The sequence below is a fragment of the Taudactylus pleione genome, unplaced genomic scaffold (genome assembly GCF_031769625.1).
Source record: "Taudactylus pleione unplaced genomic scaffold, aTauple2 ptg000202l, whole genome shotgun sequence".
Taxonomy (NCBI): domain Eukaryota; kingdom Metazoa; phylum Chordata; class Amphibia; order Anura; family Myobatrachidae; genus Taudactylus; species Taudactylus pleione.
Window position 1 is genome coordinate 15,194,219 of NW_028284604.1, and position 576,716 is coordinate 15,770,934.

Genomic DNA, 576,716 nt, shown 5'->3' on the forward strand with positions numbered 1-576,716 from the left:
ATAGTCAGTGCAATACAGAGCTCACACTTACAATTCATGAAATGGTTGTATCTAAATTCTTGTCCCTGCAGAGTCAGTTCCTCATAGGATTTATGTTTTTCTGGTTAAGCTAAATGTCAGGTCTGTAGAGTAGATACAGTACTTCATATGCATATCTATTGGTATCTAGCCCTGAAGTGTTCCACAGAGGGGTTACAGTAAGTATAGTCTATTGTTGAAGTATTATGAGCATTTACAGACTATTAATATGTTTCATCAAATCACTTCAGTATAAGGGGGGGGGTCCTGAACAATAATGTACACCGCTTGAAGGGGTTATCTTTCTCAGTCTTTAGTGAGTTATAATTATTGCTTTATGCAAGCACAGCTGAGTCTCTCCATATATTTTTAGATGCTGTGCATAGGGACTGCAGTACTTTGGACAGCTCCCTTGGTACCTGTTATCTCAGATGAGGCTGGGTCTGCCCTCTCCCTGCCTCTGGAGTCAAGATGTTTTTGGGCTCTCCACCTTAGGGACTTCCTTCCCTACAGAGGAGCCAGCTCTCTTTCTCTTTTAAACTCTCAGGCCTGTGCAGCGTCTCTGCACAGCTGCTGGTACAAGTAAGAGGCAGCCGCACCAGTGAGTCTGGACTTCACAAAAGCTGTCTTCTCCCCATAGGAATCCTCTCAGCGCCAGCTTTCCCGCTATGACTGCTGACCAAGAAGAAGAACTGCCAATTTTCAGAGCAGGTCCCGTTTTTTATTACCAGCAGTCACAAGCCGGCCAGCTTCCCACTGGCCAAAGTTGTTACTCAGGGGTGCCATGTGTGTGTGATGGGCACTAATTACCAGGGCTTGATGGAAGGGTTGGGGCCTGGGTCCGCTGGTCTTCCACACCCCCCCTTACCTGTCAAAAGCAGCAGCATGTGTATCCCCAGCTCAAAGTTCTGGGCTGCTGTGGGACCAGGGAGGCTGCTACTGCTAATCAGTAGCAGCAGTCTCATCTGTGTGTGTGTGTTCCCCCCTGGATTTGCCCCTGGCTGAGGGGCACACTGCACCCCTCTGTGGGGGTGACTTGTGTATACTGTATGTATAAAAACAAATACATAGCAGCATCACAGCCAGAGTACACATTAGATATACTATATACAAGTGTATAACCTAGTGGGGTAACATTATTATTCTGCAGGTATCACATGTTGCCTAACCTGCACCCAGGGCAGTGCCCTTATCTCTCTACCTTTCAACCTAGCTTAGTGATATTATAATTTAAGGCTCATTCTGATAGTAACTTGGTCAATCCTTTGTTTAATATATTGTCCCAAGTGAATATTTATAAATCATACAATGGGCCTGAATCAGAGATGGACGCTAAGGCAATCACAGCTGCGATTTTGCACGCATAGCAGCTGTGAAAATATACTAATGGTTGTAAAGCTTGCCCGACCTTAAAGGATGCTCACAGCTGTCTTCTCATATGCGTACAATGTTGCTTACGTCCGTAAATATTAGTAACATCGACGTCCATCTAGCAGCCATTTTGCCCTTGTGGCTGGTCTGAGCTGCCGCAGCCTTGGGAACTCTCCTGACACACAGAGCTGCATAGATGATCACATGGGCTAATTTATGCACGCCCATGAAACGGCGTTCAAATGGACAGACGCTCCTGCATTTTTCAGACCACCACCCCCAAACGCTCACAGCCTGTTCTGCAACTTGCGATGGATTCCTCTGTGCATCTGTAATCACAATGCAATTGCTGCGCACGTGCAGTGCATCTTATACGCATGTGCGATGGCAAACAATCCCTCGATCTGCGTCTTTAATCGCCATTGCATCCAGTCAGGCCCTATATTTCCTTTAGACCAGTGTAATGTAAAGCCCCTTTTCAGTGTATGGCACACAACTAGGATCTAGATTTCCTTTACCTAATTTTACATTGCAAATAAAATGATATCTAGTAAATACAGAGATTTTTATGTTATTCAAGATTTCTATATATCCCTTTAACAAGAGGAAAAAGAGGCCATCTTAGTTTTACAAAATATAATTTCCTGATAATGTGCCAATTATGCATGAAGAAGAAATATGTAATTGAAGGAGAACATTTGCTGCTTCAGGGGAGCTTAATAACACATAATAGTGAATAAAAGTGGATCTTCAGTATATATACTGTACCATCTTTCATATGAACCAGTTGGAAATACAAAATGTAACTATTAGCAGACAAGGAGGACTTATTTCTAAAGAAATATCTGGCTAAATGCTGCAGAAAGGTCCCTGGTTTGTGAAGAATAGCAGAATATCTCAGGCAGCAAGTTTGGGGAGAAATAATGTAGAAAATTAATTTAAAAATGATTATGTTCATAATGCAGAAATTAAGTGAGTGTTTCCTATATGGCTGGTAAACATTATAATGATGACACTGGTAATATTTATATTATATTGTACACTACACCGAAACAAATTCATCTATCAGCCTGTAAAAGAGGTGAAAAGAGCAGTTCTGGTATGAGGCAGTACAGTAGATTGACTAAGCTCACTCCAAATAAAGTAGAACACTTAAAAATAAATATATGAATTAAATTCCATAATGTAGTAGATAATAAAATGCACAATTTATTTTTACTATATAGATAAACTTTCATTATGCAATTTTCTCAAATCCTGTTTACAGGTTTGCAATACTGTTTCGAAATTTAAAAAATGTTTTATACTCCACAAAGACATAAACAAGTTCCCAATAGTGAGAATTTAATTATGACCTGGAAACAAAGCACTAATTTATATGATGTGAAATTTCAATTATGTTAAATAGCTATTTCATTTGTTGTTGCCATGGAGCATTGTGTGGAAATTGTTATAATTTGGCTGGACACCCAGTGTGTTGGAGACTGTGTGGTTGGTTTTATTCCTTTGCTTTGGGTCTGATAAAACATCCAATTCAAAGTAGTGGAAACTTGTCCTTGGGTTCCTGACAAGGTGGTAAAATAGAAAATAATTATAAGATTAGTGATATTTCCTCCATCAAGTGCGTATTTACAGAATAATCTATTTACTACTTTAAACTTTTAAATACGTAATTGTATCTAGAGTTCATAAATACTGAGCTGGTGCAAAATTTATGCTGCCATCCCAGCTTAGAATGCTATGCCACTCTGGAACTGGACCGCAATGAAGTGCTGAGCCCCTGCCGCGAGGGATTAGTAGTATGCCTGGCTGTCCCCAATTCACCTGTGTCCCTGCTACTATCCCATGTAATCTGTGAGGGCGGCACTGGTGGTGTGACACAGGGGAATGAGGCTTCATGATGTCACAACATCAGATTGTCTCATCCCCAAGAATAGCAGAACAGCAAGAGGAGCGAATGCAGCCCTGGGTAGCCTGAGCCCAGACCCAGCATTCCAGAGAGAATAAGATGAAGACAGAAGGATAGGAAGAAGAGGAGGAGCAGGTACAGTAAGTAAAAAAAAAGAGAGGAGTGGGAGCACAAAGTGATTAGATATATATAGGGGAAGGAGTATTACTCGAATAACAAGGCAGAAAAGCGGCACTTATCCAGACTTCTAACTAAACAGGAGAAACAGTTGTCTATTCCAACGTTTTGGATTTTAATCCGTCTTCAGGGAACAAGAATTTGCAATAACAATGTGACAGACAATTTGACCTTAAATTTGACTAAGTATTAGGGACAGTGGTGTAAACTAGGGTATCTGGAACCCAGGGCAAGTTAAAAAAAAGTGAGCCACCGTCCCCAAGTAAGTGCCCACGCCGAAGACATGCCCCAAAAAAGTGGGTATGGTCACATGCCACAGGTACGTGGCCACTGGAAAATGGGGGCGTATCAACATGACACACCACCGTTTTTAGTCACTCTAGGAATATTCCTTTCCATTCCATATGCACCTTAATGTCCCAAGTAGTAGTGCCCCTCTTGCAATGCCCACTGTAGTAGTGCCCCTTATGCAGTGCCCCTTATGCAGTGCCCTCTGTAGTAGTGCCCCTTATACAGTGCCCCAGTAATGCACCCTTATACAATGCCCCTTATGCAGTGCCCCCAGTAGTGCCACTTATACAGTGCCCCTTATGTAATGCCCCTTATACAGTGCCCCTAGTAATGCCCCTTATACAGTGCCCCCCAGTAGTACCACTTATACAGTGCCCCCAGTAATGCCCCTTGTACAGTGCATCTAGTAGTGGTCCCCCTATGCAGTGCCCCCAGTAGTGGTCCCCCCTATGCAGTGCTCCCAGTAGTGCCCTTTATACAGTGCCCCCAGTAGATGTCCCCCCTATGCAGTGCCGCTTATACAGTGCCCCCAGTAGTGGTCCCCTATGCAGTGCTCCCAGTAGTGCCCCTTATACAATGCCCTCAGTAGTGGTTCCCCCATGCAGTGCCCCTTATACAGTGCCCTCGGTAGTGGTCCCCCCATGCAGTGCCCCTTATACAGTGCCCCCAGTAGTAGTCCCCCCTATGCAGTGCCCCCAGTAAGGACAAAGACAAATTCTTGCTCCTGCACCCACTGCCGTCTGCTCCCCCAGGCCCACTCTCCCATCACCCACTGCGGAAGCTGGAAGGTGGAGCTCACAAGTGAGCTCCAGCCCGGCTCCAGCAGTGGGCACAACAGCCAATGAGACTCTGTCTGACTCTCATTGGCTGCCAAAACAAACACACTGCCGCCGGTTAGTATGAGTGTACTGCCCGGCACCGGTGGTGGTGTTTGTTACTGTGGAGTGTGGACCACACTCCATGCGGTCCGCACTACACTGACCTGTGTCCTGGACTGCGGCTGGTGGAGCCCCCCGTGCCGCCAGTCCGATGGTGTCCAGGCCACGTGTCCTGCTCAACACCCTCTAGATATGCCACTGATTAGGGACCTCCAGTAAAACAGAGATGCCATGAAGTGGCCTGGAGGCTTAGCCATATTTTTACAAATACCTCTGAATTATCTACCACCATGTAGTTTTTCAAATCTTATTGCTGTTATCACTCTGAGTGTTGGGGAATACATTTTGCTGTATAGAATAACCCCTCCCTTTCATGCACCTGAATGATATTACTGAAGTGATTGAGCAGCTACCATGTACTTAAATTAGTATTGTCGGCCCACTAGCCATCTCCCCATATTCTTCCCTATTCCTCGCGTGTCCCCGTTTCTCCATATTGGCTTCATAAATACTGTAACCTTTTTATTTATTTCTTTTTTTGTTACACTTAAATTCCCCTCAGACATACCCATGTGCTACTTGTATGGCATCTGACCCCTCCTTATGCCCCTTTTGTGCAATCATACCCCTCCAGATGCTCCTTATGTGTTACCAAATGCCTCCACTTGATCCTTATGTTCGTTAAGGCTCTCAAGATGGCCCTTTTATGCCATCAGAATCCTCCACATGCCCATCATGTGCCATCATATCCTTCCACATGCCCCTTATGACTCTTATGTGCCATCATACTGTACCATTCCACATGCACCTTATGTGCCATAACACCCCCCCACACTTCCCTCAAGTCTTATCTGACCTGCCCACATTGTATTATGTGCTGTAAAGGCAAATGTAAAGCACTTTGAGTCCTTTAGGAGAAAAGAGCTATATAAATAACATTATTATTATTATTATTATTATTATTATTATTATTATTATTATTATTATTATTATCTCAATCAGATCAAGCATCTGTGGGATGTGCTGAAGGAACAAGTCCAAACCATGGAGACCCCACCTCACAAATTACAGGATTTAAAGGACCTGCTGCTAAAGTCTTGGTGCCAGATACCACAGGACACCTTCAAAGAATTTGTGGAGCCCATGCCTTGACATGTCAGAGCTGTTTTGGCAGCATGAGCAGGACCTACACAATATTTGGCAATATTTAATTTAACTGTTATGGCTTGTTGGTGTATATGGTACTATATTTTTGTTCGAGTCCAGGAAATAGGGGCACAAGAGGGGAGGATACACTAGGGGCATACTTGCCGATATTCAGCTCCCTCCTTCCGGGAGGGAGCTGAATGCAAGCATAGAGGGGGAGGCGTGGCCGGCTATGATGATGTTTTGGGGGCGGGGCCAGGGCGTGTCCGCACGAACGCGTCATCGTGGCCCCGCCTCCTCTTCACGATGCCAAAAATAAAGGCATTGTGAAGCGGGGGGCGGAGCCACGATGACGCGATTCAGCGCGAATCGCGTCATCGGGCATCCCCGCTGCGGGGGTTTCAAGTAGTTGTGCGGGGGGCAGGCGGCAGCCGGGAGGCTTGCCTGCCTCTCCGGGGGGTCGGGAGCAGCACCCGATATTCGGGAGGCTCCCGACCAAATCGGGAGGGTAGGCAAGCCTGACTAGGGGGCTGGGCTTTCATTCAACCAGGGCACTAAAATGTCTAGCTACAGATTTCCTGAGATTTATTGCCACATACTACATAAAAATATAGGTAGCACTGTCAGCTAAAAAGTGATAATACAACAATTTTATAATTTTGTATGTAATAAATATTTATTACATTTTTAGAATTGAAGCAATATGTTTTTGCATTATATATTACATTTATGTGCAATGTGTTTTAAAATCTACACTCGTCTCATTTTCTTAGGTCCAACTTGTTATGATTTATAAAATCCATTTTAAGGTTGAATTTATCTTTGGTCAGTCAAAAGTGATTAAATAAATTACCTGAAAAAATTCAGTAATTTACTGAGAAGCATTCTATTTTAGTTCATAAACTACAAATGTAATTACTTCTTAGATATTATAAAAATACAATTAAATAGTAATATTAATCTTGTCACTTATAGTTCATTTTAGCTTTCCAATCTGCTTCAATTCATAACCCAAAAATCTCATTCTACATTCTCGCTAGTCTAAATTATTTCTAGTTAACTCTTATATAAGCATTTGTAAGAAATTATAATAATCTGCTAAATTAGAAATATATTTTTATGCATTATTATTAAAAAGAAGCTATGAATCTAAATCTTAGTCAAATAATGTAGAAAATGATGTATACTGCTCATATACAGTACAGGCGATCTGTAATTAAAGTGACATGTATCTAACTGTTTTTTTTACAAGTTTGTCCGATGCTATCCTAAGTTCCAATTGGTGCTCATTGGACAATCATGTGGTCATGATGTGGTACAAATTATTGCAGGAACTGTTGTAGGACCTAGAGGACCTGCTGGTGTTTATAATAAAGGAAACACTACGTTATTGATACTTTGGGGGACTATATAGGAGTAAATGGTAGTAGTTAATTTTGGTTATAGTATCCAATAGCATATTAAATAAAAAATGTTCATAATTTTTAAACAGTTGTACAAGCCATAAGAAGCAATTAATTAATATAAAATAGAAAATAGGCTCTGAAGGAAAATGTATTAAATCTTTAAAGTATTATATGTTTGCATATTCACATGAATAAAGTAAATAAATAAATACATTTAGGTCACATAAGTCACATTCCCCTGAAGAAGCAATACAATTAATTACTGTAGGTCATCGAAGCAGCAGTCAGTGTTTAATCAATTAGAAAGTTAAAGTATCAAGATAAAGTTGCCAGCTCTGTGTTTTCTTAGTCCAATCAACTCTCCGACTTAGTGTAGTCTAATAAAATTGACTTGTTATTTATGTCTGCAGACTGCAGTTGACTGATGTATAGATATTGTGTAGACCTTAGATGTCACAGACTTTTTTTAAATACCACCATGAAACAGAGATCCAATTAGTCTTTCCTTTGATCTAACTTAATACAATAGAGTGCCACCTGACCATAACATATTGTATTCTCGCAGCAGGATGCACAAGCAGCATATTATCTTGATTAGTTTGTGGGAGAAAAAATAAGTGTCAGATTATACAGCACATGCTCAACAATACAAAGCATTGCAAGAAAAAATGTTGCTTCATTTAAATATACCTAGGTCATAATAATGATGTTGTTTATTTGGGATGCGTTCATAATCCCGACTGCTGGGATTCCAGCGTTCAGAACCGACGCCGGAATTCTGACGTTTATCAGAATGCCACCGTCGGCCTCCTGACTGTCGGAATCCCGAAGTTAAGTACTGGGGTTAGGTAGAGCGTTAGGGTTAGGGTTAGGCACTAGAGGTAGTGTTAGGTTTAGGCTGTGGGGATGGAGGGTTAGGTTTAGTCTGTGGGGAGGGTTAGGTTTAGGCACTAGGGGGGCAGGTTAGGTATAGGCTGTGGGGAGGGTTAGGGGTTAGGTTAGGCTTATTTACCTGAAGGCATTGGGATCGTAACCTGGACGGGACTCCGACATCGGGATTCTGACCGATGGGTTCTCCTGCGCCAGCATGCCGTACCCATCCCGTTTATTTTTATCACAATTACTGTATAAAAGAACCCAAGAAGCTAGCAAGGCTAAATGGTGGAAACACTTTTGGCCATCTCTGTATTGCCCTAACCTGTTGATGATATCCTGTGTGACCATTTCTAGGTCCAGGAACCCGGTTGCTACACTGAACAGCACAGAGATATCGTCGGACCCTGCAGCAGAAAGACAAAGAGAAAGGGGACATGAGTGAAGTGGTTTAGAAACTAGGGATTGGCTGGCAACAAGGTCTTCCTCTAAATCAAAATCAAAAAAGGCTCAGCAAAATATAGGCACAGGACTTGATTCAGAGACAGTGGCAAATTCTGCTGTGACTGCATCTTTTTATGCAGCGATTGTGTGAAAATATGCCTATGTCATAGCCACCGGAATTTGTATTAAGATACCCACAAACGGCATTGCAGATTCACAGCTTGCGCACAAGGACGCAACCATCAGACTCACAATAGTCGATCATCGGACTTCTGAGTATCCTAATGGTTGCGCAGAATTGCTGAAGGAAGTAAGATGCCAGTCCCTTAACAACTGCAGACGGGAATGAAGTCACAGGCTGTGATGCGCCCCTAAAACGGTCATGGCACACCTTAGTTTGAGTCAAATTACCACCCACAAACGATCCAAGACTGTAAAACTGTCAATCTCTTTGCAAATAAATACTCTGCAACCACTGAGGCAAGACCATGGCGGCACAGTGAGACTCTTGTGCATGCACAGTAGAAAAAACACATTGGCCGTTTATGAAAACATCTAAATTGCCTCCATCCCTGGAGGATCAGGCGCACAGTACACTATTGATCCTTATACAGTATGTCTTCACTTTGCTGAAGGAAATTAAAAAAAAGAGAAGATGTGACGATATTCAAAATTTAATCAAGATTAATTAAATGTTAAACAGATTGTTATGTAAACTACCAGCAAAATAAACAATCAAAATACAAATTCCCACTCAGCACTCGCTCCTTCATAGGCACATGCACTATTACTAATAGAAATAGATTGTTTTCACTGGGGTTGTTTGTTGAAAAAAAAATTTGACAAATGATTTATCTTTACGGATTATATCCTTTTGTTTGTCACATCTCAGAGAGCTCATTAGTGGCCCTGCACCCTTTGTGGAACCAGTATAGCGAAACCTCTTTATATTAACTTAATACCACTAATTCCAAAGCCCTTCCAATTAGCTTCCCTGATTCTAGCCTGTACAAAATACTTCTCCCCTTAATAGTGCAGGTGTCCACTGTCCCGAGGGCTGGGTTAAACCATGAGATCTCTTGGATGGGCTGCTTGCTGGCTTTCCAGATGATGCTTTGCCCAAATGAATATGTTTATTTTGGACTGTCCCCTATGTGATGCATAAGGAAATACAGATAAATAGGCATGATCAAATGGAGTTTATTTGTGGGAACATAATTCCCTAAGAATAACATTGAATTAGAAGATTATTAAAAATTGTAATTAGGGAGGGAGTCTTATCTCAATAAATACTAAGATGATTGTCTCATCACTGAAATAAGTTGTGTCACAAGGGGGGTGCCGCACCCGGGTGTCACCCGCCGAGGGGTGACACCAAAGTGCCGTCTCCTCTTCAGTGACAGCACTCTGCTCCTGACACAGTAGGGAGCCGGCACTGCAAATAGACTTGTCCTCGGGGGCAGTCCGCACCCCCAAAATGACTAAAATGAGGGTTTGGGCTGCATGGCCACAGCCCCTACCCATGAGGTCACGCCCCTTTTACCAGCTCACTGCTCACCTGCCCACGCCAGGTGCCATCCAGATGAGGGACGCCACTGCCTGGGTCCACCCAGTGTTCCATAAATCATTTTTACCTGGGATATACTATAAAGGCTCATTATTCCCAAGCCTTCCCTAATATGATAACCTCAACACGTGGCTAATTTAAAATGTGTGGGATAGGACTTTGCACTTGAACATAAGTATCTTTTGCTGACACATAATGTAAAGGGTTTAGCACAATTGATTCCTAACCTACATCTTAACTTCTGTAGTATTTGTTCTCTGCGGAGTCTCCTCTCCCCTTCCATCACTTACAATAACAGTTTGACTTAGCTGACAAATTATGCATTGGGTTTCTAGAATTAGAAGGTCAAAGAGATATTTACACCAGTCTTACTTCTCTCTAGACTTACAGGTAAGTATGGGTAGATAAGTTATTAGAATGAATTATATAAATGTTATTATTGATGTCTATTTGACTTACTCTTAAGTGACTTTTATATTATCAGCTAAACATCCTGTCAGCTGTTGGGTCCACATGAGATAGTTATATTGTTTAACCTAAATGGGAACACTAAATTCACTGATTGGCTAACAAATGCAGAACACTGAAGATAAAAATAAAGAAGGGAACTTTAGTTATGGGCTGATTCAGAGTTGTGTACAAACCCGATGGTTTGCGTACAACTCTAATGGTGAATGATTGGCGCATGCGCAGGATCTGTACTGCTCATGTGCCGATCAGTGCCTGCGAGCTCACAGTGCCCAGACCCCGCAGCTTGATTGACAGACTGCTGAAGTTTCAGGGGCGGAGTCAGTCCCAAAAAACGGGGACGTGTTGGCCCTGTTTTCTTAGCATGCTGAAGCCACTAGTTGAGTGAAACACCGGCTATAGACAGAAGCCGACAGGTGTCTATTTACTCAAGACGCCTCCTGCTGCATAAGCATTTATGCTACGTACAAAGACGCAGCGGTATCTAAAAGTGTACAACTATGAATACAGTCTTTTTAAAATCAAATCTCTATGTAACATGTACAAAGAGTGGCTACATGTTAAAAAAAATACTGTAAATGATTGATTGAAGAAAATCTGTAAAGTGTATTTGTTCCAAAATACTCAGTGCAAACTCTCAATATTAATTGCCATCAGTGTCACAATGAATCTTAATTATAGAGACTTAAGGTACCCACACACATAGCGACATTTTACATGATTTGGCCGATTTCGACGAATCGTGACGACGAATCGGGTAAAAAAAGTACAAATCATGAGTTTATACTCACGAGCACGATGCCGATGCGCGTCCCCGCTCGTCGTATATTGCATCTTCTGATCTGCCGTGCTGTAGGGCAGATTAGCCAACCATGAACACGATGGAAGCCGATCGTGAGGGTTTTTTTCCTCACAATGAATCGTACGATTCATCACACAATGCGGAATTTGACTGACAGAAGCCTGGACACGCCCCATCGCCATCTTGTGCAGCATCGTGTATGGAGCAAGACAGTCGCACTTTGGGAGTCTGCACACTGAAGTCTTGTTTTGTTGTATGTTTGGTGAGTATTTGTACAGTTTGCAACCACACTGACCACCAATATGTGCTCCCCACTGCCCACCAATGTGTGCCCCCAGGTAATAAATGTATGACCCAGCCACCGCCCGCCGTATTGAGGCGGGCGGTGGCTGGGTCATATATTAAGCTCCCCCACTGCCCAGCAATGTGTGTAATACATCAAAAAAATAAATAAATAAGCACGTATTTTACAAAAAATAGATAATGTCCATGGATTCTGAATGTGAATTTGTTACAGGATTGTTATGGCTTTCCCACCAATAGTCAAGAGCCTGTTTTTGCTTTTTTTTAAACTCACGATTTGTTATGGCCAATCTCACGATGCGTACGATCCGATAGATCGTGAGATCGTAAGACAGATTGGGTGTCTTTTTTCCAAAATCGTGATCACGACGGCAAGGGAGCTCCTGTGAAAGTTCATGAGGAAATTGGCCATAAAATCGTATCGTGAGGACATCGGTATGTGTGTGGGCACCTTTAGTCAACATGTTGCACTCTTGTGTACACAGAGAACAAGGAAACATGAAATTAACTTGGGAGAAGAATAACATTCTGATCTGTATGTGAGATGTTAAGTAATTAACATCATGGTTGAGTTGTAAATTTAAAATTAACTTTTCTACAAAACATCTTATTTGGCCTCCATGAATATTGGCAAATTTTCCACAATTGCATGGAGAGAGAGCATGTAAATGCCATTTTGCTTGGCACATCCTATAATAAGTATAACTCCCAGCATGCACTCCAGGGCCTGCCTAACCATCATTATTTTGGCAACAGAATATAGATGTTGCTGCCCCACACCTGTCATGTGGTGCTATCACTGCTATTAATGTCTCAGAGGCCAAGCTCAATATACACATCCAGGACTATTAACCTCTAGGACTAGCTGTTCCTGTATCCTGTATCCAGGACTGCCCCTCCCCCCGTTTGACCCTCGGGTACCACATGTGACACCATGGTTAGCACAAAGTATCCCAACCTCTCCTGTAGGACACAGAGCATATCCCTTCCCATGTCCTGTCACAATGGAAAGGAGCTGGCATCGGCTGAGATCATTCATATAATAAATATAGCTATATTGTGCGCACAAGGGTGGGATGTTCTAAAGGGAAAAATGCGGTAAAACCCCCGAAAAAATGCAGTTTTGGGAGGCTTTACCGCATTTTCTCTATGAACAAAGCAACGGAATGGTATGCATCCTGGTGCTTCCACCCACTGGGTAACGCCATCTTTAGGTGGCATTACCCAATAGAAGCCAATGAGCTTCTTTTTGGGATTCCGCCCCTGAGAGAGATCCAATCGGATCCCTCCCATTTCCCCCATGGCCTGTGCAGAAGGACACCTGAGGGAGTTCTGGGTGTTAAACCCGGAAGTCCCTCTATCCAGGGGCATCGCAAAGGACAGCTCTTATAGGGAGAGCTGTCCTTTGCAATATTCTAGGTACATACCGCGGTATGTACCCGATGAGAGGCGGGATGTACCGAATCGCGGATGTACATTGCGCCCTAATACTTTCTATACTAAATTGTCTTAACATATTGGTCAATGTCAGCTGTTATATTTTATAATGCACGCACATGTCTCATATGAATGCCTATAAATAAATATGTTTTTTGTAAATTTTTACTTTAAATTCTGCATTACTCTTGTCTGGGGCTGAGGTGTTGGTTTGACTTAAAATATCTGCCCACATTAATGCTGACATTCACAGACATATTAGGTTGGTCCTGCAGCATAGCCGATGCCGATATATCTGAACAGAGGGGTACAGAGGAATGGAATTGGGGGCATCTAGTGGCAAACGGCAGTATTATACACAGCAGTGACGGCACCAAAGTCCATCAAGCTTCCATCTTGCTGACAACTGCATAAAGCACACTCCTCTGTTCAGCACTCCATGCAGCTGTGCAGCTGAGTATCTGTCTGGCCAGCCCTGATGCTTTCCTGAAAAAGGTTTAATTCCAAGAACAAAATGGCAGGTCATGTGAATTCTATATGAAATGCTAAATCTCCCACCATTATACTGCATCTTGTTTCTAGCTGTAAACTTTGCATAGGGCATTTTCTATGTAAATAAGTTGAGGCTCATGGGGCCCAATGTTAATTATGTTGGCTACGCATGAAATTACGGTGGGCGGGAAGGCTTCTACATGCAGTCGCACAGATTTTTAGTATACAAAGGCAGATTCTTGCATTAGCATAAACCACAGGTTCTCAAACTTGGTCTTCAGGACTGCAAACAGTGCATGTTCTCCAGGTCTCCTCACAGAATCACAAGTGAGATTTTAGCTCCACTTGTGCATCTTTTAAAATGGGTCAGTGAGTAATGAGAATACCCAGTGGCGTCCCTCCCCGCTGTGACACCCGATCCGGGGAGGGATGCTATGCCGCCGAAAAGGGGGCGTGGTCTTGTGGATGGGGCGTGGCCTTGCGGCCCCAAACCCAACCCGTGCCGTGGGTATCTTCACTGGGGTGGTGGGGGGTGCCGGCTCCCTCACTGTGACAGGAGCTAGGTGCTGCACTTAATCCTGTCACTGAGGGGGAGCCAGCACCTTAGTATCACCCCTAGGCAGGTGACACTTGGGTGCAGCACACACTCTGTGTATTCAGTGGCGGCACCCTCCTTGTGACGCCACTGAATACACACTTATGCACCTGCTGGGTGACCTGGAAAACGTGAACTGTGTAGGGTCCTGAGGTCCGAGTTTGAGAACCACTGGCATAAACTAATCAGCAGGTTACCACAGCCATACAGAAGAGTAGGCACAGATGCGTCACACTTACAATCAGGCCCATAGTCTCTGTCTTAGTGATCTGGTATGGTAAATTCATTTATCAAGATATAGTAACACTGACGGCACAAAACACAGCATTAAACACTCATTATTTTGAAGTACTGTAAACACTAGTTTCAAGTGAAACCACAAATTTTTTTCTAAAAAAAAAAAATACTGAACTGTAAAACAAAATAGTTTTCTAAAATAAGTAAATTACCCATGACCATACAATTCTTGTGAGGGAGATGTGGGGAGGGGTGGTGACATTAGCTGGTAAGCTCAGATTTGAACTTGTAGATTGGGTGGCGCCTGAGTAGAGGTGGCCGTGATCCAGCTGCCTCACAGTCATATGTTGGGATGAAATAGGGGCTTAAGTTGCTTATTACATTTCAAGTTTTAAAAAAAATGTAAACATATTACAATAACCTATTTACCCTACACACTGTCTAAATTAAACTTTAAAGAACAACAATAAAATGATCATACATTTTGCTGCAGTTCTAATCTGATTTTCCTCCTTGGAATCACTGGCCAGCAACTTCCATGCATCTGTCAGGATAAATTATTTTACATTTGTACCCTATTAAACCAACTGGGATGAGCATTAAAGACTGGTTGTCATTCCTTTCTCTATCCTCCTCTAGTATTGATGCACTACAGTAGTTTTGGGGAAAACAAGAATACACAATAATTAAACATAGGATGTGATTCAGAGATGGACGGACGAAGTGACGATATTTACACAGGTGAGCGATGTTTTGCTACTGCTCTTATCCGAAAAGTCCAGAAAACCCGTACTGCTCACGTGTGAACCAATATGTGCAATACCGTTTGCGGTTGTGTACAGAAACGCTAACACTTGAGATGGGGTTCGCTATCCCTGGGCATTTCAGGGTGGTGAATGGGAGGTGACCTAAAGTGACCACAAAAAGGGGCCGTTTCATAGGCGTGCTAGGTGCGTGTCATGGGCGTATCTGGGAACGCTGCTGCATTCCCAATCGAGAGTAGCTAGCGAAGACCATAGGCTACCACAAATGGCTATGGAGTGGCTAATGTTGTCAGTGTTGGTGTGATTACAATCTCCATCACAAATGCACAGACCACGCAGCCTGAAAGTGGGCGTCTCCCCGCTCGTATACACCATCCCACCGCCCCACACAAAAGGAAGACTGATATTAGCACTTGCATGTTTCTGCAACCGCTATTGAGAGCGACTGCGACAGCTGCTGCATTGCTGCGACCGCTGCTGCATTACCAACCATCTTTGACTCAGGCCGGTATTGCTTCTTTAAGATAGGAGTTTAGAAAATGAAAGACACGATTTGAAACTCAAACGAAGGAAGACTGAAAGGTAACTAAGGAAGGACTTGTTTATAAAAAAGGGGATAGATCCATTGACTAGTCTCCCAGCAATTGTAGTGGGAACTGGGAAAAAGCATTTTGTGTTTGTAACACTTAAATAGAAAATATGCCCCAGAATTCTGTAGCAGCATAGCAGCAGTCATATAGTAATTACAATGTACCTGGTAAACAACCCACCTTATAGAAACAACCTTTCTTACACTTCCCTCTACCTTAGTGAGAACCAGGTGCGCACAGACAAGCGGGACCGTGTGTATCAAGTACACAGCTACTGTCACCCTAATGCCCAATAAAGCATGCATACCCACCTGGGCCCAAATATATACACGTAAAGTTCAGCATTCGTGCAAGTTGACATCCAAAGTTTGTGCATACATATGTGCAATGTTCACTCACACTGAAAGTATCTGTACCGTGGTCTACACGTACACTGTAATAGTACTCACTGAAAGAAAAATGCCCAGGAGACAGCAAGCATTGTACTTATCTGATAAATACCTTATTATTTGCACATCATATATTGTCAGTGAAATTGACAGTCACATATTTATAACTGCATATTCATCTCAGTGTGTTGTAATCATGGTAATTTAGTCAGACATACTATATAATACTGGATACTTATATTTACGTATATTAATCTAAAACACATCAGGTACTGTACTTTTTATGCCTCCCATCTTGTCTTTCTTACTTTTATATGAACAATGAAAAGTTATGAAGCCATTCACGTTCATTTGTGTCTGTCTGTTTTCATCATTTTTGCTCTATAGTAGTAGGACGTAACCTGCACAGCTAACAATATGCTCATCTTAAACTGGTATACTGTGTCGAAGGCGGATAATTGGCTGAGACAGAATCTGTTTAAAATTAAATCTGCACAACGCCATTTTGCGAATGGAAACAAGACGCCATTTTGCACTGGCCGCCTAGCGCCATTTTAGCGAATCTCACCCATTATAAGTACATATGGTGATGCTATTATTTAATATCGTGCGATTCCCACGCAATAGAAAGATGTTAAAAGTCCTCATTATATAAATACAGACAGTTACTAAAACATATAATATGATCAACCCTGTAAAACACGTATCATGGTGTTCTCCACAAAACACGTGGTCGCACAACGCTAACTAGCGTCTTTTCTCAATACCCCAATACTTACACTCTGCACACTTACATAAAAAGGTTCCCTAGCATTAAGGTTAATATTTAAGGTTTTATTCATTATCAGTAGTGTTGTGAAATACATGTTATTTGATATCTAAGGTTTAGTGCATGATAAGCAGACCGTGTTTGGTGTCATTCTAAACCACTGTGTCTTTGCAGATTTTCGGTTCCATCAGAGAAGAAATCGCAACATGTGTCTGCAAGTTATGGATCATAGAGAGTTAGGCATTTAAATGTATCCTGTAATGCAGCCAGTCTAGTTTGTTATGCAGTGGGAAAATGGACACAAAGAGCTGTTGGAGGCTGGAATGTGACCATACGAATTGACCTATGAACTGTACTGTAACAGAAGAACCAGGAAGAAGAACCAATGGAATCATGCCAAACTGTTCTATTGTATTGCCTATCTCTGTAAGAGTATATATGCAGGCTCTCTGAAACTAGATGCTAGTCTTCTTGCTTTGCTGTTGACGGAGGTTTCATCTTTGATGCCGGGAATATGGACCCAGAGCGCGTGCATATGTAACGACTGTACCTTGTGTCTGTATAATTTGTTGTAATTGTATTTAGATCACAGCGTGTAACTATCTGTTTTTATGGTGAATAATAACTTTTTGTGCTTTGGAACCACAATCAAAGTCTGAAAGCAATTATTTCTTGTGTGACTCATAACGCTAAACAGCGACAATTTTAGAGTGTATAGATAGGTAGGAATCCATAACTGATAACTATAAAATAATGTATATCACCCAAAGCAAGTGTCATGATTGTACTCAGCCAAGCCACCTCCGCAGAAATCTATATCTACCTTTATATTAAATGTACATAGAGAACAGTTATTTTCATTGTAAAATAGACAAAACAAGCACCAAATGAAATAAGAAACAAATATTGATCAATCTCAACTTAAGTTAAGGACCAATTACAACTAATAAGTGCCAGACCGATCAGGCTAAAAAAATATAGTGCATATATAAATGCTTGTAATTATTCTACCAAGTGACCTCAATCAATATTTGCCTTTGTTAATCAATTTGGGTCAATGAATTCAACCAAAGAGAAAATGTCTAGAAAATGTAATTGAGCTATATAAACAAAACATAAAATAAATGAAAAATAAACATATAGTTATGTCACAATTGACTTAAAGTACTTAATTTACATGTCAACAATGAAATGTTATAAATTTGTATTCTATCATAATGTATTATTATATATAAGTTATTTTGAATTATATTCATAAAACCAGATTAGATCTAGATGTAGATTTTAGTTGTAGCAGTTTTCTTTGTAATATCCAATGAATGACGATATGGCAAAATGCAAACACTCCTGGTAGCGCCACAATGTCTCCACATATTAAGATATAAGTATACAGCTTATATACAAATGATGTTACTTCAGATCATGAGGTTTGATGAAAAATAAGCAATTCATGTTTAAAATGTAACTAGCCTAAATTGTGATATTCATGGATAAACTGAAGCTCACCACGCATTGTAATTTAATCTGCTGGTATTAATGTGATTGATCAGGCTCCACTGGTTCCATCATTAGCCTCACCCACGGGCTTTGATTAACTCTTCCTAGGTGCCATAATAGATCTAAATATGGGCGTATAATCAGAGTCTCTACTACATTTAGCCTCAGATATTTTATCTAGTAAATACAAGTACTGGAAGAGACCTCAGGGCAGCGTGCCAATGAGACAAAATGAAGTTTCATATTGTAGTGTAGTTGTTATATACTTCAGAGTTCCAGAGTTACAAATAATAGATATAAGTGTTCCTATTCAACTGAATTTGTGTAATTTCATGCTATACATCTTTATATGTTATTACAGTAAACAGCCAGATGTGATATCAATACAATTATTTCTGCTCCATTGAGAGGAGGAGTTGACTAGACCAATCAGTATGAGTCCCTCTTAATTCCAGAATAGTCCAATGACAGAGAAGCTTACATGGTTCAAGGTTTTGTAAGCTACTATGTGGAATGGGATTGTGGGTAGTGAGGCTCCTAAAGGAAAAGGATGAGCAGCAGGATATAGAGGTGATCTGTTAAGTAAAACTGAAAGGAAAAAATAGGGAAGCAAAAGAAGAAACGCAGAGATTCTGCAATTGCCATAAAGGGCCGTATTCAATTTGAGGCGAAAAGCCGTTTTCGCGTGTTTTTGGCAGAAACTTTTCGCCGATGACGTCATATCGCCAAGCGGAAAAGTATCGCCGTATTCAATTTGAAAGACTTTCCGCCTAGGCGGAAAGTCAATGCAATGTAATAGGCGAAAAAGTTTTGCCTATGAATAGCAGGCGGAAAAAAATGCAGAATTGGGGTTTTGGGGTGCAATGTTGCGGGAACCCCTGTGCAGCCTTCAGACAGTCCCCCAAAGGTAAACTGTGTCAAATTTAAAAAAAAAAAAAAACACTTAAGAACACACCAAAAAATCACTTTGAATTTGGGGGCGAAAAAAAAAAATGTTGGGGACAAAGTTAAAAACTAGCAAACTTGACTCTGGGGGGTCCCCAAGTATGCACCAGGTGTTTCTTTTATTGCAGGGGCTTGCGGCAGATGGATTTTTCACTATTTTTTAAACTTAACTTTAGCAACTTTTAAATATGCTGGTCCCCATTTTCAAGTACCCCAAATTTGCCGGGATAAGTTATTTTCTGCAAAAAACTCCTGAATACTATTCTGCACCACTTATACAAAAACGCTATTTGACAGCTATTGAGCCCCTTTTAAAAACAACGAATACCTTCAGCCAGCCAAATCGGGGGGTATCATAGAGAACCCCCATGTCAGAGCATCTTTTGGGGGGTGTCAGGCTGATTTCCCCAAATCTGACAGTACTTTCCGCTTATATAAGTTTTGCCGGGTCCCGTTTTCGCGTATTTCAAATTGAATACGACGATACGCGGGCACGCGAGCGATACTTTTCCGCCTGCCAAACAGACGAAGTAGGCGAAAAGTTTGGGAGGCGGAAAAGTATTGCGGCTCCGCTCAAATTGAATACCGCTCAAAGTCTGATAAGTGAAAACGGAAAAGGGGGTAAGGGGGACATAATGAGTGAAATTGGTTTTCGTAAAAATGAACCTTTTCTGCCCAACCTACTCTCACTGTAGTTAGGCAGAACCTCCTAAAGATCTTATATTTTAAGTGACATGCTATATATCAAGACATAGAAAGGGGTGTAGAAGCTCTATATTAAAGTGGTGGATTTACATTGAATCTCTGGAACCCAATATCCACTGTACAGTATCAAGATGGTTTTATAAATACTTTAACCTACAGACTAGAATCTGTATAGGCAGTAAGACTAAGGGGCCTATGTACTGTATCAAGCTGTTTCATTATAAAATGATGTACAGTAGAAACTGAAAATGTTTATGAATGATTACTATGTACTAATGACCCAATGCAGTGTGGGTTTGAGTTACTCATGTGGTATGCCAGGTCAGCAGGCATTTGCTGTTCCGTGTTGTTATTTTATTGTTATTGATTGATATTGTGAGCTCTGCTTTATAATAGGGCACCTTCTCTCTATAATGTACACACTGATTGTACTAACTTTTGTCAGATTGTCATACTACATTGACATTTATTCTTGCGGTGTTCAAGCTATTATTTACGGTGCCTGATTCATTTTGTTTTTATTCTATTGAAAACTAATAAAACTAATTTAAAAAAATGAAATTGGGATATCAGAGCAAGTTACAGGACTGTAAGTAAATAAAGTGTGATAATAAATGAAGCATAACAGTACAGAACTAAAGGGTAGCTATATGAAATGGCAGAGAATAGAGCTACAGTATGTGACAGTGGGAGAGCTGGGTACAGTGGAACCACAGAGAGATTATGCTAAGAAGTGTCAGGGGGCAGCTTAATATTCCAGCTGATAATAACTGTGAAGCTGTTGGAAGCAATTAGACAGATAACCAAACTGTCTCTATCTTAAGTATCACGACTTGACAGTATTGTCCTATTAAATATAAATCTGCATATCAAGCATTTGACTGTTTCAGTCATTCATACTAATTAAAATCTACACATGACTTGTAGCACAGTTTATATATATTGCAGGACTGTGAGCAGAACAGACAGACTGAGCTTTACCTGCCATGCCAAACAACAGCATGTGAATACTTTATACAGCTCTTCTTCATAGGGAATAGGCAGCATGAGACAATAACAGCAGCACTATAGGACTCATCACACAGTGGTGAAGATTGTAGCACTAAACAGCGCAACACTGATCCTTTTTTAGGGATCTGTTTCATTCAGGGGCCTATGTATCAAGCTTTGTTTAAACTGCAGTTTCGCCATACTTTTTATGGTTTGTTGTTATGTACAAATAGCACAATGCAGGAGAGTTAGTGCGAATTAGCGCTAAAGATCTCAGGGCCTGATTCAGACCCGGTCGCAAGGCTTCGTTCGCATGCAGCTGTCCGCAGCCAAAGTATGCAAATCCCGCAATCGCTAGCAAGACATTAGCACGTCCACTATATTTTGCCATGCGATTGCGGTATGAAATTAGACGCCCACCAGCCTGACACAAGACGCCCACTTTCCCTTAGCAACATACGTCATCTCCAGGAAGTGTATTAAATAATCAGTCAAAACGGCTGACATCGGACCCATACGCACCACTTGTGACTGACCATACCCTACCACAAGCACTGTGAGTGCTGCTGTGTTTAATTCAGCCATGTGATGTGTATGCTGACGATGCGTCTTAATTATGTACACCCCTGAAATGATGTTCCAATGCACAGACACGCCTGCGTTCACACCATCACACCCCCGATACCATCGACCACCCCCTGTCACCACTCACAAACGGCACGTCCTGTCACTCATGCTTGCAGAGCGTCTGTGTATTGGGTGCGATCGCTTCCCAATCGCAGTGACTGGTCCGCGCACGTGCACCGCGTCTTGTACTCATGCGCAGATTGCAAACATCGGCAGGTTGCGTGTGACCAGGTCTGAATCATGCCCTCAGTCCCCATTATTATCAATGGGAACTATGATCTGACACCTACTGTATGTACCAAACTCCGAAAATAGTGTAAACTGCTTTAAGCCTCTGGCTGGCGGCGGAGACGGATACTTAATAATCCCGGCAGTTCCGCTATACATAGTAATACATAGGCCCCTTAAAGTTAAAAATGTATTATTCTGATATCCTTTACTAATACTGCATAACTTATTTATATATTGCAGAACATGAGTGATTTATAGCTTATTTTAGTTTTAGACTATTAAATATTGCCTAACTTATTTATACAGATTAATATATATCAATATATAAGGGTAAGGAGGGGACTGGGCAATATATTTGTTATTATGCCTCACAGTTTGTTTACACTTGGCTTCCTCCACCTTAACCATTGCAGTTACCTTGAGCATTGAGATCAAACTACAACTTTATTACGTGTGATGTAGTTAAAAGTATTTATTTACTATAGGGACAAAACAAATCAAATCTGATTGCAATAAATATTATCCTTGACGTCTGCGTATTTCCTCTGGGAGGAACTCTGTGGGTGTTCTCTGGGGCAGGTGATGTTTTTATGCAGCAAGGCAGATATTGAGCCAAATGACAGGATGAAGATCAGAGAGGAAGGAGAGGAAGGAAAAGCATTACCACTTCCATAAGACAAGAAAAGAGGACTCCACTCTCATACCTTGCTATACAGAATGCATTGTCCCTTAGTAATATTTCTATAGTACAGATTAATTATCCATTTCAACTCCTGGGTTGGTTCAACACACTTTTTTTTTTAAATATTTTTTTCTTCTAAAATACTGTGTTCATCAATTTGTTTTATACAGTATTTTACTCTTTTAAATTTCTTCTAACATCTGTGTACTGAATATTGTTGTTGTTATTTTTTAATTAAAAGTGCATACTGTATGTATCACTTAAATAACTCATTACAATATGATATAATGAAAATTTTTGAAAATACTATATGGTCTTTGACTAGAAGACTGTCTACCGCCTCATCATAAGCAGATGGGTATATCTTCTCTCCACCCTCCCACCCTTCTTCTTATGTCACATGAGTGGGTCTATCGATGCTGCCATAATGTATGGATATACGTTTATGGAGCTATTGACAGCAATGAGGTATAATAAAATGTAGAATGGTGACCAGACGGGACCTCCCACCCCCCCTCCCCTAACTTATATTTTACCTTTTATCTGTTTGCATCTCTTGGATTCTCTTAAGTATCGAATATTGATTATAATTACAGCGAGATACTTTGGTAAAATAACTTGATGTGTTTTACTCTTTGAATTTATTGTGTATTGCTGTATAGATTGATCTTGTTTCAATATGCATATCTATTGATATATGTAAACATTTAGCAAAAATGTAATAAAAATATTTTGAAAAAAAAAAAAGTGTATATGTAGACACAAATGTTTAATATTTTACTAAATAAAGTAGGGATGAGCGGGTTCGGATTTATGAAATCCGAACCCCCCCTATCCGAGCCGGGAACCGAGTCGGATCTGAAATCGAGGCAAAACGTCATCATCCCGCTGTTGGATCTCGCGGGTATTGCATTCTATAAAAGGTCCCCGCGTCAGCGAAATTTTTCACTCTGGCTGTGGACAGTGAAGAGGGAGGGTGGGAGTTAAGGCTGGCTGGGCTGTGTTATGTTGTGCTGTGCTGCTGTTGTCCATAGGGGCTGTGTCCACTCTAAAGTCCATAGGGGCTGGCTTGGCTGTGTTGTACTGTTGTTGTCCATAGGGGCTGGCTGGACTGTGTTGTGCTGCTGTTGTCCATAGGGGCTGGCTGGGCTGTGTTGTGCAGTCAGTTGTCCATAGGGACTGTGTCCACTCCAAAGTCCATAGGGGCTGACAGGGCTGTGTTGTGCAGTGTCCCATAAAGGCTGTATTCTTAAAGGGGTGCTCTAGTGTTGTCCAGGGGGTGATCTGTCCATCAGGGGTGCTCCCCCCAAGTGCAAAAATAATAAATATTTTTTTTTCTGTATGTGTACGCTGTAGCCGCACATGCATCATCAAAGTAGCAGCGCCAAGCGTGCGCCTGTGTCATAAATCAAGGGCCGGCTGGCTCATCTGTTGAAGGGTGCTGTAACCCCCAAAGTGCGCTCCATCCAAAAAAAAAAAAAAAATCTTTTTCTGTGTTTGTGACTTGTGTGCGCTGTAGCCGCAAGTGCATCAACAAAGTTGGGCCAAGCGTGCACCTGTGTCATAAATCAAGGCCCGGCTGGCTCATCTGTTGAAGGGTGCTGTAACCCCCAAATTGCCCTCCATCCAAAAAAAATGTAAAAATCTTTTTCTGTGTTTGTGTGCGCCTTAGCCGCACGTATATATAAATATTACATAAATGGAGGACAAAAATGTGTCCAATAAAAATAAAATAGGGAAAGATCAAGAACCACTTCCTCCTAGTGCTGAAGCTGCTGCCACTAGTCATGACATAGATGATAAAATGCCATCAATGTCATCTGCCAAGGCCGATGTCCAAAGTCATAGTAGAGGGCATATAAAATCCCAAATGACAAAGTTCAGGAAAATGACCTTAAAAAATACATTTAAATCGTCTGAGGAGAAACGTAACTTGCCAATATGCCATTTATGACACGGAGTGGCAAGGAACTGCTAAGGTCTTTCCCTATGTTGATGACTAGTGGTTCAGCTTCACATAACAATGGAAGCCCTCCTCCCAGTACAAAAATCAAATGAGTTAAGCTGGCAAAAGCACAGCAGAGAACTGTGTGTTCTAAGAAGATATCACAAATCCCCAAGGAGAGTGCAAGTGTGGCGGCGGTTGCGATGCCTGACCTTCCCAACACTGGACGGAAAGAGGTGGCTCTTTCCACCATTTGCACGCCCTCTGCAAGTGCTGGAAGGAGCACCCACAGTCCAGTTGCTGATATTCAAATTGAAGACGTCACTGTTGAAGTACAACATGATGAGGATATTGGTGTAGCTGGCGCTGAGGAGGAAGTTGACGAGGTGGATTCTGATGGTGATGTGGTTTGTTTTAATCAGGCACCGGGGGAGACAGTTGTCCGTGGGATGAAAAAGCCCATCACGGTCATGCCTGGGCAGAAAACCAAAATTGCACCTCTTTGGTCTGGAAATATTATATATATAAATCCGGACAACAACTGTCTTGCCATATGTACCATATGTAAAGGTGGAATAAGTAGGGGCAGGGATGTTAACCACCTAGGAACATCCTCCCTTATACGTCACCTGCAGCGCGTTCATAAGTTACTGTCAAGTTCAGAAACTTTGGCTAAGACGGTAAGCAGTCCAGGGACACCTAAATCTCTTTGTCCTGTTGTATCCAAGCACCTGCAAACTACACTGTCAACTCCCTCCTCGTCAATTTCCTCCTCAGTCAGGATCGGAAGTAGTCCTGCAGGCCATGTCACTGGCATGACTGACTCCTCTCCTATCCAGGATTCCTCCGGAGATTCCTGCAATGCTACGCCTACTGCTGCTGCTGCTGCTGCTGTTGCTGCTGGGAGTCGTTCATCATCCCAGAGAGGAAGTAGGAACACCACTACTTCTTTTACTAAGCAATTGACCCTCCAACAGTCCTTAGCGAGGAGGATGAAGTACGACAGCAGTCATCCTGAAGCAAAGTGGATAACTGAGGCCTTGACTGCTTAGTTGGTGTTAGACGTGCGTCCGGTATCCACCATTAGTGCAGTGGAATTTAGACAATTGATGGAGGTAGTGTGTTACCGGTACCAAATCCCGTCTAGATTCCACTTCATTAGGCAGGCGATACCGAGAATGTACAGAGATGTCAGAAGAAGTATCCTCAGTGTCCTAAAAAATGCGGTTCTACCCAATGTCCACTTAACCACGGACATGTGGACAAGTGGACCAGGGCAGACTAAGGACTATATGACTGTGACAGCCCACTGGGTAGATGTATCACCTTACGCAGCAAGAACAGCAGTGTCACCAGTAGCAGCATCTCAGAAACGCCAGTTCGTTCCAAGGCAGGCTACGGTGTGTATCACCGGTTTCGGTAAGAGGCACACCGCAGACAATCTCTTAGAGAAACTGAGGGAAATCATCGCTCAGTGGCTTACCCCACTTAGACTCTCCTGGGGATTTGTGATATCTGACAACCCCACCAATATTGTGCGGGCATTACATCTGGGCAAATTCTAGCACGTCCCATGTTTTGCTAACACAATAAATTTGGTGGTGCAGAATTTTCTGAAACACAACAAGGACGCGCAGGAGACGCTTTGGGTGGGCCGAAAAATTTCCGGCCACTTTCGTCATTCAGCGACTGCGTGCCGAAGACTGGAGCGTGAGCAAACAGTCTTGAACCTGCCCTTCCATCACCTGAAGCAAGAGGTTGTGACGCGGTGGTACTCAACCCTCTATATGCTTCAGAGGATGGAGGAGCAGCAAAAGGCCATTCAAGCCTACACATCCACCTATGACATATGTAAAGGAGGGGGTATGCACCTGACTCAAGAGCAGTGGAGAATGAGTTCTGTGTTGTGGAAGGTTCTCCAGCCCCTTGAACTTGCCACACGTGAAGTCAGTTCAGACACTGCCAGCTTGAGTCAGGTCATTCCCCTCATCAGGATTTTGCAGACGCAGCTGGAGAAAGTGAGGGAGGAGCTAAGATGGAGCAATTCCGCTCGGCATGTGGGACTTGTGGATGAAGCCCTTCATTCGCTTTGCCAGGATTCGAGGGTGGTCAATCTGTTGAAATCAGACCACTACATTTTGGCCACCATGCTCGATCCTAAGTTTAAAGCCTACGTGGTGTCTCTCTTTCCAGCTGACACAAGCCTGCAGAGGTGCAAATACCTGCTGGTGAAAACACTGTCAGCTGAAGTGAAACGTGAGACGTCAACAGCTCCTTCTTCATTTTCACCAGCAACTGGGGCTGCCAGGAAACAACTTAGGTATCCTAAGCAACTCACTGGTGTTGATGCAGGGCAGGCAGGACCAAGTTTGGACATCTGGTCCGGACTGAAGGACCTGCCAACAATTTCTGACATGTCTACTGTCACTGCATATGATAATGTCCCCATTGTCAGAATGGTGGAGGATTACATCAGTGACAGCATCCAAGTAGGCATGTCAGACAGTCCATACCTGTACTGGCAGGAAAAAGAGGCAATTTGGAGGCCCCTGTACAAACTGGCTCTATTTTACCTAAGTTGCCCCCCCTCCAGTGTGTACTCCGAAAGAGTGTTTAGTGCAGCCGGGAGCCTTGTCAGCGAAAAAGGTAGGAGGTTGCTTCCACAAAATGTGGAGAAGATGATGTTCATCAAAATTAATTATCAATTCTTCCAGGGAGACCAGCCTCCAGAACGTACAGAGGGAACTGTGGTGGTGGATTCCAGCGGGGTCAAATTAATACTCTGTGAAGATGAGGATGTACACAACAATGAGGAGGATGAGGACGACATCTTGCTTCCGTAGAGTTTGTGCAGGGACAAATTAATTACCAGCTTGTTTTGTGGTTGCCCAAACGAACCAATCATTTCAGCCACAGTCGTGTGGCAGACCCTGGCGCTGAAATAATTGGTTTGTTAAAGTGTGCATGTTCTGTTTATACAATATAAGGGTGGGTCAGAGGGCCCAAGGACAATTCCCTCTTGCACCTCTTTTTTTTCTTTGCATTATGTACTGTTTGGGGCCTAGTTTTTCAAACTGCCATCCTGTCTGCCACTGCAGTGTCACTACTAGATGGGCCACGTGTCTGTGCCACCCACTTGTGTCGCTTAGCATAGTCATCCAGCTACCTCGGTGCAACCTTTTGACCTAAAAACAATATTGTGAGGTGTGAGGTGTTCAGAATAGACTTAGTGGAAATTAATGTTATTGAGTTTAATAATAGCATAGGAATAGAAAAACCCACAAATTCTGTGATTTTAGCTGTTTATATGCTTTTTTTCCCAAAAAATACAGATCCAAAACACAAAACCTAGAACCCAAAACACGGAAGGGTGGTTTTGGCAAAACCAATCCAGATCCAAAATTCCTCTCCTCTCCTAACACTCTCTCCAACTACCGACCCATCTCCCTCCTCCCTTTTACCTTCAAACTCCTTGAGAGTATTGTTTACAACTGCCTTACCACCTTTCTTTCCTCCCACTCCATGCTTGACCCATTTAGGTCTGGCTTCTGTCTTCTCTACTCCACTGAAACTGCCCTCGCGAAAGTCAGCAATGACCTCCTTGCTGCCAAATCCAAGGGCCACTATTCTATGCTCATTCTCATCGACCTCTCTGCTAATTTGTATATTGTGGCCCACTCTCTCATCATGCAAATTCTTCATTTCCTTGGTCTAAGTTATACTGCACTCTCTTGGCTGTCTTCTTACCTCTCTGACCATTCATTCTCTGTCTCCTCTCATGACTCCTCTCCCCCCCCCACTTCCACTAATGGTAGGTGTCTCCCAAGGTTCTGTTCTTGGACCTCTCCTATTCTCTCTATATATGTCCTCTTTAGGTGAACTGATCATCTCTTCTGGCCTCCAATATCATTCTATGCTGATGATACTAAGATCTACCTTTGCTCCTCTGACTTCTCCCCCTCTGTTCTCACTCATATCTCCAACTGTCTCTCTGATATCTTTTCCTGGATGTCCCAGCACTTTCTTAAACTTAACATATCTAGCACTGAGCTTGTCATCTTCCCACCCTCCCGCATACAGTAACTTCACTTCCCACAATTTCATTATCTATTGATGGCACAACCATCTCAACTAGCCACCCAAGTGCACTGTCTTGGACTTATCCTTCAAATCACACATTCAGTACCTTTTGCAGATCTTCCATTTCCATTTCAAAAATATTTCCAGGATCAGACCGTTTCTCACCCGAGATGCTACTAAGACCCTCATCCACTCATCGGTCATCTCCAGATTGGACTACTGCAACCTCCTCCTACCTGGCCTCACTGACTCCCACCTCTCTCCACTCCAGTCTGTCCTCAATCCTGCTGCTCAGTTCATCTTCCACTCCAAACATTCTACATATACCTCTCTCTCCTTAAAGCCCTACACTGGCTCCCCCTCACCTTCAGAACCCAATTTAAGCTTCTCGCTTACAAACCCCTCACCCAATCTTTTCCAATTTTCATCTCTGACCTCCTTTCACACACCTGCCCACCCACTTTGCTCTACAAATTCATGCCACCCCTCCTGCCAAATGATTACTTACTCCTACTCCCATCTCCAAGATTTTGGCTGTGCTGCTCCCTATCTCTGGAATTATCCCCCCCCCCCTCTCTAATAGACTCTCCAACTCTCTACTAACCTTCAAACAGGCTCTCAAGACCCACATCTTCATCAAAGCCTTCAAGATTTCATTCTAACTCACTGCTCATTCCTCACTGTCTACCCCATCTGTGTTACCCCTGTCTGTCTGCCCCTAACCCTGTCTACCCCATCTGTGTTACCCTTGTCTGTCTGCCCCTAACCCTTTAGAATGTAAGCTCTCACGAGCAGGGCCCTCTTCTTTCATGTGCTTCTCCTGCCCTTACTTATACTAACATTTACTCCTAACTCCCAACAAAAGTGCCTAACACTTTGTTTCTGACACCCTGTTGCTTATTTAAGTGCAAAGTTTATAAACCATGTCCTTATTTTGTGTGCTCATTTGCTTATGTACCTTGTAAGACTCTGCGGAACCCTTGTGGTGCCATATAAATAAAGGATAATAATAATAATATAATAATAATAAGAAGAAGAAAGCATATTTGCTGTCCCACCAGGGGAAGCCAGGAGAAACTCCTGGGGGGGAACAGGGTCTGGATTATTTATTTCAAATAAATCCCAGCAGAGGACCAATGACAGGCATCAAAATCCTGATGCCTGTCATTATACCTACGCCGGGGGCCCGACACCCGGCATACCGAACGAAGGTAAGCCAGGCGCCGGGTGTGGACTGCCACGGAGGGGAGTGTTAGGTTAGGGGCTCCCGGGGGGGACTTTGGGTTAGTCACCCCCCCGGGAGGGTTAGGCTAGGGGAAGGGGGGGTTAGGGTTAGGCACCCCCGGGGAAGGTTAGGGTTAGGCACCCCCCCAGGAGACTTAGGTTTAGGCTGCGGGGATGGGGGGGTTAGGTTTAGGCACTTAGGGGAGGTTAGGTCTAGGCACTAGGGGGGAGGTTAGGGAGGTTAGGGTTAGGCTCCCCTAAGGGAGGGTTAGGGTTAGGGTGGGGAAAGGGTTAGCGATAGGGAAAAAACTTACCTTGCCGGGATCTTCATCTTCTAACTTCTGGCATCAAGTTTTAGGTCCACCGGGCTCAAGTCCGCCAGTATTTAATAACGATTCTGCCGGCAGGGCTGCATTAAGGGTCACCTTGGCCTGGAGCTGAAAATTATCAAGAACCTATTGCGAGAAGCAGAGGAGGTGTAGCCAGTGTTGCATGGGTGTGGTCAGCCCCATGTGGGTGTGTACACCCCCTACATTATCAGCCCCAACGTCTGACTAAATATGTAAAAGTATAAGAATTACAACTTTATGTGGGAAAATAGAAATAGAATTTTAATACTTATGATTTATGGGCGATCGTGTGATCATCTGGATGGCTGGTCATTAACATGCTGTCATGATGATGGGCCTTTTTTTATGTGGAGGCCTGGAGCTGGAGCTCCATCCGCCCCTTTGTTAATCTGGCCCTGGTTGCCGACGCTTAGAATACCAGCATCTGAATCCCAGCACCGGCATCCCGACCGCTGGCATCTCGAAGGGAAGTAGTGGGGTTAGGGTGAGGGTAAGGAGTTAGGGATAGGCACTAGGGGGAGGGTTAATACTAAGGGGGGAGGGTTAGATTTAGGGTGCAGGGATGGAGGGTTAGGTTAGGCAATGGGAAGAGAGGGTTAGGGGTAGGGAGAGGTGTCTGTATCCTAACCCTGTCGGGATGTCAGAGTTGGGATTTCGATCACCGGGATCCTGAGCGGCGGCATCCTGTACCCGACCCACTCAAAATGCTGTAGCAGCAGGAGATTGAATGGAGCTATTGCTGTTGGCTGATCATAATAGCACCACTCTTTACACAACATCACACTACAACACAAAGAATTGCAGCCTATTACTGGTCCTAATATTATTATTATTATATCATTTTGCCTTGCGATATGTGATGAGTGGAGACATGCACTAGTAGTTCTTACTGCTATTTAATAGGAGGACATCATTATCCTTTTTTGATAAAAATTTTTCTTTTCTTAAAAACTAAAGTGCAAATACAACTCTGTAGCATATTACGTGAGAATCTGCTTGTCCTTCAATGGCCACTTTTCTACTAACTATAAAAATTATCTCCATGAAATGTCAAGGACAAAGTAAAGCATGCTCTTTTGAAGCCATGAAGCTATATATCATAAATAATTATGCGACAGCAGCAACAATTGTCAGGTAGAGTTAGAATATTATTAATGCTAATGCAAAGCATTATTCAGTAGCTGGTCATGTTGTAAAATCATATCAGTCAAACACTAGTAGCAACAAGATATTTTTATAATACTGGTATGTACTGTAGGTGGGAATTAACTCCTGGCTGACAATTATTGATGGTAGACCAGACTAGCTACACACTGTCAGATTTTTTTGAACGGGATGAGGAACGGGGAGATTTCTGTGCTACACATTATGCAATTTTTTATTAGACTCTACCGATTTTAAACCACACCACACTGATTTTGCATATGTCTGCCCACAAGGAGGATGACATAGTGATAGGAGAACATTGAGAATGCACAAACATTGCTCAATGTCGGGAAACTGAGGCCAAGATTTTCGTTCTTGACCGACAGATTGAAAAATGGAAGGAATGGTTTGTGGATATTTTCTAACCGTTTTATCTGTGAGATGCTAAAACGATCATTCATACACACTATACAATAAATGAGGGTGATCACACGATTATTCGCGAACCCATCCAATAATTGTATCGTTTGTAGCTAGATCTAGCCTCCGTCATCTAAGGAAGAAAAAGAAAATACCATGCCCCACAAGCAAATCAACCACTGATTATTTGTGCCATCATTGTAAACATTTGTATTACTTAAAAGAGAGGTAGGTTTTGGCAGTGGGATGGTGATTCCATCTCACACCCACCCAAATAGATAAAATGGAATAAATGCTAAAATGCATTTTGGGGTCATTGCTGCAAGTGCTGTAAGCAGCTAAGTAACAGGAGGAGACCACTAGGAAGCTGAAAGCGCAATTGAGACTATTGATGCAGCAATAGGAAGATAAGGGGGTACAGCATACTCTGCAGAAAATGATACTGGCTATGCTTGTATCTAGTGGTACAGCTGGACTTTGGGAGTAAACTCACCCTGGCCTCCAACACAGTGCTACCTGAGTCAGCGCTATACTATTTTCTCAAGTTCTATGTATACACAGAACCACTACAGCCTAAGGACAGTTAGTTCAGGTAGTAGGTGCCAGAGTGTTAACATATCCCTTCAACCTGGTGCAAAATTTTCCTTTGATAAAATTCTCCATCATCAAATGAGGAAAGATGATGCTACTCTGTACAAGGTTCCCTTCCAGAATGCTAACTTGGGATACGTGACAGATGATCCACGGAAAGTCCATGAAGGAAGGTGCAACAAGCAGTGGTGGTGGTGGAAAGAGAGGTGCAGTGCTGTCATAGATCGTGGATGGAATGATGTTGACTGGAGGAAGAGAGGAGGACTGTAACTTTATGTTAGGATAGTTTCCCCTGGACTAATGCCTACATGACCTGGGGCTGAAAATGTTCAATGGCTTATACTGAGAAGGGGAAGAGCTGTGATCAGTGCTGGTGGGTGTGGTCAGAACAGTGTCAGATTTAGGTCCACATGGGCCTGGAGCTGAAATTGAGAAAGGGCCTATTGTGTGCCACCACAGGGGTGTGACCAGCACAGTGGGGGTGTGGATAGTTATGTGGGGGGGTATATACACTTGTCACATGGCATTGAGAGGGAGGAGGAGCAGATAAACCATCTTTGCAATGAAGGGAGGGCTTAAGAACTTTGTGAAGCCTCCCACTGCACTGCTGGAATTATACCCATGCCAGGGTGGGCAGGCGGAGACTCGGGAAGTTGCGCTTTCAGTGGGTGAGTATTGGGCAGTCGGCAGCAGCCAGCCTGTAATAAGAAATTATTTTTTCCTTGTCTCCACCAACCCTGCAGATCCTATGGGCCTTTTCCAATGGAGGGCCTGGAGATGCAGCTCCATCCACCCCAATATTAATCTGGCCCTGGGTCAGAACCACCTTGGTATGTACACCCCTGCACTATCAGCTATACTGTCTGCCTAAATACACAGGGGAAATTAGCTTGGTAGAGAGGTCAGTGGTGCAGTGAGTAGGTGCATTATAAAAGATAAATATGCAAATTTGCAGGTAAAATGAAAATAAATGGGGTTTTACTGTCACATATCAGAAACAAAATAATAAACAGCCTAGCCCCCAAGCAGGGCACTACCTTACTGCTTGAACACTGACTACAGTGGACAGCTAGTCTGCAAATGTAAAACAGTCTTAGTCTTTTAGACCTGTCTCTCACAGGTAATTATACTGGCTCCCTGGCCTTCAAACAAAGTCTCTCTTGTGGTCCTCCCTGCCTCCTGCAGGTATGGACACTGACTGACTGATTGAATCAGCTCAGCTGATTCAATGTCACATGTACAGTCTGAGAGATTTGTGGTCCTCCCTGCCTCCTGCAGGTGTGGACTCAGGCCCCCTGGCCACCAATGGCTTGGCTTCACTGGGCTCTCTAACTGCCACAGTCCCACTTAGACTGTCTTCACTGGCAGCCTGACTGGTATATCTTCTCATCAGCCATACCTGGGCTCTTTTCACAAGGCAGCCTCTAACTTAGTTTTTCTACCCTGTGTGGGCAGATCCCTCCAGCCACACACAGAATCCATGGCTTACTGTCGCTATCTTTGGGGATACTGCCAGAATGGATATAGAAAAAAAATTATGTGAAGGACTGAAACTGTAGCTCCATCTGCCCTGGTTTTGCCTGCAGGATTTTGCAGGGGACCAGCTTGAGGATGCTACCTTGGCAAATTATTTAGAGATTTGATAAACGTTAATGGGGTAGATAACCTTCTCCAGCTTGCTAAGTGCACAATTTATTTTATAGATAAAGTTTGCTTATGACTGATGTAAAGGGGAAAGGGTACTGAAGAACTTGCAATTACAAAGAGACTTGCTCTGCATACTACAAACAACACATTCTCACTTATGTGGGAGGGTACTTGGGGATGATAAGACACATGGAAAGTGCTTACGTAGATTCTACTTGCCTGGAGCCCATTTCGCAGTCTAGAGATATTGCCGGATTTATCCAATCTGTAGGAAACCTGTCCTAGTCCTACTTACAGGGCCCACATGATACCCACATCTAGGGCTTGATTCAGAGGTGGACACAGCTAGGTTGGCTCTTGCATCTGTTGCTGGTTGGAAATGTTAGCATCAACCCTGAATGTGCAAGGACTGAGCCACCCACTTTCAGCATCTCTGCGCACTGTAATACCTGTATTGGTGTTTCTTTACATGCCACCATCGGCGCACCATCAACACTTGCACCAGCTCTATGGTAGGGTACTACAGTAAATGGATGTTGTAGCTAGCAATACTAAGTTTTAATATGTAAACTACAGTATTGAATGGGACCAAGGTAGGAAGAGTGAAGGTGTGTAGGGGCACATCTCTCTTAGTCAATCATACATTATCACCTGCTGTGGCACATACTGTATTACAAAAATGGCTAACATTTGATGGCATTCATATCATATGGCGGATGCAGAAACAAAAATATATATAAACATGGAACAGTCTTCAGCAATGTATCCAAATAGCACTATATTAGGGAGATCACTAAAGTATTCTCAGACTTTGTGTGGCATAATCCCCTTGATTTAAATTCATGTAAACTTACACTGGTCAGTACATAGAATGATATATTCCTTAATGCATTTCATAAAGGCTATCTATCACCCTCTATACAATTTCTGGTGCTATTCACCACTAAACACACTAAATGTAATCAGATGCACGCTTCTATGGCTGTTTATGGGGTTGTCTATTAATCAGGAAATTTTGACTCCAACAGCTTTATTTACAAAGCAAGCAGCCACTTCCTGATGGGTGGGAGGGGAAAATGTAAAACGGCACTTGCAGTCAGTGTAATGCAGACACGGCTTTTGTAAGATGTCGCTTCATAATTAAAGCCCCAAGTCTCAGAGTAAGCCTAGGAATATCTGTAAATGATGTTCCCTTTGACCCAGAATGGTTAATATTGGATGTATTCTTGATAGGACAAATAATAACCATGAATGGGAGTGAGGCAGATACTACTGGCAAATACCCCTGCAGCCCCACAGATCAATTTTACAATTTTGGATCTATCTGACTATTCCACCACTGGCTGGAAAACCACAATGGACAAAAGAAAAATAAATCTTCTAAGTTTTTTTGACACAATACCGTACCTAGAGAAACTGAAACCACATTTACGACATACTGCCTGATATAAATCTTGAAATCTTGTGAAAGCCCCATCCCCAATCCTAATTTGAATCATGGGCCCCTAACACCCCTGATGTCAGGGACCTCCTCTTCTTAGTTGTGTTGTTCTTCAGTTTTGAGAACCCATTAAACCTTAGTATCTAGTGATAGTCTTGTTATGAATCTGATAAATCACTGTTTATCATCCTGTGCATTATCATGACTCCATCTGCTTGTTTCAGAAGTGGCATAAGGTAATCGCTAGCTGACCTTGAGTGACAAGAATTTTTACATATTTTGTCTCTGAATTGTAATATAATGAAATATACATATAAAGAAGGAAGCTCAAGGTCTTTCATCCTGTACAATCTGTATACACATATGTTAAAATGTTAACTAAAGTTATAGAAAACAAACACACTGTTTGTATGACTTACTTCCCCCAGGAATGTATTAGAGCTCAATAAATAAATAATATGTTTACAAAGATATTGTAAGCAGAAGTCAACAAAATACACCAAAGTGAGAGAAAGCAAATTGATTGTAAGGTCACATAACAATTAATTGAATTTGAATGTTAGGAAACTATTTCAAAAGACTATGGCCCTCATTCAGAGCCGTACGCTCTGAGCAGAGCGCACGCTCTGCATGAGGGCCGGGCTCCTTTTTCATGGAGCGTCCTCCTGGACGCTCGTATAGCTGTGGGTCACCACCCACAGGCTATACGAGCGTGCATTTTGATGGCCGCGATGGTCGTGACCATCGCGACCATCGAAATTGCGAGCCGGAGCCTGCGGTTGAGGTTTTCAACCGCAAGCTCCGGAGTGATTTTGGCTCTATCAGAGCCAAAATCACTCCCACTGACATCACTAGTGATGTCAGTGGGCCGGCTTCTGACGGGAGGCGTTCCCGTGGGAACGCCCCCGTCAGGGAGGCACGCCCCCGGCACGCCCACCAAAGGGGGCGTGCTGTCAATCAACATTGACAGCACGCCCCCTTTGATCGGACACAACGAGCGAAGGAAAGTCCTTCGCTCGTCGTGTCTGGCGCATGCGCACGACGGAGCTCCCTCCGTCGTGCGCATGCTCAGTGCAGACCATCGACCCACTTGCGAGCGTACAGCCGCTCGCGAGTGGGTCTGAATCAGGCCCTATGTCAGTGAATGTTAGACAGAAATCGTACATTGTAGAAAGATGATTTGCCTTCTCATATAGTGGTGAGTGCATGTGTGTGTACGTGTGCGTGTGCGTGCGTACGTGGGTGTGTGTACATGCGTGGGTGTGTGTGTGTGTACGTGCATGTGTGTACGTATGCGTGGGTGTGTCAAGCTTAAATGTATAATTACAGCAATTTTTTTCTTTTACATCGGATTAATTTTGGTGAAGGTATTAATTAAAAGTTTATTTCACATAGGAAGATATATATTGGTTTGATTAAGTTTTATATTAAATTGACTTGCCAATTACTTTCTTCACACATTATTAGATGTGTTTTAACTTGCTTATTTTGCTGAAGTGAGATTATAAGCATTTAGCTCTTTTGCTCATGAATGCAAATATTTTATAAGCCAAGTGTGTGGTAGCAAATCAATGCATGCAGACATGGTAAAGAGGTTAAATGTTGATCAGACCAAATCCACAATGGGGAAGCAATTTTACTGGAGTGATTTGAGAATCTCAGGAAATGCTGATCTCCTGGAATTTGCATGTAAAAAGTCTAAAGAATTACAGAGAATTGTGCCTAAAAGAAAAAATACATCCATTGAGATGAAGAAAATAGTTTGGAGAATGGCCAGACTAGCTCAAGCTGACAGGGAGGTGACAGTAACTCAAATAGCCATGCATTACAGCTGTTGTATGTAGAAGAGCATCTCTGAATACACAGTATATTGCATCTTGATCTTTCAGGATGCTGCTGCTAGTGGTGCAATTATGTGGGGAGTGTTTTATTGGTACACTTTAAACCCATTAATACCAACTGAGTTTTTTATTTAATACCACATCTTAACCAAATATTGTTGCTGACCATGTGCATGACCTCATCTACCATCTTCTAATGGCCATTTCCAGCAGGATAATGAGCCATGTCCCAAATCACATATTACCTCAATCTGGTTTAAGAAACATGACAATGATTTAAGTCTATTCCAATGGCCTCCAAAGTCTCCATTGTCAGTATAATACAGCATATTTGGGATGTGGTGGAATGGGATATTTGCAACATGAACATGCAGCTGACAAACCTGTAGGAACTGCATGATGCTGTCATGTCAATAAGGAATATTTTCAGCATCTTGCTGAATCCATGCATTGACAAATTCAGGATGTCCTGGGGCAGAGTGGGGTTGTACTCATAACTACAAGGGGTACTTAATAAAGTCGGCACTGGGTATATTTTTCCAGGTAAATTGTAATGTCCACCTCTGTCTGGACTCCATCTCTTTTAAACCACTTGCTCCATTTTTCATTGCAATTGAGTCAATTACTACTAACCATGTCAATATTTTAGTTTGTTTTTCATTTTAATGGTTTCCATTGTCTAACAGGGGTGTGGTATGAATAGTCGCCATTCAGAATGTCGACAGTTTCGGAATGTTGAATCAGAATGTCGACATGGACATTAGGTTAACAAGCAATATGGCAACATTTACAAATGTTGACATGGTTAATATGATAACGTGCTTACATTTAACATGTTGAAATATTTTAGGGGAAGGGGGCCTGGACTGCACACCCTAGCTCTTTCTAATGGGATGTGCTACCTAGCTGAGACTTAGTACTACAACATAGACCAGATGCACCATACAATCATTAATAATGAATACTACAATTGCCTAATTTATCCTAACCCATAACCCGAACCCTAACACTAAACCTACTGTAACCCTAGCCCTAAACCTAACCTCTAACCCGAACCCTAAACCTACTGTAAACCTAACCCTAAAAAACCCACAAAAATGTTCTGTCAACATTCTGGTTAAATGTGGACATTGGGCCTGATTCAGCAAGGATCGCTATTGCGATTACACACGCAGATGGCTGACTGCTGCTTACTGTGCATGCATATGCATCGCAATACTGCGCATGCGTAAAGGCTCCATTGCAATCGCATTGACCATGCAGACCCATCGCAGAGTGATTGACAGGAAGTGACTGTTTGGGGGTGTTGATGGGGGGGATGGTCGGGGAAACGCAGGCATGTCAGTGCATTTGAACGTGGTTACAGGGGTGTGCATAAATTAGCCACTGTGATGGCATACGAAGCTCGAGCTTTCTCTGCGTGCGATGAGGTTAGCAAATTCTGAGCAGAGATGAGCGGGTCCGGTTCCCTGAGAACCGGATCCACCTGAACTTCGGGATCCGGGGCAAGAACAGAGCCCGGTTCAGGTTTTCCCGCCAGACTCGGATCTCAAAACGAGGCAAAACTTCATCCTCCCAGTGTCAGATTCTCGCAGGGTTTTGGATCCTATAATGGTCCCCGCGCTCGCCACCATTTTCATTCTGACTGTTTAGAGTGAAGAGGAAGCTAGGGAGGGGCTGTGCTGTTGTTGTCCAAAGTGGCTGTGCTGCTGCTGTGCATAGGGGCTGGCTGCTGTTGTCATAAGGGCTGGCTGCTGTTGTCTGTAGGGGCTGGCTGCTGTTGTCTATAGGGGCTGGCTGGACTGTGCTGTCTATACTCTACAGGAGCTGTGCTGCAGACAGAAGAGGGGGGCTTCAGTGGCTCCTGTGTCACTGCAGTCCATAAAGGGATGCTGCTGTGTTGTCCAGGGGGTGCTCTGTCCATCAGGGGTGCTCTTCACTCCCAGTGTGAAAAAAAATGTTTTATTTTCTGTGTGTGTGCAGGTTAGCCACACTTATCCACAATGTAGTTGCGCCAAACGTGCTGCCTGCCATTAAGCAAGGGGCTGCTGCCTTGTTCAGGGGAGCTCTCCCCCCCCTGCAGTGCAAAAAAAAATATTAATAAGTGTTTTTTTTCTGTTTGTGCATTAGCCACACTTATCAGCAACATAGCTGCGCAGGGGTGCTGCCTGTGTTGGTTATCAAGGGGCTGCTGCCACGTTCAGGGGTGCTCCCCCCCCCAGTGTAAAAAAAATAAAAAAAATAATAAAAATGTTTTTTTTCTGTGTGTGTGCGCGCATTAGCTGCACTTATAAAAAACATAGTTACGCCATGCATGCTGCCTGCGTCATTTATCAAGGGGCTGCTGCCTCGTTCATTGAGCTCTTCCCCACTTTAAAAAATATATATTTTTTGTGTGGTTGTGTGCATAAATGCAACTTAGCTGCGCTATAATTGCTTGGTGACACTGCTGCAAGACTGCAGTGAGTTTGGAGGACAGTCACATGACAGGATAGCAGGAGCCACATACCAGTCTTGTAGCTACCGGCAGCAGTCATGATAACGATGCAAGGCCGTCAACGTCATCTATGAAAGCTGATGCCCCAGGGCTTAAGTCAGGCCATGTAAAATCAACTTTTACCCTGTTGAAGCAAAAAAAATCTAAGGCTAAGTTAGCTTTAGAGAAACAAAAAATTGGCTAAATGCCTTTATTTATGATTGGTGCTCTCTAGTTGTGATGATTTTAGCCCTTCAGTTTGTAGTAGACGTATAAAAAAATGTAAATTGTTAAGACGAGTAAGACACCAGAACCAACTGTGTGCTCCGAAAAAGCACAAATCCTCGAAGAGAGTGCAAGTGTGTCCGTGGTTGCCATGTGTGAGCCTGACCTTTCAAATGGTGTACTTAAAGAGGATCCTCCTTCCAACATTTTTGTGCCCTCTGTAAATGTGGGGAAGGGCAGTCAACATATTGCTGACGTAGAAATCGAGGATGATTCTGTGGAAATGCACCAGGAGGATGAGGATGATATTCCAGTAGTAATGGGTGCTGCCGCTAAGAAGGATGATGAGGATGTTGCTGATGAGGATGTTGATGCTGAGGAGGATGTTGTTTGTGCAAATCAGGTAAAAGCTGTTGCCCATGGTATGAAAAAGTGCATTGTCATGCCGGGGCAAAAGACAAAAAAATCCGCCTCTCGTGTGGAATTATTTCCACCCAAATCCGGACAACAACTGTCAAGCTATCTGTACCCTTTGCAAAGCAAGAGTGACTAGAGGTAAGGACCTTAGCCATCTAGGAACCTCCTCCCTCTTGCGTCACTTGCAGCGCATTCATCAAAAGTGTTTGCAAAATGTAGACAGTTTGGCTAACAAAAATGTAACAACAAGCAGTCCAGTGTCACCTAACTGCTCCCTTCTCTGTTACATTCAAGCGCCTGCGATCTCCACCACCAACACTTGCATTATCAACATCCTCAATCTTCATCGGAAGTAGTCCTGCATCCAATTTCCAAAGAATGACTGAATCATCTCCTATCCAAGGATCCTTGACTGCTACGCCTCTTGCTGCTGCTGTTGCTGTAAGTGGATCTTCATCCCAGAAGAGGACCAGGAGGAAGATGACTTGTAGTACTTTAACAAAACAATTGACTGTCAAACAATCCTTTGCAAAGGGGAGCAAGTATGACAGCAGTCACCCAGTTGCAAAGCGGATTACTGACGTCATAACAGCTATGCTGGTATTAGATGTGCGTCCAGTATCCGCCATTAATGCAGTGGGTTTTAGACAATTAATTGAGGTCCTGTGTCCACATTACCAGGTCCCTTCTAGATTCCACTTCACTAGAACAGCAACTTCCAGTCTGTACAAGGACATTAAAAACCTTATTAATGTCCTCCGAAATACAGTTGTACCCACTGTCCACTTGACCACTGATATGTGGACAAGCCGGACAGGGCAGACTAAGAATTACATGACTGTGAACGCCCAATGGATAGGTGTATTGCCTACAACGGTGCAAACAGCAACAGCAGCAGCATCTAAAAAATGTCAGCTCATTCAGAGGCAGGTTGCTCTGTGCATCACCGGTTTCACTAAGAGGCATACCACAGAAAACCTCTTAAGAAAACTCAATGATATCATTGCAAAATGGCTTACCCTGCTTAAACTCTCCACGGGATTTGTGATTTCTGACAGTACCAGCAATATTGTGCGAGCATTACATGTGGGCGAATTCCAGCATGTCCCATGTTTTGCTCACACAATTAATTTGGTGGTGCAACATTTTAAAAAAATAATAGGGGCGTACAGGATATGCTCTCGATGGCCCGAAAAATTTCGGGACATTTTTGTCATTCAGCGACTGCATGTCGAAGATTGCAGCACCAGCAAGTACTGTTGAATTTCCCAACCATCAGCTGAAGCAAGAAGTAGTAACTAGGTGGAATTCTACCTTTTATATGCTTCAGCGGATGCAGCAAAAGGCCATCCAGGGCTACACAACAGCCTATGACATAGGACGTGGAGCAGGAATGCACCTTACTCAAGCGCAGTGGAGAATAATATCCATGTTGTGCAAGGTTCTCAAACCCTTTGAACTTGCCACATGTGAAGTTAGTTTAGACACTGCCAGCTTGAGTCAGGTCATTCCCCTCATCAGACTTTTGCAAAAACAGCTGGAGAAACTGAAGGAGGAGCTGAAACGGAGCGATTCCGCTAAGTATGTCAGACTTGTGGATCAAGCCCTTGATTCACTTCACCAGGATCCAAGGGTCATCAATCTCTTGAAATCAGATCACTATATTTTGGTGACCATACTTGATCCTAGGTTTAAGTCATACATTGTGTCTTTTTTTATGACCGACATAAATCTGAGAAGATGCAAAGAGCAGTTGGTGAAAAAATTGGCAGCTCAAGCGACACGTGACATGGCATCATCTCTTCCTTCAGTTTCTGAGGTTGCCAGGAAAAAACTACATTTTAGTAAGAGACCCACTGCTGGTGGTGATGCAGATCATTCAGTAAAACTTGATGATGACATCTGTTCAGGTCTGAAAGAACTGCCAACAATTACTGACATGTCTACCGTGTTTTCCTCTGATACAGTCACCATTCAGAGGATGGTTGATGACTATTTTATGGATAACATCCAAATAAGCATGTCAGAATGTCCGTTTCACTACTGGCAGGAAAAAGAGGCAATTTGGAGGCGCTTACACAAACTGGCTTTGCTTTATTTAAGTTGCCCACCCTCTTTCTGTACTCCGAAAGTTTTCAGTGCAGTGCAGCCGGGAACCTTGTCAGCGATCGGTGTAGGAGGTTACTTCCCAGACCTTTACCAGCAATTCACTTAACAAAATACAGAGGCGTCTGTAATATTGGATTCCAGCGGGGACGAATTAATATTGTGTGAAGAAGAGGCTGTACACACTGATGGGGATGATGATGACGATGACAACGTCTGATCCATCTTATCTATATTGTAAAGCCAGTTTGTATATGGAGATCATTGCCGCCAATGCCCACTGTGCATTGGCAGCTTGGATCATTTCCGCCAATGTCCACTGCACATTGGCAGCTTGTTTTGTGGGGGCCCAAACAAACCAATAATTTCAGCCACGTGGCATTCCCTGTTGCTGAACTGATTGGTTTGTGAAATTGTGCATGTCCTATATATGTAAGGGAGGGTGGGAGGGCCCAAGGACAATTCCATCCTGCACCTATTTTCTTTGCATTATGTGCTGTTTGGGGCATTGCTGTCTGATATTTAAAATTTAATAATTTCTGAAACTGCCATCCTGTCGACTAGAGTAGTGCCACTCTGTGACATGTTGAAAGCTGAACTGCCACATGTTAGTGCCGTCTACTGCTGTCGCTTAGCTTAGTCAGCCAGTTAGTTGGTGTTATGTTCTGGGTTGTTTGTGGACCCAGGGTGGTAGCAGGAGCGATCACAGAAGCAAATTTGAAAATAAAACTAGGATTTTTAATAAGTGCTTGAGTAGACATATAATGTGGCAGTAAATAAAAGTCCAGGAATATATAAATGTGCACAAGAGTTCTGTGGTGGGAGTAAAAGGGTTAATGTCCAAGTAGAAACAATTAGAGCTGTCCAGGTGTGCAGGTAGTGAAACTGAAAATAATCAAACCAGATATGCAGGTAGTGAACTGAAAATAAACAAGCCAGGTATGCTGGTAGTGAACTGAAGCGCAGGATGTCAGCAGGCTCAGGCACTCAGGTATGGGCAAGGGTGATGGAGGAAGCGGGGTAGTCCAGTGGGAGCTAGGAGCTGACAGGCAGACTGGCAGACAGCGAATTCACAGGAACAGGATAAGCACAGAGAACTCCCTCTCAGCTAGGCTGAGATACACGTTGCACTGGCAAAGAAGGAAGGCACTGACCCTTTCTAAATACCCCATGCCGTGCTGTTACTGGCTGGAGGGAACATGTGACTCACCAGGATTGGCAAGCCGCATCACATGGCCAGAAGGCAAGATGGCGGCGCCCATGCCAAACGGAATGGAGACGCCGCCAGGCCTTACCAGCGCAGAGTGACAACAGGCCCGCACAACAACGCGTGCAGCCAAAGCCCCCCGCCAGACACCAGCTCCGCCACCAGACAGCCCGCACCACAATGACCTCACAGGTAACACTCGCCTAGCTCCATGCTGAAATACCCTGGCCGTGACAGTACCCCCCCTTTTGGGGTGGCCTCAGGACACTCACCAGGCTTCTCCGGATGGGCAGAATGGAATCTCCTGATGAGCGTGGACATCATGAGCATCGGTCCAGCAACGTTCCTCTGGACCGTAAACTTTCCAGTCCAGCAAATACTGTAGATGACCTCTGCGTAGACGAGAGTCCAAGATCTGGGCGACCTCAAACTCAACTACTCTCTCCGCCTGGACTGGAGGAGAAGCAGGTAGAGCACTATGGAATTTATTCAGGACCAGGGGCTTCAATAAGGAAATATGGAAGGAATTAGGGATTTTTAGGTATGATGGTAACTGTAGACGATAGGCCACTGGATTAATTACTTCTGTTATGGAGAAGGGACCAATGAAGCGTGGTGCAAATTTCATAGAAGGAACCCTCAGACGAAGATTCCGGGTGGATAACCAGACCTGGCTTCCAACTTGCATGCGTGGAACTATTCTACGCTTTCTATCGGCCTGGGTCTTATAGCGAGAGGATGCCTTCAACAAATCAGACCGTACTTGAGTCCAGATGGCAGCAAAATTCCGCACCGTGTCCTCCACGGCCGGAACATCGAAAACAGGCAGGCTTTGGAATTCGGGAACACGAGGATGAAGGCCATATACAACCTGAAATGGCGTTTGGTTAGTTGACGAGTGGTAGGAAGCATTATGTGCAAACTCAGCTCACGGCAGCAAGGCAGCCCAATTGTCCTGGGAAGATGACATAAAAATTCTTAAGAAAGTCTCTAGATCTTGATTAACTCTCTCGGTGGAGCCGTTGCTTTGCGGATGGTAGGCCGTGGAAAAGTTTAACTTCACTTGAAGAACAGAACGCAAAGCCCTCCAGAATTTTGCAGTAAACTGCACACCACGGTCAGAGACAATTTCAGCAGGAAGGCCATGTAGACGAAATATGTGTTGGACAAACAACTGTGCCAGGTCAGGGGCAGAAGGTAACTTCTTCAACGGTATATAGTGGACCATCTTAGAAAATCGGTCTATTACAACCCAGATAGTGTTGAAACCTTGAGAGACTGGCAGGTCTGTGACGAAATCCATGGAGAGATGCATCCATGGACATGATGGAGTAGGTAATGGAAGCAATTCCCCAGCTGGAGCTTGTCGTGATGATTTATGCTGGGCACAGGAGGAGCAGGAAGAGATGAACTCCATTATATCTGCCTTCATAGAAGGCCACCAATAGTGTCTTTTCAGGAACTCCAAGGTCTTCCGAGTGCCTGAGTGCCCTGCGAAGCGAGAGGAATGTGCCCAAGTGAGAAGCCGCTTCCTTAATTCCGGGACCACAAATGATTTTCCCGTAGGAGGCTGAAGTTGTAATGCGGCGAAAACTCTTGATTCCAAGACAGGGGTATTGCTTTGATTTTCAGATTGATCATCACAGAGGAGAGATCTCGATAGGGCATCAGCCTTCTGATTAAGTGCTCCAGACCGGAAGGTCAGGGTGAACTGAAACCTGGCAAAGAATATTGCCCAGCGGGCCAAACGAGGACTCATACATTGGAGGTTTTTGAGAAATAGGAGATCTCTATGGTCCGTAAATACAGTAAATGGAAACTTGGCGCCTTCTAGCAAATATCTCCATTCCTTCAACGCCAACTTTACAGCTAGTAGTTCTTGCTCACCTATGGCGTAGTTCATTTCGGCAGGTGAGAATTTTTTAGAAAAGAACCCACAGCTTCAGATGATGCGTCCACTTCCAACAAAAAAGGTCTGTCCAGATCTGGGTGTCGAAGAACTGGTGCTGAGATAAAGGCCCGTTTTAGAAGATGAAAGGCAGACTCTGCCTCAGGTGACCATTGGGCAGGATTAGCGCCTTTGCGGGTCAAGGCTATAATGGGAGCCAGCAGTGTAGAAAATCCCTTAATGAAGCGTCTATAATAATTGGCGAAGCCCAACAATCTCTGGATGGCCTTCAGTGTCTGAGGCCGGGTCCAATCCAGAATTGCTTGTACCTTCTTGGGGTCCTTTTCTAAACTGGAGCCAGATATTACATAGCCGAGAAAAGGTACACTGGGCACTCCAAAGACGCATTTCTCCAGTTTGCAATAAAGGTGGTTTTCTCTCAAACGGGTCAGAACTTCTTTAACATGTTCTTGATGTTTAGCCACAGAGAGTGAAAAAATCAGTATGTCATCCAGATAGACGACAAACGAAACATATAACAGACCCGGAAAATCTCATTAATGAAACTTTGAAAGACAGCAGGGGCATTACACAATCCAAAAGGCATTACTAAATACTCGAAATGTCCATGTCTGGTATTAAAAGCGGTCTTCCATTCATCGCCAGCTCGGATACGAATGAGATTGTAAGCCCCTCTCAGATCTAATTTAGAAAAAATGACAGAGCGCTTGACCCCATCAAACAACTCAGTAATCAGGGGAAGAGGGTATCGATTCTTTACGGTAATGTCATTAAGGCCTCGATAATTGATACATGGTCTTAGACCACCGTCCTTCTTGCCAACGAAGAAAAACCCAGCTCCGGCAGGTGAAGTAGAGGGACGAATGAACCCCTTTGCCAGGTTGTCCCGGATGTACTCAGTCATGGCTTGAGTCTCCGGCAAGGACAGCGGATAGGTACGGCCACGAGGTGGTATCTTATCAGGTATCATTTCAATTGGACAGTCCCATTCCCTATGAGGGGGTAAGATATTTGCTTGTTGTTCAGAGAAGACGTCGGCAAACATCTGATATTCCTTGGGAATGGCAGAAGAAACTAATGGAACTGTCTTTCTCACAGATCGAAATTTTGGAAGACGGGATTTCTGACAGTCCATACCACATGACAGAATCTGCATAGAACTCCAATCAATCCTGGGATTATGTTGACGTAACCAGGGTAGACCAAGAACAATTTCTTGAGAGGCCTCTGATATCACCAGGAATTTTAAGGACTCAGAATGAAGTGCCCCAATTCGGACCAATACTGGTTGAGTCTCTTTGGTGACTATCCCGTTAGTTAGAGGGCGTCTGTCTATAGAGGTCAGAGAGATGGCATGGTTGAGAGACAAACAAGGAATCTGAAATGTATCTATGAAACTAGACTTTATAAAATTTCCGGCTGCTCCCGAGTAGAGCAGTAGCAAAGACAGGTTTGGGTTTAAGATTCAAGGCTAGGGTAATCGTGAAATCTTTAATTTTTGGAGATGGGTTCATAACTCCTAACTTGATGTCTCCAGGGTCAGTTAGGATTTGGCATTTCCCGGTTTACGGGGGGAGGAGATCAGCAGGTGACCGGACTCTCCGCAGTACAGACAGAGGTTTTTTTGCATTCTTCTCTGACGTTCTTCTTTGGAGAGGTGTGTATGATTCACCTGCATAGGCTCCTCTTCAGTAGGAGAAGGAATGGAGGGGGTAAATGACCTTTGCCGGTCAGTTCTGTTTTTTTCAGCCTGACGTTCCCTGAAGCGTAGGTCAACTTTGATACACAACGAAATCATGTCATTCAGATTAGTAGGAAGCTCTCGAGTGACTAGATCATCCTTTAGTCGGTCTGACAACCCATGCCAGAAGGTCGAGGTGAGGGCTTCCTCATTCCATTTGAGCTCTGATGCTAAAATTTTAAATTGCACGGCATATTGACTGACAGGACGGACCCCTTGTCTCAGTGTCATGATGTTTGATGATGCTGATACAGTACGCCCAGGTTCATCGAAAATCCTCCGAAAGGATGACACAAAGCCTGCATAATTATCCAGCAGCAGATCTGAGCGCTCCCAGAGTGGGGAAGCCCATTCCAAGGCCTGGCCGGATAACAGAGAGACTATATAAGCCACTTTAGTTCTTGCAGTTAGAAAGTCGTCAGGCTGCAGGGTAAAATGTATGTCACACTGATTTAGGAATCCTCGGCAGAGTTTAGGATTGCCGTCAAATTTATTTGGTAAAGGAAGATGTAAGCGGGGAGATGATCTGCCTCCTGTATTCCCAGACGCTGATGCGGATGTAGATGCTGGTATTTCAGGAGTAGAAAAGGAAGTTTGCAAACTATCCTGTCGCTTGGACATCTCTTGCAGAAATTGAGCCATCTGATGCTGCATGTTTTCCAGATTTTCTAAACGACCAGAAATGCACTGGAACAAATCCACTCCTGACTCCTGATCCGTGGCCGGTTCCATGGGGCCAGTGCAAACTGTTATGCTCTGGGTTGTTTGTGGACCCGGGGTGGTAGCAGGAGCGATCACAGAAGCAGATTTGAAAATAAAACTAGGATTTTTAATAAGTGCTTGAGTAGACATATAATGTGGCAGTAAATAAAAGTCCAGGAATATATAAATGTGCACAAGAGTTCTGTGGTGGGAGTAAAAGGGTTAATGTCCAAGTAGAAACAATTAGAGCTGTCCAGGTGTGCAGGTAGTGAAACTGAAAATAATCAAACCAGATATGCAGGTAGTGAACTGAAAATAAACAAGCCAGGTATGCAGGTAGTGAACTGAAGCGCAGGATGTCAGCAGGCTCAGGCACTCAGGTATGGGCAAGGGTGATGGAGGAAGCGGGGTAGTCCAGTGGGAGCTAGGAGCTGACAGGCAGACAGCAAATTCACAGGAACAGGATAAGCACAGAGAACTCCCTCTCAGCTAGGCTGAGATACACGTTGCACTGGCAAAGAAGGAAGGCACTGACCCTTCCTAAATACCCCATGCCGTTCTGTTACTGGCCGGAGGGAACATGTGACTCACCAGGATTGGCCAACCGCATCACATGGCCAGAAGGCAAGATGGCAGCGCCCATGCCAAACGGAATGGAGACGCCGCCAGGCCTTACCAGCGCAGAGTGACAACAGGCCCACATAACAACGCGCACAGCCAAAGCCCCCTGCCAGACACCAGCTCCGCCACCAGACAGCCCACGCCACAATGACCTCACAGGTAACACTCGCCTAGCGCCATGCTGAAATACCCTGGCCGTGACAGTTGGATGCAACCTTTTGGCCTAAACTGGATGAAATCAATATTGTGAGCTGTGAGGTGGTCAAAATTTACTAGAAATGACTGGAAATAATGTTATTGTGGTTAATATTAGTGTAGGAACAACAAAAAAAGGCCCAAATTATGTGATTTTAGCTGTTTTTATATTTTCGAAAAAAATCCAGAACCAAAACACGCAAGGGTGGTTTTCCAAAACCAAATCCAAAACACGAGGTAGATACAGATCCAAAACAAAAAAACGGGGGTCCGCGCACATCTCTAATTCTGAGTAAGGTCAGACCCGTTGTAAATGTGCATGAGGCTCTGTTGGTACTCTATGTTACAGATGGTTTTGCAGACTTGCAAGGTATTATGGGTGAGAGTAAGGGCTGATATTGGGCTGCAATGGCATTGCGATTGCAAATATTAGCATATTTTCGCAGTGGATCTGTGCGGAATCACAGGTGGGATCACAATAGCGATCCATAATGAATCAGGCCCCTTATGAACATGTTGAGATATCAATATTCTGGTGTTGACATTCTGATCAGATTACGTATAACAGAGTCACAAGTTAAGCATATAGATTATTTTTTGCATAATTTTACTCTAAACATATAGAAGACTATAGAGAGTAAATAACTTTGGAGGTGTACTTATTGCAGCTGATAAGGGGCCTATTAAAGTGCACCTACTGCATTCACACATTGGAAGTCATTAATGAGGACCACTCATTGTGTATGGCAAAAGACCAATAAACACGGGTGGCCACCCAGCACACAGGGGGCGATTCAGACCCGGAAGTTAAGCTGCGCTCTCTCGCAGCCAAAAGGGGCCAGGTCTGCAAATTCCGCGATTGCACTGTCTGGTGTAAGGACGCCCTCTGTCTTAGAGAGTGACGGCAGAGCGAATGCACGCCGGTCTAAAGACGCCCACTTTTCTTTCTTAACACACGTCATCTCCAGGAAGTGTATGATTAATCAGAACCATCGAAGCAGCACGCAGCGCTTGAGGTAGACCCCACCCCACAGCAAGCACTGCGATCACTGCAGGCTGAAATACAACCAAGTGACGTGTACAATGACGCTTCCATACTAATTATACACACACATAAAACTCCGTTTTAAACGCACGCCTGCATTCGCAGCACCACTCTCCCATTCACAAGCACCTTCCCCTGTTACCACCCACAAACGGCAGATTCTGTCACTCCTGGACGCAGTGACTGGTTTGCGCATGCGTATTTTGCCGCATACGCATGCGCAGATGGGCGATAATCGCCCATAGCGTACGTCAGCGGCTTAGCGACTGGGTCTGAATCGTGCCCACTGTAAGGAGCCTGTCCTTCATTCGTTCGCGATACCTCTGCATGCAGTACTAGAATTGTGTGTTGTGCAAAGGTGCAAACATCTCCAGCGGTGCATGTGTCTGACACATTAAGCTCCAACTATCACAGACCTTATCACCTTTCTAATAAAATAAACATTTCAGTTTTCTTCTTTAACATGAGTGAGAACTTTATCTTGTAATGGTGGGACTCATCCAGGTAATAGTTAGGGATAGCAGTGTCCTAGAGATCTCTAGCCACATACATCAAAGTATGAGAAAAAGAAAAGCTCTATTCTTGTAAAAGATAGTTAACTATAGTTTACATGTTTTTTTTTTTACATTTTAATATGTGAGAAATATATATGTACAATGCATTCTATTCTTGTGTAAAGTTTTCAATATATTTTGTAGCTTGCTTTAATGTATAGCTATACCTAAACATTCTATCTCATAGCAATTATATTAATTACAAATATATAGCTTGCAAATGTTAGTGGCACAAATAATGCAAATGGGCTGCCAGGGGGTTGACAACCAGTGGTCCATGGGAAATGGAGCAGTGTGATCTCTGTGATCATAGAGACTGGGAAGGGAGGGTAAAAAATTCCTGCATATTGTTTTAGCTCACAAAGGGCGCTGCGGCGATGTGAAACACAATTTTTTTTCTTCTGCGCATGTGTTCAGATTCCGTGTACACAGATCGCAATGCCGGTTGAGGTGCACAGGAGACAAACGGGCTCATATTTAGAAAATATTGGGCGTTCCTGGGCAGCAACAGGGAGGTAGCTCTGCAGACACAAGCCCCCTTCTGTCCCTCCAGCCCAGCCCTGCTGTCCAACTCTTGTTTCCAGTCCAGCCCAGACCCACAGAAAGACAGACGACAGCTCCACACTTACCTGCTACTTCTTGTTTCCCCTCACATGCCACAGCTCCTCTCTCTATCACTGACTCAGTGCGCTGGGTCTCCAAAGAAAAAAAACTTTATTGCAGGTTTTGCAGCATAGTGCTGGCGGTAGGAGCCGGTGGCAGGATTGCGTGCAGAAGGTGGTTGGGTGGATAGTGGGCCGTCCTCTCTGTGCTGGCTTGGGACTCCAGTCCCTACCTGATGGTGGCCCTGTCTGCACCTACCATAGGGCTGGTGCAAGCTTCGATGGTGCGACCAATGGTGTGTCTAAAGCAGTATTTCAAAGTATATGGATACTGACAGTGGGCATCTCAGTCCTTGCAAAATTAGGTGCATGGCTGTACACCAGGCTGTGCAGCAGCATTTGCATAAAGATGCAGATATGCCACAGGCAAAAGACACATAAGCCGCCACTGTTTATAATTAACAAGGACACTTATGGTAAATAACTTTAACAAAAGGCCAAATAGTAATAGACAGGGCTGGAGGGAAGGGTGTGCGAGTGATGCCGTCGCCCACGGTTCAGGGCCCTAAGGGTGGCACCATTGCTGCTTCATGAACCCTGCAACTAAATATCTGGGTATTTGGAACAGCACCCTGAGGCCAGGAGCACTGCTACAGTGTTGCCCGGATCATCCAAAGGACACCCTGGGCCCGCACCATGTACAGTAGTGTGTAGAGCCGCCTGGAGCATCTGGGTATCTCTAAACTTTCTACTCCTCCCAGCCATTATTGTAATTATAAAGCGACTTTGAGTCCTGAGGGAGAAAAGCGCTATATAAATATTATTATTATTATAAAGGGTCATTGATGTAATCCTGTCTGTAATGTAGCATTGCTAAGCAAATGGTAGTATGAATGGGCATACAATCTATGAGCACTAACCATGAATTGAAGCTGAAAGAAAGCAGACAGACAGAAGACAAAAATTTATCATCCAAATGAAAAAGAATACGTGTTTTACCATCTGGCAGGTTGAAAGGAGAAGAGGAGTACACTGCATGCATTTCAATTGGCCAAAGACAAGGTTTCTCAGACAAATTCAGTAAAGCTCCAGCATTCTTGGGTGGGCCAGTAAATCAACAATGCATCAGTGCCAGGATCATACAATGGTTTTCCCATAAAGATGTATTACTTGAGAGTACTAGCTATGCATTAATGCTACATTAACTTTGTTTTAGTTATTTGTTACTATTCACTATGCCTTTTTGTAAGACTTGAGTGAAGAGTATAACATAACTACGTATTAAAATATAGGTTGATAATATTATCGGCTAGACAATTATGCAACACAAAAAAACGTTGAGCACTTATTTGGTCATGCTTTCAAACAGGTCACACACTCATAGCAAATATAAAATACATCAAGTACAGTATGCCCACTATACACAATGAAGTATAGGAACGACAAATAAGCTTTTTGCAACTGTATATGACTTGTGCACATTTTAAAAGACACATTTTAAGTATTAATGGGGAAATGTCATTGATGAGACCACACCAAGCTGGATTCTCCCTGACATGGTCGCATGTGATGCTATTGTGTCAGCTGTTGAAAGGCAATCTTTGTTAAAATATGGAGTGCGCTACTATGCTGTCTTCATGAAGGCTCCTCAGTTGAAACATTCTACCTAACCAAGATGGCCACTGTTTGGTCTTCTGCGCAAGTGCGGTGCCATACATCACCGGCTCGTGCTCTGTATGTTTTGCCCAAGCTCGGCTCCATCCAGATTACCAAGTGTGTAACTGTGAGTACAGGTGTACCAGCAACTACTACTGCACTTCATGTGATATGGACTCTTTCCACTTGGGTCCATCACACCAGTCCTTCTCCTCCTGGCATGGGTACAGATCGTGCGCCTGCGACTGCAGAAAGACAATCTTTTCTTACATGTGTGTGTGTGAACATCGGCACCTCTGATCCTCACTACTTACTGAATAGTTCCTCATTTGTGTGGGGTTTCTCCAATAATATACAGCACTTGACAAATAACATGTAATATATGTAGAACTATGGCTCGTTATACAATGAATTAAATTCAGAAAGCAATATTTTTCTACCATATCTACTGATAGTAGTGTGATTGAAGTACAATGTACTGTATGACAAAATATTCATTTTGTTAAAGCTATAGATCAGCTCTCTGCTAATAACCGAGGACATTCTCAAGGTTACAAAGTGTCTAGCTCTCCAAGCGCCGTCTACTTGGAGACTAGGGCAGCACAGATGGTGTAATGGTAGCATTACTGCCTCACAGCACTGAGGTTGTGGGTTCAATTCCCACCACGGCCCTAACTGTGTGGAGTTTGTATATTCTCCCTGTGCTTGCGTGGGTTTCCTCCGGGTACTCCGGTTTCCTCCCACACTCCAAAAATATACTGGTAGGTTAATTGGCTCCCAACAACAACAAAAATTAACCCTAGTGTGTATGTGTGTGTGCATGTGATAGGGAACATAGATTGTAAGCTCCACTGGGGCAGGGACTGATGTGAATGGCAAAAATATTCTCTGTAAAGCGCTGCGGAATATGTGTGCGCTATATAAATAACTGGTAATAATAATAATACTTGAACAGATAATCCCTAAGGAATAAATACAATAGCTCAAATAAGGCACAGAGACTCTGACATAATTGTACTTATTGGATGTACTTCATAAGCTTTCAATTACTTTAAATATTGTTGGCTGCGCGGTGTTCTTTAGAACAGAGAGCTTTTGTCTTAAACGATTAGAATTTGGGATGTGAGAAAACAAAGATGACAACTGCAATGGATCAGAATGAGATAGATATAACCTAATTGAAGTAAGAGATGAGAAGACAGTACATATGGAGGCCAAATTATATATATATATATATATATATATATATATATATATGTGTCATTTACACATGGAAAACCATCCTGCAGTGCAAAAGCAGCTTTGGGTCACCATGCACCTCAATTTGCAAAAGGTCCTTTTTTTTCACTTGAATATTTAAATTTGTTTTTAAAATAAGCTTTTTACAATAACATTTTTGCACTTTGACAATTTTTGATGACACTTTATAAATTCTCAGTTAAGTGGTTAAAGATGAGGCACTCTAAATTAGCAGTGACATCACTATAAATGGACCTATGAGAATATGTTCCTTGCCTCACTGGCTTCAGAAGAAGATAGAATTGTACTGCAAGTAAAAGTACACAGCTTGCACATCAGTTGTTACATCTGTATTCCTCTCTAGTTAGTGTTTAATACCACTCAGATTTTAATCTGTCCATTAGACATAAAAGAATAATATTTAATCAGAGTTCATCTATTAACTAAAGAAATTAATCCAAAACCTAATACAGTTATTATTAAAAGTTTGTGAACTTTGTAAATGACATGTGTCTGTTACATCATACTGTACATTATCTTGGATCTCTCTTCACAGGCGGACATGGAGAGTTTTTGCATACAGCGCATGCACAGAAGTGACTTTATGCATCTTTGCATACTGTATGTTCATCCTATTCTGAGCCAGATGCAACTTGGCCGGATCTGTCTTTCCATGAAAAAGGGCATTTCCAGGTGGGATTTGGGCAAAGGGATCACATTGGACACACACTGACTTTAGTATTATGGTAGTGTCATGGACATGAATCAAAAGCTCTGACAGTTTCTGACAGATCTCTATATATTGCTCCGCGGCAGCATATGCTCCTGGATTATGACAAGTCATCATCATTGTCATCATCAGCGACTGACTTCTGGCAGGTGTAAAAGATATATCTCCTCACAGGTGCCTCTGCAGGTCTGAGTCATATTTGCATGAACACACCCTCTCGATACTCCTCCTACTTCAGATAACCTCTTTCCCACCTCCCCACTCATCAGAAGGCCCAAGTGCCAAATACACCCAAGTCTGAATTAGCACGTGTCCATTCACTTAGCACGTGCAGTAGTTTGCACAATATATACTATGCAAACGGGTATAAGTTCAACTAAGCCTCAGGCTCCATTGTCTTTATGGAATTGTGTCCCATTACTGTAGGCAGAGAAAATCCCTCTACATACCAATCCTCAGTATGTACTAAAGGGGTTTTCTCTGCCTGCAGCCTGCCAGTGCTAAGTGCAGGCTACAACATCACACCGCACCTGGGGCACTTAGCGTTGCCGTAGACACCTATTCCAGCGCTGTGTCCCAGGTGTTACTAAGGTGAGAGGTCACTTACCGTCTGCTGACTTCTCCAGCGCTGATACCCCCTGTAGCTGCAGGTATCTGCTTCTCCTCACTTGAGAAGCTGGAAGTGCTTGTTGTCATTTTACAGTTTGTTGATAAAGATTTTACAAAAAATGAATGTCACTGCTATAGCTGCCAGCCAGGATGGGGAGTCACACAGGGCTGTCAGGGGAAAGGGGTCTCAGCTGTTACCGGCGAGGGGGTGACTTAGCGGTCACTCTCCTCGGGAAATCTATTTTTAGTAACAGCTTCTGTAACCAGCTCCTTCTTCACAGTGCAGGCGAGGCAGTAACTCCTAAATGTGCATGAGTCATTCTATTATGTGTTCATTAACAAATATTGCTGTGACTCCCATTCTATAAAACTTTATGTTATGGATAGACATGCTGGAATTAACCTACAACATTTTCACAATTCAGAATCCATGTTCTCTCAATGGTTTAATCTGTTTGAGTCCTGGTGCAGCAAACCAATCTATACCATGGTACTTATACAAGTTTTGCTGATGAATAGTTGAAGTACAGATGTGTCCTCACTCGTCTTTGCTGCAGTCGCGCCAAACAGCCCCTCTCGGCGCGTCTGGTCCCGTGAGACTCTGCTAGCGCTGGGCCTGGGCATCCTTTTTTGCCAAAAATCTATTTGGTAATGAGACTAGGAGGAACCAGGAGACTGTGCTGATTAATTTGATAAATTACAATTATATACAGTGTTTGTGTACGACTGAGTCTCTCAATCAGCATGCGAAGTGCTACAATGCAGCACAATTCCTCTTGCTATAGTACAGCAGCTGGCAATTACTTAGTTTGCCGTCGGTCGCAGCCTTTAGTGCAGTCACTAGTGTGTCTCACCTCTTAGCTTCCACTATTGGTCCTCCCATCCCAGCTTCCATGTGACTGGGTTCCTCCTTCACTGCGGACTGAATGGTGCACATTATAGTAGAATTGGGCGGTTCAGTTTTGGTTCTGGTCTTCCTGCCAAGTTTGGATCTCAGAATGATACAAAACGTCATGTTTCATAAACACTGTGCAGAGATATCTGTGAAAGATGTCGTTTTGCCTCGTTCTGAGATCCGAACTTGGCGGGAAAATCTGAACCAAAACCAAACCGCTCATCTCCACATTATAGTAATGTATTAGGGCCAGTTTAGAAAGTAATCAAAGGCTGGCATAGTCTCCAACCTAGTCAGCTTGTAACAAGGTACCATCTGCCTTGACCCTTCATTGCCCACCTCCTCATGACTCCTTTTTCCCGTCCATGTTTGTTTGCCTCTATCTTCCATCTCTCTGTATCCCATTTGTTTTTGTTCCATTTCTCAGATTTTGTATGTGTATTACTCTTTATGAGGTAATCCCTCAAAGCCCCTGTGTGGCCCCTGAGTTTAGTTATACTTGGTAAGTGGGTCCCCAGCTGAAATAATTCCCCACCCCTGACCTACACGCTAATTGTTGTGTTTAGAGCTGCAAGCTCCACTGGGGCTGCATGCAATCTCCATTATATATTAACGTTCCTCCTTCCAAATCAAAATTTTATCCACCATGTACTTCCAACCTCATTCTCATCTCTGCTCTCCTTCCTCCACTTTTTCTACGCACTCTGGAATGCTAGCACTGTTTATGGCAACTTTACATCCACCAACAACCATTGTTCTGTGACAGTACAACCTTGCATCCATGAACCGGAAATACAGGAGAACTCACAAAGTCTGAAAGTTGGTTTTAGCTGAGCCGCAGAGTTCCGTAATAATATATTCACAAATTATTGCATTTATTCATTACTTCTAACATAATTTCCCATTGGATAACTTTGTTTGATCTTGCTATACTACTGATTTGACTCTTAAAACTGGCATGCTACAGTATGTGCTTTACCTAGCCACGGGCAATTATGCACGCAGTCTTACTGCGAAGATATGCTAATGATTGCAATCGCAATGCCATATGCAGCCTAACATAAGGTTGCCCACATCTGTAATACTTAGCAAGTCTGCAAAACCATCAGTAACATCGAGTACCATCAGAGCCTCACGCACACTTGCACAAGGTCAGACCTTACTCAGAAATTGCTAAGCTCATCGCACGCAGTGAAAGCCCAAGCTGCGTATGGCATCGCATTGGCTAATTTATGCACTCCCCTGCAACGGCGTTCAAACGCACTGGCATACCTGCGTTTCATCAACCACCCCCCCATCACCACCCCTCAAATGGTACTTCCTGTCAATCACTCTGCGAGGGGTCTCTGTGTTCACAGCAATCGCAGTGGGGTGGTTGCGCACGTTCTCTGCGATGCATACGCAGAATGCACCAATCAGCTGTTTGCGTGCGTAATCGCAACAGCGATCCTTGCTGAATCAGGCCCTGTGCCAATATACTGAGAGGATAAGAATCAGTCTCAGTTATTGTACAGATATTGACACTTCATTTAAAAGTGTGCTCCATCTGTCAGATTCATTTATATTGCTATAGTATATGTTGTTGTTTTTATGTGCTTTTCTAATAAATTATCATGTTTTTAATATTTCAATTTTTTTTTTTAATTTAGTGCAAGTTTGCAATCTTTTGTTATTAACAACCCTTCCTGTCTAGTTCCCTCAGCCTGCATGTCATTACTGAATCTTAGCTTTACCTCTCTTCTTAGCCCACACTCTTTGACCTAGTGACTGACAAGTTGGTGAGTGGAGTAGGCTTCCCGGTCCCCTGGGAACAAATTCTGACTTATCCCCCTTGGAAACCTCACTCTTGTCCTACCTTGAATTCCATTCTGTCTCTTCTCCCTGCTTCACTTCCATGTTACTGTCATTTATAACCCTCAGACACAGACTCTTATTTCCTGACAGTCTATATTACTTTCTTTCCACTGATCTACAGTACCCATTCTCATTCTAACGGATTCCAACATCCCCATAGAAAACGCTACTGGTACACATACCTCTATACTCATCATGCATACTGTACATCTATTAGACATCCACCCCTTTAATAAGGACACTATATGTAGCCCATGTTATGTCATCACTTAGCCATGTTCAGCTTCTCAACTTGGACTTCCAGCTTTATGACCACAACCTTTTCTTCTCCCTCACCAGGCCTACTGCATCTGCGCCCAAATCTCTGTGTACATAGAAATGCCCTTGACCGGATCCTTTGCACTGCCTCACTTAAGGCAGTTCTATCTCCTAATAATACCCTGTCATGCCTTGGCATTCTTTACAACACTACAAACATTGCATTCAGGCACCATAAATCATTTCTATAATCCAAACTCCAAGCCAGATACTCCAAACAGTCCCAAAAAATGCCAAGGAAACATACTAAAAATCCCCAATATTTACATCTGTAATCCACATCAACCCTTTACCACCTTTAACTTGCTTCTTGCCCAGCCTCGCTCCCTCACGATTTTGCCACTTAATTTAATTGACACCATTTATCAAGAAACCTCCCTCGCTTCTACCCTGTTATTCATCCTAGGTTTATTTACTAAACAGTTGTTTTCCAAGATGTCTTCACTGTCCTTTTTCCTCCAAACTCCTCTCGAGCCCCCTCCCGCCCACGTTACTCGCCTGCACTATGCTGTCCTCTCTAATGGCACTTTCCACACCATTTGCAAAGATTCCCTAACCTCTCTTATCCTTAAGAAACCATTTCAATGACCTACCTCTCTCTCCAGCTACCAGCCAATTTCTGTCCTCTCCATTGCTTCCAAAGTACTTGAGCCAGTTTTGTGCAGTTGCCTGACCTACTTCTTCTTTACTCACTTCTCAAACCACTGCAATTTGTTTTTCAGCCATTACACTCCAATGAGATTGTCCTTACTAATGTGATCAGTGGTCTTCTTCCCGCTAAGTCAAAGGGTATCCTGTAACTCTTCCACCTCGAAATCTCTGCGTCTAATTTTTGTTTCCTTCAGTAAACCATCCTCTTAACCTGGACACATTACCATCTCTCTATAGTTTGGGGTCCTCCGTGGATCTGTACTTGGCACTCTGCTTTTCTCTCTTTATATCTCCTTTGCTCAAATATACCTTTACTCTATTCTTTTCATGGTCTATGTATCCAGCTGCTTTGCTGCTTTCTGCATCTGCAAATCCCAATTCTACAGTACCTAAAAATAGACATGTCTAAAATGGAGATCTTCATCTTCCCATCCTTAGAGTTTTAATGACCCTCTCTACTATAATTTCACAATATCATATTCTCCCCAGTTCTCCACGCCTTGGTGCATCCTCAACTCCGCCCTCAGCTTTACATACGGATACTTGTGCTGACATATCACCTCCACCATCAAAATGTCCTCTTAATGACTGCAGCCTTCTGCAATCTGGATTTCCCCTCACCCAACTACTACAGTCCCATTTCCCATCTAATGTTCCAGAATTGCTCTCACATTTCTCTAATGTCTCACAGCTGCAGCTCATTACATCTGAACAAAATAAGAAGTTGCATTTAATCGTGAATGACTCAAAATGTTATTAAATTTTAGTTTACACCCTATTCCTACATTGCACAAACAAGTAATAACATGGCATTTTCAGTTGACATTTCAGTGAAACGTTTTTCATATATCGATTTGCTTCTGTGATTCTTACTTGGTTCTCAGCCTGTCAATTGTATCTCATGTTTAGGTCAGTATCTACCGTCAGTTGGCATTTTACATATTGGATTGAAAAAAATAAATTGAAGGAATTCTTATCTCATTCTAAAGAACAAAAGATTACCACTTTTGTGTGCATATTTTGCTTTGTATGTACTATATAATTATGCTGTGTATCTAGATATACTTTTCTGTTAATTAAAACAGAAACGTGGTGTGACATATCTGGTTATCTTTGTTGGAAGCACATTGTTCTCATGAAATAATGTTTTACAATAGCGCACTGCATTAAGCCAAATGAGTACTTTTCATTTGACTTCATCCTCATAACCTTATTAGCCAGGGTACAAAGAGCTGACACTCTCTCAATTTTGTAAAATATTAGACCAAGGAAATCAACTAGAGCCATATTTTTGCATTTATGGCTGCTACATACATGTAATCCTTGGAAAACATTTGATGCAGCAAATCTTTTTCCCTATCTGTTTTCGAGGTCTCATAACTCATTTGGCCATTAAGATGAGCCTGGAAATGATCACAACATTTAGAGAAGGATGTCCTAACTTTTCCTTTTTGTGCCCCAACTGATACCCCTTTTAGAACAAAGCTAAAACCCAGGTTATTGCAGGGTTAACCCGGGTAGCTACTTGGTGTTAAAGGGAACAGGGCTGGATTCCCGGGTCGACCAGGCAATCCAACCCAGGTAACTTGCAGGGTTTAACACGGGAATGACCCGTGAAAGTCTGCAGTGTAAATGGCGCAATCCGGGTCACGAAGATCTGGAGCGCGCCGTATGCCAGCCTGATGGCCGGCTTCAGTGGGGCTTGGAGATGACGTCATCTCCAAGCGTCCACTTCCACGCTGGAAGAGCCGGTGTAAACGGCGCTGACTCAGGAATTTCCTGGGTCGGCCCCGGCAAAATAATTCCGGGTCTGATCCAATTTGGAACCGTGGACTTGATTCAAATCGCAGGATGATTGTTTAGAATGTAAGCTCTCACGAGCAGGGACCTCTTCCATCATGTGCTTCTCTTTACATTTTCTTCTACTCCTTACTCCCCATAACGGCACCTAACACGTGACTGCCAACTCCCTGCTGCTTATTGTGAGCGCTTTAATCGCTATTGCAGCAATTTATATAAATCGTGTCCTTGTCCTGCACTGTAATGTACTGTAAGTACTTGTTTCTTGTTCACTTATTAGTTCTATGTACTATGTAAGGCGCTGCAGAACACTTGTGGCGCCATATAAATAAAGGATAATAATAATAATATTGGAGAGCTGTGCATTTTAAGGGAAGTATTAACTTATCTCAAAGCTAAACAAAAAAGTTAACAAAATTGTTAAAATATTTAATGATTAAAAAGCACACTGAGGAAGGTTACAAAATAACTCATTCAAAAAAATCTCAGCATCATCTGTAAAGAGATAATAATTGTAACAGATAATGACACAGATTGGGTATTTACAATCACTAATGGCAGTTCTCTGAGTTGAAGCTAATTAAACCAACATCAAAGTCTTAGTCAGCAACAGAAGTTGAAATAAAAAAAACATATACTAAAACATAATGCAGTGGAGCAGAACTGCTCATGCAAAGCTGCAAGATATCTCAGTCTGAGCACCTGCCATAATAAAGGACAATTACACTGTAGGACCAGAGCACAATGGAGACACACATTGATATCAATTGTGCGTGCTTATCCACTTATTCAGGTTTTGTTTATTCCTTTTTTTTTCGAAGGAGCAAATATTAGTCTCAACCACATTTTGGTACTGAACAGTTAGTTATCTGTAAATATTTGCTGGGAAGAAAAGGGCTGAATTAAAGGACATGACATAATAATTAAAAGTAACTTATACATTTTGTACTTTTAACCATCAAATAATATGAGTGGCATACTACACCTATCTGGGAAGCAGACGGGATGCCGATGGACGGCTTCCCACCTGTCAAGAAGTTAAATGACAGGCGTCGGTGTCCCGACGCCTGTCATTTTACCTACACCGGGAGCCTGACACCCAGCTTACTGATCGAAGGTAAGCCAGGCGCGGGGGTATTGAGGGTTAGGGTTCTCGGGGGGGGGGACTTAGGGTTAGGCACCCCCACCAGGAGGTTAGGTTTAGGTGGCGGGGAAGGGGGGGGTTAGGTTTAGGCATTTAGAGGGGACATTAGGGTTAGGCACTTGGAGGGGAGGTTAGGGTTAGGCACCCCTAAGGGAGGGTTAGGAGGTAGAATTAGGTTAGTAAATACTTACCTTTGACGATCGGGATTTCCTCCTCTGCTGGGATGCCGCTGTCGGGATGAGAACCGCCGGCCACATGTAAATCGTATGTATTCCACATATCTATGTTACATATATAAACTGTTATGTTCTGGGTTGTTTGTAGACCCGGGGTGGTAGCAGGAGCGATCACAGAAGCAGATTTGAAAATAAAACTAGGATTTTTAATAAGTGCTTGAGTAGACATATAATGTGGCAGTAAATAAAAGTCCAGGAATATATAAATGTGCACAAGAGTTCTGTGGTGGGAGAAAAAAGGGTTAATGTCCAAGTAGAAACAATTAAAGCTGTCCAGGTGTGCAGGTAGTGAAACTGAAAATAATCAAGCCTGATATGCAGGTAGTGAACTGAAGCGGAGAATGTCAGCAGGCTCAGGCACTCAGGTATGGGCAAGGGTGATGGAAGAAGCGGGGTAGTCCAGTGGGAGCTAGGAGCTGACAGGCAGACAGCGAATTCACAGGAACAGGATAAGCACAGAGAACTCCCTCTCAGCTAGGCTGAGATACACGTTGCACTGGCAAAGAAGGAAGGCACTGACCCTTCCTAAATACCCCATGCCGTGCTGTTACTGGCCGTAGGGAACATGTGACTCACCAAGATTGGCCAGCCGCATCACATAGCCAGAAGGCAAAATGGCGACGCCCATGCCAAACGGAATGGCCAGGCCTTACCAGCGCAGAGTGACAACAGGCCCGCACAACAATGCGCGCAGCCAAAGCCCCCCACCAGACACCAGCTCCGCCACCAGACAGCCCGCGCCACAATGACCTCACAGGTAACACTCGCCTAGCGCCATGCTGAAATACCCTGGCCGTGACATAAACGACTTATTCTGTGTTACACTATTGTTCCATCTGGCAAGTATAGATAACCAAAGAATTCCGCAGTCTATAGTAGCTTGGGCTAATGTACATCTGGATCATGACAACACAGCACTAAAATCATTTCAGGCATGGGTCAGATAATTTCCCGTCTGGAGAATCAAAACATCTCTGAATCCCATCAGTGAAAACATATTCTCCTCTGATTGGATAAGAAATGTCACTAGTTGCCTGCTATTGGCCAAGCAGCAGGATAATTTCACCAAAATCCCCCTAAGAGGACAGATATCTGAATTCTGTTCCTTTAGCAAACTTCTTTTAACTACAGAAGATGATATCAGGTTATTTATCACACAGCTCTTTTTTGTTACTTTTAAATAAATTTATTTTTAAGGAATGTCTAGGGCACAAAGTAGCTTTAAGAAAACCACAACAACCATACAGATCTTTTTGCTATGTTTCCCCTGCTTGGAAAACAGAATAGAAAACAACATGCCCTTTATGTAGGTGGGAAGAATCATCGTGAGAGTTGTCTCATTAATGGATTTATACTTCAGGGTGGCTGTCTTCAATAAAGCTCTCATATCATACAAGGGATGTGATGCTCGTTATTAGAGAGCACAGGAAATTTCAAGGAAAAAATGTGAAACCATATTAACTGACATTTATCAAATGCATTACCTAGACTAATTCTCCTAGAATTAAAGGGAAACCAAACTTGAAGACCTCTCCTAAAACTCAGACACAAAGCACTTTCCTTCTAATAAATGAGGTTATTGAGTGTTTAAGGTAAATAAACATTATAACTGTTCATAATAAATAAACTATTTATACAGCACCAACATATTTGGTTGGAACTTTCAATGTTTAGGGGGAGAGTTAAGGGAATTCGAGTTAAGCAAAGAAAAGCCACTGGGAGAAATAACTGGCAGCAGAATTTTACATTTATTTAAAAGGAGATGGGTAAATGACCAGTAAGGAGAAGGTTACAATAGTTCCATAGGGAAAGAGTCAGTATGGGAATTCAAATTTTCTCTGCCTCTTTGTTTGCAAATAGAAGTAATCTTTTATTAAAATATATAAAGATGCACTAGACAGGGTCTCGCCAGAGATCAAAAAATATGGAGTGAAAGAGGGACAGAATTAAAGACCACGGGAGGTACTTATCAAATGCTGTTTTTTCCAGTAGGTTTGAAATCGCTGCACATCGTCCGTGGTTTTAGCCTCTAACCTGCCAGTTTTACAATCCAGGTTTTGGTGAGTTAAAACTCAGTGTGCACAGGGTTGGACTAGCCCACAGGTATACAGGGGAAATTCCCAGGGGGTCCCACTGTCTAAGGGCCCCACCCACTCCTCTAGGGGGCCAGATTCCAGACTCTGCATTCAAATTATATATTGCTATTCTACTAGAGGATCAGCAACTTGGTGGAGCAGGATGAACTTGAGTGATTGATTAGCTTCTATGGAAACTACACCAAGAATAGCCCTCCTGCAAATCAAAGTGGGCGGTCCTGACACACCCCAGTCTTTTATAAAGGGGCCCTGTTTTTTGAAGGCTGACTATGGGGGAGATTTATCAAAGGTTGGAGAGAGATAAAGTACCAAACAATCAGCTCCTGTCATTTTACAAACACAGCCTGTAAAAATATGAGATATGGTAAGAACTTACCTTTGTTATCTCTATTTCTACAAAGTCCATAGGGTTCCACAGGATACCTTGGGGTATAGGTGATGACGTCAGGCATCGGGCACCATAGAGTTAAGTTTTCAGCCTCCCAGGATGCACTAGGGTCCCCCTCCTATACCCCGCCCCCGAGTCAAGGCATCTCAGTTACGTACCAAGCCAGAGGCCGGAGGAGGAGAAGGAAGAGAGAGAAAAAAGATCTGGACACACACAAGAATCACATTCTCACCAGAGGGAGACGGAAAAACCGGTGACCAGAGCAAAGCCCATCTGCAGCACAGGTGCGACAGGGCGGGAGTCCTGTGGAACCCTATGGACTTCGTAGAAATAGAGATGACAAAGGTAAGTTCTTACCATATTTCATATTTTCTACATCAGGGTCCATAGGGTATCCACAGGATACCTTGGGGATGTCCCAAAGCAGTATCCTTTAAGGGTGGGGACGCTCCTGTGCTGAAAGGAGAATCCGCTGCATGAAGGAAGCATCCTGAGAGGCAAAGGTGTCAAACGCGTAATACCTCACAAAGGTATGGACCGAGGACCAAGTGGCAGCCTTGCAGATCTGGACTGCAGAGGCACCACGACGAGCAGCCCACGAAGGACCCACAGACCTAGTGGAATGAGCCCTCACAGAGGAAGGAACCGAAAGGCCTTCATGAAAATAAGCTTCTAAAATGGCCATACGAATCCAGCCTGCCAAAGTTTGCTTTGAAGCAGGCCAACCCTTTTTACGGAAGCCATAGAGGACAAACAAGGCGTCCGACCTCCTAAACGAAGAAGTGCGGTCAACATAAATTCTTAAGGCCCACACAACGTCCAAAGTGGCCTCACCCACCGAAAAGATCCGGTGAGTTAAAAGCCGGCACAACGATTTCCTCGTTGATGTGAAAACTGGAAACAACTTTAGGAAGGAAACCAGGACGAGTGCGCAGCACCGCCCTGTTCCTATGAAAAATCAGAAAAGGGGGTCTACAGGAGAGAGCCCCTAAGTCAGAAACACGTCTGGCCGAAGCAATGGCCAGAAGGAAAATTGTTTTAGCTGTCAGCCATTTGAGGTCCACTGATCCCAGTGGTTCAAACGGCGGTCCCTGGAGAGCCCTCAGGACCACAGCTAAATCCCAAGGCGCCACCGGTGGAACAAAAGGTGGCTGAATTCTGAGAACACCTTGCATAAAGGTGCGCACATCAGGGATTGCAGCAATCCTACGATGGAACCAGATGGACAGGGCAGACACCTGCACCTTCAGGGATGCAAGGCGAAGCCCATGGTCCAGTCCCGCCTGTAGGAAAGCGAACACTCTAGACAGACGGAACTCCCGAGGAGCATAACCTCTCGGCCGACACCACTGGAAGAACGTATGCCACATACGATGGTATATCCTTGCAGAAGATGGTTTCCGAGCTCTTAGCATAGTTTGCACTACAGAGCTGGAAAACCCCCTGGACCTTAACATGGCCGTCTCAACAGCCACGCCGTCAAAGACAGCCGAGTCAGGTCCGGGTGAAGACAAGGACCCTGTGACAGGAGGTCCGAACGTAACGGCAACCGCAGAGGAATGTCCACGGACAGTCCCTGGAGGTCTGAGAACCAGTGCCTCCGGGGCCACGCGGGAGCTATCAACAGGAGCGTCCCTCCTTCCGGATTACCCGAGGAAGAAGGGAAAACGGAGGAAACAGATAAGCAAACCGGAACGTCCACCGAACGGACAGAGCATCCAGCAGAGACGCCTTTTCGTCTCTTGTGCGAGACCCGTACAAGGACAACTTGTTGTTGTGCCGTGACACCATGAGGTCAATCTCTGGAAGACCCCACCTGTCCACCAGCAGTTGAAAGACGTCCTGATGCAGAGACCATTCCCCTGGATGAATGTCCTGGCGACTGAGAAAGTCGGCCTCCCAGTTGAGGACTCCCGGGATGAATACTGCTGATATGGCCAGGAGATTGCGCTCCGCCCAAACCAGGATTCGGGACACCTCTACGAGAGCCGCCCGACTTCGGGTTCCTCCTTGCCGATTTATGTAGGCCACGGTGGTAGTGTTGTCCGACTGGACCTGCACTGGGTGACCTTGGAGAACCCGATGTGCCTGCTGGAGAGCATTGAACACCGCGCGGAGCTCCAAGATGTTTATTGGAAGCTCTGTTTCCGCCCGAGTCCACCTGCCCTGGAACAAGTGTGGACCCGTGACTGCTCCCCAGCCCCGAAGACTTGCGTCCGTTGTCAACAGGACCCAATTTGCCACCCAGGACGGACGACCCTTGTTGAGATGGGTCGTCTGCAACCACCAGGCTAGGGACAGGTGAACCTCCGGCGTGAGTACCATCGTCTGGGACCGTAGACTCTGAGGCAGTCCATTCCATTTGGACAGGATCAAGTGCTGCAGAGGTCTGGAGTGAAACTGGGCATATTCCACCATGTCGAATACCGACACCATGGAGCCCAGTAGCCTCATCGCCGAGTGCAGAGACACCCGGCGATTCTGCAGACAACTGCGCACCCTCAACTGCAAGGCAGAGATCTTTTCCACCATCACAAAGATCCTTTGCTGTCCGGAGTAAAATAAGGCTCCGAGGTGCAGAATCCGCTGAGACGGGATCAGGGTGGACTTCTGCCAGTTTATCAACCAGCCGTACCATTGCAGTACCTCAATGGTCAGGTCCAAGTGGCGTAGAAGGAGCTCTGGAGATCCTGCCACCAACAGAAGGTCATCCAAGTACGGTAACATGCGGACTCCCTGCAGCCGCAGGGAAGCTGCCATGACCACCATCACCTTGGTGAAAACACGTGGTGCTGTTGCCAGCCCAAAAGGTAACGCCCAGAACTGAAAGTGGTCATTGCGGATTGCAAACCTGAGGAACTGTTGATGGTGTAAAAGAATAGGGACATGCAGGCAAGCGTCCTGTATGTCCAATGACACCATGTAATCCCCAGGTTCCAGCGCCAGAATGATGGTCCGTAGGGTCTCCATCCGAAACCTCGGCACCCGCAAAGACTTGTTGAGTGCTTTGAGGTTGAGGATCGGACGATACGACCCATTGGGTTTCTGCACCAAAAACAGATTGGAATAGAAACCCTGGCCCTTCTGGGAGAATGGAACAGGTACTATAACTCCAGCCTGGAGCATAGTGTGCAAAACCTTCCGCAGTTCCAAGGCTTTGTTCCGGTCTGATGGAAGACCCGTGGTGAAGAATCGAGACGGGGGCCTGTGCCGAAAGGAGAGGGCGTACCCGTGAGAAACCACCTCGAGAACCCAAGTGTCTGTCGTGGTAACCGACCAACACTGGGCGAACCGCAGCAGGCGGCCTCCCACTTTGGGATCCGACAAAGGGAGGCCCGGACCGTCAGGCCGCAGGCTTGTCATCTGGCTTAGGGGCCGGACGTCTGGTACTCCAGGCCTGCTTCCAGGGCTTGGCCGATTTTTTGGGGCCAGCCTGTCGGGGAAAGGATTGTGCTATAGGCCTACCCTGGGCACTATAAGGCCGAAAGGACGACGTACCTGAACTGGAAGGAACTGCAGCAGACGGGAGACATGCAGATTTGGCTGCCGCCAGTGTGGCTACAATTTTGTCCAGGTCCGGTCCAAATAGGACTTCTCCATTAAAAGGCAAAGCTTCCAAGCCATTTTTGGAATCAGTGTCCACCTTCCAAGATCGCAACCATAAGGTGCGATGAGCAGCTACAGCTGCCGAAGAAATCCGAGACGCCAGGGTACTGATATCCAAGGCCGCTTCATTGATATAAGTGGCCGAATCCTGGAGATTGCCTATCAACTCGGTCTGATCAGCCGAACAGTCGGAATCGAAAGACGCCTCCAAAGTATCAGCCCAGCGCTCCATAGCTCTGGCAACCCAACAAATGGCCATAGCCGGCCTAGCTGCCCCCCGGCAAGGGAATAAATGGACTTTAGGCAGATCTCCACCTTACGATCCGTAGCATCCTTCAGGGAAGACATGGAGGGCATGGGCAATGTGGCACTACGGACTAGGCGTGTCACATGAGAATCCACCTGTGGAGGGGATTCCCACTTAGAAAAATAATTATCCGCAAACGGATAAGGCACCGCCAAACGTCTCTGCGGCTGGTACTGTTTGCCAGGCTGTTTCCACGCTTCCTCTAAATGGTCCACTAACTGACCCGAAAGAGGAAACACTGTGGTGTCACCCTTAATATCCTTAAAAAAGGCATATTTAGATTTGGACACCAGAGGATCTTCGTCCTCAATCACTAATGCTGTGCGGACTGCCCGAATAAGTCCAGGAATATACACCTTGGACCTAGCGTCCGACTTTTTAGTACGTAGAGGTTCCTGGTCCGAAAGATCCAGAATCTCCTCATCATCAGACGTCACGTCGTCATCCTCATAAGGAGCAGACAGAGACGCCACCGGCCGCTTATGTGGCCGCAACACAGACTCCCCTTGTAACACGTCCGACAAGTGCTGTACAGAACTTGTCAGCGAATTAACTCACGCAGGCTCCTGAGAGACCTGGGGAGGGGAAATAGGGAGACTGTGGGGTACCATCAATTGCCTCGGGAAACCCTGCATGGGTGACGACACCACTGACTGCTGGGACAATCCCATCTGTGAGAACGCAGGATGCGGAGCTAACTGGCCCACCAGGGTTGTAAGCGCTTTGGCGAAACAAGCCCAGGGCGGCTCCTGTACCGGTGCAGTGACGGTAATTGGCCGCACCAATAAATAATATGAGATATGGTAAGAACTTACCCTTGTTATCTCTATTTCTACGAAGTCCATAGGGTTCCACAGGATACCTTGGGGTATAGGTGTGACGTCAGTCGCAGGGCACCAAAGAGTTAAGCTTTCAGCCTCCCAGGATGCACTAGGTCCCCCTCCTATACCCCGCCCCCAGGCCAAGGCACCTCAGTTAGTTACCAAGCCATAGGCCGGAGGAGGAGAAGGAAGAGAGAGAACAAAGATCTGGACACATACAAGAATCACATTCTCACCAGAGGGAGACGGAAAACCGGTGACCAGAGCAAAGCCCATCTGCAGCACAGGTGCGACAGGGCGGGAGTCCTGTGGAACCCTATGGACTTCGTAGAAATAGAGATAACAAGGGTAAGTTCTTACCATATCTCATATTTTCTACTTCAGGGTCCATAGGGTATCCACAGGATACCTTGGGGATGTCCCAAAGCAGTATCCTTTAAGGGTGGGGACGCTCCTGTGCAGAAAGGAGAATCCGCCGCCCGAAGGAAGCATCCTGAGAGGCGAAGGTGTCAAACCTGTAATACCTCACGAAGGTATGGACAGAAGACCACGTAGCAGCCTTGCAGATCTGAACTGCCGAGGCACCACGTCAAGCTGCCCACGAAGGACCCACAGACCTAGTGGAATGAGCCTTCAGAGAAGGAGGGACCGGTAGGCCTTCATGAAGATAAGCTTCAGAAATAGCCATACGGATCCAGGCTGCCAAAGTTTGCTTTGAAGCAGGCCAACCCTTTTTACAGAAGCCATAGAGGACAACAAAGCGTCCGACTTCCTAAACAAAGAAGTGCGGTCCACATAAGTCCTTAAGGCCCGCACAACATCCAAAGAGGCCTCACCCACGGAAAGACCCGGTGAGTTAAAGGCCGGAACAACTATTTCCTCGTTAACCTGAAACTGGGAAACAACTTTGGGGAGAAACTCGGGCCGAGTGCGGAGCACTGCCCTGTTCCCATGAAAAAACCAAGAAAGGGGGTCTACAAGAAAGAGCCCCTAACTCAGAAACACGTCTGGCTGAAGCAACGGCCAGAAGGAAAACAGTCTTAGCTGTTAGCCATTTAATATCCACTGAGCCCAGTGGTTCAAACGGCGGTCCTTGGAGAGTCCTCAGGACCACAGCCAAATCCCAAGGCGCCACAGGTGGAACAAAGGGCGGCTGAATACGGAGAACACCTTGCATAAAGGTGCGCACATCCGGGATTGTAGCAATCCTACGGTGAAACCAGACAGATAGGGCCGAAACCTGTACCTTCAAAGAAGCAAGGCGAAGCCCATGATCTAGTCCCGCTTGCAGGAAGGCGAGAATCCGAGACAGACGAAACTCCCGCGGTGCATAACCTCTCGGTCGACACCACTGGAAGAACGTATGCCACACGCGATGGTATATCCTCGCGGAAGACGGTTTCCGAGCTCGTAACATGGTACACACCACAGAGCTGGCAAACCCCCAGGACCTCAGCATGGCCGTCTCAACAGCCACGCCGCCAAAGACAGCCGAGTCAGGTCCGGGTGAAGACAAGGACCCTGAGACAGAAGGTCCGGTCGTAGCGGCAACCGCAGAGGACTGTCCACGGACAGACCCTGAAGGTCTGAGAACCAGTGCCGTCTGGGCCACGCGGGAGCTATCAACAGGAGCGTCCCTCCTTCCTGTTTGAATTTCCGGATTACCCGTGGAAGAAGGGAGACCGGAGGGAACAGGTATGCGAACCTGAACGTCCACCGGACGGACAGAGCATCCACCAGAGACGCCCCTTCGTCTCTTGTGCGAGACCCGTACACCGGCAACTTGTTGTTGTGCCGGGACGTCATGAGGTCGATTTCTGGAAGACCCCACCTGTCCACCAGTAGTTGAAAAACGTCCGGGTGCAGGGACCATTCCCCTGGATGAACGTCCTGGCGACTTAGAAAGTCCGCCTCCCAATTTAGCACTCCCGGGATGAAGACCGCTGATATGGCCGGAAGATTGCGCTCCGCCCAAACCAGGATCCGAGAGACCTCTACGAGAGCCGCCCGACTGCGAGTTCCTCCTTGCCTGTTTATGTAGGCCACGGTGGTAGCATTGTCCGACTGGACCTGCACCGGGTGACCCTGGAGAAACCGCTGTGCCTGCAGGAGAGCATTGAAGACCGCACGGAGTTCCAAGATATTTATTGGAAGCTCCGCTTCTGTCGGTGTCCACCTGCCCTGGAACAAGTGTGGACCCGAAACTGCTCCCCAGCCCCGAAGACTGGCGTCCGTTGTCAACAGGACCCAATTTGGAACCCAGAACGGACGTCCCTTGTTGAGGTGGGTCATCTTTAACCACCACGCAAGGGACAGGCGAACCTCCGGGGTGAGCACAATCGTCTGGAACTTCAGAGACTGAGGCAGCCCGTTCCACTTGGACAGGATCAGGTGCTGCAGAGGTCTAGAGTGAAACTGGGCGTATTCCACCATGTCGAACACCGACACCATGGAGCCCAGTAACCTCATCGCCGAGTGTAAGGACACCCGGCGGCTGTGCAGACAACTGCGCACCCTTGACTGTAAAGCAGAGATCTTGTCCTCCGTCACGAAGATCCTTTGCTGTCCCGAGTCCAATAAGGCTCCAAGATGCAGAATCCTCCGAGACGGGATTAGAGTGGACTTCTGCCAGTTAATTAGCCAGCCGTGCCGTTGCAGCAGTGCAATGGTCAGGTCCAAGTGGTGTAACAGGAGCTCTGGAGATCCTGCCACCAATAACAGGTCGTCCAAGTACGGCAACATGCGGACTCCTTGCAGCCGCAGAGAAGCCGCCATGACCGCCATAGCGTCCTGTATGTCCAATGACACCATGTAGTCCCCAGGTTCCAGCGCCAGAATGATGGACCGTAGGGTCTCCATCCGAAACTTCGGGACCCGCAAAGACTTGTTGAGTGCTTTGAGGTTGAGAATCGGACGATATGACCCATTGGGTTTCTGTACCAAAAATAGATTTGAATAGAAACCCTGGCCCCTCTGGGAGAATGGAACAGGCACTATAACTCCAGCCTGGAGCATAGTGTGCAATACCTTCCGCAGCTCCGTAGCCTTGTTCCGGTCTGATGGTAGACCCGTGGTGAAGAATCGAGCCGGGGGTCTGTGCCGGAAGGAGAGGGCGTACCCGTGAGAGACCACCTCCAGAACCCAAGTGTCTGTCGTAGTGAACGACCAACACCGGGAGAACTGCAGCAGGCGGCCTCCCACCCTGGGATCCCCCAAGGGGAGACCCGGACCGTCAGGCCGCAGGCTTGTCATCTGGCTTGGGGGCTGGACGTCTGGTACTCCATGCCTGTTTCCGGGGCTTGACCGATTTCTTAGGGCCAGCCTGTCGAGGAAACGACTGTGGTTTGGGCCTGCCCTGGGCCCTAGATGACCGAAAGGACGATGGTCCAGAACCAGAAGGAGCAGCGGCCGACGGGAGACAAGCAGATTTGGCTGCCGCCAGCGTGGCCACAATCTTATCCAGATCCGGACCGAAGAGAACTTCTCCGGTAAACGGCAACGCTTCCAGACCTTTCTTGGATCTGCGTCCGCCTTCCAGGATCGCAGCCACAAGGTGCGACGAGCAGCTACCGCTGCTGAAGAAATTCTAGACACCAGAGTACTAATGTCTAGAGCCGCCTCGTTGATGTAGGTGGCCGAATCACGGAGATTGCCAATCAACTCCGCTTGTTCGGCCGGACAGTCGGATTCAAAAGAAGCCTCTAATGAATCCGCCCAGCGCTCCATCGCTCTGGCAACCCAGCAAATGGCCATAGCCGGCCGTGCTGCCCCCCCTGCAAGGGAATAAGCGGACTTCAGGCAGATTTCTACCTTGCGGTCCGTAGCATCCTTAAGGGAGGACATGGATGGCATCGGCAATGTGGCACTACGGACAAGACGGGTCACGTGAGAATCCACCTGTGGAGGGGATTCACACTTAGCAAAATAATTATCCGCGAACGGATAAGCCACCGCCAGGCGTCTCTGCGGCTGGTATCTTTTGCCAGGTTGTTTCCACGCCTCCTCTAAATGGTCCACCAACTGACCCGAAAGAGGAAAGACTGTGGCATCGCCCTTCACATCTTTGAAAAAGGCATACTTAGATTTAGCCGCTGGGGGAACTTCATCCTCAATCACCAAGGCTGTGCGGACCGCCCGAATAAGTCCAGGAATATATACTTTGGACTTAGCATCAGCGTCCTTAGTATGGAAAGGTTCCTGATCGTAAGGATCCAGAATCTCCCCATCATCAGACGTCCCTTCGTCATCCTCATAAGGAGCGGACAGAGACGCCACCGGCCTTTTATGAGGCCGCATCACAGACTCCCCTTGCAATACATCCGACAAGTGCTGTAAAGAACTCGTCAGGGAGTTAACCCACGCTGGCTCCTGAGAACCCGGGAGCGGGGAAATAGGGAGACTGTGGGGTACCACCAATTGTCGTGGGAACCCCTGCATGGGTGACGACACCACAGACTGCTGGGACAAACCCATCGGAGTAAACGCGGGCTGCGGAGCTAACTGGCCCACTAAAGCTGTTAACGCCTGAGCGAAACAAGCCCAGGGCGGCTCCTGTACCGGTGCTGTAACCGTAATAGGCCGCGCCATGGACAACACTGCCGGCAAAGGCCCTCCGCGCTACCCTCCCCCTCCGCTAACGGTACTTTGCACGTGGTACACTGTAGCCGGAGGGGAAAATCACTTTCAGACATGATGGCACCACGTATGTGACCTCTCTCACCAATTAAGTATTAAATAGGCGAGAGACCACCCTGCAGCACCGCACCGCAAGGGCTTTAGCAGAAAGAACAGGGACAGTAATAAAGCTGACAGTTTAGTGAAGAATAGTTACAGGCAGCGCTAGCACAGTCACATACAATGCAGAGAAATAACAATTCCTGCACTAACAGCGCTGATCACTCAACTACACAGACACAGGGCCTGGTAGGACACAGCGCTGCATACACAGACCTGAGCCACAGCGGAGGAGAGGTATGCGGGGGGACCCAGACCACGATGCTTCCTTCCAGACTTCCAGCAGCGTTCACCATGCGTTGCAGAGAAGATGGCCGCCGAGGAGCAGAGAGAAGCTGGCCTGGGGGAGGAGCGCTGACACAGGACCAGTCAGCACAGTGCAGAGAGGGCTGTGTGCAGCGGGGGAGGCGCCGGCTGTGAGACAGGGAAGGCGCGCTCCCCTGGCATGCATTTAACCCTGGGACGCCGCAGCGCTACCGCTCTGCTGCGGTCCGCTGTCCCAGGGGGTAGTGGAAGCGCAGGTTGGTCGCCTGGCTCCACGCTGCAGCCAGTCCCCAGGGAGCCCCCTGCCTGGGGACTTAGGACCATGTGATCAGCGGGGACCCACCGCGGGACCCCGCTGCTTACCTCTGTCCCCCTTGAATCCGGCCATGGTCCGGAGCATCTGGGGTCACCGCTAGCTGTGACCCCAGACGCCCACCAGCATCCCCGGATCAGTACCGGCGTTCTGGTACCGGCGGGGTGTAGGGAAGACAGCATGGACGTCAGGACTGACTGTCCATGCTGTTCATCCAGATGTGCAGCCACAGCTGCATGAAGAAAAAGCTTCAGGGGCTCTTCTAGCCCCCACTCCAACAGGTGCACCCGACTCCGGCCGGGCACCAAACTAAACTGAGGTGCCTTGGCCTGGGGGCGGGGTATAGGAGGGGGACCTAGTGCATCCTGGGAGGCTGAAAGCTTAACTCTTTGGTGCCCTGCGACTGACGTCACACCTATACCCCAAGGTATCCTGTGGATACCCTATGGACCCTGAAGTAGAAAACACTGCCGACATAGCCCCTCCGCCCTACCCTCTCCCCTCCGCTATTGGTACCTTACACGTAGTACACAGAAGCTGGAGAGGAAAGTCACTCTCAGACATGATGGTAAGTATGTGACCCCTCTCACAGATACTTGTTAGTATAGTGGGAGACCACCCTGCAAGCGCAGCACCGCAAGGGCTTTAGCAGAAAGATCAGGGACAGTGAAATCGCTGACAGAAGAAATTGAAAGTACAGGCAGCAGCACTAGCAGCAGTCACATACAATGCAAAGAAAATCAATTCCTGCACTATCAGCGCTGATACTCAACTACTCAGACACAGAGCCTGGTAGGACACAGCGCTGCATACACAGACCTGACCAAGCGGAGGAGAGGTATGCCGGGGGACCCAGACCACGATGCCTCAGTTTCAAGCTTCCAGCAGCGTTCACCATGCGTTGAGAAAGATGGCCACCAAGGAGCATAGAGGAGGCTGGCCTGGGGGAGGAGCGCTGCCACAGGGCCAGTCAGCGTGTGCAGAGAGGGCTGTGTGCAGTGGGGGAGGCGCTGGCTGTGATACAGGGAAGGCGCGCTCCCCTGGCATGCATTTAACCCCTGGGGCACCGCAGCGCTACCTCTCTTCCGCGGTCCGCTGTCCCAGGGGGGTAGTGGAAGCGCAGGTTAGTACCTGGCTCCACGCTGCAGCCAGTCCCCAGGGAGCCCCCTGCCTGGGGACTCTGGACCATGTTCACCGCGGGACCCCGCTGCTTACCTTGTTGTCCCCCTTAGATCCGGCCATGGTCCCAAACATCTGGGGTCACCGCTAGCTGTGACCCCAGATGCTTACCAGCATCCCCGGATCGGTACCGGCGTTCTGGTACCGGAGGAGGTGTAGGGAAGACAGCATGGACATCAGTACTGACTGTCCATGCTGTACTTCCAGATGTGCAGCCACAGCTGCATTGTAGAAAACTTCAGGGGCTTTTCTTAGCCCCCCTCTAACAGGTGCATCCGACTCCGGCCGGGCACCAAACGAAACTGGGATGCCTTGGCTCGGGGGCGGGGTATAGGAGGGGGACCCTAGTGCATCCTGGGAGGCTGAAAACTTAACTCTATGGTGCCCGATGCCTGACGTCATCACCTATACCCAAAGGTATCCTGTGGATACCCTAAGGACCCTGATGTAGAAATTACAGATAGGAGTTGATTGGTTGGTAATTTATCTCTCTCCAAGCTTTGATAAATCCCCCCCTGTCTACTCAAATGGTTGGCCAAGTCCCTCTGTTGTGGATGGTCACACCCCTATGGAGGCTAGCCATACCAATTAAGCATGGGCCTTTACCACTACATTCCCCATTGGGCCCTTGATGCCACAGTCTGATACTGAATCTGTGTATTTTCATATCCTTAAATCGCATGTGATTTATGGGAAACCCCCAACATAGTAGTAATCAGAACATAAGGTCTCATCCCTGTACTATGAAGTATTGGTCCCATCCTGATACCAGTGGCTGGTTGGTACCAGGGTTAAAAAATTAAATGTGGTCCCCTAAAGCATTATTAAACAAAATTATAAAATTTGAATTTTAGAAAATGTATTTGAGCCCACTTATGGCTTATTAATAAGTCAAATGCGTTTTTTTTTAAATTAAATATCTATGCTTCCTTATTCATGATTAGTAATTGTACTGCCTCCTTCCTAATGCAAAATACTAGTGCCCCTTTAATTGTTAGTTATATTCACTGCACTGGTAAAATAATCATATTTAATGTACCCCCCCATATTTTTAGTGTTATGTTTTTACTTACCCTTTCCCTACTTCTTATCTAGATCCGACACAGTCCATTGGGTTAAAAATATTCTCTGTATTGTGTTGCGTAATACGTAGGGACTATAATAATGAGGTTTAAAAGATCAAAAAACCATACACATTAAATGGAGAGGAAACTGGATGAGGAAGAATATTCTCAGACAACAACACACTGTGCAGATACCAAAGGAGAATGTGAGAAAGCCCCATAATAGGGAGAGATTATCAATGTTATCATTACAATCACCTGGAACAATAGATGGGATAAATAAGTACTGTAACATGCAATATACACTATTCATTTACACAGTTGCTGGAGGTAAATAGGTATTTGACTTAATTGTCACAGTTATTACTGACGAATCAATGAATAAATTTAATTATGATTAATCCCAAAGGTGATTTTTTTTATTGTTTACAAGGTTTAGAGTTAAAGTCATAAATAACACAACTCTGTTTATAAAACATACAACTCAAAACCACCCAACATAAAATACTGTATTTCAGAATAAAAACTGTACTAAATACATCTGAATGGATTTTCCAAACTGCAATCACAAGATGAACAGAAACATATGGTAGGTTGATTGGGAGTGAAAGAGGGAAGGCAGTAAATATGGTATTGGAGGGGCATAAATGAGGTGGGATATTTTATACAGTACAAAACATTGTTTTACAGCATGGTGTCTACAATGTAACAATAAGATAAAGTAAGCTACAGTAGGACAGTAAGATAAAAAAGAGGATCATGTAAAATGTTTCCTAATATAACTAACTCTTCTATTACAGATGTGTCATACTCTGTCTATCCCATCTTGCTTTATAGAATTACGGGTTAGTGTGCTGTGCTGGGTGTACAGTACTGTTTTCCAATGGCATGCGGTACATCTGTAGAACTGCAATGAGCATACGTGCTTTCTGTATGGCAGCTATCTTGAGCTCCGCACAGTTTACATAGACCAAGCATGTAAACACACTACATCAGCTCAAGAAGGAGGAAAAGATTATATATTTTAGATTTAATAAAATGGTAAATGATGGATTGTTATGTCATGTATTCAATTATTTACTAACCTTAATTTATATACAATTGATATTGTTAAGTTTTATTTGTTGCTCCCCACTGAATACTGATGCTTATGTAAACAGGCTGTGACATACGGGCCGTGGGAATTGTTTATTAACACAGACAAAACAATACAAAATTAATAACACACAACTTGAGAATTTAGACCGCTTGCTCCTCTAGGGGTAGGGACTGATGTGATCTGCTAAGAGCTATATAACATGTTAGCACTATATATATATATATATATATACACACACTGTAGTGCTAACATGTTATATAGCTCTTAACAGATCACATCAGTCTCTGTTACATATGTCACGGCCTGTTTACATAAGCATCAGTATTCAGAAGGGATCATCAAACAAAACTTACACACCCACAGTTCATTGGCTAAATAACAATATCAATTGTATTTCAGACTTGGACTACAGCAGATCAATACAATAAAGTTGTGAAAATTGTTTTGGGGTATAATTTATTCAATTGTACTTGGTAACAGTATGGAGCTAGAATCTATGTCTTATGGTGCATACACACGGTCAGATTTCTTATCAGATATGAACGATAACGATTGTAAAAATCGTTCAATCGTTCATATCTTTGACATGTAGGGTATGCATCAACCAACGATGCGCGTTCCCGCATGTCAGATAACGATATCTGACATCGACTGTGTTTGCAGTCAGATTGGACGATTTCATTCATCTAAATGCTGTCAAAAATCGTTCATGAAATCATTGGTAAAATCGTTCATCGAGCAAGTCTGACCTTGTGTATGCACCATTATGCAACAAATGGGCCCTTGGAATTGTGGATAGTTGGAGGAGCACACATGTATCTCAACAACTAAAACTCATTACTATTATGGAATGAGTGGAACTGCATTGCCTAATAGTATTTTGTGTTTGTTTGTTTGTGTGTTTCATATTAACAAAAAAGCAATCCGTCGTCATGGACATGTTACCATAGATGTAATCTGAGGGCTCCATCTCAAAACATTCACTTTGATAAACATCATTCAAATTTGGCTGATTGAGGAGAATGCTGACCAGCTAAAAATATATTTATATGTAGCTAAAAAAAATATTCTAAATTTTAACATTGTTAACCAGAAGCTCCATCTTCTTCAGCTTCCGTTTATTCTTTGGCATAGGTTTGTTGTACTGGCCACTTTTAAGTAGCTGTTCCTTGCTGTGATGAATCTGAGCACCGTACTGGAGCTGGAATGAGCACAGGGCTTGCAGAGGGCGGAGGATTGTCTGCCAAATAAATGATAACAGTGAGAAGTAAATCGATACAGCATACAACATCAAGATGGATTGCAAAATTCCAATTTTCTCTAACTGTATGCACATTTGTCTATTACTGGCACCATGCCTTATTGTAATTTCTCACAACTAACTGACACTTGTATGCAGATCCTGCTGCTAGAACAGTTATTTACAATGTTTACAACTGTAATTAAGAGTAATAAAGTAGAAGTTTACCGAAATGTCCCATTATAGATATCCTCTAGTCAGGCTGAAACACTGGCAGATAGCCAAACAGTTATACTGGTCAGCCAGCCAAACAAGGAATAACCTGAGTGCAAAGATCAGTGTCCAGTGTCTAATTTTCACACATATGTAGGTGGTAAAATTGTACAAAATCCTGCTTGATAAGCATGGATCCAGCAAAAGCCGGATCCCTCTTGATATCACGGAGGTGTGTACATGTACAGCCGGAAGGACAGCACTCACAGTCCGATAGTGATAATCTTCTGGCTACTTTACCAACAGGACTGACAATGTCAGTGGTCTTCTCAAATGACCATGAGGCATGGCAGCCGTTTGGAGTCACACAGTGATAATGGATGAAAAACATGATATTGGCTGCATTATGGCAGCATATGTACCCATCTTTACTAATGAATGATAAAGACTGCTAGGTAAAGTTAGGAATCATCCCATGACACAGCAAATGGACATCAAAACAAATCACAAGGCCACAAGAAGGGTAGAAAGAAGCGAAGACTCTAGTGGACTTGGGCATGTCCCACAGTCCCCAGGTGGTGGCAGGAGTCACTGAACATTCTAGTCTTTGTTATCAATTGCATGCTACTAATACCAAATACAATTAGTGTATGACTATTTTTAGAAGGAAAGAGAAGTCTGAAATGTAATAAACTACCTGTCCATCCATGAACAAGGCTTCTGGTGATATTGGGATGGCAAATCATGCCATAAAGTTCATATATAATAGCCAGTGGATAGTCCTATCCTTGTGGTAGCGACAGTACACTCACCAAACAAACAGAGGTAAGTACCAGTCTTATCAAAATAACAACAGTGTTCAGAGAAGATCAGGACACTTACCTAAGGGGCAGATTTCCTATCATAACATTATTAGGGGTGTGCCAGGCTGTTTATTGAACCTGAGAGGCAGACCTTTTTAACACCCCAGAGTCTGGCTTTCTCTTTAAGGACTCGTATGGCGTTTCAGGCCAATAAGACTGCGGAAGCTTGTTTCCAATGCAGACAGCCTGATCTCTGTATCTACCATCCCAATATTTACTTTAGGCAACAGGAGGCTACACGCAATGAGAAAGTACTGCTAGTGCAAGTCTGTAGATCTCTGTCCACTTACATTGAGAGACGCTCCCATACTGCCAGCGTTTTTCCTTGTATTCCTGTGGAGGATCTATTGCTGTACGTGCTCGGGCTCCTTTTTTGTTTCCCATTTAAGGACTTACCACAAGATACTTGAATCTGTTGGGGCTTGCTGTGAAACTTCCTCTACACATTCTGTTTTGCTACTAATGGCGATTCACCAGTCTGTGAGCTGTTCATTTTCTGAAGCATTGGAGGGCGAGTCTTGGGTGCATAGCTGGTCATGATTGCTCCATGTCCCGGCTTGTGAATTCTGTGCCAGCGCCATTAACATCTGCCTAGTCTCCTGCCTGTTAGATATCATCACTGGCTAGTTTTACACGGGCTGACTCCCATTAATGTGAGACAAACTCAAAGAAAGCACTCTCCCACTTTTTATTTCCGGCTGCCTGTCTCTAAATCACCCCAGCTGTGCCTAACACTAAACTACTGCCTGGAGAACAAGGGGTCTTGAATATCCTCTATCACCTCTTTCACAAGCAGGCACTCAAAGACTACCTTTGCCTTTCAAACACTAGTTTCTGCGACAATAGCTTAATGCTGACAGCTCAAACCTAGGATTTATTGGGGTCCCCCTGACAGGATGTAGTCAGCATCTCGGCGGTCAGAGTTCCGGCGCCAGAATCCTGACAGCAGTCAGAATATTGGCTCCAGAGAATCCAGACTGTTGAAATTCCGTCGGTAAGTATTAGGCTTAGGCACCATAGGAAGGGTTAGGGTTTGGCTACGGGGGGAGGGGGGGTTAGGGTTAGGCTGCGGGAAAGGTGGGTTAGGGTACTTACCTGCATGTGTCGGGATTCGTACTGTCGGCATGCTGCTGTTGGTATTCTGACCGCCGGGATCCCTGGCCAGTCATTAGTCTGCATAATCGTGAAGGGGTTAAATAGAAGGAGCGCTCCTCGGACATCCCCAATGTGGACTCTGTCTGTCATGAGAGTGCTGGTCTAAACTACCTGTCAGAGCACCCCTGCCTAGGTTGCTGTGTTTCATAATGAGATCTGGTCCTTTTTGCAGCTTGTCACACCACAGGCTCCTTGCACAGTAGGGACTGGACACTGTAATTCTGCTTTAGCAGGCATTTACGCTTTCATACAGTATGCTTTCACAGCACTTTGGTTGAAAGCCTTGAGTTTTTATTTTGTTCTGCTAAGTATATAGATATTGACACTGTAACTACAACTGTTCTCTGCATCTGTGACATCTGTGAAATTGATTATAACTAAACTTGTTAACTGTGTTCTTTGCTCTACTTCAAGTTTACAATTCGAACTCCTATTATTGCCTCTCCTATGTTTGCTTGTTGTACTGAGTTTTATACTCCTTCATTACATCCAATATGTTTAACCTGCATATTCAGACATTTAGGGATCCCTGAGCTGTTGATATTGCAGCTGTGGCATTGTGTGGAGTGTGCCCTCCTAGCTTTATTATTAGAGTGTATTGTCCTAGTGCTCAGCTTATCTTACAGAAAACGGGTGGAGGAAAAAGGGAAATAATAAATTTTCTTCACTAGCTGTATTTTAGTCTACACATAGTTTCTTGCATATTGCATTATACTCGCACACAATTGCCTCTGTCTGGTTACTACTCAGCCTCTCCTCTCCTACCTGTGGCGGCGGTCACTTTTTCAGTATCTAAACCTACTGCAATTGCCGCCCAGGTGGTGATGGAGCTACTGAATCTGCTGATGCCACACATAGCAGGCAGTCAAACCAATCATCTAACTGCTCTTGGCCCAGCCCAAACACCGACATTTGACCTCTCCACTGATTCAGTTCCTCAGACCAGAGACTGGACAACTCAGGTGGTTTTGTTCAGTAGTGGTCTCTGCGCCAGTTTGTGTTGATGAGATTGATGTCTCTATTCCTGCCCTGTTACCTGGCCACTGTACTGTGCTCTCCAGATTTAGGGGAAGACCCCATTGTCGCCTTGGGTGGCCCCTTCTAGATTGTCCTGAGCCTACTCTAAGGCCTTGGCCGTACACTGTGGAAGGAGAGCCTTACAGCCAAAACTATGCCCACTGTGAAACCTTGAGGGGAGCGGAAGGCAGTTACAGACATTGCCTTACTGGCATTGGCCTTTTACCTTTCCCTATCACAGATAGGATACTGACAATAACTGCATTATTGCAGATCACACACTAGTTGTCGTCTGGGACCTCATAGGTATAGTTACTTAAATAGTCCCTTGTTTTTTGTTTTTTTACTCTTCCTTGCAACACATAATTTACCTGGTATAAAGTGAAAGTGTAGATTTTATACCCACCTCCTGAATCTCCGGGCTTTTCTCCATTATTGAAAGGGCAATAGCGGCACATTCCAGAGTTGAAAGGCACGTGTTAGTAGGTTGTGTTCGAATAACATATTGGCTTGATAGAGTTGTTTTCAATTGCACCTGGGAGAAAAAACAGCACGTTTATTACTGCAGCCTAATGCTGATTCATGCCTGGAATGGATTCAATTAACTACTGTATATGTTTTCCCTAAGAGTTCCGATGACCTAAGCAATTACACGTTTAAAATCTGGATTGGATTTCATGACTACAACTCTTCAGATAATGATTTATGGATATCAAGATATCAATCTGTTTTCATTTATTTGTTCGAGTAGAAATAGCCAGCTAGAGATAAAATAAGGCTAGTAGACAAAATATATATATATTAAATCTAGGACTATTTACTAACAATATTATGCACGTTAATCTAGTTAAAATAATAAAACATTTTATTCTAGAATTACTTCCCTAAGCAATGCAGGGTCAGCAGAAATCAACACAGTTATGTTTCTGTGCTTTTTTTTGTCTACCCTTTAATAAATGAAAAGCAGTGTAATGTAATATTTAAACCTAAATCCCTACAGAACGTGCTTCTACGTGTGTCCAGATATCACTTACAGTATGATGCCATTCACCTTAGAATACCTGTTCTGCTCTGCAAGCAGTCATAAATAAAAAAAAATATTTCAACTGCAACAATATGTATTAAGTGAGATGTAAAAAAAATGTTTCTTTAATAAAATACTTTGATCAGGAGCAGATAAGGAAAGGAACATCAGGTAATCTGCATCCTTTCTACATGTACTGTTTTTTAAAGAGGTGACAATGATTGTCAATTGTGGAATATATGAGATAGATTAAAACAAAGACTTTGGCCCTCATTCAGAGCCGTACGCTCTGAGCAGAGCACACGCTCTGAATGAGGGCCGCCCTCCATAATTATGGAGCGTCCTCCTGGATGCTCGTATAGCTGTGGGTCACCACCCACAGCCTATACGAGCGTGCAGTTTGATGGTCGCGATGGTCGTGACCATCGCCACTGCGACCCGGAGCCTGCGGTTGAGGTTTTCAACCGCAAGGCCCGGAGTGATTTTGGCTTTATCAGAGCCAAAATCACTCCCACTGACATCACTAGTGATGTCAGTGGGCCGGCTTCTGACGGTAGGCGTTCCCTTGGGAACGCCCCCGTCAGGGAGGCACGCCCCCGGCACGCCCACTAAAGGGGGCGTGCTGTCAATCAACATCGACAGCAAGCCCCCTTTGATCAGACACAACGAGCGAAGGAAAGTCCTTCGCTCGTCGCGTCTGGCGCATGCGCACAGCCGCTCGCGAGTGGGTCTGAATCAGGCCCTTTATCTGTCTTGGGAGTGTGTTCATCATCCCTTAATTTCTACAAAAGTAGGTGAAAATTAACAGTCATCTACTTTGCAGAAATGAAGTAACAGGGCCTTTAATCATTAAGGGTAATGCAGGAGAAATCACGGATATCTCCTGCTTACCTTTCAGACCAAATATGTCCCGATGTAAATTTATCAAGCTTCGAAAATACAAAATTTTGGAACTTGACAGCAAAAACGAGCCATCTTCAGAAGGCGTTTGTTCCCGCACCCCCGTTCCTTCCTATGGGAAGGAGGTACGAGGTTGTAAAGAAGGATCCGTTCGGATCCCGCCAGCCTTGTTTAGCTCCTTCCGCTGGACGCAGGGTTCTTGTGCGCATGTATGAACCCCAGCTCACACATGCACACTAGCACTGCCCTGTCACTGAAGTAGGAATCGCTGAGACAGTTGATCTTTGGATCAGCTGTCTCCACACCAGTGCAATGTTTAATTGTTCTAGTGATTTTGTATCCCACACTGCTACTCGCAGCCAGTTGGATTTTATCAGTATAAGATGACTAAAACTTGCATTTGACATTGGAGCATAAAAAGATAATGATTTAATGATCAAGAACAGTTTGCTCAACTGGAAGCACTCAGAAAGAGCTAATACTACTAATCCTCAGACAGAGCGTCAGTGAGATGTCATACAGTATAACTGCTCATCAAGGTAGCTAATACCCCTTTTCCACCAAAATCCCAGGTCGAACCCAGTATTTTGAACACGGGTAGAATCCGGGTCGTACCCGGCTTTAGACCCAGTTTCCACTGCACTTCGACCCGGAATATTCCCGTGTTGGCCCATTCACACTGAACCTGGGTAAGCCCTGTAAAAGACTATGGATGTCATTAAAAATATCATTTTTTCAGGCTCACAAAGATGAGGTCACAAAAGGGAGGGGTGGGGACTGCTTAGTAGGAGCTCTTCAATTTCTGCCTCAGTCCAGCTGGAGGAAGACATGCTGCTTGCTGCAGGTCAGGTGGGACAGGCTACAGTATAGGCTGCAGGTCAGGCTGCTGCACAGTATGGGGTGCGGGTTAGCCTGTGGCTGCCTTTCTGCCTGGGCTGCACTGCAGGTAATGAACAGAGTGTGGGAATGCCAACTGCTGGTGGTACAGGCTGTGTGTGTGTGTTTACCAGCACTGTTCTGATCTGCATGCATCTCTCTCCTCTCTCTGCGGGGCACTGACAGAAGACATCATCTGCCAGTGCCCCAGAAGCTCCAATCGCAAAGTGGAAGCACTACCTGGGTCGCCTAACCTGGGTAGAGTCCATTTCCACTGCTGCATTACTCGGGTAGACCAAGCAATAATCTGGGTTATTTGGGCAGTGGAAAAGGGGTATAAGAGGAAGAGAGGGGGCTTGTACAAATCCCAGTGCTCATTCCTGTCCCTAGGGTGCAGCCATGCCCCCTTCAGCAGTGTGCAGCATCTACGTATAGAGAGGTTTAATTTACAGAGCTGCAATATTGTTTCAACAAAATATAAAGTATAAGTTCTACTGAAAAAAAAAAAAAAAAGACATCAAATTATGATCTACTGAAACTCAACTGATACATGATGGTGAAGATATCCAACTTATGGGGCCTATCCATTAGCAGTTCTTTCTGAAAGGCAAAATATTTATCTTGAAAGTTCCTGGGGCTGCTGTGACAGATATCTGTCATGTACATGACAGATTTTTGCAAATGATGAACGACAAATGATATTGCATGACATCATTCTGGGAGTGGATTTTTTTTTTATGTATCTATCCATTTTCATGAAAAAAAATCATTCGTCGTTTACCGCACCAGATATTTCCAATATCTGTCACTGATAAACGATAATTGACCAACATGTTGGAGAGACAAAAGACCCAATTTGTCAGCCGCAGGAGTGCGCATTTTTATCGTTCAGAGCCTATCCATTAGCAGATAAATTGAACAACTGAACGATAAATCGTTCATTGTTCAAATTTATCTGCTAATGGATAGGCCCCTTAACAACTTTAGTAGACTAGAAAAAGGTTTTGTTATAGGCTTATTTTTTCCCCTAGGAAGAAAAAAATGAAGTATTTAGAACTTTACCATCAAGTGCAGATGGCACAACAGGTAACACTGCTGTAACAGTTGATAGAACTCCTAATCCGGAGGCAGGGCGTCAGTGAATTTTCAGACAACTACTTGACAAAGGTGCCTGAGGGGGAGTAATACAGTCAGGGGGTCTGGGCATGCCACAGAGGTGCGGTCACACCCAACATGAGAGCGGTCACACCCCCTTCAGCAGTGCACAATTTACACAGAGGGCACAATGATCAAAGAGTATCATTGCGCTGTTTACATACTGTACTTCTGCCGTTTACATTGTATCTGTTTTTAATGTTAACATGCAACAAGTGAGTCATTTTTTGCCAATAAAACCAAATGGAGTCAGTGCAGTTGTGCATTCAGAGCATGTTCTAGGAGTCTCAGTAGGTGATGATCAGATAGAAACGTCTCCCTGTGCAGGCTGGTACCCATGGGCCTGATTCAGAGGTGTATACAAATCACGTCAAGACTGTGATTCCGTATGCAGCGGTTCTGGAAAAATATGCAGATGCTGAAGCCGCCGGGATTTGTACAGAGGTGCCCATTGGCAGTATCTCTGATCCGTGGCTTGTGTACAAAGATGCACCATGGTTGCTCAGAAAAACTGTCAGAAGTCAGCTGCTGGAGCCAGTGTAACTGCATACACAGATACAGTCACAGGCTGAGACACGCCCCTGAAACAGCGGCGACAAACCTGCGTTTGGCTCGTCACCCCTCACAATCGCTCACTGACCGTCAATTACTCTGCTTCCATATCCTCACTGTGACTACTGTTGGTAATCCATCGGGACGCATGCGCAATCCAAAATAATCACTCAACTTAGTAATAATGGGCATTGTGTCCACCTCTGAATCAGGCCTCATATTACTATAAACACGGCTCTAAATCTTACTGCAACAAATAAGCAAATGCAAAATAAAAGAAATCTGAGCACCCCGTACAGTTTGCTAGAAGCGAATGCAGACCTTCTGACCATCTGATTGTGCTTTAAATTCCTCATGGCTCATCCAATTATGTGTACTTTATTTTGTTTTTATACCATTTCCTGATATAGTTTCTTAATCCTTTCTTATTTCTGTGGGCAGCTTTGTGACTTCCCTGTGGAGATACTGAGTACTCGGATTCTGGTGACACAGTGGGACGCCTAAAGGCAATAGATTACACTTCTGCTTATATTCATTGTTTGAATATGTATAAAAAGGTTAGTTTGAAAGTTGCATTTCATATGCCAAGAGCTCAGAATATAAGATATATAAAATAGCATACAATGGAAGACTGAATGGCAATCCAGCAAAATGCGGTCTAAATTGAAGATATTAAAACATTGCACGTTATATATGGAAACTACTCAGTACATATAAAATAATAAAAATTTGATTTGGTAAATTAATTTGTTATGATGTCCAACATTTCCCTGTCTTGACCATCTGCAGGCTATAATGTATTACATTCCATTCAATAATGCATTTACAAATGGTGCATTGCCTTTGAAGTATGATATCTTGGCTGTGTGAGCATCCTTCTATAATTGGTGCTATTCACAACTATTCATTAAAGCATTAAAGTACAATAGTTGTTTTATTGATTTGCCAAGGAAAACTAATGTTTCAACTCATACCACTTGTTATATAGTAAATATCATTGGGTGTGTTGGAAAATATAATTGGCAAATGACCACTACTGGCCTGAATATGCAGTCATCTAACAACCAGACTAACAGGGACCAGTAAGGAAATAGGTTTTGGCCAAACTTAGCAGAAATGCAGCTCGCAGCATGGGCCTACCATCACAATGTGCCTGGTCACACAAACATAGCAGTGATAATTGAAAGTCTACAGATGGTGCAAAACATGCAGCCCATCAGCTGCTGTGGAACTACAAATCCCAGCATGCCCTGCCACAGTTTTAGCCATCCCTAATAGCTATACATTGGCTGGGCATGCTGGGATGTGTAGTTCCACAGCAGCTGGAGGGCCACATGTTGAATAATCCTGGTCTACAGGCTCTCTACCTGCATAATGTCTGCATATTTCTGTACATTAGAAATTAACCGGCAAGACCACTTTAGTACAAATGACCTTAGTCATAGGCTGCCTTGGGGGATCGTCAGTACAATTGTGAAACTTGAAGGCAGGTGACAGCAAAGATCAACGAATTCCTATTGGTTCACGCAAACACAAACAAAATTGTTTTTTGCTGAGACTACATGTAGGACTAGTGGGTGCAAAGAAGCTGCTGCCCAAATTCCTCCATGGCAGACACTGAATACTAACCCAGATTTGCCCTTAGGAGATAAAAGCAAAACAAAAATAAATAAACTGGAATCACATACATATTACATAATCAAAGAAAATCAGAGCTGGGATATTACATTTTCAGTCATCCACTAGCATTAATTGGAGAACAGCTCATTATAGATTAACCTTCAAAGGGAACATAAGGAAAACGAGTTACAGGAGGATAGCCATCCTTCTAAGACATATTTTGAGCATCGAAAAGTACTGTTTCTAATTATTTTCCTTATGCAAACAACAATGAAAATCACAAATCTGAAAATGACTTGGGGTCAATGTACTAAGCCTTGGAGAGAGATAAAGTTGAGAGAGACAAAGTACCAACCAAACAGCTCCATTACAGGCTGTGTTTGAACAATGACATAAGTTGATTGGTTGGTACTTTATCACCACTCACTTTATAGGCTTAATACAGGTTGAGTCTCCAATATCATAATATTCTGAAATACGGTAATATTCCGAAATACGGAACATTTTCAGCATGACTGAGATAGTGAAACCTTTGCTTTTTGATGGTTCAATGTACACAAACTTTGTTTAAGGCACAAAATTGTTAAAAATAATGTATAAAATGACTTATAGACTTTGTGTATAATGTGTATATGAAACATAAATTAATTTCATGTATGTACACAAACTTTGTTTGAACCACAAAATTATTGAAAATATTGTATAAAATTACTTTCAGGCTGTGTGTATAAGGTGTATTTGAATCATAAATGCATTCTGTGTTTAGATTTGGATCCCATTCCTAAGACATTTCAATATGGTATACAAATATTCCAAAATACCCCTAGTCCCAAACATTTTGGATATGGGAGACTCAACCTTTACATAGATCCCATAGAATCTATTTAATAATGAGAAAGCATATTTGAGATAGAATGCACAGAACAGTCTTGACAAGTGTACAAAGAATGCAAAAAACTAAACTCATTTTAGTGGGAATCTCAAGAAATGAGATATTATGCTGGAATTTTATAATGATTGCTTACTGAGAAAGATGAGATCACGTTCAAAATGGAAAACATCACCGACTTGAATAACCTTGATTACAAATTTAACTGAAGTCACATTGGACTAATTAGAAACTCTCTGAATGTTACACAAAGTACACTTTGTTTACATATAAAATTTAATGCATTTGATTAATTAAATATGTGTGATTTATTATTAAAAGGCATACCTCAGAAACAAAATGCATGTGACGTTAAATCTCACAGTGTAAAGCATACTACTAAAATTTACATTATGTATATAAATAAATCAGATCTTTCCTGCAGCCTGTCTGTAATGTACAGTGACAGCTTAAGAGCTTGCATATTTTATATTCCAAGTGGAACACTGCGGGGGAACAGTGTGAAGAACACTTTGATTTTAATATATACACACACACACATATATATATATATATATATATATATATATACATAGATATATACACAGGTTGAGTCTCTCATATCCAAAATGCTTGGGACCAGAAGTATTTTGGATATTGAATTTTCCCATATTTTGGAATATATGCATACCATAATGAGGTATCTTGGGATGGGACTCAAGTCTAAACACAGAATGTATTTACGTTTCATATACACATAGCCTGAAGGTAAGTTTAGACAATATTTTTTATAATTTTGTGCAGTAAACAAAGTTTGTGTATATATATATATATATATATATATATATATACATACGTACATACATACATATATATACACACACACACAGTAGCCACACTCAGCCTGACTTCTATTATGGTAAGCTTTCAACAAACCACGGCATTGTGCAGTTGCTGCAGATTTGTCATATGCACATGATTATCTCTATTAAATGGAAATCTGGCGGCAGTGAACGCCATTGGAATACACTGAGCTCAGTAGTTATTAAAAGATAGGTAGACTGTGCGCATGGTCAGAAGGCTGTAGCATTTAACAGTGTTGTGTTGGTATTATGGAGCCTAATATGTGGCAAAAAACAAACAAACAAAACATTTCCCACACCATTACGCCACCTGCCAGAACCGCTGACATAAGGCAGGATGGATCCATGTTATTTACTTCAATTTCTGACCCTACCAACTGCATGTCCCAGTAGTAATAGATATTTGTCAGAGCAGGCAACATCTGTCCACTCTTCAGTTGTTGCTTAGCCTGGGACTACTGTAGCCTCAGTAGTTATTTAAGTTATCATCACCTTTCTGTATGCTTGTATCTGTCCGGCTATTATCCTCTGATCACTCTCAGTAGCATTAGCCCAGAGAACTGCCACTCACTGAATGTTTTTAATCTTGTGCACCATTCTCTGTAAATTCTGGAGCCTGTTAGATATTGTATTAATGGGCAAGTGCACAGGTGTAACAGTGTATCTATCTATCTATCTATCTATCTATCTATCTATCTATCTATCATGGATGCAGTGCACAAAATCCCCTCTAGAGGGGCCAATACCACTTATCCTGCACCCATAGGCTACTATACTTACCTCTAAACCAAGTCTGCTGCTACCACCAATATCTTACTAACATTTTTCAGTAGATCTGCAAATGCCCAGGAGAGAATCACTGGTAATAAAGTGCGTGCTCCACGTTACCGGAGATCTGGGCATGTGCTGTAGGCTCTGGAACAGTGCCAGGGTCTACAGGTAATGAGCTAGCCAGACAGGAGGGGGCTCGCACGGAGGCTCCACATGGGCCCCCTCCTCTGTTTATATAAATATATCATAAATATATAACATAGTAAAGGTATAAAGTTTAGCATTTAAAATAAATAAAGTAGGCAGAGGGCTTTTCAACAGTAGTCATTAGGTGCAAACCAGCAGCGCACATCGTCACAGTCCACCAGGCCATGCGGACAACCGGTTTGCCAGAACAGGAAACAGTATCTACTTTTGGCACTGCCTACCATGGACATCAATATCTGCTTGACCAATCAGCAAAAGGTGCATTACCACCTCCTTAAGGTTAAGAGGTTGGTGGATCAGGTTGGAACATCAGAAACATGCAGAGATCAGTGCCTGCTATGGCTCTTAATAATGTGAGTCACTGTGCCTTAAACTATGGATGACACCAGGGAACTTCTGTGGATTAAACATGTGAGGCACCTAAAGGAATGCTCATAGTCAGGAAGCGCAGCCAAGAAAGAGTCCAAACAACATGCACTGGAAAGGGCAACATCACTGGTCTTCATGCACACGTGCCATATGTGGAGGTAAGCACAGGTGGCTACCACTACTGTACATACTTTTCCGCCATAGTTCCCCTAATGGGCATTAGGGGAAGGTAAAATGTTACATGTATAGTAACCACAGACACTGGGTGAGTAGATGCAGTGGTATCAACACCCACTTATGTCACATTATGTCATTTTAAAAACGCAACAGTTCATAAATAAAAATGTAAATTGAAGTAGAAGGATAACAATGGAAAAAAAACAAGCCAAACCGCCTTTAAGGTATAAGCGAAAATTATAGATGTTGGTAACATCATCCTAAAGCAGGGGCGGGGAACCTTTCTTCTGCAGAGGGCCATTTTGATATACAGTATATAACATTATTTGCGGGCCCGATGCAGGCAATACTCCCTCCATGTGACATCACACGGGGGCAGGGCCACAATTGCCAGTGATTACAGCAATGCCCGGAGCATCGTGAGGATGCTCCGGGGAGCTGTAAGGGCAGTGGTGTGACCGTCTAAAGTGTCCTACGGATGCTCCAGGCGGCACTGTGGCATAAATTCTGGCTGCAGAGGCTAGCAGAGAAAAGCTCAGAGGGCCAGACCAAATGAATCTGCGGGCCTTATACGGCCCCCGGGCCTGAGGTTCCCCATCCCTGTCCTAAAGCATCACATTACGCCTCAGCCACAGCACTGGACTGAATATATCATTCTGTGGCTCTCCTTACTTTAGTGGAAAACATCATGGCTGGTAAGGATAAATTTGCCACTGATTGCTAGTACTGGAGCAGTCAGCATCTTGACTGAGGTAACTGAAATTGAATTGCTGCTTCTCTATCCCAGTCTCATAGATATAGGTTCAATGCTCAGAGGTGTGCTGCTGTGATGTTTGTCAGCATCACTAATTTTCCTGCGCACCTCTATGGGCTGTGAGGGTAAATTAGTGATATTATTGGTTGTAAAGCGCCTTTGCACTACTAGGGTGACCTCTTAAATTTCAGCATTGATGCTGTGTTTCAGGGGCTAAATCACACATTTACGAATACATAAAAAGCCAAATGGAAAATTGTTAGTTAAGGAATGACACAAAATCGAATTTTAGTCAATCAAAATTGACCTTAAGTGAAACTAGCCCAAAATGGTAAAACATAGTTCTAAACACATTACAAATAAAAACTTTCAACTTTATGGCTAATCAATGCTTGGAAATTACTCGGCAGAATACTATTTAGTGACTGGACTGCTCACATATTTGGAATACCAGTGTTGAATATCAATATGACTGCCAAACATTCACATGTTTTAGCAAAGACACCATTTGGCGTCAGCTAGGCACATGCTAATGTATGGGGAGACAGTATGGTTTCTGAGACCTTCTGGTATCCATATGCTGCCATCAATTAGAGATGGTAAATAGTTCATCCACTTTGAAGCCCTAACCCATGGCATTTAAATCCGGGTAAACTCCTTCGTTACCTGTATATGTTCTTACTTATCAGTCAGGACAGGAACTTCATTAACCACACTGCACAGTATAAGATCAGAAATTGTAGAAAACAGCATATACGGTAACATCAAAATCCCAAAGCTTTAGCCTATCCAAAATACATTTAGTGATGCATTTCAGAGAAAAGGGAACCTGGGTTTCTTTGTACTTTCCAGCTTTCATTTGTTAATGAAACATGAAATGCTTCTGTCTGCCTTTGTATGTTTAATTATCTGCGTTTCCACAGAATCTTTCATTCCATTCATCTCCTCTGTTCTGTCAACAGCATATACTTTTATCTTTGTTTTTTGAGGCAAGATTACATGCCACTCTAAGTCTGAATGACCGGGTACATTTGCAAATTAGATCACAGTCCATGTTGAGGAAAGTTTGGTATAAGGGTTGTGTCTTTTAAGACATACAGCATCTCTAGGCTGATGTGTCATCATTTCAGAAATATATTTTACAATTTTCAGGTATGTTAATGGTGAATCGTGGATTTATTGTAAGGTGATACATTAGTAATGGTGCTACTATAAGCTACAAGATATAACATTTACACGACAACTAATGGCTTTCTTACGACCAGTGATTTTTATGGCCAATTTAGTCATCTTAAACCAAACCAACCAGAAGTGTCATCGGCAGGCAGGGCGAGAGGGGGGAGCGGGTACTGACTGGAGGCACGGGTCTGCCAAGGAGACGCAGGCATGCTCTCTTTACCACCATTCCACCTCTAAAGAGGGGCCTCGGTATTGGCATGGCATGCGGCTATGTCACCACATGCTTTGCCAAACTTCTCCAAGCACCATGGCACAAAACCTCTCATGGCAGCCCTGGTCAAATATAAAGGCTCAAAATAATATCTCAATCGGATACAAAATCCATACAGATTGGATGCGATTTTGTTAGGCTTGGATAGGATCTATTGTTGCTGTACTGGCTAATACAACCCTATGGGGCTGATTCTGAGTTGGGAAGAAAGCAAAAACAGCAGGGAACTTTGTATCTGTACAAACCATGTTGCAATGGAAGGGGCGCAAATACATTTGTCTGTTTTTGCATATGGGGTTAATACTGCCAACCTCTGCATGTACAATGCAGATGACAAAGAATGCATGTAATCACTCAAAAAGTATTTATAGTGTGCACCTGCATTCTTTGTCCCCTGTATTGTACACAAGTCTCAGCATGGTAGCACCTCTTATGTTAGATATAAGGTTGCTCAGAAGACCAATGGTGTGGCTGATGTCTGAACGATGGTGCGACATTTTGCGCACCACGGCAGATTAGATCCGCAGCCGGTGGGCGTCTCAGTAGACAACCCATCAGCTGCGGCATTAGTATAAATTCAGAGTAGCAGTTGCGAGAAAATTTGCAGCTGTTACTGCATATCCATCCACCTCTGAATCAGGTTTATAGATTTTGGGTCATATTGAAAACAAAAATATTTGCTATTCGTACCAAAAAGGAATTGCTTCCTGTGCGCCTTTCTCATTCACTTACTAAAGTAGTGACTTGGGGCCTGATTCAAAGATGGTTGCACCATCGATATTTGCGGTAGCCTAGAGTCTGCTCTAGCTACTCTCCTCTAATCCAACTAAACATGGCCGCTGAAGCTGTGGATTTGCATTTTGCTATGCAGCAGCGTTTGCCAGACACGCCCATGACACTCCCATAACACGCCCGTGAAATGGCACCTTTTTAAGATTACTTTAGGTCACCTCCCAGTCTCCACCCCGATAAGCCCAGGGATCGCAAACCGATTCTCAAGTGCTACTGATGCCTTACATAATTACGATCGCAGCGGACACTTGGTTTTTACGGATTCCTTTGACTTTTCGCATACGGGCAGTAGCAAAAAATTGCTGTACTGGGGGAACGTGGAAATTGCATTCATCTCTGAATCAGGCCCTTCGACCAATATAGCCTTCTCCAGCCTCTGCTAGAGAGTATCACAATAACGGTTCAGTCATATAATTTTTTTTCTTTCACCATGTACAGTCACTACTGTTCGCTCAACATGACTCAGTACCACGTTTGCATTTCTTATTCAAAACAGATTGACTGGCCAATCCAAATTAACACAAGCATAATGGTTGGGTATAAGAGGTCACCACTATTTAATTATATATCAATATAGTAACTCATGTTCCAGCTAATTATATTAATAGATATAGTATAAATAGTGAAATATGCTTCTTGAAATGAACATAGATTAACTCCCACTTCTTCTGAACTCAAAAATATTTCCACAAATCTGATCCTTGGTACGGCAATGGGGGCATATAACTAGACATCCACAAGTTTCATATTTGAATAAACATTATCATTCAAAATCACTTCCAGTTATGTGTTACCCAAAACAAAACACAGCACCGCAATGGAATGTTAGAGACGTACTCATAGCGAGAGAGACTGGAGATGGGGACGTTCTCAGACTTGAGTCCCAGAGCTAAAGCTATTTTTATTGGGCCAGTCTTCTAGGCTCTGTCACTAAGCTTTGCTCTATGGTACCCATCACTATAATAGTCTCCATGCAGCAAAAGACCAACTTGTAGTACTGATTTAACTTTTCTATACAGGCATTTAAAAATATAAAGATAAATGTGAATGATTTAATGGGTTCAATCCCACTTAATAAGAGTGTTGTTCACAATCTAAAGGAATACGAAGATCCCACTGTACATGAGTGCAGACTCTGCCATTTAGCAGATACAGTACACAGCATCTCATTACTCTCACAGCATCTCATTACTCTCAATCCTAATTATAACTGCACAGCTCTCTGAAAGTATATATGAATGTTTCAAATTCAGTGAGAACAATTTTGTTAAATATTCATCAAAGCAAGAGGGCGACTCTTCCAAATACTGTAAACAGTAGTACAAAGAGACAGGTGCAGTGTTGTTATTCTTAATATATGAGGAACATAAATTCTGTTAAGCAATGATTCAGGGATTGTCGCTTTATACACAGAAATGTGCGCAGTGAAACCATTTCTGCACCTGGTAGAAGAGAGAAACAGGCTAATTGTTCCCTTGCAGAATATTATGAGTCATAACAATTATGTTAATTATTGATTCTGTATGATGTGATGGGCTGCCTGCAATGCATCAGCTCTTGTAGCTGAATAAATCTCATTGGGAAATAACAGAACAGAATGTCACACAAATCTCACTTATTGTATAATATATCCATGTACTTTTTTGCAGTACCAAAAAATGTGACATATTCTAATTTTAAGGATGATTCATAGAAATATAAAGGAAAAAGGTTGCTGTGCTTGGCAGACAGAGTACTGCTGTAGGAGTGTGCTCTATATATTTCCAGGATAAACGCAACACTAACTAGTTACTTTTCCAAACATGTTTTCATACTGCAGAACACATGTTCAACACTGAATTTATAGGGAAGGATTTGCTGTACCCCCCATGTTATTCAGAACTTTTGAACAGTTACTAACATACAGTGCACTTCTTCAAGCTCAGCTTCCTGCAGACTTTCAATCGGATGTAGAGCTGATAGCAACAACAGGATGGTACCTCACTGGATGGGTAACGCTGTCCTCAAATCTGGCGCTGTCATCCTTTAATGGAAAACAACATGCTACACAAGTTTTCCAGGCAAATTATCTGGAGAACTGAAAACAGCTGCAGGATCAGAGCCATGGTATATATTTCCACTACTCTGCTAACCAGAAAAAGGCTCAATATAGAAAGAATAATGCCTTTTAGTGGGTACCAGCTTTAATTATCCAGAAACTAAGTACCAGGAATTTAGCTGTTTGCAGACAGTAATGGAGCATACACACGGTCAGATTTGTCAGATCTGTCAGATGAATGATTTGAACGATTTTTGACTGCATTAAGATGAATGAAATCGTCCAAGTCTGACTGCAAACACATCAGATGTCAGATATCGTTATCTGACCATCGGGAACGCGCATCGTTCAAATCGTTAATCTGACAGATATGTCCCACCAAATAACAGCCTGGCGCTAATAAACTACTATTGAATAATAGACCACAGCTGCAAACACCTATGGGTCTGTGCAAACCCAATAAAAGATCACCTGCTGATGATCCCAAACAAAGATAATACACTAATGGAGTTGCGCTAATTGGATTTGTAATTGCAAATAAATACTTAACGTTGCAGAAATGAATTCAAGACACCAAATAAATCTACCATGAATTTAATAAACACACAATAAGCATATCAATAATGGTATACAAATGACATATAACAATCACCTTAATATTGTAAAAGTCTGTACAGACTATCATATATTACCATGGAACCTCTTAATTCCTAGTAGAAACCTGCTTAACTGACAGGTTTACTAAAGAAAACATAAAAAAAAAAATGTTTATTTCATGTAAACTGTGACCAATCTTAATCTGAAAGTTCTCACCCGATCAAAGTCCACATATGAGAGTCTTAATAACCCCTTTGATTATACCTCCGGGTTTTGACAAGGGGTAGCGCTGGAATGTTTTCCAAAGGTGTAAACAATACAATGTTATTTAGGAAACACGGACTCCATGCTAATTCAAAGCGCACATATAATCCACCTGTATATCCTGAAGAGGTGTAGCAGTTATTGGTATCTCCTACCGCCTGGCCAATGCACAAGGTTATCCTCTGACGGGGAAATCCTGAGGTTGTAATATGGTCAACACATGACCGGCTGGTTATCTCTCGCCGTCTTGAATCCAGCCAGCGGACACAGTCACCGCAATGTGAAGCGCTTATGGCTCTCCGTGGAAATAAACGGGTATCCAAAGTCAGCAAAACGACTGTGTCACAAAAAAACAGCGCCTCTGAATCAGGCCCAGTATTCACAGCGCTACACTTTTTCCACATTTTGTTATGTTACAGCCTTATTCCAAAATGGAATAAATTAATTTTTCTCCTCAAAATTGTACACACAATACCCCATAACTACAACATGTAAAATTTTTTTTTTTAGATTTTTGCAAATTTCATTTAAAAAAAACAAAAAACAAAACAAAAACTATGAAATCACATGTACATAAGTATTCACAGCCTTTGCTCAATACTTTGCTGATGCACCTTTGGCAGCAATTACAGCCTCAAGTCTTTTTGAATATGATGCCACAAGCTTGGCACACCTATCTTTGGGCAGTTTCGCCCATTCCTCTTTGCAGCATCTCTCAAGCTCCATCAGGTTCAATGGGAAGCGTCGGTGCACAGTCATTTTCAGATCTCTCCAGAGATGTTCAAGTTTGGATATCTTGGCTGTGTGCTTAGGGTCGTTGTCCTGCTGAAAGATGCACCGTCGCCCCAGTCTGAGGTCAAGAGCGCTCTGGAGCAGGTTTTCATCCAGGATGTTTCTGTACATTGCTGCGTTCATCTTTCCCTCTATCCTGACTAGTCTCCCAGTTCCTGCATCTGAAAAACATCCCCACAGCATGATGCTGCCACCACCATGCTTCACTGTAGGGATGGTATTGCCCTGGTGATGAGCGATGCTTGGATTCCTCCAAACATAACGCCTGGCACTCACGCCAAAGAGTTCAAACTTTGTCTCATCAGACAAGAGGATTTTGTTTCTCATGGTCTGAGAGTCCTTCAGGTGCATTTTGTCAAACTCCAGGCGGGCTGCCATGTGTTTTTTACTAAGAAGTGGCTTCCGTCTGGCCACTCTACCATACAGGCCTGATTGGTGGATTGATGCAGAGATGGTTGTCCTTCTGGAAGGTTCTCCTCTCTCCACAGAGGAAGGCTGTAGCTCTGACAGAGTGACCATCGGTTTCTTGGTCACCTCCCTGACTAGCGCCCTTCTCCCCCGAATACTCAGTTTAGACGGCCGGCCAACTCTAGGAAGAGTCTTGGTGGTTCCGAACGTCTTCCATTTACGGATTGATGGAGGCCACTGTGCTCATTGGGACCTTCAAAGCAGCAGCTATTTTTCTGTACCTTTCCCCAGATGTGGGCCTCGGGACAATCCTGTCTCGGAGGTCTACAGACAATTCCTTGGACTTCATGCTTGGTTTGTGCTCTGACATGCACTGTCAAGTGTGGGACATTATATAGACAGGTGTATGTCTTTCAAAATCATGTCCAAACAACTGAATTTATCACAAGTAGACTCCAATTAAGCTGTAGGAACATCTCAAGGATGATCAGTGGAAACAGGATGCACCTGAGCTCAATTTTGAACTTCATGGCAAAGGCTGTGAATACTTATGTACATGCAAAAATAAAAACAAAAAACTTTTTACACGTTGTCATTATGGGGTATTGGACCTTATTCAGAGTCGGTCGCAAGCGCTGTTGCGCTCGTAACCGACTTGATGGTTAGAAACTCTGTCGCTCTGGAGCTCGTTACCAAAGGGACGGCTGTCGATGTTGATCGACAGCTAGCCCCGTTTGGTAGGCGGGCCGGGGGGGGTGGTTTCCAAAATGGAGGCGTTCCTTTACGAACACCTACCGTTTTGTGGGCGGCCACACTGACATCATCACCTTAGGGTCTGGCCGTAAGCCCCGATGGTGATCACCATCGCGACCATCAACCTGGTCAGTCGTTAAGCTGTTGGTGGTAACCCACAGCTTAACTAACGAACAGGAGGCCGCACTTCAAAAATGAAGCGGCCGCCCTTATTCAGAGAGCGATCGCTTCTTACGACCGCCTCTGAATGAGGGCCATTGTGTGTGGACTTTTGAGGACAAAAATTAATTTATTCCATTTTTGGAATAAGGCTGTAACATAACAAAATGTGTGAAGCGCTGTGAATACTTTCTGGATGCACTGTATCTAAATCTGGTGCTTAGAAGAAAGGGAAACCGTGGTTCTAGTGATGATTTGTATTTATCGCAGCTTAGAATATAGAATATCATTGGGGTGATACTCAGCTGCTCTGATGATCCTAGCCCAAGGCTAAGGGTTATTTACTACTTTGCTGGCCCAATGACTGGGTATATGCGGCGACCAACTTGCTCATCCCTACTTAGTGGAACTAGAAGCACAGAAACTTTAGTTTTTTAAAAACTAGAAAAATATAATACTGGGTGTAAATGAAAAAAAAAGGAATTCATGAAATGATTTACTAAATCCTGACAGACAGATCATTGCAGAGACAAATCAGCATTACCAAATATTCATTATAATGGTCCTTGGTACTAAAGGACATCTCTCTATGACCTGGATCAAATTATATGTACACTAATGCTGGCCACACACACAGCGATATTTTACCCGATCTGGCAAATTCCGACACATTGGAACGACAGATTGTGTAAAATATGGCCAAATCCTGAGTAAATCGTGAGTCCCCCACTCACGATCACGATGTGATCCGCGTCCCCGCTGGTCGCACATCGCATCGTCAGATCTCTCGTGCAGTAGGGCAGATCTGACAATCTAGGAGGCGATGCACTGTGAAAGTCTGACTGCAGGATAGATCGTTTGAAGATTGGACACCAAATCGTGTGCAGAGCTGCCGGGGAGAGTTTCAAGGGAAATCGTACACAAATCGCACACATCAGCTGATCGTGTGCAGATCGCCATGTGTGTGGCCAGCTTAAAGGTCAGGCTTAGTAAATATGTTTGCACCATCTCTTCTAACTAATCAATTTAGAGACATTTGGAAGAAAGTACTCGTTTTTAGCCGTAATATCGTTCAGCCCTTTATTCTTGATAAACTGATGTAATCAATGAGTCTTTGTTGCCACCAAGAAAAACCTGGTTAAGCTGGAAGAAGTGGATGGTACAATAAATTCCTACTTTAATGTGTCCTGAATTGATTACTAGTTAAATTCTCCATACAGGTTCCCTTTGAGGGACTTGGTAACAGGATTTAGGTCAAAAAGAGAATCATAAGGGCTGTGTGTGTGTGTGTGGTCATCTCATTTTTTTTTTTATTTTCTTAACACGGTAAACTCAGAACAAACATAATAAAGACCTGTAAAATCTATAGATGATATATGCCAGAGGTTCTCAAACTCCACCATTACAGTCCAGGTGTTAAGGATGTACATGTTTGAGCACAGGTGACTCAATTAGCACTTCAATTGCTATGATTTAACCATCTGGGCTCAAACATGGATATCCTCGAAATCTGGACTGTAATGGTTTGGTTTGAGAACCTCTGATCTATGCACTGTGCAGTTGTGCACAAAATGACCATTTACTGTCTGAGTGTTTCTTCCTCTGTTGAGAACATGGCATCCTATAGATTGTAAGCTTGCAAGCAGAGCCCTCTTACCTCTATGTCTGTCTGTTATTACCCTGTTTTGTTCTATAAATGTTTCCAATTGTAAAGCGCTATATAAGCAACTGTTAATAAATAAATAAATAAATAAAATAAAATTTACTAACTGCTAGTACTCCATAGGATATATTGAGTTTGAGCAGGAGGCTTGATTACAAAATGATTACAAAATGTTTCCACTCAGAATCAACAGTCCAAAGGTGATACTCCACATTATGCTGGGTACACACGGGACGATCTGTTCAGCGAACAATATCGCTGAACGATCGCATTTGAAATTACTGGTGTGCTGGATGAACGATATTGTTCATCCACACACCAATGATATCACCAACGATGAACGACCAACGATCGTTCTCCTATATAGAAAATTATGATATTGTCCAGATTGACCTGCATGCATGCCCGATGGACGATATAGTTATCGTCAAGCAGGAGCGCGCATCGTTGGCCGTTCAAAACGAAACGGCATATCGTTGAACAATATTGTTATCGTTCATATCGTAACGATATATCGTTCCGTGTGTATGCACCTCAACACTCCCCTGTAGTCTCACAGACTTGTCTGCAAATCTCACAGGGTCGCCTCAACAATAAAACAGCATTAAGGATCATCATAGAGTAAAGCAATGCCTAGGGAAAAAAGTGCACAAAAATTAAGACTATCTTCTGCAGATCTAAACTCAATACCCAGCTCTGCAGATCTACCAAATATGGGGAAATCTGTAACTACAGTATGTCTAAATATTGTTGCCCTCTTTGGAGAGTTGATGTATCAATTTACTAAAATGCTTTAAATGTCTGTAGCTTTGATTCAGTAGGAAGCAGCTTGTTCAGTAGGAAGACAACTTGGTTTTTTAAGCCCCTTTGGTGAGTTCTTGTAACTAATCCGAAAAGATCTGTACTGGAATAAAATAAAAGCTAGTTACAATGTAATGAATAATCTGCTTGTTCTGTCAATAAACACCACTAATGAGAATACTAGTGTCAACATTAGAATGTTGACCTCGTGTCTCTGGTGGCCCAGCGGTCTAGTTCCGGTGGTAGCAGCGTCTCCAGTGTAATTTTCCAGGTTCCTGCAGCCATGTGACCAGCTACTTCAGCGGAGGTCTAACAGAGTGGCGTGCTGGTGAGCATTTTACCCTTCCTCTAGCACCTAACCCTTCCCTCCTCTGCAGAAAACGCTGTTATCCATTACAACCATAAATGCAGTGCCGTATGATGGGACCGCATTGGACTCCATTGTACAGTCTAATGTCTGTAGGAAGAACTGACCTTCATAAAAGAAATAATTTCTACTAAGGACCAACGCTTGTAGAAAAAAAATTCCCTCCCCATGTGGTATACGAAGCGCTTAATAAGTGTAAACAATAGTTATAAAGCACCAAAGTGTATGGTGAAAATTAAAATGATGATAAATGCCACAACTTATCTGGTAATGATATATTTCTTAAATGGAGATCTAGCTGAGCAAATTTATACGGAACCACCTTAGCATTACAATGAGGACATGTTCCAAGGAGGAAACTTTTGTCACTAATTGCTCAGTATATGTCTATTGCCAGCTTCTCCTCATCCCTCGGACAATTGACTGTCTGTTGCCTTCTATTCTCTGTCTGATTAGTGGCACCTGTCAGTCTCCATGTAAAGTGTCTTTTAAATCCCTGAAGACATTTAGCATATTGCAGACAATGTTTCTTCAGCAATGCCAAATGAAAGCGATGACTGTAACACAGAGGTAATATGATGTAGAATGTAAAACTGGAAAAACTGCTCCTTGAATGTGCAGTGCTGAGATGCTGTCTGGCTGTCTGATGGATGTGTCAGCCCACTGCCGGTCTCACACCCCTGTTAAATTGTTGCTTCCATTTCCTCCTCTGCAATCTGTAAGGGGAAGGCTGGCTGTGGAGGATGGAGAGATCAGGTGCAGTGCATGCAGGGAGCACACCGGCAGCAGATCCAGGATGTAGTTAAGAGCTAATTTTATGCCGATGCTGGAATCCCAACAAGGGAGTTAAGATAGGCGTTGAAATACAGACGCCTATCTTAATCACGACGCCGGAATCCAGGAGGATGCGTGCCCGAACGAAGGTAAAGCTGGGGCACCTGTATTGTGTGAGCCACTGACGGGGGAGGGTTAGGTTTAGGTCAGTTAGCGGGGTTAGCGTTACGTTTTGAGGGGGGGAGGTTTTGGAATACATATATGTGCCAAGCACTCCCCTAGGGGGGAGGGTTACAGGTGCGCACAGAGGGGGGGGTCCTGAGTACCCAGAAACCCCCCCGCCCGCCGATCACTAAGTGTAGTGTGGACTGCAGTGAGTGCACTACACACTAACAAACACAGCGCCGCTGGCACCGGGTAGTACACTCGTACTACCAGGTGGTGGTGTGTTTATTTTAGCAGCCAATGAGAGTCAGACAGACTCTCATTGGCTGCTACCTCCACGGAGGGAGCCAGCTGGAGCTCACTCATGAGTTCCGCCTCCCAGCTCCCCCCGCCGGGGGATGACGGGAGAGATGTCAAGATGTCTCTCCCATACCGCAGAGCTGGCCGGGAGGAGTGGACAGCTGCAGGAGTGGGGATTCAGGTAAGTTGTGTTTTTTTAATTTTTGTGTGTGTATGTAATGGAAACAGACATTGATACTGCATAGGGGGGGCTACTGGGGCACTGTATAGGGGGGGTGGCTGCTACTGGGGGCACTGCAGAGGGGGGGTCGCTACTGGGGGCACTGAATAGGGGGACTACTACTTGGGGCACTATATAAGGTGCAAAACTGGGGGGATTACTACTGGGGGCACTATATAAGGGGCACTATTGGGGGCACTGCAAAATGGGGACTAATACTGGGGGCACAATTGGGAGCAATGCAAAGAGGATACTACTACTGGGGGCACTATATAAGGGGCACTGCAAAGGGGATCACTGCTGGGGCGCTATATAAGCGGTATTACTTGGAGCCACTGCATAAGCGGGACTGCTATTGGGGGTACTGCAAAGGGGGGACCACTACTGGGAGAAGGGGGGGTCTTTAATAAATCTTGCTGGCTGTATTTATTTGCCTCCTGCAATAATCTTTTTTAGTGGTAGAGGTGTGTCTGTCTGTCTGTGTCAGTCAGTGTGTGTGTACCCCATCATAGGCTGTAGTGGTCCTAAATCCTGTGTAAGCTGTTTCTATCTGTCTATCTATCTATTTATTTGTGGCTAGATGTTTTTTCATTCATTCGGTAACCAAGGATTTGGAAATCCCCCTTTCAAAATCCTGCGTTTGCCACTATTTTAGGGTCAGGCATCACTGGGGGGATTAGGGTTAGGCACTAAGGGGGGAAGGGTTAGTCACGAAGAGGGAGACTTAGGTTTATAAACTAATGGGGAGGGGTTAGGGTGCGAGGAAAGGAGGGTTAGGGGGAGATAGGGGAAGGGTAAGTATACTTACCCGACCCCTGTAGGGATACCAACCATCAGGATCCTGATGTCGGTATTGTGCCAGGAGGCATCCTGACAGCCGGCATTAAATACCCATTCCACAGATTCCTGTGATCCACTTTCCCACCCAGACACACAGCTCTCTTCTGCTCCCAGCCCGGTCCCAGTGACAGGTGTACAGCTCTCCGCTGGGACGTACACTCACACACACACATGAACGCCCTGAGCATCTGCCCTGGGAGAGTGGATCCCAGGGATCTGCTGCCAGAGTGCTCCATGAATGCACTGCACCTGATCCCTCCATCCGATCAGATCAGGTGTACATATATGACCACTTTTCTGCTATAGTCTATGGTTGTTTTTTGGGAAGGCATAACTCAGGGTAGGTGGCGAATTTAGACTTGGGGTTTGTTTTATTAGGTAGCAATTGTGCCAGGGTACGTGCTTTTGGGGTTCAGGTAAATTAGAAAGTTACAGTTTATAAACTATTACCTCAAGAATGCGCCATTATACAGATAGGACTTTTCAACTTGTTGCGCAGCCTCTCAGTAGGAGCCTCCAGCAGGTGTTCTCACTGTGGCTTCACTTTGGTGCACAAAGATGGCCATCGATTGCGGGCGATAGAGGCGCTGGAAAACACCAATGGTAGCAGCGCGGGGACAAGGAGGCGGTGGTGGGGACATCAGCGGTGGCACGGGTGTCGTCGGCGGGTCCCAGCAGAGGTGCGGGCATTGGCGGCGGGCCTGGATTCAAGAGGATCCAGTCCCCGCCAGCAATTCTGCAGAGTACGGCAGCGGCGCCCAGTTAAAAAATGGTGCCTCAGCGCCATTTTTGAAATTCAAAGATGGCCGCCACGAGCCAATTACAGCTCGTGGCGGCCATCTTTGAATTTCAAAAATGGTGCTGAGGCGCCATTTTTGAAATGGGCGCCACTGCCATACTTGGCAGAATGGCTGACGGGGACTGGGTCCTCTTGGATCCAGGCCCGCCGCCGACACCTGAACAGGTGCTAGTCCCGCTGCTGCCGGGTGCCGCCGCCGATGACGTCACGAGCCGTGATTGGCTTGCAATGGACATGTTTAATTTTCAAAGATGGCCAACACTGGTGACATCACTGGAGGCAGCGGCACCTGAAGAGGACCACAGAAGACCTGGGGAGGTGGCAGCCACCCCCGAGGTTAGGACGCCAGAAGCCCTGGTGGGTGGGAGCCTGCCAGGCGAAGACGCCGAAGCCCTGGCGGGTTGGTGCCTGCCAGGCGAAGATGCCGAAGCCCTGGCAGGCGCCAGAGACGCCATTAGTCCTACTGTGCGGCAGCCATTTAAAGAGCTGACACAGGCTGTCGCCCACTAGGCGAAGACGCCAAAGCCCTGGCGGGTTGGTGCCCGCCAAGTGAAGACGCCGAAGTCCTGGGCGACGAAGACGCCATAAGTCCTAGTGGGCGGCAGCCATGAAAAAGAGCTGGCACAGGCTGTTGCCCACTAGGTAAAGACGCCGAAGCCCTGGAGGGTTGGCGACCGGCAGGTGAAGACACCAGAAGCCCTACTGGGCGGCGGCCACATAAAAGAGCTAACACAGGCTGCCGCCCACTAGGCGAAGATGCCGAAGCCCTGGCGGGTTGCGTCCGCCTGGCAAAGATGCCGGAGGTCCTAGTGGGAGGCAGCCACGAAAAAGAGCTGACACAGGCTGCCGCCAACTAGATGAAGACAACGAAGCCCTGGCAGGTTGGTGCCCGCCAGGCGAAGACACCAAAAGTCCTAGTGGGAGGTAGCCACGAAAAATAAATAACATAGGCTGCCACCCACTAGGCGAAGACACCGAAGTGGCGGGTTGGCACCCGCCAGGTGTGGTTGCCGGAAGTGGGAGGCAGCCATGAAAAAGAGCTGACACAAGCTCCGTATCTTCCAATAGCTTTTGAGGTGTAGCGCCTAAAATACCATGCCCCCTCCCTCTGGAATTCTCTATGGGAGAATTCAGTTTTTTTAGGGGACCCCTACGTCATTTGTCCCCTGTATTTTGGTAACCAGGTCTGGCTCTGTTTAGCCTGGTGCTGGTTGTGCTTTACACAGGGAACCCCTGCGTCGTTTGTCCCCTGTGTTTAGCACAACCAGCACTGGGGCTCCAAAGCTTGATGCTGGTTGTGCTGTGGGGGCACAACATTTTTTTTTTATTACACATGCATTTTTTAAATGCATGGATGGATCTCACTGATAAGTCCATGCATCTGTGTCAGTGATTTGATTTTCTCAGGTGCATGCCCAGTACCATTGAGTCCCTCTGTGGCCCGCTGATGCTTCTGCGCATGGCCCTGTTGTTGCCACTGCTCCATAACCCTGCTGCTGCCACTGCCCCACACACTTGAAGCCTGCCCCCATAGCCATCTCTCCCTCTGCACCCATAAAACATCTCCTTTGTGCTGTCTGCTCCTCCACCTGTGTTAGTGTACCTATTTATTGAACACCTGCCCTGCAGATGGCCCAGTTTGCTCGTCAAAACCCTGATGGTTAATACATTTTAAAAAAGCTATGAAATTCCATAGACAAATAACCTTACGGTTTCACATGTCTCATTAAGGCTGCTTAGACATGATCTGAAATTTCACAAAACCTATAGAATTTCTGCCACTCAAACTTCAAAAAGCAATGAAATTACAATCGTTAAGACTGACGCCTTAATGGACGTGTTCCTTGCGTAATACAGATATGGTATGCCATGACACCATGTGGTTAACTGCACATTCAGAACTCTCACAGAGTGAGATTGCTGTCATTCACAAAATGGTGGAGCTGCTAATTCACAGAATTGTGTGCTCATTGGAATACACACATGCAGTCTATGCAACTGAGGTCTGAGCAGTTATGTGGCTCCCACATCCCACTCATACCCTTTTCAGACATACGACCTGGGAATTTCCTGCTCACACCCGGGAATTTCTCCTGTGCAAATTCCCAGGTATTTGCACGAGACCCTCTTTCACACTACAGAGTCTACCTGGGAAATTCCCAGGTAGACCCCTTTCAGACATAAGCAGGGTTTTTCATTGTTTTACACAGTTTTATTAAAGTGGATGGTAAGGTGCAGAGGCCCAGGTGGGGAAAGAGGCAGAGGCACAGGTGGGAAAAGAGGCAGAGGGACAGGTGGGGAAAGAGGCAGAGGGACAGGTGGGGAAAGTGGCAGAGGGACAGGCGGGGAAAGTGGCAGAGGGACAGGCGGGGAAAGTGGCAGAGGGACAGGTGGGGAAAGTGGCAGAGGGACAGGTGGGGAAAGTGACAGGGACAGGTGGGGAAAGTGACAGAGGGACAGGTGGGGAAAGAAGCAGAGGGACAGGTGGGGAAAGAAGCAGAGGGACAGGTGGGGAAAGTGACAGGGACAGGTTGGGAAAGTGACAGGGACAGGTGGGGAAAGTGGCAGAGGGACAGGTGGGGAAAGTGGCAGAGGGACAGGTGGGGAAAGTGGCAGAGGGACAGGTGGGGAAAGTGGCAGAGGGACAGGTGGGGAAAGTGGCAGAGGGACAGGTGGGGAAAGTGGCAGAGGGACAGGTGGGGAAAGAGGCAGAGGGACAGGTGGGGAAAGAGGCAGAGGGACAGGTGGGGAAAGAGACAGAGGGACAGGTGGGGAAAGTGGTAGAGGGACAGGTGGGGAAAGTGGCAGCGGGACAGGTGGGGAAAGTGGCAGCGGGACAGGTGGGGAAAGTGGCAGAGGGACAGGTGGGGAAAGTGACAGGGACAGGTGGGGAAAGTGGCAGAGGGACAGGTGGGGAAAGTGGCAGAGGGATAGGTGGGGAAAGTGACGTCACTTCCGGCCCCGTGTGGACAGTCATGGAGACGCGCTTCCATGCAGGTGAGTGAGGTCTTGTTTGATTAGTTTGGGTATAAATGGTGCTTAGTAGATCAGTCATTGTGTCCATGAGGAAGGCGTGTAAGTCACACCGAAACAGCTGTCGGTCTATAGGCTGTGCGCTTCCATGATAGACTGGCAGTTCACTTGACCACCCTGGCTGGCGTTAAGTACCATATTATTCCGTCATACCTCTAGATGATTTGTGGCTAACACACTATATGTATGCACTTTATTGATGCTGCTGATTTTGCTATAAAGACTTTTTTTGCATTTAACAGTGGATGTGCTGGTTCTCTGCTTGAAGTGTGTGTGTGTGTGTGTGTGTGTGTGTGTGTGTGTGTGTGTGTGTGTGTGTGTGTGTGTGTGTGTGTGTGTGTGTGTGTGTGTGTGTGTGTGTGTGTGTGTGTGTGTGTGTGTGTGTGTCAAGAAGCACATAGACCGGAGTAAGATCCAACAGAAGTTTATTTTCAGGCACATATATAGGTCAGTGCAGTGCATGGCTACCTCTGAAGGAGATTTCACAGCATTTTTACTGGAATGTGACAATTATGAAACTCTCAGTTTATTTGATGTGGATGCAGAAAGTATGCTTCATAAAGATCCAGCGTTGATTGATGATTCTATTGAACAACTGAAGAGAAATTTAGAGAGTTGTTCAAACTCAAAAAAAGAGAACTGGACTTTTGCTACATTGCAGAACACTCTCTGATTATTACCGGGCGAAGCAGATCCCACGTGGATTTCGTGTACATAACATCCCCACGATTGGGAGATATAACATGGCGTTTTGCAAGAGATGGATTTCCATCCTCAATAAATGTTCGATGGACTTGACTTCCGGTTCCGGCTGCATGGAGGTGAAGTGCTCTGTGCTGCTCCCTCCCACCGCCGCCTATATACAGCTGAAAAGACCGATTATTTGGTCTCCAATACAGGACACATTCTCCTCTATATATTACTGGGAAGTCCCTCCTCAGTATGGATCGCTTTGTAACCGGACATCCACAGAATAAAGCTCCGCAGCAACATCAGCAGAAACGCCGCGCGGAAAACAGCATGGCGCCTGATGCAGAGTCACAAGGAGTTTCACCGGCTAGTAAAAAAGCGGCAGCAGATCATGCCAACGCTGACTTACCTCAATCACGGCGCGATCCGGACGCTCCTGTCTCCTATGGTGAGGTGGTGGAGGCAATCCAATCTACTATGGCACCACTACTAAAACGTGCAGTGTCAGACATTACTACTCAACTACAACACCTGACACACACAGTCGCTGACACTGAAAACCGCATAGGATCAATCTGCCATGATCTAGCTGATGCCCAATACGTTATTCAGAAATTAAAGAAAGATAATTTCCAGCTTTGGAACAAGGTTGATGACCTTGAGAATAGGTCTCGCAGGAACAATACAAGGTTAGTGGGCTTGCCTGAAAACATCAAGGGTCCCTCCCTATATCAATTTTTGCGCACCACATTACCATCATTATTAGGAATAGAGGAGGAATGTCAGGACCTAATAATAGAACGTGCACATAGAGTCGGCCCAACCCCAAAACCTAATGATAGCCGTCCACGTGTGACGCTTTTTCGTTGTATGAATTACCAACATAAACTGGCATTCTGGACTGCATCCCGTAAAAGTAAATCCATCGTTTGGGAAGGAAAGAGACTTTACTTATTCCAAGATTTCTCTGTGGAGTTAACAAGAGCTAGAAAAGCCTTTTCTCCAATATGCTCCTCCCTTGTTAAGAAACAAAGAAAATTCGCATTAATATATCCTGCCAGGCTTCGCATATTCCGAGGAGATACACATGTGGATTTCACCAATCCGGAGGACGCGCAAGCTTACCTAAGAGAAGAAGAACAGTTTGGCACGGCAGACATCGCTGATCCCGCTCCTTCACCTTCCCATTGAGTTGAGTTTGGACTCACATTTAATAGGGCTAATCTATATCAAGATAACTGGAACGAGTGATGTGACGGCAACCTCTCAACTAGTGGAAGTTCCTGCCAGGATTCCGTGGGTTTTGTATACACCGTATTTACTTAAAGTGTTTTCAAGATTTAAATACTAAATGTTGTCCTAATGACACACTTGTTTAATCCTTTCATATTAATATAATATGTCTCTTGTTGGAGTTTAGATCCCTTATATGTAAATTCATGGCTTTTCATAGCTAGTATTGTATTACCTGTCCATTTAATATGCCGGAATGGGTTGGGAGCAATATCCGGATGAGATTTAATATGTGTACTTTAATAAGTATGATTATATTATTATACCAGAAGTTATATTTCTTTAAAAAGTTCTGGCTCTCGTCATTATCGAGAGATTTATATGTTTTAGGATGTCTACCCCATCCTCTATTCTTTTATTTGTTCAGTGTATGTCGTAACCTTCCTCCCCCATTATCCCTTTATCCTCACCCCATCAACTATCACATGTTGTTTGTAGAGGGCTATTTCATTGCGGATATTCTCCATAGTATCTATAATTAATGTCACAATTAACAGTCGGTACTTTGAATATAGGAGGTATAAATTCTCCTTGTAAAAGGAGAAAATTACTTCTATATTTATCTAAACATAACCTTGACATCGCTTTTGTTCAAGAAACACACCTGGTATCCTCGGAAACCAATAAACTTCAAATGTTAGGCTGGTCTATATTAGCAGCTGCTCCTTTCAATTCAAAGGCAAGAGGTGTAATTATTTTAGCTAAAAGGTCTCTTCAGATAACAGTATCTTTTACAGACGTAGATCCAGAAGGCATATATGTTATAGTTAAGATATCCTATCAAAATACTTCATATATCCTGTGTAATGTATACGCCCCAAACATCTACTCCAAGTTGTTTATGCAAACGCTCATATCCAAATTAATCTTGTTTATAGATCTCCCCTTAATTGTCTGTGGAGACTTTAATTTAGTATCGTCTCCCATCTTAGATAGGTCTCAGAACACTCCTCGAAACAACAGTTCGCCCAAACTTGGTATTCCCTGGTTCTCTTCTAGGTTCAATTTGATTGATATATGGAGAGCATTACATCCCATTGATAAAGAATTCACATGTCACTCATCAGTTTACAACTCCTTTTCTAGGATCGATTATATATTTATATCAAATTCACTTTTTCCTAGAATTTCTGACTCTGTAATAGAACCAATTGCATTGTCAGATCATGCTATGGTATGGTCCACTATTCATATAGATATTGAGAAGGGTTCCTATCCCACATGGAGATTTCCCTCGCACCTAGCCCATTCTACTAAGCTTAAAACACGGTTAGAATCAATATGGGATGAGTTTAAATATAATAACAATTCCCATGCCACCACTGACCCTCCAGTCTTCTGGCAAACTGCCAAAACGGTGATACGTGGAGCTATAATATCTTATGTAGCATCGATTCACAAGAAATATGCTTCCTCCTACATTATCAGACAGAATGCCTTATCGGAAGCGTTTCAAACTTTTAAATCTCACCCATCATCTGCAAATAAAAGTAATTTTCTGTTGGAAAAAACATTCTTTGATGAATTTTTACAGGGTATGGGAGATCGTTATCTCTTTTTTGTTAATCATAAATTCCATAAATTTGGGAACAAATCAGGTCGTCTCCTGACGAACCTTCTAAAAGAGACGCGAGCCCCAATGTTAGTTAAACCTCTCAAAAAAATAGATGGCACACTCACTACTTCAAATGCCCAAATGACTTCTATGATGCGTGACTACTATGAAAATTTATGCTCATGTAAGCCCATCTTTCCTAATGTAGAGAATATTTCCATGACACAGACTCATGAAAGCCAATTCTGGCAAAATATTTCATATCCGCAACTCTACCCTGAGGCCGCCAACTCATTGTTAACCCCAGTTTCTTTAGCTGAAGTTATCAAAACAATAAATAACCTAAAAATTGCCAAGGCCCCAGGCCCTGACGGATTAGGAGGAGAGTTTTATAAAATTCTCTCAGCCAAAATAAGTGACACTCTGGTCTCAGTGTATAACCATATCATTTTGTCTAAATCTCTTCCATTGTACTTCAACATGGCAACCATAAAAGTCTTACCCAAACCGGGTCGTGATTTGGCCTTACCATGGTCGTATAGACCCATTTCACTATTGAATTTAGATTATAAAATTTTAACAAAAATTCTTTCAGAAAGGCTTAAAATCCTGTTACCCTCCATAATTCATGTAGATCAATCAGGCTTTATAAGCGGTCGCCACTCAGTAACAAATGTTAGAAAGGTCTTGGGAGTAATGCAATACATTCAACAATCTAAAAATTCTGATACTAACCTCATTTTATCACTAGACGCCGAAAAGGCATTTGATTTAGTTCTATGGCCATATTTACATCATGCATTAAATAACTTTGGTTTCCCACAACTCTTTATAGACATACTCCAAACATTATATCATGGAGCGCAATCACATATAGTATGTAACGGATACAAATCCACCCCTTTTTCTATCCAGAAAGGCACCAGGCAAGGGTGTCCATTATCACCCCTCTTATTCGCCATAGCAATAGAACCCCTTGCAATCGCCATTCGATCTGACCCTTTAATAGTGGGAATAGAGTTGGGGAAGACCATGCAGAAAGTTGCTCTATTTGCGGACGACATGCTGCTGTTCGTGTCAAAACCATTAACAACTATACCTGCAATTATGCACCTACTGAACTCATTTGGTATTGTTTCTGGATACAAAATAAATATAGATAAATCAGAGATATTACCTCTTACAGGTTCCATTGAAACTTTAAAACAATTACCAATACTACATCAATTTAAATTCAGTACTTCAAAAATTAAATACTTGGGAATCCAGATCCCCTCGGGATTATCTCAACTATATAAATTAAATTATACAGCAGTAATTTCCAAGGTATCACTTTTACTAGACAGCTGGAAACTCCTCCCTTTATCTTTACTAGGCAGAGCTGCAATAATTAAAAATATAATTTTTCCTAAAATATTCTACCTAATGCAGATGCTCCCTATCGCCCTTTCCAAATCAGACATATCTCATATACAAAGAATGATTTCTAAATTCTTATGGCAGGGTAAACGACCCAGAATTGCGATATCTAAATTAAAGCTATCTAGACAATATGGTGGAATGGCAATTCCCGATTTTTCAGCATACTCATTATCAATTTTTTTCCGTTATATCAGTGATTGGCTACTAGAACGTAACACATTTATCGATTTATCACTAGATCTTGCTCTATTTAACCCATATTCCCCAGGTGCACTTCTTCATAATCGACCTGGTAATATTCCGGCTCCGATCCTAAACAATATCACATTTAGAGACACATACTACGCATGGATATCAATAAATAAGAAACTAGGCAGAAATCATTTAAATTCCCCTCTAATTCCACTTTGGGGAAATCCTGCCTTCCCCCCCCTCTATGTCTGACAACAAGTTTAAAAATTGGTCCAAAAAGGGACTCAGCAATATCGCCAAAGTTTTTGATCCGGGTGGAACAGTGATTCCCTTTTCCAGTTTAAAAACCACATACGATATTCCCAATCGGGATTTTTTTATGTATTTACAATTGAGACATTATGTTCAAACCCTCCCTCAGGCTCTTCCTTCTCAAGGATTAACTGACCATTTATTATCGATACTGAAACGTATATCTGGCTCTTCGTATAAGATAAAAATGCTATATTCTACTCTGACAAACCTCTATTCAGAACCCCTAGGAAACAAAACAAGCGTCCTTTGGTGTAGGGAAACCACATTTGCTCCTAAACAAAAATCCGGAGAATACCACTCTGCGCTCACCCAAGATATAGAATTTACTTATCTTCAATATGAAGTCCTGATCTTGGGACCTCAAATCCTTTTTATAATGGACACTTTATATGATAGGTGTGGGATGTATGTTCCAATGTTGATGAATATGTGGGAACATAAAACATAGAAAACAGTCTAGTGCAGACGTATAAGAATTCACTTGAGTACACAATAATTCACATATAGGGGTGTATATGATCTACCCCAAATTAATACATATATAGTCCATTCAGGTATATGCTCTCCATATGTCCATATTAAAATGGAAAAAAAGGCACATTTAAAAACCAAAGAGACAAAATTTCCAAAAAAATAAAAGTGTTTTAATTGGATATATCCAAATGAAGGAGTTCCAAATAACTTTAAAAATACAACAATGCTTCACAGCTGAAATATCCACAAAAGGTGAAGATGGCTTCCTACCAGAATACAGTGGTTTTTTGTGCGTATAAGAGTGATCTCACTGCCCGCAGTAATGCACCCAAATCTTCGATGGAAATGGCACCGTCCTCCTCTGGTCTGGTCAGGATAGCTGTTCAACACCAATACCGCCAACGCGTTTCGATCAGTACTCTGATCTTCCGTTCTAAACCAGTCTGAAGAAAAGAAAGCACTCTAGAGACCCTAAATAATTCAGGGTCATATCTTCTCAGTTCACACCACTGAAAAAACGAGTGCCAAATTCTATAATAAATACGGGTCGAGGCAGGTTTACGTGCCCTCAACATTGTCTGTATTACCGACTCAGAAAACCCCTTTTCCTTAGGACGGAGGTCTCAAGAGCCATGCCGTCAAAGACAGACGAGGCAGATCCGGATACAAGCAGGGACCCTGTATTAACAGATCTCACCTTAGCGGAAGAGGCCACGGAGTGTCTATGGAGAAACACTGTAGATCGGTGAACCAATGGCGTGGCCACACCGGAGCCATCAGTATTACTGTACTGCCTTCCTGCTTGACCTTCTTGATGACGCTGGGAAGAAGAGCAAATGGCGGAAACATATACGCTAGCCTGTACTGCCACCTTACTGCTAGTGCATCTACAAACTCGGTCATCAAATCCCTGGTCCTGGAACCTTGTCTGGGCACTCTGTGGTTTCCCCTTGAGGCCATGAGGTCTATTTCTGGAAGACCCCATCTGTCCACCAGGCTCTAAAATACCTGTGGATGCAGAGCCCACTCTCCGGCATTTATCTCCTGCCGCCTCAGGAAGTCCACTTCCCAATTTAGAACCCCTGGTATGAACAGGGCTTATATTGTCGGAAGGTGACGTTCCGCACCAAACCAGAATCTTTGATACTTCTGCCATGGCTGCCCGACTCAGTGTGCCTCCCTGATGATTGAGGTAGGCTACCGTGGTGTGATTGTCGGATTGTAGTTGCACAGGTCTGCCCTTTAGTATTCCTCGAGCCTGTACCAGAGCTCTGAATAGTGCCCTTAGTTCCAGGATATTTATAGACAGAAGTCTTTCTGCCTTCGTCCATTTCTCTTGAAATGTGTGCTGACCGTCACCACCCCCTATCCGTGAAGACTGGCATCTACCACCCAAAATGGGCGACCCTGGTTGAGACGGCTCGTCTGCAACCACCGTGACAGGGATAGCTGAACCTCTGGTGAGAGATGAGTCATCTGAGATTTTATTGAGCGGTACTCCCTGTTCCAGCGCAATAGAATCAACTGTTGCAATGGTCTGGAGTGAAACTGGGCATATTCCACCATGCTGAAGGTGGACACCATCGACCCCAGCACCCACATTGCCAACTGCACAGACATCCACCTGTTGTGAAGCAATCTGCATATCCGCAACTGCAGGGCCGCAATCTTGTCCTCCGGCAGATATATCCTTTGAGCCAAGGAGTCCAAGCATGCCCCCAAATGTACCATCTGCTGTACTTCAAGAAGCGACGACTTCCTCCAGTTTATGACACAGCCGTGACTGTGCAGACAGGAAACCGTCAGTCCCAGATGATGCCGTAACTTCTGTGGAGACTGCCCCAACAACAGGAGATCGTCCAGGTATGGCAGAATCCTGATGCCCTGCCGTCTGAGACATGCCATCATTACCTCCATGTAAACACCTGAGGAGCTGTCGACAAGCCAAAAGGCAGTGCATAAAACTGGAAGTGTTCGTGCCCTACTGCAAACCGCAGAAACTGCTGGTGGGACAGGGTGATCAGTATATGCATATACGCATCCTGGATATCCAAGGACACCATAAAATCCCCTGGTTCCATTGCCAATACAATCGACTGCAGTGTTTCCATACGAAACATGGGCACTCGGATAAATGTGTTGAGCCCTCTTAGGTTCAAAATAGGCCGGTAGGACTCATTTGGCTTCTGAATCAAAAATAGGTTGGAATAAAACCCTTTCTGTAATTGATTCTCTGGAACCGGGATAACTCCTGATATTAGCAGGGATTGTATAGCCTGTTGAAGAGCCGAGGCCTTTACAGAACCTACTACCGGGTTTATGCAAAAGAACCTCTGGGGAGGAGTTCTCCAGAAAGTCAGGGTGTACCCCCGGGAGACCACTTCCCGCACCCAGACGTCTGTTGCCGCGAGATGCCAGGCATCTGAAAACTGAAAAAATCGGCCTCCTACCCTGGGGTCCCCCAGGGGGAGGCCCGTCCCAACAGGCCACTGGTTTATCCTGGGACCTGGAAGCCGGACGCTTGTTCGGCCAGGGTTTCTTAGACACCGGTCTTCTGCCCGAACTGATTCTAGCTGAGGGCTGACCTCTAGCCTTTCCCTGTAGCCGAAAAGTCTGAAAGGATGACTGTCAAGGTCTGGTCACAGATGCTGAAGGTAGACCATTTTAGAGGCTGCCACCGTAGCCACAATCTTGTCTAATTCCGTGCCAAACAGAATACCTCCTGTAAACGGAAGGGATTCTAGGGCCTTCTTGGACCCTGCATCTGCTTTCCAATCCCTTAACCACAGGGCTCTTCATGCCACAATCGAGACCGCCGATGCTTTGGAAAATAGTATACCAGCATCCAATGCTGCGTCTCCCAGATAAGACGCTGCTTCCTTGACATAGGAAATAATCTGCATCTGTTCCTTGCCAGAGATTCTGCCAGTGTCTTCATCCATTCTTCAATGGCTTTGGAAACCCAAGCCGTAGCCATAGCTGGGTGAGTGGCTGCTCCCGGGAGTGAGAAGACTGCCTTAAGACAAGCTTCAAGTCTCCTATCTGTGGAATTTTTAAGAGAGGATGGAGACGGTATGGGCAATGTGGCACTCTTTACCAGATGTGCCACATGTGCATCTACAGATGGCGGAATTTCCCATTTGGCACACTCCTCTGACGGAAATAGGTATAAGGCTGCCACCTTTTTAGACAGATGGAATTTCCTATCCGGAGAATTCCATGCTTCCATAAGCTCCGACAGGTGCTCTGATTTGGGGAACTCAGCCTTGACCACTCTCTGGCGCTTAAATACCGGCGCCTTTCTTTGCGGTGGCTCCCCCTCATCTATGTTCAGTACAGCTTTGACTGCCCTAATTAAAAAAGGGACGTCTGCAGCTGAAAAATTATCCTCATCTTTTCCGGAGAGAGACTCCTAAAAGGAATCATGTACCTCCTGCTCCTCAGAGCATGTACCAGAGTCTGTGGCCTGGCCTGTGTGAGGGGCCGAACACCTTCTGGTCTTTGGCTGCATTGATCTAGCTGCTTGTAGCGGTTGCTGAAAATCTGCTGAAGATGATGCCATGCCACGACCTGAGTGCGCATACATGTCCATCCAAGATGGAAACATGGAGGGCATAAACATAGGCGGCTGCACCTACTGAGGGTAAACCAACACTGGAGCCGCTGGGGCTGCCAATCGTTCCGCCACTTGTGCCATAATCTGGGGTTCTGGTCCAGAGGCTGTTAAATTTGACTGATGTGATGACTCTTTGAAACAGTGACCACATAATCCATTGTGTATGAAATCTTGTGGGGATAACCTCGCTTTGCAGGGAATACAAGACACCAGCACAGGGGATTCAGCCACCTGTCTTTCAGATTATTTAGACATAACAATTTCTTATGCCAAGTTCTGAGTACGCATGTGACTGTTTCACCCCAACTACCCCACACACCTGTAGTAGAGGATTATAGGGAGAAACAGCAGTGATAGGTTACAAACTGACAGATATTCAGACATAAAAGGCAGTACCACACACAGCAGATTTCAAATTCACATGCAATGCATAAAATACCCTATATGAGCATATGCAATTTAAGCTCTTAGTCCACTACGAACAGGATCAGGCCCAGTAGGATAGAGAGCTCTGTAATAACCTGTCACAGTGGGAGAGGTATACAGTGAGACTGATCCAGCCTCCTGAGTGTATAGCCACTGAGAGCACCTGAGAGTGATCTCCGGCTGACTCATATAGAGGGAGGCTGGGAGGAGCAACCCAGACACGGGAACCTTAGACTGGGCCGGCGTGTGTGTTGGGGGAGGGGCCACCAGGGAAAAGCGAACCTCCCCTATGCTGCATGAATCCACCCGGAACACTGACATGGCCGCCGCCAACTAGTCCCCACCTGTCAGGATCCCTCACGGCAGCATTTCCCTGGCTAGTCTCCACCACCGGAGGACTGCCACGTGGTCCCGGCATCAGCGGCCACCGCCACCACCTTACCTGCATCCCCAGTACCCGTTTGCAGTCCAGGGCCCTGTGTCCCTACCGAAATCACTAGCCTCACACCAGTGTTGCGGCGCCGGTGGGGGTAGATGGACCCGCGACGCGGGCGTCCGCCAGCCGCTCAGCTGCTTCTGGTCCCCCCTTCAGTCAGCACGTGCCTCTTGCTCAGGCGGAGAGTGGAACTCTCCTGTACTCATCTCTGGAACTCCTCCTGCAGTCCCACTGTCCATGTAGTGCCCTCGCACCAAACAGAAGAACTGACTGCCTATAGCCGAGGGCGGGGTATATGTGGGGAGGGACCCAGGGCATCCTGAGAGCTGAGAGCTCATTTAGCCGTTTGGTGCCTGGATCACTCCAACCACATACCCCAACGTATTTGCTGTGGACCCCATGGAACCCGAAGAAGAAAACACCAACACAAACTTGCTCGTACATGAGCGTAGGAGAATATATAACCCACCCACATTCGGGCCAAAACGCAGTCGGTGCCTGAGCATCTCAGCAGTGTTTTAGAGGTGTGCATAATAATAATTAAAAGACAGCATCATAGTACACGTCACCTGGCTTGTTTTTACACTGAAGTGCTCTCAGTGCTTGCGGCAGGGTATGGTCAACCTCAAACGATGCGATCGCATCCGATGTACCGATGGTGGAATACACTTCCTGGACATGATGTCCACAAGTGGGCATCTTAAAACAGGCTGGTGGGTGTCTACATACACTATGTGATCACTCTCTAAGAAATACTGGGCGTGCTAATGCATAGCTGTGCGATAGCACTGCCTACGCAATTTGCATACACATCGTGCGAGCAATCGCATCTAGCGAGCGGCTCTGAATCAAGCCCTATGCTCAATATAAATGCCTGAGACAAAGCACCCCAGCAAGATTGTGATGTTTATTTTTCGAGTGCCATTCTGACTTTGGATATATATATATAAGTATGAAATGTGCGTACCAGATAAAAAAAACTTTTAAGCTCATCTGTAATTCTTTACTGGGATTTCCACGTGGTGGGATGGACCCGGGATTCCAAATGGCCGGAAACCTTAATAGGAGGGGCTCAACCAAAGCCAGATGAAATACATATATAGTGTAGTATTTTTCTTAAAAGAACATTTGCATAATGAGCGTATAATGCATGCCAGAAAAATACTTTGGTGTCTGCATACAATGTTGTGTATTCTGGTCACTCCGTCAAAGTCCCATAATAGCCCCAATGGTTTTGCATACAGGTAGAATCAGGTCAGCTTCAAATAAGCAAAAAAAAATTACCCTCTCTCAGAAATGCTAATCTTAAAAAAAAAAACGGGGTTTATTAACACATGGTACAAGGGAATGTGGAGTACAGAAACAGACTAACACAACATAAGTAATAAAGGTATTAAAGTGCTTATCTGAAATGGTTTCTTGTCGGACAGAGGACCTCATTCAGAGGCGGTCGGAGGATGCAAGCGGTCGCTCAGAAACTGGGCGGCCGCTTGCATCCTAACCGCCCGCCTCTGTTTCGGTCGTTAGGCTCTAACGACCGCTCGGGTGATGGTCGCGATGGTCTCTGGGCTTACGACGAGACCCTAGGGTAGGGTCTCACTTGTCGTAAGCCCGGAGAGCTTCTGGCTCTGTCAGAGCCGGAAGTTCTCCACTGACATCACTTGTGATGTCAGTGGGGCCTCCCCCAAACGGTAGGCGTTCCCATGGGAATGCCTCCGTTTGGGCTGCCACCCCCCTGGCCCGCCTTCCAAACGGGGCGAGCTGTCAATCAACATCGACAGCTCGCCCCCTTTGGAAAGAGACCCGCTACGACCAGCGCTGTCGGTCATAGCGTGTCTCACGCATGCGCACGAGGGAGCCGGCTCCCTCGTGCGCATGCGCACTGGCCAAACATCGAGGCGGCCGTGCGGTCGTAGACCGTACGGCTGCCTCTGAATAAGATCCAGAGTCCTGCAGCGGCGCCTGAGTGGCGGGAGGTGAGACTGCCTGGCTTGTGCCTGAACTGTGGCACACCCTGCGGCCTTCCAGAGTGGCTGACGGCGAGTGGATGCACCCTGGTCATGTGAGTGGGCTCAGTTCTCCTTCCTACACTGCAGGGCTGTGACTCTCATGGTGAGGCACTTGCAGATCCAGCCTATTCTGCATTTGTTCTCCTGGCAACAGCTTTTAATATGAAGGTGCCTGTCTGTGCCTCATCCATAAAATAGTATCACAAAGAAAGAGGTCTTACCTATATTTATTTACACTCTGCCATCTACAGTAATAAACTGCCAGCTCCTCCCATATACACCCTCATGAAGGGGAAGAATTCATCTGCTGCAGCTAAACTGGAAAAGTTTTTCAGAGTACCTCCTGCCCAGTCCACTTCTGCTGCAGAGCGAGGTGATATACCTCCTACATCCCCTGTGGAGTCAATAACCTCAGCTAAGTCCTCTGACACTGCGCTTCAACGTGTTGTTGAGGCAGTGACCGCTTGTGAGACTAGGTTGTCAGAAGAGATCGGGAAAGTACAGTCTGATCTCTCAATTATACACCATGACCTGCAGTGTGTGCGTGAGAGAGTTGGTGAGGTGGAGACGCGGACTTCTACTTTGGAGGATAGGATGACACCTTTAAGCGTCCGTGTTGACACTATGGATTCCCAGATTATCTCCATACAAAGGAAAATGTCTAAAATGGAGGGACGCCTAAGGCACAATAATGTCCGATTCGTGGGGTTGCCAGAGGAGGAGGGAACCAATCCTGAAAAATTCCTGGAAAAATGGCTGTGCGACACGTTCAATTCTACCTCTTTCTCATCATATTGCACAATTGTGAGAACTCATCGGGTGCCATCTAGGCCCCTACCACCTGGGGCGCCACCACGTACTTTCATAGCGAAGTTCTTACATTTCCGTGATCGGGACTCTGTCCTCAGACTGGCCCGCACTAGCGGTCCATGAAAATGGAACGGGACTCGCGTTTCCGTATTTCGCTATGGAAATACAAAAAGATAGGGCCCAATTTCTCCCGAATAAAAGACGTCTACGTGATCTTAATATTTCATATGCCATGTTATACTCATCCAAGCCTCGTGTTATTGCTGATGGGGAGACCAAATTCTTCACGACTCCGAGGGAGGCGGCACTGTGGCTGGACCGCCGCAGACCAGCCAGGGAAGCTCTGGTTAATGATTGATATCCGGTTTTCTTTTTAATCTTGAGTTATAACACTCATATGTAGTTACAAGTATACTGTATAATGTATTTTCGCTATAGTGTTTTCTTTTCTGCTTTACCGGCATTGTCCTTGGGTGGACGAATTAGTGTATACAAATAAGGGCTTGTTGCTGCTAATGTTACATATCTAAAGATATATTTATAATTATGTATAGTTTGTATGTGTTGTACTATTCCGTTCTATATGGGTAAGTCAGCATATGTTTTACCTGCTGGATAGACACCGGATAATTTCTACTGTATTTTCTAAAGATGTGTTTATGTTCCCAGGAGAAGACTCCGTGTTTGGAGGCCTTCATGTGTTTGTTCTTTAGTCATTATATATTTTGCTCCATCTCCTTTGTGTAAGTTAGGTAATATACTAGTTTAGTTTAATAGTGTGGGTTAGGGGGTTTAGGTACAAGGTATGCCTAGGTTGGGTGTGGTATACAGGGTGGGGGGAGATATAGGGGATGGGCCCATTCCAGTTGTATGGGATAGATAGTTTATTTATTTTTTTCTCTTTTCAAATATAGTGGTTTTCTTCTATTATGTGAGGTTTCATGTACGCGCTTTCCATATGCTCTCATGGTGGTTTAAATATTTTCACAGTTACTTCAAATGACAGCTTCACAACATGTTAATATTCTCACCAGGAACGTAAGGGGCTTAAGGTTAAGAGATCGCTAGTGTTCAGACAGGTAAAAAAATATGCTTCAGATATAATTTGTATAATGGAGACTCACTTGACTGGTGGGAAATTGCTGTAGCTGAGAAAGCCGTGGATAGGATGGACATATCACTCTTCACATACCTCAGCGTCAAGGGGTGTATCTATTTTAGTGCAAAAATCTGTCCAGTTCTCTTTGGAAGGGGTGCAGTGTGATGCCTGGGGTAGATATGTATTCTTAAAATGTAAAATTAATTCTATATCCTTATTATTATTGGCAGTCTATATTCCACCACCGTACTCCCACGATATTCTCAAGAAGGTCGCTGAATTTTTTCCCTATCCCCGGGTACACCCGCTCTATGCGTGGGGGATTATAATAACATATTAGACCCTTTATTAGATAGGCATGGAATGTCTGCTTTAGTGACGCAGGGAAAGAGAACTGGATTTTCGAGTATGGTTGGGGGAATGGGCCTAGTTGATGCCTGGAGGATAAGGTTTCCCTCTGTGAGACAATATTCCTGTTTCTCATACACACATTCATCATTTTCCAGGATTGATCTAGCATTACCTACACCAGATTTATTACCAAGAATACACAAGAAAACATATGAGACTTGGGGAATCTCTGACCACTCCCCCATAGTAATCAGTATAGACTTAGAGGGACAGAGGGGTCAACACTGTTGGAAATTCAACCAGTTCTGGTTATCACGCATGGGCTCAGGAGCAGAATTGGAGGCAGAGTGGAAAGAATTTTTTTAATTGAACAGTGGTACTGCATCTGTTGTAGTTATATGGGATGCCTTTAAGTCATTTCTAAGAGGTTCTTTAATTCGAAGGGTGGCTGGTTTGAAGTCTTCCTATAAAAAAGCTGAAATGGATCTGGAGGCTTCTTGTAAATCCTTGGAGTTAGCCTATATCGCTGACGGGTCAGAATTAAATAAAAAAGCTTGGCAGGATGGCCAAAAATTGTGGAAGGATTGTTTGATGGACAAAGCACAATATAAGATTCTGTTTAATTCACATTTGCAATATGCATAAAGTGATACACCAGGTTCATATTTAGCTAACTTAGCTGGAATTGAACAGAAGTCATCCAATACCGTGGTAAAATTAGTTGGGTCAGACAACATTGAATATGTGCTCTACCCCAGATATTGTGGGACAATTTGTTAAATATTACCAGGACCTATACAAATCTAGGTTGGTCTATACCCAACCGGAGGTGCGTGAATTTTTGTCTACTGTATCACTCCCGACACTCTCCACGGAGGCAAGGGACTCTCTTGATTCTCCATTGTCACTAGAGGAAATAGAACTGGCCCTAAACTTGTTTCCAAATGGTAAAGCCACAGGCTTAGATGGGATCCCCCTTGAGTTATACAAAAAACATATTTGTTCCACAATTATTAGAGCTCTTTAATCAAATCTACATAATACGCTACCAAATTCTATGTCTGAGGCACTGATAATTGTCTTACCTAAATCAGGTAAAGATACCACTAGGACTGTCTCATATAGACCTATATCACTTCTCCCTACAGATGTAAAAATCCTGGCAAAAATATTGGCCTTCAGGATTAACCGGGTCATAACCCAACTGATCCATCCTGATCAAACAGGCTTTATGCCCGGTAAGTCCACGGCAGTAAATCTACAGCGGTTATTCACACACAGATAAAACGTGGGGATTCACAAACCTCTATTATTGTGTCATTGGATGCCGCTAAGGCATTCGATTCGGTTGAGTGGATATTTCTTTGAGAGACCATGGAACATTTTGGTATTGGCCCGGGATATATTAAGTGGGTAAAGCTGCTATACACGGACCCTGTGGCGAGAGTGTCAGGGAATGGATTTATTTCCACATCATTTTCACTCTATAGGGGAACAAGGCAGGGTTGTCCCGTCACCCATTCTGTTCGCTATGGACATTGAGCCTTTAGCTTGCATGATTAGAGCTCATTCTGACATACACGGGTTTCAGCTAGGATCATGTGTAGATAAAATAGCGCTGTATGCGGATGATATACTACTATTTATCACGCAATATGTTACCTCTATGCCTAAGGCTCTTGAGGTTATTGATTTATTTGGGAAATACTCTGGTTTATTGATTAACTGGGATAAATCATGTATCCTACCCTTCAGGGGGACTTGTCCCACTGATCCTATTATTAATCTTCCTCTAAAATGGGTGAACTCATTTAAATATTTAGGAATATGGATCTCCAATATCCCTCAACAATATCTGCCACTGAACATGTTGCCGCAAATTGAATATCTTAAGTCTCGTGTCCCAATATGGAGTAAACTGCCACTAACGTTAACGGGAAGAGTAAATCTTGTTAAAATAGTTATCCAACCTATAATCAGTACACAATATATTTGGATGATAAGAAGTGAAACCACACACACACATTTATTGTTTTACGTACTATTATTTTTATTGTAATGTTTATATTGTTGTATAATGTAAATTTATTGCATATTTAAAAACTCAAAAAAATTATTGGATTAAAAAAAAATATATACAGTAGGGGAGTATGGCGGAGGAGAGAAAGTGGCACAATTTTGCCTCTCATCCAAAATGTTCAGTTCCACCACCTCTCTAGGACCACTTTAAGCCTCCTATGCCTCCAAAATGTCCAAGCACTACTTTATATTAAATAAGAAAGTTGTGATTAATTCTAAATTTGGTCAAGATGTGATACAGTAGTTCCTTGAGAAGACATTGTTACTTTTTCCCACATGTAAATTTATATTAGGAATTAGTAGCCCAGGAAATGTTGCACAAATCAACCGCACAAAAAAAAAAACATGTTGAGCCTTTGCTTTTTCTGTAGCTAATTGATAATTGGTTTAGATTTAATTATAAAATGGTGTAGTATAATGAGAGAAATACCACCAACATTATTGGACACACTAGATCACTTGACTTTGCATTATTTCCTAGCAACCGCACAACTCACACCTCATCTACTTTCCACGGTTCTTCAAAACCTCATCAGACAGCCACATCTCATCTACATCACTCCACAAGTGTAAACAATAACATATCTCACAGAGACACTGCTCACAGAAAAGCAGCACAACACTGTGCCACTGACAGAAATACACATTTCTGACAGATAAACATTATGAAAATATGTCAAAATTACTACATAACTCAAAGAACCTGACATCAATCCTCACCAAAGACGCAATGATGATCTACTCAAAGAACCCGACGGGTCTTACCAGAGCAGCCACTTCAGAATCCAGGACACCAGCCTTGACCCTGAAGCATTAAGCACTTCCTACCAGAACAATTCACTGTTCAACATGCTTTTCTTTCCAAGATGAACCACTCTTCAGTTAAATGTTTATTCATTTAAAAAAATTCAAAATAAACAGCCTATTCTGAAGTATTTTTATATCCTATTCTTTATCTGTTTCACCCTACATCATTCTCCGCATAGAACTATTTTGTCACAACAGGAGCCACTTTATAAGATAAATATACCACTCTTGGGTGTGCGGTCACGCTCTGATAAACGCAAATACGGTGGTTGCACAACAAGGCGTATGTATATCATGGCTCGACCGCACACCCAATAGTGCTATATCTATTAACATTTCAAAAATTTAGGTTAGATTCAGAGCTGGGAGCAAGTGTTGCATTCACAGTGGGGGAGATTTAAATGTGCACAGAGTTTTAGATTTGAGAGAGCTATGTCCAAACTCATATCTACATTAAACTATATTGTAAAAATAAAGCTGCCCAGCATTAGTGTACTACATACAAAAGCAGCCAGTATTTACTCAGCATGCAAAAAATATATATATTTGCACCCCTTGCATCGCTACATGGTTTGTCCAAGTGCAAAGTTAAATCAACCCCTATATCAAGCACTTGGTGGGTTAAATATGTGAGTAACCACCTATTCTGTAGCTAAGAGATTCTTAAACTAGATTCTTTCAGCATTATTTACTAATGGTTTATAGAAAAGTAGATGAATTTATGATCCACAGCCATTATATAAAATCTCTGTAGAAACAGCATATCCATATGAATTCTCTGCTTAACTACAGTTGACATTTACATTTTTCTGGACTTATGGTAGACTGAAACAGCTTTTACAAAATCATTGAAATGACTGGAGGCAGATGTGTGACAGTCTGCACACAGTTATTTTTTACAGTGTCTATAGCACTTTACCTATCAAACTGAAAAATAGAATAAGTGCATTGAGTTCTTAACACAGGAAAACTTCAGTTTTTTAGTAGAGAGCAGCAATTTTACTGGACTCGCTTATACAAAAACAGGTCTAGGTGACGTTATGCCAAACTGAAAAAGGGAAGCAAATGTCTCAAAAATATTAAATGGATAATATGTATATACCTTAGTTGTTAGCATGTTTTACTGTCCTAGAATTTTTAATAAACTTTCATCAAAAGTTGTAGGTGTCTATCATGTTCATCAATGATGGAATGACCCATAATCATCATGATTCTATTTAACAAATAAAAAAGTAAGTCAATACACACTTCAAAATAGAGCCTTTGGTTAAATATAACCAGATAAAAAGTTATAGTAACAGGTTACATTATACTGGGTACAGACTTGGCCGATGGATCGGCCGACAGACCGTTTTGGTGTGTCTGGCCACAGGAACAGCTTGTGACAAATGTTGGCTGTTCCTGTGGCCGGCATAATGGTCGGTTGGTCGTCTGTGCACACAGGCAAATTTGCACAATATATCTGACAGATATATCTGCCGACAAGATATATACAGTGTTCTCCCCAGAAATTTTTTCCAGCCGGGTGGCATCCAAAAGTAGCCGGGTGGGGGCCTTCGCAATTATGCGCGCGCCGGGAAAAGGGGTATCTCCCTTACCAATCCAGCCCGACAGGTCTCAGGCTGCTCCCCCACTGGCTCTCCGTCAAAGTGACCATTATACAGTGGCCCCTGTAGTTTTCCCCTTTATGCATTGCCCCCTGTAGTTTAACTTTGCCCTTATGCATTGCCCCCTGGCTGAAGTAGCGCCCCTATGTAGTGCCCCCAGACTGCCCCCTTATGCAGTGCCCCCAGGTTTAATAGTGTCCCTTATGCAGTGCCCCCAGGCTGGCACCTTATGCAGTGCCCCCAGGTTTAATAGTGTCCCTTATGCAGTGCACCCAGGCTGGCCCCTTATGCAGTGCCCCCAGGCTGGCCCCTTATGCAGTGCCCCCAGGCTGGCACCTTATGCAGTGCCCCCAGGCTGGCACCTTATGCAGTGCCCCCAGGTTTAATAGTGTCCCTTATGCAGTGCACCTAGGTTAGCCCCTTATGCAGTGCCCCCAGGCTGGCCCCTTATGCAGTGCCCCCAGGTTTAATAGTGTCCCTTATGCAGTGCCCCCAGACTGGTCCTGGCCCCAGCCCAGCACTTACCTTTACTTGCTGGCCGCACCCGCTGCCTCGCGCTGACTGGATCTAACTAGATCCAGCAGGCACGCGGGGCAGGCTCCTCACGTCGTGGGTGACGTAATGACGTCACCCGCGCAGTGCATCACTGGGAACGCAGGCCTCTGAAGCGATCGGAGGCTTCTTTAGCCTCCGGTCACTTCAGAGGCCAGCGTTCCACAGCGGGTGTCAGTGTCAGCGGGGAAAAGTGCCGGGCGATGAGCCCGCAGAAAACAGCCTGGGGAGAACACTATGAACGACATTCACAGATTTATCGGGTGTAAACACTGGTCGATGGCTGGGAAAGTACAAACAACATATCAGCCAGTGTGTAACCAGCATAAGTCATATTTACAAGTATTATTGAAACGTCAAATATTTTTGAAAATCTGTTTATATTACCATGTTACTGTTTCCAAATACAGACGCTTCATTAGAATTCCACACAATACAGCAAACAGATTATGCAGCAGATTGATACAGTACTTCTGAGAATAACAATATAACCCATCAATTTATAAACCGCTAGTGACCACCAGTCAACAGTATATTGTGTACGTGATACTGCCTTTGCCAAGAATGACAGCTGCTTAACAAACTTTGATAAGAAAAAGATGTTGCTTAGTGCCACTATTAATACAGATATTTGTCACAGAGCCAGCAATTCTAAAAATTAATAAAAATATATATATATATATCAACTTCACTAAATTGATTGCTGAAGATGTCATTTGTATGCAAGTGATACAGTACATACACATCTCCCATAATCTATGGTACTTGCATTACAGCATAATCAAACACTATGGGGTCTTTTCATTATGTTAATTATCGCAGTCCGCGCTGCACCCCGGCGCGGAGACAGCTGATCCGAAGATCAGCTGTCTCCCCCAAAACGGCTTCACTGCTCCAAAAGATGGCATTTTCAAGTCGACTCAGCAATGCTAGTGTGTCTGCGTGAACTAGAATTCACGCAGACGCACAAAGCCCCAGTGTCTGGTGGAAGGATCCGGACAGGGACGGAGGGATCCTCTTTGCAACCCAGAACTTTTTCTCATAGGGAAGAAGCAGGATGAGTGTCAAGTGCGGGAGCAAACGCCATCTGAAGATGGCGAATGCTCCCACAGTCAAGCTCCGAAAATATTGAGCTTGATGAATTTCTGTCCCCATACTAGTGTATGGGGGACAGTCAGCCACATCGCAAGTGAAAGGTAAGCAGGAGATATCACCTGCATTAGCTTTTTGATGATTGGCCCCAAAACTTAACTTCACCTGCTTTTGTAGAAATTAAGTGATAATGAATAGACCCATATACAACCATTGCAATTTCACCTGTGAATAGACAGTGAAAGACACAGAGACAACACTTCTAATACGCTTTAGAAGAAATTTCAACAGTACAGACAGCAGAGGATCCTCGGAAGGTGGTATTTAGAGGTATACTGCACTTCTAGTTGGTGACTGCATCTTGTATTTGTAGGAGTCCATTCAATTAGCTGTGAGAGGGGCGAGTTACATTGCAACGATGTAGAAACACCAGCTGAACTCATCTCTCACGTGGCCCGATCTCGCCCCAGACTCGGATTTTTTTCTATGTGGTCCTATGGTATTGCTAACAAAAATCTGCCAGTGCGGAACTACTGTAAATGCGGAATACAGCATGCCGCACTTACTCTCACGGGGCTAATTGAATCAACCCTGGTGTCTACTATTTCTGCATGGACAAAAAGAATAAAGTGCAATGCTCGGAGCATTTTATCTCAAATTTCAGTGCAACATTTTGCAATAAAATTTAATACAGAAACCTGTAAAAATAAATCGGAACGCCTTATTTCTACTTTGATGTCCCTTCCCTGTATGCGGCCTGGCTACAGACTCTTATTTTGAAACTTCCAATAATTACCACATAATCCTTGTTTTTATCTGTGTTTGGGAAAGGAAGAAATATGGATCTTCCTCTCTCACACAACACAAAATTTAGGGGCTCAGCAATGATCACATAGTCTCTGAGATCTTTTTATATATATATATATATATATATATATATATCACAGAAAACAAGCATTACCTGTTAATTTCATACCTGCCATTGCAAGTACAGATGCGTCTTTATGCAACTTTGCTGCAGTTGCGCTAAAAATCCCCTCTAGGCGCGCCAGGTCCCGTCAGACTCTGTTAGCGATTGGCATCTTTTGTATGTCTTTGTTTGACGAAAATGCATTTAAGTTGCAATACGATGTGACCACGATGCACCAGCAGACAGTGATGATTAATTTGATATGTGATACTTGTATATCCGAGTGTGACTGAGAGGGTGATTCAGTAGTGGACGGAACTGCAAAGCTACACGTAAGCAGCTTTGCAATTTTGTCCTTGAAATTATCTTAATGGAGCAGGAGGCGTCATGCATTAACATAAATGATCCGACCTGCGTTCATGGACGCAGCATCGGATCATCTGTATGATCCTTGTCCGGCTGAGTGAGCATGGGGTCACACAGACTACATTACATAACACAAAGAGAAAAAAAGTGTGTCACTATTGGGTGCACTACATACCTTTTAATTCAAACATCTAAAATTAAATCAATTCCATATACAGGTTGAGTCTCCCATATCCAAAATGCTTGGGACCAGGGGTATTTTGGATAACGGAATATTCCGTATTTTGGAATAATTGCATATCATAATGAAATATCTTGGGAATAGGACCCAAATATACACACAGAATGCATTTATGTGTTATATACACCTTATACACACAGCCTGCAGGTAATTTTATACAATATTTTCAATCATTTTGTGGCTCAAGCAAAGTTTGTGTACAGAAATGAAATGAATTTATGTTTCATATACACCTTATACACATAGCCTGAAGGTAATTTTATACAATATTTTTAATAATTTGTGCTTTAGACAAAGTTTGTGTACATTGAACCATCAAAAATCAAAGGTTTCATTATCTCAGTCATGACAAAAAAATTCTGTATTTCGGAATATTTGGATATGGGAGACTCAACCTGTACTGTACCAGCAAGTTTTTTTTTAAGAAATATAGAGTGATAAAATAAATATTCTTTTCTCACTTTTTCTATATTTAAAAAACAAAACAAAAAACTTGCTGGTACAGTATATGGATTTAATTGAATTTTAGATGTTTGAATTAAAAGATATGTTTTAATCTAGTGCACCCAATGGGATTGATACGAAATACCAGAATTCAGACGCTGGGATTCCGACAGGGTTAACATACCGACACTTGTTGGTCGGTATGCTAACCCTCCCTCTTTGGTGCCTAAGCTTAACCTCCCCCCCCCAGAGCCTAAACCTAGCCTCCCCCCTCCCCGCACCCTAAACCTAACCCTCCCCCCTTTAGTGCCTAACCCTAACCCCTAAAGCTAACCCTCCCGTCACCCCGCTACTTACCTTCAGAATCCCGGCAGTCAGGAAGCTGGCGTTGGGATTGTGACCGGCGTTGGTATTCTGGCGCCGGTAATGTAAACATCAGCATCTTGACCGTTGGGATGCCAAACGCATCCGCACCCAATAGTGATACACTTTTTTTCTCTATGTGCTATGTAATGTAACTTGTACCATGTTCCAGTGGTAGCACCTCCTTGGATATATTGGCACATTCTAAATAATTGGATAATAGGGGTATCTTCATAATGTTATAAGCTACATAGGAACCATAGGAACACCTGTGCGATAGGAACGGTTATCTGGTCTCGCAGACTGGCCATCGCAGATGAGGGAAAGAGGCCAGAAAATCTCCGTCTGAAGTCGGAGATCTTGGCCTCTTCCCATCCCCCCAATGGCGGTGACACACTTCCATTTTGTCAAACGGAGGCCGCCGCCCTCCCTCTGCCTCCAAACGGCAGCAGACTGTCAATCACTGACAGTCTGCTGCCGCTCTGCGTGCGAACACGCAGGACCCGCACCGCACATGCGGGTCTGGCACCTGCGCAGATCCCCGACAATCCGAATAAGGCCCTGAGTCTCTGAATTTGTATACGAAGTGCTACAATATTATGGCCGCAGCTTTTTCATTCCAAGTTCAGTTGTGGTTCGTATACAGACTCAGGTGCACACAGATATACAAGTGTCGCATATCAAGTTAATCAGCACAGTCTGCTGGTGCATCCTAATCACATCGCATTGCGACTTAAGACACATTTTCGGCAAAAAAAAAGACCCCCAACGCTACCAGAATAGCACGGGACCTGGCGGCTTATTCACACCAGGCAAGCCGCTCTGCGTAGTGTATTGAGGCTAGATGTATGAGGACACATTGGTAGCTCTTCTCTCTATAGGACAGCAGTTTCCTGTTAGCAACCATGGGAACTAATAAGAACATGAAAAGTAAAGCCCACCTTCCTATTTAATTCTATCATGTAGTGCTCTGCCTGCAAGCAGCCAGGTCTGGGGGAACAGACTTCCTGCTCCCCAGTGGTAATTTCAGCAACCACTATAGCTGGCCAAACACTAGACCAACTCTCATCCAACTAGTTGTAATAAAAATCTGCTAAGGTATCTGAGGAAATAATAATCAGCAATTTGCTACCAAATGCCGGAAAACAGATGAAAATGGTCTTTCAGACAAGTTGGTTAAATTTTTGATAAAATTTTTTATTTAAACAAGTTTTTGTCTGTTCTCCGGGGTTTGGGAGCAAATGATTGATTGTCATTTGCTTCCACACCTTACCAGATTTTCATTTCAACCAACCAACTAGTCTAGTGTATGGCCAGCTTACCTGTATCACCAGCCTCTTTCTACAGGCAGACACAGCACTCTTACTGACCCTTCTTTAAAGTCCATGGTGAAAGAGATTAAGGACTATTCAAAATCAGAGATGCGTAAGGCAATCCAAGATGTGTTAAGCAAGAGCAAGATTTAGGCCACCACAAAGACCTACTGTACTTGAATTAAATTTAGGGGCTACATAAAATTGACCTTATAATAAGCCATGAGTAGAAAAAAGAAGAGTACAGAACATAGGAATAAAACAGCTGATCTCTGTGAAATAATATCTGCAATCTGTAGATTTCTTGATGCCATCCCTATTGCAGAGCTGGCACTCCACATAATGCAAATTTCCAAAGAATTGCATCTAATAATCTGCAAAGGTAATGTTAGGCTATAACACTTAGATTTCACAGATAAACAGACCAGTCCTCATTTACATCCACTTTTTCTGAAGGCAGCATGCCTTCATATCAATACTATTGCTTTTCCCAGATCTATAAGCAACTGGGCTCACATTTTGCACCAGTCTCAGTGGACTTTAGAAATTGAACTTCTGTACTAATGGACTTCTCCAGTAAAGCTGCTGGTGCAGATGAATGATTAAATGGTCATTCTGACATCAACATAATATGGAACAAAAGCTCTCCTGGACTGGAACATCCTACCAGATCAAAATCCAAAAATATGACTCTCCGCAGCCTAAACAGACAGAGTCATCTAGGTTGGGGCTGATGGGTGACGAGCCTCACAATGGGGCTTTTACTCGCTGATGGTGGTAACCATCTGTGGTATCTGTTCAACTGTATATGGATAGTCTCTGCTACACATAGGCTCACGATAGTCTCTATTTTGGCCTGCATCCTAATTCCCACAGTTATTTTTCTATGCTTTATGTTCTGGGTACCTTCCACAAATTTACTTTACAGTTACTCCTAACTTCACAGATTTCCAAAAAGGGGATTAAAGACTTTTTATACACACAACATAGATGGTTTGCTCTTCCCTCATTGTAACTCACCACAGGTCCTTTTCAGAGTAATTTCCATTCTACTAATTTTTTTTTTCTTTAAACCTCCTTCCCTTATTTATCTTCACATAGTAGATCCACACCCTGCAGTACATGTCTGTTTACAGGCAGTATATTCCACTGTATTACTGTAGGTGGTCCAGACTGGGAGTCCCCCAGAACCACAACATCTACTTCAATTGATACTCTTCTTTACCTCAACCAGTCTAATATTTATATCAAACTTCAATTCCCCTAATATGAAATGGCCCTCAATTACTTCCACAAACAGAAAGCTAATATTGTTGCTAATCAAGAAAATAAATTCCATGAAAATGCACCACCTTACCTTAAGGATAAACCTTCCCCACAAAGACACTAAACAGATGCCCTAACAAAAAAAATGACAAAAAGTAGGAATCATTTTTAGTGCAAATGACCCAGATGGTGTTCCACTATCCCTATAATAGATTAGGTCAATCATCACATCACCTTCCAAGGCCAAAAGCTCCAAGTCCTGGTGGTTTTACCAAATGCATTTACATGTTCTTCAGCCAGGAATTGGTCTCTCTATTCATGCTCAGGGAAACTGTCCTTTTCCCCATTTGACAGCATACACTAGGGTTAAATGCTTCATGATTTAACAAAATTTTAGTTTGTGTAGAGGATAGTAGATAAAATTCTAATTCTGGCTTTATACTCATGCCTTTCAGCCAGAGGTTTAACAATAGATTAAATCCGACATCTGTCCCACTACAAATAGTACCAGATAGGGATGCTCATTTATCCAATTAAACTTTGTGCTAACCATGGAACCTGTTGCCGAAACCATTAAAATTCCCCAGTCTTGAAAAAGGCTATTTATGATGTTTGTTGTAAATGGCCTGCAGACTTCACTACAACCTCATACATTCAGTTTCATAGTCATCTAGCATTCTTCTACTTCAAATTAAACCCAGTAAAACCGAAGCCTTTCCCATCTACATTCAAGAAGATATAGCAAAATTCACATACCAGTATGCTTGATAATCTAAAGCAATTTTAGGGATTAAAATTCCAGATAATCCCTAAAATGCATAAGGACTAAACTTCACATTTATACTCGTAAACATCAAATAACTGCTGTGCTCTGAGAGAGCATATAAGATCTCCCTAGCTAACAGCATTTTGGCACCAAAATGCAATAATTACCACAACTAATGTATCTCTTTAAAAGTATTCCTATTCCCATCCTTAACCACTTGTAATCTATATCAGAATTCACAATTTCTGAGTATTAAGAGAGAAGCCTCCAAGAAGGAAGAAATAATTAATGTTGCTCCTCAAAAATAAGATGGCTTGTCCTGCTGAAGTTACATAACAATTTAGTCTGGACAATTTAAATATTTGGAGTTTTTCACGGATTTCCATTTTCAGTCCCCAAGGAGGACAGACACCTAACTGTCCATATTTTGAGATCCACAACAGCTGCCCTTACTCAAGGCAAGACTCCCTACTCTTCTGGCAAATTACATAAAAACTCCAGAATGCTTTTGTTGTCATTATGCTGTGCGGCGGGATTGCGGCGTTGGTACTTCGACAGCCGCCGGCATAATAACTGCATGCCGTACATAGATGTCAACAAAATCATATAATGCGAATAGACTATAACATATACTATAGATACATCAAAAATTTTCAATCAAAACACTGTACTGACTCTTCAGTTCATGTAGTACAGAAACAAGCAGGTGTGCCACAAGTTCTTGCAGGTGCTTCCCGGTGGTTCTACTTCTGGATGGTGTGGCAGGTGCCTTTGTATGTTGTCTGTGTAGGGAGGAAGCCGGAGCATCACTGGTCTTGCAGTCGTTCCCCGGCAGTCCACGTCGTTGTACTCCAGACTGGAAGTGCTTGAAATAAACTGCAGCACTTACATCACTCCTGTACCGCCACACTCACTTCCAACAGCTGGGAGGGCTGCAAGAATCCCTCTGTTATTCGAGGGATCTGGTGCTGGGTGCAGCTTCTGAGTTCTGTGGCGGGCAAGTGTTCAACATGTTTCGCCCAGACAATGGTGCCAGCCTTTGTCAGGAACGTGTTAAAAAAATATATTGAAAACAAAAATGAAATTGGCAGTGAAGGGGCGGTATGTCATATTGCTGTATACCGCCACACTTCAAACACTGGTTATTGCCCCCATGGTGTACTTCAAAGTGATTACCAGGTGTGTATTCCCTTTGTTCTATACATTAAGGGATGCATACATCACTTAATACAAATGAATATTCTTTTAAATTTTTTTAAGACCCTGGCTAGCGACATAACCAAACTAACCTTCAACCCATTGTTACATAGAATTCTAAAATAGGTCGAGACTCTATTATAATAGCCTTCAGCTCTTTGTATTTTAAAAATGTATGGAGGCTTTGGCAGATGCCTTAGTATATTAGGACTTTCACAAACTAGGTGACTTGATCAAAGTAACCTTGTTAACTACAAATTGGTCTATTGTCTTGACACAATGTAGATTAAATGTAAACTAAACACAGTACCTATTATGACTTGAGTTCCTAATCTCAATATCTGCTCGTTTATGCAAAGACAATCTGTTTCCCAAAATCACATCATTCAAACACAAAAAAACATCTAAATGCACACATATACAAACTGGTTTGCTTAATTATCTAAACTCTTAACTATAAAATATGTATACTATTTACTATGGTTAAAAATCAAATTTTATTAATGATATTTGAATTTAAACAATTATATATTAATTAAAAAATGTCCCTATAATCCTAATATTACCTACTAAATGATATTTAATTTTATTTTACTTGTACAATTACCTATATGGCAACACCCAGCAGCAGATATAAGAGGTCACAAGTTTTTTTTTGTATTCCTGTCTTTCTCCTTTTTATTTTTAAGAAACAGGTATGTATTTATATTATGGTGTGTCATTTTATTATATATCTTTATTATACATTAAGCAGTAATTTTTATCATATTAAATTCCATAACAATGTTTTGTGCTCTTAACAAATTAATAGCTCTCTGGCTGAATCAATATGCAATAAGTTGCACTTCACATAATCTATCAATGAAACTCCTATTTCCATATAGGGCTGTATTCAATTAGTTTCGCACCCGCAATATTTTTTCAAATGCCGCACTTTTTGCCTACTTCACGTGTTTTAGCCGCAGAAACTTATCGTGCTATTCGCCGTATTCAATTCCAAAGGACGAAATCGCGTCCCGGCGAAACACTAACAGGCAAAAAGTGTTGGCAGAATTGGGGAAATCAGCCTGACACCCCCCCAAAAGATGCACTAACATTGGGGATCAAAGTAGATGCCCCCGAATAGCCCTACTGAAGCTATTTGGGGTACTTAAGTGCTATCAATTGCTCCAAAATTGCGGATTTGCACAAGTGGTGAAGAATAGATTAAGCAGTTTTATTTTGGTGAAAATAAGTAGTCCTGTCAAATTTGGGGTACTTGAAAATGGGTGCAAGCATGGTTAAAAATCTCAAAAGTGAAGTTTTAAGTGCTGCAAAAAACGCACCTTCAGCAAACACATGCAATAAAAAAAAACACCTCCCCATACTTGTAGACTCCCCAAAATTCTATTTCGCTAGTTTTTGCATTTGTACCCCCACTTTGTACTTTTTTGCCCCCATTTTCAAAGTGTTTTTTTGGGGTGTACCAAATTTTTTTTTGACGTTTTTTGGACGCAGATATCCTTTGGGGGGCTTTCCAAAGGGTGCAGAGTGGTTTCCGCACCTTTGCACCCCAAAACCGCAATTCTGCACTTTATTCCGCCAGGTATTCATAGGCGAAACTTTTTCGCCTATTCCATTGCATTGACTTTCCGTGTATGCGGAAAGACTTTGCAATTGGTTACGGCGAAAAGTTTCCGCCTGGCGAAATTACGTCATCCACGATACTTTTCAGCGGATACGGACTTTTCGCATCTAATTGAATATGGCCCATAGACTGATTTTATGAGCAAGTCTCTCACTTTGTCTTGCTCTTAGTATGTAAGTTCTTATGTGCAGGGCCCTCCGCCCTCTTGTTCTTCCCTAGCACACTACATGTCACTAGTGCTCTGCTCCCTTTGTCTCCTCCTCCCCTTCAGTGACTCGGACTATATTTGCTTGCCTACACTGTATGTTTGGTACAGGAACACTGAGTTCTGAATCATTCCCACCTGTGACTCCCCTACCCTTGCCATTGTTATCTGTTTTACCTAGTCTATGGAGTTATAGTAATGTTCAGGGCCGCCAAGGCGGGGCCCGGTAATAGGGGGCGTGGCCTAATCTCGGGAGGCGAGGCCACGCCCACTTGCCGGGAAAAAAGAAATAAGATTTGCGGCGCAAAGCCAGGGGGGGCGCGATCAGTGTGATCGCTCCCCCGCACAGGCATAGGAGACTGCTCGTGGCTGCTGCTCAGCAGCCACGAGCAGTCTCCAACTGCAGCTCAGCACACGCTGTGTGCTGGGCTGCTGTGAGAGAGGGGGGTCTGGAGTCGGACCCGGGCCCCTGCCGGGCCACTCAGGAAGCCCAGGCCCGGGTAATCTGTACCCGCTCCCCCCCTCTCGGCGCCCCTGGTAATGTTCGATCCTTTTACTAAGTATTTATGCTATAGTATGCAATTGTGTATTGTACTTATGCTCTGATGCTCTGCTATTGTGATATGTTACTATGTTTATACTGTACAGCACTACGGACAATTTGTGGCCCCTTCTAAGTAAAAGTTAATAATAACAATGGTATTTGTCTCTTATTGTAAATCACTACAAAGTCTGCTGGCACCATATGAATAGATAGCAATAATAGTAATCTTCTCATGACCTGCTTCTTCCCTGTTTTTGTTATACAGCTATAGTATTGGCAACAGAAATTAATAAGATGAAAATAACTGAAATTGTTGCATCATTATATATTTTTTGCTTTTTTCAGCACTGGATTGTACACTTCACCCAGAAAAGATAAAACTGCTAAGAAACTATAACTGAAATTATGTCTAAGGCATAATAGAGCAAATTTGCAGTCCATTTTTACATTGTGCACCCAATGCCCTAATGTACAAATATGAAGCAGCCATGGAAAGGACATGGACAAAACCATCAGTCTAATTGCATAAATTGCATCCTTAAAGCTCTTTCAAAGACAGAATTGGGAACATCAGTATAGTGCAACCTTTAGGTTATTTTACTTCCTAAGCAAATATGTTTGTATGTTGTACTAGGCAAAGCCACTAATAATTCTGTGGATTATATATAAAACAAAATATAAGGCAAATATAATACGGCTGAAGACTCAAGATCATTTGGCAAAAACAATACAACTATGCAATAACTCACGACAACCAAAAAAACATTAAAAGAAAAGACCATAAACTTTTTTTTTTCTTTGCCTCTAGCTCCAACTAAACTAAAAGAACCTCAGGGGATGCCACAAGATCATCCTATGAGTTCGAGGCCCTCTGTAGATTGATGTTGTTGAAGCAACTGAAGGAACAAGCACAATTCACCCCCACGCCCCACCACCTGCAGCAATTTACATTCAGTTTCCAAGCAGGCACCCCCGAGAGTATCATTTGAGTGCAAGTAAGTGATCGGGGAGGGTTTTCCAAAATGAATAGTAGTGAGAAGTAGTGAGCTTTATTTAAAGTGCACATTTTCGTATGGACTTATTTTCTACGGTTTTAAATTGTGTCTGTTCCCTAAAGTTCTATGATACTCCCATATACACACAGCAAAAATGACTACAGAGATTTATGGTAATGCATTCTAGGGATGGTTAAATAAACATCATTTGTACATTAAAAAATGAAATATAGAAATGCATTTATTTCTTGCTTTCTGTATTTATATATATAGTACATAGATATATAAAGTAATATTTCCCTCGGCATGTGTCAGGAAACCATTTGGTTCTCTGAAGATAAAAGTTCTTTTACTGTTTGCAATTTCACACTGTCATCCTTGTAACTGCATTTGTTGATATTTTTACTTCAATCTAAAATGTTCTTTAGATGTTTTCAAATTGCTTAGTTGCTCAGATGAATCTTGCTCTCTTCTGCCAGAGGTGGTTAATTTCCCAGCTACCGTCGACACTGCCTCTTTTTGACCAAGGGAAAGATGTCCCATATTTCAAAGCCATAAAGCTACAATAATATAATAGCTTTTTCTTTACCCGGCAGAAAGGATTTTTCATGTTCTTTTATGCCCACGTCTGCTGTTGCTAAAACTTTTAACTTCTATAATTCAGCATTTTCTGTACCTCTGAACTTTAATTTGACTTCAAAGGTTTGGAATGTAACATTAAGTACTTCTTGCTTGACAGACCAATGTATATTGGGCTGCTAACATACTGACAAGTGAACAATGCTTTAATTCCACACAATTTATGTTATATAAGTTAAAGATTATAGTTTAGGGAGTTAAGTACAGATTTGTAATTTAATAAAAAAAAAAAAAAACACATTTCGTCTCTAGCAGAAATAGCTGAGTAGGTGGAATGAGAGAAATAAATAAAACTGAAAGTGTACAGAACCGTAATAAAATACCTATATCAATAACTTGGATTTTTTAATATTTAAAAATAGATATTTTTTATATGTTTTATATTATTGTAACATGCATTTCCTACTACTAGTTATGATGCAGCAAACATAACGGTATTAGCAAGTTGTCACACGTCGAGGTTGTAGACCTACTTATCTGGTCTGGCGATGCTGCATAGCAGTGCTCCGCTCCTTCTCTGGAACCCAGAAGCATTTCTAAACCCTTGCACATATTTAACTTTCCACAGTATACCTGATGACCGGCTGCATGTGCCCAGCCATTTTGGATTGGTCATGTGATCAATTCCAGGACAGTCAGACTCCAGCCTTCCTGCACATGATCCTAATATCCATTAAGCATCCTGGACGCCCTATATAAACCTGCCCCTGATAGCCAGACTTTGCCAAAATGACTCTTTTCCATGGGAATGGTCTCCCGGTTCCGGTTCTGTCAGCAGCCCTGTCAGTTCTCTGTCACTACAGATACCATCTGCTGTCTCCTGTACAGCTCATCTACCTGTTTGCCACAGACTTTGCCTGCCATTTTTCACCACAGTCAGCCTAGCTATATTCTTACTGCTGCCTGACTAATTATTCTCCAGTCTGTTATTACCACCAGTTCTACAATGCATCTTGCTCTGGATATCACCTGCTCCATTTTGCTCCCACCATGGTGGGCTAACGTCTTGTACAGTATTTGGTACTAGGTCTGGGTCTCCAGTGGTTTGCCACGGCTCCCTGTTCCTAGTCACAGGCTCCTAGTCTGGGTACCTGGGTTCGGTTCCGATGTCATGTGTGAGACTATGGACTCCAGGTCTAAGTGCTTTGCAGATGGAGCCAAGTCTGAGTTCTCTGTGCTTCATCTCAGTGGCTGAGTTCACAATAGCTGGTGCCAGGTCTGGGTGCATGTCTTCAAGTTCCAGGGCCTGAGTACATAATGACCGGTTCCAGTATTCTGAAGCTGGTAGCGGTTCTGAGTCTCTCGTGGTCCATTCCAGCTCATAGTTCCCTGTGTGGGGGGGTTTCAATTCTGAGTTGGAGTTACAGATTCCAATTATGTTCTTAGTTCAGTCTTCAGACTTGTGTTACGTCTTTGGCGACCAACAGGCCTAAGGTTCTATCATCTATTGTGCAGCTCCGCTGATGATTATTATTATTATCCTTTATTCATCTGGCACCACAAGTGTTCTGCAGCGCCTTAAAGAGCACATAAACTAATAAGTGAACAAGAAACGAGTAACTTACAGTACATTACGGTGCAGGACAAGGACATGGTTTGTATACATTGCTGCAATAGCGATTAAAACACTCACAATAAGCAGCAGGGAGATAGCAGTCAAGTGTTAGGTGCCCTTGTGGGGAGTAAGGAGTAGCCCTTGTGGGGAGTAAGGAGTAGAAGAAACTGTAAGGAGAAGCAGATGAGGGTAGAGGTCCCTGCTCGTGAGAGCTTACATTCTAAAGGATGAGAAGTGAAACCTAGTGGCCTTGATGATGTTCTTGCTCATGTACTAAGCAAGCTAGCCCACAGGGTCTTGATCCGGAAACCCAAAAACCTGATGATCATTTCACATTTACTTCAAATACAAAATTATAAAATATTGGGTTTATGTTTAATATATTGAACAAAAATAATCTAATAAATTGAAGGCAATATAAAACTAGGAAAATTGGAAAAATGTTCTAGCAGAGAAAATAGGGAGTTGGTATTACCTTAACAGTAAAGCATCCTGAGACCATTCATGTGTGGGGTTGCTTCTCAGCCAAGGGAGTGGGCTCACTCACAATTTTGCCTAAGAACACAACCATAAATAAAGAATGGTACCAAAACATGCTCCAAGAGCAACTTCTCCCAACTATCCAAGAACAGTTTGTTTATGAATGCCTTTTCCAGCATGATGGAGCACCTTGCCATAAGGCAAAAGTGATAACTAAGTGGCTCGGTGAACAAAACATTGAAATTTTGAGTCCATGGCCAGAAAACTCCCCAGACCTTAATGCCATTGAGAACTTGTGGTCCATCCTCAAGAGGCGGGTGGACAAACAAAAATCCACAAATTCTGACAAACTCCAAGCATTGATTAGATAAGAATGGACGGCCATCAGTCAGTATGTGACCCAGAAGTGGATTGACAAGTTGCCTAGGCGAATTGCAGAAGTCTGAAAAAGAAGGGACAACACTGCAAATATTGACTCTTTGCATAAACTTAATGTAATTGTCAATAAAAGCCTTTGACACTTATGAAATGCTTGTAATTTTACATCAGTATACCATAGTAACATCTGACAAAAAGGCCTAAAAACACTGAAGCAGCAAACTTTGTGAAAACCAATTCCTGCGTCATTCTCAAAACTTTTGGCCATGGCTGTACTAGTCTAAAAACATTACCATTATGTATATTAAATTTAGAAAGTGTTATGGCAAGATTTTCACAACTGTGATTACTAAGTAAACAACTGCAGCAAATTAAAGACTGAAGATAATTTAACTTTACTACAGGAATCGAATAACACAAATCACACAAATCTAAATTCTAATATGCAAAGTAGGTCACAGAATATGGAAACATGTAGCACATGCTAATATAAACAATATTCTCCTTTTTTTCCACCAATTTTTGCTTCAGCCATGATTAAGTTATTTTAATATCACATATGCAGCAAAAACACAATAAATTTATACAGATATACAAGTGTTGCATATCAAATTAATCAGCAGAGTCTGCTGGTGAGTCCTAACCATTGCGACTTTTGGCAAAAACAGACTCCCGAAGCTGGCAGAGTAGTTCAGGACCTGGCGGCTGCATGGCGTATTTAAGATAGATGTATGAGGACACATCTGTACTAGACCATTTATTTATTGATGAGCATTTTCTTGGTTATTACTCTAAGTGGTACTAACATACATCTTTTTTGGGTATTACAGCTACTACTAATTGGATTTTTTTATGTACTCACCGTAAAATCCTTTCCTTGTAATCCATCTGGGGGACACTGCAGAGCTGGTGCTCGGTTAGATGATATGGGCTCAGGAGCAGGGACTAAATTGTTAACTAGCTCCGGCCCCTCTAACCCCTACCACTTTCCCCATACCTCAGTTTATTGAGGAGTCAACGAACAAGAAACAGCAAGTACACTAGAAAGGGAGGGGTCGAGGTGTCACCCAGATGGATTATGAGGAAAGGAGTTTACGGTGAGTACATAAAAAAAACAATTTCCTCATATATCCGATATGGGGGACACTGCAGAGCTGATACTAGGACTTCTCAACGCAAGCCTAACAGGGTGCCTTGTCCAGCAAGGCCGCATGCAAAACAATGTGGCCAAAGCTACCATCTGTATAGCCGAAAATATGAAATCGGTTGTCAAGAACCCGGTCTGACTCTCAAGATACAGCAGTCTAGACCAGGTGTTCATGACGACGTCACACCTCAGTCACTTACCAAAATCACACTGCCACCTCGAAAGGGAATGACAGGCCCTTTGTGTTTCTCGAACAAATTCATAAGCAAACGCAGGGGGGGTTTCCGGTTGCCTAGAAACCCCCCTCTCCAGCCCTCACCATGGCCACAATAGAAAAAGTTATATAATAGAATGTTACTAATGCTGCATGGTCTTCTCAGTATCACAAATGAAATTATCAGCACCACCTGTGGATCGTTTAACATGTGCCAGCCTGTTATAAATACACCTGTGCACCAACTAGGAGATCTGGAAAACATGCACTGTTAGAAGTGCACTGCTATAGACCATCAATAGAGTCAATTATTAATACTGCATCATAATACACTATCCAGTGTGTAAGGAGACCAATATGTACATATATGTCCAGGGGAGTGCTAGATTCTTCTGCTGCTCCCCCAGACTTGCTCCTATGATCTGGAATGGTGAGCACACAACTTAAAATAAAAACACTCAGCTCAGGCAAGATGGCCCTATTGTCGCATTTAAAGGCTTATTGTGATTGCTGGCCCTGTATATGCCGGAATTATGACACACAATACACTTTATATGATGTATATTAAGGCTGGATAAGTGCGAATTATGCCCTTTTCATGGACTGGCCACACTCGCTCTAAAATCAGGTATTTGCAAACCCCCTATAGAAATCCTGCGTTTGCCCCTGCAATTTTTAAACTTTTCACCTTCAATTACACACAGGTATGTAGCTTGGGCCTCACAGGTTCAATAAGAATCATGGAGAATATGGTAGATTAAATGTGTTTAATCCAAAAAATGTTTTCAAGGCTTAGTTAAAAAAAAATGGATAATAACACCACTTTCACACAGAGAAAAGTAAATACTTGGCTTTTACCCGGCAATTGATGCACAGGTTTTGTTGCTGGTTCCAGCTTGTATCCACCTCACACAGAAAAGCAAATTGACGATAATTTGCAGATCAACGCAGGTATTTACTCTGTGTGAAAGGGTCAACCCAGGTCGCAATTCCCGGGACTTCGAACCTGGTAAAAAGCATATGCAAATGCATGCACACATCGCGGCATGTGATTTGCCACGCATACGTACGCCAAAGTATGCCAGGCCACGCCAGCATTCGCACCATGCAATCCTATGGATCGCATGAGCAAATACGATGCACAAGCCTATTCGCTGCATGTGTGCTGCGGCATCGCCCATATATATTGAGGCCTCACAGATCTGGCCGACCAAGACAAGTTCTATGGAATCATTTTTCAATTGCAAGCCAGAAGTTAACTGCTCCGTCTAAGATTCCAGAGACTTATTGACCCAATCAGTTGCTATACGTACGCCAAAGCATGCCAGGCCACGGCAGCATTCGCACCTTGCAATCCTATAGACCGCGGGAGCAAAGAAGATGCACACGTCCATTCACAGCATGTGTGCTGCAGCAAGTCTCGGTGCTGGCAAACATGAGCGCAGACACATCTGTACCCCACCATGTAAAAGGGGTGAAACTGAGGAGTCTTGGACCTTGGAGGTAAAACCAGAAGACAAGGGCTCTCATCTCCAGCGGCTAGAGATAATTTTGATAAGTCCAGGACCGAAAAGGGTGTTCCCTACAAACGAGATACCTTGGATTCCAGATCCGCCTCCCAAGAACGGAGCCAAAACAATCTTCTAGCCAAAACTGTAGAGTGGAAATCTGCAACAACAGGGAGGCAACATCTAAAGTTGCATCGCCCATATATATTGAGGCCTCACAGATCTGGTCGACCAAGATAAGAAGTTCTATGTAATTATTTTCCGATTGCAGCGAAGAAAATAACTGCTCCGTCCAAGATTCCAGAGACTTGTTGACCCAATCAATTGCCAAAGCTGGACGAAGTGAGGTTCCTGTAACTGACTGATCTTTAAAGGGCACAGACTGCATCATAGGGATAACCGTAGCCTTAATAAGCCTGGCAATAGGCGCAACCACTCAAGGTGAAACCTCCCAAAGGCTAGCGTCCTCATCCAAAAAGGGATAAGTAGACTAAAACTGTCTCGGAACTTCAAACTCTCTATCAAGCTTCAGCCAACTGTCTACGAAATAAGAAAATGGCAGAAAGGTTACAACCTGTTTTTTTATGCTTAAATAATAAAGATGAGGGGCCAGCCTTAGCAACCTTTGCGTCCTAAATATTTAAGGTTTGTCATACTGCAGCAATTAAATATCAAACCCCCAACTGGCTGGAGAATCTCCTTTCATCCGGTCTGATCCTCCCAATCAATTGACCTTCCTCATGAGAAAAAAATCTGAATTAGGTTCTCCTGGAAAGACAGCCTGATGGAATTAGGATACTTTCTGGGTAAGGATGTCCCAGCAGAAGCTGCTATCTTATACATGGAAGCTGACACCCTAGAGCAGTGATTATCAATCTTTTTCAACTCGAGGCACACTATCCAGCAAAGCGACGTGCGTGACCAATGAATAAACATACATATTGGCTCCCACTTAAAAAAATACACACACATTGACCTCCACAGGAATAAACACCCTACATTGGGCTCCACAGGAAAAACACTGCCCTAGAGATATTACAGGCCCATAACAGTTCCTGATCAGCCAGTTACTATGATGATAATTGCAAACACATACACCATTTTCATAAGCTAATTCTATACACTGTAAAATGTAAAGAAAATAGAAGTAGCATAGTCATAAATAAGAAGCCAAGAAAATTGAAAGCAGTGTCACTGTATTGTAGCTAGCACATGTCCCTAGTGGCACAGCACAGCAGACAGAAACATAAACTGGAATTTTCTTATTTAGATGCAGTTGTTTTCATCTTAATGAGCACTACACAGAAGAAAGAATATAAACCAGCAGCCTAGTTCTAAAGCCTAAATTCAGCAAGGAGTATATTATCTAAAAAGCTGAATATAGGATAAAGGCAGTGATCAGGTCACAGAACATCTTCAGAACCCATAATCTTCTGCGAGATTAGCTATAAGCAATACTATTTGCTAAAATGGCACACTGGAATTGCCTTCTTTGCAGAAACATAGCATTAGCATGAACACAGTTTACACTTCAGAGACAAAGATTTACAAGAGATCAAACAGTGGCTGTTATTCATATCACTGCACTTATCACAGCAAAAATGTGTTGGCAAAATACAAAATGTATCCATCCGTTATATTGTAAAACATTTTTGCTACTGTAATCACAACACACTCAACATTCCACGTAATTAGTGTATCGCTGGATAATCACAAGTACAATCATTAAAATAAATCAGTGACTAATTAATGTGTCTTGGAACGGCAAATGCAAATGAAATCAATATGAAAATATTTTAGTAAAACTTCCGTTCTAAGACAACTAATACAAATAGTTTTAATCATATTTAAGTATAGACAGTACATGAAACACAAATAACATAGATCATTAGATATACTAGAACACTAGTACTAGGTATATTTTTCTCACATTATTACAGTTGTGGAAACAATCACTGGCAGAGAATATCAGTTTATAATCAAAGCTGTATCCAATTAAGTGTAATGAAATTGTATACAGTGGTAAGTGATACTAGCGTTCCCGCTAGGCTGTTTTAGCGGAGTGCAGCGCTCTGTCCTTTTGGTGGCGCCCCGCTAAAACAACATGCCATCCCCACCCGCGGGTTGCAGTGTCCCGGTGGGAAAAATTGCGGTGCAGCGATCACCCCTGGTGAATAGACGCCGTGCGCATATTCACAGCAGATAGGGGAAAGCTTGGGGGCAGACCAGCATGTATGTAAGTGCTGGGCACACCCCCAATAGTGATGAGAAGGGCACACTCTTAAAAACACCCCCTTTTCTCATGGCCACATCCCATTTTCGGGCACACAGCTACTATGATCCGTGTCTGACCTAGAATGAACACTATTTACTAGCCATGGTTTGGTTCATGATGTATATGAGGTGCAAATCTGTATCAGACATACCAACAAAGACCGGTAATTTTAACTTGCATTTTGAATAAATTAATCTGGATTCAATTAATAATTTATGTCAAAGTCATAAACACATCAACTTATTAACCGAGCTAAAGTTACTTTAGCCAAATAGTAAATGGAAAAGACCAAACCACAAATACAAACACGCTGAAATCTTACTTGAGATGCAGAGATCCACTGACACAATGAAGTAACCCGATGGATGAAACAATGGGTCTGCAGTTTACAATCTACATATTATTTAAACAGCTATGCAAAACAAAAACATTCTGGGTTTCAAGGGAGTCAAAATGTGCTCCTCCTTTTTCTCCATTGAGCATGGCAATAGATAGATCCCCAGAAAGGGTATGCTCACAATGTCTCACTTTCGCATTGATAACAAACACTATCAAAGCCACAATTCTATGCTCTTTGGGCATTAAGTATATGGATTTTCACGTCTGACATAGAAATACATCTCTACCTTGATGTACCAGTGACTCAAAATACACACATAAGACCACAATCTTTGCCACTGCATATATGATTAGGGCCTAAAGTGCGTCAAACCTTAACTGAAGCCTTGAAAGAGCAGTAGTTTAAGTCAGAGATTTTAGTCATATTACAGCACTGCTGCTCAGCCACACTGGGTAACAATGTAAGCATTTTTATTTATATAGGTGTTTTTTTTTACAGTGACAACAAATACGTGAGTAAAACATAAAGGAAAGAAAAGAAAAAAGGAATTAGGCAGAGGGGGAAGCATAAAAAAAACATAAAAACGTGCACATCGCAAAAATAGAGCCACACCTCTAGCACATAACACAGAAAGATACACATGAAGCACTACATGGATTATTTCCTCATGGTAGGATAGGAAATATTACATTACCACAGAGGAACATTCTTTGCTGGGTTCCCCATTAAGAGAGTGAATACATTTTAGAGATTCTTTTTGTGGGTTTAACTCTTGACATACTGACATAATGTTAATTGGTAAAGAGGTGAGGAGCAGTCTATTCACTTTATCCAAAACTTATGAATAGATGGATTAACATGACTATCTTTAAAATGTAAAGGCCTTCCTGGCATAGTAAAAATGAATGAAGAAAAAGACCAGTGGTAGAAGAGGGTTCTAGAACTTCTCGTGGTGACTTTGGAATAGGGATGGTCCTTTTTTGACACAGGTTCTTAGTGTTCCCACTAGACCGTAGGCAGGGCAGGGCGCTGAGAGAGCGGACAGGGAGACTCTTCATGGACGGTTCCCGAATAGTGGGCATGGCCGACTGGCGAAGGGACGTGTCCTTGTGACATGCCCCAATTTGTCACACTTGGGGGCGTGCCTAGTACTTACGGAGGTGCTGGGCTTCCCCCAAGCTTTCCCCTCACAGTGAATAGATGCTGTGCGCATGTCTATTTACCCAGCTGTGATAGGTCACTGCAACTTTTCCCACCCGCGGGTTACTACGGTCCGCACAGGGGTGGAACTACCGGCGATGCAGCCGTTGCACTGCACCGGGGCCCGACGCAATATAGGGGTCCACATTGCCTGTATGGCAGGCTGCAGTGCAGCTGCTTGCCGGGCAGTCATCAAGGCTGTGACTGACCAGGCCAGCAGCTACACGCAGGGGACTGGAGCACAGTGCAGTCAGGCTCAGCACTGCAGTGCACTACTGGGTAATAAATCCCAGTAGTCTCTGCAGTGGGGTCAGAGGAGCATGTGCTGAGCTCTGATTGGAAGAGCCCATCACATACTCCTCTGACCCAGCAGCAGCGCAGCCTCATGGGTGTGACTCATTGTGAGGCTGTGACTGCTGCTCTGCCGGCTGCCTGAGGATGCTGTTGGTGAGTACGCTGTGAGGGCACTATAGGTGCCATAATGTGTGGGAACTACAGTGTAGTATAATGTGTGGGGACTACAGGTGGCATAATGTGTGGGGACTACAGGGTAGCATAATATGTGGGCAGTACAGGTGGCATAATGTGTGGGCACTACAGTATAGCATGTGTGGGCACTACAGGTGGCATAATGTGGGGTGTACTACAGTGTAGCATAATATGTGGGGCACTACAGTGTGACAATGTGGGGGGTACTACAGTGTGGTATAATGTGTCGGGCACCCACTGCAATGCCTTGTCACCCACTTCCTCTCCCCTCTCCCTATCACCGTCTGCCCCACTCCCTCTCACCCACTGCTTTTCCCTGTCACCTCTACCTATCACTATCTCCGTCACCCACTGCCTATCCTCTCTCCCTTTCAACTATCCCTGTCACCTCTCCCTGTCACCCAATGCTTCTCCATGTAACCCACGGCCTGTCACCTCTCCCCATCACCCACTGCCTCTTCCCTCTCCCTGTCACCCACTGCTTGTTATCTCTCCCTGTCACCTTCTTGCCTCTCTGTGTCTACCTCTTGCCTCTCCCTGTCACCCACTGCACTTTGAACTTGAAGTAGGGTGAGGAGGGGGGCCCAAAGCAAATTTTTGCACCTGGGCACACCTCACACAAGTTCCGCCACTGGGCCTGTGGGTAGGGACCCACCGGGCAGGCTGTTTTAGCGGGGCACCGCTAAAAGGGCAAGATGCATTTTGCCTCGTTAAAACAGCCTAGCGGGAACACTAGGTTCTACCAACACCCCACGGGTGGCAGGCAAAACAACGGCTTGCAGAAGGCATATGTAAGAAGAATACCATAAACAGTAACACAAGTGACATAATTAGCACCACCTGTAGAACTTTTCAAATGTGTCTGCCAATAATGAATACGCCTGTGCACCAACTAGAAGAACTTGAAAGCATGCACTGTTAGGGGTCCCTGAGGACTGGTGTGGTGAAACACTGCCATACGGTCTAAAGATGCGTACACACTAGACGATATTTTGCACAATTTGCCCGATTTCGACGGATCGGAACGACAAAACGTGTAAAATATGTCCAAATCGTGTCACAATGCTGATGCGTGTACCCGCGGGTCGTACATCGCATCTTCAGATCTTGCCTGCAGCAGGCAAGATCTGCCAATCTCGCGCACTGGAAATCGTTAAGGATGCATGACAGATCGTTGGTCAGATTGGACACTTTTTAGCACCAAATCGTGTCTTGTAGTGCAGGGGAGCTGATGCGGAGAGTCCAAGGGAAGTCGCTCACGATATCGCATGGGAGGGTACAATTCTTGGCAATGATCACAAATTGCTGAAAGGACGGTGAGTTAATTTTATTTTCATTATTCTTCAATGCAAGCAGAGATGATCAAAAGGCTACTCATATAAAAACACACACAAAACAACTTTTAAATATGTGTTTCCAAATACTGAAAACTGTGACTAGCAGGTAATGCCTTTGATGAATGGAATTTGCATTCTGTCTCCTGCTGCTGTTACTGTTTAGTACAGAAACTGGTTGCCAAAGGCACTGTTTATTGATAGTGTGACTTATTCTGTCATTTCACAAACCCACTGACCTTTCCAGCAGCTTGACACAGTTCTACAATTAACCTGTAACCAACCAAGAGCATGAAATAAAGTAAATTGCTTTGCCCTTGAGCTGCCCTGATACCTATGGTCGAAAAGTTGCACATCATAAACCCAGGCTTTGGCAATTTACCATAATGTTACTATATTTATCAAAATGATATGAATGTGTGCACAGTCAATAAACAAACACAATTTATATTTCAAGCAAGATGTAAAATAATGTGGAAGGAAGTATCAAATTACTGATATACTGTATTATTTTTAAAAACAAAGAAGGGGATGAATGCCAATTGTTGTTTTAAATCTCCTTTTTTTCTTGCTAATTTTACCACTTTGAAAGCAATCAGTTTTTGATGCCAATCAGAGATTCCCTATCATCTCCCTGAGGCAGATCTCATCTATCTAATGCATTAATTTATGCATTTAATGGGCAAATTCACTTTATAAGAGATGATAACAAGTAATTGTGGTGAACCCTATGCCTGGGATAACATGCAACATTATTTTTCCAGTGCCAAAGACAATTTTCTATCATCAAATGTCAGGCAGCATTTCATGGGTTTGTCCAGTGCAATCACTTCCTAGGTAGAGGTTCCAGGTAAATGACAGAATTTGTGAGCTTGTGTCTTCCGACCAGGAAGTGACTGCTCTAGACAGGTGCGCTGAGACAGGTGCGCTAAGAGCCGTGCCAAGCCAGGGAGTGTGGCCACGCACCCTTAAGATAAAAAACAAACTGATTTTTGCTGCTCTGCGCGCTGGGGAGGGGGGCCACTGTGAGACCCTCAGCCCGGCGCAAAACCAGGGGGGTGCGATCAGCTCCCCCCCAGCACACAGCAGCGTGTGCTGGGCTGCTGTGAGGTAACAGAGAGGAGGACCCAGGCCCCTCCAGCAATACCGGGTAAATAGTAACCGACTCCCCCCCCTCCCCTCTGCACCCCTTGACCTAGACAGGCCCAGGACATCCTCTCTGGCTTACATCAGGTACACACTAGACGATGTCTAGTGTGCCCAACCTCGTCAGTGACAGGACCCGACAGGGGAGCCGGCATCGGCTGGCTAACGATATCGCCTGTCAGACCTGTATACAGGTCTGACAGGAAATGTCGCTGACAATGTGTGGAAGCGCGCATCATCAGCGACATAGCGGGTACACACTACGCAATGTGCCCGATATGTTGCTCCGATCCGCCGGACGACATATAATCTAGTGTGCACCTGGCTTTAGGAGAAAGGAAGCTTGGCTCGAAGGTGTTGTAGATGGCAATAACATTAAACTCTGCAGCTGCAATTCAAATAATTTTTGTTATAAAGTCTGGTAACTAACCCGAGATGTGAAAAAGTCTTTAAAATATCTAAATAATTAGGTAATTTGTGTAGGTTAACCTTTTATTCAAAGGTAATTAGCAGATGCATTAAAATGAACAGTGTAAAAAAAAACAGTAGGGCAGATACATTTGTGATAGTGAAAAAATTAAGTAGCACTGGCTAAGATAATGGATACATAGATTCAGGGACAACTGAGTATATGAAACATGGAGGAATAAGGCAGTCCAGGAGTGTAACCAGAAATGTAGTCAATTAACCAGAACTTGATAGGGCAGTAGTGCACACAGACACACACCAGGGGACTAATAGGCGGAAGAATAGTTACACAAAGTTGTGATACAGGAGTTGAAGAACACAGGCATACAGGGACGCTAGAGTAACGTACAATAATATAACAGCTAGTGCAATGGAATGCAAGATCTACAAACCCCCATCCCAAATATGGGAGATGACCTACAATGAGGAAATAGGTGGTTCAGGCAAATTCATAATGTACATCTTTTCTTAATTAGGAGCTGAGAGTGAAAGCTGCCACTGGCTCACCAAATTATACCATGCTCTCTATACCCACAAACCCTAGGATCAAGTGAAGAGGGATATGTCTGTATAACATTGCCTCTATTTGTCAGTGTGTGCATCAGCCTAGTGAATGTTTGGGTATTATATTTGTTAGCAAGGTGGTGATACAGACAAGTGATAACCAAATAATAAATTAGAAGGGATTTATGTTTGGGATGGCCACTAATGATCAAAGGTTTCACCTTTGATGGCGGCAATCTAATGGTTCTCCGCCATTGAAGGCACAGAAGGCAGCAATGATTTTTTTTCGCGCCCAGTTATGCCAACCTACACATGGGCGACTTTGAACATGCCCGTGTGTGTGTGGGGGTGGAGGGGGGGGTGACTGGGGCGCGCCTCTGGTCTTCTATGGCCGTTACATAGATGATATTTTTATTATTTGAGATGGGGATCGGTCTTCTGCCACATATTTTGTCACTTCCTTTAATTCTAATGATTATAATTTACACTTTACTCACTGTTTCAATAAGACCTGTGTAAACTTTCTGGATGTGACGCTAAAAATTATTTATAATACTATAATCACCTCTAATTTCGTCAAGAATATCAATACTTACTCATATTTAAATGACAAAAGCGCCCACTATGGCCCTTGGAAACAAAATATTCCAAAGAGCCAACTTATGCGACTCAGACGCAATTGTACTAAAGTTGAGACCTTCATGGTACAAGCAGAAGACATGCTATATTCTTTTAGGAAGTGTGGATACCCAGATGACATCCTTACACAGGCCTAATCGCAAGTCATGGCCATGGATAGAGAAATACTACTCAAATCCAAAACAAAAACATCTAGGGACAGGGAAGCACTAGTCAAAGATAGAAAACATCTGGCATTTGTATGTAAATGTAACAATAAAGCAACAGAGATCAAGAGTATTATAAAACATAATTATCAAATTCTGAAACAAGATCGTGTTTTGGGAGAACTTATTCCATCAGTTCCACAGATCGTATATAGAAAGAATAGATCCTTAAAAACTATATTAGCACCCAGTCACCTCAAAACAATTAAAGAACCAGCTAAGGGAAATTAAGGTACTGATTGGTTAGTACAAAGTCCAAAAGGTTTTCATAAAAACAGTAAGATTAGATGTCACGTGTTCCCATATGGATAGGAAAATCACTACCGTGTGTGTACCCACACAAAAAGATCAATATATCCTGAAAAGCTTCATGAATTGTGAGACAAAATACATAATTTATTTACTTACATGTGGATGTGGCCTACACTATGTGGGTCGCACCACTAGACCATTACGTACACGCTTTATGGAGCATAGAAGGAATAGTTTAAAACAGTGCACTAACCACAGTATCCCTCGGCATTATACTAAGGCACATGCAGTTGATCCTAAATGTCTCTCGATTGTAGGTCTTGAATCGATTCCTTGTACAACGAGAGGGGGAGACAGATACAACAATCTCTGTCATCAGGAAGTGTATTGGATTTTACAATTCTATTCAATGCACCCTGTTGGTCTTAATGAGACCATTGAACTAAATGCTATAGCATGAGGATCCCAATAGGAATTGAGACACTTTACCCGCCCTCCCTTCACCCCTTCTTTGGAAAGGCTCCCATTAATACATTATCTGTGCGGCCATTTGAATAGTACAGAATACTTCTGGATATCTGACAATTGAATATAATGAAGTCATACAGTAACAACTTAAACAGGGGGAGGAAAATATGAGGGAGAATGGGGAAAAGAGGGGAACGAATAGGATAATGGGAAGGAGACCCATTTATGCAAATGGGGTCATTGTTTTTTATATAGGTCTAGTACAGACATAATAAATGTGTCATCATCATGTAGTAAGGGACATGGTTTGTCATACCTAGGTAATATGATATTCTGTATTATTAATTATACATATATGAACATCTTTAATTGCAATAAAAAAAAGTGTATATATATATATATATATATATATATATATATGTATGTCAGTCATGTTTTGGCTAACTATAGATTTTTATAACATCTTACAATAATATTGTTCAGTTAACATCTATTGTAATGGACCTCTATACAAATAGTCCTATCATTGAATTCTCGTATCCAAGAGACTAAACATTTTTATATATGGGAAAAATAATGTCCATGGTTGCCAAAGAATAACTAGTATCGACCATTGTGATCCAAAACACGAGTCAGTAATGACGTGATGTGTTTATACCGGAGTTGCCGGGGAACGGCATAACCAATAATCAAGGGGAACATCAATATGTCATGTGACCGTTAATATACACATGACCGGAAATTTATAACCACGGAGACACCTATTATCTTACCCCGGGCTTGGTCACTGGGATACGAGGTAAACAATGTTCAGGATAGGTTCTTTTTGAACATGTGACCGCAACATGATCGGCATGTTGCCGTGTTCTTGGGGAATTCAAATATCCTAAAGGTATGAAAGTTACATAGAATTATCTGCATGCTATAAACATATATCAGGTAAGATTGCCTCCATTAATTTCGATAGTCAGAATTAATGGACAACGGTTGTGTGTGCGATTGATTATACACAGGTATTTTAGATACCTATAACCCACAGGGTATAAAAAGAGCTTCTATGTTCATTTGTATTATGCTTCTGATGAAGCTGGATGACACTGATCCAGCGAAAAACGTTAAGACTTACAACAACACCTGTTATGTTGGCAAGTAACCCAGCATTGTTGGTATCTCCGCGGATTTTTGGACATACAAACAAGCTCCCTCTTGGACTTTGGACTTACAGCTACAATTGGACATTTATATAGTCCCGGAAAATTGCGCAGGACACGCTAAGAGGACTGATATCACTTCGATCCACTGCTTGGTAACTATTGCTGTGTTCATATATTCAGTCATATGAGAGCAAGTCCTAATATCATCAATACCATACAGGAGAGACAATTCCCACCTACAGGATGTTTTACAACAAAATTAATTTTTTTAACTAATATCAGCTCTTTTAATAACACATGGTTTAATAAACTATTGTTTTAATTTTGACACATCCATTTCATAGAATATATTTATTCATCGTATATTACTTGATAAGCGCTGGTTCTTTATATCTATCTGCAGCAATGTTTTTTTTTTCTCCAGCACAGGAAAAACTGAGCATAGCCCTGGCCCCTTCCTGATTTACCTGCTGCCCAGCTTGTCATACCATTGATGTTAAGCACCAATGGCAGAATCGATGGAGACCATCCATGGTTAAGCCTTTGATGTCCATCCCTAGTTTATGTGAAGGAGACCCAAGGGTTTATGGGGCAGATGTACTACGCTCTGGAAAGTGATAAATTGGAGAGATAAACTGGCAACCAATCAGCTCCTAACTGTAATTTTTCAAACACAGCCTGTAACATGAAAGTTATGAGCTGAGTGACTGGTACAGTAGCTTCTCTCTCCAATTTATTACTTTCCAGAGCTTAGTACATCTCCCCCATATTAATGTCCTGCTCTGGACTTGCCCCTCTGTATGCCTCACTCTATACCATCTGGTTGTGAATTGATAAGTCTCACCCATTTGCAATATAGAATCTTCTAATATTAAGAGAGCTCCAGCTTATTGTCAGTACTGTACATGAACATCACAGATTAAGTAACAGGTTGTAGTGCAGCAGTCTGGTAAAATAATGGAACTAAGCACAAATATCAAACTGGATATAAAACTAATGCGGCTCTTTCTAGCTGGTCATTTCTGTTCCTAAAGGTGATCATTCTGATGGATTACAAGTTTTCACCTTATATAACAACAATTCAGTAGATCTGCATTCAATTGTGATATATATGCCTAAAAAGAAAATACATAATATTGGTGTCATAGTCAATTCTATAATGTATAGTTTCTTTGCACATAATTACATATTGTCTAATCTAAGTTGCACCTGTTGTATTTAGACTAATAATATCCCTCATGTTGCTAAATTCCCAAAGTAAGGTGTGATGTGCGACAAGCAGGATCTCAACAAAAGCAAGAAAGCGAAACACATAGAGCCAGTAAGAGAGTCTAATGTGGGGTACATACTAGGCCCACGGATCGGCAGTCCGAACGACCGGGGGACCAATCCCATGATTGGTAAAGTTTATGTACAAACGATCTTCTGCATACACACTTACCAATCGTCCGCCCATTATGTCTGAACAGCAGACTTTATATGAATATGTCCGTCCAATTTTGACATCATATTCAGTGGATTCTGTACCCGATATATCGTCCACAGAGTCTGTGTTTACACACTGTCCGTCATGACGATATAATGTATCATTAGTCAACTGTACGAATGATATATCGCCCAGTGTGTACCCAGCATGAGGTTTGGTACACAGCTAGTGGAGACAAGTTCACAGTAGCAAAGTTAAATTGCGTCTTTTCTTTTTTTAATAGTACAGATTACTATTTGGAGCAGATGCTTTTTTTTATTCTACTTTCTCTATTTCATATTTTTGATGAATTTTACATAGCTCCATAGACAATTCAATTTTCAATTCTAAGCTTAATAGCTAGGACTTCATGAGCTAGAAGGGATTTCTGTAAGTATGAGGAGAATATCAAGGTTGTGTCTGTAAGAAATTTTGAAGATGTCTAAGGGATTATGAATAATCAGACACATTAAAGAATAGAGAATATGCCTATTATATTCAATATGGACAAGGCAAGTTCAACTTCTGAAATATATGAGACTTGCATAATCACCAAAAGGAAAGGAATTCTATCAGCTAAATCATATTGCAAAGATGGACAGCGGTGTGTCCAAATGTTAATGAGTAACATAGGAATCAATGTGTCAAAAGGCATAGATTAATGTGTATATCTAAAATATTCTGACTGGGCTTTGAGAATGGCTGGGAAATACACTAAAATACACTAATGTACAAAACCCTAACATATTCATATACAATTTGATTTTTTTATGATTTTATAGCTGGCTATTTGGCATTTCAGGTTAAAGTACAAATGAAAGTCAAAGTAGATACAAAAATGAAGATGCTATAATGAATGGATTTTATATATGGTGCAGGACCTAATTCCACAACAAGTAATATGATCTTAGAGCCATACTGTCTGAAAGAAATGTGCCAATTCATGACCCCTATCTATTTATGGTTTGCTTATTGATTATTTAAATCAATATATATAAAACAAGTAAAACAAATTGGCCTTAGGAACAAGAGAGCTGAGATACACAGCTAACAATACAGCAAAGTCCTATAATAGGAATTGGAAAATAAATAAGAAAACTCAACAAAAGCACCTTAGGGGAAAATATACAAAATTTACCAGCAACAAAACAAATATTCCGATTACATGGGATGGGAAACATGCTTTGACTATTCATCAGCAGCCTTACTTTGCAAATTATACAACCTCAAAGCAATGAAAATGCTTACAAAAAACTGTCTGGAATGTAAAAAGGTATAAATAATAGCATATTGTTCACACTGTGATTTTTAAAAGGCCTCTCCATTTTGAAAATTACATATATTAAAATGCATTCATCCCATCAAAAAGCTTTTTGTGCAATAACTTTGTATAAATCTATATTAAGGTTTAGAGGAGAAAGTAAATATTTGACACTTATTTGTGTATCTCTGCATAGGCCAATAAGAAAAGCAATTTCATTAATGATTCAGTGTCAGAAACTGAAGTATTGTACCTTTAGGAGCCTGCACAAAGCCATAATTCTGTGCCGAAGAGTTTGAATTGAATGTGAAAAGACCAAACACATTGTCGCAAGAAAGCAAGTACTTACTATATAAAACAAAACAAAATAACATCATAACATTGGTGCTAAATGGATATGACTATGATTCAGGCAATGCTAAACATAAAAGGAGTGGGAAAATTCCGATTAATATGGTCATGTGGCAACACTGATATATGCATTATGCATCTACCAATTACTTAAGTGCAAAAAAAAAAGGCTCACTAATCAGTGTGTACTGCTCCAAACCTTAGAGCCGGAGTTTGCCATTTGACACCTTCTCAGCAAGGAATAGGACTTCAACTATTACAATGGATGTTGCTTCTCACTAACAAAAGAGCCCCACATTATTGTACTGTATGTTACACTTGTCAGTTCATACCCATAACAAATGAGAATTACAATCCATATTGATATATATATATTATATATATATATATATATATACACATACTCACATATATATATATCTATAACACACAGCCATGTTAGTCCTGATGAAAAAGCCATAATAAAGGCTTTGAAACGTTGATGACTATACGCTGCCGTTTGTACCAGGAGTGCTGTTATCTTGTAACTTATATATATATATATATATATATATATATATATACACACACACAGTGCCTTGCAAAAGTATAAGCCCCCTTTGTATTTTTCATGTTTTGTTGCCTCACAACCTGGAATTACAAAGGATTGTTTGAAGGTGTGCATCATTTTATTCACAGAACATGCCTACAACTTTGAAGTTTTTTTTTTTTTTAGTTCGTGAATCAAACAACATTTAGGTTAACATAACAGAAAACTTCAGCGTGCATAACTATTCCCCCCCTAAAGTCAGTACTTTGTTGAGCCACCTTTTGCGGCAATTACAGCTGCAAGTGGCTTTGGATAAGTCTCTATGAACTTGCTACATCTTGCCCCTGGGATTTTTGCCCATTCCTCAAGGCAAAACTGCTCCAGCTCCTTCATGTTGGATGGTTTCCGCTTGTGAACAGCAATCTTCAAGTCTGACCACAGATTCTCAATTGGATTGAGATCTGGGCTTTGACTAGGCCATTACAACACATTTAAATGTTTCCCCTTAAACCCCTCGAGTGTTGCTTTAGCAGTATGCTTTGGGTCATTGACCTGCGGGAAAATGAACCTCCGTCCCAGTCTCAAATCACAGGCAGACTGTAACCGGTTTTGCTCAAGAATATCCCTGTATTTAGCACCATCCATCTTTCCCTCGACTCGAATCAGTTTCCCAGTCCCTGCTGCTAAAAAACATCCCCACAGAATGATGCTGCCACTACTATGTTTTACTGTGGGGATGGTGTTCTTGGGGTGATGGGATGTGTTGGGTTTGCGCCAGACATAGCGTTTTCCTTGGTGGCCGAAAAGTAAAATTTTAGTCTCATCTGACCAGAGCACCTTCCTCCATACATTTGGGGAGTCGCCCACATGCCTTTTGGCAAACTCAAATCGTGTCTTCTTATTTTTATCACTAAGTAATGTTTTTTTTCTGGCCACTCTTCCAAAAAGCCCAGCTCTATCGAGTGTACGGTTTATTGTGGTCACATGCACAAGTACACCAGTCTCTGCTGTGGAACTCTGCAGCTCCTTCAGGGTTACCTTTGGTCTCTGTGCTGCCTCTCTGATTAATGCCCTCCTTGCCCAGTCTGTGAGTTTTGGTGGGCGGCCCTCTCTTGGCAGGTTTCTTGTGGTACCATGTCCTTTCCATTTGATGATAATGGATTTGATGGTGCTCCGGGGGATCATCAAAGATTTGGATATTTTTTTATAACCCAACCCAGAATTGTGCTTCTCAACAACTTTGTCCCTGACTTGTTTGGAGAGCTCCTTGGTTTTCATGGTGTGATGCCTCTTGCTTAGTGGTGTTGCAGCCTCTGGGGCCTTTCAGAAAAGGTGTGTTTATACTGACAGATCAAGCGACACTTAGATTTCACAAAGGTGGACTTCATTTCACTACTATGTGAGTGCAGAGTTCAACACCCGCAGCTATAGCGAGTGGCCAGGAAGATGGTCGCGATGGTCAAGACCATAGGGCTTGCGACGAGACCCTTGTGGTAGGGTCTCGTTGCCGCAAGCCCTGGAGTGCTTTTGGCTCTAGCAGAGCCGAGAGCACTCCCACTGACATCACTTGTGATGTCAGTGGGGCCGGCCCCAGACGGTAGGCATTCCCATGGGAACGCCTCCATCTGGGCAGCCACGCCCCCGGCATGCCCACCAAAGGGGGCGTGCTGTCACTCACCATCGACAGCACGCCCCCTTTGGTATGAGACCCGGAGCGACATCGACCACGTCACTTGGTTATCTTTTAGCCTGAACTGTTCGCATGAATGCGGTAGGATAAACCTACCACAAGCACTTCGAGCAGTTCAGACGCCTTTCGATGTACTCGATTAATCTAATAAATAGCGGAGATGACGTATGATGTGAGCGGCCAGGGGGCATCTTTACAAAATAGCGAGCGCATATTTCGTTCGCTCGCTCAGACATAGAGGTGTCAACAGACTGCAAAGAGCGAGCGCTCAATTTAAATAGCCGGCCCCTTTTTCTGAACGAGCGAGCGCAAATAGCGTCCGGCTCTGAATCAGGCCCAGGGTCTGAAGCCCCCACTAGACTACAAGGAATGTGCCGCCCCCCCCCAAAGGACCACCAGTTCTCTGGGATAGGAACTGGAGCAGTCAGAGGCCCATGGAGGGCACCAAATCACCAGGGAAACCAGCTTCAGTACATACATTTTTTTTTATTTAAATATATTATTTACTTCAAATACATAATACAGTATACACTGTACAGTGCCCCTTTACTGTATCCCCGATGTTTTGCAGTGCCAAGTGCAGCAGTTGCTGTGGCACACTAACATAACAATATAAATTTTTAATAAAAAAAATTAAAATAGCACAACAGGGGTTAACCCATTTCCTGAACAACCAACTCCAGTTTCTGTGGAGACAGATGGAACCTGGCCATAGTGTGTGTATGCCATACAAGTTTTAGCCATTCTTCCTGTGTTGCTAACAAATCTGAAATTTTACAAATATAAATAAAGGTTTACATTCCTGATAAAGTTGAGCATTATCAATTGATTTTGCCTTGAGTTGAGTTTGTGTGTATTCAGTGTATGCATTCTAGACATACAGTCAAAGCTTAGTTAAAGCGGTATATTAACTAAGCGGCGGGTTAACCACAGTTTTAAAATCGGTGGGGACTGCCTTTGGTTTGGTGGGCCAAAATACAGGATTTACTAAGCATCAGATTTGATGCTGTTTTGTAAACTGCAGTGAATTTCCATCGGTTTTTAAAACCCAATCATGCCGCAAACCCACAAGCAAAATAGCAGTGAAATTATGATCTAAGAAGGCTTGGCTGCTGTAGTGGTCCCCCCCAAAAAATTGATAATTAGCACAATAAGTGTGAGGTTCCCTCCCTCCGATTTTACACTAATGAGCACAAGGCTTGCCTGCCAGAGTGTCACTCAGCACATGGCCTATGGAAGTAGAGCTGGTGAAAAAATAAAATGTAGCACACCTAGGGGCAACTAGCACTGTGCTGATATCACTAGGTCAATTCGACATACACCTTGGGTGATTGATGTGGGTTTAATAAATATATTTAAATGAAATAATTCAGGGTCCTCCTTACTGGTGCACTAAAGGTCCCAGCTAGTCAGGTCACTCATGCATTCAAGCGGCGACAGGGGACAGGTAAGTAATGCAGCTACTTCTGTAGCTGCGCTACTAATAGCGGGGACAGCTGATTTTCAGAGCATCTGTCCCCGCACCGGAGTAGTGATGAATTGCTCCGGTGTTAAGTGTACCCCACTGCGAAGTGGATACTTAATCATCGTATCCTTATGGCCCCCAATGATGAATAGGGCCCAAGGAATTTAAATAATCAGCTTGTTTGCACTGGCAGTAAGTATTATCTGACACCAAGTGAGTGACGCCTGGAGGGTGGTGGCTTAAGCCAACATTTTATATGGCAATTCGCAATGGAAGTTTGGATCCCCTGATGTCGGAAACAAGGTGGGGGAAGGGTAGTGTCATGGGAGAAGGACTCTTGCTGATTGTCCATGGCAACCAGCAATAAGCTTGAAGACAGCTTAGGTGCATTTCAAAAACTTAATTGTAAAGGACCAGCAGAGGGTTTGCTAAGAAGATAATAGATATTGGGGATAACAGTGGAATAACATTATAACTTAATGTCTACTGCTGCATTCCTCTACCTCCTATCTCTCCCCTCCCTTTCTTTTTGGCTTTTCTTTCCCCTGTCCCGTCCCCCCTCTCTTATTTCGCTCTCTTCCATCTCATTTGTGTCTGTCATTTGTGGCATTGAGAGTTAGCGGAAGGTCCACAACATCCTTTCTACCAATGGGAGCAGATAGTCAGGGAAAGGTGGAGGTACACAGCCTACAAAATGCAGTGGAAAGTTACTGCTGAGAAGGCAGCACAAGGCTTCACACAGAGGAGCCATCCAAAATAGTGGCCAGGGCACTCCCTCAGCCTGCAAGAGGAAGGTGGTGAGACTGTTCACCCACACAGTAATGGGTCTCCCACCTTCTGTCTTTCCCTCATCTCCATCTCACTCCCCCTGTTTCTCTATCATCTCTGTCTCCCTGCTGTTAGGTTGCGTTCAGGGGGTGTGTGGACTGTGAGCAGAAAGGTACAGACCCCCATTCTGTTGTCACTCCTCCAGTGCCTGTGGGAATGTGGGGCCTCTCTCGTTAGGAGTCCGTGAGAGCAGTGAGGGGACATTTCCTCTCTTCAGACCCAGTGTGCAGCTGCTGTACATACATCTAAGGAGATTATTTCTATAGATTACAGAGACTACTGTTCTCCTATCACTTGGTTTGACACTGTAATGAAAGATCTGAACATTATATGCATTTTGTATTTCATTCCCATTATATGCATCTCTAATAGTCACCTATTTTATAGTGTAAATCACACAAAAAAAAGTTTCCAAAAAAGCTGGTCTCACAATCCAATTTTCTAATATCTTTTATTTACACATTTTCAATGGACCCCATTGAACAATTGTAAATAAAAGATATTAGAATGCAAGTCAACAATATGCCAACAGGGTTTTTATCGGGAAAACTCCTCATTAAAGCAGTAGTATGCACCTGTGGCTCTGGTAGCCAATTATACTCCCAAGTATCATTTATCTTACTGTACCTGATACAGCTTAGATGGCTCTATGGGCATCCTTTTATGTAACACCATTCTCACAAAGTCATAGAAAGTGCTCACTGCTTCAAGAGCAAAGGTCATGGCTGCACGAGCAAAATATAGCATAATGGTTGCTACTATCACTTTATGATTATAAGGCAGTCTTAGCAGCATGACATGCAATTTTAATAGGAAATACTATTGTATACAAATGCAAAAAATAAAAGTAGTTATAATAGAAAATAACAAAAGCACAACAAATGCCTAAGCATTAAAAAAAATCATAAATAGAGACAAGACAAAACAAAGCAAATGCCATGGTTTTCTGCCACAAATGTATGTTATTTCTGCACATTTCAGGAAATCTATTCACGACACACTGGTGCTATAAGAATTTTAATTTAACAGAGATGATCTTGTTGATGAATCGATTGGGCTATTTTCAGACTACAAAATGACATAGTAGGAAGAACGTAAGAGGTAATCTTACATATATAATAATAACCAAAAATCAGTAAGTTCTAAGAGATGCTGGAAGCACCAACCTTGAAAGCATGTAAGCTTCACAAACTGACATCATTTATACATCTTAACCATCTGTAATGGGTGAGCAAAAGCCATGTTTTATTCATTGTCTTTGTGTGTGTGTCAGGCATATGTGGTGTCAGGAATGTGGAAAGTAGACACACCATAAATCCTTAAGACGTTGTCTTTAGCTATATACGTCTACGTTAGGTTATGTTCATAATGTCATTTGGTAATTATGTATAGGTTTTGTATATAAGTATAAGAAGGGTGGTTTGTTATACAAATATAAATGATGTATTTTAAGGGACAGTTATGGTGATAGAAATATATATATATATATATTTCTATGTATAAGCTAATATTTTAGATGATTTTGACAGAGAAAAGCTAAGAAAGGACAAAGGGGGCGATTCAGACCCGGACGCTAAGCAGCGCACTTTCGCTGCCATCAGGGGCAGGGTATGCAAATTCCGCGATCACACTGCAAGGCTTAAGGACACCCTCTATGTCTTAGAGAGCAACGGCAGAGCTAACACATGCCAGTCTAAAGACGCCCACTTTTCTTTCTTAACACAAGTCATCTCCAAGAAGTGTATCATTAATCAGAACCATCGAGAGCCATCGGAGCTGCTCGCAGCCCTTGAGGTCGACTCTACCCCACCGCAAGCACTGCGATCACTGCAGGCTGAAATACAACCAAGTAACATGTACAGTGACGCATCTTTACTAATTATGCACACCCATAAAACACCGTTTTGACGCCCATTCACAATGCACTATTGATGCATACACATGCGCAGACGGGAGACTATCGTTCATAGCGTGAGTTCACGGCTTAGCGTCCGGGTCTAAATCAGGCCCAAAGATCACTGATACCAGACATACTTAATCCAAAATCAACATTGTGTTACGTTCAGTTAATCTAAGATACACACAATAAAACAGTTGTTATTGAGATTTCCAAGTCATAATTGAGGCAACAGTGCCCCCTACTGTCTATTAGTATTTATGTATATTTCCAAAAATGACCTTTATACCCGTTATTATAATGCTTATTCAGGAGTTTTTCTATTAGAGAGCAGCCTTTATAAGCTTTAATTTGTCAGTATAGCCTTAGCCTTTACCTGGACCTGATCTGCAGTTGGTGACCAGAAAGTGATGCCTTTGAAATCCAGCTCCATTTTATGGGGATTGAGGCTCCTGGATAGAGAGTGTCTAACCATTTATATCCCGAAGCCACGTAATATATTATTTTTATTTATTGTCATTTTTTAATAAATAAAAAATGTCTAAGATATTGTTTTGTGTGGCTTGATTTACTCTTTGTATCCAAGAATCGTATTTTGTTCCACCGAGAACACCATCTTTTAATTGAGCAACCCACTTTGGAACTCCCTTTTTCGTATTATGTCACGCCCCACATGTAGTACAGGTATGTCCACATACAACTTACTTCCTTGCATGTTAAACAGCCCTTCCAGATGTGTCGAGCGTCTTTTCGTTCGACTTTTAAGCTTCAAATGTGTCCTATTCACAAAGCAATGCAAGTAAGACGCACAAGCAGCATATGCTGATTAAAATGGTATGCAGCACGTCTATATTCTGTGTGCGGCTGCGTGTGTATCTGCATATGAAATGCTATGTTACAGTGCCACAGCCGCTAAGGTGCAGGAAACCTTGTGGGCCTTGTTATTCTCGGGCAAGCACTGTAAAGTACAGTATATATTATTATTATTATTATTCTTTATATGGCGCCACAAGTGTTCCGCAGAGCCTTACATAGTACATAGAACTAATAAGTGAAGAAGAAACAAGTAACTTACAGTACATTACAGTGCAGGACAAGGACACGATTTATATACATTGCTGCAATAGCGATTAAAACACTCACAATTAGCAGCAGGGAGTTGGCAGTCACGTGTTAGGTGCCCTAATGGGGAGTAAAGAGTAGAAGAAAATGTAAAGAGAGGCACATGAGGGAAGAGGTCCCTGCTCGTGAGAGCTTACATTCTTACATTCAGTACTTCTGTGTATGTTGGTTTGGGAGTTTGATTTGTTAATTTGCCAAACCCCCTGAATGTTTACCTGGAGAAGAGGACCGATCAGCTCCATGGAGTAGGAAAGTACAGTATGCATTGTGAGTATGTGTGAGTGTGTCCTGGGCATAGTGACACTGTCTAGTGCTCACCGTAGTCTATTGAAAAAGGGGTCAATATGACTAAACTCGCACATGATACAACACGATCAGTAACACCATCAAAACAAAACAGGCAAACACGATTCATAGTAAATCCGTGATTTTGGTTGCAGAAAACTCATGTGAATCCCTGGGTTGCCCACCGTGTTTAAAAAGGGCCAGACACGATTCTTAGCAAATTTACCCCTTAGTCTGAGTCAAGAGAACAGAATATGCGCAGTCTGTTCTGCGCTAATGAGCCTGATTGTATAAATCATGACCTCAGACACTGTGGGCTGCAACAGCTGTCCCCATATTAACAGCACATTCTGGTTCCTGTTATCAGGCAAAGATACACCTTGCCTACTTTTCATCCTCGGGGCAAGTGCGGCGACGATGTGACTCAAGTCATCAATAAACCACTGCTGCTATGCAGTGCCACGATTCACATTATAAGCCTCAAAACTTGTTTTAGGGGGGCATGGCTTGGCTGGCACTGAGAGCAGACGTGCTCTTTCTAACCTCCTGCAGCCTTACCACTAAAGGGCACGTTTAGGGGACATCCCCATCCCCACTATACAGTGTCCCTACCTTACCTGCCAGCATTGGGGAGTCATCAAATCGACATAAAACTCACCTCCGGTGGATCCCTGCATGTGAGCCTTCTTCCCCACTGAAGCCGCGGCCTCGAGTTGGGGACTGCCTCCGCCTACAAATCAGATTCATCTGTGAGTGCTGACCCATCTGTGAGCCCCTGAGTGCTGCCTTGTACCCTGGGCCCCTCTACACGTAGGGGCAGAGACTACCGCTTTGGGCGCCGGCAGAACGCCCGTTGTGCAGACTGCACTCCGGCTCCAGCTCTCCTCTCCTACCTGGCGGCTGGACCCGGATCCACCTGCTCCTCTCCGTGCTATACAGCCGCGGACTCCGGCATCCTTCCCTCTGCCGGACCGCAACCTCAGTCAGCTGGACCTGAGAGTGGCTGCTGTGATCAGCGCGACCCTCTCCTCCTAAATATATAAACGGCAGCTCTACCTGCCTGTGGCATTGGAGATCACTGCTACCCACCTGCAGTTTACAGTGGGTGCTCTTCTCAGTGGCCACAGGAACACCTACAGTCCACTCTGCTTCTGCCTTGGAAGATTGATAACTGGGCAGCCCTGATTAACCCCTCTAATTCCAGCCACTTCTGGGACTTGTAGTGCCACAGCACTGGTTTTGACCTATATCTTTTCCTCAGTCCACACCTCGCTCCTCCTGCCATATTATACTGCAGTGGCACGCCACACCTACCTGGTGTTTTGAAGTTATTTATATTTGCAAGACCTGCTACCATATTCTGTCTCATCACCCAGCTGACTAACATGTAAGAACTGATTTTTCAACCCTCCCTCCAGCCCACCGTATACAACCGTGGAGGTTTATTTCATTTAATTTACATATATATATATATATATATATATATATATTTTTTTTTCTCTCTCTCTCTGATTCACTCTTTTTCATACATTAATATTTTATAATGCCGAGAGGGAAGAAAACCGCTGACGTTGACCTCACCCCTTATTTTACGAAACTGAAGCCCCCACCAATTTCCACAAAGGCTCCATCCGACCCGGCCCCCGATCATTCCAACTCGGAGTCGGAAGAAGATGATCTCGCTCCTATCACTCACACTTGCTTATCCTATTTTAGGAGCTTAAGGATGTCAAAAAATCTGTCCAAGTTCTCCACACTATGCAGGCAGATATCTCCGCCATTGGGAACAGAATAGACCATCTGGAATGCAGAGTGGAAGATGTAGTCACTTCACAACAATCCTATAATACTGGTCTCACTCAACTTCGCCATGAGGTTGCCCAAATCCAGGAGAGTTTGGAAGACCAAGACAACAGAGCCCGACGCAACAATATGCGTATCAGGGGCATACCTGAAGACGTCAAGCTCCCTCACTTGGAACTCTATCTTAAAGGCCTGTTCATGCAGCTTTCCCATATGACCCCCGAAGATCAACTACTCCTTGACCGGGCCCACCGCGCTCTGAAACCCTATCCCAGCCTTGGGACGTGATTCTTCGCATGCATTACTACACTGCCAAAGAGGCTATTATGAAAGAGGCCCGTAAGCTTTCTTCAATAACCTTTAGAGACTCTGCCCTCTAGATATTTCAAGATATCTCTCCGATGACCTTGACTAAACGTAGAGACCTTAAATCCTTCCCCGCCCTACTACGCCTCCACAACGTCAGATACCGTTGGGGCTACCCCTTCCGTCTTCTGCTCTGGCATCAGAACCAACTTCACGTGGTTCGATCTCTCTCTGAGGCCCAGTTTCTCCTCCCAACGCTAGGCATATCTGAAGATTTCCCTGCACCCTCGGTCCCACCTGGACGAAGGCCTCACCAGATGACGTCTCTATGCCCCCCCCCATTTGAATGGTCTACGGTTCCTAGATCTTCCAGAACATCTATCCCAGCCACCGAAACTTGAACTCTTCTAAAGGTTTACTGTTTTTTACTGTTTTTGAAGAGGGGCCCTCCAATTTATGGAGATCTGCCCCTCCCTATGTAGATTTTCTAATGCTGTGTTGTTATGCGCCCCTAGACCCAGCCTAATTTTCTTTCAGTTCCTCCTGCAATTATTTCTGAAGAAACTTTAATATATGTATATATACATTTAATGTTTCATAATGTTATTGGTACAGTGTTATGCACAGCTGTTTTATTTCATTTCATGTGCTTGTTACTTTTCTACATGTTATTTCATTTGTGTTTCTTATATTCTTTTGTTATTTTACTCCCCCATCACGCCCTTCCTACTTTTCACACTGAGGTTTAGTCATGCTCTATACCAGTACCTCTGACCTCTTACCATTATTTTCTATTAATTTATTAATTTTTTCTCTCTTCACGCTCCACATACATTCTGCCAAAATGTTCATTTTTATAAGGGCTGAGGGAGGGTCTCCCCCCCCTCTCTCTTATGTCACCTTTTCAGAATTGAGGCTTCATTTTGCCGCACCCCCTCAGGGTTTTATACCCGCCTGCTGACCTATGCGCCTTTTCAACACATAGCATCCCTTCCCCCTGTCAGCACCTATGGCCCTGGCCCTTGGTGCCAGTAGGCTGCACCTCCTCCCTTCCCTCATTCCGGTCTTCCTTCCCTTTCCAACAGGACATTCTTTACCTTTTCTCATTTCTGAAGATATCTTTATTCTACCTACCTATCCATTTGGAATTTTTTTTTCTTTTTTTCCTTAGCTACCATCTCGACCGTCGCGCATGGGTCTTAAACTACTCTCATTTAATGTGAAGGGCCTCTACAGCCCCCAAAAGCGTACCAAGCTTTTGCATGGTGTTCTTGCAGGAGACCCACTTTTTGCAAAACCTCCATCCAGAGTTGCGCTCTCAGGCATACCCTACTGCCTATCACGCCTGTGACGCTAAACAAAAGAAACGGGGAGTCGCCATCCTCATGGCCCGACACCTCACTTTTGATCTTATTGATTCCCACCGGGATAAAGAGGGTAGTTTTCTTATACTTATAGGCACTCTCAACAACATTTTGTGCACTATTGTTAACATATATGCTCCTAATCAAAACCAACATGCGTTTTTTTTTACTAAATTAGATACACTTCTGTCCCGTAAGAGGCAGGGCCCTCTTATTTTATCAGGGGACTTTAATGTGGTCCTTAATCCTACACTGGATAGATCTACCTCAGGGGGCATTGACTCCAGCAGAGCGGACCTTCGCAATTCCAAAGCTCTCCTTGATCTCATGAAGTTCCACCTTCTCTACGACTCCTGGCGGGTTCGGGAACCCTTAACTCAAGATTACACCTTCCTTTCCCAAGTACATAGCTCCTACTCCCGCATAGATATGATTCTGCTCAGCCATGACCTAGCCCTCCGTCTCATGAATGTCAAGGTCTATCCCTTGATCCGGTCTGACCATGCACCTATCTCAGCTGACCTCTCAGGTATCTCAGACCGCCCACGTCCACTGACATGGCGTATGAATGATACTCTCCTCCACAACCAAGATGTAGTCACACGACTTAATAAAAACCTTATGGACTACTTTCAGTTAAATGCCCTCCTAGAAACTTCCCCTTCGACAGTCAGGATGGCCCATAAGGCTGTGCTGAGGGGGCACCTGATTAGCATGGCCTCCAAAATCAAAAAAGATTTTCTGACCTGCACTAATACTCTCTCTATTAAACTCCAACAACTGGAGGCCCAGCACAAACAATCTCAAGACCCTTCTATCTTGATGGAGCTCCTCACTGTTCGGCGCTCCCTTGCCCTCCTATTGTCCAAACATACTGCTAAACGCCTCAAATGGCTCCGCCAAACATTTTACGAAAAAGGCGATAAGGCAGACAAGATCCTGGCCTCTAGGCTTCGTTCAATGCGTACCCACAAAAATATTCTTATGATCAAAAAATCTAAGAGCCTTCTCCATGACCCTGCCGCCATTAGATCTGAATTTCAAAACTACTATAGCAACTATATAACTTGCAGTCTGCCTCCCCCCACTCCTCTACCCCACCTACTGATGTAGCAATCCAAAACTTTCTTGCTGCTGCCCACCTCCCTCAATTATCCCAGGAAACCCTAGACGACTTGAGCAGAGAGATCTCAGAGGAAGAAATAGTAGCGTCTATTAAAGAGCAGAAATCAGGTAAATCTCTTGGACCTGACGGCTATACTGCTGCATAATATAAGAAGATTAAGGAGGGCAAGGACCCCAGTGTTTGTGCGAGCTATAGAACTATTTCCCCGCTTAACCTTGATATTAAAATTTACGCGAAAATTCTGGCTAACAGGCTCAATCTTGTCCTTCCCTCTTTGGTTCACTATGACCAAGTTAGTTTCATACCAGGCCGTCAGGCGCGGGATAATATCCGCAGGGCGGTGGATCTGATTTATATTATTAACTCCAGGAGATCCCCAGCTATTATTCTTTCTATGGATGCTGAAAAAGCATTTGATAGGATCTCCTGGGGTTTCATGTCTCATGCCCTACAATCCTTTGGGTTGTCTAGGAACTTCCTGACGGGCATCATGGCCCTCTATTCTGTGCCTTCAGCTAGAGTCTCCATTAATGGAGTCCCATCCGATTTATTTTCCATCTCCAACGGCACCAGACAGGGATGTCCTCTTTCCCCCTTAATCTTCGCCCTGATAATTGAGCCTCTAGCCTCCCTTATCCGCCTTAATCCTGACATCAGAGCTGTGCAGGTCGGGAACATCTCCTCTAAAATTGCCCTTTTTGCGGATGACATTCTGCTTACGCTTACTCAACCTCGGATCTCTTTGCTCAATCTTTACGAACTCCTGGATAATTATAGCACACTTTCCGGGTACAAAATTAATTACTCTAAATCGGAGGCCATGCTTCTTCATGTTCCCCATCGGGACGCTGAATCCCTTAAGCCCTTCTATCATTTTAAATGGCAACATAAAAAACTTAAATACCTTCGGATCTTCCTGACTTCCCATTATAACCTGCTGTATCAGGAAAACCTCCCACAACTTTTCGCTAAACTACACGCAGACCTGACCTCTTGGAAGAAACTTATCATTTCATGGCTGTGCAGAATCATCTCTGTTCAAATGAATATCCTTCCTAAATGGCTCTATCTATTCCAAACACTCACTTTCCCCACTCTCTCCTCTATAAAATCCAGAAGAGCATTACCCGCTTTATCTGGAATGGTAAAACCCCCAGGTTAGCTTCTGCTATTCTCAAAAAGCCTATATCCAAGGGTGGTAGGGGTCTTCCAGATTTTAAACTATATTACTTGGCTACCCAATTTTCTCAAATTGCTTCCTCCTATTCTCTCCCTGGAACAACATCCTGGCTTGACATTGAAGCCAACCTTATTAATTTCCCAGATCTGTCCTCTCTCTGGGGCTTACAAGAGAGATATTGCCCCCCTCCTCCAGTCCCCCACCTACTCTTCAATTCCTACTACATCTGTGGAATCTATACTCCGTTAAATTCTCAATCACCTCTCCTATGTCTCCCCTCAAACCCATATGGAACAATCCCTGTTTTCCACCAGGCCTACAAACGACCCGTATGACATGATTGACACATCTGTCCCTCAAATTTCCTGTGGATTTTAGCGCAGACGGGCATTGGCTTTCCTTCTCAGAACTGCAGTCGGAAGTTCCTACCCAACCCCTCCGCCCCTTTGAATATTGCCAAATACGGCACTTTCTACAATCTATGCCACATGATTCACTCCTACGCACCCTCACCCCCTTTGAACGCCTCTGCAGGTTCCACCCCATGTCCAAAGGAATGATTTCTCAAATTTACAGTATCCTTATTGATGTTGTTTTTTCAACTTGTAATCCACACGAATCCTCTTTGGAGACGGACCTTGGCCCGCCACCAGACGAGGAGGCTTGGGACGACATGAGACAGGCTATTGCCAGATCCTCCATTTCTACACAGTTTAAGGAAACATCATATAAATTATACTACCGCTGGTACTATACCCCAGTGCGACTCTCACAAATGTTTCCTTCTACCTCACCCATCTGCTGGAGAAATTGTGGCCTCCGGGGTACTCTTACCCATATCTGGTGGACTTGCCCGATCCTCAATAGCTTCTGGACCTCAGTACATACCCTTATAAATCAGCTCTTTGAAACTCCGACTCCACGGGACCCATGGATTTTTCTACTATGCTACCCTCCTCCCGACCTTTCCAAGCGCTCCCAGAAACTGTTGTCCCATATTCTAGTAGCTGCCAAACAACTAATAGCCCGCCAATGGAAAAACCCTCTCCCGCCATCTCCTTCTGTCTTGAAATCACAAATTTGGCATATTGCGGCAATGGAGAATATTACTTACTATCTCCATGATAGGGGCCATCTATTTGCCCAAGTGTGGGCTCCTTGGCTCTCCTGTGAGGGCACCTACCACTCTTGACCCTTGTATTTCCTCCACTGAACCCATGTGCGGCGGGAGGGCTTTACTCCCCACCCCACTCTTTCGTGTTTATTTGTTTATTTGCTGTATTACCTTGGATGGGTACTCCTCCTTGTTTTTGTTTTAATATTTTTCTATAACAGTCCTGTTTCCCTCCCTTACACCTCTACCCCCCGTCTTACCCCCCCATACCCTATTTTCTATTAATTTAGTTTACACATACAGATCTTTATTGTATTTTCTTTATATATTTGAAAATGTGTCTCATTGTTGAGGCACTCATGCCTGTTTATATGCTCAGTCTGTTTATTTTTTATGAGTGGTTTAATTAAAGAATTAAAAAAACAAACAAAAACAAACTTGTTTTAGGTACTTGACTACACCTCTCAGCATTTCACTGCAGTGCATATCTATTACCTAGCCTCAAAACTTGTTTTAGGTAATTGACTACACCTCTCAGCATTTAACGGGATCGGCAATCAAATCCTGAAGCCAGATCCCCGAAGACTGAAGATCTCGACAGGGGTGGTGAGTATACTATTCCTACCCTTCTCCCCCCCTTAATCCTAACCCTCCCTCTCCGATGCCTAACCCTAATCTCCCCCTGGTGGTGCATAACCCTAACTCCCCCTTCCCAGCACCCTAAACCTAACCCACCCTGGGGGATGCCTAACCCTAATTTCCCCCCCGGGGTGCCTAAACCTTTCCCCTCCATCCCCGGGGACAGTGCAGTACTTACCCGGCTTTAGACGTTTGGGATTATGCCGGGCAGCGAGATTCCGGGATCATTACATCGACGTCCGGGATCCTGTGCGCGGCCAAATTGACTACATCCCAATTTAGCTTATGAGTAATGCTAAATAGCATATTCTCACTTCCCACTATTTATTTATCAATTGATGGCACAACTCTCTCATCTAACCCCAAAGTGCGCTGTATTGGAGTTTTCCTGGACTCATCTCTCTCCTTCAAACCACATATCCAGAACCTCTCGCAGTCCTGTCGTTTCCATCTCAAATATATGTCCAAGATCAGACCCTATCTTACCCAGGATGCTACTAAAACCCTCATACACTCACTGCTCATCTCCAGATTGGATTACTGTAACCTCCTATCTGGCCTCCCCAAATCCCATCTCTCTTCCCTTTAGTCTGTCTGATGCTCGCCTCATCTTCTTCTCCAAATGCTCTACATCTGCCTCCCCTCTCGTACAAGCCCTCCACTGGCTCCACTTCCGTTTCAGAACCCAATTCAAAGTTCTCACACTGACTTACAAAGCCCACACCCATTCATCTCCCATTTATATCTTTTATCTCATCTCCCTTCACTCTCCTGTCCGCCCTCTTCATTCAACAAATGCACGCCGCCTTTCATGCCAACTGATGACTTCCTCCCACTCCCAAGATTTTGCCCATGCTGCTCCCCACCTCTGGAACGCTCTCCCTTTCCCCATCAGACTCATCACCTGTCGACAATCATTCAAACGGGCTTTCAAGACCCACTACTTCATTAATGCCTTTCAGCCCTCATCCTAACTGCTGCTACATGTTCCTTCCACCCCATCTACCCCATCTGTGCAACACCTGTTTGTCTGCCCCTCCCTTTTAGAATGTAAGCTCTTACGAGCAGGGCCCTCTGCCCTCTTGTGCTTCTCCTTACATTACTTTCATCTACTTCTTAATCCCCACTAGAGCACCTAACACTTGGTTGCTTATGATCTGCGGCTTATGTGAGTGTTATGGTCAAAATATATATTATCCATGTCCTTGTCCTGCATTGTATTGTATTGTACTGTAAGTCACTGGTCAAAGTTTTGTTTATGTACTTTGTAAGGTGCTGAGGAACACTTGTGGCACCATATAAATAAATGATGATAATATTCATAAGGCTATGTGGGTTTGGCCACGATAACACAATCTGTCGCAAAGAAAAGTATGCGCTATCAGGGAGGGCAGCCTACTAACACAGTCAGTGAGAACAAAATGCGATGGTCTTCCGGACATTCCAAGCGTAGGCAAGTACAGCATGTGCTAAGGCAAGGTAAAGACCTTTCCTATTTGCTACATGTGCGACAAATAGAGAAAAAAATGTATAACTCTTAAGTATTTCTTTCATCACAATCACAACAATTATTAATTGTTCACTACATATAGGATAACAAATGTGTGTTTTGTTACCTACAGTATAATGTACAATTTATAAGTAGGCTTCACTCTGAATGTATGATCCTAGAAATGCACATGTAAACATGGGCATATGTTATTTTTCACAGTTAATCTTATTTCTGTGCATCTTCATCATTAACATGAGTGAGAGACACCATATGCAACAGATGTAGTCACATGAATAAATCATGTGTAATCTGCTGTTGGAAAACTCTGCTATAGATTTTTAAAAAATAATAAAATATATATTTTATTTCTTGCCAACAGGTTTTCTTCTTAGTATATTTGGTCCCCTGTGAGTTTCAGACTCCCAAATCATTATTAGGCTAATATGTTCAAGCAGATCTGCACAGTTTATGATATTTATTTTCATAAGTTTAAAAACAGGGTAATATCAGAATCCACTCCAATTTTTGTAAATAGACCAGAACAAATAAATGATGCAAAACATATATTTATAGATCAGCATTCATCTGCAATTCCCATACAGTACCAGCAGTATAGAGCTTTATCAGACCCTAGTGTAAATGGCTGAAATGTACTACATTGGGTTCAATTGTCCACTCATACGGTATACCATGGTGCATATCTAGTCTAAAGGGGAGGGAAGGGCAGACAGACAGGGGTGACACAGAGGGGATAGACAGTGATCAAAGGGCCCGATTCAGAGCCGGACGCTATTTGCGCTCGCTCGTTCAGAAAAAGGGGCCGGATATTTAAATAGAGCGCTCGCTCTTTGCGGTCTGTTGATGCCTCTATGTCTGAACGAGCGATCGAAACATGCGCTCGCTATTTTTTATAAAACGCCCCCTGGCCGCTCGCATCCTACGTCATCTCCGCTATTTATTAGATTAATTGAGTACATCAAAAGGCGTATGAACTGCTGCAAGTGCTTGTGGTTGGATTTTCCTACCGCAATCATGCGAACAGTTCAGGCTAAGAAACAACCAAATGACGTGGTCGATGACGCTGCTTTGTTAATTATGCACACCCTTAAAACGCCCGCTTTGACTGTTTGGCACGCCTGCGTTCGGATCTCCACTCCCCGTTTTCAAGCACCTTCCCCTGTTAGCACCCACAAACGCCTCATTCTGTCCCTCAAATTAGCAGGCATTCGCTATTTTGCGAACACACAATTTCCAACCGCAATGAATGGTTCGCGCATGCGTATTACAAACCATACGCATGCGCAGTTGTGCGAACATCGCTCGGAGCGAACGAGCGGCCGCTTACGAGCTGCTCTGAATCAGGCCCAAAGAACATGAGCAGTGGGTTAGGATGAGAGATGGACGGCTTTTATAAAGCAGTGGGTCTTGAGAGCCCGTTTTAAGTTTTTTAGAGAGGCAGAGAGTGTTCCCGAGGTAAGGAGCAGAACGGTCAAAATCTTGAGGAGAATAAGCAGAGCGATTGTTTTTTTAAATCTATGTAGCTGAAAGCTGGCTCACACATGTGCTCAACTCCATCGAAAATGTCACTTTTTTTCTTTCTATAAATGTTGGCAAAATTAATTTTTTTAATAAGCTCAAGGAGTGGATATAAAAAATATCATCCATATCACCAAAGAAAGGGTCCAACTGATAAATAATCTCAGTGCCAAATGCATTCTATTTCTGCTATCAGTAGCCTACCTTCTCAGAGCTCCAAGCTACTGACACCTCATATAAACTATGTGTGTCCAGGAAGTTGCCACAGCTCTAATAGGGGCATATTGAATTAGCCTCGTGAATCTACAATGCAAGGTAATGCGGACGGCTTCGAGTTTTTTCCTATTCAATTAGCAGCGGTAAATTTCCCTAGGATTTTACGCTGCTTTTTTCTTGCAGCACCTGAGCAGGTGAAAACTTTGGAAAATAGCTATTTTAAGATAAAAGTGTCAGGACTTGCTTCAGGACCCCCTTCCCCCATTAATGATTTATTAGGAACTTATATTTTTTTAATTAGTACTTGTAATTTTTGGGGTGATATTCTGCAAAGTGCAGAATGATAGGTAAAAACATGTGGGGCAGGTATATGGGGTGTTTAAGATTGCAGGTGGGAGTAACAGGTGTCAGCACATTTTTAAAAGTTGCTTAAAATGACACATAAAAATAACTTACAGGCATTTCTATGCACCCATATTAATCTAGAGCATTTATTTGAATAAAAACCTTGTTTTATATCATTTTAAACTATTAAAATGCAAAAATCAGCTATTTGAAACATTTTAAGAGCCCCATATATTTTCCTATTGATCATTAATTAACATCTAGGTGTAAATTTACTAAAGGTTGATTTCAATCAATTTTAAATCGATTTCAAATCAATCAACATCAATGTGTTTCTGGGGCTAAATCACACATTTACTAACACTTAAAAAAACAAATCAAAAACTGTAAATGTGTGATTTATCCCTAAAAGACATCAATGTTGATCAATTTTAATTGATTAAAGCCCTGTTACGGCACTGATTCTATCTCTTAACCCACAGCCAACAGGGTACCTCTACTTAATAAAGCATTTCAGAAATTCCTTAACTGAATTCAGAAAAACAGATTAAAAAGAGTTCATAAAGAAGGTAGCTGATGGAGAAGCATGACTGCAATAAAGTTTGTAAAGATGTGTTCTCATATACTGAGTTTTTATGCCATACGGCGCAAGATTTCTGCCCAGCTCTGCCATCAGACACGACACATCGGCCCGACGATTTGCGGGTTCCAAGAGAGTCAAGTAAAATTATCACAAGTATCAAAGTATGGTTAGATTGAGTCTATCCTATTATAAAAGGTCGAGCCATTTGCAGAGTTATTTTCTGCCTGTGAGAATAATCAAGCAGGCAATAAGACTGCCTGTAAAGAAGTATACAATAGTAAGGCCGGTTTCTGTTACTATTATTAATACAAAATATTACTTCAATTGTCAATTTTAGTATAGGGTATTTAATAAAAATGGCAAAATAATTATGTCATAGTACCAGATTCACTGTGAACCCAATTATTTTATTATTTATAAACATGTCACAAACAAAATACCTTAGATATTGTATCCACAATCTCAGCTTACTACGTCTGGGTACAGGGGGGCCCCATTCTGTGCAGAAATAGCAGCAACTGAAGCACCATTGTCACAAGGAAGTCAGCCACTTAGGGGACCATGAATGGACATCTTTGATGTTCCACAATACGTAATCTCCAACCCATTTACATTTTCAGCACTTAGCACACAATACTATTTATTTTATGTTGTGAGTCCATTTTGAACCAGAGATCTCGATACTAATTTAATAAAAGTTAAGTTTTAAAAAAAATGTCACTAATCTTTCCATCTCCTGCATGGCATATAAATTGTACTTAGTGACAAAAAGATTCCCGCATCAATCTCATCATAGTGGAAAGGCCCCTCACCATAATCAGACTAAGTACAGTATTGTCACATTCTCAACACACGTGATGATGTTGGTTTTCTTGAAAAGGAAAGGAATAACTTAGTAAATTGGGAGAAAAATGTACATAGCATCCCTATATAGAAAGTTGCTCTTCAGAGTTTAGGGTGGGCTCAGGAAACATTATACGTTTCAGTTCACAATGTGTGGTCCTGAATGTATGCAGGGAAAAGCAGAAAGCAGCACCAAGGTTTTCACGTTTTAATCGGTCTCATAGGTGGTCTATACACTCTGTAACCCAGAAGTGATCTCATGCTTCACATAAATAAAAGAATCCAAAAAGCATGGCCCCAGGTTCGCTACCCAGTGTAGAAACCTGTGTCTTCAGAGAGCAACTCCTGTCCCTGCTTACCCTTCTCATGGTACGTCACTGGGATCCTCAGTGGAAACTAGGAATAGGAAAGCCCACAAGATTAACAAAATACTTCTATCCTACCTGCACAACACTACTCACTCAACTAAAAGGCACCAGAGGAAGGAGTTGTCACACTATATATCGTATAGGTTGAGTCTTTTTTGGAATATTTGCATATTGTAATGAAATATCTTGGGAATGGGACCCCAATATACACACAGAATACATTTATGTGTTATATACACCTTATACACACAGCCTACAGGTCATTTTATACAATATATTCAATAATTTTGTGGCTCAAAGTTTGTGTACATACATGAAATTAATTTATGTTTCATATACACATTATACCTGAAGTTAATTTTATACAATATTTTTAATAATTTGTGCCTTAGACAAAGTTTGTGTACATTGAGCCACCAAAAATCAAAGGTTTCATTATCTCAGTCATGCCAAAATTATTCCGAAGTTTGGAATATTCTATATTTCAGAATATTTGGATATGGGAGAATCAACCTGTACCTTCATTATTCTATCTCTACTCAGCTGACTCTGGAGTTATTAACCCATTCATCTAAAGCTGCCATGTAATTGATAAGGAAAAATAAAAATAAAAATCTACACACTTACTGTCTACCATGTCCCATGACACCTCTCCTGGTCAGAGAAGATCTTTCCTGCTCAGGGCAAGCTTTTTTTTTTTTTTTTAAACTGCATGTGACAACATTTAATTATTTAACATCTCTCATCTAATTGAATGAAAAACTAAGTATTCCCGTAATAACAGAAAAGAGTGCAGAGCTAGAGCAATGGCATTTACAAAGTTTCCTCTACGCATTTGTCCAATATTTTAAATTTTATTTAGCAGAAAACTATGAAATACATCCATTTGTTGAGCAGACTCCAACTCTCACCAGGGAGCAAAATCTAACCAGAAAGAGTGCATTTATATTAAATATAATTTCTCCATTATTATAGTAAAGAGACCGTTAATGGAAATGTACTAAAAAATACATGATTGAGAATTTAGCATCGTCTGGGACTAGAAACCATAGAGCAGTTTTATTTGAAATAAAATAAAGAAAAAAAAAAAAAGCTGCAAGCAAACACATCAATATTTACACCTTACAAGCTACTCAAACCATTGGAGTGAACAGTACCATAAACAGCTTGAGCCTCATATGAAAGACACCAAGCTGACAATCTGTTCTCCAAACAAGAAATCATTTCAGAAGTGAAATAAAAGTCTGAAACTGCAGACTCTAAAAAATCTTATTTTATATTTTCCGTTCTAGGGAAATCTAACACTGTGACTAAAGCAGAACTATCAAAAATAGTATACACTGACATGACATGTAGTCCGAACGTCATGGATGTTGTTTCTACGCTCAAACTGTCATGTTATTGTTAAGGTGCGTACACACGGTACGATATCTATGAACGATAAGGATATTGTTCAACGATATATCGTTCATTTTTAAGCAGTGAATGACCAACGATGCAGGTTCCTGCATGAACTATAACAATATCTATGATCATTCGTACATGCAGGCCAATCTGGACGATATCGTCAACTTTGCCTGTTCAGAGATGTGGCAGGATGACTTCACTGAAAGATATCTTTCAAGTAGTTGGTGGAACAGATCGTTCCGTGTGTGCCCAGCATTTGTGTTAAGGCACACATCCACTAGACGATTAAATTGAGCGATTGAACGATAACAATATCGTTATCGTTCAATACTCATTTGAAAATCGTTAAAGAAAATGTCTAAAACGACCAGCGATGCGCGCTCCGGCTGGTCATTTAGACATCTATCATCTGACAAATATGTTGTACAACCTGACGATAAAGTCAGGTTCAGCATGTTTGCAGATGATTGATTGTGCCTACACTGAATGACTGCTCATTCAGTGTAGGCACATCACAGACTGACAAACGACTGCACGATTACAATGTCGTAATCGTGCAGACGTTTGCCTGTCTTCTAGTGGATGTGTGCCTTTAGGGTAGTGCTAGGATTTAAATGCATGAATAAAGTTGCTGACTTGCAGACTATCGACATTCACAATGTCGACGCTATGTCCATACCCAGGGCCGCCATCAGGGGGGGACTGCCGGGAATCCAGTCCCGGGCCGGGAGAGAGATGGGGCCCGGGTAGCAGCGGTGCGCAATGCACTGGGTGGCTGACAGTCACAGGAGACAGAGCATAGGCTCCGCTTGAATTAAATATTGAGCTGTCCGTGAGCCAATCACAGCTCGCGGAACAGCAGCGGCCGCTCCTGATTGGCTGCCGTTCCGCGAGCTGAGCTGTGATTGGCTCACGGCTGGCTCCATATTCCAAATGCCGTGGCGCCGATGCTCTACCTGCTGCCCGGTGTATTCTGCACCATTGCCACCCAGGACCTCTCTCTTTCTAAACAAGGTATGCTACCCCTGCCTTACTCCCCCACCCCAGTCCAGCCAGCCAGCTTTCCCTGCTGCTCGCCTCCCTCCCACCCAGTTCAGCCAGCCCTCTAATCTGGTTAGCCTGCCATCCCTGCGCCCAACACCAGTCCAGCCAGCCAGCCACCCTGTCTTCCCTGCCCCAGTCCAGTCAGCCTTCCCTGCTCTCCACCCACAGTCCACCCAGCATTCCCTCTGCCCCTACCCAGTCCAGCCAGCGTTTCTTGAGACCCCCCCAGTCCAGCCAGCCTTCCCTGCTCCCCACCCCGTCTATCTAGCATTCCCTGTGCCCCCCCCCAATCCAGCCTGCTTTCCCTGTCCCCCCAAGTCCAGCCAGTATTCTTGTATAAGCAGCCTGCCTTCCCTGTTCTGCCCCAGTCCAGCCTGCCTTCCCTGTACTCCCCACACAGTATATACAGCGTTCCCTGTGCCCCCCTAGTCCAGCCAGTGAGCCTGCCCACCTCCCCAGTACAGCCAGCCTTCTAGTCCAGGCAGCCTGCCTTCCCTGTGCCCTCCCCCAGTCCAGCCAGCCAGCCCCAGTCCAGGCAGCCTTCCCTGCGCCCCCCCCCCAAGTTATAACAACTGCCCCCACAGCCCAAATGTTAATACCCCTTAAAAGTAGCTCCGCCCACATTATCCACAGCTCCGCCAACCTCTGTCCCATACCCTGGGGTGGGGCCCTGCCTATTTTCTGTCAGTACTGGGCCCCACATTTTCTGATGGCAGCCATGTCCATACCGACATTTTGTGTCGCTATTTTGTACCACATCTCTCTAACATGATATGTAAAACTGGACATAAATAGATTTGTGTTATTTATCACATTTCAAAAATAAAATACTGTATGTTGACTTTTGAAGTAAACAAAATGCAAACTTTAATGTTTAACAATGTTTTTGAAAGTGGCTTACATTAAATCACCTTAATGGCATCAAATGTACCCCAAACTCATTAGAGATTATAATTTGCTGAAAAATACTTGCTCATATTCATTTTTACACTGTTAATAATAAAATACCAAAAGCAACCATTTGACACCTTTTAAGAGTCCCAAGTACTGTGCTTATGGGCCCTTACAGCCTGCTACATTACCCTGTCATCTTATTGGTCACTTTTTGGGGGTTTCAGGGTGATTTTCCCACTTCTTCTGACACTTATCAAGGATACAAGCAGGCAGTCTTACCATGCAACATTCGCAATAAGGATTTTCTAATGTAGTTGTGGATATTTGAATCGGCCCCCAAAGTGTCCTTTCCTATTTATCTGACACTATTTTAAAGAAACCAATGTAATGTCATGTGCCCATTGTATCATCATTTGCCATTTAATGCATATGGATTATAATGAGATTAAATATTAACATGCTGCATAGATAGAAAACACAAAATACCTTGTATGTTGGATGAGTAACAAAGTTACAATGTGATTTTTCTCTCACCACTAACATTTTTATTTGACTTTCTAAATTAATATAATTTGGATAATTGTTGTTCCCTTCTTTTTATCTCTACTGTGAAGTTCATAAACAGAGAACTTTTCAGTAAAACATTTATACTCTCACCAGAGAGTCCTTGCTCCCGGCAATATCTGCAGTCATGAAATAATAATGCCTTATACCCATGAAGGCACAATGATTCATCAATCCTATTTTTACACTATTAGAAGCTGTTTTGGTGCTTGTGAGATAAGTACTTAACCACCTAAAATGTATTTCAAACAAATTCACAAAGTCAAGTAATGTATATCAATTACTGTTATTTATACACAAATAATAACAAATGTACAGCTCGATTTTAGCAATTCAAAGGCAAGTATTACAGGAACTGATAACCCAAACGTGAGTGTAACAGAGTTATTTTTTTGACCATTTCATTTACAAGAATGGAATCAGCAGAGAGTTAGGAAGAATCTGTTGGTTTCTTATTCTTGGAGCACATTGATGGGAATGTGTGAGATCAAATTAGATTAAAAAAAATAATAAAAATGATTATGTGCAGAGACATCTCCACTATAGACACCATTATCCATAAATTACTGTGGGGTTGTAAGAAGCCCACGACTGGTTTAATTAAATTACACCAGTCTAAATCTGATGGTGGTGTTTATTTAATGAATATGGCTTTATACAAACAGGCAGAACACAGCTGTGGTAAAGGGGATACAGTCAGTATCCAGGCGGCCGCAATGCCAGCGCTGATATTACAGACACCAGCATCCCGACCGCTGGGATACCGAAGGTAAGTAGCGGGGTGGGGGGAGGGTTAGGTTTAGGGGTTAGGCATTAGAGGGAGGGTTAGGGACTAAGGGGCAAGGGTTGGGTCGAGGCACTAGGGGGGAGCTTTGGGTTATGCATCAATCAGGGAGGGTTAGGGTAGTGAGAGTGGGAGGGTTAGCATACCAAACAACAAATGTCGGTATACTAGCCCTGCCGGGACGCCGGTGTCGGGATTCTGACAGCCGGGATCCCGACTGCCGGCATCCCATACCCAACCTATGGTAAAGAATACTGACCTTTAGAACATACTGATATACAATGGGGTCTGAATACTTATCACTACATTTATCTTCCACTGGTTGGTAGTTTGGCCTTTCAGCTGTGGGAACAGGCAGATTTAAATTGTATAGGAAACCTAGGTATTTTCCAGGTCCAACATTATGCTAGTGCTTTGTCCCACTTATTTCCCCTCTATGATTGATGCAATGCCGTTGAAATGTTGCTCTCTAGCTGTCTCTCACCACAGGGCTAGTTCCCCTCATTATACTATCCCCCAAATTTGGTAAAGAGGCTGGACCAGTTTCCTATTTCATCTTTAGAAATGATCCGACACTCACACCTTTATACGATTCATATGGGGATTGGAGTAGAGGCCTTTCTCCATAAAGAATCGACCACACAAGATGTTTTTGCTAGTTGTGAGAGCTTCACTGCTATACTGTCGCCACATGTTAGGGAATAACTTTGGTCTTGTTTCAAAAACACATTTGTGCATACGAAGCTGACCCGGGTCATCGATCTCATTATAAATTTAAATAATACTGCATGTCATATTACCAAGCTGTGTTTCTCTTGTTACTTATGATCACCTTTTATTTATGTTTTTTTTCCTACGTTACATGTGTCCTCATGTTCTTCTACCACATGGCGCAAGGCGCAATTTCCGTGCTGTGCACTTTATCCTTAATTATACATCTTAGTTCGCATATCGGGCTTGATTCAGAGCCACACAATGCTGAAGTTTTTTGCAGCTGCGCATGCGCACAAATTCCTACAATCTAATACACTGTGTGCGTTACACAGAGTGTATGCAAAAAGGCGCAGTTATCAGAGATGATGTGGAACATTGATGGGCGTTCCTGGGCAGGGACTAGAAATGTGCGCAAATGCAAGCACAAATGGTCCGTTTAATGTGTGTGCGAGTGTCACGGGAGTGTCAGCGAAAGTGGCTGTTTTATATATTCTAAAAACTCACATCATCTTTTGATCGGGAGTAAGGAGCAATGAACTGCCCCTGAAATTAATAACCAGGCAATCATCTTGTACTAGTCACTTGCTGCTGTAAATTTCTACTTGGGATTGATCGACTGTTGCCTTCAGGTCAGAGGTTCCCAAACGCGGTCCTCAAGGCTCCCCAACAGTTCAGGTTTTAGAGATATCCATGGTTGAGCACAGGTGGTTAAATCAAATTGACTGAGGTACTAATTAAGTCACCTGTGCTCAACCAAGGATCTCTCTAAAACCTGAACTGTTGGGGTGCCTTGAGGACCGCGTTTGGGAACCTCTGCTACAGGTAATGGAGGATAGCATTTGCTTTTATTTATTTGGCTTCAAAAGTTTTCCGTAGCACCGTAAATAGGGGATAAAAAATACCACAAAAATTAAGTACAAACTGTTACAGACAAGTTCATAAATATACGTATACAAATAATTACAACAAGCAATTTACATAAAAACAAAACAAAAGGATTTTGGGCCCTGATTGCGGAAAATGACATAATAGAGGGGATGTGGGTGGACACAAAGAGGGAGGGGGAGCAGAGTTGGGGAATGTAGAGACTGGAGTGTTAGGAGGACATATAAGGATGCGCCAATCAGTATTACAGCATGCATGGGCGCTAAAAGTGGGTGTCTCAGTCCTTGCACATTCAGACGCACAGATGTACATAAAGGAAGGAGTTTATTTACTATTTGCATAAACTCGCAAATGGAAAACCACCAAACGAGCACCAGCTGCTGCGTTTGTGTGCGAATCAGGCCCCTGGGTGTCTTCACAGTAATTCCCTGGTTTAAGCTTTTGGGTCATTCAATGGTAACTCACGTTACAACAGGGCTTGACAAATTTTTCTAAAACTTAGGAGCCAGGATGAAAGTGTAGGAGTCAGACCCCCCCCTTCCCCCCGGGAAGCATTACTGAGCACCTACGCCCCTGACAACCAACCCCCACGGCCACACCACGAACGGGGTGCCCCAGTAGTAATCCCCCCCTCTGCAGTGCCCCTAGTAGTAATCCCCCCTCTGCAGTGCCCCCAGTAGTAATCCCCCCTCTGCAGTTCCCCCAGTAGTAATCCTCCCTATGCAGTGCCCCCAGTAGTGGTTCCCTTATGTAGTGCCCCTTAAATCAGTGCCCCCCCATATGCACTGCCCCCAGTAGTAGTCCCCCCCTATGCAGTGACCCCAGTAGTGACCCCCCATAGTGTCCCCAGTAGAGGCCACCCCCAATATGCAGTGCCCCCACAGTAGCGGCCACCCCCACCTATGCAGTGTCCCTACAGTAGCGGCCACCCCCACCTATGCAGTGTCCCTACAGTAGCGGCCACCCCCACCTATGCAGTGTCCCTACAGTAGCGACCACCTCTGCGATACCCTCAGTAGTAATCCCCCCTCTGCAGTGCCCCCAGTAGTAATCCCCCCTCTGCAGTGCCCCCAGTAGTAATCCCCCCTCTGCAGTGCCACCAGTAGTGGTTCCCTTATGTAGTGTCCCTTTAATCAGTGCCCCCCCATATGCATTGCCCCCAATAGTAGCCCCCCTATGCAGTGACCCCAGTAGTGACACCCCCCTTAGTGTCCTCAGTAGCGGCCACCCCCAATATGCAATGCCCCCACAGTAGCGGCCACCCCCACCTATGCAGTGTCCTTACAGTAGCGGCCACCCCCACCTATGCAGTGTCCCTACAGTAGCGGCCACCCCCACCTATGCAGTGTCCCTACAGTAGCGGCTACCCCCACCTATGCAGAATCCCTACAGAAGCGGCCACCCCCACCTATGCAGTGTCCCTACAGTAGCGGCCATCACCCCTATGCAGTGCCCCTTAAAAAAAAAAAACGCAACTTACCTTATCCCCACTCCTGCCAACGACCGCCGCTGCCCACTCCTCCTGGCCACTCGGCACTATGGGAGAGACGTAATGACGTCTCTCCCAACCTGCTGCGGGGTGAGCCGGAAGGTGGAGCTCATGAGTGAGCTCCAGCCGGCTCACTCCGTGAATGACGCAGCAGCCAATGAGAGTCTGACAGACTCATCAGCTGCTATAACAAACATACAGCCGCCTCTGACGGCTGTATGTTTGTTACCCTGTAGTGTGGACCGCGCTTGCGGTCTGCACTACAGGGCCCGGGGGTTGCTGAAAACCTGGTCGCCAGGCAGCCAAAACTGGTCGCCATGGCGACCTGGCCCCCGGGTTTTGTTGAGCCCTGCGTTACAAAGTGGCATAGCAAGCATATGCATGGCTGTCAACAGCAAAAGGAATTTATTGAAATTGATTTTATTTACTGAGAAAATAATAAGACAGGTCATGCTATAAAAACTGTATACAAGAATTGCTAATTGTTTGCTATGTCACTTTGTAACGTGAGTTACCATGGAATGACCCTTTTTCGATTAGAACTTTTTTGATCTTAAGCTCTATTTATTTTTTGCAATCTACCCGTTTTGCCCTTAAAAAACATTTGATGCGAAGCTCTTTCTTGGCTCACACTGGACATGCATAAAATTGTAGTACTGGAGCAGGATTTCATTTTAGATGTGAAAACAGCTGGTAACGTGGTTAGAGACATGTGAGAAGCAGCCAGAGAGACAGTTTATGGCCTGAAAGCAGGGGATGTGAATGCTGGCACTTGTGAGAAGTGAAGATGAAGGGGATGGATTTAGAGAAAATGTAGAAAGACAACTTTTCTACTGTATTTTGGATCTTGGAATTCAATTAATTCTTACAGGAAATCAATTCTCATTTAGTGCATTTTCGGTTAGCACTTCAGTTATAATCTAATTAACAACACTAAGTTCTATATAACAATATATAGAACTGTGGTGAATTTAAATATCTATGAAATAATCTATAGTATAACAGTGGTTCACAAATTAGTTCCCACAACATTGTGCACACCCAGGGTTGCCATGTGTGATCCAGTTGCAAATCAAATGTATTGGGCTAGCGTGTCTGTAGGCTGGGCCGCATGCTGTTAGCCTTAAGAGTGTGGTGGTGCTGTCCTATCCCTTACTCAACTACCCCTCCACTCTCCTCCTCCTCTATGCAGCAAAGTGAGAATAGGGTAATGAGTGTGTGTGTGTGTGGGTGGGGAGGATTCATCTAAGATTCAGACTACGCACACAGCAGGTTATTATGGTATTAATAACCTAGCTTGTTTTTGAGCAAGGATGTCCCTGCCAGACGATCTGCCATTGTATTAGCAGAACCTTGCTGATAATTGATTCTCCCCATGGCCTAGGATTGCTGTGCAAAATATTTAGAAGGACTAAAGGCGTTGTGAACCGCGAAAGTTTGAGAACCACTGGTATACAATTTTATTTATTGCTGAAAATTTTGAAAAGAAGTTAAAACAACTACATTACTATAGACCGATAGCAACAAAGTAGCCTTCAAGACATGATCACATAATGAATTCTGTTCACATCATTAACCTACACGGTGCGTTCAGTTAGGCGCGGGGTTTGCCGCTCGGTTTTCACGTCCGGAGCTATTCAATTAATCCCTGCGTGGTAAGCCATGGGTTATGCGCACTAACCCCTAGATTCTGTGCAATGTGCTGGAATCTATGGGTTTTCCTGTCTGCATTTAATGCATCTTTTTCCTCACAGCTACTGAGGCTGCAAAGAAAAATCCTGACTCTGGGGCTTAGCGTGCCCACAGCTAACTGAATCGGGCAGGGCGTATTACCTGCACCTACTTGAATCTTCACAGACTTCAACTCAAGTTCCATGACTGTAATATAAGTTCATAGAAAATGATTGTACTATATTTACACATAAACCATCTTCACTATACAGGACAAAACACTTAAGTACTGTGAACAAAAGTTTACACTGTGAGTTCAACTATGCATGTCATTGCCATACATGATTTATATATGACAGAAAGATGAATATTGTCATGAAAACAAACTAAACAATAATTTAGTGATTCAGCTTCAAGTAAGGGACAATTTAAATGCGTCCTTAGAGAATAGCAAACTTCAGTTATAGTCTCACCGTGACCCCACAAAAGTCAACTTTACCAAACATTATCAATTTATCGTTGGCATTTAAATTTCATGTCCACAACAAGACTATATCCATCTTGATTATTACGTTATAAATCACTTTATCTATAAACAAACATCTTAGAGACTTGCAAAAAGAAACAAAAGGCTTCATCTTCCTCGTTTGTTCAGCATAGTTGAAGAGAGGTTAAAAATGATTTAGAAATGACAGCCATGCTCAAGTGTCAGGGCTCCTGCGCTATAACTTACCAGGCTGCCTTTTAAACACATCATAAAATATATTTCCAAAATCATCCCTGAAGGTGCAGAGTTATGACAATGTCAGACATAGGTGTAAACAAGCTGCAATGCCTCCTGTCATTCTCTTGTTACTGTCCATGATTCAGGAATACAGTTACTCTATAAATAAACATACTAAATATTTGATCAGAGGAACACACACAAACACTAACTCTACAGTGGTATAAACCTGATTTACCTGTTTTGGCAGTCGAAAAATCGTATTTCTGTAGAATATATCTTTGGCCTGACTCCATGTGCCATCTATTATGATAAGGGAGTGCTGGTGATGATCGGCTGCTAGGGACAGCTCTTCCAAATTAGCAGCTTCTGCTCCAGGATACAAAATCAAAGTACCAGGCTTCCTGCAAATGGCTGCAAGCTCCGGATATCTAAAGAAAAAAAAAATCAAAGATAAAGTGGAAGAAAACAGTATGCTATTTAATATCAGAACATTCAAACATGAAATTACCAATGTAAATCCAATCAAAAGGTAAGAGATGCAAATTACAGAGTAGTTGGCTCAAGCGCAATTTCATTCAACCGTGCTTTAAGAATAAAAGCATAGAAGAGATGTGATAAAACATCATCCCTAGAAGTCACTTAAGACAGCATAGTTATAGCAAGTTGTAATGACAATTTTTTTTTTTTTTTTAAATATAGAATTATGGTATAACATACCTTTTGATAAAAAAATTTCTTCGAGATCCATAGGGTCCACAGGAAATACCTTGGGATATATAGTTGAATAACATCCAATGTACCAAACAGTAAAGCTTTGGAGCTCCCAGCATGCACTGGTCCCCCTCACTATATACCCCACCCCCAGCCACATGCATTCAGTTTGTGACTAAGCCTTGAAAAAATTTCACCAGAAAACACTCAACAAGTCAATAGGGAATCTGTGATACAAAGTTTAAGAACAAGTCCATCTGAGGCCAGGTGCGTCAGGGTGGGTGTCCTGTGGACCCTATGGACCTCAAAGAAAAAGAATGATCAAAAAGGTATGTTATACCATAATTCTATATTTCTTCTCCGGGTTCCATAGGGTCCACAGGAACTACCTTGGGACATCCGAAAGCAGTACCTCTAAGGGTGGGGACGCTCCTGAGCAGATAGGGGAATCCGCCGCCCAAAGGAAGCATCCTGGGAGGCATACGTGTTAAAAGCATAAATCTTTATGAACGTGCTCACAGAAGACCATGTGGCTGCCTTGCAGAGCTGTTCAGCAGGGCCCGTCTTACCGCCCACGATGTTCCGACAGACCAAGGGAATGGGCAATCACCTTGTTATGAACTGGGAGATCAGCCTGAGTATAAACCTGAGAGATGGTCATATGAAGCCAGAGAGATTAGGTTTGTTTGTTTGCCGGCCAACCTCTTTTGTGAAAACCATATAACACAAAGAGTGCATCCAACTTCCTGATGGATTTGGTCTGATCCGCGTATATCCAGAGGGCTCGAACCACATCAAAGGAAGCCTCAGCTGAAGATAGGTCTGAAGACTTAAAGGCTGGGACTACAATTTCCTCATTAATATGAAAATGAGAAATAACCTTTGGAAGGCAGCCCGCCTTGGTATGGAGGATAGCTTTATTTGGATGGAACACCAAATATGGAGAGCGGCACAGCAGAGCTGCCAAGTCAGAGACTGCAAGCTGAAGAGATAGCTAGGAGAAACAACGTCTTCGCCGTCAACCATCTCAAGTCCACCTTATCCAGGGGTTCAAAGGGATACCTGCAGAGCCCTGAGAACCAAAGACAAATCCCACGCTGCCACCGGTCGGAGAAAAGGAGGTTGCAGCCGCAGTGCCCTCTGCATGAATGTTCTAACATCTGGCAGCGGAACAATCTTGTGCTGGAACCAAACAGTCAAAGCAGAAACTTGGACTCTCAAGGTAGCCAGGCGAAGACCTAAGTCTAATCCCGCCTGGAGAAAACCAAGTATCCTGGATAGCCTGAATATCTTAGGGTCACATGTTTTGTTAGAACACCACAGAAAATATGACCACCAAATCCTGTGCTAAATGCGAGCCGAAGCTGGCTTTCTGGCTCTCAGCATTGTCTGTATAACTGAAGAAGAAAACCCCTTGGCCTTTAAGACGGAAGACTCAAGAGCCAAGCCTTCAAAGCCAGTCAATGTAAATCCCGGTAGGCAGGGACCCTATATTAACAGGTCCTGCCGCAGGGGCAGTGGAAATGGACTGTCTATTGATAGACATGTCAGATCCGAGAACCAATGCCTCCTTGGCCAGGCAGGAGCTAATAGAATCATCCTGCCTCCTTCTTGTTTGAATTTTCTGACGACTCTTGGGAGGAGGGAGATTGAAGGGAACAAGTATGTCAACCGGAAGTTCCACCTCATCGCCAGAGCTTCCACGTCCTGTGCCAATATGAGCGCTTTGTACACTGCCCGAAGCTCCAATATGTTTATTGTCAGATTACTTTCTTGGTCTGTCCACCTTCCCTAAAAAGGTAGGACGACCCATCATAGCTCCCCATCCTCGCAGACTTGCGTCCGTGGTGAGAAGTACCCATTCCGGAATCCATAACGGACGACCCATGTTTAAATGATTTGTCTCCAGCCACTAGGCTAGGGAGAGGCGAACATCCGGCGAGATGTGTACCATCTGGGTTTTTATCCGATGAAACTGACCATCCCACTGGGCCAGGATCCACAGCTGTAGGGACCTGGAGTGGAACTGGGCATTAGCCACCATGTCGAATGCAGCTACCATGGAGCCCAGCACCTGCATCGCCAAGTGTACTGACACTGATTGCCTGCAAAACAGCTTGTGCACACGAGCCTGTACTGTTACAATCTTGTCCTCTGGGAGAAGAATCCTCTGTCCCAGAGAGTCCAGGCATGCCCCTAAGTGCACCATCTGCTGAGTTGGAGAGAGTGATGACTTCTTCCAATTGATCACCCAGCCATGCTCCCCATAAGCATATAATGGTCATCTGGAGATGGCATTGCAAAATCTCCTGAGATTGCGCCAATATCAGGAGGTCGTCTAGATATGATAGCATCCTGACCCCATGTTGTCTGAGATGGACATCATGACTGCAATTATCTTGGTGAATACCCAGGGGGCTGTGGCCAGCCTGAAGGGTAAAGCTTGAAACCGATAGTGTTGTTGATCTACTACCAACCTGCGAAAGGCATGGTGAGATTTTGTAATGGGGACATGCAAATATGCATCTTGTATATCTAGGGAGACCAAGACAACCCCAGGCTCCATCGCCAATACAATTGTCCGCAAAGTTTCCATACAAAATTTGGGTACTTTGATAAATCTGTAGAGAGATTTTGGAATCAATATTTGGCGGTGTTACCCATTGGGTTTTTGAATTAGAAACACAATTGAGTAATACCCCTTTCCCTGTTGTATCACAGGGCCAGGGACAATAACACCTGATTTCAGAAGGGCCCCAATAGACTCCTGGTAGACCGCATCTCAGACAGGGTCTCTAGGAAGGGTTGTGCCCACAAACCTTTGAGGGGGTTGCCTGAGGAATGCATAACCTTGAGATACCAGCTCTCGTACCCAGGCATCTGTAGTAGTCTGATGCCAGGGCTGGGTAAACCGCAAAAGCCGGTCCCCAACCCTGACATCCTCCAGGGGAGGCCCGTCCCATCAAATTGTGGGTTTACCATCCGGTTTGGAGGAGGGCGTTTGGTTGCCCAAGACCCTTAGGGCTGTACACTCTTGCCACCTTGTCTGGCCGAGGACTGCTTCTTTGCCTTACTTGGTGGATGAAAGGACTGGTATGGCTGCCTCTTAGAGGTAGATGTGTATGATAATTCCGCTGCCCTTGGGGTTGCTAGGGAGGTCATTATCTCATCCAATCCTGCACCAAACAGTACCTTCCCTGAGAAGGGAAATGATTCCAGAGCCTTCTTGGATCCTGTGTCCGCCTTCCAAGTCTTAAGCCAAAGAGATCTTCTGGCTGCCACCGAGTTGGCCGACACCCTGGACGCTAAAATGCTTGCATCAATCCCTGCCTCCACCATATACATAGATGCTTCTTGCAATTGACCAATAAGGGACCGTTGCTCTCTAGATGCGTCCACCATGGACGTCTCTAGAGCTTTAATCCAACCCTCTATCGCCTTAGCTACCCAGACAATAGTGGTAGCTGGTCTGGTAGCAGCTCCTTACAATGAAAATATTGATTTTAAATGATTATCAACCTTTCTGTCCGTAGCCTCTGTTAAGGAAGATGCTGCAGCCATAGGCAATGTAGCACTTTTGACCAACCTAGTCACATGTACATCTATTGTTGGTGGAACTTCCCATTTGTTACATGCTCCTGGAGCAAATGGGTATCGAGAGGCCAAATTCTTAGGGGCTGAAAAATGCTTATTGGAGTCTCCCTAGCTTCCGTCATAAGATTCGTCAGTTGCCCCGACACAGGAAAATAGTGTCGAAGACGGATGATTGGCTGAGACCAAATCTTTTTGTTAATATCTGGCGACGCAATATTGCGTCGTCAGCACGGTACCATTGTGTATGACACTATACTTGGTTATTAGCATCGTGAGTCTGTTTTTGCTACTGCATATTGTTGAAAGTCCAATCAAAAACTATACGCACATTAGATAATACATATAAAATATACAAGACGCACAACGCACATTTGCGCTGTACATCAAAGCCTACAGATAAGCACAATACACATATACGCACAATGCATACTAGCGAAAGTACACAATATTCTCACACTCACACATGCACGCACTTATAAAAAGGTTCCCTCACATTAAGCTTAATATTAGAGGTTTTATTAGCAAATGCTTATGTTGTGAAATGTAATGTATATGATATTTAAGGTACAGAAACATAGTAGACATGTCATGTTTGGTACCATTCTAAATCCATGTTTATTCGCAGATCTCCGGTTCTATCGACAAGGAGATCGCATCATGCGTCCGCAAGTTATGAATTATAGGGAATTACTGATTTGAATGTATACCTGTATGTAGTGTCTTTAGCTAGTTTAAACCAGTTCTTCGGCGGGAAGACCACACAAAGCAACTTCTGAGGAGCTGGGACATACCCCTAGTGACACTGTATGAACTGACCTATGAACTGCATCGTACCAGAATGTCCAGGAGCAAGAACCAATGGAAATCTGTCAACTAGTTTCTTTGTTAGAGCTGTGACATGTAAGTTATATTGGCTAGTGCTCTAGAAACCATAGGGGAGTCATTTCCCTTCTTAGATGACCACAGGCTTCAGGATTGATGACTGAGAACTGGAATCCAGAGCGCTAGCGTATGTATTGACTGTGCCTTGTATTTACTTGCTTTTTGCGCTAATTGTTTAGATCACAGCGTGTTATACTTTTCCTTGAATAATATAACTTTTTGTGCTTTGGAACCACAATTGGATTGAAAAGCAATTATTTCTTAAGCGACTTGCAGCGCTGGTAGCGACTGATAGGATTCAATAATAGTCTTTAGCCACCGCCTGGCCCCTCGTCTGTCAGAGCAGCTTCTTCTACCTCCTTTATGTTGAGGCTAGTTCTAACCCCTCTAACTAGAGAGGGAACATCCACAACCTGAGGCTGAATCAGAACTCTGTGTTCTTTCAGAGTCTGACGAGGTAGCTGAGTCAATATCTGACACCGGATGAGACCTTTTCGTCTTATGCCCCTGCTTCTTTACCCCCACTGGTATCTCTACCTGTGGAGAGACTGAAGATGGCAAACCACTCTGGCTAGAGTGAGCCACAGAATAATCCCAACAGGCATTCATAGGAGGCTTTTATACAGGATGCATATGCTGTGGGTACCCTACAGCCCGAGACACTGCCTGTGGCCCCACAGCCGGAGCTCGCATCTCAGTGGCTTTGTCTATTAAATAGGTCAAAACCTGAGGCGTGATAGTAACCACCTGTGGCTTCCATATTGGTACAGATGGTATCCAGAAATAACTTGCTACATCTGCCACATATTCCATCCACATCCTGATCTGACAGGCTTGTAGAACAGAATTTACACGATAGACCCACTGGTCTTCCATTCTACTTATTACCTTCAGACATGATATATATATATATATCAGTGTTCATAAGGTACACCGTATAAATGAAACAATGTGACTTTTGAATCAATGACCCCCACACACACACACAGTCAGATGGATGAGGAGAAACACAGCTTAAAAACGACAGGTAGTGTACAAGCAGCAGTAGCTAGCACACAGTCACATACAGGGCAAAAATAATACAGTAATTTGAACTCTGATCAACTAGCCAGCCCCAGCGTGTAGGATATAGAGCACACTATATGCCAAACCTGACGGAGAGGGATATAGGGAGATGGACCAGCCTCAGAGAACACTGCTGCAGCGCACTCCAACAATGCTGAACTGCACGTGTCTCCACCACGACACGGGCCTTTTAAACCAGACATCGGAGTTCCCACTGGAAGTTTGGGTCTGGGGGGGAGGAACGGCCGGGGGAGCGCCTATCTCCCTTAGGCTGTGATTCTCGATTGGCAGGGTACACTGCACTACAAGCCGGCAGGACGCAGACTAGTGCGCTCTAGCGCATCCTGCCCCCCATCCCCGGCAGCAGATATGGCCCCGGCCATCTATTGAGGAGTCGTCCTGCACACACAGCCCAACCTCCGATGTGTCTCTCCCCTTACCTGCCTCTCTGTTACCCCGATCGCAGTCTCAGGCCTCAGCCACTACCCAGTCCAGCTGAGGCACAAGGCGGATGCTGGTGTTGCCGGCTCGGCGGGGGTAGCACCACTAAACTCTAAAGGCAATAAAAAATGTTTAAAAAAGTCCCACTGTTCAAATAGGTGCATCTTGCCGCACCAAATGAAACAACTGAATGCCTGTGGCTGGGGGCAGGGTATATAGGGATGGGGACCAGTGCATGCTGGGAGTGCCAAAGCTTTGCTGTTTGGTGCATTGGATGTTATCTAAATATATATCCCAAGGTAGTTCCTGTGGACCCTATGGAACCCGAAGAAGAAATAATAATGTACTAATGTAGATAAGTAAATTGGCACATAGGGCCTGATTCATTACAGATCACAACTGCAACAGCGTACGCAGATCAGCTGATGGTGCGTACTGCACATGCACCACAGTGAGCGTGTGCATCGGCTGAATTCCAAAAGCACTGCGATCACGCAGAACACAGAAACTCATTGCAGAGTGAGTGACGGGAGGTCAGAGTTTGAAGGTGATGACAGGGGAGTGGTAGGAAAAACGCAGGCGTGCCTTTCCATTTGAACGCTGTTGCATGGCTGTGCATAAATTAGCCACTTCGACAGCATACACAGCTTGAGTACTTACTGAGTGCGGCAAGGTTAGCAATTCTGAGTATGGTCAGACCTGCTGTAATTGTGTGTGAGGGGCCGATGCTACCGATGTGTATGCAGGACTGAGGGATTACGGATTTGAGCTAGTGGTAGTGGGCGTCCCTATGCTGGCTGTACGACGGCTTTGTGAGTGCATTCATTAGCATATTTTCGCAGCAGATTCTGGACCTCATTCAGAGCCGGTCGCACAGAGCGTGCGGTCAGTCTGAATGAGGGGAGGACGTCTTGAATTTTCAAGACGTCCTCCTTTGCGGTGGTAAGGCTGTGGGTTAACACCCACAGCCTTACGACCGCCTAAGGTGATGGTCGCGATGGTCAAGACCATCGCGACCATCGGGGCTTACGACGAGACCCTAGGGTAGGGTCTCCCTTGTCGTAAGCCCCGGAGAGCTTTCGGCTTTGTCTGAGCCGGAAGCTCTCCACTGACATCACTAGTGATGTCAGAGGGGCCGCCCCCAAACGGTAGGCGTTCCCATGGGAACGCCCCCGTTTGGGCTGCCACCCCCCCGGCCCATCTTCCAAACGGGGCGAGCTGTCAATCAACATCGACAGCTCGCCCCCTTTGGATCGAGATCCGCTACTACCGGCGCTGTCGGTCGTAGCGGGTCTCACGCATGCGCATGACGGCACCAGCGCCAGCTCTGTGGGGGGCCATCGACCCGGTCCGAGCGCATCGGCGCTAACGACTGGGTCTGAATGACCCCCTCTGTGTGCTTAATAGCAGCCACGGTTGCAACAGCGATCCGTGCTGAATCAGGCCCATAGTACTTGTATGCTGTCCTACTCTCATAACTCATTATGTACGTAAAAAAAAAGGAATAGAGAGCTAATTTTCTAGGCAAGCAGACAGGCTCTTCTTTAAACTCTGTACGAGTTCTTTTTGCTAATCCACTATTTGTAATACTATCTCCTACAGCGGTTTACAGCAGGCAATTGTAATATAGTCTACTGCACACATGCATCTGAGTGATGTTGGGTGGACCCCAATACTCCTCTGAGGTTCAATGGCAAACTCGCTCAGCTAGATAATGTTGTGCACTGGAAAGTTATATATAACTAATTAAGGCCTTTCAGAGATCATAATACCGAATACATATTTCTTTGGATATTTATTAACATTATTGCAAGGGCTTGGCTAACTACTGAAATGTTTATCAGTGCCTGATGAACCATTAAGCCAGTGATTCCCAAACTGGGCACCACAGAGCACTTGCTGGGGTACCGCAGGTTGCAGGTCTAGAACCAAATGTAATAATTTATGGTCAATGTGCAAAACCAGTGCTGGGAGCTGCCAATTATAACATGAGTGGACAAACAAGCACAACCAAGTCCACTACCACATAACTGAACCTAAGGATGACCTATAAGCACAGTTTACTTATTTTAATTTAATTTATTTACTTGTTGAATTTCTCAATAAGAAATTTTTGGTCTAGGGGTCCGGTGAAAAAAAATTGCTGATACTCTAAGGTACCCTGTGATTTAAGAAAATTTGGGAACCACTGTATTAGGTTGGTCAGGCTGCAGCCTATGGTGCCAGGACATATGGTGGCGGGGTGTGGAAACACCGAGAGGCTGACTACAATATGGCTGTGGTGATGTGACCTTGTAATTTACTGCTAAAATCTTTACGTGCACTATGCTACAGCGCCATCCGGCAAGCCTGAAGCGCTGCATGTGATTATTTTTAGAGTCTTCCTCACATTGCCCTAGAAGCCCTTGCTTCATCCAGACTTCTCGGTACCGTCACTGTCTGACAACTATGCAAAACAGCTAAAGGGAGGCAATATTGAGTAAAGACTGGAAATGCTCATTCTCCTAAATATGCCTTAATATCTATCCCTTCATCTTTGTTATGCCACACAATCCATCTTTTTTGTATTTTACATACATTTTTGTATGTATTAAAGGTTGAAGATTTACACATCTTGATTAAACAAAAAATTATAAATGTGGTAGTTTGATGTTCTTTTTTATTTTTCTTTGCTACGCGTATTTTTGCTTATCTGTCATCTACCCTTATAAATAAAGAGATTAAAAAAAAACAGTGCATGAGCTCATGAGGCAGAGAAGCTGTGACTTATCTTCAAGGCACATGGGAGTAAGCACAACACTGTATGCTGCCCAACTCTCAAGCTTAGTCAGGAAATCTGCATTATACTTGCCAAACTTCAAAATGCCTTTAACCATGACGTGGCGAGCACAGTGCAGCGATTGCATCATGGATCTGCCCCGGGTATTCAAAGCTGTGATTTATGGCATACTGTATTACACTGTGGGGGCTGAGCCACTGTTACACGTTCCAATGCAAATCACATAATCAAACCCCGGGCCAGCTACTTCACTAGGGAATTGGGTGGTAAATACGATACTCGCAAACTATTTCAGGAGTCAAGGAGGTGTTTGGTATGGGAGACCAGCATTTGGGATGACGGTCGTCAAAAGACCGACAATGGCATACTGATGCTCAGAGGGCTACGTAAGTATTCTAACCTTCCCCCCTTCATCCCCTAACCCTCACTTCCAGCATCCTAACCGTAACTCTCCCCCCCATACCCTAATCCTCCATGTTAATGCCAAAACCTAACCCGCCCCCATTAATGCCCAACCCAAATCCTCGCCCCAGTGGTGCCTAAACCTAACCCCCCTGTCCGCAAGATAACCCTAACCTTCCCCAGCCTAACCCCCCCTGTGGTGCCTACACCTAATCCCCCAATAAACCTAATAAACCAGTTGTAATGCCGGCTATCGGGATACTGCCGTTGGCATCTCTACTGGTATCAGGCGCCGGTCTTCAGGCCACAGGTCAAGATTTGACAGCTGGCATCCCGTGCGGCGGTAAATTAATTACATCCTGTCCAGGAGAGTACCTGTCACTAAATACATTGTTAAAAATGTTTTCATGTCCTTTCCCTCCATTACACTACTACCACACATGAAAGTTCATTGTTCCATAATCACTCAATCAATCAATGTTCACAACAGTTTTGTTCTTTAATCATTCATGGCAGCCATTACAGCAGATCTGGTTGTTAAGCTTCAAAGGGTGCACATTTGGATCAACGCCTGTGTTCTGCTCCTACAAGTGCACCAGCATCATATGGAAGAGCCAAATACGAAGGCCAGGCATCAAGATGATCGTAGCGTACCCTGCGCATAGTGCATGGTACTGAACATTAGATTTGCTTCCAGATACAGAATAGAATCTGACCTGAAACAAACAAAAAGCACCTGCTTGTTGGCATAATACACTGCTATAAAAGTTAGTTTCGGTGACAATATGCTTTTCTTGTAGTGTCGGCCAATGGAAAGCTTAAAAACAAAACATAGAAGATTACAGTTTAGCGTTCCCGCTAGGCTGTTTTAGCGGGGAGCGGCGCCCTGCCCTCCTTCTGGAGGGCAAAAAGCACCCTGCCCTCCAGAAGGAAGGCAAAAAGCGCCCTGCCCTCACAGCCTGCGGGTGCCGTCTTCACCCGTGGGTCGCAGTGTGCCGCGGGTGGAGAAATGTGCGGTGACCCGGTCACCACCGGAGAATAGACGCCGGACGCATGCGCCCGGCATCTACTCTCCCTGTTTGCAGCGCTTGGGGGCTGCCTGGCGTGTCCGTTAAGAGCCGGGCACGCCCCCAAGAGTGCCGAAAAGGGGACGCGTCTTATAGACATGCCCCCTTTTCAATGGCCACGTCCCCTTTTCGGGCGCGCGCACAAAGGTGCCTTCTCTGGCTCCGGCGCCCTGTCTGCCGCCGGAGCTAGAGTGAACACTAACAGTTTGTGCATTAATTGTTAAATGTCAATATATCTTTTGTACAACTTTTAGTTCCAGACTAAATTAAATAAGTCAACTCCCATCACAAAAATGGGGAGGGGCGCCAATGCTCTATCTAGCACGGGGCACCAAAAAGTCTAGTTAGGGCTCTGCTGCAGTACGTGAATGAGCGTGCTGCAGACATACAGTAACATGAATAAGCTTTGTGTGCCATAAACTGTACAGTTACAGTCAGGTGCATAAATATTGGGACATTGACAGAATTTTCATATTTTGGCCTCTATTCACCACCACAATGGCTTTTAAATGAAACTAACAAGATGTGCTTTAACTGCAGACTTTCAGATTTAATTTGAGGGTAATTACATCCAAATCAGGTGACCGGTGTAGGAATTACAACGGTTTCTATATGTGCCTCCCACTTTTTAAGGGGCCAAAAGTAATGGGACTATCAACTCAAAAGCTATTTCATGGACAGGTGTGGGCTATTCTCGTGTTATTTCATTATCAATTAAGCAGGTAAAAGGTCTGGAGTTGAGTCTAGGTGTGACATTTGCATTTGGAATCAGTTGCTGTCGACTCTCAATATGAGATCCATAGAGCTGTCACTATCTCTGAAGCAAGCCATCATTAGGCTGAAAAATCAAAACAAACCCATCAGAGAGATAGCAAAAACATTAGGTGTGGCCAAATCAACTGTTTGGAACATTCTTAAAAAGAAAGAATGCACCGGAGAGCTCAGCAACACCAAAAGACTCCCTTACCAATCCAGCCGACAGGTCTCAGGCTGCTTCCACACTGGCTCTCAGTCAAAAGTGCCCATTATACAGTGCCCCCTGTAGTTTTCCCCTTTATGCATTGCCCTCTGTAGTTTAACTTTGCCTTTATGCATTGCCCCCTGGCTGAAGTAGTGCCCCCAGATTGGTCCCTTATGTAGTGCCCCCAGACTGGCCCCTTAAGCAGTGCCCCCAGATTTAATAGTGTCCTTTATGCAGTGCCCCCAGGCTCGCCCCTTCTGTCCCCCAGACTTAAATAGTGCCCCCAGACTGGTACTGGCCCCAGCCCCAACCCAGCACTTATCTTAGTAGTGGGATACCCACTACTGCTGTGTATGAGAGGGTAGTAGTGGGAGGCCCACTACTACCCTCTCATACACAGCAGAGGGACGCCCCTGCTACCCTCTCACACACAGCATAGGGACGCCCACTGCTACCCTCTCATACACAGCATAGGGAGGCCCACTATTACCCTCTCATACACAGCATAGGGAGGCCTACTACTACCCTCTCATACACAGCATAAAGAGGCCCACTACTACCCTCTCATACACAGCAGAGGGAGGCCCACTACTACCCTCTCATACACAGCATAGGGAGGCCTACTACTACCCTCTCATACACAGCATAGGGAGGCCCACTGCTACCCTCTCATACACAGCATAGGGATACCCACTGCTACCCTCTCATACGCAGCATAGGGATGCCCACTGCTACCCTCTCATACACAGCATATGGACGCCCACTGCTACCCTCTCATACACAGCATAGGGAGGCCCACTGCTACCCTCTCATATGCAGCATAAGGAGGCCCACTGCTACACTCTCATACACAGCATAGGGAGGCCCACTGCTACCCTCTCATACACAGCATAGGGATACCCACTGCTACCCTCTCATACGCAGCATAGGGATGCCCACTGCTACCCTCTCATACACAGCATATGGACGCCCACTGCTACCCTCTCATACTACACAGCATAGGGAGGCCCACTGCTACACTCTCATATACAGCATAGGGACGCCCACAACTACATACCCCCTCATACACAGCATAGGGATACCCACTGGTACCCTCTCATACAGAGCATAGACATGGCGTAAATGTCGGCATTGTGTACATCCATGAAACAGGCCCACTGTGCAAGGTAAAGTGTAGGGCGCACTTGTAAAGAGCATTTGTACAAAGTGGATTTAAGCAAGTTTACCTGAGCTGTCTACAAAGGAAGCTTCTGTCTACATCTTCAAAATTAGAGCAGAAGCCAATTGGGACTAGTGATACCCACTCTGAAATGCCGCAAGTGTGCAGCATAAAACGCTCAGCCAGTTTGTAATCCAGAGACACGTCTTTCTGGGTTGAGATCTGTAGTTCAATGATGATTTTATGCACCACTGTTCAGGTCACACTACTACTGTAGTTCCTAAGACATGCCATCGCTATGTGAACACCACACACCACTGTGTACAATGCCAAAGTGACCAACACTTTCCTAGCAGCACAGCAGTTCTCCTAGCCGCCTAGCGGATGGGGGATGGTGACCTAGCAATGGTCACCATTCCTCGCCTTTTCAGGACACAAGGGCAGACCTTGAGCTGACTGCTTAAATGGCTAACAAAGCATCCTTTACTATGGTAATGAAAGGCTCTTGCTTGCTTTGGAGGAAGGGACCTGATGCACTGTGTGTGACTCCCGACCGGCTCCACTGGGCATGCACAGTACTATGAGACTCCATAGCTACATCATAGAGCGACTAGCAGGACGCTACATAGCATATGGATCGGCTCCACTGGACATGCGCCAGAGATTCCATGTGCCGACAGTGCCACAAGTGTGCGTCTTAAAAAGCTTTCAAACAGAGCCCACTCTGAAGATTTAAATTAAAAAAAAATTGTTCTTTTCCAGGTCTCAAACCTGGTAAAAGCACTGTGCAAGGCGCTCACCAAACCTCTAGCCCACATTCCAGCCGTATCAAAAGCCGCACCTGTTGTGTATGTGATGTGACATCTGCGAATTACACCAGGCAATGTGTACAATGTCAGTAGCAGGATAATCCGTGTACACTCCACCCACCAGCTGCTGTTTTTTAATAATAATTTTTTTTTTATACTAGTACATGTAAACACAGTAACCCACCATTACATAATAATTCATCCCTTCTCACTGAAAGCTGTGCGTGCGTCTGCTTAAGTGCGTGCTCCGGGTCTCGCACCAAAGGGGGTGTGCTGTCGATGGTGAGTGACACCACGCCCCCTTTGGTGGGCGTGCCGGGGGCGTGGCTGCCAGACGGAGGCGTACCCATGGGAACGCCTACCGTCTGGGGCCGGCCCCACTGACATCACTAGTGATGTCAGTGGGAGTGATTTTGGCTCTGATAGAGCCAAAATCACTCCAGGGCTTGCACAGCGAGACCCTACCGCAGGGTCTCGTCGCAAGCCCGATGGTCGCGATGGTCTTGACCATCGCGACCATCATCATGGACGCTCACATAAGCTGTGGGTGGCAAACCACAGCTATGCGAGCGTCCAAAAGGCCGCTCTGAATCAGGGCCTCAGTACGTCATCCGAGTACTATCTTCAAAGTGTCATCATCCTGTGCCAGTTCTGCGTCTGGAACCACAGTGTTTGTACTTAGTACGTCATGCAAGTACAAACTCCTAGTGTCATTCTGCTGTGCCAGTTCTGTGTCTGAAACCACAGTGTATGTACTTAATACTGCCACACAGTTCTTTTTTATAGAAAAAAATATATATTTAATTGATTAATTCTTTGATAGCAAAATATATATTACCAGCTATTTTCACAGATATTATTATTAAATATTTATAGACAAGTATACATACAGAAATCATTAAGACAAATTATAAAGAATACTAAAAAATATTGCTTATATGTACTGTACTTTAATTTAAAAATAGACCAAAATTCATGCGGCCACATATATCCCTTGTTTATATATAGCTCTTGTTTCCTGTTATAATGTTACTTGATTAAAAACCAGAGTAAAAATACTAATCATTATTAAACAAAGTTGCAACTAAAACTTCTGATACATCCAACAAAGCTGGAACCAATACTTAAGGTGCATACACACGTAACGATTTTGTAACCAACGATTTTCTGTCAGATTTTCCCTTGAAAAAGTGAACGATTTTTGAAGTGTAAAGGTGCATACACACGGTCAGATTTTTCTTCAGATCTCAACGATAATGATTTAAAAGATCGTTCAATCGTTCATATCTGAAGGAAAATCTGACATGTCTGAACAATGAACGATGCGCATTCCCGATGGTCAGATAACGATTTCTGACATCTGATGTGTTTGCAGTCAGTTTTGGACGATTTCAGTCATTTTTAATGCAATCAAAAATCGTTCATAGTTCAAATCGTTCATCAAATCGTTCAATCGTTCATCTGACAAATCTGACCATGTGTATGCACCTTAATAAACGATTTTTTGAACGATGAACGAATAATGTTCCTTCCCGTTATGAAAATCGTCATGTTGGACAGTCTGAAATGGACGATGAACAATAACTACAAACGGGAGTGTGCATTTGTGATTATCGTTCATCATTATAACTCATAAACTGAACGATTTTTTTGTATGATTTAACGATAACGACGTTGTTATCGACAAATCGTTCAAAAAATCGTTACGTGTGTATGTACCATTAGAAAACAAAACCTGTTAGGGTTTTTTTTCTCTATTAGAATAAGGGATATATGTGGCCGCATGAATTTAGGTGTATTTTTAAATTAAAGTACAATACATATAAGCAATATTTTTTTGTATTCTTTATAATTTGTCTTAATGATTGCTGTATGTATACTGTCTATAATTATTGAATAATATGCGTGAAAATAGCTGATAATATATATTTTGCTATCAAAGAATTATTAAAATAAATATATATTTTTTTCTATAACAAGAACTGTGTGGCAGCACTTTCTATATTTTGTTGCTTGTAGTTTATAATTGTGGGAATTGAGTAATTCCCTTTTCTTTGAAAGCAGCAAACTACTCAGTTCGTAGTAAGGAGTACCTATTGGTGCCGATTGTTTCAATTTTTGTTCTTTGGTTTTTTATGTACTTAATACATCATCCAAATACAATCTCCTAGTGCCATTCTCCTGTGCCAGTTCTGCGTCTGAAGCCACAGTGCATGTACTTAATACATCATCCAAGTACAATCTCCTAGTGCCATTCTCCTGTGTCAGCCCTGCGTCTGGATCAACAGGGTGTGAACCCAGAACATCACCCAAGTGCAAAACTTCCAGTATCATTCTCCTGTGATAGTGTTCTTCCATTTGCCATTTCGACCTGCTTGCTGGGTGCAGTGTAAACCCAAGTCCCGCTTGGAGGGGTCACTGGTCACCAAAATAATCTAGAGATTTTAATTTAGTGAAAAACAATTGCTTATTCTATTTTTTCCAATGTTAACAAAAAAGGAGCAGCTCTTCTTGCCTTATGAGCTATCTTACATTTGTATAAGATAAGCATTTAACCTTTTAAATACTAATGTCTTTTCAAAACCTTTTTAAAAAAAAAACAAACCTTGTTTTGTTTTTCCTTCTTTGCATATATTTTACTCTTAAAATGGGTATACACTGACGCTGTGTGCTGGGCTGCTGTGAGGGAGGGGGAGTGGCGCCGGACTCGGGCCCCGGTAATCTGTACCCGCTCCCCCCCCTCTCTGCGCCCCTGGCTGTGTTCAGAGAGCTGACCTGGCTGTCCCCTCTCGGAAGGGACAGCCTAAAAGTAGGCAAGTATGGTGTTAGTAACATGGTATTATTATTATTATTACAACATTCAGGTGACTAACTGACCAATACAAGATACACACATGATGGACTGGATTTGTAGAAGGACCTTCTCTGCTGACTTTGTAGGCAGCTTTTCAGTATTATGATAGCAATGAGATAGAAACAAGCTGAATAGCAGAAGACATCTGCATCAGGAATATGACAACAGCAGCTGACCCAGAGCGCAGATAGTCAGCACCTTGGGCACTGCTAACCTATCTACACAGAGACCGGAGCAGGAATATACAGCATTATTATAACAGCAACATACAGCAGGCTTCCATCTGTGTTACCACTAGGGGTGAGCGGGTTCGGATTTCTGAAATCCGAACCCCCCCGAGCCCCCCCGATCCGAGTCAGGCTCGACTTTTCCCGCCTGACTCGGATCTGAAATCGAGGCAAAACGTCATCATCCCGCCTTCCGAGTCTCGCGGGTTTTGGATCCTATATAAGGTACCCGCGTCGGCGCCATTTTCTCACTCGGCTGTGGACAGTGAAGAGGGAGGGTGGGAGTTAGGGCTGTGTAGTGTAGTGTAGTGTAGTGCTGCTGTTGTCCACTACTTCAAAGTCCATAGGGGCTGGCTGTGTTGTGCTGTGCTGCTGTTGTTAATAGGGGCTGTGTCCACTACTTCAAAGTCCATAGGGGCTGGCTGGACTGTGTTGTGCAGTCAGTTCTCCATAGGGGCTGTGTCCACTCCAAAGTCCTGTGCAGTGTCCCAGTCCTAAAGGAGTGCTGTAGTGTTGTCCAGGGGGTGCTCTGTCCATCAGGGGTGCTCCCCCCAAGTGCTAAAAAAATAATATATTTTCTGTGTTTGTGAATTGTGTGCGCAGTAGCCGCACGTGCATCAACAAAGTAGTGCCAAGCGTGCGCCTGTGTCATAAGTAAAGGGCCGGCTGGCTTGACCGTTAAAGGGTGCTGTAACCCCCGAAAGTACACTCCAGTCCAAACCAAAAAAAATTATTTTCTGTGTTTGTGAATTGTGTGCGCAGTAGCCGCACGTGCATCAACAAAGTAGTGCCAAGCGTGCGCCTGTGTCATAAGTAAAGGGCCGGCTGGCTTGACCGTTAAGGGTGCTGTAACCCCCGAAAGTACACTCCAGTCCAAACCAAAAAAAAAATTATTTTCTGTGTTTGTGAATTGTGTGCGCAGTAGCCGCACGTGCATCAACAAAGTAGTGCCAAGCGTGCGCCTGTGTCATAAGTAAAGGGCCGGCTGGCTTGACCGTTAAGGGTGCTGTAACCCCCGAAAGTACACTCCAGTCCAAACCAAAAAAAAAATTATTTTCTGTGTTTGTGAATTGTGTGCGCAGTAGCCGCACGTGCATCAACAAAGTAGTGCCAAGCGTGCGCCTGTGTCATAAGTAAAGGGCCGGCTGGCTTGACCGTTAAGGGTGCTGTAACCCCCGAAAGTACACTCCAGTCCAAACCTAAAAAAAAATTATTTTCTGTGTTTGTGAATTGTGTGCGCAGTAGCCGCACGTGCATCAACAAAGTAGTGCCAAGCGTGCGCCTGTGTCATAAGTAAAGGGCCGGCTGGCTTGACCGTTAAAGGGTGCTGTAACCCCCGAAAGTACACTCCAGTCCAAACCAAAAAAAAATTATTTTCTGTGTTTGTGAATTGTGTGCGCAGTAGCCGCACGTGCATCAACAAAGTAGTGCCAAGCGTGCGCCTGTGTCATAAGTAAAGGGCCGGCTGGCTTGACCGTTAAGGGTGCTGTAACCCCCGAAAGTACACTCCAGTCCAAACCTAAAAAAAAAATATTTTCTGTGTTTGTGAATTGTGTGCGCAGTAGCCGCACGTGCATCAACAAAGTAGTGCCAAGCGTGCGCCTGTGTCATAAGTAAAGGGCCGGCTGGCTTGACCGTTAAGGGTGCTGTAACCCCCGAAAGTACACTCCAGTCCAAACCAAAAAAAAAATTATTTTCTGTGTTTGTGAATTGTGTGCACTGTGGCTGCACGTGCATCAACAAAGGAGCAGCGCCAAGCGTGCGCCTGTGTCCCATAAGTAAAGAGCCGGCTGGCTCATTTCTTAAAGGGTGGTGTAACCCACAAAGTGCACTACTCTCCAGCAAAAATAAAATAATATTTTCTGTGTTTGTGTGCGCTTTAGCCGCACGTATATATATCAATATAACATAAATGGAGGACCAAACTTTCTCCGATAAAAATAAAATAGGGAAAGATCAAGAACCTCTTCCTCCTAGTGCTGTTGCTGCTGCTGGGAGTTGTTCATCATCCCAGAGAGGAAGTAGGAACATCACTACTTTTACTAAACAATTGACCCTCCAACAGTCCCTAGCGATGAGGATGAAGTACGACAGCAGTCATCCTGAAGCAAAACGTATAACTGAGGCCTTGACTGCTATGTTGGTGTTAGACGTGCGTCCGGTATCCGACATTAGTGCAGTGGGATTTAGACAATTGATGGAGGTAGTGTGTCCTCGGTTCCAAATCCCGTCTAGATTCCACCTGCATCCTCAAAGCAGCAGCGACAAGCGTGCGTCTGTCTGTTAAAGGGTGGTGACACCCTCAAAGTGTGCTACACAAACAATTAAAATATTGTTCTTTTTTCTGTCTTTGTGAATTGTGTGGGATGTAGCCGCACCTGCATCCTTAAAGCAGCAGCGACAAGCGTGCGTCTGTCTGTTAAAGGGTGGTGACACCCTCAAAGTGTGCTACACAAACAATTAAAATATTGTTCTTTTTTTTTCGGTCTTTGTGAAATGTGTGGGCTGTAGCCGCACCTGCATCCTTAAAGCAGCAGCGACAAGTGTGCGTCTGTCTGTTAAAGGGTGGTGACACCCTCAAAGTGTTCTACACAAACAATTAAAATATTGTTCTTTTTTTTTTGGTCTTTGTGAATTGTGTGGGCTGTAGCCGCACCTGCATCCTTAAAGCAGCAGCGACAAGCGTGCGTCTGTCTGTTAAAGGGTGGTGTAACTCTCAAAGTGTTCCAAAAAATAAAAAACTATTTTTTTAATGTGTTTGTGACTTGTGTGCGATGTAGCCACACTTGCATCCTCAAAGCAGCAGCGACAAGCGTGCGTCTGTCTGTTAAAGGGTGGTGACACCCTCAAAGTGTGCTACAGAAACAATTAAAATATTCTTCTTCTTTTTTCTGTCTTTGTGAATTGTGTGGGCTGTAGCCGCACTTGCATCCTCAAAGCAGCAGCGACAAGCGTGCGTCTGTCTGTTAAAGGGTGGTGACACCCTCAAAGTGTGCTACAGAAACAATTAAAATATTCTTCTTCTTTTTTCTGTCTTTGTGAATTGTGTGGGCTGTAGCCGCACTTGCATCCTCAAAGCAGCAGCGACAAGCGTGCGTCTGTCTGTTAAAGGATTACATCGGTGACAGCATCCAAGTAGGCATGTCAGACAGTCCGTACCTGTACTGGCAGGAAAAAGAAGCAATTCGGAGGTCCCTGTACAAACTGGCTCTATTTTACCTGAGTTGCCCCCCCTCCAGTGTGTACTCCGAAAGAGTGTTTAGTGCAGCCGGGAACCTTGTCAGCGAAAGGCGTAGGAGGTTGCTTCCACAAAATGTGGAGAAGATGATGTTCATAAAATGAATTATCAACTCTTCCAGGGAGACCAGCCTCCAGAACGTACAGAGGGACCTGTGGTTCCAGCAGGGACGAATTAATACTCTGTGAGGATGAGGATGTACACACTGAAGAGGGTGAGGAATCGGTGGATGAGGAGGATGAGGATGACATCTTGCCTCCGTAGAGCCAGTTTGTGCAGGGACACATTAATTGCCAGCTTGTTTTGTGGGGGCCCAAACGAACCAATCATTTCAGCCACAGTTGTGTGGCAGACCCTGGCGCTGAAATGATTGATTTGTTAAAGTGTGCATGTCCTGTTTATACAACATAAGGGTGGGTGGGAGGGCCCAAGGACAATTCCATCTTGCACTTCTTTTTTTTCTTTGCATTATGTACAGTTTGGGGCCTAGTTTTTCTAACTGCCATCCTGTCTGCCACTGCAGTGTCACTCCTAGATGGGTCACGTGTTTGTGCCGCCCACTCGTGTCGCTTAGCATAGTCATCCAGCTACCTCAGTGCAACCTTTTGGACATGAAAACACTATTGTGAGGTGTGAGGTGTTCAGAATAGACTGGAAATGAGTGGAAATTAAGGTTATTGAGGTTAATAATAGCATAGGAGCAGAGAAACCAACAAATTCTGTGATTTTAGCTGTTTTTATGCTTTTTTTAAAAAAAATACAGATCCAAAACACAAAACCCAGAACCCAAAACACGGAAGGGTGGTTTTGGCAAAACCAATCCAGATCCAAAACACGAAGAAAGATCCAGATCCAAAACCAAAACACAAAACACGAAAAGTGGCCGATGCACACCCCTAGTTACCACAATATATACACAGACCACATGTTACATTACAAGCTCCTCTTAATGCCATGTGAGTGCAGGCTGCCATCCTCTAAATTTACACCCATGTCCCCTCTATTATGCTGATGCCAAGATAAAATAAGCCTTAACCAGTCTTAATAGGCATAAATCCAATATTAAAACATTTAATTTGGATGAAAAAAACAAAAACCATGCTTAACATACATCTTACCAAGTATCTCTGGGAGAAGGGGACAGTTAGCTACCTAATTCTGGAGTATGTGCGGCTCCTCTGTGGGGTGCAGTTATCGGGGGAAGCCCATCACTGCTCGCCCTTATGATGGTTGTCAAGTCCGGAGTGCGGCCGATGGAAGCGGGGAGGGCATAGAGCTGGGACCCCTTCTACCATGTGACACCCGTGCGGGGAGAAGGCTTGAGGTCTCAGGCTGGTTGCAGTTATCGGGGAAGCCCATCTCTGCTCATCCCATGCCTGTAGTCAAGTCCAGAGTGCAGCTGAGGGAGTGGGGAGGGCAGAGAGCCGGTACCCCTCCTACCATGTGACACCCAACGGAGAAGGCTTGAGGTTTCAGACGGTGACTGGATAGGAGAGCCGCTGCCGCGGCCAGCAGCGGAGCGTGTCCCTGGGGACCAGCCCACTCTGAAAAAGTGAGTCCCCGGTCTTCATTTATGGGTAAAATATGTGCTATAGCGCGTATTTGCCAACACTGAATAATATAATATATATATATATATATATATATATTTATATATATGGGGTGTTTTGGTTCTGGTTCTTTCTTAATGTTTTGGATCTGGATTGGTTTTGCCAAAACCACCCTTCCATGTTTTGGGTTCTGGGTTTTGGATCTGTATTTTTTTGGGGAAAGAAAGCATAAAAACAGCTAAAATCACTGAATGTGGGGATTTTTCTGCTCCTACGCTATTATTAACCTCAATAACATTAATTTCCAGTCTATTCTGAACACCTCACAATATTGTTTTTAGGCCAAAAGGTTGCACCGAGGTAGCTGAATGACTATGCTAAAGCGGCACAAGTTGGCGGCACAAACACGTGGCCCATCTAGGAGTGTCACCGCAGTGGCAGACAGGATGGCAGTTTGAAAAACTAGGCCCCAAACAGTACATAATGCAAAGAAAAAAAAAGAGGTGCAATATGGAATTGTCCTTGGGCCCTCCCGCCCACCCACCCTTATGTTGTATAAACAGGACATGCACACTTTAACAAGCCAATCATTTCAGCGCCAGGGTCTGCCCCACGACTGTGGTTGGTTCGTTTGGGCCCCCACAAAACAAGCTGGCAATTAATCTGTCCCTGCACAAACTGGCTCTACAGAGGAAAGTGTCTTCCTCATCCTTTGTTGATGCACATGCGGCTAACGCGCACACAAACACAGAAAAATAAACACTTTTTAAATGTTTAAATTTTTTTGGGCACTTTGGGGGTTACACCGCCCTTCAACAGACCAGCCGCCCCTTTACTTATGACACAGACGCACTGTTGGCCCTGCTGCTTTGTTGATGCACGTGCGGCTAAGGCGCACACAAGTCACAAACACAGAAAAATATATATTTTATTTTTTTTCGCCACTTTGGGGGTTACACCTCCCTTCAACAGACGAGCCAGCCGGCCCTTGACTTATGACACAGGTGCACGCTTGGCGCTGCTACTTTGTTGATGAACGTGCGGCTAAGGCGCACACAAGTCACAAAGACAAAAAAAGATTTTTTTGTTTATTTTTTGGAGCACTTTGGGGGTTACACCACCCTTCAACAGACCAGCCGGCCCTTCACTTATGACACAGGTGCACACTTGGTGCTGCTACTTTGTTGATGCACGTGCTGCTAACGCGCACACAAACAGAAAAAAATATATATATTTTTGCACTTCAGGGAAGCACCCCTGATGGACAGAGCACCCCCTGGGCAACACTACAGCACCACTTTAGGAATACAGCCTTTATGGGACAACAGCACTGCACAACACAGCCCAGCCAGCCCCTATGGACTTTGGACACAGCCCCTATGGACAACAGCAGCACCAGCACAGCAAACCCCCCCCTCCCTCTTCACTGTCCACAGCCGGAGTGAAAAATGGAGCCGACGCGGGGACCTTTTATGGAATCCAAAACCCGCGAGAGAATCCGACAGCGGGATGATGACGTTTTTTCTCAATTTCAAATCCGAGCCAGGCGGGAAAACCCGAGCCGGACTCAGTTCCCGCGCTCGGATTTCAGAAATCCGAATCAACTCATTCTATATATATATATATATATATATATATATATTCAGGTGGCTATTATTAAGGGATAGACTAGGAATCCTTATTATATACCTCCCAACATTACCCTCTCCAGGATGGACACAATGCTCTGGTCCTGGACTTCCCTAGTAATATATGATTGATGGGGCTGCAGCACAGTCCAAAATTCAAATAGGGGAGTCACACCAACTGCCAGTGAGTCCTGGCCAGTGATGTTTGGCAGCGTGTGAAACTAGCGGTGGTGAATGAATGGAGAATTTGTTTGCAAAATGAGTGACAGGTAGTCAGCATTTGGGGGAGGTAGCGGGATGACTGGAAAAATACGGGCATGTCAGGACCATTTTGTGGAAGTTCCCTAATCAGACACTGTGCATTTCTTCGCAGCTGGAGAGTCTTCTGCGTCTTAGGAGAGCCGCTCTGTCTGAGTCAGCAAAGAGTTGCACAGAAGTCCAATGGTCTGACCGATGCTCCTGATGCTTCCACTTACGTAAGTGAGCGGTGGATGTAAGATGGCAGTAGTGGGCGCCTCTGTACACAAGATGGCGCCTGAGTCATTAACATATTTTAACAATTACATTGAGAAAAAAATTGCAGCTGCATACGCAGCTTCATGCACCACCTTTGCATACAAGACACTAAGGTTACCAGAGTATATTCTCCAGCTATACAGCCAGTAAGAGCCCTTCAAACGTTTACCTCTCTGTGACAGATCTTTACCTGGCCTCACGCGTGAATGAATAAACCAAGCTATTACCCACGGACCTTGGAAGCTGAAAATACTATAAGACCAACTGAATAATATTTCATGGAGTTGTTGATGTATTCTGGGTGTTGGTTGTACAAAAAACTGTTCTGTTCATAACAAAATGATTTATCTCATTTAGGAGAACACAGATTTACATGTGTTTGTGCTACACGCACCTGTCTCCCATTTCATAGCTGGTATTCTCTTACAATTAAAAAAGGGCCCTGGGGCAGTTAGTTCCCCACCTGAATTCCCTTTTTAATGATGTTCTACATGGGGGCTCCTTCCCTACGGATATGATTGAGGCTAGGATCATTGTGATACCTAAGGAGGGTAGGGACCCACATAATTGTGCTAGTTATAGACCCATCTCCCTTCTCAACTTAGATGTTAAAATCTATGCCAATATTTTAGCTAACAGACTCAACCTGGTCCTTCCCTTCTTGGTCCACTATGATCCGGTGGGCTTTGTGCCACTACGCCAAGCCTGAGATAATACCCGTAGAACCATAAACCTAATTCATATTGTGAACTCTAGGAGATCCCCGGCAGTAATTCTTTCTCTCGATGCTGAAAAGGCATTCGATCGGATCTCCTGGAGCTTTATTTCCCAAACCCTGCGATTATTTGGGATATCGGGAGACTTCCTGTTTGGTGTCATGGCCCTTTACTCTAACCCTTCCGCTACAGTCTCCATCAATGGCGTCCCATCCGACCGCTTCCCTATCTCAAATGGCACCAGACAGGGCTGCCCTTTGTCCCCTTTGATCTTTGCCCTGGTGATAGAACCTCTGGCATCCCTAATCCGATTGAATCCCAATATCCACGGGGTGCAGGTTGAGAATACCTCTTCTAAAGTTGCCCTTTTCGCTGACGATATTTTGCTCACGCTCACCCAACCTCGGATTTCTTTACCCAACCTTTATCACCTACTAAACCGCTATAGTATACTCTCTGGGTATAAGATTAACTATTCTAAATCAGAAGCCATGCTCCTTCATATTCCTCATCGAGATGTGGATGCCATTAAATCCTCCTACAATTTTAAATGGCAACATAGGAAAATCAAATATCTTGGGATCTTCCTGACATCCCATTATGAATTATTATATAAGGAGAACTTTCCACAGCTTTTTACAAAGCTTCAGGCGTATCTGACTTCCTGGAAGTGGCTTATACTTTCGTGGCTGGGCAGGATCATAGCAATCAAGATGAACGTTCTCCCTAAATGGCTCTACCTTTTCCAAACCCTCCCGGTGGCAGTTCACCTTACTCTCCTTCACAATATTCAGAAATGTATTAACCAGTTTATTTGGAATGGCAAACCCCCTCACTTATCTTCGACTATCCTAAAGAAACCTATTTCCAAAGGGGGTAGAGGACTCCCTGATTTTAAACTCTACTACCTAGCCTCACATTTTACTCAAATTGTTTCCTCCTACTCCCCTCATGGAACGACCTCCTGGCTTGATATTGAATCCAATTATATCAAATCCCCAGACCTTTCCTCCCTGTGGGGCCTCCAGAGGAAACATCGTCCCCCTTCCTCCAACCTCCCACAAACAATTAAATTCCTTTTACGGATATGGGCTTTATACACATTTAAATTTGCTATCACCACCCCTATATCTCCTCTTACACCCATATGGCATAACCCCTATTTTCCCCCGGGTTTGCAGGTGGTCCGCATGAAGTCGTGGATACAGGCGTCCTTTAAATTTCCCGCTGATTTTAGTTCACAGGGGTTTTGGCTTTCCTTCTCAGACTTTCAAGTACAATGTCCAGCCCAACCCCTAAATCCCTTTGAATATTTCCAAATACGGCATTTTTTAGGTTCCCTGCCACAAACCCTACTTCTTCGTGACCTCACCCCATTTGAACGGCTCTGTAAACATTGCCCCATGTCTAAGGGAATGATTTCTCAAATCTACAATATCCTCGTCGATGCGGTTTTCCCCACTAACAATCTCCATGAATCCTCCTGGGAAGTAGACCTTGGCCCTCCACCTGACGTAGAGGCTTGGGACGACATGAGACTGGCAATTGCTAAAACCTCTATCTCTACCCGCCTTAAAGAAACTTCTTATAAATTATACTACCGCTGGTATTACACCCCGGTACGGCTCTCCCATATGTATCCCTCTGCTTCACCCCTCTGTTGGAGAAACTGTGGCCTTCGGGGAACCCTAGCCCATATCTGGTGGACATGCCCAGTCCTCGAACCCTTTTGGACCGTGGTCCATACTCTTCTGAAAAATATATTTGACAACCCGATAGCGAAGGACCCATGGACCTTCCTTTTAAGTTTCCCCCCTCCTGATTTTAATAAGCGCTCTGTTAAATTGTTATCCCATATTTTAGTTGCTGCCAGGAGTTTGATTGCTCGCAACTAGAAGAACCCTCTTCCACCATCCCTCTCTGCCCTAAAGTTGCAAATCAGGCATATAGCAGAGATGGAAAATATCACTTACTATCTTCATGATAGAGGTCATATGTTCTCCCAAGTCTGGGCCCCATGGCTCTTATATGATGGCACCGCTCCACCTTTGATCTCCACACCTGCTACCCATATATGACTCATGCGCATTGGATGGCTCTCCTCCCTCTGCTCTGACCTCTAAATGGCAAACTCCTCTAACTAGCTGAATACTTTTCTTGTTCTTCAAGCGGCACTTTCTTCTTCTAACGCTTTCTGTCCAATATCTGGTATTCTTTACGATACCTGATTTCTCTTGGTAGTCCTGTTTCCCACCTCCCCCCCCCCCTATGCCTTCACCCCTTCTACCAATCCCCTTATATGTTTTGGTTTACTGCCAATAATTTGATTTAAAAATAGTTCATTTGTAAGGCTTATTCTGTTTATGTCTTCCATATCTGTTTTTGTGAGCTTCCTAAATAAAGAATTTAAAAAAAAAAAGAGCCCTGCACTTACATTTTTAAGCACATTTCTTTATCGACATTTATGTATATTGCAGTGTTCATCAAGTAGTAGCTGGGTGTGGGCCTTCGCCATAATGAAATCCTGACCTATATTAATTTATACATGAGATTAACATTTTATTTATTATTTCTTCTCTTCTTCTTAGAGGCCCAGTTGTCTGCAGCTTGTGCATCAGTGACCTCAGCATCAGATTAGTGTGCTCTGCTTCATACCATTCCTTAGCCACTTAACTGACAATTTTTTCCCCCCATAAACGGGGTCAGATTTTTTTTTTATTTAATAAAGATTAAATTGTATCTTAAAAAATATGTCTTAATATTTTATAAAAAAAATATATACCCAGGGGGTGTTTTGCAACTCCTTTGTGTCCTTAGGGTCTTATGATAAAATTACTTGCCACCCTCCAGTAAAAAGAGCCCCTAGTGACAAACGATCCCCATCATTATTACTCCTCACCCCCCTACTAGTAATAGATCCCAGTGGCAGAGTTCACCCCCTCCATCCCCAGTGCCATTGCGTCCCCACTGTGTTAGTGGCCCCCTCCCCATGAGTCACTATATACCAATGGTTCTCTAACTCAGTCCTCAGGACCCCACACAGGTCTCATTTTCAAGGTCTCCAGCCAGGTGTTCAGGTGTATTCATTACTTACTGACACATGGTGGAGCTAATTATTTCACTCTTGATTATGTGAGGAGACTTGGAAAATATACACTGTATGGGGTCCTGAGGACCAAGTTTGAGAACCTGTGCCAAACGCAATTGTATATTTTTATATATATCCCCCAGGCAAAAAAAATAATAATTTTGTGAGGCATAACCCATCCCTACCTGTAAATACCCCTACCCTTTGGCATAACCACAACCCATCACCTTATTGCAAAGCGGAGCGTGGGGCAAGGAATATTTGTACTCAGAGGGGAGCTATGTTCCCCTACTTGCACTTTTGGTTTAGATGCATAAGCCCTGGAGTACCGTTCTGCACACTGCCAGGGGTCTGGAGCAGGAGGAGGCGATTCACTATTCACACGTGCAGAAGGATTTCCTCCATAACAGACAGGGGGCACAGCGGGATGGCACGGACACATTTTCTTTTCAAGTAGAAATTCAGGCACATAGACAGCCCATGCATTTGTCCCAATTATGTGCCGTTTTCAATTAGCGGCGAAAATGGCCATTTTATTTTGCCAAAAAAATTGAAATTTTCACCAAGAAAACAGGCGAAAACGGCAACAGGCGATAAAAAGCTGGAGAAAAATTTTCCCCATTCCAGACCAGGTGAAAAAAAAATGCAAAATCCCTATTTTTGGCTAAAAATGTGGGGATTTCTCTCAGAACCCTTTGGAGACCCCTCCCCCCCATGATAACGTACCAGAAAAAAAATCGTAAGTTTGGGCGAAAAAAAAAAAAAAATAGTTGAGAACGGTTTTAATGCATTTAATGCATTGGGTCTGATTTTTCGATGGGCGGTATGGATGCGTCAAGTGTTTTAAATATCGCACGCGGTTGCAGCAGACGTTTTAACGGTTTTTAAAATTGTGTTTTTACGACACGAAAATATACTTGCGCCCATTTTAACGTACCCCCAATTTATGTGGAACAGTAGTTTCCTGGAAAAAAATTGCTCTCTATCTTCTTTCAACGTTTTTCCGCCCAAAATTAGCGTGGTCTTTTTCACCAAAGTACACAACTTACAATTTTTGGGGGGGTAATTTATCATTAGGGGGGGGGGGGGAGGGGGGTGTCCAAAGGGTTCTGAAAGAAATTCCCCACATTTTCAGCCAAAAATAGGGATTTACCATTTTTGTTCGCCTGGCCTGGAATGGAGAAAACTTTTCTCCAGCTTGTCTATTCTCTGGCTGTCCTGTGGATTAAAGACGGAGATCCCTTTATATTCCTATGGGTACGTGGTATGCTGCGGTACTGACAGGACTTCATTAGAAATTTACTTGTTTAAAATGTGATAACCCCATTTTTCAGTAGAAAAAGGGGGTCATCAGTGCTTTGTAAATATACCCCTTAAAAACAGGCCTGGTCAACCTGTGTAAGCACTGGTCACATCCTGTCTAGTCATAGAATGTTATAATAAGGAGGATTCCTAGTTTATCCCTTAATAATAGCCACCTGAATATTAAATAGCCACAAGATAGGTGTTAATAACAGATGTGTCACACAAAATCCCTTTTGTATACATAATAACAGTGAGATAATGTGTAGCAGCAGTAGGGAAATATAGTCACAGTGATACTGTTGTCGTTCTTCTATCTAAAGTCTGTTAATAGAGAGAAAATGAACCGGGGGGGCAGAAGCACAAATGTCTGTACTGCAGCTGCTGAAGGGAATGCCAACCCTCTAACAGAGAAATGACATGAAGAAATATAGCGTCTTGTCTACTTTCTGCAGCAATAAATTGTCTACAATGTGATAACCCATTTTTCAGCAGAAAAAGGGGTCATCATTGCCATGTAAATATACCCCTTAAAACCTGTGTAAACACTGGTCATCTCTACCCCACTGTCATGCCAGCTGGATCCTGTGACATCACAATGGGCCTCTGGACCTTGTGCCAAAATAATGTCACCTCCAGGCAGTTTACTGCTATATCCTCACCGATATGAAAAGAAAAAGAAAGTAAAATGGAACGAATTAGAAAAGTGGCAGTGGTCCCTCCACACTGGCCACCTTACAGGCCTGTGACAGACCCAGCGCTGTGGCTACAGACAGGCAAAGCAGCATGGCTGCAGAGAGCTCCAGCATCACTGCCACAAAGTGTTCCAGCAGCACAGCTTCAGAGAGTTCCAGAAGCGCGGCGGCAGAGAAGCCCAGCGGCACGGCGGCAGAAAAGCCCAGCCGAACGGCATCAAAGAAGCCCGTCAGTTCTGCCACAGAAGGGCCCGCCGGCACTGCCGCAGATGGGCCCGCTGGCACTGCCGCAGAGGGGCCCGTCGGCGATGCCGCAGAGAGGCCTGTCGGCTCAGACGCAGAAAAGCCTGTTGGCCCAGCGGCAGAGAGGACCGTCGGCTCAGCCTCAGAGAAGCCCGTACGCTCAGCCGCAGAGAAGCACGTACACTCAGCCGCAGAGAAGCACGTACACTAAGCTGCAGAGAGGCCAGTCGGCTCTACTGCAAAGAGGCCTGAACGCTCAGCCGCAGAGAGGCCCGTCGGCTCAGCCAGAGGCACGCCCGTCGGTTCAGCCCCAGACAAGCCCGGCGGCCCAGCCCCAGACAAGCCCGGCGGCCCAGCCCCAGACAAGCCCGGCGGCCCAGCCCCAGACAAGCCCGGCGGCCCAGCCCCAGACAAGCCCGGCGGCCCAGCCCCAGACAAGCCCGGCCCCCGAGCCGCAGACAAGCCCGGCCACCGAGCCGCAGACAAGCCCGGCCACCGAGCCGCAGACAAGCCCGGCCACCGAGCAGCAGACAAGCCCGGCCACCGAGCCGCAGACAAGCCCACCTGGTAAAAATTGTTGTTGCCTTGCTTAAAAAAAAATTAAGTAATAAAACCTGGCACTTGCCAAATTTCAAAAACACGGTCTTGTCCTTTATTAATAGCAAACTGTGAGGATATTGAAAAAAAAAAAAGCTGTAAATACAAGGCCCCTCTTTATATGTTGGGACTTATGGTAGTCAAAAAATGCTGATACTCTAGAAAGCCGTGATACAAGAAAGTTTGGGAATCACTGACTTAATGTCAGCTCATTGAATAAGCTGTTGTGTAATTAGTTCAAGTTCCCCAAAATGGTTTATAATTAATAACAGAGAAATAATGGGAACCACGAGGTGTCACAGACACCTGTGTTTTAGGTTGTTCCAATTCCCCACAAAGGTGTGATATGAGGAAGGTATTTATAGAGCTCCCAATTCAGGATGATATGTGATGTTAATGTGTCATACACCTCCACCAGTTAATATACATAAACTTCCAAATGATCATTTGTACAAAATCAGAGTGTTACATAATAATGTGTTACATAATATTGTGGTAACGGTACAGAGTGTAACAAATAGGTTTGTGTGGCCACATGGTAGCCAGACAGGCAGATGTGGTTTGTAGTTTGCTATCAGTAGTCTTATATTGGAGAGAAAGCATGTTACTACTAATCTCTGGTAGTGTGTTAATAGATAACACACATTTCTATTTCACGATAATTATATAATTGGTATAAGATACCCAATGTGATTAAATATGTAACAAATCATAAATTAAATTCACAAGTCATTTAAGAGACTACAAGGGGTGTAATGGTAACAGAGCCATAAACTGAAAAATCAGGTCCGTTAGTAGATGAAACTACCGTCTATCAAAGGGTTAATATGCTGAGGATATGGTGGCTGTGTCCCAAAAAGCTGCTGTGTAAATACTGCTTAATATATCCTGTCTAGTCATAGAATGGGATAATAAGGAGGATTCCTAGTGTAGCCCTTAATAATAGCCACAAGATCGGTGTTAATAACAGATGTGTCACACAAAATAACTTTTGTATACATAATAACAGTGAGATAATTTGTAGCAGCAGTAGGGAAATATAGTCACAGTGATACTGTTGTTGTTCTTCTATCTAAAGTCTGTTAATAGAGAGAAAATGAACCGGGGGCAGAAGCACAAATGTCTGTACTGCAGCTGCTGAAGGGAATGCCAACCCTCTAACAGAGAAATGACATGAAGAAATATAGCGTCTTGTCTACTTTCTGCAGCAATAAATTGTCTACAATGTGATAACCCATTTTTCAGCAGAAAAAGGGGTCATCATTACCATGTAAATATACCCCTTAAAACCAAGCCGGTCAACCTGTGTAAGAAGGGAAAGAGAGGGCAAGCGCTTCACTAGAAATCAATTAATGGATCTTAAAGCAGCTCACCAGAAAGGAGTGGCTAACCCATATAAAACCTATGGAAATTAACAAAAAGAAATGGGAGCGCTAAAATCACCGTGTATTTAATAATTCATAAAAATATAATCATGGAGAACGAATGCAAATAATATACATGGTAAATAGACCCTGTATCAAATGTATAAAGAGGGACCAAACACGAATTAATCAATGAATAAAAAGAAATAAAAAGAAGCACTGTGGCCACAGAAAAATAAACAAAAAATTGCATGCATAGAAAATTAGTTAATATACATATATATTTTTTCTTTGTCCAAGGTTTTTGCAAAAACAAAAACAAATCTGGGCTCTGTTTAATATGTCCTTGAATGACAAAGAATGGGATCAATGTACACAGCAGACGAGTGATGGACTTATTGCGGATAATATGTTCAATAAATGATATAAGTAATCTTATATGAGTCAGGACTGGTGATATATATCTCAATTCGCCAGTCCATGACTAGACACAGTCTCCGTATTTAGGACAGGGATGGTACCGTACTGCTGCTGACACAGCGTGGATCTTGGGAGAGGCCTATCCTAATTCATACGGCAAAGGGATCCTCAGTGCCTAGCGTGTGTCCGTATCTCTGTCGTCACACGTGGAGATGCAGACTGTGGTGTAGCGTTGAAGTCCACGAACTGCTGTAGCACAAGGAATGTGCTTGATGCAAGGTAGACAGTCCCGTCATATGATAGTACCAGAATCGTCTGGAATTCAGTGGGGATGCAGTGATAGTCCTGGGTGAACCAACGTGCAGTCTTAAAACACTAACGCGTTTCTCAGCCTGAAATTACCGGCTGTTTATATACCTTTGAGGAAACAGCCAATCTCAAAGATGATCAATGGAAACAGGATGCACCTGAGATCCATTTTGAGCTTCATGGTAAAGGCAGTGAATACTTATGTACATGTGATTTCTTCGTTTTTTGTTTTTTTTTTAATTAAATTTGCAAAAATCTCAAAAAAACTTTTTACACATTGTCATTATGGGGTATTGTGTGCAGAATTTCGAGGAGAAAAATTAATTTATTCCATTTTGGAATAAGGCTGTAACATAACAAAATGTGGAAAAAGTGACGTGCTGTGAATACTTTCCAGTTGCACTGTGTATATATTATATATACAGTCAGGTGCATAAATATTGGGACATTGACAGAACTATCATATTTTGGCCTCTATTCACCACCACAATGGCTTTGAAATGAAACAAACAAGATGTGCTTTAACTGCAGACTTTCAGATTTAATTTGAGGGTAATTACATCCAAATCAGGTGAACGGTGTAGGAATTACAACGGTTTATATATGTGCCTCCCACTTTTTAAGGGGCCAAAAGTAATGGGACTATCAACTCAAAAGCTATTTCATGGACAGGTGTGGGCTATTCCCTCGTTATTTCATTATCAATTAAGCAGGTAAAAGGTCTGGAGTTGATTCTAGGTGTGACATTTGCAATCACTTGCTGTCGACTCTCAATATGAGATCCAAAGAGCCGTCACTATCAGTGAAGCAAGCCATCATTAGGCTGTAAAACCAAAACAAAGCAAAAACATTAGGTGTGGCCAAATAAACTGTTTGGAACATTCTTAAAAAGAACGCACCGGAGAGCTCAGCAACACCAAAAGACCCAGAAGACCATGGAAAACAACTGTGGTGGATGACAGAAGAATTATTTCCCTGGTGAAGAAAAACCCCTTCACAACAGTTGGCCAAATCAAGAACACTCTCCAGGAGGTAGGTGTATCTGTGTCAAAGTCAACAATCAAGAGAAGACTTCACAAGAGTGAATATAGAGGATTCACCACAAGATATAAACCATTGGTGAGCCACAAAAACAGGAAGACCAGATTAGAGTTTTCCAAACAACATCTAAAAAAGCCATTACAGTTCTGGAACAACATCCTATGGACAGATGAGACAAAGATCAACTTGTACCAGAGTGATGGGAAGAGAAGAGTATGGAGAAGGAAAGGAACTGCTCATGATCCAAAACATACCACCTCATCAGTGAAGCATGGTGATGGTAGTGTCATGGCATGGGCATGTATGGCTGCCAATGGAACTGGTTCCCTTGTATTTATTGGTGATGTGACTGCTGACAAAAGCAGCAGAATGAATTATGAAGTGTTTCTGGCAATATTATATACTCATATTCAGCCAAATGCTTCAGAACTCATTGGACAGCGCTTCACAGAGCCGTCCAATGACCTGAAGCGTACTGCAAAAGCAACCAAAGAGTTTTTTTGAAGGCTAAAAAGTGGAATGTTATGCAATGGCCAAGTCAATCCCCTGACCTGAATCAGATTGAGCATGCATTTCACTTGATGAAGACAAAACTGAAGGGAAAATGCCCCAAGAACAAGCAGGAACTGAAGACATTTGCAGTAGAGGCTGGATGAAACCCAGCGTCTTTTGATGTCTATGCGTTCCAGACTTCAGGCTGTAATTGCCTGCAAAGGATTTGCAAAAAGTATTAAAAAGTGAAAGTTAGATTTAGGATTGTTTAGTTTGTCCCATTACTTTTGGCCCCTTAAAAAGTGGGAGGCACATATAGAAACCATTGCAATTCCTACACCGTTCACCTGATTTGGATGTAATTACCCTGAAATTAAATCTGAAAGTCTGCAGTTAAAGCACATCTTGTTTGTTTCATTTCAAAGCCATTGTGGGGGTAAATAGAGGCCAAAATATGAAAATTCTGTCAATGTCCCAATATTTATGCACCTGACTTTATATATATATATATATATATATATATACACACATATATACACTGTATGGTTATACAAACCAACCTTATTCTGCACCTATGCAGAGAACTAAACCTAGCAGCTAATCATACAGAATCCGGTTAGTGGGACTGGATAATGGAGCTACAAAAAGGTCAGTGCGCTGGAGTAACTTTACAGGTTATACTTGACAATTGATAAAGACAAGGCCGTTCTGGATAAACACTTCAAAATACAAATATTCACATATAAAAACCTAGTATTTTTTGTGGACATAAAGCTGTGGACACCCTTATAAAAACATAATACAATTTAAAAATTTTAGACAGTGCCGATTAGAATTACAAGGTTCCACATTTGAAAATGGACAATTCGCCCTTAGGTTTAAAGCATATATATGTAGTGATGTATTTACCGAATTAAGATAAAAAACAGTTACCCTACGCGTTTCATCTCCTTGGAGACTTCTTCAGGGGTTAATCTCTGTGCCTTCACATAAAGGAATACATACTGTAAGTTCCAATTGGTCTCAAATATACTGGAACGATGGATATTCTTAGGAAACACTTGGTTCTCAGCAAAAGGTAGCAGATTTCACACATCCCATATTCAAAAAATAGTCAAAATTCTTTATGTACTATATGTGATCAGTACTGGGCAGTTAAATTTCACCCAGGAAGGCAGAGCGGCACATTCACCTTCTTTCCTTATGGATTCATGAAGGATAGAAGGTGAATGTACACACACACACACGGGTGGTTCAATAAATAAGGTAACAAGACCTCTCATTGCATACATTTATTTAATTTGTACATATATGTATAATCAATATTATGGCTTGGTACAAACTATTTTTCCACATAGTCCTCATACTTATCTAAGCATTTGTTCTAACGGTACTCCAAGGCATCTATACCGGCATAGAAGAAATTAATGTCAAGCGCAGGAAGCCAAGACATGATGACTTGCAGAACTTCATAGTCGGTTGCAAATTGCCTTCCACCCAGGTGCTTCTTCAATTGTCTAAAGAGATGGAAATCACTCAGCGCCAGATCAGGGCTGTAGGGAGGATGGTCCAGTACCTCCCAATGGTGGCGCCGTAATAACTCACGTGTGCATTTGGCCTGGCGTTATCATGCAGCAATACGACTCCTGAAACCCAGGTCTTTTTTTTTTTGTTAATTGCCATCCGCAACCGGCTCAATGTGTCACACTAGTGGAAAGCATTCACAGTATCTCCCTTGGTGAGGAAATCAACAAGAAGCATACCCTTGTGGTCCCAAAACACGGTCGCCACAACCTTCTTTACTGATGGAGTTGCTCTGAATTTCTTTGAAGGTGGGGTCGATGCGAATTTCCATGTCATGGATGCTTTTGTCGTCTCCAGTGTCACCCATGTTTCATCGCCTGTAACAATACACTGCAGGAACTGCACTCCCTCCTCATGGTACCACCTCAAGTGCACGAGAGACATTCCCATCCTATTTTGTGAACTTCTTTGAGTACCTTCGAAACCCACCATGAACACAGTTTCTTCTACCCCAGTTGCTCATGAACGATGTTGTGCACAGTACACACTGAGATGTTCAGTTTGTCAGTAATATCACTAACTCGAATGTGTCTGTCCTGCTGAAGCAGACCTTCAATGCACAAATTGTCATCTGTGGTGGATGTGTATGACTGGCCTGATCGCTGCTCCTCTTGAACGTCCTGCCGTTATTAAAGGCAGTGCACCAAACTCAAAACTGTTTCCGTGAAATGACGTCATCACCGTACACCTCGACAAGTTGGTGATGAATTTCAGCTGCTGATATGCCCTTTAGGCAGAAATCTGATCACACTAGGCACCTCAATGTTTGACCGTGTTTCCGCCAGCCCCGCCATCTTACAACTGATGTTAAACAGTATGACCGATATGAGGAGCAGTCTAACGGCCGTGAGGGGAAGCAGTGATCTAACTGCTCTGGCCTGGCAGGAAATTAGAATGAAACAGAGGGCCTGATTCAGAGCCGAACGCTCTGACCAGAGCTCTCGCTCTGAATCAGTGCCCTCCTCCCTGAAAATGGAGCGGCCTCCTGGCCGCTCGCATAGCTGTGGGTGACCACCCACAGCATATGCGAGCGGCCAAAAAGATGGTCGCGATGGTCAAGACCATCACGACCATCGGGCTTGCGACGAGACCCTGCGGTAGGGTTTCGCTGCCGCAAGCCCAGGAGTGATTTTGGCTCTATCAGAGCCAAAATCACTCCCACTGACATCATTACTGATGTCAGTGGGGCCGGCTTCAGACGGTAGGCATTCCCATGGGAACGCCTCCGTCTGGCAGCCACGCCCCCGGCACACCCACCAAAGGGGGCGTGCTGTCACTCACCATCGACAGCACGCCCCCTTTAGTGTGAGACCCCGAGTGACGTATTCCTCGTCGCTCGCCGGGTCTCGCGTATGCGCACATCGACCCGCTTGCGAGCGACCTTTGCTCGCGAGCGGGTCTGAATGACCCCCAGAGAACATTACACACGTGAGAGGTCTTGTTACCTTATGAACCACCCTTGTGTGTGTGTGTATACACATATACAATATAGCAAGGTGGCCGACACTCTAGACTGCTTCATCAGAATTTATATCCTGATGAAAGAATAAAGTTCTGAAACGTCGATATGTAAACAGCGGGATGTGTATATGAAATCGTCTAGAGTGCTGCCCACCTTGCTATATTGTCTATTTCCCTCTTTTGCTGGGAGTGTTATTCGGAGGGCACCATGAGGCATGCTGCTCATGTACTAATGAATGCCGGCATAATGCTTTATTATATTATATATATATATATATATATATATATCTACTGTGTATGTATGTATATATATATATACACACACACATACAAACACATCAGGTAAAATAAGTATTGAACACATTAACATTTTCTCAGTAAATTTTCTTTTTGTAATGGGGCTATTGTAATAATTATTTGTGTAATAATGTGAAATGACACAGGGAAAAAGTACGCTCACTGAAATCTATTTAATACAAAAGCCTTTGTTGGTAATGACAGCTTCAAGACGCCTCCTGTATGGAGAAACTAGTCGCATGCATTGCTCAGGTGTGATTTTGGCCCATTCTTCCACACAAACAGTCTTCAAATCTTGGGCCTCTTCTATGAACTCTGATCTTTAGTTCTTTCCATAGATTTTTAATTGGATTCAAGTCAGGTGATTGGCTGGGCCATTCTAGCAGCTTTATTTTCTTTCTCTGAAACCAATTGAGAGTGTCCCTGGCTGTGTGTTTGGGATCATTGTCTTGCCGAAATGTCCATCCTCGTTTCATCTTCAGCATCCTGGTAGATGGTAGCAGATTTTTATCAAGAATGTCTCGGTACATATTTCCATTCATCCGTCCTTCAATCACATGAAGTATGCCAGTACCGTATGCTGAAAAACATCCCCACACCATGATGTTCCCACCTCCAAACTTCATTGTTGGTATGATGTTTTTGGGGTGATGTGCAGTGCCATTTCTCCTCCAAACGTAGTGTATTGATGGCATCCACAGTGTTCAATTTTGGTCTCATCTGACCAGACAATATTCTCCCAGTATTTCACAAACTTCAACATGCTTTTTCTTCAGCAATGGAGTCTTGCGTGGTGAGCGTGCATACAGGCCATGTCAGATGAGTGCATTTATTATATTATATTGTCGGATGAGTGCATTTATTATATTGTTTTCTTTGAAACAATTGTACCTGCCGTGATTAGTAAATAGTTTAATAAATTGAAAAATCAATATTTCAGAAACTAACAGTCAAGACATTTGGCAGAAACAGTTTTTTCTTTTTTTACATCCTCTTTTGGAGACAGGTGGATATATATATATATATATATATATATATATATATATAGTATTATAGTAATATAGTTGTATTGTCTTCCAGACCATGGTGTTAGTGTTTATATATAAAAAAATAATTACCAGAAAAAGATTCACTATGACTTTGTAGCACAAACTTTCAGTTTTGTTTCCAACAACATAAATTGGGAGACAGATCCCTGTAGCCCAATATGTTCTACTTCCTTACAACCCTCAATATTTCAGAACTAAACTTATTCCCTTGACAAATGGCCTTTTATCTGTGCTTCAAGTACAATATAGTAAAAACACAGTTGTGCCATATAAATCTCAGTTTGGAATAGCAGAATATTAGAGTATTAACAGACACTATTGCGGTTTTACTACTGTGTAGAATCTGAAACTTTTATAGCTCCGTTATATATAAAAGGGCTGAAGGAAACATGAATTAAGTAGCGTTCAGTAGGGAAAAGTATGGTGCCTCAGCAGCATTCACCTTGTAATGCCTTATTAAGACACAAAAAAATGACATTTTCATTGGTGTACCATTAAACTGGGGAGTTTGCCTGAGGTATGGTACAGATATGGCATCCAATAGTGTCGCGTATACTTTCACAGTTTAGATTCTGCAGCAAATATTTAAAGAAAAGAAAAAAAAACACATCAAGTGTTCACACATTAGCTGCAAAATTATTTCATCTTATAGGTCTGCTCCTATAAAACAGCCGAGAAAAATCTCAGAGTCGCAAAAATAGAAATGACCAAGGCCAAATTACTTAGCCGACTGGAAACAAATAAAAACTGCACCCGTGAAGTAAGTGTATGATGCCAGAATACTCTTTTAATTTAGGATAGCTGTATACTATATATACAGCTATACTATATATATGCTGTGCAAAGAATCCATACTTTTTTTTAGTTTTTAAGACCTATATTATTAATATATAAATTTACAAAGTAAAGTTATAATTGGAATTACAGCAGAGGTGGCATTAAAAGGATGGAGAATATAGTGAAATGTATACATTGGAATATATTGGTGAGTGGCATTATACAGATGTGGTATAAAGACGGAGCAGTGTCATTTACTTATATTATATATCCCAATACACTACTCTCTGAAGACTGAACGGAAGATACCAGACTTGGACTAGGGAATACAGATCCACCAACAGTAAAATGTCATAACAGTGGTTAGAGTTTCTGCCTCAAAGTGCTGGGGCCAGAAGTTTTACTCCGACCATGGCCTATCTGTATGGAGTTTGTATGGTCTCCTCATGTTTATACAGCTTTCCTCTGGGTACTTTGGTTGCTGTGAGTTATTTGGCTGCTCTCTAAAATGAACCCGAATGTGTGTATGTGTGTCCTGTGGAATTTATACCACATGTTCCAATAGGGGAAAAACTGATCTGTACAGCAATGCTTAATATGCTTCCGGTACATCATTAAATGATAATTTCTCACTCTCACAAAAATAGTAAGGCTCATCCAGCGCATACATAATAAATCACATACAAAGGTGTCCTCATACCCTATTGCCACAGTCGCGCCAAACAGTCCATCTCAGTACATCAGATTTTGTGCAGCTCAGCTTGCACCAAGCATTTTTTTTGCTTCCACTTCATGAGTCCGCACTGATTAATTGATATGCGACACTTGTATATCTGTGTGCGACTGAGTGTGAATCTGCACAGGAAGTGCTATGGTGCCACAGCTTTTTTCCAGTTTTGTATTACTGATAAAATAAGATAAATTAAGGATTATAACATGACTAGGGTGTGCTTCTTAACATAACAGATAGTTTGGCAGATTTGCACTATGTGGATTGGTGGATATTCATACACAGGGTGAGGGACATTGAAGGCCATACTTGCCAACTTTCCCTGATTGTCAGGGAGACTCCCTGAAATAGTAGCAATCTCCCTGATTGCACCTTACCCTCGTTATGAAGAGATATATATATATATATACACAAACACACAGCTATGTACAATAAAATAGGATTATTATTTTAATTTCCCAGCATTGGTATAAAGCACAATGATCCATATGGCTACAGGCATTTTCTGAAAAGTATCAGTGTGTTCTCATCAACAAGTAGATCTTATGAACTGCTTTGTGGCTCATTTACATAAAAGTCAATGTAATGACACGCCTCCCAGATGTAGCAGTACACGTCCGCTTGCAAAGCAGAGCAAGATCTCAGGCTGCCTGAAGCCCCAAAGTGTGAAGATTGTACCAGCCTGGGGAACAGATGACACCCTGCCCCCTGGCCCAGTCTGCACTGTATCCTTCCTTCTAAGTACACTCACACTGGGTGCAGGGACTCTGGCTAGGGTAAGGGGCTCGGTGTAACTCCCTCCCCCAGTCCTACCCCACCATGTGCTGCCCACTCCTCTTACCCTCATTTTATGCAAAACAGTTAAATAAATTAATTTTATGCCAAATATTAAAGCTCCCAATTCATTTTATGCCCATAGTTCATTATATCTAACCAGTAGTAATCCCCAGACCTCTAACTGTTTTATAATAATCACTTGTATAATATTGGTACAGTCTCCTCTCCTCAATATAATATCACATATCAGTGTGTGTTTGGCGCTGTGTTTTTCCTCATCATGTATTACTGTACAATCCCTTCCCCCCTATAGAACAGTAATACCACATATCAGTGTGTGTTGGGAGCTGTGCTATTCCCCCTCGTATATCACTGTACAGTCCCTTCCCCCCTATATAACAGTAATACCACATATCAGTGTGTGCTGGGAGGTGATGATTCAAACAGACTCCCTGAACTACACAAATCCCTGTCAGAAAATCACTTACCTTTATTCCCTTAATTTTGGACGGTGCTCAGTGAGTGAGCTGCTTAGTAGTGCTCACTGGCTGGGAGGAGGAAGCGGGACTCTCACTCTACTCCAGTCCAGACTGCCGCTTCCTTGTGGGGAGAGGCCAACGGGAAGCAAGGGTAAATAGGCTGTGTGCTGCACCTATAGGCTGCAGCAGCACTGACAGATCATAATTAAATGTGAAGTAAAGTTCCCCTCCTCCTCTAGCTCACTCATACTAGCAATTAGAACTAAATGATGCTGGCGCACGGGCAAGTTATATACGGGCAGCGACCTTGGTGGTAATGCAATGGTGTGCTGATCAATATGGAGAGCACCGTCGGTGTTGTCACTGGCCCTAGCACTGCAGAATTGTACCAGCCCGGGGGCCAGATGGCACCCTGCCCCAGCCCGCCCCTGGCCTGCAGTGTGCTACCTGTGTGTTTGGCTACTGACATCATCAAGTGAGACCCAGGAACATCCAAACAGTGGTGTTTGCTGAGTCCCGGGTTGGATAACCCGGGCTGGGCCCGTTCACACTGCACATCAACCCGGCTTGTTTCAAAGTTCAACTCTGTTTCGATTGCAAGGTTGAAATGCAGAGTCGCCGGACCTGGTAATTTTTCTGTTGGCGCGTTCACACTGCACCTCAACCCAGGTCAACCCGTCAATATACCGGGTTACTTTTGTGTTGTGAAAGGGGTATTAGTCACAGTGAAATATCTACCTTCACACATAGCAAAAAAGGTGCTTAAGCACCTTTTACAGTGTTTTCCCCAGGCTGTTTTCTGGGGAAGCAATCGGGAAGCCGACTGCCTATATACCGGCAGCCGGCTTCCCGACTGTCTTATCCCGGCAAGGGTGAAATGCCGGGTGTCTAGATGTAGACGCCCGCATTTCCCCGACGCCGGGAGACCGGCCCCCGGCATCCCGATCGTAGTGATGCCGGGGGCCGCGAGCGGACAGCCGCGGGGGGGGAGGGTTAGGTTTAGGGCTCCCGGGGGGGACTTCGGGTTAGGCATCCCCCCGGGAGGGTTAGGGTTAGGCTAGGGGGAGGGTTAGGGTTAGGCACCCCCGGGGAGGACTTAGGGTTAGGCACCCCCCCGGGGGATTTAGGATTAGGCAGCGGGGAAGGGGGTGGTTAGGGTTAGGCACTTGGGGGGGAAGTTAGGGTTAGGCACCCCTAAGGAGGGTTAGGGTTAGGGGGGTTAGTTTAGGTTAGTGGATACTTACCTATCCACGATCAGGATTTCCAGCGCTGTCGGGCTTCCGCTGCGTCGCACTCTGCTCCTGTCGGGCCATGCGGCCGGCGGTATTTCATACCCATTCCGTTTTCTGCGGGCGCATCGCACTTTCCCCCGCCGACCCCTGCTGTGGAAGGCTGGCCTCTGAAGTGAACGGAAGCTAAAGAAGCCACCGATCGTCTAATTAGATCCAGTCAGAGTGAGGCAGCGGGAGTGGGAGCGCGAGCGGCGAGCAAGTTGAGGTAAGTTCTGGGCTGGGACCGGGACCAGTCTGGGGGCACTGCCTAAGGGGCACTATTTAAGCCTGGGGGCACTGCATAAGGGATATTATTTAAGCCTGGGGGCACTGCATAAGTGGCCAGCCTAGGGGGCACTGCATAAGGGACACTGTTTAAGCCTGGGGGCCATGCATAAGGGGCCAGTCTGGGGGTATTATTTAAGCTTGGGGGCACTACATAAGGGACCAGTCTGGGGGCAATGCATAAGGGCAAAGCAAAACTACAGGGGGCAATGCATAAAGGGGAAAACTACAGGGGGCACTGTATAAAGGAGAAAACTACAGGGGGCAATGTATAAAGGAGAAAACTACAGGGGGCACTGTATAAAGGACACAAATACAGGGTGCACTGTCTATGGGGATAACTACAGGGGGCACTGCATAATAGGCACTTTTGACTGAGAGCCAGTGGGGGAGCAGCCTGAGATCTGTCGGGCTGGAATGGTGAGGGAGATACCCCTTTTCCTGGCGCGCGCATAATTGCGAAGGCCCACACCCGGCTGCTTCCTGATGCCACACGGCTGGAAAAAATTTCTGGGGAGAACACTGTTTTAGCATTAAAAAAAATGTGATAAAAGGCTTATCATTCGTGGTTAAATGAGACCCTATAAATAAAATATAGCGCTAGTGTGCCTTTAACTGAGAAGTCAACAGTAATTGTTATATACACAGTTCATCTACTAGAAATATTAAACAGAGGAGGCAGAAATGTTTCTAGGTTCAATTCTAAAATATTTTGTTAATTGCTTTCACATAAGACATTGTTTTTATTAAAACAAAATGTTAATTTATATACTTCAATTATGTTTCCTTATTCAAAAAAATTACTATATTCACTTTAAGATCCTGTGTGCTTTTCTTGAAAACCAATCTCAAATTAGTTACATAGTATTCCAAGCATGCAGAAGGCTTCAGGCAATAGCTGACCCTAAAACCGTTAATTAGCAATTAAACAGCCAAAAATTAACTATTGCTCTTGGGTCTGCTGTTTGTACGCTCCAACATTCACATTATTTATAGAACCAACCTGTTTAACAATGCAATTTGGCATTTAAAATGTTTGCAAATAATTTATTTTTGTGAAAGGTCCTGTGAAGTTTTAGTTTATCCTCTGAGATAACATTTTCCATATTTTGGAAAGGAGAATAGCAATTTGACATTTTAGACTAATTGTGGGCAAGAGTTAGTCCAGCAAGCATTCACCTATGGCACCCAATTGTATGAACCCGCATTTGACTTTGACACAAAGCAGAGAAGGCAGGTGTAATGTGAAAGATGTCAAATGGCATGTAGGGGGAAGTTGAGTGGCATGTGGGGGGGAGGCGAGTGGCATGTGGGGGGGAGGCGAGTGACATGTGGGTGGGAGGCGAGTGACATGTGGGGGGGAGGCGAGTGATGTGGGGGGGACGTCGAGTAACATGCAGGGGACATGTGAGGAGGTCTGAATGGCATGTCCCTGCCATGTTGGGAGTTCTGTGGCATGTGGGGGAGTTTGTGAGATCTGAAAGTATTTTGGGAAATTTTGTGTCAAGTAAAATGCTGAGGGCACATAGGGGCATTTTGAAGAATGGAATTCCACACATTGGTTTGGACAAAAATGTATCTATATAAACATGTAACAAAATCATCTATTCTTGACTAAGAGGTGTTCTCTTATCTTCACTGTGATTTTTATTTTATTGTACCCCTATTATAATGTTTTATAGTGCTTTCTATTACAAATATATTTAAAAGATAAAACTGTGACCGTCTATTAACAAATGACACATGAATATATACATAGGTAGTATCACAATGCTGGCAAAAGCAACAACTAATTAGGTAGGCATTGTAGGAACACTTTACCAGTTCCCAAATATATAAACATTTTAAAAGCTATAATTCTTCCAATAAACTGCCAAAATTAGGGCTCCACTTCCAAACAAAACACAGCAACACATAGCAATGTGATTATAAAGAGAAAACAAAATAAATATATTTGTATAAGTATTTAGTTGCAATTTTTATACAGTAGATATAATTGCACTGTACATGATTTGCGCACACATTCTAAGCCCTTTAATTGGTATTTTAGCAAAGTTTTGTTCAATGTTGTTTTTTTTGCTTTACTTTATTTTTTGAATACACATTTTGCTAACAAATGTTAATAAAATTGGGTGCAAGTCTATCCAAGATCAAGATAGTGTGGTATGCTACTGGTGCAGACCTGCATGCATCTTGCCATTGTTGCAAATTTGCATATAAAGGCAACTGTGGGGTTTTTTTTGTGAAAGCAATATCCTTCTACGAAATTGGAAGCAAATGTGTTCAAACTCAGAATTAGCCCCATTATTTTTCTAGGAAATTAAATGAAAGGAAACGTAAGTTAAATATTCACTGAAGTACCAGGGAAAAAAATTCTTCAATAAGACAAGTGAATCTTGTGGTTTTATAAAAAATAATAAATCAAAGCACCATAAATAGCTGAAAAATAAAATGGAGAACATGAAAAAAATATCACACTCAAACAGCTAGGCAGGGGTAATGTCTATCAGAACAGGTGCCATCTTTACACGCTACAAAAACCTTCCAGGGAGTGATACTGTAGCCTAAGGCCGGGTACACATCAAAACGACGTGGTTCCAAGGCCAACGGGATGACCGATGTAACAATACGCCGGTCGTCCATACACGCATGAACTATCGTTCACGGCCGCATTTAGAATGCATGCCATCTGCCGGAGGGTCGTCACATCTGATGTGAAGAATCTGAGTGACCTCATCTTTGAAGCTGATCAACTTCACTGGATTTATGGCAAGATGACATCCTCAATGTACTTTTAGAGATTAACATTAACAGACACTGGCCTTTCCAGAGAACCAACCAGCTGTTTTGTGCGGATATCACTTACAAACTAGAGGAAGATGTTCTTCTAAGCAGAACCCTTTGAAGTTCCTCACACCCACTGGCCACAGCCAGGTACCCCATCGGGAAGGCAACTGAATGGATGCTTAAAGTGTAACGGGTTTGTTAGTCACTTCCTGATGTCCCACAGCTTCATGATATATTACTAAAAAGGTAGCCCTATGAATGGACTATCCCATAAAAAAGAATGTAGCTATTACCCCTGCAGAGCAATTTTCCATCTAGGATGACCCTGGTCAGCAAATGGGAAGGGCCCTGGAGGTCAAACAGTGGTGACATACATGTGGATATAGCAAATGGCAGCCCCCTAGCTGTCTCCTTCACAACTTGGTGACCATTCAAATCTGCAGCAAGAACCCCACTGGTTGAGCTCTCGTTGCCTGACAATTTCGTACCTTAGGACAGGTGCTGACAAGTCATGGTAGGCAGAGGATTTGGGGTGGTTATAGCCCCAGTTGTTAGCTTTGCAGACACCTTTGTCATGTATCATTAGACGCTTGGTTACCCAGCTATTCCCTGTGCTTCGACACTTGTTGACCCAGTTCCCCTTACTCCCAAAGTTCTGTTACAGGCTCATTAGGATTTCTGCAAGGTGTGTGCCCGAGGCACATTCTCTGCACCACACTTCAGGGTGTTTTGAAAGGCAGGCACTTCAAACAGCAGGTACCCTTTGGACAGAAGTAGTTTTAAGTATTTGCAAAAGACTACTGTGACTATTATCAGAGCCTCAAAGCAGTCCTCACCAGGACAGCAAGTTTTCAGAAGAGCTACACCCCAGCACCAGATGAATGATGCTTTGCTTCAAGAAATTTGCCAAACACATTGTGAAATGCTGGAAAATAGGAAGTTACAATATATGATGAATATGCCTTTATGTAATTTTTGCCAGGCTTTGTGTATAGAACATTTTGATAAACAAACTCAACATTATTGCAAATTATGATGATAGGTTGTCAATGAATGCAATGTTAACGTTACAGTTTTCCCTGTAACAAAGAACAAATTTCTTGAAATACTGTATGCCGAGACAGTTAAACTCTTAACATTTAAATATGAAATAAGCCCACTCCCTAATACCTAAGACCCATGTATCATTCATCCAATCATCATAAATTGGCAAGAGAACAGACAGTTTCCAATAATTGACACATATTTAAGGATCCACAGAGACAGTACCAATGAAATCAGTACTTGGAGGTCTGATGCAGTGGTAGGCTGAAAAAAAAAAAAAGTCTTTCAACTTGAATACGGCGATACTTTTCCGCCTGGCGAAATGACGTCATCGGCGAAACTTTTTCGCCGATTTCGGCTTTTCGCTCCAAATTGAATAATAATGCGATGCGACGCTACTAGGATGCACCAGGAGACTCTGTTGATTTTCTTGGGGGTTTTAACCGAAAATAACAGAAAAGGCCTTAATAAAAACCAAAACTGGAATCCCTCCATAAACTGCAGCAGAGTTAGATGTATTTATGTTTGCAATATATTTCAGATAATTTCCACTATAAATATGGTAATTTGTATAAATTCACTATACATAAAAACGGAGTGTAAAAAGCGTAGTTAGTTGACAATTGTTTTTGTAGCTTTCTAACATTTTCAAATAATTGCAATAAAAAGTCCAGTACCTCTGGACTCAGGAATTGTTGTTCGCAGTTCAATAGGGTTGTGTACAGAATTCTACAAGTCCAGGAGATTGGGCCGTGAGGGGGGACCGAGTTGAGGGTCCGTTGGGGGTGATTCCACACTATTACAACAGTAACTCTCCTTGCGCGTAATTGAATTGATCCCAATAAAGTTGTTGTAATATGCTCTGTGTAGCTTCCTCAAATTTCTATTTATTACAGCAAATCAAGCAGCAAATTATTGTGACCAACTACTGAAATAAAGCTAAATTTACTTGACCAGTAAAAGATGGGTATTTACCTTTCTTCACCAAAACGTCGACCAATTAAGACCTTGTATTTGTCTTCAGGGAGGCAAGCTGCCAAAAGGGGCACTGTCCGAAGTACTCTACTCTCCTAAAAAAACCAGAAGAAATTGAAACAAGTAATTAACATTTTTAATTAACATGTCAGAATATGCCAATATAGAACCTAGGGGCTGATTCAGCAGTGCACGCAAGTGCAACGCTGAACGTAGATTCCCAATTATTGGGAATCTGCGTGTGTGCGGGACCCATTGTGCCAGTGTGCAGAATAGGTCTTGTGCAACCGCACACATCCCCTTTGATGCCTCTGCCTGATTGAAAGGTAGAGGCATTTAAGGGCGTTGCGGGGGCGGCCGGCATTCCGGGAAAGAAGCACCTATTCACACAATATTTCCTATTAATGAGGTTACATTTCCCTAAACATGAGCACATGCCATATCTAAGCTATACCAGCAGGAACGGTGTGCCTAGAATTATGAGCTGCCACTATTTCACATCTACTATATAAAAGCGAAAATTTGTCCTTCTTTCTTTCTATACAAATCCACAGTTTACAAGTGAAGATCGTGAAATTTTACAAACGAGCGTATTAAAACACGGCGGAGGCAACTAAAAAAATTTGAAATCGAAATTAATTACTGTTATTTTTTAATTAATGAAAAACCTTTTTGCAAAGCATTCGCCCTCTACAGGTTAGGTACGGAATTACAAAAGGATTTAGCTTATCTACTATTTTTTCTTTTCTATCTTCTCTACTAAATCAAAATTAATTCCTGATAATTTGTAATTAATTAAAAAACACCATTTTTGCATAGCATTCGCCCTCTACAGGTCAGGTACAGAATTAGAAAAGGAATACACTTATCTACTATTTTTTCTTTTCTATCTTCTGTACTATATAAAAACGAAACTGTGGCCTTCTGTCTTTCTATACAAATCCACAGTTTACAAGCGAAACTCGTGAAATTTTACATACGAGCGTATTAAAACACAGTGGAGGCAACTAAAAAATTTTTAAAAAGAAATTAAATTACTGTTAATTTTTAATTAATAACTAAAACTTTTGCTGGACGCTCACTGTGGAGCCTCACGGCATATGGGTAGGGCCTCGGAGCAAGCGTTTTGTGTTGTCATGTTTTGTCATGATCTTAATGTTTATTATCGAATAGAGCTTTAGCAGACTTTGCGAGCTTTCTCAGCTATCTGACTATACCAAATTACGCAACAACATTGAATTCTTTCTTCAAACTGTGTCAAAATGATGACTGTGCAAGGACCCTACTGTACTGTGAGCTGCCAAAATATTACACATGGAAAGCTTCTCGAAAGTTTTTATGCACAGAAAACAGGGAGTCGCTGTAGATGGTCATCCTGGTATCAGAGCAACAGAAGCTCTTGGCCGTGTTTACACTGTAAATCCTACAAATTTTGATTGCTTCTATCTCCAAAGTTTGCTTTACACTGTTACAGGTCCTACTTCCTTCGAAGACTTTAGGACTGTTGATGGGGAAGTTTGTCACACTTTTCGTGAGGCCTGCCTAAGGAGAGGTTGGTTGGAGGATGATGTATAAACAAACATAATTAAAATCCTGAGCAATGCCGGGTACTCCAGCTAGTTCCTTATATAAACCACTATAAACATCTCTATATGATATGTAGACATTAAAATACATATATTGCAATTTGTAAGCACTATTAGTTCTAAAAAAATATATAAAATTGGATCAAGAAAATATGCTATTCTTATTATTTCCCTTTATTTTACTATGACCAAAGCTTGCTGTCTGAGAGGACCCCTCTATACTTATACTACTGTGGGTGTCAATTAACAAGACTTTTGAGTCAACCATTTCTGACATGTGGCTTGTGATCCATTTATTTCTTCATCGTCATCATTTATTTGTAAGGTGAGACAAAACTCTGCATCGGTGGACAGTGAGTTACAGATCATACAAAAAGTACAGAGAAAGTTTATAACAGAGGTGCAAAAGTGAGAAAAACGTTAGTGGCAGGGCTGGCCCCAGGCCCACTAGCAGCCTGTGCAAGAAAATTGGAGCACCCCTCTCCCCCCAACAATATCCATCATTAGCACAGCTATTATTATGAAGAGAAAAATTGGCCACCGCAGGAAAAAATAAACAAACATTAGTTGTCCCAGTCTGCCACAAAAGACTAACGTGTCACTAGCACTACAGAGGAGAAGAGTTCCCAGTCCCTTAGCCACGGAGGGCACTCGCACCTGCAGCTGCTGCAGCAGAGCAGCCTCAGTGAGGTACTACATGCAGAGCACTATGTGGGCAGAATGATATGTGGTGGCACGACCTAGTAAGATGACCTATTAAGTCACACCGCCACATTGCATTAGGTCATAGTCCAGGCTGCGTCCAAGTCGCCTGGATGAGCCTAACTGCCATTTGCAGTTGTGACTCCTAATGGCGGTGTTGCCAACAGCTGGATCTGCAGTTGCCGCCAGTCTTCATCAGTCAGGGACACCTGCAGCGGCCATGCTGTCCCCCTATGGGTTGGCGTCCCGATCAGTAGGAACGTCCCTCAAAACGGCTCCGTCGTGCGCATGCGCAAGACCCGGCTGGCGACGGGCAATCCATCGCTCCGGGTCTCACACCAAAGGGGGTGAGCTGTCTATGTTCAGTGACAGCTCGCCCCGTTTGGCGGGCGGGCCGAGGGGGTAGCTGCCCAAACGGAGGCGTTCCCGAGGGAACGCTTGCCGTTTGGGGGTGGCCCCACTGACATCACGAGTGATGTCAGTGGAGAGCTTCTGGATCTGTTAGAGCCAAAAGCTCTCTGGGGCTTGCGATGAATGAGACCCTACCACAAGGGTCTCGTCGCAAGCCCGATAGTCGCGATGGTCTTGACCATCGCGACCATCATCATGGCCGCTCGCTATAGCTGTGGGTGGTCACCCACAGCTATGCAAGTGGCCAGGAGGCCGCACGAAAAAAAAATAAAAAATAGCGCCCATATTCAGAGCGTCCGGCTCTGAATCAGGGCCTATGTTCAGTTTGCGTCTACCTCTCTTATACCTGGAATATATTCAAAAGGAATTTCTGATGTAAAAAAAATTGGTTAGGCTCATCAATAAAGGAAAGCAAGAAACAACCTTGTGTATAATATTTTTAGCAAACAAAATTTGAACAATGATTGCACCCAGAATAGATTAAAGATAACAGGCATCTATATTATAACAGACACTTCTGGGTTGCAAGACATAGGGGTCGATGCATAGTTAAATGTTAGTCAGCTGTGATGACTAACATGTATCAGAATGGACAGCCGATTAAGGCTAATTCCTCATTTTGGATTTAAAAAGAACTGATATATTTATTATATAATATTACAAGCACCCTACCATGTAGACACGGGCAAATTCACTACTGTTTAAAACTATATATTGTCCGTATCCGTATACATAGTAACTTCTCCCTTTCTGGACAGTGACACTTTAAACACCTTTTGACTATTTCTTTGTCACAGCTCATGAGAATCTCTGATATTCTCCTTAATTTTATTTCACAATATTGTAGTGACTTTGGGATGGATGAATAAGGAGATAATGTACATTCTATCAGGGACATTTATATATGTAACATAATTAATTACATATGTGACATCAATTTTTTCTAATACTAGGACCTCATAGGATATACTTACCCTGTTTTGTCAATCATAGGTACCACACTGGCAGGGATTGACTATCTGTCTTTAAATTTAATATCCTTGTGAGATATACTATATTTAAGACAACTTAGAATAGTTGGTGTTTGTCCCTCAGTATACAGACACCCTAATATAATAACCTCATTTCAGCTATTAAGCTATATAAGGAGGAATATATATTTAAGGATATTAGCATACAGTTAACATTGGTCACACTATTTTATTTTTTCAATTATTATTTCCTTACATTTTCGCGATATTTTATAACAATATAATAAAAGTTATATTTTATATTTTTCAAAAGGTAAAGGGAGACAGGCAGTGGAGGCCCCAGTGCTGGTTTCATGTAAATCCTGTCTGGCCAGTTTGTCCCCTCAGGATATTATAAAGGATGGTTTGTGTGTTGTCTGTTATAAAGAGTCACCTCACCTGCCTCTGAACAAGAGCCATGTTGGGTGTCTTCCTTGTCTCAGGTAATGAAGCAATTTGTGGATCGTATGGCTACTCCCATGCTGCCTCCTTGTATGGGGTGTTAAAAGCATGCTATGTTTGCACCCACTATACATCCTTCCTGGAGGGATGTTTATGGCCATTCTAGTCAGAGTATAGCACAGTCGACTGTTGAAAACAGACCAGTAATTACTAAGGCACCTAAATGCAACTTATCTTTCCATTAGTCTGCTCAGCATATGGATTTAGACGCATCATCAGAGGAATTAGAGTTCTTCTCCAGGGTCTAGCTCGGGAGAGGAGGACCAGCCGTCCACGATGGATGTTCCTTCTTTGGTGAGGGCGGTTAAATGAATCCCAGATATTAGGATTATGAACCAGCCCCTAGTGAAAAGGCTCCAGTGTTTAAACACTGAAAGGTGGGCAAAACGGAGTTTCCTAAACCCGAGCAGCTCACTGAGCTTATAGAAGAGGCATGGGGTAAACCCGGATAAACGGTTTTATGTGAATAAAAGATTAACATCGTTGTATCCTTTCCCAGCTTCTGAAGGATGCACACACAACGCACTTGGTCAGAAAAGCTACATTGCCTATTCAGCATATTCGCTTTAGGATTCTACAGATAGAAAAATGAAACCTATCTTAAGGAAATATTGTTATAATCAGGAGCTGTTAATCATCCAGCTATGGCTGGAGCCTGGGTAGCCAAAGCTGTTGAGGAATGGACGGGTCCATTGGAAGACACTCTTCCAGATGCTAACAGAGAACAGATGATGTATATCTCTCACATACGGGAAGCGGCCTCCTATTTGGGAGGAGCTGCAGTAGATACTGGAATTTTAGCTTCTAAAGCATCAGCAGCTTCATCAGTGGCGCGCAGGGTCCTTTGGTTAAGATCCTGGAAAGCTGATACAGGATCAAAGAAGGATCTGGAATCCGTACCTTTCTATGGAATTATACTTTTTGAGCAGAGTTAGATAAGATAATAGCTACTCTGACAGCTTCAAAGTCTGCAGGTCTGCCATCTATAGTAACAATAAAATCTAGGCAGTTTTCTTTTCGTTCCTTTTGTCCTAAGGGACGATAAAAGGAACAGTCTTCCTCCAAGCCGTCTAGCTTTGCAGGACATCCAGGTGATAAACTAAGAGGTCTGGGCCGGCCATACATCCAGCTTCTAAGCCAGACGACAAACCTTCGGCCTGATGGGGCGGGCCTCCTCCAGGGAGATCCCAGGGTGGGAGGTAGACTTCTTCAATTTGTGGATTACTGGCATCAAACAACAACAGATGCCTGGGCCCGAGAAGTGGTCTCTCAGGGGTATGCCCTCACTTTCCGGAGGCATCCTCACCAGAAGAATTATTTTGGCAATGGAGCCTGGGAATTTTATGGTTTCCCTGGACATTCAGGATGCGTATCTGCATGATCCTAATAGGCCATCCCACCAACAATTTCTACGGTTTGCTGTCCTACAACAATAATACCAATGGGCCTATCAACGGCCCCCCGGGTATTTACTAAGACAATGGTAGTTATGACGGCCTATCTCAGGCATCAGGGAATCAGAATACTTCCATACAGTATCTGGACGATCTTCTGATATTGGCCCAAACTCCATTTGTTTTACACCATCTTCAAAAGACCATTGCCTGCCTACAACAGCACGTCTGGATCATCAATTGGAAGAAATCCTCTCTTTCTCCACAACAGCAGACGGTACATCTGGAAGCACTTCAGGATTCTCAGGTACAAGATTGCATCTCTATCACTGCGAGTATGCAAACTGCTACGCAAGCGAAGGGTATCCATTCTATCAACGATGCAGGTCTTGGGATTAAAGGGATCCAATTTCGACATGGTGGGGCATGCGCAGAATCATTCCAGGCCTCTGGAAAGATTGATTCTCTCCAGATGGAACAGACAGAGTGTCACGGCCAGGGTATTTCAGCATGGCGCTAGGCGAGTGTTACCTGTGAGGTCACTGTGGCGCGGGCTGTCTGGTGGCGGAGCTGGTGTCTGGCGGGGGCTTTGGCTGCGCACGTTGTTGTGGGGGCCTGTTGTCACTCTGCGCTGGTAAGGCCTGGCGGAATCTCCATTCCGTTTGGCATTGGCGCCGCCATCTTGCCTTCTGGCCATGTGATGCGGCTGGCCAATCCTGGTGAGTCACATGTTCCCTCCGGCCAGTAACAGCACGGCATGGGGTATTTAGGAAGGGTCAGTGCCTTCCTTCTTTGCCAGTGCAACGTGTATCTCAGCCTAGCTGAGAGGGAGTTCTCTGTGCTTATCCTGTTCCTGTGAATTCGCTGTCTGCCAGTCTGCCTGTCAGCTCTTAGCTCCCACTGGACTACCCCGCTTCCTCCATCACCCTTGCCAATACCTGAGTGCCTGAGTCTGCTGACATCCTGCACCTCAGTTCACTACCTGCATGCCTGGCTTGATTATTTTCAGTTCACTACCTGCATACCTGGTTTGATTATTTTCAGTTTCACTACCTGCACACCTGGACAGCTCTAATTGTTTCTACTTGGATATTAACCCTTTTACTCCCACCACAGAATTCTTGTGCACATCTATATATTCCAGGACTTTTATTTACTGCCACATTATATGTCTACTCAAGCACTTATTAAAAATCCTAGTTTTATTTTCAAATCTGCTTCTGTGATCGCTCCTGCTACCACCCCGGGTCCACAAACAACCCAGAACATAACAGTTTGCACTGGCCCCATGGAGCCGGCCACGGATCAGGAGTCAGGAGTGTATTTGTTCCGGTGCATTTCTGGTCGTTTAGAAAATCTGGAAAACATGCAGCATCAGATGGCTCAATTTCTGCAAGAGATGTCCAAGCGACAGGATAGTTTGCAAACTTCCTTTTCTACCCCTGAAGTACCAGCATCTACATCCGCATCAGCGTCTGGGAATACAGGAGGCAGATCATCTCCCCGCTTACATCTTCCTTTACCAAATAAATTTGACGGCAATCCTAAACTCTGCCGAGGATTCCTAAATCAGTGTGACATACATTTTACCCTGCAGCCTGACGACTTTCTAACTGCAAGAACTAAAGTGGCTTATATAGTCTCTCTGTTATCCGGCCAGGCCTTGGAATGGGCTTCCCCACTCTGGGAGCGCTCAGATCCGCTGCTGGATAATTATGCAGGCTTTGTGTCATCCTTCAGGAGGATTTTCGATTAACCTGGGCGTACTGTATCAGCATCATCAAACATCATGACACTGAGACAAGGGGTCCGTCCTGTCAGTCAATATGCCGTGCAATTTCAAATTTTAGCATCAGAGCTCAAATGGAATGAGGAAGCCCTCACCTCGACCTTCTGGCATGGGTTGTCAGACCGACTAAAGGATGATCTAGTCACTCGAGAGCTTCCTAATAATCTGAACGACATGATTTCGTTGTGTATCAAAGCTGACCTACGCTTCAGGGAACGTCAGGCTAAAAAAAACAGAACTGACCGGCAAAGGTCATTTACCCCCTCCATTTCTACCCGTCCCATTCCTTCTCCTACTGAAGAGGAGCCTATGCAGGTGAATCATACACACCTCTCCAAAGAAGAACGTCAGAGAAGAATGCAAAAGAACCTCTGTCTGTACTGCGGAGAGTCCGGTCACCTGCTGATCTCCTGCCCCCATAAACCGGGAAATGCCAAATCCTAACTGACCCTGGAGACATCAAGTTAGGAGTTATGAACCCGTCACCAAAAATTAAAGGTTTCACGATTGCCCTAGCCTTGGATCTTAAACCCAAACCTGTCTTTGCTACTGCTCTACTCGACTCGGGAGCAGCCGGAAATTTCATAACGTCTAGTTTCATAGATAAATTTCAGATTCCTTGTTTGTCTCTCAACCATGCCATCTCTCTGACCTCTATAGACGTACGCCCTCTAACTAACGGGATAGTCACCAAAGAGACTCAACCAGTATTGGTCCGAATTGGGGCACTTCATTCTGAGTCCTTAAAACTCCTGGTGATATCAGAGGCCTCTCAAGAAATTGTTCTTGGTCTACCCTGGTTACGTCAACATAATCCCAGGATTGATTGGAGTTCTATGCAGATTATGTCATGGGGTATGGACTGTCAGAAATCCTGTCTTCCAAAAATTCGACCTGTGAGAAAGACAGTTCCATTAGTTTCTTCTGCCATTCCCAAGGAATATCAGATGTTCGCCGACGTTTTCTCTGAACAACAAGCAAATATCTTACCCCCTCATAGGGAATGGGACTGTCCAATTGAATTCCTACATAATAAGATACCACCTCGTGGTCGTACCTATCCGCTGTCCTTGCCTGAGACTCAAGCCATGACCGAATACATCCGGGACAACCTGGCAAAGGGGTTCATTCGCCCCTCTACTTCACCTGCCGGAGCTGGGTTTTTCTTCGTTGGCAAGAAGGACGGTGGTCTAAGACCATGTATCGATTATCGAGGCCTTAATGACATTACTGTAAAGAATCGATACCCTCTTCCCCTGATTACTGAGTTGTTTGATAGGGTCAAGGGCTCTGTCATTTTTTCTAAATTAGATCTGAGAGGGGCTTACAACCTCATTCGTATCCGAGCTGGCGACGAATGGAAGACAGCTTTTAATACCAGAGATGGACATTTCGAGTATTTAGTAATGACTTTTGGATTGTGTAACGCATCTGCTGTCTTTCAAAGTTTCGTTAATGAGATTTTCCGGGATCGTTTATATGTTTCGGTTGTTGTCTATCTGGATGACATACTGATTTTTTCACCCTCTGTGGCTAAACATCAAGAACATGTTAAAGAAGTTCTGACCCGTTTGAGAGAAAACCACCTTTACTGCAAACTGGAGAAGTGCATCTTTGGAGTGCCCAGTGTACCTTTTCTCGGCTATGTAATATCTGGCTCCAGTTTAGAAATGGACCCCAAGAAGGTACAAGCAATTCTGGATTGGACCCGACCTCAGACACTGAAGGCCATCCAGAGATTTTGGGCTTCGCCAATTATTATAGACGCTTCATTAAGGGATTTTCTACACTGCTGGCTCCCATTACAGCCTTGACCCGCAAAGGTGCTAATCCTGCCCAATGGTCACCTGAGGCAGAGTCTGCCTTTCATCTTCTAAAACAGGCCTTTATCTCAGCACCAGTTCTTCGACAACCAGATCTGGACAGGCCTTTTTTGTTGGAAGTAGACGCATCATCTGAAGCTGTGGGAGCAGTCTTGTCTCAACGTTATGAGGACAACCAAGTCCATCCGTGTGGGTTCTTTTCTAAAAAATTCTCACCTGTCGAAAGGAACTACGCCATAGGTGAGCAAGAACTACTAGCTGTAAAGTTGGCGTTGAAGGAATGGAGATATTTGCTAGCAGGCGCCAAGTTTCCATTTACTGTATTTACGGACTATAGAAATCTCCTATTTCTCAAAAACCTCCAATGTGTGAGTCCTCGTTTGGCCCGCTGGGCAATATTCTTTGCCAGGTTTCAGTTCACCCTGACCTTCCGGTCTGGAGCACTTAATCAGAAGGCTGATGCCCTATCGAGATCTCTCCTCTGTGATGATCAATCTGAAAATCAAAGCAATACCCCTGTCTTGGAATCAAGAGTTGTCGCCGCATTACAACTTCAGCCTCCAACGGGAAAATCATTTGTGGCCCCGGAATTAAGGAAGCAGCTTCTCACTTGGGCACATTCCTCTCGCTTCACATGGCACTCAGGCACTCGGAAGACCTTGGAGTTCCTGAAAAGACACTATTGGTGGCCTTCTATGAAGGCAGATATAATGGAGTTCATCTCTTCCTGCTCCTCCTGTGCCCAGCATAAATCATCACGACAAGCTCCAGCTGGGGAATTGCTTCCATTACCTACTCCATCACGTCCATGGACGCATCTCTCCATGGATTTCGTCACAGACCTGCCAGTCTCTCAAGGTTTCAACACTATCTGGGTTGTAATAGACCGATTTTCTAAGATGGTCCACTATAAACCGTTGAAGTTACCTTCTGCCCCTGACCTGGCACAGTTGTTTGTCCAACACATATTTCGTCTACATGGCCTTCCTGCTGAAATTGTCTCTGACCGTGGTGTGCAGTTTACTGCAAAATTCTGGAGGGCTTTGTGTTCTGTTCTTCAAGGGAAGTTAAACTTTTCCTCGGCCTACCATCCGCAAAGCAACGGCTCCACCGAGAGAGTTAATCAAGATCTAGAGACTTTCTTAAGAATTTTTATGTCATCTTCCCAGGACAATTGGGCTGCCTTGCTGCCGTGGGCTGAGTTCGCACATAATGCTTCCTACCACTCGTCAACTAACCAAACGCCATTTCAGGTTGTATATGGCCTTCATCCTCGTGTTCCAGAATTCCGAAGCCTGCCTGTTTTCGATGTTCCGGCCGTGGAGGACACGGTGCAGAATTTTGCTGCCATCTGGACTCAAGTACGGTCTGATTTGTTGAAGGCATCCTCTCGCTATAAGACCCAGGCCTATTTTTTATTTTTCATCAGAATCGAGCTGTTCCTCATACAAGGGAGGGTAACCTTCCTAGGGTAGTGTCCCGTTTTCATGTAAATAAAGCAACTGTTGATCCAGCTTTTCAGGCTCCAGACCTCTCTGTAGGTGAAGCTGCCCTGGATGTAGTTCGCGCTCTCCATATATACAGTATGTGGAGCGTACAAACTCTGTTAGAAAATCAGATGCTTTTTGTATTATATGGTTTTCACAAACGAGGATGGACAGCTAACAAGCAGACCCTGGCTCAATGGTTACGTATGACTACCTCTCAGGTGTACACACAGGCTGATCTCCCTGTCACAAACACGGTGACAGCACATTCTACTAGATCTTTAGGGCCTTAGTGGGCATTTAGTTGTGTTGCCTCTGCTGAACAATTGTGCAAGGCAGCCACGTGGTCTTCTGTCCACACTTTTCTTAGGTTTTACACCTTTGATACTTTTGCCTCTCAGGATGTTTCCTTTGGGCGACAAGTTCTCCTTTCTGTTCAGGAGCGTCCCCCACCCTTAGGGGGAACTGCTTTAGGACATCTCCATGGTATTCCTGTGGATCCCTATGGCCCCTGAAGAAGAAAATAAGAGTTATGGTAGACTTACCATTGATAACTCTTTCTTTGAGGTCCGTAGGGCACCCACCCTGATGCACCTGGCTGCATTGGGTATTTTTTATTTCGGTCACGGATTCCCTCATCTTGTGAGAGAGTGCTTCTGGTGTACGAATGTTCCTCCTCTTTCCTTCTACTGCCTTGCTTGTTTACAAAACTGAAGGCCTAGAGCTGGGGGTGGGGTATATATGGGGGAAGACCCGAGGCATCCTGGGAGCTGAAAGCTTTAACTGTTTGGTGCCTCGATCTCTCCAACCACATTACCCCATGGTATCCCTGTGGACCTCGAAGAAAAAGAGTTATCAATGGTAAGTCTACCATAACTCTCATTTTCATAGACTTAGTCATAGTCAGTCTGCAAATGCACCACCCTATCCCTCATGCACAAGATCATTACTACGCATATACACAATCCTGCTAAGCTTGCAAGTCCATTGACATGTGCCTTACTGAACTTCACCTATGTGCAAATGCCTTGTTACCAACTAGTTACGCCCACTTCAGAGGCAAAGGAGACGCAAATGAGTTGTGTTTGACTTTGCATTGCCCATATTAGCTTTCTTTCCACTTCAAAACATGTAACATGTCTAGTGTAAAAACATGGAGGATATATCCGTAAAAACAACTTGCTTACAAGACTGCATCAGACCCATTATCCCTATAGTGTGCAATTCTTACTGCTGCAAATTGCAGACAAAGAAAAGTGTGTTGTACACAGAGGAAGAACCATCCTGACCTGGAGAAAAGACGAGAGAATAATATAACCTCTACCTGTACTTACCTATAATACCAGGCTGGTGACAGCCAATGACTCTAGCTATACAATGACTGTGGATGTGACATATTAAATTGTCCTGCGCTTGATGTTTGGGCAGGTACCCGCCTTGCCAATAATCCATCTCTGTATGTGCATAGCTTTTTGTACAACATAGTAGCACAAATAAGTAATTTTTCTTATAAATAAAGTAAGCTAGGGGTTATTCCATATAAATGAAATACCAATCTGAACTCTGAGGCGACACAGTTGCTATTTAGGCATGTATATACACCAGAATGTTGGGAATGCAATATACAATATATTAAGTGAGTATTCTCAGTATCCATCTAATATATTATCTTAAGATAGGGATACATATGATATTGTAGGAACACAGTTCTACACAACTATGTACAGAAATACTATACTATAGGCCTATATTTTTATCACTTAACGTACTTACCGTATATACTCAAGTATAAGCCGAGTTTTTCAGCACATTTTTTGTGCTGAAAAAGCACCCCCTCGGCTTATAGTTGAGTGATGCCAGCATGGTACGCAGCTGAGTAGCGTACCATGCGGGCAGCGGTGCAGACTGTGTCACTGTGACACAGACTGCACCGCATGTGTAGCGCTGACCGGACGGAGTTCGGTCAGCACTACACACTGCCAAACACACAGCCACCGTAGCCGTCAGCTATGTGTTTGTTGTAATCAGCAGCCGATGAGAGTCTGTCAGAGTCTCATTGGCTGCTGCTGCTCCCACTGCGGGAGCCATCTTCCGGCTCCCGCAGTGGGTAATGGGAGAGACGTCGTCATGACGACGTCTCTCCCATAATGCAAAGCGGCCAGAGGAGCCAGTAGCAGCGTCGGGACCAGGAGCGGGGTTTCAGGTAAGTGGTTTTTTTTTTTTATTACATCTCTCTCTACCGGGGGGGCTACTACTGGGGGCAGTACCAGGGGGGGGATTACTACTGGGGGCACTACCAGGGAGGGTATTAATACTAGGGGCACTACCTGGGGGGGATATTGCTACTGGGGGCACTACCAGGGGGGTATTACTACTGGGGGCACTACCAGGGGATGTATTACTACTGGGGGCACTAACAGAGGGGGAATATTACTACTGGGGGCAGTACCAGGGGGGGATTACTACTGGGGCAGTACCAGGGGGGTATTAATACTGGGGGCACTACCAGAGGGGAATATTGCTACTGGGGGTACTACCAGGGAGGGGGTGCTACTGGGGGCACTACCAGGGGTTTTATTACTACTGGGGGCACTACCAGAGGGGTAATATTACTACTGGGGGCAGAACCAGGGAGTGATTACTATCAGTAGCTGCTTTCCCACCCTAGGCTTATACTAGAGTCAGTACGTTTTCCCAGTTTTTAGTGGTAAAATTAGGTACCTCAGCTTATATTCGGGTCGACTTATACTCGAGTATATATGGTATATTAAGAGATGCCTTAGTGAGCAGTTTTCAAATGGTGTGCTGCAAATAATTCCTAGATTTGTTGCGACAGCAGCGCTAAACATACAGTAAGCATCTTCCCTAAACACTAGCCAGACAAATCACATTGACAAGATGGTGGTGCATGAGATATAGGAGCGGGAGTAAGTAGGAGCCTGCCACACACAATCTGAGGGGAGCGGAGAGCCCCTAGGTGAGTAGCAGTGAGGTGATCTGAGTGGCATGTGCACACACATAATGTGAACTGGAGGCACTGAAATTAGAAAATCGCAGCTTCAAAATAACCGATGGTGTGCCTTGAAAATTTTTGCTTCTTTTTCAGCTTACCGTGAGTTTAAAAAGGTTGAAAATAACTACCCTAGAGAAACATAAAGTACCAGAGTGATAATAAAATTACCTATTTATGTGTAATAAAAGATTTCTTTATAGGCCAGATATGCTGTCATACCTTTTTTTGTAGGGGAAAAAAATAAGAGTTATGGTAGACTTACCTTTGTTAACTTTTTTTCTTCTAAGTCCATAGGGATACCATGGGGAAACGTGATTGGAGAGATCCAGGCACCAAAACAGTTAAGGTTTCAGCTCCCAGGATGCCTCAGGTCCTCCTCCACATATGCCCCGGCTCTGGCCACAGCATTCAGTTTTGTTAACAAGTCCAAAGCAGGAGAAGGAAAGGGGAGAAGAAAGGAAAATGTACAGTAGAAACACACAAGATAAGGGAATCCAAGAAAAAATTACCCAATGCAGCCAGGTGCGTCAGGGTGGGTGCCCTGCGGACCCTATAGACCTCAAAGAAAGAGAATTAACAAAGGTAAGTCTACCATAATTCTTATTTTCTTCTTTAGGGTCCATAGGGGGTCCACAGTGATACCATGGGGATGTTCTAAAGCAGTTCCCGTAAGGTTGGGGATGCTCCTGAGCACAAAAGAGAACCTGCCGCCCAAAGGAAGCATCGTGAGAAGCAAAAGTGTGAAAAGAGTATAACCTAAGAATGGTGTGGACAGAAGACCACATGGCTACCTTGCACAATTGTTCAGCAGAGGCACCATAACGAAAAGCCCATGATGGTCCCACAGACAGGGTAGAATGTGCTGTCGCCGTGTTTGGAACAGGGAGATCAGCCTGCATGTAAGCCTGAGAGAAAGTCATAAGCAATCATCGAGCCAGAGTTCGTTTGTTAGACGGCCAGCCTCGTTTCTGAAAACCACATAACACAAAAAGAGCGTCTTATTTTCCAAAAGAGTTTGTACGACCAACATTGATACGGAGAGCACAAACCACATCCAGGTAGACTTCACTTACAGAAAGGTCAGAAGACTGGAAAGCTGGAACCAAAATCTCTTCATTCACATGAAAATGGGACACTACCTTAGGAAGGTAACCACCCCCCCCAGAGCACCAAGAGAGCGCTGCCAAATCAGGGACTCTGGGTGCAGAGGAGATAGCGAGGAGAAAGTGTCTTCAACCACTTCAAATTTACTGAGTCCAGAGGTTCAAATGGGGGAGCCTGTAACCCCTTGAGAACCAAAGACAAATCCCACGGTGCCACCGGTGGGACAAAGGGTGGCTGAACTCGGAGAACACCCTGAGAAATAATTCTAACATCCGGCAGAAAAGCGATCCTTCGTTGGAACCAAACTGACAGTGCAGACACCTGTACTCTCAGGATGGCCAGGCGGAGACCAAGGTCTAACCCAGCTTGGAGGAAAGAAATTACCCGGGAAACCCAAACACCTTAGAGTCATACTTTCTGTGGGAACACCACTGACCAAAAGAGTGCCAAACTCTGTAATAGATGCGGGCAGAAGGCTTTTGTGCCCTAAGCATCGTCTGAATCACAAGACTGGAGAAACCTTTAGCTCTTGGAAGATTGAAGTGCCATGCCGTCATAGACAAACTAGGTAGGTCCGGATGCAGGCAGTGGATAGATTCCGTAATGTCGGTGAACTGCTGCTATATGGTGAATAATACAGTCCATGGATGGAGAAAATCTAAAGGGATGATATAAAAGAAACCTTTATATGACCATCACAACACACCTCACTGTGAGTTGGGGTACGCCCACTTTTCTACCTATTATTATTCATGTGCTCTGACTGTTTGACATAGAAGATTAAGAAACCTTTATATGTGGTTTATACTCCGTTGTTAACGTGAGTACGGTATGTGGCTGATATACTGGATATCTGAAGTAGGGAACTGTTAAATCCCCGTACCTATTTTAAGAAGTGCTACACCATTGATTTTTTCTTTTTCATTTTTCACTTTCCTGAATATCACCAGTGATTCATTCCACTACTCTGAGGATTGGGACACTCTTCGACTGATAGAGCGGGAGTTCCATATCTATTTACGCTACTGTTTGAAGTAAATTGGAAATAAGTGACTATGATTTATACATCTTTTTAGGTTGATTTATTATAACTACATTTATATAATTTTCAGAATATACATTGTCTATTAGCTGTGTGCAGTTAGAGGGTTGCTTGATTTTTGTTTTCTGGTGAACTAATGGCGCCAGGGCCAAGCAGGAGCTACTAGTATTACTGTGCTGCCTTCCTGCTTGAATTTCCTGAGAACCCTTGGCAGAAGGGAAATCGACGGAAAGAGGTACGCCAGCTTAAAGTCCCACCTCACTGTCAGCTCGTCCATGAAAACAGCTGAGGGATCTCTGGTCCTGGACCAATACCTGGGGACCTTTTGGTTGTGACGTGAGACCATGAGGTCTACGTTTGGTAGGCCCCATTTGTTCACCAGGAGTTGAAAAAACCCCGGGTGGAGAGCCCACTCTCCGGCCTGTATATCCTGACAAGTTAGGAAGTCCGCTTCCCAGATGAGGACTCCCGGGATGAATATTGCCGATATAGCCGGAAGATGACGTTCTGCCCAGATCAGAATGTTTGTCACTTTCCTCCCTGATGATTGAGATAGGCTACTGCTGTCACGTCATCGGACTGGATCTGGACCGGCCTGCCTTGGAGTAGGTCCTGTGCCAGGATGAGCGCTTTGTATACTGCACGAAGCTCCAGGATGTTTATGGGCAGGTGACTTACCTGATTTGTCCATCTTCCCTGAAAGGTATGATGACCTGTCATCGCCCCCCATCTGCGAAGACTGGCATCCATGTCTAAGAGCATCCAGTTTGTAGTCCACAATGGGTGACCCTTGTTCAGATGAGACTTTTGTAGCCACCACAAGAGAGAACTATAGACAAAAGATTATGATCCTTTAACAGGTGCGCATATAAAAACCTAAAGCCTATTTCACCATTCCAAAAAAAGGAGCTTCACCACACTCCAAATAAAGTAACCAACAATCAAAAAGTATTTTTAGAACAGATGTTCGGTGCTGGTTTAAAACATATCAATACCCAATGATACTTAGACCCCTTAAGTGTTGCCTTGATGTAATAGTTGATGTCCGCCTTTTTGTCCCTTCGAGCTTCAGCTCATATGAGGTAAGTTTTCACAATATAGAAAAAAGAAGGACAAAAAGAATGGCACAATCAGGGTCTATTGCACATAAATGAAGTAAAAAAGATAGTCGCAAAAAATCCATATAAGGTGTGTTATCGTAGCGTACCCCACTCACATACAGAATGAGTTATATAAACATGTAAAGGTATCTTTATTGTTCCCTTCCGTCCAAGACAATTTCCCCAGAAGATACTCCAAAAGGCTTTACACAATATGGTAGTGCATACCTTCACTCACAATTAATTTGAGTTCTTTATTCTCATCAAGGTTTCTTTGTCTTTTCAAAAAGATTTTTCCACCATCCAAAGAATTCGTCCTCCCCTCATATAGGCATTTAACATATAAAGGAAGAGGGAACGAACCATGTATCAGAAGATATTTATTAAAGAAAATAATTAAAATTAAAAAACAATGGAATGATTTTCCTTGTAAAATCAAATATTGGACAAAAGTAGGTATAAAAATAGACTCAAGTACAGTATAGTTGGATATCCGGATTATCCCCCCACCACTGACTCAAATCAAGTATGTCCAAGATGAAAAAAATACAGGCATAAATCAGTCCATACCATGTCCATAAAAGTCCCTCCACCAACGCGTTTCGATCAGCAATAGTGATCTTTTTCAAGGTGCATGGGACTTCAAGAATCAGTTGAGCTCTAAATACCCTCCGCAATGAGGCCAAATATTCCCAGCTTTGAAAAAGCCCTGTAACCTGTATAAGTCATTGCTATATGGGTCCGCACTACATGTGTGATTCTTGCATTCAGGTCGCGGCCGTGACTCTTCCACGTGGTTCCGGCAACGTCAACTTCCGATTCCCTTCTGGAAGTGATGTTACCGGCGTCTAAGAGAACGGACTTCCTTCTTCCAAAGCCATCCCCTTGTCCTCCTCGTGCGTGTAGTCATATGGTCGCGAGGTCGCGTAATGTTGCCCAAACAGTCGGGCAAAACAGTCCTCATTGGCTACAGGAAAATGGCTGGCTGAAATGTTCTTTTAAAAGTCCGTTCTTCTAAAAAGTTTAAAAGTCCATCAAGTTGTTATGGCTGTAGATAATAAATCATCAATGATTAAAATATGATATCTACCACATATTGTATACAGCCATACATAAAAATATAATTTTTTATACTCATAACTCTTAAAAAAACAAAAATAAACCTATAAAAGTGCCAAAGATATATAGAATTTTTAAAATCATAAAAGATCACCCTTATAAAAAATTCACATTGGTGACAATAAAAAATATAAAAAATAGAGACTCCAAACAAATGGAACATAAAAGATTAAAATGCACAAATTTTTTTTTAGAAAGGGCTTAAAATTTAAAGAAAAACGGGGGCATAAAATACGCACCAACCTAATTTCATATAGTTTAAAGGAACCATTTAACCTCAAAATCTTCATTGAAACCCATGGGTGAAAGTGTTTGGAAATTAAATATATATTTCATCTCCTCTTTTGCCAGAAGAGACTTAGTGTCTTTATATCTTTTTGAATTTTTTACTGCTTTCATCCCATAAAAACCTATTATACCTTCTGTAGAACTTTGATGTTCTTTTTTAAAATGTGCAGACAGGGAGTGGGATTCTAAACCTTTCGTATATTCCTCAAATGTTCCCCAATCCTTATTTTCAACTGTCTGGATGTTAGTCCAATGTAAAATGTTTCACATTTGCACTGGATAGCATATATTACATTTTGTGTATTACACGTTATAAAATCTTTTACATGGTTTTTAATCCCGGTAATCTCAATGTCAAGAATTTTCTTATCCTCGTATGATTTCTTTATGTTCCCGCATCCTATGCATAAACTGCACCTATAGAAACCTATTGATTTTATCTGTATATTCTGTATATCATTTCCTAATGTGCACTCTTCACTAATTCAGTTTTCAAGTTGGAAGCCTTCCTGTATATATGTATGGGTTTTGTGGGTATATATTCCCCTATAAATGGATCTTTTTTTATTATGGACCAATGTTTTTCAAAGATTTTTTTAACTTCTCTATATTGAGAGGTATAATTCGGAATAAATGCCCATTGATATTTACTATCCTTTTGAGGTTTTGGTTTAGAAATCAAGAGGTCATTCCTGTCTGTACCTACAGTGGCATCTAAACCTTTCATAATTATATCATCTTTATATCCACGCTTTCTAAAACAGTCTTTCATTTTAGAGGTTAACCACTGAAAGTGATGACAGCTGTCCGCATTCAAATAGGACATAGAATCTGTCTGTTTTTTTATAAGTTTTGGTTTGAATAATTCCATTCTCGACATAAACTGTAACATCCAAAAAATTAATCAGTTCAGTCTGAACATCAAAAGTTAAAACAATGCCTTTGTCATTGTTATTTAAAAACCTACAAAACTCATCTAAAATGGATCTTTCTCCCTGCCAGATAAAAAATATGTCGTCTATGTAATGGGACCAGGAGACCAGGCCTGCACCGAATGGGTTGATGCTCCACACCATGTTTTCTTCCCATAAACCCATAAAAATGTTGGCATAACTCGATGCAAACCTGGTGCCCATTGCAGTCCCTCTCTGTTGTACATAGATGTCATCCTTGAATAAAAAATTATTATGTCGTAAAATAAAATCAATACCCTTTAATAAAAATGTCTGTAGGTCTTCTTCTAAATTGGATCTATTCAAGAAGGCCGTGACTCCTTCTATACCATCCTCATGTCTGATGATGGTATATAGTGAGCTCACGTCTGCACTTACCATTATAAAATTATTGTCCCATTCTACTTCTTTTAGTTTATTCAAAAAAAGCACCAGTATCTCTAAGATGTGATTTATTAGATGATGCTAAAGGCTGTAGATAAAAATCTATGAATGCTGAAAGGTTGGCTGTGATGGAATTCATTCGCGAAACAATCAGTCGACCTGGGGGTTTAATGGGATTTTTATGTACCTTTGGGAGAATATACAATACCGGTACCGTTGGAGTCTCATTATACAGAAATTTCAATTCTGTATCTTTCAAGGTGCCATTTGCTCACATATACACCTATTAAATCCTTTAGTTCTTTTTGAAAACAATCAGTCGGGTCCTTTCGTAATTTTTTTATAAGTGTTTGTATCATTCAAAAGCGTCCACACCTCTGTTTCATAGTCCTCTATATTTAAAAGAACTACTCCCCCCCTTATCGGCTGGTTTGATAATTAAATTTTTATCCTTTTTTAGGTCTTTAATGGCCAATCTTTCTTTATAATTTAAATTAAATGTCATTTTTTTAGTCTTAATTTCCTTTATGTCCCCTAAGACCTGAGTTTCAAAAGTTTTTAAAAAACTCCCCTTCATATGTGTTGGGAAGAATACTGATTTAGGTCTGAATCTGGACGTGGTTCCGTCCTCCACCTGTCCTACAGTATCCTCACCTTCTTTCTCAATAAAAAAATTTTTAACCGTTAATTTGCAGATAAACTTTTGTACATCTACAAACAACTCAAATTCATTTATCTTAGTTGAGGGGGCATAATTCAAACCTTTACTTAAAAGTGATGTCTCATGACTATTCAGAACATGTGAACTTAAATTAAAAATCTTAACTGTTCCATCATTGTCTTCTCTATCTTTGGATTCATGTGTATCCCTAGATAAAGCGGTACATTTTTTCTTTAACCTATTCCTTCGCTTGAGGTTTCCCCAGGGTTTCTTTTTCCCTCCTCTTTTTCCTCTCGATTTTTTCTTAATGTTTAATCTCGATATCTTTGTTTCCGTCTCATCCCTAAAAAAAGATCTTTAGAAGTGGATGCATATGAATCCGAAAGCGGGTCAAACCTATTTTCTAAAGGAGTCTCATAATTACTATCATAATTTCTATCTCTAAAACTTCTTTTATTGTATAAGTTGTTAGAATTAAAATGGTCATTTCTCCATTTTCCCACTCTTTCCCAACCATTATCCTGATTGTATTCATTCCTATATTTCCTACCCCTATCCTGATATGTTTTCTCATAATGTCTTATGGGGGTATGATAACTTTTATGTAAAATAGTAGGGACGGTCCTATTCGCGCTTTTGTAAAGCGTTCTGTCCTTTTTTCATCCCTAGTTTGAGAATTCCAATATGGTTCTTTCGATGGGAATGCATGTTTTTTAGTTCTTAAAAGTTTACTGTTTCTCATATGGACTGTGTATGATATTATCCTTGTCCCTATTGAATTTTTTTAATTTTCTGTCTCTAAGGCTATTTTCCAATCTCATAATTTTTGATTCTCTCTCTATTTCCCTTTCCCTACATTCAGGTTGGTCCTTGAATGGTAATGCCAGTGATTTGTTTATCTCTATATCATTTTCTAATTTTCTCAAATCTTTCCTTCTCTCTTCGATAATCAGGTTCATAAGGGAAAAAGAGCATTCTCTAACGATTGTATCCCATTTATCCTTAAACTGCTCTGTTGCAGTAATGAAAGAGGATCTCTTCTCTATTTTTAGGCCTTTAGGTATTAGTTGGTGGGCCATATATTTTTCCAAAACTGCTACCTCCCACCAGATTTTACATTCTTTAAGGAGAATGTAAAATCTTTTGTCTATAGTTGTCTTTTGTTCACTACTTTGATTCTTTTGAGGTTGTTTCGCTGCATAAATGTTCTCGTTTACAGAGTCCAGACCGAAAAGACTGGAAACTCTATTTGAATTAGAAGATAAGAATGAGAATTTACAAGATAGTGATGTAGGCATTATCCTGGATAGTTTGGAAAAAGACCTCCTTAAAGAATGTAAAAACCTTCTCAATCTTAAAGAGTAAACACCAACACATAAAACAGGCAATATACACAGAAACACCTCATGACTTAATCTTCATGTTTACCTTTGTATTTCGATTCAAAACCTTCAGTTCTATTGAGATGAGCGCTAAAAGAAAAACGTGGTCTCTGTGGTATCATGTTATGAATGGTGGACGACCAAAAAAAAGCGCAATTGAAAAAGCGTTAACCCCAATGTATTTCTACTTCAGGGTCCATAGGGTATCCACAGGATAACTTGGGGGTATAGGTGTGACGTCAGTCGCAGGGCACCAAAGAGTTAAGCTTTCAGCCTCCCAGGATGCACTAGGTCCCCCTCCTATACCCCGCCCCCGGGCCAAGGCACCCCAGTTTAGTTTGGTGCCCGGCCGGAGTCGGGTGCACCTGTTGGAGTGGGGGCTAGAAGAGCCCCTGAAGCTTTTTCTTCATGCAGCTGTGGCTGCACATCTGGATGAACAGCATGGACAGTCAGTCCTGACGTCCATGCTGTCTTCCCTACACCCCGCCGGTACCAGAACGCCGGTACTGATCCGGGGATACTGGTGGGCGTCTGGGGTCACAGCTAGCGGTGACCCCAGATGTTCCGGACCATGGCCGGATTCAAGGGGGACAGAGGTAAGCAGCGGGGTCCCGCGGTGGGTCCCCGCTGATCACATGGTCCTAAGTCCCCAGGCAGGGGGCTCCCTGGGGACTGGCTGCAGCGTGGAGCCAGGCGACCAACCTGCGCTTCCACTACCCCCTGGGACAGCGGACCGCAGCAGAGCGGTAGCGCTGCGGCGTCCCAGGGGTTAAATGCATGCCAGGGGAGCGCGCCTTCCCTGTCTCACAGCCGGCGCCTCCCCCGCTGCACACAGCCCTCTCTGCACTGTGCTGACTGGTCTTGTGTCAGCGCTCCTCCCCCAGGCCAGCTTCTCTCTGCTCCTCGGCGGCCATCTTCTCTGCAACGCATGGTGAACGCTGCTGGAAGTCTGGAAGGAAGCATCGTGGTCTGGGTCCCCCCGCATACCTCTCCTCCGCTGTGGCTCAGGTCTGTGTATGCAGCGCTGTGTCCTACCAGGCCCTGTGTCTGTGTAGTTGAGTGATCAGCGCTGTTAGTGCAGGAATTGTTATTTCTCTGCATTGTATGTGACTGTGCTAGCGCTGCCTGTAACTTTTCTTCTCTAAACTGTCAGCTTTATTACTGTCCCTGTTCTTTCTGCTAAAGCCCTTGCGGTGCGGTGCTGCAGGGTGGTCTCTCGCCTATTTAATACTTAATTGGTGAGAGAGGTCACATACGTGGTGCCATCATGTCTGAAAGTGATTTTCCCCTCCGGCTACAGTGTACCACGTGCAAAGTACCGTTAGCGGAGGGGGAGGGTAGCGCGGAGGGCCTTTGCCGGCAGTGTTTGTCCATGGCGCGGCCTATTACGGTTACAGCACCGGTACAGGAGCCGCCCTGGGCTTGTTTCGCTCAGGCGTTAACAGCTTTAGTGGGCCAGTTAGCTCCGCAGCCCGCGTTTACTCCGATGGGTTTGTCCCAGCAGTCTGTGGTGTCGTCACCCATGCAGGGGTTCCCACGACAATTGGTGGTACCCCACAGTCTCCCTATTTCCCCGCTCCCGGGTTCTCAGGAGCCAGCGTGGGTTAACTCCCTGACGAGTTCTGTACAGCACTTGTCGGATGTGTTGCAAGGGGAGTCTGTGATGCGGCCTCATAAAAGGCCGGTGGCGTCTCTGTCCGCTCCTTATGAGGATGACGAAGGGACGTCTGATGATGGGGAGATTCTGGATCCTTACGAACAGGAACCTTTCCATACTAAGGACGCTGATGCTAAGTCCAAAGTATATATTCCTGGACTTATTCGGGCGGTCCGCACAGCCTTGGTGATTGAGGACGAAGTTCCCCCAGCGGCTAAATCTAAGTATGCCTTTTTCAAAGATGTGAAGGGCGATGCCACAGTCTTTCCTCTTTCGGGTCAGTTGGTGGACCATTTAGAGGAGGCGTGGAAACAACCTGGCAAAAGATACCAGCCGCAGAGACGCCTGGCGGTGGCTTATCCGTTCGCGGATAATTATTTTGCTAAGTGTGAATCCCCTCCACAGGTGGATTCTCACGTGACCCGTCTTGTCCGTAGTGCCACATTGCCGATGCCATCCATGTCCTCCCTTAAGGATGCTACGGACCGCAAGGTAGAAATCTGCCTGAAGTCTGCTTATTCCCTTGCAGGGGGGGCAGCACGGCCGGCTATGGCCATTTGCTGGGTTGCCAGAGCGATGGAGCGCTGGGCGGATTCATTAGAGGCTTCTTTTGAATCCGACTGTCCGGCCGAACAGGCGGAGTTGATTGGCAATCTCCGTGATTCGGCCACCTACATCAACGAGGCGGCTCTAGACATTAGTACTCTGGTGTCTAGAATTTCTTCAGCAGCGGTAGCTGCTCGTCGCACCTTGTGGCTGCGATCCTGGAAGGCGGACGCAGATCCAAGAAAGGTCTGGAAGCGTTGCCGTTTACCGGAGAAGTTCTCTTCGGTCCGGATCTGGATAAGATTGTGGCCACGCTGGCGGCAGCCAAATCTGCTTGTCTCCCGTCGGCCGCTGCTCCTTCTGGTTCTGGACCATCGTCCTTTCGGTCATCTAGGGCCCAGGGCAGGCCCAAACCACAGTCGTTTCCTCGACAGGCTGGCCCTAAGAAATCGGTCAAGCCCCGGAAACAGGCATGGAGTACCAGACGTCCGGCCCCCAAGCCAGATGACAAGCCTGTGGCCTGACGGTCCGGGTCTCCCCTTGGGGGATCCCAGGGTGGGAGGCCGCCTGCTGCAGTTCTCCCGGTGTTGGTCGTTCACTACGACAGACACTTGGGTTCTGGAGGTGGTCTCTCACGGGTACGCCCTCTCCTTCCGGCACAGACCCCCGGCTCGATTCTTCACCACGGGTCTACCATCAGACCGGAACAAGGCTACGGAGCTGCGGAAGGTATTGCACACTATGCTCCAGGCTGGAGTTATAGTGCCTGTTCCATTCTCCCAGAGGGGCCAGGGTTTCTATTCAAATCTTTTTTTGGTACAGAAACCCAATGGGTCATATCGTCCGATTCTCAACCTCAAAGCACTCAACAAGTCTTTGCGGGTCCCGAAGTTTCGGATGGAGACCCTACGGTCCATCATTCTGGCGCTGGAACCTGGGGACTACATGGTGTCATTGAACTTACAGGACGCTATGGCGGTCATGGCGGCTTCTCTGCGGCTGCAAGGAGTCCGCATGTTGCCGTACTTGGACGACCTGTTATTGGTGGCAGGATCTCCAGAGCTCCTGTTACACCACTTGGACCTGACCATTGCACTGCTGCAATGGCACGGCTGGCTAATCAACTGGCAGAAGTCCACTCTAATCCCGTCTCGGAGGATTCTGCATCTTGGAGCCTTATTGGACTCGGGACAGCAAAGGATCTTCGTGACGGAGGACAAGATCTCTGCTTTACAGTCAAGGGTGCGCAGTTGTCTGCACAGCCGCCGGGTGTCCTTACACTCGGCGATGAGGTTACTGGGCTCCATGGTGTCGGTGTTCGACATGGTGGAATACGCCCAGTTTCACTCCAGACCTCTGCAGCACCTGATCCTGTCCAAGTGGAACGGGCTGCCTCAGTCTCTGAAGTTCCAGACGATTGTGCTCACCCCGGAGGTTCGCCTGTCCCTTGCGTGGTGGTTAAAGACGACCCACCTCAACAAGGGACGTCCGTTCTGGGTTCCAAATTGGGTCCTGTTGACAACGGACGCCAGTCTTCGGGGCTGGGGAGCAGTTTCGGGTCCACACTTGTTCCAGGGCAGGTGGACACCGACAGAAGCGGAGCTTCCAATAAATATCTTGGAACTCCGTGCGGTCTTCAATGCTCTCCTGCAGGCACAGCGGTTTCTCCAGGGTCACCCGGTGCAGGTCCAGTCGGACAATGCTACCACCGTGGCCTACATAAACAGGCAAGGAGGAACTCGCAGTCGGGCGGCTCTCGTAGAGGTCTCTCGGATCCTGGTTTGGGCGGAGCGCAATCTTCCGGCCATATCAGCGGTCTTCATCCCGGGAGTGCTAAATTGGGAGGCAGACTTTCTAAGTCGCCAGGACGTTCATCCAGGGGAATGGTCCCTGCACCCGGACGTTTTTCAACTACTGGTGGACAGGTGGGGTCTTCCAGAAATCGACCTCATGGCGTCCCGGCACAACAACAAGTTGCCGGTGTACGGGTCTCGCACAAGAGACGAAGGGGCGTCTCTGGTGGATGCTCTGTCCGTCCGGTGGACGTTCAGGTTCGCATACCTGTTCCCTCCGGTCTCCCTTCTTCCACGGGTAATCCGGAAATTCAAACAGGAAGGAGGGACGCTCCTGTTGATAGCTCCCGCGTGGCCCAGACGGCACTGGTTCTCACACCTTCAGGGTCTGTCCGTGGACAGTCCTCTGCGGTTGCCGCTACGACCGGACCTTCTGTCTCAGGGTCCTTGTCTTCACCCGGACCTGACTCGGCTGTCTTTGGCGGCGTGGCTGTTGAGACGGCCATGCTGAGGTCCTGGGGGTTTTCCAGCTCTGTGGTGCGTACCATGTTACGAGCTCGGAAACCGTCTTCCGCGAGGATATACCATCGCGTGTGGCATATGTTCTTCCAGTGGTGTCGACCGAGAGGTTATGCACCGCGGGAGTTTCGTCTGTCTCGGATTCTCGCCTTCCTGCAAGCGGGACTAGATCATGGGCTTCGCCTTGCTTCTTTGAAGGTACAGGTTTCGGCCCTATCTGTCTGGTTTCACCGTAGGATTGCTACAATCCCGGATGTGCGCACCTTTATGCAAGGTGTTCTCCGTATTCAGCCGCCCTTTGTTCCACCTGTGGCGCCTTGGGATTTGGCTGTGGTCCTGAGGGCTCTCCAAGGACCGCCGTTTGAACCACTGGGCTCAGTGGATATTAAATGGCTAACAGCTAAGACTGTTTTCCTTCTGGCCGTTGCTTCAGCCAGACGTGTTTCTGAGTTAGGGGCTCTTTCTTGTAGACCCCCTTTCTTGGTTTTTCATGGGAACAGGGCAGTGCTCCGCACTCGGCCCAAGTTTCTTCCCAAAGTTGTTTCCCAGTTTCATGTTAACGAGGAAATAGTTGTTCCGGCCTTTAACTCACCGGGTCTTTCCGTGGGTGAGGCCTCTTTGGATGTTGTGCGGGCCTTAAGGACTTATGTTGACCGCACTTCTTTGTTTAGGAAGTCGGACGCTTTGTTGTCCTCTATGGCTTCTGTAAAAAGGGTTGGCCTGCTTCAAAGCAAACTTTGGCAGCCTGGATCCGTATGGCTATTTCTGAAGCTTATCTTCATGAAGGCCTACCGGTCCCTCCTTCTCTGAAGGCTCATTCCACTAGGTCTGTGGGTCCTTCGTGGGCAGCTCGACGTGGTGCCTCGGCAGTTCAGATCTGCAAGGCTGCTACGTGGTCTTCTGTCCATACCTTCGTGAGGTATTACTGGTTTGACACCTTCGCCTCTCAGGATGCTTCCTTCGGGCGGCGGATTCTCCTTTCTGCACAGGAGCGTCCCCACCCTTAAAGGGTACTGCTTTGGGACATCCCCAAGGTATCCTGTGGATACCCTATGGACCCTGAAGTAGAAAATATGAGATATGGTAAGAACTTACCCTTGTTATCTCTATTTCTACGAAGTCCATAGGGTTCCACAGGACTCCCGCCCTGTCGCACCTGTGCTGCAGATGGGCTTTGCTCTGGTCACCGGTTTTCCGTCTCCCTCTGGTGAGAATGTGATTCTTGTATGTGTCCAGATCTTTGTTCTCTCTCTTCCTTCTCCTCCTCCGGCCTATGGCTTGGTAACTAACTGAGGTGCCTTGGCCCGGGGGCGGGGTATAGGAGGGGGACCTAGTGCATCCTGGGAGGCTGAAAGCTTAACTCTTTGGTGCCCTGCGACTGACGTCACACCTATACCCCCAAGGTATCCTGTGGAACCCTATGGACTTCGTAGAAATAGAGATAACAAGGGTAAGTTCTTACCATATCTCATATTTTCCCATTATTTAACAACTTCTGACTGCTCAAGCATCTTCAGCTAGTGTAAAAAGATTTTTTTCTTCTTTTAGTGTAGTTAATTCGAAGCTTCAAAATAGACTGGGAACTAGAAAGGTCTCTAAACTAGTGTTTTTATTCAAAATGTTTAATGCCAGTGACATTTCCAGTTCTAATGCTTAACTCCTTTTTTTTGTGTTTGTTTGTTTCTCTGTAAAGTACTTTTGCAAGTTTTAATTATGTTTAGTCTAAAATTGGTTTTATTGAAAGATGTCAAATAAATCATATCAAACCCTAATACTCTTTGGTTTGTTAATGTTAGAAAGCATTAAAATGTGATTGATCAAAGTTTCTAATACGTAGCAAGATTCATTTGTTTTTTCATTTAAATATTAATGCAAAATAACTGGTTTAAACAAAAAAAAAAACGGTTTAAACCAAAAAAACAGGGTTTATTGTTTTTTTTCCAACGCTGCCTGGAGTGGAACTAAGCATACTCCACCATGTTGAAGGTGAATACCATTGAACTCAGGACCTGCATCGCTGATAGAATGGATGTCCTTCGCTTGCGGAGCAATTTGCTCACTTGCGATAATAGAGCCGAAATCTTGTCCCCTGGCAGAAACACCCTTTGTGTCTGAGAATCCAGAAGTGCCCCCATATATATTATCTGCTGTATTGGAGAAAGAGAAGATTTCTTCCAATTGATGATCCAACCATGCGTCTGTAGGCAGGCAATCGTCAGCTGGAGATGGTGTTGTAGAACAGCTGAAGACTGTGCCAATATCAGAAGGTCGTCCAGGTATGGCAGTATTCTGACTCCCTGATGCCTGAGGTAGGCCATGATAACCGCCATTATTTTGGTGTAGACCCGAGAGGCCGTTGATAGACCAAAGGGTAGTGCCTGAAATTGGTAATGTTGTTGCAGGATAGCAAATTGTAGAAATTGTTGGTGGGATGACGTAATAGGCACATGCAGATACGCATCCTGAATGACCAGGGAAGCCATAAAATTCCCAGGACCATTGCCAAAATAATTGACCGAAGAGTCTCCATATGGAACTTGGGTACACGGATAAACTTGTTGAGGGTTTTCAGATTTAGAATAGGGCGATGAGGACTATTCTGGTTCTGAACCAAAAAAAAGATTGGAATAATAACCCTTCCTTATTGAACCTGGATTATCACCCCAGCCCGCAACAGGGAGTAAAAAGGCCTCCTGAAGGGCTCCCGGGGGGGACTTAGGGTTAGGCACCCCCCCGGGAGGTTAGGGTTAGGCTACGGGAAGGGGTGGTTAGGGTTAGGCACCCCCGCGGGAAAGTTAGGGTTAGGCCCCCCCCCGGGGGACTTAGGTTTAGGCAGCGGGGAAGGGGGATTAGGGTTAAGCACCCCTAAGGGAGGGTTAGGGTGGGGAATTAGGTTAGCGATACGGTAATACCTACTACACCCGTGGGAGATATATGTCGGCTGTTCTCTAGTAGCATTTGGTAGAGTATTTTCCAATGCCCCCCCATCCATTCTTCAACAGTGTTGGATACCCAGGTCACAGCCATAGCTGATTTAAGACATGTTTCAAGATTTCTATCCATAGGATTTTTAAAGGAAGATGCTGACGGTATAGGCAAATTAGCACTCCTGACTAACTGTGTCACATAAGCATCGACAGTAGGAGGGACTTCCCACTTAGTACATCCAGTAGGTGGGAACGGATACAAAGATGCTAATCTTTTTGTAACATGGAACCGTTTATCTGGGTTACTCCATGCTCCTTCCATAAGTTCAGTGAGCTGCTCAGACTTATGGTGCGTACACACGGTACGATTAAAATGGACGATATGAACGATAATGATATCCATCATATAGTTATCATTCATATCATGCATTTTCGTCCACCAACGACCTGCGATGCGCGGGCACGAATGGTCGATATCGATATCAACCGTCGCCCATGTATGCAGGCCAACCTGGTCGATATCGACAAGGTTACTAAAGGGACCCGCGATCATTGATCGCGTGTTGTTAAAGTCGTTGGTGGGTACATGGTGTGCTGGATGATCGATAACTATCTTTTGATGGCTCCCAAGTCAATTCCTATGTCTAAGGATATGTGTCAAGTGCCTCTTTTTATGCTACACTGGCATATACCAAATTACAACTGAATAAAGTTTTGAAATCCAAATTAAAAGGTGTTGAAATAGTAAATTATTACAGAAGGCAATAGTCACTTTGCATACAGATGTGTACTTACACATCTTTGCTGCAGTCGCACTAAAAAGCCCTTCTTGCCATCCCAGGTCCCTTGGCATGATTCCCACAGTGCGGTACTCTGCAAAATGGGAATTAATGATTGCGTTATCTTCTCCATTAACCCACTGCTGAATATTTGATTTACATAAAAAATGTGTAAATGATAGTTTCCGCTTTTTTTATGTTAAAAAAAAAAAAGTAATTGCTGAATAGAGACGTAATTATGTCTCAATACAGACAGGGGAGTCCCGACGCCTATCTTAATCCCGAGGCCAGAAAACTGAAGGATGCCAGCCCGAACAAGGTAAGTCCGGTGCACCCTTAGTGTTAGCCGCGGGGTGGGGGGGGGTAGTGGGGTTAGGTTTTGGGGGGGTTAGGGATAGGCACCCCTAGGGGGAGACTTAGGTTTAGGCACTAACGGGGAGGGTTAAGGTTAGGGTGCGGAGAGTTAGGCTACAAAAAGGGAGTTTTAGGGTTAGGGGGGGGGGAGGGTAAGTATACTTACCCGACCCCTGTCGGTATACCAAACATCGGGAAGCTGCTATAAGTATTCTGACAGGAGGCATCCCGCCAGCCGGCATTACATACAGATTCCGAGGATAAGGACCCCTTGGAATGTGACCACAGTTTGTACAATGTATAAATTTACATTGTGAAAGGTCTCAATTATGTAACCATTCTTTCCTGTACATTACCAACACAACTACACAGATATACAGTAGATGTAAAGTAACAAGGTTTTCTATTAATATTGGATACATTTGTGACAAAAGGAAACATACTTGAGCTTCTGGTGACTCCTTAGGCCAGGTACACACTAGTACAGTGGTTCTCAAACTCGGGGTCTGATTCAGAGCCGGACACTATTTGCGGACGGTCGTTCCAAAAAAGGGGCCGGCTATTTAAATTGAGCGCTAACTCTTTGCAGTTTGTTGACGCCTCTATGACTGAGCGAGCGAACGAAAAATGGGCTCGCTATTTTGTAAAGACGCTCCTTTGCCGTTCGCAACACACGTCATCTCCGGTATTTATTAATTTATTGGGTACATCGAAAGGCATCTGAACTGCTCCCAGTGCTTGTGGTAGGTTTTTCTTACCGCTATCACTGCGAGCAGTTCAGGCTAAAAGACAACCAAGTGACGTGGTCGATGATGCTCCTTTACTAATTATGCACTCCCATTAAACGCCCTTTTGAACGTTTGGCACGCCTGCGTTCGGATCTCCACTCCCCCGTTTTCAATCACCTTCCCCTGTTACCACCCACAAATGGTCAATCAAATTAGCAGCCCCTCGCTGTTTTGCGAGCGCACGATTTCCGACCGCAATGACTGGTTTGCGCATGCGCATTACGACCCATATGCATGCGCAGTTGTGCGAACATCGCTCAGAACGAACGAGCGGCCGCTTACGAGAGGCTCTGAATCAGGCCCTCGGTCCTCAGAACCCCACACAGGTCACATTTTCCAGGTCACCCAGCAAGTGCTGGTGGTGTGGTGAGGACGCGGACAATCCCAGGTCCTGACAGCAGCGGCTTCTGGTGCATCTCTGAAACCAGAAGCAAGGACTGCCGCCCGCGATTCCCCATAAGCGAGGAATCGACTTACCTGACATTTCCGTGCTTCTGGTTGCAGACCAGGTCGCAGCAAGCTTAGCCGCGACCCGCTGAAATCACAAGACCAGTTACCGGTGTTGCAGCCTGGCTTAGGTATATGTGTCTAAGGTCAAATGCTTAGTACTGCCAACCCAAAACATATAATAAAATAAAACATAAAATAAAAGCTTATGATTGCCAGAGCAGTCCCCTGTTACAAAGGTGCGTCTTGATCCTGCCGCACCAAACAAACAACAGAAGTCCTATGGCTAGGGGCGGGGTGTATATGGAGGAGGACCCGAGGCATCCTGGGAGCTGGAGCTTTAACTTTAGGTGCCTGGTCTCCAACCATAATATTCCCCATGGTATCCCTGTGGATCCCTATGCACCCTGAAGAATATACTGTGTCAACATTTTAGTGGCGACATGTTAAATGTCGACCTTTTTAATATGTTGACCAATTAACCCTTTCAACCTAAATACATGTCTGCATAATGATGGATGACCTAATAACCATGGTGACCTTTTCTGTCGATATTCAGAAAGTGTAAACCCTCTTAATGTCAACCTTTTTATTGTTGGCCAATCGACTGGTATCCCTGTGCTCATGCATCCCACCTACCCGTGCTGGAACAAACATGCTTATGGCAGGACAGTCCCTTCAAATCGCACTATCCGGCTGAAACAGGGATGGTTGGGAAGCATGTAATAGGAACAATATAGAGACATAATAAGCTGTCACAAGATTTTTTTTTCCCTGCATTTTTAAAAGTATCAGGAAGGGACATAATCCACAACAATACGTGTTTCCAATATTTATTAAAAGGAAATCACTGAAAACTGACAGCATTAAACCTTAAAGATAGATCTTGTTATGTGCCAATAACTTACCTCTGATGTAGAATGGGTTAAGACTTACTATAGTTACCTGAGCATGCCCAGTGCTGTCATATAGTTTTACTGGCAATTTTACCCTTTAGCGAAATTCCTTTCTCATAAAAGTCTGACTTTCTAATTGACTGAATTTCTAAGAACTATTAAAAATAAGTATGAAGCTGGATTTGTGCCAGTTCCCAGTACAGTCATAATTGAGGGACGAGAAATTCTCATTAAGCAGGCAGAGCTATTAATTACTACATGTTAATTATGAAGCATCCTAATCACCAAGGGCTTGTTCATTTAGGAGGAAAATGGTAGAAAAGCTGCCTAAAATTAAGCACTTAACACAACTTAAATCTCCCATTCCATGATACATTTCCTTGAAAATTTAGTAGCTAGGGAAGCATAATTGAACGCTAAATCATTCTGGCGATTAGAAACCATAAAGCATACAATGAAGCTATTCTCACTCACAAACTGACATTCGCAGTAAGCTAACAGGAGGGCGGTAATTGAAAAACTTGGGTAGATACATTAATGGTGCAGTTACTATTTTTATGTCATTAAGAGCAAAAAGTGGAACTAAACCCTTAAAATATTTTAAAACCACTTCTCATGCAAACATAGCACAAACTACAGCAAAACTTATGGTCCTGTGCCATACAATAAAGGGAACGGTGTCACCATGTGCCCTGCACCTGTTATTTGGACAGCCCCTGTGGAGAGAGAGCTCCCAAAGTCAGCAAATATGACTCTGCTACACCATGTATAACATCATCATAATAATAACGCAGGCTGTTACCAGCAGTATCAGACATGCCATTTAGTAAATAGGGCTCCCAAATATCTCAGGGACAGGTAAGTGAAAGTGCAGTGAAATTTGGAGTAGATCAGATCTCAAGACAGAACAGACCATTTGCCAGAGTGCAAGTTTCCAGCCATCATAGAATGGCATGTTGCACTGCATTTAAAATCACATTGCGTACAAATTAGTCTCTAAATATAGCTGGGAGGATGATGACACCATATCTACTTTATCTATGGATCAGCTGATAAATGGTACTATCGAAAATGGACGTCGTAGCTAGCAACACTATGTTTTAATATACACAGATGTGTCTACATACATCTAGAACAGCCTTTCTAGTCTTGCCGTGCCATAGCCGAGCTTCTTTTTGTAAGACTATTTTCCTTCAAATGAGTCTTATTTGCAAAGCGTTGTGAATAGGATGCACTAGTCGCTTCTGCTGATGAAGCGGCTACTTGAAAAACTGTACCTTTCTCAATTACCTGGAACAATAACTACCTAATAAAACAAATCCCTAGTCTAAATTCGCCCTCTATCCAGAGTTATACCTTCCCAAAAATCCCCCATAGACTACTGCAGAAAAGTGGTAATAACAGAGTGTCAGAAAAAACTGACAGTAGGAACTTTAGATTACTCCCAAATCCTCACTTTTATTTTTTTGTCCTGAAATTTGGCATCACCAAGCAACAGTTCTACCCATCCATGCCAAATTTCAGCTCGGTACCTCCAATAACTTTTGAGGTGTAGCCCCTCTCCGGAATTCTCTATGGGAGAATGACGTTTTTTTCGATTCAGCCTTAATATAAGGGCACGACTGTGCCCTTATGATTTAAAAAAAAAAAAAAACACTGCTATATTAAATTGCATGGCTCTCTACCGAGGGAGAAATTGGCATGTGTATAAAAAATATATCTATTTAATATAGGTGTATTTCAAATATATGTATATAAAAAAAAATACTAAAATGTTAATGATTTTTTTTTTTTACAGAGCAACAGTGTGAGCAAACACTTTGGTTTACAAATTTACTCCATGGAGGGAATCTATAGGGTGCGAGTTGAGTCCTGCGAGATGTTCCGCAAATTTTAGTTGCAATCCAATTGCAAACTCGCACTGATTAATCATAGGAAATTCATGTTTTTTTGTGCGCATCCTCTGAGCAGGTGAAAAAGTAAAGAAGATATTTTTAGGTAAAAACGTCAGGATATAGGGCCTGATTCAGATTTGGGAATAAAGTAACAGAGCAAGTACTGTAACTGTGGACCTGGACACACCATGTTGCAATGCAAGGGGAGCAAATACATACATTTTTGCATGTGGGTAAATGCTGGCTGCTTTTGCATGTAGCCCACAAATGCTGGACAGATTTATTTTTACAATGCAATTTAGATTTCAGTTTAGACACACCCCTCCCAAATCTAAATCTCTCTGCACATTTTAAATGGTTGGACAGTTATTTGCTCTTTCTTACTCCATTCCCAAATGTAAATCAGGCCCATAGTACACAACCTCTGATACACCCTTCCTAATTAATAATCATGCAGTTGGAGGGTTTTAAATAGCATAATGTGGCCAATAAAGACATGTCAGTTATCAGGTGAATTTCTCTAAACAGCTAAATAATGGCTTAAATGACAGGTATATAGAGGGGCTGTATTAATATAAAAAAGTTAATTCCAACTTTATAAAACTTGTATAAAAATATTGCTAAATCACTGTACAAGCATTTTCCTGTAACCAAACATGCTAGTAAGACTTTCATTTGATGAAAAACACTTGCTTCCAGGGGCGTACCTATAATGGGTGCAGGGTGTGCTGGGCACACGGGCCCCTGGGTCCAGGTGGGACCCACACACCCTGCACCCATAGTATTACTTACCTCTCTGGAGACCCACGTCGGTGCGGGGGTCCGGCGCTGTAAAAACGACTGGAAAATGGCCGCCGCTGCCTTTTTCCCGTCGTTTGCGCATGCGCAGTACAGGGAAAATGGCCGCCTCGGACAATTTCACGGTGACCAGCGCATACTCTATAGACTCTGGGCGCACTATCGTGTCGTAGACTGCACACGGGCCCCCTCCTCTCTAAAAACACCCCTGCTTACTTCCTATAATGTTTTAACAGTTATTAAAAAGTGCAAAACTTACCTATTTGACAAAATTTAGGAGATTGCATTACTCTCCTTATGGCCACTAACAGGCTTCTATATGATTTGGCTATCTCAGTTGCCACATTTTTGGGGTTCAGGACAGTTTCCCCACTTTTTTCCCATTTCATTTTTTTTGTACAAAACACGCACAAAAGCACAGTGAGCAGTGCAAATTGGCATTTCTAATTGGATTGCATGTTTCTTGGATGCGCACATTTGCACGTGTGCGAGTTGGAACAATGGTGGGAACCGCAGAATCACCTTTAGAAGCCCTGCGGCTCTCACCATTGACTTCAATGGTGGAAGCCATTCTTAGCTGAGAGAGGCGGGGACTCATCTCTCTCAGCCGATGAATGCTCAGACACGGCCCTACAAAGAGAAAGCCGCATCTGAGCTCTTCATTCGGGAGGTAACAACCATCATGGTTGTTACCTGTTATGTGGCTCGGGTTTTCTCATTTTTTTATTTTATGAAGACCTTGAATGCCTACAAGGAGAAGTGGACCGGTCCAGGTAATGTACTGGAGTATGTGTGAGTGTTAATGTATGTAATAAAACTATACTGTCATGGTGTGTGTATTGTGTTGATTTAAACATCTTTACAAGTGAAATAGAGGTACTAGCGGGCCCTTAATGCCCCGCATGCTGGTACTTGTGGTTCTACAAGTACCAGCATGTGGGGGAGGCTTGATGGGACCTGCAGTTCTACTCGTAAAGACAATGTTTACACTTCTCTTATTTTACACTACACTTACACTATCAATCCGCCACCCACCACCCACGGATGGCGGGGATAGCCCTGGGCTATCAGCCTAGGCCTGGGGTGCCCAGGAGAGGGGGACCTCTTTAATGGGGGGGTCCCCAACTCCCCAGGGATCCCCGGCCTGGGCTTACTAGCGATCAGGAGTAATGTTTTGGCTGGGGAACCCGATGATAGGGTTTACCTGGCTGTGACATTACCTCCCGCATTTTTTCCCCTGTAATTCCAGAAACAGGACCAGATCTCAGACTGGTGCTGGTTGTGCTAAATACAGGGGAACACTACGCAATTATTTCCCTGTACTTTCACAACCAGGACTGGCTATGAAAAGTCCGGGGCTGGTTGTGTATTTAGGGGTGGGGACCCCACGTCATTTTATTTAATAAAATTAACACTTAAGCATTTTACAGTAAGATACATGCATGCATCTCACTGATGTATGCATGCATCTGTGTCAAAACTAACTGCTCATGCTAAAATCTAAATCATAAAGCAGGTCTATTCATTTGGGGATTTGAAGTTCGATTTTGTGTTCGATTTCAAATCGAATAATAGTAGATAAGGGATTTGTGTGTTGGTCTATGTAAAAGTACCGATGTTTTTCCGATGTTCGATTTTGAGTGGGATTTGAGTGAAATTCAATTTTATGTTCGATTTGACATTTGATTTTGCATTTAGTAAATCTCCAAATGCAAAATCGAATGAAAACTGAATGTGAAGTCACACTAAAATCAAACTCGAACCTTTGTAAATATACTCCTTAATGTGCTATTTTCTATATATTATATAATATTACATAATGACAAATAAGCATACATTTATTAACAGAGATATTGAAGGAATAGGGTTTAATTAAATTACTGGAGTATATATAACTGATTTTCCAATCATATGTTTAGAGTAATGTAATACTTATGTAATTTTCTCCCTTCAACTGAATAGTCTGCACTTCATATGGGAACGTAGGTTTATTATTTTCTGAGAGATTGCAATTTTGCTGACAAAAGAGAAAATCTACTTTGTTTACAAAAGTTTAAATTGCCACTGGGAAACATTTTTGTTCACCTAACCAAAAAGTTGCTACCAAAGCAACTATATTTAAACCTTTTGACTGACATGCCTATAAAGGTGATGCACACAACAAGAGGGGACAGAGTATTGAGATGACATGGGTTTCCACTGATAAACCATCAGCAGATATCATCAGTTTAGGATTTATATTACTAAAAAAGGTAATCCCGATAAAGGCAATGCAACATAGCCTCTGATGTATGATAACCATGAGATTACTATCTTTTAAGATCTCTCATAATTTAATTTGCAGCCTCTTATAGGGCTCCAGCAGAAAAACATGACTATTTTCTCATTCTTAACAAAAACAGTAAAATCTGAAGAACTAACATGTTTCATCTGTCTCTGAATGTAGTGCCTGGTTGGACAGTTTTTCTTCTGCTTTCATGAACTGTCTTTTCAGCAGAACCGTGGCATAATGTTGGGCACAGACAAAAAAGTTGCAACTTCTATAAGTCTTCAGACCATACACTGACTCATCTATAAATATCACCAGAGGCAACGAATTTTGTTTTCATATGTAAAAAAAAGTTTCCATATGTAAAACTACGTGTGTCAATCAAGCTGAACAATGTGCTACATTATTTTTTATAAGTGCATGGTGGGGACTCGGTTATTAAAGCCGCAAAGGGATACCTGACATCTTGGTACCATCACATTATTGACAAGCCTGCAGATAACACATTAATCACAACCGTCACTAAGGATACTACTGCAGACAGATGGCCACTTGATTGGATCCTATTGACTGGATCCTATATGTATTTCTATGCTATGTAAGCTGATAAGTTTGCATATAGATTCTGTCCTTATTTCTGCTAGAGGTAAACTATACTGCATTGTGTATTAACAATCTGGCATTTTTTATCCTTCACTCAATAGGGACTTCAAGTTCCAGAATAATTCTGATATGGGTGTAACCTTGATTACTTACCTGGAGATCTCGCCACACTCAACAGTTCAATTGGGTATATAGTACAAGTACTGGATAAATGATATTATTCCCACAACAAATTATTGGTCTTTTCATATCTCAGATAAATAGCTATTATTTACTTTTTATACAATTTTATATATGTGACATTCTGTTATATGTTTTGTTGCTTATTATATGTTTTCTAACTAGCCTGGTGTGGATGAGCAAGTTATCCCATAGTGATACAACCACAAGACATTTATGTGACCTTTAGGCTTTTCAGATCTGGGTCAGGACCCTTAGACTGGGCTGATGAGTCGTCGTGTAATTGTGGTGGTTGAATCAGGAGTCTAAAGCTGGGCATCCACTATACAATTTTCTGTCAGATATCTATCAAATCTGGCTGGTTGGAATGAAAACCTGGTAATGTATGGGAGCAAATGACAGTCGATCATATGGTTTTAAACACTGAAAAAAGGACAAAAAGAATAGTTCAAATTGGTTAAATTTGTGTGTTTTAACCAATTTGACTGAACAACCATTTATGGCTATTTTCCAGTGTTTGTGAGCAAATGAACGACTGTCATTTGCTCCCACACATTACCAGGTTTTCATTCCAACCAGCCAGATTGGACAGATATCTGACAGAAAATTATATAGTGGATGGCCAGCTTAACTCATGGGTGTGACCAATGTGGTAAATGCCTGATGCCCTCAGAGAGGTTAGTGACACCTGGAAGGCTCCCAGTCTGTCCCTGGAAACAGTTGAGTGGAAGTCAACCCCTTACCCTAAATACAGGAATATGGGGCCTGAACCAGTATTTGAGAACTCAGGGGCCGGAGCAACGAGTAATACAGGTAATCAGTAGCCAGCCTCAAAACGGCTAACAGATGCTGTAAACAGATTACCAGAGCTGGATGACTAGAGCCTACACCTTCAAAGAAGAGTCTAGATCCAGTACCTAGAGTACTGGAGTGAAAACTGAAGCATAAACTCAGCACTAACCCCAACATGCAAATAGAGGTCTCTCAGGGCAACAATCATCATCGATAGTGGTACTGATGTTATGGTGAGTAGAGAGTACCAAAACTTGGTCAGGAGCTGCGTTTATGAGAATAGGCAATACAATTGCAGAACAGCAAAGTAATCTAAAAGCGCAATACAGGTAAGGTCCACTTAAACCTGGAATAAGGAGGAGAGTTGTACTCAGAGGACTTGCTTGAAGTCAGGATCACTGTAGGCTGTAGAGTTGGAACTTGAAGCACTAGGATAAACTATAATACACCCAGGAGACTTCAGACTACTTTGTAGGCTGGAATCAAAATGTAACACACAGGCTTGGGCCGAACTGTAACTGGATTGGGACCGGAGTTGACAGTAGTAGAACTGGAATGGAACCGAAGGCTTGAAACGGACTGGGACTGGAGGTAACTGCAATGGAACCAGAGTAGATCTGAAGACTTGAACCGTACCGAGACACAGTGGCGGATCCAGAAGGGGGTGGGGGCGAAAAGGGCGATAGCTACCCGTACACACAGCCCGAAGCCCCGTCCACTTATTTACCCTGTCAGTGTCTGACAGTGCAGCCACGCAGGCCCGAAGCACTAGTGATGATTCATTCATCGCCTCTGCCGGCTGGTGTAGTGTCGCTGGCCCCCCTCCCGTCTCCTCCCCACACTTACCTCACTGAGCTGCCGGTTGCCTCCTCTCTACACCACTTTGCACCGCCGTTCACACACTGCTCAGAGGTTACATCTATTCCAAGCAGAACGTATTGCAGCACAAGCCGGTCCTGGGGCTGCACACTACTTACCAAATGTGCCACATAGTGGAGGAGGTATGCAGAGCAGCATGTCCAGCAGTTGAGGGCATTGTTGGTATTCCCTATCTGTTTTCATTCATGTCTCTTTATGTTCATGATTACAAGAAGTAATTTGCTGGATTATTTATCTTGATTTAACACCTACAGTATAGCTTAAAGGTTGCTTTTATCATTTAAAGATGTCCTCATTTGTTTTTTAAATTATTTTATTTCCCATTTTATAATAGGATGAGTTACTTATAACAGCTGGATGTTCCAGAAAGTGAACCTGAAAGCTCTTCCCTTTCTTTCTGGAACCCATGCAGAGACCCCTCCTCTCTCCCCGGTGGCCGGCAGCTGGCTGACGCTGCTGGCCAGCAACCGGAACATTAGTAGACTCCGGGCACTAGAGTGTGCCCGGAGTCTACTGTGCATGTGCAGAACGCCGGAAAAATGGCCACGGCGGTGTGCGGGGCCCCCCTGGACCCGGGGGCCCGTGTGCCCCGCACGCACTGCACCCATTATAGATACGCCACTGAGACCATGTGCCCGATATGTTGCTCCGATACACGGGATCGGACGACAGATCGTCTAATGTGTACCCAGCATTAGAAGGTAATTTTGTAATATCTCCGTGTTGAAGATATTACTGGGGGCTGTCTCTGATGCATAATATTATTAAAAATAAATAATATATTTCTTGTTAATGAATATTCTGTTTGTTTTAAAAAAAAAATAGTTGAAAGTGGGAGGGGCAGAACTGTAAGTGGGAGGAGCAGTGAAGAGAGAGGAGTCATCAGTATTAATTCTTAAACACCCCCCCTCCCCCCTAAAAGTAAAGTCTAGATCCGCCACTGCTAACACCAGAGGTAACAGCAACAGAACCAGAATGAAACTAGAAGCTTGAACCGGGCTGGGACCAGTGATAGCAGCAACAGGACCAAATGAATTGGACCAAATGAAAGCAGAAACTTGAATACAGGCTGGTAAATGTGCAGACAGGAGTCTGGTTACAGCGCAGGACTACAGAATATATGAGGCAACAGCAGCTTGCCGAAATCCAGCAGACGGTAGCACAGGTTCCGGCAGTGGTTCGGAGGTAGTACATACACACTGGTGAGTGAGCACGCAAAGCAATATTGAACCAAATTGTACAGACAATGTGGTAGTGGCAGGTGCAGTCTTAAATAGGGCGCTCTTGCAAAGGATAGGAGGAGGTAGTCATGTGAGCTAAGCAGACAGGTGGAGACTGGATACTAGCGCTCACCTCATCAGAGTCAACAAGGCTGCGCCCATGACCCTCATAAATGTAGTGACAGTGCTCTGGGACAGAGTGACCCACCTTGATGAAGCACTGTCCGAAAGAATAAGTATGACTTATGGTGCATACACACGGTCAGATTTTTCTTCAGATCTGAACGATAACGATTTAAAAAATCGTTCAATCGTTCATATCTGAAGGAAAATCTGACATATCTGACATGTCGATGAACGATGCGCATTTCCGATGGTCAGATAATGATATCTGATATCTGATGTGTTTCGAGTCAGACTTGGACGATTCCATTAATTTTAATGCAGTCAGAAATCGTTCAAATCGTTGGTAAAATTGTTCAGTTGTTCATCTGAAAAATCTGACCGTGTGTATGCACCATAAGTCCCGGTTTTGTGACAATTTAGAGTGTTGTTTTATTTTTAATTCCTCGCTACTCAACTCATTTTCTGAACATTTTATATTTATAAAATATATAAAAATGTCATATATACCTTTATTTTTTTACATTATTTAATGTGTAAATATGTCCTATACTAGAAGCAGCATAAAATGGAGATGAACAAGGCAAATCTACTAAACCAATTAGAATCACACTTGAGCCAATAAATGTATGCAACAAATAGTCAGAACAAGGAATGGTGTTGGAATTGGGAACGTACCATGTGAAGTGGAAACGAGGAGACTGAACATAAAATAGGGCTGAAATCAGGAAGTGCTGCGGAATGGAAAAGTCTGAACATAGATATTATAAATGTGGTGTGGAATGGGTAATGAAAAAATAAACAAGAAAGAAAGAACCTCAAAAGGATAATATAATAATATTGTATACTAAGTTGTTTCAATGTTCAGTGTGTTCTATTATATCTCATGTCAAAAATGATGCCAGCATTATCTATAATAAAGATTTAGAGGGGATGTTCAATTAGTCTCGGTAATTTACCGCGGGCTATTTGCTCCCCCAGAGCTATTCATTTAGCCCCAAAGTGCAGCATTTATCTGGGATTTTTTTCACCACTGTACAAGCAGTGAAAAAATATCCCCAACAACTAGGTGGCTAACGGGTGCCGTGACCATGTTAATGCACGATCCGTGAACTTTTCAGGGATCTGTATGTTAATGCCCGTTAACATGTCAATTTAATGGGTGTTAACAAGGTATTTGGTGAAAAAGGCAGCCTAATTGAACAGCCTCAGGCGACAAAACCAGCGGCTACCTCCCTTTTTCAACCTCGCTAACTTATCGGTGCTAACTGAATAGCGCCCTTAATGTAACATTATGACTTCAAGTTGTCCAAAAGACATGGGAATGTCAGTCTGAACAGAGAACCTTAATTCTTTGTATATTTGCATGTAGTGGAAGCTGCCATAGTACTCGGGTGGAGGATGATCTCAATATATTGAGAAATAACGCGTAGATAGAACATTATTCCAACAAGAGAGTACCATTGTATGCTTCAGAAAAACACAAAATCATTACAAACTTATTGATTTTAAAACTATACACTACACTGCTCCTTTAAGGTAACTGTAGACCAGGAAGACCAGGTAGGTTACATAGAAGCCAAACTTGTCCTGTACCCTGCAAAAAGGAACATGCCTGGCAGATTTAATAAATACAGCATATACTCTGCAATAATATACATGCACTTTTGTGATTAAAATGAAAACCTTCTTCAAATTCAAATGCCTACTTGAAATCTGCTGAAGACTGGCACAAATGTTCTTTCTGATTTAAGTGGATACAACGCACTCACCAGCTACCAGCAGGGATCTCCACTGCTTATAATATTAAATGTTAGTAAGTGTTTTCGGCAAGTCACTATACTTACAAGAATTTTTTATTTCTGAGTTAACATATTCTTATTCTTTAATACACAGCCTCATTCCTCTGCAAACATTAACCGTACTATCAGGGAGATTGATTATTCCAGCTTAATTAAAAAGCGGCAACATTTAAATGTCAAGTGGAGCCTAAGTGAACACAGAGACCTGTACAGTGAAAACAGGCAGGGGTGATCCTTTAGAGATGTGGGTAAGCAATGAGCAAAAAAAAAAAAAAAAAGATTGAAAAGTTAGATGCAAAACAACACATTTCAAGAACCTAGAGCACAGGACATGCTGGAGTGGATGTCATTCATGTTTCTAAGCTACATTTTTTGACATGTTATGACAGGTACACTTATGCTTTTATCATATACCATTAGCATAATCCTGCTGATCTAGATGGTTTTTTGTTTGTTTGTTTTCTTTTCATCCCGTTACAGTTCTACTAGTTTGTTTCTCTATTTTTGACAGGGGTCAGTGTATGATGGACTTTCGACTGTGTCCCACTCGGGGTCCAGAGCTGGGGCTAGAACGTGTGTGCAGATGCTGGCAGTGAAAGTGCAGTAAGGACGTGGTGTGGGCATGTAGAAGGAGAATTGGGGCTAAAATGGAAACCAAAAAGTCGCAAACATGGGTCCACGGGGGGATATGAGGTGCTTCAATCCTAGTAAGTTGCACATGGATGCAGAAGTGCTTTATGAGCGGAGGGGGCTCGTGTGCAGTCTCCGATCTGGCCCCCTCCTCTCCAGCGCTACAGCAGACTCTGTTTTATGCCAGAGTTTACAGCGCATACGCAGGTCCCTGGGACATTTTACCTTCAAAGGTGTCTCATTCGCACGGTGGTGCGAATACAACATACAAGCAGCTTCTGCTGATTAAAATGATATGCGCCATGCCTATGTTCTGTGTGTGACTGCGGGTGTCACGGCCGTGGGCAACAAACTTGTGGGGGCCCCTATATACCACCGTTTCAAGTCACCCTAGGAACATTTTTTTCCTTCTATTCACCTTAATGACCCCAGTAGTAATGCCCCTCTTGCAATGCCCACTGTAGTAGTGCACCTTATGCAATGTCCCCAGTAGCAGTGCCCCTTATGCAGTACCCCCAGTAATGGTCCCCCCCTAGGCAGTGCCCCTTATGCAGTGCCCCCTGTAGTAGTCCCCACCAATGCAGTGCCCCCTGTAGTAGTGCCCCTTATGCAGTGCCCCCAGCAGTGGTCCCCCCTATATAATGCCCTCAGCAGTGGTCCCCCATATACAGTGCCCCCCCTATGCAGTGCCCCCAGTAGTGGTCCCCCTATGCATGGCCCCAGTAGTAGTTCCCCCCTATACAGTGACCCCACTAGTTGTCCCCCCTATGCATTGTCCTCAGTAGTAGTCCCCCCTATGCTTTGCCCGTAGCAGTACCCCCCCTATACAGTGCCTCCAAAAAGCGGCCCCCCTATACAGTGCCCCCATAAAGCAACCCCTGTATACAGTGCCCCCATGAAGCAACCCCCTATGCAGTGCCCATTACACACAAAAAAAACAACAACTTACCTGAATCCCTGCTCCTGACGCGACCGCTGCTGTCCGCTCCGAGTCCCGGCTCTTCTCTTGCACTATGGGAGAGACATCAGGACGTCTCCCCCATCACCAAGCTGCGGGGAGAGCTGAAAGGCGGAGCTCATGAGTGAGCTCCAGCCGGCTCCCTCCGTTGACGCAGCAGCCAACGCGAGTCTGTCTGTCATCGGCTGCTATAACAAAACACACAGCCAACGAGTTGTATAGAGTATAGAGGGTTCGGTGATGTAAGTCGGAATCGTCAATCAGTGAACCTCATTACCCTCTTCCGCCTCATCCTTACCACTCTCTCTCCCAGTTCCTCTTTCTTACTGATTGTATATTTATTTTTTATTAGCACAGTATTACTTATGTACTGGTATATTATTGCCTATTGGTAGACTGATAAAAAGAGAAGTACAAATAAAAATTCTGTGTAGTGTGGACCGCGCTCACTGCGATCTACACTACATTAGCGGCGGGTGCAGAGAGCGGACCCCGGTGCAAGCCACCGGCTGCACCGCCACTAATGGGGGCCCCTCCATGTGTGTGGGGGCCCAGGGACGACGGCCCGTCGCCCCCCCTTAATTCGGCCCTGGCGGCTGTCTCTGCATGTGAAGCGCTACATTACTGTGTCACAGCCACTGGCAACTGCAGGTGTATCTGCATGCGGAACGCTTCGTTACTGTGTCACAGCCACTGGCAACTGCGGGTGTATCTGCATGCAAAATGCTACGTTACAGTGTCACAGCAGTTGCACACCGAACATAGGCATGCCGCATATAATTTTAATCGGCAGAAGCGGCATGAGCATTCTACAGATGTGTCCACATACATCTATCCTGTATGCGCTACAAGTCGCGGGAGCTCGGCGTGCCTTGGTAGCGCTGAGCGCCTTTCGTGCAACTTTTTACCTTCAAATGTGTCTTATTCATACAGTGATGCAAATACTGTAGATAGCACAAGCAGCTTCTGCTGATTAAAATGACATGTGGCAGGTATTTGTTCTCTGTGCATCTGCGGGTGTATCTGCATGTGAAATGCTACTTACTATGTCAGTGGCTGTGACACTGTAACGTAGCGTATCACATGGAGATAAACCCGCAGATGCACAGAGAACATAGGCATGCTGCATATCATTTTAATCATCAGAAGCTGCTTGTGCTAGCTATTCGCATCACTGTTTGAATAAGATGCATTTTAAAGTAAAAATTTGCACAAATAGATGCTCGACGCTACCGAGTCACGTCACGGCGAGAGTGCTGTTTAACGCGCAAGGAGGCTAAATGTATGAGGACACATAGTTATTCGCACCGATGTGCGAATATCATGCATTTGAAGGTAAAAAGTTGCACGAAAAGGCCCTCTGCACTACTGGGTCACACGGCACTCACACGGTAGGCGTGGCGCGACATGTAGTGCACGGAGGATAGATGTATGTGGACACATCTGTACTTCCCTGTTAGTTGACTCTCCTATGCTCCATACCACCCTCCACCCCCTGGTCCCTTTGGTGCTGCCAAAGTCTATCCCACCTTTTCCCCTGGTCCGTGCTGCCTTCCCCCTGCTGCATACTGTCTCCACTTGTGAGTGTACGTGTGTTAGATTTGCGTTTGGGCTTTATTTACGAAGTGCCGCCTTTTGTAAGTGCCGCCTCCCAGCGGGTTGGAAGTGAAAAGTTAAATGGCACCCGCATTCAGTGTAAAGCACATCATCCTTTACACTGACTGAAATTTTCACCTCCAACCCACCAGCAAGCGGTGGCTTAAAGAAGCTGCTGCTTCGTAAATAAACATAGTGATGTTTATAGAGGGTTCAGCAGGGTATAGATAGGGTATAGATTTGTCAGTAATGTTGTGTAGGGTATAATTTAGTTATTAATGTAGATGTGGGTATAGAGGGGTCAGTAAGTATAGAGGGTTCGGTGACGTAGGTCGGAATCGTCAATCGGTGAACCTCAGTACCCTCTTCCGCCTCATCCTTACCACTCTCTCTCCCAGTTCCTCTCTCTTTCTGATTGTATATTTAATGTTTTATTAGCACAGTATTATTATGTACTGGTATATTATTGCCCATTGGTAGACTGATAAAAAGAGAAGTACAATTAAAAATTCCAGAAACATTTAGAATGTAATGAGTGTATTAATTATATGAGGTGCTACTTATAAATGATTACTTTTCTTTATTCTATAGCCAGCCTGAGTGATGTCACATAGGAGGATGTGACCCATTTAGAGTACTTAAAACAATATATAGAAAAACTGGCTCTTATTAAAACACAAGTGAATACATGTACAACTTTTTTTCATATTATTTTCTATTTTGGAGCAAACACATTAAAAGAGTTACCAATAATAATAATAATAATAATAATAATAATAATAATGCTGCTGCTAAGAATTCATGCGGATTTTATCTTCAATGGATAACACCAGTATTCACAGCAAATAAATCATTTCTGCTAATCGGAAAATTGCATAGCCGCATTCAATTTCCGTTTGTCACCGATGATGTATAAATCAGACGGACATCATGAGGAAAACATAACATGTCTGATCTCACTTTCACAAATAACTTCAGCATCAACTATCGTCTAACAGCATGAAATGCACTGTCAGAACTGCGTGTTCCTCTGAAAGAGTAAACTGGTGCATTTAATATGCTCTTTAATCAAGCATCTATATATCTCTTCGCATTCAATGTCTTACTTAATACTAAAAGCACATAAAAGCTGCGCTCTCAGACAGTCATAGGAGTTATTGATGTTCAACACATTTAAATGGCCGCGGAGGGGAATGTGAATGGAAAGACCAATTAGAATCCAGAATCTCTGTGACATCATAGACACTGCGGCTTTTTAGCAGTCCTCCGGCTTCTCCCATCATCACCTCTTTGCAACTCCCAGTATTTGACGGAGACTATGAGACGCACTTTGGAGCACTGCGAAAAACATCTAATGAAACACCTGCTGGTGCTCTAGTGATTGGCACTTTTTTTAAGGTGCATTTATTTTTTTACCCCACATGTACGTATTCTCACAACATGGAAACAGGTCAGATGTAAACTTTTACATTGTTTTAAGTGTTTTAGTAGAGCATTGCATTACTGAAAGAGATAGAGCACCATTTAGCTGATAGGTCCTTCATTCAGATTGTAAATAAGTAGTGGGCGCCTCAGTGTTCTATAACATATGAGCTACAGATGTATCCACATACATTTCACTTCCTTGCGCGCTGAACAGTCCTACTAATGGCTCGGTAGTGCCGAACGTCTTTTCGTTCGACTTTTTAGCTTTAAATGCCTGTTATTCGCGGCATGCTTATATTCTGTATGTGACTGCATGCAAATTGCTACGTTACAGAGCTCTTGAAAAATTGAAGGTTGAAGGAGAGTTGGGGGAGCGTCTGGTCAGACAGGGAAGGGTATTCCATAAGTGTGGAGCAGCAGGGTACAAATATGAGAGGTGGTTACTTATCTATTAGTTATGTATGGACAAAAACTTGACTTCTGCTTTAAAATAAATATAAATCTGGAAACAAATGACATGAATACAAAAGCTAGGGATACAAGGAAGGACTAAATACAATCCATGGGGATTATGGATGGGAAGAGAATCATAAACAAAAGCCATATGATTTCTATTTATGTCATTAATGCTCTCATCCACTGTTAGGTAACCTGGAAAATGTGAATCTCTGATGAATACATATAAATGTATTAATTTATAATAACTTAAAGCCAATGTAACACAAGTGAACGTCTGCAAATGTATAACACAGCAGTAGCTTTAGACCGCATCCATGCGATAACATACTCTGAGATTCCCAGTTATTAAAGACGGCATGAAGAGATGGGTGTGTGTTATGTATTTTTAAGAATCAATCATTCCCAGATAGAAAACTGAATTGTTTTTCTAATTCTTAGTAATAATTCATGGCCCTCCTTATGTACTGGCTGAAGCAAAGGTATTGACTGATTGTAAATGTCTATGAAACTTAATTCTACTTAGTTATAGTCTAAAACAATAATTTAGCACTTCAATGGGAGTACAAAGCTTACTGTTGGACAAAGACAGAAGTATTGCTCACCAGTAAAGTAATTAGTGCTCCCACTAGGCTGTTTTAATGGGGTGCAGCGCTCTGCCCGTTTTTTAAAAGAGCAAAATGCACCCTGCCCTTTTAGAGGCATCCCACTAAAACAGCCTGTCCTGTGCCTTCCCCAACCACTGGCCGCAATGTCCTGCAGGTGGGAAAAGTTGCGGCGACCGAACACCACCAGGTGAATAGATGCCATGCGCATGTGCTAGGTAGCTATTCACCATGAGGAGAGCGCTTGGGGGAAGCACAACACCTCCGTAAATGCTGGGCACTCCACAAGTGTAATGCATTTGGGGGGTGTCACAAGGACACACCCCCTCCCCGATTGGTCATGCTCTCCTTTTCGGGAGCGAAAGATGCCCTTCCCGCGAGTCTGCACCCTGCCCTCCCCGCTTTCTAATGAGTAGCCATACATAACTACACTGCTCAAAAAAATACAGGGAACACTTAAACAACACAATGTAACTCCAAGTCATTCACACTTCTGTGAAATCAAACTGTCCACTTAGGAAGCAACATTGATTGACAATCAATTTCACATACTGTTGTGCAAATGGAATAGACAACAGGTGGAAATTATAGGCAATTAGCAAGACACCCCCAATAAAGGAGTGGTTCTGCAGGTGGTGATCACAGACCACTTCTCAGTTCCTATGCTTTTTGGTTGATGTTTTGGTCACTTTTGAATGCTGGTGGTGCTTTCACTCTAGTGGTAGCATGAGACGGAGTCTACAACCCACACAAGTGGCTCAGGTAGTGCAACTCATCCAGGATGGCACATCAATGGGAGTTGTGGCAAGAAGGTTTGCTGTGTCTGTCAGCGTATGGTCCAGAGCATGGAGGCGCTACCAAGAAACAGGCCAGTACATCAGGAGACGTGGAGGAGGCTGTAGGAGGGCAACAACCCAGCAGCAGGACCGCTACCTCCACCTTTGTGCAAGGAGGAACAGGAGGAGCACTGCCAGATGTGCATGTGTCTGCTCAAACAGTCAGAAACAGACTCCATGAGGGTGGTATGAGGGCCCGACGTCCACAGGTGGGGGTTGTACTTACAGCCCAACACCGTGCAGGACGTTTGGCATTTGCCAGAGAACACCAAGATTGGCAAATTCGCCACTGGTGCCCTGTGCTCTTCACAGATGAAAGCAGGTTCACACTGAGCACATGTGACAGACGTGACAGAATCTGGAGACGTCAAGGAGAACGTTCTGCTGCCTTCAACATCCTCCAGCATGACCGGTTTGGCAGTGGGTCAGTAATGGTGTGGGGTGGCATTTCTTTGGGGGGCCGCACAGCCCTCCATGTAGTCGCTAGAGGTAGCCTGACTGCCATTAGGTACCAAAATGAGATCCTCAGACCCCTTGTGAGACCATATGCTGGTGCGGTTGGCCCTGGGTTCCTCCTAATGCAAGACGATGCTAGACCTCATGTGGCTCGAGTGTGTGAGCAGTTCCTGCAAGACGAAGGCATTGATGCTATGGACTGGCCCGCCCGTTCCCCAGACCTGAAACCAATTGAGCACATCTGGGACGTCATGTCTCGCTCCATCCACCAACGCCACCAACGCCACGTTGCACCACAGATTGTCCAGGAGTTGGCAGATGCTTTAGTCCAGGTCTGGGAGGAGATCCCTCAGGAGTCCATCCGCCACCTCATCAGGAGCATGCCCAGGCGTTGTAGGGAGGTCATACAGGCACGTGGAGGCCACACACACTACTGAGCCTCAGTTTGACTTGTTTTAAGGACATTACATCAAAGTTGGAGCAGCCTGTAGTGTGCTTTTCCACTTTAAATTTGAGTGTGGCTCCAAAACCAGACCTCCATGGGTTAATAAATTTGATTTGCAATCATAATTTTTGTGTGATTTTGGTGTCAGCACATTCAACTATGTAAAGAACAAAGTATTTAATAAGAATATTTCATTCATTCAATCTAGGATGTGTTATTTTAGTCTTCCCTTTATTATTTTGAGCAGTGTATAATAGGACATTGCTGTGACCGAGGTGGTTAGTGATTCATGATATCCATCACATTTATATTTCTTTTAAAAAATACAAACATAAAGGCAGGGCTTTAGCACAACTTCTGCAAAGCTTCCCCTTGCATATATACATCATATTCTGTCCTTATTGCATATAACATTCTTTCTCCTTTGTCCGTTTCTGAAAATTCGGGAGGATAGTATAAAGACACATGTTTTACATTGCAAGGCACAATAAGTATTACACCTAACAGATGATTGGACAAGAGTCATTTCTAGACGGGCTGTGCCCATGAATGTGACAAATTTGGAAAAGCCATGTTTGGTACAGATGCCATCTGCTAGCGTATGCAACCACCACCTATTGTATTTGCCCTGAATGGGGTATACATAACTGATCACAATGGGAGTATTTTACAAATATTGTTCAGTGGATTACATCTGTGTACCCTGTCTCTATCAAATAGTTTTTAAGAAAAAGTCTGTGGAATGTGTATTTATGTCATTTCTTACACAGACTATTTAGACACTCCCTGTTTAGTAGTTAATCATTATATATCTATGTCTGTGGTTATTCCTTGGTTGATTCCAAGAATGTGCGAAATGAAGCTAAAGGCCCCTACACACTACACGATATTGCTAACGATTTGGCCGATTCTGACGCATCGGAACAACAAATCGTTCATATCGTGAATACATCGAGCAGTGCCGGCTCCCGTGGGGTCGTCAGCCGCTCGGCTTGATCTTTTGTACATGCGGTAAAATCAGATGATGTGGCTGACGATCCCATGCCATGCTATGCGGGCCGGCATGAGGGGGCGGTCAGGCACCGGATAGTTCAGTGTGTACTACCCGTCGGCGCTGGGGTTGTGGATCGCATTGCTGGGTACACAGTTGTTTAGTATCCAGCTTTAGTTTCAATGAAGTTGAGATAGTCACTGATAACAATTGTTTACATTTTAAGAAGAAATGTTTTTTTGTTATGAGGGTCGCTCTTAAAAACATCTGAGACTGTGTGTATGTTGTCATCAGTATGCATATAAACAAGACCCTTCGTGAACTCTCAATGGTAAGCGGAAAAACAAAGCAGGGTCGGAAATGTTTCCAAAATCTACAAGACCAATTGCACTTCAGCTATAATTTTCTTATAGTTGTCAAGCGAAACAGAACTTTCCTGACATAGTGTCCTCCCAGAAGTGAAATAATGAAACAGATTTTCTCTTTCTAATTAATATCCCATGTCACACAGGATCTACACAGAGTTATGGCTACACAGAGAATATATTTACAATAGCAGAAATCTGGCTAACATCCTAGGGAACATCTTTAGTATTGAAACAGCAACTTTTCTCCAGGCTCTTCCCATATAAAAGCTGTGTGTTTTGCCAGCTGCTTCCATTACTTACACATAAACTGATAAATATGATAGATCTAAAACACAACAAATACAGCATTAATGGCGAGGCAGTATTTGTTACAGAGATTATGGAAATGCGCTAACAAAATAAGCAGAAGGTTGTGTCAGGACAGTGGTTTCCAGTAACGAGAGCGTGACAGGGAAAGACACTCAAGGGGTTCAGATGGTCTATGACAATGATGGGAATGACAGTCTTGCTTCCACTAGCTAATTAACTTCTTCTAAAAGTCCTTACACATTCTCATAAAACAATTTACTGTGAGCTTTCACTAATAGGACAAGAGGATAGACTTGCAAAAACCCCAAGGCAGCTATTAAATGTGTCCTGAAAGGAGAAGAAAATTTTAACGAAGTGCTCATATGACAGTATGCAGATCAGGAGAACATCGTAACCTTACATAAACTAGTCTAAAAGGGTCTCAGATGACTGAACATAAAAATATGCCATTAATACAAAAAGTGGTACAAGTATTCAATTCCTGTAAAAGTGGCTGGAATTCATTTTCTATGGTGCCTGCTTCGTCCTCATCTCAAATAAAAGGCGGAGATAGGGTGCAATCACATTCTATAAGAACACATCGACTGGTTACTGGAAATAGCTTTTCATTTCCCAGATACAGTACCCAGCAAGTGCCATGGTTTGGTAGTGCACTGCCACTATTTACATGGCATCTGACACCTGTGCGCCACCACCCACTCGCCAGTCCAAAATAGCAATTTGATTAAATATTTACTTATACATTAATCTAAACTATCACTATTCGCACTACTGTAATGGAAAATCAGCAAGACTTTCCGTGAGTTTTCTAAATAAGTCATTTTAAAAAGTGAAAAATCAAACTGGCAAAATTCAAATAACTGTTAAGATTGAAGTATGAAATAAATGCTATTTTGTTGAATTATTGATAAAATCAGCTTTTTAACTACAATCAAAATGCTAATGATCAAATATCACTGTCACAGGCCGCAGACGGGCTAAGCGGGGTTTCCGCTACTCATGTCTCCGGGCGCTGCGGATCTGCGGGCTCCTGGTGGCCGGTAGCTAAGCAGTGGGTGAAGGATACAGCACAGTGCTGATGTCCGGCATTCCCAATGTGCTCTGGGAACAGGGTGCCGCCATGTTGCCCAGGGTCAGCTGACCAGATCACTGCCAATCCTGAGCTGACAATCAGCTGACTTCCGCAACCAATCCCTGCTGGCCAGGGGGGATAAAACGGCAGCCGAAGAAGTCTCAATCTGCCAGTGCCATTGTATTCACAGATCTTGCTGCATGAGGAGAGAGCGCTTCTGTGTTAGATCCTCAGTGTGATTCTTGTGCAGTCCCATATTGCACCTCAGCCGATAAACCCCAGACCATCGGTTCCAGCCGATAAACCCATCCATCGGTTCCAGCCGATAAACCCCAGACCATCGGTTCCAGCTTATAATCGCAAGCCGATAACCGCAGACCTTTGGTTCCAGCCGATAACCACAGACCACCATTCCAGCTGATCATCTCAGTCCATCGGTTCCAGCCGATCATCTCAGTCCATCGGTTCCAGCCGATAAACTACAAACCATCAGTTCCAGCCGATATCTATCCAGCCATCTGGTCTAGCCGATGTTCCCTGAGTTCCCTGGTTCCAGTTGACACAGGGTCTGATTCAGACCCGCTCGTGAGTGCTGAGCGCTCGCAAGTGGGTCGATGTTGGCCCAGTGCGCATGACGGAGGGGGCTCCATCGTGCGCATGGGCGAGACCCGGATAGCGACGGGCAAGCCGTCGCTCCGGATCTTGCTACAAAGGGGGCGTGCTGTCGATGTTGAGTGACAGCACGCCCCCTTTGGTGGGCGGGCCGGGGGTGTGGCTGCCCAGACAGAGGCGTTCCCATGGGAAGGCCTACTGTCTGGGGCCGGCCCCACTGACATCACAAGTGATGTCAGTGGGTGGACTTCTTGCTCTGTAAGAGCAAGAAGTCCACTGGGACTTGCGGCAACGAGACCCTACCACAAGGGTCTCGTCGCAAGTCCGATGGTCGCGATGGTCTTGACCATCGCGACCAGCATCCTCGCACTAGCTGTTGGTGGTCACCCACAGCTATGCGAGCGACCAGGAGGCCGCTCTAAAAATACAATAGGCGGGCACTGATTCAGAGCGAGTGCTCTGAAAGAGCATCCGGCTCTGAATCAGGCCCACAGTTCACTATCCATTCCAGTTGTTCTCATTCGCTCAAAGTTTCCCAGTGTCACACCCCAGCTGCTCATTTCCTGCCACCCTACTTCCAAGTTCCATTGCTAGTACTGAGTGACTGAGCTGGACAGAAATGGCGCTGGTTGTGAGCCAATCTGAGCTCGCGGACTGGCAGCCAATCAGGAGCGACTACTGCTGATTGGCTGCCGGCCCGCGAGCTCTGATTGCAGCTCTGTATCTTCATCACTGCCTGCCAGTGTGACAGGTGTGGTCAGCTAGCGGGCCCACACCAAATAGACACCGCTGACACCCAGCCCCTTCTTCAACGGCCCTGACTGGACCGGCCCGCCTTGTGTGTGAGACTGGGTGCAGAGGGAGCGGCAGGCCACAGAGGCTGTACACCATAGCAGCCGCACCCTGTGCACCCATAGTAGTTACGCCACTGTTTGCATGCATGTTATCAACAGTGGGGTCCTTTTCAGGATCAATGGAATGGGGTTATAGGCAAGGACAATGTAAACAAATAAAGGATGCAGGTACAGTCAGGGTCCAATCTTCAAGTAACAAAACTGGATAGCTACTGCGCAAGGTGGATAATGATACTTTATGTCTATACAAAAAATGAAATGAATCGCATTTGTGCTCTCTGTAGAAATGGATGGGAGACTGGATGAATAAAATCTCTATTTAATATCCAATGAATAGACATATATAAACAAACAAGATCACAAGCCAATATGTAATAATTCCTTATATATGTGTATTCATTGGATATTAAATAGAGATACAATGTCACGACATTGTATCATTGATGTAACCACAAGATTAACCTCAATTAATCTTGCGGCTACGATGTAGCGGTTCTCACCATAGACGTCTATGGGGATTTCTCACCATAGATGTCTATGGGACACACAGGCTGGCCGCATTCAGCTAATCAGGGAGCTGCTCCGACGGAGATGCTCCCTGATTGGCTGGCGGCCCCTTCACTGACGGGGCACACGTGTGCACCGGTCATTTACCTTTGCTCAGACCGTATGGATCGGGTTTTTTTTGCATTTTTTTTATTTTAACCCCTGGATTACCAGTGGACATGATCGACGCATAGGAGAGGTGAGTATGGATTTTTTTTTTCAGGTACACCCCTATGGATTACTTCGGATACTAGGTGAGTATGTGTGAGTGTGCATGTATGTTTTATTAAAATTATACTTTCACGGTGTATGTTTGTTTATTTACGTATTTCTTTAGTTGTGGAACTACAAGTGCCAGCGGGCCCGTAATGCCCCGCATGCTGGTATTTGTGGTTCTCCAAATACCAGCATGCAGGGGAGGCTTGCTGGTACTTGTGGTTCTACAACCAAAGACAATATGGAAACTTTAATTTTACACTTTACACTATCAACCCGGCACCCACCGCCATAGGGTTCCGGGGATAGCCCTGGGCTATCAGTCTAGGCCTGGGGTGCCCTAGAGAGGGGGACCCCTTTATTGGGGGGGTCCTCAACTCCCCAGGGATCCCCAGCCTGGACTGACTAGCAGTCAGGGATAATGCTTTGGCCGGGGAAACCGGTGAAAGGTTTTCCCTGGCTGTGGCATTATGCCCCTGCTAGAAAGAGTTCGGTGCTGGTTCTGGAATTTTCAGGGGACCCCTACTCGTTTTGTCCCCTGATTTTCCAGAACCAGGACCAGCTCAACAAAGCCCTGTGCTGGTTCTTAATATACAGGGGCCCCCTACGCATTTTGGCCCCTGTATTTTTAGAACCAGAACAGGCTTTATAAAGCCCGGGGCTGGTTATGCTTTTGGGGAGGGGGTGCACGTTTTTTTTTTTTTTTAACACACACAGAAGCCATCACGGATCTCACTGATCTGTGATGGCTTCTCTAAAACTCGCACCTTTTAATGCTACTCGCATTAAAAGGTGTCAGTTTACATAATCCTAAACTCGCCTGCACTCGCAAATGCAGTAGCCTCGAGCTGAAAAGTTTGCAGGCTATTGAATTTGCGAGTTTCAGTACAAACTCGCACTTTTTAAAAGTGCGAGAAAGTGCGAGTTTGTACTGTTCCTAAAACTGACACCCTATTACATTTGGCCCAATATGTCCATATGACACGCATTGCCAGGTGAGTTGTCATGACAATGAACAACACAAAAAGTAAATGTCTTTATCTAGAATTCCTAGCTCTAATTAAACCTTAATGCATATCCATATAAAAGACCAGAAATTACAAGTTGATACTAAAATAAAAGTTATGGGATACTTAACTTTGCTAACTCTTTTTCTTCGATGTCCACAGGGATACCATGGGGTGTGCATGGTTGGAGCTAACCAGGCACCAACCAGTCAAAAGCTTTAGCTCCTAGAATGCACAGTTCCTCCTCCACATATACCCCGCCCCAGCCAAAGGCAGGAAGTTTTATAAACAAGCAGGAGAGAGGAGAAGGAAGAACATTACTCACGAGAAACACTCTTACAGAAGATGAGGGAATCAGTGACCAAGAGAAATATACCCAATAAAGCCAGATGCGTCAGGGTGGGTGCCCTGTGGACCTCGAAGAAAGAGAGTTAACAAAGTCTACCATAACTATTATTTTCTTCTTCAGGGTCCACAGAGATACTATGGGGATGTCCTAAAGCAGTTTCCCCTAAGGGTGGGGATGCTCCAGAGCAGAAAGGAGAATCCATCGCCCAAAGGAAGCATCCTGAGAGGCAAAGTGTCAAAGGCATAGAACTGAGAAAGGTGTGGACTGAAGACCACGTGGCCCGCCCTGCACAATTGTTCAGTAGAAGCGCCACGTCAAACCGCCAACGAAGGTCCCACAGACCGAGTAGAATGTGCTGTAACTCTGTTTGGAACAGGAAGATCAGCTTGCGTGTAGGCCTGTCATGCAGAGTCATCGAGCCAGAGTCCGTTTGCTAGCCTATCCAGCCTCACTTGTGAAAGCCATACAACACAAAGCGAGAATCTGATTTCCTAAAGGAGTTGGTACGATTCACGTGATCCGAAGAGCACGAACCACATCCAGGGAGGTTTCACCTGCAGAGAGATCCGAGGACTGGAAGGCCGGAACCATAATCTCTTCATTCAAATTGTACTGGGATACCACTTTAGGGAGGTAACCAGCCCGGGTACGAAGGACAGCTCTGTCCGGATGAAAGATCAAGAAGGTGTAGTGACAAGAGAGCGCTGCCAAATCAGATACCCTGTGGGCAGAGGACATAGCGAGGAATAATAGAGTCTTCGCCGTCAGCCACTTGAGGTCTACTGAGTCCAGAGGTTCAAACAGAGAAGCCTGTAGATCCGGGGAACCACCAGTAGAACAAAGGGAGGATGAAGGTGTAGAACACCTGGAAGAAAGCTTTAAAACCAGACAGGGGAGCGATCCTACGCTGGAACCGGACTGACAGTGCAGAAACCTGAGCTCTAAGGGAGGTCAGGCGGAGGCAGATGTCTAACCAAGCCTGGAGAAAGCACCCGGGAAACCCTAAAAACCGTAGGGTCATAGTTTCTGGGGGATCATCATTGAAACTAAAAGGGCCAAACTCTGTAATAGATGTGGGCTGAGGAAGGCTTATACGCCCTGAGCATCGTCTGAACCACGGAGTGAGACACCCTTGGCCTATAACAGGGATGACTCAAGAGCCACGCAGTCAAAGACAGACGAGGTAGGTCCTTGTGCTAATAGATTTGGCCATAGAGGAATTGGAAAAGGAGTGTCTATGGAGAGACTCCGTAAGTCGGTGAACCAATGTCGCCTGGGCCAGGCTGGAACTATCAGTATCACCGTGCCGCCTTCTTGCTTGAATTTTCGGAGAGCCTTCGGGAGGAGAAAGATCGAAGGAAAGAGGTATGCAAGATTGAAGTCCCACTTCACTGCCAGAGCAACCACGAAGGCTGCTGAGGGATCTCTGGTCCTGGACCCATTCCTGGGGACCTTGTGGTTGTGACGTGAAGCCATGAGGTCTATGTCTGGTAGTCCCCATTTGTCCACCAGGAGTTAAAAGACTCCAGCATATACCTCCTGATGGATTAGGAAGTCTGCTTCCCAATTGAACATTCCATGAATGAACAATGCCGAGATTGCCTGGAGATGATGTTCGGCCCAGACCAGAATGTGTGCTACTTCCCGTGCCTCCCTGATGTTTGAGGTAGGCTAACGCAGTTGCATTGTCGGACTGGATTTGGACCGGCCTGCCCCAGAAAAGATCTTGCGCCAGAGTGAGCGCTCTGTACACTGCTCGAAGCTCCAGAATGTTTATGGGCAGGCAACTTTCCTGGGTGGTCCACTGACCCTGAAAGGTATGATGACTGGTCACCGCACCCAATCCGCGAAGGCTGGCAGCTGTAGTGAGAAGCTCCCAATTTGGAATTCAGAAGGGGCAATCATTGTCCAGATGGGTTGTCTGTAGCCACTATGAGAGGGAAAGCCTGTCCTCAAGAGGGAGGATGATCATCTGGGACCGGATCAGATTATATAATCCACCGGGAGAGAATCCGTTGTTGAAGGGGCCTGGAGTGGAACTGGGCGTATTCCATCATATCGAAGGTGGATACAATGGACCCCAGGACCTGCATGGCTGAGTGAATGGATACCCTTCGATTGTGGAGCAATTTGTGCACACGCAAGTGCAATGCCGAAATGTTGTCTGCTGGCAGAAAGATCCTTTGTGCTCGAGAATCTAGGAGTGTCTCCAGATGTACAATCCGCTGTGTTGAGACAAGTTTCCAGTCTCCTATTTTTAAGGGAGGATGTGGACGGTTAAGGCAATGTAGAGCTTCTGACTAAGCGTGCCACATGAGAATCAACAGTAGGAGGGACTTCCCACTTAGTACAGCCATGGCCAAAAGTTTTGAGAATGACACAAGTATTGGTTTTCACAATGTCTGCTGCTTCAGTTTTTATGATGGCAATTTGCATATACTCCAGAATGTCATGAAGAGTGATCAGATGAATTGCAATTAATTGCAAAGTTCCTCTTTGCCATGACAATGAACTTAGGGCCTGATTCAGCTTTGGGAATAGAGTGAGAATTAGCACTTAATGGTGTGCCTGAACAAACCATGCTGCAATGAAAGGGCTGTAAATACATAAATTTTTTTGCATGTAGTGTAAATACTGGCTGCTTTTGTATGTAGCCCACAAATACTGCATAGCTTTATTGTTACCCTGCACATTAGATGTCAGTTTGGACACCTCCCTCACAAATCTAAATCTCTCTGTACATTTTAAATCTGCCCCACCTGCAGGGCAACATGGTTTCACCAAGATGATCAGTTAAGTGCTAAATCTCACTCTATTTCCAAAGCTGAATCAAGCCCTTAATCCCAAAAACAACATTTCCACTGCATTTCAGCCCTGCCACAAAAGGACCAGCTGACTTCATGTCAGTGATTCTCTCATTAACACAGATGAGAGTGTTGACGAGGACAAGGCTGGAGATCACTCTGTCATGCTGATTGAGTTAGAATAACAGACTGGAAGCTTTAAAAGGAGGGTGGATCTTGAAATTATTGTTCTTCATCTGTTAACCATGGTTACCTGCAAGGAAACATGTGCAGTCATCATTGCTTTGCGCAAAAAGGGCTTCATAGGCAAGGATATTGCTGCTAGTAAGATTGAACCTAAATCAACCATTCATCGGATCATCCAGAACTTCAAGGAGAGAGGTTCAATAGTTGTGAAGAAGGCTTCAGGGCACCCAAGAATGTCTAGCAAGCACCAGGACCGTCTCCTAAAGTTGATTCAGCTGCGGGATTGGGGCACCACTAGTGCAGAGCTTGCTCAGGAATGGCAACAGGCAGGTGTGAGTACATCTTAAAGCACAGTGAGACAAAGACTTTTGGAGGATGGCCTAGCGTAAAGAAGGGCAGCAAAGAAGCCACTTCTCTCCAGGAAAAACATCAGGAACAGACTGATATTCTGCAAAAGGTATCGGGATTGGACTGCTGAGGACTGGGGTAAAGTTATTTTCTATGATGAATCACCTTTCAGATTGTTTGGTGAATCTGGAAACACGCTTGTCTGGAGAAGGAAAGGTGAGCGCTGCCATCAGTCCTGTGTCATGCCGACAATAAAGCATCCTGAGACCATTCATGTGTGGGGTTGCTTCTCAGCCAAGGGAGTGGGCTCACTCACAATTTTGCCTAAGAACACAGCCATGAATACAGAATGGTACCAAAACATCCTTCAAGAGCAACTTCTCCCAACCATCGTAGAAAAGTTTGGTGACGAACAATGCCTTTTCCAGCATGATGGAGTACCTTGCCATAAGGCAAAAGTGATAACTAAGTGGCTCAGGGTACAAAACATTGAAATTGTGAGTCCATGGTCAGGAAACTCCCCAGACCTTAATCCCATTGAGAACTTGTGGTCAATCCTCAAGAGGCGAGTGGACAAACAAAAACCCGCAAATTCAAGCATTGATTAAGCAAGAATGGGTGGCCATCAGTCGGTATGTGGCCCAGAAGTTGATTGACAGCATGCTAGGGTGAGCTGCAGAAGTCTTGAAAAAGGGTCAACACTGCAAATATTGACTCTTTGCATACATTTAATGTAATTGTCAATAAAAGCCATAGAGGGGTATTCAATATGAAACGTTAACTTCACTGTCGAAGTTAACGTTTCATATCAGAGTTTTTACCTGCGTAAAAGTATCGGGCGCACGCCCGCTTATCCCCGTATTCAATATAAAATTAACGAAAATGGGAGCCTCCGAAGTTGGATTTGCGTAAAGTTACGAATTTTTCCTTAAAAAAATTGTAAGACCCACCTAAAGTTGTAAAAACATGGGGGATCACTATGGGTACCCCCGTTTTAGCCTTTAAATGAAAGTCGGGGATTTAAATAGCCACAGCAGGTGTTTTTTCCCGACATTGAAGAAGTGATGCAGAAGAGCACTTAGGTTTTTTTTTTTTCGTTTTTTTAAGTGGCCCCATCAAATTTGGGGTACATGAAAATGGGTACTAGCATATTTTGATGTCCCTAAAGTAAGTTTTTAAAAATTCTGCATTTGTGCACCTGCCGCTATAAATCTATTCTAGAAAACACCTGCCGCATACTTGCAGAATAGCCCTGAACCTAGTTCCCTATTGTTAATAATTTTTTTCACCCCTATTTTTAAATTCTTTTTTGGGGTGTCCCTATTTTTTTTTTTTACTTTTTTTGACACAGTTCTTTTTAAATGTCATTCCCAGGGGTGCAGGCTATTTTTTTTAAGCCTGCACCCCTAAACCCCAATTCTGCACTTTTTTTCAACACCTATTCAATGGTGAAAAGTTATCACCGTTTTTTATCAAAGACTTTTCAAAACTGCCATAAGTCTTTGAAATTGAATACGGTGTAAAACTAAAACCTGCGATAATGACGTCATAAGTGCGATATTAACGCAAAAACGATGTTATCGCTCCCATATTGAATACCCCTGTTTGACACTTATGAAATGCTTGTCATTTTACTTCAGTATACCAAAGTAACATCTGACAAAAAGGTCTAAAAACACTGAAGCAGTAAGCTTTGTGAAAACCAATACTTGTGTTATTCTCCAAACTTTTGGCCATGGCTGTACACTCAGGAGCGGGTAAAAAGATGCTAGTCGTTCTAGGACCTGGAACCGTTTGCCAAGAGAACCCCATGCTTCCCCCATGAGCTCAAATTATTATCTAAATAATTTTTTGACTCATTCATTTTAACTAATACATTAATAAAGGTTATATTTTAGCTGAATCATACAAATCAATAAGAGTGCCCCATAAAAAAAAAAAAAGAGTCTGCTTTCTCTTCTCTTTGTACGTAGTTCACTAAGGGCTAAGATGTTCTTCAAATTTAAATTTTTCTTAAAGATAATGTTAGGGTTGACTTGAATACAATTGGAGAGAATCAGATCTTGCCTTAAGGCACACATCCACTAGACGATTAAATTGAGCAATTGAACGATAATGATTTTGGTATCATTCGATCGTTCGATAATCGTTTGAAAATCGTTTGCTGATTGTTTAAAAAATATCTAAAACGACCAGCGATGCGCACTCCCGCTGGTCGTTTAGACATCTATCATCGTACAAATATGTTGTACATCCTAACGATAACGTCAGGTTCAACATGTTTGCAAATGATTGATGTGCCTTCACTGAATGACTGCTCGTTCAGTGAAGGCACATCACAGACAGACAAACGACTGCACGATTACAATGTCGTAATCATGCAGTCTTTTTCTTGTCGTCTAGTGGATGGGCACCTTAAGTATGTCATAATTGGATTTGATTATCTTTTTAATTGTCTCTCAATCTTTGTCTGAGGAGCCCTATTATGTCAAACTGATGCAGAGTTGCAAAAGTGTGTATAGTTAATATGTTATCAAGTATTAACACCTTAGCTCTTATGTATGTTATTTGGCTCAAAACACCACCTTTAATATACAGTAACAAAAACTAGTGGCTTTAAATCATTTTGGGGTCTTTCACATTTTACAGTTGTGAATATTAAAAAAATATCTTTCTTCTTCAGGGTCCATAGGGATCCATAGGGATACCATGGGATGTGTGTGGTAGGAGCTAACCGGGCACCAAACAAACAGTCAAAAGCTTTAGCTCCAGGATACATTGGTCCCCCTCCACATATACCCCGCCCTCAGCCAAAAGGCAGACAGTTTTTCGTTTGGTGCCGGCAGGGCCAGTCGCACCTTTGCTGTGTATACCCCGAGCATACACTTCCTGCACATGAAGTGCACAAGTGGGTGTCTTAAAACTGGCTGGTGGGTGTCTGCATACACTATGTGATCGCTCTCTAAGAAATACTGGACGTGCTAATGCATTGCTGTGCGATTGCACTGCCTACGCAATTTGCATACACATCGTGCGTGCGGCTCTGAATCAGGCCCTAAGAGAGATAAAAGCTCCACCTTCTGGAACCTAGTTGACAAACAAACCTATGGGGTGTTATAAATGCAATAAACAAATCTGTCTTACATGTAAATATATATCCAATAAATGCACCAGTATTGTATGAAAATCCAACAATAGTGTTTTCCCTATCAAACAATTTGTAAACTGTGAATAGTCATATTGCATCTATGTACTAGAATGTCCTTGCTCCCTACAATATGTGGGAAGAACTACCAGGACTGTAAAAAACAGGTTCAGAGAACATAGGCGCAATATTATGAGGAGAGTTCAAAACCATAGTGTATCCAGGCATTTTGCGATATGTCATGGGGGAGATCCGAAAGGACTCTGTAATATAGTGGTTGAACACTTTGAGGGCACTAGAAGTGGGGATAGGTTTCATAGATAATGTCTTGGAGAGTCATCTTGGATGTTCAAACTAGATACATTACATCCCAGGGGTATGAATATAGCATTGGATTATACTTGTTTAGACTAGCAATATAGTAACAGTTTCCAACACCTGCTAGTTCTTCTTATATAGGAGAAGTCTACTGGGAGGTGGGAGAAAATGACAATAATGCAAGTGGACGTCTGTCACTGCATTTTTCTCATCTCCCCCCCCCCCTTATTTCCCTTCTCCCTTCCCCCATCTCCATTTTCTCTAATAGTTTTCCTATATGTGTACATTTGCCAAAGAAAGGGGGCTCCCTTTAGGAGAAATCTAATATGGTGATGTTAAATTAAATAATGCATAAATGTATACAGTACTTTAGAGAAATAATTCCACAGAAATTCCAAGGGTTTGAATATGGCAATGGATGTCTAATTGGGAGGTGGAAGAAGAGGATAATAAGGATATGCCTAATTGGGAGGTGGGAGAAGAGGATAATAAGGATATGTCTAATTGGGAGGTGGAAGAAGAGAATAATAAGGAGATATCTAATTGGGAGGAGGAAGAAGAGGATAATAAGGAGATGTCTAATTGGGAGGTGGAAGAAGAGGATAATAAGGAGATGTGTAATTGGGAGGTGGAAGAAGAGGATAATAAGGAGATGTGTAATTGGGAGGAGGAGGAAGAGGGTAATAAGGAGATGTCTAATTGGAAGGTGGAAGAAGAGGATAATAAGGAGATGTCTAATTGGGAGGAGGAAGAAGAGGATAATAAGGAGATATCTAATTGGGAGGAGGAAGAAGAGGATAATAAGGAGATGTGTAATTGGGAGGTGGAAGAAGAGGATAATAAGGAGATGTCTAATTGGGAGGTGGAAGAAGAGGATAATAAGGAGATGTCTAATTGGGAGGTGGAAGAAGAGAATAATAAGGAGATATCTAATTGGGAGGAGGAAAAAGAGAATAATAAGGAGATATCTAATTGGGAGGTGGAAGAAGAGGATAATAAGGAGATGTGTAATTGGGAGGTGGAAGAAGAGGATAATAAGGAGATGTGTAATTGGGAGGAGGAGGAAGAGGGTAATAAGGAGATGTCTAATTGGAAGGTGGAAGAAGAGGATAATAAGGAGATGTCTAATTGGGAGGAGGAAGAAGAGGATAATAAGGAGATGTCTAATTGGAAGGTGGAAGAAGAGGATAATAAGGAGATGTCTAATTGGGAGGTGGAAGAAGAGGATAATAAGGAGATGTCTAATTGGGAGGAGGAAGAAGAGGATAATAAGGAGATGTCTAATTGGGAGGTGGAAGAAGAGGATAATAAGGAGATGTGTAATTGGGAGGTGGAAGAAGAGGATAATAAGGAGATGTCTAATTGGGAGGTGGAAGAAGAGGATAATAAGGAGATGTCTAATTGGGAGGAGGAAGAAGAGGATAATAAGGAGATGTCTAATTGGGAGGTGGAAGAAGAGGATAATAAGGAGATGTCTAATTGGGAGGTGGAAGAAGAGGATAATAAGGAGATGTCTAATTGGGAGGTGGAAGAAGAGGATAATAAGGAGATGTGTAATTGGGAGGAGGAAGAAGAGGATAATAAGGAGATGTGTAATTGGGAGGTGGAAGAAGAGGATAATAAGGAGATGTCTAATTGGGAGGTGGAAGAAGAGGATAATAAGGAGATGTCTAATTGGGAGGAGGAAGAAGAGGATAATAAGGAGATGTCTAATTGGGAGGTGGAAGAAGAGGATAATAAGGAGATGTCTAATTGGGAGGTGGAAGAAGAGGATAATAAGGAGATGTCTAATTGGGAGGTGGAAGAAGAGGATAATAAGGAGATGTGTAATTGGGAGGAGGAAGAAGAGGATAATAAGGAGATGTGTAATTGGGAGGAGGAAGAAGAGGATAATAAGGGGATGTGTAATTAGGAGGTGGAAGAAGAGGATAATAAGGGGATGTGTAATTGGGAGGTAGAAGAAGAGGATAATAAGGAGATGTGTAATTGGGAGGAGGAAGAAGAGGATAATAAGGAGATGTGTAATTGGGAGGTGGAAGAAGAGGATAATAAGGAGATGTCTAATTGGGAGGAGGAGGAAGAGGATAATAAGGAGATGTCTAATTGGGAGGAGGAAGAAGAGGATAATAAGGAGATGTCTAATTGGGAGGAGGAAGAAGAGGATAATAAGGAGATGTCTAATTGGGAGGAGGAAGAAGAGGATATTAAGGAGATGTCTAATTGGGAGGTGGAAAAAGAGGATAATAAGGAGATGTCTAATTGGGAGGTGGAAAAAGAGAATAATAAGGTAACAATCTTGAAAGTTCAAGATTGTTACCTTATTATCCTCACTATTTAAAGGCTCCTTTTGGATACAAGTATTTGAGGCTCACATGTGGCAGAAATACAAGCTACAATTGCTATTTTGCATTTTATTTAATTTTATTGTTTTATATATGTGTGTGTAGTGTAACATGTGTTGAGAGAAGCCTTGTTCAATACAGGTTGAGTCTCCCATATCCAAAATGCTTGGGAACAAAGGTATTTTGGATAACGGAATATTCTGTGTTTTGGAATATTTGCATACCATAATGAAACATCTTGTGAATGGGACCCAAATATACACACAGAATGCATTTATGTGTTATATACACCTTACACACAACCTGCAGGTCATTTTATACAATATATTCAATAATTTTGTGGTTCAAGCATAGTTTGTGCACAGAAATGAAATTCATTTATGTTTCATATACACCTTATACACTCAGCCTAAAGGTAATTTTATACAATATTTTTAATAATTTGTGCCTTAGACAAAGTTTGTGTACATTGAACCATCAAAAATCAAAGATTTCATTATCTCAGTCATGCCAAAAAAAATTCAGTATTTCGGAATATTTGGATATGGGAGACTCAACCTGTATTTTTAATTTTCAGTCAAGCAATACTGTTAATGTTATTCATAACAGCGAAATCCTATTCCTGATTTTTTTCCAGTTTGTGGTTTAATTGGGCCAGGTGGATACTTGCAAGTTGCACCAGCACCTATACAGGTGGAATAAAACAGATATAAATCCAGCGCAAGGATATTAGTTGTTGGGAAACCAAGACCTCATATTTGAAGACTTGCTATGCCAAAGCTGGATTGTGCGAGCGGTGCCATCGCACAGAGTGCAGGATTCTGTGGGCAGCACCGCCGCTTACCCACGGTCCCTCCATCTGCCTTACAGGGTGCCTCCTGCAGCCAGTGTCACTGCTACCGTTGGACGCTCCAGACATACAGCTGGCAGCCTGTACAGCACGTTGGGGCATCCTGAGGATATTCTGGCGGTGCTGCTATCCTTACTGGCACTGGCAGCCCCGCCCCCTCAGCATGTCATCATGCGCCCAGGGGGAGTGGCCGGCACAGGGCGCCGTGAAGCCCTATTATAGTTCTGCCAAAGCACATTGGGTGTATTGGTTATTCATGCATGGGGTTAGGGGCCTGTGATGTTACAGTAATTATAGCAAGTTAACCTTGAACAAATATTTTATTTCACATCCGAATATTTAAATTTTGGGATTTAGTGATTATTTAAATTTAATGTGGTAGTATAGTAGTAGAAAAGTGTAAACATTATGTCTTTGGTCAGTAATTTCAAACTTGAAAGACTTTTCTTAATTTGATTACGAAATCTATAAAGATATACAGTACACTCCCACAATTACAGCCATCTAACACATATTGAATTAGGTCTCATTATTCTCTGAAACGTTTGTTAGATATATTTGTAGATGCTCTTTAACATTAAATAACCACTGAACTTAAAATACCATTTTTTTAAGTCTTGAAATACACACTTTACAATTAAACAGTGGTTATGAAATATTTTTGACACAGGTGCACCAATAAGCAACATTGAGCATTTAATGTGTCAGCTTTGGGCAGAGCAGGAAATTAAATATTGGAAGTCAGTGTCTTCTCCCACACCTTCAGCCTCAATACACTGACAGAACCTGAACCCTTCCCATATCCTCACTCACCTCGGCTGGATGCTGGACAATGTATAAACAAGTGGAAACATGTATGGGATGTGCTGGCAGGAAAGGACACAGGCATACCTTCTCAGGGCGGCTAGCAAGAAAAAAAATACAAAGCAAAATTAACACAATGAAAAACGTTACAAGAAACAGCAAACTTATGAAATACGAGTAACATTTGTGACTGACACTGGAGTATATAATCAGATTCCTAATAGTCAAAGCATCTCAATTTCTAATACCTTATGAACATTGGGCCTGATTCATTAAGGATCGCTATTGCTACCACAGCTCAGCAATTGCACGCAGGTCTGCTGCGAAAATATGCTAACGCAATTCCTTTGCACTGCCAGTATAGAGACACCCACTACCACTATATCACATCCTTAATACCTTGCAGTCCTGCCTCTACATCAGGAACATCGAGTAACATCGGACCCTCACGCTGAATTACTGTAGCCCTGACCTTACTTTGGTTTGCTAATCACGTAGCACGCAGTAAGTACTCAAGCTGCGTTTGCGCTGCAGAGGCTAATTTATGTACACCCATGCAATGGAATTCAAATGGATAGGCATGCCTGTGTTTCGCAGACCACTCCCCCGTCACCACCCCGAAATGCTCACTGCCTGTCAATCACTCTGCGATGGATCTCCGTGGTATCCATCAGCGCAGTGCGATTGCAGCGGTGCCTTCACGCACGCGCATTGTGATGCATACACATGCGCAGTACGCAACAATCGGCCAACTGCGTACGCTTTAGCAGTTGCGATCCTTAATGAATCAGGCCCATTACCCATAATAAAATAAAAACAGTGGAGATCAACACACACCAAGATACAGGAAAATTCTACATTATCAATGCATAAAGTGAGATGACTGTACATTATTGGAAAGGAGAGGTCAAATAAAGTAAAGTTAAATTCGGTAGACTACTCTGCTGTCTTATGACTCTGTTAGATGAATAAATGTCTGTGCTACTATATATAATTAATGTTGAATAATTTAATGCTGTCCAGACCAGTGTTTCCCAAATGCGGCTCTCAAAGCACTCTAACAGTCCAGATTTTAAGAATATTCTTGGTTGAACACATATGGTTACAATCAAAATTACTGATGTACTAATTACAGTAAGTCACCTGTGCTCAAACATCGATATCCTTAAAACCTGGACTTCTACTGTGCCTTTGTGGAATGAGGAGCTCATTCAGACCCGCTCGCTAGATGCGTACGCTCGCTCCCAGCGTATGCAAATTCGGCTAAGTGACGGAATGGCAGGCGATCGCACAGCAAGGCATAAGCACACCCACTATGTCTTAGCGTGCGATCGCTTTGTGTATGTAGACGCCCACCAGCCATTTATAAGATGCCCACTTGCGCACGTTATCTCCTGGAAGTGCTTGTAACCATTGGAAATCGAGCACCATCGGATGCGATCGCAGCGCTTAAGGTTGCCTTTACCCTGCCGCAAGCACGGCGATTACTTCAGAAAGAAATCCTGCCAAGTGACGTGTACTACGACGCTGCCTTTTAATTATGCACGCGAATGAAACGGCGTTGAGGCACTCAGGCACGCCTGCGTTCGCACCTCCACTCCCCCGTTTCCAGTGGTCAGCCCGTAACCACCCACAAACGGCATCTCCTGTCAATCACTCTATTAGAAAGTCTATACGCAGTGAGCGAACGCATCCCGATCTCTCGCATTGTTTTGGACACGAGCATTGCGATGTGTACGCATGCGCAGTTAGCGACTGTCGGCCAGCTACAAGAGTTCGCATCATAGTGAATGGGTCTGAATCAGCCCCTGAGTTTGAGAAACACTGCTGCAGACAATGTTCAGAAGGGATTTGACGATGGAGGACGTATCATTCTCTTAGATCAGGGGTTCTCAAACACGGTCCTCAGGACCCCATACAGTTCACTTTTTGCAGTTCACCCAGCAGGTGCACTCATTACTCACTGACACATTTTAAAAGATCCACAGCAATTATCTCACTTGTGATTCAGTGAGAGACCTGAAAACATGCACTGTTTGGGGTCCGGAGGACCGAGTTTGAGAACCTGTGCCTTAGATGTGTGAAGGACTTTAGTCATTTTTAGGTTTTAGAGTTTTTAAGACTTTCCTGACAACAGCAAGATTCTCAAAATGGCTGACATCCAGTCAGGTGCATAAATATTGGGACATTGACAGAATTTTCATATTTTGGCCTCTATTCACCACCAAAATGGCTTTGAAATGAAACAAACAAGATGTGCTTTAACTGCAGACTTTCAGATTTAATTTGAGGGTAATTACATCCAAATCAGGTGAACGGTGTAGGAATTACAACGGTTTCTATATGTGCCTCCCACTTTTTAAGGGGTCAAAAGTAATGGGACTATCAACTCAAAAGCTATTTCATGGACAGGTATGGGCTATTCCCTCGTTATTTCATTATCAATTAAGCAGGTAAAAGGTCTGGAGTTGATTCTAGGTGTGACATTTGCATTTGGAATCAGTTGCTGTCGACTCTCAATATGAGATCCAAAGAAGTGTCACTATCAGTGAAGCAAGCCATCATTAGGCTGAAAAATCAAAACAAACCCATCAGAGAGATAGCATAAACATTAGGTGTGGACAAATCAACTGTTTGGAACATTCTTAAAAAGAAAGAACACACCGGAGAGCTCAGCAACACTAAAGGACCCGAAAGACCACGGAAAACTATGGTGGATGACAGAAGAATTATTTCCCTGGTGAAGAAAAACCCCTTCACAACAGTTGGCCAAATCAAGAACACTCTCCAGGAGGTAGGTGTATATGTGTCAAAGTCAACAATCAAGAGAAGACTTCACAAGAGTGAATATAGAGGGTTCACCACAAGATGTAAACCATTGGTGAGCCACAAAAACAGGAAGACCAGATTGGAGTTTGCCAAACAACATCTAAAAAAGCCATTATAGTTCTGGAACAACATCCTATGGACAGATGAGACAAAGATCAACTTGTACCAGAGTGATGGGAAGAGAAGAGTATGGAGAAGGAAAGGAACTGCTCATGATCCAAAACATACCAGCTCATCAGTGAAGCATGGTGGTGGTAGTGTCATGGTGTGGGCATGTATGGCTGCCAATGGAACTGGTTCCCTTGTATGTATTGATGATGTGACTGCTGACAAAAGCAGCAGAATTCATTCTGAAGTATTTCGGGCAATATTATATGCTTATATTCAGTCAAATGCTTCAGAACTCATTGGACGGCGCTTCACAGTGCAGATGGACAATGACCCGAAGTATACTGCAAAAGCAACCAAAGAGTTTTTTAAGGCTAAAAAGTGGATTGTTTTGCAATGGCCAAGTCAATCCCCTGACCTGAATCCGATTAGCATGCATTTCACTTGATGAAGACAAAACTGAGGGGAAAATGCCCCAAGAACAAGCAGGAACTCAAGACATTTGCAGTAGAGGCCTGGCAGAGCATCACAAGGGATGAAACCAAGCGTCTGGTGATGTCTATGCGTTCCAGACTTCAGGCTGTAATTGCCTGCAAAGGATTTGCAACAAAGTATTAAAAAGTGAAAGTTAGATTTAGGATTGTTTAGTTTGTCCCATTACTTTTGGCCCCTTAAAAAGTGGGAGGCACATATAGAAACCGTTGTAATTCCAACACCGTTCACCTGATTTGGATGTAATTACCCTCAAATTAAATCTGAAAGTCTGCAGTTAAAGCACATCTTCTTTGTTTCATTTCAAAGCCATTGTGGTGGTGAATAGAGGCCAAAATATGAAAATTCTGTCAATGTCCCAATATTTATGCACCTGACTGTATATGAATCTGTCCACACATTTCATCAATCAACTAACACACCATTGAACCAGTGGCAGGCCAAGAGGAGAGGCAACTGGTTGCCCCCGGCCCGGTTAGTTGCCAATAACTTGCAAAGCAATGTCATGGTGTGACACAGGAAGGAGCAGGAAAGCAAAGGAGGTGGTGATGGGATAAAACACTCCAGGGTATAGGAGGAGATATAGCTGCAGCAGCAGCAACGGTGATGTAAATACAGACCGGTATTCCCCTCTGCTGGCCATTATTAATGTAATATAGCTGCACACTCTAATGGTCGTTATTAACTAAATGATTATATTCTGTTGTCCGATAATACTGGTATATTGTTCTCTGTTAGGTAAGGCAGTAGCATACAACAATATTATATCCTACTGGGCATTATGATTGGCACAATGTTCTAGGTGTCGCATTATACAGCTTGTTTAGCATGATTACTATGTACATATTACTAAGGTTATTACCTGGCTTATATACATGTTGCTAGACATATTCCCACAGCGCACCAAATACTTAGATCAACCTCCTCCGCTGCATTTTCTCTGGAAATTCTACTTATATGCTAAGAGCTGTGGAAATGTGCAATTACCTAAACCTCCAATCCATCTCTCTGTATACCACACACAGCTGTAATTGGCCATGCATCAACTGACGACTGCAGTTAAAACGGACCAGTTCTCTAATGTAATGTAATTGCTTTATGACACAGTGCCTAGAGGTAAGCAACAAAAATAAATAAAAGAATAAAATGGGGCTCTTCATAACTTCATGCACCTTATAGACAACATTTAGGGCTCTATTTATTAACATTATTTTTACTAAAATAGAGTCAAAAAGGGAGTTTTCGCACCCCTTTCACATTATTTTAGTTTGACATACATTTATTAAAGGGCAACTGGAGTAGAATTCATCACAAGGGGAGGGGTGGGGGAGGTGGTTGCGGTAGCCGGCGGAGGGCGTATGCGCAGACACATTCTCCCTGTATTTTTCCCGAAAAATACAGGGAGAAGTGTGCGGACAGGATTCGCAGGGATAGAGCTTCATCACAAGCTCCGTCCCGGCAAGGGATTTCTGATAAATCCCTGTGATATTTCTTACATTCGCAATGTGAATTTAGTCGGAAATATCACACTACAACCGCATTTTAAATGCGGATTGTAGTAAATAGAGGTTTAGTGAGTTCTTGTATGTGCTATGCTCATTCCTGGGCCAGCTGTCTCCAGACTGCACAGGAGGAGAGCTGGGAGGTATAGAGGAAGGCAGTCTATAAGCATGATGTCTTATAGTGACAGGTCCTCTTTAATCCAAGTAGCCTATTAATGTAATACTGGTTAGGTGCCAAGAACAAGTTGTGTGCATTTGCCTCTCTGGCTATCAGATGACAGACTTTTACTGACATACATAAACCAAGTTCCCTTGTGTGATTTGCAATTTTATACCAGTAGTTGGTGAAGGAAACTGTTTTTATTCTCAGTTGCATCAAGAACTACTTTTTGACGTTTTACACGTTAAAGTTGATTCTACTGCTCCTAAACATTTGTGTATTGAATAAAGAACAACGGTTCTGAGGAAATGATGATAATAAATATACACTAAAGCAAGCGAAATGTACAAATAATATTCTAAAATGTTCCTGTGTAAAACACTGTGTAAATGCATACATTGCTGGCAGCTTGCACAGCTGCTGGGGAACACTACACACTTAAGGCTTTAGTTAAAAGGCTTCCCGGTGGATTGGGCGGTGAAAATGTAAAACGTCACTCACAGTCAGTGTAAGGCCTGGCGTACTTTATTTACAGAACTTTTATTCTGCTGTATATGTACCGGGGCCAAGGACTTCATTTATGAAGAAGCGTCTCTGGAAAGCAGCTGCTCCGCAGCAGGATGGAGGTGAGAATGTAACATACCTGTAGCACTCGCAGTGAATTTACATCTTCACCTCCAACCCAGCAGGAAGCGGCGGCTTACAAGAGAAGATTCACAATAACTGAGAGAAACAACATGGGAGAAACTGCAAATATCAGATAAGGCTATAACATATGCAAGTTGATGTACAAGGTTTTAAGCTTTCATTTTTAATAAACTGCAACCTGCATCATGCTTCATATGAGTGATGCTTTCCTTTGTTTTAGTTATTGTACATGTTGGTGTAATACAGCAGATTTGGAAATAGCAAATTTGGACGGGTACTATGAAGTTGATTATTATGTGTTCTGAGCAGTCCCATCACCTCCAGATAAGCACACACACATCATACTTAAAGTATACAGAATATATAATCACCCCAAACTACTACACTACATATAGCTAACTTGTTTTTGTGGCTTTATTTTTCTGTAGGTCTTGTTAGTCAATTGGGGACGAGGAAGAAACTTAATTTTGTGCACATTAATTACTTTATATATGTTTTGCATACTGTATATAGCTGTTAGATCATCAATTGTGATAGCATTGTGCGAGCATGAAACATTTGTTTTAATATATATAGGAGAAGTGGTGAAGGGCACTCAACGGGACTTAGGGCCTGATTCAGAGCCGAACGCTCTGACCAGAGCGCTCGCTCTGAATCAGTGCCCTCCTCCATGAAAATGGAGCGGCCTCCTGGCCGCTCGCATAGCTGTGGGTGACCACCCACAGCATATGCGTGCGTCCATGATGATGGTCGCGATGGTCTTGACCATCACGACCATCGGGCTTGCAACGGAGACCCTGCGGTAAGGTCTCGCTGCCGCAAGCCCTGGAGTGATTTTGGCTCTATCAGAGCCAAAATCACTCCCACTGACAACACTAGTGATGTCAGTGGGGCCGGCTTTAGACGGTAGGCCGTCTGGCAGGCACGCCCACCAAAGGGGGCGTGCTGTCAATCAACATCGACAGCACGCCCCCTTTGGTGCGAGACCCGGAGCGATGGAGAGCCCGTCGCTCGCCGGGTCTCGCGCATGCGCACGACGGAGCTCCCTCCGTCGTGCGCATGCGCAGTGGGGGAACATCGACCCGCTTGCGAGCGTCCTGCACTCGCGAGCGGGTCTGAATGACCCCCTTAGGCAGCTTGTAGCAATAAACCAGACTGAGACGGTGTCACTGTCAACGTTTCAGCAAGTTGATGCTTTTATCAAGACCTGTCTTGATAAAAGCATTAACTTGCTGAAACGTTGACAGTGACACCGGCTCCGTCTGATTTATTGCCACAAGCTGCCTAAGTCCCATTGAGTGCCCTTCTCCTATATATCAACCTTTGGTTAGATGTGGCTCTGGCCAATTTCTATATGTTTAGGAGAGTGCTGGACTTTGCTACTTTCATATGTATGTATATATATATATATATATATATATATATATATTGCACTAGCGGACTGGCACTCAGGTAGATGGAGTAATGTTAATAATAATAGAGGGTGCCTTCAGACGATGAGAAGATACACATTGAAAATAAGCTGCGGCACTCCAGACTTTACAGCATAAAATGGAAACTGTATTTGGTACCAACGACAATGCAAAAATTCAAAAAGTAAAAATTACATTATTTAATCTAATTTCATATAAAGACAAACACAAAAATCACAGGAAAATAATTTTAAAAATACTGTCGGCCTAATTGGTGTACTCAAAGCATTTTAGAATATATTTTCATAAAATATGCACAGATAAAAACAAAGTGCTGAGTGCAAGGTGCTTATCGTAGGTTCATGAAAGGTAAGATTATATTTTTATTTTTTTATCTGTATATTGCTGCTAAAGTAAAACATTAATTCGCTAACCTATATGTCACAAAAAAATAAAAAATAAAGTGAAATCACTAGGGTACTAAAAGTTGTTGAAAGAGATTTTTAGCAATGTGTTCTGGTCACGAAAGTGTAAATTAGACTCTCTCTACAATGCACCATTTCCAAGTTTAAACCAGTTCCAAAACAGGACCAAACCAATGATACTAAACACAAGGTGATATACAGGCTAAATGAAGAGACAGCAGTAAAGTGACGCGTAAAGGGGGATGGAGCCATGATTAATGGAAAGTATTAAACTTAGCTGTGCATGATATGTACGACTTGGGAGTATAATCATGGCTGCATGGTATTGTGATATTTTATGCTTTATTAAGCTTTAAATGTAATAACGGAAACATGTTACTATAAAATATTCTCTTATGAAGAGCAAAGCAAACATTCTTAGATACATGCTGTCTTGAAACAAGCTTACATTGTGTAGTAATACTTTTACTTCAACACATTCAAAATGTGACGTTCCAGTATTAAGGATAATGAGGTATGTAAGAAAACATCAGTCTATAAATCAAAATAACACCGGATTGAAAAAAAAAAAAATGACATACGACTGTAGAAAGTAGCAATAATGGTTTATTGGAGCCAAGATTTAATAGGCGTGTTAATGCTTGTGCCTAGACGTGATTATTGAGATTATAAGTAATGACATAACAGCAGTTAATATATTGTTTCAATTGCCACAGTAATTAGGTGTGAGGAAACTGCTACACAAACACTTGCTTTATAACGCTTTGCTCCAGCTAATCAATTATAGCCTGAAGAAATCAGAAGCCTGTTATTTGTTGTGTGGACCCTTAACACAGTCTAGCACACTCGCTCAGGTTTCAGGTATTTCATAAAAGAAATCATGCAAGGCTTGACCTGTATTAGATTTAGGAGGTGAGAGGTAAGCCATGCAACTCCAGAGCAGAAGACGTGATGGAACATCAAAGAGACTATTCTATTTGCAGCACAAATAACTTGAAACACCACTAATAGGGACTGTGAATGGCAAATGATGTCACATATACCACACAAAGTCAAAGCTTAAATAAAAACATGCAGTAGAAGTCTACAAAAGCCCATGTGTGTTAGACTTTCACGGCATAACCTTTCCCTGCCTGGTAATGAACCACGGAAGAGTCATCCTTTTTTTAATCAGTAGTGTCAATGGGCTTGGGATGAAATACAGGTCCGGCGTTTCAAATCCTGACGCCACAAGCCCGGCACCAGTGAAGATCCTGACTGCGCTAAAGGTAATTACTAACTAACCTAACCCCCCCCTAACCCTCCTTTAGGAGTGCCTAACCCTATCCTCCCTCCATGGTGCCTAACCCTAACCCCCCTCTAAGTGCCTAAACCTAACCCCCCCCTTCCCCACTGCCTAAACCTAACCCTCCCAGGCGGGGGTGCCTAACCCTAACCTCCCACCAAGGGTGCCTAACCCTAAACTCCTTCCCCTAGCCTAACCCTAACACTCCTGGGGGGTGCCTAACCCTAAGTCCCTCCGGGAGCCCCTAACTTATTTCTCCGCCCCCGCGGCTGTCCGCGCCTGGCTTACCTTCGATCGGCATGCCGGGCGTCAGGATCCCGGCATAGGAAAAATGACAGGCTCCGGGATCTCGACGCCTGTCATTAGACCCCTGCCGGGATTAGACAGTCGGGAAGCCGGAGGTCGGCATTTTGACCATCGGCTTCCTGACTGCATCCCGTGTCAACAATAGGAAAGCAGCAGACCCATCCAAACAAAAAAGAAAGCACAAACATACCCCCCCTATTCCCCACCTCACCACCTTGGAAACATGAAACTCCAACTACTGGTTCATCTTATCCACATGATTATGAATGGAAGCCGTCAAAAAAAGCTTAGGTCGGCTGTGGCTTTCAAACTAATGAGTAACTACAATTTCAGCATGCTGTGTCCGGGATTGCCTCTGTATTGATTATCAAATAGTTGTACTTGAATAACAGACAGATTTTTTTATATGTCAAATGACCCAAACTAAAAGTTTGAAATTACCAGTTATTAAATATTACTTAAGTGTGACTTCATTGTAAAAGGTACATCCACCTTTAGTGGATATTATGTATATAGATAGACCAAATGAAAACATCGTTAATGAACCCATCTGCATAATAAACATTAGGTAATCAGCAAGTGTGGGCTCAGGCCTGAAATAAATGGATTCTTGTCCCTGTGCTGGAGCCAGAGGCTATCACTGATCTCCTGGCTGCAGTGCCACTAGGAAAGGGTGCCACCATTCACAAATAACATCAGGCTTCAAGCGGAATAAGTAATTTACCAGTCTAAAATGCCTTTACAATAAAAATTTTAAGCTTCACAGTTGCATTTTTACATATATTTGTAAACAAAATAAAGTGTGTGTGTGTGTGTGTGTGTGTATGTGTGTGTGTGTGTGTATATATATATATATATATATATATATATATATATATAAATAATATATAAACATGTATATTCATAATACTGCTACATGTGACAGCAAATTTGTCTGAATTAGTAGTGATAAGGCCAAGCAGTAACAGACTGCAATGTTCCAGTTCTCGAATCTATACTGAGAGGAATCCAATTAGCCACAAGATATACCCTGAAGCTAATTGATTGTGCCGCGTTGGGAGTAGCTATTTAATTAGCCTTTGCCACGCGTGGTAATCACTGAGTTAACGCACACTAACCCATTGATTCCGCGCAGGGCCGTAACTAGGGGTGTGCGGAGGCACAGAGCGCAGGGCTCTGTGGGCAGCACAGTCGCCACCCCACAGCCCTTGCTTCTGGCTAGCAGGGTGCCTGGAACAGCAATCTGCAGCCAGTATTGCTGCAGCAGTGCAGCCTGTAGCGCCCTGTGGACGCTACAGGCAGGCACCCTGCCATAATTGCAGCTGCTGCATCTTGAAGACGCTCTGGGCACTGCTGCAGTTGCATGGTGGTCCCACCCCCTTTTGTGTGACATCATGTCATGCGCAAAAAAGTCGGGGCTGGCACAAGGCACTCAGAGTCCTTGTTACGGCTCTGATTCACGTTTAAAATACGTAATCAATGTGTTTCCCTGTATGCTAACGCAGATTTTTCGATCTCATCTCCCAACGCTGCGAGTAACAATCCTGCCTCTAGTAATTGGCGCACTGGATTCCTGCAGCTAACTGAACTGGGCAGCGCAATCAATGAGCTACAGGGTAAACCCTGCAGCTAAATGAATCCCCCGGCACCCTCCCTCCAGGAAAAAGCTGATTTAATATTATTAATATAATTATTATTAACAGTCACATAGTGCACACATGTTACGCAGCACTTTTGCAAAGAATATTCAGTCATTAACATAAGTCACTGCTCCAGAGGCGCTTACAATCTATATTCACTACCACATAGACACACAAACACTATGGTTAATTTTTTTATCTATGGCCAATTACCCTATTAGTAGGTTTTCTTTTTGGAGTTTGGGGGGACACTGGGAGAACATACAAACTCGGCACATATGTGGTCTTGGACAGGAATTGAACTCATGACTTCAGTGAAGTGATAAGCTCCGTACACACGGAGCAATCAGACAATGATCATATATCGTTGTCTGATCGTCCTTCATGTGCTGGATGTTTGATATCGAACATCCAGCACATGTACCAACCCCAAAACAACTATAACGACCCACGATCGACAATTGCAGGTCCCTATAGTAACCAGGCTAACCTGGTCACTATCGACCAGGTTGGCCTGCATGCACGGGCGATGGTCAATATTGACCATCCGTGCCTGCGCATCGACCATCGTTTGGGGGTTGTAAGGGCCCAAAAACAGGACGATAAGAACGATAACAATATGATCGATATCGTTATCGTCCCGTTATACCTGACCATGTATACGCACCAATACAGTAATATTTACCACTGCACAACTGTGTTGCCCTAAAAATTATGTATTTTGATTTGGTATTATGTAATTTATCATCAAATTAAACCAATTGGTACACAGTAAATACAAGCAATGAGTATATGTATAAAATAGCATTTCACTGCTGCATTTACATACCCATTAAAACCATTCCTGGATTCCTTGAACACAAGCAATATACATTGGGCCTGATTCAGAGCCGCTCGTAAGCGGCCGCTCGTTCGCTCCGAGCGATGTTTGCCCAACTGCGCATGCGTACGGATCGTAAAACGCATGCGCGAACCAGTCAGTGCGGACGAAATTCGTTTGTTCGCTAAATAGCGAATGCCTGCTATTTTGAGTGACAGAATGAGGCGTATGTGGGTGGTAACAGGGGAAGGTGCTTGAAAACGGGGAGTGGAGATCCGAACGCAGGCGTGCTTAAAGGTCAAAACGGGAGTTTTAAGGGTGTGCATAATTAATACAGCAGCGTCATTGACCACGTCACTGGGTTATTTTATAGCCAAAACTGCTCGCAAGATTGTGGTAGCAAAAACCAACCACAAGAATAGCGAGCAGTTCATACGCTGGTCGATGTACTCGATTCATCTAATAAATAGCGGACATGACGTAGGATGCGAGCAGCCAGGGGGCGTATTTTTTCAAAAAACGACCGCAAGTTTTGTTCGCTCGTTCAGACATAGAGGCGTGAACAGACTGCAAAGAGCGAACGGTTCATTTGAATAGCCACCCCTATTTTCTGGACGAACGACCGCAAATAGCGTCCGGCTCTGAATCAGGCCCATAATCTGCAAAATTATATCAATATTTGTAATACTATTAATATTGAGTAGTTATGTGCACTAGGATTATTTTTAAGCTTTGGGGGGGGGTTTTATGACCTTCGCCATTTCATTACATAATAGCAAACATTTCCATACACAGTCTTTACCTATGGCTGCATAAAAACGTGATCAGATTATTAGGAAAAGGTAATTCTGATTTCAGCAAGAGTATACATTAGTCCTTAGAAACATATTTTATGAACGTGAAGCATACATCTTTGTTTAGCATTCCTAAACAGTAATTATTATTTTTTAGTCTGCATAAATGCATGCATAGCATGTGATGTTCTCCGAATAAACTCTAACAACAAGCTGAAATAATTATTGCAACCTTGCTGAACCCCACACCAAGCACCAGCAAAGATTGTCCTGGTTTCATATTTAAATAAAATCTAAGAAAAGTCTAATAAAATGCATTCACAGGAAACTTTCAAATCTTCTGCTGTTCCTCTGCAAGGACAGGAGGGAACAAGAAAACAAACAACCTTTCTGTGACCTGGATGAACGTTCTTGATTATATATAATGGAAACACATACCTGGAGCTCTTGGCTTAAGAAAATAATCATTGCTAATTGTAACTTTTTATGAAGGAAGTGAAGTGGGAATGTGATTTAACATGCTGGGTTCAAAGGGTTACACATACACTCAAAGGACCATGCTAGTGAGTTTTAACAATAAAATAGACAGATATAAATGATAAAATGTACTTTTAGAGTACACCGTAATTGGTCACCAATAAAAATAAATTAACATTTCTGAAAAACAATCGCTTACTAAAACAAATAGAAACATTAAATTCGTGTCCTTTGTATGTTATTAGAAATTAAGGAAAATTGCAACTTTGCCAGAGGTCTGAAACGATAAACAGCCTGTTGTGAAAAGCAATCACTGCAACTCATTGATTGAATGTGAGACATAGTATCTTACTGTTGTTATTAGTGCAAAATGTACAGGTCTCAAAGAAAGCAGAACACTTTATTTTTACTAGGTTTATATTGTAGGATTAAATCAGCTAGTCTTAGTGCCACAAGATGATTATTCATACAAGTATTTATTTATTTATTTATTAACAGTTTCTTATATAGCGCAGCAAATTCCGTTGCGCTTTACAATTTGAATCAAGATTAACATTATACTGGGTTGTAAAAGACATACATACATGACATACATAAGGGTAAAAGGGCCCTGCTCACAAGCTTACAATCTATAAGGAAATAGGTGTTGATACACAAGGAGAGGTGCTATTGTAAATTGGTCCAGCCCAATTGCAGATATTCTTGGTGGGCTGTATAATCCAATCACACTGGAAAGTTGGCCTAGGGTTAGGAGGATGTTCAATTGAAGAAAGAGAAGATGTGATAGGTGTTTACTATAAGAAGAGAGTTAGATAGGGAGCTATAAAAGGTTAGGTGGGCGGTCCTGGAATCTGATAAGCTTGTCTAAAGAGGTGAGTTTTCAGAGAACGCTTGAATGTTTGGAAACTAGTGGAAAGTCTTATTGTGCATGGGAGGGCATTCCACAGGGTGGGTGCAGCCCGAAAAAAGTCCTGTAACCGTGCATGGGAACAAGTAATGCGCGGGGATGAGAGACGCAGATCTTGTGCAGAACGGAGATGTCGGGTTGGAAGATATTTTGAGATAAGTGAAGAGATGTATGTTGGTGTGGTTTGGTTAATAGCTTTATGTGTGAGTGTAAGTATTTTAATTTGAATACGGTAGAAGACCGGCAGCCAATGGAGGGACTGACAGAGTGGATCAGCAGACACTGAACGTTTGGTGAGAAAGATCAACCTCGCAGCTGCATTCAAAATGGATTGTAGTGGGGAGAGCCTGTTTTTGGGAAGACCAATAAGGAGACTATTGCAATAGTCAATGCGGGAAATTATGAGTGCGTGTATAAGAGTTTTTGCAGTGCCTTTCGTAAGATATGATCGAATTTTGGCTATGTTTCTTAGATGTATGTAACAGGATTTAGAGACAGATTGAATGTGGGGAACAAAAGACAGTTCAAAGTCAAGGATGACACCTAGGCAGCGAGCTTGTGGGGTGGGGTAGATTGTCGAGTTGTCAACAGTAATAGAGATATCAGGTTGGTAACTGCTATTGGCTGGTGGAAATATAATTAATTCTGTTTTGGATATATTAAGTTTGAGGTGGCGAGATGACATCCAAGATGAAATGGCAGAGAGACATTCAGTGACACGGACCAGCACAGATGGTGACAAATCTGGGGAGGATAGGTAAATTTGAGTATCGTCCACGTACAGATGATACTGAAAACCAAAATAGCTGATTAGTTTGCCAAGAGAGGTGGTATATATTGAGAAAAGCAGAGGACCTAATACTGAACCTTGTGGTACTCCAACTGATAGAGGTAGCGAAGTGGAGGTAGATTCAGAAAAGCGAACAGTAGCATTTTTCAAATACAAGAAATGCACAAAGAACACAGCAGGTGATAGTGAAAGGCTATCTTTGTTTAAGAGCTAGTAAAGTTCTTGTATAATATATCTTATATATGACTGTACATTACTGAGCTAAATAATATAATAGAACCAAATGTGTTTATACTGTACTTTCTGCATTCAAACATGCCCTTGTCTCCCCCATTCTTAAAAAACCTACCCATGATCCTAACCTTCGTTCTAACTACCAACCCATCTCTCTCCTCCCTTTTGCCTCCAAACTACTTGAGCGGATTGTCTACAACCGCCTTACCGCTTTTCTTTCCTCCCTCCTTGACCCTTTTCAGTCCGGCTTCCGTTCTCTCCACTCCACTGAAACTGCCTTCACGAGTCTGCAACGACCTCCTTGTTGCCATCCAAAGCCACTACTCTCTTCTCATTCTCCTTGATCTCTCTGCTGCTTTTGACACTACGGACCACCCTCTCATGCTACACATCCTTCACTCCCTTGGTCTACGTGACAAAGCCCTCTCCTGGTTGTCGTCCTACCTCTCTGACCGATCTTTCTCGGTTTCCTCTCATGACCCCTTTTCCCTCCCACAGCCTCTTACAGTAGGTGTTTCCCAAGGTTCTGTTCTTGGACCTCTCCTATTCTCCCTCTATACTTCCTCTCTAGGTGAATTCATCAGCTCTTTTGACCTCCATTATCATCTCTATGATGATGATGCTCAAATCTACCTTTCCTCCCCGATCTCTCCCCCTCTCTTCTGACTCGTATCTCCAACTGTCTCTCTGCTATCTCTTCCTGGATGTCTCAGCGATTTCTTAAACTTAATATGTCTAAGACAGAGCTGATCGTCTTCCCACCCTCCCACATAACCTCACCTCCCGCTATTTCTTTATCAATTGACGGAATAACTATCTTATCTAGTCCCAAGGTGAGCGGTCTTGGAGTTAACCTGGACTCATCCCTCTCCTTCAAACCACATATCCAGAACCTTTCACAGTCCTGTCGTTTCCATCTCAAAAATATTTCTAAGATCAGACCCTATCTCACCCAGGATGCTACTAAAACCCTCATACAATCACTGGTCATCTCCAGACTGGACTACTGTAACCTCCTCCTATCTGGCCTCCCCCAACTCTCTCCTCTCCAGTCTTTCCTTAATGCTACTGCACAGCTTATCTTCCTCTCCAAACGCTCTACGTCTGCCTCCCCTCTCCTACAAGCCCTCCACTGGCTCCCCTTCCAATTTAGAACCCAACTTAAAGGTTCTCACGCTCGCTTACAAAGCCCTAACCCAATCTTCTTCCATATACATCTCTGATCTCATCTCCCATCACTCTCCTCTCCGCTCTCTTCGTTCAACGAATGCACGCCGCCTTTCATGCCAGCTGATTACTTCCTCCCACTCCTGCCTCCAAGATTTTGCCCGCTCTGCCCCCCACCTCTGGAACTCTCTCCCACTCCCCATCAGACTCACCACCTCTTTGCAGTCCTTCAAACGGGCTCTCAAGACCCACTACTTCATAAAAGCCTTCCAGCTATCATTCTAACTCCCTGCTACATGCTCTTTTCTCCCCATCTACCCCATCTGTGTCAAACCGGTTTGTCTTCCACTCCCTTTTAGAATGTAAGCTCTTACGAGCAGGGCCCTCTACCCTCTTGTGCTTCTCCCTACTTTAGTTTAATCTATTTCTTACTCACCACTAGGGCACCTGACACTTGGTTGCTTATGCTCTGTTGCTTATCTGGGTGTTATAATCTCTAATGTAGCAATATATTTTATCCATGTCCTGGTCCTGTATTGTATTGTTCTGTAAGTCACTTGTCTACAATTTGTAATTTGCAAGGCGCTGCGGAACACTTGTGGTGCCATATAAATATGATAATAATAATAATAATAATAATAATACTTAACTAAATTATTTTGGGGTAGTTCAGAAGCCAAAGCCTGTGTGATTTTGCTTGCAGTCTCTTACGTACATACCCACCCACCTCAAACAAAGTCCTAATGTTCAGACCTCATCATGAGTGTGGCCTTCAGAGAGTGAATGTGGCTCTGTAGGAACGTTGTCATAGGTGAGTGCATTTCAGCTTGAATTGGATGAATCAGGCTTAGACTGGGTGGGCACTGGATTGTTCTATGATATTTTCAACAAGCATAACATTACAAAGGAAAGACAGAAACAAATATAAAAATGATCTTTATGCTTTAATATTGTAATATAAACTTTGAAACATCATGTAAGAAACATGTATATATTCATATTCTGCATGTGAAAGTAATACATTGATATTTCATTCTAATCTACACCATATCTACATTTGTTTACTGCCATAATGATTTCTGCTGTACTCTGATTAATGAAAATGAAAATGACAAAATGTCTTACCTTAATCTACAACACTTACAGGTTAACAAAAAGATTGTGGCATATTGTTAAAATTTTCAGCTTGAAAAAGTCACAGGAGTGACCGAAACGCGTTGTTGCTTGCTACTGATCTGAGTGCCTGCCTTGATGCTCCGGTGGAAACATGAGTTGGCTCACACAAAGGAAAATTCTGCAGCTCATGCTAAGTTTTACAAACTTACCTTCGGCGGGCTCTCAGTGCAGTAAAGTTAATGGCCGCTGATATTTCTGTACTGAGTGGCCCTACAGCACATTAATCAATGCTAAGAAACTGCCCAAACTAGCGACTTACCAGTGTGCACACCGGAGCTAAAAGCCATGGCACACCTGGAAAAACAATGGCACAAATAACTGCAACATGTAACTAAATCTTATTGTGGAATCAGTACTCTCTATAATTCCAACTTTAATGAGGCAACTGTGGGAGTCTATACAAAGAATATGTAGCCACAATTTAATGTTACAGTCAGGTCCATAAATATTGGGACATTGACAGAATTTTCATATTTTGGCCTCTATTCACCACCACAATGGCTTAGAAATGAAACAAACAAGATGTGATTTAACTGCAGACTTTCAGATTTAATTTGAGGGTAATTACATCCAAATCAGGTGAACGGTGTAGGAATTACAACGGTTTCTATATATGCCTCCCAGTTCTTAAGGGGCCAAAAGTAATGGGACAAACTAAACAATCCTAAATCTAACTTTCACTTTTTAATACTTTGTTGCAAATCCTTTGCAGGCAATTACAGCCTGAAGTCTGGAACGCATAGACATCACCAGACGCTGGGTTTCATCCCTGGTGATGCTCTGCCAGGCCTCTACTGCAAATGTCTTCAGTTCCTGCTTGTTCTTGGGGCATTTTCCCTTCAGTTTTGTCTTCATCAAGTGAAATGCATGCTCAATTGGATTCAGGTCAGGGGATTGACTTGGCCATTGCATAACATTCCACTTTTTAGCCTTAAAAAACTCTTTGGTTGCTTTTGCAGTATGCTTCGGGTCATTGTCCATCTGCACTGTGAAGAACTGTCCAATGAGTTCTGAAGCATTTGACTGAATATGAGCATATAATATTGCCCGAAACACTTCAGAATTCATTCTGCTGCTTTTGTCAGCAGTCACATCATCAATAAATACAAAGGAACCAGTTCCATTGGCAGCCATACATGCCCACGCCATGACACTACCACCACCATGATTCACTGATGAGGTGGTATGTTTTGGATCATGAGCAGTTCCTTTCCTTCTCTTCTCTTCCCATCACTCTGGTACAAGTTGATCTTTGTCTCATCTGTCAATAGGATGTTGTTCCAGAACTGTAATGGCTTTTTTAGATGTTGTTTGGCAAACTCTAATCTGGTCTTCCTGTTTTTGTGGCTCACCAATGGTTTGCATCTTGTGGTGAACCCTCTATATTCACTCTTGTGAAATCTTCTCTTGATTGTTGAATTTGACACATATACATCTACCTCCTGGAGAGTGTTCTTGATTTGGCCAACTGTTGTGAAGGGTTTTTTCTTCACCAGGGAAATAATTCTTTTGTCATCCACCACAGTTGTTTTCCGTGGTCTTCCGGGTCTTTTGGTGTTGCTGAGCTCTCCGATGCGTTCTTTCTTTTTAAGAATGTTCCAAACAGTTGATTTGGCCGCACCTAATATTTTTGCTATCTCTCTGATGGGTTTGTTTTGATTTTTCAGCCTAATGATGGCTTGCTTCACTGATAGTGACAGCTCTTTGGATCTCCTATTGAGAGTCTACAGCAACTGATTCCAAATGCAAATGTCACACCTAGAATCAACTCCAGACCTTTTACCTGCTTAATTGATAATGAAATAATGAGGGAATAGTCCATACCTGTCCATGACATAGCTTTTGAGTTGATAGTCCCATTACTTTTGGCCCCTTAAAAAGTGGGAGGCACATATTGAAACTGTTGTAATTCCTACACCGTTCACCCGATTTGGATGTAATTGCCCTCAACTTAAATCTGAAAGTCTGCAGTTAAAGCACATCTTGTTTGTTTCATTTCAAAACCATTGTGGTGGTGAATAGAGGACAAAATCTGAAAATTCTGTCAATGTCCCAATATTTATGGACCTGACTGTATATGTGTGTTATATATATATATATATATATATATATATATATATTTATTGTGGGGCCATGCCTCTTCTTCATAAACCCACGTCTCTTTTTTGCCAGACACACCTTCCCTATTTCAAATATGATGGGGGGGGCGCGAGTCGCTTACTTTGCCAGGGGCTCTCAGAAACCTAGATACACCCCTGTTTAAACAAAGTCACTAAATCATTACTACTCAGAGTCCCGTGCATCACAATTCCAAAGAAATGGTTTACTGTAGTGAAATTGTTTCTGGTGTATATTTTCTACCAACAAAGTATTTAAGACTTGGTCACCAGAAAAAAAAATTGTGGTATAGAAACAGTTCACGTAGTTGAACGTATGTAAATGTCCTTTGCACCACAGAGAATCATCCATGTTCTTTAATTGTCTTGACTTTACTATATTTAAAGAGAAATAGAATTTTATTCTCAAATCATATCTGTTTTCTGATTGCTAGCATTAGCATTGTGCGCAACTAACAGTGAAATCCTATCTAATTTTAAAGACTGCTAATAGGCCTCATCCAGACGTTTCATTGGGTAAGCCCTGTTTTAAAAATGTTGCAACATGGTCTTAGCCTTATCAAAATCTATATCAGAACAATTACGGCATAGTCTACCCAATGACTTTTTGGTATATTATTTATCCACGGTCTATAATGTGGACTAGAAAAGTGCCAATCATTCTTACAAGACTACATTTTATGAGGAGGCTGTTCCTCCTCCTCGGCATCCCCTGACAGCCGACACCATTGCCTATGAGAGTTACTTCCAAATTTCCAAAAATTTAGTAAATCAAGGTAAACCCGCCCCATAGTTTTCATTCATTCAGGTTATTTTTTTACAACTTGCGTCAGTGCACATGCATGAGCCAGCGTTACTTCCAGTTCAGCATCTACAGCTGCCTGGAGTCTCACCAGTTGTCTGGATCCTTAGGGCAAAGACAACTTTTTTTTCTACCTCAGGGTCCATAGGGTATCCACAGGATACCTTGGGGTATAGGCGATGGCGGTAGTCAGCCTCCCATGATGCACTGGGCTCCCTCTCCTATATCCCACCCCCTAGTCAAGGCAATCAGTTTCGTTGGTGTCCGGCCAGGAGTCGGTTCACCTCTACAGAGTGCAGCTGTTACAGCCCCTGAAGATTTTTTTCAAGGCAGCTTTGGTTGCACATCTAGAGTAGTACAGCATGGACAGTCTGTACAGATGTCCATGTTGTCGCTTCTTCACCCTGCCGGACCAGAACGCCGGTACCGATACGGGGATGCTGGTGGGGGTCTGGGGTCACGGCTAGCGGTGACCCCGGGCCACCTGGACTGAGGCCGGATTCAAGGGGGCGGGTAAGCGGCGGGTCCCGCCGGAGAACACAGTCCTGAGTCCCCAGGCAGGGGGCTCCCTGGGGACTGGCTGCGAGTGGAGCCAGGTATTAACCTGCTCCTCCACAAGCCCCAGGGACAGCAGGCTGCGGCAGAGCGGAAAAGCTCCAACGTCCTTGGGGTTAAATGCATGCCACAGGAGCGCGACTTCCCTGTTTCACAGCCGGTGCCTCCCCTGCTGCACAGTGCCTCTCCATAGCGGTTTGGCGGACTGTGTCAGCGCTCCTCCCCGGGCCCGCCTCCTCTCTGCTCCTCAGCGGCCATTTTCTCTGGAAGTGACAAACTCTGTTAACCGCCGATTCTGGTGGCATCGCGGTCCGGGTCCCCCCGCATACCTCTCCTCCTATAAAGGTCAGAGTATGCAGCACTCTTTCCTACCAGGCTCTGTGTCTGAGTAGTTGATCATAGTGCTGGTAGTGCCGGATGTCATTTCTGCATTGTATGTGACTTAATGCTAGCGCTGTCTGCCTGTACTTTCACTTCTGACTGTCAGCCATTTTACTATCCCTGTTCTTACTCTGCTAAAGCCCTTGCGGTGCGGTGTTGCAGGGTGTTTGTTGCCCCACAGTAAAAGTTTTATTCTGTGTGGGGAGTCACATACACTACGTTCACTCATCATGTCTGAGTGTGATTTTCTTCTCCAGCTAAAGTGTACCAAATGTAAAATACCATTTGCGGAGGGAGATGGGAATGCTGAGGGATTGTGTAGGGCATGTTATGTGATATCATGCCCGATCTCAGTTACTGTGCCTGTGCAGAAACCGCACTGGGCTTGTTTTGCTAAGGCACTTACAACCCTTGTGGGCCAGTTGGCACCTCCCCCTGCGTTCACCCAGATGGGGTTAATGCAGCAGTCCGTGGGCTCATCATCCATGAAGGGGTTCCCAAAGCAATTGATGGTACCCCAGTGTCTCCCGCTTTCGCCCACACAGGTCTCGCAGGAGCCTGCATGGGTGAACTCATTGTCCAATACGGTGTAACATCTGACAGACGTATTACAGGGGGAGCCCTCTTTACGGCCTCAGTATGATGAGGATGATGTGTCGTCTGATGACGGAGAGATTTTTGACTATTCGTACCAAGAGCCTCTTCGTACTAAGGAGGCGGAGTCAAAGTCTAACGTGTATATACCTGGCCTTAAAAGGGCAGTCCGTACAGCTTTAGTTATTGAGGATCCCCCCGTGGCTAAATCCAAATACGCCTTCTTTAAGGATGTTAAAGGTGATGCCATTGTTTTTCTATCTGGTCAGTTAGTGTATCATTTAGAGGAGGCGTGTAAAAATCCGGGTAAGCGGTACCAGCCTCAAAAACGTTTGGCCTTTGCACACCCCTTTGCAGATAATTATTTCTCAAAATGGGAAACACCTCCACAGGTAGATTCGCATGTCACACGCCTAGTGAGGAGTGCAACATTGCCCATGCCCTCCATGTCCTCCTTAAAGGATGTTACGTATCCCAAGGTTTAAATATGCCTGATATCCATTTATTCCCTTGCTGGAGGGGCGTCCAGACCGGCTATGGCCGTGTGCTGGGTGGCTAGAGCCATGGAGCGCCGGGCTGATAACTTGGGGACGTCACTGGACGCTGATTCGTCACCTGAGCAGGCGGAGTTAGTAGGCAATCTCAGAAACTCAGCCACGTACATTAATGAGGCAGCCTTGGATATAAGTCTCCTCACTTCCAGAATCTCCTCGGCAGCAGTGGCTGCTCGCCGTGCCTTATGGTTGCGTTCTTGGAAAGCGGACGCAGATTCCAAACAGGGATTGGAATGCTTACCTTTTAATGGACAAGTCCTGTTTGGCCCTGATCTGTACAAAATTGTGGCCACTACGGCAGCAGCTAAGTCTGCGTGTCTGCCATCAGCTACAGTCCCATCGGGGTCGGGTTCTTCGTCCTTTCGGCCCTATAGGGTCCAGGGTAAGTCCAAAGTGCAGTCCTTACCGAGACAGTCAGCGGCCAAGAAATCTGCCAAGCCAAAGAAGCAGGCTTGGAGTACTAGACGTTCTGCTCCCAAGTCGGACGATAAGCCTTCTGCCTGACGGGACGGGTCTCTCTTTGGGGGACCCCAAATTGGGAGGCCGGGTTCAATTCGCCCAATGCTGGTGTCTAACCACCATGGACACTTGGGTAACAGAAGTGGTCTCTCGGGGGTATGTATGCCCTCTCCTTCCGACGCAGGCCTCACAGCAGGTTTTTCACCACGGGCCTTCAGTCAGATCAGAACAATGTTCTGGAATTCCGGAAAGGTGTTATACTCTATGCTCAAGGCTGGAGTTATAGTGCCGGTTCCATTGTCCCAGAGGGGATTGGGGTATTACTCCAATCTTTTTCTGGTACAGAAACCCAATGGGGCTTACCGACCCATCCTCAACCTCAAATCCCTCAACAAATTTTTGAGGGTGCCTCAGCTCAGGGTGGAGACTCTGCGTTCCATCATTTTGGCGATGGTGCCTGGGGATTTCATGGTGTCACTAGATATTTAGGATGCTTACCTGCATATCCCAATTGTCTCAGCACACCAACAATTCGTCAGGTTTGCAGTGGTGGACAGACATTTCCAATTTCAGGCACTGCCCTTTGGTCTGGCCACGGCACCTCGTGTGTTTACCAAAGTTATGGCAGTTATAGCAGCTCACCTGCAGATGCAGGGGTCCACTTGTTGCCCGATCTGGACGACCTCCTGTTGTTGGCAGGGTCTCCAGAAATACTTCAGTACCATCTGCAACTGACACAGTCTCTGTATTGCAGACTCATGGCTGGCTGATAAACTGGAAGAAGTCCTCCCTAGTTCCTACACAAAGGATGATCCATCTCGGACCCCTGTTGGATTCCCAACATCAGAGAATCTTTGTGACAGAGAAAAAGATCTCTGCATTGCAGGCAAAAGTACGCAGTTGCCTGCAGAGTCGCCGAGTGTCTATTCACTCGGCGATGAGGTTACTGGGTTCCATGGTGCCAATGTTCGACATGGTAGAGTATGCCCAGTTGCACTCCAGACCTCTGCAGAAGTTGATCCTCTCCAGATGGAATGGGTTGCCCCATCGGATAAAGACACAGACAATGGAGCTTTCCCCAGAGGTACATCAGTCTCTGGCCTGGTGGCTGCAGACTGCTCACCTCAACATGGGGCGTCCTTTTTGGATTGTGGACTGGGTCCTTCTGACAACAGACGCCAGTCTCAGAGGCTGGGGAGCAGTGACGGGTCCACACTTCTTCCAGGGAAGGTGGACACCAGCAGAATCAGCGCTTCCAATAAACATCTTGGAACTTTGGGCAGTATTCAAAGCTCTCCATCAGGCAATACATGTCCTGCACGGGAAACCCGTGTAGGTACAGACAGACAACGCCACCATGGTGGCTTACATAAACCACCAAGGAGGGACACGCAGTCAGGCGGTTCTGACAGAGGTGTCTCGCATTACAGCTTGGGCAGAAGGCAATCTCCCTGCCATCTAGGCAGTGTTCATACCAGAAGTCCTCAACTGGGAAGCAGACTTTCTCAGCCGTCAAGACGTGCATCCAGGAGAGTAGTCTCTACACCAGGAGGTGTTTCAGCTACTGGTGAACAAGTGGGACCTTCCAGAGATGAACCTCATGGCCTCCAAGCACAACAACAAGCTACCTGTGTACAGGTCAAGAAAGTTTAACTCTGTGGTGCCCGATGACTACCGCCATCGCCTATACCCCAAGGTATCCTGTGGAACCCTATGGACTTCGTAGAAATAGAGATAACAAGGGTAAGTTCTTACCATCTCTCATATTATTTTTTTTCTAAGCCACCTGCTGTGGAGGACGACCTGACTGAAGTGAATCACAAATATTCTCTGTAAAGAATTTCCCTATATAAATAAACAATAATAATATTATTACATAGTCTATTTCACGGTTATATATTATTTACACTTAAAAGGAATACACCTTTTGTTTAGATATTCATTACATTATTTGCATAAAACATTTGTTTGGACGGTCATTGCTTAAAAGAAATGTACACGGAAAATAATGCATATGTAGATGTGTCCTCATACAATATTGCTGCAGTCACGTCAAACATCCTTCTCAATACGCCAGGTCCTGTGCGACTCGGCTTGCGCCAAGCGTCTTTTTCGCTTGAATGTGCACCTTCACGATACTGCACCGATTAATTTGAGGACACTTGTATATCTGTGTGCAACTAAGATGCTCATTCAAGTGGAAATGACGTGAAAAAGATGCTACACCGCTCGGTGTGGCTCTCTCATGCCTCATGGCGTATTGATGCTAGGTTAACACTACCCGATTAAACAGAGTGATTGAACGTTAACGACATCGTTATCGTTCAATTGTTTGTTAATCGGGTACAAATCGGGCAGCTTAATGTTAAAAAGACCAGCCATGCACGCTCCCGCTGGTAGTATTTGACATCTACTATCACCCGAACATGCTGGTCAATCTGCCAATAACGACAGACTGGCTATGTTCGGGGATGAGGGAGGGTGCCTACACTGAACGACTGATCGTTCAGTGTAGGCACAGCATAGACTGTGAAACGACTGCACGATTACAATGTTGTAATCGTGCAGTAGTTTCACTGTCTGCTAGTGGATGTGCCCCTTTATTTTAACCAATATGCAGAGGTGTATGCATCCCGAGATGCAATTGCATCTTTAGCATATGCACCTGGTTTACTACTAGTCATCATTATCAGAGTATTTGCATGCTCCCTATACTAATTGCATAAATTAAGCCTCCTAGAAGGCATAATTTTGTTTAAGTCCAGGTTTGCATAGCTCGTGTAATGCACGTGTAATGCAAATTCACACAGGATATATTCCGCAAGTGTGTGTACAGTATGTTTAACTCTGCATCAGCCCCACTATGCTCATAGTTATCTTTATTTCTATTTTGCAGCAAATACATTGCTATCATTGGCTCATTTTGTTACATGTAAGATGTATTAATTGTTACTAACCTAACAAACACTTCATGAATTGGATAACCAGGACTCATTCTACCAACTGATAGGACTGTAATCTACTACAGAATATCCAGATGACTATAGAATTGGTTAAACTGATAAGCATTATTGTGCATATTTATAGAATTATAACTTGTTCTTAATTATTAATTGGATACATATCACCCCTCTCATTGATAGGACCACAACTTGTTATAATCACTACCCTGCTAACTGATATGACTATACAATTATATATAAGATGTCTGCCCATATTGCAATATGACAAATAGCAAAAACTTAAGAACTCATCACAAGATCTTGAAATGTGTCAAGCTATCAAAGCATAATAAACATCACAAGGCTCTTCTTCTGAAACACTCTACAGGCATTAGATGTCTTTGCCTGAAGATGGCATTAGAGCACTACAATGTGTTGTCTTCAATCTATTCTTAAGAAGGTATTATTAGAATCAGAGGCGAAACTACCAGAGGCAATGGAGGCGGATCGGAATCGGGGAATCGGACTTAGATGTATGGCCCGCATAAGGTAACAAAGCTTCTACATTTCTTAAGTTAAATTCCTCTAAGAGTATCTCTGCTCCACATCTGCTGCACTATTTTGCACATTCCTACTATAGCTCAGTGTCCTCCAGAAACCAATTTTAATTATATACCCTTACTTATAAAGCCTCAACAACAAAATATATGTACATCTCAAATCTCATCTAAAAATACTCCTCGTCTGCTTAGATCTACCTCTGACCTGTGACTTGCCTCTGCTGACCACTGCCCAATGCCTTCTCCCATACTATAACTCTCCAACAGTCAATTCTTTAAACACTCTATGAAATCCCATATCTTCAACAGAGTTTACCATACTCCCTATACTGCCCACTATAATGCACCTGCACAGCTGTCCTAATCTCCAGTCTGTGTCACACTCGCTGCTTTTGTTTCAGATGTACCCTTTTCCAATTAGAATGTAAGCGTCTGGTGAGCAAGGCCCTCCCAACACTTTGTTTCCATGTCAGCATTTATTTTGTCTTTTTTTACACGCCCCTGTTTTGTGTGTCCTGTTCCCTCACTGTCCAGTGCTGCAGCCACTACATGGTCATCTAACATCATTTTTCAATAAGCAAATCTGAGTTAATAGTTCCGTGCTATTACCACAGACGTTCCTGCGGTGTGAATACCCAACTCGTTTAAATCAACAAGATTTTATTTCTATATAATTTTTTGTATTTCTCATTCACACCAGTATCATTAATACTAGCAGGTCTGTGTGTGTGTTTGTATAGGATACTAATATAAAATAATAATGGCTGTTATATGCCTTCTCAAATATGGTTCAGTGGTTCTTTGAGAAATTATGAAAGACAAGATGGACCTTGCAAACATTCCAGATAGAACTAGGGAGCTCTCAAGATGCGTTAGCTCATACCCAGCGTATAAGCAAATCCTGCGCACGCCCAGCAAGGCAGGCGATCGCACGGCAAAGCATTAGCATGCCCACTATGTCTTGGCGTGCGTTCACTTTGTGTATGCAGACGCTCAACAGCCATTCATAAGACGCCCACTTGCGCATGTCATCTCCTGGAAGTGCTTGAAACTATTCGTACATCGAGCACCATCGGATGCGATCACAGTGCTTGAGGTTGACTATACCCTGCCGCAAGCACTGCGATCACTTCAGTGTGGAATACAACCAGGTGCCATGTACTATGACGCTGCCTGTTAATTATGCACGCCTCTGAAACGGCGTTAAGACGATCAGCACGCCTGTGTTCGCACCTCCACTGCCCCGTTTCTAGTGGACTGCCCCTGTTACTACCCTCAAATGGCTTGACCTGTCACTCATTCAGCTGGGCAGTCCATGCTGGGCGAGCGAATACTTCCCGATCTTTCACAGTGGTTCGCGCACGCACACTGCGATGCATATGCATGCGCACAATGCAAACCATCGGCAGCTACAAGCGAACGCTTCTTAGCGTACGGGGCTGAATCAGCTCCTATATTCCCATTCACTTGTTTAATATTTCTGAATAAAGTATGTTTAAATAATATATACAAAATTATATATATAGAAAATACATTTTCAAGCAGACCACTTATGTTTTTTCAACTTCTTAGAAACCAAACAATTAGTCAGCTCCGTTCTCATTTAGACCCAAAATACTGCACTTATCTTTACACCTTGAGAACTCAGCCATGCACACAATTCTCCTAAACACTGGCCAAGGGGCCTGGTTCATTACGGATCGGAACTGCGAATGTGTGATACCCCCACAGGTATTGTACAAGTGTGGTGTGATGTGTTTCAATCTTACCAAGTTAGGATAGATTTCTTGGTTGCTCAGAGAGGTAAGGAGGGATGTACAGGCATAGAAGTCACTAATTTTCCTTCAAATTCGTGTTTCAGTTTATTACAGAAGAAATAGTGCAGATTTGATTCACAATAATCTATAATGCTAGCATTTATGCATTAACAAATAAATTACCCGTCCAACAAAATGGATATTTTATTGTACTGGACACTGGAAAGACTGAGGACTCTTTGCATCTAGATGAAACAGCAAACTGGAGAGACTGCAGATACTGATAGGTTATTGCAACAAACATGCATATTGTAGCAGATTGACATGCAACTGTTTACTTTAAATATGGTGTTACCCATCATACCCCAATATGAACAAGACTAAAACAACAATTTACCCTTAAAGTATATTCAGAACTAACATTTTCTTATTTATCTAAGTAAGGTTCCTGCAGGCATGTAAATTACTGTTATGCTGGGCATACACTATACAATTATCTATTAGATATCTGTCCAATCTTGCTGGTTGGAATGAAAACCTGGTAATATATGGGAGCAAATGACAGTCGATCAAATGGTCTTAAACACTGGAAAATGGACAAAAAACAATTTTTCAAACTGGTTAAATTCATGTGTTTTAACCAATTTGTCTGAACAATCATTTTTGTCTGTTTACCAGTGTTTGTGAGCAAATGATGTATGTCATTTGCTCCCACACATTACCTGAAAGATTGGACAGATATGTGACAGATAATTGTATAGTGTATGCCCTGCATTAGTAATAAAGTTCAGCGCTCTCTGTATACTCAGTGCACTTTCCGTTGCCCGGGTTAGTTTAATTGATAGACAATTATTCCTTTATGGCAATTATTATTCAAGCAACCTGATGCACAATTTTAGTATATTTGTGTCCTGCCTTCAAGGTTGTAGAGAAGGTTGAATAGTTTTAATGTGACTGGTACATACAGAGGCAATTTCATACTGGGACTTCCCTGTGAAGATAGCAGGGGTATGAAGGTGTGGGACCTACCCAGCTGGTTGAGTCTCTCAATTACCAGTCCCTGACTGTAAGTATTATATGCAGTTCTGCAGCTGCCTTGGAAGGGGAAAGAAGGGAGATATGCAGCCTGGCCGGGGAGCATTAATGCAGCCTGTCACACTGTCCTGTCAGAACTGATGGCTGAGCAGTGGGGATAGCGGGTGAGGTTGTGTTACAGATGTTTCATAGACCTCACTCCTGTCAGCTGCTTCAGCCTTCCATAAAGGAGATGTAATGAAGCCGTTTGTCTGTCGGTCTAGGCACTCACGGCTATCAGTCACCGGGAAGAACCGCTGAGAATCGGGTAAAACACACACACACAGCAGCTCTACTCTCACCGGCAGTTACCTCACCACAGTGCAGCCACCAACTGCCGATTCTCTACTTCAATCCTTCAGCCTGCCACAGTACTCACTGTCCCCTAATGTCCACTGCCGCTGAGAGAGCCAGTGCAGAGAGTCCCTGAACCTCAATGAAAACAGTTATAATGGTCTGTATTAGACAGTGGCAGGAAGCAGATTATTACTTAACATTTATGTAGGGTCTCGATGGGATGCCACAAATGCAGTAGCGATTACGCACGCAGTTCAACTGCGATAGTATGCTAATTCATTGTGATCGCAAGGCCGCCGCAGCACTACATAAGGAAGCCCACTTCATCTTACACACATCCGTAATACTTAGCAAGACTGCAAAAACATTGGTACAATCGAGTACCATCGCAGCCTCATGCACACTTGCACAAGTTCTGACCTTACTCAGAAATTGCTAACTTCATCGCCCGCTATAAGGCCTCAAACTGCGTATGGCATCGCAGTGGCTAATTTATGCATGCCCATGCAATGGCGTCAAACGCACTGGCAAGGCTGCATTTCGCCGATCTCTCCCCCCCCCCCCTCCATCACCACCCACAAACGGCACTTCCTGTCAATCACACTGCGATGGGTCTGCATAGTCACTGCGATAGCAGACCCGATCGCAGCTGCTGGTTCACTCATGATGCATACGTAGAACGCAACAATCGGCCGATTGCGTGCATATTAGATGTTTTCGGTCCTTGCTGAATCAGGCCCACAGTCTTCTATGATTTTTTTTTTTGTACATAATTTAATTGACTTCCTACAGGGCTATAGAATATGTGGGCTACATACATAATATGTAGTAATATTAATTAGTCTTTATTGCATATTTTAAGTTGTTCTTTAGTAGCTTTCTATGTAAAATCTCATCAAAATGTATTCCAAAGAGATTAATTATTTTTTACAATATAAATGTTAAAATGTTACTTAGATCCATAAGTACTGAGACCTAACGTTCACATTTGTTTGCATATGAGTTTCTGCTGGCGCCTGACCTTTCATATTTCACTTTAACAAGGCCCAAGACATTTCATATAAACCTGATCATCTATCGGGCCTGAATTTTACAACGGATATATGCGTCAATACCATACTTTGGTGATACATGAGAATAACTGTACGGAAGGAAATATCCACTTTTGTTTAACGAACATTCATCAACTGACTTGATTGCCAAACACGGTCATCGATTTATCGGTTACTGTATGAAAAACAACCATTAACTGTATCAGCTTCACTGGGTAACCTTTAACCCTTGGTGCTGTAGATGGCAGAAACATTTCTGAAACTGTAACCCCTCATTGTCTGTTGTGAAATAGAGTCAGCAGTGATCAGGCTAACTCAGTGCCCTGGGTTGTGCCAGAAGCGATCGCTGCCTGTTGTGGCAACGCCTGTGTCCATTATTGCAGCACATGCTAGAAACTGTGGAGTCCCTTGACCAAGACAGTCTTAGAAAAGGCTCACAGGGTAGTGGGAAAATAAAATAGCTCCGGAAAAATATACGTAAGGGCCAGTTGGACAAGGCAGAGTCAGTGCCAGTGTACATGAGCAGCTGCAGAGATGTCCATCATTGTGCAAGGGCGGCCACAGAGCAGTGAGGAAAAGCGGCAGGGGACTAGTCAGTCAGAGGTGCTTTGTCCGTGATGGCTACAGAAACAGACCAGTTTAACCCCTGAGACGAAGCCCCTATGGGGCTGCAAACAAAAATCTGTAAGTTCGGTACTACTATACTTCTAATGCTGCCCATCCACTAGCAGACCATAGAAACGACAGCACAATTACGACATTGTAATCTTGCTGCGTTTCTATGTCTTTGATAAGCCTACACTGAACGAGCAGTCGTTCAGTGCAGGCTCATCACTCATCTCAGTGTTCTCCCCAGAAATTTGGGGAACCTTTGTGGCGCAAAATAAAAGATAATAATAATACCATTCCAGCCCGACAGGTCTCAGGCTGCTCCCCCACTGGCGCACGGTCAAAAGTACCCATTATGCATTGCCTACTGTAGTTTTCCCCATATGCAGTGCCCCCTGTATTTGTGCCCTTTACACAGTGTCCCCTTTATGCATTGTCCCCTGTAGTTCTGCCCCCAGGCCTGAAGTAGTGCCACTATGTAGTGCCCCCAGATTGGCCCCTTATGCAGTGCCCCCAGGCTGAAGTAGTGCCCCCGGACTGGTCCCGTATGTAGTGCCCCCCAGGCTTAAATAGTGCCCCTTAGGCAGTGTCCCAGACTGGTCCTGGAAACCAGCCCAGAACTTACCTTAACTTGCTCACCGCCTCGCCCTGACTGGATCTAACTAGATCCAGCAGGCGCACGGGGCAGGCTCCTCACGTCGCGGGTGATGTCATGACGTCACCCACGTAGTGCATCACTGGGAACGCTTGCCTCTGAAGCGATCAGAGGCTTCGTTACCCTCCGGTCACTTCAGAGGCCAGCGTTCCGCAGCAGGGGTCGGCGGGGGAAAGTGCCGAGTGGTAGGCTTCTCACCCTGTATATTGGCACCTGTCACTTTGGAAATCAGCACTTTACTTTCCATTTGGAGCAACGTGCTTTGAACTTGGGACTTTCCAGTGCCGGTAATTATGAGGCTGCATCCAGAAAAAAAAAACCCAAAAAGTCAGAAGGATCGTGAGGCCCCGCTTTCACGGTCTGTATTCATACTGATAATCAAGATCAAGAGAGCTTTTGCCCTTCTGCTTGGAACATGACTGACTGTGATACCACCGCTAATTAAGGATCCTCACTATATTGATACAAGCCGGTAATATGCTCACAATACAGCTGGATTTCTTGCAACTTTTGAATGACTCTCTGCCCGATGCATACCATTTCTTTATGCTGAAGTATCCAGTGCCTACAGTGTATATATGACTTTCAGATTGCTTTGTTTTATTCATCCAATGATGTTCTACACCAATAATTGATATTCTTATTGATTTTTTTACGCAGTACTGGGTTTTTATTGTTCATATGATATTTTATATTTATCTAATTTATTATTTCATATTATTAAATTGTGTATATTGTTTATCATCAGCGCTGCTTATTGTTTGTTCGTACTGTTTTGCAAGAGGTTGACTACCTCCTTTCCAGCAGCTGCTTGGAAAATTGACAGGACAGTGTCCTTTATACTATATTCTTTATAGTAATTTTCTCCTGGGGAGAACACTGCATCTGGCAACATGCTGAACATAAACAAAAAATGGCAGCTGCTCAATCAATCAGGTAGTACTTTTTTCAGGTGCATGAAAGGGAGGGGTCATACCAAGTAGAAAAGAGAGGGGGGTTTAACCCCCTATTGTTCCTCAGCACACTGAATTATACTAGCAACAATATATGAACACTATATGGTAATAGAATTTCAGAGATATTAGTTGCATGCATTTGCAAATACATGGGATGCTGCTAGGCCTCATCAAGGCTTCTCTGTCACTAGCAGTCCCTACACTAAATGGTTCACGTACAGGCGCAGAGCACCCCAAAACTACGTACAGCCCAGGACCCCCCCAGGGCATCACACGAAAAATGGAAAAAGAGTGACAGTGCAGTGTAAAGTATAGTAGTGTGCAAGTAATTACTAAGTGTTAAGGGGTTAAAATATATGTGAAAAATTACATGAATAATAAACAAACATAAAAAGGTGATGTGAAAAGTAACTATGTGTATTAAGTGGTGATGCCCTCAGGAGGCCCAGCCAGAGCAGCTTCGGCGGCCCTAAGCCCAAACGCTCACCCCAAATGTAATGTATGCCAATTAAAGCCTCATAATAAAGGCACATATATATTTTTGGCAAATGTAAGGCCTCATGATAAAGGCACATACATAAATGCATCCGAATTGAGAGCCAGCTTACCTGGGAGTCACCCCTGGGAACTCCAACTAGCACTACTAGAACCAGCATGCCCTGCTAATGCTGGCTCATTCATGCATCTCATAACCACAAACAAAAAATGGCAGCTGCTCAATCAATCAGGTAGTACTTTTTTCAGGTGCATGAAAGGGAGGGGTCATACCAAGTAGAAAAGAGAGGGGGGTTTAACCCCCTATTGTTCCTCAGCACACTGAATTATACTAGCAACAATATATGAACACTATATGGTAATAGAATTTCAGAGATATTAGTTGCATGCATTTGCAAATACATGGGATGCTGCTAGGCCTCATCAAGGCTTCTCTGTCACTAGCAGTCCCTACACTAAATGGTTCACGTACAGGCGCAGAGCACCCCAAAACTACGTACAGCCCAGGACCCCCCCAGGGCATCACACGAAAAATGGAAAAAGAGTGACAGTGCAGTGTAAAGTATAGTAGTGTGCAAGTAATTACTAAGTGTTAAGGGGTTAAAATATATGTGAAAAATTACATGAATAATAAACAAACATAAAAAGGTGATGTGAAAAGTAACTATGTGTATTAAGTGGTGATGCCCTCAGGAGGCCCAGCCAGAGCAGCTTCGGCGGCCCTAAGCCCAAACGCTCACCCCAAATGTAATGTATGCCAATTAAAGCCTCATAATAAAGGCACATATATATTTTTGGCAAATGTAAGGCCTCATGATAAAGGCACATACATAAATGCATCCGAATTGAGAGCCAGCTTACCTGGGAGTCACCCCTGGGAACTCCAACTAGCACTACTAGAACCAGCATGCCCTGCTAATGCTGGCTCATTCATGCATCTCATAACCACAAACAAAAAATGGCAGCTGCTCAATCAATCAGGTAGTACTTTTTTCAGGTGCATGAAAGGGAGGGGTCATACCAAGTAGAAAAGAGAGGGGGGTTTAACCCCCTATTGTTCCTCAGCACACTGAATTATACTAGCAACAATATATGAACACTATATGGTAATAGAATTTCAGAGATATTAGTTGCATGCATTTGCAAATACATGGGATGCTGCTAGGCCTCATCAAGGCTTCTCTGTCACTAGCAGTCCCTACACTAAATGGTTCACGTACAGGCGCAGAGCACCCCAAAACTACGTACAGCCCAGGACCCCCCCAGGGCATCACACGAAAAATGGAAAAAGAGTGACAGTGCAGTGTAAAGTATAGTAGTGTGCAAGTAATTACTAAGTGTTAAGGGGTTAAAATATATGTGAAAAATTACATGAATAATAAACAAACATAAAAAGGTGATGTGAAAAGTAACTATGTGTATTAAGTGGTGATGCCCTCAGGAGGCCCAGCCAGAGCAGCTTCGGCGGCCCTAAGCCCAAACGCTCACCCCAAATGTAATGTATGCCAATTAAAGCCTCATAATAAAGGCACATATATATTTTTGGCAAATGTAAGGCCTCATGATAAAGGCACATACATAAATGCATCCGAATTGAGAGCCAGCTTACCTGGGAGTCACCCCTGGGAACTCCAACTAGCACTACTAGAACCAGCATGCCCTGCTAATGCTGGCTCATTCATGCATCTCATAACCACAAACAAAAAATGGCAGCTGCTCAATCAATCAGGTAGTACTTTTTTCAGGTGCATGAAAGGGAGGGGTCATACCAAGTAGAAAAGAGAGGGGGGTTTAACCCCCTATTGTTCCTCAGCACACTGAATTATACTAGCAACAATATATGAACACTATATGGTAATAGAATTTCAGAGATATTAGTTGCATGCATTTGCAAATACATGGGATGCTGCTAGGCCTCATCAAGGCTTCTCTGTCACTAGCAGTCCCTACACTAAATGGTTCACGTACAGGCGCAGAGCACCCCAAAACTACGTACAGCCCAGGACCCCCCCAGGGCATCACACGAAAAATGGAAAAAGAGTGACAGTGCAGTGTAAAGTATAGTAGTGTGCAAGTAATTACTAAGTGTTAAGGGGTTAAAATATATGTGAAAAATTACATGAATAATAAACAAACATAAAAAGGTGATGTGAAAAGTAACTATGTGTATTAAGTGGTGATGCCCTCAGGAGGCCCAGCCAGAGCAGCTTCGGCGGCCCTAAGCCCAAACGCTCACCCCAAATGTAATGTATGCCAATTAAAGCCTCATAATAAAGGCACATATATATTTTTGGCAAATGTAAGGCCTCATGATAAAGGCACATACATAAATGCATCCGAATTGAGAGCCAGCTTACCTGGGAGTCACCCCTGGGAACTCCAACTAGCACTACTAGAACCAGCATGCCCTGCTAATGCTGGCTCATTCATGCATCTCATAACCACAAACAAAAAATGGCAGCTGCTCAATCAATCAGGTAGTACTTTTTTCAGGTGCATGAAAGGGAGGGGTCATACCAAGTAGAAAAGAGAGGGGGGTTTAACCCCCTATTGTTCCTCAGCACACTGAATTATACTAGCAACAATATATGAACACTATATGGTAATAGAATTTCAGAGATATTAGTTGCATGCATTTGCAAATACATGGGATGCTGCTAGGCCTCATCAAGGCTTCTCTGTCACTAGCAGTCCCTACACTAAATGGTTCACGTACAGGCGCAGAGCACCCCAAAACTACGTACAGCCCAGGACCCCCCCAGGGCATCACACGAAAAATGGAAAAAGAGTGACAGTGCAGTGTAAAGTATAGTAGTGTGCAAGTAATTACTAAGTGTTAAGGGGTTAAAATATATGTGAAAAATTACATGAATAATAAACAAACATAAAAAGGTGATGTGAAAAGTAACTATGTGTATTAAGTGGTGATGCCCTCAGGAGGCCCAGCCAGAGCAGCTTCGGCGGCCCTAAGCCCAAACGCTCACCCCAAATGTAATGTATGCCAATTAAAGCCTCATAATAAAGGCACATATATATTTTTGGCAAATGTAAGGCCTCATGATAAAGGCACATACATAAATGCATCCGAATTGAGAGCCAGCTTACCTGGGAGTCACCCCTGGGAACTCCAACTAGCACTACTAGAACCAGCATGCCCTGCTAATGCTGGCTCATTCATGCATCTCATAACCACAAACAAAAAATGGCAGCTGCTCAATCAATCAGGTAGTACTTTTTTCAGGTGCATGAAAGGGAGGGGTCATACCAAGTAGAAAAGAGAGGGGGGTTTAACCCCCTATTGTTCCTCAGCACACTGAATTATACTAGCAACAATATATGAACACTATATGGTAATAGAATTTCAGAGATATTAGTTGCATGCATTTGCAAATACATGGGATGCTGCTAGGCCTCATCAAGGCTTCTCTGTCACTAGCAGTCCCTACACTAAATGGTTCACGTACAGGCGCAGAGCACCCCAAAACTACGTACAGCCCAGGACCCCCCCAGGGCATCACACGAAAAATGGAAAAAGAGTGACAGTGCAGTGTAAAGTATAGTAGTGTGCAAGTAATTACTGTACGTAGTTTTGGGGTGCTCTGCGCCTGTACGTGAACCATTTAGTGTAGGGACTGCTAGTGACAGAGAAGCCTTGATGAGGCCTAGCAGCATCCCATGTATTTGCAAATGCATGCAACTAATATCTCTGAAATTCTATTACCATATAGTGTTCATATATTGTTGCTAGTATAATTCAGTGTGCTGAGGAACAATAGGGGGTTAAACCCCCCTCTCTTTTCAACATGCTGAACATGAAGTTATTGTCAGGTTGACCAGCATGTTTGCCCGATGATTGATGTCGGAAACGACGAGCGGGCACGCGCATCGCTGGTTGTTTCCGACTTTAAAGTGCCCGATTTGCAAGCGATTGCACGATAACGACGTCCTTATCGTGCAATCGCCTGTCAAAATCTTCTAGTGGATGGGCAGCTTAAGTGTGGCAAATGACAACGCTTACATACAGGGCAATCTGTATCGCTGCTAATTGCTTGCTGTACCTATGTAACAAACAGACTTCAGTGAAGAATATTTATCCTCTGTACACTCTAGTGCAGTGTTGGCTAACCTTGATACTCCAGCTGTAATGGAACTACATAACCCAGCATGCACTGCTACAGTTTTGCTATTAGGGCTTGCTAAAACTGTGGCAGGGCATGCTGGGATATATAGTTCCACAACAGCTGGAGTGTCAAGGTTAGCCAACACTGCTCTAGTACAAACAAAGTAAAAAGTTCACAAACTAGTAACTGTGAGATTTTGACAGAGACACATTTATCCGCTGTTCTGTGGCAAGTTCAAACCAAGTAAACTGCTCCTTCTGTATGCTGCACCGAAAAAAAGATACAAAATACATTTATTGATGTCTGTATATTAAACTGTATATTAAACATTATCTATTCCACAAACCTATCTGATGACATTATCAAAGGATTGATAAAATGTACTTAAAATAGAGACAGTCCAAGGACAGTCCATTTTGTCCATTATTCAGCATAGCGAGACCCGGGTCCAAAATGTCCTGCATGTGCACCAATAAAAAAAAAAAAATACTATGCCCTTATTCACTTGCCGGCGTTTTCGCCGTAATCTCTAATTTTTGGCTCCGGAAAAGTATTGCGCTCGTCACCGCTTTTCGCCCTAATGAATTGCAAAGGACGCGAGAACGCATCCCGGCGAAACTCAAATCGGCGAAAAGTCCTGTCAGATTTGTGGAAATCACCCTGAAAACCCCCAAAAGATGCACTGGCATGGGGGATCACTATGGATACCCCCGAATAACCCTGCTGGAGGCATTTGGGGTGCTTAAATGCTCTCAATAGGTGCTATTTAGCGTCTTTGCACAAGTGGTGAAGAATAGCATTTAGCAGGTGTTTTTCGCTAAAATATGTAGTCCCAGCAAATTTGGGGTACATGAAAATGGGTGCAAGCATGGTTAAAAATCGCTAAAGTGCGTTTTTTTAAAAACGCACCTTCAGCATGCACCTGCAATCAAAAAAAAAGCTTGGGCATACTTGGGGGACTCCCTGGAGTCAATTTCGCTAGTTTTTAAGTTTGTCCCCCAACTTTGGATTTTTTTACACCCAAAATGGGGTGTTCTAAAGTATTTTTTTTAAACTTTTTTGGGGGACTGTCCCAAGGCTGCAGGGGTGTTCACGCAACTTTGCACCCTGAACCCCAAATTCTGCACTTTTTTCCGCCTCCTTTCAGAGGCAAATCTTTCCCGCTGGTTACAAGGTGCAGACTTTTCGCACAGTCGAAAACTCTTTACAATTGAGTACGGCGTAAAATGTTTCCGGTAGGCGAAATGACATAATCGGCGAGAACTTTTCGCCGATCTTGGCTTTTCGCCGGCAATTGAATACGGCCCAATGTGTTAAAATTAATGTATATTTGCCTTTATATCAGGGCTCGACAAATCCCAGGGACAAGATCGCGATGGCTACCAGATTTTGCTGCCTGGCTACCAGATTTTGCAGTAAGGGAGGAAGCAGATCCTCATCAGCTCTGGCGGAGATTTGTGCTTATAGTATTGCGGTGTTCATATCATGCACAGGAGTGCATGTGCTGAGTGTCGCCTGCGGTGACTGCTGTGCCTGTGTCCGTCCCGGCCTGCGCTGACGACTCCTCTCCATCCTGGCCTGCTCTGGTCCCTGCTGTCTGTCCCAGTCTACGCTGATCCTCCTGTATGTCCCCGGCTGTCTACGGTCTCCTATGTCCGGCTGCATAGAGCTCTCCGGTAGTAGGGTCTACGCGTAGACAGGGATTGCGGAGCGGCTTCAGAGGGATAGTGGTGTGACCATAAGGGGAGGGGGGTTCTGTTGTACTTTCTGGCACCATTGTTTTATGTGAAATGTGGTCCATTATTACTGGATGGTGGAGCAGGGGAGCTGTGCAGAGCAGTGAGGGGGCCTCCATTTTACTGTATCCATTCAACTGACCATTTTGTGGACTACTATAGTGTGTATAACAGTTGCATAACACACAGAGCTGTGCTCCTTACTCACTCCTGTATTTTTTTTTTGGGGGGGTGGTGGTCTAGCTCCTACAAATTCATCCTGGCTCCTCGATTTTAGAAAAATTTGTCAAGCCGTGCTTTATATACAGTAGAATGTAAGTTAAGTAGAATTATTAGAGTATGAGTTGAATATAGGGTTGAAAGGGAGTAAAGGTTTTGTTGCTAAGTGGCTCATAAGTAGTTCAAGATTTAGGGTTTAAGTGAGGCACGTCCAAAGTACAGGTGGAGGGCCAAACAGTCTGCAACCCAAATGACGTGATACACATGGCCCGAGTTAAATGCTGCAACACAGATTGCTAGTTTTGGACTTTTGCACTTTGTCATATTTTCTCATTGCAGCCATTGCAGAAGTTGCATTTTTCTTGCACTCATGGCAGAGTAAATTCATACAATATTGCTTGGTGGGACGCATGGCACTGCTTTTTCATATGAAGCCCTGGTCTCTTGCCTTTTTAAGAATAGCATCCTTGATGCATTGCTAGTAGCATGCAGAGTATGCATACTTTGTGCTTTTATCGCATTAGCAGTACGAAACAGATGCAAATTCATTTAAAAAAATACTGAACGATGGGACACACGGTGTGGCTAAGTAGCTTTTATTGTGGCTCACCAAACAGGGCTATTTGGTGTGCATTTGGTGTGATTGGGCATAGGTTAGTGAGGACACATTTGTGGGAGATGCAAAAGTATTCGGGCCCCTGAAAATGTGTCTATATTACAAATGGCACTTACACAGATTGTTCCAGACAGTATTTTTATTGTAAACCAGTAGGCTTATACCTTCTTTTCAACTGGGGTCATAATGTGATCTGGGAGTAATACAATATGGCATAATGTGAAATGGAGCAAAATCTTAAAACGCATTTTTTATTATTATGCTAAAACCTGTTGGTACACTTTGAACTTTTATAATCTTCTTGGGTGTGCCGTGAACTGGTAAAGGTTAAAAATATCTGCCCTATGAATACATTTTTGGCACTCCGTTCAAAGTCATTTTCTTAATATGCCCATGGTTTATTTAAAGGAAATTGGAGACTAGTGACATTTTGGTTAGGGAAAATTAAAAATGTTATGGTGGAAGATTTCTGTTATATTATGGAAGTGAAGAGTTTGTATATTCAGGCCAGAACATATTCCTAAAGGGGAAATAATTACAAGGTGGGGCATAATTTTTGGGGAAATTTTTATTGTAAATTGTCAGGTTTCAGTGTTATTTTGTTTAAATTATGATGAAGATATCAAGTATAAATTATTTAATCAAATTAGTAAAAATATTTATTGTACTGAGTGAAAGTGAAATACAACAGTGAGAAATGATAAAGTGTATTACTAATTAATTGGTATTATTGATTTATCTAACCTACTTGCTATCCTTTTATAAAATTTCAAACATCACAAAGGGGTATACTTTCATTCTTTATATGCAGCTGCTCCTAACTATCTCTTTACGCTGCACTTTTCTTACTATGGCAGTGCACTGGGGCAACTTAGCTGGGCCAGTTTTGGGGGGGTCCTGTACTCTGGATTTGAACCCTAGTATGTTAGGGACCTACCCCAAAAGAGGTTACCTGGATATGGTTGGTAGGCCCATAATCTTGGCCATGATTATGCTAAAAACCTCTACTGATTGCAAAATTTTATTGCATTTATATATTATCAATAATTTGTAGTTGTGCACCTGAGATTTGTCTGTTTCTGTGCCTGCAATTAGTCTCATCAGGTAGCACCTCCTATCATATATATTCAGGTTGTGCAGTCCAGGAATATTTCCCACATACTCCATTTAATGTGCTTTATTGCACATCTGAGGGAAAGGAGCACCCTTCTTTATTGGTTTAAAAGCATGGAGTCTGGTATAGTATATGCACACTGGTATTAGGCACAATTCTAGGTAAGTCCTACAAGGTATATACTGTAGTGCAACTTTGGTTCATTTTTGGGGCGTGGGTCCCCCTGGATTGCTTTAGTTGGTCTGTTTCAGGGCACCGCATTATAACACATTTTTTTTTTTATAACGCATTTGAACCCTTCACTGTTTGTTTATTATACATGTATTTCACTTTATTTTTTCATTCTTTATATGCAGCTGTGGCTGCTCTTAACTATCTCTTTTACACTGCACTTTTCTATGGCGGTGCCCTGGGGCAACTTAGCTGGGCCAGTTTGGGGGGGTCCTGCGCTCTGGATTTGAACCCTAGTATGTTAGGGACCTACCCGAAAGAGGTTACCTGGATATGGTGGGTAGGTCCATAACCTTGGCCATGATTATGCTAAAATCCTCTATTGATTGCAAAATTGAGTTGTGCACCTGAGATTTGTCTATTTCTGGGTATACTTTGTCACCTGATGTACTTGTGGCCAATCTTATAGGGTGAGGGAGGGAACAACTTAAATGTGTGACTTTTTGTCCTAAATCTAATCCGGTGTTGCCCCAGTAACAGCCACTCCTTTCTATATTAACTTTACAAATCCTTACCAAAGGCTTGTACCTGAATATTGACAGCTCCTTGTTTGTATTTTTATGAGCATCTTCTCTTTGATATTGTTGTGGTGAAGAGATATAATGAGTTTCTACAGCAATGCGGAGTCCATCTTTGTGAGAGTGACTAGTGATGAATATGGGCCTATTTTACATGGCTATGCAGTGAGCCACATCCAGTTGCTAGTGGCAGGGAGGAGTCACATGAAACCCATTACAGCAAGCAGCAATGATGCTATCATGACAAACATATTCAGCAAACCAACAATTTCCCAAGACTTGTGCTGTGTGTGACAAGGCCACTCTGCTTTTCCTGCACAGATGCAGCTACAATGGAATCTTTGTCATAATATGTGGTTATAACCTAACGCAAAGGTTAGACCCTTGAAATTTATCACATTGCCCATGTCTAGAATAAACATGAGCATAAAGACTATTTAAGTGCAGGCATGACACTTAAAACCCAAGATACTGTTGTACTTCAATGTACCTCTAGAGAGAAAAGGAGAAAGTGCCTGTGTTTATATAATAATGATTCAGTCCAGGACTTTGAGTGCCTTTAAGTTAGAGCTGCAACTCACATTTTTATTGTACAAGCAGCTTCTGGAATGAAGACGATATGATGAGTGACAAGGAAAAGCCCAAACTGACTGTTAAGAGTATGTGAAGTGGAACAGCACAATGGTGTTAAATTATGCAACACAAAGAGAAAGCCAAAATGCTTTCATCTCTGCCTTATAGCATGGCGAATGCCCACAGAGCAGCTACGTTATTTCGTCTAATGTATGCTTTCCTGTCAGTGCACATCTTCTTCACTCCGCTCCTTAGACACCTTATTTACATTTGTAAAGTGGAGCCTCTTGTTTTCCTGCTATTTTCTCTTTACAGCGCTGTCACGTACATTGCATTTTGCCTTCTCTATTAATTGTGTTTTCTGATGAACTGCAATGTACCAAACAATTTCTGACAGGATTTGATGGGGCACAACAGACAATTTACAAACAAAGCTTTACTCTGAGACGTTCCAGATTCCCGACTTGTTTGCAGACCTCCACTCAGAAAACCAAAGAAAACAACTTTGCTTGTTTGTTTTTTTAGTAATTACAATTACGCATATACCCTTTAATAAGCAAGCAAACACAATTATGGAGCTGCTTGGGTCTGCAGCATCGAAAGTATATATAGCCTTATGTGAATTTATCGGTATGGTTGCCAAGCTGAGAGTTTTAGGAGGTCAACCAGTCCCTCCACCATGTAATTTAGCCATCACTCTAGAACAAGACCAATGCACTTGGTATAACCCTGATGGCTACCCAAGCAACATTCTCAAAGCTTTCACAAACAGTATGTGGCTTAACCCTTTCACTGCCACTGGCATAGCAGTTACATCCTTGCAGCACCCCTACCAGATGAGTTAGACTTCCATCAATTAGAACAGAGGTTCTCAAACTCGGTCCTCGGGAGCCCACACGGGTCACGTTTTCCAGGTCACCCAGCAGCTGCACAGGTGTAGTCATTACTCACTGACACATTTTAAAAGATCCACAAATGGAGCTAATTATTTCACTTGTGATTCTGTGGGGAGACCTGGAAAATATGCACTATTTGGGGTCCTGAGGACCGAGTTTGAGAATCTGTGAATTAGAAAAAAGAAAAAAAATACACCAGGTGCTAAAATGTATGGCTGTCCAACAAAAAATAAATAAATATAATAACAGTATGTGAAGCACTTATATATAACACTTAAAACCTGCTGCTCTCTTCAGTAACGAGATGCTGGTCCCCCATATAAAACACAATTGCAAAACAAAGAGAAGGGAGCGCTGTATTTAAGAATATATATTTTTAATTAAAAAAATAAAACAGAAAATTAGAAAAATAAAAACATCATTCAATATTAATATATGTAAAGAAAAACAGGTTCTTGGAAAGCAAAAAAGCAATAATGTTTGTTGGATGGTCACTCTGAGACTGGTTAATTAATACAAGTAAACAGTCACACAAAAGCAGTCCGTGTCAGTGATAACTTACACCCGGGAGATCTTAAATTGGTTAGTATAAGCAATGCATATTCCATCTACTAATCTCCAACCATGAAGCTGTTAGTATACAAGTCATTCAGTAAAAAGCCACATGAAAGCGCAGACTCTATGGAGCAGATAAGGAGGTTAGTGCGTCTTATAGAAGGGAGAATAGTAGGGGAGAGCTTGTGCTCTGTCTGTGATAAAGCAGACAATTGTTAGAATAAACTAAAGCTCCCCAGTAATTCAGTTGTACATAGTCACCTAACAATACTCCCATAGTGGTTCAGTTCTACTTGGTTACCTGACAAGGAATACATACGATTTACCGCTGGACCCAAGTCCGGCTGAAAATCCTGATCGTCTGCAGGTAAGTATAAACCTAAACTAACCTAACCTAACCCCCCTAACCCTAACTCTCCTTAGGGGTGCCTAACCCTAACCTTCCCCCCAGTGCCTAACCCTAATCCCCCTTCTAAGTGCCTAAACCTAAGTCCCCTGGGGGGATGCCTAACCCTAACCTCCCCCAGGAGGTGCCTAACCCTTCCTCCCCCTAGCCTAACCCAAACCTCCCCCCGGAGGTGCCTAACCCTAACCATCCCTCCCCCTAGCCTAACCCTAACCTCCCGGGGGGTGCCTAACCCTAAGTCACCCCCGGGATCCCTAAACCAAACCCTCCCCCCCGGCTGTCCACAGCGGCGCCCGGCATCGCTTCGATTGGGATGCCGGGCGCCGGTCTCCCGACGTCGGGAAAAAGACAGGCATCTAGAATTAGACACCTGTCATTTAACCCTCGCCGGGATAAAGCAGTCGGGAAGCCAGCTGTCGGGTTTCCATGCGCCGGCTTCCGGATTGCATACCCCTGACAATACTCCCGCTGTCCCTGATCAACGCTGGCTAGCCGCAATATTAAGGGGACTGTGTTGGTGGGCGGTGCCCATTTCCCGGTCACTGATAAGCTGCCGCCGAGGAGTTGTAGCTTGTACTGATGCAGCAGCTCTGAGTCCTGTTGGTGGAGGGCTAACAGAGCTGCGCTGCGATGTGATGGTAGTGTGGCTGCTCGGCATCTCCATGCTCTTCATTTCCTGGTATGAGCCAGAGCCAGCTGACGCATTTCTCAACCTATCGCACATACACATAACAAATGACCCAGCAAGACTGAAAAGCTTCTTAGTGGGCTACATAATCCAGTTACACAGCAATGTTGTCATGGGGTCAGTGGGTTGTGCGAGTGTAGAAATATAACATATGCGCTACTGATGAGTAATAAACATCATTATTCCTAAAGATCCGGCTCTATTCCTGCAAAACACCTTTAACTGCTTTATTCCTGTTGCCTACAGATAATAGCTCTCACACTCATCAATCCCATATCTCTCATGTTGCTTGCAGCTTTTTAATGGTCCTCCCACCAACTCCCATGACATCAAACAAGAGAGACTGGTAAATGATAATGCCTCTCTTGACTACCCGTGAGTAGGTCTTTAATTGAACTATTTTAATATTTAGCTTTAATGCAGGCTGGTGAGGAAGTTTCTCTGTCATTAAACCCTGCTTTTCCACCAATGAAGAAACCCTAAAGCACCCTATTACATCATCTAAATTGAACCAATCACCTATGGAAGACAAAAAAAAAAAACCTTCCTTCCACTGACACTCAACCCAAACCAATGTTCATTTTTACCCACAAACATCTATATTTGCTGTTCAAGTCTTGTCACTGTTGCTGGACACAAATGTATGTACCTAGAAATTAATAGTATCTTTGTACTATGTGAATTTACATTTTGTGGGGTTTCTGTTTCCTGCAAAAAGCTTTTTGGGAGATATTTAGTGAGTTTTTCTCAGTCAAATTCTTCACAGCAAAAAAACCATTAATTGTCTGGAATGCACAGTCTGAGAAACAATACAGGTTTTTGGAGAAATATTTTATCATGGTCTCATTTGGCATATATGTACTAAATAGGGGACAGTTATGCTGCCCATCCACTACAAGACATAGAAACGACAGCACGACTACAACATTTTAATCGTGCTGTCATTTCTATGTCTGTGATGTGCCCACACTGAAAGTTCAATCGTTCAGAGCAGGCACATCCATTATCCCCGTACATGCTGAACCTGACGTGATCGTGAGGTTGACCAGCATGTACTAGCGATGATAGATGGCATAAACGACCAGTGGACACACGCATCGCTGGTCCTTTTTTACATTAAACTACCCGATTTGCGGTCGATTACCAAGCGATTACGACGGTTGTTATCGCTCAGTCGCTAGGTTTAATCGCCTAGTGGATTAGCCTTAAAATTAAAGCTAATTTGTGTGACATATTGGACTTAAAAGTCAGAAAATATTTTTAATATGTTTGTAGACATCTTGTTAAATAAAACAAACTTTGTATGTTTTGTAAATAATAACTTGTTGGATAAACAGGGGTGTATGTTTTGTATATATGTGCTTGCAGGATAGTAGCAGATTGCTCCTGTATGATTTGTAGGTATCTTTTAATGAATAAAATAGGAATGATCATATTATTTTTTTTTAGATATTATCTTGATGATTTCTAGATATCTTTGTGTTGGCTACACAAAGGGTGATCCAGTATACTAAATGTTTTGTAAATATATATATAGTTACTTGCTTGATAAGCCATGACACTTTGTACGATCTGCAGAGATTCTTGTGGATAGAGCTGGGATGAATCTTTGTGTTTAACAGATATTATCTTTCGGGATAAACCAGAGAACAGTCTATGATTTGCATAAAGCCTTCTGTCTTATATAAATAAATGTTTCATAGATATGTTTATGATGCATAAAGCCATTCCACAGTGTATGATTTTCTATATGGCGTCTGCCTAGATATACAAAACAAACTTGCAGCACCCTGAATCTTGTTGCTGGTTAAAACACATTTTATGTTAGTTTGGTCAGAGGAATTTATCCATGTCCTTTCATTTTATGTAACCTGAGAAAACGGAATCGGTATGAATGACCGCCGGACAAGAGCCCGGCGGTCGAAATCCCGACGCCGGCAGGCCGAACAGCGCAGATCCCGACGGAGTTAAGTAAAGTACCTAACCCTCCCCTCTCCCCCCCCCCCTAACCCTTCTTTAGGGGTGCCTAACCATAACCTCCACCCCCTAGTGCCTAAACCTAACCCCCTCTCCCTGCAGCCTAACTCTCCCGGGGAGAGAGCAGTGACTCTCTGTGGATCACGTTTAAGCTTAACATCAAGATTGTAACCCCGAGGAAGTCCCATTCAAGGGAGGAAACGAGGAGGGTTAAAGGTGTCGTACCCTTCTGTCCTACGTCAGGTTTCCACCTATGAGCACACCCTTTGGGGTGAATGGTGGTGTAAATATACCTTACCAAGACGTTGGTTATCTGACACCATTGCATTCTGATGGTATATTTCAGGACATTCCCTCCAATCGTAACAGTTCTTCCACATCTTATGAAGAAAAGTCTAATGAATCATTTTGCTGGACTACTGTGATTCTCCCAAAATTGGAACAAGCATTATTTCCTATAAAGCTATGGACTGTTCAAAAATGTTATTCTATGTTATTCTAACTTAGTTTTTCATTGTTGATTAGAGCCCTCAGGTTCTTTATTGTATTTGTGTATTATTTGTTAGGTTCCTGCTGACAGGGATCCTGCTTTGAGATGCTACTTGAATTGACCTAGCGCGAAATAAGGTTTTTTTTGTGTGATTATATATTATATATATTATAAATGCAGAAAAAAAGTTTCAACGCAAAAAAGTTTATCCAGTAACAAGGAATAAAACATCCATAAAGTGCATGATAGGCATCAGGGTATGAGGAGACTTCACAGCAGCAGAAATTGCATAATAAGTCAGATACTTATCAATAGAGAAGCAAAGTAAAGTCCCCATAAGGTGCTCGACAGCAGCTGTTTCGGTGTCAGCCATACACCTTCATCATGAGCAGTGAATACACCAAAACCCATAGCAAGATGTATACCTGCAATCCAATCAACACAAATCAACTCACCTGTATGCAGCATCAGCCAAAAAGCACGTGGAGTGCTCCGGTCAGAGCCCGCACATCCGGTAATACATAAGCAACTGAGCGTCACAAGCGGAAGTGACGTTCCGCGACTGTGGCACAAATACAACATCGCAAACGGAAGTGACGTATCGCAGGGACAGACAAACCCAAAGTCGGCATGGCAACACCGGATAGCCGGATGTCATACAAGAATGACGGCGGGCTGCCGGATGCCAACATCCGTAGTCAAGGCAACCTCACGCATCATAACAGATGTCGAAACAATACTAATTTAATGTGAGGGCACAAGAAGGGTAACCAGAGAAAAATAATGAAGACCGGGTAACAGTGAGGATTTGTGTAGAAAAGGAAAGCAGACATATACATACCAAAAGAAAAAAGATAAAAAACACAAATCAGAACATATGAAAAAGAAAAAACAGATCATATATAACACATCATAACTAACGTTATATAAAAATATATAACAGAAAACCATCAGGAGAATAAGCCAATATATAAATTATAGAACACTGGTGAGGGATAAACCCTCATTTAAACCATTGGGTGCTATAGTATTGAGGCAATTAATCCAATAGCATTCCCTCTGAAGAAGTAGTTTGTTACGGTGTCCGCCCCTCCTGAGCGGTGGCACATGATCAATTGGTTGAAAGCAGAAGTCTCGCATAATGTGTTTGCATAATGCAAAATGTTTTGCAATTGGGGGAGTATTAGAGTCCACAATACGCATTTACTTCTTTATTGAAGAGCGGTGTAACGCAATCCTCTCTTTTAAGTCTTATTGTCTTCCCCACATAGAGCAATTGACATTGGTATTTAATGAGAAAGATGACATAGCGACTATCGCAATTTAGGTGATATTTGATCTTGAATTCCATATTGTTGGCTGGATTGACAAAATCTGTGCCAACACTCCAAAATTGGCAGTTAACACAACCATGGAATTTAATGACACCAGTTTTAGTGCAAAGAAAGGAATTCAATTTTGGTACTCCAATATCTGACCTGGCTACAATATCTTTAATGTTATTGCTTCGCTTATAACAAAACATTGGCAAATTTAGCGCGATCACTGAAATATATATATATCAAAATCGAGAAAGCGGCACTCAACGGGTTAATGAAAAGATTTCAAACAAGTTCCATCAAATCAACATTTCGGGTTTACTTCAACCAGTCATCAGGACACATATACAGTTCAAGTGTATAAACCATGCCTTAAATACCCCAACACCTGGCACTTGAATCACTACCAGCTCCGTCTGCGACACCTGCCCCCACCTCCGGAAACTTCCGGCACAGTGTGTGCTAAGCTCCGCCCCCGTTGCCATGGTGACCCAGTGCACTTACATATGAAACCCTGCACAACAAAAAGCAGGGAAATTAGTTCCTTCACACAAAAGTTCCTAGTAATACCATGTGAAAAACCAATACCAATGTAAAAAACAGCATAACACATAAGCAAATGAATATTGCACATTCCCAACAGCATACTGTACATATACACAATAACAGCAGCATATCGAAAAGAGCAGCAGAGAAAACATTACCAGAAAGTATGCCCATAACAATATTCTATAGGGCACAATTTGGAATACATAATACAGTAAAGAACATCACCTAGCCAAAATAACATAAATATCACATATTTCTAAGATCATAATAAAGAATATAAAAAAGCAATCCCTTAATATATGCTCAAATAGAAAAATTATAAATTATCTTAATTACATCAGACAAGGCAGCTCTCACTACATGGATCTCAGAATTATCATATATACTTAAAAATATCAACTTCACTGAAAAAGGAATAATATAGATAACAAACAAGTATCAAAGAGTAGAATATAGTTACTGATAACAAGTATTAGACATGGCAGCTCCTACTATGGCCCATATGCAATATGCTTCGCATCCGCGATACTTTGTCGCCTATATCGTGTGTTCTGGGCATGGAAACTTTTCATGCGCATCCCCGCGATTCCCCGTATTCAATATGAAAGTACGAGAAAACGGCACCAGGCGATACTTGAACAGGTGGAAGGTCCTCTCCAAAATGGGATAAGCAGCCTGGCAACCCCCAAAAGATGCACTGACATGGGGGATTACTATGGATCGGCCTGCTGAAGGTATTTGGTGTATTTTAATGGTCTCAATAGGTGCTGTTTTGCTTATTTGCATAAGTGGTGAAGAATAGAATTTTGTTTTATTTCTTGGCGAAAATAACTAGTCCCAGCAAATTTTGGGTACCTGTAAAGGGGGGGTAGCATATTTTAAAGTTGCTAAACTATAGTAAAAAAAAAAACTTGAAAAAACCACCTCCCGCAAGCACCTGCAATCAAAAAAACACCTGAGGCATACTACCGTGTTTCCCCGATAATAAGACCTACCCTGAAAATAAGCCCTACCCTTACTTTTGTAGCCCGGTCTAAAATAAGCCCTAACCCGAAAATAAGACCTACCTTTTTTTCTTTTTGAGCTGGGAACGCTGCAGAGACCAGCGTTCCCAGTCATGCAGTGCGCGGGTGACGTCATGATGTCACCCGCGCGCTGAGGATCCTGTGCGGCCGCGCCTGCTGGATCATATTAGATCCAGTCAGCGTGCAAGTGAATGGACATCCCGGACGGCGGTGACTCAGGTAAGTACCGTACTTGCACTGCAATAAGGGGGCCTGCATAAAGGACACTGCTACAGGGGGGGGGCTGCATAAGGGGCACTGCTACACAAGGGAGGCTGCATAAGGGGCACTGCTACAGGGGGTGGCCTGCATAAGGGCACTGCTACACAAGGGAGGCTGCATAAGGGGCACTGCTACAGGGGGGGGCCTGCATAAGGGGCACTGCTACAGGGGGGCCTGCATAAGGGTCTGTCAATGTTAGTTAAAATAAGACCTACCCCGAAAATAAGCCCTATGGTGTTTTTTGGAACCAAAAAAAAAAATAAGACAGTGTCTTATTATCGGGGAAACACGGTAGTGGACCCCCCTGGAGTCTATTTCATTAGTTTTTAACTTTGTCCCCCAAATAGGAAATATAGGATACTTTGTAAAAAGAGGACATTGCTCATTACCATGCTCAGCAGATGGGGAGGGGTGCGCATGGAGGCTGCGTAAATATGCACAGGTGCCTTTTGATTACATTTATTAACGCTTACCATTTATTATAGCATACTATGTGGTGTATTATTATTACAGTCTCACACCTTCCAATCAGAATTATTGTCCATCATGTCCATCAATCTAACTATCCATTGTTTCTCTACCCATATGTACCTATCTTGTCAAAATGCCTGATACCAAATCAGTCATTCAAGAAAAACACCTGAAAAAAAAATCTTCAAATAAATAAGTAAATATTAATTTTTAGGCATATTATCCCATATTATTTATTACCAGTTATTTATATAGTGCACACATATTACGTAGCACTTTACAGAGACTATTTGGCCATTCACATCAGTCCCTGCCCCCAGTGGAGCTTACAATCTACATTTCCTACCAAAGGCACGCACACACTAGGGTTAATTTTTGTTGGTAGCCAATTAACCTACCAGTATATTTTTGGAGGAAACCCATACAAGCCCGGGTAGAATATACTAACTACAGACCATTTAGGACAGTGGTGGGAATTGAACCCACAACCTCGGTGCTGTGAGGCAGTAATGCTAACCATTACATCGTCTGTGCTGCCATATGGTATGCCATACATATAGGTCTGATTTAGATGCCACACGCAAGCGACCATTGCTTTCATTTTGCACATGCATTTGAGTTGCACTGTGCAAGCACCTGATGGTCACCGCTGGGAGCCGCAAAAACAAATGTGGATGCAATGAGACAATTTCGGGGGGCATTTCTGGGTGGCAACAGGGGGGTGGCTAGCCAAACACGGCGGTGTAGCACTTACACAGGCGGCCATTTTCAGATGGATAATCTACTCCTCCATAGGGCTGATGCAATGTTCGATGGATGGCCAATGGTTTGACCGATTTTTCTGTTGCAGCGTCTTAATACCCACAGCGGCGGATTAACGATGCAGCCAATGGGCATCTCTGTACGAGTACCATCGGCTGCGGCTTAAACATAAAGACGCAGTCATGCTGCAGCAAAAGACACGGTCTGAATCAGGCATATAGTCCTGAATTGCTTATACAAAATATCTGCAGTTTATTTCTTACTACATTTCTGACAAAGTCATCAGAAGCCAGATCAGTATTATAGCTTATACTGCATCATCATTTGTTACTTCATGCAGGTGGAATTATTGTATCAGACGAATGATGCCTGATTTAATGTGATGAACTTATCGTACATCCTCTGGAACACACAAACATTTCTTACCTCGCCAAGAGAGGTGTAAAGTCTGATATCCTTACTGCGATGAAAGCACATTTGTGTTTTAATTCATTAGTCTTGTCTTCAGATCTCACAGCTGTCAGAAAGCCTGAAAATCTATTATGTAGTTAGATAAATTGCATTTCAAAAACCAATTCCAAAAATAATCAGTCTGGATGTGCACAAAGTATTTGTTCTGGAGCATTTCAGAAACTAAAATAAATACACAAAGCTCATTTCTCAACAATCTACAAATAACCTTCCAGAAACCCAGTAAGCTGTCTCTCATCTACAGATTTATTTAAGTCCAAATACAAGGAGTAAAATTACAAGTTGGTTTTGATAAAACAACGTAGACATTAGGAGTTTCACGCAAGTTATATTGGTGCCCCCATTCATCTGTAAAACGTGGATCAGGGATGTGTCTTCTACAAGGTGAACTCAGTATTTGTAGTATATACCAAATATATAACTATTTAACATTATTTCCCAAAACTATACAGCACACAGTATTTAAAGAAGCACAAATGTGACCATAATAAGGTTTTTTTTTGGAGGGTACATTTATTTACTTCTTGCAGTTGCAGTGCTGAGGGTTCGTTCAGACCCGTTCGCGAGCAAAGGATGCTCGCAAACGGGTCGATGTTGCCCCACTGCGCATGCGCACGACGGTGGGAGCTCCGTCGTGCGCATGCGCGAGACCCGGAGAGCGACGGGCTCTCCATCGCTCCGGGTCTCGCACCAAAGGGGGCGTGCTGTCGATGTTGATTGACAGCACGCCCCCTTTGGTGGGCGTGCCGGGGGCGTGCCTGCCAGACGGAGGCGTTCCCATGGGAACGCCTACCGTCTCAAGCCGGCCCCACTGACATCACTAGTGATGTCAGTGGGAGTGATTTTGGCTCTGATAGAGCCAAAATCACTCCAGGGCTTGCAGCAGCAAGACCCTACCGCAGGGTCTCCGTCGCAAGCCCGATGGTCGTGACGGTTAAGACCATCGCGACCATCATCATGGACGCTCGCATAAGCTGTGGGTGGTAACCCACAGCTATGTGAGCGTCCATGAGGACGCTCCAAAAAAAGGTAGGAGGGCCCTGATTCAGAGCAAGCGCTCTGGTCAGAGCATTCAGCTCTGAATCAGGCCCTGAGATCGATCATATAAAGGGGACCCCCATGGTGTGGGTTTACCTGTTATGCTTTGACAAGCCAAGCCTATCATAGGCTGGTCCTGGCTGAAGATTCTGCACGGGGGCCAGAAATATTTCGTCCCCCACATTAGTTGTAACCAGATCACGCCAAGAGAGCTGGTGCTGTTTTAACTTTGGAAACGGTTGGATTCTTTTTTTATTTAAATATATATTAAAAACTAGTCATCTTCATGCTCAAGATATGCACAACTCAAAGAAGCCAATGTAAAATGTTAGTGTACTTGTAGGGCAGGGGTGTGGAACCTTTTTTCAGCCGAGGGCCATTCCACACCCCCTCTGTGTGATATCTCACAGGGGTCGGGCCACAATTGCTGGTGATTCCAGCAATGCCCGAAGTATCCTGAGGATGCTCCGGAGAGCTGTAAGGGCATTGGTGTGACCGTCTAAAGTGTCCTAAGGATACTCCAGGTGCTGCTGCAGAGATTCTGGCTGAATGGTGCCATTCTAGGCACCCTGATAGCCAGATGAGGCTAGCAGAAATAAGCTATGAGGGCTAGACCAAATGATTCTGGGGGCCTTATACAGCCACCGAGCCTGAGGTTTCCCGTCCCTGTTTTAGGGCAAGTTGAGAACATTGGTTACAGTTCCATTCCTGTTCATGATAAGTCCTATATCATGTGGTTTTAGATATTTTGCCAGTTAAAAACAATAATAATTATATTTTTCTTACAGACAATGGGACCTATTTACCATTGGCAGCATTTTTCCCCCATCAATTAACATCTGTTATTGTTGCAAATGGCACACTTAATGAGGCCATTTACCATTACATTCATGTTGGGTCAGTGCTTCCTAAAGGAGGCTATCCCAGCAACTACCTGTCCCATTTACACGTCTTTCACTGCTTACTTCCTGTAGTGCTGAAAGCAGTAACTTCCGGGTATGGTCCCAGTGTTTGTACCATGAATGTACAACCATTGGAATGGCGCAGATGAGCTGAAAATCCCTCTCTGGTGATACTGAAGCCTCAGGACTACAGCGTCTTTTCAAAACTTAATGAATTGGTGCACAACACAATCCTTATTGGGAGTTATGGGAACTGTGATCTTTATTTACTTAGCTGAACGCAGGAGTTATCTTCATCTCCTGCATTCAGCTTTTTGCACATAGCCCGAAAGATTATCACACTGTTTCCATGTGATTTTGGCTTTAGACATAGGCCCCTATACTTTTATTGTAACATAAATATGTTATCATTTCCAGTGTACATAAGGTAATTACTCTATTTAAATGAAACATAATTTTTTAAATCATACAAACAAGAAAGGGTGTATAAATGCCTAATATTACTGTGATGTCAGCAAAGTTACCTATATCAGACAAGGACAAATTAACCTAAATGACAGGAAACTGCACCAAAATCTGGGAGTTAACAATTTTAAATCCTTATAACAGCCTGTGCCATGAACCAGGCTGTGCCCACAAAACAGTGCATTGCGGGGCTGTGTAGACACATCAGGGGCTCTCCACACGCCGGGTGCTGGGGGCTGTGCAGAAGTCAGGAGCTCTCCACACGCCGGGGGCTGACCACACAGCTCTACACATGCCGGGTGCCGTGGGCTGCCTATGCGGCTCTACACACGCCGGATGCCGGGGGCTGTCCAAACGTCAAGGGGCTCGCTGGGTGCTAGGGTCGCTTGTGACCGGTCCCTGAAGTGTTAGATGCCGCTAAAATGCTGGCTCCACCTCCTCTTTTTATAGTCCTTCCTGGCCGGGCCAGGGAGACAATCATTTAATGAAAAGCCAGGGGATTCGCCACAGCGGATCGCGTCCCCGGGGACCCAGGGCAATTCCAACAAAAAGTGGACATAGGTCGTATAAAAAAAAAGTTGGGATATTCAAAAAATTTATTTCCCAGTGCATCAGTCATAGTCTATAGTAGTTTAAAAAATGGGTTGGTAACAGTGTGTCACATGACATGCTGCCATTTTGTCTCATTTCAGTAATAGTTACCAGGCAGGCACTGATTGTGACCACTGATTATCTATTGCTGTTTTCTGAAAACATAGCAAAGAAACTTGGATTATTGTAGTATATAACAAAAGTTGAGGACATATACTGTCAGAAATTATATGTTGTCAATCAGTGTTTCAGGTGGTTTTATGTTAGTAAAAGAGTTAAATCTGGCACATACTGTATTTGGTGTTACATCCGTTACGTTTTTTGGTATTTTTTTCCATATTTTGGTTAAAAAGATGAGTAAATGCATGATATTTACCAGATCTCTAATGGTTTATGAGATGATTAAAAATGCCTTGCCATTTGTTCACAACTTATTTCCTTTGGCTGTTCTGTACTGTAACCTATGTAACATGCTTAACGTAACGAGTGTAACATAGTTTATGTTAGATGTGTTACATCAACAACATATGCCCGTTACCTGTTATTACAAGTTAGCTTTCTTATCCCAAATGGACAACATGCAAGAGAGAAGTACAAAGAAGGAAGCTATGACACTTGCAGAAAGAATGAGAAAATACAGAGCCAGATTGAGCACAGAAAAGGCTGCCGAAATAAGAAGAAAAATGTGGAAGACCAGAAAAAAAAAGGAGGTCTGAATGGACTCGTGCCAGAAGGTGAGCAGAAGCAGCCAGATCAAGAAACAGAATGACAGAAATGCAAAAACGCAAAAGAGAAGGTGATAATCAGCAGGGAATAATTGACAAGAGACCTCTCGAAATCCTTCGTGTCACCACAATCCTTCGCCAAAGCTGTGCAAAGAATGAAAAAAGCACTACCCCAGTCTCCAAGGAAGAAGCAAGCTGTGGTGAAAAAACTGTCACAATCATTTGGATGTAAAAGTCATGTGCCATAGAAAAAGTTATCGGAGGAGTATAGAAACAAGAAATAAAGTTGTCTCATTTTATGAAAGCAACCTCATTTCTAGGCAGTGTCCAGGAATGAAAAAGTTTGTTACTGCATACCAGAAAGAAGGAAAGAAGGCAGCTGTAAAGAAGAGAATTTTAAATATGAATATAATGGAAGAATATAGGCTCTTCAAACAAGAAAACCCAACAGTGAAGGGAGGAAAGTCAACCTTTGCTCATTTAAGACCAATACATGTGAGGCTGCTGTCTGAAAAGGACCATTCCGTATGTTGTTGCAAGTATCATGAGAAATTTCAGTTCATTCTTGATGCATTTAATGTTCTTGACTGTAATCTTCCAAAAGTAAATGATATCGTCAAAGACTGTATGCTTGTGGACGCCACGTTGCTGTTTAGGTGAATGCAATAAGTGTTTGAATACGGAAGCTTTTGTTTCAGAACAAGTTAAAGATGTGGAACTAGATGCTCCCATTTCATACTATCAATGGGATTCAGAAAGCAAGAAGATTTCCATCACATGTACTGTTCGTGAGGCTTTTATTGTTTTTATTGAACAGCTGATAATAATGAAGCGTCATTGTTTCATAGCAAAAACACAGTTGAGGTTGATAAAATCAATGAAAGCCAAATCTCTTGAAGATGGTGAAGCTCTAACGCATGTTTATTTTTCCGAAAATTTTATTATACGACATCAGGATGAGCTTATGTCTGCCCACTGGGTTTCTGAAGGGGTAACACTCTATACATGCATCATCACACATAATAATCAGTCAAGTAGATATGTTGTTGTAAGTGATGACTTACAACATGACAAGTTTGCTATTCTTGAATGCAATCGACTCTTCCTTTGTAGCCATGGAAAGAATCACCCACCTATTTCAAAACTTCACATGTGCTCTGACAGTGCGACTGGCCAATTCAAGAATCGGTATACACTTACTGTTGTGGCAAACCCGGAACTATTGCACCCGAATGTGAAGGAAGTAACTTGGACATTTTTTGGGACTGCTCATGGGAAAGGTCCAGTGGATGGGTTAGGTGGGACAATAAAGAGAGCTGTATGGAGAGCTATCCTTCAGAGGAAAGTCAGTGTCAAAAGTGCTATGGAATTCTTTGAAACTGTACAAGGACTGTCACAGAAAACTAAAGTTCTCTTCTTATCAAAGGAAAAAAGTGATGTATGTAGGCAGCAGAAGCAAGGCGAGTCGTCAAGTACTACTGTTGCCCCCATTCCAGGTTTGAAGAATTTTCACTACTTTCAATGTGATGCTACAAGCAATGTATTCCAATATTCCAAGCTTGTGAAATAAATCCTCAAGAATACCGACCATTTAAGGATATACATGTCTCTCAGCCAGCAGATGTACAACAAAATATTGATGCAAATGTCACGGCTAAGAAAGATGACTTTGTTGTAGTAAAGTATGACAATGACAAATTTTATAGGACTGTCACTGATATAAGTGAGAATAACGAGTTCTGTGTGCGGGTGATGCATCCAGCCAGAGGTGGGTGGGTATGGCCAAAACAAGATGATGAGATATGGTACCCATCTGAAAACATTGTTAGAAAGGTAAATGACCCTTATATGCCCCTAATGTTAGACAGACTGTTTTTTCGTACACTTTTTGCAAAGCTTAACAAAATGAGTAGAGGTATTATACTGTTGGGAGGGGATTTTATTTAAATTTTATCTGCAGATCTCGATAGAAGTTGTCGAAGTTGAATAATTGGCTGAGACAAGTTCAGTTTAAAATTTAATTGCGGCGACGCCATCTTGCGAATGGCCGCAAGACTCCATTTTGGAAATGAGATCGCAAGACACCATTTTTGTGGTCAGCATTAATTCAAGTTATAACTCAGGAGCTAAGAACAGATGGCAATGTTTTTGTTAACCTACCAAGGGCAACGGGAAAAAACAGCTTTCTGAGTAGAAGTAAATAAGAAGAGACAATGGGTATTTTTACATACAAATTGGGAATCCCTGGATGCAGATGAAGTATAGTTGTGGCAATTGTAATATAATATCTACACAATTGGATTTGCCTGAATCCTAGACAGGATGGCCCCAAATCCCACAGTTTGAGGTGATAATACATTTGCATTTCACACAAGAGTCTGTGAGAACAAAAGAGGTTTTGTTTTCCTTTGAACACACAACAGGTGGGGGCCTGCTGACAGAGGGCATGTAGAACTACAACCCTCAGCCATCCACACTGCTGGATGTTGACTTCGTGCATGAGAGATTATGCACTTAAATCTCACCCATTAATAACTAGCGTCCTTATACCAAACCCCGAATACCCACACACTACATATTCGCACATAAGGTTCCATAAGCATCAAAATGTATGATTCAAGAAGGTTCAGTTAGTTTAAATGCTAAGAAATAAAGATATTTGTTAACTAAGGAATTATACAAGATAAACAGGTAATTCTTGGAGTTGTTCTGATGCATACTCTTTCCACAGTTTCCCGGTGCTATCGGTGAGGAGATAGCATTATGCATTCTCGAGTTATGGACCGCAGAACCTACAAGCAACCAAAATGTATATTTTAGATTCAACTGTTAGGATGCTAAAGGAGGCGTTACCAGAAAGACTCCGGCTGTTAGAGGCAGGGAAAGTCTATTTGAAACAACCTGTTAAATGTGTCGTTACATATGCTTCTCCTCTGGGAACCAATGAGATCAGCAGGAAGGTCTCCCTTTGTCCTGTTTCAGTCTGGGGGGGAATAAATACATGTGTCCGAACACTGGTTTGCCAGTTCATGCTGAATTTTGGGTGAACTGAGGATATCTAGTCAGAAGTCTATCTCTGGGTCCAGAGGCGCAGCGTATGTATAACCGTATACTTGGTCTGTATTATTTCTTTTTACGCCTAAATTATGTATGTATAGATTGCGTGTAACTGACTGTACTTTTACCTGAATAATACTTGTGCGTTGGAACCACAGATTCCACTCCTGTCTTTATTTGCGGTCATACTGCGTACGCAATTAGCGTTGTGTTTAGAGGTTTATAGGCAGGTTTTGTCTTAGAGGTTCTAGGCAGGTGAATCTTAGAGGTTTATAGGCAGGAATGTATTAAAAGGTTTATTTACAAATTCAACAGTGGGGGCTCATCGGTTTATCACAGTATCTGATACACGATAACACTCCGTCAGTCCTCTCTCAGCAAAAGGGTGGAGGCGCCTTTTGAGAGGCGCATTAGTCTTTCATTACCACAGTGTTGCTGAGAGCGTACTGCCTGTTATAGTGTAGAGGAAGCGCTGATCAGAATCCAGGGACAAGAGAGAAAAAAAAGTTTTTTTTCTCTGTTGATAGAACCTTACGTTTAGAGGGGTGCCGCAGTATTGAGTATGCGGCTGAGATGCATTTTTGCGTACGCAGTTAAAAAGTCATTATACGCTTGTGTGGTAGTCGCATAATTGTGTATGCGGCCGGTCGCACAATAAGCGTATACGCACTTCCGGTTCTGCTGCCACGTGTTTGAACAAAGCCATTAAGGTTTACATTTTTTTTCTATCTACCAATATCTGGGTTAAACGTTTATTTTCTGCGCAGAGAAAAAGTGTGTAACAGTGAGTATGTGTTGGACAGTTAAGGGTATCGTATGATCCTTAAGGGCTAGGTGCAAGGGTTAGCCTAGCCGCTCGGTAAGCAGCTTACTGTTCAGTACACAGAGCAGGTGTATGGTTTGTTATTTTTATTAGGGACCGGCTCTCAGTGTGACTGCAGTGTTCAATAAAATTTGAGCATTGTAGTTGAGCCGCACTAGGTGTGATTGTGAGCTGAGAGATAATAGGTGAGCGGGCAAGAAATTTCGTCCATAGGTGAGCGGGGCGCATCTAGAAATTTTGTCCGTAGGTGAGCGGGGCGCATCTAGAAATTTTGTCCGTAGGTAAGTGAAAGTATCTTGATTGTCTTTCACCAGTTTAAATTTTTATTGAAAAGCGTAGGAGTTGTCTCAGAATGGGAGCCACTCAAACAGTAGAAATGTTAGGCAATGATGTGCTGCTAATGGAGACTCTGATTGGATCAGCCCGTCGTATTATGCATACTAAGTATGGTACTTATGCAATAAGGTATTGTGATTTATGGTTTAATATGACGAGGAAGAGTGTTAAACCGTTTCCCAGAATTGGTAGTTTTGATAAAAATGTGTTAGATAATGTCCAGGATCACATCAGTATGGTGCGATCCCGAGACAAAAAGATTAAGTATTTTGAATGTTTAAAAATATGGCAGCATGAAGGGGATGCTTGGCTTAAAAATGTGCAAACGACACAAACTAGCGTTGCGAACGCATTGCCAGAAAATACATCCGCGACGCTGAGTTGCAATACGGGCGAGCCGCAAATTGGCGCGCACGGGCGGCAAAGTAGCGCCGTGGAGAGTATTGCCAGCAGTTCACGCTCACCTCCCCCACCTTATGTGGATGGAGGTGCAAGTACGGTTACCAAAAATACCAATAAAAATGTAACAAGTAATTTGTACCCCCTCTTAAGTAACCATAAAGAAAATGTTTATGATGTAGAAGATAAGCCTATTGTAATGTCTGCCATTTCCCATGCTGTGCAAATGATAGATGCTGCATCACCACAATCACGGGTGGTGCCCCCATCTCCATCGGTAACAGCAAGGGAAGTGTTAATACACTCTGCACCCATTGAGGAAGTTGTTAATACCATACGTAGCAGCAGCAGATTAAACCCCCAGCCAGGTAACCAGGTCAGAGGTAGCAACGATGCCGGTCTGCATCCCATTCGGACAATAACTGTTCCGAATGGAAATGCGGATGCAAACGGTGTAGTGCCCACGAGGGAAGTAGTAATGCATTGTCCATGGACAAGAGCAGAACTGAATTCCATCATAAATGATTTCCCCAATCCCAAAAAGGAACTAGCCAAATGTCAAAGATTTTTGAGAAATTTGGGTAGTTCTCATGAGCCCACTAATAAAGATTGGCGTGTGGTGTTAAAGGCCTGTCTACCACGCAATACCGACGTGACAAAATTTATCACGGACTGTGTATTGGATGGCGACGTTCCCTTAACAGACCAAGTAAACCAAGGTAACATTTCCTGCATTGTAACTCAATTGGGTGTATATTTTCCAGTAGTACTTAACTGGAACAAAATTTTTACAATTAAACAAAAAGAGAGTGAAACTGCAGAAGAATATTGCGACCGGGCTCTGCAGGCTATCACCCAGTACACTGGGATAGAAGATATTAAAGATAGCACTGGGGAATGATAGTCACGGTACTCATGGACGGTCTGAAAGACGATTTAAAGACTCGGGTTCAGACCTCACAGCCTGGCTGGCGGGGACTTACAATAAATAACCTCATAGAGTCTGCCATAGAACATGACAAAAACATCTCAAAAAAGAGGGAGACCCAGAGCGAAAAATTAATGGCTGTCAGTATACAAGCTCTGGAGAGAATGACGATAACATCACAGCCAATCGACACACCTGCACCCACACACACACCTGCACCTGAACAATTACACGTCCTCACCAATCCCACACCACAGCAAACACATCCTTACCCCACATATCATACACAACCACAGGTCCCATACTCATATCCCCCACAATATCCTTACCCTCCCTATCCTTACCCATACCCACCACCTTTCCCTCTTGCTCAAATCCCACAACAATCTTTTCATCCACCCCATTCAAAATTATGTTTTAACTGTCACCAAGTGGGACACATAAGTAAGTACTGCAAAGCGAAGAACACCACACAGGAACACGAGTTTCCCATGAGTTCATAGGTAACCCCAGTATCTTCTCCCAGGCCTTATATGACTGTTTATAATCTTTTCAACCTATCAATGGATCTGTTCTAATGAAAAATGTGGACGATTTATTGTTGTATTTTGGGTCATGTTTAAATGATATTAAACTGTTTTGCTTTATCTCCCACTCATAGGACACAAGGTTGCTAAGGATAAACGGCAGCCATGCCAGGCTGAGGTCGACTACTCGGAATACTATCCAACCCAGTGGCACAGGCATTATTTAGAGCAGTAGCTATTGATAACAAGATTTCATTGCAGGAACCTGTATGCAGATACTATATCCCTAGAATTATTAAAAATGATAGGGGGACTTATTTTATAGGTGACGTTTCCAAGAACATGTGTAAGATGATGGGTAACAACACTGAGATTATCCCAGATTGTCTTTTCCTTTATTTGCCCCCCTTTGAGATACTGTCCAAACAGGGATACTCATGTGAAAATATGATAATGAGGTTACTGTGCAGGGTCTCACGAAGATGAATGAGAATAACCGAAATTGGAAGTATTATTAACTAACATGTCTAATGCAAACTGTCATGATGTCAAATCTGGAAGAATTTGTAATGATCCAAATTTTTTTTTAGCTCAGGTTGTTTGACTGATCGGTGGAAAGGTCCGTATCTGACGATACAGCATCCTCAAAGGGTGGCCAGGGAAGATACGTGGGTCCATTCCGCTCACTATAGGGAGGTTAACCAACCGGTGGAGATACAAGACAGAGACAAGGCCGATAACGTGGACCTGTCGATTGCGAGCTTGTGCCGGAAGGATTAAAAAGGTGACGGTGAGATATCTGAGCTAAAGAAATGTGTAGATCAGTGCTTCAAGCAATGGAGTGGTCTGCTGTGGTCATCCTAGTTCTTTTTTTTTCCCAGAATTTTTTTTTTTTTGTCATGATGATCTGTTTGGGGATGCTCAGTGTCTGTGATGGGGGACCGATAAAGGAGATGTGAGCTGATGGCGGAGCTGATAGAGTGGAGTCAGGAGGAGGAGTGCTATACCAAATCAGGGGAGTGCCGGTCCAATTTCAGTACAGTAAATTGTTGTGAAAATGTGAATAACAATAATAAGGAAGAACTGTAATTCAATCCTGAGTTATGACGTAGTGTATAACAATGTAGCTTGAGTTTGAGTGGTCGTGCATGGATATAACGTTTATGTTGTTTTAAGTCATCTTAGGTAATGCAGTCCCAACCCCTTCCAAGGCTCTCCTTATAGGATAGGTGCATCCCCACATCTTTCCCATGATCCCTTAAGGATCCGCGGTGTGCGTATAAGGGCAGTTTTATGTCCCTCCCGGAGACGCATTATCTGAGTCGTTCAAATGACCATACTGTGTCATACCATAATAACATTGAACGGTATATTCTCATGCATGGCTAAACAGATTCAAATAGCAGATTGTGATAGCATGTTGTTTGCTATCAAAGGGTGGACTGTCGAAGTTGAATAATTGGCTGAGACAAGTTCAGTTTAAAATTTAATCGCGGCGACGCCATCTTGCGAATGGCCGCAAGACTCCATTTTGGAAATGAGATCGCAAGACACCATTTTTGTGGTCAGCATTAATTCAAGTTATAACTCAGGAGCTAAGAACAGATGGCAATGTTTTTGTTAACCTACCAAGGGCAACGGGAAAAAACAGCTTTCTGAGTAGAAGTAAATAAGAAGAGACAATGGGTATTTTTACATACAAATTGGGAATCCCTGGATGCAGATAAAGTATAGTTGTGGCAATTGTAATATAATATCTACACAATTGGATTTGCCTGAATCCTAGACAGGATGGCCCCAAATCCCACAGTTGAAGGTGATAATACATTTGCATTTCACACAAGAGTCTGTGAGAACAAATGAGGTTTTGTTTTCCTTTGAACACACAACAGGTGGGGGCCTGCTGACAGAGGGCATGTAGAACTACAACCCTCAGCCATCCACACTGCTGGATGTTGACTTCGTGTATGAGAGATTATGCACTTAAATCTCACCCATTAATAACTAGCGTCCTTATACCAAACCCCGAATACCCACACACTACATATTCGCACATAAGATTCCATAAGCATCAAAATGTATGATTCAAGAAGGTTCAGTTAGTTTAAATGCTAAGAAATAAAGATATTTGTTAACTAAGGAATTATACAAGATAAACATGTCATTCTTGGAGTTGTTCTGATGCATACTCTTTCCACAGTTTCCCGGTGCTATCGGTGAGGAGATCGCATTATGCATTCTCGAGTTATGGACCGCAGAACCTACAAGCAACCAAAATGTATATTTTAGACTCAACTGTTAGGATGCTAAAAGAGGCGTTACCAGAAAGACTCCGGCTGTTAGAGGCAGGGAAAGTCTATTTGAAACAACCTGTTAAATGTGTCGTTACATATGCTTCTCCTCTGGGAACCAATGAGATCAGCAGGAAGGTCTCCCTTTGTCCTGTTTCAGTCTGGGGGGGAATAAATACATGTGTCCGAACACTGGTTTGCCAGTTCATGCTGAATTTTGGTTGAATTGAGGATATCTAGTCAGAAGTCTATCTCTGGGTCCAGAGGCGCAGCGTATGTATAACCGTATACTTGGTCTGTATTATTTCTTTTTACGCCTAAATTATGTATGTATAGATTGCGTGTAACTGACTGTACTTTTACCTGAATAATACTTGTGCGTTGGAACCACAGATTCCACTCCTGTCTTTATTTGCGGTCATACTGCGTACGCAATTAGCGTTGTGTTTAGAGGTTTATAGGCAGGTTTTGTATTAGAGGTTCTAGGCAGGTGAATCTTAGAGGTTTATAGGCAGGTGAATCTTAGAGGTTTATAGGCAGGAATGTATTAAAAGGTTTATTTACAAATTCAACAAAGTGGCCCTCGTTATTCATCACACCACCGCTTTCCACAGGGGAATCTTCGTAAGCACATGTCCGAGGCTGGTCTTTTTAATACTTGGAGAGCACATTGTCCTACCTCTAGGGATTACACTTTTTATCCAAACCCCCAAGGCTCATATTCTCAAATAGATATGATTTGGGGCTGCAGTGGTATACTGAATATTCTGACGAAGGTCAATATTCTCACCAAATGTCTGGTCTGATTACGCTGTGATTTTGGCCTCCATTGACCCAAAGCAATCCCAAAAAGGTTACTCCACATGGAGATTAAATGAGACCCTTTTACGTATCCCCAGATGTTTAGATTTCATCCACTCTCAGATTAAGGAATATTTTGATAATAATATTACTGCTGATGTTCCCTACCCTACTATCTGGGAAGCCCATAAAGCAGTTATTAAAGGAGCAGTGATCAAATACGCCATACACAGAAAAAAACAGCAGACTGAAAGAATCACTGTGCTTAATGACCAGTTGGAGCTGCTTGGACAAATCCATAAACAGACTCTCTCTCCACGTACTTTTAAACAGATTCAGGGTATTAGAGGTGAACTTCAGTCCTTACTAGCATAACAAACAGAGAAATCACTCAGGTGGTTAAATCAAAAATTTTATGAGAAAGGGAACAAATCAGATACGCTGTTGGCTGCTAGACTTCGAGCTAAAAAAAAAGCCTTGCAAACTATTTTAACACTTAGGGATAGACGCAGTACTCTCAGTTATGACCCGGTGACCATTAACAAAACTTTTTTTGAATTATTATAAAAATGTATATAATCTTAATGTGGACGAGTCTGGCCTTGGGCTGCCCTCTTTGGCTGCTCAGACTTATCTGGACTCATGCAATCTCCCAAAGTTATCTAGCTCAGCTATCACTAAATTTAATTCCCCTATTTCAGAGGAAGAATTGGCGTTAGCCCTGAAGTCTCAGAAACCTTCTAAAGGCCCCTGGTCCGGATGGCCTTCCCATTTCATATTATAAGACATTCTCTGGTCTTTTGTCCTCCCAGAAGGTAGTTGTTTTTAACAGAATTTTACACGGTGAGTGCATTCATGTAGACTCTTTAAGATCGGTAGTCATAGTGATCCCCAAACCGGGTAAAGACCCCACTTGTTGTACAAGTTATAGGCAAATTTCATTGATCAACGCGGACATTAAACTTTTTGCAAAGATCTTGGCAAACAGGCTAATTTTATATATAGTTCAGTTGATAGACGCGGATCAAGTTGGCTTTGTGCCTGCAAGACAGGCTTTGGACAACACCAGACAAACGGTCAACCTGATCTCGTATATTAACAAGCTCAAATTGCCGGCGATGCTCCTTTCATTGGATGCAGAAAAGGCCTTTGATCGCCTGTCCTGGTTTTTATGTTCCAGGCCTTGCAGACATGCGGCTTCTGCGGCAGCTTGTTGTCTGCGATACAGGCTTTGTACTGTGGCCACTGTTTCAACGAATGGACTTTACTCTCCAGTATTCAGTTTGGGTTGGTACTAGATAGGGATGTCCCGTCACCCCTGCTTTACGCATTAAGCATAGAGCCTTTGGCAGCCACTATTAGGAAGAATCCAGATATTAAAGGCATCTCAGTACAAGATATCATTATTTGCAGACAACGTTTTATTATCGCTGACCTCTCCTTTAACCTCACTTCAAAATTTACAGGCCGAGTTAACACTTTATGGAAATCTCTCAGGGCTTAAGGTTAATAGCACCAAGTCAGAAGCATTAGCGGTTTATCTTCCTCCCCCTACTTTGCAGCTTTTGGAGCTTAACTTTGAGAACATTTGGTATCCGGAATCTATTAGATACTTGGGTGTTCAAATTACGAGGACTTATGACAAGCTATAAAAAGCCAACTTTGCTCCTCTTTTGCAAAATATAAAGGAGGACTTGGCTAAATGGGCTCCCCTCTGTATATCCTGGACTGGGAGAATTAACTCAGTTAAGATTTATATTTTGCCCAGGTTGCTCTATCTGTTTCAAATATCCCCAAAGTGGTTCCGGCTTCCTTCCTCCACACAGTCCAGTCCCTGTGTGATATATTAATATGGTCTAATGAGAGACCTAGGCAGAACAGTTGAAGTCTAGCCAAATCAGCAGCCAATGGAGGCTTGGGCCTACCTATCTTTGATGCCACGCAATTGAGTCATATCAGGTCCTAGCATACGGCCGAGGGCAGTAAAAAGTGGGCTTCTCTCAAAAAATAACTTGTTGGTAATCAGCAGGTTGGTTTCCTTCCTTGGCTCCCTCCCCACTTGAGACCAGCCTCGGTTCATGATGTTCCCTGTGTCCGATCTAACTTGACGATATGGGACAGACTAAACAGGAAGTATGACCTTGCACCCTGTCCTTCACCCCTGACCCCTCTCTGGCGTCATCCTCACTTTCCTCTGGGTTGTACGAACTCCTATTTATGCCCATGGGCCGTGGTTGGGATAACTAGATATCTACATATAGCAGGAGAATTTGCTCCCCGAAATTATGTGAGAAACATGGCTTACAACCTACACATCACTTTGAATACCTGCAAATTTCCAGTTTTATACGTTCCCTAAGCAAATCCAGCACACTTCGGAAGCCTACCCCTTTTGAGCATATGTGTACTTATGACCCAGGCTGTTTGGGTGCTATTTCAATGTTATACTCTTTTTTTGGTCTTTCCATCTACTGAGTTTAAAGAGCCTTTTGAACGGGCTTGGGAACAAGATTTAGGGGTAACTCTTGAAGAAGATTGGTAAAATATCCGACAGCAGGTAATTAAGATATTTATCAATACCAACATTAGGGAAAACTCATAAAATTTAGACACGCTGGTATATGGTCCCAGAAAAACTGCATTGTATTTTCCCATCTTCCTCAGACCGCTGCTGGAGACCATGTGGGCACAAGGGAACTTTCATACATACCTGGTGGGAATGCCCTCTGATTGTCTCTTACTGGAAGGACATCCTTTCTCTTAGTAGCAAGGTGTCTGGCCTCTCTTCCCCGAACGACCCCTTCTTTATTTTCTTATGTCAACCAATGACGGGAGCTTCTAAATCTACAGACAGACTTTGTGGTCATATATACAGTGCAGCCAAATTGTTAATAGCCGCGCATTGGAAACACCTTACTGCCCCTCCCATACAGGCACTTATTAATAAGATTTGGTATATAGCCTCCATGGAATATATCACAGCCTTGCTTCGTGACAAGGTGGATAAGTTCCATGACATCTGGGGTCCCTGGTATCACTATTTTCATAGACAGATCCCCGGTACCAATTAGTTGTAGTTATTGCATTTTCCACATGTTTTAGGCCTCCTAGCTGCTTGTAAACGCTCTGTATAATATGATCTGTACCAGTGATTGCCTTTCTCATTCCCCCCCTTCTTTCATGTTTTCCCCTCCCTTTTATATTGCTACTATACTTATTGTTCTGTATTTAGTAGCTAACAGTTTCTAATAATTAAAAAAAATAAAGTGGATTGTTTCTCTTTTGCATTATATTATATATGCATACATATATGTTTGTTTTCCATTTTTCTAAATAAAGAGATTTTTTTTAAAAAGAAAGGTAAATGATGCTGTACCAGTTAATGCAAGGGGTCTTTTTTCATTTCCTGATAAATGTATTTGATGGTTACGTCCGTGTCGATTTTCAGGTTACATCCGTTACACATACATTCCATTAAATATTGTCAAGGTAATAAGAATGACTTTCCTGAAAATTGTACTAAAACAATCTGCGTGGTTTATACTTCATTGTAAAAAAGTATGGAATAAATATCTGTTGCAGTTTCAGAGAAATCAGACATGTATTTTATTCCAGAAATTAACATGCTCTATCCCGGTAACATCCGTTACACTTAAACAATGTATTATTATTAACAGCAGACAACAATGGTGAGGCTTGTTCACACTTCATATTTTTAATCACCAGTGGTAGATACAATTGTGGTAAAATTTGTTTCTTTATGGGCATTTTAAATTTGAAGCAATCACAAACATTGTATCTGAGAGTTACATCTGATACTTTGGAATTGCTCCCCACCAATTTCAGAAAAGTGAGTCCCTGGTCCTCATTTTCGGGTAAAATACGGGCTATAGCGCGTATTTGCGATCACTGCACACAGTGATGTGAATAGGTAGCACAAGCAGCTTCTGCTGATTAAAATGAGTCAGCAGGTGTATCTGCATGCGAAACACTATGTTACAGTGTTACAGCCGCTGACACTGTAACATAGCATTTCACAAGCAGATACAGCCACAGAAGCACACAGAACATAGGCATGCTGTACATAATTTTAATCAGCAGAAGCTGCTTCTGCTAGCTATTCACATCAATATGTGAATAAGACGCATTTGAAGGTAAAAAGTTGCTCGAAAGACACTCTGCGCTACGGAGGCACACGGAGTTCCCGTACTGTGTGGCACAAGTTGTAGCGCATGCAGGATAGATGTTTGTGGACACATCTGTACTCCAAACACCCCTACCCCTATCAAGACCTCCCCTCCATCCCCATATAAATACATGTATACATATAATCCAAACTCTGATATTACCAAGCAGCCTAACTTTTTCAATGTTTCCATGTCATGCATTACATTTGTAACCAGTGTTAAATAATTAATTTCTGCATAGGCATATAAGTTGTAAGTTGTAACACATATACCCTTGCTAGGCCCCATTGAGGGTTGAAAAGAGATTGTATTTATACAGTTGCAGTCTAAGCATAGAATGGTTAGATATACCCTTTTGGGGTCAAACAAGACATAATTTGAGGGGCCTATTCGTACCTGTCACTATCAGAGATGTATAATGAGCCATTCATAGCTTACATGGTGTTATCAGTAGACACTGAGCCACATTCCATTAGAATGACCATTGTATGATGTGTAGAGATTCTAAGCATTATGGGTAATCTGAGACTCTATACAAAGGAGTTTTGAAATAGAGTTCATCTCCAGACATTAGGACACGTCATTACTGTATTTCTTTGTCTGGTAGTATATCTTAGTGCTTACGGAGCATGTGCAAAAGAGATAAGTTTGGTCAATGCTATGTTGGACCAACCAGTGCTTGATACCTAGTTTGTAACAAATATGGACTTAATATCCGGACAGCCACCACCCCAGACTAGGATATATAAATCAGAGGTAGACAAAGGCTCTTAGCTCGTGCATGGATCTAAGACTGCAGTAAGGATGCCTGCAATGTAAATTGAACTACCTGGGCGTTGTGAAACGAGGGCTCCCCAGAGAGAAGAAGATGAAGTACATCTTATGTTGGAGATGATGAATTACCGGTGTCATCTGAATACATAGACAAAAGTTGAGTATACTCTATACTTTGTATGTTAATTGTTTGTTTGTTACTTGTAAATAAAGTATGTTCATTTGTACATCGCTCATGTTGGTCACATGTGTAACTATTCATTTCGATCAGAACAAAACCCACCGTTATGCAACATTGTTCCAAATTATTGTGCATATTTACTTTGCCGTACTTGATTCCAAAACTAATTTAAATTAAAAAAAATTCACAAATGCTTTATGATCCTTAAAATGTGATTTGCTGAGCAAAATGCCATATGGTCTATCAAGTGCAATGATTTTAATCAATACAAAGCTATTGCTTACATTGCAGACAACTCTGGATGACCTTAACCAGTAATGAAAGTCTCAGATTGTGACCTGCTGTAAAATTGTAAATGTAAATGTACTACAGCACTGAAATGTTTAATCATCTGCTTTTCAAAAGGTCTTTGATATGTCTACATTGGTTAGTGCACATTTCATAATACTTTTCACTTTCTTCCTTTCACGTAATTAAAACAAAAGCCCTTAAGAGTAGCAATAGCAAGTTCACTGAATTTAAGGTTAAAGAAAATATTTGTTTTATTTGTGAATGTATTACTTGCCATACAAAAAACATCCTACATCTTATTGAGTCTACCTGTGGTTTATTATATGCGAGAAGGACCTGGAGACCCATGAAGGTTAGATTGCCAGAGCATATCTACAATATAAAAAGGGATTGGGCACACATTCCATTCCAGCTCACTTTCAAAGTGGATAGATGCTCAGAGAATCATATGAAGATTTTTTTCTGTTATACTAAGAATAAATTCCCATTGGAGATATGATATTAGGACTAAGATATCTAGGGCCAAAACTACATGGGTATAGGTTTTGAATATTATACAGTCAGGTGCATAAATATTGGGACATTGACAGAATTTCATATTTTGGCCTCTATTCACCACCACAATGGCTTTGAAATTAAACAAACAAGATGTGCTTTAACTGCAGACTTTCAGATTTAATTTGAGAGTAATTACATCCAAATCAGGTGAACGGTGTAGGAATTACAACAGTTTCTATATGTGCCTCCCACTTTTTAAGGGGCCAAAAGTAATGGAACTATCAACTCAAAAGCTATTTCATGGACAGGTGTGGGCTATTCCCTCGTTATTTCATTATCAATTAAGCAGGTAAAAGGTCTGGAGTTGATTCTAGGTGTGACATTTGCATTTGGAATCAGTTGCTGTCAACTCTCAATATGAGATCCAAAGAGCTGTCACTATCAGTGAAGCAAGCCATCATTAGGCTGAAAAATGAAAACAAACCCATCAGAGAGATAGCAAAAACATTAGGTGTGGTTAAATCAACTGTCTGGAACATTCTTAAAAAAAAGAACGCACCGGAGAGATCAGCAACACCAAAAAAGACCACGGAAAACAACTGTGGTGGATGACAGAAGAATTATTTCCCTGGTGAAGAAAAACCCCTTCACAACAGTTGGCCAAATCAAGAACACTCTCCAGGAGGTAGGTGTATCTGTGTCAAAGTCAACAATCAAAAGAAGACTTCACAAGAGTGAATATAGGGGGTTCACCACAAGATGTAAACCATTGGTGAGCCTCAAAAACAGGAAGACCAGATTAGAGTTTGTCAAGCAACATCTAAAAAAGCCATTACAGTTCTGGAACAACATCCTATTGACAGATGAGACAAAGATCAACTTGTACCGGAGTGATGGGAAGAGAAGAGTATGGTGAAGGAAAGGAACTGCTCATGATCCAAAACATACCACCTCATCAGTGAAGCATGGTGGTGGTAGTGTCATGGCGTGGGCATGTATGGCTGCCAATGGAACTGGTTCCTTTGTATTTATTGATGATGTGACTGCTGACAAAAGCAGCAGAATGAATTCTGAAGTGTATATGCTCATATTCAGTCAAATACTTCAGAACTCATTGGACGGCGCTTCACAGTGCAGATGGACAATGACCCGAAGCATACTGCAAAAGCAACCAAAGAGTTTTTTAAGGCTAAAAAGTGGAATGTTATGCAATGGCCAAGTCAATCCCCTGACCTGAATCCGATTGAGCATGCATTTCACTTGATGAAGACAAAACTGAAGGGAAAATGCCCCAAGAACAAGCAGGAACTGAAGACATTTGCAGTAGAGGCCTGGCAGAGCATCACCAGGGATGAAACCCAGCGTCTGGTGATGTCTATGCATTCCAGACTTCAGGCTGTAATTGCCTGCAAAGGATTTGCAACAAAGTATTAAAAAGTGAAAGTTTGATTTAGGATTGTTTAGTTTGCCCCATTACTATTGGCCCCTTAAAAAGTGGGAGGCACATATAGAAACCGTTGTAATCCCTACACCGTTCGCCTGACTTGGATGTAATTACCCTCAAATTAAATCTAAAAGTCTGCAGTTAAAGCACATCTTGTTTGTTTCATTTCAAAGCCATTGTGATTGTGAATAGAGGCCAAAAAATTAAAATTCTGTCAATGTCCCAATATTTATGCACCTGATTGTATATCCCAATGGATTGGCTATAGAATCTGATTTCAGAAACTCATATTTTTATGCAATTAAATTATATCGTTTTAGATAATATCTATATTTAAGATAATTTTTTACATGCATTTGTATTTTCTCTCATAGGTAAATGGAATATAAACAATTAATTAGATTTTAATTTAATTTAAAGCATATTGGTCCCTATATCTGGATATAGAACTATCTGGTCTTCTCGTCTTATTGATGGACCACGTGATAATTTTGGGAATGCTGATTGGTTAAGATTCAATCCCCAGCTTGAATTGAGGGCCTGATTCAGACCTGCTCGCGAGCGCTGAGCGCTCGCAAGCAGGTCGATGGTGCCCTAGTGTGCATGCGCACGACGGAGGGAGCTCCGTCGTGCGCATGCGCGAGACCCGGGGAGCGACGAGGAAGCCGTCGCTCCAGATCTCGCACCAAAGGGGGCGTGCTGTCGATGTTGATTGACAGCACGCCCCCTTTGGTGGGCATGCCGGGGTCGTGGCTGCCAGACGGAGGCGTTCCCATGGGAACGCCTACCGTCTGGGTCCGGCCCCACTAACATCCCTATTGATGTCAGTGGGAGTGATTTTGGCTCTGATAGAGGCAAAATCACTCCAGGGCTTGCGGTCACAGAGACCCTACCGCAGGGTCTCGTCGCAAGCCCGATGGTCGCGATGGTTTTGACCATCGCGACCATCATCATGGACGCTCGCATAAGCTGTGGATGGTAACCCACAGCTATGCGAGAGTCCAAGAGGCCGCTCCAAGTTTAGGTAGGAGGGCCCTGATTCAGAGCGAGCGCTCTGGTCAGAGCATCCGGCTCTGAATCAGGCCCTTAGTCCCCCAGCTGACAGGTGACTGACAATAACAGGGTCGACAAGCTTTTTTAAAAATCTATGAACCATCTAAAATTTTAGGGGCTAGACCACCATTGTGTCCCTGCAATTCACCACAGACTACCACACGTTATCAGACTACCACAAGTACCCCACAATGACCATCAGGTTCTGCCACAAGCCTTTCCCTGGGCCTTAAATCAGTGTTCCAATCAAACAGGCGTGCCCCCAATTCATAATGTGCCACATAAACACACGAGTACCCCCAATTCATAATGTGTCACACAGTGCCCCAATCAAAAAGAATATTAAACGGCAAGGACATTCTAATAAAACCAAATACAGTCACTCGCCAGCTGTATACAGCACAGCAGAGGTCATCCACTTTGAGCAGTGCTGCAGCTCCCTGTAGGTTACTCACCTCCTCCCAGGTGGCAGAGTACAGTACCACGGAGGCCACGCGCCTCTTCCCTGCTGATAGAGTACAGCTCCCCAGAGGCCACTCTCATCCTCTCTGCTAGCAGATTACAGCTCCCAGGATGCCACGCTCATCCTCCCTGGAGTTGCATCCTTTCCTGGAGGTCACTGTTCTCCTCCCTCACTGGCCGTGCTGCAAGCATAGGGAAAAAACTGGTGTCACACTCTGGACAGCCAGTCTTGTCGACATTTTCGATTTTGTGGGCAGAAGGGAGGAGCCATGAATATGGCGGCAAACATGCCTCCTCATGATAGCGGTGCAGCATCCCTACCGTAATGTAAACATCTCCGGTGGAGAACTGTAACAGATTTCTTTTTATTTTGATGATTTGTTTTAGTTTTCCAGGCTCTTGTAAAATCTGGACGCCAGAACTGATATCTTAGTCGCCATGACGACCAGTATTTTTTGAGTCCTGAACTAGAACTCTTCTGCACATGACTTAATCCTCCACTGGCCTCTTATGTCAGCTTTCTCTTTCCAAAATGATAATCTTCACCTACTTGTCCCCAATATAAGCAAACACAATAGGATATTCATACTTGATGGGACCCATAACCCCCCACTCTACCCCTCTTTTTCTACAGAATGTAAGTTCTCACGAATCAGGGCCCTCCGTCCTGTATGACAAGGTTCAGCCTAGTATCAGCCATCTCTTACCTCCGCACCAGCTTCCCCTGACTTCTCATGCAGTCAGACATCTGGTGCAGTGATGGGCGAGGTGCTGAGCATTCTGCCTTAGGTGCTTGCGGACTTCCATGGTCGGCAGTGTGTGTCAGGGATCGGAGTTCCCGTCATGGGTACTGCCATGACAGTTCCTCTCATGTGACGCTGTGCTCCAATCATCTGCTATCCCTGGGTATATATCTGGCTCCAGAACTCCAGGAAGTTGCCTGATCAACAATTGTCACTCCTAGTGTGCTAGTAGAGTCGTTGTTCCAGGTTCCCTTGGTTTTCTCGTTTTCTAGTGTTTCCTCGAGCAACAGTGCGACCAACATCCGTCAGTGTGCAAATTACTAGTGTCTTCCGGAGCAGCAGTGCGACTAACATGTTTGCCTGAGTGCTTCAGTTCCAGCGACTGTGCTATTACATCTCTGCCTGTGTGCGTTATATGTGCCATTAATTGGTGCAAAAGTGCGTCACTCCCTGTGTATCCCTCGAGTGCCATCCCATGGTGCAAATGTGCATCCGCAAGCCACCAGCTGTGTATTCCTCGAGTGCCACCCCGTGGTGCAAAAGTGCATTAGCACGCTATTCTCAGTGCATTTCTCAAGTGCCACTTCTAGTGTACCTCCCAAGTGCAATCCAGTTGTGCAAAAGTGCGTCAGTATGCTATTCCTGGAGTAATCCTCAAGTACCGTCTTCTGGTGAAACTCCTTGTGTAACAGTGTCTTTGTTAGGTACTTCGCCTGGGCCATTGATATCTTGAGTCTCTATTCCCACGGATCTTGGATACCTGGTCAAAGGACCGCAACCTGCCCGCACGGTGCAGCTAAACCCATATCCCGCTTGGAGGGGTCACTGGTGAACACCTCCCTGCAGGTTAGACCGCACCATTGACCAGGTCTCGCCAACATCCAAGATCTGTGGATGAGGAGTTCTGATCTCCAGGCCTCTCACCCCGAATTCTTCCAAACCCAAGATCACAACCCCTCAGTAGGGGATTCCACAACGGCAAACCTGACACTGTAGTTTTATCCCTCTCCTTAGGTCCTGTATCTCAGCCTATAAATTCACTTGTGCCTACACTTGTAACCATGAATATATGTTATTCTGTTTCTTTGTTGACCCGGTTTTGAATCTTTGCTCTGTATTGCGTTATGGAAATGTGTGGTGCCTCTGCCTCATAATAAAGGCTAACAACAACAACAATAAAAGAATAACTTAACAAAAATTTGTATTGGAACATTGTATCAAGATGTTAAAAGTTTAAGACAGTGGATTCCATCTTGAATGTTCTTATGCAAAATTACATAAGAAAAACTTACCCTACACCCAACTCAAATGTCAGATATTCAATGTTTTTGTTATTTGGAACTCAATACCAAGAGGTAAGCAATTTAGTTGTAGAATACCAGGCAATTTAGTTGTAGAGTACACTTTGAGTGTACCGAATAATTATGTACTTTAAAGTAAGAGATCTACTGAGATGTAATTGAAGTACCCATGTAAATAGTCTACTTCCTACATAACAAGAGTGATACATTTTATGGAAATTAGTAATGACTCTAAAGAAGAAACACTCCATTAACTAAAGAATGGCATCACATAAAAACACTGCTCCAAAAAGTTACCGGGTGGAGCTTCAAGATTACAACTTCAGAAATAAAGCTCTTTAATTTAACGTTCTAATCTTTTCTGGTATAAGTACAGTATATTTGGTCTATACAAGTCTATGGGTTGACGCTGTACAAGATGATAGTATGAGGGATTATGTAGAAAGATGCCTCTTATAGCATCTCTATTATATAATCACAGATTCATATATGTCCATATCCACATATCTTTCTTATTCACCTTCTGATTTGGACATGCACAATATATACAGGTACCTGGAAAACTAATTTTAAAGTATTATCTGTACTTATGATGCTGCCAGTGATTGAGTAGTATATAACTTGCTCAATATGAGATGCCTAATCACATCATGCTAAATGGTTCTGTTCTTGAGCAGCGAAGCAGCCTAGAGATGAATACCCAATTGGAGTTATTACTGTACAGACACTGGGCCTGATTCAGACTTGCTCGCAAGCAGGTCGATGGTGGCCCAGTGCGCACTGCGCATGCGCGAGCCCTGGAGCGAGCGCAAAAAGCGCTCACTCCGGGACTCACTACAAAAGGGGCGGCTTTCGATGTTGATCGACAGCTCGCCCCATCTTGTAGGTGTGGCGGGGGGGTGGCTTCACAAACGGAGGCGTTCCCATGCGAACGCCTGCCGTTTGTGGGCAGCCCCACTGACATCGCCAGTGAGGTCAATGAGAGAGCTTCCGGCTCGATTTGAGCCAGAAGCTCTCTGGGGCTTGCATCCACGAGACGCTACTACAAGGGTCTCGTAGCAAGCCCGATGGTCGCGATGGTCTTGACCATCGCGACCATCATCATGGCCGCTCGCTATAGCTGTGGGTGGCAACCCACAGCTATGCGAGCGACCTGGAGGCCGCTCCTAAAAAAATTAGCGCCTGCCCTGATTCAGAGCGAGCGGTCGCTTTATGCGAGTGCCTCTGAATCAGGCCCACTGTTCTTAACTACACAGCAAGGTAGCAATTCAGGCATAGATAAGAATGTCAAAAACAAATATTTACAATTCTTCCTTCGTAGCTATGATATCCAACATTATTCTTCCTGACAATTAGTTGAGGTATAATCCTGTCATTTTGTGTTTTTTAACCCAACTCTATGGGAAGTGCTACTGTTGGATTCCAAATGAAATTGCAAAAGGCAATAAAAAAAACAAACTAACTTATTAAAGTAATTTCTACTAACTTTCTCAAACAAGATACAGGGTGATGCACTAGATATATTAATGCACGAAGTATAAATGAAGCACTGATTGAATTTGATGAATTGGAATTAAAAATGACTTAAGAAAGGAAATAAAAAGTACATTTTAGACTAATTTGGGGACAAAGTGCATAGTTTGAAAGTTAACACATATATAAAACTTAATTGAAGTATAAATAGATGGTAAAGATAATTTAAAGAGAATATTAATAGATAGTAAGCTCTCTCCCTCTCCTCCTGTACTTCCAATAGCCACCATCACAAAGCGTAACATTGAGGCTATCAACACAGTTTCCTTTTCTTCCCTGCTTGACTCGCTTGTCTCCCCTATTCTCGCTCTCTCCTGCCCTGAACAAGCCACTTCCCTATACAATGCCTCCCTTACTTCTGCTCTGGACTCTGTTGCTCCGGCGATCACTACTCACACTCGTAGATCTACTCTTCAACTCTGGCATTCCAAATGCACCAGATACCTGCAAAAGTGTTCACTGTCAGGGGTTGGTCTTTTTGTGGACCCGGGGTGGATACAGGAGGGGACACAGAATCTGAACTGTAGAAAAACTTGGGTTGTTTAATGAATGGAATGGTATACATGAAAAAACAAGTCCAGGGCAAAAGTGGAGATAGGTCAGAGTCAAATAATAAGTCCAGCAGCAAATAATAAAATCCAGAATGAAGGTAACAGGAGTGGAGCGATAATGTTTAGGTATGTCCAAAGGGAAACAAACTGTAGACAGGGGTCGATGCGGTAAGAAGGTAGTCTGGCTGGTGAGTGGGATTACAACAGTAGCGGGAGGAGGAGTTGCTGGCATGTGCTGGGAATCCTACCTGAAACCGGCAGGGAGCTAGGCAGAACCGAAGTCAGCTACATAGAGGAGCTCAGATAAGTGTGACCAGACTCGGCTGATACACTTTGCACTGGCAAAGAAAGGAAGTTGTGCACTCCCTTAAATCCCCAACAGCAGAGCGTGATTGGTCGGACAGAACAGCTGACCTTTAGGGGATTGGTTCCCTAGGTCACATGGCCCAATGCAAGATGGAGGCACCCATAGAACTACAGCTTGGGAATACTGTGCAACACTCCCATGCTGGCACGGCCTACCAACAAGGAACCACCAAATGCACCCCGTTGCTAGTCTCCAAATCCCATCTCTCTCCTCTCCAGTCTGTCCTTAATGCTGCTGCATGGGTTATCTTCCTCTCCAAACGCTACATCTGCCTCCCCTCTCCTACAAGCCCTCCACTGGCTCCCCTTCCCTTTCAGAATCCAATTTAAGGTTCTCAAGCTCGCTTACCAAGCCCTCACCTAATCTTCTCCCATTTACATCTCTGATCTCATCTCCCTTCACTCTCCTGTCCGCTCTCTTCATTCAACTAATGCACGCCGCCTTTCATGCCAGCTGATAACTTCCTCCCACTCCCGTCTCCAAGATTTTGCCTGCAATGCTCCCCACCTTTGGAACTCTCTCCCACTCCCCATCAGACTCTCCACATCTTTGCAATAATTCAAACGGGCCTTCAAGACCCACTACTTCATAATATGGTAAATAAAGGGAAATACAGTATAATAGTATTTGAAGATAATTTTGTAATATGATTAATGTAAGAGAAATAGAGAAAGGGGTTGGGGGATAAAGGAAAGAAAATAAGTAAAATGCAAGATCTGAAAAGAGAAAAATATGGCCAAATGGATTGTTTTAAACTAAGGGCTACTAAGTAAAGATAATTAAAGAATTAAAGGTAGATAGGAAGTCAGTTGATATAAATATTTCCTGGAGCTAAAAGAGAGCTCTAAGGATTATGTCGTGTGGGTGTGTGAGGGGGGGGGGATTGGGAAATGGGGATAATATGTAATGAGATGAGTTAGGATATGATTGGTGTGGGTCCTACTCAAGCAGTAAGTATAAGACTATTAAGCTCCTAAGATATGCAGATAACAATAAAGTAGAAAATACATATGAATGAGTTCGATTAAGATAGGGCCATGGTTAGCGTTACTGCCTCACAGCACTAAGGTCGTGGGTTCGATTCCCACCACGGCCCTACCTGTGTGGAGGGTGTATATTCTCCCTTTGCTTGCGTGGGTTTACTCCGGTTTCCTCCCACACTCCAAAAATATACTGTAGGGCTTTTTGGATCCCACAAATATTAACCCTAGTGTGTATGTGTGTGTAGATGTGGTAGGGAACATAGATTGTAAGCTCCACTCAGGCAGGGACTGATGTGAATGGCCAAGTATTCTCTGTAAAAGCACTGCGGAATATGTGTGCGCTATATAAATAACTAGTAATAAATAAATAAAATAAATGGAACTTAGGAGGAATTAACTCGCCGATCAAAAGAAAGAAGAAATGAATATACCTTAAGAAGATGCAGTTAGATATAGTGTTAATGCAAGAAGTGCACTTATTGTCCCTAGAAAAATGAAATACAATGGGATGGAAAGTGGTGGCGTCTGCGCCATTTAATGCAAAATCTAGAGGAGTGTTAATTCTAGCAAAAAAAGGTATACAAATAGAAATTTTGTCTTCTATAATAGATCCGGAAGGGAAATATCTTATAGTCGAAAGTAATATAGAAAAAAGTAGGATGGTGATGTGTAATATATATGCTCCTAATGTCTATTCAACAAATTTTTTTCCAACGGATAATTACAAAATTATATATGTCGTTCTCTCTAATAGTGGGAGGAGATTTTACTCTAATTACTAATAATTATATGGATACGAACTCTATAATTAGATCTAGAAAAGCACTACCTAAATTGGTGATGCAATATTTTATGAAGCGATTGAAGTTAACTGATCTTTGAGGGCCCAACATCTACTAGATAGAGAATATACATGTATATCAGCAGCACATGGCACTTTGGGGGTCATACAGACCCACTCGCGAGCGGCAGTACGCTCGCAAGTGGGTCGATGATCCCCACTGCGCATGCGCACGACGTAGGGAGCTGTGTCGTGCGCATGCGCGAGACCCTGCGAGCGAAGGACTTTCCATCGCTCCGGGTCTCGCACCAAAGGGGGCGTGCTGTCGATGTTGATTGACAGCACGCCCCCTTTGGTGGGCGTGCCCGGGGTCGTGCCTGCCAGACAGAGGCGTTCCCATGGGAACGCCTACCGTCTGAAGCCGGCCCCACTGACATCACTAGTGATGTCAGTGGGAGTGATTTTGGCTCTGATAGAGCCAAAATCACTCCAGGGCTTGTGGTTGAGAAACCCGACCACAGGGTTTCACTCGCAAGTCCAATGGTCGCGATGGTCAAGACCATCGCAACCATCTTGTTGGACGCTCGTATATGCTGTGGGTGGTGACCCACAGCTATACGAGCGTCCAGGAGGACGCTCCATTTTAATGGAGGAGGGCCCTGATTCAGAGCGAGCGCTCTGGCAGAGCGTCCGGCTCTGAATCAGGGCCTTTATCCCAAATAGATTATATTTTTATTACAGATGCCTTGATCTCAAAAGCACTAAAAACAGAATTTAACCTATATGTATATCGGATCACTCGTTTTTATGGGCAAAGATAACAACTTAAGGTGCGCATCCACTACCAGACTATGGAAAGACAGTACGATTACGTCATGGCAATCGCACAGTCGATCCTGATCCCCTGTACGGCCTACACTGAACGATATGTCGTTCAGTGTAGGCACCCTCCTTCATCCCTGAACATGGTCAATCTGTCGTTATTGGCAGATTAACCGGCTTGTTCAGGCGATGATTGATGTCGGAAATGACCAGCAGAGGCGCGCATCGATGTCATAATCGTTCAATTGCTCATTAAAATCGCCTAATGGATATGCGGCTTAACAGCGATAAAGGTGTACTGAAACAATGGAGGTTTCCGACATATATGTTGCAAACAGAGGAGTAGCGTGTAGCCAGGGTGCCCGGAGCATGTGCGTGCTACGGTGCCCCCCTCCCTCAAGTGTTACAGGGAGGAGGCGGGTCCATATGGGATTAATGTAAAGTAAAAATAAAGATTAGGGGCAGCCTCCTGTAGTGGTGCCCATATGCAGTGCCACCTGTGCCCAAGGAGAGGACCCCCTTATGCAGGCCTCCAGTAGTGCCACCAGTAGTGATCCCCCCTATGCAGTGCCCCTTATACAGTGCCCCCAGTAGTGGTCCTCCCTGTGCAGTGCCTCTTGTGCCCCCAGTAGTAAGCCCCTTATATAGTGTCCCCAGTAGTGGTACCCCTTATGCAGTGCCCCCAGTAGTGGTACCCCCTAAGCAGTGCCCCTTATATAGTGCCCCCAGTAGTAGTCCCCCCCATGTAGTGCACCCAATAGTGGTAACCCTTATGCATTGCCCATTAAATAGTGGCCCCAGTTGTAGCACCCCCCCCTATGCAGTACCCCCAGTATTGCCCTTTATATAGAGCCCCCAATAGTGGTCCCCCGATCCAGTGCCCCCAGTGGTAATCCCCTCCCCCTATGCAGTGCCCCTAAGTAGTAGTCTCCTCCCCTTGTAGTGCCCCCAGTTGTAGTCCCCCCCTTGAAGTGCCCCCAGTAGTGGTGTCCCCCCTTGAAGTGCCCCCAGTAGTGGTCCCCCACCATGTAGTGCCCCCAGTAGTATTCCCCCCCTGTAGTGCCCCCAGTAGTATTCCCCCCCCCTGTAGTGGCCCTAGCAGTAGCCCCCCGCTGTAGTGCTCCCAGTAGTAGTGGCACCAGTATTAGCCCCCCCCTTTGTAGCCTCCCCTTGTGGTGCCCCCAGTAGTAATCCCCCCTTGTAGTGCCCCCAGTAGTAATCCACCTTCCCCCCCCCTGCGCAGTAGAGACGTAATTAAAAAAAAAAAAACAACACTTACCTGAAACCCGCTCCTGCTCCCGCCGCCGATATAAGCTCCTCCGTCTGCCGCTTTGCATTATGGGAGTGACGTCACGTCATGACGTCACTCCCATTACCCACTGCGGGAGCCGGAAGATGTCCGGCTCTGGCAGTGGGAGCAGCAGCAGCCGATGAGAGTCTGTCTGACTCTCATCAGCTGCTAAAGCAAACACACAGCTGCCGGAGCCGGCGGCTGTGTGTTTGTGCTGTGTAGCGCTGACCGAACTCCGTCTGGTCAGCGCTACACATGCGGAAGATGGAGTGGCTCCGGCAGTGGGCGCAGCAGCAGTCAACGAGAGTCTGACAGACTGTCATTGGCTGCTAATTAAAACAAACACACTGCTGCCGGCGGCTGTGTGTTGGGTCAGTCACTGTGTACTGCTGACCGAACTCCGTCCGGTCAGCGCTACACATGCAGTGCAGCTGTGTCACAGAGAAAGAAACTGCAGGCGGTCCGCATGGCACTGCGGCCCGGGGGGCACATGGCACCCTGCCCCCCAGCACCGTCGGTGCCTGGAGCTTGCTCTCCACTGGAACCGCCCTCGCTACACCCCTGGTTGCAATCACTACGTTTTAGAAAAGCGATAGAAGAGTTTTGGGATGAATAGCTAATTATATGCAAAGTGAGAATTAGGACCCTATAATTTATTGGCAGGCGTCTAAAGTGGTCATTACAGGGAGGATTATAGAATATGTAGTAAGAAGACCAAAGTAATTAACATCTTTATATAAACAGACAGAAATATCATTAATAAAATCATATCAGAGATATAAAATGGATCTGTCGCAAGATGCAGGAGGAAGTATACGGAATCGAAGATCCATTTTGAGGAAATATTGATAAAAATGGGAGAACGATACTCATTTAATAAGCGATGTAAATTTCACGCACATGGGTATAGAAAAGGAAAATTAATTTCTAATCCTGTTAGAGGATCTCAATCTACATCTTTAGTAAGTAATCTGCATAAAGCAGATGATACATATACCAAAAATGGAGAGGAGATAGAAGTGCTTAGCATTAGCACTTTTTATAGAGATATATATATATACCTGTACAAATCAAGAAATAAATGAGGAAGCAAAGGAGTTCTGGGATAAACTTAAAGGGGGCATCCACTAAACAATTTTAGCAGGCGATTGAACGATAACAATGTCGTTATCGTTCAATCGTTTATAAATCGTGCAGTGTTTGGTCGTTAACGATCAACGATGCGCGCTCCCGCTGGTCGTTTGATCGTCTCGTCAGTCGACCAAACATGCAGGTCAATTTCATTTGATCTATTAAAGATAATTTGCAAATCGTTTGCAAATCGTTCAGACTGAAAGATAAAATTTCAAGGGAAAAAATGAAGGGAAAATCGTTTAGAGATTGGACAGGGAGTAGATCGTCTAGTGGATGTGCCCCTTAAGACTACAACAATTAGATGAAGAAATAGCGAAGGGTTTATGTGCCCCAGTAACTAAAACAGAAGTACAAAAAGCTATAATCAGAATTAAAATCGGAGAATGCACCAGGACCAGACGGACTGTCAGGAGAATATTATAAACTATTAACGTTAAAAATGAGTGATATCAGTGTTCTCCCCAGAAATTTTTTCCAGCCGGGTGGCATCCAAAAGTAGCCGGGTGGGGGCCTTCGCAATTATGCACGCGCCAGGAAAAAGGGTATCTCCCAGACCAATCCAGCCCGACATGTCTCAGACTGCTCCCCCACTGGCTCTCAGTCAAAAGTGCCCATTATGCAGTGCCCCCTGTATTTGTGCCCTTTATACAGTGCCCCCTGTAGTTTTCCCCTTTATGCATTGCTCCCTGTAGTTTAGCTTTGCCCTTATGCAGTGCCCCCTGGCTGAAGTAGTGCCCCTATGTAGTGCCGCAAACTGGTCCTTTATGTAGTGCCCCCAGGCTTAAATAGTGCCCCCAGGCTGGCCCCTTATGCAGTGCGCACAGGTTTAAAATGTCCCTTATGTAGTGCCCCCAGGCTGGCCCCTTATGCAGTGCCCCCAGGCTGGCCCCTTTATGCAGTGTCACCAGGCTGGCCCCATTATACAGTGCCCCCAGGCTGGACCCTTTGTGCAGTGCCCCCAGGCTGGCCCCTTTATGCAGGGCCCCCAGGCTGGCCCCTTTATACAGGGCCCCCAGGCTGGTCCTGGCCCCGACCCCAGCACTTACCTTTAATTGCTGGCCGGTCTCCCGCTCGCCGCTGCCGCGCGCTGACTGGATCTAACTAGATCCAGCAGGCGCGCGTGGCAGGCTCCTCACGTCGTCATGACGTCACCCGCGCAGTGCATCACTGGGAACGCTGGCCTCTGAAGTGATCGGAGGCTTCTTTAGCCTCCGGTCACTTCAGAGGCCAGTGATTCACAGCGGGGGTCGGCGGGGAAAAGTGCCGGGTGGCAGGCTGTTTCTGCCGGGCGATGTGCCCGCAAAAAACAGCCTGGGGAGAACACTGGAAATAATGGTAGAAGTATTCGATATTATAACAGTGCTCTATACCGAGATATTTTAATTATGCCACTAATTAGAAATATAATGTCTAAGTTATAGAAGGAACCATCTTCTAGGGTTATATGTGATGGGTATATGTCTGAAGATATTAAGATAGGTAGAGGAACACGTCAAGGATTCCCAATGTCACCTCTACTATTTGCAGTGGCAATTGAGCCGTTGGCAGTAGCACTTCGGTATGCTTAATAGTTTAAAGGGATAAGAATTAAACAAAGGGAGTTAAAATAGCATTGTTTGCGGTTGATATGTTTGTAAGCAAATTAGAGTAGATCCATCTTGGTAGTGCTACAATAGATTCATAAATTTGGAAGCTTTAAAGGATTTAAAAATAATACACTAAAATCAGAGCTTCTCCTGTTAAACCCAGTCCTAGTTGCGCTAAAATACTGAAGGATAGAGAAAGCATTTCAAGTAATATCAAAGAAAAGAAAATACTTGGGAATATAGATTACATATCCAATAATAGAATATATAGAGCCAATTATGGGTGCGTAATTAATAAGATACAAACTACGCTTGAGAATTGAAAAACATTGCCATTATCATTACTAGGTAGAGAAGAGGTGATATAAAACGTAACTTTCCCCAAGTTGGCATATGTTATACAAATGCTTCTGGTGAGAATTGCAAAGGAAGATGTCAATCTTTGCACTAGAATGTTTTCAAGCTTTTATGGAAGGGAAAAAGGGCGCGCATATCTATGGCAAAGGGAAGGATGAAAAAACAAGGAGGCTTGGTAGTACCGGATATTATGGCTTTTACTAGGGCAGTTCATTTTAGGTATATAGTGGATTGGTTATTGGATAAATTGATATACATGAATTTCAAGGTAGAACAAGAAATGGTAGAACCATATGCACTTAGGGGCTGATTCAGCACGGATCGCAACGCTGCGTTCGCACATACCCGGCCGATGTTTTGCAATCTGTGCATGCATCGCACTGCACGTGCATGAACCAGCCACTGCAATCAGGATGTGATCGCAGTGAGCACGCATAGTAATTGACAGGAAGTGACCGTTTAAGGGTGGCGACGGGGGGTGGTTAGAGAAACGCAAGCGTGCCTGTGCGTTTGAACGCCATTACAGGCACATGCATAATTAAGCCTCTAAGATTGCATACGCAGTCTGAGTACTCATTGCGTGCAGGAAATTTAGCAGTTTGTGTGTGAGGGTCAGGTTAACCACAACTGTGCGTATGGGTTTGATTGTTGTCTATGTTACCGATGTTTTTGCGGTTTTGCTAAATAATGCAGATATATGTATAGTGTAGGGGGCGGCTTTATGTAGTGCTGGGAGCCTGCATCTTGTTCTGCAGCGGCAGTGCGCAGTGCGATCACATTAAACTGCAAAAATTTGCAATAGACGTGTGCATGCGAACGCAGCGTTGAGAGTCAGGCCCTTAGTGCTTTAATACATACTCCAAGAAAACGACTTCCTGTGCATCTAGCGACAAATATGATATTTAAAGATATACAGTATATCAAATGTGGCGTGATACAAGTACAAAGGAACCCAAGATTCTATAAATATATGGAGATCTGGGGAATCCATGTTTTGAACCAGCATTGGAGAATAGTATGTTTAAGAAGTGAAGAACTAAGAAAATTAGCAAAATTAGAGACGTGTTTGATTCAGGTGGAGGAATAATGTAATTTCAAGAATGAATGAATAATAAGGGAATAGAGGATAAACCATTCAACATGTACTTGCAAGTGCGAAATAACATCCAATCAATGGTAAAGAGATGTGATGAGAGAATCTGATCCAGTGATGATGACACTGTCAATAGTAAAATCAAAAAAATACAAACTAAGATATTTTTGGGGGGAAATTAATAAACCTGAATGAAGTTAAGATTTGGAAAGCTTTGATAGCTAAATGGGCGAATGATATATCGAATATAGGGCCTGATTCAGACCAGTTCGCTAAGCTGCGAACGAACGCTATGGGTGATTATCGCACGTTTGTGCATGCATCAAAGTACGCATGCGCGAACCAGTCACTGCGAATCGTGAGCTCGTAGTACACAGACTGGATGCTACTTTGAATGACAGATAGCGCCGTTTGTGGGTGGTAACAGGGGAAGGTGCTTGTGAATGGGGGAGTTGTGCTGCGAACGCAGGCGTGTCTGGGCATCAAAACAGAGTTTTATGGGTGTGCATAATTAGCAAAGACGCATCATTGTACACGTCACTTGGCTGTATTTTAGCCTGCAGTGATCACAGTGCTTGCGGCGGAGTAGGGTCTACCTCAAGGGCTGCGTGCAGCTCCGATGGCTCTCGATGTATCCGATTAATTAAACACCTCCTGGAGATGACTTGTACTAAGAAAGATAGGTGGCCGTCTTTATACTGGCGTGCGTTCGCTCTGCCGTCGATATCTAAGGTATAGAGGGCGTCCTTCCACCAGACAGTGCCATCGCGGCATTTGCATACCCGGCCCATATTAGCTACGTGAGAGCGCAGCTTAGCGTCCGGGTCTGAATGAGCTCCATAGCCAAAATATAGGATATCACTGGGAATATGGGAAAAGTATTGAAAAATCTTTATTCTGCTCAACTTCAAGAAACTCATATCCGCATAATACATAGAGCATCTACAGCGAAGGGTCAAAGTAAATATATGGTATGAGAAGAAAAAAGGTATTCGCCCTAAATGTCGAGTGCAGAATGCAGTATTTATTCATAATTTTTGGTATTGACCTAAAATTCAATGGTTTTTGAAAAAGTTATTGGGACTTCTGAATAGAATTTTTAAATTTGAAGTTGAAACTAGATCCAATAGCATCTAGAATTTAGTTATAAACATTTAGAACCAGTATTGACAGGCATTATGACTGTGGCAAAAAAGGTGATACTATGGAAATGGATTGAGAGAGCGCCTCCAATGATAGAGCAGGTGACCTCTACAAATACTATATTTAGAAAGACAGTTAACGGGGAAGGATCTAGAAATTGGAATAAGGTTTTATAAGACACGGGAACCATACATAAATACTTTACTCAAGAAAAAATACTGACGTTTTTGAATCTACAAATTGGTATATATATTGTAGATTAGAGAACTAGAAAGAAATAGGAGTATATGATCTTCTTGTAAATTGTAAGGATTGTACGGAAATAGTAATATTGAAGTATGGAAGATAGAATGAAAGAGGGAAGAAAGGTGGGGTGGAATGAGATTTAGGGTATTGAATGAGTATGTTTTATATTGGAAGGGAATACATTTGTGTAATGATGTATATGTATGTAATATAAAGTTGAAAATTAATAAATATATTTGAAACCCAAACAAGGTACAGGTGTGTCCTCATACATCTAGCCTCAATACGCCATGCAGCACGAGATGTAGACATTATATTTAGTAATGAGACATTTTACCAAAGTACATTTTTAGCATTATCTCAGTCTAATATGATCGGCCAAAAAGGTTATCCCTTCCTTTTGTGAATTTTAAGTTGCCATTTGAGAGGCTAGCCCTGGACACTCCTAACAAAACCATTGGACTTGTCTATCTCACAGCTCTAGTGAGAACTCCAACAAACAGATGCACATTTTGTTTTGAAGCTTGAAATACATATGGAAGTAGATAGCCAATAAAATGTACCATTTATATTCAACATTGCTGTCATCTACTATAAAATGAATTCTTCATCTCCAGAAACATACTGTAATAGTGTGATGAGTGATTTATATAGGCTCTGGTGTATAAACTCTGTAAAGGTTGCACTCAGCTGCATAAGGTCCAAACTTCAATGTGGTATTTAATATAACAATTTTAAGCTATTTAAATCTTAAAAGTAGTGCTCAGTATACTGCATCAATGTACTAAGCTTAAATTTACCGCTGATAATTTTTTATATGTTAATTCTAAAAATGATGTTCTTTGATAGTACTGTAAGTATACAATTAAAAGTAACTAAGGAAAATGTGTAAAATGGTGTGCAATTGTGTCAAACAGAACTTAGTGCAATCATATGGAACATCTAAATTACTGTACATGCTAAACAACTGTAAAATAGAGAGAAAAGAAACTTAACATATAGGATAACTGCACAAATTGGCATCTATATACACACATGCATACACTGTACATATAGACACACAAGTGACAATAGAGAATACGCGTGACTATGTCTATTACTAGCTAGTGCAATACTACCATCTAGTGGAATTAATTAATTATGCTTTGCAATAGTTTATATGATTCCTTAAGCTTTTTGTTAAGCAAAGTTTATGAATTCGTACTTAACTTACACAAAGAATTGCAACAAGAGAATATTGTTTTTCATAAACATACAATAAAAAAACTTAACATAATAGATGCAGACAACTTATTTTGAATACTAATGTACTTGTTTAAAGCTATACAATTATCTGTCAGATATCTGTCCAATCTGGCTAGTTGGAATAAAAATCTGGTAATGTGGTAATGTATGGGAGCAAATGACAGTCGATCATAATGTTTTAAACACTGAAAAAAGGTCAAAAAAAATTGTTAAAATTGGTTAAATTTGTGTGTTTTAACCAATTTATCTGAACAATCAATTTTGGCTATTTTCCAGTGTTTGTGAGCAAATGGACGACTGTCAGTTGCTCCCATACATTACCAGGTTTTCATTTCAACCAGCCAGATTGGACAGATATCTGACAGATAATTGTATAGTGGATGCCAAGCTTAACAGTCTGATAATTTGTTTCCCTTATTAGCATAAAGGGGGGTATCCACTAGACGATAAAGTTGAACGATCGAACGATAATGATAAAATCGTTCGATAATCGTTCAAACATCGTTTGAACATCGTTTGCAAATCGAGCAGTAATTGTTTCTAACGATGTACGATGCGCGCTCCCGCTGGTCGTTTGATCGTCTCTTCCATCGACTGAACATGCAGGTCAATTTCACTTGATTGCTTACAAATCGTTTACACATCGTTTACACATCATTTACACATCGTTCACGCTGAACGATCAAACGATGAACCACTGTCTGCCCACTATAGCTGAAAGCTCTCAATCACAGATTAAAACAACATAGTTTATTGTTAGATCTTTTGCAAATCGTTTGCATATCTTTTGCAAATCTTTTGCAAATTGTTCAGAGTGGAAGATCATATTTCAAGGGAAACTTCAAGGGAAAATCGTTAAGAGGTTGGACAGGGATAAAATCGTCTAGTGGATGCCCCCCATAAGTATTGTCCTTTGATACATCTTGTGATCTTTATAGTTCCAGAGTGAATAGACATAGAAGTACCTTTTGTTTGTTGGTAGGTTTTTGAAAGTGTACTATTCATCATATTGTGAGTATTTAATGCATTTATGTGTGGTCATGTTTTGGACTACATTACATCGATGTACAGTATTATTTTATTTATTACCATTCATTTATATAGCACACACATATGCCACAACACTTTACAGAGAATATTTGACCATTCACATCAGTCCCTGCCCCAGTGGAGCTTACAATCTATATTCCCTACCACATAAACACACACACCTACTAGTATATTTTTGGAGTTTGGGGCGAAACCAAAGCAAACGGAGGAAACCCATGCATGCATAGGAAGAATATAGCAACTCCACACAGTCAGGGCCGTGGTGGGACCCAAGACCTCAGTACTCTGAGGCAGTAATGCTAATTACACCATCCATGCTGCCCCCAGTATTTATGATATACAAACATAAAAAAAAAGAATAACAGAGTGGGGAAGAAACAGCAAGAAGTGATAGAACAGGTGCTCTAGGGCAACAAAAAATATTTCCCAGTTTGCAAGAGGCTTTTCTATTAAATGTTTTTTTCTTCCTATTGCCAAAAGCAAGTCCACTTTGTCAAAGTCATTGAGAATTAAACTTTCTCCCAGAAAACGTTTTCATTGCGCTTAAGATTTTCATTTACAATTCACCTCTATGAAGCAAAAATGAGGGCCCTCTCCTGGGTCTGATGGCAATGGCACACTCATACCTGGGGCATCAGCATAATGACACAGTGATACTTGGGGCATCAGCATAATGACACAGTGATACTTGGGGCATCAGCATAATGACACAGTGATACTTGGGGCATCAGCATAATGACACAGTGATACCTGGGGCATCACCGTAATGACACACTCATACCTGGGGCATCAGCATAATGACACACTCATACCTGGGGCATCAGCATAATGACACAGTGATACTTGGGGCATCAGCATAATGACACAGTGATACTTGGGGCATCACCGTAATGACACAGTGATACTTGGGGCATTAGAGTAATGACACAGTGATACTTGGGGCATCAGCATAATGACAAAGTGATACTTGGGGCATCAGTGTAATGACACAGTGATACTTGGGGCATCACCGTGCTGGTACAGTGGTACTTGGGGCATCAGCATAATGACAGTGATACTTGGGGCGTCAGCATAATGTCACAGAGATACTTGGGGCATCAGCGTAATGACACACTGATACTCGGGGCATCAGCGTAATGACACACTGATACTCGGGGCATCAGCGTAATGACACACTGATACTTGAGGCAGAGTAATGGCACACTGATACTTGGGGCATCAGAGTAATGGCACACTGATACTTGGGGCATCAGAGTAATGGCACACTGATACTCGGGGCATCAGCGTAATAACACAGTGATACTTGGGGCATCAGAGTAATGGCACACTGATACTTGGGGCATCAGAGTAATGACACACTGATACTTGGGGCGTCAGCGTAATGACACAGTGATACTTGGGGCGACAGCGTAATGACACAGTGATACTCGGGGCATCAGCATAATGTCACAGAGATACTTGGGGAGTCAGCATAATGATCCAGTGATACTTGGGGCATCAGCATAATGGCACACTGATACTCTAAGGCAGGGGTGGGCAATAAGTGGCCCTTCAGCTATTGCTGAACTACAATTCTCAGCATGCCTTGCAACAATCTTAGCATGGCCAAATAGCAAAACTGTGGCAAGCCATACTGGGATGTGTAGTTCTTCAACAGTTGGGGGTGCTGCTTATTGCTCACCCCTACTCTAAGGCATAGGGCCCCTACTCTAAGGCATAGTGTCATTCCACTAATTAATGTTTGTATTAATGATAAATGTAAAATATTGTGTAAATGTACTTTAACATACAAAAACATAATTCCCCTATATTATTTTAATTATATTTTATCCTTAAAATTTCCATTCAGCTTAAACACAACAGCTATCAATCAAGTTAAATCATGGTAATTCTCCATAATGTGTGAGAAGTACACTTGTATTGTCTGTGACACCCTCTACAGGGTGTTGTATAATGTTGATACAGTACTTTAATACACTATATCCACAAGAGACACATGAAATGTGTTATGTTTAGCAGTATTAAAATAAAAAAACAATACCATCTGGAAATATAAATTATTGTAGACAGGGGCTAGAAAAACCCTGCATCCAGGAGATTAAAAGGTAATGCTGTGAAATGAAAAGCAATTTATCTGATTCATGAGCAATGCTGAGCTGAAGAAGAGAAAATCCATTTCTAGCTCTGCAGCAACTGGACAAGCTACAAGTTATTCTACAGCCGGGAGTTCTGCACAAGTGGTCAGGATGCTTTTAAAATATGCATATGCTTTGCAAATCCTGTTTGAGACCGCATGATGCAGTGGTTCTCTATATGCAAATGATATGTATGCATAATATAGTATGGACAGCCTGGAACTCAGGTCCGTGCACGCCATTCCAGCCTGCAGCAGACCAACCACTAATCTGATTTTAAAAACCACCAGATGCTTCTGCAGCTACTATTTAACATCTTATTTCAATATTATTTGCAACGCATAGTTCACAAGGTGCACTACATCTACAGAATACATACATTCTATTTACATTTGTAAGTTCATAGGTTATCACATTGCAAGGCTAAAACAGATTTATTAAAAAGTCACTAAAAGTAATTGATAAAGTTTAATTAAGAGAACAATAAAGACATTATCAAAATTTAGATGTGGCTAGTTGTTCATAATTGTGAAATCAATATCATTGGAGAAAACATGACAATTCCTGATCAGTGTCCCATACGGAATCGGTATGATTTACCGCCGGCCGTAATCCTGACACCAGCATCCCAGCAGCAGTGGAAATCCCAATCGTCCTCAGGTAAGTATTAGCTAACCTAATTCTACCCCCTAACCCTCCCCAGTACCTAACCCTAATCCCCCCTCTAAGTGCCTAAACCTAACCCCCCCCCCTTCCCCGCTGCCTAAACCTAAGTCCCCCGGGGGGGTGCCTAACCCTAACCTCCCCCCGGGGGTGCCAGACCCTAACCTCCCCTTCCCCTAGCCTAAACCTAACCTCCCGGGGGGGTGCCTAGCCCTAAGTCCCCCCCCGGGAACCCTAACCCTCCCCCCCATGGCTATCCGTGCTCTTCGATTGGGATGCCGGGCTCCTGGCGTATGTCTAATGACAGGCATCGGCATATCGACGCCTGTCTTTATACCCTTGCCAGGATACGACAAACTGGAAGCCGGCTGTCAGGATTAGGTCCGCCGGCTTCCCGACTGCATACCTCCCATACATGATGCAGTTTCTTTAATGTTAAAACCCCACATGTGCATTCATGTAACCCTTTAGCTGCCAGATTTGTATGACAATTTACACACCACATTGCAAACCCTAAAAGAAAAAACAAAATAACACATTCCAATTTTGTACTTTAAGAAATATTTACTGTCTTTAGCAAGTCAGCGTGGGCAGGTGGGGGCTACACGATTCATCTTGGCCTGCTCAGCAGTGCATCATACACCAGATTATGTATTTTGCATCATCGTGCAGCAGTGTGCAGGTACACATACAAAAATACACGCTTTCAATATATTCTCCATTAGTCACTTTAAAACAATTATTTCAACCAATGAAACATATCTCCACTTTAATGCATACTAAAATAAAGAAAATAGTAAAATAACCATGGTGAAGAGTTGGGAGGAAGTGAGCGTTTCCCTTGCTGAATATTAAGAAGGCTCATTAGTGAGTCTATTATTGCAAAGCAGGGGACAAAATGAGATTTGTACACTGCACTTTGTCTAGGTGCACTTTGAACAAGGTAAAAAGTAATCTGCAAACACATTTATTTTTATCTTTAGTTCACATGGCACAACAAAGTGTCCATAGCACCGTACAGGTAAAAAATAAAATCATTCATCAACTATTTCAGAGTAGAGCAGATAGGCGTTCATGAACAGGTGAGTTTTTAGGTAATGTTTGATACAATGAAGAATGGTAGATAGTCTGGTAGGGCTGGGGAGTGAGTCCAAGAGAAGCCCAGAACAATATAAATGTTGGATGAGGGTGTGTCGGTGGAGGTAATCAAAGCAGAGGCAAGACCATAGTCAGAGAAGAGTGGAGGAGGAGTGTGGATTGAGATGTAAAGAGGAGTGGAGCGATGAAGTGCTTTGAATGACAGGGTGAGGAGCTGAAACTGGATTCTGTAGGGAAAAGGGAGCCAGTGAAGAAGGTCAATGAGAGGGAGGAGAAGTCAAATCAGATAGACAAAAAAAATGGATGATAAATTGAACCGCAGATGTATGAGGTGACGGTCAGGAGTGCAGAAGGCCAGATAGTACGAGGTTGCAAAAGTCCAAGCAGAAGATGACAAGGGTATGAATAAGGGGATATTTGGTAGCCTTGGGGTGAGGTAGGGATGGATTATAGAGATGCAGCAGAGGTGGAAGTGGCAGGATTAGGAGATAGCATGAATGTGAGAGGTGAAGGGGAATGAGCAGTAAGAAATTACCCCAGGCAGTGGATTTGAGGGACAGGAGAGCAGATAGTTTTGGCGACAGAAAGAGAGGTGGGTGGGTATATATGGGTCCTTGAGGTGGTGGCATAGATGACGGCAAAAAACTCAGACATGCTGAGTTTAAGAAAAAAAACTGTTACAGACTGGAAGAGGAGAGGAAAAGAAAAGACAGTTGAAGATGTTAGAGGATGGAGGGGGAAAGGTCAGCGGAGGAGAGGAAAATGTGAGTATCATCAGCATAAAGGTGACATTGTAGACTGAAGAAGCTGATGAATATTCAAAGGGAAAAGGTGTAGAGAGAGAAAAGATTAGGCCTTGGGCAACATCAGTAGATTGAGGGAGAGAAAGCGAGGTAGAGTTGGAAAAAGAAATAAAGCGGTTAGAAAGATAGGAAAAGAACCAAGAGAGGATAGTGTCACAGAGTCCTAGAGTGGAGTGTTTGAATAAAGAAAGGGTTGTCATCTGTGTCAAAGGCAGATTATAGGTCAAGGAGGATAAGAATGCAAAAGTGACCCTTAGATTTAGCAATGAGAAAATATGAGATATGGTAAGAACTTACCCTTGTTATCTCTATTTCTACGAAGTCCATAGGGTTCCACAGGATACCTTGGGGTATAGGTGTGACGTCAGTCGCAGGGCACCAAAGAGTTAAGCTTTCAGCCTCCCAGGATGCACTAGGTCCCCCTCCTATACCCCGCCCCCGGGCCAAGGCACCTCAGTTAGTTACCAAGCCATAGGCCGGAGGAGGAGAAGGAAGAGAGAGAACAAAGATCTGGACACATACAAGAATCACATTCTCACCAGAGGGAGACGGAAAACCGGTGACCAGAGCAAAGCCCATCTGCAGCACAGGTGCGACAGGGCGGGAGTCCTGTGGAACCCTATGGACTTCGTAGAAATAGAGATAACAAGGGTAAGTTCTTACAATATCTCATATTTTCTACTTCAGGGTCAATAGGGTATCCACAGGATACCTTGGGGATGTCCCAAAGCAGTATCCTTTAAGGGTGGGGACGCTCCTGTGCAGAAAGGAGAATCCGCCGCCCGAAGGAAGCATCCTGAGAGGCGAAGGTGTCAAACCTGTAATACCTCACGAAGGTATGGACAGAAGACCACGTAGCAGCCTTGCAGATCTGAACTGCCGAGGCACCACGTCGAGCTGCCCACGAAGGACCCACAGACCTAGTGGAATGAGCCTTCAGAGAAGGAGGGACCGGTAGGCCTTCATGAAGATAAGCTTCAGAAATAGCCATACGGATCCAGGCTGCCAAAGTTTGCTTTGAAGCAGGCCAACCCTTTTTACGGAAGCCAAAGAGGACAAACAAAGCGTCCGACTTCCTAAACGAAGAAGTGCGGTCAACATAAGTCCTTAAGGCCCGCACAACATCCAAAGAGGCCTCACCCACGGAAAGACCCGGTGAGTTAAAGGCCGGAACAACTATTTCCTCGTTAATATGAAACTGGGAAACAACTTTGGGAAGAAACTCGGGCCGAGTGCGGAGCACTGCCCTGTTCCCATAAAAAAACCAAGAAAGGGGGTCTACAAGAAAGAGCCCCTAACTCAGAAACACGTCTGGCCGAAGCAATGGCCAGAAGGAAAACAGTCTTAGCTGTTAGCCATTTAAGATCCACTGAGCCCAGTGGTTCAAACGGCGGTCCTTGGAGAGCCCTCAGGACCACAGCCAAATCCCAAGGCGCCACAGGTGGAACAAAGGGCGGCTGAATGCGGAGAACACCCTGCATAAAGGTGCGCACATCCGGGATTGTAGCAATCCTACGGTGAAACCAGACAGATAGGGCCGAAACCTGTACCTTCAAAGAAGCAAGGCGAAGCCCATGATCTAGTCCCGCTTGCAGGAAGGCGAGAATCCGAGACAGACGAAACTCCCGCGGTGCATAACCTCTCGGTCGACACCACTGGAAGAACGTATGCCACACGCGATGGTATATCCTCGCGGAAGACGGTTTCCGAGCTCGTAACATGGTCCGCACCACAGAGCTGGTAAACCCCCGGGACCTCAGCATGGCCGTCTCAACAGCCACGCCGTCAAAGACAGCCGAGTCAGGTCCGGGTGAAGGCAAGGACCCTGAGACAGAAGGTCCGGTCGTAGCGGCAACCGCAGAGGAATGTCAACGGACAGACCCTGAAGGTCTGAGAACCAGTGCCGTCTGGGCCACGCGGGAGCTATCAACAGGAGCGTCCCTCCTTCCTGTTTGAATTTCCGGATTACCCGTGGAAGAAGGGAGACCGGAGGGAACAGGTATGCGAACCGGAACGTCCACCAGACGGACAGAGCATCCACCAGAGACGCCCCTTCGTCTCTTGTGCGAGACCCGTACACCGGCAACTTGTTGTTGTGCCGGGACGCCATGAGGTCGATTTCTGGAAGACCCCACCTGTCCACCAGTAGTTGAAAAACGTCCGGGTGCAGGGACCATTCCCCCGGATGAACGTCCTGGCGACTTAGAAAGTCCGCCTCCCAATTGAGCACTCCCGGGATGAAGACCACTGATATGGCCGGAAGATTGAGCTCCGCCCAAACCAGGATCCGAGAGACCTCTACGAGAGCCGCCCGACTGCGAGTTCCTCCTTGCCTGTTTATGTAGGCCACGGTGGTAGCGTTGTCCGACTGGACCTGCACCGGGCGACCCTGGAGAAACCGCTGTGCCTGCTGGAGAGCATTGAAGACCGCACGGAGTTCCAAGATATTTATTGGAAGCTCCGCTTCTGTCGGCGTCTACCTGCCCTGGAACAAGTGTGGACCCGAAACTGCTCCCCAGCCCCGAAGACTGGCGTCCGTTGTCAACAGGACCCAATTTGGAACCCAGAACGGACGTCCCTTGTTGAGGTGGGTCGTCTGTAACCACCACGGAAGGGACAGGCGAACCTCCTGGGTGAGCACAATCGTCTGGGACTTCAGAGACTGAGTCAGCCCGTTCCACTTGGACAGGATCAGGTGCTGCAGAGGTCTGGAGTGAAACTGGGCGTATTCCACCATGTCGAACACCGACACCATGGAGCCCAGTAACCTCATCGCCGAGTGTAAGGACACCCGGCGGCTGTGGAGACAACTGCGCACCCTTGACTGTAAAGCAGAGATCTTGTCCTCCGTCACGAAGATCCTTTGCTGTCCCGAGTCCAATAAGGCTCCAAGATGCAGAATCCTCCGAGACGGGATTAGAGTGGACTTCTGCCAGTTGATTAGCCAGCCGTGCCGTTGCAGCAGTGCAATGGTCAGGTCCAAGTGGCATAACAGGAGCTCTGGAGATCCTGCCACCAATAACAGGTCGTCCAAGTACGGCAACATGCGGACTCCCTGCAGCCGCAGAGAAGCCGCCATGACCGCCATCACCTTGGTGAAAACACGTGGTGCTGTTGCCAGGCCAAAAGGTAACGCCCGAAACTGGAAGTGGTCGCTGCTGATTGCAAACCTGAGGAACTGTTGATGGCGCCAAAGAATAGGGACATGCAGGTAAGCGTCCTGTATGTCCAATGACACCAAGTAGTCCCCAGGTTCCAGCGCCAGAATGATGGACCGTAGGGTCTCCATCCGAAACTTCGGGACCCGCAAAGACTTGTTGAGTGCTTTGAGGTTGAGAATCGGACGATATGACCCATTGGGTTTCTGTACCAAAAATAGATTTGAATAGAAACCCTGGCCCCTCTGGGAGAATGGAACCGCCACTATAACTCCAGCCTGGAGCATAGTGTGCAATACCTTCCGCAGCTCCGTAGCCTTGTTCCGGTCTGATGGGAGACCCGTGGTGAAGAAGCGAGCCGGGGGTCTGTGCCGGAAGGAGAGGGCGTATCCGTGGGAAACCACCTCCAGAACCCAAGTGTCTGTCGTAGTGGTCGACCAACACTGGGCGAACTGTAGCAGGCGGCCTCCCACCCTGGGATCCCCCAAAGGGAGGCCCGGACCGTCAGGCCGCAGGCTTGTCATCTGGCTTGGGGGCCGGACGTCTGGTACTCCATGCCTGCTTCCGGGGCTTGACCGATTTCTTAGGGCCAGCCTGTCGAGGAAACGACTGTGGTTTGGGCCTGCCCTGGGCCCTAGATGACCGAAAGGACGATGGTCCCGAACCAGAAGGAGCAGCGGCCGACGGGAGACAGGCAGATTTGGCTGCCGCCAGCGTGGCCACAATCTTATCCAGATCCGGACCGAAGAGAACTTCTCCGGTAAACGGCAACGCTTCCAGACCTTTCTTGGAATCTGCGTCCGCCTTCCAGGATCGCAGCCACAAGGTGCGACGAGCAGCTACCGCTGCTGAAGAAATTCTAGACACCAGAGTACTAATGTCTAGAGCCGCCTCGTTGATGCAGGTGGCCGAATCACGGAGATTGCCAATCAACTCCGCCTGATCGGCCGGACAGTCGGATTCAAAAGAAGCCTCTAATGAATCCGCCCAGCGCTCCATCGCTCTGGCAACCCAGCAAATGGCCATAGCCGGCCGTGCTGCCCCCCCTGCAAGGGAATAAGCGGACTTCAGGCAGATTTCTACCTTGCGGTCCGTAGCATCCTTAAGGGAGGACATGGATGGCATCGGCAATGTGGCACTACGGACAAGACGGGTCACGTGAGAATCCACCTGTGGAGGGGATTCCCACTTCGCAAAATAATTATCCGCGAACGGATAAGCCACCGCCAGGCGTCTCTGCGGCTGGTATCTTTTGCCAGGTTGTTTCCACGCCTCCTCTAAATGGTCCACCAACTGACCCGAAAGAGGAAAGACTGTGGCATCGCCCTTCACATCTTTGAAAAAGGCATACTTAGATTTAGCCGCTGGGGGAACTTCGTCCTCAATCACCAAGGCTGTGCGGACCGCCCGAATAAGTCCAGGAATATATACTTTGGACTTAGCATCAGCGTCCTTAGTATGGAGAGGTTCCTGATCGTAAGGATCTAGAATCTCCCCATCATCAGACGTCCCTTCGTCATCCTCATAAGGAGCGGACAGAGACGCCACCGGCCTTTTATGAGACCGCATCACAGACTCCCCTTGCAACACATCCGACAAGTGCTGTACAGAACTCGTCAGGGAGTTAACCCACGCTGGCTCCTGAGAACCCGGGAGCGGGGAAATAGGGAGACTGTGGGGTACCACCAATTGTCGTGGGAACCCCTGCATGGGTGACGACACCACAGACTGCTGGGACAAACCCATCGGAGTAAACGCGGGCTGCGGAGCTAACTGGCCCACTAAAGCTGTTAACGCCTGAGCGAAACAAGCCCAGGGCGGCTCCTGTACCGGTGCTGTAACCGTAATAGGCCGCGCCATGGACAAACACTGCCGGCAAAGGCCCTCCGCGCTACCCTCCCCCTCCGCTAACGGTACTTTGCACGTGGTACACTGTAGCCGGAGGGGAAAATCACTTTCAGACATGATGGCACCACGTATGTGACCTCTCTCACCAATTAAGTATTAAATAGGCGAGAGACCACCCTGCAGCACCGCACCGCAAGGGCTTTAGCAGAAAGAACAGGGACAGTAATAAAGCTGACAGTTTAGAGAAGAAAAGATTACAGGCAGCAGCGCTAGCACAGTCACATACAATGCAGAAAAATAACAATTCCTGCACTAACAGCGCTGATCACTCAACTACACAGACACAGGGCCTGGTAGGACACAGCGCTGCATACACAGACCTGACCACAGCGGAGGAGAGGTATGCGGGGGGACCCAGACCACGATGCTTCCGTCCAGCGCTTCCAGCAGCGTTCACCATGCGTTCTGGAGAAGATGGCCGCCGAGGAGCAGAGAGGAGGCTGGCCTGGGGGAGGAGCGCTGCCACAGGACCAGTCGGCAGCATGCAGAGAGGGCTGTGTGCAGCGGGGGAGGCGCCGGCTGTGAGACAGGGAAGGCGCGCTCCCCTGGCATGCATTTAACCCCTGGGACGCCAAAGCGCTACCGCTCTGCTGCGGTCCGCTGTCCCAGGGGGTAGTGGAAGCGCAGGTTGGTCGCCTGGCTCCACGCTGCAGCCAGTCCCCAGGGAGCCCCCTGCCTGGGGACTTAGGACCATGTGATCAGCGGGGACCCACCGCGGGACCCCGCTGCTTACCTCTGTCCCCCTTGAATCCGGCCATGGTCCGGAGCATCTGGGGTCACCGCTAGCTGTGACCCCAGACGCCCACCAGCATCCCCGGATCAGTACCGGCGTTCTGGTACCGGCGGGGTGTAGGGAAGACAGCATGGACGTCAGGACTGACTGTCCATGCTGTTCATCCAGTTGTGCAGCCACAGCTGCATGAAGAATAAGCTTCAGGGGCTCTTCTAGCCCCCACTCCAACAGGTGCACCCGACTCCGGCCGGGCACCAAACTAAACTGAGGTGCCTTGGCCCGGGGGCGGGGTATAGGAGGGGGACCTAGTGCATCCTGGGAGGCTGAAAGCTTAACTCTTTGGTGCCCTGCGACTGACGTCACACCTATACCCCAAGGTATCCTGTGGATACCCTATGGACCCTGAAGTAGAAAGTCATTAGTTTTAGTGGAGTGAAGGGATCGAAAGTCAGATTAAAGTGGATTGAGGAAGGAAGGGGAGGAACGTGGACAAGCATTGGTAGAGGAGTCTTTCCTAGAGCTTGGAGGCAAAGAGGAGGAGAAAGATGGGGCGGTAGTCACAGAGGTAGATAAGATTGAGAGAGGGAGTTTTTTAAAATGGAAGAGAAGAATGCATGTTTAAAGGAGGAGGGGCAGTGCCAGTGGAAAGAGAGATGTTAAAGAGTTGAGCAAAGGGGGAATAAGCATCAAGAGAAAGTGTTGAGGAGGAGGGAGGGAATTGAGCTGAAGGAGCAGGAGGAAAGGTAAAAGGATAAGAGATGGGAGTGGACTTTGTCACCAGCTGTGAGGGAGTATGAGGAAACGTTGGGTTTGTCAGGAATAGAAGGAGGAGGAGGAGAAGAAGGAGTTTGATTAAAGAAAAAAATATGCTGACAGATTTTGGAGAAAAGTAAGTAGCGAAGTCAATGGTCATGAGGGTGGTTGGGAGGGCAGACCTGAAGGTGGTAAAGAGGAAGCAGAGATAGGAGGATTGGGAGGCGGTCAAAGATTTGAAATTGGTTTATTTGGAGACAGAAATAGCAGAACTGTAAGAGGAAGGCATGATGTAGTGAAGGAGAGTGAAAAAGGTTTATCTGCAGTGCAGGAACATCGTTGGGGAAAGCAAGTCATTCAAGAGTGCCAGTGTTGAGTATAGGACAGTTAGAGATTTAGCATAATCACCGATGCAACAGAATCAAGATGGAAGGGTTAATTTATAGAGGGAAGAAGTCTTGTTGGGGTAGGAAAGATTAGGGACAGGAGAGAGTCGAAGGATGCAGAAAAAGACAAAAACAAGGGCATCAAGATTGCACCTAGTGAAGGTTGGCTTGGAAGAATGTTGGTGCAATGATAGACAGGGTCTGAAAAAGAAAGGGGGAGTTGAAAGATATATATTACAATGTTGGGAAAAGATGAGGTAAAGAGTGTGGCCACTGAAGTGAGAAGAGGAGAAGGACCATTGAATAAGGTTGAGAGAGGAAGAGAAGTTTAGAAGCAACAGAATCCAGCAGCAGTATATGACAGAAACCTAAAGGTGGACTAGATGGAATAGGTGGATAGAAAGGACTTCAAAAGAAAAAGGATAGGTGGAATGACTTGACAAGTGCAGTGGGGGAATAGAAGGATACCCTTGCCACCTCCCTGTAGGTCGCCAGGGCAAAAGATGAGGAAAAAGGAAACCCACCAAGAGGGAAGACATCAAGATAAGTGTCCTCAGAGTGAGAGGTTAAGGGAGTTGAAAATAAAAAGATTGGATAGGAGGTTGGTAGATGTCACAATTAAACAGGACCCTTAGTACTCTAGCATGGGAAGTAAGCGAGATCATTGTGTTAATAGTTATGAAGAGCTCAGATTCAGGATTATGAAATGAACAGTAAGTGATGGGTTCAGTTTTTTATAAGTTCAGTTTATGATGGTTGTGGGACATCTAAGCTGAAATGACAAGTCAGAAATCAGAGGTGGTCAAGAAAGAGTGAGCTGGAGAAATAGAGTGTGAAATGTATCATCAGCATAGCGGTGGTACAGCGAGTCAGAAGTATTTGTGCGTTTACCAATGAACACAAATGTAAATTGAAAACAGAAGAGGGGATAGTACAGAGCCTTGTGGACCTACTACTGAAAGTGGGAGAAAAGAGAAGGCTACATCCTTATGTGAAATACTAAAATGGTGAAATTTAAATGGCAGGAAGAAAGCTATTAAAGAGCTCAATTACAGAGGCCAAGTGAACTCAGTTATAAGGAGAAGATGAGCTTGGTTAGACAACTATGTCAAAAGCTGCTGAAACAGTAGTTTTTGAGTAAAGGCTGTTCAGTGGATTGAACTATATGTCGCACTGCATATTCTGTCCGGGGGAAGAACAATGAAATATTGTATGTGGCAAAAAATGTTAGCAGGAGTAAATGGTATCAGCGTATGTCACCGCTTTACGTGTGAATAACATTGGTAGCATGGTACAGAGGGCCTGATTCAGAGTTGTACGCAAACCCAATGGTTTACACGTACAACCCAGATGGTTCCCCATCGGTGCAGAGATCTGTACTTTACATGTGCCAATCAGTGTCTGCGACGACAGTAACAGTGCCCTCTGAGCCACAGCACAATTGACATGCTGCAGCTGTCTGGGGGCATGGAAGAGGCTATTTTGAAAAATGGGGGCGTATCTGCCAATGGCCAGCGTCTTCATCTTTCACCTTACATGAATTTGACAAGAATCCTCAGTAACCTGAGGGTTACTCAGATGGCCGATGTTTACGCAAGTGATCCGATGACTGCGTCCACAGACGCAACAGTGGATCACAGAACCTGGAAGGAAGTGTCGATTTACACAGGACGCCTCCTGCAGCATTAGCATATAATTGCACAGCCGTATAACTCTGCAATACTGTACAACTGTGAATCAAGCGCATAGATCAATGGATCTTTTTTTTTTTTTTCTCATAAATTCTTTGCTTAGTATTTTTACAATAAATACAAAATCATTTCAGTGCACAAAACACTTTCAATAAAGAAATACAATATAGAAGATATAAAATACGGGCAAATAAATTATATTCCAATTGGGCACATTACAATAGTAAAATCAAGTCATAATAAACCCCTACTGACATACCCATTAAAATAAATTATATACTCAGACCGAGATCCATATCATCTCTAAATACAAACAGAATAATAAAACATACTAGAAATACAGACATTGAGACAAGAGGAATAAAAGGGAGAGGGAAAAAAATTAAATTAGGGGAGAAATAAAAATAAAATAAAAATACAGATGCAGACAATCAACAAAAAAAACTATAGTAGACCTACAATTTGTAGACCATGTGGAGCTACAACTCAAAAACCATTTAAAGCATTATATTCAACATAAGTCCCCAGGTATTAGGGCCTTGTAGGAGGAGGAGGATTTAAAGTTGATCCAACTAAACTATCTTGTTACATAATCCGACTGCTTCGCCCATAGACATATAAAACTCTAGGCGGCAACACCAGTCCCACATCGTAGGAGGCGTGTGGGAGCGCCATCGAACCGGAACCACTGCTCTGGCCGCATTGTTTATATGTTTTAAAATGGACTTTTTATATTTAGATCAGTGTTCTCCCGATGCTTTGTCAGGCGGTCCACCCGGTAACTATCACCCACCGCCCGGCACTGTAACATCGGCGGTGCAGCCGGTGCATTGCACTGGGACCCGCACCCGCCGCTAGTGTCCCACAAGTGTACAGCAGACCGCAATGAGTAGCGGTCTGCCCTACACAGAAACAAACACACAGCCGCCAGCGGCACCTGTGTGTTTGTCATAGAAGCACAGCCAATGAGCGCAGCGGTTGATGGGAGAGACGTCATGATGTCTCTCCCATAGTGCAGAGCGGGCCGGAGGCAGCAGACAGCGGCAGTCATCGGCTGGAGCGGGGATCAGGTAAGTTGTCTATTTTTTTTTTTCTTTTGTGAGTATGCGTTACTGTATAAAGGGGGCTGCTACTGGGGGCATTGTATAGAGGGCTGCTAATGGGGGCACTGTATAGGGGGGCTGCTACTGGGGGCACTGTATAATGGGGCTGCTACTGGGGGCACTGTATAAAGGGGGCTGCTACTGGGGGTACTGTATAAAGGGCTGCTAATGGGGGCACTGTATAGGGGGCTGCTAATGGAGGCACTGTATAGGGGGCTGCTAATGGAGGCACTGTATAGGGGGCTGCTACTGGGGGCACTACATAGGGGGCCAGTCTGGGGGCACTACATAGGGGGCCAGTCTGGGGGCACTACTGCAGCCTGGGGGCACTGCATAAGGGCAAAACTAAACTACAGGGATCAGTGCATAAAGGGGAAAACTACAGGGGCACTGAATAAAGGGCACAAATACAGGGGGCACTGCATAATGGGTACTTTTGACTGAAAGCCAGTGGAGGAGCAGCTTGAGACCTGTCAAGCTGGATTGGTAAGGGAGAGGCCCCTTTTTCCAGCACGCTCATAATTACGAAGGCCCCCACCCGGCTACTTTTTGATGCCACCCGGCTGGAAAAAAATTCTGTGGAGAACACTGCAGATATAGGAATATCTGAGTTTGATACTAACCAAAAATCAGGACCAGTTGGTGCAGGAAAGCTAAGAATCTTTGACGCCAAGGCTATTACCCCGCTCCAAAATGGTATAAGTGGACAATCCCACCAAATATGAAGTAGTGTTCCCTTTTCTTTCTCACATCTCAAGCAGAGAGGCGACACACCCGGGGAGAATTTCTGTAATATGGTTGGACATCGGTACCATCTAGTCATCATTTTATATTGTGTTTCTAAAACTCCAGGCTGGATGAACAAGCACTGGTCGTCTGATATACTTTATCCCAGTTTACCTGGAGTGGTGCTGCGAACGCAGGCGTGTCTGGGTGTCAAAACGGCGTTTAAAGGCCGTGAATAATTAGCATGGAGGCGTCATTGTACACGTCACCTGGTTGTATTTCAGTCAGCATTGTTCGCAGTGCTTGCGGCGGGGTAGGGGCTACCTCAAGCGCTGTGTGCAGCTCCGATTGTTCTCGATGTTACCGATTAATCATACACTTCCTTTAGATGATGTGTGCTAAGAAAGGAAAGTGGGCGTCTTTATACACCTGTGTTCGCTCACTGCCGTCGCTCTCTAAGACAGAGGGCATCTGTCCTTACTCCACACAGTGCGGTTGCGGAATTTGCATACCCGGCCCCTTTTGGCAGCGAGCGACATTTGGTATATGTCAGAGATAACATGTCTAGAGGCAGAAGGGTTAGTACACATAACCTCAAAGGGGGTCAAATTTCTATTAAATTTAGCGATTCCTCCCAATGAGAAAGGAAAATGGCGAACTTGCAAATAGAACTGTGAAGAATTATAGGTTTTATGCTAATTTGTTGTTAAACTCTGGCCCCTCACTGATCAATAAGATGCTAATGTCATATGACTCATGATAATTATTCTTTAGAAGTGTACAGGGGCAGGAAGGCCTTATGGTTAATGTCTGTAAGAATAGCTCAGGTAACAAAGTCAGGAAATACTAAACAGATTAGTCTAGCTACTGGAGCATACATACAGTCAGATTTGTCTTCAGATCTGAACGATAGCGATTTAAAAAATCGTTCAATCGTTCATATCTGAAGGAATATCTGACATATCTGTCAGATGAACGATTTGAACTATGCGTGTTCCCGATGGTCAGATAACAATATCTGACATCTGATGTGTTTGCAGTCAGACTTGGACGATTCCATTCATTTTAATGCAGTCAAAAATCGTTCAAATCTTTGGTAAAATCGTTCATCTGACAGATCTGACAAATCTGACCGTGTATATGCTCTATTAGAACCCATCTGCCAGTTCATTCAATTATGGTAACATTGTCACCAGGACATGTAGATTGCTCAGCCCTTTGTGTTTATATCTATAGGAAGCAAGCACCATAGGGGGTAAAACAAAGAGTAACCAGGCTGACGTTCAGGTGTGATGAGATACAGCCAGATCAAAGATCAGTCATATTTTGGATGGTTTATGAGATAAATTTGATGTATCAGTGATAGCTGGAAGCTTGGAAAATCATATACACATAACTGGAATCAACATCCAGGTTGGGTGCGATTCACAAAACACTGAGACATACAGTTTTAAAGATATGAGAAATCTCAAGAATCACAAACACATCATATCTACACTCATACAATAGATAAAATAAGGACAAGTAAACACCCCAAATTTTAGGTAATCCGTCCACAGGGGAAGTTATTAAGATTATTGTGTTCTAAATTTAAAGGGATTTAGAAGCTAGCTGGGAGGTTCCTGTTCCCCAATTATCTAATCCACCAATCAGAGACGACTTGGATGACATCATCTTAGGTGTGATGCTCTTCTGATAAAAAGGATTGAAGTCCTGGGTTCTGGGTTCAAACTGTGGGATCAATGTCACATTGAACTTTAACCTGCAGTCCTTGCATTTCCTACTGTTCTTTCCAGGCAAATTAGCTGAGCGTTAATTTGTAAGTGTTCCTGTTTATTTTATATTCTATACAAGTATGTAGAAAAAACAAAAAGGAGATAACAGCGCTGTAAGACACCTTCAAATGAACAGATTATAACCAGCTATGTCAAAAAATTATTTAATATACATTCTATAAAAATATACACATCATTGGCCAATGTAACACATACACAACAATTATATACAAAATGACACTTGTGGTAAACAATCACAATTTATAAAAACACCAAATCACACTATATCAATAAGCAGCAGTCTGCTGATTTTTTGGGGAACAATAATATTAACCCCAAATTGCTTTTAGTTCATTTATCGTATGTGAGAGAAATTCCAAATGTAATGTCTCTTTTTCTAGACTCAGCAGTTCATCACATTTCACCTGTTTGATCCTTTTTTGCAATAGCCCCTATTTGGTGATCAAATTGAGACCAGAAAACCCTTTCGGGTGCAAATGTCTCGTATCTAATGGGGATATAGGGATATCAAATTCCTATAGCCTTCCAGCATAAACCTCTCACTTTATCCGGCTCATGCCTCACCGTGATGCGGGGCTGGGGATAAATACCACCACAGACTGAAAAGTACCTTATATGAGCTATGGATGACTGGTAGCGGATTCCGGACTCCGTTTATCTCGTGACGGCATGTGCTCTCCAGGCTCTGCCTCAGTCTGTATTGTGCGGCAAACGCTACCCTTCCAGTGTTGTATCGGAGGGAGCTGATGCAGCTAGCACCGACGTGCTCAAGGGAGGACGCTGCTGTCCCGCTGCTGTCTCAAGGCTAGGAAATGTTACTGTATATCCCAAGAAGTTAGGCGCTTGCGACCGGGTCTGAATGAGACCCACTGTGGAGTAGCTGAGGAAATATCACTCTCTCTGTCTTCCAAGTTTTTAGACAAGTTGGACTTTCCACAGTTTAATCTGTCAGACTCAGAATCCATGAAAATTGCCTCTGAATATGTCTGTCTTGCCTCACCAATACTAGAAGTTTTTGAATTTGATGTTGTTTTGCTACGATCACAGATATATCAAGGATTGCTTTTGCTAAACAAATTAATAAGAAAATGCTCAGCTTCTGTTCAGACTCCATCATGTTCTGACACTGCTACCAATCTGAATAAAATACTGCTCCAAGGAAATGCCCCAACAGCAGATCTTCAGCATGTATGTATTCTCGGGTACACTCCTTTTCTTTTGCCATATGCTCCACAGCTTTCTTTAGGACACAGAGAAAATCCTACTGTCACTGAGAGACCCTAATCTGGGGCTGGTACACACCCCAGTCTTACAGAGAAAGAACGCAGAGACACTATAATCTATGTCTATTGTGTCCTAGTCCTGAATATTTCCTGCTATTCTGCCTACTCCACAAGCCCAAAAGGTTCAATTGAGCATACCAAATTCAGTCTGGCCCCTAACAAATTATGCTGGTCCCGCCTCCTATACCCACTTCCACTTCAGACGGTGATACTTCTGCAAATTCTGCTGCTGTTAACATCCTCCATACCAGTTTAAAAAAATAAAATAAAAAAATTCCTCACTCCTGGGAAAGATTTTTGAGACGCTGAGAGGGTGCCAGAGCTCCACCTAACTTTGGAAAAGGATAATCCCTCTATGCTTAATTTTAAAATGGACTCAAGACAGAGTTCCATCCCTTAAATCATCCAAATGATGACTGCATCTCCACCTAGTGTCCCAGGAACGGCTGCAGCGCCGCCCAGTATCCAAGGGACGGCTTCTTCCCAGTCCAGTGTCCCAGGGTTGGCTGCTTTCCAGTCCAATGTTAATAGCTCTAATACCAGAATGTTATACCAGTCTTAAAGAACCAGTTATAACTTCAAGTTCAGGGGTCTATAAGATTTCTAAATGTCCCATCGCTAACTCTTCTGTCTAATGCACCACAATTTGTTGACACCACTGCTCGATGGTGGGCTATATGCTGATCGCCTTTAGAGGGAAAGCGCTTGAATGGGTAAATCCTATTATTTTGAATCCGAAAATTCTATACTATGCGATAACAATGCCTTTCTGAATTCAGTACTGCAAAAATTTGGTCCAATCTCTCTAACTCTGCTACAGGACCTTCCGGTTATTTCTAACTTTGCTCCTCAATCAATGTCTCCCCCTGTGCTCAAGTTCAAGGGGATAAGAACCTGAAATAGAAATTCATCCTGAGACTGTTCCTTGGCCAAAGCTCTATACAAACCCAGTGAAGAAAAACTCTTCCAAATCTGTACAGAATCCACAACATCAAACAATATGTATTGATTATTCTTACCTCTTGTACCAATTACAAATAATAAATCCTGACTCCATAGATTACATATTTCAAGCCAATACTGCATTCCAAACAAAAAAAACACTTGACCCTAGATATGGACCCTGATGGAGTCTGTTGAAGATCCTTGATGTTTTATAGAATGTCCTGCATTTCCTGATGCTGTCTTTCAGGAGTTTTCTATTCATCATCTTCCAATCTTCTTACAATTCCAGTTCATAAGTCCATGTCTGTTCCTCTGGCATCAGCAAAGCTTTCAGTTCTTGAAATACCAGTATATTCACCCCAAGTGCTGCAGCTTTCCAATTTCAAGAAGAAGAAAAAGTGATAGGCTTCCTTTGCATCTAATTTGACAACTGATTTTCATCCAATTGTTCGGACATGAACTTCCTCAACCATGGTCTTGTTTTCCTGTTTTTGGGCCTGATTCAGCAGTGCACTTGTGTGTGATCGCAGATTGACAATTATCGGGAATCTGATCGCAATGGTGATCCCAGGCTGCGACCACTGTTGCTGTGCTGAGATCACAGATGCAGTAGGAAGTGTCAGACACCTCTTGCTGCATTTGCATTTTTGTAAGGAAGGAATTGCAAAGCTGCTTTTTGTAAACATGAAAACCTACCTTTACAATACTCCTACAGTATATACTCCCTTAGGTGCTGTCTATACCTTCCCCTCCACAACATATGCTGCACAAACGTAAATTCTGTGAAATATCAACCGGCAATCGAGGGGGTTTTCACAAAAACAATAGAGATTGGCAATTCTGTGCCATAGGCTATAATACTGTACAATCAAGGAATGTAATATTGACACAGATCCAGGAACACAGATATTAAATCTGATGGCAGAAACATATGGAGTAAACAGTCAGATTTCTTACTAAGATGTACCATGTAAAACAGGAGTATTACGTAGATAATGGCACTGGAAAAATGAGCCAGGAGCGATGCACAGCGAGAGCAGACACACTGTTTTGCAGAACCGGTGATGATGATCCGGAAAGCTAGCTAGGTAGGTCAAACAGGCTGGTAAGTGGTATATAGGTCAGAGTATGTCAATGTCCAAAGGAAATCTAGAAGAATGATAAGTACAATAGTAATCTTCGTAGGGTGAAGTGCACCAATCCTTCTGTTCAGGGGGGCCACCCTGATCGTGTCTCTTCATTGTTGGTGAGAATATTACAGTACTTCTGTTAGAAAACAATAGATTCACTCAGCTGCAGAACAATGGCTGTGGTACAATCTAAAATAGCAGCACCTCTAGTGAAGTTTGGAGCTTTGGAAAGAAAGGCAAAAACTGAGTAGAGCAGCAAATCTTGGTGACCAGTGGTACTGCAGCCAGGACAGATTGCGACAGTACCAGTAAGAGCGGATTCCAGGCACAAGGAAACAGAACAAAGGGCCTGATGCAGCAGAGGCCAGAATTGCAAAGCCGCACAAAATGTGGCCAGGTGAATTATCAGATGTTTTTGCAGAAAGTCTACATAACGCCATGTCTCCCTCTAAGGCAGGATCAGCTGACAGATACATGAACTAGAGGAGGGACCCTTCATTATCATAGATCTCCCACTTCATTAACAATACCTGAATTATACTGTTGTATCCAGGTAACCTTCAGACACTACAGCACTCACACCACAGGGGGTAAGTAGTAAACAAGGGGATGATTATTCAAGCTCCATCCAACCCACCTTCTGGGATACCCAATGCGATGGGATATACAGTACTAAGGAGTTACCTGCATAGGAGTTTATCCCAACAACGTGGGAATTGAGATGTGAATAATAGGACAGGAGGAGAGTTGACTATCTTCTGGGATGTGGAGCTTAGGTTCCTATCAGGAAATACTGAAGAGTGGAGTTTTGTCTCCTGCCAGGAGTCTGGTATTACTGCATTCTACAGTGAAGGGGAAGCCAAGCGTAGTTTTAAGCTTCTCCTGGATAATGGATATTGTCTACTGGTTTACAGCGATGACTGGAAACAATCAATGATTCACACCAACAATGACCATCAGTGCAGCTGCAGTAGGAGGGACTTAACAGGCCAATCAGAAGAGGGTGTTGAGTTGTGTCAGAGGTGGCATTAAAATCCGTGCACCTGTTGCCGGGGAAGGTAAAAAAAAAAACATTGCTAGATGGCGGAATACAATTGAATCTTCACCATTGGTAGCAAAACCATCAAACATCGGTGGCTAACCATCAATGGTCGATTGCTATCCCTATTTTAAATATAATTTAGTGTGATATATTGTATTGTATTGTATTGCTACCTTAAAATATAAAACAATACAGTTGTATTTTCCATGTTGTCTTGCCTGTGCAATCTATGAATCATAATAAAATGTTGGGTTACCTAGTGATCTGCTCTGTAGCCAGGTATTTCACAGTGTTTACCCTGCGTATAATGGCTTCAGTTATACTAGTTAAATGCGTCAGTTTACCACAAGTCATTGCTTTACTGAATCTGCTCATCTAATTGACCTCCTGTATCTGCCTCAGCTAGAAAATTACACTCTGTGGCGGGAATTCAATTCAGTAAGAAGTTGCTGCCGGGCATCACCGCAATGCCTGAACGTACACATACCGGACATTTACGGCAGTGCCAACAGAGAAAACTTGCACTGGCGGCAGGTGTGACGTGCTCTTCCAGAAGAGCACATTGCACTGATGTTGGGTAATTGACGTAATCCTCCGGTCCTTAAAAAACACTTTTCTACCTCTCTGGTGTCTGTCCAGGCTAGTGCTGAGAGCCGCTCGAGCAGTGCATTACTCTCGGATAGCACAGTGGTCCACTCACGCGGCACATCGCTCCCGGCTGGTACTGAGGTCTGTCTGTGCTGCTACAGCCGCGTTCGCTCAGTGTCCTGTCACTGAGCATAGAGATGGCTTTCCACAGCCCCTTTGCTCACAGCGTGTCTTCCCAGCATGATGGCACACAAGCTGCACATCAGAGTTACTTCCTAAACCACAATATGGGCGCAGCCATGTTGGACTCTGTCACCTGATGCTCTTCTTCCACTCAGAGTGCTGCTCTCAGACCAGTTGATCGCAGCATCCAATCACTGGGAATCCTCCCCTATAAACTCCATTTCGTGACTTAACAGTACAACGTCGCTTCTTGCTGAAGTTACAGCTCTGTGCTGAGCTCCCAGGTACTCTGTATCTGAACAGTCCCAGTTTGTCATATCCAGTTCCTAGACCTGGTATACAAGTCTCTTATACCATCTTGCACACCAGTCTGGTTTTACCATTGAGACTTGTCATAACAGCCTCCATCAGTTCCAGACGATACCTCCAACCATTGCTCCAATCCAATGCCTTCAACATCGGTTCTAACTGATCAAGTTCATCAACATCGGATTCAAATCCATTAACCACTTGCCTGGCCTGGTCGCATCAGACGCAACCACAGCAGGCTGGGCTTTCTCTGACATGGTCGCATCTGACGCGACCCGTCAGAAATGCCCTGTGGGCGGCTATTTAAAGAGAATCTTCCTAAAGCGACCAGTTTCAGAGGGACCTCCTGGTCCCTCTGCACTTTCAGATCCTCCCCCAGTCTCTGCTGATCAGAGTGATCAAAACAGAAAAAAAATGGAAGTCCTCAGATATAAGCGCTAAAAGAATTCAATAATACACAGTAGCATCAAACCATCTATAAATCAAAAAAACATTGGGAAACACTGAAGATGAGCTATATGAATCTGTCCATCCAAATCCTTTTTCTCGTTCCTCATTGATGGTTCGGAATAACATATATAAAAAAAGAGAAAAGAAGGAGACAATGTGTCGGTCCTTATTTAAACTAAGGTTAGGTCACAACAAGACGAGATACTAAAAATAACTTGAAGCACCCTACTCACATAGAAAGGTAAGTAGGTAAGCGTGTGGAGGTATCTTTCTTTTTTTTTTTTTTAAGTCTGTTTATTGAAGCAAATTTTCACATAAACAATTAAACAGTAGATATGACGTATCAATAAGCTACTGAAATGTACAGAAATTAGTGACCATAGTTATAATAAATCAGAGCAATACATTATCAATATTCTAGAATAAAAGAAAATAGAATATAAGGGATAAGGGGGAGGAAACAAAGAAAGAGAAAAAGGAGGAGCTGATAGAAGAGACAAGAAAATTTATAGAAAATAGGAGATAGAAGGAATGGAGGAATGAAGCCAACCAGTGCAGATCAAAATAACTCTATAAATAGCTACAAGCGAGAAAGCATTAAAGTGAGAAGTCCATGGCTACCATACTTTAATGAATTGATCAGGAGTATCATGCAAAATAGAGGATATTCGCTTCATCTTATAAGTGATCCAAATTGCGTTGATGGTATCTAATACAGGATTTCCAGTGAGCTGCTACATGGCATTTGGCAGTGTTTAAAATATGTTTAATGAGTTTTTTTACAGGTCGAGTGGTAAAGGTATCTTTCAAGGCACTAACATCACCTTATAGAAGACACATTAAATAAGTAAGGGACGTACCTTACTTACTGAAATATGTGTCTATACACTCTTATAGCAGTTTCTTTATAAGTGAGCGTACCATATACTCACATACGGCATTGGATGTTCTTTCCTGTTATGGTATCTTTAAGCTTGTCTGAGTTATGGATATCCACACAATCCTCATATGGCAAAAAAAAATTTCATAGATACATAAAAATAGTCACAATACAATATAAATCCAAACTGAGTCAGGGATGGTCAAGAGATGTAAATCCATGAAAGACTCAATCAGGGATGGTCAAGAGATGTAAATCCATGAAAGACTCAAATATGACAATACCAGATATGTCACAGAGTCAAAAAAACAATCCCTTTTATACAGTCAATACAATCCAGATGGTGGGTCCATACAATACACAAGCCAACGCATTTCTACCCGCAGGTCTTTATCAAGGCATAACTCTAGTGGATCACGGATCCAATTTATATACCATCACCTCTACACATTGGAGGAGGTGGCGTCTACACAATTAGCACACATCAAAATACTAAAGCAGAGTAAAATGAAATAAATATGGTTCAATCCGTACAATATACATAAGACATCCCATACCTTCATCCTGTATTCATCTAGCCACAGCATACCTTATGTAAATCACGGGAGTAATGCTCATCGTCGCGAAGTGTTCCACTGCTGGAACGTATCAGCTGCCGGCGGGGATAACAAATCTCGTCATGAGTCACATGTGCGTGACTCATCAGAGACCCGATTATACATCTAGAGTGTGCGACCAGGCTCTGTCATATTAGGCGCCTGGGATGTATACTCTGACTAGAGGCAGTTCCGCATTCCAGTGCTGGAACGCAAACAGGAAGTGTAGGGTATAATCTAAAAATACATACATGCACAAATACATAAAAAACAATAAATAAATAACATCATTCAAAAAATCTTATACAGTAATGCCAATAGAGAGACCATTTAAAAAGGCATATAAAGAGATATATAAACAGGCATATAAAAATATAGTATTGAAAAAAAACGAAACCTAATATAATAATGCAATAAACCACTCCATTTCAAAGTCGGAGTTGAGCCCCTTGGGTCCAAGCATCCCCAACTCGAAAATAGCTCGCATTTCTGCCCTGGCTAATCTATCCTCTCCATAATTTTTTCGCCAGGATTTTAAAATTTGGGTAATGCCGCAGAAAAAGGTGAGGTGAGATGGATTGCTACCATGTACACTGTCGAAAGGAGTAGAAAGACCCTTCTTAATGTTGCGGATATGTTCGGCTAGTCTTTCCTTTAATTTGAGTGTGGTCCTCCCAACATATTGTTTGTTGCAAGTACATTGCAACAAATACACTACGTTCTTGGTGTTGCAAGTGATAAAGTTTTTCATATTTCGTTTAAAATTATTTGAACTGGAAGTGTATTCCGTAATTCTAGAACAGTCCATGATGCAGTTCCTACACATCAAGCAATCACCACATCTAAAAAATCCTTTAGAGGTAATGGAGCTTCTGGTTAGTCTAGATGGAATAATTGAGGCACTCTTAGCTCTTGACGTTATCCACTCTCCGATAAACAAATCTAGGCTTATTGGAAATAGGACTACTAATCCACTAATACTAATTAATCCACCATAAAGCTACCCATAGGGGAAAAAGGGGGGGGACAACATCGAAATAAACATAAGAGAAAGAATCGAAAAAAGGAGGATAAAATTTCCAGTGGAGACCGAAAGGCTGAAATTGATTACGATGATTACGATGAGGAATGTACAAAATTTTATAATTTAAGCAATCATGTTCTGACAGATTCGGAAAAAAGGGGCATCCAAAAAGGGTTACAATTTGCACCATCCAGTAAAATAGATAAATTTCAAGCTTACATTGATCTACAACGTTTTATCAAAACATTTTTGGTGATGAACAGAAGATGGAGGAGAATGGTAGCCCCTGCATATTCAAACCCAAATCAGTCTTTTACCCTACATATAAAAAGGGTGTTATATTGAAACCTTTGAAAAATTAGTTAAAGAGGATATTGAAACCACCGTATTTAAGGAGACTAGAGTTAATTTGAATAAATCAGAGAGAGAAGCATTGAAGAAATTAAAATCTAACGATACCTTGGTTATTAAGCCGGCTGACAAAGGCAGGGGGGTTGTTATACAAAATGTAAACGATTACAATCAAGAAGTTTACAGACAGCTGGTAGATACGGAAACATACTAAAAATTAAGGGGGAATACTGCAGTCAGTATAGGTAAGGTACTTGATGCTCTATTTTTGAAATATAAAGAGAAAGGGTTTTTAACTGATAATAAATGTCAATTTATTAAAATAGCTAATCCAACGATTCCGGTATTATATACTGTACCTTACCAAAAATACATAAAAATTCAGGACCACCCCGCAGCCAGGCCTATTGTGGCAGGTACTGATTCTGTTTCATCCAATCTGTCTCAATATGCAGACCACATGATACAGCCCATAGTGGAAAAAATTCCGGCCTATTTTAAAAATTCTCTCCAGGTAAGCACAAATCTCGAGAGGATAGATTGGAATTCGGAGATGTTTTTGGTGACAGATGTCACTTCGCTGTACACCAGTATATATCATAAACAGGGATTAGATGCCATTAGGTATTTTTTAGACAATGAGGGTTTTGAATTGGAACGTAAAAGTTTTCAAAACATCGATGGTTGCTGGCCGATGTCAACTGCTTTTGCCATCAATGGCATAGACCCAATGATTCTCTGCCATTAATGGATGAGCAGGAGCTGATGTTTTGTTTTTACTGCTCCCAGTCAGCTAAGCTCCACCCCCTGGCTTTTATTGGCCCACCGTACACCCAGCACAGGTGACCATCGAGTGGTGTAAACTATCACTGGTTAAACATAGATTGTTTTTGTACCATCGATGGACACCCCACCAATAGTCATCTTAAGTCCCTATTTCCCACAGGCAGTCCCGAACATTTTTTACTATTGAAAAATCGATTTAATGCGGAACTCAACCATTGATGGTTTAAAGCAAACAGCCATCGATGGTCATCACTACGGTATACCATAGAAATTGCTATTTTTATGGTATACTCTACTATACTCTGGAGCCCCATGCAGAATCCTTTGCCTCAGTCTTGTTTGAACTTCCGAAGAACTTGAGAAAGAAGGTAGACTGGAGTAATCAGGTACGCACACTGGAAGGTCCACTTCACTGAGAGCGTCCACCAAGGTCGCTTGGGCATCTCTTATTCTGGACCCGCACACTGGCAATTTGTGATTGTGTCGGGAGGCCATGAGGTCCACCTCTGGGAGGCCCCATTTGTCCACTAGGAGTTGAAACACCTCTTGGTGAAGAGACTATTCCCCTGGATGCACGATGTGACGGCTGAGGAAGTCCGCTTCCCAATTGAGAAGTCCCGGCATGTTCAACCCCTTCAGCTTGTGTGAAGATCAATGGAGACCTGTCAGGAGGAGTTCTGATCACTAATGGCACTCGTCAGGGCTGTCCTTTATCTCCACTGGTTTTTGTGTTATGCATGGAGGCCTTGGTGAGGGCCATTCAGCAGAATGATCGGATTACGGGGCTAAATGTTGGAGATAAGAAGCACAAATTAGCTCTATTCGCAGATGACCTACTATCTGTAGTGACTAATCCCTTGACATCTATTCCCAACCTTCTTACTGTGTTTAGGCATTTTGGAGTCTTATTAAATTTTAATGTTAACCTATCTAAATAAGTAAGTTCTCAATCTGACAATGGATCAAGCCAGCCTCCGAGATGTACAATTTGCATCCCAGTTTTCATGGCACCCAACGCAAATTAAATATCTTGGGGTGTTATTACATGAAGATCTTTCCCAGATCTTTTCTTCCAATTTCCCCCCCTTGTTGGCTAGACTTCAAGCAAATCTTCTTGCCTGGTACACTAAGAGGATTTCGTGGACGGGGAGGATAAGTCTCATGAATATGAATATACTCCCTAGAGTTCTATATCTTTTGCAAACACTCTCTATTGCAATTCCGCACTCCTGGTTCACAGCACTCCATCTCATAATCAGAGACTTTGTATGGTCAGGTCGTAGGCCCCGCTTTAAGCACAAAATCTTATATAAAAGTAAGTCTAGGGGTGGCCTCCGATTGCTCCATTTCTCTTCGTACGATCATGCAGTCATGCTTACAAGAATTATGGAATGGGGCAGATTATCGGATAAGAAGCAATGGGTCGACATTGAAGCCGCTTCTCTATCTACGCCCAATTCGGAGTTACCTTGGCTCTCAACCTTTCCATCTATTTCCCACCCCCTACTAGGCCCTACCATTTCTTGCTGGCGTCGCTTGCGTTCGCAACCACTTCTTTCTCCCACCCATTCCCCTCTTGCTCCATTATTTGGGAATCCTACCTTCCCACCAGGAGTTCAGAAGAATGCGTTTCAGCTTCGGCGATCACATGGGATCACTAAGGTGAACCAATTGCTAGAGACTTCAGGTATTCTGAGCTTCCCTTCGATTCAAGATAAATGGGATATACCCAATAAAGAGATATAGAGATATCTTCAAATTTAACATTTTCTTCAGAATTTAGATCCCCCATGGGTTACTGTCGTGGGAAGACTCCATTTGAAGATATGTGTACTTCTCAGGTGTACCATTCGCACGCTGTCCTCAACTTACAGAATTTTGGTAGACCACACTTTTTCCACTAATCCCAAATTTACTCGTGATTGGGAAATAGATTTACGGGTTTGCTGGGAGAGGATGATTGGCAAGAGATTTTCAAGAATACATTCTCTAGCTCCTCGAGTATGCTGGTGATGGAAACACACTATAAAATTCTTTCCCACTGGTATCGGTGCCCCAGCTTATTAGCTAAAATGTATCCTGGAGTCCCAAACACTTGCTGGAGATGTAATATAGCAGTAGGAACTCCTTTACACATTTAGTTGGAATGTCCCCCTTTATCCTGCCTTTTTGGAGTAAGGTAATAGAAACACCTAGTTTCATTCTCCAGGAAGATTTACCTTCGTGTACCAGTTTTTGGTTGCTGATCTTCTTCGGAGACTTCAAGCACAATATAAAAAGACACTTCTTAGACATATACTGAGTGCCTCAAAGGCAGTTATTCCAGTGCAATGGAGATCAATCTCTATACCCACTATGACTGAATGGTTCGCATGTTTGGACCATTATATGTCTATGGATGACCTTATACTCTCTTTGTCAAACATCCACCAGGATTTTACAACAATATGGTACCCATGGCTGACATATAAAGAATCGGAACAATATAAATCACTGTGGGGTTGTGGGAGGGACGCATAGAGACACGGGAATAGTTCTCAGCTTCCCTACATTAATATGGCAGAGAGAGAGATTTTTGGTTATAATCTTAAATATTTTATTTGACTATGGTAGTTTTATTACCAACCCTGGAACAGAGGTTTCCTTTTTCTCCCCTTTCTATTCATTTCTTTTGTTTTTCAAAAGTTTTGACTTATTATATTCACAAACATATACTGGCCAAATGATGGTATTTGTTTAAAGGTCAAGCTTAGGTCACATTTGTTCTGCTGAGTTGCTCTGCTTTGTCTCATTGTTCTTATTATTTTATTTTTATTTTATGATATGCTGTACTATCTATATTTTGTGTTAATATTCAATAAATATAATTTGCAAAAAAAAAAGAGAAGTCCCGGAATGAACACTGCCCAAATGACCGGGAGGTGACACTCTGCCCATGTTAGAATGCGTGACACTTCTGTCATTGCTGCCCGACTTTGAGTGCCTTCCTTGATGGTTGATATAAGCCACAGTGGTGGCGTTGTCGAACTGAACCTGTACAGGTTTTCCATGAAGTATGTGCCAGACCAGGTTGAGGGTCCAGTAGACAGCTCGAAGTTCCAAAATGTTGATTGGCAGGGTTGATTCGACCGATGTCCAATGGTCCTAAAAGGAGTGCTTACTGGGCACTGCGCTTCCGCCCCGGAGACTGGCGTCTGTTGTTAGGATTACCCAGTCCGGGATACAAAAAAAGGGGCGACCCTTGGTTAGATGCGATGTCTGTAGCCACCAAGACAGAGACAGACACATCTCTGGAGATAGCACCATCGTCTGAGCTTTTGATCTGATGGGGTAACCCGTTCCACTTGTAGAGGATCAGCCTTTGCAAAGGCCTGGAATGGAACTGAGCATATTCCACCATGTTGAAGGTGGACACCATGGATCCCAGAACCTGCATTGCTGAGTGGATCGACACTCGGCGACTGTGGAGACATCTGCGCACTCGTCTCTGATCCTGAGAATCCAGCAGGGCTCCCAGATGAGTCATACTCTTTGAGGGATTCAGGGAGGACTTTTTCCAGTTGATTAACCATCCGTGCTTGTGCAGGAAAGCAATGGTTAACTGCAGATGGCAGTGAAGCACTTCTGGGGATCCTGCTAGGAACAGGAGGTCATCCAGATATGGTGACAGTCGGACACCCTGACCACGTAGGTGGGCCGCCATGATAGCCATAATTTTGGTAAACACCTGTGGAGCTGTGGATAGTCCAAAGGGGAGAGCCTGAAATTGGAAGTGTTGCTGTACAGCAAACCAGAGATATGGCTGATGTGAGGGCGCTTTAAGTTCCTGTAGGTACGTGTCCTGAATATCCAGAGATATCATGAAGTCCCCAGGCTTCATAGCTAGGATGATGGAACATAGGGTTTCCATCCTGAACCTGGGTGCCCTGAGGAATTTGCCCAAGGATTTGAGGTTGAGGATAGGCCAATGAGACCCATTCGGCTTCTGAACTAGAGAGAGTAGAATAATAACTAGTCCCTTGCTGAGATAGTGGGACTGGCACAATTCCCCCTGCTTGCAGCCAGGACTGTATTGTTAAGCCTTGTTCAGGTCCGAAGGAGGGCCTGTGCAGAAAAACTGGTGGGGAGGCAGTCTGAGAAATGATAGGGCGTACCCATGAGAGACCACTTCTCTTACCCAAGCATCCGTGGTGGTTTGACACCAGTGCTGGGCGAACTGAAGAAGTCAGCCTCCCACTCTGGGATATCCCAGAGGGAGGCCCGTCCCGTCAGGCTGAGGGTTTATCCTCGGGTTTTGAAGCAGGGCGTCTGGTTGGCGGCCCTAGCCAACTGCCTAGGAAAGAACTAACCTTTAGGCTTTCCCTGAGGACAAAAGGACTTAAATTATGTAGTCCGAGGCCTAGTAGAAGTAGTTGCTGAAGGCAGAAATGTCGTTTTTGATGCTGCCAACATGGTTAGAAAACTTGTCAAGGTCTGGGCCAAACAATATCTCCCCTTGTAGGGTAACCCTTCTAGGCCTTTCTTGGAATCTGCATCTGCTATCCATGAGTGTAGCCACAGGGTACGTCAGGCAGACACAGCCGTGGCCGAGATTCTGGAGGTTAGGAGACTGGCATCCAATCGCTTCTCCAATATAGGAAGCTGTATCTTGAATGTGAGCAACAAGAGACATCTGAGGGAAAAGAGTCTTCAAATGCGTCAGCCCAGCTCTCTATAGCTTTAGCCACCCATGCCACAGCCATTGTTGGACGGGCAACATCCCCTGAAAGAGAGTATATTGATTTCAGGCAAACTTCCACGTTCCTATCCGTAGGATCCTTCAAGGAAGTAACTGTAGGAATAGGCAACGTAGGGCCTTTAATTAAACACGTAACATGTGAATCCACCTCAGGAGGTGCTTCCCATTTAGCACAATGAGCCACAGGAAAAGGGTAACATGAGGTCAGAAGTTTTTGTGATTCAAACCTCTTACCAGATGAATGCCAGGCTGTAGCCATGTGTTCAGCTAGTTGATCCGAGGGAATTCTGCTGAAGCCACTTTCTGTCATTTAAACAAAGGATGCTTGGATTTAGGGGCTGGCTCTTCATCTTCTATAAATAATATGGATCTGACAGCTCGTACCAAGGCAGGAATATTAATTTTGACTGACTCTCATCCTCCTCCAGAGGGGAGTCAGGGTTATAGAGATCAGCATCTACTGCCTCCTCAGATGAAATTCAGAATCTGAGAGTTGCGTGGACTGTGACAATAACACAGGACGATTAGAGGGCTTACTGGGTAAGGGCTTCTAACCTTGCAACATGGTTTGAAAGGCATTAGATGTAGCCTTAGACTCTGCACAGAGTTAGAGAGTACGTCTACCCATGGTGGGGGCACAGGAGGTACCTGTATCGTCTGAACCTGTTGTGGCCACCCCAGAGGGGGAATTACGGCCTGCTGTGAAAACCCCATAGGGGGAATGACAACCGGAACCGCCAGGCGGTCCACAATTTTTGTACAGGTGCTGGGTAGTCTGATGGGCCTGTGGAGTATAACACTTACTACATAATCCATCATGTATCAAATCCTCCTCACTTAAGCCTGCAGCACATAATTTGCATGATAGCAGTATGGGTGCAGATGCCTGTTTGCAGCTATGTCTAGCAAAGGCAAGAGTAACAGAGTTAAATGGCACAGAATATGGCACTGGGTATAATGCAACCACCGTGTATGTAAGATTCTAGTAGAAATGCAATATACTGGTCCGGCCTTATGCTTGGGTAAGCTGCAGGAGCACGCAGCCCAATATGATACAGTGCAACGACCAACTGTTTTACCCACCGGGACGCTGGTACCCGCACCATATGTACCCTAGTGGTCTAGTGGATCACGGTGGCTGGAGCCTGTATCCACACTCGGCACGTCCGGTCTGTCCCCTGAGACTGAAGGTCTCACTGCCCGCGCAGTCACCTTAGAGTCCGGCTGCAGTGTGGATCCTCCAACGGGGCCTTGCTAGCACTGACCCCGGGATGCCCGCCGAGATCCCCAGATCTGTACTGGCGTCATGGCGCTGGAGGGTGACGGAGTGGCAGCGCAGACGTCCTTATGGACAGTCTGCTGCGCGCGCTAAGAGTAAAAGTAACTAATAAAAAGCCTTAGGGCTGCCTAAGCAGCCCCCTGCGTTAATGGTGACCAACTGAAGCGGGCACCAACAAAACTGGCGTGGTGCCTCTGGCTCGGGGGCGGGGTATAGGGAGAGTGGACCCAGTGCATCCTGGGAGCTGAAAGCTTTAACTGCGTGGTGCCCTGATTCCGGATCCATCACCTACACCCAACAAGGTCTCCCTGCAGAGCCTATGGACCCTGAAGAAGAAATTATCAGTTAAGTGGTTAAGTTCTTCATTTCATCAACATCGGTCTTAGGACCTGATTCAGAGTTGGGAATAAAGTGAGAAATAGCACTTAACTGTGTACCTGGACAAAACATGTTGCAATGCAAGGGGTGTAAATACATATATATTTTTTTTGCATGTAGGCTAAATACTGGCTGCTTTTACATGTAGCCCACAAATACTGCACAGCTTTATTATTACTCTACAATTTAGAGGTCAGTTTAGAGACCTTCCTCCCAAATCTAAATCTCTCTGCACATTTGAAATCTGCCCCACCTGCCATGCAGCATGGTTTCATCAAGATGATAAGTTGAGAGAGATATCTCACTTTATTTCCAAAGCTGAATCAGGCCCTTAAACCGATCCAGCTCTCAATCCAGCATTATAGGTCCCAATCAGATTCCACTCATTCATTCAATATTATCATCTCCAGTTCTCATTCCAACCTGCTGTTTAATAAAGACATTACATTCTTGTTCTCGCCTCCAGGCCAATCATCCTCTGCAGCTTCTCTATCTTCTCACAGCAATACATGAGGAAGTCCCCATTCAAGTTCCTTCACGCCTCTCAAATCTTCTCATCTTCAGTCTCCCATGCTTGTTCCAACCCAAACCAACCCTCAGGCGTGACAATTGAGTCCATTTTTCTTCAACTCAATAAAAATTGACCTTGCTTTTATCCACTGCAATTGGTAAACATCATCATTAAACCTACACACTCAGTAAATGTCTTGGATACCATGACACTCGCTGGTTTACAGGCACTACGTAGTTGCTTATGCTGGGCATGCACTATCCAATTATCAGGCCGATCCGCTTGATATTGGCGGATCGCCCCGATAATTGCATTGTGTGCGCAGCTGACCGATGCTAAAATATTGATTGTCCACATGCCCGTCCAATGCAATATTTATAAGTTAAATGTTAGTTGCATCGGGCAGTGTATGCAGAGTTTTGGCCGACCAACGGACATTGCCTCTGTTCCTTCACAGGGAAGAATTGAGTAAGGTCTCCTCTCCAGGGGAGCAGCGCAGATATCGGGCCAATACACTGTGATGCCCGTGATGTCTGCCGGTCTGACATGCATTTTATGTGGCAGTGTATGCCCAGCATTAGATCTTCTGTAATAGCTAGTACAATTATAAAATGTCACTAGGCCCACAGAGCACATTAATCATACTAAAAGAATAAGTCAGCTAGTAGATAAAATGATACCATATGCCACAACAGTGACTAAGTTTAGAAAGCTGTGATCTCTTAGTTAGATTACTACACATCCAAAACAGAAAGACAATCCAGAAGCTACTGAAATGCTCCCTTTGTAGAATTTAAATCTGTTATTCCTCTTATCCTGGCTTTATGCCTAGATAGCGGTTTGTTTTGAAGTATGATGATGCAGAACCCTTGTTTGTTGTGCATTACACAATGCTTGTCAATCTGATTTTACAGCTAACAGGTTTATAACAACTCCGATCACAACAAATTAGATAGCTTTGCTCACTCAGTTATAATCCCCTAATGAACTCTTGACAAAAACAGAACAAGGTCATTGATTGAACAATAATGGTACAAAGAAAATATAATTATTACACACCACAGTTTATAATTTATTTCTTTGCAGACCACTAACTAATTTCTAAAACTCTATATTTCACCTTCTATTCATACAGGAATATTTAAAAAAAATTGCCTGTCTGTTTCAAGACCGAGCATTATTGTGAACCATTTTATAAAGGTCAAACAAGAATGCAAGTCAAATTTGAAAATGTAATATTAATTGTGCTTTAATAATGCACCAATTAAGCATTTTATGTTACGCAGCCATTTGTACGATAACACACTGCATGCGTCTATCAGAACTACTATCTGAATCAGAATCCAGTAGCCTACATATGGGGATTGTTACACTGCAAATATTTCACTGTCTATCTATAAAATTATAAGAACGCATTTCCACTTCTCTTAATATTGGTGCTTCAGTAATTCGATTTATGGGAAAATAAACAATGTGAGTTAAAGTTTTTGACTGAACAAAAAATATTATCCTGAAAACATCAGGACACATAGTAAACATCCCACCTGTCCTGATCTAGGTGGAAAAGTCTCAATATGAGAGCTCTGTCCCAATCGGACTGGAAGGTATGTCTAGTTCACAGCGATGAGTGGGTGCTGCTCATAGCTGAACCATTCAAATGGAGTTTACTGGAGGGGAAAGGTCCAGCACACCAGAGTGCTGGACACTGTGTGAATATGTCCCCTTTTCCAACACATGGTTGAGCACGTGTTTGTTTCAATTTGGCCACAACAAAAGTTGGAACAGGCTGTGGATATGAATTGAACGTTATCGACTAGTTGACATTAAAAAGGTCGACACTAGACAGTCGACACATTGTCAATGTCGACAGACAAAGGTTTATCATGTCGACACAAAATTAACCACGTCGACCTAAATACAAGTCTACAGATTGGTGGTAGACCTAATGAGCATATCGACCTTCTGAATGTCGACCTTCAGACAGCCAGCCAGTCAAACCACACCAGAAGTGAACACCAGCAGCAAACATAATAGTAATAAACAGGTACAGTTAGCATATTAAAACTATATTTATCTCATGTAAATATTCTCATCCCAAAAAACTAAATCTTGCACTCCGCAAGGAACGCACCCAATCTTCCCATCAGACAGTGCAAGTGTTTGCACCCGGGTAGGCCTCATGAATATTAGTCAGGCAGGACATCAATGATATCACTGGCTCCTAGTAAATTCATAGGCTGCATACTAACACAAAAAGATATATTAAAAAAAAAAAACACAGCTCTAGGAAAGGTAACTTGCTACTAGAAAAATTATAATCCCGTGATTGTAAAAATAAAACAATTAAAAGAAAACACAAAAATAGACATGACAATGAAAATATTCTATGCATTGAGTGTCTAATGCTAATGGCATATAATAATCACTACCATGTTAAAGAGAGGCAGTTATGTAGATACCAAATGTGTCAGATCAACTTAAAACTGAACAGACAACCCGAACATATATGTAAAAGTCCTAAAAATTATGAAAATAAAGAACAAACAATAGTAGGCGTAGATGGTATATAGAACATACTTGTTATTTATGCTGTAGTAAGAGGGGGTGATGGATAATAGAAGCAGACAGTTCTGTTACATATATTAGTGTTAGTACGCAAAAAAAGGTCCAGACTCATATACTGTACACTGCAAAGTGTAAAAATCTGTGCGGAACGGTCAGCTCTAAACATAAACGTATGGACTTACCCATATGCAGTAAACTATGGTATATTTTCAGTTCCTTTTTGCCTTAAAAGTAATTTTTTTATATTTCATACCATTAAGTTTAGCACATCAAAATAATAAAGAAAATAAATGACTAAGAAAAATATTAAATCAAAGGATGCGTAAAGTCTATGGTGTACCTATGAGAAAAATGGCTCAATCACAAAAAGAAATGCATGTATTCTGAGGCACACAGTTTTGTGGATTCATGCATTTTACATTCATATTAATATACGATTGCTGGTTTATCTCACCAAGTCTGCAAAGCTAATAAATATATATGTTTTGTGATACAACCTTTAAAGTAACAGAGTAAACTGCTGAGAGCTTTCCATGCCATGCCTTATTTTATGTTGCTGAACTGTCCTATTTAATTGAGATTTCCATAACCAGTGATAGGCAGACAAATTCAATGGGGAAAAAACATCTGTCCCATTTGTTTTATAGGAAGTAAAAAAAAAATATGCTGTATCTTGTTAAACACATCATTATCCAGTTTTATTTTATTTTCAGCTGAGGCACCACTGGCCATTATCAAGTTCCATTCTCGATGGTGCCTTTTGTGCAGCTTTTATGGGGTGTATGGTGAAGAGAGGCTGAATAAATGCACCAGAACACCAAGTAATATATTGCAAAATCACTGAAATATACTCTGTGAAGCCTGGGTTATACCTGTGGCTGCTCAGTTCTGTATCCTCATAAAAAAAGCTGGAAGACCAGTCAAATAATAGCTGAATCATACACTTCTGGGGGGGGGGGGGGGGGGGGGAGGAACACAATGGGGTATAAACACAATTATTACACCCCAGGTTCAAATCTTTACTTTACCAGCAAAAGAACAAAACTAAAGAGTATGTCTGAAAGAAATCACTTTATCTGAAATATTTTATATTGATAAAAGTCCCATAGCTCCAGGGTCCTGTTACTAAGCCTGATCCATTACACTAGCTCTAACTATCCCTCTGTAATTGGGAACAACTGACAATCTGATATACAGTTCTGCTATTATTATTATTAACAGTTTCTTATATAGCGCTGCAAATTCCATTGCACTTTACTTCATATTTGTTGTGTAGCGTATATAAGCCATATAGAGTATGTATATGTATTATACACCTCTATAAGACACGGCAATCACAGAACGCTAAGTAAAGAAAGGGTGGTAGCAGGCTTTTATGGGATTTTACTTTTTGTAGCTTAATGTCCAAACCTGCACAGAGACACAGACAATACTTACCCGATAACAATGACAGCCAACACCCTACCTACTGTACTGTGTCAGGCGTTCTTTGTGATTGCTCATCAAGCAATATACTCTATAGGGACAGTAAAACAAAGCAAAATAACTGCACATAAGCAATGCTACTTTTGCTGAACATCTTTATGTGAAACTGTCTCAGTTTATTAATAGCAGTTGATATTGGATAAATATTAAGTAAAGTCAGATTCTTGTCAATTCAAATATGCCATAAATTTCCTGGGAGAAAGCAGAATCCTTCATCACGTAAGTGAAAATATTTTAACCGTATTTTGGGTCTGATTCATCATGGATCGCAATTGCAATAGCGTACGCAGTTCAGCTGATGCTGCGTACTGCGCATGCACCGCAGTGCGCAAGTGCAAGCCAGTGTTATGATGGAACTGCGATCACGAGTGCAGATACAAAGCCATCGCAGAGTGAGTGACGGGTCATCAGTGTTTAGTGGTGGTGATGGGGGAGTGGTTGGAGAAACGCAGGCGTGCCTGTCCATTTGAACATCATTTCCTGGGCGTACATAAATTAGCCACTGTGACGGCATTCGCAGATTCAGTACTCACTGCGTGCGACAAGAGTTGCAATTTCTAAGATAGGTCAGAGCTGCTGTAATTCTGCGCGAGGGTCCGATGTTACCGATGTATACTCAGGATTGCACGGCGGTCTTACGGATGTGAGAAAGCGGTAGTGAGCGTCTCTATGCTGGCTGAACAGTTGCAAACATTAGCGGCTCCCAAACTTTTTTGAATCACGGGACTGAGAGTATCAGCATTGTTTTCATGGCACCCTCTAAGCCAAAAGTTTGTTATTGAGAAAATCAGAAACAAACGTAGTAAAGTAAAAGGAGATTTATGGCCTTACCTGGTTAAATCCTTTTCTTCGGAATCCATAGGGGACACAGGCATTACCTTGAGTATAGGCTGGGGCAGGAGTCCGGGCACCAACTAGTTAAACTTTTTTGCCCATCAGCCCCAGCTCCTTCCCCCCTATACCCCGCCCCCAGCCCCATGCAGATCAGTTTACTTAGCAAGCCCAAGGCAGGAACGAGAAGAGGAGAAGGAAGACCGACATACATAGGAGGTCCAAATACCCAGAAATGCCAAAAGGAGGACTGGAAGCAGAGTAAAAACCCTGCAAGTGTGGGCGCCCTGTGTCCCCTATGGATTCCAAAGAAAAGGATTTAATCAGGTAAGACAATAATATGAGATATGGTAAGAACTTACCCTTGTTATCTCTATTTCTACGAAGTCCATAGGGTTCCACAGGATACCTTGGGGTATAGGTGTGACGTCAGTCGCTGGGCACCATAGAGTTAAGCTTTTCGGCCTCCCAGGATGCACTAGGGTCCCCCTCCTATACCCCGCCCCCGAGCCAAGGCACCTCAGTTAGTTATCAAGCCATAGGCCGGAGGAGGAGAAGGAAGAGAGAGAAAAAAGATCTGGACACATACAAGAATCACATTCTCACCAGAGGGAGACGGAAAACCGGTGACCAGAGCAAAGCCCATCTGCAGCACAGGTGCGACAGGGCGGGAGTCCTGTGGAACCCTATGGACTTCGTAGAAATAGAGATAACAAGGGTAAGTTCTTACCATATCTCATATTTTCTACTTCAGGGTCCATAGGGTATCCACAGGATACCTTGGGGATGTCCCAAAGCAGTATCCTTTAAGGGTGGGGACGCTCCTGTGCAGAAAGGAGAATCCGCCGTCCGAAGGAAGCATCCTGAGAGGCGAAGGTGTCAAACCTGTAATACCTCACAAAGTTATGGACAGAGGACCACGTAGCAGCCTTGCAGATTTGAACTGCCGAGGCACCACGTCGAGCTGCCCACGAAGGACCCACAGACCTAGTGGAATGAGCCTTCAGAGAAGGAGGAACCGGTAGGCCTTCATGAAGATAAGCTTCAGAAATAGCCATACGGATCCAGGCTGCCAAAGTTTGCTTTGAAGCAGGCCAACCCTTTTTATGGAAGCCATAGAGGACAAACAAAGCGTCCGACTTCCGAAACGAAGAAGTGCTGTCAACATAAGTCCTTAAGGCCCGCACAACATCCAAAGAGGCCTCACCCACGGAAAGACCCGGTGAGTTAAAGGCCGGAACAACGATTTCCTCATTAACATGAAACTGGGAAACAATTTTGGGAAGAAACTCAGGCCGAGTGCGGAGCACTGCCCTGTTCCCATGAACAACCAAGAAAGGGGGTCTACAAGAAAGAGCCCCTAACTCATAAACACGTCTGGCCGAAGCAATGGCCAGAAGGAAAACAGTCTTAGCTGTTAGCCATTTAAGATCCACTGAGCCCAGTGGTTCAAACGGCGGTCCTTGGAGAGCCCTCAGGACCACAGCCAAATCCCAAGGCGCCAGAGGTGGAACAAAGGGCGGCTGAATGCGGAGAACACCTTGCATAAAGGTGCGGACATCCGGGATTGTAGCAATCCTACGGTGAAACCAGACAGATAGGGCCGAAACTTGTACCTTCAAAGAAGCAAGGCGAAGCCAATGATCTAGTCCCGCTTGCAGGAAGGCGAGAATCCGAGACAGACGAAACTCCCGCGGTGCATAACCTCTCGGTCGACACCACTGGAAGAACGTATGCCACACGCGATGGTATATCCTCGCGGAAGACGGTTTCCGAGCTCGCAACATGGTACGCACCACAGAGCTGGAAAACCCCCGGGACCTCAGCATGGCCGTCTCAACAGCCACGCCGTCAAAGACAGCCGAGTCAGGTCCGGGTGAAGACAAGGACCCTGAGACAGAAGGTCCGGTCGTAGCGGCAACCGCAGAGGACTGTCCACGGACAGACCCTGAAGGTCTGAGAACCAGTGCCGTCTGGGCCACGAGGGAGCTACCAACAGGAGCGTCCCTCCTTCCTGTTTGAATTTCCGGATTACCCGTGGAAGAAGGGAGACCGGAGGGAACAGGTATGCGAACTGGAACGTCCACCGGACGGACAGAGCATCCACCAGAGACGCCCCTTCGTCTCTTGTGCGAGACCCGTACACTGGCAACTTGTTGTTGTGCCGGGACGCCATGAGGTCGATCTCTGGAAGACCGCACCTGTCCACCAGTAGTTGAAAAACGTCCGGGTGCAGGGACCATTCCCCCGGATGAACGTCCTGGCGACTTAGAAAGTCCGCCTCCCAATTTAGCACTCCCGGGATGAAGACCGCTGATATGGCCGGAAGATTGCGCTCCGCCCAAACCAGGATCCTAGAGATCTCTACGAGAGCCGCCCGACTGCGAGTTCCTCCTTGCCTGTTTATGTAGGCCACGGTGGTAGCGTTGTCCGAGTGGACCTGCACCGGGTGACCCTGGAGAAACCGATGTGCCTGCTGGAGAGCATGGAAGACCGCACGGAGTTCCAAGATATTTATTGGAAGCTCCGCTTCTGTCGGCGTCCACCTGCCCTGGAACAAGTGTGGACCCGAAACTGCTCCCCAGCCCCGAAGACTGGCGTCCGTTGTCAACAGGACCCAATTGGGAACCCAGAACGGACGTCCCTTGTTGAGGTGGGTCGTCTGTAACCACCACGCAAGGGACAGGCGAACCTCCGGGGTGATCACAATCATCTGGGACTTCAGAGACTGAGGCAGCCCGTTCCACTTGGACAGGATCAGGTGCTGCAGAGGTCTGGAGTGAAACTGGGCGTATTCCACCATGTCGAACACCGACACCATGGATCCCAGTAACCTCATCGCCGAGTGTAGGGACACCCGGCGGCTGTGCAGACAACTGCGCACCCTTGACTGTAAGGCAGAGATCTTGTCCCCCATCACGAAGATCCTTTGCTGTCCCGAGACCAATAAGGCTCCAAGATGCAGAATCCTCCGAGACGGGATTAGAGTAGACTTCTGCCAGTTGATTAGCCAGCCGTGCCGTTGCAGCAGTTGAATGGTCAGCTCCAAGTGGCGTAACAGGAGCTCTGGAGATCCTGCCACCAATAACAGGTCATCCAAGTACGGCAACATGCGGACTCCCTGCAGCCGCAGAGAAGCCGCCATGACCGCCATCACCTTGGTGAAAATACGTGGTGCTGTCGCCAGGCCAAAAGGTAACGCCCGAAACTGGAAGTGGTTGTTGCGGATTGCAAACCTGAGGAACTGTTGATGGCGCAAAAGAATAGGGACATGCAGGTAAGCGTCCTGTATGTCCAATGGCACCATGTAGTCCCCAGGTTCCAGCGCCAGAATGATGGACCGTAGGGTCTCCATCCGAAACTTCGGAACCCGCAAAGACTTGTTGAGTGCTTTGAGGTTGAGAATCGGACGATACGACCCATTGGGTTTCTGTACCAAAAATAGATTTGAATAGAAACCCTGGCCCCTCTGGGAGAATGGAACAGGCACTATAACTCCAGCCTGGAGCATAGTGTGCAATACCTTCCGCAGCTCCGTAGCCTTGTTCCGGTCTGATGGTAGACCCGTGGTGAAGAATCGAGCCGGGGGTCTGTGCCGGAAGGAGAGGGCGTATCCGTGGGAAACCACCTCCAGAACCCAAGTGTCTGTCGTAGTGGCTGACCAACACTGGGCGAACTGCAGCAGGCGGCCTCCCACCCTGGGATCCCCCAAAGGGAGGCCTCGACCGTCAGGCCGCAGGCTTGTCATCTGGCTTGGGGGCCGGACGTCTGGTACTCCATGCCTGCTTCCGGGGCTTGGCCGATTTTTTAGGGCCAGCCTGTCGAGGAAACGACTGTGGTTTGGGCCTGCCCTGGGCCCTAGATGACCGAAAGGACGATGGTCCAGAACCAGAAGGAGCAGCGGCCGACGGGAGACAAGCCGATTTGGCTGCCGCCAGCGTGGCCACAATCTTATCCAGATCCGGACCGAAGAGAACTTCTCCGGTAAACGGCAACGCCTCCAGACCCTTTTTGGAATCTGCGTCCGCCTTCCAGGATCGCAGCCACAAGGTGCGACGAGCAGCCACCGCTGCTGAAGAAATTCAAGACACCAGAGTACTAATGTCTAGGGCCGCCTCGTTGATATAAGTGGCCGAATCACAGAGATTACCAATCAACTCCGCCTGTTCGGCCGGACAGTCGGAATCAAAAGAAGCCTCTAATGAATCCGCCCAGCGCTCCATCGCTCTGGCAACCCAGCAAATGGCCATAGCCGGCCGCGCTGCCCTCCCCCGCAAGGGAATAAGCGGACTTCAGGCAGATCTCCACCTTGCGGTCCGTAGCATCCTTAAGGGAGGACATAGATGGCATCAGCAATGTGGCACTACGGACAAGACGGGTCACGAGAGAATCCACCTGTGGAGGGGATTCCCACTTTGCAAAATAATTATCCGCTAACGGATAAGCCACAGCCAGACGTCTCTGCGGCTGGTATCTTTTGCCAGGCTGTTTCCACGCCTCCTCTAAATGGTCCACCAACTGACCCGAAAGAGGAAAGACTGTGGCATCGCCCTTCACATCTTTGAAAAAGGCATACTTAGATTTAGCCGCTGGGGGAACTTCGTCCTCAATCACCAAGGCTGTGCGGACCGCCCAAATAAGTCCAGGAATATATACTTTGGACTTAGCATCAGCGTCCTTAGTATGGAGAGGTTCCTGATCGTAAGGATCCAGAATCTCCCCATCATCAGACGTCCCCTCGTCATCCTCATAAGGAGCCGACAGAGACGCCACCGGCCGTTTATGCGGCCGCATCACAGACTCCCCTTGCAACACATCCGACAAGTGCTGTACAGAACTCGTCAGGGAGTTAACCCACGCTGTCTCCTGAGAAACCGGGAGCGGGGAAATAGGGAGACTGTGGGGTACCACCAATTGTCGTGGGAAACCCTGCATGGGTGACGACACCACTGACTGCTGGGATAAACCCATCGGTGTAAACGCGGGCTGCGGAGCTAACTGGCCCACTAAGGCTGTAAGCGCCTGAGCGAAACAAGCCCAGGGCGGCTCCTGTACCGGTGCTGTAACCGTAAGAGGCCGCGCCATGGACAAACACTGCCGGCAAAGGCCCTCCGCGCTACCCTCCCCCTCCGCTAACGGTACTTTACATGTAATACACTGTAGCCGGAGGGGAAAATAATTTTCGGACATGATGGCACCACGTATGTGACCTCTCTCACCAATTATAACTTAAATAGGCGAGAGACCACCCTGCAGCACCGCACCGCAAGGGCTTAGCAGAAAGAACAGGTACAGTAATAAAGCTGACAGTTTAGAGAAAAGTTACAGGCAGCAGCGCTAGCACAGTCACATACAATGCAAAGAAAATCAATTCCTGCACTAACAGCGCTGATCACTCAACTACGCAGACACAGGGCCTGGTAGGACACAGCGCTGCATACACAGACCTGACCACAGCGGAGGAGAGGTATGCGGGGGGACCCAGACCACGATGCTTCCGTCCAGCGCTTCCAGCAGCGTTCACCATGCGTTCTAGAGAAGATGGTCGCCGAGGAGCAGAGAGGAGGCTGGCCTGGGGGAGGAGCGCTGCCACAGGACCAGTCGGCAGCGTGCAGAGAGGGCTGTGTGCAGCGGGGGAGGCGCCGGCTGTGAGACAGGGAAGGCGCGCTCCCCTGGCATGCATTTAACCCCTGGGACGCCGCAGCGCTACCGCTCTGCTGCGGTCCGCTGTCCCAGGGGGTAGTGGAAAGCGCAGGTTGGTCGCCTGGCTCCACGCTGCAGCCAGTCCCCAGGGAGCCCCCTGCCTGGGGACTTAGGACCATGTGACCAGCGGGGACCCACCGCGGGACCCTGCTGCTTACCTTTGTCCCCCTTGGATCCGGCCATAGTCCCGAACATCTGGGGTCACCGCTAGCTGTGACGCCAGATGCTCACCAGCATCCCCGGATTGGTACCGGCGTTCTGGTACCGGCGGGGGTGTAGGGAAGACAGCATGGACGTCAGGACTGACTGTCCATGCTGTACAACCAGATGTGCAGCCACAGCTGCACTGAAGAAAGCTTCAGGGGCTCTTCTAGCCCCCACTCCGACAGGTGCACCCGACTCCGGCCGGGCACCAAACTAAACTGAGGTGCCTTGGCTCGGGGGCGGGGTATAGGAGGGGGACCCTAGTGCATCCTGGGAGGCTGAAAAGCTCAACTCTATGGTGCCCAGCGATTGACGTCACACCTATACCCCAAGCTATCCTGTGTATACCCTATGGACCCTGAAGTAGAAAAATCTCTTTCTTCTTCATGCCATAGGAGACACAGGAAAAGCTATCCCCATAAGGGAGGAGACGCACCGGAGCTGCACTGACAACCCTTCTGCCAAAATCTACGACCGTGGTAGCAAAGGTGTCAAATGAATAGTCTTCGGAAAGTATGGGCAAAGAACCACAGCAGGCGCCCTGTCAAATTGCTCAGCCGAGGAGCTGCCCAAGAAGTACCCACCAATCTGGTGGAATGAGTACTAACCAAAGACAGCACAGGAAGGCCCGCACCACAGATAGTCAAATGGAGCCAACTGGCCAAAGTCCATCCTGAAAGCGGTCAGAGCTGTCCATGACAGTCGTAGAAGACAAAAAAAAAAACATCCTATGGAGTCCCCGGGTCCTAAACTGCAAGGACCAGAGGGCCCCCACAACGTCCAAAGAGGCTTCCTCTAAAAAACAATCAGGTGCACGAAAAAACAGGTACCCAGATTTCCAGATGAGAAAACTAGAGACAACCCTAGGAACGGCCCCTGTCCAAGAAAAAAAAACAGATATGGGGAACAAAAAAATAGCGTACCCAATTCTGACACCAACCAGGTAGGAAGACAGATGTTCAAGTAAACTAACAAATGTCCACCGAGGGCAAAGGCTCAATGGCAAACGACTGAAGAGCCCGAAGCACCAAAGACAGTGCCAAGATGTCATCGGGGTAACAAATGGTGGCAGTACAAGGAGTACTCATGAATAAAGGTCCATTAGGTAACAGAGCAAACAGACTCTGGAAGAAGACCAGAAGAGCAGTTCCACCCTGCAAAAAGGCGGAGGCCTAAATCCAGACCCGCCTAGAGCGAACCCGAGAGAGAGAAAAACTCTGGGGTTAAATTCAGTACACCAAACGAAGTAAGTCCGCCAAAGCAGTGAAAAAATCCTGCAGAGGAAAGCATACAGGCATTCAGCATAGTACGACTGAATGCAATGGAAAAGCCCTAAGTTCACAGGACTGATGTCTCAGGAAGCTCCCCATTCAACCGAGACTGTTCAGAACCGAATGGAAGCACATACCCGAAACAGAAAATCCGACCTCCGAGGGAGACACAGCAGAGCGTCCACATAGAGGCCGAGGTTATCTGTGTACCAATATGCCGTGGCAATCGGGCTAGCAGTGAAACCATGCCATCCTTTAACGTCAACCTGTGGAGACAATGAGAACGGGACAAAGTCGTACAGGAGAAAAATTTCACCAGCCCGTCAAGGCATACACCTGAAAAGCTTCAGAATCTCAGCCACCTATGGAAGTTCCAGGAAGAGGAAGTCAGACAAGCCCTAATGAAGAACTACGAGCTGAAAGACATCTAGGTGAAATGACCCTATGCCGGAGTGAACACCCTACCGGCTGACGAAGTTCACTTTCCAAATCCAAACCCCGGGAAAGAAAACTGCTGACAGAGCCAAAAGATGATGTTGAGAAAGCAACTCGCCTCCTCAAAGAAGTTTCGACTGCGATTGCTGCTCTGATGGACAATGAAGGTGATGGCTGTTGCACTATCGTACCGCACCTAGACAGGACGATCCTAAAAAAGCGGCAGATCCAGCAAAGAGCCCTGAAGACATCCAGAAGCTCTATAGGCAACCAACTCTCCAGAGCCATTCTCTGACCCTGGAAGGACTGCAGACAAGTTACCGCCCCCCACCTGCGCAGATTTGCATTGGTGGTGAGGAGAACCCATTTTAAAAGCCAAAAGGGACGACCCTTGTCAAAGTGGGACCCAGGAGCCACCACAAGAATGAGAGCCAAACCTCTCCAGAGAGAAAAATCCTCCATGTCTTCAGCTCCTCCAGGACAGAAATCCCATTTGAAAAGGACGGGTGTGAAACTGAGCATATTCCACCCTGTTGAAGGCAAAGAACAGAGAGACCAGGAACTGTGTGCAAGAGAGTATTGACCCTCGGTGATGACACAAGAACTTGCGAATCCTGGCCTGCAGGTCCCGAGCTTTTCCAGCAGGAAGAAGACTCGCTGAATGTACATCTATCGATGGAGGCAAAGAGGAATTTCCAACTGATGATCCCTCCATGGGAGATGAATATTTTTCATGAGAACCTTCCCATTATGTAATTGACTCACTACCTAAAGCTCTATACGGAAATTGGGGACCACAAGAATCTGTTGAGGGTCTTCAGGTTGAGGAACAGCTGGAAGGATCCGAATCGGCTACTGATCCAAGAAGAGGCTGGCTGAAAAGCCAGTGCCCCTTTGATACTGGAAAACTGGAACCATTACTTTGGAAGCCAGCCAGGGAGTGAAAGACTACCGCAGAATCGCTGCTTTGCCTGAATCCCCCAGAAACCCATGGAACAAAATTGGTTTAGAGGAAGCCCTGGTTGAAGGAACCTTCACGCCACGTAGCCTTGAAACACCGGGCACCAAGGCCTGTGATAAGGATTCCTCTGCCATCACGGTTTTAGAACCCAGAGATCTTAGGAGAAAGTACATTATTACACAACTCTAGAAAAAAAAAAAGATTCAAACAGCTACGTAAGACAGGAGCACCCAACCCAGGAAGCCATTTAAAAAGCAGTACAAGTGTATTCCCCACACAAGTTATAAAAACAGTGATGTGTAGATTACGGGGTTGTGCTGTGAATGAGAAAATGCCACAAAAAAGGAATAAGTGGGCCTATAGAGAAAAAAACTCAGAACAAACTGATGTTTAAAAATGGCATCTATACATATATAGATACATTCCAATATAAAGTACCTCAGGACTGCACACACAACATTCAAGGCACAGAATGGGCAATAATAGTGCTCAAGAAACCTGCTCCTACAGAGCAGGAAGGAGTTAAATGTATACCAGACTAACTTTAGTGAGGTATACATGGATACACGAACCCCTACTCTCTGGAAACTTAGAGAGCGCGAGAAAAGAGAGAGAGAGAGAGAGCCAGAGAGAAAGAAAGAGAGCAAGAGAGAAAGAGAGAGCAAGAGAGAAAGAGAGAGAACGAACAAGAGAGAAAGAGAGAGAGCAAGAGAGAAAGAGAGAGAACGAGAAAGAGAGCAAGAGAGAGAGAGCAAGAGAGAAAGCAAGAGAGAGAGAGCAAGAAAGAAAGAGCGAGAGAGCGCAAGGGGAGAGAGAGAGCGAGCGGAGAGAGAGGAGGAGAGAGCAAGAGAGAAAGACCGAGAGGGGAGAGCAAGAGAGAAAGAGACCGAGAGGGAAGAGCGAGCGAGAGAGAGAGAGAGACCGACCGACCCTGTAACAGCCTTCCTGCATAGAGAGAGAGTGTGCCCAGGGATGGGGGAGGGACTAATAGGAAGAGCCTGTCTCCCCCTCTGGTGTGGAACCCAGGGAAATGGTTTTCATCGCAGTAAGCGGTACTGTAGATAGTAAAAAGGTCTTAAGAGACCGTAAAAGGTCTACATAGACACCAGATTTTAGACAGTCAATAGGTCGATTGGGACAAAAGGTTTAAGGTCGACAGGTACAAATGATCGAGAGGGTCAAAAGTCGCCACAAAAACCATCTACATATGATTTTTTTTTTTCGACCCTAATCTTTCCCTAGGTGCCTAACCTTAACCCTCCCTCCTGGTGCCTAACCCTAAACGTTGGGGTAGGTGTCTGACCCTAACCGTCCCTTCTAGTGCCCAACCCCAACCCTCCAGTAAGTGCCTAACCCTCTCTCCTTGTGCCTAACTGTCGGGGTAAGTACCTAACCCTCCAGTAAGTGCCTAACCCTAAACAACAACAGAAAATCACGTGTCAACCAATTTTGTGTTGACCTTTTGACCCTATCGACTTATTGTACATGTCGGCTTTCTTACATGTCGACCTTTTGTCCCAGTCGACCTATTGAACGTCTAACATCTGGTGTCTATCTAGACATTGTCGACCTTTTTACTGTCTATCTATAGTCCGGAACCCAGTTTATGGAGCGGGAAAACCCGGAGACTGCATGCAGGGAGCCATTCTTACCTTCTCAAGCACCAGGGGTGCTCCCCGCGGCGTCCGGTTGCGGGTCGCTGGTGCGTGCTGGGGAGCAACCGAAGACCCTGACCCACTCGCCAGTGCTGCGCAGAGGGTCGGTGGAGCGGCAGCTCTGACGTCCTATAGGACGCCTAGCACTGTTCACTTATTGTAAAAAAAATTCAATAAATAAAATTAAATAAAAAGAAAAAAGCCTAAACTGCTTAAAAGCAGTCTCTAACTCAGTGCCTACTCCTGCAAGGTACCAAACTAAAAACTAATCTACCTGGGGCTGGGGGGCAGGGTGTAGGGGGGAAGGAGCCTGGGCCGATGTGAGAAAAAGTTTAACTAGTTGGTGCCCGGAAGAAGAAATTGTGCCTACCCGTCATCTTTAAGTCAGGTACACTAGACGATATGTCTTTCGATCCAGATCGTCCACATCACCCACTATGCCACTGACAATGCGCGCTCCTGAGCGTCGTCAACAACATCGTCCGTCGGACCTTCATGCAAGTCCGACGGGCAATATTGTCAGCAATGGCCATGCTGCCAAATGCAGCATGGCCCCCGCTGTCGCTCCCGGCATCACCAAGTGTATACGCACTTGCCGGTGCCAGCACCCCGTCCATCGTTAAAGAGGTTGGTAAACACTAGACCAGAGCTTGACAAATTTTTGTCAAATCTAGGAGCCAAAGCTGTATTGACCACCACACCTGCCCTTCAATGCCCCTCAAACTGCACACATTCCATCAGACCACCACACATGCCTGTCCAATGGTCATCAGATTCTGCCAGTCTAAACCTGCCCCCAATTCAAAATGTCACACCGTAGGGCCCAAAATTCATTCTATGTCACACCGTAGGGCCCCAAATCCATATTATGCCACACCGTAGGGCCCTAAATCCATTTTATGCCACAAATTCATATTAAGCCACACAGTATGCACCAAATTCATATTATGCCATACAGTAGGAATCAAATTCATATTATGCCACAGTACAGCTTCCCACCTCAAAAAGAAACTGGAGAAGACAGCAGTACCCCAACCAAGGCAATAACACTAGAGGAGGGTGTCAGTGCAGAAAATTGAGCAGCTGGGTGCAAACAACACAGTGAAGGCAGGCTCTCAGCTCATTAGTTGACCCAGCTGAGGATCCAGCACGCACTGTGTAAAGCAACAACTATTTCAGCAAACGTTATGACCGTGCTCCATGTTATGTTATGCTGCCTTCCTTTGTGAGATCCAATCAACATGCTGCTTCTACTCCGAGACCGGCAGTGTCCCGCTCTCCCGGGAACCACACTCCTCCTTCATTGTACCGGAAGTGCTGCAGTGCGCAGGGTGAGAAGGACCGCACTCCAGCTAGGGAACCCACTTGGCAGCATAATTCGCAGGCAGAACAGAGCAGGCGGAGCAACTCTGATTGAATGTGGCGGGCGGGCGGGCAGGCTCGCACTCCTCCGTCCTCAAGTGACAGGCATGCACTGACCCGCCCCCTCCAAGCTGTAACTACCAATAGAGGATAACAGGTTTTTTTTTTTCCCCAAATACTGTAGCTTTTAAGTAATTTACCTGGCTGTAAAATCTAGTCACCAGTCCGAAAATCTTGGTCGCCATGGTGACCTAGCCGACCGGGATTTGTCGAGCCCTTGTACTAGACATCGTCTAGTGTGTACCGGCCTTTAGGTTCAGTTATGTGGTGGTGAACAGGCTTGTGCTCCTGTTTATCCACATATTTACATTGACTACAAAAGAATGGCTACAGCGCTAATATTAATAAGAGTTTTGAGGATATAATTTATAGACATAAAGCTCAATTAGATATCGTCAGCTGCAAAGTCACTATAAGGGCTGGCGTTGCCCCGTACAACTACAGGTTGAGTCTCCCATATCCAAAACGCTTTGGACCAGGGATGTTTTGGTTAACGGAAATATTCCGTATTTTGGAATAATAGCATACCATAATGAAATATCTTGGGAATAGGACCCAAATATACACACAGAATGAATTTATAAGGTGTATATAACACATATAGACAGCCTGCAGGTAATTTTATACAATATTTTCAATAATTTTGGGGCTCAAACAAAGTTTGGGTACAGAAAATAAATTCATTTAAGTTTCATATACACCTTATACACACAGCCTGAACGTAATTTTATACAATATTTTTAATCATTTGTGCCTTAGACAAAGTGTACATTGAACCATCAAAAATCAAAGGTTTAATTATCTCAGGCATGGCAAAATAATTCCGTATTTCGGGAATGTTCCGTATTTTGAAATATTTGGATATGGAAGACTCAACCTGTATAAACAGAAAAAGAAAACAAAAATGCACTCTGCGCTTAATCCCTAATGGTAATCCGAAATGGCAGAATTAATTTAAACACCACTCGATCTAATATGTATAAATGTACAGATTTATTTATAAAACTCTTTTAAGCATCTATTACATAAAAATATCCATATTAATTCTCCTTCATAAGTACTGTAATTATATCCAATTATCACCACTCTAAAATAAAAACCTCAATTGTGTATATAGCAGTGACTTTTAATGGCAGCAAACACTGCACCATAGCATACGTGAACATAGGCCTGGACACACACAGGCACATACAGAAAGTAAATAAATAAATAATAATAGTAAATGTCCCAGCACTCCTTGTGCTTAACAGTCAGCAGTTATAATATCTGTGGGCCTTCCAGGTCCTGGCACCCTAATGCTAACCACAACCGCCGGCATATCGCCTGGCCAACTTGTCCGGCATCAGGTGTGTAAGAGTGTTAACCCTTCCTGTGCGCCAGTGATTATTCCAGCTGGGTCTGTGTAAATGTGAAAACCTGGAATTCCACACCTCCACTACTAATGCAGAACATAACGTGGGCAGTTCAGGTGAGATAACCCTTCTCACCATATATTTTATATATTATATATATAATATATACACATATATATATATATATATATATACACATGTAGCCCGCACACCGATAAAAACAGGCGTGGCCCCACCGTCAATATTGGGGGCAGGCCCAGCCGGCGGTGTCACCTCCGTAGGCATCTATTCACGCGGCAGCAGAACTGCAGCGACCAGGCTGTTTTAACAGGGCACCGCTATAAGGCCAGACGCATTTTGACCTTTAAAAATAGGGCAGGGCGCGGCGCCACCATAAAAGAGCCTAGCGTGAACACTACTTTAATAAGAGTAACGAACAGAGACCTAGTTGGTCACTATTTGGTATAAGTCATTCTGATATATGGCCTGCAGAGGCCTTAAACACCCCAGATTCCTCCTCCCCCTTCCAGATTGACGGGCAGACCACACCCTTTTCTTGTCTTTAAAAAACAGACCTTCATAGGTGTTAAGCTTTGGCCAGATATGCTGCCATCCTATAGAGAGAGAGTGTAAAGCTTGCCATCCACTATACAATTGTCTGTCAGCTATCTGTCCAATCTGGTTGGTTGGAATGAAAACCTGGTAATGTATGGGAGCAAATGACAGTCGTCCATTTGCTCACAAACACTGGAAAATAGCCAAAAATGGTTGTTCAGACATATTGGTTAAAACACACGAATTTAACCAATATGAACAATTTTTTTTTGTCCTTTTTTTCAGTGTTTAAAACCATATGATCAACTGTCATTTGCTCCCATACATCAGGGCTTGACAAATTTTTCTAAAATCTAGGAGCTAGGATGAAAGTGTAGGAACCAGACCACCGTCCCCCCAAAAAAATTACAGGAGTGTGTGAGGAGCACAGCTCTGTGTGTTATGCAACTGTTATACACACTATACTAGTCAACAAACTGGTCACAGTTTAATGGATACAGTAAAATGGAGGCCCCCTCACTGCTCTGCACAGCTCCCCTGCTCCACCCCCACCCTCCAGTAATAACGGACCACATTTCACATAAAATAATGGTGCCAGAAAGTACGACAAAACCCCCCTCCCCTTATGGTCACACCACTATCCCTCTGAAGCCGCGCCGCAATCCCTGGCTACGCATAGACCCTACTACCAGAGAGCTCTATTCAGCCGGAGATAGGAGACAGTAGACAGCCCGGGACGTACAGGAGGATCAGTGTAGAGTGGGACTGACAACAGGGATCAGAGCAGGCCAGGATGGAGAGGAGTGGTCAGTGCATGCCAGGACGGACAGAGGCACAGCAGTCACTCCTGTGAATGATATGAACACCACAATACTATAGGCACGAATCTCCGCCGGAGCTGATGAGGATCTACTTCCTCTCTTATTGCAAAATCTAGTAGCCAGGCAGCAAAATATGGTAGACATGGCGACCTGGCCCCCGGGATTTGTCGAGCCCTGCCATACATTATCAGGTTTTTATTCCAACCAGCCAGATTGAACAGAAAATTGTATAGTTGATGCCCATCTTAAGAGAGATACAGCAATTACAACAAGCAGGTAAAACACCCATTTTATGTTTTAAATGCATGACTTTCCTGGACTTGCTACTAAATACCCCTGACTCCTTACAGCGTACACTGCTCCAGGTGCCACAATAAGTACAGTATTACCTGTCTTGAAGCGTGAACACTAGCAACAGTTAAATAGCAAGTTCTTATACTCAGATGTAGAAAGGATCAATTAATCTATTTTCTACTGCACAGTAAGCAGAGATTAAATTACAAATGTGTGACACATATGTTTGTTTTGAAGTAAAAGTAATATATACAAAAGGCTAATCAATATAACTATAAAAAAGTGTCTTCGGTGCTATATTACATTAACACTACCCACTTATTAAATGCTAACTGGATTTAAGATTGATATACAGTACTGTAATGATAAAACCATTTGCCACCGGTCTTTGCTGTCAAGAACACATACTTTTAGTGATAAATCAAATGTAAAAACAAAAAGTATCAGCCCTATGAAATAGAAAAAATAACATGGTATTTCTGTGATCTTATTTCCCCCCAAAATAAATCTAGAATAAAAATCCACTTTATAAAGGCTAATTCCACCTGCAAATTAAAATTCTGTGCTGGGTGGAATTAAATAAGTTAAAAAAAAAAAATGTTATATCATACTATTACATGTTACAGCGATCCACCTGGTCCAGGATATTAACTGATGTTTCTAGCTGTCAGGGAAGACTGTCTTCTGCACATAACATTAGCGGCCCCAATGTCTGCAAATGTCCAGGGATATTACCTGGACGCTCTACTAGAGACATCAGGGATCACCATAACATAAATAACATTTGGCATGTATCAAAGATATTCTTTGAATACAATATTCTTTTCCCAATGCTGCCTTCCTTGAAACCTCAAAGCAGGAGAGCTGTGCCACATAGAGGAAGCTGTCCAAAAGACAATATAGGGTTTGCTGATAGCATGTCTCAGGTCAACATTGAAATCATAAATCTGAGAGCACATCATAAAGATGTGGAAGAATAGGGACAGAAGTACTGAATTTGATTTGCTAAACAAAAAGTACACAAGGCAAAACAAATAAAAAGACAACAAAAGACCTGGTGACAGTAATATGAAATGCTACAACATAAATTCATACATTCTGCCAAATCCCAATTTAAATCTGAGGCTTACTTCCAATATTAAATATTGCATAAAGAGGTCTAAATTATATTTTTATCTCTGGGAAGCAATACTTCTGTGTACTGGGCACTACAAAAAACACAGTTATCTCAGAACTTCAGACCATCACTATATATACCCCACACTGGTATTTGTTAGGATGCGTGTGACTCTTTTGAGTAAAGTTCTGCAACAGCCTTCAGGGCTGGAACTCTTGGCTGGATGCGGCCGTGCAGCAACCTTGAGGGATGGTATAACTTGGCTAGATGCGGCCTTTGGGCCGTGTAGCAGCCTTGAGGGCCGGAATAATTTGGCAAGATGCGGCAGTAGCCGGGAATAGCTGTAACAAAGTCACTGGTGGAAAATGTGCACGACTGCACACAAAAGTCACTGGAGTGCAACCTGTGCCGCCGAGCTGACACAAGCAGTTGACGCTGTAGTGCGGCCTGTGCCACCGGGTTGACACAAGCAGCTGACGCTGTAGTGCGGCCTGTGCCACCGGGTTGACACAAGCAGCTGTCGCTGTAGTGCGGCCTGTGCCACCGGGTTGACATAAGCAGCTGAAGCTGTAGTGCGGCCTGTGCCGCCGGGTTGACACAAGCAGCTGACACTGTACAGAGGGTACTATCCGTGCCACCTGGATGACACAAACGGCAGAACAACAATATAGAAGGCAGGAACACTGGAGCTCAGCTGGAGACAGGAGACAAAGCCAGAACCGGAAACATGAGAACTCTATCACCGGCATCAGAGCAGAGTTAGCACCAGCAGGATATAGATGATCCACAGAATGATGGACAGGAGGTAGGCGGAGATTCAGTGAACACTTGCCCGACATTCACCTTGCACAGCATTCGCAGTGCGGCGGCTTGTGGCAGTATTTCCTTTTCTATTTCCGAAAAGTGGATTCTCCTCCAGGGTTTTACATTGTCCCTGACAATAACAGATCCGTCTCTACTTTCATCCAGGGTTTTTCTTTTTATTTCCCATGCATTGGAAATGTTTTCATCACACCCATGTGATTCTCACTATGAGGTAGATTGATTGAAACTTCTAAAAAATGAATAGTGTTGGTGTTGCCCATAGCAGCCAATCAGATTGTAGCTATCATTTCTCTATTGCATATTCCTAGTAAATCTACCCCCTACTTTCTATGCACACACACACACTTAAGGGTATCTAATCACTAACATCAGCTTACTGGGGAGTTCCAAGAGGTTCCCGGAATTGCCCAGGTTCCCCTGCACTTCAAAGTTTACCTGAAATCGCTCTAAACAAAGCATAAAATTGATGTTAACTGTACGATCACACATCACATTTACTTTATTGAAGCAAACAGTTGCACAACTGGCAGCAAATAACTCTAAAAATTATAATAAAAGAAAATATACCGTATAGGCTATATTAAGGGAGTTAACACATAGAATCCGTGAAGAGTTCACAAACATATGCGTTAATAGAGTTGCGGCACATGCATCTGTGTGTCAATGGCACAGCTGCATGTAGCACAGATCTCCCTGATACATGCGGGCATCTAGGTCACTAAAAAACAGATTGGCACCGAAGGTCTCACTGATCCCGTCCGTGCTTCTGTGTCAATGACACAGATGCATGTAGCACGGATCTCCCTGACCGGAGCCTGCATCTGTCATATCGCACACAATCTAATGAATAAGCAAATCATTAGATTGTGAACGATAGATTGGGTGAGCATTGTGCAGATTTTAAAGTAAGTAACATGTATTTAGGAGCTAATCAATTCAAATTATATTACTAGTAGCAGCAGCCAACTAGTGAGTTGTGTAGACTCACTATGGTCTCATAAAAAGAAAAAAACAAAAAAAATTAAAAAACAGAAATTTGGTTGCGCTTATCAATCCTTGTAATGGCAGAATATAACCTCAGAAAGTCATGAATATAATAAAGATACTTTATATCAGACAAATGAATAAAACGCTATTACATATATATAGAATTAACAATGAAATTAACAATATAGAACAGTATAATTGACAACACCTATGTGGTCAAAGCTATTAATATGTTTCGACACAAATATTAAAAAATATAAGTAAAAATCCACTTGATATACTAGATACTGGAATGGATAAATTCCACAAGCATTGTAGCAATCCTTGCTGTATTTATTCCTTTAGGATATTTAGCTGGGGAAATATTGAATTGGCAATATTATAAAAGTCTCTGTGAATACACCCGTTCATAAAGTGTTTGTGTGCTTAAGTAGTACCTGATGTGCAGCGATCTCTTATCTCCAAATATTTAACACTCCACTGGCTGTGCTTCTTAGAATTATCCCAAAGAGGAGTTATTCCAACCTAATGGATAATCACAGTCTCTCCCAATAATGAAGCAGGAGATCTCCCCGACTTATACCACAGCGTGCCTGAGGTGGGTCCTGGTTCAGCAGCACCATAGGAATCCAGGCTAGATGTTAGCCTTTTAATGTACCTCTGCACGCCAAGGAGATAGTCACTTGGGGAAAAGCAGCCAATTTTTCGGTTGTAATCACTGTCTCCAGGGTATTAAGAGTTCTTTCAGAGAGTCGACGTTGGTAAGATAATTGTAAATGAACCTGGTTCCCTGACGCGATTCGCTCCACCCAGAAGCTTTGATAAAGCTTCTGGGTGGAGCGAAACGCGCCAGTCTACCTGACCACATAGGTGTTGTCAATTATACTATTCTATATTGTTAATTTCATTGTTAATTCGCTATATATTATATATATATATATATATATGTCATAGTGTTTTATTCATTTGTCTGATATAAAATATCTATTATATTCATGGCGTTCTGAGGTTATTTTCTGCCATTACAAGGATTGATGAGCGCAACCAAAATTCTGTTTATTGTGTAGCTTTTGCTGCACATCGTTCACTTCAGCTGCCGGATACAGTTCAAGGGAAAATGCAAACGACATTTTATCGTTTGCAAATCGTACCATTTGTGGAGCCCTTTAGACTTGCTGAAACATCCTAAAACTTATCTGAACACAAGTCTACGAAACGCGCCAGTCTACCTGACCACATAGGTGTTGTCAATTATACTGTTCTATATTGTTAATTTCATTGTTAATTCGCTATATATATATATATATATATATATATATATGTCATGGTGTTTTATTCATTGGTCTGTTGAGCGGTCACGGTGTGAGCATATTTACACACCATTCTGTACTTCCCTATAACTACTTGCTAAGTCTGTACAGAGAATTTGAGCAAATATAAAATGGATTCCATGAGCTGGCTTTATTAGGGGGATAGCTAAAGCAAGTTAATAATTATAATAATGTTTATTTATATAGTGTTTTTCTCCCAAAAAAATCAAGTACATTATCAGGGAAAACATATTACACATAAAGCAGCCATCTTGGGAACACTACAATAGTTACAGTGGGTGAATACAACATGTAGAAGATAACCGCACGACCCTCTGTCCCGCAGACTGTTCACCCTTTCTACAGAAGAAGGAGGTGAGGCAGCATTTTGAGTGCACTACTAGGTTATAACTGGTGGGATGAGCAATATGTCTAGATGTGATTACACTTTGGGATGATACAAAGTACAAAATACTTTATGAACTGAATAATTATTTTCATGGATTGTTCATGCTAACGATTAAAGTTCCAGGCGAGACAGCCGTCTAGGGTGCACTACAAAGGTTACAATGGGTGGGATCCATTACAAACTGGATATATTAATACCTACTAAACCTTAAATCCAAGTGAACAGTGGGCTAACAGAAATGTCTAACGTGGGATATCTCATATAACCTATAATTGGGTAGGAATAAGTAAAGATCACGTAATACCCCTTTCAGACATACAGTAAAAACCCGGGTGTTTGGCCGTGAACGTGTATCAACCCGGGTTTTTGCTATGTGTGAACAGAAACGACCTGGGTCGAAGTCCTGGGTCCATGACCCTGCTCTGTACCATGGTTTTTTCCGGGTGCAACCTGGGTAGCCTCTAATGTGAATGCATCCAACCCAGGTTTTTGGACCCGGGTTTTAAGAAAACTTTCTCATTGGCTGTTCTGTGCACCTGCAGAAGACATCAACTGCAGGCGTCTGGACCACATGACTGGGGAGCAAATGAATTTAAGTGTATTATTTTATGTTTAACTTTTTTATGCGAAAATGTTGTCTTTGTATAGACTGAAACTTTCTAGAGGCTATATTCATAATTTTCTTATATTGTAATGTAAAAATGTATTGGTTTTCAATAAAAAAAACATTGGAAACAAACAAACTTTGTGACCTTTACTCTAAAAATGCAAATTTTTATATTATGTCATTACTGTGAACAAAAAAAAAAAAAAGTATCCCCCTCTAAATCAACACCAAATTCAAGGGCAGACCCGGGTTCAGTATGAATGTATGCGACCCTGGAATTTCCTGGGTTTTGGTGTAGTGTGAATGGGGGTCTCAAGACTAAGACCTGGGAATATCCAGGGTTGATAGAACTGGGCAGTACCCGTGTATTTCACGAGTCTTATGTCTGAGTATAAGTGAGTATGTGGGGTGCTCGCAACACACCAACAAAAAAAATAGTTGCGCATGATAGGTTTGAAAATAGATCAACTGTAAATCATCTATAGATTCACTTCTTGGCCAAAAAAAAATAAAATATTAGAATATTCAATTTTGTATAATAAAGTCATCATTCTAAATCTAAAGTCTAAGAAATTACAACATTTTTGAAATTATAAATTTACTCAACTAGTTATTGTTCGTATGACATCTTAGTGTAGAGGGAGCTGTGAAGCAAAAATATCAACACATTACACTGAATTACCATAATAATCAGAATACTGCAATATCAAAAAAAGATAACGTACCTACGTACCTGGGGTGTTCACAGCACCCTGCTCCTGATTTCACTTCATAGAGATTAAAGTATAGCACATGAAATGATATTTGGGCACAATGACATAAACTATAACCTCTAACTGAAAAATAGACAGTAAGATGGCAGAGTTGCCAACAACATTTCAGACAAATCTACAATATAAGTCCCTGGAGTGCTGTGATCACCCCGCATACCCAGATAAACGTTGTTAACCACAAGCAAGGACCCAAGGTTTGCTATACTACCAAAAGACTTTAAAAAAAAAAAAGTACATTAAAAAGAAAATATAGGAGTATGTAGTGTAGTACATTAAAAAAATACATAAAAGAAATAAGTCTGGTCATAATTATGCAAAATACATTTGATCATGAAGAAGTTACATACACACAAACACAATGACTGGTCCACTATAAAAAGCAAGTTCCAAGATATTACCCACTTTTCATGTACACTGCACGTCTGGGTTGCAACTGAAAGATATCCAACTTCCAGCTATGATCAAATAATTGTCTCACCTGCAACGTGCACACAAGACCCTCCGGGATATGCTGTTCTCCACAGGAAGGGCAGATAGCCCCCGAATGGCTCCTTCCTCATCTGATAAAGCCTCACTGGCCTCATCTGTATTATAGGAGTCCCTGAAAGTATCTTCCCTTGTCAAAGGAACCTTGCTTGGCTGTTCAACTAATTGTTCCTGGTATTCTGGATCCTGGTTGGAAACAAGCGAGTGAGAGCTGCCAAGTGCATCATGAATAAAAGACTCACAATGGGGAGAAGTTGGACCTTTAAGAACTGTTTCACATTCATTGGATTCACTGCCTGGTGCTGCATCTGATGCCATTATTTATGGACTGACCTCCAAACAGCTGCTACCTGCAAGGAGTAATTAATGAAAGAGCAAAACAGCATTAGGTACCTCACAAATGGATTTTAAGTTTTATTTTTAAATGAAACATTAGGATGACCTAAATAAGCATTAATCAAATAGCACTGGGTAAAGAATTATATTGTATTAATGCTTTGCAGTGGTGATATTCAATAAATCTGATATCGTACCAAACACAAGGAACTGTGAAGTAAATACAAAGAGGAAAACATCAGCTCTGATTTATACAAGTGCCCTTAAGGCACACATCCACTTATACCCCTTTTACACCGGAGCTAAAACCCGGGTTTTTGAAGGGTTAACCCGGGCAGCTCCCTGGTGTAAAAGGGGAGAGGGTTGGATCGCCGGGTCGAGTGACCCGGCAATCCAACCCAGGTAACTAGCAGGGTTTAACACGGGCGTAGCCCGTGAAACCCTGCTATGGGAACAGCGCACTCCGGGTCACGAAGACCTGGAGTGCGCTGCTAGCCGGCCGATTGGCCCGGCTTCAGTGGCGCTTGGAGATGACGTCATCTCCAAGCGACCACTTTCATTCCGCAAAAGCCGGGTCTATGCAGACCCGACTGCGGTGTGAGTGGCGCTATCCCGAGTCAGCGCCGGCAAAATTCCTGGTCTGATCCGGATAGGAACTTTGGCCCTCATTCAGAGCCGTTCGCTATTTGCGGTCGTTCGTTTAAAAACAAGGGGTGGCTATTCAAATGATCCATACGCACATTGCAGTCTGTTCACACCTCTAAGTCTGAACGAACGAGCAAAACATACGCTCGTTTATTTGTTAAAAACGCCCCCTGGCCGCACGCATCCTACGTCATGTCCGCTATTTATTAGATTAATCGAGTACATCGACCAGCGTATGAACTGCTCACTATTCTTGTGGTTGGTGTTTGCTACCACAAATTTGCGAGCAGTTCTGGCTATAAAATAACCCAGTGACGTGGTCAATGACGCTGCTGTTTTAAATATACACACCCATAAAACGCCCGTTTTGACCTTTAAGCACGCCTGCGTTCGGATCTCCACTCCCCATTTTCAAGCACCTTCCCCTGTTACCACCCACATACGCCTCATTCTGTCACTCAAAATAGCAGGCACTCGCTATATAGCGTACAAAGGATTTTCGGCCGCACTGACTGGTTCGCGCATGCGTACTAAAAAGCGTACGCATGCGCAGATGTGCAAACATCGCTCGGAACGAGCGTACTGCCGCTAACGAGCGGCTCTGAATGAGGGCCTTTGTTCCAACTCCGGGTCAGACCCGGAATTTAGGTGTAAAAGGGGTATTACAGACATCAAAACAACTGAACGATTATGACATTGTAATCGTGCAGTCGTTTGTCAGTCTGTGCTGTGCCTCCATTGAACGTTCAGTCGTTCGGTGTAGGTACATCAATCATCTACAACCATGCTGAACCTGACGTTATCGTCAGTTTGTACAGCATTTTCGTGCAATGATTGATGATGGAAACGACCAGCGGGAGCGCACATCGCTGGTCGTTTCCGACATAAGAGCACGAATTGTGCACGATTACTGAGCGATTGCACGATTACGATATCATAATCATGCAATCACTCAGTATTATCGCTAACTGGATCTGTGCCTTAGGTGCCTATCCACTAGACGATTAAAATGAGCGATTGAACAATAACGATATCGATATCGTTCGATCATCGTTGGAAAATAGTTTGCAGATTGTTTAAAAAATTGGTCTTTTAGACATCTATCATCATGCAAACATGCTGGTCAACCTGACGTTAACGTCAGGTTTAGCATGTTTGCAGATGATTGATGTGCCTACACTGAATGACTGCTCGTTCAGTGTAGGCACATCACAGACTGACAAACGACTGCACGATTACAATGTCGTAATCGTGCAGTATTTTGCCTGTCTTCTAGTGGACGGGCACCTTTAGACTTCTACAGAGCGGCCGGGGTTTAAGGATAAAAGGATAGTAGTTAAATGGTAGGATGTTGCACCTGGATGTGGCATTTTCAGTTGAACAGCGCATCTCTGCAGCGGTTTACTGCCACCACTCCACAAAACTAGGTGCACCCCTAGGTTGCAAATGCGTTCCTGAGAGTGGAACTTGTATCTTTCAACGCATGGACCAATAATCCTGATGCACCGCTTTAAAACCAAGGCATTTTGTGGTACCCTTTGTAAATGCTATTCTCTGCATCCAAGTTAAAGTTTTAGATCATGGAAAATTAAATACATGCCCTATAAAATAGAACTTGTGGAGTATTGATTGGTGCCCACTCACTTGGGAAACTGTTCATCAATTGGTAGTATTTTCTGCCAAAAGAAAGAGGAACCCAAGAACATCTTTTAAAAGTCCAGTAGTAATAAGTCTTTATGGTGCAGGTCCTAACAAATGAAGAGTCTTAATCGCTTTATTGAAATTTCATCACAACGTAACACGGAGAGATGAACATTAGTTAACATTTGGCTCGTCAGAGTGAAATGCCTATAAAGTAATTATGCACAACTTACTTAAAAGCTCTAAATTTTAAGAGTACCGGGAATTAAATATGTACTGTATTCATTGGAGATAAAGCACAAATATCTGATCTTTAGTCGTGCTAACCGCCATTCTCCGACTAAAGTGCCGGCCGCGCTGAGCCAGAAAACAGCCTCGCGGTTCTCACTTTAGTTGTAGTTCTGCGCTCACCCTCAGGAGGGTGCGAGAAGAAATCCTTTAGTTGGGCTAAAGGATCAAGGTGCATATCCCCTACACAAGTGTGGAACAACTGTACAATTACAACATCGTAATCGTTCAATTGTTCATCATACTGTGCAGTGGATATTGTGCCCACACTGAACGATATGTCATTCAGTGCAGGCACCCTCCCTCATCCCCGAACATGCACAACCTGTCCATATCGGCTGGTTGCCCTGCATGTTCAGGCGATGACAGATGCCAACAACGACCAGCGGGAGCGCGCATCACTGGTCGGTATATTCACTGCACAATTAATGAACGATAACGATGTCATAATCGTTCTTTTTTATCGTGTAGATGATATGCGCCTTCATACACACTACTAGACGATGTGCTGAAAGATATTGGTAAAAGATATTGGGAGTACACACTGAACAATATCGTTCAGTGACGTCATCCTGCCAAATCCCTGAACAGGCACTTTCTGACGATATCGGCAGATTGGCCTGTATGTTGGCACGACAGCAAACATCGCTAACGACCCGCGGGAGTGCGCATCGTTGGCCGTTTGGTGCATACACACTGGATCATATGAACGATATATCGTTGAACGATATCATTATCATTCACTTTTACCGTCTAGTGTGTATGTCCCATTACAGCACAGTGAATTGCAAAGCTCTGATTTGAATCGCCCCCATCGTAGATGATAAATGATAACAATAAAATGTTTGTCTGCATTCATTTCCTAACAGCTGGATGCACCTATTTGTGTTTTAATGATGTATATAAAGTACCTGTACACACACAACTGTGTATAGTTTATAAATAGAACCCTAACGCTGGGTACACACTTATATATAATACGTCCGAACATATTTGTAGTGCATCGGCAAGTGTGTAGTTCATAGACATATCAGGTTGGACATACAACACAGCCAATGCCAATAAATCATGCAGATATCTTGGTACATCTGCATGTGTTTCCGGACGAGACTACTGACCAACGCCCTCACTGACATATCAACTGGGCGGGCAAATGTAAATGCCCATCTAGTTTGTCTGGTCAGAAATATCACACAGACCATTGTGTGTATAGCTTACCAAATCGGATACTCGGTTGGCACGACAGTCGGTCGGCCCAGTGATGTGTAAAGCTGGGTACACATTAGATCATTTACTGTTCCCACTAGACTGGGCAGGGCATCGGGAGTGCCGTACGTCGTCTACTCACCCGGCGGCGATCGATCACCGCGACTCCCCCCCCCCACACGGGACACGGCAACCCACGTGTGGGGAAGGCTACGGGCAGGCTGTTTAGCAGGTCACCGCTAAAAGGGCAGGGCACAATTTGCCCTTTTAAAATCGGACAGGGCGCGGCGCCCCACCCAAACAGCTTTGCAGGAACGCTAACGATTTCTTGGACTATATGCCCGTTTCCGACAGATTAGAACGACAAATCGTTCACATCGTGAAGTGTGTACGCACTATGCGCGCTCCTGTGGCGTCGTACGTCGCATCTTCAGGTCGCTCCTACATGCAGCTCAATCTGTCAATCTTGTTCAAGATTTCCGGCAAATCGTGTAGTGTGTACGCACCAGGCGATATTTTAACATTATATACTGTAGTTAACGATCTACCGACCACACGATGCAAGATATATCGTTCGGTTGTGTGTAAGAGTGTGCAGTGTGTACGCACTATATCGTTTGTTCAGGAGTTCAAGAGAAAACAGGACGACCATCGCATCATTTGCTCATCACCTAATGTGTACCATACTTGCCTACCCTCCCGATTCGCCACCCAGGAAAGGCAGGCAAGCCTCCCGGGGACCCGCATGCCCGGCGATCACAATAGAAACCCACGCAGCAGGGGGAACGGTGACACGGTCATGCCCCATGTTCATCCTGGAAGAAGGAGGTGAAGGTAGGCAACCCTGATGTGTACCCAGCTTAAGTGTGTACCCAGATTTACATATAAACATTTCTGAGAAACTAAAAACTATTAAAAAGTCTACTAATCTTGAATTGAGAGGTATGCAAACTGTGGCAAAGGGCTGGTGTTGTGGCTGGCATGGAGACCTGAACCCAATTTTCAGTCAACATTAAATGAGAAATCCACATCTGCGCAAATGTTTTTCTCGAAAAAGGGGTCAAATTGGTATGTCTAATGCTGGTATTTGTAGTTCCACAAATACTAGATTACAGAATGCTCACCTTCACTATAAAGTATACCTAATCATGTTAACTAGGAGCATATGTATAAAAGTGTCACTACCTACTGTACAAAGCTGATGCCCATCACAATCCTAATACTACAAACAGGGCCGGCGCTAGGCAGCGCTGCACCCAGCGCCATCCTGTGTTGCCGCCCCTTCCCTCCTCCGCTCCCTCCACCCTGTGCTTAAATATGTCCTATACCGCCAGGCGGGTGGTGGGCATTTCCTGCGCCCTCCGGAAACAGTAGCACTCCGGGCGACGGACCGGTTTGCCCGTGCCTGGAGCCGCTACTGACTACACAATATAGTTACTATTACAATAACTGGAGCTCAGCAGAAGTAGTGAGACTCCAACCCGCCAACATGACCCATTCAACCAGGTGCAAAATGCTCTGCTCCTGGACTTCCCACCGGATTTAAGATTGCAGTCACCTGTGTTGAACTAGGTAATTGATTAAGGTGTTTCAGCACAGGTGTCTGCGATCATACATTAGGAGAGAAATCCAGGAGCAGAGCATTTTGTACCTGGTGGAACGGGTCATGTTGGAGGGTATGGTAAGAAATTATAACCCGATTGGGGAGCAGAGCACCTGTGGAAAGTGACCATGCTGGGGTGGAGAAGATGGAAAAAAAGACACAGGGGTATAACACTCTGGTCACACTGTACATGCAACTACTATAACCATTATACGCAGTGAGCTGCCCCTGCATACACTCACATAGGCTGCTGTATACTGAGGTAAGCGCGCACTCAGCATGCTGCACAGGACTCCTATATCTCCTTTCTCCAACTACTCAAACTTGCCAGTGCCAGCTTCATGCGTTCCACTTCCCGTCTTCCGGTCATGTGACCACACGTAGCTACGGGGAGACAGCGGGTACAAACTTCCTCAAAATGATATAGCATGGCAATTATCCCGATGTTATTTGTTCCGTTATCTTTCTCCAGTTCTTATATGTTATAAGCTCGGCGGTTCTTTCTAACTGTCCTTGTTTGGAATTTAAATTCTGTTGCCAACATATCCTTCAAACTGCTGCTCTGCTCCTGAGCCTTTTATATATGACCACCAAACTCATTCTCACAGTTTTGGAGAGGAGTCTGTGACAGATATTTACACTTCTCTACAATGAGAATAACGTAGTTGGGTGGAAATTTGGAAAAAGTAGAACATGATTATTAGGACACTGTAAAGAGTGTGAAGATAATAATATAAGTAAAGGCACAATTTGGCTCAAAAACTTATATAATTATACATATAATGTACAAGCATATCCCATATAGTTATGTACAAGCATATCCTCTATAGTTATGTACAAGCATATCCCCTATAGTTTTCAGCTTCTCAGTTGCTGTCCCCTGGAGGTGGCGGCCAGGTCACTGATAGGATTGGGGAGCGCATTGCAGTCAGGTGGTCAGAAGAAGGCAATAATGTCACACTCCTGTCACCGTGGCCCCACCCCTGCTATTTAATACCAAGATTACCATCAGTGTGAAGCAGGGGGCAGAGCCACAATTCAGCATGAATCGCTTCATCAAGCCATCGGGAAATGGATGGCTGGGAGACTTGCCCACTTTTCTGGGGTGTCCCAAAGAGCTATCAGAGATTTGGGAGTCTCATACCCAGTATGTCATGCTGCTCTGTTCTGTGGGGGTACCAGCCTGGAGGCTCCCAGAGTGTGCTGCTGAGGGGTTCTCAGTGTGGTCTCAGAGGCCCGGAGCTCTGGCGGCGTTCCCGCTGGCTCCACACACTGGGCACTGCCATGTCAGTCCCAGCCAGCTGAGTGTCTTGCTATCAGGCTCCCAGCGTGGTAGCGGTCTGGGGGGCCTGGAGTTCCAGTGGAGCTCCCGCCGGCTCCGGACACTGGGTGCCATGTTAGCCCCGGCCAGCTGACCGCTAATCTCCAATGGCAGCCAGGCTGGTGTCCACCTGACCACGCCAGCCAATCTCCGTGAGACCCAGGGAATAAAGATCTTCTACTGACAGCACTCGGGGGTCATTCAGAGTCGGTAGCAAGCGCTGAGCGCTCGCAACCGACTCGATGTTGCCCCACTGGGCATGCGCACGACGGAGCTGGCTCCGTTGTGCTCATGCGCGAGACCCAGCTAGCAACGGACGCCCGTCGCTAGGGGTCTCGCAGCAGACGAGGCGAGCTGTCGCTGGTGAGTGACAGCTCGCCCTGTTTGGGAGGCGGGCAGGGTGCGTGCCTGCCCAAACGGAGGCGTTCCCGCCGGAACGTTTTCCGTTTGGGGGCGGCCCCACTGACATCATTGCTGATGTTAGTGGGCAGCTTCCTGCTCGATCAGAGCAGGAAGCTCCCTGGGGCTTACTAGTGCCCAGACCCAACCTTCTGGGTCTGGTCGTAAGCCCCGATGGTCGCGATGGTCTTGACCATTGCGACCATCACCCATGTCGGTCACCAGAGCTGTGGGTGTTAACCCACAGCTTAGCGATTGACAAGGAGGCGGTCGTTCAGGATGCAAGCGGCCGCCCTGATTCAGAGTGACCACTTGCAACTAACGACCGCCTCTGAATGAGGTCCTCAGTGCCTGAGCTTCATCGATGTTAGACGTCCAAAGCTCCATTCCCCTGGCTTGTTAGCTATTACCTCCTTGTCTTCTCCAGCTGTGATTGCACTCCAGCTCCAGTTTCTAAAGTTTGGTCCCAATCCAGCTCCAGTTGCTAAGTCTGATTCCACTCCGGCTCCAGTTGCAAAGTTGAGTCGCACTCCAGTTGCCTAGTCCAACATCACTTTGGCTCCTGTGCTATAATCTGGTCCCACTCCAGTTGTGCTACCATCCAGTACACGTCCTACAGGCTTACTCCAGTGCCCTGCTCTCTATAGTACTGTCCTGCCACTTACACCTGTTTCCTTGTACACCTATGAGGAAGTGTTATATCTGTCCCTCACTACTCCAAACCTCCGAGTTGTTATTGAGCAGGAACCTAGGCCCTCATTCAGAGCCGCTCGTAAGCTCGTAAAAATGTTAGTACCTATGTGTTTTATTTTTATTTTTACAGTTATTTTGGCCTTGCCCCTATTGACGTTTTTGGACTTTGGGTTATTTGTCGGTTTTTGGTAAGTGTTTTTAGTTTCATAAAGTTACAATTTCGATGTGTTGGTCTTCGCATATGTTTCGCTAAGTAATCTTTTTTTTTTTCTAGGACCAATCATGTCTTTCCACTAAATATAGCGTACTCTTTTGCGAAATAATGTTTGAGTTGTTTTTATTTTAAAATGAACATACTATTTTTCGCACTAATGTCTCGTTATTGAACTGTAAAAGTAGCGTAATATTTTGCGAACTCATGTGTCTTGTTTTAACTGTCAAAAATGCGTACTATTTAGCGCACTAATGTCTCGTTATTGAACTGTAAAAGTAGCGTAATATTTAGCGAACTCATATGTCTTGTTTTAACTGACAAAAATGCGTACTATTTAGCGCACTAATGTGTTTTTATTATTTCAGTGTAAAATCATGTTTTACCACTAAATGTAGCGTGTGATTTTCCCAACTAATGTGTGCTCCCTTCTCTTTTTTTTAACCCTACAAAATGTGTTTACAATCCAAGTTTTGCCAATAATAATTAAATATATTTTCTACTTTTGAAATGTAGGTTGTTCTACTCATGACAAGACCCCGGCCTGTAAGCATCTTTGGATTTCTTTAAAAAGATAAGTATATTTTTCTTTACACATTTGTCTAAAACAATAACTACCTGGCTTACCATTTCAGGTTGATGTTGGTCGTATTATCTTGGCCATGGTTCCAGAACCCGACCAACCTCAACTTCGTCCCAGGCGTAGGCCTCGTAGGCGTGCAAGGCCCCAGATATATAGAACACATGTCACCCTTTTTGGAATGCCAGATGATGAGGTATTAAGACGATACCGTCTTCCTCCACAAATCATCCTAGACACTCTCTCATTAATAGAGAGTGATCTTGAATGGCAAATTAACAGTCCTACAGCAATACCACCACTTACGCAATTAATGTCGGTGTTACATTTCTGTGCCTCAGGATCCTTTCAAACCACGGTGGGAATAGTTGCCGGAATCTCCCAATCCTCCTTTTCAAGGATCCTGAGGGCAGTGATGGAGGCCCTTTTTAAACACCTCCATCATTTTATTAAAATGCCAGTGAATATGGGTTTCCTTAGTGTGATGAAAAGAGAGGGGGGGTGGAGGGGAGGGTGAATTTGGAGGGATGGGAATATTCGGAGACGGAGGGACCTCAGGGACTGGCCAGTCTGGGCTGGAGGGGGAATTTGGGGAAGGTTGGGGAGAGGAGGTTTGGGTGTGAGTGGGGGATAGGGGACGAGGCCGACGTCTTGCTAGCATTAGACGTCGGAGTCTGCGCTCAGCCCCTAAATGATGGATAAAAATGTTTAAGTCTTTTTTTTGGGGGGGGGGTTTTGATAAAAATTTACACTACCAAAAATTTTACCCCCCCCAAAAAAAAGGAAACATGCACACGCAGGTATGTCCTAAATAAACAAACAGGGCTAGATGGAAAACATGCACACGCAGGTATGTCCTAAATAAACAAACAGGCCTAGATGGAAAACATGCACACGCAGGTATGTCCTAAATAAACAAACAGGCCTAGATGGAAAACATGCACACGCAGGTATGTTCTAAATAAACAAACAGGGCTAGATGGAAAACATGCACACGCAGGTATGTTTGCATTTAATTTTTTTTAAAAATACACTTACTTTCAGCTATTTGCTGATGCAAATTCGCCAAAAGGCGGGGAGACCTGCGGTGGAGATCCGACCACCGCCTTTCAAGCTGCCCGATATTGCGGCGGAAGCCCATATTACGCAGCCACCACTGCACCTCCGCACAGGCGAGCCGCTTGCGGAGGTTTGTGATGGGGGCCGGATGATCAGTGATTCTTCGGTCCATCACATCTGTGAGGACCAGGAGTTCGCTTCGTGTAAATGCTATGGCTCCCATGATGGCATTGATTTTTAAAAAAAAAACAGTTTTAATAAAGGACCCTGAAAAAATTTGATTGGCTAATGTACTTTGAAAAATAACAGAACGCATTGTATTGGTTATTGTATGAGTCATGTGACCTACACCCTCACAAATATAATGTGAATTATGATAGGCTTGATGCAGTGACATGCGTAAGCTAATTTAAATAAACAAATTAAAGTACTAAAATATGCCTATAAAAAACAAAGTAAAACAATAGTATCATTCCTAAAAACATTTAAGTTAGAAAAAAAAAAACATTGGTGAAACCGTACGTATTCTGCGGTGCAAATGACACACACTGACAAGAATAAAGTTTATTGACAATGGAAAAAAAAAAAAGATTGAAAACATGTGAATAGCAATTAAGGTAATTAATATATTGATTGCCATGACACGATGAAAGTATGTTTGAAGAATGAAATAGCAGGCAATCGAAAACTGACAGGGCCACTTCCGGAATTGAATTGTGCGAGCGTTCCCTGCAACGAAAGAGGAGACGGATGGTCGCTATTTAGAACGTTCGCTAGCTAGAGGAGGGGTTGGGAGACTATGGGGCGGTAAATTAGCAACGAGCGAACTTACGAGCGAGTGCTTACATTTAAATATTTCCGCTCGTACGGTGGACGAGCGAACGGCCACTTGCGTCCTGCTCTGAATCAGGCCCCTAGACCTCACCTGGGAAATCCAGAGTTCCCTATCCTGATAGGTTATTTCTAGGAGTTTCCACTACAGAATTATGCAGTTTTCATTAAAATCAGTTCAGTAGTTTTTTGCGCCAGCTTGGAACAAACATACAGACACAACATTCTTATTATATTAGTATAGATTAAATGGCGGAAAATGTATTGTTAACATGGATGTAACCAGGTATAGAAAATTATGATAAGCATGAAAAACTATTATCTTTTCCTGGTCACCCAACAGCATTAGATTTTAATGTTTTGTTTACAAGTAATTTTATTTGGATATAAGAATATTGCTCAATACAATGTTTAATTAATACTGTCACTCTCCCCTCTAAGTCCCCTTGGCGCTAATAGGGCCCATACACCTAAACGATCAGTATAAGATCAGATGAATGATACGTTTTCCCTACGATTCTCCCGGAGCTCCCTGGCAGTCCCTGCGCATTTTTGTTGTTTTTCTAGCACAGGATCAGTCGTAAGATCGATCCTTTGTCTCACAGGCTCATCAGGGGCTCATCAGGGAAACAGTCATTGAAATTACTTGAAATGCCACACGATGGATCGCATGAACAAAATAAACGGCACGATCCTCATACGGATACGACGGGCAAGATGTGCTGCACATATGATCAGAAGACACGATTGTATGAACAGCGGGAGCGCGCATCGGATCGTAAGTTACTAAAAAAAGACACGATTTTCACAAGATCCATCTTGTAATCATGTAATCGTCCAGAAATCGTGTAGGTGTATGGGGGCTATAACTGTTCTGCTTCCCAAAGCTTGGGCATTATTTTTTCACTTTCACTTGCTACAGAGGATACAGTCTTTCATCAAGCCACAATATTTATTAACAATTATATAATTTGTGTTTGTTCTCTTGATTGGTATTATGTAGAATCTGGGTCTCATTCAGACCCGCACACGAGCGCATGACGCTCGCAAGCGGGTCGATGGTCCCCAAATGCGCATATGCACGACGGAGGGAGCTCCGTCGTGCGCATGCGCGAGACCCGCATAGCGACAGCCAAGCTGTCGCTCCAGGTCTCGCACCAAAGGGGGCGTGCTGTCGATAGTGATTGACAGCACGCCTCCTTTGGTGGGCATGCCGGGGGCATGGCTGCCAGACGGAGGCGTTCCCATGTCAGTGGGAGTGGTTTTGGCTCTGATAGAGCCAAAATCACACCAGGGCTTGCGGCAGCGAGACCCTACCGTCGCAAGCCCGATGTTCGCGATGGTCTTGACCACCGCGACCATCATCATGGACGCTCGCATAAGCTGTGGGTGGTAACCCACAGCTATGCGAGCGTCCAAAAGGCCGCTCCAAATGTAAATAGGACGGCCCTGATTCAGAGCGAGCACTCTGGTCAGACCATCCGGGGCCTGATTTAGAGCCGGACGCTATTTGCGCTCGCTCGTCCAGAAAAAGAGGCTTGCTATTTAAATTGAGCGCTCACTCTTTGCGGTCTGTTGACGCCTCTATGTCTGAACGAGCGAACAAAACATTTTTGTAAAAAACGCCCCCTGGCCGCTCGCATCATACGTCATCTCCGCTATTTATTAGATTAATCGAGTACATCGAAAGGCGAATGAACTGCTCGCTATTCTTGTGGTTGCATTTTGCTACCGCAATCATTCAAGCAGTTCTGGCTAAAAGTCACCCAACTGACGTGGTCGATGACGCTGCTTTGTTAATTATGCACACCCTTAAAACGCCCGTTTTGACCTTTTGGCACACCTGCGTTCGGATCTCCACTCCCCGTTTTCAAGCACCTTCCCCTGTTACCACCCAAAAAATCCTCATCCTGTCACTCAAATTAGCAGGCATTCGCTATTTTGCGAGCACACGATTTTCGACCGCACTGACTGGTTCGCGCATGCGTACTAAAACCCATACGCATGCGCAGATGTGCGAACATCGCTCGGAGCGAACGAGCGGCCGCTTACGAGCGGCTCTGAATCAGTCCCTCTGTTCAATACAACAATAACAGAATTGATTGTGAGTGCTTCCGTCATTTTAATCTCTGTAATTAACAGTTTCTAGTTCTAAGCTTGCTAAGGATAATGGGCCTGATTCAGAGCCGGACGCTCTGACCAGAGCGCTCGCTCTGAATCAGGGCCCTCCTCCATTAAAATGGAGCGTCCTCCTGGATGCTCGTATAGCTGTGGGTCACCACCCACAGCATATACGAGCGTCCAAGAAGATGGTCACGATGGTCTTGACCATCGCGACCATCGGACTTGCGAGGGAAACCCTGCGGTCGGGTTTCCCAGCCACAAGCCCTGGAGTGATTTTGGCTCTATCAGAGCCATAATCACTCCCACTGACATCATTAGTGATGTCAGTGGGGCCGGCTTCAGACGGTAGGCGTTCCCATGGGAACGCCTCCGTCTGGCAGGCACGCCCCCGGCGTGCTGTCAATCAACATCGACAGCACGCCCCCTTTGGTGCGAGACCCTTAGCGATGGGAAGCCCGTCGCTCGCCGGGTCTCGCGCATGCGCACGATGGAGCTCCCTCTGTCGTGCGCATGCGCAGTGGGGAACATCGACCCACTTGCGAGCGTACTGCCGCTCACGAGTGGGTCTGAATGACCCCCAATGACTGTACAGTATGTTCAAGCTGTGGCTCTATGTTTTTATACAAGTATTATAGGACTATACTAGTATTATGATCCTCATTTTCAATTGGTCATAAGTCCATTTAAGGGAAGTAAATATATGAATTTCAACATTGTGCATGCATACCAAAATGTGTCTAACCTTAACAGGGATGGACTGGGGCTGTATTTCATCCCTGGCATCCCCTGTGCAAGCAGAGAGCGTGGAGCTGCTCGGCCAGGTTTTCAAACCGGATAGGCCCATAAGCCCTTTTGGCGTTTGCCAGAAGTGCCTGTACATGTTACATTTAAGAACAGGCACTTTAACTGTACTCAACTTAAGATGCTTACACACTGGGCGATTAAAATGAGCGATTGAACGATTACGACATCGTAATCATTCAATCATTCATTAATCGTTCAGTAATCGTGCCGTATAATGTCTAAATATTTTCGACAACAATCATCACCTAAACATGCAGGCCAATCTGCCGATAATGACAGGTTGGGCATGTTCGGGGATGATGGAGGGTGCCTGCACTGAACGACATATCGTTCAGTGTAGGCATATTGGACCTCATTCAGAGGTGGTGGCACGGGAGCGATAGGTTGCACCCAAAGTGATCGAGAATATGCAAAATGAGCGCTCAGTTGCAACGCACATCGTAAGCGCGGAAACACCCACAACAATGAAAGCACAGCTCCTATCTCTACGGCCTAATTCTGAGTCGGTCGCAGGCGGCAACCTACGTCAGCACGATTAACACCTGTTACATTGTTAATTGCCTACAAACATCGGTTGAGGCAGAAACCATCGCCAGCACTCGCAATGCTTAAGGTAGACCCTTGGCTACCCTTAGCTCTGCGAGCAGTAGCTTCGCTATTGCAACGAGATGACGTGTGTGATGACTCGCTCAGTAATATATGCATGCCCTTAAAACGCCCTTTTTAAGGTCAACCACGCCTGCGTGCGCACCACCACACCCCCGTTCACAAGCACCTTCCCCTGTAACCACCCACGAACTGCACGAAGTGTCAATCACAGCTACGACCTCGTAGTGACTAGCGAGCAAGAGGATTGCGGTCGGGAAGACAGGCTTGCGCACGCGCACTGCCATGTACACGCATGCACAGTTGAAAAAAACATCGCTCGCTACGACAAATCGCTCCGTGCGACCGCCTCTGAATGAGGTCCATTATCCCACTGCACAGGAAGATGTACGATTACAATGTCGTAATCGTACAGTCGTTCCTCTATCGTTTAGTGTGTACGCACCTTTACACATGCCCATCCTCATTTTGCCTCTCCACTTACACCTGGAGAGGTGAAATGAGGATGGAAATCGTAAGTTGAGTACAGTTTATGCATGTAGTCTGAAATGTAGCATGTACATTATAAGGAGAGACACTGAGAACTACAGTAATGAGACATGGAAGCATCCCCAGATACACCTCTCAGGAGTTGTATCCTTTGGTGTTATTGATGGCCTGATGGAAAGTTATCTAGTGGTGGCAGTGGCGTAACTATAGAGGGTGCAGGTGGTGTGCTTGCTATGGGGCTCGGCAGCTTCGGGGGCCTGCCAGCCCAGCAATCGTCCCCCTGCACCCTCTGTAGCTACGGCCGGTCAAGTTGCTGGTGCAACTGGGATCGCTGGTCTCTAAAGCGATCAGAGACTAAAGATACCACTGATCGCTTCAGAGGCCAGCGTTCCCAGTGATGCAGTGCGTGGGTGATGTCATGACATCACCGTCATCACTCGCGATGAGAGGAGCCTGCACCTGCTGATCGATCTAGTCAGATTCAGTTAGCGGCAGCGCCTAAGCGGGGAGCTGACGGCATGGACTGGAGCATGAAGAGAGGTAAGTACTGCACGGGGGGAGGGATGCCACAGCATAAGTGGCAGTACTTGGGTCATTACTGAGGGCACAGCATAAGGGGTATTACTGGGGGCACTACATTAGGGGCATTCCTGGGGGCACTGCATAAGTGGAACTACATAATGGGCACTACTGGAGGCACTGCATAAGGGGCTCTAATACAGGGTGCATTGCATAAGGAGCTCTAATAGAGGGGGCATTGCATAATGGGCACAACTACAGGGGGCATTGCATAATGGGTACAACTACAGGGGGTACTGCATAATGGGCACAACTACAAGAGGCACTGTATAATGGGCACAACTACAGGGAGTATTGCATAATAAGCACAACTACAGGGGCACTGTATAGGTAGACCTATGGGGGCCCGAGGAAATTTTGCTATGGGGCCCCAATACCTCTGGTTACGCCCCTGAGTGGTGGTAACGATGATGATGATATCAGACACTTCTGATTGGCTATTTAGGTATTGACCCTTCCAGATGACAATACTTCTTTCATTAGCACTGCATTTATATGATGTCAAATTGTGGCTGTCTAGTAAGATGTTTTACTTGTTATTATTATTCAGTTTACTGCAGGAGAGCAAAAATAAACTTTGTCAAGATCAGTGTAAGGGTGCTGTCTGTTGGGATAAATGGTTGTCATCCAGCAGCCAAGTAGTAGTACATCAGTCCAGGGCCTTAGTACAAGTAACTGCAGCTGGCTTTATTAGCAGCACAAAAATAAACAAAACATAAAAGTAAATACGGTCTGGCTCTAACTAAACAAAATGATTCCCTCTCACAGAGTGGAGAGACCTAACATCTCTCTCACATAACAGAAGTCTTTAGCACAGCACTTACATACAGTAATCACAATTTATCTCAACAGGCCTCTGACCTGTTCCCCAGGCAGTGAGAGACTGACTACAGAGACTTACACACCCTTTCTCAGTCTTTTACAGGTAATTTGGCAATCAGGCTGCTAATCAGCTTTTATCTACCAGACAGAAGCTAACAAATTGGGGCATATATAGTGCCTTGCAAAGTATTCACCCCCCTTGGCTTTTTACCTTTTTTGTTACATTACAACCAGTAATTTATTTATTTTTTTAATCTGAATTTTATGTGATCTGCACAAAATTGTCTAATTTGGTGTAGTGAAATGAGAAAAATATATATAAAAAAGAATCTTTATAAATAAAATTCTGAAACTTGGCATGTGCATATGTAATCACCCCCTTTGATATGAAGCCCCTCAAAAGTTCTGGTGCAACCAATTACTTTCAGAAGTGACATAATTAGTGAAATTAAGTCCACCTTTATGAAAAGTGTCACATGATCTGTCAGTATAAACACACCTTTTCTGAAAGGCCCCTGAAGCTGCAACACCACTAAGCAAGAGGCATCACACCATGAAGAGCAAGGAGCTCTCCAAACAAGTCAAGGACAAAGTTGTTGAGAAGTCCAATTCTGGGTTGGGTTATAAAAAAATATCCAAATCTTGGATGATCCCCTGGAGCACCTTCAAATCCATCATCATCAAATGAAAAGAACATGGTACCACAACAAACCTGCCAAGAGATGGCCGCCCACCAAAACTCACAGACTGGGCAAGGAGGGCATTAATCAGAGAGGCAGCACAGAGACCAAAGGTAACCCTGAAGGAGCTGCAGAGTTCTACAGCAGAGACTGGTGTATCTGTGCATGTGACCAAAATAAGCCGTACACTCCATAGAGCTGGGCTTTATGGAAGAGTGGCCAGAAAAAAGCCATTACTTAAGCTGGGCATACACGTCCAGATAAAATGTCTGTCAGACCGACAGACATTTTATCTGGCAGCCTGCCAGCCGCAGATGTCCGTCCGTGGCATACACTATATACATGGGAAGGAACACAGGAAATGTCGGTCTGTCGGCCGTGGCTGGGCATACACTGCCCCCTAAATATCACATCAGACGGGCATGCTGGACAATCCGGCATGCCTGACCAAACAATATTTAAACCTTGGTCGCCCGCACACACGCTACAATTATCGTGGCGATCCGGGGATATCGGGCGGATCGCCCCGATAATTGTAGCGTGTATGGCCAGCTTTAGTGATAAAAATAAGAAGACACGATTTGAGTTTGCCAAAAGGCATGTGGGCGACTCCCAAAATGTATGGAGAAGGTGCTCTGGTCAGATGAGAAATTTTACTTTTGGTCCACCAAGGAAAACGCTATGTCTGGCGAAAACCCAACACATCCCATCACCCCAAGAACACCAGCCCTGATTCAGAGCCGGTCGCTCTGACAGAGCGCTCGCTCTGAATCAGGGCCGGTCTTTTTTTTTTTTTAGAACGGCCTCCTGGCCGCTTGCATAGCTGTGGGCTACCACCCACAGTTATAGCAAGCGGCTAGGAAGATGGTCGCGATGGTCAAGACCATCGCGACCATCGGGCTTGCGATGAGACCCTTGTGGTAGAGTCTCGTTGCCGCAAGCCCCAGAGAGATTTCGGCTCTAACAGCCGTAATCTCTCCACTGACATCACTTGTGATGTCAGTGGGGCCGGCCCCAAACGGTAGACGTTCACATGGGAATGCCTCCGTTTGGGCAGCCACCCCCCTGGCCAGCCCACCAAAGGGGGGCGTGCTGTCACTCAACATCGACAGCACGCCCCCTTTGGTGCAAGACCAGGAGCGACGCATTGCCCGTCGCTATCCTGGTCTCAGGCATATGCACGATGGAGCCGGCTCCATCGTGCGCATGCGCTCTGGGCCACCACCGACCCGGTTGCGAGCGCTCAGCGCTTTTTACCAGGTCTGAATCAGGCCCACCATCCCCACAGTGAAACATGGTGGTGGCAGCATCATGCTGTGGGGATGTTTTTCAGCAGCAGGGACTGGGAAACTGATTCGAGTCGAGGGAAAGATGGATGGTGCTCAATACAGGGATATTGTTGAGCAAAACCTGTTTCAGTCTGCCTGTGATTTGAGACTGGGACAGAGGTTCACCTTCCAGCAGGACAATGACCCAAAGCATACTGCTAAAGCAACACTCGAGTGGTTTAAGGGGAAACATTTAAATGTGTTGGAATGGCCTAGTCAAAGCCCAGATCTCAATCCAATTGGGAATCTGTGGTCAGACTTGAAGATTGCTGTTCACAAGCGGAGACCATCCAACCAGAGCCGTAGCTAGACTTTTTGGTGCCCTGTGCCAGAAAGAGCTTTGGCGCCCCCCTCCTTTTTCAAAGGGACATAATGCACCCAAAAAGGGGAATGGCCTCATTGGGAAGGGCCAGGGAAGAGATAGAGGAGGCCAGGAGATGCTGGGGATTAAATAAGAGGAAGCTACAAGCGAGAATGATAATAGACATTTGACAGGCCCAAACAGCGCCCCCTGCCCTGTGTTGCCCTGTGCGATGGCACCGGCCGCACTACCCTAGCTACGGCCCTGCATCCAACATGAAGGAGCTACAGCAGGTTTGCCTTGAGGAATGGGCAAAAATCCCAGGGGCAAGATGTGGCAAGCTCATAGAGGGGTATTCAATATGAAACATTAACCTCGCCAGCGAGGTTTCTGCCGCACATCGGAGGTTTTGGCAGCGAAAAAGTATCGCGCGCGCTCCCGCTTATCCCCGTAATCAATATGAAATTGTCGAAAACGGGACCCGGCGATGCTTGGATCGGCAAAAAAAAATGGAATTTTCTGGAAATAATTGTAGGAGCCCCCTAAAGATGTCCAGACCTCGGGGATCACTATGGGTACCCCTGTTTTTGCCTGCAGAAGAAAGTCGGGGCTTTTAAATAGCTGCGCAGGTGTTTTTTTTCCCAACATTGAAGAAGTGATGCAGTTTTTTTTTCGTTTTTTTAAGTGGTCCCATCAAATTTGGGGTACATGAAAATGGGTACTAGCATATTTCTATGTCCCTAAAGGTAATTTTAAAAAAATCTGCAAAAATGCACCATACTTGGGGACCCCACCAGAAATAATTTTGTTAGTTTGGCAATATTTTTACCTAATTTTTTTTTTTTTTAACCCAAAAATGTATTTTTCTTTTTTTTTCTTTAATGGTGTCCAGATTTTTTTGGGACTTTTTTTTTTTACATTTCCTTTTAAGGGGACATTCCCAAAACTACAGGCTATTTTTGTATAAGCCTACACCCCCAAACCCCTATTCTCCATTTTTTTTCACTTGCTATAGTGATTTGAAAAATTATCCCTGTTTTTTTAAAAATGACCATTGACCCCATTTAAGGAAAAAAATGGGAATTTTTGGGAAATATGCCTGGGACCCCCCTAAAGATGTCCAGACATGGGGGATCACTATGGGTAACCCCGTTTTTGCCTGCAAAAGAAAGTCGGGTTTTTAAATAGCTTTGCCAGGTGTTTTTTCCTGCCGCGGCTATTAGAAACCCCGACTTCCTTCAGTAGCTAAAAATGGGGGTACCCATAGTGATCCCCCATGTCTAGACATCATTAGGGGGGTCCATAGAATATTTCCCGAAAATTCCCGTTTTTGTTAACCTGTAAAAAAATTTTGTAAAAAAATATGAAAAAAATTACATAAGGTCCCTCCCCCAATAGCCAAACCAGCCCCAGGCTTGCCAGCCAGTGGTGGTTTCTAAAAATATGGGGAACAAAATGTGTAGGGTTCCACTGTATTTTAGAAACCAACACCAGGCTGCAGGGACTAGTGCTGGTTTTAAATATAGGGGGCAAAAACGACGTGGGGTACCCCCTATATTTAAGACCAGCACCAGACCCAACCGACCGGAGTGTAATGCCACAGCCCGGAGACCCAATCACCGGGGCTCCAGGTCCAAAGCATTACACCCCAAGTCGGTTAGCGCAAGCTGGTAATCTCGGGGCAGTTGGGGACCCCCCAGAAAAGGGTCCCCCCTCTCCCGAGCACCACATGCTTACGCTGAAGCCTGGGGCTCATCCCCATACCCCTGGAGCGGTGGGTATGGGGGTAATAGGGGGGCCAAATAATGTAACACTATTGTACTTTACAGTGGAACTACAAGTGCCAGCATGCCTGCCATTTTGCACTTGTGGAACTACAAGTGCCAGCAGACATGCAGCACCTGTAATTTCACTGTAAAATAAATAGTTAAAAAAAGACAAAACACACACACCGTGCCCAGTATAAGTTTATTACATACACCTACCCATTCACACATACTTACCTATACCAGAAGTTTCTGTCCCCTTCTCCAGTAGATCCTTGCAACTTGGCCCTGCAAGGAAGATTTCATTCTCACCTACATCCAGCGCTGGTCTCCGTAGTAATCCATGGGATTTTAAAAAAAAAACGAGTTACCCGAACCACGCAACACAGCTATCTGTGGTGAATAGTTATGCACGCTGAAGTTTTCTGTTATGTTATCCTAAATGTTGTTTGATTCACAATATAAAAAATAAAAAAAAGTGCATAAATGCGACTTTGAAGAAAGTGGTGCAGAAGAGCATTTAGATTTTTTTTGGGGGGGGGGGAAATAACTATGCAGAGCAAATTTGGGGTACTTGAAAATGGGGGTCAGCATATTTTAAAGTTGCTAAAGAGACTTGAAAAAATCGTGAAAAACCCACCTTCCGCAAGGAGCTGCAATGAAAAAAACACCTGGGGCATACTTGGGGACCCCCCCAGAGTCAAGTTCGCTATTTTTTAGCTTTGTTCCCCAACATTTTTTTTTTTGGCACCCAAAATTCAAAGTGCTTTTTTTGGGGTGTCCTGATTTTTTTTTTTTTGACACAGATTGTTTCAAGGGGTCATTCTGAAGGGTGCATTCTATTTTTTTTAAGCCTGCACCACTAAACCCCAACTCTGCACTTTTTTTCGCCACCTATTCTGTGGTGAAAAGTTATCCCCGTTTTTTTTCAAAGACTTTTCGAACCTGCGAAAAGTCTTTGAAATTGAATACAGTGTAAAACTAAAACCTGCGATAATGACGTCAAAAGAGCGATATTAACGCAAAAACGATGTTTTCGCTTCCATATTGAATACCCCTGATAGAGACTTATCCAAAGCGACTTGCAGCTGTAATTTCCGCAAAAGGTGGCTCGACAAAGTACTGACTTTAGGGTTGGTGAATAGTTATGCACACTGAAGTTTTCTGTTATGTTGTCCTAAATGTTGTTTGATTCACAATATTAAAAAAAAACAATAAAAAAAAACTTCACAGTTGTAGGCATGTTCTGTGAATGAAATGATGTACACCTTCTAACAATTCATTTTAATTCCAGGTTGTGAGGCAACAAAACATGAAAAATGCAAAGGGGGTGAATACTTTTGCAAGGCACTGTATATCCTATAGGAAGAGGTGGGCCCTCAGGTAGTGTGGCTCACTGGAGATTTACCCTGTACCCCTGTGGGCCAGTCCGACCTTGGAAAGGAAACTTTCAAAAAGGTTAGTTAGCAGTGATAATGTTGCATAAATCAATGAAAAAGTGACTGACCAAGCAAATTAGATTTTTGCAGAGAGACTAAAATAATTCAAACTCTAATTGTAATAACAGAAGCTAAAAATAACCCAACATTTGTGGATGACAGCCATGTACATTTTCTGAACTGAAGTTGAGTATATAGGCCCTGATTCAGAGCCGGACGCTCTGACCAGAGCGCTCGCTCTGAATCAGGGCCCACCTCCATTAATATGGAGCGTCCTCCTGGACACTCGTATAGCTGTGGGTCACCACCCACAGCATATACGAGCGTGCAGGATGATGGTCGCGATGGTCTTGACCATCGCGACCATCGAAACTGCGAGCAACAGTCTGCGGTTGAGGTTTTCAACCGCAAGGCCAGGAGTGATTTTGGCTCTATCAGAGCCAAAATCACTCCCACTGACATCACTAGTGATGTCAGTGGGGCCGGCTTCAGACGGTAGGCGTTCCCTTGGTGAGAATGAGGGCCATAGTCCATTTTCATTAAGTCTATGCTTTGTATAGAATGTAAATGCTGATCAGCTCAAAATTGTAATGTGTATGAAGCAGTCACTCGTTTTTTGACAAGCAATCCGATTATAAATTATTGGATTGCTTATAATATGATTGCAAAAGGTGCCCCAAATGTATATTTATTTACTTGTAATCATTCATTGATGCAATGCACTTTTTTGGCATGTATGCCCTGGTACCAGCACTTATATTTGCAAAATGGACTAATATAAGTGGATAATTGCTTTGCCTACAATAATCTGATTAGATAAATCAGATGAATTTTGGTCATGGTTAGCAGGTGAATACTTTCAGACTCTGTGTGAGGTCATCTGCTGATAGTAGTAACAGGCCTGTAGAGGGCACTGTCCAGTAGGAAATGATGCCATATGCTACATCCAGCTTGTTCCTTTTATTGTTTTAAATTCAATAAGCATACAGCAGCTGCACTGCAATCAGCTATACTGTTTTCTCGTACAGCAACAGGTACAAAATAAACAAAGATACAGGAGCAAATACCTTCGGTGGTAGTCTAGGTGTTCAGGCCTAATTATACCCCTTTTACACCAGAGCAAAAACCTGGGTTTTTGCTGGGTCTACCCAGGTCGCAGCTCAGTGTAAAAGGGTCCCTGAAAAATAACCCAGGTCAAGTGACCCAGCAATCCAACCCAGGTAGCTACCAGGGTTGGACCCAGGATGGACCCAGGTAATGGTGCAGTGTAAACGGTGCAACCCGGGTTATCTGACCTGGGTCATGCCTAAAATGAGATGATTGGTGGTTGTGGAGCAGTCACCTCCCACTTTTTATGACCTCACAGGTTTAGCAGGGCAGACCTGAGTTCAGTGTGAACAGGGCTGACCTGGGAGTAACCCAGATTGAAGGTGCAGTGTAAATGGGTCTGACCTGGGTCTGACCAGGGTTGGAACCATGTCCAAAAACACAGGTTGGACCTGGGTTTTTGGTGGAAAAGAGGTATTAGTAATACCCCTTTTACACCAGAGCAAAAACCTGGGTTTTTGCTGGGTCTACCCGGGTCGCAGCTCAGTGTAAAAGGGTCCCTGGAAAATAACCTGGGTCAAGTGACCCTGCAATCCAACCCAGGTAGCTACCAGGGTTGGACCCAGGATGGACCCAGGTAATGGTGCAGTGTAAACGGTACAACCCGGGTTATCTGACCTGGATCATGCCTAAAATGAGCTGATTGGTGGTTGTGGGGCATTCACCTCCCACTTTTTATGATCTCACAGGTTTAGCAGGGCAGACCTGAGTTCAGTGTGAACAGGGCTGACCTGGGAGTAACCCAGATCAAAGGTGCAGTGTAAATGGGTCTGACCTGGGTCTGACCAGGGTTGGAACCATGTCCAAAAACCCAGGTCGGACCTGGGTTTTTGGTGGAAAAGAGGTATTACACGACACAGGAATACATTTTGCTCCTGGTAAACCATTGCAGACTGTACTTTTCTTATTTATAAAAGATACAACTTTGTCCTGCTATGTGAAAAATGGGTGAACCTATCAGACTCCATGAGGACTAAGGGCCACATTTATCAACAAGTTTTATCATTCCCAGCAAGTGATAAATGGTGCTCCAGCCAATCAGCTCCCAGCTGTCATCTGTTTGAAAAATGACAGTTGGGAGCTGAGTGGCTGGAGCACCACTTATCACTCTTGTATTGATAAAGCTCATTGATAAATGAGGCCCTTAACCCCTTCCTCACATATACCAGAGCTCCACCCTGTCACATGATCCCAAATTGACATGAAAGTGAAATGGCTGGATATGTCCAACCTGGGCACTCATTAGTGGGTTAACCCATAACCCCTATAATTTATAAATACCAACTCACAGCAAAACAAGCCTCATTCCTGATCCTTTCAAAACCCACCCTAATCTATAAAAAAATTAGAATTTTTTTTGCAAAGCTCCACTCACCTCCCTTTGAGGTCTGCAAATCTGCATTGTTAGCAGGTATGGTTAAAGTGCCAGAATAAGGGTAAAGCTGAGTACACACTTGACAATGTGTACCCTAGCACAATCTTGTGAGCAACGGTACCCGGCGGGGGTGCTGGCATCAGCAAGTGCATACACACTTGCCGATGTCGGCAGCAACGGAGTGATGCTGGGGGGGGTAGTGAGGGCAATGCTGCTTTTGGCAGCATGGCATCACTAGCGACATCCTCAGATCTTTCTGCATGTACAAAGGATCTGAGGATGCAAACGACGATATACGGGAGCGTGCATCGGCACACACTGGACGATATGAACGATTTATTGTTCCGATGCGTGGGAATCAGCCAAATCGTTCAAGATATCGTCTAGTGTGTACTCTGCTTAAGTTTATGTGTAGATAATAACACATATATGTGCACCGACTGCATTTGCAATACTGTAGTAAATGTTGATTAACAGCACTTGCAGCTAATTGTCCTGGAATTCTTAACTAACATAACACTACTATTTGCTTTGTGCTTTCAAACAGGCTCAGTGCTTACAGTCGGAATACGGTCAATATTCCGGCAAAAGGGATGCCGGCCCCGGAATCCCAACACCTTTCAGAATCCCAGCACCGGCATCCCAACCGCCAGCATCCCAAAGGTAAGTAGCGGGGTTAGGGTTAGGCACTAGGGGGAGGGTTAGAGATAGTCACTAGGGGGGGAGGGTTAGGTTTAGGGTTTGGTGAGGGGGAGGTTAGGTTTAGACACTAAGGGGGGGAGGTTAGGTTTAGGCCACAGGGAGGGAGGGTTAGGGGTAGAAGAAGGGTTAGGATCATACATGCCTACCCTCCCAGTTTTCGCGGGAGGCTGCTGATTTTTCGGGTAACCCCCCGCACCCCCGAAAGGGTAGGCATGTCTTCCGCAATTTGACTACTTCCTAGTGAAGTGGGCAGAATGAGGAGAATACCCACGGCGATCGCGGGTCTCTGTGTAGGGGGCGGGGTTTAAAACATGGTTCTTCATGAATCACGTCATTTGGCCCCGCCCCCTATGCAAATTCTAACCAAACGCAGAATTTTACCGCAGGGCTTAATGATGTGAATCATCAGGCCCCGCCCCCATCAACCCCCTCCTGCTTCTCTTACCTGGGCTTCTCCCGGGAAGAGATCTGCAAAGGTAGGCAACTCTGGTTAGGATACCTACCTACAGGTGTCGGTATTCTAACCCTATCTGGATGGATTTTGACAACCGAGATCCCAAGCGCTGGCATTCCATGCACAACCCCTTACAGTCATCTCAGGCCTCTAGGAAAAGCCAATCAGTGCAGTTATAAAACAAAGTCAGGTAGTTAGGGAGCTGTATTAGCAGAAATGCTCATCAGGTTCTTTAGGAAACAACATTTGAAATATGCAATGGTGGTGGTAGCCTTTACTGCTTAAAAACATGGCAGTGCAAAGCCACTCCGTCCTGTATAGAGTGTTGAATTAAACCTTGTTAACTGTCTGTTTTATGTCTGTTAGTTGGAGAAGGCTAAAGGCCCCCATACATCAGCATTTGATTGCAGCAATCGTGCAATTTGCAATCGATTGTGTATAAAAATCTTTCCCTTTTTCAATCGATTGCAGAATTGCCACAATTGATTGAAAAAGGGAAAGATTTTTATACACAATCGATTGCAAATTGCACGATTGCTGTAATCAAATGCTGATGTATGGGGGCCTTTAGATAGAGAAGGGTGTGGTACATGTTGTTCATGAGTTTTAGGAGCAATTTTACTTTCGATTTTTAGATCTATTTATAGATACACACATGCAGGAAGTATTCTTTTAAAATCAAAAGTGTACACCAATTAGCCGTAACATTAAAACCCCCACCCTAATCTCTTTTAGCTCGGATGACTCTGGATTGTACCTCTATCCCCTTTCTTCCCTTTTTGTAACCCCTTTTGATTATATTGGTAATACACACCTATTTACACGTTACTTGTTAATTAAAATTGTTATTTTTACCTCCATCAGTGTGCCTGCTATATTAATGCGATCTATACTACTGAGGAGAATTTTCAATGCATTTTGAAAATGTATATACATATTTATCTGTTTAATACATTGCTGAGCTACTGTATGAATCACAGCTGTATGACACATTCCCTTTAGTAACATGGCTATGAAACTGACAGATAGCTGCTTCGACAATTCAATGCTCACAAATGGGGCAAAATATTGGGAAAGAAGAATTAGTCAAATCAGCACAAGTAAAATGAATAAGTTCTCTCATGTAAGGTGGCCCCTGTTGTGCAGAGGAGGATTATAGATCTTTACCATCACAGAATACATTTGTGGTTGAACAGGTTCATTTATAACACACTGCTTTGCTACTCAGCCTTACCTTACAAGATTGCTGGGGGCGACTGATGCACCTGTGTTTTGCCTGACGAGACAGCATTTCATAACAGGACAGCATTCAGGTACAGAGACTAAAGACGAACTGACATCCTGCTAGATGTGGACAGGTGAATACTTGGGATATACTCAGGCCGTAACTAGTGTGGTGCGACCTGTGCCATGGGGCACCGCAGGGCAAGGGGCGCTGTTCGGGCCTGTCAATTTTCTGTTTATTATCATTCTCACTTGTAGCTTCCTCTTATTTTATCCCCAGCATCTCCTGGCCTCCCCTATCTCTACCCTGGCCCTTCCCCAAGAAGCTATGGCCCTTTTTTTTCAGGTGTATCATGTCACTATTTGAAAAATAGGGGGGGTCGCCAATGCTCTTTCTGGCACAGGGCACCAAAAAGTCTAGTTACTGCTCTGACAGAATGGGATGCCCCTGTCCAATATAATTATTCAAACTGTAGCTTGCACCTACAGAAAGGGAAGGCCAAGTTAAAGTTTAAAATGGCCTCTTTGGTGACAGTTTAGGGAAGAGGGTTTGGTAGGCTTGCTTACCCTCCCGATTGGGCCGGGAGCCTCCCGAATGTGGGGTGCCGCTCCCGGCCCCCCCGGAAAGGCAGGCAAGCCTCCCGGGAGCCGCTGACCCTCCCGACCCCCACAGAGTAAACTAGAAACTCCGGCAGCAGGGGGGCCGGTGACGCGATTCGCGCTGAATCGTATCATCGTGGCCCTGCCCCCTGCTTCACAATGCCGTTATTTTCTACATTGTGAAGAGGGGTGGGGCAATGATGATGCGGTCACGCCCCCGGTCCTGCCTCCAATGCTTCATCATTGCCCGGCCACACCCCCACTGTAAGCAGACTTTCAGCTCCCTCCCGGAAGGAGTGAGCTGAATGTCCGAAAGTATGTGGTTTGGTGGTTGTGTTTTGCGGTGCCGCAACTAGGGGGGGGCTAGGGAGGCACATGCCACGGGTGCTGGACTTGAAGGTGGGTGCCGAGGAGGAGACTGGGTTCCTGGGTGGCTGCAGTTGTTGATTTGGAGCTGCCCACAGCAGCCCTTGAGAGCGTGACCCAGCGCTCCAGTCATTCTAAGGTGGCATCAGTCACGAACCAATATGGGCTCCCGGACCAGTAGTCAATCAGCAGGGTGCCGGGCCGTGAGCTCTGATTGGCTCGCGACTGGTGCCACATTAGAATGACTGCGTCGCTGTGTCACTTTCTCAAGGGCTGCGGACAGCTGCCTGCCAGTACAGCTCCAAATCAACACCTGCTGATACAGGCACGGTAAGAGGCTCAAGGAGGGGGAGAGGGGAAAGGTAAGAGGCTGCCAGAGGGGGAGGGGCAGAAGCTGCTGGAGGGGGAGAAGCATAATGTGTCAGGGGCATTACTGTGTGGAATACTGTAATGTGTAAGGGGCACTTAGCTGGGTGACACCCAGTGCCGCCAGACTGAGTTATTTTGCGTGCCGTAGGCGCACGCTCTTGAAAGAGGGCATGGCATTGCGGAAAGGCGGCGTGGCCTCATTCACAAAGCCACGCCTCTTTGTGTTTGCCGATCTTGGGAGCATTACTGCCTCCCGGTCTCGGCACACAGTGGGCTTCCCCAGTGCTCCTGAAGCTGCTGGGGCAGCCCACAGTCTCTCCCCTGCCTCTCTCCCCGTGTTCCGGCTCACGGCAACACCATCCGACAGGGTGGCACCAAAATAGCAAAGCAGCTCTGCTATTTTGGTGTCACCCCCTCGGATGGTGTCACCCAGTGCGGCCCAAACCCCCAGCCCCCCCTAGTGATGCCAGTGAAGGCACATTACTGTGGCATAAAGTGTAAAGGGCAATACTGTGTGGCATTACTGTATGTGTAAGGGACATTACTGTGGCATAGTGTGTAAGTGGCATTACTGTATGGCACAATGTGTCGTAAGGGGCATTACTTAGTGTGTCATAATGTGTAAGAGGCATTACTGTGTCACAAAACCACACACCCTTTTCGGTAACACCCTCTTTGTTTAGTTTTTTTGTGGAGTGATCCAAATTACTGTCTTACCATGGGTGACAAAATCCTAGTTTCGGCCCTGTGTTTTGCACAATCTTGTTGTCAGACACACACAAAAAGGACTGTGTACAGTGAGTATTGGGGAGATCTTTCTGCGACACTGCATGATCCTGTCATATGTGATATGAGCACAGCATTCATGACCTTGGGGCAATAATTTGACTGGTACATCCCTCCCCTTAAAATGTTAAAGGCTCTGGGCATGTTCTTCCCATAACACTCTGCTATATAGTTATTGTTTGGGGGTGGGTATTCTCATTGGGTTGGTTTTGGTTAAAAAGGACATGGGGCCTGATTCAGCAGCGATTGCAAAGCAACTACGTACACAAATCAAGCGATTGTTATCCATTGCGCATGCATATAAGCCACACTGTGTGCACGTTATGATCGCACTGCGATCACGCACACAGTGGAATCCATTACAGAGTGAGTGACAGGCCGTGAGTGTTTGGAGGTGGTGACGGGAGAGTGGTTGGAGAAATGCAGGCGTGTCTGTCAGTTTGAACGCCGTTGCATGGGCGTGCATAAATTAGCTACTGCGATTGCATATACAGCTTGAGTACTCACTGCGTGCGACGAGACTTGCAGTTTCTGTGGCTGGTCAGACCTGCTGTAAATGTGTGTGATGGGCTGATGCATGTTGATGGTACCAATGTTTACTCTTGAGTGCGTGGTTGGATGAATGTGAGAAAGCAGTAGTGGGCATCTCTATGCTGGCTGAGCTGTGGCGGGCATTAGCATATTTTCGCAGCTGCGTTGCATGCGATTTCGCAGCTGGGATCGCAATTGTGATCCGTACTGAATCAGGCCCAAGGTCCATATACAACTTGTGTTCATGAGGAGCTCATATCTGGTTCTAAACACACCTGAAGTATAGACAGCATGTAGAACAGGGGCTAATTCACAACTGAGGAAGAGACCTGGCTAGGAGTAGCTGGAGCTGGGATAAGCCACTCACTGTATTAGTTATGGGCAATTAGGAACAGAAACAAATAACAGAAATAAAAAGATTTTTACAGATATGGTGGAGCCGCATTTTTCTGATTCATTTATATGTTGTTACATGACACAGTATGGATACTGTTTAAGTGCATAATTCTGTACATTGTAAACAAAAAAGGGAACAAGGGAACAACCAACAACTGATAATGCACATGCAGCTGAAGTCGGAAAATTTAGTATTTTACAAAGTACAAAGTAACCTTTAAAACAGGGAAGTCATCCAGAGGCTAATCATGTGCCTTAAATCTGTTTTCACTTATTTGTAGTGAAAAGATACTTTACAGACAACATCTTTACACAGATTAGCCGACTTCTCCTGCCACGCTCCTGGGAGACATAGAAGCGAGGTAGCAAGAGAGACAGTAGATGGAGCTTGGTGATGTGATTGCACTGGATCACTTCACCAAGACCGTCCTGGGTAAACACTGAGGGCCTGATTCCGAGTCGAATGCAATGGCGATATTCACACAAATGGTCATTGACCTAATTCATAGATGTACATAAATTTGTGATTTACGTAGATCTCTGATGTTTTTCTGAGATATCCCGTCAATTTTGCAAATCAGAGATTTACTAAAGGCAAAACCGACAGAAACTCACATGTCAAATACGACTTTACACAGCAACAGACAGCATTAGACCATCTGTAAAAACATTGTATGCTTCACATACAGCAGAGTAGAAATCACGGAGGGACAAATGTAGTTAAAAATTATCAAAATCGCATCTGAATAGAAGTATTACATAGACTTGCCTGTGAGCGACAGGTTTGTCTGAATAATTGCATAGATCAGCCCCGGTCCACTGAGCCTAGTTTGGTACTGGAAAATCGGGATAAAAACCATAGTATCACAATTGGAACAAACTAGATACTCAAACACGCGGCTTAGTAAATTTGTGATTTTTGACCTTCTAAACTGCCAACGATGTCCAGCGATTTGGTTTAGAAGTCAAACTTGATTCTTAGTAAATTTACCCTAAAGTGTTTACTACTTGCTGATTTATTTCCTAACTGCAAACATATGACATGTTGGAGTAATCTCTAAAGAGCAAGCAAAAGATAAAGACAAATGTGAAAATAGTCTTTATATGCTTTCTACACAAAAATATATTTACCAAATCAGTATTTAGATGGGCCGATGCCTTCTTCGCTTTTTAATTTTCAAACTTCTCTGCAATTTGTTGTAGATGTTTAAATTCAAAGTGCACTGTGTGACTTATGCATTTACCCTGTTTTACAGGGATTTGCACTAAAATCTGCTGCTTTCCTCTATAGTGTTTTGGGATCCAGTCATCATTTTTTTTCGAAATTGCTGCGATTATTATCTATCCATATCACAGGGGATATTTTCAGTTTTTAATGAAAATATCCCCGCTATGTACAAAGGGGAACCGCAACCGGTGTCCCTGCAAGTTATTTCCCAGGCAAATTGTAGGTCTTTCGCAGAAATGAAAGACTTCTCCTGTGGAAGCTGACACTGCGTATGCACACAGTGTCAGCTTCCGGAGCCTGCAAGAGAGAGATCCAAAGATCTTTTGCCATCTCCTGGAACCTACATAGGTTTAAAGCAGTTTATACAAGCTGAATATGGTGTAAACTACCAGGGCCAGGGCTATGCTTTTTGGAGTTTGGTACTTGGGTAAGATCATGGTCCCCATGGATAATATTGGCGACTGCGATCTGAAGTGCTAATAAGCACTTTGCCAGAGATTTCTGTAAATCTCCTACATTGTGCCATTAGTACATAAGTACAATACATAAAATGATGCAGAAACTGTAGTTTCTGCATGATTTTATGTAACAAACAGCTTGATACATAGGCCCCTTATTCTTAGGCTACATCAACAATGAGCATTTTATGTAAACACACAGAACATAAACGTACACAGGTGGCCGATTGTTGCGTACTGCACATGCGTACGCACCGCAGTGTGCGACCAGTAAACTGTGATCGCACTGTGTTCACGCAGAGCACGGAAAGCCGTTGCAGAGTGAGTGACAGGCAGAGAGCATTTGGGTGTGGTGATGGGGGGTGGTCAGAGAAACGCAGGCGTGCCAGAAAGTTTGAACGCTGTTACATGGGCGTGCATAAATTAGCCACTGCGACGTCATACTCAGCTTGAGTGCTCACTGCGTGCAGAAAGGTTAGCAATTTCTGAGTAAGGTCTGACCTGCTGTAATTGTGCGTGTCCGATGTTACTTGATGGTACCAATGTTTTCATTGGATTGCAAGGTATTACAGATGTGAGATAGGGATGTGGGCGTCTTTATGATGGTCTGCAATGGCTTTGCGATTGCAGACATTAGCATATTTTTGCAGCAGATCTGCGTGCGATCAAGGAGCCGCAATCGCATTAGGGATCCGTACTGAATGTAGTTAGATTGACTAAAAGGGCATCACCTTCTATTCCAGAACTACGTTGAAGGGTTTTAGAAACAATTAGTAACTGCTGACTTGGAAGAGAGATTGGGCATGGTAAAATAAAAAAAAAAAGGTATCTGTGACTCTTTTTCATCAGATCGCCAACCTGGAGAGTGATTCTGTTGCCCGAACCTTTGGCTCAGCAGGAGGATCACAGCCTTTGTGACCAGCTTCAAGTGCTTAAACCCGATACTGATCTCCATGAGCATCACCCATGCTGCGGTGAGAAAATGATGCGTCACAGGATGGCCTGCTTTCTATTCATAGACATAAGTCACCTAGCAGTACTCAATGTTGCCCTGAGATCTTGAGCATGATTCAGAGGTGTTCATTGTTTAGGAGAGCAGGGAACCAGACTAATCCGGCAGAGGTAATGATGAGCAGCAGGAGTCTGGCAAGCCCAGTAATAGGTAGAACAGCACCAAAGCGTCATCTTTTGTTTCGTTTTGTTTAGTAAAAGCAGTTGTATTTATCTCCTGTATTGTAAACTGACACTGTGTACTGTAAAGTACAATGCTAGGTTCACAATAGTATTACAGAAATAAAAAGATTAATAGGTACAAACATATATGATAGGATGAATTAACGTAAATACATACAATAAAACTACAGGAGAACACAATTCAATTTGGATTTAGCTTAATCCTGATCATTTGCCAATCCAGACAATTCAGTTCCAGTGTTGTCAGTAAGATTGACCCAAGTATGATTCCATTAACAACGTCCAATGCAATATAGACAGTTCGGAACCTCAATACGCACTGGTGTATTTAGGCAGGATTATAGGCATCTGGAATCATTCAGAGCAACAAATAGTTGTCTAAAAGTTTCAAATAAAATACAAAATAAAATAAAAAGCTGCAGTACTATTTATGACCACCAGTTGTTGATTGATACAACCTCAATGCAAACTACATTTTTATCATACAAATCAGTGCTCGAACTGGGAATGTAGAGATGGGGTATGGCGATTGAAGTCCCCCCCCCCTTGGGCCCCTGCCTCCATATCACCCCATTGTACTTCTCATCCCTCCCCCCCCCCCCCACACACACACACACACACACACAAACACTTCTCCCTGCCTGCTCCGTTTTCTCACACCCTGCCCTTCTCACTTACTGATTCCCTCTCTTTCACCCCCCACAATACTAACTGCCTGCCTCCCTCTGTCTGCCCCTCTATCTATTCCCTCTCTCACATACTCCCCTCTCTTTACTTAACTCTGACCTGCGCTGCTGGAATGGAGCTGCCAGGAGCACCGGGTCTTCGTTGCTGTTGCAGTAGTGTGAGCCAATGAGAAGCTGCCACTTGGCAGCTTCTCATTGGCTGGCGGTCGCGAGCCCCGTGATTGGCTGGCAGCTGTGAGCCCCGTGATTGGCTGGCGGCCGTGAGCCCTGCGATTGGCTGGCGGCCGCAAGTCCCATGATTGGCTGGCAGCCAGTGTGTGCTGCTTACAATGCAGCCGGGACCGAATGCTTTGTCCCGGCTACATGCCAGTGTCTCCGCTGCCGCCGATTGAGATGTGTCCCCTGCGGGACACATCTCTACACATTTCCGCCGCTGTTCCAGCGCTAGGATGCCATACTGGATCCCAGCGCTGGTGCATTCTCTTATGCGGCTAAAATGAAGTGGGGCCGGGAAGTGGCGGTATGTCATACCGCCGTATACCGCCCCACTTCGACCACTGATATAAATGTAATATACAGACTATCCTACACAGAATTTGAACATGCCATAATATTCATAAGTTTAACATGGAATATGACATTTATATTCTACCTTTTACATTCAGAATCCTCTGCACTGACATCTTGTCCTTGTACTCCCTAAAGTGATATAGGGCCTGATTCAGCAAGGATCGCTATTCTGCTTATACGCACGCAACACAGTTGCTAATATCAGCGGTGATATGTAAATGTTTGCATTCTCGTTGAGATCACAGCCTGACATAAGGACGCCCACGTCCCCATACTCACATCAGTATACCTGGGAAACATAGCAAAATAATCGGTAACATCGGACCCATACACACAGTTAAGGAGGGTCAGACCTCACTCAGGAATTGCTTACTTCAGCGTACGCTATGTGGCCTCAGGCTGCCTATGGTATCGCAGTGGGTAACTTATGCAGGCCCCTGCAACGCCGTTAAAACGCCCTGGCACGCTTGCATCTGCAGTCCTGATCGCAACGGCTGGTTTGCGCACTGCAATACATAAGCATGTGCAGTACACAACATTCGGCCGATTGCGTCACAATTGCAATGGCAATAGTGATTACGCACGCAGTCCCACTGCGAAGGTATGCTAATGTTTGCAATCGCAATGCCATATACAGCCTAACATAAGGACGCCCACTTTACCTTACACACATCCGTAATACTTAGCAAGACTGTGAAACCATCGGTAACATTGAGTACAATGGCAGTCTCACACACACTTGCACAAGGTCTGACCTTACTCAGGAATTGCTAACCTCACGCAGTGTGAGTTGAATAATAATAATATTAATTTTATTTATATAGCGCTTTTCTCCCATAGGTCTCAAAGTCGCTTTACGGACATCAGAAAACATGGTACATTGTACAAGGATTTGGTGTTGCAAAAAAATCAAAAAACCACACCTAGATAATTAAAATCAACCGAAACCTAGAGAGCACAATAAGCATACTGCAGGGTTGGTGCAGACATTTTGGGAAATAACTTCCATGGGTTATATATTCCACCCACAAATGTACCAAATGAGGCAGCCGTCTTGGGCGCACTACGTAGGATTACGCTGGGTGGAATAAGTAACGCCTAGAAGAGATGACACAAAATGGGTGGTTGCAGCATCCTGATGCTAGGAGTAAGGTCCCACCATAATAGTCAGGTCCATGTATTTTTCATCCCATCCACGAGTGTACCAGGTGAGGCAGCCATGGTGGGCGCACTACGAAGGTTGCACTGTGGGTGATAAACCATACAAGGACACATGGCATATATGCAGTTGAAGCTGCATAGGGCATCGCAGTGGCTAATTTATGCAGGCCCCTGTAACAACATTCAAGCCCACTGACACGCCTGCATTTCTCTGACCCCCCGTCACCACCCCCAAACTGTAGTTCCTGTCAATCACTCTGCGATGGGTTTGCGTAGTCACTGCAGTCCCGATCGCAGTGGTGTGCACGTGCACGTGATGCATATGCATGCGCAATACGCAACAATCGCCCAATTGCGTGCGTAATCGCAGTTGCAATCGCTGCTGAATCAGGCCCATAGTTCAGTACTTCTGAAAGTCAGCAAAACATTTTTTTAATAAAATGTATCAACTTTGAATTTCCTTTGGTATTTTTACTTACACAAATCTGGACTGGCATTGATACTATGGCTAGCGTGGTACCACTTGAGGTGATGTCCCATAAAAGTCATATTTTATATTACTCAATGAGGAAATTACTACATTATAATACATTTTGCAAACTCTTCTGTATTGTATATAATTTATAAATTACACTCTTCAACTTTGTCCCAACAACAATACTATGTATCCGGGGTTTTCATCTCCAATCCTCAATTACTCCCAAACAGGTGAGGTTTTCAGGATAGGTTTAATCATGCACAGGATAGTTAATCTATTTTGTATAGTCCACTGTTTCCCAAACTCGGTCCTCAAGGCACACTTAGGCTGGGTACACAGTAGACGATATAGTGGACAATTTGTCGTTTTTGAATGAGTCGGAATGACAAATCATCCATATCGTCTAGTGTGTACGCACATTGTTTGTCGCATCTTCAGATCTGCCTGCAGGCCAATCTAAAGATTCTAGATATGACTCCATGCTTCTAGATGTGGAGGGGAACGATATATCAGGCTTTCACACCAGATCGTGCAGCGTGTACGGACTGAACGATACAGATGTGCCCAGTTACATTGTGGCTGATCGCGCAACAAACGTATGCACGCATCACGCCATGCGATTCCCTGCGCTGCATACGCTATGGCATGCACTGTGATCGCACCATGCTCGCGGGCGCGCATCTCACGCTATGTGTGACGTGATTCACTGTGCCAGCGGCAACAATATAGCTGGGCATATCTGTATATCGTGCCGTCACATCTGCTGTTGCTGGGTACACACATCGTCTAGTTTGTGCCCAGCTTAACAGTTTGTGTTTTCAAGGCTATCCATTCTCGAGCACAGATGGTTAAATCAAAATAACCTGATGTACCAATTAAGTTACCTGTGCTCAAGTATGGTTATTCTGAAAACCTTAACTGTTAGTGTACCCTGAGGACCAAGGCCCTGATTCAGCTTCAGATGGAATAGCTAAGTTGCTTGCAAGCGGCTTAGCTATTCCGTCTGTGCTGAAATGGTAATGCAGCAGGAGACATCACACCTCCTGCGCATTACGTATCTGACCTGCTTTCTCCAACGCAGCATGGGATACTCTGCGGACCATCGGCTGGCTAAGGTGACCCATGGGGTCACATAGCCGGCCGTCGCAGCTGCGAGGAAAAGGCCGGGAAATCTCTGTCAGCCGATGGAGATATTGGCCTCTTCCCTCCCCCCCAACAACGGCAACACGCCTCCGTTTTGGGTAACAGAGGCTGTTGCCGCCCCCTCCCCACCTCCAAACGGCAGCAGACTGTCAATCATTGACAGTCTGTTGTCAGCTTATGTGCGGGCTCGCAGACCCGTTCTGCATATGCGCAGAACGGTTCTGGTGTCTGCGCAGATTGACGATCATCCTGGAACCTGCATTCAGCAGTGCACTAACATGCACTAGGTCCCGAGTTTGGTAAACACTGGTTTATTCAGTAATTGTTCAATCTATTTTCACAGAGAGAAATCCTGAAAATATGACCTGTTGGGGGTACTTGAGGATTGGAGTGCTATAGGGATACAACTGTTCTTTGTTTTTACTGTATATTATTTATTGAATTATGTCATTGCTAGTGATTCATTGTGCTTTATTAATATCATTATTATTAATACACAAACCGTTGGCAAAACTAGACACGAAGTATCATATTTAAAAGGAAACACAATAGAACCTTGAAAGGTCTAGCAGCTTCACAACAGCTCTCTGACAGGGAGGATGGTGGGTGTTTGGCTATATAATTGCAGAATGTATTGTGTGCGTCACATACATAATCTATGAGTCAGACTTGATGGTTTCATGAATGAGCATTCAGACCTTTCACTTCTATGCTGCTCTGATGCTCAAGGCACAAGTCAATGAAAACAATTATGCAGTGATGACACTGGCCACGCTCTGATATAGAAAGGAGTTACAGTATGTGTTATTGTGCACTTAATTTCACTTGAATAATGCACAACTCAGCTCTCCCTTCCTTTCATTAAAATATTTTCCTATTTTCACTCCATTGCATAAGACTGAACACATTCATTTCTGTAATAGCTCCTAGGGCAGGATGCATCAATGTCAGAAATTCCGTCAAACCCTCGAAAATGCTGTTTTCAGGGGTTTGACCGCAATTCTCATATGCACCAAGCACTGGAATATGATACATTCCGGGGATTGGATATGGTGGGCAATGCCATCTTTAGATGACACTGCCCAGTAGAAGCCTATAGACTTCTATTTGCTGCTTCCCCCCTGGGAGGGACCCAGCACCCCCCACAGCGTGTGTTCTTCTGTGCTTGTGCATAATGACGCCAGAGGGATTTCTGGGTGATAGACCCCGAAGTCCCTCATTCACAAAGGACATCTCTTACCGAGAGAGCTGTTGTTTGCGTCTTTCTTCATGCATACTGGCGTAATTAAGCCGGGATGCATGTGAAGAGTGGCGGGATGCATCATTTGCAAATTACATGCGTCATGCATCCCGTCCCTAATGTGCCTGTTATGCTTCTAAAAACATAATAGCATACACCCTGTAAATCATCAGATAGTTTAGTCAATTGTTGTGATTTTAGCTATGTATAGCATACTCTGCTAAATCATAGGGTCACTTCTGTATTGTAATCCTCCCCGATCTTACAGTGGCATTACACACTGACGACCACCTTCTCCTCCTACAAATCCTCTACTTTATTGTTCTACGTGACACTGCAGTGTCATGGCTCTCTTCCTACCTTTCCTTCTCTGTATGGGTTGGGTGTGATATGCTGACAGTCATAATGTCAGCATGAGAATCTCAAAATTGTAATAATGTTGCTGTTGACCATGTCAACATTCATCATGTAGACAGTGATGAACTGTCGACATGTTAGAATGTCAACATATCGTCACCTGGCAGCCCAGCTGGGCTTCCCCGCTCCCGATGGCGGAGGTGGCTCCAGCAGCGTCTTCTGGGTCCCAGCGGTCATGTGACTGACTTCCAGGTCAGACCTCCAATCATCCAGCATTAGGGTATTTCTCCCCTATCCTTAATTCAACATTTTACATGTTGACATTCTGAGACGTTGCCTGTTGACATTTTAACAATGTTGACATCATTACTGCCAACATTATGAATATCAATACTGTCATTGTCGACCTTTTGACTACATCCCCTCTGTATCCACACCAGCCTTCACCTCCCCCCCCTTCCCATGGACGTCCCCCCCGCTCCCTTCTCTTCTGCATCCTCCCTCTGTGTCCTTATCAGTTCCTTTGGTCTACAATACCACCTGTTAGGCTGATACATAGAAACATAGACTGTGACAGCAGATAAGAACCACTTGGCTCTTTTAGTCTTGTGGGTATTAAGATGCACCGTCGGTCGCACATCAGTTGCACCATTGGAGATTGCTTAGCAGCAGTCTAGAGAGGGGAGGGAGTCAGGTACTGAGCAGGGTCATGTCTCAGACAGACAGAGGCCCTGATTCAGAGCCGGACGCTCTGACAGAGCACTCCCTCTGAATCTGGGCGTGCTGTCAATCACCATTGACAGCACACCCCTTTGGTGCGAGAGCCTTAACGACAGCTTGGCTGTCGTTATTCGGGTCTCGCGCATGCGCACGACGGAGCCGCCTCTGTCGTGCGCATGCGCACTTGGGCACCATCGACCCACTTGCGAGAGCTCAGCGCTCGCGAGCGGGTCAGAATTAGGCCCAGAGAGTGAGAGACAGCCTACAACGAACCCATGAAGATGCCTTGATGCAGGCATAGTAGCCAGGATGAAGCCAGGAGAGGCATAGCTACCAGGAATTTTAAAAAAGATCGGAACACCATTGAGTGATTTCCATTCGATGGTGGCAAACATCAGACCACCACCATCAAATGGTAACACTACCATCGGAACAAAAACATTGGTAATAACCATTTGATTCCAGTGTCCATCCCTATGCTGAACCTGCAGGCGGACTCTGGCCACCGCTCCTCTACTGTTAAGTGCTCCCTCTCCAACATGATGTTCCTGCTGAGCAACATGCCCTCTGTGAACAGAAGGCACCTGCCATGGAAGTCAGCGCTATTCTCGGACAGGGGCACCACGGCAAGGTTGCTCAACAGGAAGACCAGGAAATACAGGATACATTTTGCAAAGGGGACATTGCGCATGGCAGCTGGAGACTTGTTCGGCAGCTGGGGAGGGGTGCACATGGAGGCTGCGGAAATGTGCACAGATGCCCCAGCCCCAGGTACATGCTGCTGATAATGCTTATGGTAGCTGCAATACAAATCTCTCATCCATGATCGTCCTGCCCTTCCCAGCACAAGAAAGCGCTATTATATCAAAAAGATTATTATTTTAATATATTATATAAAATTAGATAAACATATTATTATCACATATAAACATCAATAATTACACATAAAATATTGATTTTTACAACCGGCCGGTCGGATAAATATCCTATTATAACCCAGGAAAAAATGTAAAAATTATATAAAAGGTCAGCAATCTGGATTTATGAGAAAGCATGTGTCAATCCGTAAAATGATATTATGTATCTCTTAGTGTGTATATATATATATATATATATATATATATATACACTATGTATCAATATCTCCTCTATTTGAGTCTAAGAATACACAGCTCCTATGAATATGAACAGTCAAATAACCATCTTATTAAGGAAATTTGCCATCAAGTGAGTGGATGGATAATAAGAAAGTAGTCCTGTTTAAATATGCAGTCGTTTGTTAGTAATCACTTGCATTTGTTAGTAGAAGCATTATTTAAGCAACATGCAGAGAGGATTTTTTTGAAGCATCATGCAAAAACACTTCAATCCCATTAGGTGTTAGTAAAAATATTATTAGAACAACTTGCAGGATGCTTAGGAAGAGTGTTATTATAACAACTTGCAATAGAGATCTCTTAGAGCAGCATGCAGCAGAAACTTCAGTCCTGTCAGGACTACAGTCACTTGTTTATTAAATGCTTGCATGTATGTTGAAAAAGATTTTAATCATGCAGCAAAAACAAGGATTCCAAGCAGCATGCAGTGTGTACTTTCAATCCACAACTGTGGATAATCGGGCACCAGAAGTATCCAATCCTCATGTACAGCGGGCCTGATTCAGAACTGCTCGCTCTGACAGTTGCGCTCGCTCTGAATCAGGGCCAGGCTTTTTTTTTTTTTGGAGCGGGCATAGCTGTGGGTGACCACCCACAGTTATTGCAAGCGGCCAGGATGATGGTCGCGATGGTCAAGACCATCGCGGCCATTGGGTTTGCGACGAGACCCTTGTGGTAGGGTCTCGCCCATCGCAAGCCCCAGAGAGCTTTCGGCTCTAACAGAGCCGGAAGCTCTCCACTGACTTCACTTGTGATGTCAGTGGGGCCGCCCCCAAATGGCAGGCGTTCTCATGGGAACGCCTCCGTTTGGGCAGCCACCCCCCCCCGGCCCGCCCACCAAAGGGGGCAAGCTGTCACTCAACATCGACAGCTCGCCCACTTTGGTGCGAGACCCGGGGCGACGGATTGCCCGTCGCTAGCCGGGTCTCGCACATGCACATGATGGAGCCGGCTCAGTCGTGTGCATGCACTGTGGGCCACCATCGACCAGGTTGCGAGCGCTCAGTGCTTGCGACCGGGTCTGAATCAGGCCCAGAGTACGCTTTTACTCACAGTTCTCCCGGGAAGAAAAAATTAAACCAGCTGGTTGTGAAACATATGTGGAACATAAGAAACTGCATATGTTCCACAACCAGCTGGTTTAATTTTTTCCTCCCGGGAGAACTGTGAGTAAAAGCGTACTCTGTACGTGAGGATTGGATACTTCTGGTGCCCGATTATCCACAGTTGTGGATTGAAAGTACACACTGCATGCTGCTTGGAATCCTTGTTCTTGCTGCACGATTAAAATCTTTTTCAACATACATGCACGCATTTAATAAACAAGTGACTGTAGTCCTGACAGGACTGAAGTTTCTGCTGCATGCTGCTCTAAGAGATCTCTATTGCAAGTTGTTATAATAACACTCTTCCTAAGCATCCTGCAAGTTGTTCTAATAATATTTTTACTAACACCTAATGGGATTGAAGTGTTTTTGCATGATGCTTCAAAAAAATCCTCTCTGCATGTTGCTTAAATAATGCTTCTACTAACAAATGCAAGTGATTACTAACAAACGACTGCATATTTAAACAGGACTAATTTCTTATTATCCATCCACTCACTTGATGGCAAATTTCCTTAATAAGATGGTTATTTGACTGTTCATATTCATAGGAGCTGTGTATTCTTAGACTCAAATAGAGGAGATGTTGCTACACATATATATATTCTGAAAGATACACAATATCGTTTTACGGACTGATACGTGCTTTCTCATAAATCCGGATTGCTGAATTTTTATATATTTTTTTCACAATTTTCCTGGGTTATAACAAGATATTTATCCGGCCGGCCGGTTGTAAAAATCAATATTTTATGTGTAATTATTGATGTTTATATATGATAATAATGATATGTTTATCTCATTTTATATAATATTTTAAAATAATAATCTTTTTGATCTAATAGCGCTGTCATTCAATTCTTCTGTCTTTCTTGTCTGTGTATGGGGGTTAGAGCTGACACCTATTCTTGACAGCAGCTCTAGATTAAATATTACTATATTTTATTTTATTATTTTTTTATTTTATAAGAATAAAATCTCTTGTGGTTGGGAATAGTGCGCCTGGTTTTCTTTTTGCTATTTTGTCCTTCCCAGCACATCCCAATGGCCGGGACCCAGCCAGGTGCAGGGCAGTAGTAGGGTGGGTTGTGATGAAACTGGTAAGATGCAGGGGGCAGGAGTAAGAAGCAGGGGGTTGTGGTAAGATGCAGAGGCCTGTGGTGAAACGCAGGGTAAAAACCTGTGGCAGGAGTGAGAATCAGGGGCCTGTGGTGAGATGCAAGGGAATGTGGTGATATATAGCATGCTGTGGTTAAATGCAGGGGGCAGGAGTGAGAGGCTGTTGTGAGATGGATTTGCAATAAATAGAATCCCTTCAAATCTACGCTATGATTTTTTCCAACACAAAAAACATTTATGCATTTTACAATATTTAAGTTTATGCATTTAAAAAATTTATCAAAAGTACTCAAACTGCACATTTGCTTTCAATGTGTTATTCATACCTTTTTTACGCTATGTAGGACTCTAACTGTGATAGATCAGAACCAATCTATTGTGATGAATAACCAGCCCAAGTTCATTAGTGTATGTCACACCCTTGCATTATATAAGATAAAGAAAAAGAAAGAAAAAGAAGTATCTGCACACTAATTTTATTAGAATGTTAAGCCCCTATATTATCAAAACTAAATACTTAATAAGTGATGGGGGTGCAGCCCTAATCAACCAGATTACATTGTACAATTTAGGGAAAAGGGAAAGGAGTTGTTGGACGGGCACACAAAGAGGATGAATAGTAAATAAAATATAACTTTTATTAATTATTGATTTCAAATATATCCCAATTTATTGGGAAATACACAGTGAAATATAAGGATTAAAACTTTTATTTAGACAAAACAGACATGTATTATAAAATGGTAGGTCCACTAATGAATTTGTTGATAATATAGGGTGATTGTATACCTCTTGGAATTGGGAATATATTTATTAATAAATGTTGGGAATATTCAGGCAAAAAATACAATAATATTATATTGATATCAAATGATCAACTATTACTGACTAGTGTAACAACAGCTTTCTCAAGGCTCCTTTCCCTTTTCCCTAAATTGTACACCCTTGCATTACCAAGGCCTCAGGAGACAGAATCCACACACACACAGTCAGTTTGGTGTTCAAGATCCGTCTGGCTATATTTTTGGATCATACAATAACATAAAGCATAGCATTCTTGTAATTGCAATATTCACACATTATATTACACTACAGCAGTCTTTGTTAGACATTATTATCTTATACATGAGGGAGAGAACTGTTGGGGGGATAAGGGAGGTGAGCACACATACATGGGAGTATAGAATTAGAAATTAGAACACCTGCTGAAGTCAAGGTTCCTCAGCTCATAGCTCAGCAGAAATCAGTCTTTGTAATAGTTCATATTTAAAGCTATGAATATTTGACCAGGCTCAGATCATCCTTCTTGTTACAAAATGTCTTATGTGGGTAACAGATTTATAATTTTCCCATCTTTTATTCATAACTTTACACTATACTATTTACCTCGATCACGATCTTGCTATACTAAATATAGGTACATATATGCGCAAGTCCCATCTACAGGAACCTATACATATGATTACACATTGTTCCATTCCCCATAAAGCAAGTCCATGGTCCTCAGTCTCTAATTGTCTTTCATTCAGTCCATCTTGTCATGAATATTCAGGTAAAATATGATAGTCTTTCATTGTACACATGTTTGCTTGTCATCCTCAATGAGGCTGGTTCCACAAATGGTACAACTTGGAATGTTGTCTTAGGCACAGATGTTATCATAGACTTGAATTATCATCAAGGCCTTTAGTGTATTTTCCTTGGAGAAACAACAGTCAATTGTAAGTAACTTCTTACTCAGAAAACTAACAAATTTTATAGTAATCTAAATGATTACAAATAAAGCTAAACCTTATCAATAAGAGAAAGAATTCCTGATATCCATCTATTAAATTCATTAGACCATTTAACTGTGTTTAATTAGGAAAACCATTCATTATCATCAAGATCACACTCTGGATTACCATGTGTTTTCCTATACTGGTCAGTTCCTTGATTTTCTTCACGTGTCCATGTATCAGGTCAGAAAAGTTATCAGCTATATACATTACAGTAGGCTAGTCACACTGTAAGACACATATCTTATTAAGCAGCCGTAAGGTAGTTGAGGATTAGTTTAAAATGTCCTATAACCTTTACTTTAAATTGCAGTTCATTAGAGATCATCTTAAGGACATCAAATATTTAATTTGCAACACTATCAATCAATTTGGCTCAAATCTTCTATATTGTGAACATACTATACATTGAGTCTAGATATTGTTACTGCTTCATCTCTTCATATAAAACTATATATGCAGTTACTCAGCTTAATACTTGTAATAATAACTCAAAGTTTTAAAGCTAAAATAAAACTTATAACAAAGCAAAGTCAAATATACATTTCCACAAGCCTTTGTCAGGCTTGGAGTCTAGGAACTTGTATCTATTCATAATATCAAATTACTCCAACTCCCCTCGGATGAAGACTTTGCAATCGGAGACATATATTCAGGTGTCCTTCCCATGAATTTTCATTGAAATAAATGTACTCATCAGGATTTGGAATAAACTTTCAAATCTGGGCTCAATAACCTTCCTGGTATATTTCCAAATTATCATCCAATCTCCTGTAGTAACAAGTGGGTTCCTGTATCAAGATAAAGGACTGGAGTAAAAGAAAACACCTATGTATTTTAGTTAATTGTTTCTGTAAGATTGATACATAGCACACCATATCTGCAGTTGACCTTAATCATGATTTTCTTAACACACTGGAGAAAATAATTTTCTTAATTATCTTAATTTACCTTGACCATTGTCTTTGCATCTGCCCTCCAACACGCCTACCCTCCTGGCTAGTGACTGATGAGTATCATAAAAGAGGACATCACATTCGGAAGATTTGGGCAGTGGTATAAAATCAATTAGTATCCTCCGTAAGGAACACTGTGTCTGGGGAGTACATTTCAAAGGGGTTGGGACAGTCTTAACCAGATTATTCAATGCACATGTTAGGCATCCTGTTATATAGGCCTGTGCTGTCTGTGCAAAACCCGGAGCTATCCAATTACGGTTGGTGATAGCCACCATTGTATCCTTCCCCAAGTGCACCTCACCATATATTATCTGGGCCACAACTGGATAAAGTGTTTTTGGTAGACCTAAACGTTGACCTTCTCCCACTCACCATTTATCTTTAGCTCCTAGCTTTGCTTTTAGCACCTAGTTTTGCTTTTAGCTCCTAGCTTTGCTTTTCTCAGCCTCTGGAGCTTGTACCTGGAGCTTTGTGAGGGTACTTAAGTCAATCTTAGGGGCGGGATCTACCACATAAGTGGGTTGCCCTTGGGAGCAGTGACTTATGGCAGCAGCACATGCGGCCTGGTCTACCAGTCTATTGTCTTCAGCTTCAGGTGTAGTCTCTCAAGTGTACTCTCATTGTTATCACTACAAGCCTTTGGGATAACTGGAAAGCAGTAGACAGTGCTCTGACGTAGCCAACATATCTTGTGTATGGAACTCCATCTTCAAAAGAAACATTTGAAAAGTTAAATAAGGTCAATGATTCATGTTTCATTAGTTCAATACAATCATGATCAGGAAAATAAAAAGTTTGTATATTTTCAGTGTCCTCCTTGACACTATTTACTTGTATTTTATCACTATACTCTCCCATCTTTTGAAACCTGCAAAAGATTTGATGATGTAGGGTTTTAACATTGTACCTTTAAGAGTGACATTACTTGTACAACAAAGCTACTTCGTGTTTTGTAACTTAACAACAGATAAATGCTTTCTGTAAGCTTTAGATTTTATAACTCATTTGTGATACTATAAGAGTTCAGGGGTGTCCTAACACTATGTCAGCACTTAACAGTGTCTAGGTGACAAGAGTTTCCATGTAATTGTTCAATGACCCCCTAAGCATGTGAGTTAGACTTACAGTATGACTAAACAGTATAAACAGCTTACTATAATCAGGTAAAACCAATGCTGATACATTCATAATAACTTGTTTTACAAAATAATAAACTTCAATTTATTTATATGTTAATGTAAGGGGATTCTCTTGTAACAATCCCTTATTTGCATTATACAAAAGTTACAATTTATTTACATAAAGTATTCATTCCTTACAATATGTAAATAAGCCCAAAATGGCTTTAAGCTGTTTGGACATCTGCTTTCTGAATTACACTGATATACAATGTCCTGAAAAATCAACTTTTTGTCTGTATGGATTGCAATTTATCTTTAAATACTTTATAATTTTGTTTTACTTGTGCAGAATACTCAATAATACTATTGTTTCATGCAAACAATTTTGCTCTGAATCAAAACTAAATTGTCCACATATCAAACAGCCAATCCCTTCAACATTTAACCACTTAGCGATTTAAAGAAGCGATTGCACGATAATGATGTCGTTATCGTGCAATCGCTTGTAAATCGCGCATGCATCGTTCATGCATCTTGCATGTTTTGGATGGAAGCGACCCGCGATGCGCGTGCCCGCGGGTCGTTTCCGACATCCAACATTGCCCGTACATGCAGGTCAACCTGACGATCTCGTCAGGTTCTGCATGTGCGGGGATGAGGGATGTGCCGGGACTGAACGAGTGAACACTCAGTGTAGGCACATCACTAGCTATACAAACGACAGCACAATTGCAATGTCGCAATCGTGCTCTCGTTTGTATATCGCTAAGTGGATACCCTACCTAAGACTGGCAGCATATCCTTGTAGCAATTTAGACTAAACATACTGCTTCTTTTATTAGGGACTAAAGGCAGTTTAGAGGGGGGCATCCATAGACTATTTTACTCCCTGTCCAATCTCAAAACGATTTTCCCTTGATTTTACACTTGAATTTTATCTTTTAGTCTGAACGATTTGCAAACGATCTAACGATAAACGATGTTGTTTCACTCTATGATTGACAGGTTTCACCTATAGTGGGCAGATATTATTCTTGAGGGTAGGGTGTGGCTATAATGAGGGAATAAATAGTTGGCGGCCATTTTAACCATTGCATTTATGCTCTGTGGCTAGTTTGGTTTGGTTTATACCTACTGAAAGCTGTTGCATTGCTAATTTGCTGTGGTTTGTTTTTGGCTTATCTTTAAACAAACTGTACTTATTTATCCTTCTTATCGCTATCGTGTGATGACAGCATATGCTGGACTCGTGCTTTTAGCTGATAGGGAGAGGTCTGAGAGACGGAGAAGGGTGCACTCATGCTGGACCAGGGAGTGGTTGCTGCAGAGGGATACTCTGTCGCACATGCCACTGCTGATGGGACTTCGTGAGAACAACCCTGATGACTTCCGTAACGAACTGAGGATGGATGACGTCACCTTCAGGGAGTTATTGAGTTTGGTGACTCCCTATATCCAGAGGCAGGATACGAGGATGCGAAGGGCTATACCTCCTGAGGAGAGGCTGATCGCTACCCTGCGGTTCCTGGCGACTGGCAGATCCCTTGCTGACTTACAGTTTGGCGGCCTTATCTCAGTGCAAACTTTAGGTTTCATAATTCCATATTTATGGTTTTGAAGGTTGAGTATTTTAATGTAATCACAATTTATAACATGTTTTTTTTAAATGCTGCAGGACCCCACTCCCCCCCCTCTGAAATGTGTGTATATGCAGGTCTCATAGTATACACTTGCAGGTCCCCGCAGTCTGCCCTAATCTGTCACACATCATGTGCTATCCCTATACTATATGCTGCAGGACCCCACTCCCTGCCTCCCCCTGAAATGTGTGAATGTGCAGGTCTCATAGTAAATATAGCTTCTAAATGTACACCACACACAACCGTTTTTAATAATATGTTTAAAATTTGAATATAATTTGTTTAAATGTTTTTTTTTGAGTTTTCTAATTTCTTTTTATTTATTTATTTCGTTCTAGTTTCCATCTTCCGTAGAGAAATGGCAAACAATTGCTCTGGAATTTGAAAATAAGTGGAACTTCCCAAATTGTGGTGGGGCAATTGATGGGAAACATGTGCGCATTGTCACACCAGCTCATAGTGGCTCACTGTACTATAACTATAAAGGTTATTTTAGCCTTGTTTTGATGGTCATTGTCAACGCAAACTATGAATTTATTTTTATAGATGTCGGTAAAAATGGCCGTTCATCTGAAGGTGGATCATTCAAGGACACCCAATTCTAGCAACGTATGATCTCTGGAGCCCTCAATTTACCGCCTGCTTCACAATGCAAGTATCAATTGATCTATGTATTTGTAGCCGATGCGGCCTTTGGCTTACAGGAGAATTTAATGGAACCCTATCCCCAAAGGGGTTTAGGCAAATAGCAGCGCATTTTTAACTATCGTCTTTCAAGGGCTAGGCGCACTGTTGAAAATTCTTTTGGTATCATGTGCAGCAGGTTTAAAATCTTCTTTATTCCAATTAATCTTGGACTTTCAAAAATCGAATGGGTAGTGATGGTCTGCTGTGCCCTACACAATTTTTTACGGCATAAAGCAACAATCACAGATACCTACCTCTGTTTTGGAGCGGCTGGAACAAATGGTGAACAATGAAGTCTTACCATCACTATCCAGATCCAGACTCCCTATGGTTGCGTCTGGACGTGCGAAAGCAATCAGGGAGGAATACCTCAATTATTTCAATGGTGTGGGTGCTGTGGAATGGCAAGATAATTGCATATAAAATCTTGTTATACCCAGAAAAAATTTTTTTGAAAATAAAAAAAGTTTTTTTCATGCACTTATTTTCAGATAATTATTTGAAATAAAATTACTAAAATGTCATTAGATTCTAAACAAAAGTGTTCTTAATTAAAAGTTGGTTATGCTTTTTGCAAAATCCAAATATAATCACTCATTAGGATTTTTTTTTTAAATAATGTAAAGTGATTGTGGTTTAAATTTGTTGGTATTATTTTTTTTTTATTTTTTTTTGGAAGAGGTATTTTTTTGGTTTTAGACCAACATCTGGATATAATATAGGCAAGGTTATGTTTTGGACTGAAATTTTTTGAACAATATTAGAAGCATACTTTAAAATACAACACCATCTCCATGGCCAAAAAAAACCCCCACACATACCCAACAGGATCCAACCCCAAAACTATAATTTACAAAAATTAACATATACCCCTCATTACTGTGGTGGCCATTGGTAACTTGGTGGGCTCTGCAAGTTTTGTCTGTTGCCCCCTAGTATGTATGTAATATATATATATATATATATATATATATATGTATATATATATATATATATATATATAGAGCTGCAGTAAATGGCAGCACTCAGTGTCTTCATGGATCAATTTAATAAATGTATCAAATTGTTTTCATACCATCAAGTGCCTGCGTCCACAAAATTGTGATCCAAATGAATAGGATGAATGGGGGCACGTGATTTCTTCCAAATCATTTTGCACCCCATGCAGTCCTAGCTGGGGTCACCGTGGACTCCTTATGTTCACCTCAAACTCCTGTACACTCCCTGATTACCAATGTTTGTGTATATATATACATATATTTACACTACTCATGCCGAAGACAGACAGCCCCAGGGGGATGTGTTTCCTCATCCTGGGACTGCCAGTCCGGGCAGAGATCAGCATAGAGCAGCTTACGCTGCTCTGCCTTTCGGTGCAGCCGTAAAAGGGCTTTGTTGGGGTTGGAACCAATGCAGCCCCGATAAGCGTGTGTTATGCATGGCCAACGCTCATGTGCTGGTCCCAACGCCTGCCCCATTCAGTGAGCATGCGGTGGGCGCCAGCTCACCCACCACCAGCATCAGCCAACCCCTCAGGTAAAGTGACGGCAGGAGGCGCTGCTGACACATACCTTGGATAATGAAACACAGTCCCACAACCCACCCTTATTCTACTTGAAAGCACTACCAATAAAGAAAAACACAAGACCAGAGTTTAAAAGTTTGTAAAAAATTTCAAAATAAAAAAATTATAGAAAACTGGACAGGATTCATTGATCATTACTAGACCAATGAGTGCCTCCTGAGTAGGGACGACCCAAAACCAAAGATTCAGGCACTGAAATAAATAGTAATATACAGTCAGGAGCTTAACAGTGATGTTAACATAACAGGGTAAAGACAAAGAAACAGGTTTAAAAAACAGTGTTCATGGGAGCACAAGAAGTATGCATAATTCCAAATGTTCTGAAAACAGATGCAAATGAGGTACTTTGGCCAAAGACATGGCACTATGTACATGCTCAAGTTCATCCTTGGCAAAGAACCAAAGTAAAAGGAGTGACACATTTTTGAAACACTAAGAAAACCATCAAATAAAAAACACTAATAATTATAATACTCATCTTCGGCTTCCAGCGTGGCATGTGAGCCCATCCATGATGAGCGCACTTCACTGCTGCATGTGCTGGAAATGGGTAATGGTGTCTGTGGGCTGCCCGACGCATGATAGGTGAGGGGAATGTGACGGAGAAGGAATTGGCACAAGTGGCTGCCCGACGCATGATAGGTGAGGGGAATGTGACGGAGAAGGAATTGGCACAAGTGGGCATGCCGGTCTATGAGGTGGGATTGGGATATTGCCAGAAGACAATAGGGTGGGCTGCGGCATAATATAAGACTCTATGTTACTATGCTCATGTAATTTTCCTTCTTGAGCTAGTATCATAGTGTTATATATTATATGCTTGAAATGTGGCAGCTGGTCTTTAGCCATGCTGTCCATTTTGTGGCCGATGTGAGTTGCAAAAGATTGATTTGGACCCTGGGGTGTCTGTAAAACCACCTCCGTGTGGCGCAAAAATCTGTCACTTCTTGACAGTCCAGAGGATGGAGTCTTGGAAGCTACCCTCCGCTTTTTGGCGGGTGCTGGTACTGACGGCCTCTCCATTGTTGACTCCATGACCACTGTGGGCTCGCTGATTGAAGGGACAGGATCCACATCCAGGACTACCTCCTTGGAAAAATGACAAACAAAAATTAAAAGTATTTAGGCTTAAAAAAAAATAAACATACAGTAGCTTTCAAGTCCCAAAAAATTGAAAATTGACAAAAGAGTGGGTCCATTCTGGATCAGTATGATTTACCACTAACCTGCATGGCAGTGAAGATCTCAACAAGTATTTTTTTTTTCAATTTACTAACATAACCCTGTCCCCCCCTAATCCTAACCCTTCCTTATGGGTGCCTAACAGTAACCTACCCTTCAAGTGCCTAAACCTAACCCTCCTTCCCTGCAGCATAAGTCTCCCGGGGGGGTGCCTAACCCTAAGTCCCCCCCGGGAGCCCCTAACCTAAACCTCCCCCTGCAGCTGTCCGCGCCCAGCTTATCCTTTGATCGTTAAGCCGGGTGTCAGGCTCCCAGCATAGGTGTAATGACAGGCGACGGGATTTCGACGGCAGTAATTAGACCCTTGCCGGGATTAGACTGTCGGGATGCCGATGGTCAGCATTTCGACCATTGGCATCCCGTCCATTCAAGAGTATAAACTATGAAAAAAAAACCCAATAGTTTAATTGCATACCTCGTCCTGACCCTCCATATCCTCCACAAGGTCCTCTCCAACCTCGGGCTCCAGCGAGCAACGCGACCGTCTCTTTGGTTCTTGGTCAAGGACAAATGTGAGCATGTCATAATACCATAACTATGGCTTTCTGACTTCATCTGCACCTGCTGCCGAACATTTGGAATTTTCACACTTCTTGTGCTCCTTCAGGAACACTGTTCTCAAACCCTGGATCTTTGACTTCACCCAGTCTATGCCAACATCACTGTCGTACTCCCTACTGTATATCATCAATTTTTTCAGTGCCTGAAGCTTCACATCTTGGTTGGATTAGTCCCTACTCAAGAGCTTCCAGAGGCACTCATTGGTAAAGTTCAATGAATCCTCTAATAAATGCTCTGGATTGTGTATCAGTCATATCTGCAAGTGGAATTTTTCTCTTTTTTAACAAACAAACACAAAAACATATGCATTACCCCCCGAGTATCCCTTATACAACAACCCCTGTAGTTCCCCTTATGCAGTACCCCCAGTAGACCCCTTTATGCAGTGCCTGTTCCCCCTTATGCATGCCCCCAGTACTTCCCCATTATGCATGCCCCCTGTACTCCCCCCTTATGCAGCACCCCCAGTAGTCCCCCCTTATGCAGTGCCTGTGCCCCCTTATGCAAGCCCCCAGTACCCCCCTTATGCATGCCCCCAGTACTCCCCCCTTATGCAGTACCCCCAATAGTCCCCTTTATGCAGCACCCCCCAGTAATGCCCTTTATGCAGCACCCCCAGTAGACCCCTTTATGCAGTGCCTGTGCCCCCTTATACATGCCCCCAGTAGCCCTTATGCATGCCCCTAGTACTCCCCCCCCTTATGCATGCCCCCAGTAGTCCCCTTTATGCAGCACCCCCAATAGTCCCCTTTATGCAGCACCCCCAGTAATGCCCTTTATGCAGTGCCTATGCCCCCTTATGAATACCCCCAGTACTCCCCCCATTATGCAGCACCCCCAGTAGCCCATTTATGCAGTGCCTGTGCCCCCTTATGCATGCCCCCAGTACCACCCTTATGCATGCCCCCAGTACTCCCCCCCTTATGCATGCCCCCAGTAGTCCCCTTTATGCAGCACCCCCAGTAGTCCCCTTTATGCAGCACCCCCCAGTAATGCCCTTTATGCAGCACCCCCAGTAGACCCCTTTATGCAGTGCCTGTGCCCCCTTATACATGCCCCCAGTACTCCCCCCTTATGCAGCACCCCCATTAGACCCCTTTATGCAGTGCCTGTGCCCCCTTATGCATGCCCCCAGTATACCCCCTTATTGTCGCCCCAAGTACTCCCCCCTTATGCAGCACCACCAGTAGACCCCTTTATGCAGTGCCTGTGCCCCCCTTATGCATGCCCCCAGTACCCCCTTATGCATGCCACCAGTACTCCCCCCTTATGCATGCCCCCAGTACTCCCCCTTATTATGCAGCACCCCCAGTAGTCCCCTTTATGCAGTGCCAGTGCCCGATTGCGTGCCCCCTCTTGTCCCCCTTCCCAGTGCCAGTCCCCAGGGAGTGCAACATTGGTGGTCAGTGGTTTGCCACTGTATGTACTTACCTAATTGCTGATAAATGATCCACGTTGTCCTCTGTGTGCTGCTACTTGCTTCAGCTCCTTCTGGACATAAACAACAAAATGGACATTTGGGAGTGTCAGGGGGAGTGGTTGATCATTTGATCGTTCATCATTAACGATCTTTAAGCGATTTGCAAACGATCTCTAAGCGATCCGACAGTGATCAAGTGAAATTGGCCAGCATGTTCGGTCAACAGAGGAGACGATCAAACGAGCAGCGGGAGCACGCATCATTGATCGTTAACCACCAAATACTACATGATTTGCAAATGATTTTTAAACGATTGAACGATAATGACGTCGTTATCGTTCAATCGCCTGCAAAAATCGTGTAGTGGATGCCCCCCTTAACACTATGAGGTGGGTGATATGCCATTCAACAAGGTGTGCAGATTAGGTATTGTTAGTGTATTACACCTGTAACCTTTTATTAATCTCTCTTAAATTATGAATTATCTTAAAGGAGGGCGATCCATCTGCATTCCGTTTAATAAGGAACAAAGGCAAGTTTCAACTGGAACGGCATTCCCTAAATACCTCTACTTTCATGTAACCTTCTGCCTATTTGGTTACTTAGAGGGTATTGTTTAACTGGCCACACATGTTAGTTTTAAGTTTAATTTAAATGGGCAGTAGCCTTATATCTATTTTACTTTGTGCCCATAACATATCAGGGACTTTAGCAAATATCTAATTTCAGTATAGACTTTTCAATGTTAACAACATTAATGAGATCTATTGAACTTGTTACTTGTAACAAAGGCTATTCTTCTAAGAAGTCTTGGTTTGAAAGCTAAAATCGCTTCCCCATCTTTGTATGTTATTGTAGCATTTAATGCTGACAATAGATCTGCCTGTAAAAGATTAAGGTAGGCATTCATCTGATACTATTACACTATTATTTACAATAATCTGCAATGGATTTATCTTTTGTAAATGCTGTATTTGACCATCCAGGCCAGTGGCGGAAACTACAGTGGAGGTCAAACGTTCTGGTGAGATTCATTTGAACTGAATAACATTCTTAGTAGCCCCAGATAGATACAATATATTGCGGGGCTCTATGACTGGTCACATTGAGAGGTAGATGATTCTGAGGGCTACATTATCTTCCTATGATTGTTTGACTTTGCGTGTTCTATTCTAATACACATACACATAGGTTTACTTCGATGAGGACAATCCTTATGTTATTAATGTTACATTCTCAGTAATTACAACAAGTGTTGAAATGTAACAAACACTTCAATGTTACAATCCAATGTACTCACTGTGGGTAACATACAGTATATGTAAATAACAATAACCTTATAATTCCTTGTACAGGATTAAGGAAAAGGTGGACAGCATTACTTACATTGTCCTCGTAATACCATAACCATACAACACTCATACATTTGTATGTAGTATCACTAAAACAAAAGTCAATCGCTGGCCTGTGGAATCACAAAACTCAGCATACACGGCGATTTTTCACTGAGCTTTTTGTGAACAATTATGTCATACTTTCAAATCTTTGAATATCTCATTAATATCACATTTAAATGTTATTGGATATACACCTTAATTTATTTATCTTTTACGTTAACTACTTCTTAAGCTCATTAATTCTCATTTATGGATTTTAACATTTTGGCAAATCATCAGACATTATCATTCTGAAGGTCCTTTGCATTGCCAGCTCTGCACAAACTGCTGAACACTGACTCCACCTCCCTTCAGAATGTCTTAAAGGGAGATTGTATGTCTGAGATCTTACAATCAAAACTTCAGCATCTGATTCAAAACCACTTTCTTTTAAAACTCAACTACCGTATTACATTGTATGGGCGTCCCCACACACGTAGGATTAAACTGAAATATTTGAACACATTTCTGAAATCTACCTTTTGTAATTTTTGCATGCACTTATCTTTACATTTAAATCATAAACAATTTAGCACTCTTCACAATTTAATTGAGGATGTTTTCATTTCTATGTATTTTTCTTCTAATCTTTGGTATCTTTTCTGGGATCAGTATATGACACCTTCAGTTTACAAACTGTACAATTTACAGCATCACAATTCCAAATCATCACATGCTTTATAGTCTATATTAGGGCTGTCGAAGCTGGATAATTGGCTGAGTCAGAATCAGTTTCAAATTAGATTGGAACGACGCCATCTTGCGAATGACCACAAGATACCATCTTAGAAAATGAGATCTGCACGACGCCATTTTGCGAATGGCAGCCCAGCGCCATTTTAGAGAAACTCACAATTAAGTACATACGGCGATGCTATTATTAGCATCATGCGATCGCATATTTCACCATACCCCATACACACATTAAATACACACAGTTGCGCTGTTAACATGACGCACATTAGTGAATGCATGAAATCCTGCATGCGAACGCTGTTTATTAGCTTCATGCGTAAGCATCTTCCCTAAGTTACATATAACTAACTAGCATCTTTTCCCAAACCCCTCATATTTACACACTGCACACTCACATAAAAGGTTCCATAGCTTCAAAGTGTAATATTCAAGGGTTATTCATTTATTACTAATGTTGTGAAATAAAGACTATTTTGATATCTAAGGTTTAGTACATGATAAACAAACCGTGTTTGGTGTTGTACTGATCTACCCTGTCTCAACAGCTTTCCGGTATCATCGGTGAGAAGATTGCAACGTGCACTGTATGGACTGTAGAGAGTTAAAACACTAAAATGTACTTTGTAATGTTAGCAGCTTAGATTTGCATGCGGCGGGAAAAAGGAGACAAAAGGTTGTCGGAGGCTGACCTGTGTCCATTTGAATCAACCTGTTAAATGTCCTGTAACAGAAGCACCGTGACTGGGAACCAATGCAATTATGCCAAACTTGCCTATTGTGTTGCTTATCCATGTAAGGGTATAAATGTGCGTACCGACACCAATTTGGAGTCCTCTTGCTGATGCCGTTGATGGAGGTTTCTTGTAGATGCCGGTAACTGGTCCCAGTGCGCGTGTCTATGTATAACTGTACCTTGGGTCTGTATAATTTCTTTGCGCTAAATTGTATTTAGATCACAGTGTGTAACTATCTGTACTTTTCTTGAATAATAACCTTTGTGCGTTGGAAACACATTTCAAAGTCTGAAGGCATTTATTTACTGTATGACTGTATACGCAAATAGCAACAATTTTAGAAGGTATAGGCAGGATTTAGAAGGTATAGGCAGGTATGTGTGGAGGTTTAAATCCAGTATCGTTAGGGCATAGCTACTTTTAGCAATATTCTTTACTGAACAATTTAGACCTACTGTTCTTACAGATGTTACTTCAAAATAATCCTTAAGGTACATACAATTAATTTCCTATTCCCTTTTTTATGACTCTTTCTTTGTCTAACAAGATCTGGTTTATCACTTTTATCCAATTTAAAAGTTTGCTTTCAAGTTTGTTACTCTTTATGCAGGGACCATATGACTTCCGTATCTGTTGTAATTTTAATTGGATCAAGTGTGCCGTTTCCATTCCTTCTGTCACCCCAGGACATGACACTGTATGTATAATATCCATGGGGATTTGACAGCTGGATCGATGTTTACTGTCCGCAATACCCATTTCTGTGGGTTTTACAAAACCCTGTCTGTGGGTCTATCAACCTGTATTCTGAGGGTCTACCAAATCCTATTCTGAGGGCCTACCACACCCTATTGTGTACCTGGTAGGTTTTACCAAAACTCTACCCAGTATGCGGTATGTTTACCAAAACTATACCCAGTAGGTTTTACCAAAACTCTACTCTGTACTGTGAGGTCCTTCTTTTTAGAAGAAGAAACCAGACAAAGATTCCTTTGTATATTTTCTGTTATTAAAGTGGGTCTCCTTAGTAATTCTGGGCACACTATAACCGTACCTTTGGGATGTAAATTGATTGGCAAAGTTGTTAAAAACAAATCCCACAATTTTCCTAGTCTGGAGATAATCTCCACCAATATGGCAACCTACCAACAAACAAAAGGCACCTCTATTTCTATTCACTCTGGAAGTATAAAGATCACAAGATGTATCAAAGGACAATACTTATGCTAATCAGGGTAACAAATTATCAGACTCTTAAACACAATAACACATTTACATTTCTAATATGTCAATTTATAAGGATTATTATCTGTATACATTTTTAAAGATTCATTGGACATATCATTTCATAAAACAAAACCCAAAACTCAAAATAAAGACAAACAAGAGTCTGAGATACAGATTTCCCAAAAAAGTGCAGTCCAGTTTGAGCAAAATTACTCATCCCGGGTTTTAACTAGAATCCACTGTCCCAGTGTGATAAATCACCAGCCCAAGTTCATTAGTGTTTGTCAGACCCTTGCGTTACTGAGGCCTCAGGAGACAGCATCCACACACACACAGTCAGTTATTTGTTCAAGATCCATCTGGCTATATTTTTGGATCATACAATAGCGTAAAGCATAGCATTCTTGTAATTGCAACATATCAGAATATTCACACATTAAACTACAGCAGTCTGTTAGACATTATTATCTTATACATGAGGGAGAGAACTGTTGGGGGGGATAAGGGAGGTGAGGACACATACATGGGAGTATAGAATTAGAACACATCTGCTGAAGTCAAGGTTCCTCAGCTCATAGCTTAGCAGAAATCAGTCTTTGTAATAGTTCACATTTAAAGCTAAGAATATTTTTACTGGCTGAGATCATCCATCTTGTTACAAAATGGAGTCTTATGTGGATAACAGATTTATCAACTGAATAAATGGAAAAACAAGCATAAAAACATATGGAAAAAAGAACATGGTGTGGCCGATGCTGAGTTTGCCGCAATTGTGACCCGTATCTGAGTCTTCTAGGGCAGGCCAGACAGCCACTGCCCCCATTCTCTCTGATGTGTTTTTAAAGCAGCAAACATTTTAAAAGACAAAATCAAATGATTGCTGCTTTAAAAATTCGGGAACACTCTCTGGAATTCCCACAGTGGCCGTAAGTCACACACTATTACATAAGCCCCCAACTCTTTGATTAAATTATATACAAGTCAGCATAATAAACAAAACATTACAAACACATAGGGCCAATGTAATAGGGTGAGAGTTTAGAAAATGTGAGAGTTTAGCAGTAAACTCTCACATGATTACATTGGTTAAGTTGTACAGTATTTTCAAAATGGGAAAACATCTGGATGAGTGTTTAAATCGTGAGAGTTTTTTGAGTCAGAAAAACATGCGAGCTTGCATGTTCTCGGACTATTACATTGGCTGAGTTTAAAAAGCGTGAGAACTTGCTCTCACATTTTCTAAACTCTTACCCCATTACATTTGGCGCATAGTGTGTAAGGTCAAAACAAAGTTTGGTTGCTACTGAGATGGGTGATTAATAATAGGATGTTTTCACATCATACAGCTGAAAAAAAGCAAAATGAAACCTACAGCTTTATGTACAGTATATCTAGAAAAGTAACATAGCTTACATTTGCTCATCAAATTAAGTTTCTTGTTGTTGACACCTTTGTTTTTGAATACACAGTTGTAAATGTCTATTTTATTTGCTTTTTTATTATTTTTTTAAAATCTTAATAGTAAATCAATTTTTTTTCATTATTAATCATAGACTTAGGGGGAATTTTCCTGAGCAGTGGTTTTGAATGCAATTGGCACTTCTAGTGTCAGAAGTGTGCCATATAAATGGTGCCACCATCATGAAATAATAATTTTTGCCCCCATCATAAATATATATGTATTGCTCCTATTATAACTCAAATAGTATTGCCTGGTGAATACAATAAATTAATATTGTCCCTGTAATAAAATAATACATTAATAGTGCCTACTATATAATATAATACTGGATGTGGCAGGTGAAGGAGAGGACGACTTGATTCTGAGGTAGTAGACTTAGGAGGACAGAAGAGAGGGTGATAACAGCAAAAGGAGGAAGAATCCCCAAAAGGGGGCCATGTTAAATTTCAGAAACGCTGGTACATCCAGGATGAGATGGGAGAAAAGCAGACACACAAGAGGATGAAGGGAGTGAGGTCATGGGAGTGGAGGTAGATTTGTGTGTCATCAGTGATGACAGTGAGGGTATTGGAGGCTGAAGGAGCTCATGAGATTTCCAAGGGAGAAGGTGTAGCAGGAGAAAAGAAGGGCCTTAGAACGGGTCAAGAAGTATGTCACAACCAGCCAGCCAATTCTCTAGATACCTCAATCTGAGAATCGCCACCAGTGACTTATGGTTACCTCAGCATGTGCGGTTACTCTAACACGGTTCTGCCACCACCAACGAAGTTAACGGGAGTCGTTAGGTTCTCCCCTCAAATCTCAATATGCACACTCACTTACATATAGGTACGTAGCTTTGACCTCACAGGCTCATGAATTCGACAAGAACACAGAGAATACACTGGATTAAGAATGTTTAATCCGAAAAATATTTCCAAGGTTATTGATTACAGAAAAAGGTAGTACAGATATGGATAATACAAATATATCACAAATAGGTTTCAGAAAATAAAAGGAATTAAAATGAAAAAGAACCCAGAGTCTTTACATCTAGACTCCGTCGCGAAGAAGACACAGGAGCATTGGATTCCGGCCAGTCGTCAGGACTCTCCTTGGGCACAAGAACACCTATCACTGAGGGAGATGCACAGTTATACCCTCACAGCTGCACTAGCCCCCACCTTTGGGTTTTTCACTCTTTCATTGCTGTACACTGGGCATTAAGAAATCGGCCACACCCTTCCATATTGTCTATAGGAAATGGGGGTCTTGAAACAGCGTGGAGGGGTCTTTAGAAACCAATAAGCAGGTAGCATACCCTACATTCCTGTCATCTCCCTCCTAAAGGATTTTATATCCCATGACCTGGCTTGACCAGGTCTGACCATCTGCATTAAAGATGTATCTCTCCCCAAACTTTATGGCCTATACAGATAAGAGATGGTTATCTAGATGCCTGGTTCCAGGAAGACAAATCTCCTCGAAGCTTTGTATTCCTACAGGTTAAATACAGGACACTAAGTAGAAAAAGGAGGGGGATTTAACCCCCTATTGTACCTCAGCACACTGAATAATACCTGCAACAATATATGAAGACTATATGGTCATAGAAATTCAGAGATATTAGTTGCATGCATTTGCAAATACATGGGAGGCTGCTGGGCCACGTCACGGCTTCTCTGTTACCAGCAGTCCCTAACACTAAGGGGTTCACGTCCGGGGCGCAGTGCACCCCAAAAAACGTCCAGCCCAGGACCCCCCCAGGGCATCACACGAAAATGGAAAAAGAGTGACAGTGCAGTGTAAAGTATAGCTGTATGTGAGTAATCATTAAGTGTGGAATGAGAGGTTAAAATATATGTGAAAAAATACATGAATAATGAACAAACATAAAAGGTGATGTGAAAAGCAACTATGTGTATTAAGTGGTGATGCCCTGAGGAGGCCCAGCCAGACCAGTCCCGGGGCCCTACGCCCAAACGCTCACCCCAAATGTAAAATATACCAATTATAAGGCCTCATGATAAAGGCACATATATAATTTTGTCAAATGTAAGGCCTCATGATAAAGGCACATACATAAATGCATCCAAATTGAGAGCCAGCTTACCTGGGAGTCACCCCTGGGAACTCCAACTAGCACTACTAGAACCAGCATGCCCTACTAATGCTGGCTCCTTCATGCAACTCATAACAAACAAACAAAAATGGCAGCTGCTCAATCAATCCAGCAGTACTAATCAGGTGCATGAAAGGGAGGGGTCACACTAAGTAGAAAAAGGAGGGGGATTTAACCCCCTATTGTACCTCAGCACACTGAATAATACCTGCAACAATATATGAAGACTATATGGTCATAGAAATTCAGAGATATTAGTTGCATGCATTTGCAAATACATGGGAGGTTGCTGGGCCACGTCACGGCTTCTCTGTTACCAGCAGTCCCTAACACTAAGGGGTTCACGTCCGGGGCGCAGTGCACCCCAAAAAACGTCCAGCCCAGGACCCACCCAGGGCATCACACGAAAATGGAAAAAGAGTGACAGTGCAGTGTAAAGTATAGCTGTGTGTGAGTAATCATTAAGTGTGGAATGAGAGGTTAAAATATATGTGAAAAAATACATGAATAATGAACAAACATAAAAGGTGATGTGAAAAGCAACTATGTGTATTAAGTGGTGATGCCCTGAGGAGGCCCAGCCAGACCAGTCCCGGGGGCCCTACGCCCAAACGCTCACCCCAAATGTAAAATATACCAATTATAAGGCCTCATGATAAAGGCCATTTCCCAGGGGTGACTCCCAGGTAAGCTGGCTCTCAATTTGGATGCATTTATGTATGTACCTTTATCATGAGGCCTTACATTTGACAAAATTATATATGTGCCTTTATCATGATGCCTTATAATTGGTATATTTTACATTTGGGGTGAGCGTTTGGGCGTAGGGTCCCCGGGACTGGTCTGGCTGGGCCTCCTCAGGGCATCACCACTTAATACACATAGTTGCTTTTCACATCACCTTTTATGTTTGTTCATTATTCATGTATTTTTTCACATATATTTTAACCTCTCATTCCACACTTAATGATTATTCACACACAGCTATACTTTACACTGCACTGTCACTCTTTTTCCATTTTCGTGTGATGCCCTGGGGGGGGTCCTGGGCTGGACGTTTTTTGGGGTGCACTGCCCCCGGACGTGAACCCCTTAGTGTTAGGGACTGCTGGTAACAGAGAAGCCGTGACGTGGCCCAGCAGCCTCCCATGTATTTGCAAATGCATGCAACTAATATCTCTGAATTTCTATGACCATATAATCTTCATATATTGTTGCAGGTATTATTCAGTGTGCTGAGGTACAATAGGGGGTTAAATCCCCCTCCTTTTTCTACTTAGTGTGACCCCTCCCTTTCATGCACCTGATTAGTACTGCTGGATTGATTGAGCAGCTGCCATTTTTGTTTGTTTGTTATGAGTTGCATGAAGGAGCCAGCATTAGTAGGGCATGCTGGTTCTAGTAGTGCTAGTTGGAGTTCCCAGGGGTGACTCCCAGGTAAGCTGGCTCTCAATTTGGATGCATTTATGTATGTGCCTTTATCATGAGGCCTTACATTTGACAAAATGATATATGTGCCTTTATCATGAGGCCTTATAATTGGTATATTTTACATTTGGGGTGAGCGTTTGGGCGTAGGGCCCCCGGGACTGGTCTGGCTGGGCCTCCTCAGGGCATCACCACTTAATACACATAGTTGTTTTTCACATCACCTTTAGGGCTCTATTTACTACAATCCGCATATTGAATGCGGATTGTAGTGTGATATTACCGAGTGAATTCGCATTGCGAATTCAGGCAATATCACAGGGATTTACTATAAATCCCTTGCAGGGACAGAGCTTGCGATAATGCTCTGTCCCTGCGGATCCCATCCGCACTCTAGTTGCGGTATTTTTGGAAAAAATACCGCGACTAAGAGCCCGCGCATGCGCCGACCGACCACCGCTACTACCCCCCCACCGGCGCTAAGCCCCGCCCCCCGGCGCTAAGCCCCGACCCCGCGATCGCGGACCCCCGCGACCCCCCCTCCCTTCATTGCACTTACCTGCATCCTCCTGGCCTCCGGTGATCTTCTCTGGGCTTCCCGATCAGGTGATCTCCCATACTGCACTGGGGCCTGATCAGCTGATGACCGGGCCCAAGTGTACTATGGGAGACCAGCTGATCGGAGAGGAGACGTCACCAGAGGCCCGATCACCGGTCCCTGGAGTCAGGTAAGTAAAAAAAAAAATGTTTAATTTTTTTTTTCTTTTTTTTACAGCAATCAGCTTGAGGTCTGCTTAGACCACACAGCTGATTACAGGTACCAGCTCCCGACTCTGCTCTCCCCGTTAGAGCAGAGTGGGAGCCCGGTAAGCGGGGGAGACCCTGGATAACGCCATCTCCAGGTGGCGTTATTATCACAGGGCTTCCCCCGATATTTTTTTACAATTTATTTTTAGTAACTCTGGTCGGATCACATTTCCCATTACAATTATGGGAAATGCGATCTGCTTTACTAAAAATAAGTGATACTGGGGGTTGGAGTAGAATTTTACTAATTCTACTCCAATTGCCCTATAGTAACTACAGGTGAAACTAAAATAATGTGAAAAGGGTGTGAAAACACCCTGTTTCACTTTATTTTAGTAAAAATAATGTTAATAAATAGAGCCCTTTATGTTTGTTCATTATTCATGTATTTTTTCACATATATTTTAACCTCTCATTCCACACCTAATGATTACTCACACACAGCTATACTTTACACTGCACTGTCACTCTTTTTCCATTTTCGTGTGATGCCCTGGGGGGGTCCTGGGCTGGACGTTTTTTGGGGTGCACTGCGCCCCGGACGTGAACCCCTTAGTGTTAGGGACTGCTGGTAACAGAGAAGCCGTGACGTGGCCCAGCAGCCTCCCATGTATTTGCAAATGCATGCAACTAATATCTCTGAATTTCTATGACCATATAGTCTTCATATATTGTTGCAGGTATTATTCAGTGTGCCGAGGTACAATAGGGGGTTAAATCCCCCTCCTTTTTCTACTTAGTGTGACCCCTCCCTTTCATGCACCTGATTAGTACTGCTGGATTGATTGAGCAGCTGCCATTTTTGTTTGTTTGTTATGAGTTGCATGAAGGAGCCAGCATTAGTAGGGCATGCTGGTTCTAGTAGTGCTAGTTGGAGTTCCCAGGGGTGACTCCCAGGTAAGCTGGCTCTCAATTTGGATGCATTTATGTATGTGCCTTTATCATGAGGCCTTACATTTGGCAAAATTATATATGTGCCTTTATCATGAGGCCTTATAATTGGTATATTTTACATTTGGGGTGAGCGTTTGGGCGTAGGGCCCCTGGGACTGGTCTGGCTGGGCCTCCTCAGGGCATCACCACTTAATACACATAGTTGCTTTTCACATCACATTTTATGTTTGTTCATTATTCATGTATTTTTTCACATATATTTTAACCTCTCATTCCACACTTAATGATTACTCACACACAGCTATACTTTACACTGCACTGTCACTCTTTTTCCATTTTCGTGTGATGCCCTGGGGGGGTCCTGGGCTGGACGTTTTTTGGGGTGCACTGCGCCCCAGACGTGAACCCCTTAGTGTTAGGGACTGCTGGTAACAGAGAAGCCGTGACGTGGCCCAGCAGCCTCCCATGTATTTGCAAATGCATGCAACTAATATCTCTGAATTTCTATGACCATATAGTCTTCATATATTGTTGCAGGTATTATTCAGTGTGCTGAGGTACAATAGGGGGTTAAATCCCCCTCCTTTTTCTACTTAGTGTGACCCCTCCCTTTCATGCACCTGATTAGTACTGCTGGATTGATTGAGCAGCTGCCATTTTTGTTTGTTTGTAAATACAGGACACTGCCTAGAAACCATGTTGATACACACATTTATATATATATATATATATATATATATATATATATTAGGGGTGAGCGGGTTCGGATTTCTGAAATCCGAGCCCCCCCGATCCGAGGCCGATCCGAGTCAGGCTCGACTTTTCCCGCCTGACTCGGATCTGAAATCGAGGCAAAACGTCATCATCCCGCCTTCCGGGTCTCGCGGGTTTTGGATCCTATATAAGGTACCCGCGTCGGCGCCATTTTCTCAGTCGGCTGTGGACAATGAAGAGGGAGGGTGGGAGTTAGGGCTGGCTGGGCTGTGTAGTGTAGTGTAGTGCAGAGTAGTGTTGTGCTGCGCTGTGCTGTGCTGCTGTTGTCCATAGGGGCTGTGTCCACTACTTTAATGTCCATAGGGGCTGGCTGTGTTGTGCTGTGCTGCTGTTGTCCATTGGGGCTGTGTCCACTACTTCAAAGTCCATAGGGGCTGGCTGGACTGTGTTGTGCAATCAGTTGTCCATAAGAGCTGTGTCCACTCCAAAGTCCTGTGCAGTGTCCCAGTCCTAGAGGGGTGCTGTAGTGTTGTCCAGGGGGTGCTCTGTCCATCAGGGGTGCTCCCCCCAAGTGCTAAAAAAATATATATTTTTTCTGTGTTTGTGAATTGTGTGCGCAGTAGCCGCACGTGCATCAACAAAGTAGTGCCAAGCGTGCGCCTGTGTCATAAGTAAAGGGCCAGCTGGCTTGTCCGTTAAAGGGTGCTGTAACCCCAAAAGTACACTCCAAACAAAATAAAAAAATATTTTCTGTGTTTGTGAATTGTGTGCGCAGTAGCCGCACGTGCATCAACAAAGTAGTGCCAAGCGTGCGCCTATGTCCCATAAGTAAAAGGCCGGTTGGCTTGTCCGTTAAAGGGTGCTGTAACCCCCAAAGGGCACTCCAAACAAAATAAAAAAATATATTTTTTTGTTTGTGAATTGTGTGCGCAGTAGCCGCACGTGCATCAACAAAGTAGTGCCAAGCGTGCGCCTGTGTCATAAGTAAAGGGCCGGCTGGCTTGTCCGTTAAAGGGTGCTGTAACCCCCAAAGTACACTCCAAACAAAATAAAAAAATATTTTCTGTGTTTGTGAATTGTGTGCGCAGTAGCCGCATGTGCATCAACAAAGTAGTGCCAAGCGTGCGCCTGTGTCCCATAAATAAAGGGCCGGCTGGATTGACCGCTAAAGGGTGCTGTAACCCCCAAAGTACACTCCAAACAAAATAAAAACATATTTTCTGTGTTTGTGAATTGTGTGCGCAGTAGCCGCACGTGCATCAACAAAGTAGTGCCAAGCGTGCACCTGTGTCATAAGTAAAGGGCCGGCTGGCTTGTCCGTTAAAGGGTGCTGTAACCCCCAAAGTACACTCCAAACAAAATAAAAAAATATTTTCTGTGTTTGTGAATTGTGTGCACTGTGGCTGCACGTGCATCAACAAAGGAGCAGCGCCAAGCGTGCGCCTGTGTCCCATAAGTAAAGGGCCGGCTGGCTCATTTCCTAAAGGGTGGTGTAACCCACAAAGTGCACTAGTCTCCAACAAAAATAAAAAATTATTTTCTGTGTTTGTGTGCGCCTTAGCCGCACGTATATATCAATATAACATAAATGGAGGACCAAACTTTCTCCGATAAAAATAAAATAGGGAAAGATCAAGAACCACTTCCTCCTAGTGCTGAAGCTGCTGCCACTAGTCATGACATAGACGATAACATGCCATCAACGTCGTCTGCCAAGGCCTATGTCCAATGTCATAGTGGAGGGCACATACAATCCCAAATGACAAAGTTCAGGAAAATGACCTTGAAAAAAACATTTAAATCATCTGAAGAGAAACGTAAACTTGCCAATATGCCATTTATGACACGCAGTGGCAAGGAACGGCTAAGGTCTTTCCCTATGTTCATGACTAGTGGTTCAGCTTCACATGACGATGGAAGCCCTCCTCCCGCTAAAAAAATCAAACAAGTTAAGCTGGCAAAAGCACAGCGAAGAACTGTGCGTTCTAAGAAGATATCACAAATCCCCAAGGAGAGTCCAAGTGTGGTGGGGGTTGTGATGCCTGACCTTCCCAGCACTGGACGGGAAGAGGTGGCTCTTTCCACCATTTGCACGCCCCCTGCAAGTGCTGAAAGGAGCACCCACAGTCCACTTGCTGATATGCAAATTGAAGATGTCACTGTTGAAGTACAACAGGATGAGGATACTGGTGTACCTGGCGCTGAGGAGGAAGTTGGCGAGGAGGATTCTGATGGTGATGTGGTTTGTTTAAATTAGGCTCCGGGGGAGACAGTTGTTGTCTGTGGGATGAAAAAGCCCATCACGGTCATTCCTGGGCAGAAGACCAAACATTCCACCTCTTTGGTCTGGCAATATTTCTATCCAAATCCGGACAACAACTGTCTTGCCATATGTACCATATGTAAAGGTGAAATAAGTAGGGGTAGGGACGTTAACCACCTAGGAACATCCTCCCTTATACGGCACCTGCAGCGCGTTCATAAAAAGTTACTGTCAAGTTCAGAAACTTTGGCTAAGACCGTAAGCAGTCCAGGGACACCTAAATCCCTTTTTCCTGTTTTATCCTAGGAATCGGTGGATGAGGAGGATGAGGACGACATCTTGCCTCCGTAGAGCCAGTTTGTGCAGGGACACATTAATTGCCAGCTTGTTTTGTGGGGGCCCAAACGAACCAATCATTTCAGCCACAGTCATGTGGCAGACCCTGGCGCTGAAATGATTGGTTTGTTAAAGTGTGCATGTCCTATTTATACAACATAAGGGTGGGTGGGAGGGCCCAAGGACAATTCCATCTTGCACCTCTTTTTTTTCTTTGCAGTATGTACTGTTTGGGGCCTAGTTTTTCAAACTGCCATCCTGTCTGCCACTGCAGTGTCACTCCTAGATGGGCCACGTGTTTGTGCCGCCCACTCGTGTCGCTTAGCATAGTCATCCAGCTACCTCGGTGCAACATTTTGGCCATAAAAACAATATTGTGAGGTGTTAGGTGTTCAGAATAGACTGGAAATGAGTGGAAATGAAGGTTATTGAGGTTAATAATTGAATAGGAGCATAAAAACCCACAAATTCTGTCATTTTAGCTGTTTTTATGCTTTTTTTCAAAAAAATACAGATCCAAAACACAAAACCCAGAACCCAAAACACGGAAGGGTGGTTTTGGCAAAACCAATCCAGATCCAAAACACGAATAAAGATCCAGATCCAAAACCAAAACACGAAAAGTGGCCGGTGCACACCCCTAATATATATATATTGTGACACAGTTAGGTTAGGGGGTCCCTCTCCTGGGTAGAGGACTCCTTCCTTACACACACACACAGCAGCAGGGAAGCAGCACTCCAGTCTGGATGCAAGTACAAGCTGGTCGGCGCCAGTCTTTATTGTACAATGTCAGAAACATAAAGAAAACATAAATATAAATCCTAGCCCTGTCGGGGCACTAACTTCACAGGTAGTTCCCTCACTACCAGAACCTGGCAGGGCCTAATGCCCTCGCCAGCTACAAAAGCACAGCACAACACTCACAGTTAGGTATCCAAGTGTCTCTGAGCAAACTCCCTGTCTGCTCTCCCAGGTGAGAAAATCAGCCCTAAACAAACTAGACTTATATTGGCCACTCTCAGGTGGAAAACTAACAATCCTGTTACCAGGCTGTGAGAACCAAAACCTGGAGTGGCCGTGGGTGGAGCCCTCCCTCTCGTCTCACCCACAACCCCCAGGTCCCAAACCGGCTTTTCAAAAAGCCGAAACTCAAGCCTGCTACACTGCAGACTTTCTCCTGGGGGTTTAAAACACAAAAGACAGGAATCTGGGACAAATGTACTTGCCACAGACCACTTTACCAGTGATCCTATCACATATCCCCCCCCTTTGTTTTGACCTGTGGGGCGGAACAACTGAAGTCCCCAAACAATGAACGCGTGACAACGCGTCAGCATTGGCCAGCTGGCTTCCTGGCCTGTGTTCCACTGAAAATTTTAAAGTTTGTAACGCCAAGAACCATCTTGTAATTCTCGCATTACTGTCCTTATTTTCAGACATCCACTTCAGAGGGGCATGGTCAGTGATCAATTTGAACTTTCTTCCGACCAAGTAGTACCTGAGAGCCTCTAACGCTCACTTTATGGCCAACGCCTCCTTCTCCACTGTGGCATAGTTTCTCTCATGTACATTCAACTTTCTGCTAAGATAGAAAATAGGGTGTTCCTCACCCTCCTTGGCCTGGGACAGGACCGCTCCTATACCTACTTCTGATGCATCGGTTTGTACTATCAATTCCCTTTCAAAATTAAGAGTCATCTGGACTGGTTGGGAACACAACGCTACTTTCAACTCCTGAAAAGCTTTCTCTGCCTCAGGACTCCATTCTACCATGACTTTTTGTTTGTCTTTGGTCAGGTCAGTCAGTGGGACTGCCATGGTGGCAAAGTTGGGTATAAACCTCCTGTAGTACCCCGTAATTCCCAAGAAGGCTCTCACCTGCTTCTTATTCAGAGGCCGTGGCCAGTTTTGTATGGCATCAACTTTATTGAGCTGAGGCTTTATCAGGCCTCTGCCAATGGTGTATCCCAGATATTTTACTTCCTCCATGCCTAGACAACACTTTTTTGGGTTGGCTGTCAAACCTGCCTTGTAGATGGAGTCCAACACTGCTTGCACCCTGGGTAAGTGAGACTGCCAATCAGGACTATGAACGACCACGTCATCCAGATAAGCAGCCGCATACCATCTATGGGGCCTTAGAACCCTGTCCATCATTCTTTGGAAGGTAGCAGGTGCCCCATGTAGCCCGAAGGGCAACATCTTGTACTGAAACAAGCCCTCTGGCGCTGAAAAAGCTGTCTTTTGTTTGGCGCTCTCGGTTAACGGTACTTGCCAATACCCTTTAGTTAGGTCAAGAGTGGTTAAATACCTTGCCGTCCCTAGTCTCTCAATCAGTTCATCCACTCTTGGCATCGGGTAGGCATCGAATTTTGAAACACTGTTCAACTTTCGGAAGTCATTGCAGAAACGCACACTCCTGTCGGGCTTTGGAATCAACACAATGGGACTTGACCATTCACTATGTGATTCTTCAATAACCCCTAACTCTAGCATATTTTTAATTTCTTTCGACACCGATTCTCTTTGTGCTTCTGGTAACCTATAGGGCTTTAGATTAACTTTAACCCCTGGGTCAGTGATGATGTCATGTTTAATGACTGAGGTTTTCCCAGGTACGTCAGAGAACAGCACCCTATTTCTAATCAGAAACTCCTTGACCTCTTGTTGTTGAATTGCCGACAGGGTTTTTGCCACTGTCACTTCGGGAACTAAGGACTCTGGACTTACTGGAGGGTCTCGGACGGCCGACAGTACCGTTCTATCTTTCCAGGGCTTTAACAGATTTATATGGTATATCTGTTCCGGCTTTCTTTTCCCCGGCTGGTAAACTTTGTAATTGACCTGCCCCACTCTTTCTAAGATTTCAAAGGGCCCTTGCCATTTAGCCAAAAGTTTATTTTCCACAGTGGGAACCAATACTAACACTCTGTCCCCAGGAGCAAAGCTGCGTAACCGAGCATTGCGGTTGTATACCCTCTGCTGTGCCTGTTGAGCCTGTTCCAGGTGCTCTCTCACTATTGGCACTACCGCAGCAATTCTCTCCTGCATTTGAGAAATATACTCAATCACCGTTTTGTAAGGACTAGACTGCCCCTCCCATGTCTCTTTGGCAATGTCTAGTAACCCCCTTGGGTGTCTCCCATACAACAAGTCGAAGGGTGAAAACCCGGTGGAGGACTGGGGAACTTCTCTTATGGCCAACAATAAATACGGCAATAAGTAGTCCCAATCCCTACCATCCTTGTCGACCACTTTCCTAAGCATGTGTTTTAACGTCTTGTTAAACCTCTCGACCAGCCCATCGGTTTGGGGGTGATAAACCGAAGTTCTTAACTGTTCGATTTTGAACAGGCGCCATAACTCTTTCATGACTTTGGACATAAACGGTGTACCCTGGTCAGTTAGTATCTCCTTAGGTATACCCAGCCTGCTAAAGACATGAACTAGCTCTCTGGCAATGGTCTTGGTTGACGTATTGCGCAACGGGATCGCTTCCGGGTACCTGGTAGCGTAATCCATTATGACCAGAATATACTGGTGTCCCCTGGCAGACTTCATTAAGGGTCCAACCAAATCCATCGCTATTCTTTCAAACGGCACCTCTATGATAGGCAATGGAACTAGTGGACCCTTAAAATGTGGCCTGGGAGCATGATACTGACACTCAGGGCAGGATGCGCAAAAGTCAGATACCTCTTTATGAAGCCTGGGCCAGAAAAACCTCTGCATTATTCGCTCAGTGGTTTTCTCTACCCCTAGACGGCCTGCCGTTATATGACCATGGGCCAGATCCAACACTGTTCTTCTGTAGGCTTTGGGAACTATTAGTTGTTCCACAACATCTTCCCCCTTCTTAGTCACCTGATATAACAAATCCTGACACATTGCCATGTGGGGATAGGACAAAGGACTATCAGGGTCTACGGGTTTACCATCAACTACTTTTACATTCTCCCTGGCTTTTACCAAAGTATGGTCATTCAACTGCTCGACGGCAAAGACCTCTCTTCTGACCTCTAAATCAGGCAGATGATCACCTGGCCCAACAACACTTCCCACCTCAATGGGAGGCACATCAGTTGGCGGGCCACCGTCACGTTCCGCATTCTCTAGTTCACCAACCATAGTAGAAAAAGGGAATAACTCTGACTCAGAAGAAACTCCCTCCTCCACTACATCGACAACCTTCTCAAATGGATCGGGGTTGTTCACCTCTGGAACAAAACGGCTTTCCCACAACTTCCAGAAGTGAGCAAAGTCTCTCCCCAATATTGCATCGTACACCAGACCATGCACCAAACCCACAGAAACTATAGCAGAGCCACATGGTGTCTCGATGTTCACCTCGGCCGTAACATAATATCGAGTATCCCCATGTATGCAGGTCACACCAACAGTTTTCCCTGTATGCCTCAAGGGGTTCACCAGCTCAGCTTTTATAAGTGTCACCAAGCTACCAGAGTCTAACAGTGCCTCTACTCGGTTGCCATCTACAGTGAGTACACACATGTGCTTATCAGTCTCAGCCTGCCGGTCAGCCGTACAGGCTATCTGTGCAAAGAAAGACCCCCTGCAGTAGACATGAGCAGTATCACATTGCATAGGTTCAGTTGTAAGTGCACAATTAGCGGCAATATGGCCGAAGCCACCACATCGGAAACACTGAGTCATATTAATGTCTAGTCGTTTACGGGGCAAGAACCTTCCAGGCCTGGCAGGCCTGTCTCCAGGTTCTACACCCTCAGTCTTAGGTACATTCCACCGCCCAGCACCCTTCTCCCCTGGAACAGTCTTACCAGTGTCTCTGGGAGTTCGCCGGTGCGCCATTGGGGCTCGGTGGGGCATATTCATCAGCTCCTCAGCCGCCACGTACCTCTCCACCAGCTCGACCAATTGGTCCGCGGACTTAGGGTCTGCATGGCTCACCCACTTGTGCAGAGTCACAGGTAATGATCGCAGGTACCGGTCCATCACGACCCTTTCCACGATCTGGGGTCCCGTCAGCGTCTTGGGCTGTAGCCATTTTGAGGACAGATGGACGAGGTCATGCATCTGTGAACGTGGAGGCTTGTCCTTATGGAACTCCCAGCGGTGGACCCGTTGGGCACGAACAAAGGTGGTGACTCCCAAGCGAGTTAGGATCTCCTGTTTTAGTTTTTTATAGTCCTTGGCATCAGCCAGGCATAAGTCGAAATATGCTTTTTGTGGCTCCCCAGACAAAAAAGGTGCCACCAGACTTGCCCACTGCTCCTTGGGCCAACTCTCCCTTTCGGCCGTTCTTTCTAATGCGGCGAGATAGGCCTCCACATCATCGCCTGAAGTCATCTTTTGGAGGAAGTGACTGGCTCGTACGGAGTGAGTGGTGGTGGGAGGACCAGTAGTAACATCTCTGGGCCGGGCGACCAGGTGCTGTACCACCTCTCTTATGGCCTGGCGGGTTTCCTCAATGGCGACCTGTTGTTGCCTCTGGGCTGTCTCCAAGGCCAACAGTTGCACCCTGGTGGATTCCTGCTGAGCCCTGGTAGATTCCTGCTGAGCTGCTGTAGCTTCCTGCTGAGCCCTGGTAGATTCCTGCTGAAGTTTGTTTGTCTCCTGCTGAGCTGCTGTAGCTTGGAGCAAGGCTTTAATAATGTCCTCCATTTTGTCCCGGGGTGTAGGTTGGAAGCTGAACCTTGCCTCTCTGAGCATTGGCTGACGCCTCCTCTATGGGACTCCAAGGACACAGTGTTATTTCCACACTCACAAATTGGGTGTCTGTCACTTTAATTTTTAAATGGAAAGTTTTCCTCTTGCTGCAACTTCAGTGTGTGTGGGTGCCCGCATTCTCCACCATATTGTGACACAGTTAGGTTAGGGGGTCCCTCTTCTGGGTAGAGGACTCCTTACACACACACACACACACACACACACACACACACACACACACACACACACACACACACCCCCTGCCCCCCCCCCCCTCATTCAGAGCCGCTCGCTATTTGCGGTCGTTCGTTCTAAAACAAGGGGTGGCTATTCAAATGAACCGTTCGCTAATTGCGGTCTGTTCACGCCTCTAAGTCTGAACGAGCGAGCAAAACTTGCGTTGTAATTTTGAAAAATACGCCCCTTTGCCGCTCGCACCATACGTCATGTCCTCTATTTATTAGATTAATCGAGTACATCGAACAGCGTATGAACTGCTCGCTATTCTTGTGGTTGGTTTTTCCTACCACAATCTTGCGAGCAGTTCTGACTATAAAATAACCCAGTGACGTGGTCAATGACGCTGCTGTATTAATTATGCACACCCATAAAACGCCCGTTTTGACCTTTAAGCACGCCTGCGTTCGGATCTCCACTCCCCGTTTTCAAGCACCTTCCCCTGTTACCACCCACATACGCCTCCTTCTGTCACTCAAAATAGCAGGCATTCGCTATATAGCGAACAAACGATTTTAGGCCGCACTGACTGGTTCGCGCATGCGTATTAAAATCCGTACGCATGCGCACATGTGCGAACATCGGACAGAACGATTGAGCGGCCGCTTACGAGCGGCTCTGAATCAGGGCCAAAGTACAATCAGACACCACATTTTTAAAAAGTTGGTCACCAGCCTGCATTTCTAATTCAAGGGGTAGGATGCTTAACAGTGCCAGCTGTGACTTTGATACACCCTCCTCCATCACAGGATCATCTAATGCATGGCTATCCAGCATTTCAGTCAGATCCTTATCAAACAGCCCAGTGGGGGGTGTATGGTTCATGACTGGGTCAGTGGTGTGTGATAGGATTACAAGTACAGGCTCAGTAGCAGGAAGTATAAGGCTACGGTTCTCTCTGTCATAGTTAGTTGGGGCTAGAATCCTTTCCTCCCTCTCATGACCCATCGTGGCACAGAAGGACATTAAATACTTGGAATCATATACTTTGGCTCTGATCTCTGGACCATCAGTTCCTATACAAACAGGGGTAGACTCTAACACATTACTGACCCTACCAGGTTCCATCTTGAAAACTTCCTGTCTTCCTAGATCTGCTGGAATGAGGGTCTGTGTGTGAGGGTGGGGAGACTTTGGACACACAATGTTACTGTCCTCTGTGACTGCTGGCAGACCACTGCTCATTCCTTTAGGGATTACTGCACAGCTCCTCTGTGCTGCTTCCTCCCTGGTACTTATTATTAAAGCAGGAATCACATCAGACACACGTTTACACATTTCGTTACCATCAATCCCTGGTACTTGTAACTTTACCAGATCCTTTGCACCAGGGACTGGAGTAATTTCACCAGTACCATATACAGTGGGACACTCAGCTATGCCAGTAACTGCACCTTGTTATCCAACCCTGACACTTCTCTCCCAAGATATTTTATTTTCCATAAAAAATCTTTCTGATTCACCCTCTAGACCTGCCTCACTGATTCTCCCTCTCACAGTTTTCAAACTGGGGTCTGTCTGCTGTTCTGCTTTGAAAGCAGCACTTCTCATTAGCTGATCAGGGTGAGGAGACAAAATGTGATTTCTGTCCTCCCCTATCCCAGCCTCTGGTGATAGCTTCAGCAGGAGAGGAGGAGGGGGGCTGAGGGGGATGAATCTCTGGTGACACACTCTCCCCAGGTGCAGGGGTTAACTCATAGTTACTCTGAGCTGTGGCTCTCCTGGTCATTACTGCTAATACAGGGATGGCATTGTTACCTACAGTATTCATTCCAACCCCTGTTGATGGTACATTTGCAATATCATCTGTTAACAGCACATTACACAGTTTTCCATTAGGGTACACTGTTAGACCCATTTCTGACTGTCCAGACTCCGGCCTGTGGAACTGCAAAAGGTTATCTGCTAGAACAGCACTTTGTACATCACTGATACAATCACATCCCGATCCAGGACCCACTCTTTGACCTCCGCTGGACACAGTGCGAGGAACTGTTCCTGGAGAATAAGGTCCTTTAGTTGGTCAGTGTCTGTCACCTGCAATCCATCAACCCACTGATGCAACAGGGTTGACAATTGCGCTAACAGTCCCGCATAGGTATCAGGGGGACTGCGCTTTGAGTCTCTGAACTTTTGTCGATAAGCCTCAGGGGTGATGTTGAAATGCTCTAACAAGGCTTTTTTAATCGCAGCATAATCACCATCCAGTTCCTGCGGAAGATCTGCAAACGCTTCCAAAGTTTTTCCTCTCAGCCCAAGGGTTAAATAACTCGCCCATTCACTGGGGTCCAGTGCAAACTGTCGGCAAGTCTTTTCAAACCCCCTCAGGAACGTATCGAGGACGCCATCCTTCTCCAATACAGGAAATTGATCGTGCCGGGGCTTTTTCCTACCCGATTCACAGGTGGCATTCTGTCCACAGAGTCTGGCCATCTCCAGCTGGAACATTCGCTCAGCCTGGCGCTCCGCAGCCTCAGCCTCTCGGACTGCCTTCCGCCCGGCAGCTTCCGCTTCCTGGACAGCTCGGCGTACAGCAGCTTCCTGGTTAGCTCGGCGTCCAGCAGCTTCCCTGTCCGCAGACATTTGGAACTGCTGCATCAGCTGCAGAGTTGTGGCAGAGTCCCCGTCCTTCATATGCCTGGCAGCAGTTTGAAGGAAACTCTCTAGTGCAGACTCACTTGACCCAGCAGAGGTGTCCGTCCCCCGCTGGGCATCTGTTGTAAGGTCCAATACAGATGGGGCCTCTGCAGCAGGGTTGTCCATTGTCTGGCCACCTTCAGTAGCAAGATTCCGATCCACCACTTGGAGTAATTGGGCCAGTTGATCCTTGTTCTGGCCCTTCCAGGCAATGTTTCTCTCCATACACATGGCCACAAGGTCATCCCTTTTCTGTTGCAGGTACTCTGTGGTCATTCTGGACCTCAAACTAATTGCCAAAATCAATAGAAAAGAAAAACAAGGGGGGAAAGGAACAGAAACTATTTGCTATGTATGTCCGTTTAAACTAGGGATGTGCAGGCTCGGTTCTACTCGGTTCCGTTTGGTTCTTTTTACCGGATCTTATTGGGTTTCAGCTGTCACGAGTTTTGGATAGCCAATAAGATTCGGTAAAAAGAACCGAGTAGAACCGAGCCTGCACATCCCTAGTTTAAACTATAAACCTTGAGCGTAATTCTCTGGTGAATTTATGATATCGTTTCTCTCAAGAATCACACACCATTAATTCACTTAAGTTCTTGTGATAAAAACAAAATTTATCTTCATCCCACCGCTGCCACCAATTTGTCACAACCAGCTGGCCGATTCTCCAGATACCTCAATCTGAGAATCGCCACCAGTGACTTATGGTTACCTCAGCACGTGCGGTTACTCTAACACGGTGCTGCCACCACCAACAAAGTTAACGGGAGTCGTTAGGTTCTCCCCTCAAATCTCAATATGCACACTCACTTACATATAGGTACGTAGCTTTGACCTCACAGGCTCGTGAATTCGCCAAGAACACGGAGAATACACTGGATTAAGAATGTTTAATCCGAAACATATTTCCAAGGTTATTGATTACAGAAAGAGGTAGTACAAATATGGACAATACAAATATATCACAAATAGGTTTCAGAAAATAAAAGGAATTAAAATGAAAAAGAACCCAGAGTCTTTACATCTAGACTCCGTCGTGAAGGAGACACAGGAGCATTGGATTCCGGCCAGTCGTCAGGACTCTCCTTGGGCACAAGAACACCTATCACTGAGGGAGATGCACAGTTATACCCTCATAGCTGCACTAGCTCCCACCTTTGGGTTTTTCACTCTTTCATTGCTGTACACTGGGCATTAAGAAATCAGCCACACCCTTCCATATTGTCTATAGGAAGTAGGGGGTCTTGAAACAGTGTGGAGGGGTCTTTAGAAACCAATAAGCAGGTAACATACCCTACATTCCTGTCATCTCCCTCCTAAAGGATTTTATATCCCATGACCTGGCTTGACCAGGTCTGACCATCTGCATTAAGGATGTATCTCTCCACAAACTTTATGGCCTGTAGAGATAAGAGAATAAGAGATGGTTATCTAGATGCCTGGTTCCAGGAAGACAAATCTCCTCCAAGCTTTGTATTCCTACAGGTTAAATACAGGACACTGCCTAGAAACCATGTTGATACACACATTTATATATATATATATATATATATATATGTGTGTTTATATATATATATATATATATATATATATTTACATGACATCATTCCTGGTGATTATTCTTGAGATAACCACCACAAAGTAATTAGGAGGGGAGGAATACGGTGATGGAAAATCATCTCACAGAGCTTGAAGGCATAGAGGAGGACATAGATAGAGTGGAAGCTAGTAAGAGGGTAAAGTGAGGGTTTCTTGAGGATGGATAAGACTATGTCAGTCTTAAAGAAGAGGAGACAGAGCCAGAAAAAGGGGACAGGTTGAAGAGATGGGAGCAAGCATCAGGAGAGAGGAGAGAGTAGCATGTGTGAGACGGAACAGGGTCACCAGGGGAAGGTAGAGACAGGAGATAAGGAAAAAATGTATGTTTCACCTTCTGCAATAGGGAAGGCAGGCATGGGGGGAGGGAGGAGATGGCATTGAAGCGTTAATTCTGGTAGTAAAGTAGATAGCGAACTAAAGGGCAGACAGGGAAGAGTTTAATGGAAGAAAAGGGGCAGAGGAGGGAATTGAAGGTAGCAAATAAGTGGCATGGGTTAAAGGAGTGGAGGAGGTAAGATATTTGAAGTAATATTGTTTAGATTGTTTTGTAATATTGCATGAGATAGGGCAGAACTGTAGGAGAAACACATGAAGGTGAAATTGAGGATGTCAGTGTGAGCTTGTGACTTTCTCTAGTACTCTGCTATACAGGAACATTTATGAAGGTAGCGAGTGAGTTTAGAGTGATGGGGTCAGAGAAGAATGGCAAAGCCCTAGTGTGATGGCTAAGGAAACAGAGGCTCTGATTCAGAGCCAGACGCTCTGACAGAGCGCTCGCTCTGAATCAGGGCCGTCCCTCCTCCTTTTTGGAGCTGTCTCCTGGCCACTCACATAGCTGTGGGTGACCACCCACAGCTATAGCGAGCGGCCAAAATGATGATCGCGATGGTCAAGACCATCGCGACCATCGGGCTTGCGACAAGACCCTGTGGTAGGGTCTCGCTGCCGCAAGCCCTGGAGTGCTTTTCGCTATATCAGAGCCAAAAGCACTCCCACTGACATCACTAGTGATGTCAGTGGGGCCGGCCCCAGACGGTAGGCGTTCCCATGGGAACGCCTCCATCTGGGCAGCCATGCCCCCGGCACGCCCACCAAAGGGGTCGTGCTGTCAATCACCATCGACAGCGCGCCCCCTTTGGCGCGAGACCAATAATGACGGCTTGGCCGTCGTTATTCGGGTCTCGCACATGCGCACGACGGAGCCGCCTCCGTTGTGCGCATGCGCACTTGGGCAACATCGACCCGCTTGCGAGCGCTCAGTGCTCGCGAGCGGGTCTGAATCAGGCCCAGAGTCAATAGCACAAGGGAGGGTGGCTTTCTGAAGACTAGGGGGCTAAAAGGTCCTTTAGGTCAGAGGTTCCCAAACGCGGTCCTGAAGGCTCCCTAACAGTTCAGATTATAGAGATATCTATGGTTGAGCACAGGTGATTAAATCAAATTGACTGAGGTACTAATTAAGTCACCTGTGCTCAACCATGGACTTCTCTAAAACCTGAACTGTTGGGGAGCCGTGAGGACCGCGTCTGGGAACCTCTGCTTTAGGTGAAGAGGAAATAGCCTTATTTGTATAAATCGTGCTATTTCCCCTTCACCATAAGGACCTGAACACTAGGGGGTTAAAAGGCGCAGTGCTCTTCATATGCATGACCTGACCACTAGGGCACTAAAAGGTCCTTTTGGTGAAGGGGAAATAGTCTTGTTTGTATAAATCGGGCTATTTGCCCTTCACTGTAAGGACCTGACCAATAGGTGGCTAAAAGGTGCTGCCCCTTCATACGCATGACCTGACCACTAGAGGGCTAAAAGGTCCTTTTGGTGAAGAGGAAATAGCTCTGTTTGCGCAGATATGGCTAGTTCCCCATCATATGCAAGACCTGACCACTAGGGGCAAAGAGGTTTTTATGGCGATGGGGAAATAGGTGTATTTGTACATGGTAATGTCTAAATCCCCTTCACCGAGAGGACCCTGACGTCATCAGCCAGTGTCCAGCATCATTCCCTGCCATCCAAGTGGGCATATAGGGGGAATATAACCATGTGAACGCGCATGATCAATAATCGTTCATTTGACTCAGAAAGTGAACGATTTTTTCAAACGATTATCGTTAAACGATATCGTTAAACGATAATCGTTCAAAAAATCGTTGTGTGTGTATGCACCTTATGACTTAAGTTGGTTTAGTTAGTTTAAATGCTGAGAAATAAAGATATTTGATAACTAAGGTATTATACATGCTAAACAAGTCATGTTTGGAGTTGTACTGATGCGTATCCTTTTTACAGTATTCCGGTGTTATCGGTGAGGAGATCGCATCATGCATTCCCGAGTTATGGATCGCAGAGCCTACAAGCAACAAAATGTATATTTTAGAAACAACTGTTAGGATGCTGCAAGAGGCGTGAAGAGGAAGACCCCCAGCTGTTAGAGGCAGGGAGAGTCTGTTTGAACCAGCCTGTTAAATGTGCTGTAACAGATGCTTCACCCCTGGGAACCAATGATATCAGCAACAGACTTCCCTATTGTCCTGTTTATTCTGGGGGGCTATAAATATGAGTGCACGAACGCTGGTTCTGGGTCTTCGTGCTGAATGACGAGTGGTCTCTTGCTGATGCCTATCTCTGGGTCCGGAAGCGCCTGCGTATGTATACTGTACTTGGGGTCTGTATAATTTCCTTTTGCGCCTAAATTGTGTCTTGATCAATTGCGTGTAACTGTCTGAACTTTTACCTGAATATCACTTGTGCTTTGGAACCACAGATTCCATGTCTAAGTCTTTATTTATGGTATGACTGCGTACGCAAATTAGGGTCATCCTTAGACGGTATAGGCAGGACATTAGAAGGTATAGGAAGGTGTGTATAGAGGTTCTGATCCAGTATCGTTAATGCAGAGGCCAGAGGGACAGGCAGAACTTCAAAAGGTCCCGTATCTCTGGGAAGGACAGCAGCCAGTCAGGTAGGGTACTGTATTGGGGTGGGTACACAACTGAGCAACCAGCAATTATGCTGATGTTCAGGGCGATTTGCCTTCACCCTGGGCATCGCATGATTGCTGGTACACACTACACGATTTAATGAACAACCACTTGCTGCGTCCTTCATTAATATGTATGGTGCCGTATGTGATATCGTGTGATTAGCTGTGCAGCACAGCCAATGACACTATCGCATGCGACCGCGGGAGCGCGCAAATCAGGCAAACACACTGCATATTTCTGATTTGTCGTTCCAATTTGGCCAAATCGGGCAGATATCGTGCAAGTGCCGTCCTTATTCTGAAATTACTCCGTAATCGCTCAGCCAATAATTAATAACTATTCCATTTTAAATCAGATTGCACAGCATAAAAACAACATAATTTTTGTTGTTTTTATGTTGTGCAATCTGATTTAAAATTGAATAATTAATAATTTTGGGCTGAGCGATTATCGGTAGACTGCGTATGCACCGTGATTGCACTGCACACGCGCTAAGGTATAGTGTTATCGATTGAGGGAGGGGGGCCCCAAACTGGTATTTTGCCTAGGGCCCCATGAGGTCTAAATCCGGCTCTTATTTGTACATAGCTAGGGATCTAATGGTGCATACACACGGTCAGATTTTTCCTTCAGATATGAACGATAACGATTTAAAAATCGTTCAGTCGTTCATATCTGAAGGAAAATCGTTCATATCTGACATGCCTGAACGATGGACGATCAACGATGTGCGTTCCCGATGGTCAGATAACGATTTCTGACATCTGATGTGTTTGCAGTCAGACTTGGACGATTCCATTCATTTTAATGCAGTCAAAAATCGTTCAATCGTTCAAAACTTTGGTAAAATCGTTCAAATCGTTTAATCGTTCATCTGACAAATCTGACCGTGTGTATGCTCCATAATGTGCAGTCCTCTTCATATGCAGGACCTGACCAATAGGGGTCTATAATGGTCCATTCAGCGTAAGGGAAATAGCTCTGTTAGTGCAGATATTGCTAGTTCCCCTTCATATGCAGGGCCTGACCACTAGGGGGCAAAACGGTCCTTAAGGCGAAGGGGAAATAGTCTAATAATAATAATACTAAGGTAGCCTAATTCCCCTTCACCATAAGAACCAGGTCCTTAATGCGAAGGGGAAATATGCTCTATCAGGGTGACAGATCATCACTGTGTCACCGGCGCGGGCGCTTTTCCTGTACGAAACCCTACTAGTAGCGTTCCCATTAAGTTCCTCCTCTTCCATGTCACATCGTCCAATGAGACACCGCAATTCGGGACACGCCCCCTGCCACTCGCTGGGTCAGATGATCTGTGTGTGTGAGACACAGGCGGATACTGGGGCGCGCGACTCGCGCTCTGATGACGGCAGCAGCTGGGGTGCACTGACTGACTGAGAGTGACGCATGCGCAGTGCGGAGTTACCTCACTACCCCAGTGCCCGGTCCCAGTGCTCCGCGTCGCTGGCTGTACTTCCTCCTCCTCAGTCCTTGGCTGCCCCTGTGTCCGGCTCTCTGCTGTCAGAGTCACTGTCCCAACTCCGCTCGTCCGAGTCTGAGCGCGTCTTCCCCTCTCTGTCAGGGGCGCTATGAGGATTGTGTAACTGTGTCAGTGTCACTCCGGAGCTGTCTCATGTCGCGCTGATATCCTGGCACCGTCTAGTGTCGGGCTCTATGTGGCCGCTGGACCATGAATTTGCACCAGGTGCTGACAGGAGCCGTCAACCCGGGTGATAACTGCTTCTCTGTGGGCAGTTTGCAGGAGCAGCCCGTAACGGTGAGACCTGAACCTTTCACTGCATCAATTGTAATCCCTGTACCCGACTGCATCCAGTCCCTGTACCCGACTGCATCCAGTCCCTGTACCCGACTGCACCCGGTCCCTGCACCCGACTGCACCCGGTCCCTGCACCCCACTGCACCCGGTCCCTGCACCCCACTGCACCCGGTCCCTGCACCCCACTGCACCCGGTCCCTGCACCCCACTGCACCCGGTCCCTGTACCCCACTGCACCCGGTCCCTGTACACTGCACCCCACTGCACCCGGTCCCTGTACCTCACTGCACCCGGTCCCTTTACCTCACTGCACCCGGTCCCTTTACCTCACTGCACCCGGTCCCTTTACCTCATTGCACCCAGTCCCTTTACCTCACTGCACCCAGTCCCTTTACCTCACTGCACCCAGTCCCTTTACCTCACTGCACCCAGTCCCTGTACACTGCACATATTGTATGCACCTGGGATTGAAAATTGTCCATACATGTCACTGTCCCATGTGTTAATTACATGGGTTTCCTATGTACAGTGGATAATACTTAACTTGGATTCTAAAATATATTGCGCATGGCATGATTGAGAGTAAATCTGCTGCCTCATCATTTATGGTGGAACACTTCAATAACACTGGTAAAATATGTTTCATTTTACTGTATGGCTAAAGTAACAGTGCATGTAATTTATATGGTAATGTTTTATCTTTTTATTCCATTTAATTTTAAAACTTGATGTTGGCCTTAAGGTTTAGGCAAAATCTGTCTCCTGCTTTGTCACCTCTTCCTCCTATGATTATCATTGTAGACCTTTTATTCATATAACTTTATTCCTGCTAGATCCTGTTAGTATGCTGCTGTGAGTTTTGGTTCTTGGTATTATACTGCTGTACTGGTTTGCATGAAGAAACTTTGGTAACATTCATAATTTTATTTATGGATGAGAAACTTCTTTGCTTATTGATAAGTATTGTGTAAAAGAATAACCTCAAAAATGTACCAGCAAGACCTGTAATAGTGCCTACCATGCTGCATGGTTATTTTTTTTTAAAAGTTATATATCTAAGGGGAAGAATATTAGCAAATCGTTGGGGAGATTTAACTCTACGTAATGCTAAATAGCCGCGGGAAGGAGTTCCCAAAGCTGTTCATTCAGCACGCTGCTAAGTCCAACTACAACCAGTTAAGTCAGAGAATGCCGGTTACTGCGCCTTAACCTGGGTGCTTAGTCGCGGTAACTGGCATTCTCCGACTAAGGTGCCGGCCACAAGGTTGTTGGCGCAGTGCTAAGCCAGAAAACACCATTGCGGCCGGCACTTAAGTCGGATTTCTGCTTGCACCTCAGGAGGGTGCGAGCAGAAACCCTCTAGTCAGACTTAACAGCGCGCTGACTTGAATAGCTCCAGGAACTCCTTCCCAGGGCTATTCAGCATCGCGCTATATTGAATTGCCCCTTTGAGAGATAAAGGGGGAGATTTATTGAACCTTAGAGAGAGTACCAACAAATAAGCATCTGTCATCTTTGAAATGACAGTTAGTAACTTATTGGTTGGCATTTTATCTCCAAGGTTTGATACATCTCCCCCTGAATGAGAAAACCTTACTTATTGTAAACGACAAGTTTTTGTTTAGGCTTATTCAGCGTTTACAGTACTGCTAATAACTAAAATCATGTTGCATTGCCTTAGGGTGGGTACACATTAGAATGATGTGTATCATAGCAGACCTGCTGCCCAACCTAACAATGTAGCGGTCAGCCCTCCACACTGCACGCTGTGGTGTACGGCTGCCCGATATATCGTTCCCCCGCTCCACTCGCATGCATGGCGTCATCGGGTCGTTCCATCTGATGTGCAGCACGTCAGATGGAACGACCGCGATGTCACCACATGGGAGCGCGCAATAGGGCGTACAAATTAGTTGATAATTCTTTTCAATCCGCAAAATCGGCTAACATATCGTCTAATGTGTACCCAGCCTTAGGCAAATGTACTGCAATATCATTCAACCTGGAAACTGACACACACAACTGAATAGACTTTTTAATATAATATACTTTATAATATTCTTTGAGCAAACCGTCGTTGACCTCCTTTTGTAGTTCTGAGATACTGGGCCTGTTTCAGAGGAACCATTGGAGGGAGGTTAGGCACAGGCACCACTGGGGGAAGGTTAGGCAACACCAAAGGAGGGTTAGTGGGGAGAGGGGGAGGGTTAGGCTACTTACCGGACCCTGTCGAGATTCTGGCGTCGGTATTTGAACCGCCGGCATCTCATGCACTGGCATATCATACTCAACCTGTGCTGTAGTCATGAGTGCAATTCTCAATCATGGCCCTATTTAAATGGTTTGTATGTTCTCCCCTTGTTTTTATGTGTTTCCTACAGGTGTTCTGGTTTTCTCCATTAGGGCCTGATTCACGACTGATCACAACTGCGATTATGCACGCAATCAACCGATTGTTATGTTCTGCGCATACATCGCAGTGCGTGAAGACTCCACTGCGATCGCAGTGACTACAAAGACCAATCGCAGAGTGAAAGGAAGTACCTGGGGAGATGGTCGGTGAAACGCAGGCGTGCCTGTGCGTTTGAAACGCCGTTGCTTGGGCGTGCATAAATTAAACATTGCGATGCCATACGCAGCTTGGGCTTTCACTGTGTGCGACCAGGTTAGCAATTTCTGAGTAAGGTCAGACCTTGTGCAGGTGTGCGTGAGGCTGCGATGGTACTCTGTTACCGATGTTTACAGTCTTGCTAAATATAACGATGTGTGCACGGTAAAGGGGCGTCCTTATGTTAGGCTGTGTATAGCATTGTGATTGCAATAATTAGCATATCTTCGCAGTGAGACAGCGTGTGTAATTACTATCGCAATAGCGTTCCTTACTGAATCAGGTCCATACTCCAGACACATACTGGTATGTTATTTGAGATGGGATTTGGACTGCAAGCTCAATCTGGTCGGGGACTGATGTTAATGACCGTTGTATTCTCTGTACAGCACAGTACTATATAGTGGCATCATATAAATAAACAAAATTGTATATACAATTCTACATCTGTAAATTCTTTCTATCATGCATGAAATCCTACTTTTAAATACTTCCACTGAAAGTGGTTTCTTATAACTAAGGCTCTCTTATTTTACCTGGAAATCTGAAACCCGATTATTGGAGCAAATGAGTAATATATTTATGCTGGATATATTCTATTTACAGTAGTTATATGCAGAAGGAACCCAGTTGATTTCAAATCTTTGAATGAAGTGCACAGTGGCTGACCAGCATAGATCTTTATCTTACCCGTTGGTAATTTATATTTGTAAATCATGTTTTCTCTTAAGTTAAATGGCTCCCTGCTTCACCTTGCAGGCGTTAAAAAGCTTTGTGAATTGCATTTTGAAATTTGCTTTGTACCATTGCAATAATTAAATTACTCAAGTAACCTGAGGTGTGAGGCCAGAACAAATGGTATCCAGATTGATTTAGTGATGCCTATTCAAAGTAAAATCTAATATTCTGATTAAAACACATTATTCTTGGCTGAGTAGAAATGTTGTATATCATGGGGGGAAGGGATTAATTTTTTGTTTGGGAGCCGGTTAAGCTAGCTGCTCACTATACAATTATTGGGCCGATTTGACAATAATCGGGTGATTGGCCTGATTTATTGTATAGTGTGTATGAACAATCGTTTTAGCGTTTCGCCAATAAAATGGTTAAAAAAAGTCCACAAATTTATTATTTCAATTATCTGTTCGATCAGCCAAGAACGAAAATCTCGGCCTCAGTTTCCCGATATCGAGCAGTGTGTGCGCATTTTCGATTATCTGCTGATATTTCCTGTGTTTTCCTATAACTGTCATCCTCCTTGTGGGCGTACATATGCAAAATTAGTGTGATGGAAAATCGGTAGCTTCTAATAAAAAAATTGCATAATGTGTAGCACAGATTTTGCTGAAAAATTGCCCTCTCTCTCGTCCAGATCAAAAAAATCTGACCGTGTGTAGCTGGCTTTAGTAATGGGCGCCCGACAGAGCTATTATATTTTTGCTCCGATTGTGGCCGAGTGCCACGGCCGCTCAAATTTCTGCTTGCAGCCTCCTGAGGTGGGGAGCACAAATGTGCCCATAAAACAATTGAATTGCCCCCATTGTCTTTGTTTAGAGCTGTAATGGTCCTAAATGAAGTGGACCAAATGACATTATGCAAACATCTGTGACATTTCTGGTGTATCTTTACCCATGAAATTGTGTTTAATGTATTACAATAAACCACCATGCCCTAAAATAAAATATTAATAAAACAAATTGTAATTAATCAAATATAATTTATATTGGAAAAAAATTACAAAGAAACTTCATAATCATAAGGAAAAAAAATTATTGCATGGTGTCAGCACTTTTTCTGTGATTAGGTTTATAAATAAAATTGTTTCTTAACTGACACTCAGACACTGTAATAGCATCTTTCTCTGTCTTCTCCTATGGCGGTGCTTGAAGTTGGCCAGTCAACATGTAACATAGAGTAGGCAATGGATAGTTTATTAGTGCAAAGTGATTTGCCACCAGTTGATAACTGAAACCTTCATGAAGTTTTCATCGAATTGATGAAAACAGCCCAGCTATCCTCTTTTTTATTTTTTTTCCGTTTTGCCAATATATGGTAGGACACAAGGGCACCAAGAATATATATTGCAAACATCGAGGTGCATGTCACTTGATATAAACTAAATGGTCTATCAAGACTTTGATCTCTTCGTCCCAACCCCAAAAAAATGTTGTTGTTGTAGCCACAATAAAAACAAATGCTGTATGCTTATTATATGTCAGACTCCGCCATTACAGTCCACATTTTGAAGTATCCATGCTTGAGCACATGTGACTTAATTAGTACCTCAGTCATTTTGGTTTAACTGGGATGGGTACAGGATGCCGATGGTCAGAATCCCAACAGGGTTAGACTACCGACACCTGTCGTTCAGTGTTTTAACCCTCCCCCTAGTGCCTAACCCTAATGCTAACCTTCCCCCCCAACCCCGCTACTTACCTTCAGGATTCCGGCGGTCTGGATGTTGACCACATTTAACCATCTGGACTACAGCATGGATATTCCTTAAAACCAGGACTGTAATGGCTGAGTGTAGGAACCTCTGATATGATATGAAGAAAGGGTTAATCTGTAAAAACTAATATGTTTGCATATGCAGATCCTATTTGCAAACCCATTGCAGTTCCATTCACTGTATATAAAATGTCACCTCAAAAGCAAAATGGTTGAATTCCACAGTGATTAAAAGAAGTTCAAATAAATATTCGACAGATCCCTTTTATAAAGACTGTTATCAACCAATAGGTATTGAACTACCTGTATTTCATCATATTGTGGAATGTTGGTGTAAATCCTCTAGACACCCATTGTCACTAGATGACCTTAATTTTCTATTGTAAGCAATAATGCTAATTTCTTCTTCGGGGTCCATGGTGTCCACAGCCATTACGTTGGGTATGAATCCCGGTCACCAAACATTTAATACAAACGAGCTCTCTGCTCCCAGGATGCACTGGGTTTCCTCCTCATATACCCCACTTCCTGCCTCAGGTAGCCAGTTCTTCCTGTTTGGTGTGTTCACCACATAGGCAGTGGGACTGCTGGAGCAGTCCTGCAGACGAGTACAAAAAAAAAAGAGAGTTTTACGCTCTATCTCAGCGGGTGGTCTGAGCTGTTCTGGAAGCAGCCTCGTGCCTGATTGGAGGCGCACTGGCCACGCGCTGCAACTACCTCCTCCGGCGCCGCACCACTATCCTCGGCAGGGGATTCGGCAGGGGCTTTCTGGCCCTGGACCGCAACCGGATCAAGGGGATGGCAGGTAAGCAGGGGGTCGCGGCGGCCGCTGACGCTGGGACCACGTGGCGGTCCGGCCTCCGGCGGTGAGACTGGCCGGAGACGCGCTGCAGTCAGGAGGCATACGGCTTGTTCTCCTAGCCTAGACCGCTGGGATTTGATGTTCCTGACCAGCCGGGGCTTGTGGCGGCGGCCAGGTCAGTTTACCGGGCAGGTCCAAGCAGCATAGGGGAGGTACGCTTCCCCGGCGGCCCCTCCCCCAATCCACACGCTAGTTCAGTCCTCTGGCACAGTTGATTGTGGATTGTTCCTCCCAGCCTCCATATAGGGCAGCCAGAGTGTATGTCAGTTGCTCTCTGAACGCTGCTCCTAACAGGACGCTGGGCAGTCTCCCTATATGCCTTGCCTACTGCTGGTCTAGGTTTTTACAGGGCTCTATCCTACCTAAGCCTAGCGCTGATTATGGTAGTGAGAGCTTATATGCATATGACTCATAGAAGTGTTTATGCATGACATGTGATTGTTGTTTATGGATACTGTTTCTTCTGTAAAAGAACTGTAATTCCTGTCACTGTCTCTCCCCTTCCCTTGCTACAGGTGTGTGAAAGCAGCACATATACACTCAGAACCAGTGGCTTAGTGTTATGTCTAAGGAGTCTGAGGGTCAGGTGGCGGGAGCCCCGTTGCTGATAGCCTGCAAGGCAGGTTTGTCCCCACAGGACTTTCTACAAAATGGGCTTTGTGGGAACTGTTTCAGACAGCCACCACACCAATTAAGTTTGCCTGTTTCAGGCCCTGAGCCTCCTTGGGCATCATTTTCTCAAGTTATGGCTCAGGTGGCTGAGTGGCTGGCTGCCCCGGTACCACCGGTTTGGGGTTTGCCTCAGCAGATGCATCCTATGCCCATGATGTGGCCGCCTTGGATGGACCCTGGTGCTGGTAAGGTTATGGCATCATCCTCGGGGGTTTTTCAGCCTCAGGCTGTCAAGCCAAAGCAGCCTAAATCTAGGCGCCATGTACCGCCTTACATGGGTGAGTACTCAAGTGCCTCCTCCTCCGAGGAACAGACACAGGACTTTTCGCAGGAGTCTAGCTCCGAGGAGGGTGATGATCATTTCCCAGTAGCCGATGTCCCTTTTCTGATAAGGGCTGTAAAATTGGTGTTAAATATCATGGCAAGGGGATCTTCCGCTTAGGAAAGCCCCCCTGTTCAAGCGCCAAAAAGTGGTTAAGGCAGAATTCCCAAAGTTTGAACATTTATCAGAACTTATGGAGGAAGCCTGGGTCCGTCCGGATAAGATAAGCCATTCTTATAAAAGAATGGTGCTTCTATATCCTTTTCCAGCAGAGGACTGTGCCAAGTGGGAGAATGCACCATCAGTTGATGCGCATGTGGCACAGCTGATTAAACGTACCACTTTGCTAATCCCAGCAGTTTCACTGAAGGCAACCACGGATAGGAGACTGGAGTCTTGTCTCAAATGAATTTTTTCGCTGGCAGGAACGGCCACCCGCCCAGCTATGGCCACTGCCTGGGTAGCAAGAGCTATTGAGGAGTGGGCCAAAACTCTAACGGAGTCTTTACCAGATGCCTCTAAGGAGCAACTGGATATGATCTCCTTTATTAGAGAAGGGGCCTCTTATTTGGGTGATGCCGCCTTGGATGCAGGTATCCTTTCCTCTAAAGTTTCAGCTGAGTCCGTGGTGGCACGTAGGATCCTCTGGTTGAAAGATTGGAGGGCAGATGCCGGGTCCAAAAAGGCCCTAGAATTCCTTCCATTCACAGGAGGTGAACTGGACAAAATTGTATCCTCCATGGCAGCCTCAAAGACGGCAGGTTTACCATCAGCAACCTCGTCTAAATTGAGGAGGTTGTCCTTTCTGGGGTTTCGGCCGCAGGGCAAGGCCAAAGGTCAGCCCTCAGCGAGATTTCCACTAAGAAAGGCAGGATCCAGGAAGCCCTGGCAGAACAAACGTCCAGGATCTAGGGTCCAGGATAAACCAGTGGCCTGATGGGACGGGCCTCCCCCTGGGGGACCCAAGGGTGGGGGGCCGACTGCTTTGGTTCTCAGAGCCCTGGCATCTCACGACGGAGAATGCCTGGGTTCGGGGAGTTGTTTCCCGAGGGTACGCCCTGACGTTTTGGAGGACTACTCCTCAAAGGTTCTTTTGTGTAAACCCGCAGGTGGGTTCAGAAAGAGCTTTGGCCCTTCAAAAGGCTATTCTTGCCTTACTAGCATCAAAAGTAGTGATTACGGTGCCAGAGAACCAGTTCCGAGAGGGGTTTTACTCCAATCTGTTCTTGGTTCTGAAACCGAATGGGTCATACCGGCCTATTCTAAATGTGAGAGACCTCAACAAATTTGTTTGAGCCCCCGGGTTCAGGATGGAAACATTGCGATCGATTGTGTTGACAATGGAACAGGGGGACTATATGGTGTCCCTAGACATACAAGATGCCTACCTTCACATCCCAATCACACAGGCTCATCAAAAATTTCTTTGTTTTGCGGTAGGGGAGGAACATTTTCAGTTCCAGGCCCTGCCGTTTGCCCTGTCCACAACCCCTCGGGTATTCACCAAGGTAATGGCAGTGATGACGGCATGCCTCAGGCGCCAAGGCGTCGGGATTTTGCCTTACTTGGACGACCTCCTGTTGCTGGCGCAGTCCCCACAGCAGTTACAGGATCATTTGAGGCTGACTATCATGTGTGTACAGTCACGGCTGGATCATAAACTGGCAAAAGTCGTCACCCTGTCCGGTACTACAGATGTGTCATTTGGGAGCGAGATTGGACTCCGTGGTGCAGAGAATATATCTGCCGGAGGAGAAGATCCTTGCTCTACAATCACGAATACGCAGGTTGCTTTGCAACAGGCAACTATCCATTCTAGTAGCCATGCAGGTCCTGGGGGTCGATGGTGGCCACCTTCAGGATGGTGGAATACGCTCAATTCCACTCCAGACCACTGTAGCAATTCATTCTGTCTCGCTGGAACAAGGATCATCGCACGATCAGGTCCCAGCTGCTGCATCTCTCTCCAGAGGTACGGTTGTCCATGACCTGGTGGGTGCAGACAAAACATCTCAGGCAGGGTCGCCCCTTTTGGGTGTCAGATTGGACATTAGTCAAGACCGACGCCAGTGTGTGTGATGACGGGCGATGACGTGGTCACACACTTTCCAAGGAAAGTGGTCAGTGACGGAAAGCCGGCTACCGATAAATATCCTGGAACTAAGAGCTATATTCAAAGCTTTAGTGCAGGCTCAGGAAATCTTAAAGGGCAGGTCGGTGCAGATACAGTCGGACAATCGCACCGCGGTCGCCTACCTAAATCAACAAGGGGGCACGAGGAGTCGGGCCGCCTTGGCAGAGGTATCAAGAATCCTGGTATGGGCAGAGACTCATCTGCCCACGATATCTACCGTGTTCATTGCAGGAATCCTGAATTGGGAGGCTGATTTTCTCAGTCGGCAAGAGATAAATGCAGGGGAATGAACCCTACATCCACAGGTTTTTCGGAACCTTGTGGACAGGTGGGGTCTACCAGGAATAGATCTGATGGCATCAAGAAGGAACAACAAGGTTCCCAGGTACGGATCCTGGACAAGAGATCCGAGAGCCGAGTTTGTAGACGCACTGACAGTAAAGTGGCGTTACAAGCTGGTATATCTTTTTCCCCCGTTTGCTCTTCTGCCCAGAGTGGTCAGAAAGATCAAACAAGAGGGCAGCACCGTCATATTAATAGCTCCGGCGTGGCCGAGACGGCACTGGTTCACAGATCTACGGTCTCTCTCCATAGACACTCCATGGCCTCTGCCATTGAGACCGGATCTGTTGCTACAGGGTCCCTGCTGGTACCCGGATCTTCATCGGCTATCTTTGACGGCATGGCTCTTGAGGCCTCCGTCTTGAGGGAAAAGGGGTTTTCCGAGTCTGTTATACGGACGATGCTGAAGGCACGGAAACCATCCTCAGCCCGTATATATTATAGGGTTTGGCATACTTTCTTTCAGTGGTGTGAACTGAAAGGGTATGATCCACATAAATTCCTGATATCCAGAGTGCTGGATTTTCTTCAAAGCGGTCTGGAAAAAGGGCTACGCCTGGCCTCTTTAAGGGTACAGGTGTCAGCTCTTTCAGTCTGGTTCCAACCGGATATAAAGACCTTTTTTCAGGGGGTGTTGAGGATTCAGCCTCCCTTCGTTTCCCCGGTTGTTCCTTGGGATTTGACTCTAGTTCTGAAGGTTTTACAGGCTCCTCCGTTCGAGCCTTTAAATTCAACAGACATCAAGTGGCTAACAGCAAAGACTGTATTCCTCCTTGCTATGGCAGCTGCACGTAGAGTGTCGGATTTAGCTGCGCTTTCCTTCCGGGAGCCGTTCTTGATATTTCATCAAGATAGAGCAGTACTACGTACTAGGGAGGGTTACCTTCCGAAAGTGGTGTCTAAATTTCATATTAATGAAGAAATAGTAGTTCCAGCATTTCAGGACACATGTCTCTCACAAGGTGAGGCTTCCCTGGATGTGGTTCTTGCGTTGAGAATTTATGTTAAACGCACGAGCAAATGGAGGAAGTCCGATCCATTTTTTGTGCTTTATGGTTTTCATAAGCGTGGCTGGCCAGCCAATAAACAGACACTGGCCAGGTGGATTCGCATGGCAATTTCATTGGCTTATACACAGGCTGGTATGCGTGTGCCGGATTAAGTGACGGCACATTCTACTAGGGCGGTAGGTCCATCATGGGCGGCCCCTCCGGGGTGCTTCTGCTGAGCAATTGTGTAAAGCAGCCACATGGTCTTCCATCCATACCTTTGTCAAAGTTTATGCCTTTGACACTTTTGCCTCTCAGGATGCCTCCTTCGGGCGTAGGATTCTCCTCTCTTCCGAGAGTCAGGAGCGTCCCCGCCCGTAGGGTTAGTGCTTTGGGATATCCCCAACGTAATGACTGTGGACCCCATGGACCCCGAAGAAGAAAATAAGAGTTATGGTATAAAATACCTTTGTTAACTCTTTTTTTCTTCGAGGTCCATGGGGTCCACAGGACACCCAACCAGGCCCACCTGTAGTTCTGGGGGAGGTTTTTCCGTAGTTTCTTCTCTTGAGAGTCTGAACTCGTAAGTATGGGTCTTTTCTTTCTTACCCTTTGTTTGTCTCTGCCTGCTTGAGCTTCGTAACGAACTGGCTACCTGAGGCAGGAGGTGGGGTATATGAGGTGCATCCTGGGAGCAGAGAGCTCGTTTGTATTAACTGTTTGGTGACCGGGATTCAAAGCCAACGGAATGGCTGTGGACCCCATGGACCTCGAAGAAAGAGTTAACAAAGGTATGTTATACCATAACTCTTATTTTTATTAGAATTGTTTTTTTTTTAGAATGTAAGCTCTTACGAGCAGGGCCTTCTACCCTCTAGTGCTTTTCCCTACTTCACTTTCATCTACTTCTAATGCCGCGTATGCACTAGCCGATACCAGCACGACAGTATGATTACGATATCGTAATCGCACCGTCGTTCCCCTCCCCCCTGCAGTGCCTATACTGAACGATCAATCATGTGCAGTTGCCCATAGCCCCTAATTTTCTCAACCCCAATATGTTTTGCCATAGACTTTAAAATGGAATTTATTGCAGAAATTAGTGTTCCCACTAGGATTTGGGGCAGCACGTGCGGCCCCGCCGCCGTCACTGTTGAGGGCGGTGTGGCCCCCTTAGATGTCATTATTGGGGCATGCCCAGCCGGCAGCATCACTAATGGGGGTGTGCCCAGCATAGTGTTACCACTAGGCTGTTTCAGAGGGGTGACGCAACCTGCCCTATTTCTGAAGGGCAGAAAGCACCCTGCCCTCCAGCGCGTCGCCCCACTGAAACAGCTTGCGGGTTTTGTCTTCCACCCGCGGGCCACAGTGTCTCGTGGGTGGGGAAAACGGCAGAGCAGTGGTTACCGCCGGTGAATGGAGGCCTGGCACATGCGCCCAGCATTCATTCACCGTGACTGTGGAGCTTGGGGGCTGCCCGGCATGTCCGTAAGTGCCGGGCACGCTCCCAAGAGTGACGAAAAGTGGATGCGTAATAAAGACACGCCCCTTTTCATTGCCCACACCCCCTTTTTGAGCACGCAGGAGTGCCCTTGCGCTAGGTCCGGTGCCCTGCCTGCCGCCGGATCTAAAGTGCACCCTACACCACCTATGGAGGTGCTGGGCTTCTCCCAAGCTCTCCCATAATGTGAATAAATGCCGTGCGCAGCATCTATTCATGCCACGGCAAAACGGCTGCGGCCTGGCTGTTTTAGTGGGGCGCCGCTAAAAAGGTAGGGCGCAATTTGCCTTTTAAAAATTGGGCGGGGCACGGCGCCTGCTAAAACAGCCTAGCGTGACCACTAACAAATGATAGGGTTGTCCTGGCAGAACTGTAGTGTTCTTGTGTATTATAGCTAATGTATGAATAAATGGTTTATTTATATACCTCCTTGTCTTAAAGGTTTATTTCTGAGATATTTCTGTCTTCACATGTTCTCTTATGTGTAGGGTCATAGGGGCATAATTCATCACATCCTGCACTTTTAATGCAGTTGAGATATGAAAATATCACCCATAGTTGCAGTGTGATAATGTAAATTACTGCTTGCAGTGATAATCCTTTGGGTGCCGGTATAGCGCTTGCGAGTAAGCCCAGTCCTGGCCACTGCTATCATTTTGCTTCCGAGTTTAGATCCGGTAGACTTAATGTGCATGTGCAGCCATCAGGCTGCTGATGGGAGGAATCTGGGGTAGAGTAGCCCATAGTCTACTTTCAGTTCACTCCATCTGAACATTACATCGGCTATGGGTGCCAAGCTCTGGCCCACAGTGTACAATGCACGAGTGCCCTGGACACAGGCATTACTTGCTGCATAGGTGTGTGATACGGATGCTAATTTGGGAAAAATAGGCAAAAGACTAAGGACCAGTACGAGTGAGCTGTGTCATATGTCCTGCCATGCAGCGTTGCACTTAATCTGCAACTTTATACCAACTCCATTAGGAAAGAATGCTAAGTGCTTAATCCTAAGTGCCCAGTACACTATAAGGAACTTTGGATGCAGCTATGATGCGACTCAAACATTAAAGTAAAATATAGGTATCGCTACCCGTGAAGAAGCATCTATATCGCGCCATGTATCTTGCGCTGTATGGCGCAAAATAGATGGGTTATTGAGAACACATCTGTATCTGTCAATTGCTGCAGTATTTCAGCTTTATGTAAGCTGTAATTTTGTAATTGAACCGCCTTTATCAGACCCATTTTCTTAGAAAGATTCTAAAATGTGAAACTATCATTCTACAACATTTTAGCAAAGAAATTCTGCATTTGAGTTTTCTTGAACTTCTTGGTCTAGCATTCTGTTTTAGTGTTTTATGGACACATTATAACTGATAATGTTATGATAAGTTATTGCTAATATTGTAGGGAAATTAAATGATTTATCCAGCTCTTCATTGTTTCCAATTTGGTATTTTTAACCTCTACATTCCACACAGTTGATCAGATTCAATCCCATCAAAGGCAGGAAATCTTGCACAAATGAAAACCCCAAAGAGTCAGCTGGATAGGTTCCAAAATATTATTCTCGGGCACTCAGGGTTAATAGATGTTACTGGATATATTAAAATCCTGTATTGCAGGGCTCGACAAATCCCAGTCGCCATGGCGACTAAGATTTTACTCTTGAGCTCCGGCGTCTGCCTCCCCCCCTCGAACACTATGGAAGAGACGTCATGGCGTCTTTACCATAGTTCCGAAGAGCAGCGGACGCAGGATCGGGGCTTAAGGTAAGTACTCTGTTTTTTTTTTTGTGGTTTTTTTGTGTGTTCGCGTGGCTCTATTACAGGGGGCTTACTACTGGGGGCACTATTACAGGGGGCTTGCTACTGGGGGCACTATTGCTGGGGGTTTATTACAGGGGGCTTACTACTGGGGGAACTTTTGCAAGGGGCTTACTACTGGGGGCACTTTTACAGGGGGCTTACTACTGGGGGCACTTTTACAGGGGGCTTACTACTGGGGGCACTTTTACAGGGGGCTTACTACTGGGGGCACTTTTACAGGGGGCTTACTACTGGGGGCACTTTTACATGGGGCTTACTACCGGGGGCACTTTTACAGGGGGCTTACTACCGGGGGCACTTTACAAGGGGCAATTTTAAAGGGGCCTTACTACTGGGTGATCTATTACAGGGGCCTTACTACTGGGGGCACTTTTGCAGGGGACATTACTAATGGGGGAAATTTTACAGGGGCACTACTACTGGGTGCATTAATACAGGAAGCATTACTTTTGGGGGCACTATTATGGGGGCTGGTATGGGCATGTTGCAGAATCTGATGACCATTAAAGAGGCATGTGAGGTCATTTGAATTTCATGTGGGGAGGTTGAGGGGCACTAAAAGGGCATGTATACTAGCCTTTATATATTTTGGTCTGGCTCCTGAATTTTTAAGATGGCCCCTAGATTTTTAAAAAATTTGTTGAGCCCTGCTTAATTAGATTAGGGGTCATTCCATGCCAAATCATCACAGCTTCCAAACCGACCATCTCAGATTTTCATGAAATTTGGTAGGATGATAAACGGCATAAAGTAATCTCAGCATTGTGTAGCGGTGGCGGGGCCAAGATAATGCTCTGCTTTTAATGCCAGGTAATATTCCAAGCCACGCCCCCTATTTCGCGTCACTCTCCCCCCCCCCCCCCCCCCTTTCCCCCAGCTATGCTGACCTGGCTGCCCCCTCCCGGGGGGGAAAGCATGTCTTGTATCACTAGTACTGAATGCAGAAACTGCAGCCAAACTGAGTGGTGCAAATGGTTCACCACAGATTGTTATTGTAACTTCGATTGTTATCAACAATGGTGCCATCGATGGAAACCCACCGATGGCCATCCCTAGAACACAGAGAGAGACATTACAAGACAAGTCTGAATTGCCAGTTGCCATGTATGCATGGTTAGTGCAAGAAGGGTTCAACTGCCGGACTTAATATTTTTTTTTTCTCATGTTCCCAAAGGCATCCCAAAATCAAACTTATACCAAAGAGAGATTGTATTTAAGTGTAGAACATACTTTATGTACAAAAAAATTAAACATACACTTTTTTAGATATTCAAGTTCAAATGTCACATCATGTGACCTTTAAATGTAAAAGTCAATATATAAATATAAAACAATTTTTTATGAAAACTATGGTCTCTTAGCTTCACAACAAGACCAACATGAAAGTTCTACCACAATTAGAAGCAAAGTTATGATTCGTTTAAGTTGACCTTGCAAGCATAAATTTGACATTTTTTGTCATGTTTGCAATCCTGTTGCATGAACACCGTATTTCACTGAGGGTTAAAATTTTACATATGAAAGTTACTTTATGCCGTTTATCATCCTACCAAATTTCATGAAAATGTGAGACCGTCAGGTAGAAAAGTTACTTTTTTCATGATGATTTGGCATGGAATGACTCTTAAGTATGTATTAACATAATTGGCTCTATTATAGTTCCTCCTCATTAACATGCAATCAACAGTGAAATATAAAAGACAGAAATAAGGTAGTGCAATTGTTAACAACATGGTGTAAGACACGAACTATACACTTAAATTAAATCACAATCTTTAGTTATCAAATATTAATTTAATAATGGCCTGCTATACACAATCAATATTAGATGTCCATTCTTGATCTCGCTCGGTGAAATCCTAGGTAAAGGCTCATTGCATGAAATTGTTTGATCATTTACAAAATAAAACCAAATAAATTATGAATTTATAAATATTAAACTACCATAGCTATCTTTAACACTATAAGGGCACGATTATTTCATACCAGATACAATGCAACAACATTTTCTTGTAATGAGCCTACAATGGCTTTTGCGTCATGTTGTTGCAATCTATGATCAACTTGAAATATCACTTGCAATGCAGATTGAGTGTGATCAAATCGTAGATTGTTTAGCATCAATTTGTTACAATCTTTAACAGTTATGATAGCAGAATTTGTATTCCTATGACAATTTCTCTCTATGTAAGGTTCACCAATGAATGTGTTATTATATAGTCTTCGCCTAATTAAACTGGTCATCTAATAAGTCTTGTCCAGGGCTGACGATTCTTTTTTTGAAGTTAAGATGACTAGTGACATAATAACTTATTAGGACATCACGCTCATATAGTGTTCATTCTAGCACCCTGCACCTGTCACAACCCGTGCAGTTTCTCTCTCCTCTGGTGCTTCTAGCACACTCAGCTGATGCAACAAACTACTGAGATACAGACCATAGTGTGCTAGAAACACCAGAGCAGAGAGCGACACCCCAGACAGCAAAGCGGAACTGCACTGGTTGTGACAGATGCAGTGTGCTAGAATGAACACTCATATTCAAGTTGGTCATAGATTGCAACAATTGGAAAACCGCCAGTTCAAATCCCGACACGAGAAGCCTGACAGCATGAGATCCCGACGTTGGCTGGTAAGTACCCTAATCATACAACTCCCGGGATGGTGCCTAATTCTAACTCCCCCCGCACCCTAAAACTAACTCTGCTGGGGGGTGCCTAACCCTAACCTTCCCCCGTGGGTGCCCTAGGCAACCACCTCCTCCCCTCTCCCCCCACGGCTAACGGTAAGGATGCCCCAGACTTGCCTTTCAGCGTTCCGGCGTCTGGATTCAGATAGGCGCCAATATTTTGACGCCTATATGAAGTCCCCCATCGGGCTTCTTGTGTCGGGATGTAGGCCAGCGGCATTTAGTCTGACGGTCTATGAACTGCATCCCCAACAATCATACGGTAGAAAATCCTAGCTTAGCCTATCCACACTAGAACATTGTACCTAGGATTATATGATTTGAATATAATCAATTAACCTTTAGTATCGGAATACTTTTTTGAAACTTATTCCAATCGAGCTTTTATCGAATTCTATGTGGTGTGCTGCACCTCTTGACACTGCAGTCCACAATTTGATGTTTTTCATGTATACTGTATTTTTGGAGAATTATCACATCATTGAAGAACTCCTAGTTTGGCTGTCCCATTTTTGGCTCACAAATGATGATAAAACTCTCTGCAAAACTTTTATTTTCCATTTTGAGAAGTGGGTAACTAGACAAGTTGCAAATTTTGTTCTGTGACCGTGGGGAGGCCTTCTTTTGGACTAGCCAGTGACCTTCTCCTCGATCTGCTCTTTATTTGGGTATGCCTGACTGAGAGTGACTAGTTTCACATGGATCCATGTATTGATCCTCGAGGATACCAGGTTGATATGTAGATTGATCCCTGTAGCCTGTCTGTCATCTCTAAATTTTATGTTAATAATACTGTTGAACTTAAGAAAGTTTATCTTTTATAGTTGTTTAGGTACAGGCATTCTTTTGCTACCTTGATTGGTTAACTAAAGCTGCCCATCCACTAGGCGATTAAATTTAACGATTACGATATCGTTCAATCGTTCATTAATCGTTTGCAAATCGTTCACTAAAATGTCTTAATCGACCAGCGATGTGCACTCCCGCTAGCCATTTAAACATCTGTCATTGGGCAAACATGCTGGGCAACCTGACGATGGCATCAGGTTGAGCATGTTAGCAGATGATGGATGTTCCTACACTGAACGACTGCTTGTTCAGTGTATGCACATCCAGACTGACAAATGACTGCACGATTACAATGTCGTAATCGTGCAGCAGTGTTCTCCCCAGGCTGTTTTTTGCGGGTGTACCACCCGGCAAGAAACAGCCTACCACCCAGCACTTTGGAAGCCTGTAAGTGGGGACAGTATCTGGGAGCTGTGTAAAAAGGACCAGATCTTACAGAATTTGCAGTTTTTCATAATCAGACGACTGGGCCTCTAATAAGAAGGAGAATTAATATATAAATTGTTACTTCAAAACATTATAAGGTCAAGGTTTAAAACATGTTGTTATTATTACGAAGGCCCCCACCCGGCTACTTCTTGATGCCACCCGGCTGGGGAGAACACTGTGCAGTCTTTTGCTTGTCTTCTAGTGGATGGGCAGCATAAATATTCTGATCCCCAAATGACTCTCCAATCTTGCTAATTTCTGCATTAGTTTTTTAATTCACTTGTTGATTCCTGAGTTGCTACTAAAGACGGATCTAATGACCATTTATAGAATATTGCAATACAGAACAGCTTATAGCCTACCTATAATTGATGTGTTTTCTATGTGAACCCTGTGGATATTTTGTGTTCTTTATAATAATCAGACTGAATGACATATAAATCAATATTTGTCAGTCCAAATTTTTTAAGCCTAATAATTCAAACTAACGTTGATGTTTATCAGTTGTTTGTACAATATCGCTCAGAACTTCGGTATATAGAATATTGTCATCAACCTTTGTAAAAGATATTCCGAGCCTGATCAATTTTTCCTCAAGCTATATATAAAGAATCTGCCATTCCAAGTATAATCAATATATAGAACCGTTCTTTCACGCAATACGTGCCAGCAACATTAAATTATGGTTTAATAACCAGAATAACTCAACAAATATCAAAGGCCCTTGCTAGTACAGGTTGAGTCTCCCATATCCAAATATTCCGAAATACGGAATAATTTTGCCATGACTGAGATAATGAAACCTTTGATTTTTGATGGTTCAATGTACACAAACTTTGTCTAAGGCACAAATTATTAAAAATATTGTATAAAATGACCTGCAGGCTGTGTGTATAAGGTGTATATGAAACATAAATGAATTTCATTTCTTTACACAAACTTTGTTTGAGCCACAGAATGATTGAAAATATTGTATAAAATGACCTGCAGGCTGTGTGTATATAACACATAAATGCATTCTGTGTGTATATAGGGGTCCCATTCCCAAGATATTTCATTATGTTATGAAAATATTCTAAAATACGGAATATTCCGTTATCCAAAATACCCCTTGTCCCAAGCATTCTGGATATGGGAGAGTCAACCTGTAACAATAAGTAACATAAAGGTATAAGTGGGTAAAGGGAAATCTATTGTGTGGGTGTATCTTTAGTAAATCATTCCCAGCAGTGATGGCTAGATATACGGCAGACTGATTTGTATCATATGGCATTTCCCAATATAGACCGTGTGGGCCAAATGTAATAGGGAGAGAGTTTAGAAAATGTGAGAGTTTAGCAGTAAACTCTCACGGTCGAGTTTTATTTAAAAAAAAAAAAACAAACATATACGAGGACTCTACTACATTGGCAGAGTTTAAAAAGTGTGAGAAAACTCACATTTTCTAAACTCTAACCCTATTACATTTTGCCCTTTGTTTTAAAACTACAGTGGATAACTATACAAAAATGACCTGTTTAATGGTGCATACAATCTTCCCATTGCTATGGGAACTCATTGGTTCTCATGGGTACTCTATTACCCCTTTGCACTAGTTGAATGTTTGTTGGGGTATATAACTGCTCACTGTTTTGAACCTGACTCAATGGAGCTTGCAGTCAATGTTCCCTACCACACAGACATAAACACACTGGGATTAACAGGGAGATGTACTAAGCCATAAAGTACCAAGCAATCGGCTCCATACTGCAAAGTCTGTTTGAAAAATGACAGGAGCTGATTGGTTAGTACATTATCACTCTCCTCTTTATCACTTAGTACATCTCACCCTAACTGTCAGAAACCAGTTAATTTACCAGTATATCTTTGTATTATGGGAGGAAACCAGAACACCTAGATGAAAACCACACAAACACAGTGAGAACATACAAGCTCAACACAGATAGGATCCAGGTTGGAATTTAACCCATATATTGTTATTTCCACCCTTTTGCTACTAAATTCCAGGAGTTTTTTTTTTTCTTTCTATGTCAAAGGCATGCAATGTTTGTAATGTACCTTGGCAGAAAGCTTTAGAAAATAGCAAGCTTCTCCATCATGTGTATACAGTATACATATATATGTATTTATAGATTGTAAACTTGCGAGCATTGCCCTTTTACTTCTGTGTGTCTGTTTTTACCCAGTCTCCTTTTATTACTGTTTTGTACCCAATGGTAAAGTGGAACAGAATATGCTGATGCTATATAAATAACTGTTAATAAATTATGTATACTTGTATGAAAGGACAGACTTCATAATTTAGTGATAAATTTGTTGCAAAAATCTATAATTAGAAATATATAGAGGTTGGTATAAATCTGCATACACACTAAACGTTGGGTGTACCCAGTACACATTAAACGCTCTGATGCCCCACCGCCCGATATGTCTGCACAAGCAGCATGTAGAGCCAACCTGACATGCGACAACCAAACGGAAGCGCGCATGGCGTACACAATAGGGGATTTAGATAATGTCTGTTCGGGCGAAATATAATCTAAAAAATTATGCTTGTCCCAGTGTTTTGCTTCTTACTTCTGTGCCAGGGTGAAGTATAATGACCACTGTCAACATGCCAAGCAGTGGTTCTAGTGTGTTAGCAATGTTTTTCAATGCGTCTGGATAAAACATACAATAATCCAGTGGTTCTCAAAACTCAGTCCTCAGGACCCCACACAGTTCACATTTTCCAGGTCTCCTGGCAGGTGTACAGGTATATTCATTACACACTGACACATTTTAAAAGATCCACAGGTGGAGCTAATTATTTCACTTGTGATTCTGTGAGGAGACCTGTAAAACATACTGTTTCGGGTCCTGAGGACCGAGTTTGAGAACCTGTGCTATAATCTGTGCATATAAAGGTGCCCATCCACTAGCAGACATGAAAACGACTGCACGATTACGACATTGTAATTGTGCAGTCGTTTGTCAGTCTGTGATGAGCCTGCACTGAACGACTGCTCGTTCAATGCAGGCTCATCAATCATCTGCAAACATGTTCAACCTGACGTTATCGTCAGGTTGTCCAGCATGTTTGCACGATGATGATGTCTAAACGACCAGCGGGGGCACGCTTCGCTGTTCGATTAAGACATTTTAGTGAACGATTTGCAAACTATTAATGAACGATATCGCTATCGTTCAATCGCTCAACTTAATCGTCAAGTGGAATGGGATCTTTAGTGTAACTGAATATCTGAGGCTGGTTATCCACTGGGGTTGCATTAAATTTTTTTATAATTTTTTTTTTATTGCAATTATTTTTTGAACCGGTTTTAAATCTATAATTATTAAAATAGAGGAATCAAGTTTGCGATAAAAATAAATAAAAAGTAAATCATAGAGCGATAGACTTATACAAAAAGCTGTTTTATGGTGACTCCTCTCTTGCTAATGCTGGGCATACACTATACAATTATCTGTTGAGATATCTGTCCAATCTGGCTGGTTGGAATGAAAACCTGGTAATGTATGAGAGCAAATGACAGTCGATCATATGGTCTTAAACACTGGAAAACGGAACACAGAACCGAAGATGGGTCCTCAAGCCCCCATCTAACCCAATTCCACAATCTCCCAAGGGAAACTTGTTTGATCTTTAAATTCAGCAAAAAACAGGTCTTTCCTTGATTGTAGGCATTGTTACTCCACATCTTTAAACATCTGATTAATGGCATGTCGCATCAAAAACAAACCTTTTGAAGAGATGTTTCATTCAAGTGTCCTAAGCAAAGCAAAGGTTATACACAGCAGCAGAACTGCAGGTTTATCTCAGCCCTGAATACTAACTAGAATAACCAGTATGGTCAACTGAGATTGCTGTTGTCCAGGTGAGATTTATCCCTTCTATGCAAGTGGCCGAAGAGGAATACAGCTTGGCTTAATGTTCTCCAAGATCATAAACATCTCTAACTTGCCGTGATGTCCAATCAAAATTTAGCCTTGCTTTCTGTACCGTAATTGCCAGAAATGTGTGCAGAGGCCCATTACGTTTAATAGATTGAGACCATAAATGTTATCCATGACACTAGTGTGCACAGTCTACTAAAATTGTGAAAGAGTGACCTCTTGGGGGGATGTAGTTCTGATTCCGGAGCAGTTGCAATACTGATGCCGGAACCCGGTCAAGGGTCAGAAGCCCAGCTCGACAATCCCGGTGGCCGCAGTCCCGAAGGTAAGTTTTAGGGTTAGGCACTAGGCGAGAGGGTTAGGGTTGGGCTGTAGGTGAGGGAAGGTTATGGTTAGGCTGTAGGGGAGGGTTAGGCTGCAGCAAAGGTGGAGTAAGGTAAGTGTTATTTTAATTACCTGCAGGCATTGGCATTTCAACCGTCAGCTTTGCGACAGTCGTCATTCTGTGCTCCGGTATTGCATATCCAGCCCCTCGGGGGGGGGGGGGTAACTACAAAGTTTGACTTCTGAGATTTTTAAAAGACTACCCCATTCCTCTAGAACTCCAAAAGTGTACATATCAACACTTGCCTGGAATGAGAACTGACCCCTTTCCCATTGCCCAAAATGACATATTGGGAACCTTTAATTGAAATTTAAGTATACCGTATATGTGAATTCATTAGATTTCATGACAAAACATCTAACTAACCTAATTATTTCAATACTTAACTTTCCGCACAATGTCTACCCTTAAAAAGGAAAGTAGTCTGCATCCCGACAATCGGAATCCAAATCCGCATTATACTGGCTGCGGGTTCCAGACTGGTCAAAATGCCATCAACTTCAAAAGCCAAGTTCAAGTGTGAGGATTAGGCAGAGGAAGGAGAAGGTTAGGGTTAGGATTGCGGGGTGTGTGGGGGGGGTGTTTAGGGTTAGCCTGCTGTTGGGATGGGTTAGGGTTAGCCTTAGAACACATAACGAAAATCGTCTGCATTTTCATGCCCGTGATTCCGCTGACGGCATTCTGACGGGATTCTGACTGTCGGGATACAGTACCCAATCCCTTAAAATAATGTTTAAAAATCTTTCTATTGGGATTTTCTCCTGTGCACAACATTTGATAACTTAAAACATTACTGGTTCAGTATAAAAAATACTTAGGAGCTTCTAACTGCCAGTATGGAAAATGTTTACAATAAGTCACTTTTCTCTTTCATCCACTAAGGGACACTGGAGGTGCTTACGCTGGGGGTATAGAGGCGTGGATAGCTGAAGCTGGCACTTTAAAATTTAGAAGTGTGAAGCTCCTCCCCCTCTATGCCCCTCCAGCCCTCAGTTTAGAAAATGTGCCGTCGGAGCTGGTCACAATCTGCTGTGCTCCAGCAGGTCACATAATTATTTATTTCTTTTATTTTACACTATTATTTTTTTTTTGTTTATTATTTGAAAACATCTTTTACATTATTTTTCAAGTACCCTTCGCCACCTCTATATAAAGGTGGGGTCCGGGTTACTGGCACCCTGTTAACCTCCTGGGTTACAGGAAGGAGTGTGCAGTGCTTCACCAAAAGCACCTGACAGCTCCTTACTGCTGCACACACACACAGCACAGACTGCCTCCAGGAAGCAGGGAGGAGAAGTGCTGTTCAGAAGAGCCGTCCAGGGGAGCGCAGTGAGTACAGATCACTTGCACTTCCCCCAACTCCTGCCCCGCCGCCAGCGCTGAATTCAGAGAGCGCTATAAGCGCTGCTCAATGTTTATGCTTATCCCCTCAGCCTTCTGTTTTATTTCAAATCACTGCTGTGTCTATTGTGTCTGGGTGACTGTTGTTTATCCATGTCGAACAAAACAAAAGCGGCTCAAAAGATGTTTGTCTGTTCTAAATGTAACCACAAACTATCTAAGCCGTGTGCCACTGGGTCCACGTTATGTGATGCTTGTATAACAATTGATCCACCGATGGCTATTTCTGACTCAGTTGCTCCGCCATGGGCCGCTGACATGGTAGGAGTTATGTCAGACTTAACGTCTGAGTTAGCTGAGGCACGTAAGTCTCAACCTCCCTGGGTGGCGGGACTAACCAAGTCTCTAGACACCTTGGTACAGGTTATGGGCACTGCGGCATCCGCACCCTCCACTTCCTACCAGAGACCTAAGCATACTCTGACGACTGTTATCCAGTCAGAGTAGTCGGAGGAAGAATTCCTTACTATGGAGGATACCGAAGAAGGGGAATTGGAGGTTGCATTACAGGACGATCCTCAGGAGTTAGAGTCCACCTCTCCCGGGGTGGAATCTTTAATTTTGGCGGCCAGAAAGACCCTCAATTTTCCTCCATTACAGGAGTTTGAATTATTTAACGAACAACCGAAGAGCTCTCCATTTTTCCCGTTCTCGCACCAACTTCAGCTACAGCTCTCGGTAGCTTGGAAACAGCCGGATAAGAGTTTCCAGATTCCGCGCCGGTTTTCATCTAGTTACCCTTTTCCTTCATCCATGATGGAAAAGTGGGAAACCCCTCCTCCAGTAGATGCGTCTGTCTCCCGTCTCTCAAAGAAAACAGCACTCCCAGTACCAGGAGCTACAGTTCTAAAAGATCCGTCGGATCGTAAGTTGGAGACAACGCTAAGATCTATTTATACAGCAGCGGGTGCTCAACTCAGGCCCACACTTGTTACCGCTTGGGTTAACAAGGCTGTGGTTTCCTGGGCCAATCAATTGATTACAGGATTTGACTCAGGTAATTCCAGAGCAGAGTTACGTCTACTAGCAGAACACATCCGTGAATCTGCAGTTTACATGGAAGAAGCTTCAAAGGATATCAGTCAGATTAGTGCTCGCATATCTGCTTCGGCGATTTCGCCCCGCAGAGCCCTCTGGCTACGCGCTTGGCAAGCGGACGCAGAATCCAAGCGTGCAGTGGAAAGTCTACCATTCACTGGCGACATGCTGTTTGGGCCGGAATTAGACAAATGGATATCCCAAGCCACAGGGGGTAAGTCTTCCTTCCTCCCATCAGCTGCATCGGCTCCCAGAAGAATTTACACGGGACCTTCGTTTAATTCCTTTTGGGCGCCACATTCCTTTCGTGGTAGGACCAGAGGTGCGCCCACACAACCAAGAGGTGGCAGAGGTAGAGGTCGTCCACACACGGTTACTCGTAGACCAGAGCCTAAACCAGCTGAGAAACAAGTGGCATGACGGTCTTCCGTCCCACCTGGGACCATCTGCAGTGGGAGGCCGTCTGCAAAGATTTCAACAAGTTTGGAACCAGACTTCTACAGAACCATGGATCCGAAGACTAATTACCCTGGGGTACCGAATAGATTTCGAGACCTCCCCTCCACCTCGGTTCTTCACTACAAGTCTGCCAATACAGGCAGAAAGAGCCAAGGTTCTACAGGAGGCTATCCAGTCTCTAGTAGTATCTTCTGTGATAGTTCCAGTTCCGGAACTTCAACGAGGTATGGGGTTTTACTCAAACCTGTTTGTAGTACCCAAGCCGGATGGCTCTGTCAGGCCCATCTTAAACCTGAAGTCTTTGAATCGATATCTGAAGATGTATCGTTTCAAGATGGAGTCTCTAAAGTCAGTAATAGCGAGCTTGGAACCAGGGGAGTTCCTATTATCCCTGGATATCAGGGACTCATATCTCCATGTTCCCATTTGGGAACCACATCAGGCTTTTCTGCGTTTCGCCATTTTGAAGGATCATTATCAATTTTGGGCATTGCCGTTCGGGTTATCCTCGGCTCCCCGCATCTTCACCAAACTCATGTCAGTCATGATCGCTCTCCTTTGTTCATCAGGAGTGAACATAATACCTTATTTGGACGATCTGTTACTCAAGGCTCCATCGGTGCCTCTTCTATCAGATCATACCTTACTGACATATCACATTCTAATCCAACATGGTTGGATAATCAACTTCAAGAAGTCAAATCTCATTCCGTCCCAGAAACTTTTATTTCTGGGCATGATATTGGATACGAAATCTCAGAGGATTTTTCTTCCACCAGACAAGGCCAAGGATATCCGAGTGTTAGTTCAGCTGGTCCTCAAAACAAAGACTGTGTCAATGCTTCTTTGTTTGCGTCTCTTGGGGAAAATGGTAGCTGCTTTCGAGGCACTACAGTTCGTCCGGTTCCACTCCAGGGTGTTCCAGCTGGACCTGTTAGCACAGGGGTCAGGGTCTCATCTGTTCCTACATCGACAGATCTGTCTGAACCCGGTTACCAGAGTAGCCCTTCTTTGGTGGACACAATCCAGCAATCTGTTAGCGGGAAAACGGTTCGGAATGTGGGACTGGATCATCATAACCACGCCTTCGAGGATGGGGCGCAGTAGTCCTCGATTATTACTTTCATGGTCGATGGTCCCCTCTAGAACAGAAGTGGCCCATAAATGTGTTGGAACTCAGAGCGATTTACAATGCTCTGATAGAGGCAACAGAGTTGCTAAAGGCTCGTCCGGTAAGAGTTCAGTCCGACAACGCGACGGCTATCGCTTACACCAACCACCAAGGAGGGACTCTGAGTCGCATGGCTATGCAAGAGGTAACTCTGATCCTCCGGTGAGCCGAGAATCAGTCAATAATCCTGTCAGCGGTATTCATTCCGGGTGTGAACAACTGGGAAGCAGATTACCTAAATCGACAGGATGTCCATCCCGGGGAATGGAAGCTTCATCCAGACGTGTTCAACGCGCTGATACGTCGATGGGGATGTCCTCGGGTGGATCTCATGGCGTCACGGTTGCATCGTCAGCTTCCAGTATACGTGTCAAGAACTCGAGATCCGCAGGCGGAAGCAGTAGACGCTCTGACAAGTCCGTGGACCTACGACTTCGTTTACCTTTTCCCTCCGATTGCACTTCTTCCTCGTCTTCTAAAAAGAATAAGACAGGAGTCAGCATCTGTAATTCTCGTGGCCCTGAACTGGCCTTGGAGAAGTTGGTTCTCGGCCCTTCGGTCCCTATTATCAGACGATCCGTGGCCCCTTCCTCTGTGCCCGGATCTTCTACTGCAGGGCCCTTTCATACACCCCAACTTAGCGCAGCTACGTTTAACGGGGTGGCTCTTGAAACCGATATCCTAACGGATACGTAGAGGTATCCCAGACGCGGTTATTCCCACCATGCTACGCGCCAGGAAGCTAGTTTCGGCTGCGCATTATCATCGCACCTGGCGTGCTTATATCTCATGGTGTTCTAGTCAGGATCTTCCGTCTAGGACCTTTCGCTTATCCCGGTTTCTGCTTTTCGTTCAGACGGGTCTGGATTCTGGCCTTCGTCTGGGAACCTTTAAAGGTGCAGGTTGCTGCCCTTTCCATTTTCTTTCAAAGGAAATTGGCCCTCATTCCTGAGGTGCAGACGTTTCTTCAAGGGGTCTTGTGCGCGCAACCTCCTTTTGTACATCCAATTGATCAATGGGATCTTAATCTAGTTCTTCTGTTCCTTCAGTCGCCCATGTTTGAACCTTTGGAGGAGGTTGATCTTAAGTACCTATCTTGGAAGACTGTAATCCTCCTGGCTCTCGCTTCAGCTCGTAGGGTTTTGGAATTGGGGGCTTTTTCCTATAAACCTCCTTACCTAGTGTTTCATGCGGATAGAGAGGAAATCCGGACGATAGCTGCCTTCCTTCCTAAGGTCGTGTCGGCTTTCCATATCAATCAGCCTATTGTGGTACCATCGTTGGTGGAGGACTCTGGTTCTTCTACCTTGGATGTGGTTAGGGCTCTCCGCATCTATGTTGACAGGACTGCTTCCCTTCGTAAGTCGGAGTCGCTTTTTGTCCTCTATGATGCGGTTCGGAGGGGTTGGCCAGCGTCTAAGCAGACTTTAGCACGTTGGATCCGGCTGACTATTCATCAAGCTTATGTTAGTGCTAACCGTCTGCCTCCTTCGTCAATTTCGGCTCATTCCACACGTTCTGTGGGTGCGTCATGGGCGGCCTGTAGAGGAGCATCTACGTCACAATTGTGTTGTGCGGCCACTTGGTCTTCAGTTCACACGTTTGTCAAGTTTTACAAATTTGATACGTTTGCCTCTTCGGCGTCCCGTTCTGCAGGCGTCACAGAGCACTCCCGCCTGTGGGGATAACTTTGGGACGTCCTCAGCGTAAGCACCTCCAGTGACCCCTAGTGGATGAAAGAGAAAATGGGATTTTGGTACCTACCGGTAAATCCTTTTCAATGATTCCACAGGGGACACTGGACGCCCATCTCTGCGCTCTATGCCTGCCTGTTCGGTTTTGTTCTGTATGTTGTATGATTCAGTTATTGTGTGTTCTTCTCTCCTTTTCACTCCGCTTGTTCTCCACCTCCTCTCGGTCTTCATTTTCTAAACTGAGGGCTGGTGGGGCATAGAGGGGGAGGAGCTTCACACTTCTAAATTTTAAAGTGCCAGCTCCAGCTATCCACGCCTCTATACCCCCAGCGTAAGCACATCCAGTGTCCCCTGTGGAATCAGAGAAAAGGATTTACCGGTAGGTACCAAAATCCCATTTTTTCCCATTAATTTTGACATGGATACTAATTTAAACTGAATTGGTTTCCAAATATTTCTATTTGTGTCCAGTTTTAGGTAACTTGTGATTACACTCTCTGTTTAGGGATAAAATGTAAGTAAAACACATTTGCTTGTGTGTACCCTCTGTACAACATATAACTGCTTTTTTCCTTTTGAGCCTTTCCGGCATAGATTATCACTTGTTTGTTTTTTTTTTGTTACCCTTTCATATGGCACAAATGGCTCTCTTTTGTCTTCTACATTTGTACTTCATGCAGAGAGTAGAATAGAAGCGTGCTTGGTCCCAGGGCAATGAAATAAGCATATCTGACAGATTCTATAAATGCATGGCTGAAGAGCACAGAGGAAGGCAATTGAAAAAGAATTGCGTTCTAGAAAGCTGTAGGAAGTTCCGCACATGCCAATAAATTAGTCATATGAAGGTGGACAAAACCTATTAGCTCCTCACAATGGATGTATTTATGCATTTGTTTATAGGTATAACAAGCATTGCATATTTTGGAGAACTTAAAATAACATTGAGAAGGTAGAGCACAGTTTCTCCTGTGCTGAGTATTGTGCTGCTTCTACGTGGTGCTAACACTGACTCACTAAGGTCTTGTGTACTAGAACAGGAAGTCCAGATCCTGCATGATGCTTGTTTTGTGTACAGTATATACTGACAGGACTCTTGTCAGAAAATACCTGTTACCACCTGTGTTTTGCACAAATATGAAATAGAGGTCTTTTTTTTCCACCTACCTGCAGATTGATTGTTAACCTACATTTTGGGATGAGTAGTAGTCTAACAGTATGTCACAGCAAGTGATAAACGATAATACTGTCCGTCCCACCCCCAACCATCAGTTGTTAAGATAGGAAGATATATTCTTCAATTGGTATATCAGTACAATAAAACATGAGATTAGTGTAATAAAAATTTATTTTCTCATTTTAACCTGCTTAAATGTGCTTCTAAACTTCTGTAAAGTTTACTTGATGGCTTTCAGTATTTTATCCAATGATGGATTAGAGTCAAAGACCATTAAATAAGAAGGGATTCCTGGGTAATTCTGTTTACATCGGTCCCTATGTTATCTGTTGGCATGTGTCGTCATCATGTTCTATGGGGGTAATTCAATTGTTTTATCGTGGCCTCAGCTTCCGACTAAAGTGATGGGAGCTATTAAGTTGTTTGTGTGCTGGGTGCAATTGCCATAGGCACATATTACTTCTGCTCGCACCCTCCTGAGGTGGCAAACAGAAATCCAACCAATTTTGGACAGCTTGCACAGTAGTTTTCACAGTCTTCCGATGCTTTTGGGCGCAACATCCGCGCCCAGCAGCACAAACAATTGAATTGCTTCCGTAATTTTAGACGTGAGCTGTGGCTGTGAAAACACAATTGAATTCTCCCCTATAAGCCCAGTGGATGGGTCTCCTGTCTCATTATTTACTACTCTTGCTTACCAACTACACTAGTTTACCTCCTCCTTGGAGACTCTGCCCTGGTCTCCACTTCGTCTTTGTCTTTCCTTTGCATCCTCTTGCAGTGGCTCTAAGCCTATTAATTACACCCTCGCCAATGGGTACAGGTTTTAGCTTGTTAGGAATATTCCCCTTGCCCCACTGGCATCAGTAGCTATGTTGAGAGTTGTTGTGTTATTTGTTAATTGTATGCTGTATTGTATGGTCTTGTCATTTATCCTCTGTACGACACTGCAGACCACGTGGTGCCCTATAAATAATGATAAAAAATTATTATGAATTGTCACCTGTTACTTACATTTGTTTTTTCAAGGTACATGAATAGCTTTTAGTTATAAAGTTACCTGTTAATGGTTGCTAAATGAAGAAACTTGCTATTGGCTGTAAATAAAATTGTTAATAAAAAAAAATAATAATAATACTGTAGTAAATGTTAGAATGTATTGAAGACTGTTAAAAATTGTGGAGGTGCAATGTTTTGGTTATTGTGGCTCTTATTGAAACCAGGTAGCACAATAGACTCTTCTAAAATTGTATTTTCTGTGCTGTTTTAGTACAGTTTGTTTATACTGGGCTCTGTAATGTAGCAGTTTATTCTGGTGGTAATTTATGTCCGAATTTAAAACTTGAAAAAAAGTGTAGCTGAATGTGGTGTCTGTGACTGTGATCTCATAAAGCTATAGTTACAGTAAGGCCCAGTTGAGTGGGAAAAAAAAGGTGGCCATATAGTATTTCTCTTCTCTGTCCAGTTATTCAGCTTTTGCATTGGAAAAGCAGATATTCCAGTTAAATCCTTATTGGTGTGCTCTCAACTGGTTCGGTCTCCTTTGTTGAAGGCGCACACACACAAGAAATGTTTAGTCAACATTCCAGCAGAGGAGTGGTAGCAAAATGTTGTGTTTGTTTGGAGTGTTGCACATGTAGCTGGCAGCCTGTCGGGATGTAGAAAGAAAAGAATGCTACCACATTGGCCGTATACTGCTACTTTAGTTAGCTTATCATAGGTTTTATATAGTTTTAACACCTTTTGAATCAATTTTTATTTTGCAATACTTTTGCACTGTCTTGTGTGGGTCTTCTTTGTTCCCACCCCTTTAAAAATAAATATAAGCGCCCTGAGGGGTTGAGTACGGGATGCCGGCGGTCAGAATCTCAATGCCGGCATCCTGACAGGGTTATGATATAGACACCTGTTGGTCTGTATCCTATTTTAGCTACATTCTATGATAATATTATACATCGCTTTTTTAAATCTGTAAGTTTTGTCCGCATCAGTTTATAATTCTTAGTTATGAAAATATAAAATCACATTGTGCCAAAAAGTAAAGGAATAAATTCTGCCTGGGACGTAACAATCCTGTTAAGTATAATATGAAGTAATTTTCAGCATGGTTACTTATTACACTGAAGATATTTAAGAACATATATAATCTTTGCATGGTGGCTTAAAAGGGGAGGGGGCCCGAGTGCAGTCTCCATGCGGACTCCTTGCCCTCTCGCGGGCAGCACAGGCTAGTAGGCATTAGCGCTGTGACTGTCTACTATACATGCCAAGCCATTTTCCCGGTGATTTCTACTGTGCTGCCGCAGGGACTCCTGAGAGAAGTATAATCTTGCCTACTTTCAGAGTCCCTGGAGAAGATATGCAGCATATCACTTCAAGGGGCGGGGCCAGACATTATTAGAGCCACACACCCTCTCTACAGATTGGCGATTCCCGATATTCTCTCCCCATCCTGCCACTTCACTAAGAAGTGGGCTGGATAAGTTAGAGCCAGCCACTCTTCTGGGGGAGGGGCGAGGACTGCACCCATTATAGCTACACCACTGAATCTTTGTAGCATCCATAAGTTTCCAAACTAAATAACAGAAGCAATTCATGAATTCAGTCACACACCATTTTAAGATATTGACAGAACAATAGCTGTGCATCTTCCAGAGGATCTGTAAAGATCTGTAAAATGAGAAGAATACATAACAGAAAAATGAAATGGGTTGATGAACTGCTGGCTGACTTTATTAGTATATAGAAGGGCTAATGGGGCTGGAAATGGGATGGAAAATGTACTCCTATTTCATTCAGCAGAGCGGAAATGGTGGATGCCTTCCACTTGCCTATCTGTTACATAGCCAATAGGATGATTGAAGGAAACAGATAACAGATGCAAAAAATATGGAAAATTACAGTTGTAAGAGCCGCAAGTCATGACAAATGTACGTAGTTGCACGTTACCTGGTAAATGAAGGGGGGGGAGGGAGTGTTCAAATCCAGACGCCAGCAGACCGGCAGGAGTGAAGATCCCGACATTTAGGTAAGTATAACTAACTTTACCCCCCTCACCTAACCCTAACCTCCACCCCTAAGTGCCTAAACCTACCCCTCCTGTCCCCGCAGCCTAAACCTCAGTCTCCCAGGGGGGTGCCTAACCCTAACCTCCCCCCTGGGGGTGCCTAACCCCTCCTTTCCCCTAGCCTAAGCCTCCCGAGGGGGTGCCTAACCCTAAGCCTTCCCTGGGAGCCCCTAACCTAACCCTCCCCATACCACCCCCCCTTCCCCGCGGCTGTCTGCACCCGCCGCCCGGCTCACCTAATGAGATAAGTCTGAGGCAATCTTGGCGTTTGCCGGGGGGGGGGGGGTTAAAACTATGGATTGTAGCGGGGTTAGGTTTTTTTTGGAGGGGGGAGATTAGGGTTAGACACTTCTAGCGGGGAGGGTTAGGCACCCCTGGGGTAGGTTAGGTTTAGGGTGTGGGAAGGGGGGGTTAGGTTTAGCCACCCCCGGGGGTGGACTTGGGGTTAAGCACCACCCTGGGAGTTTAAGGGTTAGGCACCCCTAAGGGAGGGTTGGGGGGGGGGTGAGAGGGGAGGTTGGGGTACTTACCAGCCAGTGTCCTGATTGCCTCCTGTCGGGCTTCTCCTGTCGGGATTTGAACAGCCGCCGGTATTTCATACCAATCCCTTTCCTTACATATAGGGTTAGTGAGGTATAGAGGCGTTAGCATTTACTGAGCTAATTATTAGCGCTAAAAAAGCTCCTTCCCTCTAACCCTTCCTCAGTTTCACTTTAAGTGTTGAAAAGGTAGGTTAACTACTTTTTTTCCTTAGTTTTGTATGTTAGTATGTATATAATGTACTAGGTACTTAGGATTAGGTTTTTGTCGCAAAAGTAATTGTTATAAAGTTGCAGATTAAGCATAGCGATAGATTGTGCTGGTCACTCATATCAGACCTATCTTTTGCCTTTTTACTCTAGATAGGTGTACTTTTTCCTCCAGTGTTGCTATTTTTTCCACAATTTTGTGTTTTAGTTCGCTGATAGTGTACTAGGTTTTTAAGATTAGTGTTGTAGCACAGCAAAGTCCTTGGCGCTCTAAATACCGCTATTTGGCACGATTTGAGGATAGGTACTTGTGAACACATCTGTACACAGATGCATGAATTGGCTGCAAATTGCTTTTTAGGTTATTCACAGTACAAGAATGGGGCTCTTGCACCTGAACAGTTAGACATGGAAGATACCACTTCTAGCTAATGTAAGGAAAACTTAATTTTTGGAGTAAATAATCGTTGGCTGAACAATAAAAGATTATAATCTGCTGGTGTGTGGGAACAAATGATAATTTGCTGCTTACTCCCATATGCTTTCCAGCTAATGGGGAAACCATGTACCAAGCTGACAGCCCTGTGCTGATTACCCAGAAATCATGAGGGACCCAACGTCTGTTTTACCCCTTATTTGGTGGTAATCACACTGGGCTGTAAGCGCCATTGCTGGTTTAAAGTCCTGGGACTACATCATAACTCCCAACATATTAAGATCTGCTCTCATGACTCCTGAAGGGAGGTGTAGTCTCCAGACCGCTAGGCCACGCATCAATTGTATAAAAATTTGGGGGCAGGTCCACCTGCCACGCCCCAGCTTCTCATCATGCTGAGGGCTTGGCCAGCACTCCGGATGATGCACGTGGTAGTGACAGCAGGACGCTCTCGCTCAAATCAAGACGGTTGGTAGGTTTGGGTACGGGGAAGAACCCAGGTGCTATTGAGAGGGGAAGAAGGGGGGGGGGTTGTTCACATACTTTTTTAGAGGCACCAAGAGGCCTACTTCTATGATGTTGGAGAGGAGTTAGCTGGTCTGATGAAAAAAGTTAATTAGGCGTATGAAGTACAGTTATGCTGGTCATATGCTAGACCAACCTTCATCCAGCCATCCAACTTTAAATATTAGTAAAATGTTAATTTTATAGGTGGCCGTGCAACTTTGAGAGGAACCTTTTATTCTGCTTTCTCACAATCGTGTACTGTATAGTCGAAATAGTGTAAAAATTGTAATTGCGAATGTGCAGTGACATTGCCATCATCTAACACACAGGTTCTCAGACTCTGTCCTCAGGACCCCAAACAGTGTATGTTTTCCAGGTCTACTCACAGAATCACAAGTGAAATAATTATCTACACCAGTGGAACTTTTAAAATGTGTCGGTGAGTAATAAATACACCTGTGCACCTGCTAAGTAACCTGGAAAATGTGAACTGTGTGGGGTCCTGAGGACCGAGTTTGAGAACCTCTGCTCTGACAGAAAGGTAAAAACTTATCTGTCAACTGTATTAGGCAGAGTACACATCAGAACAACGGGCAATTGGCACGATGGTTGACCCAATTTCCCTTGAGCCCAGAGCAAACAATATTGAGCATACACGGTGTGCAATCCTTTAAGCCATGGGTCTTCAACCTTTGGCCCTCCAGCTGCTGTGGAACTACAGATCCCAGGATGCCCTGCCACAGTTTTTAGCATGCTGTTATATCAAAACCAGTGTTCTCCCCAGGCTGTTTGCCGGGCGATGCGCCCGTAGAAGAAACAGCCTGCCACTCGGCACTTTTCTCCGCCGACCCCCGCTGTGGAAAGCTGGTCTATGAAGTGACCGGAGGCTAAAGAAGCCTCCGATTGCTTCAGAGGCCAGCGTTCCCAGTGATGCACTGCGTGGGTGACATTATGAGCCTGCCCCATGCGCCTGCTGGATCTAGTTAGATCCAATCAGTGCGTGGCAGCGGGAGCAGGAGCGGCCAGCAAGTAAAGGTAAGTGCTGGGCTTGGGCAGGGCCAGGACCAGTCTGGGGACACTATTAAGCCTGGGGGCACTGCATAAGGGACACTATTAAACCTGGGGGCGCTGCATAAGGGGCCAGCCTGGGGGTGCTGCATAAGGTGCCAGCCTGGGGGCACTGCATAAGGGGCCAGTCTGGGGGCATTACATAGGGGCACTTCTTCAGCCAGGGGGCAATGCATAAGGGCAAAGTTAAACTACAGGGGGCTCTGACCAGAGCGCTCGCTCTGAATCAGGGCCCTCCTCCATGAAAATGGAGCGGCCTCCTGGCCGCTCGTATAGCTGTGAGTGACCACCCACAGCATATGCGAGCGGCCAAAAAGATGGTCGCGATGGTCTTGACCATCGCGACCATCGGACTTGCGACGGAGACCCTGTGGTAGGGTCTCCCTGCCACAAGCCCTGGAGTGATTTTGGCTCTATCAGAGCCAAAATCACTCCCACTGACATCACTAGTCAGTGGGGCCGGCTTCAGACGGTAGGCGTTCCCATGGGAACGCCTCCGTCTGGCCGCCACGCCCCCGGCACGCCCACCAAAGGGGGCGTGCTGTCAATCAACATCGACAGCACGCCCCCTTTGGTGCGAGACCTGGAGCGATGGAAAGCCCGTCGCTCCCCGGGTCTTGCGCATGCGCACGACGGGGCTCCCTCCGTCGTGCGCAGTGGGGAACATCGACCCACTTGCGAGCGTACTGCCGCTCGCGAGTGGGTCTGAATGACCCCCAATGTGCACAACATCGCTCACGATATCGTCTGTTGGACTGTTAAGATGTCTTATAAGACGCTCGGGAGCGCGCAGTTGTGCATACACACTACACGATAGACACACTTTGTTGTTTCAATTTGACAAATCGTGCTGATATAGTTCTAGTGTGTACTGTGCCTTAGTCCTGAATTAACTAGTTGAGCATTGCTGTGAGTAGCAATAATGCAACCCCTATCAAACAAGTTACCTTGTCTACTTATGTTTCTTATAATTATTATTTTTTTTCTGTTAGTTGTGTTTTTCATAATCATGTGTTTTTTCATAATCACAACTAGTCATCATGATTTTCTTCAGTTGTCTAAAGTTCTTATCAGTTCGTGTTAATCTTGCTGTATCCAATAACGCATATCTCTTATCTGTAGAATGCAGCTTCCGGGAGTTTAGCCCAATTTTGATAAAGTAATGTACAAATTGACACTTGGGGTCGAATTCAATTAGCCGCGAAAAAAAGTGCCATTTGGTGAAAAGCAAACTGAATTCGCCTCATTCGACGCAATGTTTTCTCCATGGAGTCCCCGCTTTTCGCCCTATTCAATTGTAAAACAGGCAAAAACGCGGATAGGCAAATGTTTTACGAAGCGAATCTAGCAAAAAATACATCTTTTTGGGGGGAACTCAGTCTGTAAACCATAGAATGCTTCAGTTACCCTGGGGTCCAATTTAGAATAGTAGCAGTAGCCCTAATAAAAGTATTTAGTGAACTTATTTTGTTGCAATGGGCTTTTGTATGCATATGTGTGGAAAAATTATAGACCGCAATGTTTTTTCTGAAAAATAAATACCGTAGTTATATTTGGCGTACATGAAAATGGGTGCTACGGTAGTATATTTTGATGTCTCTAAAATGTAGATTTAAAAAAATCTCAAATACATCTGCTGCAGCCTTCTGTAATCTAAAAACAACTGTCTCAGCCATATAGCCCCCCAAAATACCAGGCTCCCCACTTTTTACCCATTTTCCAACACTTTTTTAATTTTTGCCCCAAATATTACATGTCTCTTTTGGGGTGAATGAAGAGATATATAGATATATATCTCTATCTCTAATATTTTTTTTTACTAATTAGTCATTAGGGAGGGGAGGAGGTTGTCAAAACACAAAATATGGATTTTGCTCTTCTTTTCTCCTGCCTTTTGCTGGAGAAAGTTTTTCACCTGTTTTTGCCTATGCAGTTTGAAAATGGGCAAAATGCAAATCGGCGAAAACTTTTCTCAAAACGGCACTTTTTGTGGCTAATTGAATTCGGCCCTTTATATTAAATATGCAAAACAAAACCTTAAACACAACCTGCTTTTGCTGTGACATCACCAGCCTTGCACCCATATGTGAATCCACCAATCTGTAGTTTGTACAAAGCATGTGTTTCATTGACAGGTTTACTTAAAGAAATCCATTCAAAACTTAAAGCTTTTGATATTGGGTGAAGTTCAGTGTAAGAGAACATGGTGCTCCAATTACCTGCAGAGGTGTGCCATTCATCTGACCTCCCACATCCCCAAGTCTTCAGTATCCCAGTGTTGCTCTAATGGTGCATACACACGGTCAGATTTCTTATCAGATATGAATTATAACAATTGTAAAAATCGTTCATATCTTTGACATGTAGGGTATGCATCAACCAACGATCTGCGTTCCCGCATGTCAGATAACGATCTCTGATCTCAACTGTGTTTGCAGTCAGATTTTGATGATTTCATTCATTTTAATACTGTCTAAAATCGTTCCTTGTTGATGAACTCATTCAAATCGTTGTAAAAATCGTTCCATTGTTCATCAAATCTGACCCAGTGTATGCACCATAATACCACTTTCCTGTACAAGAGGTGGTGACAGCGTATCTCCGCTGTAGTGCGTGTGATTACAATAGGTTTCTGTTTTTTCACAATAAGTATTTGGTTACCATTTTCCAATTTCTGTTAGTAGCTCTAATTGTCAATGTTTAGTAATTTACTAGTGTAGTCAAACCATGCAACGCTTCCAATATACAGTACATTGGCTTTATAAAGGTGTGTGATGTCTGTGGCATTTTTGGATATGTTGATCATAATGAATAGAGGATTTAATGTTATATGCAATGCTAGCCTTTTACATTACTTCTGGTGGTATTTTGGATTTTTCAATTTGCAGTATTTTGGATCCAACATGAATGGCATCCAGCTGTATTATAGTTATATTCCCAAATACAGTCTATATATTTACAAATGTTATTTGGCATTTTCTTTACATTCATTTGCTAAGAGTTTGTGCTGTGAATAGGAAAAAGGAAATATTTTCCTCACCTCTAACTATCGCAGTTTAAAGATGCACAAGTATTTTCTTTACCACTACTTTAAAATGTCAGCAGAACAGAATTGTAACAGTAGGACCAGTGAGAAGGCGCAGTGTCTCAGCTACTCATTGTTCCTCCTGTTCACACCCTTCATACTGTCAGAGCATATTGGTCTTCAGCCACAGTGGCTGTGCAACTAAACATGGAGCTGTACTCATTATTTGGTTGTGCAACATTAAATTTGTGCACACACACACACACACACACACACACACACACACACACACACACACACACACACACACACACACACACACACACACACACACACACACACACACACACACACACACACACACACACACACACACACAGAGTCAGGTGCATAAATATTGGGATATTGACAGAATTTTCATATTTTGGCCTCTATTCACCACCACAATGGCTTTGAAATGAAATAAACAAGATGTGCTTTAACTGCAGACTTTCAGATTTAATTTGAGGGTAATTACATCCAAATCATGTGAACGGTGTAGGAATTACAACGGTTTCTACATGTGCCTCCCACTTTTTAAGGGGCCAAAAGTAATGGGACAAACTAAACAATCCTAAATCTAACTTTCACTTTTTAATACTTTGTTGCAAATCCTTTGCAGGCAATTACAGCCTGAAGTCTGGAACGCATAGACATCACCAGACGCTGGGTTTCATCCCTGGTGATGCTCTGCCAAGCCTGTCTTCAGTTCCTGCTTGTTCTTGGGGCATTTTCCCTTCAGTTTTGTCTTCATCAAGTGAAATGCATGCTCAATCGGATTCAGGTCAGGGGATTAACTTGGCCATTGCATAACATACCACTTTTTAATCTTAAAAACTCTTTGGTTGCTTTTGCAGTATGCTTCGGTTCATTGTCCATCTGCACTGTGAAGCGCCGTCCAATGAGTTCTGAAGCATTTGACTGAATATGAGCATATAATATTGCCCGAAACACTTCAGAATTCATTCTGCTGCTTTTGTCAGCAGTCACATCATGGAACCAGTTCCATTGTCAGCCATACATGCCCACACCATGACACTACCACCACCATGCTTCATTGATGAGGTGGTATGTTTTGGATCATGAGCAGTTCCTTTCCTTCTCCATACTCTTCTCTTCCCATCACTCTGGTACAAGTTGATCTTTGTCTCATCTGTCCATAGGATGTTGTTCCAGAACTGTAATGGCTATTTTAGATGTTATTTGGCAAACTCTAATCTGGTCTTCCTGTTTTTGTGGCTCACCAATGGTTTACATCTTGTGGTGAACCCTCTATATTCACTCTTGTGAAGTCTTCTCTTGATTGTTGACTTTGACACACATACACCTATCTCCTGGAGAGTGTTCTTGATTTGGCCAACTGTTGTGAAGGGGTTTTTCTTCACCAGGGAAATAATTCTTCTGTCATCCACCACAGTTGTTTTCCATGGTCTTCCAGGTCTTTTGGTGTTGCCGATGCATTCTTTCTTTTTAAGTATGTTCCAAACAGTTGATTTGGCCACACCTAATGTTTTTGCTATCTCTCTGATGGGTTTGTTTTGATTTTTCAGCCTAATGATGGCTTGCTTCACTG

The 576,716-nt window shown here is 43.9% G+C and overlaps 2 protein-coding genes across 3 annotated transcripts in view; one reads left to right on the forward strand and one right to left on the reverse strand.

Annotated features, from left to right (window-relative positions):
- Nucleotides 1-77,487: 77,487 nt before the first annotated feature.
- Nucleotides 77,488-461,162, reverse strand: DTWD2 (DTW motif tRNA-uridine aminocarboxypropyltransferase 2). 2 transcript variants are annotated; one of them, XM_088477731.1, is made up of 8 exons: nt 461,030-461,162; nt 457,694-457,797; nt 455,061-455,418; nt 305,556-305,646; nt 238,042-238,136; nt 190,611-190,803; nt 82,986-83,114; nt 77,488-79,331 (listed from the first exon to the last, which is right to left on the reverse strand). In XM_088477731.1, the coding sequence occupies exons 3-8, from the start codon at nt 455,384-455,386 to the stop codon at nt 79,161-79,163; spliced, it is 1,005 nt and encodes a 334-aa protein (XP_088333857.1). In that variant the 5' UTR covers nt 455,387-455,418; nt 457,694-457,797; nt 461,030-461,162; the 3' UTR covers nt 77,488-79,160. The 2 variants fall into 2 exon arrangements, with proteins under 2 accessions (XP_088333857.1, XP_088333856.1); XM_088477730.1 differs by lacking the exon at nt 457,694-457,797.
- A 75,829-nt stretch (nt 461,163-536,991) lies between these two features.
- DMXL1 (Dmx like 1) overlaps nt 536,992-576,716 on the forward strand; it is a gene marked incomplete at its 3' end in the record, with an annotated part of 125,600 nt that continues 85,875 nt past the window's right edge. The window contains exon 1 of the mRNA XM_088477714.1: nt 536,992-537,359. Within this exon, the coding sequence (XP_088333840.1) occupies nt 537,273-537,359 (87 nt within the window). The remainder of the gene's footprint in view (nt 537,360-576,716) is intronic.

Bases quoted from the DNA above. Each gene is read 5' to 3' on its own strand.
- DTWD2 (XM_088477730.1), bottom strand. From the start codon at position 455,386: ATGGCATCAGATGCAGCACCAGGCAGTGAATCCAATGAATGTGAAACA. The intron at 190,804-238,041 runs GTAAATACCCAT...TTTTTTCTTTAG, and splicing joins CGACGTTTTGGTGAAGAAAG to ATATCCGGAGCTTGCAGCCA. The intron at 79,332-82,985 runs GTGGGTATAAAA...TTTATTTGGCAG, and splicing joins AAAGCCCGGAGATTCAGGAG to ACAATCCTCCGCCCTCTGCA.